General features: G+C 32.4%; 4 protein-coding genes across 8 annotated transcripts; 1 reads left to right on the top strand and 3 right to left on the bottom strand.

The window, feature by feature from the left end:
- Positions 1–53,996: 53,996 nt before the first annotated feature.
- Positions 53,997–104,667, bottom strand: LOC145255743 (tRNA (guanine(37)-N(1))-methyltransferase-like). Its single transcript, XM_080114381.1, has 5 exons — positions 104,262–104,667; positions 84,897–85,281; positions 71,976–72,164; positions 66,692–67,351; positions 53,997–54,115 (listed from the first exon to the last, which is right to left on the bottom strand). Exons 1-5 carry the CDS (start codon positions 104,583–104,585, stop codon positions 54,084–54,086), a joined length of 1,590 nt encoding a protein of 529 aa, XP_079970507.1. The 5' UTR covers positions 104,586–104,667; the 3' UTR covers positions 53,997–54,083.
- A 38,745-nt stretch (positions 104,668–143,412) lies between these two features.
- On the bottom strand, positions 143,413–156,131 carry LOC145255538 (uncharacterized). Its single transcript, XM_080113995.1, has 3 exons — positions 156,053–156,131; positions 153,296–153,462; positions 143,413–144,816 (listed from the first exon to the last, which is right to left on the bottom strand). The coding sequence occupies exons 1-3, from the start codon at positions 156,129–156,131 to the stop codon at positions 144,325–144,327; spliced, it is 738 nt and encodes a 245-aa protein (XP_079970121.1). The 3' UTR covers positions 143,413–144,324.
- Positions 156,132–174,973: 18,842 nt separating this feature from the next.
- On the top strand, positions 174,974–357,689 carry LOC145255744 (breakpoint cluster region protein-like). 5 transcript variants are annotated; one of them, XM_080114383.1, is made up of 27 exons: positions 174,974–174,995; positions 176,475–176,536; positions 186,146–186,212; positions 186,629–186,703; positions 191,772–191,915; positions 196,945–197,133; positions 198,398–198,583; positions 201,121–201,228; positions 212,550–212,580; positions 213,240–213,292; positions 217,652–217,756; positions 220,507–220,643; positions 226,952–227,013; positions 232,582–232,688; positions 239,551–239,601; positions 241,916–242,051; positions 254,060–254,118; positions 266,938–266,968; positions 318,141–318,215; positions 320,241–320,446; positions 328,348–328,413; positions 330,281–330,423; positions 346,986–347,047; positions 349,621–349,698; positions 350,226–350,360; positions 354,598–354,703; positions 356,488–357,689. In XM_080114383.1, the coding sequence occupies exons 4-27, from the start codon at positions 186,701–186,703 to the stop codon at positions 356,678–356,680; spliced, it is 2,466 nt and encodes an 821-aa protein (XP_079970509.1). In that variant the 5' UTR covers positions 174,974–174,995; positions 176,475–176,536; positions 186,146–186,212; positions 186,629–186,700; the 3' UTR covers positions 356,681–357,689. The 5 variants fall into 5 exon arrangements, with proteins under 5 accessions (XP_079970509.1, XP_079970511.1, XP_079970512.1 ...); XM_080114382.1 differs by lacking the exon at positions 174,974–174,995 and adding an exon at positions 175,017–175,131; XM_080114385.1 differs by lacking the exon at positions 186,629–186,703 and having other exon boundaries at positions 174,977–174,995.
- A 14,459-nt stretch (positions 357,690–372,148) lies between these two features.
- On the bottom strand, positions 372,149–486,155 carry LOC145255745 (uncharacterized). The gene is made up of 3 exons (XM_080114387.1): positions 485,726–486,155; positions 373,793–373,939; positions 372,149–372,759 (listed from the first exon to the last, which is right to left on the bottom strand). Exons 1-3 carry the CDS (start codon positions 485,934–485,936, stop codon positions 372,608–372,610), a joined length of 510 nt encoding a protein of 169 aa, XP_079970513.1. The 5' UTR covers positions 485,937–486,155; the 3' UTR covers positions 372,149–372,607.
- Positions 486,156–514,758: the final 28,603 nt, after the last annotated feature.

Below are 514,758 nucleotides of genomic sequence, written 5' to 3' on the forward strand. Positions count from 1 at the left end.
TCCGACCAAGTGCAGAGCAGATATTACACTTTGATCCAAACTCAACACTGAAAAATCTTCTTGAAATATACGTAAGTATATTCCTATTTAATTGTTCCTCTAGGAAGAGAAAGTTAAATACAATGTCGGTTTTTAATGTGGAAAAAATTCAGCTTCCCAAAAAAGGACATTCTAGATTGTGACAAAAATTTAATTTACCTTAGTCTACAAGGATTTCTTCTTCGTTTACCGAGGACATAAACGGCGAATTGCAATATCAGAACAGATACTACACTTTGCCCTTACTCAAAAGCCTAAGAATTATTTTTTAATATTTTAATATACGTGCACACGTCTACTCGTGTAATATTAATTTGCGCTGGCATCACGCGTGTGTTTGTGTGTCTGTGTGTATGTCGGTGCATGTGTATATGTTTGTGTGTGTACGTGTGCGTGTGTGTTAAAGGAAAGAATGAAAGTAAATCCTTCTAGTGTGCACCACCACTCCACCCCGTCCCCTCCCAGACCCAGATGTGCGTAAGAGCGTGAGGAAACGGATGTGGTAGATTAGCACCGACAATGTTTTTTTTTTTATACTTTCTGTCATCATAATTCGGTAAACCGAATACACTAAAGGCAATCAAGAATGAAGATCACACTGGTTCAGCAATATGTACAAAATGTTTGCTGAAAAGGTTGCATGGGAGCTTGTCAATAAACGTGGATTCATCCTGCTCCCGCCAAAATGCCATTTTCTATCCTGTACAATTTATTAGCAATTCTCTATGTCCGGACATTGCTATTCTCACCAAGTTCAGCCATCGCAGCGCCGGGGGATTCATTACATTCTAATTTCAATTCATAATAACGAATAGCAATATTTTTGATGGTGAATAAAGGGGGGGGGGGCAGATTATTTAGTATTTAATAATTCTTCTTCTTTGTTCATTGCTACGACGAGTCTTTAATAAATGATTTTTGTTTCCACTTGGAATGATCACAGGCTTGGTTCGAGTGAATGTTGATTTTACGAATATCATTATGAAGAGTGTCTCGCGGCGACTTCAAATTTAAACGTATTGACACTCAGCACATTTTCAAAAAATCTGAACCCCATTCTCTCATCTTGCTCTCGATAGGAGCGATGTCGTGGGGTCTTCGGATTTCGTCACTAAATTTAGGCTTCAATAAATATATACGACATAAATACTTACCTGGTACAACTTGAGTGGGTTAGGGTTCATACCAGTCAACGATGCATCTTCGACAATCATTTGAACTGAAGCATGGTTCTGTTCAAGCCTAGGGGTCTACTTTCCAAGGTTTTACTTTCTCTCGAAGAAAATGTTAGTTTACTGCTAATCGCCTGAGGCGTTGCTAGCGGTAGATGTCAATGGGACGGCTCAGACATTTTTGGTGTTTAAGCTCCTTACAGAGGAGGTAAATAAAATATGTGGCATAATCATGTTGCCACATAGCTTCTCATTAGACCACCGACGTTAAGTTACCTTGAGTTTGGCCAATATAAGATGGGTGACAATTTGGGATTGCCAGGCGCTGTTTGTGATAGGACAGCGAAACTTTTCTGACAAAAATGCAGCCCTAAAAATGTCCTTAGAGAGTATTTCAATAAAACGTATTTATCTTCACATGTATTGGCAAAAGGAAACAACCGCCCGAACTGGAAGTTTTTATCAATTATGTGGCGAAGCTCTCAATCGTTTTTTGTGTGATTTTAAACATTAACCCTTGCACAACAATTCATTGCTGTTCCTTTATAAACAGGGTTTGGCACTTGGAAAAGAATATCTTCGGCGACCATTGGTTATAATGCTTATTTCGTTTATACAATATCGTCTACGCCTTATCTTGCCTTAATAGTTCCAAACAGGCTTCGAAAACTTAGTAGGCGATGCCCTTTTATCTTCCTTGCAACCTCTTTCCCACATAAGAGACGTTGCGAGCCTATCTCTGTTCTATCGTTATTTTCATGGCAAGTGCTCGTTTGAGCTCCAATCTGTGGTTCTCCCTTGCCAAACTTTCACAAAACACACTCGACTAGCTACAACCACTGTTACAATTTTCCTCACTCTCTAACTGTGCCTAAATCTAAACACAGATTCCATGGACAAAGCTTCTTTCCTAGAATTGCCTGCATGTGGAACACTATTCAATTGGCTTGCTACTCGGTCGATTACAATATGGTAGCCTTGGGTCCAATGTAAACAAATTTTTGTTGAGCCTTCCTCTTAAATTATCCCCAATCTACCCAATCTACACCATTAATGCTTATTAAACTACCACCTTACATTGATTGACTCACTTTTGTTCACTTTAGAACAAGAGTCGGTTTACCAATAATATTTTAATCATTCTTCAGAATGCTTTATCATATTACCAAACACTTCAGATCTTCTTCAAAATAGCGTCAGACTAATACTTCGGCTCATTGTAAGTAACTTTTGCTTAAACATTTACGTTACTAGTTTCTATTGTTATAATTGCGACTTTTGATACCAGTTGTTTGTTGTAAACTTCCAGCGCCAATTGTTATATTTGGTGTTATAAGGTACTATATCTCAATACCTGGTAACGACCGTCACAATAACAAAATTAGCATATAGTAGCAAGAAAGATATTAAATTGAACATTTATTGAAGAACGCAATGGATGAAATATCTTCTTGTTGATAAGAAGTTTTTGAGAAGAAGAAAAAACAAAGTCATAGTCACTAATGTTAGAGTGAAATTAATTAGAATTGTCTTTTGTTGATAAGAAGTTTCCAAGAAGAAGAAATGCAAAGTCTTGTCATTAAGATGTTTTGTTGCCAACGTTGAGCGAGCGGCTTTGGAGAAAGAAAAAGTGAAGGCTGCTGTTGTTGCTAGGAAAGAGAGTGTAATCCGTGATACCAACTGCCGTTGACAGCTGTTCATACAAATCTTTATATAGTGCGCGCGGACGTAGTTGAGAGCAGGACTTTATGCTGCGATCAGAGGAAACATTTTGTTGTCGTTGTGTTGCAATGTCACGATTTTCCTTATTGTGAGGGAATGTTCGTTTCCTGGAGACTGCGTTTGTTTGTTTCCATTTAAACATGGCTGTGAATGAAATTTAGATTAAGTTTGTCACTTGTAATCCTTTTATAGAAATTTTATCACATGTTTCTGTATCTCATCTCTCGAATTTTTTCTGGCCTTTCTCCTAGTGTAGCTATTTTCTTGGGAAATGTGCTTTGCCCAATAATTCTTTGCTATATTGAACTGTGTATCATAGTGGAAGGATTGGTTCGAAAAGCATACTTTCTGACAATGCGTCGTTAGAAGTCGATTGAATATCGTAGCTAAGCACAGGTCGGTGCAATTGTCACATACGTATCGACGTTGTCATAGAAATGGCTGCTTCTCGTGTGTTGGTGTCTTCGCTTCAGCTGATGCGATGTTTTTTTTTAATTTTTTTTTTTTACAGAAAGCAATGACAGACATTGTAGTTTTCCCGTGAAACAAACTAATTTTTAGTAAACTTGCACGCATCTTCCCCGACAACTATATACTCACGTAAACGTTATCTAATTGTCTATTCCATAGATTTTTGTTCCAAAATACTTTGTTTAATAGAAAACACATTTCACACGTTTCCTCGGTAATTGAACGATAAATCCTTCTATACTGCTGTAATACATTTACTACAAGACAGACAAAAACAAATATTTTTTTCTGTAAAGTGTCGGCAAGACGAGGTATATTTGAAAGCACACTCGTTGCCGTGAATGTCTTGTTTAAGTAGCCCGCTCTCGCCTTTCATGCAAGCGGGTGAGTTTACTTCTATGGGGGTGTGACGCCAAGACCACTCCAGTCTTGTAACTCGGCATCTTGGGTTCGATTTCACCTCTACACGCTCTCCTCCTTCCAGGGCCACAAGATACTCGCGCTGTGGTCCAATGTTCTGAGGCTCTGGAGTAGTCGTGCGACGTGCCCCATGTCTGTGGAGATAGGTTCCTGGGTGGCCGCATCACCCATCTGCGACGACGCACCGGTTGGTCTTCCTCAACCTCCATCAATCCAGGGGATGCTGTGTCATCCACCTTTATCTGTTCTGGCAGAGTGTCGAATGTTTCGGGTTCGTGTTGATCTGTTGGGGGGGCATTGTCCCAGTATTTCTGGCCCTGTTAGGTTGTGTATGGTATCCAACATTCATGGTGACTCCTCGGGTATCGAGTCACAAGGGGTATCTACCACGGGGTTTATTTTTCGGGGGAATCTGCGATTGCGACGGGTTACCCGGTTACTCCAATCAATGCGTACATTATACTGCCGGTTACCCTGTGTTTCCACCACCCTTACCGTCTTTGCCCATCAGCGCGGGTGTGGACCAACTTGGTTTTGAACCTGCACTGTTTCCCCGATTTTCAGTTCCTGAAGTGGGTGACATTTTAGATTGTATTCCCCTTCATTCCGTAAGTGCTTTCTTGCCATCGCTGTTTCCCTCTAACGACTGATTTCTCTCCAGCGTTTATGGATTCGATATCGGTCCTGGAGCACTGGGAGATGGTCCTTTATCACGCGACCGTAGAGCATCATCGCTGGAGACATATGTATATCTTGTACCGGGGTGTTGCGATGAGTCAGTAGGGACCTAGCTGCCTGGTCATGGCATAGGCGACGCCAACTGTCCATGCTATCAATAAGGATCCTTTTAGCCATTTTAACGGACAGTTCTGCTCTCCCGTTGCTTTGAGAGTAATATGCCGATGATGTTCGTTTCCTTATGCCCAAATTATCTAGGAACCGGTTATATTCACTGTAATCAAACGGTGGTCCACTATCGGTCAACAGTTCCTCCGGGACGCCGTACGTGCATAACCAGCTTCGTAGGGTGTCACATGTGGCCTTAGCATTCCCGGACGACATCCGAGTGACTTCTACCCATCCGGTGTATCTATCCGCATATACTAGGTAGTTCTTCCCTAGTAAATCGAAAAAGCCCGTCACCGTCTTCTGAAATGGGAACTCGGGGTTCGAGGGCGGCATTAGGGGGTTTCTAGGTTATGACGGAGCCATTACGTTGCATACTTTGCACTGGGCCCGGGTCTGACGAATGCTCCCGTCCAGTCCTATCCAAAACAGCCGTTGTCTGGCGTTTGCCAACATTCAGTTGACACCCTGATGCACTGAATGGAGCGATTCCAGTACTTCCACACGTAGTTTTCTGGGTATGAGGATTTTATTTTCCATTATCGTCACCACTTCCAAGCAATATAAATCCCTTTTCATATGCCAAAACCGGCGAATTGTCTCCAGCAGTTCGTGCCGAGATTTAGGGAAACCATTTTGTATTAATTCGGCGAGGGTACGACATTCCTCGTAAGTAGTAGCTGCTGCCACAATCCTGTCCCATGTTATTGCCCTTAATTTGGGGTCCTGTTCATAGGTGGAGTTAAATGACGCTCTTATGGCACTATCCATGGTTTGTGCGATGTCCTTTTCGTTTACTTACTTTCGTTTGGCGCCCTTTTCAAGCAGAACAGCTTCGTTTCAGTTTTACAGTATTGAACGGTGTAGTATTGCGCCGTCGGATTCAGGGTTGTACTATTGTAATGTAAAGAACACGCAGATAGGGTTGTAATCAGCCGAATTCCTTCTAGTACACTGACAAAAAAGCTCAAACAGATATATAAATAAAAATAAAAAGGTTATGTAAATGTTTTTAAAAGACACGTAATCACGTGAGCATGATTTTTCCTTCTTTTGACACGATAAACAAGTAACGTCCTTATATTTTTATTATTTATCTATTTATCTATTTTCGAAAGAGTGCCACGTGCAAGTAGAGAAGGAAAAAACAGAGTTATGCGAAATTTGTGTCGAGAATTGTCTAAAGTTCCGACTTTTTGGGGGGCTTTCACTTTAATAAGAACGTGAATTTATTAGGTGAATTTATTCGACACAATATGATTCACCTAAAAAAATAAATAAAAGCTAACGTGAATTAAGATTAAAGTTAAGGTGTTATTGTGGACCATCACCCCTTTTAAAAAAACTTGTTAAACTTTGTGACATATTTACATTCTATGGAGATCAGGCGCGAACGAACACCCAATAATTTTATTATACCATATTTTTTCAAACTGAAACATAATTATCAAAGTATACTTAGGCAAATAGATATGAAAAGTCTTTGTTAAAGTTTTTGCCATATTTCCATGGAGTACAGGCGCGAACGCAGACCCCACAATTTGATTATACCATCCCTATTTAAGTTGAAACATACTTATCAAAGTATTCTTATGTACATTTATATCAAAAACCCTTGTAAACGTTTTTTTTTTTTTTTCATTTTTTTTTCCATACTTTGTGGGCCAGGCGCGAACGCAGATCCCACAATTTTTATGAACCACCGTTCTGCCAGATCAAACATACCATTCCAGATCCTCGATACATCTCCTATAATTATATGTAATCAGTTTTTTAAAATAGTCAACCATATAGGAGCATATTCGTGACCAGATACACACACACACACACACACGTTCAGCTTTATATTATAGATATATATTTCTGTAGAAATACATTTTCTTATTATATATCAATCCTTATATAAGAAGCTCAATATAATTACAGAACAATATAGAGAATAAATGACAAAAAGTTATGAATTTTAGAATATAACTTTTTGTCATTTATTCTTTCTCTCTCTCTCTCTCTTTATATATATATATATATATATATATATATATATATATATATATATATATATATATTATTATTATTATTATTATTACGTCGTTCTTGTTATGAAATTTTAATTTAGACATGTGCGAAATAATGGATACGAAACTAAAACATTTTACAGAAAACATACAAAAGAACAGTGGATTAATGCGCACCCACTTTCTCTTAGCAGTAAGTTAACAAGTGAATAGTTTCACAATTTGGGATTAGGAAAATTACGGTAGTAACTTTTTTGTTTTATTGCTGAATAAAACAAAAACGTCACCACTGCAAGATTTTTTCTGTTAATTTGTTTATTTGTTTGTTTTTTGTTTTGTTTTTTTGTCTGAGATTTTTTTTTTCTTTTTTGAAATGATAGAATCTACTTCTTCAACATTTACGCCTTTCTATATTTTCTCGTGGGGGAATCGTTGAATGCGTTTTTAAGCACTATTGTATTCTCACGCAATGCTAGGTTTTCCTTTTCTAATTTTGAACATTTTACGTTTCAGTTCATTATTTACTTTTATTTATATTTACTACTTATTCTCTCCTCTTAATTTAAAATCTGATATTTACTTATTTAAAAACATTACATCACGATTTCATATCTTTTAAGATTGATAGAGGAATATTATTGATCTATTTGCGTTGCAGCGACATTTTCATGCCTTAGGAAAATAAACGTTATTCGACTCAGTTTTAATATAATTATAGATTTGCACCATGATTATAGGGAATTAGAAGGATATCCGTCCCAGGGCGGGTAAACTTAATTTTTCGAATAGAACAATTTAGCGCCACTTCATCCCCTATTACGAAGATTAAATCCCATATATAATGATATCTTATGCCTAAAATTTTTATTTCAATTTTTATCAAAATCCATTACAAGGTTCGGTTCTAGAAAATATGTGAACTTTAAATTGAAGAAACCTTGCTTCATTGGCATCTCATAACTATAGATCGAATTCAATACAAATCTGAGAAATTTGAATTTGCAAAGATATTGTGCCCCATAATATGCTTCTTAAAACCCCTTTGAAATACTCAGAAATAATAGAAATTTGGAGTATATTTATTAATTGATGCCTAATATCTATTTTTAAAATTTCACAAAAAATGATTTCTAGTCCTTGTTTACCTCTTTAAAAGTAAATTAAACTATATAGAGCCCACATTGCGATCCCTTACGACTAGCATTAGCATCTATGTTCCAAAATTCATTTTTAAATGAACAGATCATTATGAACTTCGGAACACAGAGCACACAGTGAATTTATTCTAACCCTCAACAAAATACTCATGAACGGCAACACTTTCGCCATGGGAAGATATTTCACTGATCTTAAACAGAACTGAGACGTTTAGGAGTGTATCCTCTGGATATAAACATCTAAACATATACATGTACCTAATTTCATATAAATTTGAAAAAAAAAATGTGCTTTTCTAGCGGCATATTTTGTGAGTATATGTGTCGGAGAAACGTGCATTATACTACTTTCCCAAAACCTGGGATAATGTTCTCATGACAACAGAACAGATACTACACTAACCACTTAGAAGGATGATGTAATCCCTGGGAGGGTGGTATAATAAAAAACGAACATATAATGTACCCCCCGAAGGTGGAGTTAATGCCTGGAAGAGAGGGTTCATGTCAACATAACGGACACTGCATTAGAATGTTTCTTATTCTTTAGATGAGGATTGATATGTTTTATTTGGATTGTTCGGACTACTCTTCTCATCTTTGTTATTATTCTCACAACTTTTCGCTAGATATTACCTCCGACCTTCTTCATGTGTATCTTTCTTAGCAATGGGTCTTATTGGTGAAAGGTGGAAACAACGATTTTTCAACAAACCATAGTCGTTAGAATTCAACATGTGTGATGCGTTTATGAAATGGAAAAAGCATCGAGTTGTTTTCATTTTTGTATTAATTCGGGTTCATTTGATAAAATCATTCTGATTATTTGAGATGAGGATTGATAACATGTATTATTTGGATTTTTCGGACTACTGCTCTCACCTTGGAGGTTAAATGCAAATGATACATGCACTATACTAATCCTCTCGAATTATGAATTGAAACTAATCTTAGATAGTAAACTAAATTAAAAGATGATAATAGTAAAGTTTCAACTTCATACAGACTGCTACAAAATCGTCATTAGTAATAGTTGGAAATGCGTATAATATATGATGCAATGAAAAATATAAACATGATTTAAGTTGGCTAAAGAATAGCGAAGAAAAATTATTTGTTCGTTGAACTAAATTGTATCATGGCGTCTCCCGCTGTGCGACGCTGGCCCAGTGTTTGCGCAGGCGCAGTGTGGCTGACAGTGATGCACCAAACACATTTATAATCTGTCTCTTCCTGTTGACATTTACTTGTTTTCATGCCAATTTGAAAAGGTTTCCCATCTCAATTTTATGCTTTTTAAAATCATTTCATTCTCACAGCTTGTTTATAATGTCGCTTGAACCAAAAGTGATCCAACACTCTTCAACTAATCATCCAACAAAATAAACAATCACATATTTTCGGGAACTTATTTTGAAGAGAAATGATCAAACAAAAGAAATAATATGAGATTTTATATTTTAAAGAACAAACGGTCATATTTAATTTTTATATGGAAGATGCTCGATTGGTTCTTCCTTGGAAGGCATTCGCAGCAGATAATCATCTCTTTGCCACAATGGAAAAAGAAATCTAGTGTCTGGCGAAATTTCTATGAAAAGAGTTTGATTCCAATGAACTCTAACAAATACTTGTCATAAACTGCCATCATATGCAATCAAATTGCATTTATTCTATTAATTTTTTCGTTCTCTCATAATATTCTTCATCATTTAACCGACAATCCATCTCATTAATTCTTATGCTCGAGTGGCTTGTGCCCTTGATAAGTGATGACTCGTTAGTAAAAGTAATGTGCTATCTGTGTTAAAGCTAGTCACTTTATTTCGTCGATTAAATGCTTATAGACGGACAAAACAAGTAGAAAAACGTATTGTTTCTTTAAATAAACACATATCGAAGAAATTGGATGAAATAAAAAGTGGATTTTGGCCGACGTGATGAACCAGAACGAGTGGTGCAAATAGTCTTGATTTACATTTAGGCTCCTTTTTCTTTCAATATTGTTATGAGGAAGAACAAGTATAAGCTGCACTCACACGTATTAACCATATATCTTCGGCGCGCTTTTTAGCCATGATAGACAGACTCATTAAAAGTCAACAAGCGACGTTTTAGCACTTGAAAAGCTAAGATAATTGAACGATAGAGGAAATGGTGTTGTTCAAGAAAAGTCCATTGCGCGATTACGGTCCACAGACAGAAGTGTTTACCGTGAATACAGTGTTGAGGTGATAAACATCTAATGGCAGATACGATGTTGTCGAAAAAGTTAATACGAAAAAGACGTTATGTAGCAAACACGTTATGAGATTTAATACGGCGTCATCGGAGAAAAGCATACCAGAAAACAAAATTCCAATGATGGGCATAGTTCCATAAATAGAGACCGTATTTTCTTCCTTTTTTCTATTTGTTGTTGTTCTATTTTTTATTATTGTTCTTTCATTGTCGAAAAGTGCTGACATATTTAATAATAACAAAACTTTACTTGCAAACAAAAAGATCAAATGCCTACTAAAAGATGAAGAGGAATTTAAAATATATAAATTTGATTTTCTGCTATTAGTAAAGGCCTTTGTCACTAGATCTATAGAATAATACGCTAAGGGGTTTCGTGTTTGTATGTACGTTATCACATTTCACACACAATTTTAAAAAATCAGATTGGTGATTATTCTAGTGTTATTACAGTAAACAATGTAGACTTCACACATGTTAAAATGAATTGTTCCAAAATCAAATCATGTTCTGGCGTCGATTAAAACAGTAGAATTTTAAATGAATACATTTCAAAAAGTGATATTCGATTTGAAGACTATTCAATTGACAATTTTTTGTTACATTTTTAGGGTTTGTAGATAGAGACTATTTATTTATTTATTCATTTATTTAAGAATTGAGTTGCTACAGTTTAAAATAAATAAATAAAAAAGTAAAGGCGTTAAGATATTATTTATATAAAATTAGTTAGCTGATAATAACAACAATCATCTTTTTCTTAATAGAATTGACACTGACATTATTTCAAAAGAAATATTATTATTAAAGGTAAATTATACAAATTGATGTCAAAAGCACCATGGAATTTCTATGAATTTCTATGTGACCGCATTAGCTATGAATTTCAATGTGACCGCATTAGTTGTGAATTTCTATGTGACAGCATTAGCTATGAATTTCTATGTGATCACATTAGTTATGAATTTCTATGTGACTACATTAGCTATGAATTTCTATGTGACCGTATTTGCTATGAATTTCTATGTGACCGCATTAGCTGTGAATTTCTATGAAGCCCAAATCAACAGGACACGAGTTCGAGCATTGCGTTGGACATGCTTAATTTTTTACGAAGTCCTCAATAATAAAATACTCACTAATTGTAATCTAATTTCAAAAATCAATGAATAACTAGTAGCCATAAATATTGACATCTTCTTCCTCTGACAGGGGTGGGGAGCAACCCTATTGAAATTGTTTAATCACTCGATAACCAATCAAATCATACGACGTAGTAATTTCTACTGGACCATTTTTAGGATTCTATCCGGAGTCCTTTAGTTGTCCCCAGAGCAAACAAAGAGTTTCCAGACAGCTATGAAAAGATGTGCACTTCTCTCTCTCTCTCTCTCTCTCTCTCTCTCTCTCTCTCTCTCTCTCTCTCTCTCTCTCTCTCTCTCTCTCGCCATCTGTCAATTAAACACTCCGAAAACAACTATCGCCACAGGAAGATATATAGTTTCAAAAAGAAAAAAAAGAACTATCAGTAACTAGCATATATAAACCTTTTTTAATTCCTTTCAATTGCGGAACAAATATGGCCATATAGATTTAACTGTGTATGCAATATAAACTCAATTTACTTATATAAATTGTTTTTCTATAGCAAACTCTTTGTTTTTTTTTGGGGGGGGGGGTTCATACGAATTATTATACGAGGACATTTGTAATTTGCACAAATATCTGCTTCTATAAAGAAGATCTCTTAAAATATACAACAACGTAGCGATTGATTGTTCTATGAGAATTTATTATTAGCTGAACAAGTCTTCCATGTTTTTTTTTGTTTTTTTTTTTGTTTATGTCTATCAATATATTTCCCTTGCCATCCTTATTCTGTGTTGATTTAATACATTTCTAATATTTCGTAATGTCACTGCTAGCATTTAGAGAAAAAGTTAATTTCTGATTTTTGTCGTTTTATATAGCAGAAACTTAATAAAAGGTATAAACACATGGCCAGTCTCATTAGTAAGATCCTTTGGACTATCTATAGGTTGGACCAAAGAATAATGCCTATGCACAATGCACTACAACCAAGGAATGGTGCTAACCGATTCTATGGGAAGGTGGGGGGGGAAGAGGCTGATTTGAATAGAAGATTGTGTAAATGACACGAAAAAAGAATGTTTAAAAAATGCAAAACACTAAAAGAATAAATACTGCAGCAAGAGACATTGAAAAAACGAACAAGGGAGAAAAGAAGAGGCAAGGGACAAGAAGAGCAAAGAAAAATGGGAAAAGAAACAGCTACACAGACAATTCATAGGGATGACAAAAGATGAGACTAACGAAAACACTTGGACATGGCTACGAAAACAAAACCTGCACAGAGAAACTGAATCCTTAATAACAGACAAGACAACGCAATTAGAACCAACCACATCAAAGCAATGATCAACAAGAGATAAGAAAACTGTAAATGTAGACTTTGTAGACAAAGAGATGAAACAATAAACCACGTGATAATAGAATTCAGCAAACTAGACCAAAAAAGAGTATAAAAATACACACGATCAAGTGGGAAAGGCAATACACTGGGAATTATGTAGATAACTGCACCTTGAACACCCAGACAGACTTACATTAATTGTTTGGATTTTTACATATAAAGTATAAAAATCGAAAAGAAAAATTTATGTATAATTAAAGAGAAGCTCTCTGTTTTTTAACAATGTTTGCTTAAATGAAAAATACTGCCTAAATATGCACAGTGTGTGTGTGTGTGTGTGTGTGTGTGTGCGTGTGTGTGTGTGTGTGTGTGTGTGTGTGTGTGTGTGTGTGTGTGTGTGTGTGTGTGTGTGTGTAATTCATTCAGTTATATAGTATCTGTTATGAGATAAGCCAAAAATGTTCAGCGGAGAAAGAGAGCGAAAAGCGAATCCCTGCTGGAAGGAAATGGCAGATTAAGTAGCCGGTTGTCGTCGTCGTCATCGTCGAACGAGCCCAGCAGCGGATTCAATCGGGACGTGTTGACATTTGTAACAATGGCGCCCAACAAGGAAAGATCCGTTAATTACGATCGCAGCCTCATGGTTAGAGCCGGAAACGTAGAAGCGAGGGTGACGCAGGAGCCGAGTATGATCAGTCTGGCTAAATGTACGACCTGGCCACATTGCCATGTCCGGCCTTAATCGGGCCGAGGAAAGGTCAGCTGAATCGGGTTTCACAGACTAACAAAAGGTACTCATGTTTAGTAGAACGTTCGGCAGACTCAATGATCGGCACAACAAACGTTTGGGGGAATTTAAGTGTTCGGCTTGTCTGAAATTGCTTATAAATTAGCAAAAGACAATTTCTGCCCGTCTAATTTGGTTTTATTTCAAGACGATGAATCATCTTTCCTTCTTTCTTCGGATGTGTGAACGATCATGAAGTAATGACCTCCTTCCATTGAGAGACTCCTATGAAATCTTCCGTTTGTATAAAATTACCAGATTTGGAAGAAGACCAATGAAATCAACAGAAAAAACAAATGCTAAGATTGAGCAAATTTTATTCTTGAACACGGCACATGTTCATAGTACTTATCGCCCATTCATTATGTAAACGTTGTAAATAAATTTTTAATAACAGATTAAATTTGTGTTTTTAATTTCAAACGATCCACTAATCTATAAAATTATGTTAATCGTGTTTTAAAGTTGATCCTATATTGCATTTAAGCCGAAAAATCAAATCTGTATTCTAACAAGCGAATTTTAATTTTATTATTACTATACTATATTTATTCGCAACAGATTAACGTAATTTGCTACAATTTATTTATTTTAATACTTAATCCGGTTCGGCAATCCGGTAATGGGGGAACTTTTTGTTTTTATTGTTTGTGTTTGTTATTTGCTTTAATTTTCTATGGGAGGTTTACTAAAAATTAAGTCTTCTCGTTTTCTCTTTATAAACAAAAGCAAGTTTTAATTTGGGTTTTTTTTTGTTTTTGTTTTTTGTTGTTGTTTTTTGTTTTGTTTTTGTTTTTTTGCTTTTTTACTCTTTCTTCCTTATTTTTAAATCGAAAGCTTGTTCAATGTTCGCTTAAATATTGGTCTACATTGATCTGTAGCGCAACAGATAAAACGCTAAGTTAATCAGTTCTAAGCGACAATCTTCTAGAGGTTGAAGGTTCAATTCTCAGTATTGGCGATACTAAAATATAATTAAGGATTATTTAAAAACTTCTAATCAGTTGTGGGTGACGAAACGAGAATAATCTACATTTATGGATTAAATTAGGGGTTCATTTCGAAGTTCCATAAACATTGTTCTAATAACAGCCAATATTAGAACAGTAGTCCGAATGATGTAAAAATACATAAGTCAACATAAATAAGGCATTATTATAAAACAGATTGGAGCATAATAGATCTCGGGCAACGTCGAGTCGTTACAGCTAGTAACTTATGAATAAATAAAATTTTATGTTCGAAAATCGATGCGACATTTAGCCATAGCATATGTTAATCAACAGTTCAAGTTCACCTTCTAATTAAAAAATCTTTTAGACGTCAAAAATGTCCGTTGTAAATTAATTGTGTTACTATTATTTCTGAATTTATTCAGTCAAACATAAAAAGAATCGACTTTACTCATTTTAAAATGAATCGTTTCTTCATTGAATTCTATCGTTCTATCAAATAAAACGAATATAATTTTAAAATGCTTAAAAAATGGCATTCGTCTTGTAGATCTGAAAAATATTTTGTTAATTATTTTGCAGTTAAAAACATACAGTATTTGTTTAAAAGGTATTAAATGGTCATTTTAAATAAAGAAACGAAAATACAAATTCCTTATATTCATTCTAAAGAATATTTAGCTAAAAATTATTTTTTTACGGGAGAGGAAAGAGAAATTTTTTTAGCAGTATTGTTCTTGACAGACATTATATATTTAATATATATATATATATATATATATATATATATATATATATATATATATATATATATATATATATATATATATTAGTATTAACAAAAAATATATGCAGATTGCTATGGAGATCATCGTGTTCATCGTGGATTTTTTTAGTTATGAATTGTGTCGAAATCGTATTCTATTGTTCTGTCGTTAAAACAGTACAATTTTAAATAAACACACGTCAAAACGTAACATTCGTTTTATTTTAAACATATTTAGCTGAAAATGGAAATTATTTTTGTTATGAGAGAAGAAAAAGTCATTTTTCTGTTTGGCATTTTTTATTTCAAAACGAATTAACAAAAAAAAATACAGATTGATAGAGAAAACGCCGTAAAATTTCCACAGGTTTCCGTTACTATGTATGTGTGTGATATAGTTTTTAGAATTTTATCGAATAAATCTTCATTGCTATATGTGAAAAAAAATTGTTCCAAATTTTAAAACTATATTAAACTACGTATATTCATAAATGCGAAATCTTCTAAAGATATATAGAAATTCATGTGCAAGCAAATGAACTCTATAATTTTCAAATCAAAATTTCACTAAAGTTAACGGAAATATCGCATCCTTAAAACTCGCTTTACAGATTAATTTGACATCGAATTGTATAAGAAAATTAAACTTTGTACATTAATAAGTATAATCGTCTTGGAAAATAAATGAATTAATTATAGTCGAGGGCAATCCGAAGGTTCCTTTTCTTTAGCTTCTGCACCGAGATGTCGGGGTAACGCCACTCCTTTCTTTGGGTTGCTCCACTTATCTTTAATTTGAGGTTCAGCTTGATTGAACACGACCTTCCGCCCATTAATCAACACTAATTATTGTGAGAAATTATCGAAAAGAACGATTAAATGTAAAAAATATATTATTAGCCAACTAGTTTATGCCGTTATATAAAGAAAAGCTGTGCCCGTAAAACCGCGATCGCGTTGTAAATGGCCCTTACACTAAAGTCAGGTAACCTGATGATGTCACGGAATAAAGCCCGAAGAAAGGACAGGGAGTCATTCCGTTGTATGGAATTACAAAGAGTAATGCAAAAAATCGTCCAATTTCCTTAAACCTATTTCCTAAAATAAGGAAATATTTTTTATTTGAACACGTGCAATTAAAAGAGATAATTTATTGCCCGGGAACAGTAAAGTAATAGATATTTATATGTTTAAACGTTTATTTATTATTAAAATTTGATATTTAAGAAAGTTAAAACGATATGTGCTTTTATGTTGAAAATATATTTATTTAACTTTAAAGATAAATAAATGCTTATTTAGTTTTCAAATAAAGTTTTCAATGGATTTTTGTGGTAAATTATTATTTTTCTTTTAACTATATTAATTTTTTACGCTTCGGCGTAATATGTTTTGCTTGATGTGAACAAAAGTAAAAAAACACTTCAAAACAAAATGTTTCTAATGCGTGCCTGGTGTATCAAAGAACAATTTGATCTGTTTATTTTTAATGTATGTTTATTAACAACCAATTGATTTTCCATACAAACCGTATAAGTTATTTCATTATCATGGATTTTTTTTTGTTTAGTGAAACAAATAAAAACATATTTCGTGGACAAAAGTATGTGTAAATGAAATTTATGCCGGAAAAATAAAGTAGCCAGCTTTATAAACAAATAGGTGTGAGCTATAATTTGTTTTTAATGAACTCAAGTTCATAAGGAGAGCGATTATGTTTTTCAACAGTTTTCACTTCATAATTTCACGTGTACAATGTTAATTGTTATGACTTGTTTTTATTATTTCGGTACTTATTAAGAGAATGTACCGTGCTGAAATAATAAGGATGTTATTTAGAAACATATTCTTAACATGGGGAGGAAAGGATGTTTTGTAACTATTCTGTACTTTCACCTAACAATTTAATAAAAAAAATAATAATTCCGTAAGACTTGAATTTAACTTCAAAATACAATTTAAAGCATAGCTCTGTACGATCTCTGGATAAACACCATTATTTCTTTTTAAAAAAACATGGTTTTAGTAAATAAAATGTTTAGTAGCAAAATAATTTTCGTGACTGAAATAGGAATTTCAGTTATTTATTTGGTGTAAATAACTTTTATTGAAAAGAAAACGGAGCTTATATCTCGGTTCTTCCATTTTGCTTGAAATCTCATTTCATTTTTTTTAATCCCCTCCTGTATTTAATAGATATAACTGCTCAATATTCTAGAACTTTCCAGTAATGTACACTTATCGCAAGTGTTTCATTCCATGGAAGAAATAACAGTTAGCCTGGCGAATTCTTTTAGCAAAAAAAACAAATGTTTATGTAGCTCACTTGTTATAAGTATATATATTTTTTTTTTTTTTTTTTTTTTACACAGTGATCACCACTTATCAAGGCCCGGAAGCCACTCAGGGATAAGGGTTATTGCAAGTACATCACGTTAGTGAGGAGATTTTATAAAGTGTTTAATTAGGGGGGCGGTTCATTAGGAATTTGTTAACATTAGACTTGAAGACATCCAAGTTGTAGTCCGGAGGGAAGCAGGCAGACGGAACAGAGTTCCACAGGCGTGCAGTTCTAAGAAAGAAGCTTTGCTCATGAAATCCGCGTTTTGATTTAGGCACAGATATAGAGTGGGGGAAATTTTTCACAGTGGATTCAGCTAGACGGGTGATTTTCGTGAAAGTTTGGCGAGGGGGGACCAGGGATTGGAGTTCAGACGAGCACCTGCCATGAAAATAACGATAAAACAAGGATAGGCTCGCAACGTCTCTTCTGTGGGAGAGGGGTTGCAGGGTAGAGAAAAGGGCATCCCCCACTAAACCACGAAGTCTATTTTGTACTCTGTCAAGGCATGATAGGCTGTTTTTGGCAGCTCCTGCCCAGATATGGCAACAGTATTCCATCCTTGGCCGTACTTGGCTTTTATATAGATAGAGAATTGCATCAGTAGTGAGATATCTTCTGGAGCGGTAGAAGGATCCCACCATCTTTCCAGCGACCTTGGCAACAGACTTGATGTACGTGTTCCATTTCAGATCAGGAGTAAAGGTCAAACCCAGAAGCTTGTCAAAACACGGGGCCTCACCCAGACGAGAGCCATCCATCACAATTGATGCCAGCTGGGGATCAGAGCGTTGATGATGTAAGGATAGGAGTTTGGTTTTAGATGCATTAAAGGTAACTAGCCACATCTTCCCCCACTGAACCACGCGCTCGAGATCAGAGGAGAGAGAATCCGAGAGAACTTCGTCATTTACAGCCTTTGATGTGTTGCCGTAGATGGTCGTGTCATCAGCATAGATGTCAACGAATGATTTAAGTATGTGTTTAGGGAGGTCATTGATGTAGATCAGGAAGAGAGTTGGGCCGAGGATTGACCCCTGAGGGACTCCAGCATTTATATTGCAGGCCTCCGATTTTTGTCCATCTACCACTACTCTTATGAGCCTATCGGAGAGAAATGATTTAATGATTGAGAAAACATTTCCAGTTATACCGTAGCTGGAAATCTTGTGAAGTAGATCCTTATGCCATACTTTGTCAAAGGCCTTTGATATGTCAAGAGCAATTGCCCTAGAAAGGAAGCCTTTGTCAAGAGATTCACTAATCCTGTGGGATATAACCGTCAGCACATCTGCAGTAGATCTTGCAGAGCGGAAACCATATTGTGTGTCACTAAGACTAACACTATTACATATATACACAAAAATGCCTATATATTTATAGAATATTATGGTTTATTCTTAACATGAAAATGATATTTTTATGTGTAAAAATTATCCATTTTGTTAGTAAAAAGCGTAAACATAAACTATTAGTTGCTTTTAACAAAATAAGCATGTGTTTAAAATGGAGGGAATAATTGCAAAAAATATTTTTCTTATATTTATGACACTAATTCATAAAATGCGAGAAAACATTAGAAAGACAACGATATATGTAATAATGTTAGTAGTAGCTAAAACATCTATAAAAATTTATCAGTCTGACTGTTTGATAAATATTACTTGCTAGGACTTCAGACATGAGGTCAATTTTCAGTGCAAGGACCTGCATCTATATTTAGGCCGGTCGCGCATTTCAAGGCGCTTATGAAATGCAACATAAAATGTTGGTGTGATCTCTTGACTCTGCAAATATCAGCTGTACCGAAAAAAGCTTAAGCTTATAATTAAAAAAGTTGTAAATTTCGATGAATGTTAATATACGCTGAATGATGGCTTATAGGCGCCCATAAAAGATACACCAATGGTTGTCCAAAATAGTACTATATAGAAATCGATACATTCAATGCTCCAACTAGATTCCACTCATATGAACAAATAATTCATTATGCCAATAAATCTTATTTGGATTGCCACCTGAATATTCTAAATCATTAAGAACTGATTGAAGTCACCGGCAAATCAATGCATGGAGCTAAAATCAACATGTTTTTGTTTTGTTTTTATTTTTTTCTTATTTACTTGCATCAGATCGATTTTTCATGTGGGAAAAATCGAGTTCTGAATAGGAAACAAAACGCTTGTACAGAGTGACCCAGTTAAAAGTAGCTCAGAAAAAATGTAGTAGAGAGGGGAGTATTCTTTCATTGTTTAAATTACCTGTAGCATATTGTAAATTACCTGTAGCATATTGTAAATTACCTGTAGCATATTGTAAATTACCTGTAATGTTATAAAAGATGCTGGAAGTGTTCCCGTTGGGATCTATGCATTTCTGGGCACGTTTATCAACGTTCGTAGATACTGCCTGTAATTCTTCTCCTGATAGTGTTAGTAATATTCTCCTTTAGTTGGACTAGATTGTGAGGATTATTTGCATAAACTTTATGTTTTAAAGTCCCCGAAAGATAAAATCAAATGATGACAAGTCCGGAAAACGTGGTGGCCACAACCCTTTGCTTATTGTTCTCTCTTTCGTAAACATGTCATGAACTCGTGTCAGTGATCTATAAGACGTGTGGCATGTTGCGCGATCTTGTTGGAAAAAGAATTGCATTTTGTCTTGTGGTGTCAGTTGGTTATAAGAGAAAGATTGGAGTGATCGGGCTACTTTTAATTAGGCCGCTTAATCTGAAAAAAAAATGATGAGAGAAAGACTATATAGATCGGGTAATTTTTAAGTGGACCACCCTGTATAATATCATAGGCACTCTATCAGGAATAAAAGAACCTACTACTACAGCAAATTGAGACAGATTACCTAGAATTTTTCGGGGTGTTTGTCTGTGTGTGTGTGTGTGTGTGTGTGTGTGTGTGTGTGTGTGTGTGTGTGTGTGTGTGTGTGTGTGTAAATCGATTTTCATAAATCTTTTCCTTACTGGCTTGCACAATATGACATCATTGCAAGGTTTTCATTCATTATCCTATGTAACTTGGTTTCTTTTTTCTTTTACAAATTCAACATTTTACGAACATAAGATTTATTTCTCTGGCTATTTTAGATAAGGACTGATAATTCGTATATTTGGGTTATTTGGACTACTGTTCTCATCTTGAATGTTATTTTCATAACGTTTCTATTTTGGTAAAATTCAGATGTAAATTACATTCTTCTGTCGTTTGAAGGTTCAATATTGAGAGCGGGCAACATGCAAAATTGCAAATTACTTATGACTTCTACTTATGACTTATTACTTATGACTTCTACTCAATCATGGCTGATGGAACGAGAACGTACTATTCTAATTTAAATGAAATGTTCCGTTCAAAATTCCGTGCAAATTCCCGAGTTCGAAAGATTCCCAAGTTCGATAAGACATATCTGAAGGCTGAGGTTGCATCGACCGAAACGTGAAAATAACATTCAAGAGAGAACCGTAGTCTAAATAATTCAAATTTATTGGCATTATGAATTATTGGGTCATATGAGAATTTATTAGGAGCATTGAATATGTCAATTTCTTTGTAGAAGCATTTTAGAAAACTGTTGGTGTATCTTTGATTGTTACCTATAAGCTACCTTTCCTTCGAAATAAACATGTTTAATAATAAAATTAAGCTTTTTTGAGAGAGCTGAGATTCGCAGAGCCTGAAGATGACACCAATCGTTTATATTGCATTTCATAAACGCCTTGAAATGCGTGGCTAGCTTTCACAGAGTGGGCGAGTCCATATTTGCATAGATACTAGAGTCCTCCGGGGTTATAGTGATATGTTATCTAGCTAATATTTCAAAACGATAGGCGACTGCAATCATTCTAATTAATCTCACACAAATTGGGACGCCATAACGAAACTTAATAATAGCAACTATTGCGATCCCGTAAAGGCTCAGAAGAAAAACGCATATACGTCAGTTTGACTGCCACGAGTGCAAGACTCGAGTATAACCCATGCGCTACGTCAAGAGACAATATTGTTCCGGTCTTTATAATCAGTGGAAAAATTCATTATTATTCGTAGCGTGGACAGACGACAATAGCAACACACAACATAACTCCTCTATCATGTTGTTAACGTCGAAAACGTTGATGACACATACTTTCAATCATTGTCAAACTTTCTGCCAATAAGTGCTCTTCTGAGCCTATTGAAGTCACAAATTTCTATAATGCTGCATTAAACGCGGCCGTTTAATATGCGATTTTTTTTTGTGGTTTTTCTGTATGTAATGAAGTTTTTAGAATATGCCTTCGCTTGTTTGTGCAGGTTTATAATGCAACCCTTAATATTTTTTTTTAATGGTTAGTTATCTCAATCTTGGGGGTATCAGCATAAGATTTGTTCTTCTTTGGCGAGGAATCCTTCACAAATCGAATAACCATGTTTATAGGATGACCTAACGTTCTACAATGTCATGGGAAAATGTGAAATTAGAACATTTTTTCTTCGTCGTTAAATTAAGTTTACACACTTCTTTTCGCTTGCTTCATCAATCTACATCGCAGTATTTATCCGATACTATCATAAGTCATACTTTACAGCAAACAAAAATAATAAAAGAAATCATGTTTAAGATGAAAGAATTCCTAATTTCTTAGACATTTTTGGTGAGTTTTGTGCAAGATGAGGTATTTTTATGGGAGAATGAAGGTTTTACTGCCTGCAATTATAGGAAACATTTCCAATCACCGATTGTCATGGTGGTAGCAGCCTATCTGAAATGTTCATTATCCATAGAGGAAAAATGCCGGCCATTTTGAGTATATTTTATATTGAATCTATATGTCCACACATTCGCGTACAAACAGCAAGAGCGTATCAAAATGTATCTTTATCACCTTATATAAACGGCCATCTTTGTTTATACACAATTGATGGCGTTTGTATAGACTGTCTCATTCGGATATGATTGTGTTTGCAAGACGAACTGTTGATACGTACGACCATGTGATAACAAGTTTGTTGAATGCGAATAATCGTCTTCTTTTGTGAATGATTTATGGAGGAGCCAGATATTAGAGCTCAGTCGAACACCATGAAAATAATGAAAGGATAATGAAAGACTTCTGCGAGAAATGGGATGTAAGGAAGAGAAGAGATCATCTCCACTAGATTTCGAAGTTGATTCAGTACTTTGCTAAGGCTTGAAAGAATCTTTCGAGTAACCGCTCTACATATATGGTAACAATATTTCATATCAGGACATATTTAACTCTTCTACATGACGATGATTGTGTTTTCTACGGTTTATTCAACATTATCAATTTTGTAATCTAATAATTTTGTATCAATTTCTTTTCTGTTTTCTGCCCCCGTTTTGAGTCACCATATTGAGTACCTGCCAGTCTATCGAACTGTATAAAACATGTCTGCCTATTTGAGTTATGCGAGATCACGCAGTTCAGTCCTGGCAATGAATGCCGTTTTAGAGGAAGAAATAATTATTATTATACAACGATATTCTTTCTTGCCTTCGGGAAAAAATTGCTTCTTTATGCATAATAATTGTCGGATTTTAATGATTTTACTTTTTTGCGTGCAGATTCAGCTTGAATCGTTCAAATGAAGTTAATAAAGACAAAAAAAACTCCATTAAAAAACCACATCAATTTTAAAATTTTAACATAATTCAATTTATTTTGTCCCATTCAAAAACAATATGGCGCATGAAATTAATGTTTGAATTTAATGACACCAAATACAGAAATAATCCTCCATCTTTTGTTTTCTCATTTCATAAATTGCACGAAAATTGTCTCATTAAAGCTTGAGACAAGAAATTGATACTTCCGGTGAAAGTTGATATTTCTAAATACAATATAAAAATTAAACCAAGTTTCTACAAAGGCACGTTCCATTTTATAATATTTAAGGTTAAAACAAATTCGAGTTTTAAAATATTCACACATCTTGTTTAAATAAATTCATAAGACCGACTTTCATTCCAGATCAAAAATGGAAATGTGACAGTTGCATGATTGGGACCTATTTTATTTTGTGTTTATTCGTAATCTCTTGCGTAGTGATTAGGTTGTGATTCAGTTGGCTAAAACATATCTGTAAAAATTCGCGTAAAAATACATTGGGCAATTCACACACTTCTGCGTGCGCTCAGCTTTCCTAATTTCCGCCTAGACTGAGTTTGACACTAAATATAAAAACAGTCCCTGAACAGCCGCTTAAGAAACTGGACGCTAAAATCGTCTTCTTGTGTCTTGCCGTGAAGCGACGGTACTAGATAGAACTGAATTCAATTATATTTCTATAGTTTAAGCCTGTCTGTTGAACAAAGCATATTTCTTGTGTTTCTGTGTCAACGAAACAGGGAAATAAAATCGAAAATAGAGATTTTAGTGTTTTTATATGGAATTCTAGTGATCCTATTTTCTTCGTTTCAGGCTAGCAAAGTCAGATAAATATAGACGTGACCGCCTCTACAAAATGGCTATTTCAAGTCTCCGGCCTTTTAGCAATCTAGTGTTCTCTACAGCTCAGAGAAGAGATGTTACCGGTCTTTCTCTACTCATGAAAGGTGCTCAACTGAGCCCCAATCTCTGGTTTCCCACTGTAAGATATTTACACCAAGAACTCGTCTTCTACCATAACTGTAAAGAATTTTACTTTCGTTGGTTGTTTTCGTAACATCAAACGAAATTTTCATGAACAGATCTGTTTTTCCAAAAATTTCCCATCTATGGAACACATTAACAAGTCTTCAAAAACAATATCAATAAATATTGTTATAAACTTTCCTCATAAGTAAAGGTTTCCTTTCTATTCGTCATTTTCAATCCTCCGATAAAATTCTTCATCATTCAACCGACAATCCATCCATCTCTTTAACCCACATTTCTGTGTACCTTAATGTCTTCATGTGTGATGATTCATTAGTAAAAAGAAAACGCACATTTAAGAAGATTATCGTTATTTATTTTAAGTTAAAAATTCAATATAAACTCTCTAAATTAGAAATTACAACAACTTATTATTCGACAAGAAATACAAAAATATTAACATTTTCCTTATTCCATGGAGTTTCAAAGAATGGGTCTTATCCTCAGAGGAAATCAATTACCTAATTGATATTTATTTTTTTTGTTTTGTTTTTCTTTTTATTCAATTTTCACCCCAAACAAGGCACAGTGCAACTTTGAAGTAGGGGGTTACTATCGGGACATAAGTTTCAGGGACATTATGAAGGGAGATGAACAGCAAGATGCCTGTTCTCATTGCACTTGAACTTCTGCATGTCAGTGCAGCTGGGAAAACACAATCCCGGAAGGAAGTTCCAAAGTCTAGCAATCTGGGGAAGAAACTATTGGAGTAGAATGCTTTCTTACACCTAGGCATCTCTACTGTGTAAGAGTGTGATTTAGCTGCTTGTCGGGTTTGTCGGAAGTATTTACGTCGAAGGAGGGTACAAGTGTTTGTAATTCGTTATAACATTCACCATTAAAATACTTGTAAAACAGGCAGAGGGATGCAATATTTCGTCTATGAGACAGAGGCTGAAGCTTAGATGACAGTTCAGGACCTACCAGGTTGGCGACTCTCTTTTGAATCTTATCCTGCAAGTTATAAATTTTGCTGGTTATCAAATTGAAAACTATATATTATGCAAGAAGTCATATTTGCATGAAAGTTGCTGATAATGCAAAAATGTATGAGCTAAAAAGATATTTCAAATGAAGTCCAGATTCGATGAAGAAAACTAGAAAAGTGTGGTACAATCCAAGGAAAATGCAGATTGGTCAGATGTAAAGAGGCTTATGAAATAATGCAGTAAATATAGTGATGATTCAAGTTGTTTGGTGGTAAATGTGACTAAATTCCAAAAGTGAGTACAGCATCCTAAAAATGTGGTAGAAAATTTTTCTACTAAGAAAAGGAGATGTTATTTGGGCACTTGATGAAGAAGCTCGTGTGCTTTCAAAACGAAAGTAAAATAAAATGAAAAATGCTAAAGTGACAAAAAGAAAATAATGTCTTAAAGATATGCCATACGTTTTATTTGTTGCTAAGTCAACGTGATATGTAATTGAAATAGGAAAAAGTGAAGGAGAAAAAAACTTGATTGTCTAGAGTGATCGATAAAATACGTGGGCGGAAATGGATTATGCTCCATATGTCGTAAAGATTCAATTGTTCGTAAAGTCATTCCTTATATCAATGCTCTATCTCAAGTATTGAGCTTTTTCATCTGGTTAGGATTGTCATATTAATATTAATACTTGGTTTAAGTTTCCTATTCATTTTGTAAACTTGAAAAATGTTTGAAATAATATATATATATATATATATATATATATATATATATATATATATATATATATATATATATATATATATATATATAAACCGCGGATTAAGGATTTTCAATTTTATTTGTGTTTCCTTTCAGAATCATAAATATGTTTTAACCGTTGCTAAAGTCTTTCGCAACATATATTCACTGAGGGTAAATCCAAAGGTTTATTTACCAAGGGTACAATACGAGAGTCTGTCTCGCTCGGAGTCTCCCGAACTCTCTAATCCCGAAGGAGTATATCTACAATGCCTATCTTATTGTCCAGGGGGGATGCTAGATCATTCCAGTATAACACCTTCCCCCAAGCTAAATTCTTCCCTAGAATTTGGTTTTCCCATTTAGTTCTTTTTTAGCTTGAACCAAAGCGTTCAACTTTTCCTTTTTCTTTCACTTCTCCTTACAGTTTGCATTTGTGAATTCTTCGATTTTGGAGTGTGACTAGTTTTTGTAGTTGCTGATACTTTTCTTGGTATTTCCTTGTTGTTTGGAGGTTCAATTTGAAAAGTGTCGTACATCACTTCTATTTGTAGCTCTCGGTTTTCGGCCGTTTCCATGTATCTTGGTCTCAGTTGGTTTATATGTCTTTTATGGGAAAATGTGCGTCCTTTTATGATATAGACCACTCTCCCGATTCTTTTTTAGACTATTCCATCTTCACAAAAACTCTTTCCTGCCAATAAGGTTTAAAGAAAACTTTATCACCGTCCTTATACGTCCTATACTTTGCATTATCTTTAATAATGTTTTTCTCTTTTTTTTCTTGGAATTAATTGGTCGAACACAGAACGTACTTTTCTGGCAAACATTATTTAAGCTGGTGATAAATTTGCATTAGTATTCTAGTTTGGCGTTATCCTATAAATTGTTAGGATTTTTTTAATACTCTTTTCTTCTGTGTCGATGGTATTATTCTTTTTCAATGTTCTTTTGGGGGTATCGACAAACCTTTCTGCTTGCCCGTTAGACGAGGTTTATGAGTTTGTATTGTGATATGTCCCATGGCCAGTGAATCACAGTAGTCCTTAAATTTTTGTCCTGTGAACATGGTAACATTGTCATTAATAATTGCTTTTGGTACTCCAAATCAACCAAATACCTCGTCTAACGCCTTTATAATGTTTGCAGCTGGGATGTTTGTATTTATAAATTTCCGGCCATTTTGAAAAACTATCCACGATTACCAGGTAATAATATCCTTTCAGTGGTTCTGCATAATCTATATGAATGCGTGTCCAGGGTACATCTGTTTTCGGCCAAGGTTGCGTCCTTATGAGGGAAGCTTTTGCTGCTAGTTGGCAACCTTTGCATAATTTTACCATTTTTCTATGTCCCAGTCCATTTAAGGCCAGTATGTATATCCTCTCATTCGAGCTTTCATTCTGAAGATTCCAGGATGACCCATATGAAATTCTTTCAGAATTTTCATTTGTAACACTTGCGGCATTACCATTATATCTGCATACATTAGAGTTTCGTCACATATCGAACACGGAAACATTTTTTATCCTTTTTTCTTCTTTTTGTTTTGCCACAGTTTCTTTTTTTATCTTGTTAATGTATTCATCCATTTTCGCTGTTTTTTATTTCTTCGAGTGGTACAGGTGGTTCTCTAACAATATTTATTAGTATGTCTGTTAGTTCATTTCCTTCTTTTAGTGCTGCTCTAACCGTTTCTTCGAGCAATTCCGTTTTACTTAGAAACAATCTGGACAAACCTATTTGGGTTAGGTCTTCTACCTTTCCGATCAATTATTTATCATAAATATTCAATTTTGTTTATACCAAATCACATTTTTCGAGAGCCACTTTGAATCCGTAATTTGCTAGTCTCTCAAATACCTGACGACTGTGGATTTTATCTTCTTTAACGTAATTGCTTCTTATTAGAATGTCGTCTAAGTAAACCATTGCAAAATCTAGGCCTGCTAACATGCTATCCATAATTTATTGGAATAAATTTGAGGCTACTTTCAAGCCAAAAGCCAACCGTTTTAGGGCAAATAATCTTTTATGGGTATTTACCGTCAGGTATTTTTAACAATCTTCTTGGATTTTGACCCGCAAATATGCCTCTGATATATCAACTTTTGGGAAAAGTTTCCCCCATTTAACTTAGAAAAAATTTGCTCGAGTGTAGGGAGTGGACAGTTATGATCATTTAAGCTCATTTAAGCCATCGTTTAGTCTGGTTGAAAAATCTGCATATGCCCTGATCTCTTTATTTTTATTTTTTGCTGTGGGTGATGCCCACTCAGCGTAGTCCACTTTTTCAATTACTCCATTTTCTTCGAGTCTCTTTAGTTCTTCATCTATTTTTTTCCAGTGAAGAGAATGGAACCTTCCTTTTAGGTTAGAACACCGGTTTAGCATTGTCCTTCAGTTCAAATTTCGCTTCAACCTCAGTGCAACAACCCAGTCCCTCAGAAAATACATTTTAAAATTCTTTTTTAAATCCTTAATACATTTTTCTGGCAGTTTGGGATTTTCTATCCCTGCCACACTTACTTTTCTACAAAACAAGTTTATGGGTTTCTCCAATAAATTGAATAGTATCATCAAATCAATACTAAATAAATTAGAATTTTTTCCTGGTATGATATAAATTTTGGTCTTTACTGTATTTTCATTTGATGTCACATTTGTATAAAATTCACCTCTGGCAATTTTTTTCGTATTTTGTAACTTTGGATATCCAATTTTCTTCCAAAGTTACTTCATCGATTAGGGATATATTACTCCCAGTATCCAGAAGGCAGTTTACTTTCCATCCATTAATTTTGACATGAATATAGTTGGGCAGTACGCTCTCCCGCAATGTAGTCATAGACGATGAAATCAACACCAGACTCACTAAAGCAAGCGCTGCCTTTGGCAGACTCCATAAAAATGTATGGGGCAAGCATCACCTCCATGACAAAGATCAAAGTCTATAAAGCTGTCATACTCACCATCTTACTCTATGGATATGAGTCGTGAACTGTCTACCAACAGCACGCTAGAAAATTAAATCACTTCCACACCACCAGACTGAGGAAACTGCTTGACATAGGCTGGCAGGAATGGATATCAGACACAGAAGTCCTCACTTGTCCTGGACTCCCAAGCATCCCTACTATCCTGGTGAAGGTTCAGCTTCGCTGGGCTGGTCATATAACCTGCATGCTAGACTACAGACTACCCAAGAAGCTTCTGTTTGCTGAACTCCAGCATGGCAAGCGCTCCCATGGCGGCCAGAGAAAACGATTTAAAGACACTTTGAAGACATCACTGAAGGCGTTCAACGTTGATCCGTCATCATGGGAGCAGACAGCTTTAGATAGAGCCAAATGGCGGGCACACTACACGTGAAAGTGCTTGCAAATATGAAAGTTACCGAATGGTTGCTACAAGAGGCGCAGAAAGGACAGGAAAGACAATGCTTTGAAGCACTTGCCATCTGCTATGATTCCCTGTTTCCACTGCAATAGAACTTTTCCAGCAAAGATTGGGCTTATTAGCCATATACGTACTCACCGACGATGACCCCCACCCTACCCTACAAGATGGTCCTCGTCGTTTCGACAAATGAACACGCACTTTGGCAATATTTTTTCTTCAATACTTGTATTGTCCTGTTTTAAATTCAACAGCTTTTGACACTCCTCCGTAACTTTTGGTAAAGTTATCTCGGTGTCTAGATTCATGATTGATAATATCCTTGAATGAATCTTTAGCGGCTGTTTTTGCTTTCTTTCTTTAATAATGGAATGAACTAGTGTTACATGAAAGGGCTGTCCCTTCTCATGTAAGTAAGAAGATACTAGATAAGTGAAAATGATATAAGTATAAAGTTAGAATCGAACCCTGTAGGCAAGTGTTCAAGATAATAATGGGAAATGGAATGTTAGAAATTAATTCTATTAGAAATAGTTAAATATTGTTTATCTCGGAAAAAGAGTCGATTGTCTATTCTTTTTCAAATCTGAATATTAAATATGTCAGTTAAAAGAATGCACAATGCAAATTAAAAATATTGTTTAAAAATAGGTTTGAATTAAAATTGAGGATTATTTTGTTTGCCAAAAGTGTGTTTGGACAAACAGATGTAAAGCCACGTGAAAATTAGTCACGTTTGAAAATAACACTTCTGACGTCATAAATAAAAGAGAATTCTCAATATAGGAAGGGTTCGAAGTTAGAAGTCCGTTGAAGTCAAGAGTTGATGAGAGAGAGAGAGTCAGTTGGAGAGGAGAGTCCCTTAGAGGCGCAGGGAGAAGATTAGACCATGTAGATCCAAGCTTGAATTCCTAGCGTCACCGATCGGCCGGTTGAAGAATAAAGAAACCATGTTTGTAAGTGTTTGTCTCGTGTCGTCATTCTTTACAACAGAAAAGGTAAATGTGTTTATCATTATCTTGTAACGAACTCTTATATAACTCCATCACAGTAATGTGTCCCATCCACTGTGTTAAGTATTAATATGAAACCTCCAAGAATTGTCACAGTCGTCGTCGTGATATATATATATATATATATATATATATATATATATATATATATATGTCTTCTCTCCCTCATCATCACTATCGTTATGTCTGTATTATGATGACTCCTCCCACCCTACCCTACAGGATGATCAGATGTTATATGATGTAGACGTTATATATGTCCCCAATATGAGCCTCCTGCTACACAACATATATTGCGATTTGGTGCTCGTTACCAGGGCACCCTACAAGAGTGCGAAAAAAATCGAACTTGGATAATATCACGGAACACAAGTAAGGGTTCTTTGAAAAGAAAAAAAAACAAACACAACGTGAAGAAAAAAAACTACTAGACGAAATGCACACATAAACACAATAATCAAGAAAAAAAAGAGAAGAAAAGGAAAATGTATTTAAAAAAAAAGAGACGATATGCCGCAAAGAAAAAAACAGCAATAATAGAATAAATAAAACAAAAAGCACACACACGAATATCTATTTAGAGAAGTATGAAAAAATGCTAGACGATTAATCGTACACATACACAAAATGAAGAAAAGAAAATAAAGCATACACTCTCACACGTGTTCAATATCATACGCATTGTCAACAAACCATAAACAAGATTATTACCAACTTCTTAATTGACTAAATAAAAAAATTAAATAAAAGACCTACTTAGGTAAATAAACAGAAATAAGGGACAAAAAGAGAGAAACAGAATTAACGGGCGATGTCGTAAGCGAAATATTATCAGCCCTACCACAGCAAAGAGCCTCACTTTTGTTAACTTTCCCTATATAACCCAGACGATATGGCATGCGGGCGACATTTCCGCTATTATTTCTGAATGTGTCGATGACAAAAAGTTGCTATGGTAACCAACAGCTAATCAGAAGAAACCGTTACAAACGTTCCTTACTGGGGACTTTTGAACACCACTTTTGGTTTAATGAACGAAAATTGAAAAGTTTTATTTCAAAATATAGCTGAGAAACTGACCAATGTACTGTAAAAGTTGTTTGAAAATTGGTGGCAAAATGAAGCTTTAAAGCAGTTCTAAATGAGTCAAACTAACACTTAACCATATAATTCAATGTTTGAGTGATATATATGTATATTAAATGAAAGGTGAGGAATAAAAGTTATATATAAAACAAAATATGTGGAGAATCAAATCTTGGTACGATCCTCGTAAATCTTTTTTACTATTATCGACATATATACTACCTTTCTAATTTACCTTTATATATTGTACCTACTTTTAATTATTTTTTACCATTTTATCCTATTCCTTCATACTCATTGCATATTTAAGTGTTATTAAGCCAGTTTTCTATATTTGCATTTTGAATAATTCTGGCCCTTCTCTTCTGATGAAAAGTATTTACCTTCAAAATGCCATGGTCTAAATAGATTTTTTTCTTAATTTTCCCCTTTATTTTCCTTATTGTTCTGATGATATATAACTCTTATTCCTCATCTTTACTTTAATATATTTATTTGCTCCTCTTAATAGTGTTGAGATTTTCTTATCTTGATAAGTTCGACTTTGTTAAATATTTACTCTTTGATAACATAATTATATATATATATATATATATATATATATATATATATATATATACTAGCATGGACACCCAGCGTTGCCCGGGTGGACATGAAATTCGATTTTGACAGAGCTGCTATACTGAGGATATGGAGCAACCCACAGAAAACAACAGAAGAAGTAGGTGACAACCTGGACACTCCCCCAAATGTACAAATCTGATACCCTGCTACCAACTAAAAAATATTTAGCCGACATGGCTCCCTTCAGTGAAGTAAAGTGTATTCGCTCTGACAATGGTACGAAATTCACTAATAAAGACTTTGAACTTTTACTAATTAACCATCGTATCAAGCATGAAAAATCGATCCCTAAATCGCCACACTAAAACGGGAGTGCGGAAAGAGCATGGCGAACACTTTTTGAAATGGCGAGATGTCTACTCATTCAATCAAAACTCCCCAAAAACCGCTGGATATACGCACTTATGGCGGCTGCCTATATACGCAACAGGTGCTTTAACAAAACACTATGTAAAACCCCGTATGAAGCTTTCTATGGTAGAAAACCAAATTTAAGCAGAATGCATGTATTTGGTTCAACTTGCTCCGCATATATAGATAAAAGGAGTAAATTAAATATTAAAACCGATAGAGGTATATTTCTTGGGTACTATAAAAACAGTCCAACCAATTTAGTATCTTTCCAAAGAAAAAGAAAATAAAAAGAATCCGATGTATAAAATTCACAGACACATTTAATTTTAAAGACGAACCTCCATCATATGAAGAGATGAAATTATATTTCCTCAAATTATTAAAACAAATGAAGACAATGAAGATGACGGAGAAAAGAATATCCATCATGATGATCATGATGATCATGATGATCATGATGATGTTAAAGTCGATACCCCAAAAGAAGTAGAAGGCGGCCCGACATTTTTGTGGTCGACAATATGAAAGATTATCAAATCGACTATTGATATTCCATAGATAATACGCCAAAAAGCTTTAACAAAGCAATTAATTCAGAATATTGTGATCAATGGAAATTAGCAATGAAAAACGAAATCGATGCTTTGACAGAAAATAATACCTATTCGACAGTACCTCTCCCAAAAGATAAACATGTCATTTCTACAAGATTGGTCTTTACAAAAAGACTACAGCATCAGGCGTTGAACAAAGCTAGAATTGTTACTAAAGGATACTCTCAGATTTACGGTATAGAATATTTTTTCTACATTTTCGCCTACCACAAACCTAACAAGAATCAGAATTTTATTGCAAATCGTATCGCAGTATGACCTAAACATCCATCAAATGGACGTAAAAAATGCTTATTTGAATGCCCCAATAGACTGTGAAATTTATATTACACCTCCAAAGGGATTTATAATGAAAAATAAAAATAGCGTGTGGCGACAAATCCTTGTACGGTCTAAAGCAGAGTGCTCAGTGTTGCAATACAGTATTTCATGATTATATGATTAAACAACAATTTAAACAAGGCCCAGCAGATCCCTGTTTATATACCCAACACAAAGACAATAAATTACTGATTTTGGTTTTATGGATCGATGATATTTTAATCATATCAAATTGTGACATAATGTTGACCGATGCTAAGAAGAAATTAAGTAAAAGATTTAAAATGACCGATCTTGGCAAAATATCATGGTTTGGGGGGTAGAATTTACTCATAAGAAAGCACTTATTACAATTAATCAATCGAGATACATTGACAAAATACTATTAAAATTTGGAATGGGAGAGTGCAAGAAGCGCTCTACACCGGTCGAAAATGATAGTAATAAAAATATACACACAGAATCTGAAATAATAGATGATAAATTATACCGAGAAATAGAAAGTCTTATCAATTTAATGGCTGAGATGAGACCCGATATATGCTATACCATAAGAAAACTATCACAAAAATTATCAAGACCGACAATGAAGGATTTAAACAGAGCTAAACAAGTCCTTCGTTATTTAAAAGGAACTAAGGAAAAGAATTTAGTATTTAGAAAATCAAAAAATCCCCTAAAATTAAAAGGATTTTCAGATTCAGATTGGGGAAACGACAAAGATCGAAAAAGTATATTTGAATATTGTTTCATGGAAATCTAAAAAGCTACAGATTGTATCTCTCTCTCTCTCTCTCTCTCTCTCTCTCTCTCTCTCTCTCTCTCTCTCTCTCTCTCTCTCTCTCTCTCTCTACGTGTGCAGCAGAATTTATTGCGCTCACACACGACCCAGAAAGTACTCCTTTAAAAATATTCTAAAGACTATTTTAGAACCAGAATTAACTAAAAGCCCCGTAGTAATTAATGGTGATAATCAAGCCAGTATAGTCTTAGCACAGAACACAATAATCCACCAAAGTTCTAAGCACATAGATATAAAATACCATTTCATAAAAAACGGAATCCATTATTTTGAATTACATGTCATCAGAGCAAAATATTGCTGATGTGTTCACGAAACCCGCAACAAGAATAAAGTTAAAGAGTTTTACCTCAAAACTTGTTGGGGGATTTGACTTTGAATAACTTTTCACGGGCCTGTATGTATATAAATTTCTATATATTGAAAAATGTCCTGGCAAGACATTAAACTGCATCCATTTTGTTTGTATTAAAACTTTAACCTACTAACGCGTAACTAATACTTTTACTGAAATAAAAAATAAAAAAAAAATAAGTCACTTTTTTAACAGTTTCTTTGTAAATTTTCTTTTTGACAAATGCTTTTTGCATCACTTTTTTGAAAAAAAATTTTTTAACAAATAATTTTTAAATCACTGTTTTTTAAAACGTTTTCTTTGTAAATTTTCTTTTTGACAAATGCTTTTTGCATCACTTTTTTGAAAAAAAAAATTTTTAACAAATAATTTTTAAATCACTGTTTTTGGAAAACGTTTTCTTTGTAAATTTTCTTTTTGACTAATACTTTTTGCATGCTTATTTTAAGGCGCGCATAAATTACAATTGACTTTTACTTTTACGCACATTTTCTTTCTTATTTATAAAAAATTTCCTATGTTTTTGCATTGTTTTAATGAACAAAAAACTGTTTTAAACGGGTACATATTACATATATGTTTATTTATATGTATATTTATTTGTATGTATATTGTATATTTATTTGTATGTATATATGTATGCGTTTTTGAACGAGACTGCATAACACGGATTCCAAAGTTCGATAAAATGCACCTAAGAAAATCGGAATTTAAATCGGCCAAAACGTTGTGAAAATAACATTCAAAATGAGAAATTCAATTGTTATATTGTACCTTAATCTTCGAAATCTAATCGAGCGTATGTTTTTAAAGTTGCATGCGAACATGATGCTATAACAATAATACAGATATGCCAGTAAGAAAGTTTTTTTTTACACAGTGATCACCACTTATCAAGGCCCGGAAGCCACTCAGGGATAAGGGTTATTGCAAGTGCATTACGATACAGATACGCCAGTAAGAAAGTTGAATAAAAGATATTTTCATGGTTACTTCCCTTGTACTGTTAGCCAAAATCAGTCGTAGAACTATTACCTATTTTGCCACTTAAACCCCTGGCCTCATGTAAAACATTGGGCTAAAACAACCAAATGACATCGCTTCATGACAAACAATGCTTTATTTTTTTTTAATTCGGTACCATTTAAACCCCTACAAGTACGTATTTCAAGAGACAAAGAAAAATTAGCCTCAAAAGGTGATTTTTTTTCACCCCTAAAACATCCTGGGACTCAAGCCCCAGAATTTTCCCACTGTCAAATATTACGTTTCTAGATATATATCTATGTAGTCTTGTTTTTATGTAATTTTTAGCAAAATCTAATAGTCAGAAAAGATTCTATGTCTCCGAAAGTGCTTTTTTGGGCCATTTTGATCCCTTTTGGCCACCTGGGGACGCAACCAGAATGTTCACAGGGTAAAATATTACGTTTCCAGATGTATATCCATGTGATCTTGCTTTTGGGTAATTTTAAGCAAAATCGAATAATCAGAAAAAAGATTCTACGTCCCGAAAGGTGCTATTTTTTGCCATTTTGTACTCCTTTTGACTCCCTGAGAACGCAACCAGAACTTTTATTAAAAATATCCGAGAATGTTACGTTTCCTCCCTTGGGTAGTTGTAACTTAATGCAAAATTTCAGAAAAATTTAATGAGTAGTTATTGAGAATTTGTGGAACAAATGGACGAACGGTCGAGGGTGAATTCTAAGGTCCAAAACCGACTAAGTCGTTGGACCAATGATTAAAACACTAAGAAAGATATATAGTTGCATCAAATATACGACCTTTATTATATAATTAAAACACTAAATTAGAATAGCACTAATAAATGTGTGTAAGAGCACTGACTAAAAGTGATGTTTTAAATATATAATTCAAATATAAGATTAGAAAAAAATTAATAAAGCTGTGTCTATGTTGAAGAAATATTTTTTTAATGGAATATAAGCAACGCGATGACACAAACAACGTTGCCTCTAATAAGAAAGTTGAATGGAAGATTTGCAAGTTTTCATTCGCGAAGTGATTAGTAAGTGATTCGGTAAAATACACTTGCGTATTTTTATTCGATTGTGATACGTTGTGCGATAAAAACACGCTTCGCATGCCTGGGTATTCCCGCCTGTTCACCGCAAAATATAAAATATTTCTTTTAGAATATCAATGGGACAAGATGTTATATCTTTCTCTGCGACTCTAACAAACGCTTTGCTAAATGAGACGAAACTAATAGACTAATTTCCATTTCTGTGGTGCATACGTGTCTGTCGATGTTAGCTGCTAAGGGATCAAAATTTTTCAAACCTTAGAATTTGACAGGTGTAAGTTTATTGAATGTGTTACTTCTACACATGCGCTAATATACATTTATACCTTTAACAACGCTATTTTTTAGTTTGTTTTTTAGTGTATGGACTTAGCTGAGATGGTAATGAATAATGATGGAGAGCTACATGATTTTTGTTTCGATTCTAGCTAATGACACCCAAGTCATATTTTTTAAACTTTTGAAATCACTGCTATACAATACAGGTACAATATAATAATCAATAGAGAATTGGCTCTATAATAATGAATACAAAATATGCATAAAATATCATATTTAAGCATATTTTAAAACCAGGCAACGCTAGGTAGCCTGCTAGTGGATAAATATAATCACAAAATAGGAATCAACCTGACTAAACGTCCCTTATTTAAGCAGATTACATTATGAAATATCCCTCTCATTTCTTGGCTGGAAATGGCTTTCTTCCTGTATTATATAAAGTTACGTAATATATATTTGTATATGCAAGATTTACTCATAAACAATTAATCGATAATTATGAATGATGAAACACAGCTGCTATGCATAACGGTCTAACTGTGGACTATATTTAGTTTTACTTATATGCAAGAAGGAGGTTGAAGCACTTCATGAAAATTTAGATAGCTCCAATTTTTGTGAAATCTTAACAATGATATCAATGAATAAATATTCCCCAAATTTCAGTTGGGGGCTATTTTAAAAGGTTTTAGAGGGGATAATATGAGCATCATCTCTCATTTGAAAGTTCAACTATTTCAGATTTGCATTAAATTTACTACTTTATTAGATATAAACTAAGCAAGATTCTCTGAATTTCATTTTCTTCTTAAGATCCCTTAGATATAAGCTTTAAATTTTAGACGTTTTCTAGAATCAAGAAAATGAACTGAATTTAATCAAAATTAGAGTAAGGATTCTAGACGTAAAGCTTAGGCGCATTATATCTTGATTTTAATCTTTGTAAGGAGACAGAAAACGCAGTGTAAAACTGTTCTGTTCGAAGAATTGATGTTACCCTTCCTGGGACGGGTTTTCATCTAGTTTCTCTATATAATATCCATGTGTATGTAATCACCTGATTAGATAAACCTATCAACTATCTTCTACTTGCAGATGGTGCCAGCTGGCCTTGAAGTCAAGACCTGCCTATCAAACCAAATAATACCAGCAACATAGTCTAAGTGAATATGCAACGAACTGCAATGGGTTCTATCTTGGATTGTTATTTAAAAAATCGGACGTAAATGTTTTTGTTTTATTTTGTTTCATTTTTTTTTTTTTTTAATTATGAACTTTAATAATCACCATGAAAATCTTTTTAATTATGAACTTTAATAATCACCATGAAATTTTTTTTAAATTATGAACTTTAATAATCACCATGAAAAATATGAATAAAATGAAGGATGTTTTTCCAATATGTGGATCTACCGAATGGTTTCTAATAACGATCAACCGAATTGGTTACATTCCAATATGTGATCTACCTATTAACACTCTAAGGAAAACTCTTTTAAAACTTAAAATAAATATTTCTGAATTTTAATGGAATTTAAATCTATATATATAAGAGCGAAAATGTGTGTATGCATGTATGTATGTATGCTTGTATGTTTGTAAGTGTGTTTGTGTGAACTCTAAAAACTTTCGACAGACACGACGAAAATTCACAAACTCGGTATCATATTGAAGCCCCATCCTTCGCACGAAAAATATCGAAAAATTGGCTAAAAACGTTCATTTTTTTCACCCCGAAATCGACAATTTTCGACAGGTGGGGGTGTCAACAAAAACGGTCCTCTGTTGACGACGACCGGTTCTACGCATGCGTCAGATGACGTCATGACCTGATTTACTTTAAATAGTTGAAAAAATGAACAAATTTCATTTTCATGTTTCGCGTTAGCTCAGTTGGTTAGCGGGTTGGTTCGTTATCTAAATGTTTTGGGTTCGAATCGTAGTGTGAGATGTCTTTCTTTTTTCTTTTTCGATTTTTTAAATTTACATATTGAACCAGTGTTATTTAAGCCATTTTTCACGTAACGTTCGTTTTTCTGTTTTTTTTTTTTTACTTCGCTTATCCATCCCCGACCACACACCCAAAAACACCCGGATACCCACCGATTTTTTAAATTTTAATATCGAAACAGACTTATTTAAGCTATTTCTTTTTTGTTTTTTCGATTTTTACATTTAACATTGTTCGTTTGCCTTAAGTTAGTTTTTTTGTGGGTTTTTTTCGATGTTTTGATTACCCCCCCCCCCCGCGCTTAAGTTTTAACGTTGTTTTCTTTTTTTACTTCGCTTATAACAAACAAACCTGGTCATTGACCTCATTTGCTGAATAGCTATTGCTTTACGACTTCCGTGCGTGCACCTGTCAATTTGGTTCTTACTTAAATAAATTCAAACATCTTTCAGTAACTCATTCTGGCTGGCCGATTTTATTTTCCAACTTCGCCTCAGGATTTCGGGTTCGATCCTAACAACTCCCCCCCCCCGGTTTCTTTTTCATTTAACAGAACACACACCTACAAACACCCGGGTAACGCCGGGTACCCCCACTAGTTATATATATAAGCGAGTTTTTCAAAAAATTTTCCGATTATATTAGCGGGTTTAACGGATAGCAGCAAAACAAAAACAAAAAGTAATATAGTCTTATGGAAAATGACGTAGGGGTGTTCTACATTACATCCCAAGCAACCGCGGATTTTCCTGCTAGTCTATATATATATATATATATAGAATGCTGTATTAATCTAATATATAAACAGCTATATCTCTGTCTGTCTGTCTGTCTGTCTGTCTGTCTGTCTGTCTCATTTTAAAACTCTATCTCCTCCGAAACTAAAAGTCACAGAGCAGCGCTAGGGGCCTCAAATGATTGGATTTTTAGGGACCATTCTTTCATGAGATTTTAACAGGTTAAAATTGATTTCAAGGGGTCAAAATTAAAAATAAAATCGTTAAACATTTTGTACATTCATCTTAGTTTATTTTTAATTTTTAATTGGTTTATATGCGTGTCACGTTAGTACAGTGGTAACGTCACTAGCTTTGAATGCTAGAGTTTTGCTTTCGGTTTCGATTCTAGCTGATGATACCTAAATAATTTTCTTTTTTACTTTTAAAATCACGACACTATAATAATATCTACGATATCTGGACAAATTAAAATATCAAATTTAAACGTATTTTACGCCCGTGCGAAGCCGCTTCCCCCCCCCCCTCCCCGCTAGTAGTAAATATGTGAAAGACAATAGAAGTGGTCTCATATCTCTAAGTCCACCTGCAAGGGGTCTATGATGGCAGAAACCCTTTATAACTTCAAATATTTCTTATTTTAATTTCAATTTAAACTATGTCTACAAATTTTGGGGGTAAGATTATTTCTCAAATCTCTATGTACATCACTTAAGAATTTTGATAACATTTACATCATATATATATATATATATATATATATATATATATAAATATATAAAAATTTATATATATAAATATATATATATATATATATAAATTTGTATATATAAATATATATATATAAATATATATATATATATATAAATATATAAATATATATATATATATAAATATATGAATATATATAAAAATATATATATATAAATATATAAAAATTTATATATATAAATATATATATATATATAAATATATATAAATAAATATATATATATATAAATATATAAAAATTTATATATATAAATATATATATAAATATATATATAAATAAATATATATATAAATAAATATATATATGTACATATACATACATATATATATATATATATATATATATATATATATATATATATATATATATATATATATAAGAGCAAATAGTTTATAAAACATGTTAAAAAAAACACCTTGAAAAAGAGTTAAAAACATATTTAATCTGAAAAGGAAACACTTAATAAGTGGATATTGAATTTCCATTTGCACAAGTAAAATCCAAAAATCCCGTAATTGGAAGAAGATGGTCCATAATAATCCAAAGGCAGAAATCCATGGAAAAATTCATAAAAATGTGTACAAGGAAAAAAGGAAAAATTCCAATAATATTAATAAAAGAAAAATAAGATATGCTTTTCATTCTACTGCCGAGATATAAATAAACAAATTATATTATTTATTATATAAATAAATCAATTAACTTTCTTGAAATTATATACTTTGATTTTACCGTCACTGGATTATTTATCTTCCACCAGACTATCCATTCATATGTAATCACCTTTTTCTTCACCATATTCCCTCTGCTTCACTTTTTTTGCTTTCAAGTAAGATCTTTGACTTACTTGTTGTTTCATCAAATACTTTAGCATGCAAAATCCGATCTTGCATTTTGCTAATTCCTACCCTCTGATGAGAAGGAAAGTATTTCTTCAAAACTCCGGTGATTAAGGACTATCCACTTATCTAGTGTTTCCTTTTCAGATTAAATATGTTTTTTACTCATTTCAAAGTGTTTTTAACATGTTTTATTAACTGTTTGCTCGTGTTATAAGCTCTATCTCCTATTTGGTTTTATCGAGCTTTTACATCTGGCTGAGATAATTTTATAAATATTAATTCTGTAATATACTTTAATTTTACCATCTTGGATCATTTTGGTAAATTTAATCGTAATTTTATATATATATATATATATATATATTATATATATATATATATATATATATATATATATATATATATATATATATATATATATATCAGACTAATTCAGAGAGTATTCCAAAATCTCAGTTTCTTCATACTAAATTAGGAGGCGAAACTGGAGCACAGATCTTAATATGGTATTATTTATTATGAACATAGAAAAAAAGATGTGGTAGTGTTCCTCCTTCAATTTCGAGCAACGTCGTGGCTTCTTGTTAGAGTGAGTAGGTTGGCTAATAGTAATTTACTTATCCATGTGTAGCTCAAATAAATCCTTTATTCTCTAAAACTTGTTTGTCATTAATGTAAAAAGATAGACTGTTTTTTACATATTAAGACCACTCGAGGATAAGGGATAATGTATGTATTGTAGTCATTGGACGTTTATGTAATAATCGTTTGTAGAATAATTATTTACAAGGACGGCTGACTTGTTTACGTTGGACTTGAAGATAATGATATTGTAGTCAGCTGGAAACCAGACCAGTGGAACGGAGTGCCACAAGCTGGCAGTTCTAGGGAAGAAACTTTGTTTCATGGAATCTATGTTTAGATTTCGTCAACGATAGAGAATGGTTGAATTTATGGATAGTGATTTTGGCTAGACGAGTGTTTTTTGTGAAGGATTGACGAGGGGGGACCATTGATTGGAGCTCAGTTGAACACTTGCCATGAAAATAGAGATAGAACAGGGATAGGCTAGCATTGTCTCTTCTGTAGGAAAGAGGCTGCAGAGAAGAGAAAAGGGCATCGCCTACTAGGTTACAAAGTCTGTTCTGAACTCTCTTGAGGCAGGATAGTTTGCTTTAAGCAGCTCCTGCCCAGATGTGGCAACAGTACTCCATCCTAGGACGTACTTGGCTCTTAGAGAATTGTTTCAGCAGTTAGATATCTACTGGAGTGGTAGAATGACCCAACCAGTTTTCCAGCGATTTTGGCAACAGATTTGATGTATATGCTCTATTTCAGAAGTGAAGGTTAGACCAAGAAGTTTATCTAAACAGGGAGCGTCCTCAAGGTGAGAGCCGTTCATTTCAATAGAGGCCAGTTCAATCATTATATTAACTCCTCTAACCAGTAAATAGTTGTGAGAGATATGCATAATAAGAAAGCCTTGATTTGAGGAGAAAACAACAAACGAAGAGACATATGTATTACAATTTGTGATTGTAAATTCGTTACATGTTTAAAGAATCAAATGATTATACAAAATTTATAAAAATAACCTTGATTGAACACGGCAGCATTCATCAGTAGATGGCAAATTTACCAACCAAGCAAGGGATTAGATCAAATAAGTTTTTATGCTTAACAATACGAAGTGTAATGAATCAATAAGATGTCTTGCAAAACAACAATGTCTTATTTGAATCCTATTTTAGCTATATTTGGATTTTAAGTTTCGTATGACAGTCACATATTTATTTCTTTATTTCTTGGAAATAAATGCCACCTTAATATTTTGTTGCAGACACTAGTTTGTTTTTCCTTCCTTGCCATTGCTTTTTATGTCTGTCTCCTTTCTTAGCTGTAAGACCGATCTGCCAGCATCGGCCCCTGCAAAAAGTTCATTTTTGTAAGACATTCACAATAAGAACTCATAATGCTACCACAGCATAAAAAGCCGTTCCATTTTTCCCTTCATGTGTCTAGCATCGAAGGAAATTTCAATAGATGCAGATTCTTTGTAAGCATTTCTTATGACACACATTACTGCATGACTGCTTCCTGGTTAATTACAATTGGTTCTTCTTCAAATTTAATGTCAACAAATTCTTATCATAAATCACACCAAAAGTAATCAAACACGGTTCATGCCATTGATCAATGTTACAACTCCCATAGTGCTCCTCATATTTCAGCTGATAATCATTCTGCCTTATTTACCTTTATCATCGAGTGGCTCTTGGCCTTGATAAGTGATGACCCATTAGTAAAACAAAAATAGTATTTAGTAGATATTTGTTGAAAATCATTTATTGTAAAAATGATTATTTGATAATAAATGGTAAAACAGACTGTAAGTGTGTTTTAACTTATTTATGTTGAAACAATAGTTAACTCCCGATTAGCATTAGCGACAGTAATTTTTTCTGAAAGCACAACGTTCAAATACCTTGGATTGACATTCTCAAGCAACATGAGAAATAAGTACATAGAAGATGTGGCCAAATTTGCTGCAAAAAAGTAAGATTCTCTCTACTGGGCTAAAAAAAATTTCTTACGTCTGCTAGTAGTCTATATATCAGTATAAAGCAATTATTTGCTTGTGTGCCACACTTGGGTCAGTGCACCAATTACTAGCCTCTCCTTCTTTGACTGGGTACAAAATAATTTCTAACTTAATAGGCCCCACACCATCTGCCAAACTCTAGCCCCTGTCACATCACAGCAAAGTTGCATGCCTGCGCCTGTTTTAGAAGTACTTTCACAGAATCATCTTTGCTAAACTCAATACACTTGTAACTCATCTACCTGATGTAGCTACTTATGACCACTTGAGTAGCAGCAAAACCCCACCCTTTCACTATAGAGGTCTCTCGATATTGGAAAATTGTCTAATCTGATGTTTGCCTTTGGAATTGCTTCCCTGTTTCCTTTTTTTTTTTTTCATGAATATATAAACCTGTAGAAATTTAAATGTTGATTCTGAATTTTTTAGATGAGGATTGGTTATTCGTATTATTTGGATTCATCGGACTACTGTTCTCATCTTGATTGTGATTTTCTCAACGTTTCGGTCGATGTAACCTCCGACCTTCTTCAGGTGTATCTTGTCGAACTCGGGAATATTTCTGTCCAACTCGGGAATTTGGACGGAATTTCGAGATGGGCAAAATCTGGATCAAACACAAAAGGATACCACTCAGAAACTCACCACAGTTTGTATACCATATATGAAGGGCTTGTCTGAAAAACTTCAATGAATATGTAATCCATATGACATAAGGACAGTATTCAGGAGTGATTCAACTCTTCGGAAACAGCTTGTGAGAGTCAAGCTCCCTACAGAAAAAATCATGACTAAGAACTGTGTATATGAAATCCCATGTAAATGTGGAAAACTATACAGAGGTGAAATGTGTCTTCCGTTGAAAATACGGTTAGAAGAACATTGAAAAGCCGTAGTACATAGAAAGACTGAAAAGTCAAGTATAGCTGATCATATCTGGAAGGAAAAGAGAAACCATCTACCATTATGGGACGAAGTAAAAATTATAGACAGAGAAGAACGGTGGAGAGTAAGACGACTGAAAGAAGCAGCACATATGCGGGGGAATAACCAGCTACTAAGTAGACCTAGTATAAAATTTAATACGACATAGGAGCCAGCAATTATGAACAATAGATAATATATACAAGTAATAAGTAAAAAACAATAATATATAGAGAGAGATACGTTAATACATAGTAATAATAAGTAATAAATAGTGATATTTACAACCAGAAATTAAAATAGGTTTAAGGCTCCTAAAGTTCATACTAGAATTGTTCGCAAGGACCCATGGCGCAGTGGTTAGAGTACTTGAAAAAATCAATTGTGAGTGATATTCTCCTGAAGGTTGAATTACTTAGGATCTATATCCAGTCATGGTCAATGGAACAAGAGCACACTACCCTCGTGAAGTAAATAAAGGGTTCCGCTCGAAATTCCATCCAAATTCCTGAGTTCGACAGAAACATTCTCGAATTCAGTGGTTACATCTAACGAAACGTTGTGAAAATGACACTCAAGATGAGAACAGTAGTCCGATGAATCCAAATAATATGAAATGTAAATGTAATGTGAACAAACAATTTGCTGCTTATCTCCTCACAAAAGCTGTTTATTATGTTTATGTTTATTATGCTATGATATTAGCATGGGGATCAAATAAACGTTTCTGTTTGAAATTGCATGCAGATTTGCGATTTAAATAGAAAGATTCCTGGGTTTGGCAAGATAAACCTAAAGAAGATCGGAGGTTACATCGACTGAAACGTTGTGCAAATAACACTCAAGATGAGAACAGCTGTCCAAAGAATCTAAATAATACGGATTACTAAAAGTTATAAAACTAACCCACATTAGGTTGAATAAAAAAGTGTTAAAATTAACAACTTTGAAAACAAAAGATGTGAAAAGAAATATATTTTCACAGCTATTCAAGAAATGAGGCAAGCTAATTAATCTTAATTGAAAATTGTTTTCCTTGAAAGAGAAAAATAATCATTTTTTCTTTTCGTTTTCTTCCTTCTCGTCTTCCATGTGGCAGATCTGTTTATGTAGTGAAATAATATTGCCTACATCACTAGACTGTTTAGAACAGCTGCGAAGAAAAAAAGAAATCGGAAAAAGAAGCTGAAGAGAAGATTCAAAGGAATGCGTGTCTATTTTGGGTGCATCAGTCGACGTTGTTTATTATTATACGAAACGGCTGATTAACTTATTCTCGGTGAAAGACTTCCAAAATCATCACGGCTGTTTGTAAATCTTTATGAAAGTCAGTAAAAACATCTTTTTCACTGTCTTTGCCGTAAGAATTGGATAAAAAACTTCCTTTTTTCTTTCTTTCTTGCTTTCACAAACAGCTGCCCAAAAACTAGACACTCTCTAGTTATTGCGACGTGGGGGGGGGGTAGAAAATAGAAAAGATTTGCACTGAAAATTAAAACATCCTTTATTCGTTGAGTTAAAACATTTCAAACATTCAAACAATGCATAGCAGACAAAATCATCAGATATTTTGTTTGTTTGTATTATTTTATTCATACGAAACAAGGCAAATTGCAATTGAAGGATAAGGAGCTATCATAATAGGGACCAGATTTATAGGGGAGCATCCTAAGTAGTGAGTTGGGCAGAAAAATGTGGGGAAACAGGAAGCAGGGATGTAATTCCAAAGGTCAGCGGTCCAAGGAAAGGAGCTATTAAAGTAGATAGTTTTTTTTATTATCTAGAGATCTCTACAGTGAAGAGACAGAATGTTTGCTTTTGGTCGGGTGGGTTGGAAGTATTTTGGTTGATAGGGTACACATACAATATATATATTGGAGCACAGTTTGTGGAAGGACTTGTAAGGGATGCAACACTGTGGTGATGTGATAGGGACTGGAGCATGGCAGACAGTACAGAACTTATTATGTTAGAAATTCTTTGTCCAAGAGGAAGAGATTAGGTTGGTGCACCAGCTCAAATGTGGCAACAATACTTTATGCGGATGGTGGTTGTATAGAGATATACACTTTTTATATATAGGTACAGATGTTCGAAAAACAGGCAAAAAGAGATTTGGGAAATTCTTAGCGATATTCTTTTGTGGACACTAAAACAGGGATGCCATCTTTGAGAAGACAGTAAACAACATGTCAAGTAACTCACTGGTCCGTTGTGAGTTAATGTTGATTTAGAAATACCTCCCCAACGCCATTAATGTAGAGAATGCTTGGTGCCAGTTCTAGGCTTATATAACCAACAGGATATCTAATGAAACATTCTTATGTTCCAGATATATCCATATTTTTTCAATTTGGCAGTTGAAATCAATAACTAAAATATGATGACGTTGTAAATGTTTATATCAACGATTTAACATGCATCAAATTGAACTCTGACGTCAACTTTAAAATTTAAATTTAATAACACTTTTAAACACTCAATATCGTCATTAATGCAAAGGACTTTGGTACAGATATGGACAACTCCTTCAAATCAACACATCACCGTAGCAAGATGGTAAACAAAAATGAGTCTTTTCTATAGAGATCCTTCCTAAGCTCAACAGTAGACGCTTTTCATCATATAAACATCATTCTATTCCAACCAATTCATGAGTATGCCGTCCAAGTAATCCCTTTCTTCAAAAATATATGTTGGCAATCAAGATGGTGACGAGATTTTCCATGCTTACCTACAAAGAATGGCTTCAAAGACTAAATCTGTGCTCACTTGAATAATAAGGATGTGAGCGGATCAGCTCGATTCTGGCATAAAGCATCATCAACAGGAATGTATTTCTATCTTTAGAGGAATTTTTGTGGTCTTCGTGGTTGTCACTTTTGTCTCAATAGAATAAAAGCAGCATTCTCTGTCTATATTTCTGCTTCCTGGAACAGCCTGCGAAAGGAGGTCATGATGATACCATATTCAGGTTAAAAGTCGCCTCAGATAAATATTCACATATTTTTTTTTATCTTTTTACCTGGCTTGTTACTCTTTGCTTCTTTTTGCCAATAAAATCGAAAATGTTGAATTATGTATTTATTAAGTAAATATTTTTATTAGAAAAAGGTACATTACTTTTTTAATATATAATCTGTTTCAAATATTTCGGTAAAATGAAATGCAATGTATGACATAGCATTAATTATAAACTTTTTTATGATCGAGATTCTTTCAAACTGTTTGTATTTCGGTCAGATTCAGAGGAAGTTAGATGAGAGCTCACAAAGTCACTGGTATATACTCTCACTCATATATTCGACACTATTACTACTCCCCTCCCAAAATCCAACTATCCATAACTATAATAGGAAGGATGACAACATAGTTAAAGCTACCCAGCTAACAAGACTCTGGTAAAAATTCATGAAGAGTCAGCATCGGGATCTGTCATCCTCTTGTCGGCATGTGGTAAGCAAAGACACGTTGGACACAGAATCACAAATCAATGAAATGAAATTGATAACGGTGCTTCTATGACATTCTTTTGTACGTTCTGGGATAAACCTTCTATACAACTGACGAGCTTTACCAGGGCTTTATGGAAAAAATTATCTTTACTTGACCTTTGACAACTAAATATTTTCGTTTACTAGCCTATTAGAAAAGTTCCTAGACAAATCTATGTGATTTTTGGAATATGACATTTTCATTCTGTGACTAGTACGTGCATCATAAAGATTTTCCTGTATTTTTTTTATTTAATGTAATTCTAAATATGCACTGAATTGAGACTTGAAGGTATAAATATTTGCACTTTTTCTTTGTTTTTTTAAATAATCATTGTTAAAAAAAAGAGCCTATTGTTTATAGCTTTTATAGCTTAAATAATTTGATGTTGCTGGTTTTATTTTTAAAAAATAAATAAAATAAAGGTTGAAAAGACATTATTCGCTCAATAAAGAGCTTTGAAAGATTGCCGGTGAAAAAAACACAATCACCAAAAGATAAGCGTTTTATTTCTAGTCACCACTTGGAAAACTCATTTGCAAATGCGACTGTTTCAATCGAAATGAAAAGCCCTACTTACTCCTCTCAGTGTTGGTAGCAAACACTTCCAATCCTGTCACCAACGAAGAGGACTTCATGCAGACCAGACAATCCTGAGGCACGATTTTTGTGAGGACCATATAAAAGTCCAACTTGCTCAACAACAACAAAAAAAATTAATATGACCACTTTTGGTTAAAATAAAAATTAAATATCTGTTCTAATACTACATTTCATTTTTTCTATCCTCGGTCAGACAGAAGCAATTTGTATTTTTTTTTTTTTTACTTTTCTTTGAGGGAGTTGAATTTTGTATACGTTAAAAACTCTACACTTTTGAAGAGGCAAGTAAATAGCGTCTGCCACTTGGAACTATGTCCCTACCTGGCATTTGCTGTACTATGTCTTCATCTGGGCAGCGCCGAGTAAGGAAAGCTAGTTTATGTAAATAAAAATAATTCACTTCAGTTCAAAAATGTTTCATTGACGTCAGTTTCCTAAATTCCATGATTGTACTTTCTCAAGTGCAAAAAAAAGAAAATAAGATAGATAGATAGATAGATAAACAGAGAGAGAGAGAGAAGGAGAAAGAGAGGGGATGGAAAAAATGGAGAGAAGAAAGGGGAAACCGCTTTAAAAGTTCAAGAAAAATTATTGGAATGGAAAGAAAAATCTTAAAAAAGTTAACGAAAGAAAAGTGAAAAGTGTTGAATCGTTCATTTTGTTGTCTTCTTTTTTTCCTCCTCGTCATCTTGTGGAATAAACAAAAGTTCCAGGCGGAAGTTTTGTTTATGTTTGCCAAGGATAAACACAATTTCACATCTCCTTTTAATTTTTCTTTTCTTTCTTTTCCTTGTCATCCAAATGTGAATATCCGTGTGTCAAGCAGCATCTGATGTTGCATGCGTACTGCCACTGATGAAAGCCAGAGTTTGAAACGAAAGTCGACATATTTACACCAGCGTAAATCACTTTCAGTACAATAGCAAAAGAATCCGCACACAAACGCGAGTGAATCTTTGCTTATATCAATTACATCTACAAGATTGGTAAACTCTGCTCATCTCATGGCATTGGTTATCAAATTATTTTCGTGGTCAGAATCCACACATTTGGAAAAGTTTAAAAAAAAGAAAACAGACAAAGCTTGGGTTTGCTTGTTGTAATGTTGCTGAGAGAAGATCTTATTTTTACATACAAGAAGTTGAAACAGATTTCATATTAAAAAAAAAAATGTGAATAAACTGAGTGTGATCAAATATGGACGACGCATTTGTAGGAACTTTTATCAAAATGACATTCAAGAAACCATTGGGAGAAAAAGAGAGAAAAATAAGGAATATTTTAACAAGAATTCGAAAATCACGCTTCAATTTTAACTGGCTGCACCGATCCGGTGTAGTCTGGGAGTCTTTTTATATTTACTTTTGTTTTTCGTTTTTCTCACTAAATTTAACTAAATTATTATTTTTAAAATTAAATTTTTGAAAGCTAAATTTAATTACTGCTTAGTCATTAAATTAATTCAGCAAAATTATTATAAACTATAACTAATTTTGTTACAGCAATATTGTTTTAATCTTTATTTATAAAATTACTATTTATAAAATGATAAAAAAATGTGCTCTTCACCAATGTTCACACCAGCTGTTTAGCTAGATATATTACTAAATGTACTCATATAAAATCCTAGAATTACACCAGTAACTTAATTTTTCATATATAAATTATTATTATGTCTGATGATCAAAATAAAAATGTTACCGATCATTTACTTTTATTATAGAGTGGAGAGTTTCTTTTTACCTAAACTCATGTCAGGTGGCAAAGTAAGTCTTAAAATGGTTATGTTCAAAGATTAGAAAAGGCACGTTTTACTCACTAACACATTTGTCTTTATTTATGGTGCAAGTCTGGTGTTTCTAATGCAGTTGCTAATGATGTCAAAATAATTTCTCTCAGAAATAACTTTGAAGATCTCCATGGATACCTCCATCAAGTTGGGAAATGATCAAACTAATGACATTTACTATTAAATTTCAACAAATTTCAGTCGGTTTCTTACTCAACACTCTTGGAACCTGTCCAATTGATTGTGTTGGATTCCTCCTTTACTTTCATTTTGCAATGCATCCAGGTGACAAATAAGGGCTGCAGTGAGTTTTTTCTTATCTACTGCGTCTATGTCATCATAACAACCAACATCTTTCTATTGCTATATGTATCCCTGGTGCGACCTATTTTGTAATATTGTTTCAAGCTTCATCCCATTATTTCGTTTGGGATATTAAGCACCTGGAGTAGATTCACAGACTTTCTATACAGATGATCCATGAACTCTACGCAAACGCCTATGAACAACAATTGGTAGCCCTCAACCTGTACTTGTATTTGCATGAAACCTCCTTTAAAATCATGTGCAGCAATTACAATGTAGCTAGTGACCTCTTCTTCACACCAGCTGCACAGAGAAGGTTTCATGAAAATTCAGAGAAGTTGTATCCGAGACGATTTCAGTATTTATTGAATAAATAATTTTATTTTTTTAAAAATACATTATTTCAAAATAATTTGTGATGCTGACTTTTAAAAGTTTCTTTGAAATAATGATCAAGATTCTCCCAATAGTTTCTATTTCAGTCAGATTAGAAGTTGGAGAACACAGATTAAATTTGGACACTATATAGAAGTGTGTGTGCAGATCATATCATCATTTGATGATATGGTCACCTTGAAAGAATGGATGAGGGTTCTTGTCTTAGTAGATGTAGAACAGTTGAATAACTAGGATCAGTTGGAAGGGGATGACCAAGAAAAACATGGAAGGAAGTAATAAGATTAGACTAGATAGAAAGAGTGATAAATAATGGCCAAAGTTTGAAAGGACATTTCTAGAAGCTTTCCAACACATGTAAGCATGTAAAATGGTCGTTAAACCAAATTGGATGATGATGGCAGATGCTACATTTAAAATAAGATGCATCCATTTGATCAATGCACCAAATAATGAGAATTAAATTAAAGCATTAAAAAATTGAACAAATATTTTTTGTTTGCCTCAATTTCATAACAAAATATCTTTAGTCAGTGTCTTTCAATATACAGTTTACAGGGGAATATTTTAAATTACACCAGCCAAGGGAGATAAAATTTCAGCAAATCATTTCTTAAAAAAAAAACAAAGCATTTATAATCTGGAGATATAGTTTAATGTAAAGGCATCTGACTACAGATTGAATGATCCTAGTGTCCCTCACTATTTTATTTTTTTCCTTATTACTGAGTTCAATTTACGATAAAAGAGGTGCTATTTAAAATAGCTGCAAATTATTTCTTCATTTGCATATTTTAAAACTAAACACTAATCAGAAGTGACTTTTCCAGGGCATTCATTGTCAAGCCCAAATATCAGCTGATGTGATATTCAAAACAAACACAGATGGAATTTGATGAGCGGCATTATCATTTTTTTTTTTTTTTTTTGCAAATTAGTCCACTGGGCAAATGATTCTTCATAATATATAATAATCAATAGAGAACTGATTTTATAATAAAACATGTGCAATCTGAATAAATTAAAATATCATGTTTAAGCATATTGTACAATCGAACAATGCCGGGCTGTCAGCTAGAATATATATATAAAGTACACATTGGTCTTTTTATTATAGAGTGGAGGACTGAATATAAATAGCTGCCAAAATGAATTCTTCATGAATTTTAAAATCAATTTAAATGATTTTCTATTTAAATGCTTCCAAATTTCAAAGAATCACTAAGTGATTTGTTTTTTGTCAATAGACAAAATATTAAAATGGCTGACTTGTTTGCGAAAAAACAAAATGTAATGTATGACATAGCATTAATTATAAACTTAACTTCTAATGGACATTTTTATTTAATAATCTAATGTGGAAATTTCCGTTTTCAACCTCTAATCTATGAGGTTGAGAAGAAAGTTCTTGCAAAATTTTTCATTTTCAAATGATTTATTTTCAAATACATTTTTGTTATAATGGCTTTCCTTCATATATCATTTTAAAGAGCGTTTTTCGCTCTATCTAATCGTTTGAATTACAATCGTTTTAAAATAATTATGTCTTCTTTTCAAAAAGTTGAATACAAGATGGGAAAAACGTAAATTTGCATAATTTTCTCATTTCAATTCAAGCTAGGCCAAAAAGCTGCTAAAACAGCTTGCGATATCAACAAAGCGTTTGGTCCAGGAACCACTACTGAATGTACAGCACAATGGTGGTTTAAGAAATTTTGTGGTGATGACTAGAGTCTTGAAGATGATGAGCGTAGTCGTCGGCCATCAGATGTTGACAACAATCAAGAGCCATACCCAAAACAAATCCACGCACAACTGTTCAAGAATGTGCTTCTGAATTAGACATAATATGTACGATTTCCAACGGCTTAAGAAAGATTGGAAAGACAAAATATGTGGGTGCCTCACAAGTTGAACGACAGCAAAAAGACATGTCGTTATGAAGTGTCAATTTCCCTTCTTTATAACAAATGGTGATGCTCAGCTCAGAAGTCAGATGCCGGCGAAGCTCCATAGCACTTTCTGAAGCTAGAGTTGCACCAAAAGAAAATCATGCTGACTGTTTATTGGTCTACAACCAGTCTCATCCATTAGTTTTTTGAATGCAATTATGGCGATGAAAAACTGTCAACAAGTCAACAAATAGATGGAATGCATCAGAAACTTTGACAACATCCAGAATTAGTAAACAGAAAAGGCCCAATTCTCGTCCATGACAATGCCTAAATGCACATTACAAAACCGACCCTGCAGAAGTTTAACGAATTGAGCTATGAAACTGGCTCATCCGCTATACTCGCCAGACCTCTCACCTACCGACTAGTACTTTTTTAAGCATTTCAACAACTTTCTGCATGAGAAATGCTTCAAAAACCTAAGTGATATCAAAATGTCTTCAGCAGTTTTATTGCCACCATAGCGCAAGATTTTTACATAACTGATATAAATACATTTGCTTTGCATTAGAAAATATTTGTTGATTCTGATGGTTCTTATTTCAATCAATAAATTTTTGTTGATCCGAGATATGTTCATCTGAATTTAAAACTTAAAATCCGCAAGAACTTTGTCATTCTGATAAGTACATTTTAACATTTTATTTTTCTTTGAATTCATAGGATTTTCTTCTTTACATACGATGGTTAGATTTTTTTTTCATTATTTATCATTTTATGAGAGGTTTTGTTTTGTAGTCATTAATTTTCACAACATTTTTTTGTCAGCAATAATCTTAAATGTTAATATTTTTTTCAGCAATTCTAAATGGAACTGATTTTCTTTTAAACATGCTCATCCAATGTCAATAAATATTTTTTATAAATTATTCTAAGTAATCAGTTTTGTTCATTCCATTCATCATTTTCAATTCCCTCAATATTTTTCAACATTCAACTTAACAATTCATCCATCTTATCTTCATGTGGTATTTGGCCCTGACTAATAAAAATTAAAAATAAATAAATACATAAAACAAACACAAAAAGTGGGCTTCATTTTTTTCTTTATTGTTTATGTCATTGTTTTTTATCAAAAAGATTTTTGTTGAAAAAAATCCTAGAAATGTCTGCTTTTCATTAAAGTTCTTCAATTCGTCTTCGTTTTGCTTCTGAAAAAAAATATAAAAAACAGAAAAGAAAATATACTTTTACAGAATTATTATATTCATGAAATTCAAATCAAAATATATTGCAATATGAATCGTTTAATGTTTTTAAATCACTAAGAGATTTCGTACAGAATTGCAATGAAACTTCATTTTTACTATGAAGAGTTCCACTATTATTTACAGTTTTCTATGAACTATTATCATCAATCACCATATTTGGTTTAACGTTCATTTTATGTGTTGGCATGTGTTACACGACTTGACTTCAAAAGTAATCAGGTCTTTATTTTTCAAGTGCATCCTTTTAACTTCCTCCCATGTTTCGTGAACTGACTCTGCTATCTCAACTGTTCTACATCTACTAACTCAAGCACTCTCATTCATTCTTTCAACATGGCCACACCATCAAAGTCTCCTATTCTGCAAACACAATCTTTCTTTGTTGTCACCAGATCTAAGCTGATCTTTAATACTAACATTACACATCCATCATATCATTCCCACATCATTTCTCTCCATGCAACTCATGTCCTCAACCCTCACTGGCCATGTTTTACTGACATATATCATCATATTGCATATACAAGTCTGATAGACTCTTTCCTTGATTGACAGTGTAAATTCTCTACTGGTTAATAATAGCAAACGTTGCATTAATTCTTAACTCTGGTCCCCAAACAAGCAATTTCTCAATCCTGTATTCACTAATGTAATTAAAATACTGGATGACCTTAATAGCCTTGCTATCCAGATCCAGCTGTCCTCCAAGGTGGCTATTTCATACCAAAATCGGACATGCTGGTGTTCTCTGTATGTGTGAAGTATGATCCTGTGCTGTTCTAGGAGCCCCCCCCCCCCCAACACACAGGTTTTACCTTCTTGCCCTTTGATAAGAGGTTAGTTTATTGGTAATCGCCCAAGGAATGACTAGGCATTTTTTGGTCAGCGAGAGTGTTCTTCCTCTAGGCTGTTTGCTTTTCAAATTCCACTTTCATGGCCTTGTGTTTAATCTCCCTACCACGGAACAAAAATAAATAAAATCCAAATATACTTTCTCCACATCTGGGTTCTCATCCATCTCCATTGTCTTACACTTCTTGCACACAAATTGGTTACCATTTCTCAACTTACCAATAATTCTAGTGCACTTGCTCTGTCTAGAATATTAAGCACTTTTGGAATATAATACTGTATTATTTTATTATTTCTAGGCAACATCAAGTTTCTTGTCTAGAATACAACACTTTAACAAAAGACATTGAAGATCAACACAGTGTTCAAATACACTTGCTCTATATTAGCTATTGGGCACTTTTGGATTAAAATACATATTATGATTTTTATTTCTCCCAGGCAACACCAAGGTTTTTGTTTAGTATACAATCCTATAATAAAACACATTGAAGATGTTGATCCTGGGCAACACACTATTCAAACGCACCTACTCTATTTAGGGTTTTAAGTATTACTTTCATTGCTTCTGTACAATGCCTAGTTTTTTGTTTATTTATGTCTCTCGCCTCACACTAATCTAAAGAGAAATGATGTTGATGAGACTAATAGTTTAAAGCTGATGTTATTTAACGTTTCTCAAATTCTGTTTGTAATTGCACAATTATGAATGAAGGAAAAATATATAAAAATGTCATTGAAATTGATGAGTCATTCTGAGAAAAAACTCGCCAATTGTTTTCAAATTACTACATAACAGTAAAAAATCGTTACAAATATCGACTAATTCTATTCCATTTTACTCTTTAAAAACTGAATATTTAAAAAAAAAAATGGGCTAATTTTTTACAAGATAATACCATAAAAAACTATATTATGTTTCTGGTTGTGTCTTGTGTAGTTTTTAATACGTTTTACTGAAAGTACATACATACCGATAGGCAGGCAACTCTCATTTACATAATAAATGAACGTTTATGCAATCATATTGATCAAAAAGTAAGCTTTCTTATGAAACTTTGTATTTTCACCTTCCCCCTCCCAATCCATTAGTTATTTTTTAATCAATGTTTCCAATATAAAATTCGCATTAATATTAAGTTGATTGATAAGGTTAGAACAACCTGACAGATAAGCAGATTCTTAATTTTACTTTTTATAGATTGATTGCAACTAAATTTGAATCAACCTAATTTAAATGGACAGATTTTGTTTTTCTCTTCTAGATAAAAAAAATTGAGGAAGCAGACATGGTTTTATTAAAAGGGGAATACAAGGCAGTACTAATCAACAAAGAAAATAGGGCAAAAAAAAGCAAAAGCTACATTAAGATGCAATGTAATAAGACTACTAGAAAAAGTAATAACCAAACAATACTATGACAAAAAGTAATAACCAAACAATACTGTGACAAAATGTAATAACCAAACGATACTGTGACAAAAAGTAATAACCAAATAATACTGTGACAAAAAGTCATAACCTAACAATACTATGACAAAAAGTAATAACCAAACAATACTGCGACAAAAAGTAATAACCAAACAATACTGTGACAAAAAGTAATAACCAAACGATACTGTGACAAAAAGTAATAACCAAACAATACTGCGACAAAAAGTAATAACCAAACAATACTGTGATAAAAAGTAATAACCAAACAATACTGTGACAAAAAGTAATAACCAAACAATACTGCGACAAAAAGTAATAACCAAACAATACTGTGACAAAAAGTAATAACCAAGCAATACTGTGACAAAAAGCTATACCCAAACAATACTGTGACAAAAAGTAATAACCAAACAATACTGTGACAAAAAGTAATAACCAAGCAATACTGTGACAAAAAGTAATAACCAAGCAATACTGTGACAAAAAGTAATAACCAAGCAATACTGTGACAAAAAGTAATAAGCAAACAATACTGTGACAAAAAGTAATAAGCAAACAATACTGTGACAAAAAGTAATAAGCAAACAATACTGTGACAAAAAGTAATAACCAAACAATACTGTGACAAAAATAACCAAGCAATACTGTGACAAAAAGTAATAACCAAGCAATACTGTGACAAAAAGTAATAACCAAACAATACTGTGACAAAAAGTAATAACCAAGCAATACTGTGACAAAAAGAAATAACGAAACAATACTGTGACAAAAAGTAATAACCAAGCAATACTGTGACAAAAAGTAATAACAAAGCGATACTCTGACAAAAAGTAATAACCAAGCGATACTCTGACAAAAAGTAATAACCAAGCGATACTCTGACAAAAAGTAATAACCAAACAATACTGTGACAAAAAGTAATAACCAAGCAGTACTGTGACAAAAAGTAATAACCAAACGATACTGTGACAAAAAATAACAAAACAATACTTTGATAAAAAGTAATAACCCAGCAATACTATGTGGAAAAGTAATAACCAAGCAATACTGTGACAAAAAGAAATAACGAAACAATACTGTGACAAAAAGTAATAACCAAACAATACTGTGACAAAAAGTAATAACCAAACAATACTGTGACAAAAAGTAATAACCAAGCAATACTGTGACAAAAAGTAATAACCAAGCAATACTGTGACAAAAAGTAATAACCAAGCGATACTCTGACAAAAAGTAATAACCAAGCGATACTCTGACAAAAAGTAATAACCAAACAATACTGTGACAAAAAGTAATAACCAAGCGATACTCTGACAAAAAGTAATAACCAAGCGATACTCTGACAAAAAGTAATAACCAAGCGATACTCTGACAAAAAGTAATAACCAAGCGATACTCTGACAAAAAGTAATAACCAAGCGATACTCTGACAAAAAGTAATAACCAAGCGATACTGTGACAAAAAGTAATAACCAAACAATACTGTGACAAAAAGTAATAACCAAGCAATACTGTGACAAAAAGTAATAACCAAACAATACTGTGACAAAAAGTAATAACCAAGCGATACTGTGACAAAAAGTAATAACCAAGCGACACTGTGACAAATAGTAATAACCAAGCAATACTGTGACAAAAAGTAATAACCAAGCAATACTGTGACAAAAATTAATAACCAAACAATACTTTGACAAAAAGTAATAACCAAGCAATACTGTGACAAAAAGAAATAACAAAACAATACTGTGACAAAAAGTAATAACCACGCAATACTGTGAAAAAAGTAATAACCAAGCGATACTCTGACAAAAAGTAATAACCAAGCGATACTCTGACAAAAAGTAATAACCAAACAATACTGTGTTACAAAAAGTAATAACCAAGCAGTACTGTGACAAAAAGTAATAACCAAGTGATACTGTGAGAAAAAATAACAAAACAATACTTTGACAAAAAGTAATAACCCAGCAATACTATGTGGAAAAGTAATAACCAAGCAATAATACAAGAAAAACAAATAACCAAGCAATACTGTGACAAAAATAACCAAACAATACTGTGATAAAAAGTAATAACCAAGTAATTTTGCAACAAAAATAAATAACCAAGCAATACTGTGACAAAAAGTAATAACCAAGCAATACTGTGACAAAAAGCTGTTAACAGATTAGTAATGCAATTTGTGGAAATTTCATATTTTATGACGCAAACAATTGTTTTTAAGTTTAATGTTGATTTATTGAAATGTAAATTCACTTTTGTACACAAGGGATTTTATTTTTTTATACCTAAAGGTTTAATTGATTCATTTTATATGTTGGCATATCGGATCTTTTAAGGATCCATGGTACAATGGATAAAAATATGTAAGTGGAATTTTGCTAAAGAGCTGAGTACTCACATCCTGAATGTACATAACTTTATACAAATAGATGCTACTTAAAAGCAAAATGACACAGAAAAGAGAATGTTTTATAAAGGACTCCATCAAATTATTTATGAAAAAAAATAATTGTAGATCTGCTTAGGACAAAACAAAAAGAATGAACACTTTACATAAAACAATGTGTCATTGCCATTATTTTTTCTTTTCACAATGAAAAATGTTAAATGAAAACCATTTGACAACATCCGTAATTACAAGCAATTGTGCCGAATGTAATCGACACAGCTGTAGGATCAAAACGTGTGTTTATCAACATAGCAAAGACATTTTCTGCAAGGGTTAATTGCTCTAATAAGCACATGAGAATGTATTACAAATAATAAAATAACAAAAAGACTAGCATAAAAACAAAAGATGAAAATAATTGTTAATAGAGAATTAATAAATTCAAATTCATGTAAATCAATTCATCATCATCATCATCCTATGTAGTTTAATGTTTTACGCGCTGACTTTTAGAAATGAACTTCCAAACTAACCTTGGCAAAGTTTTTATCGCCCTTTCTCTCAAATATATCCTTATTACTTCCTCTGCCAACTAACCTTGCTTTGTTACCCATTCTGTATCTACATACAGAAGCACTCTTCTCCATTCTTTCAAAGCAACAAAATCTTTTGTTTGGCACACATTTCCCTACACCATCTAAATTTAATCTTCCACTGAAGTCACCAGATCTGAGTGTGACTTTAAAACTAACACATTTATCATATCATTTTTACATCATTTCCCTCCATGCAACACATATCCTCAATTCTCAGTGGACAGGTTTCATTTCCATACATCATCACACACATACCTGATACTCGTCCTTTGGTTGACAACAGTAATGCTCTGCTGGTTAGTAATGGTAGAACTCTTCCTGAACTTGTTCTATCGAATGCTAAGTTTTGCAATTATGTTAACACCAGCTCCTTCTTGTGCTTCAATATCACCAAAGTAACAACACTTTTGAACAATTTCAATAGCCTAGTCATCCATATACTTTCTCCACGTTTGAGTTCTTAGTCATCTTCATTGTTTTACATTAATCTAACAAAATCTAAAAGTCACTGTACACTGTGCATGGATTAGACTTGATTTCTTAAGCTACACACATATGTGCAGCTGGTGACAGCATGCATAGTTTCTCTATTGCACATTCCCTTTTACAAAACACGACTTTCCCGATCAGATCGTGAAGATCAGCAAACCACAATACTTTACGTAGTCTTCAAATAAATTTTACACTATTACTGAATTTTGCATAATCAGATCTTTCTTAGCTAAAAGAAAGATCCAGGTGGTCCTAAATAGCTAGACATATAAGAAACATCACATTAATGCAGGTGTTTCCCAGAGGTTGATCCTTGGATCTTTATGATGTCTAATTTTCATAAACGATTTCTCTGATGCAATTGCATCTGAGATGGGTATATTTGCTGACAACATCATGCTTAATTTTCCACATGAGAGTAAATAGAACGCATAAATAAAAAAGCAATGGCTGAATCCTTAGAAAATGATTTTCAATCTGTAGTGGAATTAGGCCAAATATGATACGACCAAGGCAACAAAAACAACAAAAATTTGATACAATCAAGACAAACCTCCTTTCCTACAATTATATGAAACCTTATTAAATTAAAACATTAACCAGCAATTACCATGGCTGATAGCAGCTTTCCTGAAAGTCCAACATTCAAACTCAGATAACATGAAATAGAATTAATACATAGAAGATATTCTCGATTAGAAAACTCCTCATATCTGTGAGTATCCCATATCTCTACAAAGCCACTATTTACCCATGCATGTCATATAGTTGCTACATCTGGGTTGATGTTCAAACCACTGCTCTTGTACAGGGTCCAAAATAAGATCTCTAACCTAATAGGTCCCACACTGTCTACCAAGCTCGAGCTCCTGGCCCATCACCACAGTTGTATCCCTGTGCTTGTTTTACAAGTACTTTAATGAAATGTGCCTCTTGGTATTATGCATATACACACTTGGCAGTCAAACTGATGGGCGACCATTCTCTTTATTTGTTATATTAGGTTGGTGCAAAAATAATGTTTTTTGACTTGAAGTTGAACGTCAAAAACGACATTATTTTTGCACCAACCTAATAATTGTTTTTCTTCTGAGTTATGTTTTTTTTCCATACCCTTACTGGTCCACTATAATCACCAAGCAGCAAAATCCCACCTCTTCACTATAGAGGTCTTCAGATGCCAGAAGACTTCTTCTCTAATAGTTTTTTTTTTTTTCAGAAACCACTTTCCTTTGGAATTCCATCCCTGCTCCTTGTTTCATTAACTTTACCAACATGTAAAAATTTCAATAGCATATTGCTGCACATCTCGACACTCAGGATTCCCCTATAAATCTGGCCCCTAATTTATAGTAATCCTTTACGTTTCAATTGCAGTGTGTTTTGTTTGGGTTGAATTGAAGATAACGTTCATACAACCAGTATGTTTATAACATCAAACACCTAGTCAGCACCAAATTAATTTCTTTAATTTCAATGGATTTATAGCCTTAGTCTGCCTGCTGCTATATTAGATGTTAGTAAAAGTCATTTTGTCTTAACTGTATCAAACTGATAAATCTTGACTTCAACATTGGCTTGGTACAGTGTTCATACTGGGCAGGTTGAGCTAGTTTCTTCCTTTAAGGAGAAAGTTTCTAGGGAATATCAAATTCACAAGCAGCCCCCAATCACATATATATCCCTGTCAATGTTAATTTTTGTAATTTTGGAAGGGAGAGTTTTTTACAGTTTTTTCCCATATACAGCACTTGGTATTCCAAAATCGTTACCCACCCCCCAATTCTGACCTGGCTCAAAGTTGTTTTACTTCGTTTGATCTAACAAAATCCAGTATGGCAAGATGATTATGCCCCATCATATCATATTTTTGGCCTCATCATCATTTTAACTTTGAAACCTATCACAACTTCTTTTTATAAATATTTTGCATTTTTAGTTATTTTAATGACTAACTCATCTCAACTGTTATATTTACAATGTTTCGAGTGTAACCTCAAACTTTATTCAGGTGCAGCTTTTAGCTGAACTGCACAGAATTTCGAACTCTTTATTCGGGTGTTGATTCTATTGAGAGGGTAAAAATGTAAAGCAATGAAAACAATCTACACCTTGTGGACTAAATAAAGAGTTAAGTTAAATAATGTGTAGAGGTTCACGAATCTGACTAGAAAATTCCCCAGTTTGAAAAGATGCATCTGAAAAAGCTTGTACGTTATAAAATGCAAATATAACAAAGATATAAAATATAACAACCAATAACTGTTTGAAGAAGTCAAATAATTTACAAAAATAAAAGTAATAATAATAATAATAATAATAATAATAATAATAATAATAATAATAATAGCTACTGACTCTAGACAAGAGGCATAATTGAATCAACTCATACTCCACAATACTGGCAGAAGAAGAGGCTTCCAATTTAGTGATTTCACCAGAACGCAAGATTTTTACGTTATTGGCATAAAATTTGTTTTGTGTTGGCAAATATTTGTTAATTCTGATGGTGCTTATTTTGATCAATAAATTTTTGTTTGATCTAAGATATGTTCATCTGAATTTAAGTTAAAAATTGCAAGAACTTTCTTAACCTGATATGAAGGTATACAACCATTGAATGAGATCTGATACCATAATGTAATAAAGAGTTTAAATTTCACAAACATTTAACTACACGAAAAAGCACCTGAAGATTACAATAAACAATAACCAAGATAAGGACATCTGAAACATGATGTAAATGGTGAGTGTTAAGAAGTCAAGAATAGATCATGAAGGTAACATTCTCGGAAATAAGCATGGTGTTTGGGAGAATAGAATGTGATAGAACTTAGGTGGAAGTGATGTCAAACATGATTGGATGAGTGATGGTTGCAATCGAGACAGTCTCGATGTAAACTTGGAAGAAACAAGACACGTTTTTAGATGATCTGATGAAGTATTACAATGTTACATAGTAGTAGTAGTAGTAGTAGTAGTAGTAGTAGAAGAAGTTATGCAAACCACGTGATTTCTGAGCTGGTTCCTCTTCTTTATCCTTAGTGAAACTTGAACAAGGGAAGACATGGAATAAGTACCTTGGAAGTTGAGAGACCCAAGGGGGACACTTTTCAATCCACACCAGTTGACTGTTAACGCATAGTAATGTGCTGCCATCAATGGACTTATCAATCGACAATATGATCATCTTCACGTCTAATGTAAACAAATTCTTGATGAGCGTTCCCCTTAAGTAATCCAATTTACCAAATTTCCACTACTAACGATTACTACGATATTGTTCCATTGACTACTGTACCCTTATTAACCTTATCTTCGAATGGACTCTAGGCCTTGATGAGTGGTGACTCCTTTGTAAAAAAAAAAAAAAAAAAAAAAAAATGTCGCTATTCCGAATTTGTAGCAGTGGGATGTCATCAATGGGCTTCTTTTTTTTTTACCAAAGCGATTATTAACAATGTTTTTTTACCAAAACTGTCATAAGCAATGTTTTTTTTGTTTTTTTTAGTTTAAACTATTTCAGACTGATATAAATTATTGCACAGTAATTTAGAAACCATTCTTTACATGGGGAGGGTGTTTTGTAACTAGCAATTTAATAAATAAAAATATCGTAAAAATTGAATTGAACTTGCAAATACTATGAAAAAATAATGCAGTAACATATCAATGATTGTCATTTTTGAATTATTTAATCAAGTAAAAATTTCATGCAAAGGTCTACGTGAATCTTCAAATTTGTTAGAATAACTTTTTAAATTTAGTAATCAAGAAATGGAAGTTTTATTTGATTAAATAATTTTAAATAAGAAAATGAAATTTTGTTTAAATTTAATTATTTTTACTGTGCAATAATTTATATCAGTTTGAAATAGGTTAACTTAAAAAACAAACCATTATTAATGACCATTTTAGTACCAAAAATGTCCATTGATGGCGGCCCACTACTATGAATTCAGAATAAGGGCATGTGAGCAAGAAAAACAATAGAAACAGGGATACAAAAAGTACATGAGAACCAAGAAAAAATAAAAACGCACTCTACATAAAAAATAAATATTTAATGTTTTTCTTAAAAATGAAATTGAATAATCATAGAGAATGAACTCATTTTAAAACAAGAGATTACTCGATAGACACTATCTTTGCGTTTGTATATTGAGAAGTTTTGTTAAAAACAAGAAAAGACCCTCCTTCTACCCTGAAAAAAAAAAATGCACCTTACAAAAAAAAAAAAATATATATCCCCCCACCACTTTTCTTTAAACCATTCCTTATTATTTAAAATCAGCAAATAAAACAAACAACTGAGGTTGTGTATGTTTGTTTATAAATGACAAATAAATATGTTAGCAGTCAACCGGTATTGATTGAAATGTGCCCCGTTTGAGTCTCTCAGCTACCAGGGTCCTTATTCCATACTTTGTCCTGAAAATTTAATTTAAATTGAATCCAAAAATTACCTTGGATTTATTTTATTTTATGTGGATTTTTTTTTTTTTTGCAATCAAAAAATTAAATTTATCTACTATTTAGTAATTAATGATATAGATATATAATTTTCAACAAAAATATTTTTTAAAACTGCAACAAAATATATATAACAAAATAAATCCAAAGTAATTTTTAGATTCAATTTAAATTAAATTTTTATATTTTATTTTCTAACGACTATAAAGGTGCACTTCAAAAATTGATAATTTCAAATTAAAACTTGTATCTTGATTTTTAAAGTTTATAAAAAAACATTTTGTTTAACTATTTTCATGCCTTGTAAGAAATGCTTTTCTAACTTGTATCTCATTATTATATTTTACTTAATTTGTAATTTAAATTAAAAAAATGAATCTGCTTTTGCATGCCTGTAGCAAGTTGAAAATATTTTTTGTTTCAATATTCTACTCGAGTGAAAAAGTAAAGATTTTTGTAATAAAAATTCAAGAAAAAGTAAGGAGGTGATGAAATTAGGATGTAAAAAAAATGATATCCTAAAAGTTATGATAAAATAAAACCAGTATTCTGTTTATTGTTTATTTATGAAAAAATATTTTATCCGTGATTTAAAAATGTTCTGTTTTTTGTTTATTTGTGAAAAAGTTTTGTTTTTAAAATAAAAGAAATCATTTTTATTTCAAACTCTTAACTTATTTATTTGTTTACCTGTGAAAACGTTCTGCTTACATTCAGTGTGATAGCAGTGTCACTTACTTTATTCCCTTTCGCTTGACATAGGGTTAGAGAGTAATTATACAACTAAACGACAATCCTGTCCATCTATCTGTCTCTATCTATCTCTATCTGTTTATTTATCTATCTCTCTGCCTGTATTTGTGTGTGTTTTATTCCTGAGTTATGTTCGGGCCTTCGAAATAACAGTCTCTTTCTCACTCTCTCTGTGGATGTGTGTGCATGTGTTTAACTTAGTCTGCTGGTGTGCTCAAGAAGGGAAAAAAGCAATTGGTCTGTTTCACTTTGAAAGGATTGCAGGGTGAGTAGTGTGCGGACATTTTTTGTAAAAGTATAGTGTGTTCGTTTATTTACGAGTAGTTGTTATCCAAAATAAGTGATTTGTTCACTCCCAGCCAATGAGATTTACCAGGTGTCTGTATGGGAGAAATTATTATTTTTCTAACAGGTAAAGGAAAGGTAATGGTATATGTATGAGTTCCTCAGGCAGTTACGAAAGCAGACTGGGTGGTATAGTGTGAATAATATTTCCCGGTGTGGAGTGGGGTCGGTGGGAGGACTTTTTTAGTAGAGAGGAAAATACAAACTACTTCCTCTGAAGGTCTTGACGATAGTGTTGATGGCACTCCTAGGATGGATTATAGAATTTTATTATAACAAATAAATATGTATGAAACAGCATTCTACAGTTATCAATTGTGCTATGGGTCCATATGGACAATGTAAGAATAAAGTTTAGAAATCTTAAACCTATAAATTATATAAAATTTTGACATGCAGTCTTAATACTTATCATATTATATATATATATATATATATATATATATATATATATATATATAAAGTAAGTAAAAATGTTGCATATTAGAATTTACAACATTTATTATTTAAAATATGGGATGCAGATTAAAAGACTTTCTTATTCCATGAAGTTTCAAAGAATGGCACTTATCCTTAGAGGAAAATAGTTAGCAAGATATCATATATATAAACTAGCTATAATTTTTCTGGTTAGCACATAGTTTGAAAACTTTAGAGTATGGGAGATATAATATTAAAAGTAATATAGAACAATATAGATTTAAAAGATTATTCAACTTGGAGTCCACATATGAAGATGAAAAATAGAACTGTAACAAATCCAAAAGGATGGAATTTGAATGATAAGCATAGAATGTCCGATGGTGTTATCTGCAAATGCAACTGAAATAATGTCCAATTTGTAAATTTGTAAAATCCAAATCATACAGATCTATAATTATTGCATGAAGGTTTAAAGATATTAGAATGAGGCACTATATGTATAGGTGATACTAAGAATATAATTAAGAATTATTCAAGATTTCTACCCGATCATGCTAACAAAATGCTTACAAGTTACCTCCATCAATATTTTTGTATAGAATTCTGTACAAATTCCAGAATTCAATAAGATTAGAAGTTACATTGGTCAAAATGTTGTGAGAACATACAAGTTAAAAAGTGGTTCGTAAAATCCAAATTATACAAAATAACTAAATTTGTTAAAGAAAAAACTATCCTCAAATAATTATTTCTTACCTGTACCCAAACTCTGTGGAGTATTTGCTGTGGAACTTGCTGTCACTTGTTTCTCACACATTACAGACACTGGCATCAAAAATTCAACACAGTACATGTCTTTATTGGGAGCTACATTGCGCACAAAACGTATTTCAAAGTCTTTCAAATCATCCGTATCTTGCTGAAGTATCCGTAATACATTTCCTTTAATATCAACGTCAGGATTGTCTCCCTTGTAAAAACAATAACAATAAATGTGCAGAAGATGAGATTCATCCAATTTTGCAAGTATGTCTGTCATATTATCGAATAACAATACGAATGAATCCAGAAATTCGACTGCCAAAGCTGGCAAATTCATAATAATATGGAATTTAAAATCTGTTTGTCCGTTTCCATTTGTCTCTAACAATTCCTGCCACTGAGTTGAAAGTAATGGCTTCAGCTTTGAATGGATAAATTCCCGTCCATCCAAATTAAATGTTTCAAAATGACTCGTCACTTTGTTAAGTTTTTGGTTATGCACGAGCCATTTGAAAGAATGTGGGTTTAAATCGTTAGCAAAAACGTGACAGCCTTTCTTTGCTGCAGGGATTGCAAATGGTCCAACGCCAGCAAAAACATCAAATACAAAATCGCCATTGCTCAGTTTGTTAATTAGTCTTGCATGTTCGCTACCTGAAAGAATTCAGAAAAGAAAAATCAATCAAAATTGAATGAATGCAAAATAAAAAAATTATTAAATTTGCAAGTTGGTGTTTTTCTCAAAAAGATGACATAATTGTAAACAAAACAAATCAATTAAGCCAAATTCAAACAATTTAAAGCTAACAAATAAATATATTCATTAACTTTATAATAAACTAGAATATCCGTACTAGGACATATAAAATTAATTCCTTCAACAAAACAGTTTTACATCATTTTACATTCCCTTGTGAAGATTAAAATCAATATGTAATGATTCTAAAATTCTTATTCCAATTTTAATCAAAATCTAATACATGATTTGGACTCTAGAAATGACTAAAATTTAGTTTAAAGAGGTCTTCAGAATACTTCAGGATTTGCTAAGAATTTTAACGCCATAAATGACTTTCTATCCAACAGTTTAAATATTTCCAAACCCCTTTCATATTTCGAAGAGTCACAAAGTAATTCATTTTTTTTTTCAACTATTAAAATAGCTGACTTGTTTACAAGGAAACTGAAATGCATCCTGGTGGATTTAATTTTCTAATTATTTTTTAAATTTCCCTTTATTTTTCACTATTGCATTTTTGATTTCAATACTGATTTAATAGTAAATAAAAATGTAATGAATTAATATCAAATTGATGTTAATAAGAGAAATATATGCGTGCATGTACACACAAGTGACACAATTTTATTGATATACAAATTAAATCCTAATTGTTCCAAAATAAGAAAAAAGATAATAATTAATTTATCATTAGTTTTTTTTTTTAATTTTGTTTACAAGACATATTGCCACTGAAACATAAGGGGCTACCATGATAGGGATCAGATTTATAGAGAGCAACTTAATTGCAGAGTTGGACAGAAAGATATTTGTTTAAATTTCTGCATCTTGGTATGGTCAGAGGAGCAGGGAGGAAATCTCAAAAGCAAATGGTTTCAGTAAAGAAATAGAAAATTTTCCGACATCAAGGTACTTCAACAGTAAAGGGGGAGAATTATTCTACGAGTCAAGTGAGTTGGAAGAGAGGTACTTTTGTTGAGAGGGAGAAGAAGTACAAGTGCAATAAATTTACTGAGCACATTCCATAGAAGCACTTATAAAACAAGCATAGAAATGCAACACTGCAGTGATGTGACAGGTGCTAATGCTTAGCAGACAATGCAAGATCTGTTAAGTGAGAAACTCTTTTTTGTGCATTCTTCAAATGAAAGACTAGGGTTACTGCATCAGCTCAAATGTGGCAACAATTCTCCATGCACGGGCGAATGATGGCTTTCTAGAGATACTGGCAAGCGTGAGAAGTCATCGATTTTATATATATATATATATATATATATATATATATATATATAAACATTAAACAAAATTATGAAACTATATCAATTATAGGAACAAGAATTAGAAATCAGCTGCTCCCTTGGCCTTTTGGCTAGAATCCACATGCACTTCTGATACTACACTTGATTCTTTTTTCTGTTTTGGTTATTAAAGGAGACATCTTTCTAGACAGAAACTATCTTAATTTTTCTCTGAATTCAGAACGCTCCTTTTAGAGGAGCTGGATTTTCCACACATTAAAATCCGACCTTGTGTCTAACTGCCCTCGTGGGGAGGCAAGTAAATAGGTACGAGTAAGTAAGCTTAAATCGATACTGAACAGCTTTGACAACAGGAGGGTGCTTTGTCCATAACGCAATTAGCACAAACTTATAAGTGATATCAGATAGCAGCCGAGACTGCTTTATGGTTTTAGTTATGCATTCAATCTCTCATCAGAATCATACTAGTAAATCGAGACATTTAAAAGTTCGTTCGTTCTATTTTTACTTCATTTTTGGCGTTCGGATTAATTCATTCAAAACAACGTTTTTACAATTTACGGAAAAATAAAGACAGATACATTATCAAATAATATGAATGCATTTGAGAACATATCTGACGTTTTACCTCGGCTCCATAATAAAAACGCTTATTGTTTGCAGCATCGTTATTTGCAGTGAAAGACAACTGTGTTTATGTATTTTATTCAAAACCTTCATGAAACTACGCTGTTTTGATTGCAGTTTTATTTGAGGCGATCAAGAGTCAAGGGAAATAACTCTAAAATATTATTCCGACAATTGCCTCCCCTGATCTGAAACTTAAAGAAAAAAGATGTATGCAAGTACGCGATAAGATTTCAGAAATTATATATCTCCTTACATACCCGGATTCACTGTAGACCGAAATCGATTATATCAAAAAATTAATTTTATGTTCATATGCTAAGCGTCAACTGAAACAAAAGTTGTCGGAGAGGAAATTTTTATTACTTTTAAAAGTAACTATTTTTTTAATTTGTCAGTTTAAAATTGAGTTGATTTTTAATTTCTTTATTTTTACAACTTTGCTTAGAAGAATGGAGACAAAGGTATAAATAGCAATTGATAAAGAAAGAGAAATAAATGGCTAATAAAAAATTGAAAGAAGTATAAAAAGAAAGAGGCAGATATAAACAGTAATAATTTTTAAAACATGCCCTAAATGATTGCATATTAAATCAACCCATCAAATGATTTATCTCTTACAATTTATAACTCTCTCAATGTAAAGCCCTGCTATTATTCTCTGCATTATCCATTACTCTCACTTTTGTCTCTCTCTCTCTCTCTCTCTCTCTCTCTCTCTCTCTCTCTCTCTCTCGCTCTCTCTCTCGCTCGCTCTCTCTCTCTCTCTTGCTCTTTATGAACAATTAAAGTTAATAAAGAAAGACAAAATTTAAAACATTTCAACATTCCATTATAAACAAAAGAAAATATCGCCATAAGTAGTAATGCCATTTAAATGGTATTTGGAGAAAAGAGAGAGAATATAGAATATTTATCTATGAAATGTTTAATAAAAGAAACTCTTTTCCCTTTCAAATAGTTCGAATGCCACATAAAAATGGAACCTACCTTATATATATGTTTTACAGGTGTATTATGTTCAAGTTTTTAAGAATAGCTTGCATTATTTTAAAATTGATACATTTTATACTTGTCTTATTAATAAGAATGATAAAACAAGTTAATGATAAAATATTTACATAGTTAAATAAAGCATTTACCTGGTATCCTGATTCTTTTAAGTTACATCAAATTATTCTAAGTAGATTAATGGAGAAAATCTAGAACTACATTAGTACCATTATCTACATAATACATATGGGATAAATATATAAAAGGGATAAAAAAACAACTTGCATATATATATATATATATATATATATATATATATATATATATATATATATATATATATATATATATATATATATAATAAACTTATAACAGATATAAAGATATAAGTAAATAATAATGTCAATATACATAGAAAATATTAACAACCAAAAAAGTGGGTGATAAGTAGTAAAATTGATTCATTTGAACTCTATAAAATGCAGCAGTTTTCAAGGACAGATGACACAGGTAAGGAAAACATTTTTTAATAACATGAATAAATTATTCGGGAACAAGAGTCTAGATCCAATATCCAGAACGTTTTTGTTGTTCTTTTTTAAGGGAGGTAGTGTTTGATCAACACTGCTGGAAGTCATGATTTAATATGCTGTTCCGTTTTTAAATCCAAATAAACAACTGCTGATCCCGAAAATAATATTAGGACGAGTTAGAAGTACTGTGGATTCTTTAAAACAAATTAATACAGTAAGATTAATTGACTAACTAGAAAAATAAGTATTAAAATGAAGTACTAAAATTTGTTTTATATAGTTTTAAAGGTGAAAAACTTTAAAGACTATATATATATATATATATATATATATATATATATATATATATATATATATATAAAAGAAAGTGATAATAACAGTTGCATAGTTTACAAGTTTAATAAATTCAAAGAGTATTGCAAAGAAAAGCTTATAAAAATATCCCTTAAACCATGGCTTTTCAGAAGGAATAATTTTATTTAACATTCATTTACATCACTATTTTGACAAATTGAAAAAGATTGTTAATCGTTTATAAAATCGAAAATATTAAGAAGCACATGCGGGAAGGACAATTAATCAGAAATTGAAATCAGAAAAATTTTTACCTACTTTCCCAATGCCAATAAACGATTTTTTTTCTAACTTAATTGTCCATTGCTGGAACTAATGATAAAATAAAGATTTATTGGTTCTAAACTACTAATCAAACTATCTTCTATAAAACTAATCTATAGATAACCCCACATTTTCACAACTGTATATTTTATGCCTGTGAAAATAGATGCACATATTATTTAAGGTTTAACCGAAATCCATTTTTTTTTAAATAACAGCAACTCTATAGCTAAATATTTAGATATTACTGGGCAACCCAACATTTCACATTTTTCACAAATAACGTTATGAAACGAGACTTTAAAACTGACATAAAAAAATGAAAAAATTGGTCAAAACATAAGATAAAATTCATATTTCAAATTTGCTTATAAAAATGAGAACGGAAAATCTTTAACCTAGTTTGCATTCATTGGTCATGTTATCAGTTTTATTGCCATTTTAGTAAAACGGAAAAAACTAAAAAAAAAAAAAAAACTAAAAAAAAAAAAAAAAAACATGTCACTTACTCAGACGAGAATTCCAATATACTTTATCAAAATCAAACTGATAAGTACATTTGTTCTCACGAACAGTTGCAAAGAAATCTTTTTCACCGGCCAACAACTCCATTTCAAAATTTCGGAATGTATTATCAATAACATTTGTTTTGTTGACAACAGTTTTCAATGTAGAAATTTTGTCCAAAAGTACTTCACCTGCAATTTAAACAAAAAACACATCAGCCCAAACGTTTCTTAAAAAGAGAAATGGATCTAATATTGAATTTAAGCATTAAGCATGAATTGCTGAATGTACATTTTAATCAAAACTAAATTTGTGTCTTACTTGGCATTTTTTAAATATATTTTTACTAATTGTTGGATAATGTACAGGAGGGTGTGTAAGTTCTTTACAGCCAACCATGTAAGGAGAAGATGACATCATGAGCTATTTATGAGAATTTATAATTCAATTTCATGAAATTCTATTTTTTTTTAATTGGAAGATGTGAATCTCTACTGAGTTTGCTTAGAGTTAGAAAATCTACTGAAAAGGTTATTTTTAATTATATAAACAATATCAATCTTTTGAAAAAGATTTTAATAATTGAACAGTAATTCTGCTAATTTATAATTTACTAATATTTTCTCTTTCCAGTCAAACCATAACGAAGGGAGGTCATTTTGTTCAAATGTTGAAAAATTACCTCCCTTGCATTATAGTTTAAAGGGAGATAATTATTCGATTTAAATTATAAATAATAGTAAACAATATTTCTGACGACCTAGAAACAGTGGTTAAAATGATACGAATATAACAGTCGTTTTGGTGGTTATTGTAAGACAACAGAACTAAAAAGCGGTAAATATATATATATAACAAATAAATATTACTAAAGGCAAGATAAGTTATGCTATGCTTCTACCTATCTGGATCATTTTTTTTTTTAACTTATTTTAATGCGTTTGAAACAAGTAATGAAGAGTCTTGTGTTAAAACAAGAAAAAAAAATGGTTGACATGAGATTTGGAGAATCTCAATAATGACTCAAAAATGGAAAATTGAACAAAATATTCATAGAACCCACCCGACCATTATGTTTAATTTTCGATTTTCATGGCCGTTTCATGTGAGCGGGTTTTATTTATTTATCTATTTATTTTTACATAAGACTCAGTAATTACTTGTGTTTCAAAGTAAATAAACGCTTCAAAATAAGTTAAAGCGCCAAAAACTTTATCCAGGTCGGTAGTAACGTAACTTATCTTGCCTTTGGTAACAATTATTTGTTTATATATATATATATATATATATATATATATATATATATATATATATATATATATATATATATATATATATAAGTAAATTCTTGGTACAGCAAAATGGAAGGAGAAATTTCAGAGGAAACATAATTTAATTCAAATACCAAAAAAACAAAAAAAACGGGCAGGTGAAATTATTAAAATTTCCTTAAGGCCTTATCGTCTGACCCTCTAAGAGGAAACGTCAGAATGATAAATTAAAACTAAGAAACGAATGAGGAAAGAAGGGAATTTGGTTTCAGTTGGAAGACCAGTGAGAAAAAAAAAAAAAAAAATCTCACTGTTCAGGTGGTTTTAAATCAATAAATATCTCCAACTGATGTTTCCAACTGAAACCAAATTCCCTTCTTTCCTCATTCGTTTCTTAGTTTTAATTTATCATTCTGACGTTTCCTCTTAGAGTGTCAGACGATAAGGCCTTAAGGAAATTTTAATAATTTCACCTGCCCGTTTTTTTGTTTTTTTGGTATTTGAATTAAATTATGTTTCCTCTGAAATATATATATATATATATATATATATATATATATATATATATATATATTTATATATACATACACACACACACATATATACACACACATATATATATACGCACACACATATATACACACACATATATATATACACACATACATACATACATACATATATACACACACACATACATATACACACACACATACATATACACACATACATACACATATATACACACACACATACATACACACACATACATATACACACACACATATTTACTATTTCTTCGTTTTCTTGTCTATACTGCAAAATGCTCCAATCATTATCAATAAATACTTCTAAAAGAAGTTCAAAACGTTTTCGATCATGGTTCATGTAACAAAAAGTCCACTTTAACAAAACAAAAAAAAAGAAGTTTTTTAGAAACAACAGATGCTGACTGAAAAAAAAAATGGCATTCCAGTCTTTTTATAAATATAAGATCTTGTGAACTAATGTGCGACCACACATGTAAAATAAACATATGCAAACAAGTGAGCACTGACCTTCACAGAAAGTATTAAATGACGGGAAAGAAAGCATATTACAACAGTTCAACATCTCTGAGAATATAAACAGTATTTGGAGTTCAAAATTGGTCATTATTTTACACAAAAATTACTTTAACTCACAAGCTAAGTTAGAAAAAAAAAATCAGTAATTTCTTTACTGATTCATTATTTCATGAATAACTTGGTATTCTTACATAAAATTGTACGTTCTAGCTGAGAATTTTGTACTAAATTTGTATCTATATGCTGCAAATCAATCGGTAATGAGGAAAGATACAAATATTTTAATAAGAAAAACGAGTTTATCACGGTATTATGCACAATTTCCATTTAAATACACATAACATTAAGTTAAAATTCATCCAATTTACAAATAAATTACAAATTTCACTTTATATTTTATATATCTAAAATTTTTCATACAAGAGTGCATAAAACACACATCTGATCTGTACTCTTGTAAGGCTGCGAAACATACAACATGATCTTGGCTGCAGCACATTGGATGGAGAAAATTGCTAGTCTCACTCTACCAGCCTTTTGAGAAAGTGTGTTGCACAACATCTCAACTGGTATAGCAACGTTGCCCACCAGCAATCATCGAAAACACTGCAACAAAGTTTATCCCAGATTGACATGTAGTAGGCTGCTTAAAATGTAAAGGGGGTCAGTTGATGATGACCAGATGGCAGGCAGCACTAGCAAAATATTAATGGGCAGAGAAAGTTGGAAGTCATTAAAAATATAAGGCAAAAAACTTTCCATAAAAGTCCGCAAAATTTTTATGATATGGAATTTTCTATGATTTTGTTTTTCATTCCAGGAACAAAAACAATTTTCAGAATTAATTCTTTACATCTTGCATAGCATCTCAACCTGGTCAAAAAATATATCCCGTTTCTCCATAATATTAACATGAAATGCACTATACAAGATGGAGTAGATATGACTTCTACAATACCAGGAAGTCACGAATTTCGTATGCTCCAACTATATGGTGACATGTTGATAGTGCTTGGCAATTCCTTATCACTTTTCTAAGTAATGCATTATGTTCCAGCTGTTGACTCACATCTTTTCGGCTTCACACATTTTTGTCACTTGTCTTCCATTTTGCTTTTCGACTATTTCTTATAAGGTAGACTTCACTTCTCAGCGCAGTATCAGTGTAAAGTTTGGTCTGTCCTGAATCAGAGGAGGAAAAGTCCTTCTCAATTGAGATCAATTTTTATTTTTGTTCCATCCAGAGTGCTTTCTTTTTGGGGAGCTAAATATCCTCAACATCAAAAAATGACCTTTTGTCAAACTTTAATTCTTTTCTTTCTATGAACGGTTTTTGACAGTTTTTTCCTAATTATTTTTTTCTTTTGTTTCTTTCATAAATTTGACCAATATTGGATCCTTAGGAGCAAAGTACAGTATCTGTTCTGAGAGCTACTACATTTCTTCATTTTTGTTCTCAGTCAGTAAACTTCTAGACTGAGGCAATTTTTATTTTTGTCTCAATCCAGCAAGCTAGATTTTTTCACATATCAAATCGATCCTGTATTTAACTGCTCACGTGGGGAGGCAAATAAATAAGGACACACCATGTAACCATTTTACTGTGCTGTGACTATCATTTCTGTCTTTCACAATCAGTGAATCTTTCTTAGGTCATTTGATGTGAAAACTGATCAAAATTTATATTTTTCTTACCAATGAGTCATTACTCATCATAACTAAAAGTCGTTCGATGATAAGAGTCAATGAGATGAACAGATTGTCAGTTGAATGAAGAAGAAGAATATGGTAGTATGGAAAATGATGAATGAAAAGAATAAAATTTGATTACTTATGAGGACGGTTAATGATAAATATTTGTTGATGTTGGATTTGAAGATGACCATGTTGTAGTCTGCAGTGTTTCAGACAAGAAGCCCTTGGAAAGAAACTTTGTTCATAGAAATTCTTCCTGATGCTAGTCACATGGAGGAAGAAAGTTTTTTCATCGTGGGAGGAAAACATGTTCTTAGTGTAAATATCTTAGAAACCAGAGATTTGAACTGAATGAAACATTTTTCATGGAAATAATGATACACTAGCAAAAGCTATAAGGAAATGGCTGTAAAGATCATCCCCAAAAAGATTTCAAAGTCAATTTTGTACTCTGTTAAGGAAGGAAAAAGTGATTCAAGAGGCACCTCCCCAGATGTGGCAGCAAAAGTACTTTATCTACAAATGTATCGGATTACTCTTACAAAGGTAAAGAATTGTATCAGGAGTCAGGTACTTTCTGAAGCTAAAAATAATTTCACTATGTTTTTTTTTTTAAATCTTAGTCACCTCAAACAAGGTATATTATCGCTTGGGTGTAATGGGCAAGTATTTGGGACTATGTCTACATGTAAGGAATTGAAAAGAGAGATGTCTGTTCATATTACATTTAAATTTTAACATGTTAGGCAGGAAACAGGGAGGGAATTCCAAAGACTGGCAGGTCAAGAAATTCTTAAAGCAGTAGGCTTTCCGGCATCTATGGACCTCTACAATGAAGGGGTGGGATTTTGCTGCTTGTCGGGTTAGGTGGGGGTATTTATGTATTAACGTTTTATTCAAAACTAAGATAAGCAGCATGATATTCAGTTTAACATCCATTTTACATGCTGACATCTACTGGACAGATGTAAGAAATGGATTTCCAAATTAACCTATCTCTGCTAGATTTTGATTTACTTTTATTTTCTCAAATTCATCTTCATCACTTCCTGCATATATACGTTGACCTTCATCTCCCAACTGTTACGTCAACTGTTCTATATCTACTTATCCGATCAATCTCATCCATTCTTTTAATGTGACCATACCAACAAAGTCTCCTATTCTTTACATATTTTCTTATATTGTCCAACTTTTATCTTACTCTTAAGTCATCAGATCTAAATGTGCCTGTAACACTTACACTACTAATCAAACACATCACAAATGATGATTATAAGCAAACATCAGTAAACCTAGATACATTTGAATTAATGACAACACTTATTTTATTCAAAATAATATATTGCTACATACTTCAATTCTAGCAACATCTATTAAATGACTATATACTTTGTTAGTCCCGTCGATGATTTGTTATGCTAACAGCCAAAAAGTAAATAAATCATCAAATAAATAAAAGTTTTTTATTCAGTTTTCAATTTATAAAAGCTCAAATCTGTTGTTTCAAAAAATGCCTTGTCAATGTACGTGTAAATTATATCGTCATTTTATAACAAGTGTCTCTATTTTTGTTTGTACAAAAGATAAGTTAGCAAATCATTAAAAAAAATTTTTATTTCAAATTTTTTGCATCATTTTTTTCAATCCAATACAGAGTTCGATATGCAAATATATATATTTGCATGTACATGATTCACTCCTAAAATAATTAACCGATCATTATGAATTTTGGAACACAACTACTAGGGTTAATGGGGTGGTAATGTAGACTATATTTAGATTAATTTAGTCTTATGCAAACGAAGCAAAGAGGAATTGTAAGAGCTTTGGAAATATTCAGATACTTCAATATTTTGTTAAATTTCAACAATATCAATTAATAAGTTTCTTTGAATACTTTAAAGGGCTTTTAAGGCGCATAATATGGTACAACCTTCCATTTGAAATTTCAAATATTGAAACTGATCTATAGTCAATCGAAACAAATTAAGCAAAAGTTCCCTGAATTTCAATTTCTTCTTAAGACATCTTTTTGATTTTGATTCTAGAAATATCTAGAATTTTCTAGATATTTCTAGAATCAAAATCGCGTAATGGATTTTAATTAAGATTAAAATAAGGATTTTAGATATAAGGTTCAGTATTATATTTTCATAAGAGGACAGAAAAGTGATGCAAAACTGTTGCGTTTGAGGAATTAATATTACCCATCCTAGGACGGTTTACTTTCTAGTTAAATGTTTAAAATGTCAAAGTTATTATTCAACAAAAGTTTTTTCTGATGGAAAAGTGCATCACAGACCAACAAATTTGAATTCCTTTCATTTCGATTGCATTAAAATGATTCAATAATAAAAAAGAACGTCTGTTTGCGTGTCTGTCCATTTATAGAAAGACAAGCTAGAAAGTGTATCTAAAACACAATAGTCTGTACACATGTAGAATTTCCCTAGGAACCCCTATTTTTTCAATAGAAGTACTCCTAAGATTCCTTTTTAAAGGGAAGTACACCCCTTTTTCATCATTTTGCAAATAAAATAATATATTTATGAGTGTTATTTTAAAAGATGACTTAAGAAAAGTTTTACTCTGAAATATAATGCCAATTATGTGATTTTGATTATGTCCTTCAAATTTTTTTATGAAAATTAATATTTTTTTCTTTAAATATAAGCAAATCATTGTGAAGAATTTTAGTGTATTTAGTATATAAGGTCTCCCTGTCTTTCTCTCTTATACATACATATAAAATATAATTACATTTTAAAAACAATATATATGCTGCTCCCCATTTGGGGCTACCAAATTGGTTAAGGGGAAAATTATTCCCAACTCACATTTAGGTAAAAATGCACTTTCGTATAAATAATTGAACTCATTCAAAATGTATCGCTAAAACAAAAACAAATAAAAAACACACACACACACACATATATATATATATATATATATATATATATATATATATATATATATATATATATATATATATATATATATATATAAAATTTTAGTCATTCAATAAATTTAAAAATTTATGACCTGAAATGGTTAAATTTCAAATCAAAAGATTTTTATTATTCTATGTAAGACAAAGAATACATTTGAAATATTCTAACTCCTTATCCTATAGGATTTCGATGTCTACCATCTCTTCAGAGGAGAAAATATTAGCAAATAATTATAATGGTTTACACCTTATTTGCTAAAGCCAGTGAGACATGGAAAATCACAATTAAAAATTTTTTAAGTATTTAAATATCATAGAGTAAGGGAAGTTAATGAAAAGGATATAAAAATTCACATCCAAATTGCATGGTAAAATCCGAAGTGAATGTCTTTGATAACAGTGAGGTAAAGTGATCCAATCTGTATTTTGAGTAATCCACATCACAAGGTCTAAAGTAGGCATTTTTCTGGAGAAATTTTCTTTGTTTATATAATGAGTGCAGTAAAAAAAATTTTATATAGGTCCAGTAGATTTTTTCGTCTGCTATTTTTGTAAACTCCACTGCTGATGTTGTTGAGCGCCGGGAAAAATGTACACAAAAACAGAAACATGAAACATCCTCCGATGTGCAAGACAATTCCTCGTTTAACTGTGAATTTAAGTTTTTTTGTACTTAGAATATTACTGCCAATAATATTTTGTAAGATTTATAATCACAGGTTTTCATACCAGTTGATTGTTAGATAATTTTATTCTGAAGTATATATATATATATATATATATATATCGTCGGCCAATTTCTTGTATCCGAGAATTTCAGTTTCTTAGACCAATCTGAGCATAGAATTTGCATGGGCAGAGAACGCAAGCAATGATTGGCAGGGGGCGTTGTTGTTCAGCACGATTTTTTCCTGCCTGCCTCTTGATCTCCACCAGTCTTCTTCTTTCTGCCTCGTATCCTTTGGTACCATGTATGATGGATTGGCGCCACAGGCACCGATCCTGAGATGTTGTTTCCCAGATGTGAAGATCAAATCCGGTGTTTTTTAGGATGGATTTGAGTTAGTCCTTATATCGCAATAGAGGGTGGCCGATAGGTCTTTTCCTGTAGGTAGCTCCGAGTACAGGGTTTGTTGAGGGAGTCTGTTTTCATCCATTCTGAGGATGCCCCAACCAACGGAGTCTGTGCCTCATGGTGGTGGCCTCAATACTGCAGCTGTTTGCTCTTTCAAGAACGCTTGTGTTGGGTACATAGTCATACGATTTGATGTTCAGTATAGCTCGAAATTTTTGTTGGTGGAATTTTTCGAGTTTACTGAGATCACTTTGGTATATGGTCCAGGTCTCACACCCATACAGAAGCATAGATATAACAATTGCGTGGTATACCATGAGTTTAGTTTTTATTGAAAGATGTTTATTATTGAAGACGCGTTTCGTCAGTTTATGGAAAGCTCCATAGGCGAGGCCAATTCGGCTTTCTATTTCATTCTCATTTGAGCACTTTTCTGATATTATGCGACTATATATATATATATATATATATATATATATATATATATATATATATATATATATAGAGAGAGAGAGAGAGAGAGAGAGAGAAAGGAGAAAGAATACAATTTTTTTATTTGAATAGTTTCATCAGCACTGGGATTAGACATCAAATAGAAACGATCTTTAGGAACAAAGTGTAATATCTGTTCTGATAAAAAAAAAGTAATTTAAAAAGAAAAGTATTGAAAGAAACCCCCAAACTACTGACCATGATGGAGGGGAAACTAAAAAAACTTGCTGCTATGATTTCAAATGATCTGAAATAACAGCAAGGGGAAACTTGATTCCAAATATTTCTCATATTGTTATACCTCCCCTCTTTTGGAAAAAGAGTATGATTATGAATATCTCCAGTATCAAATAATCCTCATACACTGTGAAATTTACTTTATGTATTAAAACCAAATATCAGATATTTTGTAATTCATATGCAAAACTATGAAAAATAAATGACTATGATTGAAATATTGGTAAAGGTGCTTTAAAATTACTACTATGAATGGTTTTCAAAAGTACTGAAAACAAAAATAATGTTTAAAATTCCAGGAAATGAGTAGTTTCCAAGATATAAAGAAATTATAGTTTTAAAAAAGTGGGGGATCACTTTTCTATATTAATTTAACGAAAAGTGAACACCAACTGTATAGCCACCTTTTATTTGGGGGGGGGGCATCTGTTATTTTTTTTTTAGGGGTGGTGTTTATTTGGTAATTGTATCCTGGTAGACCGACACAAAACCTGCCTTAAAAACTTGTTTTCTATAGGTTTTTCGGGTGTGCCAAAAACGAATATCACATTTAAATTTTCTGCAAATAAGTATTTTTCCGGGTATTAAGCAATGTAATTCTTTATGTTATAAGTGGTGGCCATTGTTGTACATGCAAGCCTGCACATATTTTTACTTGTTGCTTGTTTTTGTTTTACAGCATACAAACTTTTTTAGGTTATTTAATGCCAAATCCAGTCATTTCGGAAAAAGGTTTTCTGCTTCAAATCCTTTATTCAAGGTGTTTGGTTTGACTGTTTTATAGAAGAAAATTGTTTTTGTTTTTGACTTTGCAGAACATGGAGTTTTGCAAAGGGAAAGGACAAAAAACAATAACATTAATGTTTGATGCATTTTTGGTCAGGAAGCCAGTAGCACCAGATTCTCTAACAGGTATTATACGACTCCGAGCCAAAGTGGATCTGGGAACAACTGTAAGAGGCAATTTCTTATCCGCCACAACTCCCAAATGGAGCCTCACCACAAGATGTGTTTTTAAGATTATACCCAGGACTTGAAATATTGGATGTATGATAGGCACCTGTAAGAAGAAGCCCAGCAAGACTGCTAAGATGCTACAGTGTCTCTTCCTAACTTTCATCTGAGGCAACAACATGCTTATTATGATGTCATCTTCACGTCATCGTGTGTATTTCTTGTTTCAATATAATGTACAGATTAGTATCGAGTTTTACTTTTACATTTGCATACTTATTTTATTATTCTGTGTTATTTGTAATTTATATATTTTTTCTTTTTATTTAGAAATCAGTGCTTATCAGGGGCCGGAGGTCACTCCAGTATAAGAGTTAATATGTTATATAAGTATAAGAGTTAATATGTTATATAAGTATAAGAGTTAATATGTTATATAAGTATAAGAGTTAATATGTTAGGTAATTAGTGAAGCACCATGATCAGTAATGGTGGAACTTTGGTAAAGCTTAATATTTAAGAGGGCAGCTCAATAAGAACTTATTTAGATTAGACTTGAAAACGACCATGTTATAGTAAGCTGGGAAGCATCCTCACAATATTGTGTCCCAGACACAGACAGTACAAGGAAATAAACTCTGCTCATGGAATTTTCATTTAGTTTTAGGCACAGATAGAGAGTGAGGTAAATTCTTGACAGTTGTTGTAACCAGACGAGTATTTGTTACAAATTTTACAGGGGAGAAGATCATAAATTGAAGCTCAGTCAAGCATTTACTATAGAAGTAATGATAGAGCAGAGATAGGCTCGCAATGTCTCTTCTGTAAGAAAAAGCAAGTAAAAAGGTACTTGTCTACTGAATTTCAAAGATGATTTTTTGCCCTGCCAAAGCAAAAAAGAGTACTCTTAATAGCAATACACATGGACTATAAAACGCTTTGGATAATTACAGATTTAATGCTGGTTCTGCTAAAATCGTCATATTTTAAAAACCAAAGTACAAATACAACTGTTTTGTTTGAAAATGAATATACTTTCAAATGAATTAATAAATAATAATGTACATTATATATTTTAAGAGTTTTAAACAAATAAAGTGATAAAAATGTGAACATCATAAAACAGTGTTTTTGACAAGATTTTCTAAAGACATCCCTGATTTGTAAATGCTTGTACCGCATTTTTATTAAGAATTTTGTCATGAAATTTAGAAACTAACAAGAAGATATGTTACTTTTAATTGTTTGGGTTTGTCCAAAAGACTTTTGACCACTCGTTCTTTTGTTGCGTTAAAAAAGACTTCAACATAACAAATATTGAAATTTTTTTTTAATTTTCTTCGGACACCCACTGTCAAGTAAATCAATTTTTTTACTGTTTTTATCCATTAAAAGTATAATTGTATGTTATTTTCTCTTGTGGTGGCTAGCAATTTAAATTGATGAAAAAAATCGTTTCTGTTTGAGCGGAAGATTGTCTTGTAGTATTACTAGTAGCAACAACAGCGATAGCACTGATGTAAACAACAAACTTTTTTTGTTGTGGATTTTTATTCCAAAACCAATATTTTTTTAATTGAAAATATGAACATAAAAAATGTTCTTACATGTTTAGTTAGAACTATTTTGTTATCAGAATATAATTAGTTTAATTAGAGCAATTCGGTTATCAGAATATTAAAGCAATCCCAACCAGTTCGTATTATATTTCAAGTCCATAGAAACTGAACTCACACAAAGTTCCTTTTATATAATATATATATATATATATATATATATATATATATATATATATTGAGAGAGAGAGAGAGAGAGAGAGAGAGAGAGAAACTAAGAAATCAACTGTTAAACTGACAACACTAATGCAGTTGCATGCCGACATTTTTGTTTGCCTTTTAATATCTTGTAATTTTAAGTTTGTTTTTTCACCCAATTTAGAGTTTTATAACCTAGACTGACATTAAAACATAATCAAAATTACACAAATTTGGCACAAATTATGTTAAAATATTTCAGAGATGTTTTAACGAAACTTTACTTTTCCTTTTCTTTTCTATTATTTTTCTTTTTGAATAATCCCTGAAGACTTTCAACTTTTCCTGGTTGTGTTCTGTTTGTTTAACAAGTCTATTTTTCAAAATTATTGTTAAAAATTGGCCAATTTATTTTTTCAAAACAACGTCATCATATCTAATTTAATGTCTGTTTTATATGTTGGACATGTATAAAATTGAGTTTGGAAAACGTCTGCATTTTCTTTTCAACTGTTCGAAACAAAAATAATTCAATAAACAAAAATATAGAAAGATCGTTTTATTTCCTTTCTAATCTTATAATATTTTTAGGATTGCACAAAAATAAAGGATAAATTGCAAATTGAAAGGATTAAGGTATGAATTCATCAATGCTGCACTATTGTGACTAAAAAAAAAATTTTTTTAAAGGAAATTTTAAAATGACAAGAAATCAATTTTCTATTCATATCAGTTAAGTTTCATTAGCAACTCAACAACAGCTAAGCTTAGATTATATTAATCGAAAACAAGCATTTTAGAAGCTTAACAAATTTCAGCAATGGTTGTATTTACATTTTATTTAAATGGTTAATCATTACAATCATTACATTTAGTTTAATATCTATTTTAAATGTTGGCATGTGTTGGATGGCTTTTAGAAATCAACTTCTAAAAAAAATCTATCTCTAGCCAGGTCTTTATTTATCCCTCTTTCTCTTGAAAAGAAATCATCCTTATCATAAATCGTTGTACATCTGCAAACCAAAGCACTCTTATCCATTCTTTCCATGACAACAGAATATTCTTATCATTGTTTTGACTCCGACACAGTCAATCAACCGAGAACCACATAAACATATAAGATATCAATGGATACACACTCGAGAGTCAAAACAATGAAAAGAAAATGCTGTTGTCCTAGCCCTAGTGATGATCCTTACAAAATATTCTGTTCTACACACATTTTCTTCCTGATAGTAATGAAAGCATTAATATGATAAGATCTTTGCTGAAAACAAGATTGCTGCTTTTTGCATCAGTAATTGTATTGTATATGGTTTACTAGGAACAAATAAATTTGTGAAAAAAAATTCTAAACAAAAGTGAATAGAAAATCGATGATGGTTTGAAATTAACCAATTAAGAAAGGTTAAGAAAGCATACCTATGAGATATTTGTAATCCATCACATCTTCTCGGAGATTCAAATGAGCAATATGACCTGTCTGAGTGAAGCCGGAAACACTGTCAAACTCACCCGGAATAACAGCTCGTAAAATCTCGGATGCATTCCAGTTGTCATAGCTGAGTTCAATGTCTGTCCAAATTAGAGCGGATGGCAGCTTAATTCCCAATTTCTCAAACAATTGGCATTCTCTCTCATTAAAGCTGTCAGCATCTGTGTATTTGTCAGGTTTTAATAAAAACAACCGAAATTCATCCTTGTCTCGATCATCATCAGAAAGTTCAGCAATTGGTCGAATTTTAGCGAATTTACACAATGATTTCTTCATGAGTTTATTTAATGTGGAAACTTGCTGGACTGGCACCTGAAAGGTACAAAGATTTTTTTTTTTTTTAATTTGAGATTTATGAAATAAATATATAAAGAAAAAAGTGAAAAGTATTTTTTTTTAAGAATGACTTAACATGAAACGCACATTGTAAAAATATTAAAATCTATTATTTTTCCTTAAGGTATTTCTTATGTTTTTAATCACACAAAATATATGCTAAAATATTCCTCAGTTTATGGATTGAGTTATGTTTGAAAAACTTACATTTTAATTGTTCCAATTAACCACAATTTGCAATAAACAAATCTCTATTATATTATGTTCATCCTCTTTCATTATATGTTGCTTGACCATCATGCCGTTAATTTACGTTGCTCTCACTTCCATCATTTTCTGTTTATTAAGAATCAAATGCAATGAATAAAAGAAAGAATAAAAAGATTTGCATAGTCACAAGAAAATATCAATACAAGTAGTACCACTATTTAACTCACAGCTGTAGAATAAACAGAGATATAGCAAGCAGAAAGAGATCACATTTTTGAATTTTAGAGATGAGGATTGGTTATTTGTATTCTTCGGACTACTGTTCTCATCTTGGGTGTCATTTTTACAGCATTTCCCTAAAGTACTAAGTAGACCTAGTATAGAATTTAACGCAATATGAGAACCAATTATTATAAATAATAGATAATATTTACAGTAATAAGTAAATGATAACAATAATACATATATGTATGTGTGTGTGTTTATTTTTTAAAGTTCAATTCAATTTTTGAAAACACGTTCTTTTATTTTTTCATAAGAGTATATGTTACAGATCTATTTTGTTAGCAATTTTCAACAAGCAGTAAAAATATATTATCACTGTATTTTTTTATGTAGCAAACTTTTCACACAATTCTATGGAAAAAAAAACATTCAAACACAATCTTTACATGACAGTCAAAATCAAAACCTCTGATGTCAAGGGTGTATTCTAGGCACCGCCAAAAATGGCCGCAAAATCAAGTTGTTGTTGTTTTTTAAAACGAAATTACATTTATTAAAATCCATTATTTCTGAGTAACTTTTTTTTTCCAGAAAGATAAAACCCTGAATTTTATCATATAGAAAACAGAATAATGTCAAACTTTTTCTACTATTTTTAATTAAATTTTAAATGTTAAATTTTCCCAAAAAGTTAACAATTGACATTTTTTGTCTTGCACAAAAAACGTACATAAATATTTAAAAAAAAAGGTTTTTGAAATAATTAATTTATTTATTTATTGTCAAACTAAGATTTAGGATGATTTTCTAAGAGAATATGCAAAAATATTATAATATAAGTACCTGGATTTCAAATAATTCCACTTATTCATATATGTAACCAGTTATTTCGCGTCAATCTAGAGTCTAGATCGACACTGTTTACGTTTGCGTTTGATAAGAAACAAACTATGGAAGACCAAACAGGCCAAAAAAACTTATTTTTCAGTGACGAAAATTTCAATGTATTATTAAGCTGAGGCTGGCCAGTACCAGATGGGTGACCATTTGTATGAGTTTGCTTTTTAATGTGTATGTGTGTGGGGCCAGGCTCCCCAAAATGGGGGGGGGGGGTAATTTAAAGCAGAATAAAAAAAAAAATTATTTCAGTCCGTTTGGTCCACCGTAGTCGAAAGGCGGCAAACGTTTTCAAACGGGATAAAAAAAATGATGCTATTTTTAACACAAAGGGCACAATATTTATCAAATTTTTTTTTTTTTGGTATCGATCCTTCAAAGCATGCCTTATTTAATAATGGTCATGCATTATTCGGCTCGCTAAAAAAAAATTGTTAATTTATTTATCAAAGATTTTAAAATGGCTTTTTTCGTATAAATATTAAAAAAAAATTTTTTTTGTTTTGCTTAACTTAACTTAATTATTTTACTTAACATATTCACCAAATTTCACACTTCAAAACTCAAAAGCGGGATAATTAAACACAATCGAAGTTCTGATATTCAGACGTCAAAATAAGGTATGCAAACAATTTTTTTTTTTTTTTTTAATCTTTCAGATGATTATTTTAAGCATATTTGTTCCCACTTCAAAACAAGGGGGGGTTTTGTAAGCAAAAAAAAATATATATATATAAATATCGTTTATGAAAAATAAGTACACCGTTATAAAGTTCATTCTTCTCTTAATAATCGCTGAAAATTTCGTATTGATCGGATAATTACTTGATTTTTGGTAGATTTTTAAAAAGACGGTCCGTCAAAAAGTACTGACCTGCCCCCCCAGTTTTGGCGGTGCCTAGTGTATTCCCATTGTTGTTTAGGTCTCCGTCTTTTTATTTATTTATCCCCTTCAGCAATACTTTCGTATTTATAATTATTCCTCTTATTCATTTTATTTAATATAATTTACCTTAAATTTATTTTCTCCATTTCTTAATTATTATCTATTTTCAATTTAAATTGTTTTGCTTTTTTAAACTACAATATCATTAATTATAACTCGTTGAATCTCTACGGTTCCAGATGAGCATTGTCTGAAGATAGCAGTTTCAATCCTACCCAAAGCCGGCCAGATGCTTACTTGGCCAAAAACGTGGTGATACGACAACAACTACGGATGGCAGTGATTGCTGAGAATGCAGTTGGGAGATTCAAAGTTCCTATCCGTTGCGGTTACCACCTGATGAAGGCCAGAGGAATAGTTGGCCGAAACGTCGTGAAAATAAATTAATAAAAACAAATGATTCATTTTGATGCCATAAAATTAAAACAACAAATTTTGATTGTTTTTTTTTAGATTTTGATAATTAACAGTTCATCTGCAAATTACAATATCTCAAACTGTTGTTATTTAGAGCCGGAAAAAATATATCGGCAAACAAATAGTTTTATAACTATAATCGACTAGTCAGCATTTATTTTATACTAGCAGGGAGACCCGAGGGTGCCCAGGATTGAATGATCATCAATGAATGTTTCACATTCCTATATTTTTTATTGTCATTGAAATTGGTGAAATCAACCATTTTTCAATCAAATCAATTGATTACCTGCTCTGATTGGGGCCTCATCACGGTGCACCGGGAGGAAGCTTCAAATGCCTCCCCTCAGTGACTTAGTCCATAATACATTGTAGTCTACATTGCACTGTAGAGAATCTACTATTCATTTCATAAAATTATTTTTTATATATAACTAGCTTGGGTGCCCGGCGTTGCCCAGGTGTTTGGAGGTGTGTGTTAAGCAAAAAAAGTCAAGTATCATGGTGCAATTGTGCTCTAAACAGAAACATTCATTTTGAATGCGCCTCTGTAAATTTTATATGCCTGGCCTTACTGTTTGTGCAGTGATGATGGCTTGAATTTAAATTCAAAAATTAAAGTCAAGTATCATCATGGTTTAATTGTGCTTTAAACAGAAACATTTATTTTGAACACAACCCTCTCATGTCAAAAAACCTACTGTTGATTTTAAATGTTGAGCCTTTCAGCTTGTGTGGTAAAAATAAAAGTTTAAATGCGCTTGTGATGTTAACTTTGGTCAAAATCGTCTATTCCTTCTTTCATTGGATTATTTCAATTATCAATATGTATCAAACACATTCCGATACAAAACTTATTTAAGAACACTGCCAAGTGCATAAAGTACCTTCGTGTGTGAAATTTCATAAAAATCGGCACAACTATTTTTGAGTCTGTAGGGAACAAACTCACACACAAAGTTTCTTTATAAAATAGTAGAGATATAGATTGAGATTATATATTTAGTAAAAAAAGGATGCCATCAAAAAATTAACTTTTTGTTTTGTAGGTTATTATTCATCCTTTATGACATCATCCATTTCTTTGCAGATAATAAAAAAAATCCATTCTTCCTCTTTCTATCTCTCCACCTCTATTTTGAGAAAATAAAATAGCAAAAATATCTTATGGCTAAAAATGATTCAATGGTTCTAAAATCGTCATAGTTTAATTTGCTTACTTTATGTTATTGCAACTATTTTGGTGTTATTTAATGCAAAAACAAAATTTAGTCATCATTAAATTCACTTTAAAATACATTTTGTATGCTGACAGGTGTTGCACGGCTTTTAGAAAATGATTTACAAACTATCCTATATATAAAGATCTATTTATCACTTTTTTCTCTCAAGTTCATCATTATCATTCACTCTCATGTTTTCCTTGGCCTTCCTCTACAACAGCATCTATTAACCCAACAACTCTCCTCCATTCCACCAATGTCTCTTGTTTTTGCACACATCTCCTTATACTTTCCAGATTTGTCAAATCTAAGTCTGTTTTTAAAACTCACATTACGCATCCATCATATCATTCTTATATCATTCTCTCCATGCAATGCATGTCTTCAACTCTTCACTGGCCAGGTTTCACTTCCATACATCATCACACTGTGTACACATGTCTGATAGACTGTTCACTTGGTTGACAGTGGTAATGCTCTGCTGATTGCTAATGTCACAAGTTCCCTAAACTTACCCCATCCACTTCTAAACTCTTCTAATCACACTAACATCTGTTCCATGTTGTGCTCCAATGCAATCACCAATACGAAAAAAAAACTCATTTTTTTTTTGCATCTGCTTTCGTTTAATTGTCCGTAGTAACAAAATGTAATTATAAGAAACTTATATTAATTATTGATAATAAAACTGATGAAAATGCAGTATTTAAAAATAATTACTTCATTCTGTATATATTTGAATGGGTGTTAACTATTTATACATACATCCATGTCAATATGAATCACTTATAAATGTAAACAGCACATCATTAAGTAACTTTATTATTGCTATATGTTGTCATAACAATCGACATTGATAAAAACCGCAAATGATTCAAAAAATTTGTGTAGAAGCAGGAGTGGTAAAATAAAAGCCAATTCTAATTGTCATTTCATGAGGAAAATAATGGAGAGAAAAAACATGACAGGAAAATATCTATAAACAATTTAAGGTTTGACTGTTATTAGTCAACAACATAAAAAAAATATGTATTTCTTGGCTATTATTATTAATAGGCTTGTGTATATCATCACCATCGTGGTTGCTCCTTGGCACAGTGGGAAAATGATAACAAGTGGGATATTAAAAAAATGAAAGTCTTATTTTCTTTCCCGTTGCTAAGAGGCAAGGGAAGTGCTGTCATTCTATAAACATGAGATTGCCAAGAATTCATGGTCGACTTTTATGCACCCATGCACCAAATCAAATGATTTATGTAGAGTGGCATTATAAAATCTTACCTAGAAAAAGTGTGTGTGTGTGTGTGTGTGTGTGTGTGTGTGTGTGTGTGTGTGTGTGTGTGTGTGTGTGTGTGTGTGTGTGTGTGTGTGTGTGTGTGTGTGTGTGTGTGTGTGTGTGTGTGTGTGTGTGTGTGTGTGTGTGTGTGTGTGTGTGTGTGTGTGTGTGTGTGTGTGTGTGTGTGTGTGTGTGTGTGTGTGTGTGTGTGTGTGTGTGTGTGTGTGTGTGTGTGTGTGTGTGTGTGTGTGTGTGTGTGTGTGTGTGTGTGTGTGTGTGTGTGTGTGTGTGTGTGTGTGTGTGTGTGTGTGTGTGTGTGTGTGTGTGTGTGTGTGTGTGTGTGTGTGTGTGTGTGTGTGTGTTTTAGTTAGTTATTTGCTGGCTACCAAAAAAATGTAATTCAGAATAAGCCAAATTTATTAACCAGAGATATGGTATTATTAGGTTTTCTTTCTGAATGAAGATTGCAAGTAACTCTGGACGGTGTCTCTTCATTCTCTTTAATGTCGATGTTCTACAGCTTTGTCAGAAAAATCACTCATTGAATGAGGACTGAATGACAAAATAGGAGAAGCGAGAGTTACTGGAGCTGCCGATAACACATCCACTGTATTATCTACTCTCTCTATATCAATTATCTTCCAGAGAATATTATTCACAAAATTAATATCTATGCTGATACTACCTCTCTATTCTGGTGTTGTTTTTCACCCAGCTAACCTTGGATCAGTTAAAATATGCAGCTAATCTAAAAGTTGACTTGGGTTCAGTATGGATTGGGGTTAGAAATGGCTTGTTTGGTTTAATCTTGTTAAGACTGTTATATTAAGAATAAGCGTATGGTGGCAAGAAGGAACCAGACAAACAATATGTATTTAAATTTTAAATGATTGATTTCTCAATCGTTTATTTATAAAATTAAACTTAATGAGAAAGAAAAATAAACAAAGTGTTCAAAGTTTGTAAGGATGTGAGAATGTGCAGGAAAGAAGAGTTTCATGGTAAGGTTAATGTTTGTGCTTCTTAGGAGAGAAAAGTCGCTAATATGAAATTGTGATGAAATAAGAAGTGAAAATGTTAGTTCTTGCTGTTGGTGTTTCCACGCGGAGAAATTGATGGATGATGTGCGTGAAAGTGGGTTTAACGTCGGGTGGAGGGGAATCCGACGGAGCCGATGATTATCCTATGCTGTAGATCTGCTGTGACTCTGGGCGACTAACTTTTTTCGCGACGGCTACTGTTTTTATAGTGGTGTTGCGGACATAGTTGAAGACAAAGGGCAAATTGATAATTAGCTTATATTTTGCTATTTTAATTGTGTTTGTTTATTGTGTCTTAATGCGATGTAGGGAATCGTCTGTTTGGTGTATGTATGCATGTGTTATATTGATTTAAAGCTGAAAAAATTGTGAATGTAACCTAGTTGGTGTTGAATTGTTGCAATGTTTTGTGTAATATTTATTTGCATTAATATGCTGTCTCAGTTGCGTTTGCTGCGATGCTTGTGTTTTAATTTTGGTGTTCTCTTTTGTTGTGCAGCCTTATCTGGCGGTTTTCTTGGTTGAAGTGATGTGTGAGCTATTCTATTGATGTGTGTATGTGAGAGAATGGGCTTTGAAATTGTTGTGTGTATTTACTGAGTTCATTTGTATTGCATCGACGAACGGATTTTGAATATTGAGGGATATGCGAATATAACAAGACTAATCACGTGTCTTTCAATCGTAGGTGTGTCACTTTTCTACCTGACATTTTCATGGATGGCTCTGCTCTCGATGAGAAATCCACTCTAAAACTTCTTGGTTTTTCTTTCATATTAAATCTTTTTTGTAGTTCATATCTAATTAAATCCATTGCTCTTCCTGCGTCTCATAAAATCAGTTTTCTCTATTGCTTTAAACACTTTCTCACACCTCAAGCTATTCTTTATCTCTACAAATCTACGATCAGACCATAGCAAAGTACTGTTATCACGCTTCGGCTGATGAATCTGTTCTATTTGAGGGGCCTTAATAAGATGCTGAAATGTATCTACAATTTGATTATCAACTCCTCGTATTTCCTCCTATAACACACAACATGCTAGGTAACATACAAATATCTGTGCGTGAGGTCGCCAAGCTAATCAAGAACCTTGATTCCAGTAAAGCAAGTGGTCCTGACGCTATTCCAATTATAGTGTTAAAAAAGCTACAACCAGAACTTGCCCCCATACTTACCAAACTGTTTAAGTGTTGCCTTAAGGAGAAGTGCTTCCCAACACCCTGGAAAACCTCATCAGTATACCCTGTATTTAGGAATTCAGGTGATAAGTCATCTCCCTCTCAATACAGACCAATAAGTCTCCTGTGTGTCATGAGTAAGTTGCTGGAATCCATATTAAATAGAGAAGTAGTCAACCATCTCAGCAGAAATAACCTTCTTAGTGACATACAATATGGTTTCCGTTCTGCTAGATCTACAACAGACGTGCTAATGGTTATATCTCATAGGATTAGCGAATCTCTCAACAAAGGCTTAATTTCTAGGGCAATTGCTCTTGACATATCAAAGGTCTTCGATAAGGTATGGTATAAAGGCCTACTTCACAAGATTTCCAGCTACGGTATAACTGGAAATGTTTTCTCAATCATTAAATCATTTCTCTCTGATAGGCTCATAAGAGTACTGGTTGATGGGCAGAAATCAGAGGCCCACAATATTAATGCTGGAGTCCCTCAGGAGTCCATCCTGGGCCCAACTCTCTTCTTGATCTACATCAATGATCTCCCAAAACACATACTAAAATCATTCGTTGACATCTATGCTGATGACACGACTATCTATGGCAACACATCAAAGGCCGTAAATGGCAATGTTCTCTCTGATTCTCTCTCCTCAGATCTTGAGCACATGGTACAGTGGGGGAAGCGGTGGCTGGTTACCTTTAAGGTATCTAGGATCAAGCTCCTATCATTACATCATAAACGCTCTGATCCTCATCTGGCACCGATTGAAATGAATGGCTCTTGTCTAGGGGAGGCCCCATGTATTGATAAGCTTCTGGGTTTGACCTTTACTCCTGATCTGAAATGGAACACATACATCAAGTCTGTGGCCAAGGTTGCTGGGAAAATGGTGGGATCCTTCTACCGCTCCAGAAGATATCTCACTAATGATGCGATTCTCTATCTATATAAAAGCCAAATACACCCAAGGATGGAATACTGCTGCCACATTTGGGCAGGAGCTGCTAAAAACAGCCTATCCTGGCTTGACAGAGTACAAAATAGACTTTGTGGCTTAGTGGGGGATGCCCTTTTCTCTTCCCTGCAACCTCTCTCCCACAGAAGAGACGTTGCGAGCCTGTCTCTGTTTTATCGTTATTTCCATGGCAAGTGCTCGTCTGAGCTCCATTCTCCCACCCGACTAGCTGAAACCACTGTCAATAATTTTCCCCACTCTTTATCCGTGTCTAAATCAAAACGTAGATTCCATGAACAAAGCTTCTTTCTTAGAACTGTACATCTGTGGAACTCTCTGCCGCTTGCCTGTTTCCCTCCCGACTTCAACTTGGATGTCTTCAAGTCCAACGTAAACAAATTCCTGATGAATCGCCCCCTTAAGTAATGACACTTTATCAAATCTCCAATACTAGCTATTATTATGATACTATCCCATTGATTACTGTACACACAATAACCCTTATCCCCGAGTGGCTTCTGGGCCTTGATAAGTGGTGACCTCCATGTAAAAAAAAAAGAAAAGCCACATCGTTTCTTCCTCTCTGCCACATCTCTCTCACAGACGTAATGTTGCTAGTCTCAGTCTTTTAAATACTATTATGACATGTTCTTCAGAATTCTGTTATGTATTCCCTACTTCCTTTGTTCCAGCTCATTTGACTCATTGGTCTAATGGTCTATCAATTTGCTGTTTTCATACATTATTGTAATACAGTTTGCTATTCCAATAGCTTCTTTCTAAGAACTGCAAGCTTGTACCACTCTTTCTGCTGACTGTTTTCATCCTACCGAAAACATTAGTATTTCGAGTTTAACAGGAATCTTCTGTCTTTTGATAATCATCTTTTGTTTTTGCTAGCTCAAGTGGCTTTATGCTTTGTTTGAAACAATTTCCATAAAAAGTAGAACTCAAAAAATGTTTATTTTTCTAGGTATCACAAGCCCAGCATTGTTTAGAGCATAAATATAAGTAAACTAGCAGGACCCGTTAACTGGCATTGCCCAGTGGAAGCATGCCCTTCTCCCTCGTTAAAAGTTTAAGTACGGCTGTTGATGGTATTGCCCAAGCCCCAACCTCATGTTAAGAACTGCTTTTGGAATAGACACTCCCAACATTCTCATAGTAAGAATGGCTTTCGGAATGGACACCCCCAACCTACCCCTGTTAAAACGGTTTTCGGAATAGACACTCCATTTTGTTTGTCAAAATATCTGCCCCAAATTTAATCTTGATAATTATTGTCATGATCCCCACGGGCAAATATTATGAACCAACTTGAATTTTTGTGTGTGCAGTGTCGGTCGTAAAAAATGTAAATGTTGGGTACTCATGTATTTTTTGTTACCGTGCTGAAATAATGTTATTATTTTGAAAGCCATTCTGAACACGTTAGGAGGATATTTTGTAAGTAATATGTGCTTCCACCTTACAATTTAATAATCACATGATTACATGTTCAATAATAACGTTATTAAATTTTACTTGTATAAAGTTTGTGAAGCATCATTTAGAATATAGACAAATTGTTTATGTCAAAATGTAGAAAAAAACTTATGTTTACATCAAGCGGATATCCATGTTTACCTTTAAGATCCCCTTTTAGTTATAGGGTGTGCATTGACCCAGAAAAAAAAAACAGTAAAAGAATAAAGAAACAAAAGAAAATTAAACCCAACAGTATTTTATACAAGAAACAGTAATAAAAAAGCTTATATTGTTATTTTTGAAAAACTACCTATTTGCGTACAATGATAATGTGGTATTTTTTATTTAAACGCAAATAGGTCACAAATAACGTAGATAAATGATAATGTTTTATTTTATTTGGAAAACTACTTATTTGCGGACAATTTTTATGCGATCTTCTGTTTCAAAATGCAAGTAGGTCACTAATAACGTAGGTAAATGATATTTTCTATAAAATAATTTTGTGCTTAAAACGCAAATACATCCCAAATATCGTAGGTAAACCAAAATTTTTTTTTTTTTTTTTTAATAATTTCGCCACTGTAATTTTTATAAAATGTTTGTTTAAAACAGTAATTTCACAACTGTATTTTCTATAAAATAATTTTGTGCTTATGCACGTAGATTACCCCCCCCCCCCGGTCATTTCTGTAAAAAATAGTCATAAGAATAATAACAATTCTCAAAAACAATTATATTGATTTATTGAAAAACTACTTATTTGTGGACTATTGCAATGCGATATTTATTGTAAGCATGCTATTTCCCCTTTAAAATTATAAGAAGTTTGCTGTATAAGATTTATAATAATGGTGTATAAGATTAAAAATAAAAAATATAAAGAAACTTCTGTCCGTATTGTTTTGAAGTAAAGGAAAGGTCTATGCATATTGTTTAAAAGCAACAAAAATGTTCTGTCTAAAATAAATAAGAAGTGTGTATTCCCCCCCCCCAAAAAAAAAAATGCTTTTCTTTCTCTCTATCTCTCTCTCTCTATGTAGGTATCAGTCTATCTGCCTCTCAGCCTGCCTCCCTATAAGTCTATCTTGCGCTGTCTCTGTATGCTCATGTGTCCGTGTGTATGTGTTTAGCGGACTAAGAGATAGCAACCAATGAGAAGTGATGGAAATGTGTAAGGGAGAAATTATTATTTTGTGTAAGGGAAATGTAAAGTTAATAATCCAGTTAAGAAGGGTGACTGGAGGACATGGTAAAAATGTGTATATATTTTCCGGGTGTAGACTGGTGGCAGGAAGAGTATTGTAAAAAGAAAGGGAAAAATAAGAACAACTTCCTCTGTAGATAATGGCAATCATCACGATGTCTCTCCTAGGATGCAATATAGGGTTTTAATATAACAAAGAAATGTCTATGATGGCGGTCAAAAGTTAGATAAGATAGCTAATAATAGTTTAGACATAATAAATTTGTATGCGGCATCTGTTCTTGCAAACCTACGGTAATTTGGTCCAGAGGGGAAAATCTGTACCTCTTTTATTATATATATGGATATAGCAAAACTTTTATTATATATATGGATATAGCAAAACTCCCTAAAATTTTAACTTCCATTTATTTTTTTTTTATTTTGGTAGAATTTTGATTTTCTCTTTATAAATGTGAAATTCTTTTGTGACTTTGTTTTTCTAGACTACTTCAGGTTATGTTACTACTTTTGGTATTGAGTGATTTCATTTTTTATCTGAAAAAATTTTGTTGTTCTTTTCAAATTTTGTGTGTGCGATATTGTACTTCTCTATGCATATAAAAGCCATGTTTTTTAAGAAAAAGGAGCATTGATCAATATGGTATGTTTTATATCTTATTTTAATGTTGTCTTTCAAATTAAAAATCCAAGTTAAAAACTATGAAGTACTGAAATGTTCAATACTTCTGAATGAAATACTAAAGAAATTTGATTTTTAAAAATCTCAAAAATTACACTTTCTGTAGAGAAATTTCCCATTTTTAATAATGTGTTTGTATATTGTTACATTAATGAATCAAGATGCCCAAAAATTAAAGGTGAATTCACCGTCGTATTTGAGATTTACAACACGGCAAACAAAACACCAAAAACTGAACAATAAACACGAGTCGTGTACACCTAAGCAACACGGTCAATCATCAACAACAGTTGTTTCTTATTTTTTTAAGTTGAATAATATTTTTATACAAATAATCACTTATCAAAACTAAAAAACACTCAAGGATAAAGGTTAATAAGATTATTATAGTTGAATGATGAAGAAAATTATGAGAGGATTGAAAATAGTGAATGGAATGAATAAAATATTGTTAGTTATGAAGACAATTTATGGCAAATATTGGTGCTAGTGCAGAGAGTGATCCGCGCTATTTTTTAAATTGTATTTCCAAGTTTAATTAAAGTTTTTTTTTATTCAATTGTAAGGTTGAAGTATAGAATAGGTACAAAACACCCTCCCCTCCCCATGTTAAGAATGGCTTTTTAAATAATAACGTTATTATTTACGTCCGGATCACTCTCTGTACTAGTACCCAAATATTTTATGCTATTGGATTGAAAATTACCACATTGTAGGCAGCACGGAAGCAGTTCTCTGGATGAGAAGTTTTAAGAAAAAAGTGTGGTTCATGGAAGTTTTACTTGGAAAAAGAGAAAATACGTTCTTTACAACTGTGGTAAAAGTTCTTGCTGTGAATGTCTTACAAGGAAAAACAATAGATTGAAACTCATTTTCCATGGAAATAATGATATGATAGAGAAAGATTAGCAACATCTTTTTGTGAGAAAGAGGATTTATGGAAGGGAAGAGATCATTCACCACTTCATCATGAACATACACAGCAAAGCATATACAAACAAGTTAATAATTTGCAACAGAATACAAGGTGGAACGATAAATTTGTCGCCGCCCCCCCCCCCAAAAAAAACAACACTACAGCTTTATTTTAAAACTTTTATTGGAAAAATTGATTTAGGTAACTTGATTATGTAGTAGAAGTGACATTTATTCTGGCAAATTACATATTTATTATTATAAAGCCAATTCTCTAGATTATTATATTGTACCTAATATATAGTAGTGATATTAATAGTAAAATAAATATGACTTGGGTGCCATCAGCCAGAATCGAAACTGAAGCATACAACTCTCCAGTCGCATTCCTTTGCCTCCAAGCTACATGCATATGTATATAAAATGTTAAAAAATAATGTTGTTTAATTTGTGCATGTAAACATGTTAACTAATCCTGTGAAGGTCAACTATTTTGTTTTCAATTTTGACCCATTAGCAACAATTTTTGCCAGCTAAAAAACAAAGCGAAAGTTTGCTACAGGTCCAAATATCTTATATATCAAATTTCAACTCTGTAGACCAAATATTCAGAAATGAGTTTGGTAGAGACTTTTCGCACACACACCAACAAGATCATTTTTCTATATAAACTAGCAGGCCGCTCAGCATTGCCTGGTCATTAAATATGTTTAAATATGATATTTTGATTTATGCAGATTTCGTATTTATTATATTGGACCTAATATATTGTAATGATTTAAAAAGCTTTTAAAAAAAAAATTACTTGTGCACCATCACTGAGAATCCAAACCAAAACGTTTAGCTTACGATTTACTTTTTCCTTTGATGTTAATACCTGAGCTATAATGGCATGTTTGTAGCAAGGCTAAAAATTAAAACATTATTCAATAGCTATTATATTATGCATACATATTCGTAATGCCGCCGTTCAATCTTCACCTGGCAAATTCTATTTCTTTAATTTTCACACTTTTGCACCTATTTTCCCCGGCTAAAACCCAAATATAAAGTTTCACATGGGTTCAAATACCCTATATATTAAGTTTCATATCTGTAGACCAAAAACTGACAGAGGAGTTTGGTAGGCAAATTTTTTTAGCAAATATATATACACATACATAAATATATATATAGAAAGAGGTTTGTGTTTATTATAATCTTTTTACACAAATATTACATATGAATATAATTACATGCAATAGTTAACTAAAGATGATCATCCCATAAGAAAGTCGAAAAAACTAATAAGGAATTAATTAAAATGTTTAAAAGAATATGCAAATTAGCTAGATCTTTTGCAGATGAATGCAATTCCATGACCCGTATATAAAAAAGTTCTATTTTCTTTTCAAATAAATAAAAAAGGGATTTTAATATGAATATCAATATACGAAAAAAAAAAAATTATAGGAGTATTTATTTATATATATATATATAAATATATATATATATATATATATATATATATATACATGGAGAAAGAGGTAAATAGATAAATAGAAAAATATTTCCATGTGCTGGAACTTAAATTCTATACAATTATGCAGAATGTAGAAACTATGCATAAATAGAATTCAGCATAATAAAATGAAACAAAGCATCTAATAAGAAACCATAAAAAATGAGTAATTAATTAATGCAAAGGAATATGCAATTTAGTTAACTTTTATGCAGTCAGTCACATATCCATAATTGTGTATACCAAAAACTTTGTTATAATGATTTTTAAATACAAAAGGCAGAATTTGAATATGAATGCCAGAGCAAGTTCAACATCCATGCGAGGAAGGCTTGGGACTGCCTGATTGGAGGTGTCATCGAGACACTGAAAGGCTAGCTTTCCTGAGTCAAACCTTGACAGAAGAGTCTGTGTGGAACCCTTCGATTGATGGTGCCTTTCCCGACCTCATCCTCGACCACACAGTTGAGACTCGTTGTAGGCTGTGGGATGACATGCAGTTCATTAGAGAGTGTGGAGCCACGCTTAGGAAGCTCCCAAAAATCCAGCAACCTTTCACAGCTTTCGAGAAAGTATAGGGAATTAGTGAGGAGAGCCGTCGATGACCCACTCATTAAGCGTTTGGAGTTATTGAAGGAGGAGATCTGCTCCTGGTGGAGTTAGGTGTCAGGTTTGAGTTTTTTTCCTTGACCTGGCGATTGGCCCAAAATGCATTACCCCTCAACGCCGTACATCACAGTGGCAGACTAGTGGAGTCATCTGCGTGTCTCCGTTGCAGGATCTCAGCAGAGGAAACGTCAGAACACATGTTGTTCGAATGCAGTGAACTCCAGCGGTACTGGGGGTATTTCAACAAGGTGATGGCTTGTATCGATCTCAAGTATCCTATGTCATTCAGAGTGCCGAGCCGCAGTGGGACAGGGAGAGATGAATGGTGTTTCTCACAATCCTAGCCATAGCAAGAATTGTGGTGTGAACATCACGACTGAATGAGAAACGTGGGGTGGAATCTTTTGCTGATTAGGATCTGATCATGTTATTCAAGCAACAACTGAAGGTTAACATCAAATATGATAGGAAAAGATTACATGTGATAGAAGATAGATCAAAATAGCGAGCGTGTGCGCACAAAGAGGTGCCAAGTTGGAGTATGTGTTCTCTGCCTGAGTATGACGTGCATGGTTTCAGGTGCTGTCGGATCCCAGACTCCTTGCTCTTTGCCTAGTTTATAGTTGATAGTCATTGTTTAGTGATACCATCACTGGTCGTTGAGCTTGTATTACGACTGACTCTCCATAAAGTCAGTTGTTTTCACAGCAAATCTTTCAATTCAGCTTGGCTAGGGATTTTTATCCTGGGCTCCCAAAATCAACAGAGATTAGACCATTCCTGTAATGATCCAGTCCCTGTTGATTTTGCAGTGGGAGTTTAGTTCTGTGCAGTTCTAGAAGGTCCACCCTCCCAAGCCTTACCTTCTCTCTTTGAGAAAGGGTTTATTGCTAATTGCCTAAGGCGCCCTTATTGGGGAATGCCAACAGGGCTGTCAGGCACGTTTTGCAGATCAGAGTACCCCTCCTTGGGGGTGCTGACTTCTGAATCGGATGTCACAATTCTTGCAGTGAAAGAGAACTAAACGATTCAGCTCAGGAGTTAGCATTTTCATCCTGTCATCAAGTCAGCGTTCCCAGTCGCCATGGGGACCAGGGACAGCAGAATGTGATACACACTCCAGTTCTGCTGCCTGCTTCACAGCCTGCTACTCCAGTTCCTAAACCTGCCTCAACTTTGACTCACTTTCAGTAATTCCAGGCCACTACTGCAGCAATTGGCGCTTCCAGCAACTCCAGCTCACTCCTGCAGCTTCTAGTGACTCCAGTCACCAGTTGGCAGTGCCCACTGATGTCCAGTTACCCGTACCAATGCCCACTGACGTCCAGTTACCTGTACCAATGCTCACTGATGTCCTTCTATTAATTCCAGTGTCCACTGATGTCTAACTACCTGTTCCAGTGCTCTGACATTTGACCCTGTTTATAAAACTCAGATCAACCTGAAGCACATCATCTACTTCAGGGATGCAATAATTTCAACATCGTTCTCACTCTGATTCTGATATCCATTGCCATACATTTTACCTTTTCCTTGGTAAACAATAAAACACAATATTCTATCGTCTGTAACCAAACATCTGCATTTGTCATTCTTCTTTACTATTGTCGTCACTTTCTTTGCCTTGTACGGTCGATTGGTATATTCACACCCTTTCGACCCTCTGCAGCAACATTAAACCCAGGTAGCAAGAACCCCATACCAAAAAAAAAAAAAAAAAGAACGTGGATCCAGCTAAGATTTAACAAAAAGGTCATTTCTTGGATAAAATGAAGTTCCCTCTGTCTTAAATATAACATTTTTTAAGAAAATTGTGGCGGTGAACCTATTTGGTTATCACACACACGTACAAATATGGCCGCCAGTGAATTACAGTGCATAATACAGGTCTTTATATCTCGAAAACTACTTGTCTCTGCAAAATTTAAATGAGATTTTCTTATTCAGCATAGTCAAAAACTTGAAGAAGTCGTCATTTTTTAAAAAATTGTGGAGGTGGATCTAATGTAAAAAAAAATATCGTTAAGTCTGGTGTAGTAGTCATAGAGAACTATTTTCTCTGGTGAATTAATGCCTCCCTCTGAGTTCTCCGACCACAGGCTGACCACTTAGCTAACAGGGCGCATTGATTCATCTACTCCCTAAAACTATTAAGAGAGCGCTAGCCAGTCAGTTCGGACCGCCAGCCTAGCAACATCTATCCTCTTTCGTCTCCTGTCCACCGGACATCTCACTATAGCATTGACGGTCTCGATTTGAGACAACTGCTATCCAGCCGGGGACAACACGGTACTGATTGATCGACGACGACCTTAAAAGAACTTTCTTTTACTTCTTCCCTTTTAGCAGCCTGACCTGCCAGTACTGCTCCAAATAAAATACTCTTCATTGTTATTGTTTGAAAAGGAAGTTTGTGTTCCTTTTGTGAGGAAGGTAAAACATACCCTCTCCTCCTAAACTGTTATCGTCGATAAGAAAATGTGAAAAGAATTAATTGTACGGCAGGGGGGGGGGGCAATTCGTTCAGGTTCGAGGGTTTGGTTTGGTTGTTTTCGTTTTACGGCATATCAACCCTTTTCGGGTTATTTAATGCCGAATCCAAAGATTTTGAAGAAAATTTTTTTTAATAGAATTTGTTGTTTTCATGTCGGTTTCTATTCAACCCATAGTTGGGACCCTAACAGGTACTACCACTCCGGGTCAAAGTGTACCTGGGAGCAATGGTAATTAAAGGGTGGCTCCACACTCCCCAAAGCCCACAAGCTGGGGCCTCACCACACCACTGGATATAGTTTAAGGTCATATCCAGGACCCCCATTGAGGGACTTTTACCCTCTGCAGGGGGGGGGCAGTCGGCGTATTCTAATGCCCCACCGACAGGGCCAGGTCCGAGGGAGAAAACGCGTTCAGGTCTAGCAGTATCAGAATTTTTGTAGGAATTTTTGACACCCCTAACACGAAACTGCGAATACAATATAAAAATCTCGTAATTTCTCTGTTAAAAGTGGGTTATTTATTTTCTTTATGGATTATACTTCCAAAATAAACTATTACAGTTGTTTTAAAAGTAATAAAAATATTTTTATTTTTTTTTTAAAACAGTAATGAATTTTCCGAACTCAATATTTTTCAATTTTTAAACTCAATATTTTTAAATTTTTAAATTTTAAAAATCTATCAAAATTTTTCTATTGATTCTATTTTTACGATATTTTCAGGGTCAATGTGAAATTTTATGTTCTTTCCAATAAACCGAATATAATATTTTAGACAAACGTTTTTTTTAAATTCACGCCCCCCCATTTTCACGCCCCCCCATTTTCACGCCCCCCCCCATTTTGAAATGTCTATTAAAAAGTAAATAATTAATTTATGTTTAATAGGTTTATATATCACAAATTGAAGAGAAAAGGTCAATAAATAATATATTCAAATTTAAAAAAAAAAAAAAAAATCAGTTTTTTAGAAATTTACCTGTAAAGTCCGAAGTTTAAAACCTTATTTTATAAGAACACATTTTTTCTTTTTGTCTTTTTTTTTTTTTTTTTAATGAAACCTTGGTCCTTGCTCCTTTAATTGAAAAAAAAATTAGGGCTTGAATTACATTTTTCGAGGAGTTATAAGCTTAGAAAGATAGGGGGTCGAATAATTTACGCCTCTCATTTTGAAATGTCTATTAAAAAGTAAATAATTAATTTATGTTTAATAGGTTTATATATCACAAATTGAAGAGAAAAGGTCAATAAATAATATATTCAAATTTAAAACAAAAAAAAAAATCAGTTTTTTAGAAATTTACCTGTAAAGTCCGAAGTTTAAAACCTTTTAAAAAAAAAAAAAACACATTGTTTTGTTTTGTTTTTTTTTTTAAATAAAACCTTGGTCCTTACTCCTTTAATTGAAAAAAAAATTAGGGCTTGAATTACATTTTTCGAGGAGTTATAAGCTTGGAAAGATGGGGTGGAATTATTCACTATTTTCACGAAATTTCTGACACTGCTAGTTCAGGTCCGCCTAACGATTATTTTAAATTATTATTTAAATGACAGATTCGCTTTGAACGATTTAAAATGTGTAAGAAAAAAAACTGTTTGGAGACGGAAGTAGTAGTAGTAATAATAATAATAATAATAATAATAATAAATAAATCGACGTAGAATACCGTTTTTTAAGTGAAATAAAAATGTTTTATGCTTACCTTTATTGCTGGTATTTTGACGACCTGTTTGAAAGCCCCCCTCTCTAATTTTTTCATTCCACGAACTGATTTCGGTGGGTTAAAAAACGTGTTCGCAATGTTTTCATTCATGTTTAAACTTAAATATTTTGATATTGAAGGCTGTAATAGACGAAGTAATCGTATAAATTTATACTTCTTAAAAAATGAATTAAAATCAAAACTTGTTCGATTGGGACTGATAATCGAATTTAGTTTATAAACACTGAATTTTGTTTGTGAAGGAACAAGCCGGGGTGTGGAATAAACACGACGCAACAAATATTGCCATGTGCGAGCAGCCATAACCGGTGTATTGTTAAAATGTATTCCTACTTTAAATTATGACCACCGGTGTAATATTGTACATAGGATTGAAAACTCATCATTTATTTTATTTTATTTACTTCTGTAGGAGGTGACGGTGCTAGTGAAGAGAGCGATCATCCGCGCTATTTTTTAAATCGTATTTCCAAGTTTAATTAAAGTTTTATTATATTTTTTTTATTATTCAATTGTAAGGTTGAAGTATAGAATAGGTACAAAACACCCTCCCCTCCCCATGTTAAGAATGGCTTTTTAAATAATAACGTTATTATTTACGTCCGTCACTGTCTGCACTAGTATCGGTGAGACACAACATTATTTGAAGTCTGAAAAGCTAGAGCGCCAGAGGAAATGCACTCTGATCTCCAATAAATACATGAGAAATCTCGTCGGCATTCACCAGTAGGGGCGCTTCAAACGATTACAACTAAATACTTCACGGAGAAGGCAAAACCTGGGAGGGTGGATATTCGAAGACTGGACAGAATAATACCTCAGCCCGAGAGAAACGAGCTCACTGTCGAACTGAAAGGATTCTTCTTTATTTATTTATTTTTTTTTTTTTTACGAGTGAATGGATCGAATAATACCTTTTTAAAGGAATACTCGTTTCTTCGCTGTGATAATAAATCAATAATAATCGAACTGAGTTACAATTTCGATTGTCAACGTAATAACCGAAAATGGATAGGAGACATTAAAAAATATATAAAATTGAATGTTATTGTTTTGCAAACGCCAATAATCATAAACTATTAGTAGCTTTGTTGGGTTTGAAAACAATCAAATAGTTTAAAGTTTGTTTTTGTTTTGTTTTTGATTTGTTTATTTCTGCGCGACTGTCGGCCCCTAGCAAGGTGACCTCATAAAATGCCTCTCCTCGATTGGAATGGGGAGATAACTCATACATTTTTAGCAGTGTTGCCAACTGAGATTTTCAAACCCCGCTAGATTCGGAACATAAAATCTCCAGAAAATCGCTAGATTTTTTACTTTTCGTAACCGAGATTTTGAAAACCCGCTAGATTAACAAAAAAAAAATCTCCAAAAAAAGAAACATTAGATTTTAACTTTGTACCTTAATATATAAATTTAGTCGTTATGCAGAGTACGGAGCGTGCTTTTTTAGACATGAATTTCAAGTTAAATTCAATTTTTACGGTATCTTTTGTTTATTAAATTGTTAGGTAAAAGTTCAGAATAGTTAACAAAAAAAGCCCATCCTCCCACGTTAAGAATAGGTTTCTAAATAATAAATAATAACGTTATTATTTCAGTGCAATCAGTATTCTGCATAAGTACCATACATTTTTTTGTTTTTTTCATAGGCATCACCATTTATCAAGGTCCAGGGGCCACTCGAGGATAAGGATTAAAGAGTGTACAGTAGTCAATTGGACAATATAGCAATTGCCAGTAATGGAAATTCAGTAAATTTGTTAACTGAAGGTGAACGGCTTATCAAGAACTTGTTTACATTGGACTTGAAGACAACCATATTGTAGTCAGCTGGAAAGCAGGAAAACAGAAGACAGTTTCACAGGCGTGCAGTTTATTTTATTTTATTTATTTATTTTATTTATTTATTTTTTTTAAACCAAACAAATCTAACCCTCTTTTTTTTCGTTTGTGCTCATATCATTCTATGTAATTTTATCTTATTTCTCACACATCTTGGCCATTCTTGATTCACTTATTTTAAAACAATTTCCTGACAAATTTTTCTTTTTTACCATGTCACATCGACGTAGTAATGGGGAGGGGGGATCCCTATTTAGCTTATTTAGATGACAGAAGAACTTTATTAAGTACAATACTTAATATTAACAGCCATGGTAAGGTGCAAAAAAAAAAAAAAACGCCGCCCAATTTAACTTTCACTATTCGTAACCTAAATATGCAGTATCTTAGCTGTGATACTAGGGCTATTCTTCCTGAGTGGATGCTATGCTCTGTGCGTGACCTTAATGTCTGCCTATAAATACAAAATACGAATTTCCGATCCGCCATGAACTAGTTCTTGTAACTGGAACAAACACCTAACTGTAGCTACGAAATCTCAGTATAAATTTTACCTCTAAGACGATTATCTCTGTCTAACCTGCATGCGCAAAAAAAAAAAAAAGAAAAAAAAAAAATCTTACCTGCCACTCTAAATCCTAATGTAGATCTGTTTCTTGTAAATTAATAACCCCTGTCCCTTGAAGGTTAACAATCTGCTCCTTCCCACCAAACCGCCACTTAACTCCTACATTTCACACCGTTTTGTACTGGAATCTTTAACTTCCAGCCCCTAACCCTCACATGCTAACTGCTTAGTCATCACTAAACATCTATACAATTCTACCCTTTAGACATGCGTTGGAGTTCATTCCTATTCCAGTTGGTATTTAACAGCCAAAGTATGTACTCGGAAGCAAAGTACACCGCACTGCATTATACAACTATGTCTCCTCTTAGATAGCTTTGCAACACTAATACAAAACTGAACCAATGCTCCTTGCTATGCTAAATGTCCATAACTCTTACTTGAAAGCTGAAAACATCTTCTCTCAATAATAGAAACTCACTTTGTACCTTCAACTTTATTCGCACCTACTAAAACCAGCCCATATATCTATTTACCAAATTACACATGACTCAAAACTTACTGTTTTATCCGTACTATATTGCACTCGCATCTCATGCCCTGGTGTCATCTAAAATATAGTTTGGGCACAACTCGTAGTTCAATTCTTAACATCTACTCACACTTTAATGTTATACTAGACCCAAGCTAACATGAATAAAAAAAAAATAATAATAATAATAAAAAATATATATATATAAAAGAGAAAGCCTCAAACCACATTATCTCCTCCTAACAAGCCTCCTTACAATCATAGTTGCTTACACTGCATGAGCTCTACTCAACCCCTTTATCCAGTAACAATGAAATGACAATGTCCCTAATTCACTTTGAGGAGTGTAACTATTTAGCAGATATATAACCTCTACAAACTAATCCAATAACATTAACTAACCACACGGGTTCGCAGAAATACCTGGATTAGAACCCAGGCGCGGAGTAAACCCTCTCAGTGGTGACGGACCCAGTAGATCTTTCCAGATCATCCATCTAGGAGAAGGAAAACTCTGAAACTAAACCAAAGAGGAGGTAGGCCTCTTCAGTCTTGGATGACAACCTTCCTAGAGCTAGTGACTCAAACAAATTACCGGTTTGCAAACCTAAATTGCTTAAGGAGTAGATAGGTCCTGCCTATCGCCCGGCTCCCATACACCTTCTTTGCCTATTAGTCAGGCGCAGAGATACTATCACAGTGATTCGACAGAAACACCCATTGGTAGATCTTGTTTCTTGTCTAGGGCAATGAACGCCGTTTCCCCACTCCCGACACACCCCACCCCTAAAGCTGGGCACTTGAGAATGCTTGAGTACCATATATGCCTGAGCAATTAGATTGGGTTGACCTTCCTCTGATGGGTTGAGGGTACCGGATTGACAGTTACTGGCTGCTGTTTCCGACTGGTAGTACAGGAGCCCTAACTCTTTGGTAGCGCTTAGAGCGGCTGCTCCATCAACAGTTGTATAATATCGGGATGTTTGCAGTGCCATGGCGTGCATGGAAAGGGACCCTGCACTCATCCCCGGTGGGCTTTCCTGAGGCCACAGTCCTAGTTGATGGAGGGTCAGCTGATGGTCTACTTGTGATGCATGTGTGATATTCTGCATAACCTCCTGTTCAGCTTCCCCTAACCTAACTGAAACTCGTTAAAAAATATGATGACAGTACAATCTAAAAATAAGCTTAAACCAGGCTTAGGGTCAAACAAATCCAACTTGCCTCCTCCCTTGAGGCTTGCATTCACAAATATCCGTGGGCTTAGAACAAATTTAGCTGATGTTGAAGCATTTCTCCTAACAAATACCCCGGATATCTTAGCACTAAGTGAGACTAACCTACACTCCTCCATCCCCTCTAACTACTTTAACATGCCTGGATATCTCCCACTCTGCCGTAAGGACTCTGACAGACATATGCACGGACTTGGAGTTTACATTCGTAATACCCTTCCCTTGACTAGAGAAACAAACCTAGAAACGGATGATCAAGCCTTTATGTGCTTTAGACTAATCATGCAACACAACATTAGCTACTTTTACTTTCTCTACCGCTCTCCCTCGACCCAAGACTGCACCATAATAAACAAAGTATCTGACAGCATAGACACAGCACTCTCCTTCGACACTAGCGCCCAAGTACATGTATTTCGTGACTTTAATGTCCATCACAAAAACTGGCTTGAATTCTCTATTTACACAGATGTAGCAAGCAGCGCAACTCATAGCTTCTCTGTATCTCATTCCCTATCGCAAATTGTTACTTTTCCAACCCGTTTCCCTGATCAGGAAGAACAACACGCATCACTATTAGATCTGTTTTTGACCACAGTTCCTGATAGTTGTGTAACGAAAGCCGACAGCCCACTTGGGAACGCTGATCATGTGGTGATAATGGTTGAAATCGCCCTAAACTCTAGACCCAAAACTGAAGAGCCAGTGCTCAAAACAACGAGATATTATAAAAAGGCTGACTGGGAAACCATCAGAGATCTTATCAGAGACGCCCCATGGGGAAATATTTTTTCTCTTCCTGCTGAACAGTGTGCAACCGAGACCACTAAATGGTTCAAAACTGCAATCGAAGCGCATGTTCCCATGCGGAAATTCTATAGCAAGCCCCACTCTCCCCAATGGTTTACTTCGACTTGCGCAACTGCCATTGCTCAAAGGCAGCATGCATTCCGCAGGTTTAACCGACATAAGTCCAGTTCAAACAGACAGAAGTACATAGAAGCTAGAAGTAACGTTAAGAAAGAAATAGCGACAGCTAAGAGGGAATTTACGGAAACCACTAAAAAACGCATCAAAGCACAAAAACTAGGAACTCGTGACTTCTGGAAAATCTACAACAGTGTAGTAAATAATGGGCAATCAACAATTCCCCCACTAACCAACAATCACGAGGTTCTTTGCTCAGCAACCGAGAAGGCTAACATGCTTGCCAGTCGGTTTGCCTCAAACTCCACACTGGACCCTCTAAACCACCCCCTACCTCAATTTCCTATGCGGACAGACGCCACGCTAGACGATCTGATAATCACCCCTGCTCAGGTGCATGCTATCATAAAAAACCTTGACACTTCAAAAGCATGTGGACCCGACCTCATCCCAACTGTGCTATTAAAAAAGTGCTCAGCCGAAGTAGCTCCAGTTCTCTCCAAACTCTACAACAAATGCCTTAATGAATCTTGCTTTCCGGGCTGTTGGAAAACTGCTTCTGTGGTACCAGTATTCAAGAATTCTGGCGAAAGAACTGACCCATTAAATTATCGCCCTATTAGCCTCCTCCCACTTTTTGCCAAAATATTTGAGACCTTAATTAACCATGCTCTAGTCCAGCACCTTACAGATGCTAAACTTCTGACCGACCAACAATATGGATTTAGACTAGCCCGTTCCACGGCAGATATCCTCACTGTAATCTCTGAACGCATATACCATTCACTGGACAAAGCGGGAGAGGGCAGAGCGGTAGCTCTAGATATATCTAAGGCTTTTGACAGGGTATGGCATGAGGGTCTCCTCAGGAAGATTAGATCATACGGTATCACTGGTAGAATACTTAACATAATTAAATCCTTCTTAGATAAGAGAAAAATCCAGGTTGTCCTCGACGGTTGTACATCTAAACAATATGATATAAATGTGGGAGTGCCCCAGGGATCTATCCTTGGACCTCTGCTGTTCCTGATATTCATAAATGACCTCCCCGACAAAATTGCCTCTGAGATGGGTATATATGCTGATGACACCACACTCTATAGCAGGCACGACAGGAAAACAAATGAACATATATCTAAAGTAATGGCAGAAACACTAGAGGATGACCTCCAATCAGTAGTGGAATGGGGACAAAAATGGATGGTCACGTTCAATGCCGCCAAGACAAAACTGGTTTCATTCAATAAGAAACCTTCTCTACCACCTATAGTAATGGCCAACGACTCTTTATCTGAGAGTACGTCTCTCAAGCTCCTTGGCCTAACATTCACAGGAAACATGAGTTGGAACAATTACATCGAGGGCATTGCCAGGGCCGCTGTGAGGAAGGTGGGCTCTCTCTACCGTGCTAGAAAACTCCTAACACCCGAAAGTATCCTGTACCTCTATAAGGCCACTATTCGCCCATGTATGGAGTATTGCTGTCATATTTGGGCTGGTGCATCGGCTACTATTCTCTCGCTCCTTGACAGGGTTCAAAAGAGAGTCGCAAATCTGATAGGCCCTAAACTGGCATCTAAGCTTCAGCCTCTGTCCCATCGTCGAAATGTTGCATCCCTCTGCTTGTTCTACAAGTATTATAATGGTGAATGCTCTGATGAACTGCAAGCACTTGTGCCCCCACGACGTGAACACCCTCGACAGACCCAACAAGCTGCAAAATCCTACCCCCACACTGTAGAGATCCCTAGATGTAAAAGATCTTTCTACTCCAGTAGTTTCTTCCCCAGAACTGCTAGACTTTGGAATTCCATTCCAGGTCACTGCTTCCCCAACTGTACTGACATGCATAAGTTCAAGTGCAACGTGAACCAACATCTCGCTGCCCTAATCCCTACATAGTACCCCAGTAGATGTTTCCCCTGATAGTAGCCCCCTACACCAAAGTGGCAATGTGCCTTGTTTGGGGTGAAAATATAATAAAAAAAATAAAAAAAAAGTTCTAAGAAAGAAGATTTGTTCATGGAATCTACGTTTAGGTTTAGACACAGATAAAGAGTGGGGGGAATTATTGATAGTGTTTTCAGGCAGACAAGTGTTTCTTTTAAAAGTTTGACGAGGGGGGGGACCATAGATTGAAGTTCAGTCGAGCACTTGCCATGAAAATAACAATAAAGCAAAGACAAACTTGCTAAATCTCTTCTGTGAGAAAGAGGTTGCAAGGAAGAAAAAAGGACATCCCTTATGAGGCTACAAAGTCTATTTTGAACTCTGTCAAGGCAGGATAAGTCCTTTCTAGCAGCTCCTGCCCAGATGTGGCAACAGTACTCCATCCTTGGGCGAAGTTGGCTCTTATATAGATAGAGAATTGCATCAGCAGTGAGATATCTACTGGATCGATAGAAGGATCCCACCATTTTTCCAGCGATCTTGGCAACAGATTTGATGTACATATTCCATTTCAGATCAGGAGTAAAGGTCAAGCCCAGAAGCTTGTCAAAATATGAGGCCTCCCCAAGACGAGACCCATTCATTTCAACTGATGCCAGATGGGGATCAGAGCTTTGATGATGTAAAGATAGAAGCTTGGTTTTAGACGCATTAAAAGTAACCAACCACTCCTTTCCCCATTGTACCATGTGCTCAAAATCAGAGGAGAGAGAATCGGAGAGAACTTGGTCGTTTACTGTCTTAGATGTGCTACCATAAATTGTAGTGTCATCAGCATAAATGTCTACAAATGATGTAAGGATGTGATTTGGAAGATCATTAATGTAAATCAGGAAGAGAGTTGGGCCCAGGATGGAACCCTGAGGGACTCCAGCATTAATACTATGAGCTTCTGATTTTTGCCCATCAACTACTACTCTTATGAACCTATCAGAGAGAAATGATTTGATAATGCAGAAGACATTTCTAGCTATACCATAGCTGGAGATCTTGTGAAATAAACCTTTATGCCATACCCTATCAAAGGTTTTTGATATATCAGGAGCAATTTCCCTAGAAAGGTTGCCTCCGTCGAGAGATTTGCTAATCCTATGAGATATAACTGTAAGCACATCTGCTGTAGATCAAGCAGAACGGAAACTATATTATGTGTCACTAAGAAGGTTATTTTTGCTGAGATGGTTGATTACTTCTCTATTTAACACAGATTCCAGCAACTTACTCATGATGCACAGGAGACTTATTAGCCTGTACTGAGAGGGGGATGAGCGATCACCTGAATTCTTAAATACAGGGCAAACTGATGAGATTTCCAGGGTGATGTGAAGCCATTCTCCTTAAGGCAACGTTTAAAAAGTTTTGTATGTATGGATGCTAGTTCTGGTTGAAGTTTTTTGAGTACTATAATTGGAATACCGTCAGGGCCGGCTGCTTTACTGGAATCAAGGTTTTTGATTAGCTTGGCAACATCATATACTGATATTTTTATATCACATAGCGTGTTTTCTGATACAGGAGGAAATATTGGGGTTGGCAGCCATTGTCGCAAAGGGTAGAATTAGCTGCAAAGTTCTTGGCAAAAAGTTGGCTTTGTATGATGCTGACGAGATTACTTCAGGTCCATTGATGATAGTTGGGATAGAGCACACGTTTCTGTTCAGGATTCTGTTTGCTATTTGCCAAAACTAGTGGGAACCAAGCCACTGCTCAGCTACTTTGGACTTGACGGACTGAACTCTTTGCGTACTTTATTACTTTTTTTACAATGGTTGCTGGCAGTTCTGAAAGCGGCTTTAGTCTCAGTACATCTATTACGTTTGGAACAATGGAAAAAGTGATTTCTGTGCGCAATGGCAGCAGCACATTCTGGAGAGAAACATGGCTGGCTGTTAGGTTTTTACTGGAACTTTTTCGAGGGTATGAAACGGTCAATACCTACAATTAACCATTCTATCAGGATTGATACTATAGAGGACACATCCTTTTTAAACATAGAACACAGAGGTAGATCTGATATAAATGTACGGAAGCTATCCCAGTCTGGCATAGAGTATCGATATACGATGGAAAGGTACGTCTGAAGACTTTCTACATTTCATTTTTATTTTAATTGATACAACACAGTGGTCGGAAGATCCAAGTGGAGACAGAACGGAAACTCCCTAACACGCACACACACACACACACACTCAATAAATTATAAGTTTCAAATTATATTCCTTGTTGAATAATAAATTGTAAATTCTAATTTACAGAGTTTAGATAAAAAAAAATTCAATTTCTTAATTAGCTCCCAAAATGATTGTCAGATTTTATCGATGACTTTTTTTCGCAGCAGTAATAGGATAAAATATTAATTATGGAAATATCTGCAGATATGAATTTGTCTGTTTTATTTATCATTTTGCCAATATTAATGTGTCTGACTTTTGCAAATAAATATTACTTTTTCACAAATATTAATGTGTTGCTATTTGGTTAGTGGGGGGTTTTGCTTGTGTAAGAAACAAATTATGAAATCACAATTTTTATAAACAATTAAATTACAAATTTAAGATCATAATATCACCGAAGAAATTGTCGCAAAATACAATTCAAATAAATATTTGAATAATAAAAATGACCACAAAAAATCAACGAATAAAACTCAAAAATACATTTTAAGTAAAAACATTATTACCTAATTACATGTTATGTCGAAATTAGTAAAAATTCTAAAAATGACAAAAAAAAAGAAAAAAAATGCTTAAAAAAAAAAAAGAAAAAAAAAATGACAAAAAAAAATGACAAAAAAAAAAAAAAAAAGCTTAAAAAGAAGATCTAAAAGTTTTAGACCTTCTATTTGAGCATTTTTTTTACTAAAACAAACAAACAAACAAACATTCAGTTTTATGTTTCTTTTATTGCAGTCAATACTGCAATAAAAGAAACATAAAACTGCATTTTTCGACAGATTTTTTTTCTTGTAATTGCAATGTTCTACTCGATTATTTTTCAGACTTGTTGAATTTATTTTTATTAATTTCGACAATGGTGATCTTTTTACTTAAAATGCATTTTTGTATCCAATTATAATGCACAAGGATCACATCCACAAACCCCCAGAAAACAAATTAAAATTTGAAAAATAAACAGTTTTAAGAAATTGCAAAAATCAGACAACAAAATAATAAGTCGATTAATTCGCTGTATCATGACTGAAAAAAGAGACAAAAATAGTTGGTAATATTGGTCAGTAAACCATTTCAACATACCTACCCTTAATTAATGTTATTTAAATTATTTGTCACATTATTTATATTAAAGAATTCAAATGTTAAAAAACAATGTAATCCATGAACGATTTATTTTAATCATTTGTTTTCTTTTTTTTCCAAATGATTAGCACAAGTTACAGTATTAATAAATTACTTTTTTACCATTAAAATTTAAGATATTCTGATAAGTTGTCAGAATGATTTTCAGTTTCAACAGGACTAAAACTTGTCCATATAGGTAGAAGAGTAACTTATCTTGCCTTTGATAACATTTATTTGTTATGTTTGTTTTTAACAACTTTTATGAATCTATGTGTATAGTAAAACAAACCTAATTTAACTTTTAAAATCCTATTAAAAAAAATAATTGTGCTAAAAATAAAGAATAAAAAATGCTAGTTAAAAAATAATATAAGCCTGAATTAATCTATCTTGGCAATAAAAAATGAAACAAACAGGGCCACAAGACCGCAAAGTTAGGGATCCTATTTCCAGATTTTTATCATTGACTCTTCCAGTTTAATTTGTATGTTCTCCTATTGGTACGTCCTGAACCCTTATCTATTTTTAAGTGTTCACTTCACACCTACTTTGCAAAATTTACAGTTGAATATTAAAACACTGAACTTTTTTTTTAGACTTGTTTTGACCTGGGCGCTGTTAGCTGTGTATATCTTACTAATTAATGTGTGCGTTTTTTTTTCTTTTGTTTTTTTTTTTTTTTCGATTTCAATTTCTTCAAAACGAAATCTCTAGATTTTAGAGGAAAAAACCGCTAGCCGCTAGATCCAAAATTTACCCGCTAGATTTCAAACGAACTCTCCAGATCTAGCGGGAAACCCGCTAAATTGGCAACCCTGATTTTTAGTACTTATTTAGAATTACACATTATTGAAATACTAGCGGTGGTACCCGGCGTTGCCCGAGTGTTTGTTTCCGGGACGGGGGGGAGTTTTAAAAAATGTTATGGTAGGTAAGTAGGAAGGATCAAACCCGGAGTCATGAGTAAAAGTAGGAAAATAAAGTGTGAAAAAAAAACAACAAAAAAAAAACATCTGCAACGTTAACAGTTCGGCCACCAAGAAAAGTCCATTCCAGTTGTTTAGGAAAAAAAACAAAAAAAAAACGACTACGGTAGGTCGGCGCGAACGTGAAAATATAATGTAAATTGGCCAGCACGCTAACCACTATGCCACAGAGCACTGCAGCTTAGTTTAGTGATTTTAAATAACTTCACATGAAAGAACTATGAAGCCAAACCGGTGTTCTCTTCTCAACTGTTCCTTGTGAACGATCCCCAAACGGTGTTAAGTGGTGGCAGGGGGAGGAGGAATTTATTAGAGAGAAAATATTTTACCACTTCCATTGATCTTAACCGATTTTGGCCGTGACTTCTCAGCAGAAAAAGTATAGAAATCTAAGATTATCGAGGAATTTGAGAAATAATAAGCCTATAACACACCTCAGATATTGTTCTGCCGTTTGTGCATATTATATTTGCATGAAATATCTTGATTTTTAATCCTATAAAGGTCAAAATCCGACGGGAAAAAATGAGTTCATTTTATTTATATAGAGAAGAAGAGAAGATAGATAGAAGAAGATAGAAGAAGAATAGAAGATAGAAGATAGAATAGAAGAAGAAGAATAGAAGAAGATAGAAGATAGAATAGAAGAAGAGAGAATAGAGAAGAAGAGAAGAAGAAGAAGAAGAAGAAGAAGAAGAAGAGAAGAAGAAGAGAAGATATATATATATATATATATATGTATATATATATATATATATATATATATATAAACTACTTCATTTACTCACATAAATTTATATACGAAAGTATAGATTTATGCGTAAACTTTAAGTATTTACTTCAAAAGTGCTCAATACGTAGGTAGAGCTAGTTAGTAATTTATAAAATATATATGGCGATTAAGCTACAGTGTAGCTTAATCGCCATATATATATATATATATATATATATATATATATATATATTATTGAAATATATATATATATATTATTGAAATATATATATATATATTATTGAAATATATATATATATATATATATATATATTATTGAAATATATATATATATTATTGAAATATATATATATATATATATATATTATTGAAATATATATATATATATATTATTGAAATATATATATATATATATTATTGAAATATATATATATATATATATATTATTGAAATATATATATATATATATATTATTGAAATATATATATATTATTGAAATATATATATATATTATTGATATATATATATATTATTGAAATATATATATATATGTATATATATATATTATTGAAATATATATATATATATATTATTGAAATATATATATATATATATTATTGAAATATATATATATATATATTATTGAAATATATATATATATTATTGAAATATATATATATATATTATTGAAATATATATATATATATATATATATTATTGAAATATATATATATATATATTATTGAAATATATATATATATATTATTGAAATATATATATATATTATTGAAATATATATATATATATATATATATATATATATATATATATATATATATATAAAAGTCTTTATGATGTATGTACTCATCCACTAGGGCTTCGACAACAGCATATTCCTTTGATTGTCTGGACTCTCGATTATATATCAGTTAATATTTTATATGTTTTTTATATAGAGTGGTGTGATTCCCGGTTGCGGTTGATTTACTGAGTCTAACTGTGACTAAAAACTGAAGTAATAATTTGAAATGATTGTTCAAGTTTAATTACTTCAAATAGCCAAAATAAAATAAATTTTTAATTTTAGTTTTTGGTAGAACTTCTTTTTATTCATTTATTTATTTATTTTTATTGTTTTGCTTTGTTTAGTATTAACATTGTAAAATATTGTTCTGCTATGTGGTAGGTTAGGTGTGTCAGAAATTTCGTGAAAAATAGTGAATAATTCCATCCCATCTTTCCAAGCTTATAACTCCTCGAAAAATGTAATTCAAGCCCTAATATTTTTTCAATTAAAGGAGAAAGGACCAAGGTTTTATTAAAAAAAAAACACGTTTTTTTTTTAAAAAAAGGGTTTAAACTTCGGACCTTACATGTAAATTTCTAAACAACACTACTTTTTTTTGTTTTAAATTTGAATATATTATTTATTAACCTTTTCTCTTCAATTTGTGATATATAAGACTTTGGTGAGTAAATTAATTATTTTTTTTTTATTAGACACTTGAAAATGGGGGCGTGAATTAAAAAAAACGTTTGTCTAAAATATTATATTCGGTTTATTGGAAAGAGCATAAAATTTCACATTGACCCTGAAAATATCGTAAAAATTGAATCAATAGTAAAATTTTGATAGATTTTTAAAGTTTAAAAATTAAAAAATATTGAGTTTGTAAAATTCATTACTGTTTTTTAAAAAATATAAAAAATATTTCTATTACTTTTAAAACAACTTTAATAGTTTATTTTGGAAGTATAATCCATAAAGAAAATAAACAACCCACTTTTAAAAGAGAAATTACGAGTTTTTTATATTTTATTTGCAGTTTCGTGTTAGGGATGTCAAAAATTCCTACAAAAATTCTGATCAGAATTTTTGTAGAAATTTTTGACACCCCTAACACGAAACTGCATGGCTTTGTTCCTTAGTAAGAGGAAACTTGGTAGTTTTGGTTTGAGGGTGTAATTTCTCAGAGAAGTTGGACATCCACTTTGAATAGTGAGAAAACATTCCCATAGCTCGACGAAGAGAAGGAAGGTCTTGAGGACAGGCAAGTCCATCAATCGTTTGAGCCTGTCAGAGTCTGGTTTTACTGAACCTTTGCTTATAGTGTACCCAAGCAAGTCTACAGAAGCAAGAGAGTAGTGACACTTGCTTTCGTTCAGTGTTAGTTCATACTTTGCTACTGCCTTCATAAAAATTTTAAATTAGTATCATGCTCAGCCTGATTTTCTCCACAAAATGTAACATTGTCGAGGTAGGCGAAGATTCCTCGGAGGTTCTCTCATTTGATGATGTCATTGATTACTCTAAATGGAATCTGACGAAACTGGTAGAGGGACCCAGAAGCTTCAAAGGCTGTGTATTTTCGTTCTTCTGGTTTGATGGGAACTTGATGATAAGCACTGGTTAAATCAAGAGTGCTAAACAATTGGTAAGTGTCAATCTCATTTCCTCCATTTGAAAAAGAGGATAAGCATCTAGAAGAGTGAAACGATTTATCATTTGATAATAATCCACAACAAATCTCTTCTTGTGATTCTGAGACATCACAAAGTTCTGAGCTCACCACGGGGATTGAGACGGCTCTATAGTTCCTTCCTTAAGCATACAAGTTATTTCTGAGTTAATAAAGTCAGCATCAAGTAGGGTATGTCTCCAAGATTTAACTGCTATTGGGCGATAGTATGCGGTTAGGTTTGTAAAGAGGGGGGAGTAATGGACATTTTTAATGTTAGTGAGTGGGGAGAGGGGTCCTCCGAAAAGTATTTCTATGGACGAATGTCGGTTTAGAAATTTATGGCCGAGAATAATATCACTGCATAGGTCTGCCATGATCGACAGCTTGATGTTATTGTACTCCCATCCATTCAGACTGAGAGACAACACAATATCCAAGAGTAGTGGACGTATAAGAACGGCTGGCCATTAAAATTCTCCCAGAACTTGGCGAGACTGCTAACCTGAGCTTCTTAACTTTATCAAGGTGGATGAAATTATCAGAGCTCCTGGTATTGACGAATATCCTCATAGGTTCACCTCTGATTTTTCCCCATAAGGACGAACGAGATAAACTTTTCGAAAATTTTAAAAAAGGAACCGATGAAGCAAGAAGAGACTCACCGTAATTCATAGAAGCTGCTGTTGGAGATCTGTAGACACGTGTGAAATGCTCCTTCTTCTTGCAGTTTTTACATATTGAGTTTCTGGCGGGGCACCTTGCCTGGTCATGTCTTGGTTTCCACAGAAGAAGCATTTCTGTCCCGGGAGTGCCACTGCAGTGAGTTGCTCCTTGTATCCAGACTGGTCGTTCTCTTCCTCTTTAGTTTTAGCTGCGGATATAGACAAATTAAGGAGTCCGACTGAGCGTATGTTGATAATTGTTTTGGGGCAGACTCCAACGTGAGAGCTTGGTCATATGCAGTGTGTAGGTCACGTCTCTTGTTTTCGAGAAGTCTCTGTCTGATGTGGGATGATGAAATTCCGTTTATGAATGTATCTCTGATATACTCGTCCCTTGCTTGTATAGCCGTCACAGCCTGGATATCACAGTCCTTGGTGAGTTCTTTCGAGGACTGTAGATATTGGTCTACGCTTTCGTTTGTTTGTTGGCAACGAGTAGCCCATAAATGCCGGCAGAAGATGCTGTTTGTAGGTTGAACAAAAACCTCCTCGAGTGCGTTTATGGCTGTCTGATAGTCGTTAATATCAGAAATTTGTTTAAATATTGCCGGTGACACCAGGCTATTTAACAAGTTTAGTTTTAACTCATCTGTTACGAACCGCTAACTGCTCCAAGGAATATAGTGAATGACTGCTTCCAGTGTCTCCACATGTCACCAGCGTCCATTTTTGTAGGATCCAAATCCAGCTGTTCAGGTTTTAAGTATTTTTCAATTATTTAAGTTTTAAGTGTTCTCAGTAAAATAAATTGTAATGAAAATGTTCGAGACTGAGGGGGCTTTATAGAAGCTTTATTTTACTGAGAACAAAGCAGGGAACAAGTCGCTGCGAATCTGCAGTTTATTTAAAAGAAAGAAGAAAAAGGAAAGGAAACTCAATGGAAGTTACTCACTTCCAGAACGTACAAACGGAACTTAAAGAGTTATTTTTTCTTTCAGCACAGCTTTGTTTTTGGTTTTGTTTTGTTTTTGTTTTTCAGTTCGCCCCAAATAAGAAAAAATGCCACTGAGGGGTCACAGGCTACTGGAAACTGGGGCCATGTTGTTCACATTTAAATTTCTACATTTTGGTATAGTCAAAGGATCAGTGCAATATGTTCGTTGGAGACACTCTCTTGAAGTACTTGTAAAACAAGCATAGCAATGTAACATTGCAGCTGTAGTGTTGCTCCTGGCTACATGTAGAGTGTTTTGTTGAAGTCTTTGGAAAATGCCAAGAACAGCATTAACAATGAATAAATATGTAGTTGAATTGTCGAATGAAAAGATGAATAAAAACATGAATGGGTCACCAGTTAGCAAGTGTTAACTCAACAGCAGGATTTTGTGAATGAGATGAGAAAACATAAGTTAACGAACAAAATATACTTATATATTAAGAATTTTATAGAAATGTAAAATATACTTTGAAATATCAAATTTTGTTGAGAAGTTTTTACTGTTCATGACAAAGTTTGTATAATTTTATTAATTGGAATGTTTATTGAGATGAGTATTATTTATTAATTTATTTATTGCGGAGTTTTATCCGCATCTTTTTAGTTGTTTCACTACATTTCGGCCAACTATTGCTCTGGCCTTCTTCAGATGGTAACCGCGACGAGATAGGAACTTCGAATTTCCTAACTGCATTCTCAGTAATTACTGGTGAGATGAAAAACAGCTATGGAAGACAGTAATTGCTGAGAATGCAGTTAGAGGATTCGGTGTTCCTATCCCATTGTGGTTACCACCTGATGAAGGCCAGAAGAATAGTTGGCCGAAACGTCGTGAAACAACAACTAAAAAGATGCGGATAAGAGTGTGCAATAAATAAATGAATAAATAATACTCATCTCAATAATGAATTCCAATTAAATGATAAATATATACCATTTGGTATGGACACGACAATGGAAGATCAGATAATAAATATACGTGGATTTATAAAATCTAACTTTGAGCACCCTTCAGGGCCCGTGGCATAGTGGATAGAGACGTTGAATCTCTACAGTTACAGATGAACATTGTCTGAAGATAGCAGTTCCAATCCTACCCAAATCCGGCCAGAGGCTTACTTGGCCAAAACCATGGTGAGACGAAAAACAACTATAGAAGGCAGAAATTGCTGAGAATGCAGTTAGGAGATTCAGAGTTTCTATATGGTTACCACGTAATAAAGGCCAGAGGAATAGTTGGTTGAAATGTCATTAAACAACAACTAAAAAGATGAGGATAATAGTCCACAATAAATAAATAAATGAATGACAAAGCTTGTTTCAAAATTCTGTGTGTGTGTGTGTGTGTGTGTGTGTGTGTGTGTGTTAGAGAGTTTACTTTTTTGGTGACATGTATTCACGAGAATGCAGTTAGGAGACTCAGAGTTTCTATCCCATCGTGGTTACCACGTAATGAAGGCCAGAGGAATAGTTGGTTGAAATGTGTTAGAGAGTTTACCTTTTTGATGACATGTATTCATGAGAGATCGAGCATCAGGTACTTCAGCATCCCTCATTCCAATCTTCTGGGATAGGTGTTTGGGAAGTTCTTCCTGGATACTACAACGCCTGTCTCGACTCTCCAAATGCCTATTCCAGAAAACTGAAATAAGGGATGCTGAAATACCTTTAAGCCTGATACTTGATCTCCAGTAAACATATGAGAAAATCAAAATTTAATAACAAAGCATTTTATACAAGTAAAAGAATATAAAAGTTAGTTTTCGGTAATAATTTTTTATGTTTGGCAGCATGACATTGTGTATGTGTGTATTACCTTTGTTCTTGTATTGTGTATATATGTGCGTGAGTGATGAAGCTGGCATGTGGGTCACTAGGTCTTTTTGCCTTGCCATCTTGGCCAAAGCGAGGTTGGAGTGTTGAGTAGACCTTCGGGTTCCCTTTTGTTTGTTTGGCCAGCTGGTAAAGTCTTAATCTCTTGGCTATTTGTCTCCTCGTTTTAAGGAGCTTTCGACTTTGCACTAGCTGATTACTTTCTGTGTAGAGAAAATTGTAGTACGCATGATTAGCACGGATGTTATTCACTTAAAAAAAGAAATGATTAGCACGGGTGTTATTCACTTAAAAAAGAAATGATTAACACGGATGTTATTCACTTAAAAAAGAAATGATTAGCACGGATGTTATTCACTTAAAAAAGAAATGATTAGCACGGATATTATTCACTTAAAAAAGAAATGATTAGCACGGATGTTATTTACTTAAAAAAGAAATGATTAGCACGGATATTATTCACTTAAAAAAGAAATGATTAGCACGGATATTATTCACTTAAAAAAGAAATGATTAGCACAGATGTTATTCACTTAAAAAAAGAAATGATTAGCGCGGATGTTATTCACTTAAAAATGAAATGATTAGCACGGATGTTATTCACTTAAAAAAGAAATAATTAGCACGGATGTCATTTACTTTAAAAAGAAATGATTAGCACGGATGTTATTCACTTAAAAAAAGAAATGATTAGCACGGGTGTTATTAACTTAAAAAAAGAAATGATTCGCACGGATATTATTCACTTAAAAAAGAAATTATTAGCACGGATATTATTCACTTAAAAAAGAAATGATTAGCACGGATGTTATTCACTTAAAAAAAGAAATGATTATCACGGAGGTTATTCACTTAAAAAAGAAATGATTAGCACGGAGGTTATTCACTTAAAAATATAATTAGCACGGATATTATTCACTTAAAAAAGAAATGATAAACACGGATATTATTCACTTAAAAAAGAAATGATTAGCACGGATATTATTCACTTAAAAAAGAAATGATTAACACGGATGTTATTCACTTAAAAAAGAAATGATTAGCACGGATGTTATTCACTTAAAAAAGAAATGATTAGCACGGATATTATTCACTTAAAAAAGAAATGATTAACACGGATGTTATTCACTTAAAAAAAAAATGATTAGCACGGATGTTATTCACTTAAAAAAGAAATGATTAGCACGGATGTTATTCACTTAACAAAGAAATAATTAGCACGGATGTCATTTACTTTAAAAAGAAATGATTAGCACGGATGTTATTCACTTAAAAAAAGAAATGATTAGCACGGGTGTTATTAACTTAAAAAAAGAAATGATTCGCACGGATATTATTCACTTAAAAAAGAAATTATTAGCACGGATATTATTCACTTAAAAAAGAAATGATTAGCACGGATGTTATTCACTTAAAAAAGAAATGATTATCACGGTGGTTATTCACTTAAAAAAGAAATGATTAGCACGGATGTTATTCACTTAAAAAAGAAATGATTAACACGGATGTTATTCACTTAAAAAAGAAATGATTAGCACGGATGTTATTCACTTAAAAAAGAAATGATTAGCACGGATATTATTCACTTAAAAAAGAAATGATTAGCACGGATATTATTCACTTAAAAAAGAAATGATTAGCACGGATATTATTCACTTAAAAAAGAAATGATTAACGCGGATGTTATTCACTTAAAAAAGAAATGATTAGCACGGATGTTATTCACTTAAAAAAGAAAGTATTAACACGGATGTTATTCACTTAAAAAAGAAATGATTAGCACGGATGTTATTCACTTAAAAAAGAAATGATTAGCGCGGATATTATTCACTTAAACAAGAAATGATTAGCACGGGTGTTAGTCACTTAAAAAAGAAATGATTAGCACAGATGTTATTCACTTAAAAAAGAAATTATTAGCACAGATGTTATTCACTTAAAAAGAAATGATTAGCACGGATATTATTCACTTAAAAAAGAAATGATTAGCACAGATGTTATTCACTTAAAAATGAAATGATTAGCACGGATGTTATTCACTTAAAAAAGCGATTATTAACACGGATATTATTCACTTAAAAAGAAATGATTAGCACGGATATTATTCATTTAAAAAAGAAATGATTAGCACGGATGTTATTCACTTAAAAAAGAAACGATTAGCGCGGATATTATTCACTTAAAAAAGAAATGATTAGCACGGATATTATTCACTTAAAAATGAAATGATTAGCACGGATGTTATTCATTTAAAAAAGAAATGATTAGCACGGATGTTATTCACTTAACAAAGAAATAATTAGCACGGATGTCATTTACTTTAAAAAGAAATGATTAGCACGGATGTTATTCACTTAAAAAAAGAAATGATTAGCACGGGTGTTATTAACTTAAAAAAAGAAATGATTCGCACGGATATTATTCACTTAAAAAAGAAATTATTAGCACGGATATTATTCACTTAAAAAAGAAATGATTAGCACGGATGTTATTCACTTAAAAAAAAAGAAATGATTATCACGGAGGTTATTCACTTAAAAAAGAAATGATTAGCACGGATGTTATTCACTTAAAAAAGAAATGATTAACACGGATGTTATTCACTTAAAAAAGAAATGATTAGCACGGATGTTATTCACTTAAAAATTAAATCATTAGCACGGATGTTATTCACTTAAAAAAAGAAATGATTAGCACGGATGTTATTCACTTAAAAAAGAAACGATTAGCGCGGATATTATTCACTTAAAAAAGAAATGATTAGCACGGATATTATTCACTTAAAAATGAAATGATTAGCACGGATGTTATTCACTTAAAAAAGAAATGATTAGCACGGATATTATTCACTTAAAAAAGAAATGATTAGCACGGATGTTATTCACTAAAAAAAAATGATTAGCACGGATGTTATTCACTTAAAAAAGAAATGATTAGCACGGATGTTATTCACTTAACAAAGAAATGATTAGCACGGATGTCATTTACTTTAAAAAGAAATTATTAGCACGGATGTTATTCACTTAAAAAAAGAAATGATTAGCACGGGTGTTATTAACTTAAAAAAAGAAATGATTCGCACGGATATTATTCACTTAAAAACGAAATTATTAGCACGGATATTATTCACTTAAAAAAGAAATGATTAGCACGGATGTTATTCACTTAAAAAAGAAATGATTATCACGGAGGTTATTCACTTAAAAAAGAAATGATTAGCACGGATGTTATTCACTTAAAAAAGAAATGATTAACACGGATGTTATTCACTTAAAAAAGAAATGATTAGCACGGATGTTATTCACTTAAAAAAGAAATGATTAGCACGGATATTATTCACTTAAAAAAGAAATGATTAGCACGGATATTATTCACTTAAAAAAGAAATGATTAACACGGATATTATTCACTTAAAAAAGAAATGATTAGCACGGATATTATTCACTTAAAAAAGAAATGATTAACGCGGATGTTATTCACTTAAAAAAGAAATGATTAGCACGGATGTTATTCACTTAAAAAAGAAAGTATTAACACGGATGTTATTCACTTAAAAAAGAAATGATTAGCACGGATGTTATTCACTTAAAAAAGAAATGATTAGCGCAGATATTATTCACTTAAAAAAGAAATGATTAGCACGGGTGTTATTCACTTAAAAAAGAAATTATTAGCACAGATGTTATTCACTTAAAAAAGAAATTATTAGCACAGATGTTATTCACTTAAAAAAGAAATGATTAGCACGGATATTATTCACTTAAAAAAAGAAATGATTAGCACAGATGTTATTCACTTAAAAATGAAATGATTAGCACGGATGTTATTCACTTAAAAAAGAGATGATTAACACGGATATTATTCACTTAAAAAGAAATGATTAGCACGGATATTATTCATTTAAAAAAGAAATGATTAGCACGGATGTTATTCACTTAAAAATTAAATCATTAGCACGGATGTTATTCACTTAAAAAAAGAAATGATTAGCACGGATGTTATTCACTTAAAAAAGAAACGATTAGCGCGGATATTATTCACTTAAAAAAGAAATGATTAGCACGGATATTATTCACTTAAAAATGAAATGATTAGCACGGATGTTATTCACTTAAAAAAGAAATGATTAGCACGGATGTTATTCACTTAAAAATGAAATGATTAGCACGGATGTTATTCACTTAAAAATGAAATGATTAGCGCGGATATTATTCACTTAAAAATGAAATGATTAGCGCGGATATTATTCACTTAAAAAGAAATGATTAGCACGGATGTTATTCACTTAAAAATGAAATGATTAGCACGGATGTTATTCACTTAAAAAAAGAAATTATTAGCGCGGATGTTATTCACTTAAAAAAGAAATGATTAGCACGGATGTGATTCACTTAAAAAAGAAATGATTAGCACGGATGTTGTCCCTTAAAAAAAGAAATGATTAGCGCGGATGTTATTCACTTTAAAAAAAATGTTTAGCACGATTCACAGCTATCTCAGCCTTTTATTACCTTTTGGCGATTGAGGGAAACATTCTTGATGTCCGGTGTATTACAGAATTTAGTGGTGCTGCGACTGATATGCCCGTTGTTGAATGAATCGAAAATTTGGAAGTTGTGTGTGAGCTTTGCACTATAAGGGGTGTTGGGTGCGTCCTGCCATTGAGATTGCGAGGTGGAGCTCTGGCCATATACAGGCAACTTGGTACAGAGCAGAAACCAGATGCAGAACAGGCCAAGTAGGCCCTTATAACCGCATATGCTGCCAATGCATTTAATGCAGATAACCAGTTTGTCACTTGACAACTTCGCCCTAATGAGACGGTGGACAAGTTTTTTGCTGCAACACCTAGCCTGGTTGTTTGGGTGACTGTTGCCCAAATGTCGATTAACGTGCGCATTCGTTTCTGGCCTAACACAACATGTCAGACATATATTACGTGCTTCATCCAGGATGGAAACGATGAGTGCAGAACAGTTGTTGACCCAAATGAGAGCTGTCATGACTGACAACGAGGGCCCTGAAGAATTGGCTGCTGTTACCTTCGCCAGATAAACACCTTCAGAATCAACACGAATACGATTCAAATTGGATTTTGGAGAAATGGTGGCATCAAGTTTTGGAGAACAGTAAAGTACAATTCAAGTCGGATATTTTTTTTTTTTTTTTTGAAAAAGTCATCGCTTTTAAAAGAAAATAAAATGCGATTCAGTCGACTTGTATGTAAAAATTCGTTATTTTTAAATGAAGACTTTAAAATGAAATTCGATTGCATTTGCTGAATAAAAAAGTTGTTGCTTTTTAACGGAGAATTTGATTCGGTTGGATTTTCCAGAAAAAAAAAAGTCGCCTTTGAATGAAGAAATTAAAATGGGTTTTCTAGAAAAAGTCGTCACATTTAAATGAAGAATTTAAAATGCGATTTGGTTGGGGGGTTTTTTTCTGAAAAAGTCCTCACTTTTAAATGAAGAACTGGAAATGCGATTCGGTTGTATTATATATAAAAAAAAAGAGTTGTCACTTTTAAGTGAGTTCTAACTGTGTTTAACCGTGTAGCATGGGCTAGCTGTATCTGGCCATGTAACCCCACTTCTGCTAAGGAGTACCCAACAAAGACATATACTATATCCCTGCCCTGTTTGTGATCATGAGATCAGGGAGTGGGGTAGGAAAACTTGCAATGTGCATGATTAGCACGGGTGTTATTCGCTTAAGAAAAGAAAGAGAAAAAGTCTTAAACTTGAAACCTGACCGACACAAGACAAAAACGTGTCATGCAAATTGAGATGCAGTCGAGTTCGACAATATAAAACGTCAGCATTTCTTGAGTTGGCGACGATTCTTTTTTGTCGGCTTAACGTTGGTACGGTGTACTTTGCAATCTGGTGTTCATTGAAGAAAGCTTGTTTACGATAATGTCGAAAAGGGAACAGGACAGATTTTTGTTATGTGCACTTTGACGCAGTGAACTTTACGATCTGAAAATCATTCTTCTTTTTCTTTAACTCCAAGGAAAGATTGAAATTGGTTGAAAATACTTTGTTTTAACAGCTTTATGTTAAAATTTGTCAGTTTTAAGACGTGAGGAGGAATGTGAAAAGAGTGTAAGCAAATAAGGCCATTTGCATTTCGAAATTTGTAGGAATCACTTTGCTATGTCCACTTTCCCACACAACAATACAGTTTGGTTGACTGTATGGCAACTATTAGATGAGAGGTTCGTTTTGGAACTTATCTAAGGGAGAAAAGCTAGTAATTAGTCCACAAGTCCATATGTGACAACAGTACTCCATGCATGAGCAAATGGTGGATTTGTAGAGAGTTTGTGAAAGTTTTTTATCATGTGGATGTTACATGCCCATTTTTTTCTTTTTTTTTTTTTTTACAAGGAAAGCACCACTTATCAAGTCCCAGAGGCCACTTTGGGATAAGGGTTATTGCGTGTACAGTAATCAAGGGGATAATACCGTAATAATCGCTAGTAATGGAGATCTGATAAAGCGTCTTACTTAAGGGGGCGATTAAACAGGAACTTGTTTATGTTGGATTTGAAGACATCCAAGTTGTAGTCAGGTGGGAAACAGGCAAATGGAAGAGAGTTCCATAGGCGCGCACTTCTAAGAAAGAAGCTTTGTTCATGGAATCTACGGTTTGATTTAGGCACAGATAAAGAGTGGTGAAAAGTGGGGACCAGAGATTGAAGCTCAGACGAGCACTTCCCATGGAAATAACGATAAAACAACGACAGGCTCGCAACGTCTCTTCTGTGGAAGTCTATTTTGTAATCTGTCAAGGCAGGATAGGCTGTTTTTAGCAGCTCCTGCCCAGATATGGCAGCAGTACTCCATCTTTGGACGTACTTGGCTTTTATATAGATAGAGAATTACATTAGCAGTATGATATCTTCTGGAGCGGTAGAAGAATCCCACCATTTCTCCAGCGACCTTGGCAACAGATTTGATGTATGTGTTCCATTTCAGATCAGGAGTAAAGGTCAATCCTAGAAGCTTGTCAAAATATTGAGTCTTCCCAAGAATACTCTGGGCTTCTGATTTCTGGCCATCAACCACTACTCTTATGAGCCTATAAGAGAGAAATGATTTAATAATTAAGAAAACATTTCCAGTTATACCGTAGCTGGAAATCTTGTGAAGTAGGCCTTTATGCCATACCTTATCGAAGGCCTTTGATATGTCAAGAGCAATTGCCCTAGAAAGGAAGCCTTTGTTGAGAGATTCACTAATCCTATGAGCATTAGCATATCTGCTGTAGATCTGGTAGAACGGAAAACATATTGTATGCCATTAAGAAGGTTATTTCTGCTGAGGTGGTTGACTACTTCTTTATTTAATATGGATTCCAGCAACTTACTCATGACACACAGGAGACTTATTAGTCTGTACTGAGAAGGAGATGACCTGTCACCTGAATTCTTAAATACAGGGCCTACTGATGAGGTTTTCCAGGGTGTTGGGAAGCAATTAACCTTAAGACAACACTTAAACAGTTTTGTAAGTATGGGGGCAAGTTCTGGTTGAAGCTTTTTCAACACTATAATTGGAATGTCGTCAGGGCCAGTTGCTTTACTGAAATCAAGTTTCTTGATTAGCTTGGTGACATCACACACAGATATTTGTGTTGCATAGCATGTTGTCTGTTATAGGAGGAAATATAGGGAGTTGATGGCCTTGGTCGCATAGAATTAGCTGTAAAGTTCTTGGCAAATAGTTTGGCTTTGTCTGATGCTGACGAGATGACCTCTGGTCCATTGATGATGGTTGGGATAGAACACACGCTTCTGTCCAGGATCCTGTTTGCTATTTGCCAAAACTGGTGGGAACCAAGCTGCTGATCAGCTACTTTGGATTTAACGGACTGAGTATATAGCTCTCTTTCATTTTTATTACTCTTTTACAGTAGTTGCTGGCAGTCTTGAAAGCAGCTTTAGTTTCAGTACATCTATTACGTTGGTAGCTATGGAAAAAGTGATTTCTGTGCACCATGGCAGCAGCACATTCTGGGGAGAACCAAGGCTGGCTGTTAGGCTTTTGTTGGAATTTTTTGGATGGTATGAATCGGTCTATACCTACAATTAACCATTCGGTCAGGTCTGATACTATAGAGGACACACCCTTTTTAAACATGGAATGCAGAGGTAGATCAGATATAAATATACGGAAGTTATCTCAGTTACCCATAGAGTATCGATATACTGTATGGTGGAGAGGTACGTCTGAAGACTTGTTGCATTTCATTTTTATCTTAACTGATACAACCGAGTGGTCGGAAGATCCCAGAGGAGATAGAACCGAACATGAACATAGCTTAGGGAAGTTGTGAGAAAAGGTCTAGGAGGCTTGCATACTGACTGGTAGTATTGGGCACATGGGTGGGTCTATGAAGGATTGTGATAGTTCCATGTATGTTGCCTGTGGAAGAAAAACAAAGGAGAGAATATTAGATGCTGCGTATGCATTTTTATATAATACATAAGATTTCAGCAGTAAATATCCTCCTTTGGGTGGTTGAAAGAAATTGCTTATTAGAGATTTTGTTCAATCAAGAGTCAGTAGATAAAATCAACATTTGCCGACACTGCTGATCCTAACAGAACGAAATTATTTGATTTATTAGATAGTGTTTGGTTTATTATTTAAATTTCTCATGAATTAATATCTAGTTGTAAGAATAAATTTTGAACAAATCTCCATATTCTTTTGTATTATTCAGATTATTTATCTCAATTATGATGTTATTCTTATTTCAGCCTATCTTACCTCCGACCTTCTTCGTTAATCTAGGGAATCTTTTGAGTTTGCAAGATACACCTGCAAAAGTTGAAGCTTACATCAGGTAACATTATGAGAATAACACCAAAAATGAGAACATTAGTCTGAATAATGTAAATAATACAAATTACCAATCGTCATCTCAAAGATTCCCAAACTCCCTATTACTTTGTTATTAGCAACACTTGCTCTAGTGGGAAATTTGTACAAACCACCTTGCAAGCCAATTATTTGGTACTTTTTATCGTAGAGAAGAATCTTTTGTAAATAAGAATGATTTTAAACAATTGGAGATATTTATATAAATTAGTTCATAGAGTAAATGTGGTATTGCGGTGGTTGCTTAAATGAAGGTGATGGGCAAATGGTGGAAAAAATGAAAGGATCAATGCTTGGACAAATGGGTCAAAATATATCTAGTTTGGAGCAGAATAGACAGAGAATGGCCACCAACCACCCATATTTCTCACACTATTAAGAGCTTTATGTCTGATTTTAAAAAAAGTTTGTTTTGTTTTTGATTTTTGTAAATGAATAATTCAAAGTGTAGTATCTGTTCCTTCTTTGGGTATTCATAACAGCCAAGGTTCGTCTCAGAATTATCCTGTCAAGTCAGGAGCTGCATAATGTAGTACCAAACTCTTCTTGACAGAATAGGGTAAGTTTCAGCTCATTCCTAGGTGTACCCTTCCAGGAATTACCTTCTCCCTGGGAAAAGGAGAGGTGTAATTGCCGATCAGTTCAGGCATCTCTCTTGAGAAATGTTGACAGATTTGTTCTCAGCTATTCCAACAGGGTAGCTGGTTTTATCCACATTAAATGGCCTTGTGCCACTTCTTCCTTAAGTGTTAAAGGTCATAAAAACCACCTCACAGGCCTTTGGGACTGAAAATTTTGCTTTCAGACTAAGAACACACACATATATTCTGTTCAGTCTCAGAATGCCATCTTCCAAGACATTACCTCTTTCTTTGGGAAGGAATACGGGCAGGCTATTTTTTATAAACAGCCAAAGTGTTCCCTCAGGAAAACTGGATTACTTATGCTAAAGAGCCAAACTCATATCACATCCTGTCTTTTGTAGGCAGAATGGAAAATTGCTTGAAACTTTATTGTCAAATAAAAATGTAGTATAGGTTCCTGTCTATGTTCCTTGCTCTGAGGAACTCCATTAATCACTCTTCAGGTATGGGCTTGTATTTGATGCTCTACCTTGTGAATAAATAACTGCCTGGATTTATTTTTTCATTTAACAACAGTAGTCATAATTTGAACAAATTTCATTGGCTCACATGTCTGCCTCTTGATTAGCATTGATTAATCGGGTCATCAATTTGATTAGTTAATTCTTCTGATATTCTGGTTAGTTTTTGCAGACTAGCATCTCTTCTCCTGCTAATACCCTGGCATTTACATCATCCAGCTTTTCATTAGCGCTTACGGTTCTACCAAGGTTCTTTGAATGTCAACAACCACTGCTTGTACAACTCTCAAATCGATCAACCCAAACACCAGCAGCTGTTATTTGCCCTTCGCTCTCGGCTAATTCTGAATGCTATAACTGATATCCATCTTTCTTGACAAGTCAATCGCGATTTATCTGTTCTTTCCAGGGTAAATTGTCATTTTTGACAACTTAACTTCAAGGACAAACCCTCTCATTTTTAGAACAATTCCTCTTTCAACCTGCAAAGCAACCTTAATGGAGAGTCTACACTCGACCAGCATCATTGGAAAAATAATCAGATCTGCCAATCTGTTCTCCAACCTCAGTATAACACGTACATGAATATGGGAGAAGCAATCTGACCAGACACTCACGTCAACGCTCTTGTGATGCTGGTAACTGAATCTCATAATTTTTACTTTCTGGCGAAATGAAATTATTTTTATATACAACTTTATCTCTTGTGTTTGTCATCTTTCTTTGTCAGCTGTTGTATTGTTTTGTTTGTTTTTTAATCTAAGAATTTGTAAAACATGTATTTGTCGCACAATTGTGATCTATTTTCTTTTGTGCATTCACGGCGTGATTAGGGCATAATTTGGTAAGAACACGCTGACATGTTCTCACTCACATCGTGATATATTGGGCGATAAAAATATTCTTCATATAGTCCGCTATTTACATTTGTCCTTTTACACAAAAATTTGGTGATCTCTTCTCTAGCAAGATAGATACAAACACAGTGACCATACGTTAAAATAGCAATGTCTAACAAGCTTCACCATCATCCTCATCATCATCATCATGCATTCTTGTGAAACAAGATAAGTAGACAGAGACACTACAGATATATTTAATATTTTATGGTGTTTGTAATCAAACATGAATCTATATTTCCTTTCTCTCTCTCTCTCTCTCTCTCTCTCTCTCTCTCTCTCTCTCTCTCTCTCTCTGTATTAAAATAATAACAGAGAAATAGAAAGAAAAAGATGAAAGAAAAAAGAATTTATGCAAGAATTTATGCATCAAATGACACTTAACTTTCTTGCATTATTTTCAGAATGTTCTTATGGAATATTTCTTAAATAAAAAAATATATCTTTCTGCACCCCCTCCCCAGTTACTAATTTTGTCCCCAGTGACACAAAATGAAAAAATACTACAGTGATATTTTTTGTAGCGAAATCTGCCTTAAGTGATACTTAAGAATATATATGATTTGTGAGTATATCCTATTTCATGATAGTTTCTGAATTTTAGACAAACAGAAATGGACAGGCACATACAGAAAACTGCCCTCAAACTAATAAAGTTCAGTAAATTTGATCTTGAAACTAGGAAAACTGTTGAACACGTGACATTTTGTTTAACTTTGTCTCTATGGATCTATGGAGATGCAATTAGTGACACATAAAGGTCTGGTGATGTCAGAAGCCAACTTGTTGATCATATGCCTGAAATACTCAAGTATAAGTCCTAGTACTGAGAAATATTATGAGAAAGTGATATACTGTGAATATGATTAGATGATCCCCCACTCACAATTTAGATGATCGGAACCATCACCTCATAACAACACATTTTGAAAAGCAATCATTTGGCTACTGACCAGTGGCATGTAAAGGCCTGGTCATGCACTGGATGGCCGAGGTCAACTCTTTTATGTATGCTCCAAAAACTCAAATATAAGTCCTAGTTCTGAAAAATATTATGAAAATGGGAGAAACAAGTTTGAATATGATTGGATCATCATCTAATTTGGATGCTAGGACCTTCTCCTTTGCATGCCTCAGGATGCGAGTACATCAGAGCATGTTTATCACTTTTTTTAATATTTAGGTATTTAACTAAGCTACTCTACCTGGTCTTGCCCTCAAAAACATTCACTGCAAAAACTCATCTAGCTACGACCACAGCAAAGAATTTTCTATTGCTCTCTCTTTACCAAAAACCTAACAAAACTCCATGAACCAGGTTTTTTCCTATAATATTCCACCTGTGGAGCAAGATACCTCGAGCCTGCTTCCCAACCAATTAGAATATAAACGTCTTCAAATCTAATGTGAACAAATACTTGTTTATCCTCTTGGATAATCAATTCCTCTTAAGTAATCTTTTGTCAATCGACCCATCGTTTCTAGTTCTGTTGTGAAAGCGATTATTCTTTAACTGATATCCCTTTAATCCTTAACCTCGATTGCCTTCCCCCCCCCCAGGCTTAGGTAAGTGTTGACTCGCTAGAAATAACTGTAATTCATAGAAAGCGATGTGTTTTCTTTTTTTTTTCTTTTGTTTCATGTGTTACAATTTGTCATTGTATATCTCATGACTATTGTAGGTGACATGTTTTAGCAAAAACTTTACATCAAAAAATTTCAAATATTCCTCGTAGTCAGAGAATAATCTGATTTAAATGAGATTTTCATACTCATTGGACTTTTATTAGTATAAACCCCTGAGAAAATATTTTTAGAGTGAATTGCACTGCCTTTTTACTTTTACTTGGCAAGTACATGATAATATTTATTTAACCGATGTTTTTACTGGAGGGTTTTGTTTTTTATTATTTTAGAATGCATATAATTACGTTTCTAGCAAAAATAAATGGAAAAATAAAATATATGGCTGGAACTAAACCAAGATGGAAAACCCAATGTTGTTCAGGATTAAATAAGGTTCATTATTATGTACTTTATCACGATGCTCATATTTCTTGTTTCGTTTGGTTAATGCACCCCTCCTTTTCTTGTTTTGCCCTCCTAGTAGTAAAAAGTTGAAATTTTGGAAAACTCTCTGGATTAGCATCATATAAATATGGTTTAAATTTAGCGTCTTATACATATGGTTTAAATGTAAATTTTCTAACCTTTCTTTCTGTAGAGGATACACAAACATCACATGCACAAACAAACACAGAGAGACTGTATATATATATATATATACATTTCAGTTGACCTCCTTTTTTGCCCTATATTTTTCGCGCCTTTTAACTTCATCTTGTCTGGGTCATTTTGACATTTGCTTTTCTATTTTATATTTAATTCTATCACCATTTAATCTTTTTTTCTCTCTCTTCTTTTTCATTGATTTTTCTTAATTACACTTTGTCTCGACAGCCGTGTTAAACGCATATCTTATTTTTCTTTTATTAACATTATTGGAATTTTTCCCCTTTTCCTTGTACATATTTGTGAATTATTCCACGGATTGTGAATTATTCCACGGATTTTGGCCTTTTGGATTATTTTGGACCACGCGATTTCCTTGGATTTTACTTGTGCGAATGGAATTTTAATTAACTTTCTTGGATTTACATTTTTGGAGTTTATCGTCATTGGATACTTTACCTTTCACCAAACTATCTATTCACGTGAAATCACCTTTTTCTTCACCATATTCACTCTGCTTCACTTTTTGTTATTGTTAAGTTTGCAGGTTGAAACAAGTAACGTAGAAAACAATACAAATGACGACTCAACAAACAAAGGTAGATCAAATAAGAAGTGTATTAGGAAAAGGTCTATTTACAGGATATTTACATAATGGTGTCAAATAAGAGAGTCTTTGTTGGAGAAACATATCTGCTCTCGGCGGCCTTCGGTGGTTTCTGGTGAACACACACTCAGACTAACTGAGTCTTCCTATTTATGTGTAATATTATCCACATATGCAAATGAATGTGTGCCACCACAAAACCCTCCTTCCAAGATTTGAAGTCGCACAGATTTCAATATCTCTTTCTCTTGGGATTTAACATTAATGGTTCATTAACTTTCTTTTTCTACCTGATCTTCGGGGTTCAGGTGTATATTGAGGCGGTTCCAAATTAAAGGATTCGTATATGATGTCCATGGTTTCCTCCTCTTCGACTGCTGTTGTATAATCACCATCTTGAATGTGGCGTTTTTTTATTTGGTTCAGGTGCCTTTTGTGTATATTTTGTGGACCTTTAATCATGTATGTACAATCACCAATGCGTTTATCCACTACTCCACATTCCCAGTAAGAAGTGTTATTCCTGTAGCACTTGAAATATACTCGATCTCCCGAGTTATATTTCTTTCTTATCATGTGTGTAGTGTTTCGGACAATTGCCTGTCTTGGCAATAGTTTATCAAACGCTGATTTCACATTCTTTTTCTTTACATATACGATGGGGGCTGCCCAGTCGCTATGTTCTATTTTTGATAGTATTCCTGTCTGTTCCAATCTGTCTAATTCTTTATTAATCTTTTCCAACCCAGCGAACGGAATGTTTCGCTTTTTTCTAAAAAATTGGGCTGGTGTTTTCTTTAAGTTCAAACGAGGCCTTAAATTTATTGCAACGACCTAATTTAGTCATAAATACATCAGGGAATAATTTTTTTAAGTCCTCTTTTATATTTTCTGTTGTTGGAGTAGTACATTCTATTTTTTTACAGAATGTATTAATTGGCTTATCCCAGAGTCCAAATTTCTCAATTAAATCTATTCCAAACAGATTTTCGCTATTTTTCAATACGAACATTTTTAATTTCTTCGTAATCCCTTTCAATTTTATCGAAAGGATAACTTCTCCTTCAAATTTTATCTCACCACCAGTTACCGTCCGAGCTGATTTACTTGTTTTCATCATGGTTGGTTTACCCAACTTTTTCCATGTATTCAAGTTTATTATAGAAATATCGGATCCTGAATCCAGTTGTAATTTTATTGGTGTTTTAAATATTTCCGCTTTTATGTATTTTCGCCGAATTTTGTCTAATCTTTCATTTGATTTTGTTTGCTGTACTCTCTTTCTGGTGAAATCTTTATATCTGCAACAATCGCTTTTGTGTCCGACTTTCTTGCAAATGTAGCATTTTTTCTTCGTATAAGGGCAATCCGATTCCCAATGTCTTTCTGCGCATCTCTTACAGTTATATCTAGGAAGAGACTTGTTATATTCTTTACTATAATTATAATTATTATATTTGGAATATCTCGTTCCGTTTTGACTGCTTTTATTTGCATAGTTCTTGGTTGGTGTGTATGGTTTTTTAACCTTTCTTACATATGCCACTCCGAATTCTTCTATCTGTTTTTAATCCTTTTTTAGTGTAATGGCCCTTTCACAATCCTCTGCTAATTTCTGAAGTGTTAAATCTTGCTCAGATTCCAGCTTAGACAACACTCGTCTGCGTATTTCTGCATTTTGGTTTGTCTCTTTTTTTTCCGACTAGTATTTTAGTAAATAAAATACTATTAATCGAGGTTACTTTTTTTTTAACCTGAATGTAGTTTTTGTTCTTGGAATTTGGGAAACAACCGTTTCTTTCTTTTAGTGTTGTACTTCGCGAGGAAAATATTTTACAGTTTTCCAATGTTTGCTGAATTATTCATTTTTTCCGCTTGAGTCGAACTTCTCTTTAGCGTAAAATCCGTTTTTACGACTATTTCGTTCGTCAAAACTTGTATTCCTTAGAAAGGTCAACCGTTGCGTTGAACTTTTTTTTTTTAGTGAGTTCTTTCCATTTCTTCGTCAAACTGTTATATTTGACGTTTATCCTCGTCGTCACCGTTAAGTTTGCAGGGTGAAACAAGTAACGTAGAAAGCAATACAAATGACGACTCAACAAACAAAGGTAGATCAAATAAGAAGTGTATTAGGAAAAGGTATATTTACAGGATATTTACATAATGGTGTCAAATAAGAGAGTCTTTGCTGGAGAAACATATCTGCTCTCGGCGGCCTTCGGTGGCTTCTGGTGAACACACACTCAGACTAACTTAGTCTTCCTATTTATGTGTAATTACTATCCACATATGCAAATGAATGTGTGCCACCACAGCAGTTATCAAGTAAGATCTTTGACTTATTTGCAGTTTCATCAAATACTTTTGTATGCAAAATCCGATCCCACATTTTGCTAATTACTACCCTCTGATGAGAAGGAAAGTTTTTCTTCGAAACTCTGCGGATTAAGTTTTTCCTTTTCAGATTAAATATGTTTTAACTCTTTTTCAAAGTGTTTTTAACATGTTTTATTAACTATTTGCTCTTATATATATATATATATATATATATATATATATATATATATATATATATATATATAATTAAATACAATTAACATTTTGATATTAACAGTTGCATAATCTCTATCTATTTAAACTTAGGTATGAGCATCTCTACTTATGTATAAAAGGCACTTTATCTGTGTGTGTATATCTGCTCTGAAACAGTTGGGCTGATTTTTTTTATTTTATACAATTATACTTTATGTGTACTTCGATCGGTTTAGAATGTGCTTATGTGTACTTAGATCGGTTTAGAGTGTGTTTTGTATTGGAATATTTCTGATAAGTAAAATTGATAATCGAGAAATTATGATTCAAGAAAAATCAGTCCGATTTTAACTAAAGTTAACACCCTTATACAGTCTAATATCACAAATGCATTTGCGAAGTTTTATCACCTCACAAGAAGAAGGACCTGGCGTATAAAATCAACAGTTAATTCTTTGATAAGACGGGGACATATTAAAATGTTTCTGCTTAGAACACAATTGAACTATGATACTTGTCTTTTGAATTTTAAACTTAAGCCATTATCTAAAAATAATTTTATAAAATCAACAGTAGGTTCTCTACAGTGCAATGTAGACTACAATGTATTGTGGACTAAGTCACTGTTGGGAAGCATGTGAAGCTTTCTCCTAGTGCACCGTGATTGGTAGACAATCAATCAATTTGATTGAAAAATGGGCAATTTCGATGATATCTCTATAACAATAACAATATTGGAAGTATGTCACATTCAGTGATCCTCATTCAATTCCGGGTAACGTCGGGTCTCCTTCCTAGCATGTTTATATATTTGTATGCACAGGATTCAAGTAATTATAGTTGAAATGAAAGAATAATACAAATTGTATTTCATTTTTTCCTCAGCTAATGAACGATGAATGAAATTTACACGTCAAACCAGATCAATGAAGTGAAGTGCCTGGAAAAAATACTAGACAAAGCCATTGTCATTAGTAAAGCTGAACTCTTAAACGTATCAAGAGGCAGAAGAATGCGCATTGCATGAATTACTGACAAGAATCAATGATGAAACTAAGAAATGGTCTGCATGATGGTCAGAAGGATTTACAATACCACTGAAAGCAATCAATTTAATATATAATTTTGTTTCATTGATCTATTATGAAGTTAATTTAAATTATGTACGTTCAAACTTTATATAAGAAATAAACATAAATAAGTCTTATAAACAATATAAGAATTGTTTATAGTCTGAGGACTGCCTTTTTAAACTTCTAAAAATGTGAACACAAAGGCAATGACTCAGGACAAAAAGCAATTTTTTGAGAATTTGTTAAATTTATGCTTTCATTTGTAAAATTAAATCACTTAAAACAAATGTTCAAAATTCCAAGTTTTCCAAATTTTTTAAATTTTAAGGTGTAAAATTTTCCTAGGATTCTATATTGTAACACATCTTTCGCAATGACTTGAATGAAGAGATAACATCATAGTTAAGAGTAATTTCTGAAACAAATAATCCGGAGTCGTGATTTGTTCATTTGAATATGCTTCACTGTTTGACTTCAAAGCAGAATATCATCCAAGTATGCAACTATATAATAAAGCCTTGCCATCAGGGCATTCATAAAAAATGCCAAAAGCACTCACCCTAGGCAGGTCGAACCAGTTTCTTTCAAAAGAGGAAGTATCGTGGGAATATTAAATTCACAAGTGGTTCCCTGTCGCATATATATATATATATATATATATCACTCAGAGAAGATGATGATGTAAGGTTTTAGTAGTTCTCGTAGGGGAGGATTAGAATTTTACATACAGCGGATGGTATTCTCAAATGATCAACCATCTAATACTTACCAGGGTCAAGGTTGCTTAACTTTTACGATCTAATGAGAACTGGTATGTTAGCATGTTTACGCTGCACATTCATAAAAATAGCTTATTAAAACAAAATGAACTTATGTGTCTTGTAAATAGTAAAGAAATTTTTACTCTTTTCCCCATTTTTACTTGTATGATATTCATTCCATTTAATTTTGCAAAAAAATTATCCTTGTGACCTTTTAGTGCATCATTTAATCCTGTTGAAAAGTTTTCATATAACTGTAATTTTCCATAACAGTTTTAGAATTACAATGACTCCTAGATTTTTTTTATTCTGTTCAGTTTTTTGTGTATTGTCTCAATGGCAGTCATGGAAGCAGGCCACTCACCTATAGAATCGCAATTAATATTCATATTTTTTCTACAATCCAACTATAGTTGGTACAAATAATCTTCAGTTTATGTCAGAGTTGTTCACCAAGTCTCAGTCATAAATGTCCAATAGTCTTTTTTTATCACTACTCAATTATATACTCCAAATGGTCACCTCTGCATTGCAAGCACAACTGAATACATAAGGCAAAATTGTCTATAATTTTGACATACTCCTTTCTTGGAATTATCCTAATTTTGGCTGTGATTAACCTCCTTCAGTTCAGGAATAATCTGAGAATTGTTTTGATAGGCATTATCTTTAAGATAACCCACAAATAAAAATCTGTGGGTAGGTTTAAGGTCTAATAATTGTGAAACCCATTTAGGATCAAACAATCTACTGATAAAGATAATCATCAAAATATCTCTGTATTTTTGCAACATGTAATCCGTATAACATCAAAGTATTATTTATTATTATTATTTAACTCTCCAAACATATATATCTTCTGAATCAAACCTATTGTAGAAAAAGTTATGTCCAATAACTGTGTGAATGCCATTCCAAGTAAAAAAAATTATACAAAGGTGAGAAATGGTGCTTACTAAAAATAAAGATAAAAGAACACCAGAAAGCCATAGAAGATGGAGATATTAAAACGTCATGCACGGATGATGATATATGGAAAGAAAAAGGAAACCACCCACTCTTGTAGAACGAAGTAAAAATTATAGACAGAGAAGCATGGTGGCGGATAATGAAGATGTCGCGGTAATCTCTCCAAAGTTCAATCTTAAATTTCCTAGATTGTTATATAACAATCAAAACTCTTGAAGAATATTTCTAAAGATCCGCAATAAGATTAACAAATAAAATTTTGCGACATGCGTTCTGATCCTTTGCATTTTATATTACTTCTAAGTTATCTTAGGCTTACTTAGACTTACATTTAGGAACTCTTGTGTCCTGTGAGGCAGCCAAAGTTTTCAATCCACAGTCTTCCTCCAGCGTCTTCTTCTTCCAATCTAATCTCTCTCGATTGTCTGTTTCAGTTAATTTTTGGTCTTTTACCATCAGGATCCGTTGTTACCATATATTTGTTTTAATTTATTAGATAATAAATCATAATTTGCAATCTGAAAACCAAGATGGCGTCACATCTCTTTGTGAATAATAAGACCATTTTTGTGTTAATGAATTAATATTTTATTTGTTTAATCAATAGTTGATTACTAAATATTTTGTAGAAGAGCCCCATCCCTCAGATGCCCCAGACACAAAACAGACAAAATGCAGGTAGTAGTAAAAAAGGCTTTATTACTTACTTCATAGGATAGAATCCATTCATGTCATTGAATATTTGCATAAAAAGATCGCTTCCCTTGTATATCTGTCTCTGCATAAACGCACACAGATAGTTGTACACTATTCAACGACGCATTCCACAGTAGTGTTCATTCTGTATTTTATACAGTTTAAACTAAACCCTAACACTAACATTAACTTGATGTACCTATTTACTATGTCTCCCCACGGGACAGAGTTAGACACCAGTACGTCTAAATAAAATTTACAAAATTAGGTCAATGGCGTACATGCACACTGTGCCTGACCGGCCAGACTATTTTTAGGCAAAACTCATTTTTCCATTAGTGAAAAGATCTTCTACAAATGCAATTTGCAAATGTTGTCTTTTGTGAGCATTTTTCAATTGTGTTCACTTTTTTGTTCTTAAATTCTAAAATCTGTAGCAGGTAAGAAATTGATATGCGAGATGAACAAGCATGTTAGGAAAGTCACTAACTTGCATAAGCCAATCCCTTTTCTTTCTTTGTTCATTCGTTTTACTCTTTCCTCTTCTTTCTTTTTCACTTTTTTCTTTCTTCTGGAAGGCGAAGTCACTAAAGTCATTTGCTCTAACCGCAGTGGCCATTGGATTTTGATGTAAATGTGCGAACTCAACATTTTTCAACCAGTAAAAATGATTCCTAATTCCAGATAGATTAACAAATAAAATTTTGCGACATGTGTTAAAGTAACAAACTTTATAAAAAACAGTGACATGGTAAACGAAATTTGAGTTCTTCTTGCCGGCACTAACAGCGAGCCACGACTCTTAATACCAACAATCGCCAAGAAATAGAAATTCTTTTTAACATGACTGCTTTTTCTCCAATAACAACTTAACCATCAAGAAGGTAAACTTGCACACAAGCACACTCTCTCCCACAATGGAACTTTTAAACGTGCATCCTAATGCTTGTATTCTGTTCTTATTTAATAACTTGAAACTTTCTTCAACAAACATAATATGTTTTACATCTCTATAAAAGTGTTGATAAATGAATATTTTGTTCTTTTATTCGTGTTTTTCTCTTTCATTCATAAAACTCTGTTATTAAATTTAGAAGGTGACCCATCAAGTTTTTATCCATCTTTTTCATTTGATAACTTAGTTACATTTATATTGTTTACATGGTTCTTGGCAATCCTCAAAGGCACTTCCATCAAACAAAATGCATTATTTGAAGCGAGAAGCTATGCTGCAAACTCCTAACAATTTGTTTAATACAATTTTTCCAGTCTCACCTTTTATAAATAATAAGTTTTATTGAAATTCCAAGTGATACAATAATCAGGCAAAGAAAAATGAAAATATATGTTTTATTGACGCCAAAATATTGCATAAATTGCTTGTAAACTTCGAAATTCCAAATCAAAGATATTCCGTTAAGCATGCAATAAACTAATTTCAATATAACTATCCGTCATTTATTGATTGCTTCATAGGATTTTGAAAATAAATTGTTTCAAACAGAATAGCCTTATTAATTTTTAAATTTACAGATGTGCCTTTTTGAAACTTATTAAACTGCGGATAATATGACGTCACGGACACGTTACCAACTTCTCATAAGTAGGATAAATTCAGGGTGTAAATAAGAGTGTCCCAAGACGATACTTTATGAAATTTAGATCAGTTCGTACATGAAATGAAATATAATTGGGCAATTAAATCAGTTGGGTAAAATAATGATGTAATAAAAAAGAAAATTGTTTATGTTTTGGAATTTTTTAGATGAGGATTGATAACTTGAATAATTTGAATTGTTTAAACTGCTGTTTTATCTTGGTTATTATTTTCCAACATCAAAGAACACAATCCGAAAATTCCTCATAGTCTGTTTACGATATATAAAAGACTTGTCTGATAAAAATTCAGAGGATATGTAAGGGTATTATTCAGAAGCGACTCAATTCTCCAAAAACATCTTGTACGAGTCGTACTACAGGAAACATCACTCCCAAGAACTGTGGGCATGTCATTCTATGTGAAAAAACATAAAACGGTGCGAAACATCTCCAACTAAAAGTAAGGCTAGAAAAACATTAGAAAGTTGTAAGATGTGAAGATATTGAAACGTTATGTATTGCTAACCACACATGGAAGGAAAAGGGAAGCCATCTTCTTTTGTGGGATGAAGTTAGAATTATAGCCATAGAAGACTTTGGGGGTTTATGAAAATTACATGGAAATCTCCTCAAAGTTTAATTGTGATACTTAGATGAAATTTAAAATGTATTCCATTTCTGAATTTGTATCACTGCCAAAATTGTTTGAAAATATTTCTAAGGGTCCACGATAGAGATCGCTCCGTAGATTAAATGCGACTGTTGGTGTAATTCGATTAGGAGGAGATTTTATGTCGAATGCACTATAATATATAGAATGATTTTTCGAAATTGGTTTTGCCTTTTCTGATTTCAACGTTGGACTGTTGGCGAAAGTTTTCGGGTTTAATTCACAAGAATCTTCCAGTGGTTTCTCTAGAGAATCATTTTTTCGTTTAAACTTTTTCTTTTTCTCTTTATTTTTTGTGAAATACTTAAGTTCTTGTATGATGCTGACTAATATTACAGATGGGATTAAAGGAGATAATGTTGTGGAAAAAGTAGACAGGGCAGCATCTCCTGGATGTTGGTCGACTCTTTTGTCATCATTTGCTCTTTCTTTTATAATCACTTCTTTTCTTCGACGATTTTGAAACCAGACCTGCGAATAAAACAGTAAATAATTATTCAGTGACACCAAAATATTTTTCATATTCACTTTTTTTAAAAAATTACTTTAGTCACGTTTACACTTTTAAACTACTGTAGCAAAATAATAATAAAAATATATAATTAGATGTACCTACCTGGTGTTACCCGGGATGCAGTGAAGTCATTTTGATTTTGATTTTAATTTGTTTGTACATACAGAAAAAGAAATGGAATTTTAATTGTAAGGTAAATAAGTCTACCATATTCTTCAATTTAATAATTAGTTATCTCCCTTACTAATTTTCATTTTTAATTGATTAATGAAAAATGTTCCACATTACCAGTCATTAGAGTCCTGGAAACACGTATGTCTTTCTTATTGTATTAAGACTTTAATGTACTTTTTCTTTCTACTAATATGCATCGTTTTTCGTTGTATATAAAATATTAAGTACCATCTTAGATTTTTCATATAACTCATTAACATAAAACTATTTATGTAAGAATAAATGCATCTTCTCGTTTCCTCTTTGTTTCGCCCCTCGTGTATCTTACGATACTGCAACACACAAAATGTGTTCAAAAAAGAGCTATTCGAAAATGTGGTCGCTAAAACATAAAAGATAGAGTATTAGCTTCACAAGGTTAGAAATAAACAAATTTGATATAGATTAATAAGACTTTTACTTCTATTAAATGCACCACGAGTTTATCAACGAAAATGTTATCAACAAAGTAGTTTTTTTGTTTAAAAACAAAGGAAGTTATTTTTAAGTAGGAGTAAAATAATAACATTTTTCCATAAGGAGCCTGTATGAAACGTTAATGTTTTATTTATTTTTTGTGAATGGAACTGAGTTTATTTTACTTTTTTGTTAATCATTAAATTTCAATCTTTACTTCATTAATTGTTAGTTTCATCCAACGTTTCTGAGATTGGTGAATGTTAATGAATTTCATCGAACGATCTACATAATACGAATCATCTATTTTTTATATTTATTTTTACATTTATCTTATATATTTTTTATTTATTTATTATGTATATAATTTTATATCTTATATACATTTTTTATTGATTATATATATATACACATATATATATATATATATTTATATATATATATATATACGTAATTTTATTTATCATATATATATTTTCACACTTATAAGTAAAAGACGTTGCGATATTGTAGAAATAAATTTACAATATTTTATTAAAAACAAGGAATGCGATATAAATGTGATAAAAAATACCTTATTCCATGGAGTTTTATGACTCTGTTCCTCAGAGGAAAAAACGTTAGCAAAAGGAATATATATATAAACATCTATTTTTGCGGGCTAACACAATTTTTGAAAACGGTAGAGAAAAAAGTTTTTGGAAGAAAATAAAAGTTTACAGAAAAATGAAAAAGAATACTCAGCAATATCCAACAATTTTGGTTGCAGATATCCCGTGAGATTCAAAGGTTTTTATTGGGCATAGCGATTGGTAAATCCAAGAAGTGTTCATTAAAGTACTCTAAGATATATTAAATTATATCTATTTTTACAATTATCTTAAACTAATCCTAACCTATGCATAAATTAAGTTTTACTTTACAAAATCGGATTAGTAAAATCAATATTTTGTAGAAACATAGAAACTTGATTCCATTTGTAGATAGAATTCGTTATGCTATGATTACGTCACAGCTATACATTTCTGGATACGTATTCCTAAGAAACATTATAAAAATATATTCAATTGTTTGTCATAATTTCTACAAATATCATTTTGTCTTCTTTTGTGAAATTGATGCTAAGTAAATAGAAAATAGAAAACTGTTTGAAAACTGTAAATAAAATATAAAAGTGTTTGTAAATTATAAATAAAATATAAAAGTGTGTGTAAATTATAAATAAAATATAAAATTGTTTGTAAAATGTAAATAAAATATGAAATTGTTTTTCAAATGTAAACAAATATAAGAAATGGTTTATAAAATGTAAATGAAATATAAAATTGTTTTTAAAATGTAAATAAAATATAAAATTGTTTGTGAAATATAAATAAAATATAAAATTGTTTGTAAAATGTTTAAAAATATGAAATTGTTTTTAAAATGTAAAAAATAGGGAATTTTTAAAAAATGTAAATAAAATATAAAATTGTTTGTAAAATGTAAATAAAATTTAAAATTGTTTGTAAAATGTAAAAAGAATATGAAATTGTTTGTACAATGAAAATAAAATATAAAATTGCTTATAAAATGTAAATGAAATATAAAATTGTTTGTACAATGTAAATAAAATATGAAATTGTTTGTAAAATTTAAATCAAATATTAAATTGTTAGAAAAATGTAAATAAAATACAAATTTGTTTGTAAAATGTAAATAAATCCTATTATTAATGCTGTTCTTAACATAGATAGGTATGTGGTGTCGATTCCGACTGCCGTTCTTTCCATGAAGAGGTTGTTGCTTGGACTACAACAGCAACACCAACAATACATTAAATTTTTACGTGTAGGGGGATGCTAAAAGCGAGCAATGCCGGTTAACGGGTCCAGCAAGTAAAAAATGAAATTGTTTGTTATTTGTAAATAAAATATGAAATTCTTTATAAAATGTAAGTAAAATATAAAATTGTTTGTAAAACGTAAATAAAATATAAAACTGTTTGTAAATTGTTAATAAAATATTACATTGTTGTAAAATATAAATAAAATGTATAATTATTTAAATAATGTAAATAAAATATAAGACTGTTAGTAAAATATAAATAAAATATAAAATTGTTTGTAACATGTTAAAAAATATGAAACTGTTTGTTAAATGTAAATAAAATATAAAACTGTTTATAAAATGTAAGTAAAATATAAAATTGATTATAAAACGTAAATAAAATATAAAATTGTTTGTAAAACGTAAATAAAACATAAAATTGTTTGTAAAACGTAAATAAAACATAAAATTGTTTGTAAAGCGTAAATAAAATATAAAATTGTTTTTAAAACGTAAATAAAATATAAAATTGTTTTTAAAACGTAAGTAAAATATAAAATTGTGTGTAAAACGTAAATAAAATATACAATTGTTTGTAAAACGTAAATATATAAAATATTGTTTGTAAAACGTAAATAAAATATAAAATTGTTTGTAAAACGTAAGTAAAATATAAAATTGTTTGTAAAATGTAAATAAAATATGAAATTGTTTGTAAAACGTAAATAAAATATAAAATTGTTTGTAAAACGTAAATAAAATTAAAAACTGTCTGTAAAATATAAATAAAATGTATAATTATTAAAAATTGTTTGTAAAATATAAATAAATTGTGAAATTGTTTTTAAAATGTAAAAAATATAGGAAATTGTTTTTAAAATGTAAATAAAATATACAATTGTTTGTAAAATATAAATAAAATATGAAATTGTTAGTAAAATGTAAATAAACATAAAATTGTCAGAAAAATGTAAATAAAATTAAAAACTGTTTGTAAAATATAAATAAAATATGAAATGGTTAGTAAAATATAAATAAAATATAAAATTGTTAGTAAAATATACATAAAATATAAAATTGTTTGTAAAATATGAATAAGATATAAAATCGTTTGTAAAATATAAATAAAGTGTGAAATTGTTTTTAAAATGTAAAAAATATAAGAAATTGTTTGTAAAATGATAAATAAAATATAAAATTGTTTGTAAAATGTAAATAAAATATGAAATTGTTTGTAAAACGTAAATAAAATATGAAATTGTTTGTAAAACGTAAATAAAATTAAAAACTGTCAGTAAAATATAAATAAAATGTATAATTATTTGTAAAAATGTGAATAAAATATAAAGCTGTTTGTAAAATATAAATTAAGTATGAAATTGTTTTTAAAATGTACGAAATATAGGAAATAGTTTCTAAAATGTAAATAAAATATGAAATTGTTTGTAAAATGTAAATAAAATATGTACTTTTTGCAAAATGTAAATAAAGTATTAAATTGTTTGCAAAATAAAAATAAACATGAAATTGTTTTAAAAATATAAATAAAATATGAAATTGTTTGTAAAATGTAAATAAAATAAAAAACTGTTTGTAAAATATAAATAAAATATGAAATTGTTTGTAAAATACAAATAAAATATAAAATTGTTAGTAAAATATGAATAAGATATAAAATCGTTTGTAAAATGTAAATTAAATATAAAAACTGTTTGTAAAATGTAAGTAAGATATAAAATTGTTTGTAAAACGTAAATAAAATATAAAATTGTTTGGAAAATGTAAGTAAACTATCAAATTATTTGTAAAATGTAAATAAAATATGAAATTTTTGCAAAATGTAAATAAACTATGAAATTGTTTGCAAAATGAAAATAAAATATGACATTGTTTTTAAAATATAAATGAAATTGTTTGTAAAATATAAATAAAATGTATAATTATTTGAAAAATGTAAATAAAATATAAAACTGTTTGTAAAATATGAATAAAGTATGAAATTGTTTTTAAAATGTAAAAAATATAGGAAATTGTTTGTAAAATGTAAATAAAATATAAAATTATTTGTAACATGTAAATAAAATAAAAACTGTTTGAAAAATATAAATAAAATACGAAATTGTTAGTAAAATGTAAATAAAATACAAAATTGTTAGTAAAATGTAAATAAAATTAAAAACTGTCTGTAAAATATGAAGAAAATATGAAATTGTTAGTAAAATATAAATAAAATATAAAATTGTTTGTAAAATATTAATAAAATATGAAATTGTTTATAAAATATAAATAAAATATGAAATTGTTTTTAAAATGTAAAAAATATAGGAAATTGTTTGTAAAATGTAAATAAAATATAAAATTATTTGTAAAATGTAAATAAAATATGAAAACTGTTTGTAAAATGTAAATAAAATATGAAATTGTTTGTAAAATATAAATAAAATATGAAATTGTTAGTAAAATGTAAATAAAATATAAAATTGTTTGTAAAATATAAATAACATATAAAACTGTTTGTAAAATATAAATAAAATATAAAATTGTTTGTAAAATATAAATAAAATATGAAATTGTTAGTAAAATGTAAATAAAATATGAAATTGTTAGTAAAATGTAAATAAAATATGAAATTGTTTGTAAAATATAAATAAAATATAAAATTGTTTGTAAAATATAAATAAAATATAAAACTGTTTGTAAAATATGAATAAATTATGAAATTGTTTTTAAAATGTAAAAAATATAGGAAATTGTTTGTAAAATTTAAATAAAATATGAAATTGTTTGTAAAATGTAAATAAAATATACAATTGTTTGTAAAATATAAATAAAATATGAAATTGTTAGTAAAATTTAAATAAAAATAAAATTGTCAGTAAAATGTAAATAAAATTAAAAACTGTTTGTAAAATATAAATGAAATATAAAATTGTTAGTAAAATATAAATAAAATATAAAATTGTTAGTAAAATATAAATAAAATATAAATTTGTTTGTAAAATATGAATAAGATATAAAATCGTTTGTAAATTATAAATAAACCATGAAATTGTTTTTAAAAAGTAAGAAATATAGGAAATTGTTTGTAAAATGTAAATAAAATATACAATTGTTTGTAAAATGTAAATAAAATATGAAAACTGTTTGTAAAATATAAATAAAATATGAAACTGTTAGTAAAATGTAAATAAAATGTAAAATTACTTGTAAAGTGTAAATGACATATACAATTGTTTGTAAAATATAAATAAAATATGAAATTGTTAGTAAAATGTAAATAAAATATGAAATTGTTTGGAAAATATAAATAAAATATAAAATTGTTTGTAAAATATAAATAAAATATAAAATTGTTAGTAAAATATAAATAAAATATAAAACTGTTTGTAATATGTAAATAAAATATAAAACTGCTTGTGAAATATAAATAAAATATAAAATTGATGGTAAAACGTAAATATAATATAAAATTGTTTGTAAAATGTAAGTAAACTATAAAATTGTTTGTAAAATGTAAATAAAATATAAAACTGTTTGTAAAATGTAAGTAACATATAAAACCGTTTGCAAAATATGTATAAATTATGAAATTGTTTTTAAAATGTAAAAAATATAGGAAATTGTTTGTAAAATATAAATAAAATATGAAATTGTTTGTAAAATGTAAATAAAATAAAAACTGTTTGTAAAATATAAATAAAGTATGAAATTGTTTGTAAAATGTAAATAAAATATAAAATTGTCAGTAAAATGTAAATAATATAAAAAACTGTTTGTAAAATATAAATAAAATATTAAATTGTTAGTAAAATATAAATAAAATATAAAATTGTTTGTAAAATATAAATAAAATATGAAATTGTTTGTAAAATAGTAATAAGATATAAAATCGTTTGTAAAATATAAATAAAGTATGAAATTGTTTTTAAATCGTAAAAAATATACGAAATTGTTTGTAAAATATAAATAGAATATAAAATTGTTTGTAAAATATAAATAAAATATGAAATTGTTTGCAAAATGTAAATAAAATAAAAAAAACTGTTTTTAACATATAAATAAAATATGAAATTGTTAGTAAAATGTAAATAAAATATAAAATTGTTAGTAAAATATAAATAAAATATAAAATTTTTTGTAATATGTAAATAAAATATAAAACTGTTTGTAAAATATAAGTAAAATATAAAATTGTTTTGTAAAACGTAAATAAAATATAAAATTGTTTGTAAAATGTAAATAAAATATGAAATTTTTGCTAAATGTAAATAAAGTATGAAATTTTCTGTAAAATGAAAATAAAATATGACATTGTTTTTAAGATATAAATAAAATATGAAATTGTTTGTAAAATGTAAATAAATATAAAATTATTAGTAAAATATAAATAAAATATAAAATTGTTAGTAAAATATAAATAAAATATAAAATTGTTTTTAAAATGTAAAAAAATATGAAATTGTTTTTACATGTAAATAAAATATATAATTGTTTATAAAATGTAAATAAATATGAAATTGCTTATGAAATTTAAATAAAATAGAAAATTGTTTGTACAATGTAAATAAATATGAAATTGTTTGTAAAATGTAAATAAAATATAAAATTATTTGTAAAATGTAAATAAAATACAAAATTGTTTGTAAAATGTAAATAAAATATGAAATTGTTTGTAAAATATAAATAAAATACAAAATTGTTTGTAAAATTTAAATAAATTCTATTACGAAAGCCGTTCTTAATATAGATAGGTTGGGGGTGTCGATTCTGATTGCCGTTCTTACCATGAGAAGGTTGGTGGTTTGACTACATAAACAATACCAACCATAAATTATTTTTTTACATGTAGGGGGATGCTATCACCGAGCAATGGTAACGGGTCTTGCTAGTAAAATATGAAATTGTTTGTTAATTGTAAATAAAATATGAAATTCTTTATAAAATGTAAATAAAATATAAAACTGTTTGTAAATTGTAAATAAAATATAAAAATTTTTGTAAAATGTAAATAAAGTATAAAATTGTTTGTAAAATATGAATAAAATATAAAACTGTTTGTAAAATATAATTAAAATATAATTTTTTTTGTAAAATGTAAATAAAAAATAAAATTGTTTGTAAAATGTAAATAAAATATAAAACTGTTTATAAAATGTAAATGAAATTTTTTTGTAAAATGTTTTAATTCTCTTCTAACGGATTGAGGACATGTGTATGGCGGCTGTATGCAAATGCCGAGCAGTGTGGAAAGTTACATCATGTCGAAGAAGAAAAGAAAAAGCTATAGAAACAAAACGTTCTGTGCAGACCGAGTATCACGTTCTAGAGGGCCATAATCATGTTATAGACACGTGGGTCACGTCACAGCTATAACAAGAAGTTGCACGTGGTCAGAGAATGAGCAATAAAGATCGTTTCTTAAAACCTGTATTCCTAGTATTTGTCTCCTTTGCGATGGAGTGTACAACGTGTTGGGTCTCTCAAATGTCAGTTTTGTTAACTGAAATTAAACCACATCATCGCCTGCTATGGTCATATCTACCCTGATGACCTCATGACAATGACGGGCTATGGCACTTGCAAACACCTCTGCCCCTGGCAGATGGGTGATTATCACATATTTCACAATAACCCCTAATGCAACAATGGCAATATGCTCGTGTTTGCATAAATGAATAATAGTAAAAAAAAAAGTTTTTTAAGAATATTATCGAATATGTAATTATAATGAAGTGATTGTAAAACAGGTTTAGAAGAATTAAGAATAAAGTCACCCTTTTTAAATAAACTCAGTTTTAATTTAAAGATAATCTTCGATCTAGTCTTCTTTTTCTAAGTGCATATGATAATTTGTATAATTTACAAAGAATTAAATATATATATATAATATAATAATATATATATATATATATATATATATATATATATATATATATATATATATATATATATATATATATATATATATATATATAAGTGGTTGCAATAAAACATTACCTTAACTTGTTCCCGTGAAATGCCAATTCTTTTCGCTATCATTTCTTTCTGTTGACTGTTCGGGTAGCGAATGTGATGGAAAATTCCGTTAAGCAAATCCAGTTGATATCGTGTGTAAGTAAGCCGTTCCCGCGTTGGTAGACGAAATGAACATGGCTCCTCGTTTCCTGTTCAAGAACAAACAAAATGTTCAATGATAAAAGGATAGAACAATTATTTTCTCCTTACCTATAAAGTTTAGTCAGATTTTTAAATTTAGATCCAAATAGCATCACATCTCACACTTCGGTTTTTGATTTTAATTATTTTTCTTTTATTTTATTTTTTTCTTTCAGTATATTTTTTTTTTTTTACAATATTCAACTACGGTTTCAGTTTGTTTGAAATAAAAAAAAATTATGAATATCTTACAAGAGCGAAAATGTTGAATAATTAATCAAATGCTGTAAACGAGAAAATCTGTGCAGCTTAAAATGTGAATTATCTCCCTTAAATTATCTAATTTTTTCATGAGCATTTTTCCATCCGTTATTATATATCATCTTTAATTTCAAAATACGCATTCTATGAAACACTAATTTGGAACGACTAGTTGGCAATGCTTATTCGCTTATAATACTTATAATGCAGTTGATTTTATTTGAATCGGGTGCATGTTACTCCACCTTTCTTCTCTGTCCCATGTTTCTAAACATTGGTAGAAGGAACCTTCTGATATTACCGTCACTACAGCCTCTTGATGGCACTCATGCCTTCAAAATGGGTCCCTTTAATAACCCTCTTTATTTTGGGGGAAAACTAGTTTTATAAAGCAAGATAAGTTGAATAATTGGGTTGTTTTAGTATGGCGATATTTGTCGCGGTGAAGGAAGAGAGGTGCAAACAAAAGCATATAAAAATGCAATAGTCACACAACGATATGATTACAGTAATTTTTCCCCAAGATATTACATTAGATGATAACGGAATCTATTAAATCAGACATGTCAATTCATACGATATTGCTGAACGAATGCTTAATATTATCAGATTCTTATCATAAAAAAAATGAGGTTGTCCTCAATGACCGTACATTTAAGCAACATGACGTTAATGTGGATGCGACTCAGAAGGCGATCTTTTGACTTTTATTATTCCCAATTTTCATAAACGGTCTCACTGATGAAATTCTATCCTAACGACACTATGTTCTATTCTCAACATGTCGGCAAAACGAACACGCACATATCTAAGGCAATGGCTGAGCCCATAGAAAATGGCCTCCAGTCTGTAATGAAATGGGGACATAAATGGATAGTAACAGTTAATGCTACTAAAATAAAGCTCCTTTCCTTGAACTATTATAAGAATTTTTTTAACCATCGATTGCCATAGCTAATAGCACCTTACTTGAGAATTCATCACGACAACTTTTCAGGCTAACATCCACAGCTAACATGAATTGGAGAAAAGACAATGCCAGTCTTCTCACACCTGCCAATGTCCTATATCTTTACAAAGTTGACATTGAATTTAAAATCGTACTGATGCAATCTTATGGTAATTTGTTTCACACTCTGTTCATGGAAATTTTGTTTTATGCCAGCGAGGAAAGTTCCTTGTACCTGTGGTAAGAGGATGGGTTATTATTGTGAAGGTTTCACAGTGAGGAACCAGGGATTGAAGCACACTTTTCTAGAATATAGAAAGTCTAACAGAGTTTCTTCTGTGTAGAAAACAAAAGATATAATCTTTTAAAGTTTGGAGAGTCATGATAGTAAAAATGAAGCAACCAGTTTGATTTATTATTGATTAAGTATTGCAACACCTCCATCAAAAATTGATGAAAAAATATGCTTTGTAAGTATTTGCAGTAACATTCGCATGAAATAACATCCCAAACGGTGAAGTTAAAAGAAAAGGGAAAAAGCGTCTCAAACAGGAAAGTTTTAGAACAAAGGCAAAGGCGTATTAATATCAATATTATTAGCACAAACACTGCAAATAAAATTGTTTTTCATAATTTTTGACAAGGTATACCCTTGTATAATATATTCCGTATATATATTTGCAGTGCTCAATACGTGAGTAGTATTCCGTAGAGCCATTAGTTACTTGATTTCCTCTGGGAATGAAACAACAGTTTCTGTGTAGCGTATTTGCCATATATATATATATATATATATATATATATATATATATATGTGTGTGTGTGTGTGTGTGTGTGTGTGTGTGTGTGTGTGTGTGTGTGTGTGAAAAGAATTAGAATTTTTTTCCTGATCATTGGGAAGGCAGGAGCGGCCTTACAGTAAAACAATGATAGCAGACTTTAAACATCAAAGGCGTTTGTAAATGATAACAAAAGAAGATATAAAATGGCAAAAACATACAAACAAGTATAAAAAGCAGGAAGGAAAGTAAAAGTAAAGAAACGTTTCATAGAAATAGAGTGAAGGCGGTGGCTTTGTCTGACTTGCTATTTGCGTTCTCTTCTTTGCTTATTCGTTGGGCAGTTTTGTATTTGTTAACATTTGTGTGACGAGAAATATACTACTAGTTACTATTTATCAGAGTAAAGAATTTAAAAATTGGTGACACGTGCTTACTTCTTTCTGCTTACTTCTTTCTGCTTACTTCGTAGCAAATAGAAATTAATTTTGGAGTTGAATTTAAATGCTAAAAGCCAAAGTCAAGTATTACTGTTTGTTTGTGCTCCTACACAAAAATTATTTTCTCGCAGACATTATATCAAAAAGAAGCAAAGGCTAACATACGTACCTGATCGTGCAGAAGCCGATTTATTAAAACTGGACAATTTCCAATTGTCCAGTTCATTCAAATCATTTTTTGAAGTCATCATGAATAATTGAAGTGATTGTTTCTCTTTCGTAGGGTTCCGATATTCGTTCTTATTTATCAAAGATTTTCTAAAGAGTTGGTCAGTAGATCATCTTTTTTTAATTCTATCAGAGGTGAATGTGTAGATGTCCGGTTGCTTGACTGCTCAGTCCATCGCAGCTCTTTTAACTGGCCAGAAAAAGCCTACGATTTGTTAATGGGATGTTGATTTTTATAATCTCATCCAGCATCAATATACAGTGGACACAATATGTTCCCGGCGCCCCCATCTCGAGCTAAGAATTAAATAAAAACAAAGTTAAAGTGTATTGACTCTACTTGAATTTAGATAATGGGTCATCGTCAAGGGCACGAAGAAAGCAGACAGAACGGCACCGTGTCCATTTCGGCTTAATTTTATTTTTATTTTATCTTTATTTTAATGGTTGTAGTTCTAGTTGAAAGATGCTGTCAATCACATTAGCTGATTACAAAAAATCTTAATACACAGAGTACTGTTTTGGGAAGATGGTCTTTTCACATTAAAACTTATCTTCTGTCTAAGTTTGCCCTCTACAAATAGAGACTGACAGTTTTTGCTTTGTTTTATAGATACTTTGTGTTTTTCGTATTTTTATTTTATTTTACTAACAAGGAATATATTTTTCCGGCCTAAATTTTTGTTAATTACTGATAAATAAGCAGATATTAATATAAAAATAGAAAATATCATAAATCATTTTAAATAATAATAGAAATAAAAAAAATATCATAAATCATTTTAAATAATAATAGAAATAAAAAAATATCATAAATCATTTTAAATAATAATAGAAATAAAAAAAATATCATAAATCATTTTAAATAATAATAGAAATATATATATATATATATATATATATATATATATATATATATATATATATATATATATATATATATCATAAATAATTTTAAAGCTAAATTCGGGGCGACAAGATTTTTTTTTTTTTTTTTTGTTCAACAAATAAAAACAATATATATTTAATATATTCCATCTTCGGTGAATTATAGACATTTTTTTCATTTTTACTCAGTATCGAGTTTTAGCAACGAATGCTGATAATACATACACTATGACATTCCTAATACCTGGCGTCACCAGATTACCTTGCAATTAGGCGCCGCCATTGTCTTATTTCGCTTCGTTACTTTGGAAACGTTAATTCAAACCACCGAATATGGTCAACCAAATTAATACTTTTCGTTTAACGTTTAGGTGGGCGTGGGTGGAAACTCGCGCCAACACACGGCTCGAGAAAAATAAATCACTTGTAGAGCGGCAGTGAAGATCAAAAGAAGTCCCCTCGTGTAAGCGTTGCCAAGGGTAAAAAAAGTGAAAATGAATCTCGTTGAAACGCGTAATGTCTTACGGACAGGAGAAGGCAGATGCAAGTAACGCAAAAAAAAGAGCATTTTGAAATGAATCAACTGTGTAGATAAGAATTTTATGAATACTTGAATTTTCCTACTTCCGAACTGGATGGCACAAGTCCTTAAGTTTGGAGTTGCTAACTCACGGAAGTAACGGAAAGAAATGGAAAGATTTTTTATTTCGAAAGGAAATAAAATTATGAACTTGGTAAAGTTCGAATTGGAAGTACACATCTCTCCACGAAGGCACCCTGCAACAAGAGATCATCGTATTTTTACCAGTCGTGGATTTTACTTAATTTCTGCAAGCCGTGGACTCAACTAAACTAAGTAACAAAACCTAGAGAGGAGGAGATTCATTATTGTGATGAAGGAGGCAGATTGCGTGTAAGGGAGATATACAAGAGTTCGTTTATAGATGAATATATAAACACATTTATCTTTTCGGTTATAAAGACGACACGAGACAATACAGTTACAAAATTATAGATGATTTCTTTATTCTTCAACTGGCCGATTGGTGATGTCAGGAATTCAAACCTTTTCCACTAAATGCTCTACTCTTCTCCCTTCGCCTCTAAGGGGATCCCACTCCCCAACTGACTCTATCACCGAGTGTGATCTGCTCCGATTATCTGATCCTCATCTACTGACTGCCTGCCTAACTTCGAACTCTCGATTCCTATAGAGAAAGTTCCTTTGTTTATGACGTCAGAAGTGTGGTTCCAAACGTGACTATTTCACGTGGATTTACATATGTCCGTCCAAATTATAAAGAAACAAACACAGATGTATTTATTTATTTATCAGAAGAATATTTGTTTACTAGCAGTTCATCTCGGCTTTGCTCGGACCCTATGCACTGTTCATAACTTGCCCTACGTGTAAATATACTTTATGTAAGATTTCAAATGTTCAGACCAACATTTGTCTGAGTAATTTTGTGAGACCGCAGAGGTCATTTTTTTTAAACTTTGACCCCAATTTTAACCCCTTAACATTTAATATTTTGGTCTCAAATCAAAATAAAAAAAATTACCCATGTCCAAGTTATCTACATCTAAAATTTCAAATCTTTAGACTACAAAATTGGCGAAGGAATTTGGTAGAATCTACACAGGTCAGCTCTTTCAACTTTGACCTTTTGACAGCCAAATTTTCACCCCAAAACTGATTAAAATGCTTGTCGCATATCTAAATACTCGTTATATATAAATTTCAAATGTTTAAACACAACATTGGCTGAGTAGTTTGCTAAACACCGCAAAGCTCAAATCTTTTGAACTTTGACCTCTTGGCAGCTCAAATTTTCGACCCAAAACGATTAACAAGCTTGCTCAATCTCTAAATACCCTTTATATAAAATTTAAAATGTTTAGATTAGAAATTTGCTAAGTAATTTGGTAGAGACAGCAGAGGTCAAATTGTTTTTAACTTTGACCACAATTTTGACCCTTTAACATTTATTGTTTTGGACTCAAATCAAATTAAAAAGTTTGAGCCATGTCCAAGTAACCTACATTTAAAGTTTCAAGTGTTTAGACCCAAAATTGGCGGAGGAGTTTGGTAGAGTTTTCAAAGATTAAATCGTTGAACTTTGGCCTCTTGACAGCCAAATTTCTGACCGAAAATCGATTAAAAGATTTTTCCAAATCTCAGTACCCCTTATGTCAAATCTTGTATCTCTAGACCGAAAATTGACAGAGTTATTTGGTACCGAAATGTATACGGACAAACAGACACTTTCACTTTTATAGATATACTAGCAGTTCCGCCCGGCTTTGCTCGGGCCTTATGTACTGTTCATAAGGTTATGTGCATATGTATATATTAAAAGTGTGAATATGTAAAGTAATGCTTTTTGTATAATAGTATTCCCTTAGATAGATTGGATGCAATATATAGTAATGATTTAAAAAGTATTTAAAAAAAGAGACTAATGCGCCATCACCGAGAATCGAAACCAAAACGTTCAGCTCACAATTTATTTTGCCTCTGCCGTCAATGACTGGGCTATGAAAACATGTTTACTACAAGGATAAAAATCAAAACATGAACCAATGGCTACTAAGTTATGCATTCGTAATGCCAGCGTTCGATCTTCATCTGTCAAATTTCATTTTTTTTAATTTTCACACTTTTGCACAGATTTTTCCGAGCTAAAACCCAAATATAAAGTTTTGCATATGAAGTTTCATGTCTGTAGACCAAAAACTCTAGGAGGAGTTTGGTAGGAAAAAATTTGTTAAACAAAAATATACGTATACATAAATATATATGGAAACAATTTTGTGTTTACTATAAACTTTTTACGCAAATATTATGCAAGTATAAATCATGTAGAATATCTGCATGAATATAATTACACGTAATAGTTAACTAAAGATGATCATCCCATTAGAAAACCGAAAAAACTAAATAGGGAATTAATTAAAATAAATGTTTAAAAGAATATGCAAATTAGCTAGATCTTTTGCTAGTGAATGCAATTCCACAACCCATATATAAGAAAATTGTATTTTCTTTTTAAATAAATAGAAAAGAGAGTTTTTAATATGAATATCAATACACACGAAAAAAAAACGAATTTATAGGAGTATAGATATAGATAGATAGAAGACTAATTCTATAATTTATTTATGCTTTTCATTTGACTAGAATTTTTATGTGGTCAGAAAAAGTGCAACTTACGTTGCCTTCTTGTATATCCCCGCCCCACGACTATCATCCCTTCATAGATTAGTGAAGGGGTTAACTGATAAGGAAGAAAAGGGAAAGACGCAACGGAGAAAAGAAGAAAAGAAAAACAAAGAACGAAGGGAAAAATAAAGAATGAAAATGGGAAACTAAAAATAATTTATTGGTGGTGATTCTAAGGCATGTCTTTCTTCTTCCTACCCCATTCTCGTCCACTCCCCCACCCTCGCTCTCATTTCCCATCATAGCTTTTTTGCTTATTTACTAGGCGAAGCTTTGAAAGTTGTATGGCAATAATAACAATAATAAAATCTTAAAATATATATAATTAATTTATCTCTATGCTTAGATATAATCTATCTACTCTAATTGTGATAATGATAATTAAAAATAGAATGTAAAGGGGAATAAATAGGTTGGTGACTGCGACGCACAATTTATCTTATCTTTCTTTTAATAATAATACTGAGGAAGCTATAGTTTTAAAAAGGGCCCTACCCCTCCAAAAGAAAATAAATTTTAATAGTTTTTAAAATATAAATTAGGGAGACGGAGAGCTTTGTAAAAACTATTTCTCGCTCAAAAACAAAACAACAAACAACAGCGCCAAAAAAAATGAAATTAAAAAGTTAATTCGATAAAATTGATAAATAAATTTCTTTACCTTTATTGATTACTTTTTTCTTAATAATTTGAAGCAAAAATAAACTAAAAACGACTATGCGAAAGATTTCCAACACACATCCTCTCTTTCGCCCCCAAATATTTCACGTTTTATTCACAGTTAATTACAATTTTTATATGTCTAGTGTTTAGGCATTACATTTTCTAGTACTTCTGCAGTATGCGGACAGCAGCCATTTTCTTATTTATAACGGTATTTTTTGGGGTATTAAAAAAATAATTTAAAAAACAGTGGGAGAGTTCAATCCTTCTTTGGAATGTTCCGGTAGTTTCAATTTTTAATTTTTTTTTTTTTGTAATTCGATTTTTTTTTTTTTTTTTTTTTTTGTATACCAAATGCACAAACTCATAGTAAAAAACAAAACAAAAAAAAAAACTCCCGTTATTCAAGAATCGTTTTAGGTACTTCTGCAGTATACGAAGGGCGGCCATTTTTTTTATTTTTATTTTATTTTTATTTTTTATTTATTTTTTTTTTTTTTGTGCGTTTCACTAAACTGTCGCCAAGTGGCGCTTCTCTGTCAAAGAACAATTAAAAATGTTTCGGAAAGAAAAAAATCAAAATGTTGCTTTGATTCGAAAAATGTTTCATTTAATTTATTTATTTGTTCGAAAAAAAATTACTTTATTAAAATCCAATGTTGCTTTCATTACAAAATTGTTTTACTAAAATTATATTTTCTTACGCAAACTTTGAGATAAATGTTTTTACAATTGTATATTGATACATTTTTATACAATAAATCTTTTGGTTTTCAAATATATTTTTGTTCTGAAAAAAGATCTTGTTTGTTACTTATTTGCCGTGTTATTTGACCAAGAAGAAATTGGAGTTATCTCCCTCTAACAATGACTACCGTCAGCATACCGCAAAAGTGCCTCTTTTTAATTTCATTTTTTTTTTTGTTTTGTTCATTGTTTTGTTTTTTGAGGGCGATATAGTTTTTAAAAAACTCTCCCCCTCGTTTAAAGATATTTAAAACTATTAAAATGTAAAATGCAAAACCGGGCGGAACTGCTAGTATATCTATAAAAGTGAACGTCTCTGTCTGTCTGCCTGTTTGTTTGTCTGTCTGTGTACATTTTCCTTCGCAATAACTCTGTCAAGTTTTAGTCTACTCGAACTCGAAATTTGATATACAGGGTACTTAGATTTGAGAAAATCTATGTGATTGGTTTTCGGCCAGAAATTTGGCTGTTAAGGGGTCAAAGTTCAACGATTTGACCTTTGAGAACTCTACCAAATTCCTCCGACAATTTGGGGACTAAACACTTGAACGTTTAGATATAGGTTCTGTGTACATGCATCTAACTTAATAACTGCATTTGATCCCAAAACAATAAATGTTAAGGGGTCATAATAGGGGCCAAAGTTTTAAAAAATTGATCTTTTTTTTTTCTCAGCATACACCTCCAAACATCCATGCTATTATATTTATAAAAGTGAAAGTGCCTGTCTGTCTGTCTGTCTGTCTGTCTGTGTGCCTCTGTGTATATTTTCCTATGCAATAACTCTGTCAATTTTCAGTTTACAGACTCGAAATTTGATATACAGGGTACTGAGATTTGGGAAAATCTTTGTAATCAGTTTTCGGCCAGAAATTTGGCTGTTAAGAGAACTTGAGAACTCTGTTAAGAGAAATTTGAGAACTCTACCAAACTTCTCCGCCAATTTTAGGTATAAACAATTCAAATTTTAGATATAGGTTCCTTTGACATGCATCTAACTTAATAACTTGATTTGAGCTCAAAACAGTAAATGTTAAGGGGGTCATAATAGGGGTCAAATAAAAAAAAATTGACTTCTGCGGTCTCTACCAAATTACTCGCACAATTTCTGGTCTAAACATTTGAAATTTTACATAAAGGGTATTCAGAAATAGGGTAAGCTATTTGAACTACTAATATATAAATGTATGCATGTATGTCTGTATGTATTATGTATGCTTGCATGTCTGCCTAAAACTTTCGACAGAGGCGACGGATTTTTAGAAGATCAGTATCGTTTTGAAGCTCGACCCTTCAGACGACAAATATCGAAAAATTGGCTAAAAATATTAAATACTTCGCCCTCAACTGGACACTTTTCTTAAGGGAGGGGTCGCTTTTTTCGCCGATATTTTCGAAAGTTATCCTCTCTTTTCGATTCTCTAGTCTTAATTTAAATCTACGTCACCTCCGGTTTGACGGTGGTCGTAACAGCAAAGACGTCACACTGTTTCCCGTTCTTTTTCTCCTTCACGGTACGGGTTCGAGCCTGCCTTCCTACTACCACTTTTTTTTTCTCAACGCACATCTCCAAACACCACTAGGAATTCTAGAAATAAGCAAGCTAGTACACCACTAAGGGGGTTACCCATAGGGTGTCCAAATTTTTGTCTGTAGTAGGAATTATTAAACTGGAAAAAGGTTCTATCGGTGATAAGTGTTATTATTTGTATTAATGTATCCGAGGAAAAAGGTAGATCGGCTTTAATTTTGTTTAGGTGCTTGTGGAGTAGATTAAGGCATTTTTTGATAGGAATATTGGTGTATAGGGAAATTATGTCTAAACTATGCATGGTTTTATTTTGTATGTCCATATTTTTTTTTTTTATTTAGAAGGTCGCCAGAGTTTTAATATGCGAAGTGCTGATAGTGCCCATTAATGGAGTTAAAATCTGGGTAATAGCTCGTGCTAATTTATGGGTGACGCTTCCGATGTTAGATACTATGGGTCGCATAGGGATGTTTTCTTTATGTGTTTTGGGGAGGCCGTATAATAAATAAAGTTTTTTTAATAGATTTATTGAAGATTTCGACATCTTTTTGTATAGATTTTAAGTCTATCGAAGTATATGTATCTCCGTCTGCTGATAGTGTGTGCATTTTTTTAGATATGTATCTTTATCTATGATTACTATTCCACCTCCTTTATCGGCTTATGAAATGATAATGTCTTTATTTTTTGTTAAAAGTTTTAAGGCATCAATGTATCTCTTTGGTAATGCTAATTCTTGAGGTTGCGTAGTTGTTAAAGATAATATCCCTTGTATGAAGCTCTTTGTGAAATCCGGATCATCTTGTCTATAATTTTTTAGGGTTGTGTTAGTGGTGATGTTCGAATGTTTGCTGGTAGCGAATTTAAGACCGAAGCTGAGAGCTTCAGTTTCAATGTCCGAGAGTGGTTTTGAAGTAAGGTTTAGAATAAGGTCTGGACGTCCTAAAGTTTTCCATTTGCTGTTTTTTATCAATTGAGCAAGTTTGTTTTCCAATTTAAAAGTATGGCGCGTATTAAATTTTTTGACAGATCTGTTGATGTTCTTAATTGATCTGGGTGTCTTCTTGTAATTTTGTTGATATTCAGTAATTAATGTCCTGGCTTTTCGAAAAAGATGCGAGCTTTGGTGCTTTAGATATACTACAGATGACAAAAGGTATTTTTCAATGTACTCCGGGAAAATATGGTCTGATGTTTTAAAAAATCTAGGTATGCATGCGGGTATGACTTTTTCTTCATTACATTTTTCCAGAAAACTTCTCCTGTTGTTGTGAGAATTTGCTGCGATTAAGATGCTTTGTTATGTTTGCAGAAAAGATCGGTTTTCCATTTCGACAGAATAAAAATAAAATAAAAATACCAGCGATGGTTGACGTTATGTTGTTTTGAAAAAAGAAAAACCGAATGAATTTATGAAATAATCAACGTTTCGTCCTTATTGCAGAGGACATCTTCAGGATATTAAAAGGAAAAATGCAGAAGACATAGTTTCCTTCCCGATATGGATAGGATTCTAACACTGTTTCCTTTTCATTTACGTATGGTCTGATCGTTTTCTTCTTCTGCATTTTTTCTTTTAATATCCTGAAGATGTCCCCTACAATAAGGGATGAAACGTTGATCACCATTTTATAAATGCATTCGGTTTTTCTTTTTTTCAAAACTACATAACATCAACCATCGCTGGTATTTTTATTTTATTTTATTTTTATTTTATATATATATATATATATATATATATATATATATATGTGTGTGTGTGTGTGTGTGTGTGTGTGTGTGTGTGTGTGTGTGTGTGTGTGTGTGTGTGTGTGTGTGTGTGTGTGTGTTTTACAATTTCAGGTAAGTAACATTACGGTCGTTTTCTGTTGTTATTTTTTTCTCATTTTAAATAATGTATGATTGTTTGATATTTGAAAATAATTTGAAAATATTTAAAATGTCGAACAGAAAGTCATTTCAGCTAACTTTAAAATTTTTAGCAAATTCTAATGGATAATAGTTTGAAGGATTCCAGAGTTCGACAAGATACACCTGAAGAAGGTCGGAAGTTACATAGGCCGAAACGTTGTGAAAAAACACTCAAGTACAGTAGTCCGACGAATCCAATTAATATAAGTTAAAGTAGTGTTGTGTAAGCGTGATTATTATTACGAAGGTGGCGTCGCACACATTTCTAAGGAAACTGAAACAGGCGGAATGGGTGGAAATTTCACCTTCCAAACAAACACAGACATGTGGTGACTTTCACTTCTGTGTAAAACAGATGATTCACATTTAAGATTCTATTTTCAACTTGCATCTAAATGAATGGGAGTAGATACAGTTGAGGTATGTCACACACTTCTAATCATATGTTATGAAAAGAAAAGCTTATAAACACAACCTAGAAAGGCAGAAGCAACATTATGCAAAACAAAGGAGACTGAAAATGGCAGAGTAGATAAGAAAGTGACATAATCTGACAATCATTAGACCTCGCCCTCGAAAAAAAAATACACTCATACACACACAAAAACGCACACATACGTTGTGACACAGAATCTCTTAATGCCATAAAATATTCGTAGAAGGTCAAAGAGGATGCAAAACTGAGAAGAGAGAGCACTAGTCAGACTTCTACCAAAAAGGCGCAGAGGTTACTGTATTTCGAAACAGCAAATAAGTTTAGACATGGAGTTTACCAACAGCAATATTTTATATACACATTTAAACGTTGTGAGGAAATGGCTCTAAAGAAAAGTCGGTCCTTTTTCAATATATGCTATTATTTTATTGAACTATCGCATGAAATCGGACAGATTTTTCCGCCCAATTAGTAAAGTTTCTATTTCTTCAATCCTGATAAATAAGAACCATCCAGCTTTTTTGCCTCCCACAAAGGAACGTTCTAGATCTATAAAGTACGTACGCTTTAGGGGAAGGGGGTTAGAATTTATGGAATTACCACTTCAGCTCCCATGATGTGTCGCAGTCTTTTTACATGGGTTATGTTAGCCTTCTTTGAAGAGGCCTTTTAGCTCTGTGAAAAATAGCCAAGAATAAAACTATTAGCATTTCCTGGTAAGAGCGCCTCAGGTGACTGGCAATTAACCAACGCCATTTCCACCTCTCGATAAAAAGAATAATGTCTGAGAAGGTGAACTTCGAGCCAAACCACACCTCATTCTGACAAGAAAGGTGTCTGGAACCATACCGCCAACGCTCAAGTGCCAGAATCTTTAAAGCTAATCTTTATAGATATGAACGCTCAGATGGGCACGGATATTACACTACGATCACTACGACTTGTGAGGCGCCATATACGAGGTGCATTCAATAAGTTTTCAAAATTGATTCATATGGGCACTTTTATTAATGGTATACATATGAAACTCTAGTCTCTTTCGAAGTAATTTTCCCTGGCTGCAATGCACTTGTTGCACCGTTCCGACAACTTCTGAAAGGCCGCATGGAAGTCCTCTTGTTTGAGCATGTCAATGATCCACAGCTTTTACCTCCTCAATTATCTCATAACGACAGCCTCTAAGGTTTTCCTTGAGCGTAGGGAATAATCAAAAGTCACACGGAGCAAGGTCTGGACTGGTCAAATAGTCTGATCTTTCTTTTTGATTCCTTCTGAGCACTCTTGTGACAAACTTTGTGCATATCTACCGCATCTTCAGTTCCTTATTGTCTCTATACACAACGGTCCTTATCCATGCGATTCTTTATTTGGCCAATCAATTCTAGTGTTCTGGCTTCCTTACTCCTCCCACTCCACAAATCATCCCTTACAGACTCCCTGCTTTCCTTAAATCTTTTATACCACTCAAAATCTGATGCTCGATTAATGCTAGGTGGTCCAAAAGCAGACTGAAGCATTCCATACGTTTCTGTGGCATTTTTCCAAGTTTAAAAGATAATTTTATTGTATAGCCTTCTTCTAAAGTGTCCTCACGTCCAGATTGCATTTTTGAAATACACCAGTTGTGACAATCAGGCAATTGCTGCTGTAGCTGTTCATTTGAATCTTAAATCATAAAAATTAGTCGGTCATCTCAAAACATGTATAGCAATAACATACTGAATTTTCAAGGGCCTACGACAATTTTAAATGCCTGTACAAAAAAAGCCTGGAAACTTATTTAAAGCACCTCGTATATGTATGTATGTATGTATGTATGTATGTATGTATGTATGTATGTATGTATGTAGGTATGTGTGTGTGTGTGCGCGCATGCGTGTATGTGTGTGTGTGTGAACGTGTATGCATATATAAAGATAGACGCAAACAAATACTTCAGACATTTATTGATAACATCCCAACAAAACTCTGATACTTTAATTTTTATCCATGATATCTAAATTAGGATATCAAGTGTTTTTCTTTATTTTCACCGAGGTTGAAAATAAACTAAGAAAGAAGACAAATATAAAGTTAACCAGAAAGACAAATACAAAGGAGGGAACATCATTTATTCTCAGCATATAAAACTTGAACACGGTTTCCGGTTTATAATCTCTACTCTTTTCACTGAGAGTCGCTTTATCTTGGAAGAGAACTTTTCAAGTAGAGGCAATTTACTTACTTCATTCGTCATTTTGGTTGAAAGTTTTCTTATCATTTAACAAATTTGTTTGTTTTTGTGTTTGAGTTGAGCTTATTTACATAGTTTTCCCAGCTTTCTCTTCAGGGAATCCATTTTCCCCGTCCTGGTAAGAATATTCTTTTGGTATATATATTGGTGTTCAGACGGTTAATCGGAATCGAGAATCGGAAAAATCGTAAGTTTTGAGAAAATCTTTTATATAATTTCCGATTCCAAAAAGATTCTTTCAATTTTGTTCTTGGCAATAAAAAAATGAAAGAAACACAAGTTTATTTATTTATTTATTTGAAGTTGTTCGTTTGCAACATAAGAGTAAGGCTAGCAGTATAAGAATTTTGGGGGAATTTTCAGCCGAGTCGCCATTTTGAATAGACACCTATATTTCTATCAGATTTTAATAATATGAAAACGTAATTTAAACCCGTAAATTTTATTTCAATAAAACGAGCAAAGACCAAATTTTAATATCATAAAAGCTTTAATAGAGAAATAAACAATTTTATTTATTTTTCCTTCGATTTCTTCACTTAACATTACACGGATTGTCGATTAACATATTACTTGAATCTGACGATAATTATTTTAACGGCAAAATAAAGAACTTACCTGGTTAATGAGTAAGATATGCTTTCTTTTAATCTTCCTGTATGAGAATTTATTCATATTTATGTATTATAATCCATGTATTTTTTAAATGGAAGGATTTTTCCAACACACATCGCGACAACGCGTGTCTTTCAAGAAAGTTGTAAAGACACCGGAAGTGAAAATTATAACTTACTTATGCACGGAAGCCTATAAGTGTAAAAAAAACACTAATTCAGAAACTTTAATAATCTCGATATTGGATTATATTCCTTCAAATTTTCCACTTTTAAAGGTTTTCGGAGGCGCTGAAAACGGAAATAACCATTTATATATACGGCAAACGAAACTAGTAGTTTCCAAGATAAAAATTTTTACAAATGGCCACAAAGTGGGGGGTCACTTTTCTATAATGATGTGACGTCAAATGGGCACCCACTTTATGGCCACATTGCAATGAACAGATTTGGCCGTAATTTTAAAGGAATTTTCGAGGGTGGCTTCATATTGACCCTATATGAATAAAGGGAGATGTTTGTCCTTTTTATTTGCGTCTTTACGCTATCGTACATGAAAACTGGGATTTTTCATTTTTGCATTTACACGGATTACGAAATGACGAAGATATGCAATGTTTTTTTTTTTTTTTAATATCTTAAAGAAATACCTGAATTTTTTATTTATTATACTATAAATCTGCATTATCGGGTTTCGTCTTTTTTTTTATATCGAAAAAAAGGAAACCAGGAATTAAATATAAAAATATACACTGACCGACCATTAATGACTGGAAAATTCTAAACAAAAATTAAGCTTCCACGAAAAAAAAAAAAAAAAAAAAAAAAAACACGTGGTTATCGAAAAAAGAAGGATTTACATTTTGGACTTTACCGGTAAATTTACAGATAAGTGATATTTTTTTGTTGTTTTAAATTTGAGAATTTTATTTATTCATGTTTTATCTTCAATTTGTGATATATAAAACGTGCCAACCAAAATTAATTATTAAAATTCTCATAGACATTCCAAAATGGGGGGGGGGTGAATTTATAAAACAACGTTTGTCTAAAATATTATATTTAGTTTATCGGAAAGAGCATAAAATTTTACATTTACCCTGAAAAAAACGTAACAATTGAACGAATAGGAAAATTTTGATAGATTTTTAAAGTTTAAAAATTGAAAAATATTCATCTCAGAAAAATCAATTGATTTAATTACGTAACAAAATGGCTCCCAGAGCGCACGCACGCACTTTGTAAACACTGTTTTTTAAACAATGAAAAATAATATTTCTATTATTTTTTAAACAACTTAAATAGTTTATTTTGGAAGCATATTCTATAAAGAAAATAAATAACCCACTTTAGAAAGAGAAATTACGAGTTTTCTATATTTTATTCGCAGTTTTCTGTTAGGGGTGTCAAAAATTCCCCCAAAATTCTGATACTGCTAGAGTAAGGCCACGACCGAAAAATGCCGGGCATCGCCCCCACCCCGCAAGTAAAGAAATAAATATATATATTTTTTATATAAAATGATGCACTATATTTCAGTTACTAACAGCATTGGTGAATGCCCAACCTCACACACTGACCTTTAATTTCAACGCCTTCAGATCGGATAGATACTTTCACTCAAGAAGAAAATGAATATTTCAAAATTATGAATGAAATATACCTTTATTTTAATCTTAATCGTTTCTTTGTGTTTTCAATGTGTCTTGTGTTAAAGCGTATGCAGCATAAAAGTTTTCTTCATCATACATGGCAACGCCAAATGAATAAGGAATAGTGTTAGTTAAAATGCCTTTGTCAAAATAACGTCTTATCCAACTTCCGTTCTTGTTCATCTTTGAGACTTAAATTATATTTTTGGTGCTTTCTTTGAATCTATAAATTATTTATTTTACGTCATATTATTTCTGAAAAGATATTTTAAATTATGATTGAACAATATTTTACAATTGTAAATTAAATTGTAAATTTGACGGATGGACAAAAATGGAAGTAACATTTTTTACTACCTTTTTTTTTTTTTTTGATAGATTTTGATATCTACACAAATATTATATTTATTACAAATACAAATTTAGGAATTAGCAAAATGCGGGATCGGATTTTGCATGCATTTTGCTTATTCCTACCCTCTGATGAGAAGGAGAGTATTTCTTCGAAACTCCGCGGATTAAGGACTATCCATTTATCTAGTGTTTCCTTTTCAGATTAAATATGTTTTTAACTCATTTCAAAGTGTTATTTAACTGTTTGCTCATATATATATATATATATATATATATATATATATATATATTCTTGGAAGTTTTTAACCTTTAAAACTATATTTAAAAAAAACTTCTTTAATTAACAGTGTGCAATGAATATATTGAATATATTTCGCCCAACATTAGGCCTTGTTTGCAAATGATAATAAAATTTTGCCCCAGATTAGGGCATTAATGCGTCTCAATGAGGCAAAGTGAGTGAGTTTTCGTACGTCCATTCACCCTGTTGTCTATGTGAAAACTGGCGGGCTGAAAAGATAAATTTAGCGCCAAGAATACCTTTTGTAGTTAGTAAGAACAATCAATCTGATAGGTTCAAACAAAATCGTGGGCGGTCAAACCGAGCAATGAGGAGCCTGCTTTTTTTCTGCAGAATTTCTTACATTGTCTTTGCGACGAAGCCTACAACGTATTTGATTCCTACATATGTCTACGTATGTAACGTTACACGTACTCCCACCTCTAAGTGTTTCATGGAGACAGGATTACTTTCATCATCCTATATTAATGAAATTTAAACCATATATAAGAAATTAACCCAGGGTGTTTCCAACACTTTAGTTTCTTCCGACTACATTAAGGGGCAAAATGGGACACATGTGGTTAGTACGAGAGGCGTGCAATAAGTAATGCCCCTGACCCACTTTTAGTTGTCTGATCTAGCTGAAATTTTGCATGTGCAATGATTTATATTTCAGTGGGTTATGTGGAAAATTACAGCTCTGAACTAATTGTGGTTTCTGTTTTACAGGTGTGTGAACTGAGTCAGGTGTGAAATAGAGCCTGGTGAATGTCGAGCAGTGATCCGGTTTTTGTATTTGAAAGGGCGCACGCCACAGGAAACTTTTGATGAAATGAAAGAAACTTATGGTGATAATGCCCCATCATATGACCTTGTAAAACGCTGGCATCGTGAATTCAAATATGGCCGGAAGTCTGTGGAAACAGCTCCCAGACCTGGTGGCCGTCCTTCTGCCATTGATGAGGCATCTGTCCGTCAAGTTGAGGCTGCCATTTTGGAAGATCGGCGCATTACTATTCGCCAAATAGTCCAAGATGTCAAGATTAGTACAGGGTATGTGGAAACTATCATTCATGATCATTTGCATATGCATAAGGTGTCTGCAAGATGGATTCACAGGTTGATCACACCATTCCAGAAGCGAAAACACGTCGAGTGCTCGAGGATGAATTTGGAGATGTGCCAAGAAGATGAGTCAAAGTTTTTCAAAAGACAGATTACACAGGATGAAACCTGGGTCCGTCACTATGATCCAGAGACCAAAGCCCAGTCAATGCAGTGGAAGCATTTGGATTCACCACTTCCAAAGAAGGCAAAGGTGCAGCCCTCCGCTGGTAAGGTCATGCTCACAGTCTTCTGGGACCAGGACGGAGTAGTGATGTCAGATTTCCTGGCAAAGGGCACCACAATTCCAGGAGCCTATTATACTTCACTTTTGAGGAAATTACGGTAAGCTATCAAAATCAAGAGGCGGGGCAAGATCAGCAAATGTACCCTCCTCCTGCAGGACAACGCTCCGGTCCACAACTCGCATGTCGCCAGAGTGTGGTTATGAAATCCTGCCCCATCCTCTCTACTCTCCTGACCTTGCACCCTCTGACTTTCACCTCTTCCCAGCCATGAAGTTGTTTTTGAAAGGAAAGCGTTTCCCAGATGATGCAGCCTTGATTTCTGAAGTCACGTCATGGTTGGAGGACCAACCTGTGGTGCTCTACAAAAACGGTCACCAGAGCTGCATCAAACGATGGGAGAAATGCATAACTCTGGGTGGTTCCTATATAGAGAAAGACTAATAACTGTGCCAAGTTTCATTGCTCTACTTCTATGGGAAGTGGGCCAGGGGCACCCCCTCGTATAAACAAATAAGCTGGTATATCCGAAGCTATACTATACTACTAAAACATTATTGATGGGTTTTTTTTGGGGGGGAGTGTCATCTTGTGTTTCCCGTGCACAAATAATGATGTCATTGTTAGAGGATGTAACTAAAGGATGATGAAAAAGAACTGAAATCTTGATCTTTCATGACTTTATGGCCGGGCTACATCGGGCATCTCTGCTAGCTTAGATAAATATTTTTGCAGTTTTAACAAAAGAGCTACAATAATAGCAGAGCGTTTCCATGCCAACATCAATATATTACATATGAATGAGTCTCCTGTGGAATTTCCATAGGTACCGTTAATTATTATTATTATTATTATATTATTATTATTATTATTATTATTATTATTATTATTATTATTGTTGTTGTTGTTGTTGTTGTTGTTGTTGTTGATGGTGGTGGTGGTTCTGCTGCTGCTGCTGCTGCTGCTGTTGCTGCTGTGTTAATCACTCCTTCTAAGGCGCAGGCAAAATAAATGCATATAAAAAAGTATACAACCTGACTTTAGTTTTGTTTCAACCATATCCTGTTGTTGAACTTCAAAATATCGCCAAGTTAAAACTGTTCTTTGGCATTTAACACTGAAAACGTTTAACCGTTAGTGAATATCGTGGAAATCGGTTTGCATGTTTTGGCATTCATTTGAATGTCAGTATTTAAAAGGAAAATCACAATTTGTATGGAAGATGCGACTGAAAAATAATTGAATTGCGTGTTCTGTGAGATTGTGTTATCATCTAACATATCTTGGGTGTATGTTATTGTAATTTTAAATTTCTGCAGTTATTGCTTTTTTTTTTTTTTCAGATACTTTTGTTTCCACACCGACGACGAACTTGTTCAAAGCGCCCTGATCACCTAGCCGTTCTTGACTAAAGAGGGAGGTACTTTCGAGATTGAAAATTTATTCTTTACACATAATTTTCATGAACTTTTGTAGAAGAGCCAAAGTACTCCCGCTATCTCAAAGGTCTTGCATGTGCTCTCACAAAATTACTTCACTTGTATCCGTTCAACGTGAAGAATCCCAGCAAACCTAGCGAGCAGCAAAATACCACCTTTTATTATAGAGATATCTGGATGCTAGAAAACTTTCTTCTCTAATAGATTCTTTCTTGTGCCTCTCGTATTTAGAATTCCTCCCTGTTCCTTGTTTCCACGATTGCACTACTATGTAGAAATGTAAATGTATTGTGAGCAAGTATCATGTTGATTAAATCCTCACAGGATTACCCTATAAAAATCAGCACCCCTATCTCCCTTTAAATTACTTGATGTCATTTTCAGACAGCCTTTCGACTGTCTGAAATTTTGAGTTTCCGTATAATCCATTAGACGAGGACTTTGTTTTGTTTTGTTTTTTTTTTCTGTTGAGCGAAGCGAGAATCTTTCGCTTTTGAGAGCTAATTAAGTTTTTTTTTGGACAAACAAGGTGTTCTTTTTAATTCCATATCTGTACTAATTATCTTTGAAATAGATCCAGGAAACTGATATTTATCTTTCAATGGATTTTTACAATGAATTTAATTAACTTCAAAATTTAGCTGAATTAGTTAGCTCGCCGTGAAAATATTTTTTATAACTTTTTTTTTTTTTTCACGTGTACAAATATTTTTTTTTTTCCTTTTGGAAATTAACTTTAGTCTTTAATCTTTCAAATACCATAAAAATGTATTCGGAGAATTACAAAAAAAATATGATAAACCGACTTTCAAAACTACGTCATCCTATCATTTTTTTTTCAGCCATTTTTGCCCGTACCTAATATATTTCTTATGAAATGCATCTTTAAAATTTCAGTACTTATGTATACAATTTAATGTAAAGCGTTGGGGAGCTACTCTCTCGTTTATCAGTTTCTATTTCATTGGGAATACTTTCGGGGTAGGGGTGGGGATGCTTGAACGGGGGTGGGAGGATGCATGACCAGAGCGAAAACATATATATTAAATAATAACACAATCTATTGTCGCACATAACTCACACAGACACACGTCTGTACGGACCACAAACAGGTATGTAAATTAGATGGCAAGATGATAATCTCTATATTATTCATGCATATAATATAGAAGTAGAGAGAGTTATTTTTAGTTATGCAAAAAGAATGTCTTTGCAGGTGTAACAGTTTGTGAATTTTCGAATGAAATCAAAGTTGAATTATTAGTCGTTGTGACTCAACCGGTAACGTGTACGTTCAGTTAACTATAAAAATTGCAAGATCAAACCCGTCGGTATTCCGTGATGGAAAAATCTAAGACGACAGGTGATAACCCCACCCGCCTCATTTGTAGGAAGTAATTATTGCGTGAAAATTCCCTACTGGGGCTTAACAGAACTTTGATCCTAGTCTGAAATCATAATCATCAAAATGTGATTGCAAGAAACAAAAATTACAAAACCTTTATGACGTCATCCATTCAAGACGTAACTCTTCATTATTGTTGCAGCAAACGCTCTGGTGAGTCTTCTTTTATGAATCTGTTAAATGTTTTCATTTTTAAAGATTTTATTTTATGCCTTTTATTCTGGTTTTAAAAGAAAGATAGAAATAGACAATGATCAAATACTTTTCGACAGTTTTGTTCACGTTTTCGGTGAATATTTTTTCTCTCTCTACCTGATCACCAACTAAAGTTAAAACTAGTTAATTCCAGTTGTGAGGAAACGTGATATTTCCGGATCAGATAATTTGTTCAATATGGCCTGGTTGTTCCAGTGAAGACTTACCTGCAAAGGGTTTTTATTCCGAAAGTCGTTGTTAATATGAGGAGGTTGGTGGTGTTTATTCCGAAAGCGGTTCTTAACATGGAGAAATTAGGATTAATACCCCTAAAAAGCAATTCTTTGCAGGTGAGTTTTTAGTGGGACAACCAGGCCACATTGACCGATAATTTTATCAGAAAAACATATGCAGTAGCTCAAAATTGTATATATTGTGTAAGATTATGACATGGTGAATGTATTGGAGATAAAATCAATTTAGTGTAACGCGTGAAATTAAAAGAAAACACCTTTTAAATGAGTAAATATGCTAATATTTCCAATATGTTTACCTGGACGGCAGTTGATATAAAAAGGGTGAATTGAAAATGGATCCCATGAAAAGAAATAAAGTCTTTTAGTGAATTGTATAAAAATAATTTCTTTTTAAAAATCACTCTAGGACAATCAGGATACTCGCAAAAACCATTCTAAATATGTCTCTACTTTCGAAAACTTTGGAGATCCCTAATCAATGCCAATAAAACATGCCACCATGTTGGAAATAAGCCGGTATTCTAGAATATTTACTAATTTGAAAAGTGTTGTGTATTCCTGTTTCATACTAAATTCTAAATTGATTTTTAACCAATACGTTTAGCATGTCATGATCTTAAAAAAAAATTAAGCTATTGCATGTCGCCATTCCGATAAAGTTTTCATGTAGGGAAACTTCATGTTCACCACATGTGTGTTATGATGCGTTATTGTTAGAGATTGTCATGAAAATATTTATATGCAAATAGGTAAAATCCGTGAAATTAATTTTTAAGGGTTCTTACAAAAGTTAAACGGCTCTTACAAAATGGCCGAAGTGGAACACGGTAGAGCATAAATCAAACAGCGAATGAAATAAGAAATGGTATGTGTTTGGAATCTTGAGCAATCAGAACATTTGAAGGTAAAGACGCAATAATCTGACGAAAATTTGATTTTTAAATCGATTTTAACAAGAATTTAATTTTAATTTAATTTTAACTTGAAAATCATAAGATAACACTTAACTCAAAAACAAACCCTACGTCCGAGTGGCAATACGAAAAGTAAATTATTATAATCTACGGAACCCTAAAAGCTTAATTTGCTCGGTAAAATCTATATAAAGATGGTGCCTCTGCCTTTCTTTCTGTTTTTCTTATTCATCTGTTTCTCTGTCCGGGAATACAATTGAAAACAGAAGCCCTTTACTAAGATCCAGCACAAACTTTTCTCGAGTAAAATTGTATACGGAGTCCAATGGTGAGTTTACTTTTTTTATTGTTATTGTTTGTTTATTTGTTTGTTTATACTGTAATAACGTGACGTCTTCGTTGGTGCTGAGCAATCCACGATGTTTTACTTTATTTTAGAAATTAGAAGAAATAGAAACAGTAATATGGTGTCCAGAGTTGGATGCTTTTGCACCTTGCGTACCGGATTCCGTACATGTCCCCTCGGCTTCGACTGAAAGCTAATGTACACCTTCGGAATATGCTGAGCGCCGATAGGGACATCCAACCGATTGTGAAGAACGGAACTCAAAATCCCGTGACGTCAGACTTGCGTTAGCTATACGAAGTATGGAACAGTAGAAATGACCTAATGATTTTTTTTAACCTTTGTTTATTTTCTTCAAACAGCAATTTTGTTATAATTCTGTTAGGTTTTCAGATTTACACAGTTTAATGATTACAGTATATTATAATATTATAATATTTAATTATTACAGTATATTATAACATTATAATATTGTATAAACATAATATATATAATATTATATCATAATATATATAATATTATATCATAATATATATAATAATATAATAGTATAATATTATAATATTATATAAACATCTGTACATTAAATATGAAATACGGTTTTACAAAATATGCACGACTGTTCATTTGGTTAATTACCGGTTTCCATACTTTATTTGGTAAAAAGAGACAAACGAGAGGATCGTAATGATCTACAAAAAGTTTATTTTTGGCGCAATAATATTTTTCAATCGTGTCTAATCTGGCGATAAAATGGACGGCAAAGTAATTTTTATATTACAACTTAATATTTAAAAAAAAAAATTAAACACCATTGATTAAAAATATATATTGTAACGGAACATTTTGAAATAATGGAATTTTAAAAATTAATTAATTGAAAAAATTAATTATTAAGAAGTTTTTTTTCTTGGCAATTCAACTGATTTTAGTATATATTAATTAGAAAAACAGTATTAAAAAACAAACAGCATAATAATATTAAATTTTTTGGTACTCTTGCATAATTTGACCCGGATTTTCGAGAATTTCCGTCAAGCATGGATCGGGCGAGACCGGCAATCATCGGTGTCATCTGGTTATTTAAATATTGAAACGCTAACTCGACTTTTCATTTATTTATTTAATTTTTTTTTCTGTTATGTTTTTAGTAATTTTAAGATGATATTAAGAGTGTGGGGGTGACTTTATTTTCTGATTAGTTACTTATTTATTATTATTTTTTTAATTGAATTTTTGGGAGTTTTATTAGCCAGAAACGCTATCTAAATGGAAGCAGACGACATTCGAGTTGGAAGAAAGCGACTAAACCAACAAAAAAAAAAGAAAAGCTGACGAATATTTTTAAACTCGCCAAACAGAAAAATGACAGGCAAGAAATAAATCTGTACAGAAAAAGAAATGAAAACTTCGATGCAGACAATTTCATATTGTCAGGAGAAGAAATAACTGTCCCCAAAAAATGAGGTGCAACATTCAACAATTGTAAACACAAATGTTTACTTAAAAAAGATCGTGTGTAAAAGATGGTTTCTAATGGAGATGTACAAATGGACAGTGCCACCAAAAGAACTTGACTGAACAACAAGTCTTGAAAATAAAAAAAACAAGAAAAAAGAAAAACAAAACAAGAAAAAAAAACAAAACAAACCAAAACAAAACGTGTACTTACACCTAACAAATATACGGTTAAAAATATTTTCTTGGAGAAAAAAGCAAACAAACTTTCTGTTGATAAATATTTTGAAAAAAAAAATTAAATACTCAAATGAAATAAATATATTTTCATTTTTCAAGGTAGGTTTTTTTTTGTTATTTTTGCTTATTTGCATTTGTATTTTTTCCGGGTTTTTTTTTTTCATTTTTTTTTCATTAGTCTGCGTCTGTTATAACACTCGGGTGACATCGATAATTACCGGTCTCGCCCGATCCATACTTGACGGGAATTCACGAGAATTCGGGTCAAATTATGCAAGAGTGCCAATTTTTTTAATTGGAACTTCAATTTTGTTTGTTCAATACGTGGATTTAAACTTTCAAAAAATAAATATTTTTTTACCTATTTGAACTCTTATGTTTCATAATAAATAGAAATTTTGATTAATTTAAATATATTTTGCTCAAATTTAGAAAAAATAAATATGGGGGGGGACACGCACTAAAAAATATTTCCCTCATATATTTTACGGAAACTGCATTTTATATGTAATTTCATTCTAAAATGGATGTGTATCGAAAATTTCATGAAAATCTGATTATTAGTTGATTTTTGCTGTTTTCACGTTCGGAATGCTTACTACATGGGAACGTTATTTTAAAGCGTCAATTATGTAAACACGATTTTCGTCTCGCATTTTCATTATTTTCGTACGCTGAATTTTTTTTTTTTTTTTTGTAATTATTACTAGTTTATTTTGCCCTTCTTCTTTTAAATAGTACAAAAGTTATATCGATAATATTAACTTATAATAAAGTCACATAGTGTTACATATAGGGGGGGTAATTTGTGGTGAACTTTGGCAGTGCTTACCGATCAAATTAACAAAAAACGCTAGAAAAATAACATTTATCGGATGCTAATTACAATTTCTAAAAAAAATTGAAATAAAATAAAATGTAACAATAACCTACCGTATTTTTTCATGTATAAATATTTTATTTATCTGTAAATAAACTTTTTTTTCGCGTAAAAACTACCTTTTAGGGTCTAAGGTAAGGGTTTGGTGTTTAGCACAAAATAATATCCATCGGCTACTAATTACAATAAAAGAAACAAAATGGAAAAATTGTAAATACAGGGTGGCCGAAAAGTCCCAGGACACTGAAGCCCCGACTTGACCACTCCAGACAACTCATTATGGAGTTTAATTAAAGGTCAAGTTTCTGGTATTAGATACGAAACCATTGATCAGCTAAAGCATGCGATTATTGCAGCTTTTGCTAGCGTATCAAGGAATTCTCTAAAAAAGAAAATGGCACAAAGAACCTGGAGGCGAATGGAATTGTGCAAGAACAACAAGGGCCAACATACTGATCCCCTAGACCACTAAATTACTCTAGTTGTTTTCTGCTTTGTTTCTAATAAAGTTCTCTTTTTTTGTTGAATATATATTTTTTTTCTGTGTGTTTCATTAAAAAATACTGTGTTTTATTAAAAATACATATATAGTGTTCTGGGACTTTTCGGCCACCCTGTAGAATATACAGTAAGTTTTATTAATTATTTTTAAAAATATTGTAAATAAATCGAAGCATATTTTTTTTTTTTTAGAAATTTTTTATCTGCGCTCATTGTCGTGTGTGCCATTCTTATGTCTGATTAAAATCAAAAATTAAATTTTTGTTCTTCCAATTTATTTCAAGTCGTCTGCTTGACTTTTTTATTAGGTAATCGTGTTTTTTATCGCTCTTTAATTGGCTGACCAACTTAATTAGCGCTCGGAATATTTCGGCGGTTTGCGTCAGCTTCAAGTCGAGTTAAAGCGGATATTTACGGAAATATGGTGTGTAAGGTGCAAAAGTACACAGGATTGGAAGTAGGAATGCACAGTAGCTACGAAATTATTCAATGTCAATGGTGCATGTTAGTGTATTATAAAAGAAAGACTAAAATATAGAATCTATCGTTTATAAATGTTCTGGTATCTGTGCCGAATAGACAACGAAGAACTTAACAGAGATTTGTAAATGTTGACGTTTGACGACAAATTCCAGACTTGGTCGAGATGTGCAGACAATAAATTCGTCGATACGAATGAAGGTCAATTCTTCACAAATATTTTTAAGTGATGAAATGAACATTCCCTTTCTTATACCTACTCCGACCCTACTCCCATCCTCCTCCTTCTTTCATAAACATATGCTGACCTTTTTATTTCCTTTACATAAAACCTCAAAATAAAAAAACAAAGGTTTGTTCTGTTCACCGAATGTTCAGATAGCTAGTATGTCAAGACTCGGGGGATCTTCGTAAGTTCTGAAATTCTTTAGATGGCTATTATGAACAATCACCGACCGATAATGTATTTTAAAACTCGATTCGTAAATGTGAACAAATCGATTTAGTCTGATAAAAAATTAATTTAGAAAAATTTACGTCTGAATAAATTAATATCCATAATTTATATAATATTTTGCTTGTTCTTTTCTTAGTCTATACGTTACACTTTGAAAAAGGCCAAATATAAGTTTTTGAGGTCAAACCACTTTAAAAAAAAAGAGAGTAAATTCGCGAAATTTGGCTTTAAAAAGACCAACCCTTGACAAGAATATGAAATGGAGCTTTCTTTGATATAGTCTTGTTTTAGAAGATCATAATATATAATTATTGCCGTAATGGTGTGTACTTGTAGTAATTACTTGTAGTAATTTCGACGTGCAGCGATTTTTCACCGACAAAAAAGTCAGCGAAACCTTACGTAAAACGGGACCATTCCAAAGAAACAGGGTAAAAAAGAATGTTGTCTGCCAAGAGGTGCTGGAGCTGGACTGAAGAAGTAAATTAAAGATTGTGCCTTACAGTGTGATTTTATTATTTGTATTGAACTATGTAGCAATATATTGTGTATATTTTTCTCGGGCCAGTTTTATGTTTAAAATACAATGGACACTATTTCCATAGAAATGTTAATAAACTCATATTTGCATGTTATTGTTTTTCTGTTAAAAAAAAAACTAATTTTTTATGTTATTGTTTTTTCGGTTAAAAAAAACTAATTTTTTGCATTATCCAAAAAATATCAGCTTTATCAAAACATATTTGTTGATTAAAATATATTTTTCATTTGTGGAATTTCCATGGATCCTGCAAGTCAATAAAATAATAAAACAATTTCACCCATGTTTATGTTTTTCTCTCGCGACACCGTAAGATACACATTGAATGTTTTCATTATTTACTATTAATCGAATATTAGTACTTATATAGAATTTGAACCAAATATATAGAATTTGAACCAAATAAAACCTAATTTTGTTGAAGCAGATTTAGACTTGTTAGTTAGCTGGAAACCACCGAAGCATTTATCCAATGGGAAACCGAAAAAAAATCATGGCAGACGATAAAGAAAGACAAAAAGTGTAAATTAATTAACTAGGAAATTAATTATATTAGCAAGAACATTTCTGGACATTGGACAACTGGTTGACTGTTACTTATTTTACCTTAACCTTGACACAACTCTAAGCTAACCTTAAACTTAATCCTAAATTGTGTTCTATTTGACTGTTTGTGATTTATTAAATAAGTAAAAAATACTCAGACAAAATTTTTAAATGTTTCACTGTTTATTTTCGTCTGCATTAAATCTTTCATATAAAAAAATACAATGAATGTCATTTTTGTTTTAACTGTTTGTCGATGGTTCGGTTTTATTCGGCTTCTTCCGACTGTTTACGTAAATTTATTCTACAAAAGTCGATTTTGCTTGATTCTGTAGAAGTACCGAAAAGTTAAACTTTGTTTATTGTAGAATTTCGAAGTGAGAATTTTAGATTGATCTGTTTTGAGAAATGTGTATATGCTTGTTTTACTGTCAGTGTTACTGTGTATGTATGTAAGTGTTACTGTGTACGTAAATTCCGAAGGCATTGTAGAGAATGTAAGAGGATGCTTGAGCAACTTCAGTCCTCATTGTGTATCCTTACTGCTCTTTAGTTAATTTTCAGTTAGCTGTCTTATTATCGTGTGTGTGTGTGTGTGTGTGTGTGTGTGTGTGTGTGTGTGTGTGTTTGCTAATTTGCTATTTGGTTGCGAACAATGATTTTGTGAGCGGACGTAATAGATAGCATTTCGCCTGGTCATTATTTTCGTTTTCATTTTTTCTTTTAACAAATTCCCTGTTTAGCGCATTTCTTATAAAATACTAGACAGGTTTTAATTAATTCTCCGGCGGAAAAAAAAAGTTTTCCACTACATTTATGTTTCTGTATAAAGATTAAGGTCGAGATATCATAATACTTTATCTCTATAACCCTTGTTCGTATTTTTATCAAAAGCCGTTAAATGATTCTGATTCTAGAAAATGTTTTAAATTTAAAATTTAAACTTAAGAAGAAATTTAAATTCAGGGAATTTTGTTTCATTCATTTCTAATGCCGATGGATAAAAATTAATCTAAAATATTTAAAGTTTTATATAGGAGATTATATTATGCGCCTAAATTCCTTTAAAATACTCCAAAGAAACTGAAATTTGGGGAATATTTAATAATTTTTTTAAAATACAAATTTCACAAAAGACACGGGAAATTTTACATTAAAAAGGGATAATAAATTCCCAACAAATAAATTTCTTTACTTTCCTGATCCATGGGGATATGATCAGCATGTTTTTTTTTTTTTTTTTTTTTTTTTCCTTAGCAGATAAAATCATTTCAATGGGTACGATGTTTTCATTTTCTTTCTTTGAAGATTGTAATGCTGGGTATGGGGAAGCCAAACCAGCTGCCAACATTCTCCTAATTTTTATTAAAACCAACCGAGAGCTTTTTCTGATATCCTCGCTGTTCCCTTAGGTGCAATTGTCTGGATTTCTCTTGCATTTGGTTCACCAGGAATATTAGTTAGGTAGGACTTCAGGTTCTTCTTCAAGTTGGCATCAACAGATGATGTGGCAAATGGGTCGCTATCCTGACGGTGTTTCCATTTGACAACGGCATGTCGATTCTATGAGATGCAACTTGTGCCGATACTTTGGCTCTCTCGTCAACGACAGAATTGGCAACAAACCCTGGACATGGATCAGCGGCAGCATAGAACCGCATTCAAAATATGAGATCTTCTCGACATATTTCTATTCAAACCAATCGCCATGGAGACGAGTGGGGTGATAGGTGCCGTCATGCGCAACTTCTCAAACAGCCTCCTCATTTTTCTTTTCAATTTTTTTCCAATTTATCATTATTTTTCCAAGACTCTGATTGGCTGATTGTCCCGTGGGGAGTCATAGTAAATAGGTACAAACATTTTTAGCGGTTATTATTTATTATTCCTGTATGTTTTTGTTTCACAAAATGTTCATTTGTTAATTTTTGTTGAAGGAAAATTCTACAAGAGAATGGCTATAATACCCATTGACCTTGTAGTGACGTTTCTAACTACATGTAGTGTATTTTAGTGATAGAGTACTCAAAACAGTGCTAGTAATTAATAAATATGTAGAGAATGAAAAGATTTATAAAAACATGAATGGATCACCAGTTAGCAAGTGTTCATTCGACAAGAAGATTTTGTGAATGAGATGAGAAAACATGAATTAACAAAATATATTTATTTCAACAATTTTACAGAAATATAAAATATACTGTGAAAAATCAAAGTTTTTTTTTAGAAGTTTTTAAATTCTTGAATAAGAAGTAGAAAAAGGTTTGTTTCAAAATTCCGATGTGTGTGTGCGCGTGCGTGTGTTCATGCTTGTTTTTTCAGCTGAGTAAAATATTTGGTTGAGTTGAAATCGATATAATTATGAAACGTGTCAGAATATACGTGAACGATAAAGATATGTATATATATATATATATATATATATATATATATATATATATATATATATATATATTATTCCTTAATTGGAATTCATTTTTGCAATGAGCATTATATATTAATTTATTTTTATTTCGGACTATTATTCTCATCTTTATTAGTTGCTGTTTTTGATCTTTTATTGGTTTTGTTTATTCACAAAGTTTCGGCCAACTATTCCTCTGGCCTTCGTCAGGTGGTAACCGCGACGGATAGGAACTTCGAATCTCCTAACTGCATTCTCAGCCATCACTGCCATCCGTAGTTGTTGTCGTCTCACCACATTTTGGCCAATTAACCTCTGGCACGCTTTGGGTGGGATTGAAACCGCTATCTTCAGACAATGCTCATCTGGAACTGTAGAGATTCAACGTCTCTATCAACTGCGCCCCGAAGGGCGAAACGTTGTGAATAAACAAAACCAATAAAAGATCAAAAACAACAACTAATAAAGATGAGAATAATAGTCCGAAGTGAAGATAAATTAATATCGAAATATCTTAGGATTTTTTTCTCTTTGTCTTTGCACTGATTTCTTCTTCATTGTTGTTTTTGTTTTTTTCTATTTTTCTTTGCCTCGTTTCGAAAGGCTTTAATTTACATTTTGTTGCTATCTTTTGTTTCATGAACGTTTCCCTTTTTATGTATCCAATGCTTGTTTTTTGTTTGTGATTTACAATTATGTTTTATGTCTGATTGGACATTTTTGTTGTTTGTTTAGTATCTTTGTTGTTTCCACAAGCCTTGATATTTGTGTTTTTGCACACACGCTTCAATAGATATATATAAAAGTGTTTTTTTATTTTGTTTGTTTTAGGCTCTTTCGCTAAATTATGTATTTACTTATTTGTTGGTTTTCGTTGTTAGTTTTTGTGCGTGACTTCGTTTTCAGAAGCTTGGGTTTGCATTTTCAAACATCGTGTTCGCCACTGGTGTATTTACGAGCGTCGAGGTTACCAATAATGTGTTGCAGTTCCTGAAATGAAACAGTTTAAGTAATTCGATGCTTTTTAGCATTCGTTGCTTCACGATTTAGTCGTCACAAACACAAGTGAAACAGTCTCTGAAATATTCGATGTTTATTTAGTCGGAATATTTAATTATGATTGGTCAATTATATAAAAATACTCAATCGATTGGTTGCCTGTATTATACTTTAATCAATCGGAAAGAGTCGTCCTGGGGCCCGGGTACGTGTTTACCAAAAAGATGCAGTGACCCTTTTAAGACGCAACATTACTATAAAAACTTATTGTGGGCAAATAAACCCTGGTTGTAGTTCCCTTCGCTACTGACATCTCGGCAAATAACACATGTCATAGTCATGGGTTACAAAATATGATGACAGCCTATAAACAGTTTCACGAATAGTAAGTCCACATACAGACAAAAATAACACTTTCTTCGTTTTTAGACCCTTTGAGGATTTTTTAAACTCTTTTTTTTTGTAACTTTTTTATTCTTTGGTTGCTGTTTCAAGTTATAAATAAAGCTTACATATTTATGCATGGATAGATTTGCATTTTGATAAAATTGTCTTTCATTGGTTTCAAAAGTCCTGTTTTTTTGTTTTTTTTTGTTTTTTTGTTTTTTTTTGTTTTTTTGTTTTTTTTTTTGTTTTTTTGTTTTTTTTGTTTTTTTGTTGTTCTCATTTGTACCTGTATCGTCCCAGTTTTCTTTCTTTTGCTGCTATCGTTTTAGCTCTTCTTATTTCTTATTGTGCCTTCCCTTTTGTGCCCGATTCCTAATCTTCCAGAAATGTCTGTTCTCTTTCATTCTATTTATGGTTTCAGCTTCTTTTCTAAGTTTGATGTTCTCGGTTTCCAGTCTTATTTCCCGTCCAGTTTTTCTAGATCCTTTGTTTTAATGGGTTTTTGTTTGTTTTTAGTTTCACTCTTCCCGATTTTGCTCCTGCAAATATTAAAATGTTTAGATCTATGACAGTATCTGTTGAGACATATGGGAGTTGTTGTTGTTGTTGTTGTTATTATTATTATTATTATTATTATTATTATTATTATTATTATTATTACGCCCTCAAATAGTTTATTTTGTTGTTTTTATTTGCAGACAAATAACAATAACTAACCACGCTTTTCATCCTGCATACAAAAGACTGCCAATTTACTTACCAAACGTAAGTAAACAAAAATATACACTTTTAATTTTTTGTTGCAGCTTTTGTTGTTGCTGTTGTTGTACTTGTTGTGGATGTCAATAAATTTATTTATGGTGGGACTAGTTTCTGGTGCGAATATAACTCATACACGCTTGATACTGTGTTCCACGTGTCGTCTCGTTGAAACACGGAGGACTCTTTTTGATGGAAGATTTATTCACAATCAAGAAGCATTAATAAAACATTTCCAGAAAGAGTAAATATATAAGAAAAAAAAAAGTATTTACTTGATATATACCACGCGCGCGCGAAGATATTTCTGGCACAGTCAAAGTATTTTCTGGAATGAATTAAATTCAAATTAAATTTGTTTTTCTTTAAGTGTTCCAACGATCCACAAATCAGAATAAAATATTTATTTGTATTTTTTGTAGGAAGAAAGCTGTCGATGATAAAATAAAGAGAGAGACAGTAGCGGTGCTTTATGAATAAGAAAGAATTTTAATATGGTAGTTATAAACTATCCTTGGCAGATTGGTATTTTAGCTATTATGCATATTTTTAATTTGACCTTTCAGAGACGAAATAATGTTACGATTATCGAAAAATGGATTTGAAAAACTTTTAATCTACATAACAATTTCAAAGGAAACTTTCTTTTTATTTGTTTTTATTTTTTAAAATATTTAATTGTTTATTTCTTTTAACATTTTATTAAAATGTCTATTTCTTTTAACATTTTATATAATTGTCTATTTCTTTTAACATTTTATATAATTGTCTATTTCTTTAAACATTTTAATTGTCTATTTCTTTTAACATTTTATTTAATTGTTTATTTCTTTTTACATTTTATTTAATTGTTTATTTCTTTTTACATTTTATTTAATTGTCTATTTCTTTAAACATTTTATTTAATTGTCTATTTCTTTTAACAATTTATTTAATTGTCTATTTCTTTTAGCATTTTATTTAATTGTCTATTTCTTTTAACATTTTATTTAATTGTCTATTTCTTTTAACATTTTATTTAATTGTCTATTTCTTTTAACATTTTATTTAATTGTTTATTTCTTTTAACATTTTATTTAATTGTCTATTTCTTTTAACATTTTATATAATTGTCTATTTCTTTTAACATTTTATTTAATTGTCTATTTCTTTTAACATTTTATATAATTGTCTATTTCTTTTAACATTTTATATAATTGTCTATTTCTTTTAACATTTTATATAATTGTCTATTTCTTTTAACATTTTATTTAATTGTTTATTTCTTTTAACATTTTATTTAATTGTCTATTTCTTTTAACATTTTATTTAATTGTCTATTTCTTTTAACATTTTATTTAATTGTCTATTTCTTTTAACATTTTATTTAATTGTTTATTTCTTTTAACATTTTATTTAATTGTCTATTTCTTTTAACATTTTATATAATTGTCTATTTCTTTTTACATTTTATTTAATTGTCTATTTCTTTTAACATTTTATATAATTGTCTATTTCTTTAAACATTTTATTTAATTGTCTATTTCTTTTAACATTTTATTTAATTGTCTATTTCTTTAAACATTTTATTTAATTGTTTATTTCTTTTAACATTTTATTTAATTGTTTATTTCTTTTAACATTTTATATAATTGTCTATTTCTTTTAACATTTTATTTAATTGTCTATTTCTTTTAACATTTTATATAATTGTCTATTCTTTTTACATTTTATTTAATTGTCTATTTCTTTTAACATTTTATATAATTGTCTATTTCTTTAAACATTTTATTTAATTGTCTATTTCTTTTAACATTTTATTTAATTGTCTATTTCTTTAAACATTTTATTTAATTGTTTATTTCTTTTAACATTTTATTTAATTGTCTATTTCTTTTAACATTTTATATAATTGTCTATTTCTTTTAACATTTTATTTAATTGTCTATTTCTTTTAACATTTTATTTAATTGTCTATTTCTTTTAACATTTTATTTAATTGTCTATTTCTTTTAACATTTTATTTAATTGTCTATTTCTTTAAACATTTTATTTAATTGTTTATTTCTTTTAACATTTTATTTAATTGTCTATTTCTTTTAACATTTTATATAATTGTCTATTTCTTTTAACATTTTATTTAATTGTCTATTTCTTTTAACATTTTATATAATTGTCTATTTCTTTAAACATTTTATTTAATTGTCTATTTCTTTTAACATTTTATTTAATTGTCTATTTCTTTAAACATTTTATTTAATTGTTTATTTCTTTTAACATTTTATTTAATTGTCTATTTCTTTTAACATTTTATATAATTGTCTATTTCTTTTTACATTTTATTTAATTGTCTATTTCTTTTAACATTTTATATAATTGTCTATTTCTTTAAACATTTTATTTAATTGTCTATTTCTTTTAACATTTTATTTAATTGTCTATTTCTTTTAACATTTTATATAATTGTCTATTTCTTTAAACATTTTATTTAATTGTCTATTTCTTTTAACATTTTATTTAATAGTCTATTTCTTTTAACATTTTATTTAATTGTCTATTTCTTTTAACATTTTATTTAATTGTCTATTTCTTTAAACATTTTATTTAATTGTTTATTTCTTTAAACATTTTATTTAATTGTTTATTTCTTTTAACATTTTATATAATTGTCTATTTCTTTAAACATTTTATTTAATTGTCTATTTCTTTTAACATTTTATATAATTGTCTATTTCTTTAAACATTTTATTTAATTGTCTATTTCTTTAAACATTTTATTTAATTGTTTATTTCTTTTTACATTTTATTTAATTGTCTATTTCTTTTAACATTTTATTTAATTGTCTATTTCTTTTAACATTTTATTTAATTGTCTATTTCTTTTAACATTTTATTTAATTGTCTATTTCTTTTAACATTTTATATAATTGTCTATTTCTTTAAACATTTTATTTAATTGTTTATTTCTTTTAACATTTTATTTAATTGTCTATTTCTTTTAACATTTTATTTAATTGTCTATTTCTTTTAACATTTTATTTAATTGTCTATTTCTTTTAACATTTTATTTAATTGTCTATTTCTTTTAACATTTTATTTAATTGTCTATTTCTTTTAACATTTTATATAATTGTCTATTTCTTTAAACATTTTATTTAATTGTCTATTTCTTTTAACATTTTATTTAATTGTCTATTTCTTTTAACATTTTATTTAATTGTCTATTTCTTTAAACATTTTATTTAATTGTCTATTTCTTTAAACATTTTATTTAATTGTCTATTTCTTTTAACATTTTATTTAATTGTCTATTTCTTTTAACATTTTATTTAATTGTCTATTTCTTTAAACATTTTATTTAATGGTCTATTTCTTTTAACATTTTATTTAATTGTCTATTTCTTTTAACATTTTATTTAATGGTCTATTTCTTTAAACATTTTATTTAATTGTCTATTTCTTTTAACATTTTATTTAATTGTCTATTTCTTTAAACATTTTATTTAATTGTCTATTTCTTTTAACATTTTATTTAATTGTCTATTTCTTTAAACATTTTATATAATTGTCTATTTCTTTAAACATTTTATTTAATTGTCTATTTCTTTTAACATTTTATTTAATTGTCTATTTCTTTAAACATTTTATTTAATTGTCTATTTCTTTAAACATTTTATTTAATTGTCTATTTCTTTAAACATTTTATTTAATTGTCTATTTCTTTAAACATTTTATTTAATTGTCTATTTCTTTAAACATTTTATTTAATTGTCTATTTCTTTAAACATTTTATTTAATTGTCTATTTCTTTAAACATTTTATTTACTTGTCTATTTCTTTAAACATTTTATTTACTTGTCTATTTCTTTTAACATTTTATTTAATTGTCTATTTCTTTAAACATTTTATATAATTGTCTATTTCTTTTAACATTTTATTTAATTGTCTATTTCTTTAAACATTTTATTTAATTGTCTATTTCTTTTAACATTTTATTTAATTGTCTATTTCTTTTAACATTTTATATAATTGTCTATTTCTTTAAACATTTTATTTAATTGTCTATTTCTTTTAACATTTTATTTAATTGTCTATTTCTTTTAACATTTTATTTAATTGTCTATTTCTTTTAACATTTTATTTAATTGTCTATTTCTTTAAACATTTTATTTAATTGTTTATTTCTTTAAACATTTTATTTAATTGTTTATTTCTTTTAACATTTTATATAATTGTCTATTTCTTTAAACATTTTATTTAATTGTCTATTTCTTTTAACATTTTATATAATTGTCTATTTCTTTAAACATTTTATTTAATTGTCTATTTCTTTAAACATTTTATTTAATTGTTTATTTCTTTTTACATTTTATTTAATTGTCTATTTCTTTTAACATTTTATTTAATTGTCTATTTCTTTTAACATTTTATTTAATTGTCTATTTCTTTTAACATTTTATATAATTGTCTATTTCTTTAAACATTTTATTTAATTGTCTATTTCTTTTAACATTTTATTTAATTGTCTATTTCTTTTAACATTTTATTTAATTGTCTATTTCTTTAAACATTTTATTTAATTGTCTATTTCTTTAAACATTTTATTTAATTGTCTATTTCTTTTAACATTTTATTTAATTGTCTATTTCTTTTAACATTTTATTTAATTGTCTATTTCTTTAAACATTTTATTTAATGGTCTATTTCTTTTAACATTTTATTTAATTGTCTATTTCTTTTAACATTTTATTTAATGGTCTATTTCTTTAAACATTTTATTTAATTGTCTATTTCTTTTAACATTTTATTTAATTGTCTATTTCTTTAAACATTTTATTTAATTGTCTATTTCTTTTAACATTTTATTTAATTGTCTATTTCTTTAAACATTTTATATAATTGTCTATTTCTTTAAACATTTTATTTAATTGTCTATTTCTTTTAACATTTTATTTAATTGTCTATTTCTTTAAACATTTTATTTAATTGTCTATTTCTTTAAACATTTTATTTAATTGTCTATTTCTTTAAACATTTTATTTAATTGTCTATTTCTTTAAACATTTTATTTAATTGTCTATTTCTTTAAACATTTTATTTAATTGTCTATTTCTTTAAACATTTTATTTAATTGTCTATTTCTTTAAACATTTTATTTACTTGTCTATTTCTTTAAACATTTTATTTACTTGTCTATTTCTTTTAACATTTTATTTAATTGTCTATTTCTTTAAACATTTTATATAATTGTCTATTTCTTTTAACATTTTATTTAATTGTCTATTTCTTTAAACATTTTATTTAATTGTCTATTTCTTTTAACATTTTATTTAATTGTCTAATTCTTTAAACATTTTATTTAATTGTTTATTTCTTTTTACATTTTATTTAATTGTCTATTTCCTTTAACATTTTATTTAATTGTTTATTTCTTTTAACATTTTATTTAATTGTTTATTTCTTTTTACATTTTATTTAATTGTCTATTTCTTTTAACATTTTATTTAATTGTTTATTTCTTTTTACATTTTATTTAATTGTCTATTTCTTTTAACATTTTATTTAATTGTCTATTTCTTTTAACAGACGAAACCGGAAGAACTGAAGATGCCAAAGCAAAAAGTTGAGAAAAAAACGCCCGACGCCCTTGATGACGTGAACGTTGATAAAGAGACGTTGGAGTTTTTAATGGAAAATGTTGACGACTCTGCAAGTGGCAGTTCGTCCGATGTATGTATCAGATTCTTATTGACAATTCTTTTCAGAATTATCTACTCTATTCTGATTCCAAAATCACGTCGGGGTCACCACTGTGGAGGATAGCACATTATCAAATAAAGAAATGATGCACTCTATTTAAAGTAATTAATTTTATTCGACAACTTGTTCAGACAATACAAATAAAAGGTTATTAAAAATTACGAATTCAAACAATCCAAAGAATGTTCTAAGAGAATGAGTTATTTATACTGTAAAACAACAATTTATAGTGTAAGAAAACAATTAATGTAAGAAAGCATGTTTATTTCAGCTATCGCCCTGAGCGTTTACAAGTGTGAATGGACGGGTATGTAGGTATGAGTCTGTATTAGTGTGTGTGTTAGTTAGAGAGTGTGTGCGTCTATGAACTTGTGTACAGGTGTTCATTGAGTGGGTGTGGGCTTCGCTAGGCGTTACATTTAGAAGTCCATGAAATTCTCTCTTATCTGTTGTTGTTTCAAAAACAACACAAGTGTTTATATCATGATTCAGCCTGACTCACATAACGGACGTACATGTTTACAAGTTCGATCACTAACAAAACAGACACGTTAATGCGCGCGCACACACACACACACACACACACAAATCTTCATGCCTATTCATTTGCACACACGTAAACGCACAGCCAAAACAAACACTCAATTTCTTCTTTCACGTTAAACGACTCTTACTCAAGTAACGTTCTTTAAACTCTTTATATTTTCAACCAACACTATATTTTAATTGTCTTAACAAGTTGTATAATAAAATTAATTTTTTATGGATAAATTGTATCATTTTTTTCATTTGATAATGTCCTAGCCTCAACAATATAATGCCAAATCGCATTTTTTTTTATTTTAGTTCAGTTCGTTTTTTAAATCAAGCCACACACAGTTCATTCTTTTAGTAAAATTTATCACGGTTTATTTGTAGGTATCATGTTCGCCTTGTGTCCTTATCTCTCCTTGGTTGGGTAGATCCATATATTCTTTCGTCTCCAGCTTTCCTTCTCCCTAGTAAATTCCATTTGGATGTTCTGATTGAAGATTCTGATTGTGTTTGTCCATATACATGAGGTTGTTTATTCCTTCTATATTAGTAAATGTGTGCCCGGTTTGATAGCGGTAGCTCTAGATATATCTAAGGCTTTTGACAGGGTATGGCATGAGGGTCTTCTCAAGAAAATCAGATCATACGGTATCACTAGAAGAATGCATAACATAATTAAATCCTTCTTAGATAAGAGAAAAATCCAGGTTACCCTTGACGGTCGTACATCTAAACAATATGATATAAATCCGGGAGTGCCTCAGGGGTCTATCCTTGGACCTCTGTTATTCCTAATATTCATAAATGACCTCCCTGACAAAATTGTCTGTGAGATGGGTATATATGCTGACGACACCACGCTCTATAACAGACATGGCAGGAAAACAGATGAACACATATCTAAAGAAATGGCAGAAACACTAGAGGATGATCGATCCGTAGTGGAATGGGGACAAAAATTGATACTCATATTCAATGCTGCCAAGACTAAACTTGTTTCCCTCAGTAATTACAAGAAACCTTCCCTACCACCAATAGCAATGGCCAATGACTCTTTATCTGAAAGTACATCTTTTAAACTCTTCGGCTTAACGTTCACAGGAAACATGAGTTAGAACAATTACATTGAGAACATTGCAGGACCGCTGCGAAGAAGGTAGGTTCTCTCTACCATGCTAGAAAGCTACTAACGCCCCAAAGTATCCTATACCTCTATAAGGTCACCATTCGCCCATGTATGGAGTATTGTTGTCATATTTGGGCTGGTGCATCTGCCACTAGTCTTTCACTCCTAGACAAGGTTCAAAAGAGAGTCGCCAATCTGATAGGACCTGAACTGTTATCTAAACTTCAGCCTCTGTCCCATCGACGAAATGTTGCATCCCCCTGCCTGTTCTACAAGTACTTTAACTTTACGTGAATGCTCTGACGAACTACAAGCACTTGTGCCCCCTCGGCGTAAATACCCTCGACAAACCCGACAAACGGCAAAATCCCACCCCTTCACGGTAGAGATCCCTAGATGTAAGAGTGCCTTTTACTCCAGTAGTTTCTTCCCCAGAACGGCTAGACTTTGGAACTCCCTTCCGGGTCCCTGCTTCCCCAATTGTACTGACATGCAGAAGTTCAAGTGTAACGTGAACCGACATCTTGCTGCCCAACTCCTTATACAGTACCCCTGATGCTTATGTACCTGATAGCAGCCCCCTACAACAAAGTGGCAATGTGCCTTGTTTGGGGTGAAAATGCAATTAAAAAAAAATTCCTTTGTATTTACGCTTTAATGCTGGCTGGTTGATTCAACTCTAAATAAAATCTTAAGAAGTTTCAGATCATGTGATCGTGACAACTTATTTGTTGAGTGTTAGTCACGTGAGCATGCATATAAAAGACCTGACTCAGAATTTCATTTACTTTTAATTTCATTTTAATCACTGAAGTGACAATATCATTCGTTCACTGCATTTATTTCAAGACCAGTTCTAAACATACCAATTATGTTGCGGTGCTTCTACAGTCCTTTTTTCATTGCATCCACGTCTTAGGAATCTTTTAGATTTTTATGGGGGGGGGGCGTTTCTCGGTCATAAAAAATTGTGATAACGGAGTTGGGGGAGACGAAAAAAAGTGTGACAGTTTAGGAAGGGGCAAACTAATGTGACAACAGAGGTGTTTCCCCGGTCGTAAAAACAAAAGGTGACAGCGGGGGTGGAGAGCGTTGTTGCTCGGTCGTAAAATCCGCTGAAATATGATAAATTGTGACGAGGGGGTGGGGCGTTGTCCGCTTGTAAAATACGCTTAAATATGATATTTTAATTTACCCCCCCCCAAAAAAAAAGCAATTGCGACAGCAGGGGGAGGCAATCGTAAAATCTGCTGGTATGATATTTTAATGTATAAAAAAAATTGACAGAAACCGAAAGCAAAATTTGTAAAAAAAAAAAAAAAAAAAAAAAAAAAAAAACAAGAAGAAATAAATAAAATAAAAACAGATAAATTAAAATGTTTGCGTGGGAAAAGATTCTAAATGTAACTAAATGAAAAAAGGTTATAAACTGTTAAAAAATGTTATAAATTGTAAACTAAATAAAAACTACTTAAATGTGGGATTCGTTCAAAACAAACCCGAATACCTAACAGGCAAGTATTTACTTGATCCGCTTAAATTTAGTTTCATTAGAAAGTCGTCAAAACATTTTACTCTGCAATTCGTCAGCTTCTTTTTTATTATTAATATTTTGGCGTTGGTTTTAGCGTCCCAAATTGTCGTATGCAATTATGAATTAAAGAAGCTTTAAATTGTTAAAAAAAAAATGATAATGAAAGAAAGTCCTTTGTTTGTTTTAATTAAAGAATCATAATTGGATTGGAATTTTTGTTTCTTTATTTTTTTTTTAAAATAACTCTCAGTTGATTTAAACTGCTGATAAAAAATCGAAATAAGGAAATTGTTTTTTTGTTGTTTGTTTGTTTTAATATAAAATTTTAAAAAATCCCAGTAAATAGTACACATTACAAAACAACTCTGTTTAAATGCAAAAGAAAATTCCCACCGGGAGGAATGCGCGAACCTCAAAACTAATAGTTATAAAACCTTCTAATTCATTTGGCCACCGTGCTGATTATGAAACCACGTCGAAAATTCTTGTATTTAAACTAATTCAGAGAACAGTGGTTGATGCATGTGCAGATGTTAAAATCGTCTAGAAAGAGATGCTTTTAGGTGATCTTCCCTTGAAATAAAACGCAATTTCTACACGAAATAATTAACTATTTTTTCTAAATTTTTGATATTATTTGTCTGAGAGATCGCTTTTTCTAACAATGCCGAGTTGGTGCGTGTACGATGCGTATGCGAAAAGGTTTAGCTGGCATACAAACACCAACACACACACACACACACTCACACAAAGGCACAAACATCTCTCCTCTATATAAAGAATTGTGAGTTGTTTCTTGTTTGTGTCTTTATTATTCTTTGTTTGTTAGTTCGTTTTTGCGTATCTCTTTTGTGTATTAGAACAATTAAAAAACTGATTTTTCGAAAAAGAGAAATCCCGATTTTTATCTTGGGAATATGTTATGCTGAAGGTGTTTGCGAGTTGAGTTCCGCCATTAGAGTAAGATAAGCATGGCGTCAGTTCCACAAACTGTTGCTAATCCTTACATTGTGAGTTATCTCTTTCACTCTTAGAGGAATGGTATATAACAATTATGTTAGATGTGTGATCTTGTATGGAGATGCGTGCTGGGCCCACTCAGCATAATAAACAAAGCCATGATCAAATGGCTATGTAATGTCGGGTCAGATCAAACTCAGTATATCAGCTCTAATATCCTATTGGTAAGATTGAATATACTAAAGTTTGATGAACTCCTGGCAATTAGTTGGTTTGGTTAAGAGGAGTGACTTTTGGATAAGAAAATACAAAAAAAAACTTGATGTGGAGGACGGAAAAAAAGTTTGACGATCAAAGAAAACTTGGATACAAACTATCAACAAATATTTTATTAGTATTTGAATGGAATCAATCCTCAATACCGCTAAGCTTGGAAACCAAAAGAAATAAAGCGAAAAAAAATGATGATAATGACGATCAACGAGATCAATCCTTAAGACTGCCAAGTTTAGAAATCAAGGGAAATAAAATGATGAAATAGATCATGATGATGATGATGATCATCATCATCATCATCATCATCATCATCAAAACTGCCGACCTTGGAGACTGAAATTTCAGAAAACGTAAAACACCTGATAAAAGAAAATAAGATGATAAAACCAAAAAAATTAATGGATGATGATGATGATGATGATGATGATGATGATGATGATGATGATGATGATGATGATGATGATGATGATGATGATGATGATGATGATGATTTTGTATTTCTATTTCAAATTCATTTTCATAATTATTTGTATTTTTTTTTTTGTTGTTTTTTTTGTTTTTTTTTTCAGAAGAGACTTCATGGTTTATCATCTGATGGGATAGAAGGTCGTGATATGATCGTAGAACATTCAGACGTCAACATAGCTGTAACTACTCACTGTGAATCGGAACGTCTTCTAAAACTTCGGAAATTTCTTCACCGGCAATCTTTATTGAGTGAGCGCGCAGGTGTAGTAAATATGAAACAACTTCTTATGGTAAGATGGGTATTTAAATCCAAATCTAATATTTTTATTTATTAAAACTATCTTCTACATTTGGTATTGGTTTTCAATTTTCTTTGTTTTCTAATATCTGTGAATTAGATTTAATATTTTTATTTCCCTGAGACGTCCAAATTTCTGGTGATTGTCTTTACATGAAAAACAAAATTTGTAGTAGTTGGCTGATAGTCTTCTTGTGCTGCATCATGAAGATTATGCACATCCACTTTGTCTAGCACCTCTCACCTTAAACTGAAACTATAAAATGAAATGACAGCTTGTACCCTTCTCTCACTGCACCGTCCCCCCCCACCTGAACCCGCTGGACTACTTCATTTAGTCATATGACTACAATATCACCAACATAATCTTCCACAACAGCAAAGCCAGTCTGATCGCCATCATCTGCCATGTATTCATAGAGCTCCCACTGACACATGTGGAAAAGACATGGTTTCATCCAGAACGACCCATATCAAGGCGATGATTGAGGCTGAGGTAATTACATGGAATAGATGTCAGCTCTACTACATGATCAAGTTACCTCAATTGATTTTTTTTCAATAAAAGTTTTAAAATAAAGCTGTAGTTGTAGTTAAAATAAGTGCAAAAACAGTATTTTGTTAGTAATATTTCGATTATTCAAACTACTGTTCTCATCTGAAATATTATTCTTACAACGTTTTGGCCGATGTAATTTCCGATCTTTTCAGGTGTGCCTTGTCGAATTCGAGAATTTGTATGGAATTTTGAATTAAACTCTTTATTTGATCCATATGGACCTGTGGCTAAAGGGCAAAGTAATAATTACTTCTGAGTGACAATCCCCCAGAGATTTATGGTTCAATTCTCAACACAATTGATACTAAGAATATTATTAAGAATTTATAATGACTCCTTCCCGGTTATGGATGAGGGAACGAGAATAATCTTGCAGTATATATAAAATAAAGTTTTCGATTCGAAATCCTGAGCAGATTCCCTGAGTTCAACATAAAAATTTCCAAGTTCGACAAGCTGCAGTTCAATAGGTCGGAAGTTACATAAGCTGAAACAATGTGAGAATAGCATCCAAGATGAAAACAATAGTCCAAATAATGGAAATTATCAATCCTCATCTCAAAAATTCAGAAACATTATTTACTTTTTGAATAAACTCTTGAACACAAAACAGTATTTGTTAGGCCAAAAATTGTTAAAAGACCAAAAGTGTAGTTGTATTTGGCACTAACTGTAATGCTATTTATTTGTTTTGAAGTGCAAGAATCTCTTTGAACGTGACTTAAGTTCTAATGATCCCTTGCTGACACAGGCGGAAATAAATATTTTGTTTTATAAAGTGGATGAGATCAAGGCCGTTATCGAAGAATTGTGTAACCGATTAGAGGAAATATTCGGTAACTGGTCGATTAATATTCGAATGCTTCCGGCCTATCAATATGCAGTAAGTATCGACAATCTTTCTTTTTACATTTATATTTAATGTTATTTGAACAGCATGATAAGCAAAAATGGGGAAGTTTCAATTTGACATTCATTGTAATTTTAAATGCGCTCGCTCTAACTTTGAATATTTAACAAATTGAAAACAGTAAATTTACACTAATCCTATTATCTATATAGAATCTATACTAATATAGATTTGGTATCTGTCTGAAGTCAAGTTATTTTTAAGTCATTTTTTTATAATGTACTATTGTTCTATCTTTTAATGCTGAATTCTGTTTATCATACTATTTCAGACTAAAGTATTATCTGTCAATGATCAATTCAGGATGGGTAGTATCTGTTCTATTGTCATGATTTCATAATCCAAGGTGTTACCTTCTTCTTTTTGTGAGGTATTAGTGTAGTATCTGTTTCGTTGTTATGGAACCATTATCCCAGGCATTACCATGTTCTGAGTGTGGGTTAGTATTTCGTTGTGTTCTCATTAGATTATCTTCTCAGGCATTACCTCCTACTTTGGTAGAGTAGTGAAGTTCGTTTGTCCTGATACTATCCTCCCAGGCATTACTTTATTTTGTTGTTGAAGACGAGATAATGTAGTATCTGTTCTGTTCCAGCGATTATTTGCTCCTCTTTTTTGGGGGAAGGGAGGAAGTATATTTACGAGCAAAAAAAAAAATACTTTTGCTTTTTTGTTGATTATGCTATAGACAACTTCCATCTTCAAAAAATTAAAAAATGCTATCAGAAATGTGGTCCCATTTTTGCAATAAAACGTTAAAAATAGTCATCATCGAAATTTTCTGCCTTTTTAACTCTTTTTAACGAAAAATAAATTATTATTTTTAAAATAAATAATTTTTTATGCACAAATAAAATATAACAGAATATTATGAAATGGATGGAATATATTTTTATAAAACGTTTTTCAAAAGTTTTATAAAAATATATAAAGAAAAATATATATAAAAAATGTTTATAAAATTTTTGAAAAAGATAAATTTCTGTAACTAAATAAAATAAGTATTAAGAATTGTAACAGTTTTAGAATGTTTAAAAAACATTAACGTTTTATTGTCTTCCCTTATCGCTAGTATCAATCTTCTGAAAATGGAAACAAAAAAATTTCTGGTGAGTTACAGTGCACTTGTGCCATAATTTGAATGCTTGTTAGATACTGTCCTTAAGGGTTTAAGGTCTCCCTGTACAGGAAAGTCCACTTATATACTAGGTTTTTACAACATTATTATTTAACCAAAAATAGATATAAAGTATCTTTTGCAGAAGAGACCCGCCAAAAGTTAACCCCCACCATCCCAATAATCAGATGAAATGGCGGTTGTAATAAAAAAAAAATGTATTGCTTATTTAAGATGATGTTATTGAGTATTTGCATAAAGCGACTGTTTCCTTTATATTTCTACATTGAATAAACTCACACACATAACTGTCCACCATTCTGCGGTGCGTTCCACAGTGGCATTTATTCTGCATTTTGCACATCCTAACCTTAACATTAATCCTAGCACTAATCTTAATCTTACACATGTTTAGATAAGATTCATAAAAGTATGTCAAAGGCATGTGTGCGCACTGCCCATGATTGATAGGGCTATTCTATATTTTTTTCAAAACTACTGTTCTCATCTTAAGTGTTAATTTCACACCCTTTTGATCGATGTAACCACCGACCTTCTTCATTGTCAAACTCGAGAAACTTTATCCATTATGCCATAGGTCTTTGCAAATCCATGGTGTAACCGTACAGTATATACTAGTAAAGTACTAGGTAAAACGGATGCATGGCGTAACAGATAAAGTACGAGGTAAATTCGGTTCTATGTGATACTCTTCTGGAAGCTGAAGGCTTAATCCTCAGCATGAAGATACTTAGAATACAATTGCAAATTGTTTAAGACTTCTACCCGGTCATGACTGACGGAATGAGAACATGCCACTCCTGTAGATTAAATAAAGGATTCCATTCGAAATATTGTGAAAATAACTATCAAAGAATCCAGATAATATAAATCTCAATAATTCAGAAAAAGTAAATCTTCTAATATATAAAGTAAAATCAGTCTCTTTATTGTTTCACTGTCATCAAAATTTTTCTTCCTGCAAAATCAATATCTTATCCTGGTTCATCAGTTTCTGTTGTGGTGATCATTTTAACGTTGGCATTATTAACAATGAAGAAGAAGAAAATTTAATTCAACTTAATTACTTCTTTAAAAAAATATTTTATTCAGGTTGGAATTATGCCATCTTAAAAAAGGGGCATAACTCTGTATACGACTATACAGAATTACTCTATACTTTGTGTAACAAAATAATATTTTAGAAAAATTTGCATAGTAAATACACTATTGCTGAGTAAGTACAGTTAGTGAGCAATACATTTGAAGCCGGTCTGAGGGTAAAGCAACCAAAACATAAAAATACACAAACCAACCTAACAATAACTTTTGTAGTAAATGATGAATTTCGAGTTTTTAATTTTTCTCCTAATGCTTTTTCTTCTTTTTTCAGATAGATCAAATACCACTCTTGACCGATTATGAAGAGAATCTACCAGAAGCCCTGAGAATAGTTGACAGCAATGGTGGGACTGAAGTATTCGATGAAATCATCTCAGGTGTATGTGATCATATACTTTTTAAAAATCTTTTACTATATCAAGGAAAGTCGTTTCTTTTGTCTGTGTTTGTATGGCTAAAAGTTAAAAACCACCCAGGATAAACTTAAAACCTTGCATCAAATTCTATGTGAACCCAACCTGATTATGATAAAAAAAATGCTGTAATATTTGTTCCCTTGCCGTCACAAAAATAGTGCATAGAGAAGGAAGGGGGTAAACTATTTTTCTTATCATTATTATTGTAACTAGGTCAAACAGTCTGTCAGTTTTTCTTTCTTTCATTTTCGTTTGTTTCCTTTTCTCTTTCTTTCTATTATATTTGACCAGTTGTGAGATAGATAGAAGGAGAGGGGATAAATGTTTACTTTAACTATTTTTTAATGTAATTTTTATTATCTATATCCCTAGCAACGCTGAGTAAATCGGCTAATTTTGATATGGCATGTCCTTAAAATGAACTATTTTTCTCTTCATTTTTTGTTCTGCTGTTTTAGGTGTCTCGTTGAATCTTTATTTAGGTCACTAACTTGCAGTGTGAGTTGTGACACAAACGAGATAGACAATAGCTAGTTCTCTAGTGTACTATTATGCCGGCTGACGAGTATAAGAAAATAAATGAGATTTGATGAAAATAACAAGCTATACAATGAAGATAAAAGTATTTTATTTCACTAGAAACAAAATATCTCTCTAGAAATGAGTATTGAGGTAGATGATGATAATATTGCTTTGAGTCAGGATAGGAAGCTGCTGCTAGTCATAAAGAGCAGGGTTGTTTGCAGCTAATTGTAGTTGGTAGATGATGATGCTAAGTGTGGAATGCAAATGTGTCTACATAGTCTGAAGTTGATGAGTCCTTTCATCAAAGAAGATAAATATTTTGTCGAGATCCGTGATGCAAGGATCTCTGTACTCTTCGAAGTTAATGAATCCTTTTGTTTCGGAATGGAATTAATCAATGAATGTTTGGTTGTAGAAATTAGTGGTGCACATAATCTACATGACTGTTGGAATATGATACTTCAAGCATGTCTGAAAATTCAGTGAACTGAATACAAATGGATTTGCAATTATCAAAGTGCCTCTTACAAATGAGTTAATTAATGAAGGTCTAATCACTAATTTATGTTTATACATCTGCACTTGTAAATTGGAAGGCCTTCTTCCATGGTTGTTGTTGGTGATGAATTCATTGGTTGGTGTTGTTAATCTATTTGTCTGATGCGGGTTTTAACAGACTACTTTTTATCCATTGATATTAAGTTGATAACTCGGTACTAATGCCACTAGTTCTAGCTGGGTTATCATTCAAAATTATGCTGGGTTATGTCTTATCTGATCGATTTTCCTGTGGTGTTGTACAAAGATATATTTATCCTATTGTTATTTTAAATCATGCCAGGGTCACCAATTTGTAGTGAGAGCAGCAGGATATATAGAATAAACAATAGCCAGTTTTCTAGTGTAATTTGATGCCTGCTAACAAGTAAAAGAGGTTATAATAAGTGACATGTGATGAAAGTGATAGAAATGAGATCGAATCACATAATGCACAATGAAGATAAAAGTGTTTCGTTTCATTAGAAATAAAATAAGTCTCTAACTATTGAGATAGATTCTGATACTCATGTTACTGTGGGTAGAATTGGGAAGTGCTGCATATCATAGAGAGCAGGATACTGTTGTTAGTTCTAATGTTATTATAGCAGATGTCAATGGTGGTGGTGGTGATGGCAGACAGAGAGGATTGGTAACTGGTATTAGTAGTCAGCATTTTGCTGTCCCAGACTCTCTTTGCCAAGCAAGCTATGGTTGCTGCCACCTTTCTGACACGGTTATAGAGTTCTGTATACAGGGAGAGGCTACTGGAGATGGTGGACATGAGATATATGAAGTCCTTGACGATCACAAGTGTAGTCGCCAATGATGATGTTTGAGATAGTGTTTACATCTTTGCTCTTTAGATAGACAATCATGCCAAATTCTTTGCATGCATGTGCAAAGCAGCGTATGAGTTGCTGCAACTATTCTTCAGAGTAGTGTGCCATCAGTTCTGCATCATCAGCAAAGAGCATTTCACTTATGAGGACTTTCTGCACTTTGGTCATACCTCAAAGCCACAACCAATATAATAAAGAAATGCACTATATGACAGGCGATAAACTATTTAAAAAAGAAAAGAAAAAAAGCTAGAAAAACTGGAATCGTTAATCAGAATATGAAAATGGAATTTGGAATGAGAAAATATACAGGGTGGCATGATAAAATTGGCACCCTAAAGAAAACAGCACCACAGCTTTATTTTAAAACTTTTATTGAAAAAATCAATTTAGGTAACTTGTATATGTTGTAGAGCTCACATCTATTCAATGTAGCTGCTTTCAGCCTCAATTACTACCTCGATACGAGTCTGGAACTGGAAGCATGAGTCTTTGCCACATGTGCCAGCGGGAACTTGTTGAATACTCGGCAAATGGCAGTGATCAGGCTGGTTTTTGTGTTGTGGAAGGTCATATTGGTGATGTTCTCGACGAATGACCAAACGAAGTAGTCCAGCTGGTTCAGGTCGGGGGAGGCGGGGGCCAGTGAGAGAAGGATACGCAGTTATAGCACTCTTTCTGAAGCCAATCCTGGGTTTTTTTGGGGAGGGGGATTTGTAGGCCAGCTCCGAGCCTGCTGTCACACCCAGGGTCTGCCAGCGACCACCTGATTGCACCAGGGAATCACCACACTCTTCAGCACATCCAGTTACAGTTTGGTGGTGAGTTTCAAGCCGACTTCGAAGATGTGATGTGGCTTGATGTTGCCCTCAGTTGAAACTACACCAAAGACTATAACTGTGGCCGGAAACTTTGTTTCATCATTCTAGGCATGTCTTTGTTATTTGTGACTATCCAGCAATGCATTTTGAGAGTGCTGGCAATGGTCCTCCTGTCATAACTTGGATCGGTAGAGAACATGAATTGTACAGCAGCACATCTCTGATCTCGCCTATTGAATATTGTGTCACTTTCAGACATGATAGAAGGCTCCTATCACTTTTGAGATTTGAACATAACTGGTCAACTATTAGATGGTCTGCAACAAAAAAAGGAAACCAGTTTTCATCAAACGGAAACAGAATCATGTCATCTTTTCTAGGGCGACAATTTTACCGTTTCCTCTGTGCATTATTAAGTGTATACTATTGAGATAAAAATAGAGAAACTTAAAACAAGAAACGAGGGTAAGTCTTTTATATAGGCTTATGACCAGGAAGCTTCTTTTCCTCAGTGGTAATATAGGTCCCTCTTGTCATTTTTTTCAAAATAGAATCGTTGTCTCATCACAATTAAATGTTGAAGTATGTAGGGTTCCTGAAGAACAATGGAATTAAAGCATTGAATAAATTCTTCTGCACTTGCTGCTTTGCCATGGCTAATGACTGAGAGGATACCAGTTCACTTTTTCAAAATTTCAAACCAGCCGTGACTGACATCTCCTCCCTCCTCAGCTGCATCCTGTTTAAAATCATTTTTCACTCAAAAAGATCGAAAATGTTCTGTCTGTCTTTTGGTGTCCATTCCTCTTTGCTTGTCTCTGTATGACTGGTAACAGTATCTGTGTCAGCATCTGAAGAGGAAGCAACAATCTCAGATATTGGATCTGTTGCTGGAGAACTGGGAGCTAGCACTATTTGAACCCCCAAAGGACTTGGGGATGGAGACTTACTGTCACTGGGGGCATCTCTGCTATTCTTTGGTGGTTGCTGCATGTATTGTTGAAATTCTTCGGAGCAATTTCCGTTTTTTTCGCTTGGCGTTGGTTGTTCCAAATTTTTCTCAACTCTTTTGAGCTCCAAAATAAAGACCTTACTGATTGACCCCAATGGAACATATGGAATTTGTGGAATGCATTTCAGAACTTGACTCTCATCAAGAGAAATATTCCACATTTCTTGAAGCCTGCCACAAGATCTTTTTGGTTTGTTAGTTCTTCTTCCATGAGGTTTTTCAAAGTTTTGGGAACAAGTTTTTTGAGATAGCGCTTTGAGATTTTTAACTACATTCTTGATCTCAGAGAGAAGCCGTCTCAACGCCACCTTCATTGGAGCAAAGAAAGCAACATCCAGTGGCTGACACAGGTGTTGCATTTGGTGGAAGGCAAATGGATAGAACGTCATTCTTTTTACATTGCCTTAGAATGTCTTCACTGAAGTGTGATGACAAGTTGTTACCAATGAGGACTTTTTTCATTGTAGCTTTATACAGTATGTAAATGCCACAGAGTCCAACCAATCTTTGAAAGTGATGTGGTCGAACCATTCAGATTTGGAACGATTATAGCGAACCTTCTCTGGCCTACCTTCAGTCCATGTTGACCAGAGATGTTTTGCTTTGTACACAACGTACAATGGCAGTGTTTGTTCTGTTGCTGTTCTTGTTAGCATAAGCCTTGTAGAAATTTTGTACTGTTCACAATTATTTCTGGATACTGAACATCCCTCTTGAGTTGTAGCATATCCCTCCTTGTACTGGTCGATAGGATCTTGGCATTTTGCTGACTGAAACTCAGAAATGATTATTGCCATTTTTAACAGGCAAATAAAACTTAAAAGATGAAATATCTTGTGAAAATTATTCAATTTTAAATTTTATGCAGAACTATGGTGGCCCAAATCACCCCACATATGTTTGTACACTGTGAGGTGACTTTTGCCAGTTGTTCAATCTCACTATTAGTGTGCTTTATCATATTAATTAACTTATTTTCATAGTGTTTATCCTTTTTACTGCTTAATATAACCAAATCTTAAAACAATGAAAAATATTCTTTGTACTCAAAGAAGTTTGAAGATACAAATTCCAGCAGAGAAAATCATACAGTAAATTGGCTATTTGAAATTGAAGATTTCTCAGCAGTAAATATTTGCTGCTGAACAACAATGTGTCTATAAAATTATGAATTCGTATACGACCTAGAAATTATGTTTAAAAATGCAGAGATCATATATTATTTACGCATTATTATCTTTATTTATTTTTTTATTTTTTTCTTAATGGCTCAGAGTCAGTCTGGGTGGCCAGATTCACCCCAGCTTACGGTATCCATATCAAAAGTAGGTGTTTGATCTTATTATTCAAATAAGAATGCAATTTTGATATAATTGTTACACCTTTAGAAAGCTGCACCTTCTTTATTGCGTTCTTTTGTCAGAGAAGCATGCATATGGCAGACACATTGCGACAATATTCAGCAGCCAAATCACAGATTCTCACACCTTGTACATGCTTTCAATTATCTCATGCTTTATTTCTTTGGAGATCATTTTTTGGTTTTATCCTTAGACTTAGAACCCATGTTTCACACAATAAATGTTGTTAAATGCTAATAAAATAAACGATAACATACACAACACCACGTTTTCTATATGACAACAATGAACACACTGGAAGAGAGAAGTTCGGGTAACCTCGGGTGCCATGTAAGCGTTCGCATTGACTCAAGTTGCCAAACAAAGACTCCGCCACCTACTTTAAGAGTAAATCATAATTTTTCAGGAGTAAATTCCTATTTCAGTCACGTAAATTCTTTCAATCTTATATTACCTAATAACAAACAATTTTCTTTATATCACACAAGATAAAAATGTTTTTATACTTTTTTATCTTGTGTGATATAAATAAAAAATTTTTAAATGCTAAGCCATTTAAAAACCTGTAATTGTAAAAAATGAATATTAAAACTAATTTAATATATAAAAGGCACTGTCCTTAATTTTTTTATGGACCGCCCTTTTATGGTTAAAATAGTTTTTAAGAGGTCAAAAAGGGGTCGAAATTGAAAAAAAATCGTTATACATTTTGTACATTTATCTTTGTTTATTTTTAATCAGCTTGTATGCGAGTCATGTTGGTACAGCGGTAACATCACCAGCTTTGAAAAAAACAAAGACAGGCTCGCAACATCTCTTCTGTGGGAGAGAGGTTGCAGGGAAGAGAAAAGGGCATCCCCCACTAAGCCACGAAGTCTATTTTGTACTTTGTCAAGGCAGGATAGGCTATTTTTAGCAGCTCCTGCCCAGATATGGCAGCAGTATTCCATCCTTGGACGTACTTGGCTTTTATATAGATAGAGAATTGCATCAGTAGTGAGATATCTTCTGGAGCGGTAGAAGGAACCCACCATCTTTCCAGCGACCCTGGCAACAGACTTGATGTACGTGTTCCATTTCATATCAGGAGTAAAGTTCAAGCCCAGAAGCTTGTCAAAACATTGAGCTTCTCCTAGGTGAGAGCCATCCATCACAATTGATGCTAGATGGGGATCAGAGCGTTGATGGTGTAAAGATAGGAGTTTGGTTTTAGATGCATTAAAGGTAACCAGCCACGTCTTCCCCCACTGAACTACACGCTTGAGATCAGAGGAGAGAGAATCAGAGAGAACTTTGTCATTTACAGGCTTTGATGTGTTGCTGTAGATGGTCGTGTCATCAGCATAGATGTCAACGAATGATTTAAGTATGTGTTTAGGGAGATCATTGATGTAGATCAGGAAGAGAGTTGGGTCCAGGATGGACCCCTGAGGGACTCCAGCATTAATACTGCAGGCCTCTGATTTTTGTCCATCGACCACTACTCTTATGAGCCTATTAGAGAGATATGATTTAATGATTGAGAAAACATTTCCAGTTATACCGTAGCTGGAAATCTTGTGAAGTAGGCCTTTATCCCTTACCTTGTTGAAGGTCTTTGATATGTCAAGTGCAATTGCCCTAGAAAGGTAGCCTTTGTCGAGAAATTCGCTAATCCTGTGAGATATAACTGTTAGCACATCTGCGGTAGATCTTGCAGAATGGAAACCATATTGCGTGTCACTAAGGAGGTTATTTCTGCTGAGGTAGTTGACTATTTCTCTATTTAGTATGGATTCCAGCAACTTACTCATGACACACAGGAGACTTATAGGTCTGTACTGAGAGGGAGAGAACTTATCACATGAATTCTTAAATACAGGGCATACTGATGAGGTTTTCCAGGGTGTTGGAAAGAACTTCTCCTTAAGGCAACGCTTAAACAGTTTTGTAAGTATAGGAGCAAGTATGGGAGCATGTTCAGGTTGAAGTCGTGTGTCTCTACCGGACCTAGCTGTTCAAATTTAGAGGTGTCATTGAGAATTGTCATCATTTTATTGATATAATCCTGGTGGTCAAGTATAACAACACCAGAGCCTTTGTCCGGTTTAGTGATAGTAAGAGATTTATTCTGGCGTAGTGTTTTAATAACACGGAAATGTTCATTATGCCATTTGGATTCACTAAACGAGGTACACCAGTCTCGTTTAGTGAATCCAAATGGCGTAATGAACATTTCCATGTTATTAAAATACTATGCCAGAATAAATACTCGTGTTGTTTTTACTTGTAAACCCATTTTGTCTTCAATTTGTAAAGACGTTCTCCCCCCCCCCACCATAACAATTCTATTATTTATTTATTTAAATGTAGCTGCGGTGTGCGCTACATCGGGCGAACGTCTCAAAGATTAGATAATAGGGTAAAACAACATGTTCCATCCAAAATTCGAAATGGAAACTACCTACCTTCGGACGTTTTGAACAATACCCATGGCTTATCTATAGGAGAGCACCTTATAAATAATCGTATTTGCACTTTGAATTTTAGTGCAGACTTTTTTTCCATCCTTAGCAAGTCGCACTCTCTTTATCATCTCAAAATTCTAGAAACTATATATATTAAGACTCTAAGACCTTCTCTTTGCAAACAAAAAGAGAATCTCTTAGGGCTTAATCTAGTTTCTATTTAATAATTAATCCACCCCCCCTTTTATATATATATATATATATATATATATATATATATATATATACATTCACAATCTAAAATAATATTTTCGAACAATTTTAAATTTAGTCTTTACATAACTATGATAAAATTTTGTACCCCGCAAAAAGTATTTAAATATATATATATATATATATATATATATATATATATATATACTAGCAGAAGTACCCGTCGTTGACTGGGTTAAAAAACAGCCTATAGAAAATAGACTGTGATTGATGAAAGTATGATACGTTATGAAAAGGAGGGAGTTGTAAAGAGATAGGTTTTGATACTCAAAAATTTTACCCCAAGCAAAATATGATGAAAGTAAAGATAATTTTCGCGAAAATATATTTTTTTATATCAACTTTGTTTCCATTCGTAGCCAAGAGTGACCAACAAAATGATGTTTCCTTACAAAGAGAAAATGTTATATATATAATAATATAAATATACAAGAAATAAATGTTACCATAGTCAATAAAAGTTACTTTTATGGTAGAAAAGTTCATTGGTTTGTATTTTTAAGTAGTTTGTAAAAAAAAAAATTTTATTTTTAATTCACGAACCGGATAAAAAAAATTAAAATGGCAGCGACTTTGAAATAGAGAGCCCTGTTTTCAATTTGAAGGAAGAGCACCTAAGCATTCTATGTTAACAATTTAAGAGTTCCGTCAAGGTAAGGAATATTTATAAACATATTTTAATGTTTTCCGTTATTTTGTGCTTGAGGAATATTCGATTATGGCATGTGTAGTTTATATAAAAATTCATTTAAGTAGTTATCGCCTCAAATTTCGTTTTAATTTCGGTTCGCTGAAATTTTTTCAAGCAAAGAGCATTAAAAACTATTTCAAAACAAAAAAAAACATGAACTGAACTTTTATTGACTATGGTAACATTTATTTCTTGTATATTTATTTTTTCGGGTAGTCGTTTGTTGACTTTTCTGCTCTTACTAAATAATATCGACGAAATATTGAAAAACAAAGAAACAAAAACAGTTTTACTTTACTTTACTTTAGTAAAATAATCCGAAACAGCAAAATGGGATATTAAAAAAGTAAACACGTAATTACTTTAGTTTTTGAAAGCAAAGAATCGATATAAATATGAATAAGACGAAAATGGCGCCCTTTTCAAGCAGAACAGCTTCGTTTCAGTTTTACAGTATTAAACGGTGTAGTATTGCGCTGTCGGATTCGGGGTTGTACTATTGTAATGAAAAGAACACGCAGAAAGAGCTGTAATCAACTGAATTCCTTCTAGTACACTTACAAAAAAAAGCTTAAACAGATATATAAATAAAAATAAAAAGGTTATGTAAATGTTTTTAAAAAGACACGTAATCACCTGAGCAAGACTTTTTTTCCTTCTTTTGACACGATAACAAGTAAAGTTCTTATTTTTTATTATTTATCTATTTTCGAAAGAGAGCCACGTGCAAGTGGAGAAGGAAAAAAACAGTTATGCAAAATTTGTGTCGAGAATTGTCTAAAGTTCCGACTTTTTTTTGGCTTTCACTTTAATAAGAACGTGAATTTATGAGGTGAATTTATTCGATACAATATAATTTAACTCAAAAAAATAAATAAAAACTAAGGTAAATTAAGATTAAAGTTAAGGTGTTATTGTGGACTCTCACCCCTTTAAAAAAACCTTGTTAAACTTTGTGATATATTTACATTCTATGGAGGTCAGGTGCGAACGAACACCCAATAATTTTATTATACCATATTTCTTCAAACTGAAACATAATTATCAAAGTATACTTACGCAAATAGATATGAAAAGTCTTTGTTAAAGTTTGTGCCATATTTCCATGGAGTACAGGTGCGAACACAGACCTCACAATTTTATTATACCATCCCTATTTAAGTTGAAACATACTTATCAAAGTATTCTTATGTACATCTATATCAAAAATCCTTGTAAACGTTTTTTATTTTCATTTTTTATTTCCATACTTTGGGGGCCAGGCGCAAACGCAGACCCCACAATTTCTATGAACCACCATTGTGCCAGATCAAACATACCCATTCCTGATTCTCGATACATCTTCTATCATTATATGTAATCAGTTTTTTAAAATAGTCTACCATATAGGAGCCTATTTGTGACCACACACAACACACACACACACACACACACACACACACACACACACACACACACAGACGTTCAGCTTTATATATATATATATATATATATATATATATATATATATATATATATATATATATATAATGTTTTCTTTGACTAAATATTCTATTTACTTTTTTAGTCTTAGATAAACATCCAGATAGAAAAAACACCCAGACAAACGCTCTTCATATTTAGCTGAGATTAGATTGTTTGAATCAGGAAAAATTTAGTCTGCAAATCAAAAAAAATAAAAATAAATAAAAAATATGAAAAATATATTATTTTTGCTTGCTATTTCTTTCCCCCTTTTTTCTTATTCAGATATAGCTTAACAATATTATTGCTCGTTGTGATATTTTGTTGTTGTTGTTGTTGTTGTTGTTGTTGTAACTAATAAACTATTCCTTTCTTTAATGCTATAGTTAGAGTGTCAGAAGCAAGAGTGGTAGACAGTATAAAACAAAAGAGGAGGCTAAACTACATATAGTGAAATAGATAGTAACTAAGTCATTAGATCAATTAATTGTAAATCATAACTAATTTGAAAAGATGAAATGGAACTTTTTATAACATAACTCAATCCCAGAACTAAATAATATATTATAGTCTGTATTTTGAGTTATTAAAGTATATTTAAAAAAAAAAAGCTTCAGGAAACAAACGTTTATTCATACAATTTTAGTATAATAATATAGATAGTCATCAACAGACAGCCCTTTTTTAACTGTATCACAGTTCTTCAGTGTGGCTAGATGTGGTTAGTGTTTTAATCTGAGAAGTCAAAGTTCGACTCTTTGATCGGGCTACTTACCATTATGCTATTACGCTTATACGAAGATCATAAGAAAATGGTATTTCGACCACATTAAATATAATATTTCCAATTTATTGCCATAAATATATTCCATACATTACCACCTAGTTCTATTTACATATTCAGCACTACTGAAGATCTATGCATATCATAATATCTTGTATACTCAATATTATAAGTGTATACATAAAATAATAAACATAGTCCATAATAAACAAAAGAAAATATCACCAGGTTTTGTAATATAACCCGTAACTTGAGAAAGAGAAAGCAAAAATAGACAACTTTTATTGTTGTATAATTAACTGACTTTGCAAACTCACTTTTTGCTGATTCAAACACTTTACCCTGAATTTAATGGATGACCCAGTGGGTCACATCTTGGTTTCCTAGTATTTCCATAAACTCCCCATGGCAATTCATTGATGGTAACTAACTGTAGTAAGTGCAGCTATTCTTGGTAATAAATAAATTTATTAATGTTTTCTGAAAATCTTTCAAACATCTCTCCACGTTTTATCTTTCTCTTGCAGGAACTTCCTCTTATCGAAAAGAATTTTGACGGTGAGATATTTAATCGTATTACTTTTTGAAAATGTGAAATGATTTTAATTAATAAGATTTGTTTTTGTTATTTTCTAAGATGACACAATAAATATTAAATGATAATTTTCAGACGTAGTCTCTACCTTTATAAAGTTAGGTATGTTTATATGTTTATATAAATTTCAATCACTTGACATACCGGTTCCCGCTGGATCACCGAAGTTAACTAACGTTGAACCTGGTCAGTACTAAATGGCCGACCATTTGGGCCTTCCAGGTGCTGTATCTGCTCTCCGCTTATATCGCCAATGTTTCCAGTTGTCCTGGACTTCTCCTTGCCACTGAACTCAAACAGTGTCAATTCAGGAGAGGTGTGGTTGGTGATTGTGCAACCCTTGCCTCACAATTACATGCGCAGCTGCCCCTATAGGGTGTATCGTCTTTCGAGACTGAACAGAGGCATCAAATAATTGTACGGAAAATTCAGATAACATTGATGCACGCAATAACCTTTATTCCTGAGTGGCCTCCAGGCCTTGATAAGCGGTGACCTCCATGTAAAAAAAACACTTTGAAAAACACACAAATCTGGTTGAAAACATTTAACAACCATTTTCAATATACACACGTTTTATTTATATTTTTTAGCATTTATTTTCTTATCTGTCCATTGCCAGATTTAATAACTGAACCTGTGAAAATGCAAAAGCGAGTGGCGTGCTGCATCAGGGTAAGAATAAAACGTTCAGTTAACAATCCCCCCTCCGTTTCCTCCAATATATTTTATTAAGAACAAGCTATACTGTTACCATGTTGCCCGAGAGTTTTTTGGATTTTTTTTTTGTTTTCATTTTTGTTCCGCTTTTTATTAACTTTATTGAACCAAATTATAAATAATTTTGTTTGTTTAATTAAATTATTTTTTTAATCAAACTATAAATAATTTTGTTTGTTTGTTTGTTTGTTTGTTTGTTTGTTTGTTGTTGTTGTTGTTGTTGTTGTTGTTGTTGTTTATCATTTTTTTTTTTTTTTTTTTTTTACTCGCAAGGAGTAGTCACACAGGCCATCATCAAATATTTCTCCTTAAGAACAACCTGTGGTGTTCTCTGGAGTGAGTGAAAAGTCTCCCCAGATTTCCAGTACACTCTATCTTTATCGATAACATTTGCGTTATTGCAACAGCCGTTTACCATTGATTTCTCATTGGTGGCAACTATTGGTTTTCACTGGAATTTGGCTGGCAATAAGCTTCCCCAAGGTTCCAGTCCTCTTTACACTCATCCAGCAGAGGTTTGGCTAGTGCTTTCTCTCCTCGATCTTTCCATCCTCCACGACTCGCTTCACCTCTTTCGTATGGTGCCTGTTAGTTTTTTTGTTTTGATGTGGGCAGGTGGCGGGTTAACTTACAATTATAGTTTTAGATTTCTTGCTTCCGTGTGGTGTTTCTTTGTGTTTTACATCTGTAGCAGTTTCTATATGTCCAGCTTGCGCCTGTGGCTCATGTGTATTAGTCTCTACATTCAAGGATGTTCCTTAATATTTCAGCCGTTTTCATTATTATTATCTGTTGTATTATCTCAGTCATCAACCTGATTCCAATTTCAAGTACTCCTATCGGTTTGTGCTTGTACCATTTGTCTGAGTGTTCAAGATATAGTTGTTTGCATAATTCTCAGTGTACTACCTTCCTTACTTGACCGTGTCTATTTTTATATTCTTTTTGAGCTAGTTTGCTGCATTTGCTTATTATGTGGCCTATTATTTCATCTCTCTCTCTCTCTCTCCACAGAGTCTGCATTTACTGTTTTCTTGTGTCTTGTCTATCTTTGCTTTGATGTGGTTGGTTCTAATCGTATTATCTTATCCAGCTGTTATTTGGGATTCAGTATTTCTGTTTCGGTTTGCTTTTTGTAGCCATGTCTAGGTATTTTTGTTAGTCTCATCTTTTGTCATCCTTATGTTTACTTTGCCTCATTTTTTTCTGTATTGTTCGTTTTTTCAGTGTCGCTTGCTGCAGTAATTATTCTTTTGCTGTTCTGCATTATGTAATTTTCTAATCATTTTTTGTGTCACTTACACAGTTTTCTATACAAACCAGTCCTTCTCCTCTATCTTTCCTTTTCACATAGACTCGGTCAGTATCATCCTTTGAGTGTAGTGCATTGTGCATAGTCATCAATTTCTTGACCTTCTGATCGAGATGCTTCAGTTCTTCTTTGGTTCAACCTATAAACGGTCCAGAGTACTTTACTAGTGACGTTACCCATGTGTTTATACCTTTTATTAGGTTTATACTATATAGTTTAGTTTCGAGTTTTCTTCTTCTTCTTCTTTCCAAATTTCTTTTTTATTTCTGTTGCTTTGATTGTGCCTGCTTCTAGAGCTCCCAAATATTTGTAGCTATCATATTCACCTAGTGCCCTCATCTCCGTTTGGTTGGAAAGTTCTATGCCTTCCATTGTTTCCAGTTTTCCCTTCTCATGATCAGCAGTGTACACTTTTCCATACCAAATTTCATTCAAAAAGCCTGCCTAAAGATTCTGGTTGGATTTATAAGCGTTTCTAGTCCTTTTTTGGTCCTCACAAACAGCTTCAGCTCATCCATTACATTAGGTGGTTCATTCTTTCATCTGTATTAGTAAACTTGTATCCGGCTTGGCATTTTCTTAGTATATTGTTGTCTATGCCTATGATGAACAGTAGTGGTGAAAGGGAATCATCTTGGAAGATATCTCTTTGTATTCTAATCTCTGTTATGTATTAGCCATCAGCTGTCAGTTCAAGTCTCCATGTTCTTATAGCATTTTCTATCAAATTGATAATCTTGCCTGGTATTTTTTACATTCTTAAGCATTCTATTACCCATGCTTGTGAGATCCTGTCATGCGCTTTCTTTCAGTTGATCCATGCCATGGCTAGGTTCTTTTTTCTACTTTTTACCGTTTTCAGGATGCTTTGATCAATGTATAATATGTCATGTGTTCCTCTTTTTCATTTTTTGCATCTTTTCTGTTCCTTAAGGAGTAGTCCACGGTTATGAAGGTAATGATAAATTTCTTCCCTCAGTTGTGCTGTATTTTTGACATTGTAGGTAAACAGGTTATAGGTCTGTACTTGCTAGAGATGGTTCTTTTTCTGCATCTTTTTGCACCAGGGTGGTTCTACCTTTGACCATCCATTTTGACACGTCCGTTTTATGAATACATCTTTTCAGATTCTGAATGAGCCTTTCATGTAGTGTTGTGAATTTTTTAAACCAGTATGCTTGTATTCCACTGTGACCTGGTGCTCTCCAGTTTTCCAGTTTTCCTATAGTTGTCTTAGGGTTTCCTTACTGATTCCATTCTCTTTCCTTTCTTCAAGTTGCTGTAACTCTTCTTTCATGTCTTTCAGTCATTCAGCATTTTTATTATGGTCTTGTCGTTCGTCCCATATCTGGCTCCATTAGCATTTTTTCTGTAGGGTCCGGTTTTTCTGTTCGTGTTTTTCCCCCCGTTCACATTCTGATATATTTGACTTTCATCATTATTATTATTATTATTATTATTATTATTATTATTATTATTATTATTATTATTATTATTATTATTATTATTATTATTATTATTATGTGTTAGTATTATTAGTCAATATAAAATAGATGTAAAAAAACTGCCAATATTTTAATGCACAAAGATTTGCTAAGAATGTTAAATAACTTTCTATTCAACAACTTAAATGCTTTCAAATTCTTTTCAAAATTTGAAGGGTCACAAAGTCATTCTTTTCGTTTCACACCGATTAAGAAAACTTAGAATGGTTCACTTGTTTACGAATAGACTAAAATGGGGATTAAATTTCATTCTTACATTATTTTTAATAACGATGCTTTTAAATTTCATTTTATACTATTGTATTATTGCTTTCAATTCGATTAATAAATAAAAAATAATTCATTGTATAAGTTTGAAAACGGAAAGTTAAGACCACGGAAATAGCGGTCTCACTTAAAAATGATTAAAAGCGATGTTCAAGTGTTCTATTTGCAGCTTTAATATGACATTGTGGTGTGTATGCTCTCAGCAGATCGCCATTTTGCTGTTGCATACTCAACCTTGTGTCATATACAAAGCGTAACAAAAGAGTCGCCTTTGTTTTTCTCGGTCAAGAAGTACCGTATACACCGGGCGTTATCAGCAGGTGCATTAGTGTAATGAAAATGAGATGTAAACAATCAGTCAGGTTAAGAATTCTTCTCAGAACCGTCATTTCACTTTTTCGATTTTTTGAAGCATTTTTTCTCTTATGCATGTTTCGTTGAACAGCCGGGACATGTCTGGATGGATCACAAGAAAAACAAACAAGAATTGCCTCGGCTATTCAATGAAACGTGTGCTACTAATATAGATATACTATTCTTATCATGTAGGATAGTCTTCCCCGATTCATGTAGAATGATCTCTGGTTCATGTGGGATGGTCTTTTCTGGTTCATGTGGGATGGTCTTCTCTGGTTCATGTGGGATGGTCTTTCCTGATGTTGCCACATTCCCTTTGTCGAAACATCTATTTGTCAATGTTTGTTACTACAATTACCCATAAAGATTAGATAGATTTGTTTATCGAGACTCACTAACATACAATGTGTTTTAACTACGTGTGCACATTAACAGGTTTTCTTGCATACATAGATGGTCATTCAGTGATTAATTACAGGCTTTAGCTGCAAAAATGTGATTTGAGTAATGGGTACAAGGGAACCTGTGAACGACACCAGTAAATACTATCTAAGAACGATATGATTGTTAAGGGTTTCATGCAGTGGGTTAATACCTCTCTAAGATGTGTAAACAAAAGTATGTAAATAATTGAAGGAAGAACGTTCAATGGTGATAGAACCTGTTACTCCCTCTTTGGCTCATAGTCCACACAGTACATCCAGTCCCTTAATTTTTCAGACAGGCCTCATAATTGTTTACTTTAAATGAAATTTCAAAAGCAAGAAACTGAATGGTATGCACGCACGAAATTGTATAAATTCATTATTTTTCCATTGGATTTTTGTTTTTTTTTATTTTCAGTACAAGTCATCCTATTTTTTTCTTTTTTAGGAAATCTTGAAATACACACCTACAGATCATTCAGATTACGATGAGATGAAAACTGCTTTAAATAATATGGCATTTTTATTAGATAATTTCTGGTTCACACCACAGGTAAGCAAATAAAATTCAGTTTAAATTTTTTTTTAAATTAACATAGGGTGACTACCCCAAAATGCCACCCATAGATTAATTAATAAAATTCCCAATCGTTTCTGCAATTCAACCATATTATGGTACAAATAAATTTCAGCCATTGTGTGACTTGTCACCCAAGTTTTAGACATGAATGTTGAATTTGTTTTGCTGCCATTCACTAATTAATATGCACATCTGGATATGATATGCCCGGATTTAGGTATTGATGGCCCTCTTCAAGTTTCTAGTTTTGGGATTGTTTTTAGAGATATTAGCTTTATGATGCACTAACCACTAGTCTCTCCCTTTTAGGTAGGGTTCAAAAGTGAGATTATAATCTAATAGGTCCCACACTGTCCACCAAGCTCCAACTCTGTCTCATCACCACAATGGAATATGCTCCAATGAACTTGCTGCTATAGTGCCTCCAACCAACTTGATAATCAACTAAATTTCATCCTTTCATTGCTGAAAATCTCGGATGCCGAAAGCTTCTTTCTTCAAAATGCTAACCATTGGAATTTTCTTCTGGTTTCCCTGAATGTACCAACATGCAGAAATTTAAATGTAATGTGAACAAAAGTTTCGCTTCACAACTATTTACTTAGGGTGCCCCTAGAAGTCTGGCCCTAGATTTACAGTCACCCCTGAGATCTCAGTGGCAATGTGCCTTGTTTGGGATGATTAAAACTAATCGCCCAGATAAAAATCTAAAGAAATTAAGGTTCGATGAAGGTGAGTGCGAAGATTATTAAAGATCACGTTTGCATGGAACGTTGAGAAGTGGAAGAAAGTGCTGTTTTCTGATGAGAAAAAATTCACTCTAGATGGTCCTGATGGCTTTCAACAATATTGGCATAACAAAAATATGCCTCCTGAAATTTTCTCCACACATCATAATGGTGTGGGGTGCCTTTTTTTACAGAGGGACGATGGAGCTCCAGGTGGTGCAGGGTCGTCAGATAGCGGTTAATTATGTTATTAGCATGCTACAAAAAGCATCGTTGATGATGGAGGGCTATCGTTTGTGTGGGGATGGATGGTTATTCCAGCAGGATAATGCTGCAATTCTTGCTGCATGACGGACCTTGACCTTTCTGCAGGAAAATGGGGTCCATTTCTTGAGACATTCTGCATGTTCACTGAACTTGAACCCAATTGAAAATGTTTGGGCATAAATGACAAGAGATGTTTATCGAAATGGCAAACAATATTCAACAAAAAATGAACTTTGTGGAGCCATCTTCAGAAGCTGAAGCAACATCGCCGCACATCCTAATGGAAACGCTTATTTCTAGCATGTCCCAAAGAATTTTTGAAGTCATTAAAACCAGTAGAGGTAGAACTTATTAAATTTGGTTGTTGAATGTTTTCATACACTTTTCATACAATTTCGTAGAATTTATACCCCCTGGTCTGGGTTTTACTAAAAATGTATGTCCAAAATTACGCCTGATCAATGTACGACTAACTCCTCCTACTGTTTGCCATATAGAAACAACGAGTAAATTTGCTTAGAACAGTAGGAGTCGAATCGGACATTAAGTTGTGCCGGATTTTGCTCGGACATAAGGGGGTTTACTAAAATTGTACAACTAAATAATGTACGATTATTTGCTCTTGCTGCTGTTTTGCTATTAAAGCAATTTCAATGCGAACGAACTACAGAGTTTATCAGTGCAAAATATTGTACAAATCTGTTGTGGTATTTTTAAAATAAACAATAAAATGAGTTTACTCACAAGTTTCAGTCGAGAGGTTATTGTTTTGGCAAAAATATTTTTAGTTTCATATAAAAAGTATTTACGAAAAGCAAATTATTTTTGAAAAAAATTTCTCTCTTAAGGCAAATAATAAATAGATTATTTACATAATTAACTCCTTAAAAACTGAAACAATTATTTTTATCCAATTCTATGTGCCACTTTTTCGGGGTTTTTTTTCATTAAAAATCTTTGTAAAAAATTAAACAAGTTTACTTTTAGATTAATCTTGCCTTGATTTTACTAATTATGCACAATTAAAAATTAAAAACGATTTTATGTATGTCAAATACAACTCTAAAAGACTGAAACAATGTTTGGCACATCGTATTGGAAAAAGTAATTCTCAGTCGTTCAGAGTTTAATTAGTGAAAACAACTTCGACAGTTTCAAGTTTAATTTAAAAAATAAAACAAACAAAAAACAAGTAATAGACGATAATAATGATCCTTTTTACAAAGCTTTTCTAATGTTCCATTGTAATTGTGTTACAAAATTCAAATTTTAAAGAAAAAGGTCACTTGTAAAATTTAATTTTCCAAAAAAAACTCTCGACTGAAAGTTGTGACTGTGACTAAATTTGTTTTTTTTTATTACTATTTCAATAATAAAGAAATAAACTTTTTTTTTGTTTGTTTTTTTTCACAAAGATTAAAAGATAAAAAGTGGCTTTTAAGTTGTAATATTGGTAACCTTAAGTGAGAGGCGTTTAAAATCTGTTCTTAAAAAAAGGTTTCTTTTTAAAGATTTTCAAGTGGTCTTAAATTTTTGATCAGGAGAATATATATATATATATATATATATATATATATATATATATATATATATATATATATATATATATATATATATATATATATATATATATATATATATATATATATATATATGGGATGTTTTATGGGATGAAGATAATGCTTAAAGAACTTAACAGTTTATATTTGATTTTCATTTGTATTTGAGGAACCTGGAGAAAACTTCGCCTTCTATATTTTGAAATCTGGTTACATGGTTCAGATGATCAAGAATGTTCGCAAATTGCGTTATCTCTTCCTATTCCCATCTTGCTTAATTATCACAAAATTAAAAATGCCATACGGGTAAGTGTCTTGTAAGATATAATAACGTGAAAAAAAGATTTGGTACGTATGCAGAATACTAACCATGCTGAAATAATAACATTATTATTTAGAAATCAATTCTACACATGAGGAGAATGGGGGACTTTTTTTTTTTAACTATTCTATACTTTCAACTTAGATACCACAAAGATTGAATTTAACTTGAAAATCCGGTCTAAAAAATAGCATGGTTTGTATTCTGCATAAGTATCAAAGATTTCTTTATGTTTTTTTTAATCGATTGTCAAAATTGATTCTCAGTTCAAGTAAATCAAATGCACACACTCAAATGTGCTTTATAAAAGCCATTATGATATCTCATGAATAATTGATATCAAATGAAAAAAATTACGATATTATTTTTATATCATATTTTAATACCTTGGGAAAAAATTATCAGCCCTAAGTAGAAATAGAATTAATAAAAACATTTTCAGTGTTTTTAAATGTACAATATACGTATTTAAGCGTATATTATTATGAACTCAGTTTTAAAAAGTCATATTGTTATCTAGTTGGGATCAAAACAAATATCACATCAAATGATCTTTTTCTACTTCTCTATCCTAATGAGATTCAGCAAACTCTTCTTATCTCCCACTTCGTCTAAGTCCTATCTCTCACCATCTCCTGCTGCTACCCTACATGCATTGAGGGGTAGGAGTATGATACTTTCTCCAAGAAAAAGAATATTAAATTTTCATACTCTATTTCTCCCACGGTGGTTTGTTTAATTTTTCTTATCAACCAGAATTGAACATCCAAGCCATTCAATATGAAGCCTTTCTCTTTCAATTTTTTCCTCTCGTTAGCTGATCCAGGTTATATTGTTCCATTTTTTCTATCTTTAATGCTGAAATATATTAATTTTCATCTTAGTCTTATAAATATATGTATCTTGTTTATATATGGCCTAATCACGTTGACACACTGGTTCTCATTAGGTCACCAAAGTCAAGAAATGTTGACCTTGATCAGTACCAGATGGGTGACTATTTTGGAATATCAGCTGTTGCATGTAGGTGGACGTTAAAACTTCTCTGCGAGAACTGAAAAAAAATTAGCATCGTCATCTCCTCTGACCGAGATGCACATGTGATTGGAGACCGCTTGTAAATTTAATATTCCCATGAAACTTCCTCCTTCGAGGGAACCGGTTTAACCTTACTACCGTGTATTCCATTTTGTTTCGTTATATATCTTATCCTGATGAGCTATCTTTCCTCTACTCCTCTTCGTGTAGAGTCTGACCAGTGACCTTGTCTAAATGTCACATACACCATTTCGTGTTTTTAATTTTAGTTGACTAAATTTTTCTTGTTCTATCCTAGCTTTCTACAACATTTATTATTTCGTTTCTACTTCTTTTTTAAAACTATTTTCACTAAAACTTTTAGCATTTTGTGCTGAGGCCAATAAAGATCGGTTCCAACACAAAACACTATATTACAAAATATATCAGTTTCTACTCATATAAAACCAGCCCATATATCTATTTACCAAATTACACATGACTCAAAACATACTGTTTTTACCCGTACTATATTTGCACTCGCATCTCATGCCCTGCTATCATCTAAAATATAGCTTGGGCACAACTCGTAGTTCAATTCTTAACACCTACTCACACTCTAATATTATACTAGACCCAAGCTCACATGAATAAAAAAAATAAATAAATAAATAAAAATAAAAGGAAAAAATAAAAAAATATATATATACAAAAGAGAAAGCCTCAACCCCCATTATCTCCTCCTAACAAGCCTCCTTACAATCATAGTTGCTTACACTGCATGAGCTCTACTCAACCCCTTTATCCAGTAACAATGAAATAACAATATCCCTAATCCACTTTGAGGAGTGTAACTATTTTAGCAGATATAACCTCTACAAACTAACCCAATAACATTAACTAACCACGCGGGGTCGCAGAAATACCTGGATTAGAATCCAGGCGTGGAGCAAACCCTCTCAGTGGTGACGGACCCAGTAGATCTTTTCAGATCATCCGTCTAGAAGGAAAACTCTGAAACCAAACCAAAGAGGAGGGAGGCCTCTTCAGTCTTGGATGACAACCTTCCTAGAGCTGGTGACTCAATCAAATTACCGGTTTGCAAACCTAAAATGCTTAAGGAGTAGATAGGTCCTGCCTATCGCCCGGCTTCCATACTCCTTCTTTGCCTATTAGTCAGGCGCAGAGATACTATCACAGTGATTCGACAGAAACACCCAGTGGTAGATCTTGTTTCTTATCTAGGGCAATGAACGCCGTTTCCCCACTCCCGACACACCCCACCCCTAAAGCTAGGCACTTGAGAATGCTTGAGTACCACATATGCCTGAGCAATTAGATTGGGTTGACCTCCCTCCGATGGGTTGAGGGTACCGGATTGACAGTTACTGGCTGCTGTTTCCGACTGGTAGTACAGGAGCCCTAACTCTTTGGTAGCGCTTAGAGCGGCTGCTCCATCAACAGTTGAATAATATCGGGATGTTTGCAGTGCCATGGCGCGCATGGAAAGGGACCCTGCACTCATCCCCGGTGGGCTTTCCTGAGGCCACAGTCCTAGTTGATGGAGGGTCAGCTGATGGTCTACTTGTGATGCATGTGTGATATTCTGCATAACCTTCTGTTCGGCTTCCCCTAACCCAACTGAAACTCGTTAAAAAAAACATGATGACAGTACAATCTAAAAATAAGCTTAAACCAGGCTTAGGGTCAAACAAATCCAACTTGCCTCCTCCCTTGAGGCTTGCATTCACAAATATCCGTGGGCTTAGAACTAATTTAGCTGATGTTGAAGCATTTCGCCTAACAAATACCCCGGATATCTTAGCACTAAGTGAGACTAACCTACACTCCTCCATCCCCTCTAACTACTTTAACATGCCTGGATATCTCCCACTCTGCCGTAAGGACTCTGACAGACATATGCACGGACTTGGAGTTTACATTCGTAATACCCTTCCCTTGACTAGAGAAACAAACCTAGAAACGGATGATCAAGCCTTTATGTGCTTTAGACTAATCATGCAACACAACATTAGCTACTTTTACTTTCTCTACCGCTCTCCCTCGACCCAAGACTGCACCATAATAAACAAAGTATCTGACAGCATAGACACAGCACTCTCCTTCGACACTAGCGCCCAAGTACATGTATTTGGCAACTTTAATGTCCATCACAAAAACTGGCTTGGATTCTCTACTTACACAGATGCAGCAGGCAGCGCAACTCATAGCTTCTCTGTATCTCACTCCCTAGTGCAAATTGTTACTTTTCCAACCCGCTTCCCTGATCAGGAAGAACAACACGCATCACTATTAGATCTGTTTTTGACCACAGTTCCTGATGATTGTGTAACGAAAGCCGTCAGCCCACTTGGGAACGCTGATCATGCGGTGATAATGGTTGAAATCGCCCTAAACTCTAGACCCAAAACTGAAGAGCCAGTGCTCAAAACAACGAGATATTATAAAAAGGCTGACTGGGAAGCTATCAGAGATCTTATCAGAGACGCCCCATGGGGAAATATTTTTTCTCTTCCTGCTGAACAGTGTGCAACCGAGACCACTGAATGGTTCAAAACTGCAATCGAAGCGCATGTTCCCATGCGGAAATTCTATAGCAAGCCCCACTCTCCCTAATGGTTTACTTCGACTTGCGCAACTGCCATTGCTCAAAGGCATTCCGCAGGTTTAATCGACATAAGTCCAGTTCAAACAGACAGAAGTACATAGAAGCTAGAAGTAACGTTAAGAAAGAAATAGCGACAGCTAAGAGGGAATTTACGGAAACCACGAAAAAACGCATCGAAGCACAAAAACTAGGAACTCGTGACTTCTGGAAAATCTACAACAGTGTAGTAAATAATGGGCAATCAACAATTCCCCCACTAACTAACAATCACGAGGTTCTTTGCTCAGCAACCGAGAAGGCTAACATGCTTGCTAGTTGGTTTGCCTCAAACTCCACACTGGACCCTCTAAACCACCCCCTACCTCAATTTCCTATGCGGACAGACGCCACGCTAGACGACCTGAAAATCACCCCTGCTCAGGTGTATGCTATCATAAAAAACCTTGACACTTCCAAAGCATGTGGACCCGACCTCATCCCAGCTGTGCTATTAAAAAAGTGCTCAGCCGAAGTAGCTCCAGTTCTCTCCAAACTCTACAACAAATGCCTTAATGAATCTTGCTTTCCGAGCTGTTGGAAAACTGCTTCTGTAGTACCAGTATTCAAGAATTCTGGCGAAAGAACTGACCCATTAAATTATCGCCCTATTAGCCTCCTCCCACTTTTTGCCAAAATATTTGAGACCTTAATTAACCATGCTCTAGTCCAGCACCTTACAGATGCTAAACTTCTGACCGACCGTCAATATGGATTTAGGCAAGCCCGTTCCACGGCAGATATCCTCACTGTAATCTCTGAACGCATATACCATTCACTGGACAAAGCGGGAGAGGGAAGAGCGGTAGCTCTAGATATATCTAAGGCTTTTGACAGGGTATGGCATGAGGGTCTCCTCAGGAAGATTAGATCTTACGGTATCACTGGTAGAATACTTAATGTAATTAAATCCTTCTTAGATAAGAGAAAAATCCAGGTTGTCCTCGACGGTCGTACATTTAAACAATATGATATAAATGCGGGAGTGCCCCAAGGATCTATCCTGGGACCTCTGCTGTTCCTGATATTCATAAATGACCTCCCCGACAAGATTGCCTCTGAGATGGGGATATATGCTGATGACACCACACTCTATAGCAGGCACGACAGGAAAACAAACGAACATATATCTAAAGTAATGGCAGAAACACTAGAGGATGACCTCCAATCAGTAGTGGAATGGGGACAAAAATGGATGGTAACGTTCAATGCCACCAAGACAAAACTGGTTTCATTCAATAATTACAAGAAACCTTCTCTACCACCTATAGCAATGGCCAATGACTCTTTATCTGAGAGTACGTCTCTCAAGCTCCTTGGCCTAACGTTCACTGGAAACATGAGTTGGAACAGTTACATCGAGGGCATTGCCAGGGCCGCTGCAAGGAAGGTGGGCTCTCTCTACTGTACTAGAAAACTTTTAACACCCGAAAGTATCCTGTACCTCTATAAGGCCACTATTCGCCCATGTATGGAGTATTGCTGTCATATTTGGGCCGGTGCATCGGCTACTAGTCTCTCGCTCCTTGACAGGGTTCAAAAGAGAGTCGCAAATCTGATAGGCCCTAAACTGGCATCAAAACTTCAGCCTCTGTCCCATCGTCGAAACGTTGCATCCCTCTGCCTGTTCTACAAGTATTATAATGGTGAATGCTCTGAAGAACTGCAAGCACTTGTGCCCCCACGACGTGAACACCCTCGACAGACCCGACAAGCTGCAAAATCCCACCCCCACACTGTAGAGATCCCTAGATGTAAAAGATCCTTCTACTCCAGTAGTTTCTTCCCCAGAACTGCTAGACTTTGGAATTCCATTCCGGGTCACTGCTTCCCCAACTGTACTGACATGCATAAGTTCAAGTGCAACGTGAACCAACATCTCGCTGCCCTAATCCCTACATAGTACCCCAGTAGATGTTTCCCCTGATAGTAGCCCCCTACACCAAAGTGGCAATGTGCCTTGTTTGGGGTGAAAATGTAATAAAAAAAAAAATTTTAAAAAGTAGACCTAAAAGAACAAAGAAATTACTGATAAAATATCACAAGATTGATTTATATTTAGCAGTAATGCACCAAATATGCACACGTGCCAATACTTCCTATATGTGGATATGATGAAAGACAGGCTTATTTGTTCTGGTGGGAAAATATGTTGCAAACGTCTAATTTCAAAAGTGTGTCAACAGAGCTGACTATGGCGTTATATCTTGTCAAGAAAGTGAACTTCAGTACCATGAGTTTTATATGGGTGACTAAGTGGATAGATCAACCAAGTTGCGTACTGCCACTATTCCAAGTACTAATTTTCGTTGTGTTTGCTGATTATAACATAATATAATCTTTGATTGTTTGTTGGCTGTCAATTAACGATTTCTGCTGGATGATAATCATAGCTAAAATATCAAAATAATAATATTTAAGGTTAATTTAAAAAGTATTCAAATACGTAATTCTTTTCACATGATTTAACAACTTAAAATAATTCATTTATTATTTTAATTTTATTTATTTTCTATGATTATTTTGTGTCGGGTTTTAAACGAAATTCAAAGTTGATAAAGACATTGATTAAGAAAACCCTTGCTGAAAAACTTATTTTCATATTTACAGATTTCTTAAATATACCATCAAAGACATAATTCTTTTCGAATCACTGACTTGGCAAGTATCAGGTAAGAAGTTGCACTGTCTTTCTTAGGAGAGGGATATCATGTCTGGCTAGCATTCGCTAAAAGGATAATAAATATTATCGGGCGTCTCTTTCTCTCTCCCATTCTAAGACGTACACCTGACGTTTTTTTAATTTTTCTATGCTATAAAGTACAGAAAGACGAGCGACATCTCTTCCAGGAGAATCCAATATACAGTAAAATACAATAAAAGCCAAGTATGTCCAAGGATGGAATACTGCTGCCATAGTACAAAATAGACTTCGTGGCTTAGTGGGGGATGCCCTTTTCTCTTCCCTGCAACCTCTTTCCCACAGAAGAGACATTGCGAGCCTATCTTTGTTTTATCGTTATTTCCATGGCGGGTGCTCATCTGGACTCCGATCTCTGGTCCCTCCTTGCCAATCTTTCATGGCAAACACCCATCTAGCTGAATCCACTGTCAAAAATTTTCCCCACTCTTTATCTGTGCTTAAATCAAAACGTAGATTCCATGAACAAAGCTTCTTTCTTAGAACTGTGGAACTCTGTTCCATCTGCCTGCTTCCCACCTGACTACAACCTGGATGTTTTCAAGTCCAACATAAACAAATTCCTGATGAACCGCCCCCTTAAGTGAACACTTCATTAAATCTCCACACTAACGTACTGTACTTGCAATAACCCTTATCCCTGAGTGGCTTCCGGGCCTTGATAAGTGGTGACCACCGTGTAAAAAAAACAAAAAAAAAACAAAAAAAAACAGTATAATCACGTTGACACACCGGTTCTTGTCAGATCACCGAAGTTAAGCGACGTTGAGCCTGGTTAGTACCAGATGGGTTATCATTTGGGAATTTTCGGTGCTCTATACGCTTTCCACGTATCTCGGCATTGTTTCCAGTCATCCTGAACCTCCACTTGCGACTGGTATTTAACAACGCTGACTCAGGAGAGGTGTGGTTGGAAATTGCAGAACTCTTGCCACAAAAATTCCACATGCAAGCACCTTTGCAGAGGGTATTCACAGTCTGTCAAGACTGAAGGAAGATACCAATCTTTCCATGGTTATTCATACAATGCACATGAATATCTGAATAACGAAAAATATTGTGAGAGGATTCAAAATGGATGCAATTCACATAAATATTTATGTCATTTTTATTAGTAACGAGTCACCACACAAGACTAAAAACAACTCAAGAATAATGGTTAATGAGATGAATAGATTGTCAGTTGAAACATGAGAGGGTTGAAAATGAATTTTGGAATAAACAAAGTTTGATTACTTATGAGAACGTTTTTGACAAGTATTTGGTGACATTGAATTTGAAGATGGCCATATTGTCGTCTGTCTAATAGCAAACCTGGTATGTGCTCCATGGATGGGAGGTTCCAGGAAAGGAATTCTGTTCATGGAAATTCCGTTTGGTGTTAGGCACATGAATGAAGAAATGAAAGTTTTTTGCAGTTATGGTAATAAGACGAGTTCTTGTTGTGAATGTCTTATAAGGATGGATCTAGAATGAAACTTAGTCGAGCATTTTCCATGGAAATAAAGATAAAGTACAGAAAGACTAGCAACATTCTTCTGTGAGAAAGGTGTTGTAGAAGACAGAAAATATCACACACACACACACACACACACACACACACACACACACACACACACACATCAGTTTATGAAGTTGTGTTTGTATTCTGTTAAGACAAGTACGTACTTTGGAAAGATCCTCATAAGATGTTGCAGCAGTATTTTAGGAGTATCATACATTTATTTGAGCAAAAATGTTTGATAATAATTGAAAGAAATTAAAGAAATATATTATCCTAATTATGAAAGTGTGTTTGAAATTTCTCCCTCATAAAAAAAAAAAACCCTTAATGCTTATTTTTTATTCCGCCAAACTTTTAAAAAAAAATTCACCCCAAACAAGGATTGTCGCTTGGAACTTAAGAAGTTACTATTTTGGATTGTGTCTAACAAGGGACTGTGCATAGTTGAGCAGCGAAATGCCTGTTTATATTACATTTAAACTTCTGCAGGTTAGTACAGTCAGGAAAGCAGCAAACAAGGAAGGAACTCCAAAGTCTAGCAGTTTGAGAGAAGAAACTATTACAGTGATGGGACAGAGGTTGGAGCTTGGCTTATCGTGTAGGGCCTATTAGATTTGAGAGTTTTTTGGAAACTTATCTAAGAGTGAGAGACTAGTGATAGATGCACCAGTCCAGATGTGGCAGCAGTACTCGATGCATGGGCAAATTGTGGCTTCATAAAGATACAGGATACTCTCAGATGTGAGTCATTTTCTAGAAAATTATGAATGATGTCTGTAAATCAAAATTGCCTTAAAATGTATTTGAAATGCCACCAGTTTACCTGATTCTACTCGACATTTGTCATATCTCAATGATAAAGTGACATTTATGAACGCTTGTTAAATGTTAGGGACCCTATGCCAATAGCGATTAAGTCAGCTATTATAAAGTACATGTCATAATGACCTAAATCTACAAAACAGAACCATTCCCAGGATTGAATCAAGAATAGATAATATGTGCGGTTAATCAGAGAGATCAGATCAGTTAGACAAAACAAAGCTATGATTTTAGATGACGAATGACGTAACCCTTTTGTGCTGAAAGAAAACAAAGGTTTTAAATCAGTTGTCTATAAAAGTTTGTACGAGACATATAACCGATAATGCTGTGAAAAGATAATTTTGAATATCGCCAAGAGTTCATATGTCATCATTTTCATTTCAGTTAAGAAGTTAACTAAATAATTAACTAAGTGAACCTTAGTCTTTCTCTTCAGTGTGAGTCAATTCTCTTCAAAATAAAACCTTTAAGAAACTCTCAAATAATATCTCCTCATGTTCTTCCTGCATGAAAAGAGGTTTTATTCCTCCAGTTAAATTGACAAGACGATCGATGGCCAATCATAGAATGCAGCTACTACAATAAGAAGAATCATACACCAGCGAAAAATTAACAAAGAATCTCAGCAACAAGGACTGGCAATAAAAGACTCACATATATATATATATATATATATATATATATATATATATATATATATATATATATATATATATATATATATATATATATATATATATATAAATCTTTTCCTGATCTACATTAATGATCTTCCAAATCACATCCTTACATCATTTGTAGACATTTATGCTGACGACACTACCATTTATGGTAGCACATCTAAGACAGTAAACGACCAAGTTCTCTCCAATTCTCTCTCCTCTGATCTTGAGCACGTAGTACAATGGGGAAAGGAGTGGCTGGTTACTTTTAATGCATCTAAAACCAAGCTTCTCTCCTTACATCATCAACATTCTAATCCACATTTGGCATCAATTGAAATGAATGGCTCTCGTCTTCTGGAGGCCTCAAGTTTTGACAAGCTTCTGGGCTTGACCATTACTCCTGATCTTAAATGGAACACGTACATCAAATCTGTTGCCAAGGCCACTGGGAAAATGGTGGGATCTTTCTATCGATCCGGTAAATATCTCACTGCTGATGCTATTCTCTATCTATATAAGAGCCAGGTACGTCCAAGGATGGAATACTGTTGCCACATCTGGGCAGGAGCTGCTAGAAAGGACTTGTCCTGCCTTGATAGAGTTCAAAATAGACTTCGTAGCCTCGTAGGAGATGTCCTTTTCTCCTCCTTGCAACCTCTATCTCACAGAAGAGATGTTGCGAGTTTGTCTCTGATGTATCGTTATTTTCATGGAAAGTGTTCGACTGAGCTTCAATCTATGGCCCCCCCCTCGTCAAACTTTCACAAAAAACACTCGTCTAGCTGTAAACACTATCAATAATTTCCCCCACTCTTTATCTGTGCCTAAACCTAAACGTAGATTCCATGAACAAAGCTTCTTTCTTAGAACTGCACGCCTGTGGAATTGTCTTCCGTTTTCCTGCTTTCCGGCTGACTACAATATGGTTGTGTTCAAGTCTAAAATAAATAAGTTCTTGATGAGCCGTTCCATATAAGTTATCAAATTTACCAAATTTTCATTACTAATGATTACTATATTGTCCAATTTCTACTGTACACTCTTTAACCCTTATCCTTGAGTGTCCTCTGGGCCTTGATAATGTGGTGATGCCTATGTAAAAAAAAAAAAAAAAAAATTGAATAAACTATTGTATATATTTATATATATATATATATAAAATAGTTTTTTTTTTATTTATTTTTTATTAAAACATTGCACACACACTCAAATTTCCAATCTGTAGCATCTCCTTTTAAGATATTCACAGCAAAAACTCGTTTTCCTATCACAATAGAAAAATCTGCCTTTTCTTTCTTTGTGTGCCTATTATCAGGCAGAATTTCAATGAAAAAAACCTGTTTTCATGAACTTCCATCTATGGGATACATTACCATGGAACTGCTTCCCTGCAGATTATAGCATGGTCATCTTTTAATCTAATGTCAACAAATAAATCAGTTTCATCCTATTAATTATGTTCAATAATATCATAATATTAATTGTCTTTCAATTGAGAACTCTTATCCTTGAGTGGTTCTTGACCTCTATAAATGGTGACTTTAATATGTTGTAAAGTAACAAAATCATATCATAAGTATACTTTATGACATGATTTCAGAATTGGAATTAATCGGTAAATTTAAAAAAATAGATGCATTGATCAGAGTCAGGGGGAACCCAAAGGCTCCCTTTCCATTGGCTACTATGCCAACAAAGGCTCTCTTTCCATTGGCGACACTCTTTTCCTTAAATTGCTCCAGTTACCCTTGATTCTCACTTTATATTACTTTTAACAAGAAGGTATCAAGTACATTCGTTTTTAATCTTTGGTATGACTCAACCAAAGATTGAACCTGATCCATTAATAGCCACCATTATGCTAAAAGTTTCCATATGAAATTGGAAATCGAAACCCTTTTAGGAGCTCCAAATCTCTTTCTCTAAATACCATTGTGTTGGTTTATCTTCTGGTCCAATAACCTCAAACGTTTGTTTTTTTGGGGGGAGGGGGCGTATATTTTCTAGTTTTGTGTTTGTTTTAGAAAGAAAACAGGCACCTAGAAAATTGCCAAGAATAAACATATTGACTCTGTTGGTATGTTGTAATTTTGTATTACAACTTTATTACCAGTGGAATATATACGTCGAAAGGTGATCAACAGTTCATATCAGTCAACGATACGTCTTCGACAATCAGTCCAACAGTGTCCTTGCTTCTGTCATGCTGAAGTATGATTCTGTTCAATTCTAGGAGGTCTATACTTAGAGGCTTTACCTTCTCTTTTCCAGAAGGACTGAATTTATTGTTAATATTGACAGTACTGCTGAAGCATGCTTTGTCGGCCAGAATGCACTTCACCTAGTGTGCTGGCTTTTCAAAACCACATTTGACCTTGTGCCTAATTTCCTAAAGAAGAGGTAAAATGATAATAGAAATATTATTGCATAACTGTTTTTAATTTTACATACAAAAACGCTAATTATCAAATGCAAAATTATTATTTGAATGAATTCATAAAAGAAATATTGTAACAATAATTGCAATAATATTCTTTGATTCCAGAAAGTACTGAAAGTCAACTTACTGAAGCCAGCAATGCTGCCAAAAAGAATCTGACTGATGCAAAAAATGATTTAGAAAAACTTCTTGGAATCTCTGATTCCAATCAGGTAAGATGGTAAAATTCTTTAATAAATCTACAACGTCCGAAACAATACTTTCTTATTAACAATAAGAAACTATACATGTCTTCATGTTTTATGGTTGTATGTAAAAATTGAATTCCATTGTAAAATGTTATTATTTCTCAAATAATAAAAAAAATATAAATTAGCCATGCAAGTAGATTACTCAGTCGGTCACAAGCTCTATCGTCCATTATATTATAATAATAATAAGTCTGATTTCGTTTATCAACGTCTCTCTGGAAAGGGATGGGATTAATTTCCAGAGGATTTCCCTCAATCCCGGCTTCAAACCAGGAGCTTCAAAGATCGAGGGTTTTCCTAATGATGTTGGTGGTACCTACAATAGCAGAGGTCTGATGGCCACATAAAACATTGCGGATTTGTAGTTTTTTCAGTTGTCCTTCCAGATGACTTCATACTACTCCTAGCGGAATTATTTGTGTTTTAACCCCATGTATACGCCTTATCTCCAAGGCCAATGGAGCATAATTGCTCCATTTCTCATTCTCCTTCTCTCACATTCCTGTCCCAGGGTACTGAAAAGTCTACAATCTGCCAGTTTTTTTAGACTTTATCAATGACAGCCAAATCCAGATGATTATGTTCCAATTGCTTGGTCGTTATGACACTTTTGTCCCACCATACCTCTACCTTGCCATCCTCACTTGTTCTCACTTCATCAGGCACCTCCTCAAACCATTTTCCAGCACACTTCACCCAAACCCTCTTACACACCTCCCAATATATCCGGAGTTCCATGCGATCGTGTCTTTTGCGGTACTCTCTCTGGGCCAGTCCACTACACCCTGCTGCAAAGTGCGCAATTGACTCTGAGGTCTTACCACAAATCCGGCATTCTGCAGCAATTTCCTCTCCTAGAACTACTTTTGCAGTATTCACTCTGGGCCAGTCCACTACACCCTGCTGCAACTTCCTCTCATAGAATCACTTTTTTGAACAATCGTGTTCCTAATGTCTGCTCTTGTGCTGCACAAACAAAAACTTCAATACTCTTATCAAGATACCCAGCTCTAAGCTATTACCATGATCTTTCATCAGCCACTTCTGCTATATCCTGGAAGAACCTTCCATGCATTTTCTTCCTAGCCAGTTCCTCTGCCCTTTCTCTACCCATACGTTTCACACAATCAGCCTTGGTCTCACATACCCCCACTTCAATGGCCACAACCTTAAGAACCCACTCCTCACTTCTAACTACATGCTCCTTTAACGACATCTCCTCGGTTCTAACAGAATCTTTTACACTTTTCAATCCTCTCCCACCGTCTTTCCTCTTTTGATACAACCTTGCTACGCTATGATTGTGAAATATACCAAACATTGCTAAAACTTCTTTTGTTTTGATATCCATCGCATGCAAATCCTTGTTAGACCATTCTAAAATTCCCACACTGTATCTCAAAACACTGACTGTCCATGCATTCACTGCTTTCATTAGGTTTCCTCCATAAAGTTTTGACTTTGCAATTAGTTTCACTCTTCTAAGATACTCCTTCCTGACTTTCTCCTTCATTTCTCTGTTCATGATGCCTACACCCTCCAACACTCCCAAATACTTATACCCTGTATCTTCTATTTCTTTCATGATTTCTCCATTTGTAAGCACTATTCCATTCGAATGAACCTTTACTCCTCTTTTCATCACCAGCACCACGCATTTACTAATCCCAAACTCCATCCTAATGTCTTCTGAGTATGTCCCCAAAAGTTCTACTAGCCTCGCCATTTCCTTTTCATTTCTACCAAATATTTTCAAACTATCCATAAACAGTCGATAATTGAAGCGTCTGTCACCGGATCCAAAGTTATACCCCAGTTTCTCTCTCTGCAAGAGGATGCTCAGTGGCATCATTATCATTACAAAAAGAAGTGGCGATAACGAATCTCCTTGGAATATTCCACATTTAATGCCAACCTGACCCATCACCTCTCTGTTTGCTGGCAGCACCGTTTTCCATTGAGCCATACTTGTTCTCCAAAAGTCCTACCACATTCTCAGCAACCTTCATCATCAATAGTGTTTCATGTATAATAATAATAATAATAATAATAATAATAATAATAATAATAATAATAATAATAATAATAAACAGTTAGGAATTAATATGGATTAGTAACCATAATATTACATTTACTCTAGAAGTTTTCAGAACCTACTGGTCCGACTAAAATTTCGTATGGGCCTTTGCTATTATAAGGTGTAGCGAAGTAAATATGATATCTGGTTGATGTACAGTTACGAATTAATAGGGATTATTATTTAATGCAAGAATGAACACAAATTTAACTATAATCAATCATCATTTTCGCATAAATCATTAATTATAAGTCAATGAGCTTTAACTTTTTAACAGTTAAGTTACATAGAATATTCCAAGTTTCATCCTCGTAATGGTTTGTTTGGCTAATGCAACAAACTGATGTCATAGGGTGTTTTATATATATATATATATATATATATATATATATATATATATATATATATATATATAACTACTTAATTTACTCACATAAAATTAATATACGAAAGTATAGATTTATGCGTCAATTTTAAGTATTTACTTCAAAAGTGCTCAATACGTAGGTAGAGCTAGTTAGTAAGTTATAAAATGTATATGGCGATTAAGCTACACTGAATATTCCGCGTTTCATCCACTCTAGGATTCTTCAGGCTTATGCGCGAATTCTGTGGTTGTTTGTCGTTTTTATATGCGCATCTTCTATTGAGATTTTAATTAGCCAATCAGCTTTCTAGTATCCACCGCTTCCTTCCTATCAGCCAATGAGCATGCATTTATCGGACAAAGGCCTATTTAACCTCTGGTTTACCTGTTCCTTTGTGTGTGTTCTATTTAGCCTTTGTCCGATAAATGCATGCTCATTGGATGATAGGAAGGGAGCGGTGGATACTAAAATCTCCATAGAAGATGCGCATATAAAAACGACAAACAACCACAAAATTCGCGCATAAGCCTAAAGAGTCCTAGAGTGGATGAAACGCGAAATATTCAGTGTAGCTTAATCCCCATATACATTTTATAACTTACTATATATATATATATATATATATATATATATATATATATATATATATATATATATATATACATACATATATATATATATATATATATATATATATATATATAGTGTTAAGTTTGCTAACCAATCAATCTTTTTGTTATTTTCGCTCATGTTTTCACTAGCCAATGTCCGTGCTTTTATCAAACAAAAATTCAGCTGACTTTTACCTTTCTTTGACCAGTTCTTTTTTGTGTAATAAAAACTGATTTGACCTGGGGCATTTAAATAAATTTTCTTGTTTTTTGTTTAGATTTTGGGTGTTATATTAGTGGTTTTATTTATTATTATAATTATTATTATTATTATTAGTAGTAGTAGTAGTAGTAGTAGTAGTAGTATATACACAATGATTTCAAAACTACTAGAGCCCATGCTGTTTCAGAAGCTCAAGTGCCTGTCACATCGCTGCAGTGTTGTTTCTTTTTGCTTGTTTTGTTTGGGTTTTTTTTTCAAACACTACCATGGAATCTGCTTTAATGAAGTTACTACACTTGTATCCCTTCAACAAAAATACCCTCGACCCAACCGACTAGCAGCAAAATCCCACCCTTTTACTGTAGAGGTCCCTAGATATCAGAAGATTTTCTAGTCTTAAGCGCCTTACCTTGAACTGTGTGTTTTTAGAATTCCCTTCTTGTTCAGTTTCCTCAACCTTACTAACATGCAGAAATTTAAATGCGATATGAGCAAACATCTTACTACCAATTCATCATTCAGGTGACCTATAAATCTGGTCTCTATCACAGAACCCATTACAGATCAATGACAATTGTTTGAAATTAATATAATTAATGAAAACAAAGAAGTTTATCAAGAATTCAATAGTGATATTATAAGTATGTCTTGGAGAGGGGAGGACAATAATATAATGGTATGTATTTCGTCCATAAACAGCGGCAAAAAAAACATTTATAGAAATGTTAAAAAACATAAAAATAGTACTATTGGTTATACGCTGGGATCAGGAATATACAGTGGTTCTCTTTCATTCCTGCACAATGTTGGTGATGTCTACCAATCTATAATAGAGTTTGTATTATTTGGATTATTATACGGGCTACCATTTTCATTTCAGTTATTTTAACAACGTTTTGGTGCCAATATAATTCTCAACCTTCTTCAGGCGCAGATGTTCGGACTTGGGAATATTTATGTCCAATTTTGAAACCTATACAGAATTTTAAACCATAAAAACCAAGCGATGTATTAAAAATTATTTATATCAAAAAATTACTTCAACCCAATAATTCGAGTAATGGTCAGAGAACTAACGGGAAGATATATCCTTCGACTATATATCATAGAATGCTCCGATTAAAAATAAAAAGTAAAAATTTGATTGTAAATAAAAATATACTTTGAATAGACGAAGAAACAACATGTGCATTACATTAAGCTTTATGCAGCTTCTGTTTCTGAAACTATACCGGTCAATCAAATAGAGGAAATTTTTACATTATTTTATAATGTAATTATTTCATGTATCCACATAAAAAAATTTTAACTTCATAAAATATTTTATGTATCGATTGTCAGTATTAACTTCAGCAGTGCTCAATACGTGAGTAGAGTTAAAGAATGACATATTTTCTTAACTTTATATATATATATATATATATATATATATATATATATATATATATATATATTACCAGCCAAATCTGAGACAAGCCAAGTGAAAGAAACTGATTTAGTAACCAATAACCCAAGCATGAAGCATGTAGTATTGGATTACATTCACTAAACATCACATATAACATATAACATCTATATATATAAAAGCGAAAATGTATGTATGTATGTGTGTATGTTTGTGTGTCTGCTAAAAACTTTCGACAGACTGCACCAAAATTGACAAACTTGGTCTCATATGAAAGCCCCATTCTTCGCCCGACAAATATCGAAAAATTTGGCCAAAAACGTTAATTTTTTCACCCTGAAATCAACACCTTTCTACGTGGGGGGTCAGCAAAAACCGTCCTCTCATGACGAGATCGATTCTACGCATGCATCAAACGACGTCATAACCTGATTTAGTTTAAATATTTGAAGAACTGACACAATTTCATATACATCGTCTTAACTCAGTTGGTTAGAGGGTTCGAATCGTGGTATGAGATGGCTTTCTTTTTTTTTCGATTTTTTAAATTTTAATATTGAAGCAGGGTTATTTAAGCCATTTTTCACGTAACGTTCGTTTTTCTGTTTTTTTTTTTTTTTACTTCGCTTATTCTTAGGTTTTCATTAACATCCCCCACCCCGACCGACCACACACACCCAAAAACACCCGGGTACCCACCGATTTTTTAAATTTTAATATTGAAACAGGCTTACTTAAGCCATTTTTCACGTGTTTTTTATTTTTGGTTTTTATTTTTCAGAAGTTTTAACGTTCGTTTTTCTGTTTTCTTTTTTGTTTTTGTTTTTCAGATTTTTACATTTAACATCGTTCGTTTGCCTTACGTTAGGTTTTTTTGTGTGTTTTTTTTTACTTCGCTTATTCTTAAGTTTTGAATACCCCCCCCCCACCATTATTTTTCAGATAAGTTTTAACGTTCGTTTTTCTGTTTTCTTTTTTTACTTCGCTTATTCTTAGGTTTTCATTAACAACCCCCACCACGCCCGACCACACACACCTCCAAACACGCGGGCAACGCCGGGTAACCCCCCCCCCCTAGTTATATATAAAAGGAACTGTGTGTGTGTGTGCGCGCGCGCACGTGCGTGCGTCTGTATGTGTGAGTTTGTTCTCTATGGATTCCAAAACGACTGGGTCGACTTTTCTTTATTTCACACATATGTACTGCATGTGTATAGGAGTGTTTTTAGAGTATTGGAATGCGTTCGAGAAGTATCCAAAATCAATTATTGAAAAAATCCTATCAAAGAAAGAACAGTCCGATTTTAACGAAAATTAACATCCTAACATCCCAAGTGCATTTTAGAAGTTTTATACCAAGACAATCAGAAGGAGCCGGCGTATAAAACCACCAGGTTCTTTGATAAAAGCAAAGGCGGATTTGAAATGAATGTTTCTGTTTAGAGCACAATTGAACTATGATACTTTACTTTTATATTTTAAACTTTATTTCAAACCATTATATATAAAAATAATTTTATAAAATCAGCAGTAGGTTCTCTACAGTACAATGTAGACAATAATGTATTGCGGACTGTCACTACGACGAGACATGTGCAGCTTTCTCCCGGTGCACTACAGCAGACAATCAAGCGATTTGATTTTTTTTTTTTAATGATAAATTTCACCAATTTTGATGACAAAAGTATTGGAAATGTGGGACATTCGTTGACCCTCATTCAGTCCCTGACAACGTCGGGTCTCCCTACTAGTATAGTATACAACAGTATCTTATACATATGTCGTTTATGTGAATAGTTCAAATAATATAATTTGCGTTTTACAAAGGCATTTGTGTTGCTAAAACAGGTGTTTAAATTTGTTTTGTTTTTGTTCAAAAGTGATTGCACGTTTCCATATTGTGTGCATTCACATCACAGTTAAATGAAAGGTGGCTATTTTAATATCATCTTAATCATCTTAATGACGTACAACAACAGCAGACGACATCTTATTTGATTTTCATCACAAAATGTTACAAAATAACTTAAATGTGTTTTCATAATTCTTATTAAGAAAATATTTTGTTTCTGAAAATTTCCCAGTAAATTTTCATCGTTTTAAAATTCAATAATCTTTTATAATAATCTTAAATTTCAGACATTGAATAAGTGGAGAATTAATCGTTTGAAAAAGCGGATTTACCAAAATGTAAGTGATTCAGAATGGTACAAAAAATTGTACAATTTTGCATGACGATAACTGTAATTTATTTATTTAAATTTTCAAAAACGACAATTTATAATTAAATTAGGAAAAAATCTTTATTACAAAATAAAATTAAGAAAACAAGAACAAATTCTTTATTGGTTAAGTAAAAATGTTCGAGCTTTTTCATTATTTATTTAAATTAGGTATACGTTTTTCATTGTTTATTGGAATTAAAAATACAGTCTATTCATTAATCACTTATGCATCTTAAACCTAAACGATATGCCAAATTTAGGACGTCTTCGAATCACTAAGGAACACATAGTGGAACATATATTCACTACTATTGAAATTAAAGATTTCGACTAGACTTTTACTTCAATAAGAAGCGCCGGTGGAGTAGACTGACAGGGCAGAGTTGAGTGCAGAACTGACAAAGTAATACAGAAGATTTTAACTAATGTAGAAAAAGAGGACGCTGTTACTAGAGCGTGGCACAGATGCTGTTACTAAATTTTGCCACAAAGCTGAAAATTGAATGGTGAAGTGACATCATAAGATAGTGAAAGTAATAACTGAGAGAGGAAGGAAAAGAGACCACATTCTGGTACTAAGATCGAACAGTGCCGCACAGATCGATTTTTTAATTATGAATGGAAGCACCCCAGAAATCGATGAAAAAAAGCCAGCGAGAATCCAACAGAAGAGTTTTTAATGAAGCCACCAAATGCATCATGTCTAACAAATGAGAAAGAGGAATAATTACTGGATTGCAATCCTCTGCCAATTTGAACATCGATGGGATGCTGCAGTATATTTTAGATTTAAGGTGTTGTGATCCATGCAAACAGTGGAGATGTAAACAGCGAACATTAGGGCAATGAAGGTGCATCGGTAGCAATGCAAAGACTGTAGGAGGAACGCAATGTTGAAACATCTGGGCATGAGACTGTGATGTGAAATAATCTTTGATCATGGGGTCAATAGTATAAAATATAAAGGAGGATAAAATGTTATCTACTGTACAATGGATAATGAAAATAAAGGATTACAAGCTTTGAAAAGGATGACTTGAGGAAAGACGGTTGAAGTTTTGTCTGTGTTTATTGCGGTGTTGGTGAAAAGGAGTATCGTAAATTCCATAAGGGATTATGGAATTGTAGTTAAAAAAAACTATGATTCGAGAAAAGGCTATATTTTCCAATAATGTTTTTATATATGTTACTTTAGTTTTCTTCATTATGTATGCATGTTTTGTATGTTAGCAAGTGTTTAACGACTTTTTAACCATTTCATCTCAGGTCAAACACTTTTCTTTTGTGCCATTTTTTTTTTCCTAATTAGAAATTTTTTATAAAGTTTATTTTGTGAAAGTGTTTTGAGGGTGTGAGATTTGAAAATTCAGAAAGTGTGAGTGCTCTTATGTAATTTTAAATTTCAGAATGATTTTTAAAATTTCGTATGATTTCGGTGTGATTTTTTAATTTCGGTATGATTTTTAGATTTCGGTATGATTTTAAAATTTTGGTATTATTTTTAAATTTCGATATGATTTTTAGATTTCGGTATAATTTTTAGATTTCAGAATGATTTTAAAATTTTGGTATTATTTTTAAATTTCAGTATGATTTTTAAATTTCGGTATGATTTTTAAATTTTGGCATTATTTTTAAATTTCAGTATGATTTTTAAATTTAAGCATGATTTTTAAATTTCGATATGTTTTTTAGATTTCGGTATAATTTTTAAATTTCGGTATGATTTTTAAATTACATTATGATTTTAAAATTTCGGTATGATTTTCATATTTAAGTATAATTTTTAAATTTCAGTATGATTTTGAAATTTCAGTATGATTTTGAAATTTCAGTATGATTTTGAAATTTCGGTATGATTTTGAAATTTTGCTATGATTTTTAAATTTTGCTATGATTTTGATTTGATGTTAGTTTGAAATTTCGGTATAATTAATTATTTTGGAAAGAACTATATTCTCCAATAAATTTTATGTTTGTTACTTTGCAATACTTGCTGCCGCGAATATCTGCATAATTTTTGTATTTTATTAGTTAACGTTTTATTGTTAGCCCTTGATTATAATGGTTACACCGAGTTTGCAAACAGATGTACGCGAGTCAGTCGAGTGTGACTGATACGAATACGTGTCAATATGTGTCTTGACTGTGTTTATAGTTCCGACTATGGACTAATGTAGATATATACAGCGTGTTCCATGTTGCTTATCATTAATTCTTTAATTTTCATGGTCGGATAAAAAATTATGGCTATTTTTTTTTTTTTTTTTTATTCACAGGAGAAGAGCGAAATGCTGTTTACAGCCAACATAAAACTGACACTTGATGACTCCGACAAGAGCTACACTTTCTTCTCTCTGTCACGTGCGAATGTTGATGACTGGATCGAAATGATAGAGTTCATGAAACGTGACGGTAAGATTTTTAAAAATAATTACTTTAACTGATTAATTCGTGACTTCCTTAATGAAAATCTCGAATCTAATTATCTGCATTAATAAAAACACTTATTGACACAATTTTAATTATTTCAATTATTAAGATTGCTATCTTAATCTTGGTTTTTGAATTCTCAATGTTTCGGCCGATATAACCTCCAACTTTTTTCTGGTACATCTTTTTTTAACTTGAGAATCTTTGTGTTGAATTCAAGAACCTATTCAGAATTTCGAACCGAACTTTATTTAATTCGGGAAGGTAAATTGTTCTTATTCTATCAGCCATGATCGGGTAGAAGTGTTAAGTAATTTTTATATTATTCGTAGTTATTATCGCTTGTAGTGTGAATTGAACCTTCGACTTCCAAAATACTGTCACTTCAAACTGATTGTATGCAACGCCTTTATCCGTTGAATTACATGTTCATGTAGAAAATTCTAGTATAGATTTGGGGAGCTTTAAACCTAATTCTGTTTTAGTCTGTAGTATAACTGTTACGAAGTTATTGAAACATATGCAAATAACCAAGCCGTGGCCGTCACAGAAATAAGTACATACATAGACATCAGGATCGGAGGAAGAAAAGACAAAAAAGACAACAAAGAGAGAAAAAAAAGCATGTGTCGCCGCAAATGGAACTCTTAACAAGATGCAGAACTTGTAAATCCTCTGAACCTTTGCAAGATTTTTGGACAACCGTGAACCGTCGAATGAATTACGCACATAACAGCTGGTTATAACTGATGTCTAAAAAACTGTTAATTGACCTAGAGAGAGAAAAGCAGGAATGCGCCAATAGTCTTTAAACAGAAAAAATAGTCTTTCAACAGAAAAAAAAACTTGTGTCGAATTTCTTTTTTTCTTTGTTTCTTTGTGAGACTTCTGTAGACAACGTCGGGTCCGAGTTAAAATGTAACCACCTCGTTATATAAGTGTTTATTACTAATGTATGTATATATATATATATATATATATATATATATATATATATATATATATATATATATATATATATATATATATATATATATAAATGTAAATTTGGTTCGTTCCAAACGAATAAAACCATATTTCTACGTTACCAATTTATTTGAAATTTTCAGACAACCCATCTTTAGAGTCGAGGCATGTTTTTATGTTATTAAAATAAATTTACCTCGCGAAATATTAAATAAAATAAATATATTTTTTAACCGTGGTGCGAATCTGTTCTGTTGATAAAACTGAACTTCCGGTTCGATACATTTCACAGCCACGAATTGACGAAAGATTTCATTTTCTGTTTAGTAAGTAAAAAAAAAACAAAAAAAACATAATTCATTTGTTTATCTTCCAAATTTTTTAATTTACACATTTTTTCTTTATTATATAAGGCCAAAAAAAAAGTTTGTCGCTTGCATTTTGAGTTTTTTTTTTTTTTTGTTTTTCGGTTGGAATAAAAAAAAAACACGATTTAAAAAATAGCGCGGATCACTCTCTGCATTAGCACTGAAAAATGTTACTAAACATTTATTAATAATTTCTCACTTTTACAAACATTTGATTTTAAATTTCTTTTTAAATGACGACTTTTATCGACTTTTTTTTTAAATATCCCCCAATGGTGTTTATTACCCGCCCCCTCCAAAAGTGATGTTTATTCCGGAAGCTATTCTTAACATTTGGAGGTTGGGGGGGGGGTGATTCCAAGGTGGACCTAATCTAAAAAAAAAAAAAAGTTTTTTATGCGCACATAAGCAACTATTTTTATTAACTTTTTTTTTTACTTTTTTATTTAAAAATTAGTAAATTTCAATGAATAGAATAATAAATCATTTATCATTAATATGTGTTTTTGGTTTTGTGTTGAATGAAACTTTTTTTTTTCATTACAACAATAATGAACCAATTTAAATCTTCCGGCATGCTTTAAGGGTTACGAAATTATCAATAAATCGTTTAGTTACTAAGCCAACGTCAGTAAATAAAAAAATGCTACGTGCGCATGCATTAGCCTTGACTGGGGGGGGGGCTAAGGGAGCGACCATTCAATAATTATGCTGGTCGCTATGGAACTCAACGCCCAAGGTGTACCTACAGTGGCACTTATGCACTTATATTATCGTGCTATTTTTTAAAATAGTATTTTCATGTTAAATTCAAATTTTACAATATGTTTTTCTTTTATTAATTTGTTAAGTGAAACTACAGATAGCCCGGTCGGTTTCTAATGTGAGGAAAATCTATCCCCCCCCCAAAAAAAGGGGTACTCTGGATAATAAAAAAACATTAAAATTGCCTCAGTCTCGAAAGATTTCTTCTCTACTGAACCAGGAAACAAACGGTGAAGTGTAGTTCACCTTCTGTTTCTCTCCCACTCTCTCTCTTCCTCACTTAATATCTCTCTCTATCCATCTCTCCCTTTCCCTCTCTCAATCTATCTTTCTCTCTATATCACCCTCTCCATCTCTCTTTGAGCCCCTTTCTCTCTCTAACTCCCTCTATCTCTCTCCTTTCCTCTGTCTCATCCCTCTCTGTTTCTAACTCTCCCCCTCTCTCTGCTTATCTATCAATCCCTTTATCTCTCTATCTTCTTCTCTTTCTCTATTTTCCTCTCACTTTCTCTTTCCTATCTATATATCTTCCTCTCTATCTGTCCATCTCTAATCCCTCATCCTGTTTTAGTCTCCTAAATTAATTACAGTGAATAAGGCATTGTCAAAACATGGATAAATCCTATTTTAGTCACCTAATTTACTGACTGTGAGAATAGAAGTTATTTGGAAATTACTGCTACCTTGAACAGCACCAGAAGTAACTGGTAAAACCTTTCTAATTAAATTGATTTTGGCAGCCATTTGGTAACAAAATGACATAGCCTTAGCCCTTGCTGCATGAGGAATATCTGCGACCTTGCTGCGAAGTAGAAGAATTATTTATTCTACTTTAAAACATTCAATTTTTCAAAAATCTCATGTTCGACATCTTCAAAACATCCAATATGGGGAAAAATATTGCAGAAATGCAAACTTATTGTTTAGGATGAATGTACAATGGTACGCACGAAATCACTTGAGGCTCTTGGTCGATCCTTGCAAAATTTGCGTGGCAATGTCAGACCATTTGGGAATGCAGTAATATTGCTTGCAGGAGATTTCAGACAAATGTTACCTGTTATTCTTCAATCAACACCAGCAGATGAAATAAATGCTTGCCTCAAATACTCTACTTTTTTGTTCCATGTGAAGACATTAAACTTAACTCAAAATATGCATGTCCAGTTGCCGACTGTTCAATCCGCACAAAAACTTTTGCATCACTTGTGGGAAATTGGGTACGAAAAAGTTCCGGCTGATCAGAGTTAAGGGTAAAATTCTTTGACTTTTAACTTCTGTAATTTCTGTAATTTTATTTCATCAAAAGAATAGTTAGTTTAAAAGGTTTTTGCAGATATTCAAATTATAAGAATTCCATTTGACTGAGTGAATGAGCTATTCTTGCAGGTCAATACAAAGATGCCCATGAACTTAACGCTATTATTCAATGTAAAATTCCAAGTGAGGTAGTCAAATACAAATCCATCGACACTGTTGTGAAAGCAGATAAAGTGGTTAATTATCCAACAGCTATATTTGCCAGGGATGCCACCGCAACTGAAATTTGGTGTACTAATTATCATGTTATGAAATATAAACTAATCCAAGCTTTGCAATGGCACATAGCTTGCAGTAAAAAAAAAATTAACAAACAATATCATAGAAACAACAATCTTAACAGGACCTTTCACAGATGAATATATCTTCATTCCATGCATTCCTATGATTCCACCGGATACATCATTACACTTTAGGAAATTGAAATTTCCAATTTTATTGTCATTTGCAATAACCATCAACAAAGCACAGGGAACAATCTTTACAATTGTGGGCCTTACAGTTACACACTGACTGTTTTTTCACATGGACAATTTATATTACGTATTCAAGAGTCACCAAACCGGAAAATCTCTAAATCAGCTAAGAAAATGGAACAACAAAAACTGTGTACCCATGCAAAATGGAAAATTAAACCTATAAGAAACATGCTTTTTCTCATTTTGGAACTTTTTCCATTGCGCCAATTTGAGCCACAGCAACGCGTGGCAGGGTACAGCTAGTATATATATATATATATATATATATATATATATATATATATATATATATATATATATTAGTAATAAACACTTATATAACGAGGTGGTATATATATATATATATTAGTAATAAACACTTATATAACGAGGTGGTATATATATATATATATATAAGACCAAGTAGTCAATAAAAACATGTTAAAAACACTTTGAAAAAGAGTTAAAAAACATATTTAATTTGAAAAGGAAACACTAAGTAAGTGGATAGTCCTTAATCCACGGGGTTTCGAAGAAATACTTTTCTTCTCATCAGAGGGTAGGATTTAGCAAAATGCGGGATCGGATTTTGCTTGCAAAAGTATTTGATGAAACTATAAGTAATTCATAGATCTTACTTGATAACAAAAAGTGAAGCAGAGGGAATAGGGTGAAGAAAAAAGTGATTTCACGTGAATGGATAATCAGGCGAAGGGTAAAGTATCCCATGGTGGATTAAAATCCAAAAATGCAGAATCCAAGAAAATTAGTTAAATTTCCATTCGCACAAGTAAAATCCAAGGGAATCGCGCAATTGGAAGATGGTCCTAAATAATCCAAAAGGCAGAAATCCGTGGAATAATTCACAAATGGGTACAAGGGAAAGGAATGAATTCCAATAATATTATTAAAAGAAAGATAAGATGTCCGTCAAAAAAATGGAAGAAATTTAAAACTCAACTGCCGATATATATATATATATATATATATATATATATATATATGTGTGTGTGTGTGTGTGTGTGTGTGTGTGTGTGTGTGTGTGTGTGTGTGTATTAATGAGACTGAGGGTAAGAAAGAGATTTACTGGACAAAAAAGCACGTTTCTATAAATATGCTAAAATCTATTCTGCTAATTATTCTTGAAAATAAATCTGGACGGATCTGAAAATATTCGCATCAAATGTAACTATGGCAGTTACGTCAGTCAGTTCTTGTTAGAAGAAGAAAAAAACTAATATTATAAAATTAAAAAGATCAATATCGGAAGAAAATTATGTAAAGAGTGTATATTTCTGGTTGCAGAATGATCCAAACATTTTTGTCCAACAACCTTAGCAACAACATGGATTTCGGTCTTCTAACTTGGACATACGCAATCTCAATGTAGGACAGATTTGGTTGAAGAACCCTGGCTTCACTATAGACAGAGAATCTCCATTTTCTCAAGACTCAAAGTAGGACTAGGATCAAGTTAAAAAAGAAACACTTTACTTAATGATGGTTTGGAAATCGGAAAGCGAGAACAACAACATATCAAAAAAAACAGTCTCTCATCCTTTTTGACTGTTTAGATTTTGGCAGATGTTTTATTATAAACGATTAAAAAGGTACTTAAAAAAAGAATTCTAAGTACAAAAATAGCAAATAAAGTATTTTAAAAATATTTGCAAAAGAAACTATATAAGAATATATTCGACTCCTCCCTCCATAAAAAAACAATATAAGAACAAATTTATTTGATTATTAGTAATAAAAAAGATATTCCAATTCAAATAAGCTTCATTTATAATTTTTTAAAAAAACGACATAAAATATAACGGGTAACAGATTTTTATAAACACTGCTTATTTCCGATTTTAAACTGGAAGTCTTCATCAAGTAGACTATTACTCTGTTTCACTTTTATCCGTTGCACCACAAGTCCATATATTTTAGTATCATCCTTACTGAGGATTGATCTTACAACTTCCAAATCACTGTCACTTAGAATTGATTATCACTGAACACTTTAATCCCGTCCACCATATATACATGTGTCCGCAACAAATAAAAACAGTAAATAATAATCAGTTCTAAGTGATAGTATTCCAGAGTTTGAATTCTTAGTCCAGACGACACTAAGGATACAATTGCGAATTACTTACGAATTCTCTCCCGTCATGGTTGATAGAAGAAGAAGAAGAAGAAGAAGAAGAAGAAGAAGAAGAAGAAAAAGAAGAAGAAGAAAGCGCCCCTGTGGATTAAATAAAAGGTTTTGTTCGAAATTGATTACAAATGACCAAGTTTAATATAAAGATTCTCGAGTTCAACAAGATAGTCGGAAGTTGTGAGAATAACACTTAAGATGAGAGCAATAGTTTGAATAATTCAAATAATACAAATCATAAAAGTTCTAATTCTTCAAGATTCGTGTTCGTGCATGACCTGATGAGGTATAAAAATTAAAAAAAACTCACTAACTAGAAATTGAAAGTGAGTGCTTTAGCATTTCATATACAGGAAAATCGTATTTCCGTTTTGAGTGTGTCCACCCAATGTTACGTTGTTTGTATGAATATATTCTACAATGATGAACATGTTGAAAAGTGGGGTTCATCTTTTTCTGTATATTCATGTAAGTGTAAATGTGAGTATGTATATACGTCGTATCAGTTAGTTGATCATCTAGTGTGTATATTTTAACATTTATGCAACAGTTCTAACAGGAACCGAGTGACGTGGACGTATCGAAACAGTTGTAGACAAACAGTTCTTTTTAACAGATGTAAATACCACAACACATACCTGAATTATTTACGAACATTTATTTTCATGATCCGGTCGACATCTTCAGAGATTACACGTTTTTACATCTTGGCTGCCTGAGATGACGCTGCTCCCCGTGTCATGGAGAGACTAACTTCTGTTTTTGAGTCGTCCGTTCTCTCTAATGTCCAGCTAACGACTGACTAGAATCTCCACAAATCTACCTCTCATCACGTGTCTCATTACGTGTCTCAGACCAACAGCTGATGTAACCCCAATCTAGTTATTTGTTTATGCAAACCAAAAATCATATTGACATCTAGTTTCTATTTTCACATTCCTTTTGCGGTATTATTATATATGTAAATCATTTTTTCCCAATTTAATTGTTTATTTTTCTAATCATAATAATTAATTCAGCGACCCGCCCTGCTCGAATCAATTAATAATAATAATAATAATAATAATAATAATAATAATAATAATAATGCTACAGAAGGACATGGAGAAAGGAACCGTCCCCAGCAATTATAGGCCAATCACGTGCCTACCCACCATGTGGAAGATACTCACAGCACAACTGAGGGAACAAATCTACCATTCACTGAATAACCGTGGACTCAACCCCGAGCAACAGAAAGGATGCCAAAAAGGGAAAAGAGGAACACATGATCTGCTATATGTTGATCAAAAGATCCTAAAGGAGGTAAAAAGGAAGAGGAAAAATTTAGCCATGGCATGGATCGACTACAAAAAGGCGTACGACAGGATCACCCAAGCATGGATAATAGAATAGAATGCTTAAAAATGTATAAAATACCAAGCGGGGGTCACCAATGTAATAGAAAATGCAATGAAAACATGGAGACTGGAACTGACAGCAAATGGACAACACATAACAGAAATTAACATACAAAGAGGCATCTTCCAAGGAGACTCATTATCACCATTACTGTTCATCATAGCCATGATGCCCTTGAATAGTATTCTGAGAAAGTGCCAAGCCAGATACAAGTTCCCCAATACAGAGGAAAAAATAAACCACCTGATGTACATGGACGATCTGAAACTTTTTGCAAGGACCGAAAAGGAGCTAGAGACACTAATTAACACTACCAGGATCTTCAGCCAAGATATCCAAATGGAATTTGGAATGGAAAAATGCGCACTACTAGTTATAAAAAAGGGAAAACTGGAAACGACAGAAGGCATGGAACTACCCAACCAAACAGAAATGAGGGCACTAGGGGAACAAGACGACTATAAATACTTGGGAATTCTGGAAGCGGAAACCATCAGAACAACAGAAATGAAAGAGAAAATTGGAAAGGAATACCTTAGGAGAACAAGAAAACTCATGGAAACTAAATTATATAGCAGAAACCTAATAAAAGGGCAGTGTCACTAGTGAGATACTCTGGACCGTTTATAGGATGGACAAAAGAAGAACTGCGACAGCTCAACCAGAAAACTCATGACCATGCATAATGCACTACACTCAAAGGATGATATTGACAGACTCTACGTGAAAAGGAAAGACGGTGGGAGAGGACTGATCTGTATAGAAGACTGTGTGAAGGACACAAAAAAAGAACTAGAAAAATACATAATGCAAAACACTGAAAGGATAATTATGGCAGCGAGAAATACGGAGAAAACCAACAAAACAGAAAACAGAGAGACAAATGACAAAACGAGAAAAGAGAAATGGGAAGAGAAACAAATCCACAGAAGATTCATAAGAATGACAAAAGATGAGAATAACGAAAACACCTGGACATGGATGCAAAAAGGACATATAAACCGAGAAACTGAATCCCTAATAACCGCAGCACAAGATAACTTGATAAGAACCAACCATATCAAAGCAAGGATCGATAAAACACAAGAAAACAGCAAATGCAGACTGTGGACAAAGAGACGGAACGATAAACCATAGAGTAAGTGAATGCAGCAAACTGGCCCAAAAGGAATACAAAAACAGGCATGACCAAGTGGGGAGGGCGGTGCACTGGTAATTGTGCAAACGATTGCATTTTGAGCATACAGATAAATGGTACAAGCATAAACCCCCAACAGCACTTGAAAACGAGAACCACAAAATCCTATGGGACATGGACATACAGACGGACAAACCCATCCAAGCAAGAAAACCAGATATCGTAATAATTAACAAGAAAGAGAAATCCTGTCAAATCGTAAACCTTGCTGTCCCAGCTGATCACAGGGTGAGTATGAAAGAAAAAGAGAAACGAAGCAAATACACAGAACTAGCCAGAGAGTTCAAAGGGATTTGAATGATGAAGAAAACCAAAATAGTACCGATAATAGTAGGAGCACTAGGAACAATCCCGAAAAATCTGGAAAAAAGAATGGCAGAAATTGAAATCAGAGGAATAGCTGCAAAAATACAACGCCTAACGATAAGGAAAACCGCTGAAATATTAAGGAAAACCCTTGAATGCGGAGAATAACACAAGACAATATAACAAAGAAGCGTTACAGGGAATGAAGAACACTGAAGCTGCAGATCTACATGTTCTACACCTCCCATGCATCTCTCCATTTTTTCACCACCGTTTCTCCCAAAACAAAGTGATACCAAAGAGCCGAGAAGAGTCAAGGAGGATGAAAAGACCGAGGAGGGAGCACTGGCCGGACCTCTGCTGGACAAGTGCGAAGAGAACTGGGATCTTGGGGAGGCTTAGTGCCACTCAAATTCCAGTATAAACCAATGGTCACTACCAGCGAGAAATCAATGGTAAGAGGCTGTTGCGATGATGCAAATTTATTTGCAAATGCTATCGAAGGAGGAGAAGAGAGATGGACGTCTGGGGAGACTTGTTGTCACTCAGCTTCCAGAGAACACCACAGGTCTCCAATCAGATCGTTTGCTGACTTGTGTGAAAGATCCAGGTGAGCCAATAATAATGTTTTGGCCCCTGGCCCTGCTTGCCACAGTTAACACAGATGCTACGCTATGATCACAGCCCAAAGGAGCACAACATTACATGGCACCAAAAAGGGGTATGTTATATTCTCGTGTACCAAAAAGGCACCAAAACACTATATGTTGTATAATCGTTTAAATGTTGATATGCGTACTTGAAACGAAGGGTTCGTCCTGATGTGTATACGTGTCACTAAATGTCTATTGTTGGTGATTCTTCACTATTTGAACCCTAGCTTATGTTGTTGCTGTCTATTTATGGTATATTCATATCTAATTGTTCATATACGTGTGTGTGTGTGTGTGTGTGTGTGTGTGTGTGTGTGTGTGTGTGTGTGTGTGTGTGTGTGTGAGATACATCATTTTGAACATACCCTAACTTCATACGTCATTGATCTTGTCCACCTGGAATTCATCTTGTTCTTGGAGGAGAGACTAAAAACCTGTTTGGAAGAATATTCAATCACTTCCAAGAGCGCTGGTTGTTTTTTATAGTTTTATTCTCTTTTCTATGTCGATCGCAGAAGAATGGAAAGTGAATATCTTTTCTTGCGTGGTTCTGCTCAACGTCCAAATTCCAACTTTCAATCTCCAGCTAACCTGATCACATGACTCACACGCAGATCCGATCAGCTGACCAGCGCTTCCGGTAAATGTGTCTATGATGTGATTTACCATATTTTGACAGAGTTTATAAATATTCTTCATATTCATCTCCTGTTTATCTCTCCAGTTAGATAGATAGATAGATAGATAAACCGAGATGGATAGATACAGAAATAGATAACTAAATAGATAGATCGACACTTTCTTGTGTTCGACCTATTGCATAACCCCAAAACTCACTAGATTCTGGAAAAATCCTGATTTGATTATGGTATAAAAAAAAAAAAACAATTGCTATAATATTGTCACCAGGGACAAATTTGTTGAAAGGAGGGGTACTTCCATTCTTATTGGTAATTGTTTCACAAACAACACAGAAACTAGATCATTGTCGGTCAGTAGCTGAATAAGGGATCATTTTACAATGAATTATAAAATCATAAAAATACTAATTCTTAAAGATCCATGTATTTGTCTGACCTGGAAAAAATCTTTGGGAAAATACTGTAATATTGTTATCAGGAATCAAATTAATTTACGATACTAAGAATACAATCACGGATTACTTAAAACTTCTGCTCGATCATAGTTGAGTGAATGATAGCAACCTACCTCCCTATGTTAAATAAAGTGTGTACAAATCCCTGAGTTTGAGAAGACATCCCTATAAAAGGTCGGTTACATTACAAGACACCCCCCCTATAAAAGTAGGTTACGTTACGGTGTGAGAATAACATTCAAAATGAGAACAGTTGTCCGAGTAATCCAAATAAAACTTATCTAATGCATTCGTATTTTGAAAATGTGTTCTAATGTGTGTGGCATAAAGCACACATAGTCTGAAGTTGGTTGATTTTTTTTAATCTGTAAATGGCATTACATGGATGATGAAGAGATGACTTTTACAATATGTGAGCTACCAAAGTTTTCTAATCTACCAAAGTTTTCTAATCTACCAATGTTTTCTAACCCTAACCCTGAATAACTAACCATAACCCTGACTGAATAACCCTGTAGAGAAATTTGTAGTGAGTGCAAAAATCAAACGCACAAAGAACAGTTATATTTACAATTCTTTCTAATATTTAAAAAGTTATTTTCATTTTTCTCTATTTATTTTTATTTCAATAACTATTCAAATACTATTACTACTACTACTACTAATAAAGACATTCGCATAAACACATGATTTTGTCTGAAAATATTTATAATACAGAAATGGTGGATCGTTTCGTGGAAGGATCGTTCAAAAAATACAGTCAAAACGACTAAGACATGGGCGTTCGATTTTACGTGAGAAGAAGTTAGTCACGTTTACAATTTTTTTAATAGAATTTAAAAAAGATTCAGGGTTTTTTTTTTATTATTTTGTTTTCGATTTAAATAAATATTCGGCAAAATAAAAAATAATAATTCGATGTGTGTCATAGGTGAGAAATGTAAAGACACGCAATATCTTCACTGGTAGTTTATAAAATTGGGGAGAAAATGATTTTTGCGCATAATATTGAGTCGACTCGGATGCTCGTTTGTCATTACAGACGCTATTTAGGCGTTAACGACGGCAAAAAATATTCTGAAAAACTGCAATTTGAAATATTTTAAAGCGATATTTTGGTTTGAAAAAAATAAAATTTACATTTGAAAATTGCAAAACTATAACATAAATATAATAGACTGATTAAGTAAATGATTCAGCGCATAAAACTCTTATTTGAAAAGAAACATGAGTTTCATATTTGACTTCTCAAACATAAAACATTTTCACGCTGTAAATGCTTTATATTTTGTCTCTTTCTGCCCTTTCAGAACATCCCAAAGTTCATGCAGAATATAAATACCGAGAGTGCATTAAGAATTTTCAATTGGTAAGTTTTTCTTTCATAAACAATATTGACATGCCAGATTATTTTTAAGGTAGATTATTTTTAAGGTGGATTATTTTTAAGGTAGATTATATTGTTAGGTAAATTATATCCCAAAGAAAATTATTTTTAAGACAGTATGTGTCAAAGCATGTTTTGGAGGGGGGCAGATTATATTTTAGGCAACTTATTTTTTAATGTATATTTTTGAAGGCAGATTAATTTGAAGAAAATTATATTTTTACTCACTTATGTATAACGTTCTAGTTACGGGTAAAATAAAATAAAATTAAGCTGATCTGGTGTATCACACATAATTCTTAAATGTAATTTTAATTGATTATACCATCTTTTTGAAAACTGACACTTCATAATTCAGTATTGAGATAATAATATAATCATTGTGTACAATGATTATATTACAATGTAATTACAGTGACACAGTGCACAGATGTACAAAAGTGCATGCGTAGTGCATAGGATGATATACAAGTGTAAGGAAAATCAACAGTTATGAGTTATGATATACATGTGTGCATGTGTGGGACAGCAGACATAGTTTGGGCGAATTACGAGAAGCATTAGAGGTTTAAAGGATGCAAAACTGTTTTCTGACTTATAAACATGTTCATGAGTAAAAATTTTCTAACTTATAGGTATGTTCACGAGTAAAACTTTTCGGACTTATAAACATGTTCATGAGTAAAAATTTTCTAACTTATAGGCATGTTCACGAGTAAAAATTTACTGACTTATAGGCATGTTCACGAGTAAAGATTTTCTGACTTATAGGCATGTTCACGAGTAAAGATTTTCTGACTTATAGGCATGTTTACGAGTAAAAATTTTCTGACTTATAGGCATGTTCACGAGTAAAAATTTTCTGATTATAGGCATGTTTACGAGTAAAAATGTTCTGACTTATATAGGCATGTTCACGAGTAAAAATTTTCTGACTCATAGGCATGTTCACGAGTAAAAATTTTCTGACTTATAGGCATGTTTACGAGTAAAAATGTTCTGACTTATATAGGCATGTTCACGAGTAAAAATTTTCAGACTTATAGGCATGTTCAGGAGTAAAAATGTTCTAACTTATAGGCATGTTCGCGAGTAAAAATTTTCTGACCTTTAGGCATGTTAACGAGTAAAAATTTTCGGACTTATAGGAATGTTCACGAGTAAAAATGTTCTGACTCATAGGCATGTTCACGAGTAAAAATTTTCTGACTCATAGGCATGTTCACGAGTAAACATTTTCTAACTCATAGGCATGTTCACGAGTAAAAATTTTCTGACTAATAGGCATGTTCACGAGTAAAGATTTTCGGACTTATAGGCATGTTCACGAGTAAAGACTTTCTGACTCATAGGCATGTTCACGAGTAAAAATTTTCTGACTTATAGGCATGTTCACGAGTAAAAATTTTCTGACTTATAAGCGTGTTCACGAGTAAAAAAGTTCTAACTTATAGGCATGTTCACGAGTAAAATTTTCTGACTCATAGGCATGTTCACGAGTAAAAATTTTCTGACTTATAGGCATGTTCACGAGTAAAAAAGTTCTAACTTATAGGCATGTTCACGAGTAAAAATTTTCTGACTCATAGGCATGTTCACGAGTAAAGATTTTCTGACTCATAGGCATGTTCACGAGTAAAAATTTTCTAACTTATAGGCATGTTCACGAGTAAAAATTTGCTGGCTTATAGGCATGTTCACGAGTAAAAATTTTCTAACTTATAGGCATGTTTACGAGTAAAAATGTTCTAACTCATAGGCATGTTTACGAGTAAAAATTTTCTGACTCATAGGCATGTTCACGAGTAAAAATTTTTTGACCTTTAGGCATGTTCACGAGTAAAGATTTTCGGACTTATAGGCATGTTCACGAGTAAAAGTTTTCTGACTCATAGGCATGTTCACGAGTAAAGATTTTCGGACTTATAGGCATGTTCACGAGTAAAAGTTTTCTGACTCATAGGCATGTTCACGAGTAAAAATTTTCTGACTTATAGGCATGTTCACGAGTAAAAATTTTCTGACTCATAGGCATGTTCACGAGTAAAAATTTTCTGACTCATAGGCATGTTCACGAGTAAAAATTATCTGACTTATAGGCATGTTCACGAGTAAAAATTTTCTGACTCATAGGCATGTTCACGAATAAAAATTTACTGTCTCATAGGCATGTTCACAAGTAAAAATTTTCTGACTCATAGGCATGTTCACGAGTAAAAATTTACTGACTTATAGGCATGTTCACGAGTAAAAATTTTCTGACTTATAGGCATGTTCACGAGTAAAAATTTACTGACTTATAGGCATGTTCACGAGTAAAAATTTTCAGACTTATAGGCATGTTCACGAGTAAAAGCTTTCTGACTTATAGGCATGTTCACGAGTAAAAATTTTCTGACTTATAGGCATGTTCACGAGTAAAAATTTTATGACTTATAGGCATGTTCACGAGTAAAAATTTTCTGACTTATAGGCATGTTCACGAGTAAAAATTTTCTGACTTATAGGCATGTTCACGAGTAAAAATTTTCTGACTCATAGGCATGTTCACGAGTAAAAATTTACTGACTTATAGGCATGTTCACGAGTAAAAATTTTCTGACTCATAGGCATGTTCACGAGTAAAAATTATCTGACTTATAGGCATGTTCACGAGTAAAAATTTTCTGACTCATAGGCATGTTCACGAATAAAAATTTACTGTCTCATAGGCATGTTCACGAGTAAAAATTTTCTGACTCATAGGCATGTTCACGAGTAAAAATTTACTGACTTATAGGCATGTTCACGAGTAAAAATTTTCTGACTTATAGGCATGTTCACGAGTAAAAATTTACTGACTTATAGGCATGTTCACGAGTAAAAATTTTCAGACTTATAGGCATGTTCACGAGTAAAAGCTTTCTGACTTATAGGCATGTTCACGAGTAAAAATTTTCTGACTTATAGGCATGTTCACGAGTAAAAATTTTATGACTTATAGGCATGTTCACGAGTAAAAATTTTCTGACTTATAGGCATGTTCACGAGTAAAAATTTTCTGACTTATAGGCATGTTCACGAGTAAAAATTTACTGACTTATAGGCATGTTCACGAGTAAAAATTTTCTGACTTATAGGCATGTTCACGAGTAAAAATTTTCTGACTTATAGGCATGTTCACGAGTAAAAATTTTCTGACTTATAGGCATGTTCACGAGTAAAAATTTACTGACTTATAGGCATGTTCACGAGTAAAAATTTTCTGACTTATAGGCATGTTCACGAGTAAAAATTTTCTGACTTATAGGCATGTTCACGAGTAAAAATTTTATGACTTATAGGCATGTTCACGAGTAAAAATCTTATGACTTATAGGCATGTTCACGAGTAAAAATTTTCTGACTTATAGGCATGTTCACGAGTAAAAATTTACTGACTTATAGGCATGTTCACGAGTAAAAATTTTATGACTTATAGGCATGTTCACGAGTAAAAATTTTCTGACTTATAGGCATGTTCACGAGTAAAAATTTACTGACTTATAGGCATGTTCACGAGTAAAAATTTTCTGACTCATAGGCATGTTCACGAGTAAAAATTTACTGACTTATAGGCATGTTCACGAGTAAAAATGTTCTGACTCATAGGCATGTTCACGAGTAAAAATTATCTGACTTATAGGCATGTTCACGAGTAAAAATTTTCTGACTCATAGGCATGTTCACGAATAAAAATTTACTGTCTCATAGGCATGTTCACGAGTAAAAATTTTCTGACTCATAGGCATGTTCACGAGTAAAAATTTACTGACTTATAGGCATGTTCACGAGTAAAAATTTTCTGACTTATAGTCATGTTCACGAGTAAAAATTTACTGACTTATAGGCATGTTCATGAGTAAAAATTTTCAGACTTATAGGCATGTTCACGAGTAAAAGCTTTCTGACTTATAGGCATGTTCACGAGTAAAAATTTTCTGACTTATAGGCATGTTCACGAGTAAAAATTTTATGACTTATAGGCATGTTCACGAGTAAAAATTTTCTGACTTATAGGCATGTTCACAAGTAAAAATTATCTGACTTATAGGCATGTTCACGAGTAAAAATTTTCTGACTCATAGGCATGTTCACGAGTAAAAATTTACTGACTTATAGGCATGTTCACGAGTAAAAATTTTCTGACTCATAGGCATGTTCACGAGTAAAAATTATCTGACTTATAGGCATGTTCACGAGTAAAAATTTACTGACTCATAGGCATGTTCACGAATAAAAATTTACTGTCTCATAGGCATGTTCACGAGTAAAAATTTTCTGACTCATAGGCATGTTCACGAGTAAAAATTTACTGACTTATAGGCATGTTCACGAGTAAAAATTTTCTGACTTATAGGCATGTTCACGAGTAAAAATTTACTGACTTATAGGCATGTTCACGAGTAAAAATTTTCAGACTTATAGGCATGTTCACGAGTAAAAGCTTTCTGACTTATAGGCATGTTCACGAGTAAAAATTTTCTGACTTATAGGCATGTTCACGAGTAAACATTTTATGACTTATAGGCATGTTCACGAGTAAAAATTTTCTGACTTATAGGCATGTTCACGAGTAAAAATTTTCTGACTTATAGGCATGTTCACGAGTAAAAATTTACTGACTTATAGGCATGTTCACGAGTAAAAATTTTCTGACTTATAGGCATGTTCACGAGTAAAAATTTTCTGACTTATAGGCATGTTCACGAGTAAAAATTTTCTGACTCATAGGCATGTTCACGAGTAAAAATTTTCTGACTCATAGGCATGTTCACGAGTAAAAATTTTCTGACTTATAGGTATGTTCACGAGTAAAAATGTTCTGACTCATAGGCATGTTCACGAGTAAAAATTTTATGACTTATAGGCATGTTCACGAGTAAATATTTTCTGACTCATAGGCATGTTCACGAGTAAAAATTTACTGACTAATAGGCATGTTCACGAGTAAAAATTTCTGACTCATAGGCATGTTCACGAGTAAAAATTTTCTGACTTATAGGCATGTTCACGAGTAAAAATTTTCTGACTCATAGGCATGTTACGAGTAAACATTTCTGACTCATAGGCATGTCACGAGTAAAAATTTCTGACTCATAGGCATGTTCACGAGTAAACATTTCTGACTCATAGGCATGTTCACGAGTAAAAATTTCTGACTCATAGGCATGTTCACGAGTAAAAAGCTGTAAATGATAGTTGTTGACGATATGGGTAATAATTTTGTGGGTGTTTACCAAGTCAGTTGCTAAATGTTAAATATTCAATAAAATCATTCTCAAAGAAACATGGCAGGTCTCGTCATTTATTTACCTCCACACTAAGTTTAAGTTAGACACAAAGTCGATTTTTAAAAGCGTCAATTTGGATTGGAACAAAAATTAAAATGGCTTGCGTTTAGAATAATTTCTCCACTGATGGACAGCAAAAAATATCAAACACTACACTTTCATAGAGGGTTTTCGATTTTCTGTAAAAGTTCTTGCATCGTTGTAAGTCGATGCTCCCGGGACAAAAAGGCTTGTGAATAATATTGAGTCCCTATTTACTTGCCTCCCCAAAAGGGCAGAGTTAGACATAACGTCGGTTTCTTATGTAGGAAATTTTGGTTCCTCTAAAAAGGGGCCTTCTGTATTGGGATGAAAATAAGAATTCCTTCAGTTTAAAAGAATTTTTCCTTCACTGACTGAAGATCGAACAGATAAAATGTAGTATCAAAACAAATACTACACTTTGCTCCTAATCAAGAATGAGTCCATTCTGATGCTTGTTAGTCAGTGTAGGCGCTACTTTCTAGAGTTACTCGTCCCCCAATTCATATTAAATCAACCATAGACTTCTATTCTTGAAAATTGCTGACTTCATTCTGGCGGATTCCTTATTCCCATAGTAAGGCATATACACTTGCTGATGTTAAATAAAATAGCCTTGGTGGTGGTGGGCGTGATGGTGGGCGTAGTGATGGGTGTGGTGATATGTGTCATCTTGATCATGTTGGCGGGAGGCGTGGTCATTTAGTGTTTACTGTTATATCTTGTTTTAAAATATAGTTATCCTCAGACTATTTTGGAATAGGAATGGTCCTTTTTTATTTTGAATCAAATTCACTGTTTAATTTAGTTCACAATCCACGCACACACACACACACACACATACATATATATACACACACACACACACACACATATATATATATATATATATATATACATACATATATATAGGAGCAAACAGTTAATAAAACATGTTAAAAAACACCTTGAAAAAGAGTTAAAAACATATTTGAAAAGGAAACACTTGATAAGTAAGTATATATCTCTTCTCTTCTCTTTCTTCTTCTATCTTCTATCTATCTTCTTCTATCTTCTATCTTCTTCTTCTATATAAATAAAATGAACTCATTTTTTCCCGTCTGATTTTGACCTTAATAGGATTAAAAATCAAGATATTTCATGCAAATATAATATGCACAAACGGCAGAACAATATCTGAGGTGTGTTATAGGCTTATTATTTCTCAAATTCCTCGATAATCTTAGATTTCTATACTTTTTCTGCTGAGAAGTCACGGCCAAAATCGGTTAAGATCAATGGAAGTGGTAAAATATTTTCTCTCTAATAAATTCCTCCTCCCCCTGCCACCACTTAACACCGTTTGGGGATCGTTCACAAAGAACAGTTGAGAAGAGAACACCGGTTTGGCTTCATAGTTCTTTCATGTGAAGTTATTTAAAATCACTAAACTAAGCTGCAGTGCTCTGTGGCGTAGTGGTTAGCGTGCTGGACAATTCACATTATATTTTCACGTTCGCGCCGACCTACCGTAGTCGTTTTTTTTTTTTTTTTTTTTTTTTTTCCTAAACAACTGGAATGGACTTTTCTTGGTGGCCGAACTGTTAACGTTGCAGATGTTTTTTTTTTGTTGTTGTTTTTTCACACTTTATTTTCCTACTTTTACTCATGACTCCGGGTTTGATCCTTCCTACTTACCTACCATAACATTTTTTAAAACTCCCCCCCCCCCGTCCCGGAAACAAACACTCGGGCAACGCCGGGTACCCCCGCTAGTATATATATATATATATATATATATATATATATATATATATATATATATATATATATATATGTATGTATATATGTATATATATATATATATATATATATAATATTAAGGTTAACGTCTCACTCGTAGAGATCCGGTGTTTTTGTTTTTTTAGAAAGTTGCCCATTTTTTATTTGGACGTATTATTTATTTACTTACTATTTTTAAAAACAGTAATCTACGTACACGCGTGTTTCGGTGCCCTATCCCTCTTCAGCTTAGCTTGACTGTTGTTATGAATCGAATCCCGGACTTATGTATTTCAGTCCAGCATCTTAATCCATTACGCTATGATACCCTATGGTATTTACTGTTTAATTTTTATCGTTTAGTTTTTATCGTTTATCTATTTACGTAGTTCTTGTTGTTGATTTTTAAACGATATTAAGGTTAACGTCTGCACCTTGGAAATCCATTTTTTTTTTTTTTTTTTTTTTAGAAAGTCGCCCATTTTTTATTCGGGCGTATTTTTTTTTATTTATTTAGTTATTATTTAAAAAAAAAAAAAAAAAACAGTAATCTACGTACACGCGTGTTCCGGAGCACTACCTCTCTTCAGCGTAGCTTAACTGTTGTTAGGATTCAAATCCCGGACTTTATGTATTTCAGTCCTGCGTCTTAATCCATCATGCTAGGATGCCATAGACAATTTACTGTTTAGTTTTTATCGTTTATGTATTTACGTAGTTTTTGTTGTTGATTTTTTAAACGATATTTAGGTTAACGTCTCCAACTTGGAGATCCGGTGGGTGACTTTATAAAAAAAAAAATTTTTTTAACGGATCTTCAATGTATATATTGTTTCAATCATAGCTATAAAAAGCCATACATCTGCAAGCCAGTGTCATTTTCTTTATACATTTGGTTTTCATTTGGTAAAAAAAGGAAAAGCTATTGTTTATAGAATAAAACTTACTGCTACTTTTTGTTTCTTTTAAAACATTTAAATGTCCATCTGAAACGAGTTCAAATCAAGGCTAGAAAAAATATCATCTGTGTTAGAGTTAAAATGTGCTAATCTTCTACGAACAGAACGAAACGTTACTGAGCTGACAGGCTAATCAAGGTGTAAGGATGCAAACATATTACTGTGTAGTGTAGGGGCTGGTAGGAAAGTTTTATGTGTACTGTGTGATGTGTGTCTATTTTATGCATGTATATTATTGACACTTATGCCCTTCCAATGTGTAAGACTTGCAGGGGGTGGGGTTGAATTCTGCGTTTAGAAGAGTCTTACCCCACCCACCTCGATAGCTACGACCTCGTAAAAAGTTAATTTGTACTGGCCACTTTTATTCTATCTCATTTCATTTGGGAAAAATTAATATTTAGTTGATTTTGCAGCCCTGTTGAGATGTATTAACATCGAAACGTTGGTTATCTCACGTAAACTGTTATAATCTATATATATATATATATATATATATATATATATATATATATATATATATATATATATATATATATACATATATATATATATATATATATATATATATATATATATATATATATATATATATAATTTAACTCTTGGTTCGTTCGTAATTAATAGCCTTAATTACTAAATAAATTATTGCTTCGACATTTTGGTATAATATGTTTACTGTAACCATGCGTGTTTTTATATATCTCTTTTTAATTATAACATTATACTTAATTTTTCTATAATAAATAGGTGGTTTTCTTTGTACCGACAGGCCGTTTTTTTTTATTATTTATGGACAGTTATTTATCACCGCTTGCCATCACGTGACCAGTGTTTCTAATTTAGCAGTTTTCCCGCTAGATCTGGAGATTTCGTTTGCAATCTAGCGGGAATTCTAGAAAATCTGGAGATATTTCGCACCCACACACCCGCAATTTTAGATTAAAAATAAAGAAAAGCTCTTGAAAATACTTTAAAACATAGAATAAACTCATTCATGTAAGTAAAAAAAAGTAGCATTTATTGCCTTTGGTAACAATTATTTATTGATTATTTGTTTTGTTTTTCACCTTTTTTTTCGGCTAACCATTCTTAAATCTCGCTATAAAATCGATTTTTCCAAGTACATTTTAGGGGGGGGGATTCCAACCTCCGTAGTTTAGTTTAAAATACGATCTAAGCAACCACCCTTAGTCAAAAATTCTAAAAAGCAAGAAACAACAGCAAAAAAAACTTATACCAAACACAGTAAAATTTAATTATCTACCAACCTAAATACTTTTAACATGCTAAAACAAAGTTTTTTTTTTGTTTTTTTTTTTCTAATTTCCAGATATGTTGTTCAAAGTGGATTTTACACAATGAATGGAAAAATAAATAATAATGAACAAATGTCCGCTTATCGCTTAAGGAGTAATTTCTCAAAAGTTGTAAACAAATGACTAGGTGTATCAGAATTTTTGTATGAACTTTTGACACCCCTAACACGAAACTGCGAATAAAATATAAAAACTCGTAATTTCTCTTTTAAAAGTGGGTTGTTTATTTTCTTTATGGATTATACTTCCAAAATAAACTATTAAAGTTGTATAAAAAGTAATAGAAATATTATTTTTTTTATTTTTTAAAAAACAGTAATGAAATTAATTGAATTTTACGAGCTCAGTATTTTCGATTTTTAAACTTTAAAAATCTATCAAAATTTTTCTATTGATTCAATTTTTACGATATTTTCAGGGTCAATGTGAAATTTTATGCTCTTTCCAATAACTGAATATAATGTTTTAGACAAACGTTTTTTTTTTAATTCAATCCCCCCCCCCATTTTCAAATGTCTATTAAAAAGCAAATAATTAATTTACTCACCAAAGTGTTATATATCACAAATTGAAGATAAAAGATCAATAAATAATATATTCAAATTTAAAACAAAAAAAGTAGTGTTTTTTTAGAAATTTACCTGTAAAGTCCGAAGTTTAAAACCTTTTTTTTTTTAAACACGTTGTTTTTTATGTTTGTTTGTGTTTTTTTTCTTTTAATGAAACCTTGGTTCTTGCTTCTTTAATTGAAAAAAAAATAGAGTTTGAATTACATTTTTCGAGGAGTTATAAGCTTGGAAAACGGGGTGGAATTATTCAATATTTTTCACGAAATTTCTGATACACCTAACAAATGACTTATCTACCACTAACCCTAAGTTCGAGTTGCGCTCACAAATTTAGAGTTAGTGATAGTCGTAGATTTTTTTTACAATTTTCCAAGAGTGAAGTCCCCAATGGTTAAACGACATGCAACCAGTTAATTGTTGGAAAGACAATTTTTAATAAAAGAAATGAAATAAGAAATAACTTAAACACAGTTTCAGCACGTATAAAAAATACTTGAATTTTACTGCATTTGGTATCAGGTATTTTTGTTATTGTTTACAATTTCTCGAATATTAATTATTTTACACAAATGATTGTGTTGTTCCTACTTACTTTCCCCCCAAGAGCCGTCATTCATGATTTTACTTATTTTTACTAATTTTTAGACGTTTCTTTTATTTAATTGTCAGCATGAACGAACTTTTTAAGATGCAGCATATGCTAACACTTCAGCGAAGTTTACTGTATTTATTTTTAGCAAACATTAATAACAGAAAGTTTTCCACTTTATTTATTTTTTTGCATAATTAATGATGGAAGCATGTTTTGTTTTTCTTAACATCTGTTGAAAAAAATAATTTGTACAGTCTCTTGAATAAAAATCAAACTTTTCTCTACTTTTATTTAACTATTTACAATGTTCAGATAAAGCATTCATCTGTTCTTTTATGATAAAAATTCCGTTTTCAAAAAGAAACGTTTACTGCCAAATTTCTTTTTTAAAAAAGTGCAAGTTTTCCTGAAAAAAAAACAAAAAAACTTTCACCTGATTTATGGTAAAAAATTAATTTTGGGGGGGGAAAAACAACTTTTATTGATACAAAAAAATTGAAAAAAATAATAAAAGTAAATAAACGAACAAAAAGCAATTTTTCTAGAGGAATGTGTTCCATTTTAACAAACTAAGCCACAGCAACGCGTGGCCGGGTACAGCTAGTGTTTATATAAATTTGTGTATTAGTGTCAGAATAATTCATCGGAATCGAGAATCGGAGAATCAAAACATGTTAGGGTATCGAAATCAATATTGGAATTGAACATTTTTCAGCTTTATTGTCGATTCCCAAAACGATTCTTTTGATTTTTTTAAACTGAATTTTCAACTACTGATAAAATGATGCTTTTTAAACTACGAGCAAAACTAAAATCTATATATTGTAATTAAAATAAGATGTAAACTGGAAGAAATAGCACGTTAAAAATGGCACAAGTAAAATGGCACAAGGGGAATATAAAAATATTGATTAAAATTTTACAATGACTTGAAAAAATATATTCATAATATGATGTTCAAAGGGTTAAAAGAACTATTTTGAACCTACATTTATGAATGCTTTAACAATGTGTGTGTGTGTGTGTGTGTGTGTGTGTGTGTGTGTGTGTGTGTGTGTGTGTGTGTGTGTGTGTGTGTGTGTGTGTGTGTTTATGAGAACAATTTTTAAAAACTTTTAAGAAAGTTCACACTTAGGAAAATCCAGGATTTTTAATTTTACATTATGGTTGTTGATGCATCGATGAAACACTCCATAAAGTATTTGGATTTTTGAAAGATTAATAAAACCATGGTTCATGGAATCTAACTTTCCATTGTTTAATTATTCAAATTATTTGTCTCGTGAAAATGTAGATGTCTCCATTTATTGTGAAATTTTAATAATAGATATTAGAAAGCAATAAGTTTCTTTGGGGTATTTTAGGGGATTTTTAGGAGCCATAATATAAACAGAAAGTCACATTTAAAACTTCAAATATTTCAGATTTGATTAAAGTAAATTAGATCTATGGTTACTTGACACAAATTAAGCAAAATTCTCTGAATTTCAATTTTTTCCTTAAGACTCCTTAAGCTAAAATCTTAAATTTTAGACATTTTTAAATCAAAACCATGTAGTGGATTTCGATCCAAATTAAAATAAGAATTATAGACATAAGATTTACTAGCATCTTTGGGTCTTGGTTTTAATCTTTGTAATAGAACACAAAATATTGCAAAATTATTATGTTTGAGGAATTCATGTAATCCGTACTCTAGTGAAGTTATAAAATTGAAGTAAGAAGATTATTTTTTACAAGGAAATCACCAGTCGAAGATAAGGATTAATGAATGGCAGTGTAGTAATCAGTAATGGTGTGGATTTGGTAGGATTTGATTATTTAAAGGGATGGCTCAACAAGAACTTGTTCACATTGGACTTTATTATAGTCGGACGGGAAGCAGGCCAATGGAACAGTGTGCAAAGGTGAGCAATCCTGGAAAAGAGCTTTGTTCATGGAAGCTGCATTTAGATTTAGGCACAGCAGGGGAAATTGTCGATGGTTGTAGCTAGTCAACTGTTTTTTGTTTTGTTTTTTTGTTTTTGTTTTTGTGAAAGTTTGGCAAGGAGTGACCATAGATTGAAGCTCAAACGAGCACTAATATATTTTCTTTCGATCAGGGCATATTATATCACAACTATATGACACTTATTTTCACAATTATCGGTTTTCAAAAGTAATAAACACACACACACACACATAAGTTGCTGTACTGAAATCCATTGAAGTACATTTTTGTGAATTATTTTTAACAATTCTTCTAAATTAATTTAAATGTTATTTGCAGGTGCCGCGTTTAACTGTTTTCAGACCTGAAGGTAAGCTTTCATATAATTTTTACAATCAATAAATAGAACAGCAATGCGATCATATTAATAAAACCAAATGAAATCAGTCTTGTTCAAAGTAGCAGCAGCAATGGATGTTATGTTTTTAGATATCTACTCTCGATTGGACAAAAGCTCACATCAGGCGTTTCTTTCAACAGATCACAGTGCAAGAAGTATTCAGTCCAAAATTTTCCCGTGTAGTATAAAAACCCAAAAACACACCTGTCGTTCTCTTTGACCAATTGGAAATTACTACAAGAGACTTGCCTGCAGTCCTTCGCAGAAGGGAAATTTACTCATGATTTCCTTTATTTATAATAAATTGTTGTTGTATAGCGGCTACTCTCATTGGTTGAATGAGTACACATAAGGTGTCACCTTAAAAAGGGCAGCTGTTTTTTGGGGGGCGGGGGGCCAATTTTCTTCTGTTGTGGTTGCTTTGGATTGTTGGATTTCTTCCCTCTGTTGTTGTTTTGGATTGTTGGATTTCTTCCCTCGGTGAAACCGATCGCTACACTTCTGATATAATTACGAGACCATTGGAGGTAATCTATTTCCTGAAGCAAAAGGTCGCAACATAAGCATTGTTGCAACGTTCTTGGCTGTAAGAGGAATCTTTTTTTTTTTCACGGGCCTTTTCTTACACAGACAACACATGTATGATACAATCCTACCTGAGCCTATTTTTAGCAAAATTCCTCGACAGACGCAATGAGAAACACACATGAACTTCTTTATGCTAAGAAAAACACAAATATGTCACTCACTAAACATATATACATAGACTGTGTACACTCTCTCATTAACAAAACAGGCACGCTAGTATATATATTCACGCCTATCTTATTTACACACACATAAACACAAATGGTGTCAGCCTAACTGAATATGTACACTCAGTTTTCCCCACAGAAAAACACCTTCTTTTACTTTTTGCGCTCTCAACATTATTGTTACAAAAGGTGTCTATAATAAATTAATATATTTTGGTCGGTAAATTTATAGATTAATATCCTCAGCTAAATCTGCCTCTGCTAAAATGATGAAATAAACATAAGATTCTATTTTTAGGCAATTACATGTGAGCACCTTGAAAAACTTGATGGAAAGAAGGAAAAAAAAGTTATTTTAGAAATCAATTTCTTATACAAATTTATGATAATCGCTATCTCAATGCTTGTCTACAGTTAGGCCTATAAAAAAATTTTTTCAAGAAAATTCTCATAAATTTTTTATGATGCACTAGCAGTATCAGAAATTTCGTGAAAATAGTGAATAATTCCACCCCATCTTTCCAAGCTTATAACTCCTCGAAAAATGTAATTCAAGCCCTAATTTTTTTTTTCAATTAAAGGAGTAAGGACCAAGGTTTTATTTAAAAAAAAAAACAAAACAAAACAATGTGTTTTTTTTTTTTAAAAAAGGTTTTAAACTTCGGACTTTACAGGTAAATTTCTAAAAAACTGATTTTTTTTTTTTTGTTTTAAATTTGAATATATTATTTATTGACCTTTTCTCTTCAATTTGTGATATATAAACCTATTAAACATAAATTAATTATTTACTTTTTAATAGACATTTCAAAATGAGAGGCGTAAATTATTCGACCCCCTATCTTTCTAAGCTTATAACTCCTCGAAAAATGTAATTCAAGCCCTAATTTTTTTTTCAATTAAAGGAGCAAGGACCAAGGTTTCATTAAAAAAAAAAAAAAAAGACAAAAAGAAAAAATGTGTTCTTATAAAATAAGGTTTTAAACTTCGGACTTTACAGGTAAATTTCTAAAAAACTGATTTTTTTTTTGTTTTAAATTTGAATATATTATTTATTGACCTTTTCTCTTCAATTTGTGATATATAAACCTATTAAACATAAATTAATTATTTACTTTTTAATAGACATTTCAAAATGGGGGGGGCGTGAAAATGGGGGGGCGTGAAAATGGGGGGGCGTGAATTTAAAAAAAACGTTTGTCTAAAATATTATATTCGGTTTATTGGAAAGAACATAAAATTTCACATTGACCCTGAAAATATCGTAAAAATAGAATCAATAGAAAAATTTTGATAGATTTTTAAAATTAAAAAATTTAAAAATATTGAGTTTAAAAATTGAAAAATATTGAGTTCGGAAAATTCATTACTGTTTTAAAAAAAAAATAAAAATATTTTTATTACTTTTAAAACAACTGTAATAGTTTATTTTGGAAGTATAATCCATAAAGAAAATAAATAACCCACTTTTAACAGAGAAATTACGAGATTTTTATATTGTATTCGCAGTTTCGTGTTAGGGGTGTCAAAAATTCCTACAAAAATTCTGATACTGCTAATGATGCACATACCTGTCACCGCACGAAGATATCATATTCCAAATATCACGTAAATCAATCAAGTTGTTGTTGTTGTTGTTGTTTTTTTTTTTTTTTTTTTTTTTTTTTTAAGAAAATCAATTATTATGACATATTTTATCGAAGAATTTCTGAACCCCATCTTAATTTCGAATAATACGCTACTAGCAACACTTGTCGGGAATGTAGGATGAACAAGGGTAGACAATCGAATTTTAACACTCTAGAAAAAATCCTTTAAAATTAACACTTTTAAAGTTTGGTTTCGAAAGAAAAAAAATAAAACAGTGTTTTCGATATTCCATTTATTTCAGAAAAAAAAGGCTTTTACCATTTTTTATTTCAAAGACGATTGCCTTGGCCGTCCCCCGAAATGTAAACAGAATTTTTGGTGGGGGGGGGGGTCAATGAGGGTGCTCATTCTACGTAAAATTGTGTTCATTGTACGTTGACCCCATCCCACCACCAAAACAGATGGCCATAAACCGGGTACTCATTATACATTAAATTATTATAGAAAAGTGATCCCCCACATTTTTAAACCAACATTTCTTCATATCTTGGAAACTACTCGTTTGCCGGAATTGTAAACATTGTTTTCATTTTCAGCGTCCCCGAAAACAGACTTTAAAAGTGTTCATTTTAAAGGATTTTTTCTAGAGGGTGGAAAGTCGATTGTCTGCCCTTGTCATCCTACATTTCCGATATTCCTGACAGGTGTCGCTAACAGCGTATCATTCGAAATTAAGATGGCGCCCAGAAATTCTTTGATAAAATGTGTCATAATATATGATTTTCTTAAATAAAAATTACTTGATCAATTTGCGTGATTTTTGGAATATGCGATGCCAAATACGTACATCATAAAGATTTTTTAAGATTTTTCTAGAAAAATAATTTTTTAACGCCCAACTGTAGACAATCACCCAATGCAATTCTTACTTTTTAGTTAACTAATTATTTAACTAACAATATCATAAAACCACACATAATTACCTAAAAAAAAGACCCCTTCCTCAAAAAAAACGCACAAAATTTATACTACAAACAAATTGAGGTTAACTGCTCTAAAACGCTAGAATAACTCAAAATTAGTGACTCATTTTACATTAAATTTAGGTGTAAAACTGATCTCCCACTTTGAATTAATTGGGGGGGGGAACTTTTCAAGGTGTTCTCGTGTAATTACCTAAAAAAGTAGGATCTTATTTTGATTTGTTTTTCTAGGCGGTAATTAAGGGTGTTAATCTACCATATGCCATGTTCGTCTATTTCAAGTTTAATACACAACACAGCGGATAGATCATTTAAGATGTAAATGTATCTTACTATAACCAATGAAGCTCCTCTTCTACATTGGTGTCCATAAATGGAGTCCTTCAACGGTCCCGTTTCCATAAGATCATCTGTACGAATACAGCTTCTGAAACCGACTTTTACCGATGTCGAAATACATAAACAACCGAAGAAAACCGAATCAAATCGAACCGGCATCAAAATCAAAACGAGGCTGATTTTCAACATGAAAACGTAATGAAAGCAAAGCACTCAACTGTTTTATTATGATTTTTTTTTTTTTTTTTTTTTGATAAAGAAAATCAAGACTTTTTTCTATACTTTACATGAAAGTAATTTTAATTATTCAAGGTTTTGTTGATAAATTGTGTGTGCATATTTTTAACATAATCAATGCAACCATCATTTTTACAAGTTTGTTTTTATTATTTAATCTTTTGAAACGAACAAGAATCGACTAGAGTTAGACTAGAGTTATATTAAGGGTTAGTTTAGAGTTAGCGTTAAAAAAATACAGTTAGCTTTTTGTCCGGTTCATTAAGCAGATTTCCATCTACCAGTTACTCAATTTTCGGATTGTCGTCTGCTTCTCGAGCATTCTGATTGGCAAAGTGCTTACATAAGATGTTGAATAAAAAGTCGATTTTTTCTGGTTCAAAATCTGTACCGATATCAGATCACCAAACAAATTTGGATCGATAAAGTCATATACATGAAATCATCAGTTGACAAATTTGCGACACTGATTATTTTTATAAATAGTCTTATTATATTGACTACTTTCCTCTTACCAATTTAATTAACTTAATGGTTATAAATCGTTTTAGATAGCAAATATGAGAAAAGATGTCTCAATAACTCAATTATTTTATTTTAAATGAAGATTTAGACATTTAAATGACATAAAAAAAACTAACACGAAAGGTTAATTCAACAAAATTATTTTTTAAAAATCATCATCATCATCATCATCATCATCATCATCATCGGTTTAACGTTTGTTTTACATGCTGGCATGTATTGGATGGCTTTTAGAAATTGACTTCCAAACTAACCTCTTTATTTGGAATTCATTTCCTTTACTGATGCATTTTTTTCATAGGTCGAGTGGCCTTCTTTACGCTAGGTCATTATTTATTCCTCTTTCTCTTAAATTCATTCTCATCTCTTCCTCAATGTTTTCCTTGAATTTTACCTGTGACCGGACCATGCTACTTCAACAACCAACGAAGTTTCCTTTTTTTTTTATTACATTTTCACCCCAAACAAGGCACATTGCCACTGTAGTGTAGGGGGCTACTATCAGGGGCAGCAGCTACTGGGGCACTATGTTGGGATTTGGGCAGCAAGATGTCGGTTCACGTTACATTTGAACTTCTGCATGTCAGTACAGTTGGGGAAGCAGGGACCTAGAATGGAATTCCAGAGTCTAGCGGTTCTGGGGAAGAAACTACTGGAGTAGAAAGATCTTCTACATCTAGGGATCTCTACTGTGTGGGGTGGGATTTAGCTGACTGTCGGGTTTGTCGAGGGTGTCTACGTCGTGGGGGTACAAGTGTCTGCAGTTCGTCAGAGCATTCACCATTAAAATACTTGTAGAACAAGCAGAGGGATGCAACGTTTCGTCGATGGGACAGAGGCTGGAGCTTAGATGCCAGTTCAGGGCCTATCAGATTGGCGACTCTCTTTTGAACCTTGTCTAGGGGCGAGAGACTAGCAGCAGATGCACCAGCCCAAATGTGACAGTTCTGCACACGTTTCCCTGTACTGTTCAGATTTAATTTTCCTCTCATCTAATCCTGTATTTAAGATTCACATTACATATGATTTCTCTCTGTGCCACATATATTCGCACATTGGCTATCCTGTATATCTGGACGGATTCAGAAAATAGATGGCACTTAAGACGTTATTCAACACTTTAAAGACATATCTGCGTTCATGGGAAAAATTTATTCAGACCTGCATATCCTCCACCTATTGTAATTGTTCACATGAATTTAAAAGGGTGAACCTTTCCCCCTCTTTTCTTGAAATAAAAGTGGAAAAACATTGGAAAACAGTAATTTGTAAGAAAATAAAAAAGCAGAGCATGTTTTTTTTTCCAAGAACCGCAAACTTGTGGAACTCTCTTCCTGCTGATTGTTTTCCTCCTAATCTTGGTCTTTTTAAGATGAAGGTCAATAGGAATTTCCTGTCTTTTCAATAATCATCTTTTGTTCTTGCTAGCTCATTACATCAAGAAGCGTCACGTCTTATCTAGAACAATTTCCATTAACAAAAAAAAATGACAATTGCTAACTGTAGTATGAAGAGAAGATAGTTAACATCATTGAAAAGTGAGGAAGTGGAAAGAAATAGCTCATATGATAAGACATGCTAATCAGCTCAGCAGGTCAAATATGGAGATGTACAAATATGGAAGGAGAAACAAATAAGTTTATAAGTCTCAAAAGGTGAAAACGCTGTTATTAAAACTTAAATTCTTTTCTAAAGTTTGCATTTTGGAGACGGAAGTGTTTTTTCGAGATAAGTGATTATTATATTAATCGTACTTTTTATTTTTAGATTCAAATATTAATAACAACATTTTATTTCAGTATTTAATTTATGTATTTCTGTTTTATTAAATGCTAGCTTTTTTTCTCGTCCATAAATGTTTATTTATCTACCAAGTTTATTGCAAAAATAGATTAGGTAATTGTATTCATTTTTAGTTCGTGAGAGGGGAATCTATCACCATACTTCCCCTTAAACACGTCCGTTGGACTTTTATTAAGTATAATACTTAATAGTATTTTTTATTTTTTATTATTATTTTTTTAATGGAGAGTAGAAAACGCATTGTGGATGCGTTATCGGCAGCTCCCGTTACTCTCGCTTCTCCTTATTTGTCCTTCAGTCCTCATTTTTTAATGAGTGATTTTTCTGACAAACGGAGAAGAAAAAGCTGTTTTCTAGGTTGGCAGTATTTTGCACGAACAGTTGGCAGAGATGGCGGAAATTTTCTGTTTCTATGTCTATCCTTGTAGCCATGTCACTAGTAAGGGTGCTGGAGGTAAACGTTTTATCTGGGCTGACTTTATCCGCCAGGGACCCGAACCTTGGATTAACCACTAAAGAGGCTGTCCTATCAGCAGGTGCAAAGTACTGGGGCTGCTGTATTGCCATTTGGTGAATGGATTCTGGACCATGTAGTAGCTTCTAGTGGGGCCTCTCGATGCAATATTAGTGTGTAATTGTTACGGCTTTACTTTATCATGTTCTACAAAAAAAAATCTTTCGTTTGTTTTCTATCTTAGTTTCCCCTCTCTGTCCTGCTCTAAGTAAATCTGACGACCTAGTCCACAAATTCCAAAATTTCATCATAAGTTTCAAGAAAAAATACACGATTAAACCCGGTTCTCCAACTTCCAACGTAGACCCCTACTACCATGTCTCCTTCTCCAACATCAGGGGTCTATGTTCTAACCTTCCAGAGGTTGAAACCCAATTACAGGAGACTAAACCAGACCTTTTATTTTTAAGCGAAACTGGCATTGGACAGGCTATTTCCCTAGAAGAGTTCGCAATTAAAAGTTATTCTAACTTAACTTCTAAATCTGACCCCCAAGATCACCATGGGCATGGAATATGTGCCCATATTAAAGATGGCTTTCCATGTGGTAGGTACATCTCCAGAGAAGATCCTAACTTATCCTATATCTGGTTCCAGGTTGCATTAGCTCACACTACTGCATTTATATTTACTCTCTATCGCCCCCACAGCAGCAGAGTTACTATCTTTAAAAGCATATCTGAGAAAATTGACCAAGTCCTATCTGCTTATCCTTCAGCTAACATTCACATATGTGAAGACTTCAATGTTCACAACGTCGAATGGTTGACCAACTCAAACAAGACCGATGATGAGGGGAGGTTCTGTCATGATTTCTCCATTGCTTATGACCTCACTCAGATTGTTCACGAACCCACCCGTGTGCCCGACAATGACGGCCAGTATGCGAGTCTACTAGACCTTTTTCTCACAACTTGCTCTGAACTATGTTCAGTTTCTGTTCTGTCTCCTCTTGAATCTTCCGACCACTCTGTTGTATCAATTCAGATAAAAATGAAATTTTTTTTTTTTTTTTTTTTTTTTTTATTACATTTTCACCCCAAACAAGGCAAATTGCCACTTTGGTGTAGGGGGCTACTATCAGGGGCAACAACTACTGGGGTACTATGTAGGGATTTGGGCAGCAAGGTGTCGGTTCACGTTACACTTGAACTTCTGCACGTCAGTACTGTTGGGGAAGCAGGGACCTGGAATGGAATTCCAGAGTCTTGCGGTTTTGGGGAAGAAACTATTGGAGTAAAAAGATCTTTTACATCTAGGGACCTCTACAGTGTGGGGGTGGGATCTAGTAGCCTGTCGGGTTTGTCGAGGGTGCTCGCGTCGTGGGGGCACAAGTGATTGCAGTTCATCAGAGCATTCACCACTAAAATACTTGTAGAACAGGCAGAGGGATGCAACATTTCGTCGATGGGACAGAGGCTGAAGCTTAGATGCCAGTTCAGGGCCTATCAGATTTGCGACTCTCTTTTGAACCTTGTCAAGGAGCGAGAGACTAGTAGCAGATGCACCAGCCCAGATGTGGCAGCAATACTCCATACATGGGCGAATGGTGGCCTTATAGAGGTACAGGATACTTTCGGGTGTTAGTAGTTTTCTAGCAATAAGTCCTCAGACGTACCTCTCCATCGTACAGTATATCGATACACTAAGGCTGACTGGGATAGCTTCCGTATAGTTATATCGGATCTACCTTTGCATTCCATGTTTAAAAAGGATGTGTCCTCTATAGTATCAGACCTGACGGAATGGTTAATTGTAGGTATAGACCGTTTCATACCCTCGAAACTGTTCCAGTAAAAACCTAGCAGTCAGCCATGGTTCTCTCCAGAATGTGCTGCTACCATTGCGCACAGAAATCACTTTTTCCACTGCTTCCAACATAATAGATATATGGAAACTAAAGCCGCTTTCAGGACTGCCAGCAACCATTGTAAGAAAGTAATAAAGAATGCAAGAGAGCTATATGCTCAATCCGTCAAGTCCAAAGTAGCTGAGCAGCAGCTTGGTTCCCACCAGTTTTGGCAAATAGCAAACAGAATCCTGAACAGAAGCGTGTGCTCTATCCCAACTATCATCAATGGACTTAAGGTAATCTCGTCAGCATCAGACAAAGCCAAACTCTTTGCCAAGAACTTTGCAGCTAATTCTACCCTTTGCGACCAAGGCCACCAACCCCCAATATTTCCTCCTGTATCAGAAAACACACTATGTGATATACATATATCTGTACGTGATGTTGCCAAGCTAATCAAAAACCTTGATTCCGGTAAAGCAACTGGCCCTGAGGGTATTCCAATTATAGTACTCAAAAAACTTCAACCAGAACTAGCGCCCATACTTACAAAACTGTTTAAACGTTGTCTTAAGGAGAATAGCTTCCCATCACCCTGGAAAATCTTATCCGTATGCCCGGTATTTAAGAATGCAGGTGATCGCTCATCCCCCTCTCAGTACAGGCTAATAAGTCTCCTGTGCATCATGAGTAAGTTGCTGGAATCTGTGTTAAAGACAGAAGTAATCAACCATCCCAACAAAAATAACATTCTTATGGACACTCAATATAGTTTCTGTTCTGCTAGATCTACAGCAGATGTGCTTACAGTTATATGTCATAGGATTAGCAAATCTCTCGACAGAGGCAACCTTTCTAGGGCAATTGCTCTTGACATATCTAAAGCCTTTGATAGGGTATGGCATAAAGGTTTACTTCACAAGATCTCTAGCTATGGTATAGCTGGAAATGTCTTCTCAATTATTAAATCATTTCTTTCTGATAGGTTCATAAGAGTAGTAGTTGAGGGGCAAAAATCAGAAGTTTACAGTATTAATGCTGGTGTCCCTCAGGGGTCCATCCTGGGCCCAACTCTTTTCCTGATCTACATTAATGATCTTCCAAATCACATCCTTACATCATTTGTAGACATTTATGCTGATGACACTACCATTTATGGTAGCACATCTAAGACAGTTCTCTTTGATTCTCTCTCCTCTGATCTTGAACACGTGGTACAATGGGGAAAGGAGTGGCTGGTTACTTTTAATGCATCTAAAACCAAGCTTCTCTCCTTACATCATCAGCATTCTGATCACCATCTGGCATCAATTGAAATGAATGGCTCTCGTCTTCAGGAGGCCTCAAGTTTTGACAAGCTTCTGGGCTTGACAATTACTCCTGATCTTAAATGGAACACGTACATAAAATCTGTTGCCAGGGCCGCTGGAAAAATGGTGGGATCTTTCTATCGATCCAGTAGATATCTCACTGCTGATGCAATTCTCTATCTATATAAGAGCCAGGTACATCCAAGGATGGAATACTGTTGCCACATCTGGGCAGGAGCAGCTAGAAAGAACTTGTCCTGCCTTGATAGAGTTCAAAATAGACTTCGTAGCCTCGTAGGAGATGTCCTTTTCTCTTCCCTGCAACCTCTATCTCACAGAAGAGATGTTGCGAGTTTGTCTCTGATGTATCTTTATTTTTATGGAAAGTGTTCGACTGAGCTTCAGTCTATGGTCCCCCCTCGCAAAACTTTCACAAGAAATACCCGTCTAGCTGAAAACACTATCAATAATTTCCCCCACTCTTTATCTGTGCCTAAACCTAAACGTAGATTCCATGAACAAAGCTTCTTTCTTAGAACTGCATGCCTGTAGAATTGTCTACCGTTTTCCTGCTTTCCCGTTGACTACAATATGGTTGTCATCAGTTCTTGATGAGCCGTTCCATATAAGTTAACAAATTTACCGAATTTTCATTACTAATAATTACTATATTTTCCAATTTCTACTGTACACTCTTTAACCCTTATCCTTGAGTGGCCTCTTGGCCTTGATAATGTGGTGATTCCTGTGTAAAAAAAAAAGTTTGTCATTCTAACTTATTCTAGAGACACATGGCCAAGACGAATAAGATATTGATAAAAGCGTGCAGCTTATTTTGAGGCTCAATCCTGAACAAATCGACTTAACAAATTAACTAAAGGTAAAGTTGTAAAGTTATCTTAGTGTTCAGAGTTCAATGCTAAGTTATCTGCAAGAATTTCTAGAAAATGGAAAAATGGAATGCGAATTGTTTAAGAACAAGTCTCTTACAAATGATCAGGTTCAAAATTTTATAATGCTTCCCAAGTTTGACACAAACCATCTAAAGGTCGGAAGTTAAAACGACCAAACCGTTATGATAATGACAATCAAAATAAGAAGAAAAATTTCTGGAAATGTAAAGATTAATGCAAATTTCTCATCCGAAAATTATAGACCAAATGCAATGAACCTCGGTTTTCGTACATAATTCCTTCTGAAAAGTCGTTCAAAAACCGAATAATATTTTCTCATTTAAAAATTGAAAATGCTCAAAATTTGTTCATTCTTATTTATAGCCTATTTTTTTTTTATTTAAGAGGCTAATATAGAATTTTTTATACATCAGTTATATTATTGTTTTTAATACTCACTATAATGTCAAATATAAAACACTTTCATAAAGAGTTAATATATTTTCTGTACATTTTGTATGAATTAAAAATATTTTAGTGCCCATTAATCCATTTAATTATCCATTTTTTAAGTTTTAACTTTTTATTTTAGAAGATATCTAAAAATGTAATCCCTAAGAAAAAACTGGATTTAAAAAATTACAATCAAAATTGATTTTTTTAAAACACAGATCTGGATAAAAAAAACAAAAAAACAAAAGTAACAACTCTGCTCAGAACTGTAAACTTTTCATCGGACGATATGCTTTGGTTACTGTAAACTTTTCAACAGACGATATGCTTTGGTTACTGTAAACCTTTCATCGGACGATATACATTGGTTACTGTAAACCTTTCATCAAAAGATATGCTGTGGTTACTGTAAACTTTTCATCGGACGATATGCTTTGGTTACTGTAAACTTCTCATCAAACGATATGCTTTGGTTACTGTAAACTTTTCATCGGACGATATACATTGGTTACTGTAAACCTTTCATCAAACGATATGCTTTGGTTACTATGAACTTTTCATCAGAAGATATGCTTTAGTTACTGTAAACTTTTCATCAAACGTTATGCTTTCATTACTGTAAACTTTTCATCGGAAGATATGCTTTATTTACTGTAAACTTTTCATCAAATGATATACTTTGGTTACTGTAAACTTTTCATCAGACGATAAGCTTTGGTTACTGTAAACTTTTCATCAAACGATATGCTTTGGGTACTGTAAACTTTTCATCAAACGTTATGCTTTAGTTACTGTAAACTTTTCATCAGACGATAAGCTTTGGTTACTGTAAACTTTTCATCAAACGATATGCTTTAGTTACTGTAAACTTTTCATCAAACGTTATGCTTTCATTACTGTAAACTTTTCATCGGAAGATATGCTTTATTTACTGTAAACTTTTCATCAAATGATATTCTTTGGTTACTGTAAACTTTTCATCGGACGATATGCTTTGGTTACTGTAAACTTTGCATCAAACGATATGCTTTGGTTACTGTCAACTTTTCATCAAACGATATGCTTTAGTTACTGTAAACTTTTCATCAAACTATATGCTTTAGTTACTGTAAACTTTGCATCAGATGATATGCTTTGGTTACTGTAAACTTTTCATCGAACGATATGCTTGGTTACTGTAAACTTTTCATCAAACGATATGCTTTTGTTACTGTAAACTTTTCATCGGAAGATATGCTTTTGTTACTGTAAACTTTTCATCAGAAGATATGCTTTGGTTACTATAAACTTTTTATCAGAAGATATGCTTTGGTTACTGTAAACTTTTAATCAGACGATATGCTTTTGTTACTGTAAACTTTTCATCAGACGATATGCTTTGGTTACTTTAAACTTTTTATCAGAAGATATGCTTTGGTTACTATAAACTTTTTATCAGACGATATGCTTTGGTTACTGTAAACTTTTCATCAGACGATATGCTTTGGTTGCTCTAAACTTTTTATCAGACGATATGCTTTTGTTACTGTAAACTTTTCATCAGACGATATGCTTTGGTTACTGTAAACTTTTCATCAGACGATATGATTTGGTTACTCTAAAAATTTTATCAGAAGATATGCTTTTGTTACTGTAAACTTTTGATCAGACGAGATGCTTTGGTTACTGTAAACTTTTCATCAGACGATATGCTTTTGTTACTGTAAACTTTTCATCAGACGATATGCTTTGGTTACTGTAAACTTTTCATCGGACGATATGCCTTGGTTACTCTAAACTTTTTTTCAGAAGATATTCTTTGGTTCCTGTAAACTTTCCATCCGACGATATGCTTTGGCTACTCTAAACTTTTTATCAGAAGATATGCTTTGGTTACTGTAAACTTTTCATCAGACGATATTCTTTGGTTACTGTAAACTTTTCATCAGACGATATACATTGGTTACTGTAAACCTTTCATCAAAAGATATGCTGTGGTTACTGTAAACTTTTCATTGGACGATATGCTTTGGTTACTATAAACTTTTCATCAAACGATATGCTTTTGTTACTGTAAACTTTTCATCGGACGATATACATTGGTTACTGTAAACCTTTCATCAAACGATATGCTTTGGTTACTATGAACTTTTCATCAGAAAATATGCTTTAGTTACTGTAAACTTTTCATCAAACGATATGCTTTCATTACTGTAAACTTTTCATCGGAAGATATGCTTTATTTACTGTAAACTTTTCATCAAATGATATACTTTGGTTACTGTAAACTTTTCATCAAACGATATGCTTTGGGTACTGTAAACTTTTCATCAAATGATATGCTTTGGTTACTGTAAACTTTTCATCAAACGATATGCTTTGGTTACTGTAAACTTTTCATCGGACGATATGCTTTGGTTACTGTAAACTTTGCATCAAACGATATGCTTTGGTTACTGTCAACGTTTCATCAAACGATATGCTTTAGTTACTGTAAACTTTTCATCAAACTATATGCTTTGGTTACTGTAAACTTTTCATCAGATGATATGCTTTGGTTACTGTAAACTTTTCATCGAACGATATGCTTGGTTACTGTACACTGTTCATCAAACGATATGCTTTTGTTACTGTAAACCTTTCATCGGAAGATATGCTTTTGTTACTGTAAACTTTTCATCAGAAGATATGCTTTGGTTACTATAAACTTTTTATCAGAAGATATGCTTTGGTTGCTGTAAACTTTTTATTAGAAGATATGCTTTTGTTACTGTAAACTTTTAATCAGACGATATGCTTTTGTTACTGTAAACTTTTCATCAGACGATATGCTTTGGTTACTATAAACTTTTAATCAGACGATATGCTTTGGTTACTGTAAACTTTTCATCAGACGATATGCTTTGGTTGCTCTAAACTTTTTATCAGAAGATATGCTTTTGTTACTGTAAACTTTTCATCAGACGATATGCTTTGGTTACTGTAAACTTTTCATCAGACGATATGCTTTGGTTACTCTAAACATTTTATCAGAAGATATGCTTTGGTTACTGTAAACTTTTTATCAGACGAGATGCTTTTGTTACTCTAAACTTTTTATCAGACGATATGCTTTTGTTACTGTAAACTTTTCATCAGACGATATGCTTTGGTTACTGTAAACTTTTCATCGGACGATATGCCTTGGTTACTCTAAACTTTTTATCAGAAGATATTCTTTGGTTCCTGTAAACTTTTAATCAGACGATATGCTTTTGTTACTGTAAACTTTTCATCAGACGATATGCTTTGGTTACTTTAAACTTTTTATCAGAAGATATGCTTTGGTTACTATAAACTTTTTATCAGACGATATGCTTTGGTTACTGTAAACTTTTCATCAGACGATATGCTTTGGTTGCTCTAAACTTTTTATCAGAAGATATGCTTTTGTTACTGTAAACTTTTCATCAGACGATATGCTTTGGTTACTGTAAACTTTTCATCAGACGATATGCTTTGGTTACTCTAAAAATTTTATCAGAAGATATGCTTTGGTTACTGTAAACTTTTGATCAGACGAGATGCTTTGGTTACTCTAAACTTTTTATCAGACGATATGCTTTTGTTACTGTAAACTTTTCATCAGACGATATGCTTTGGTTACTGTAAACTTTTCATCGGACGATATGCCTTGGTTACTCTAAACTTTTTATCAGAAGATATTCTTTGGTTCCTGTAAACTTTCCATCCGACGATATGCTTTGGCTACTCTAAACTTTTTATCAGAAGATATGCTTTGGTTACTGTAAACTTTTCATCAGACGATATTCTTTGGTTACTGTAAACTTTTCATCAGACGATATACATTGGTTACTGTAAACCTTTCATCAAAAGATATGCTGTGGTTACTGTAAACTTTTCATTGGACGATATGCTTTGGTTACTGTAAACTTTTCATCAAACGATATGCTTTGGTTACTGTAAACTTTTCATCGGACGATATACATTGGTTACTGTAAACCTTTCATCAAACGATATGCTTTGGTTACTATGAACTTTTCATCAGAAAATATGCTTTAGTTACTGTAAACTTTTCATCAAACGATATGCTTTCATTACTGTAAACTTTTCATCGGAAGATATGCTTTATTTACTGTAAACTTTTCATCAAATGATATACTTTGGTTACTGTAAACTTTTCATCAAATGATATGCTTTGGGTACTGTAAACTTTTCATCAAATGATATGCTTTGGTTACTGTAAGCTTTTCATCAAACGATATGCTTTGGTTACTGTAAACTTTTCATCAAACGATATGCTTTGGTTACTGTAAACTTTTCATCGGACGATATGCTTTGGTTACTGTAAACTTTGCATCAAACGATATGCTTTGGTTACTGTCAACGTTTCATCAAACGATATGCTTTAGTTACCGTAAACTTTTCATCAAACTATATGCTTTGGTTACTGTAAACTTTTCATCAGATGATATGCTTTGGTTACTGTAAACTTTTCATCGAACGATATTCTTGGTTACTGTACACTGTTCATCAAACGATATGCTTTTGTTACTGTAAACCTTTCATCGGAAGATATGCTTTTGTTACTGTAAACTTTTTATCAGAAGATATGCTTTGGTTACTATAAACTTTTTATCAGAAGATATGCTTTGGTTGCTGTAAACTTTTTATTAGAAGATATGCTTTGGTTACTGTAAACTTTTCATCAGACGATATGCTTTTGTTACTGTAAACTTTTCATCAGACGATATGCTTTGGTTACTCTAAACTTTTTATCAGAAGATATGCTTTGGTTACTATAAACTTTTAATCAGACGATATGCTTTGGTTACTGTAAACTTTTCATCAGACGATATGCTTTGGTTGCTCTAAACTTTTTATCAGAAGATATGCTTTTGTTACTGTAAACTTTTCATCAGACGATATGCTTTGGTTACTGTAAACTTTTCATCAGACGATATGCTTTGGTTACTCTAAACATTTTATCAGAAGATATGCTTTGGTTACTGTAAACTTTTTATCAGACGAGATGCTTTTGTTACTCTAAACTTTTTATCAGACGATATGCTTTTGTTACTGTAAACTTTTCATCAGACGATATGCTTTGTTTACTGTAAAATTTTCATCGGACGATATGCCTTGGTTACTCTAAACTTTTTATCAGAAGATATTCTTTGGTTCCTGTAAACTTTCCATCCGACGATATGCTTTGGCTACTCTAAACTTTTTATCAGAAGATATGCTTTGGTTACTGTAAACTTTTCATCAGACGATATGCTTTGGTTACTGTAAACTTGTCATCGGACGATATGCTTTGGTTACTTAAAACTTTTTATCAGAAGATATGCTTTGGTTACTATAAACTTTTCATCAGACGATATACTTTGGTTACTCTAAACTTTTTATCAGAAGATATGCTTTGGTTACTGTAAACTTTTCATCAGACGATATGCTTTGGTTACTGTAAACTCTTTATCAGAAGATATGCTATGGTTTCTATAAACTTTTCATCAGACGATATTCTTTGGTTACTCTATCAGACGCTATGCTTTGGTTACTCTAAACTTTTTATCAGAAGATATTCTTTGGTTACTGTAAACTTTTCATCAGACGATATGCTTTAGTTACTCTAAACTTTTTATCAGACGATATGCTTTTGTTACTGTAAACTTTTCATCAGACGATATGCTTTGGTTACTGTAAACTTTTCATCGGACGATATGCTTTGGTTACTTTAAACCTTTTATGAGAAGATATGCTTTTGTTACTATAAACTTTTCATCAGACGATATGCTTTGGTTACTCTTAATTTTATCAGAAGATATGCTTTGATTACTGTAAACTTTTCATCGGACGATATGCTTTGATTACTGTAAACTTTTCATCGGACGATATGCTTTGGTTACTATAAACTTTTCATAAGACGATATGCTTTGGTTACTCTAAACTTTTTATCGGACGATATGCTTTGGTTACTGTAAACTTTTCATCAGAAGATATGCTAGGTTACTGTAAACTTTTCATCAGAAGATATGCTATGGTTACTATAAACCTTTTATCAGAAGATATGCTTTGGTTACTGTAAACTTTTCATCAGACGATATGCTTTGGTTACTTTAAACTTTTCATCAGACGATATGCTTTGGTTACTCTAAACTTTTCATCAGACGATATGCTTTGGTTACACTAAACATTTTATCAGAAGATATGCTTTGGTTACTCTATACATTTTATCAGAAGATATGCTTTGGTTACTCTAAACTTTTTATCAGAAGATATGCTTTGGTTACTATAAACTTTTTATCAGACGATATGCTTTGGTTACTATAAACTTTTTATCAGACGATATGTTTTGGTTACTATAAACTTTTCATCAGACGATATGCTTTGGTTACTCTAAACTTTTTATCAGAAGATATGCTTTGGTTACAATAAACTTTTGATCAGACGATATGCTTTGGTTACTCTAAACTTTTTATCAGACGATATGCTTTTGTTACTTTAAACTTTTCATCAGACGATATGCTTTGGTTACTGTAAACTTTTCATCGGAGGATATGCCTTAGTTACTCTAAACATTTTATCAGAAGATATTCTTTGGTTCCTGTAAACTTTTCATCAGACGATATGCTTTGGTTACTCTAAACTTTTTATCAGACGATATGCTTTTGTTACTGTAAACTTTTCATCAGACGACATGCTTTGGTTACTGTAAACTTTTCATCGGACGATATGCTTTGGTTACTCTAAACTTTTTATGAGAAGATATGCTTTGGTTACTATAAACTTATCATCAGACGATATGCTTTGGTTACTCTAAACTTTTTATCAAAAGATATGCTTTGGTTACTATAAACTTTTCATCAGACGATATGCTTTGGTTACTGTAAACTTTTTATCAGAAGATATGCTATGGTTACTATAAACTTTTCATCAGACGATATTCTTTGGTTACTTTATCAGACGCTATGTTTTGGTTACTCTAAACTTTTTATCAGAAGATATGCTTTGGTTACTGTAAACTTTTACTCAGACGATATGCTTTGCTTACTCTAAACCTTTTATCAGAAGATATGCTTTTGTTACTGTAAACTTTTCATCAGACGATATGCTTTGGTTACTGTAAACTTTTCATTAGACGATATGCTTCGGTTACTCTAAACTTTTTATCAGAAGATATGCTTTTGTTACTGTAAACTTTTCATCGGACGATATGCTTTGCTTACTCTAAACATTTTATCAGAAGATATGTTTTGGTTACTGTAAACTTTTCATCAGACGATATGCTTTGGTTACTCTAAACTTTTTATCAGAAGATATGCTTTTGTTACTGTAAACTTTTCAGCGGACGATATGCTTTGGTTACTGTAAACTTTTCATCAGACGATATGCTTTGGTTACTGTAAACTTTTCATCGGACGATATGCTTTGGTTACTCTAAACTTTTTATCAGAATATATGCTTTGGTTACTGTAAACTTTTCATCGGACGATATGCTTTGGTTACTGTAAACTTTTCATCAGACGATATGCATTGGTTACTGTAAACTTTTCATCAGACGATATGCTTTTGTTACTCTAAACATTTTATCATAAGATATGCTTTTGTTACTGTAAACTTTTCATCGGACGATATGCTTTGGTTACTGTAAACTTTTCATCAGACGATATGCTTTGGTTACTGTACACTTTTCATCGGACGATATGCTTTGGTTACTGTAAACTTTTCATCGGACGATATGCTTTGGTTACTGTAAACTTTTCATCGGACGATATGCTTTGGTTACTGTAAACTTTTCATCAGAAGATATGCTTTTGTTACTGTAAACTTTCTATCAGAACATATGCTTTGGTTACTATAAAGTTTTCATCAGATGATATGTTTTTGTTACTGTAAACTTTTCATCAGACGAAATGCTTTGGTTACTGTAAACTTTTCATCAGATGATATGCTTTGGTTACTGTAAACTTTTCATCAGAAGATATGCTTTGGTTACTGTAAACTTTTTCCAGACGATATGCTTTTGTTACTGTAAACTTTTCATCAGAAGATATGCTTTTGTTACTGTAAACTTTTCATCAGATGATATGCTTTGGTTACTGTAAACTTTTTATCAGACGATATGCTTTGGTTACTGTAAACTTTTCATCAGACGATATGCTTTGGTTACTGTAAACTTTTGATCAGACGATATGCTTCTGTTACTCTAAACTTTTTATCAGAAGATATGCTTTTGTTACTGTAAACTTTTCATCAGACGATATGCTTTGGTTGCTGTAAACTTTTCATCAGACGATATGCTTTGGTTACTGTAAACTTTTTATCGGACGATATTCTTTGGTTACTGTAAACTTTTCATCAGACGATATGCTTTGGTTACTGTAAACTTTTCATCGGACGATATGCTTTGGTTACTGTAAACTTTTCATCAGAAGACATGCTTTTGTTACTGTAAGCTTTTTATCAGAACATATGCTTTGGTTACTATAAACTTTTCATCAGATTATATGTTTTTGTTACTGTAAACCTTTCATCAGATGATATGCTTTGTTTACTGTAAACTTTTCATCAGATGATATGCTTTGGTTACTGTAAACTTTTCATCAGAAGATATGCTTTGGTTACTGTAAACTTTTCATCAGAAGATATTCTTTTGTTACTGTAAACTTCTCATCAGATTATATGCTTTGGTTCTGGTAAACTTTTCATCAGATGATATGCTTTGGTTACTGTAAACTTTTCATCAGACCATATGCTTTGGTTACTGTAAACTTTTCATCAGAAGATATGCTTTTGTTGCTGTAAACTTTTCATCAGAAGATATGCTTTGGTTACTGTAAACTTTTCATCAGAAGATATGCTAGTGTTACTGTAAACTTTTCATCAGATGATATGCTTCGGTTACTGTAAACTTTTCATCGGACGATATGCTTTGGTTACTGTAAACTTTTCATCAGAAGATATGCTTTTGTTACTCTAAACTTTTTATCAGACGATATGCTTTGGTTACTCTAAACTTTTCATCAGACGATATGCTTTGGTTACTGTAAACTTTGCATCAGAAGATATGCTTTTGTTACTGTAAACTTTTCATCAGATGATATGCTTTGGTTACTGTAAACTTTTCATCAGAAGATATGCTTTGGTTACTGTAAACTTTTCATCAGACGATATGCTTTTGTTACTGTAAACTTTTTATCAGAAGATATGCTTTTGTTACTGTAAACTTTTCATCAGATTATATGCTTTGGTTCCGGTAAACTTTTCATCAGATGATATGCTTTGGTTACTGTAAACTTTTCATCAGACCATATGCTTTGGTTACTGTGAACTTTTCATCAGAAGATATGCTTTTGTTGCTGTAAACTTTTCATCAGAAGATATGCTTTGGTTACTGTAAACTGTTTATCAGATGATATGCTTTGGTTACTGTAAAATTTTCATCAGAAGATATACTTCGGTTACTGTAAACTTTTCATCAGAAGATATGCTTTGGTTACTGTAAACTTTTCATCAGAAGATATGCTTTGGTTACTGTAAACTTTTCATCAGAAGATATGCTTTTGTTGCTGTAAACTTTTTATCAGATGATATGCTTTGGTTACTGTAAACTTTTCATCAGACGATATGCTTTGGTTACTGTAAACTTTTCATCAGAAGATATGCTTTGTTTACTGTAAACTTTTCATCAGAAGATATGCTTTGGTTACTGTAAACTTTTCATCAGAAGATATGCTTTTGTTACTCTAAACTTTTTATCAGATGATATGCTTTTGTTACTGTAAACTTTTCATCCGACGATATGCTTTGGTTACTGTAAACTTTTTATCAGAAGATATGCTTTGGTTACTGTAAACTTTTCATCAGAAGATATGCTTTGGTTACTGTAAACTTTTTATCAGATGATATGCTTCCGTTACTGTAAACTTTTCATCGGACGATATGCTTTGGTTACTGTAAACTTTTCATCAGAAGATATGCATTTGTTACTGTAAACTTGTCGTCAGATTATATGCTTTGGTTCCGGTAAACTTTTCATCAGATGATATGCTTTGGTTACTGTAAACTTTTCATCAGACCATATGCTTTGGTTACTGTAAACTTTTCATCAGAAGATATGCTTTTGTTGCTGTACACTTTTCATCAGAAGATATGCTTTGGTTACTGTAAACTGTTTATCAGATGATATGCTTTGGTTACTGTAAACTTTTTATTAGAAGATATGCTTTTGTTACTGTAAACTTTTCATCAGACGATATGCTTCGGTTACTGTAAACTTTTTATCAGATGATATGCTTTTATTACTGTAAACTTTGCATCAGAATATATGCTTTGGTTACTGTAAACTTTTCATCAGAAGATATGCTTTTGTTACTTTAAACTTTTTATCAGATGATATGCTTTGATTACTGTAAACTTTTTATTAGAAGATATGCTTTGGGTACTGTAAACTTGTCATCAGATGATATGCTTCGGTTACTGTAAACTTTTTATCAGATGATATGCTTTTATTACTGTAAACTTTGCATCAAAATATATGCTTTGGTTACTGTAAACTTTTCATCAGAAGATATGCTTTTGTTACTTTAAACTTTTTATCAGATGATATGCTTTGATTACTGTAAACTTTTCATCAGACGATATGCTTGGGTTACTGTAAACTTTTCATCAGAAGATATGCTTTCGTTACTGTAAACTTTTCATCAGACGATATGCTTTGGTTACTGTAAACTTTTCATCAGAAGATATGCTTTGGTTACTGTAAACTTTTCATCAGAAGATATGCTTTTGTTACTCTAAACTTTTTATCAGATGATATGCTTTGGTTACTGTAAACTTTTTATCAGACGATATGCTTTGGTTACTGTAAACTTTTCATCAGAAGATATGCTTTGGTTACTGTAAACTTTTCATCAGATGATATGCTTCGGTTACTGTGAACTTTTCATCGGACGATATGCTTTGGTTACTGTAAACATTTCATCAGAAGATATGCTTTTGTTACTCTAAACTTGTCGTCAGATTATATGCTTTGGTTCCGGTAAACTTTTCATCAGAAGATATGCTTTTGTTGCTGTAAACTTTTCATCAGAAGATATGCTTTGGTTACTGTAAACTGTTTATCAGATGATATGCTTTGGTTACTGTAAACTTTTAATTAGAAGATATGCTTTTGTTACTGTAAACTTTTTATCAGACGATATGCTTTGGTTACTGTAAACTTTTCATCAGAAGATATGCTTTGGTTACTGTAAACTTTTCATCTGATGATATGCTTCGGTTACTGTAAACTTTTTATCAGATTATATGCTTTTATTACAGTAAACTTTGCATCAGAAGATATGCTTTGGTTACTGTAAACTTTTCATCAGAAGATATGCTTTTGTTACTTTAAACTTTTTATATTATGATATGCTTTGATTACTGTACGCTTTTCATCAGACGATATGCTTTGGTTACTGTAAACTTTTCATCAGAAGATATGCTTTGGTTACTGTAAACTTTTCATCAGAAGATATGCTTTGGTTACTGTAAACTTTCATCAGAAGATATGCTTTGGTTACTGTAAACTTTTCATCAGAAGATATTCTTTTGTTACTCTAAACTTTTTATCAGATGATATGCTTTGGTTACTGTAAACTTTTCCTCAGACGATATGCTTTGGTTACTGTAAACTGTTCATCAGAAGATATGCTTTGGTTACTGTAAACTTTTCATCAGATGATATGCTTAGGTTACTGTAAACTTTTCATCAGACGATATGCTTTCGTTAGTGTAAACTTTTCATCAGAAGATATGCTTTTGTTACTGTAAACTTTTTATCAGACGATATGCTTTGGTTACTGTAAACATTTCATCAGACGATATGCTTTGGTTACTGTAAACTTTTCATGAGAAGATATGCTTTTGTTACTCTAAACTTTTTATCAGATGATATGCTTTGGTTACTGTAAACTTTTCATCAGACGATATGCTTTGGTTACTGTAAACTTTTCATCAGAAGATATGCTTTGGTTACTGTAAACTTTTCATCAGATGATATGCTTCGGTTACTGTAAACTTTTCATCGGACGATATGCTTTGGTTACTGTAAACTTTTCATAAGAAGATATGCTTTGGTTACTGTAAACTTTTCATCAGATGATATGCTTTTGTTACTGTAAACTTTTCATCAGACGATATGCTTTGGTTACTGTAAACCTTTCATCAGAGGATATGCTTTTGTTACTCTAAACTTTTTATCAGACGATATGCTTTGGTTACTGTAAACTTTTCATCAGAAGATATGCTTTGGTCACTGCAAACTTTTCATCAGACGATATGCTTCGGTTACTGTAAACCTTTCATCAGATGATATGCTTTGGTTACTGTAAACTTTTCATCAGACGATATGCTTTGGTTACTGTCAACTTTTCATCAGAAGATATGCTTTTGTTACTGTAAACTTTTCATCAGACGATATGCTTTGGTTACTGTAAACTTTTCATCAGAAGATATGCTTTGGTTACTCTAAACTTTTCATCAGAAGATATGCTTTGGTTACTGTAAACTTTTCATCAGAAGATATGCTTTGGTTACTGTAAACTTTTCATCAGGCGATATGCTTTGCTTACTGTAAACTTTTCATCAGAAGATATGCTTTGGTTACTGTAAACTTTTCATCAGATGATATGCTTTGGTTACTGTAAACTTTTCATCGGACGATATGCTTTGCTTACTGTAACCTTTTCATCAGAAGATATGCTTTTGTTACTGTAAACTTTTCATCAGATGATCTGCTTTGGTTACTGTAAACTTTTCATCAAACGATATGCTTTGGTTACTGTAAACTTTTCATAAGAAGATATGCTTTTGTTACTGTAAACTTTATTTCAGAACATATGCTTTTGTTACTATAAACTTTTCATCAGATGATATGTTTTTGTTACTCTAACCTTTTCATCAGATGATATGCTTTGGTTACTGTAAACTTTTCATCAGATGATATGCATTGGTTACTGTAAACTTTTCATCAGAAGATATGCTTTGGTTACTGTAAACTTTTTATCACAAGATATCCTTTTGTTACTGTAAACTTTTAATCAGAAGATATGCTTTTGTTACTGTAAACTTTTCATCAGACGATATGCTTTGGTTACTGTAAACTGTTCATCAGACGATATGCTTTGGTTACTCTAAACATTTTATCAGAAGATATGCTTTGGTTACTGTAAACTTTTGATCAGACGAGATGCTTTGGTTACTCTAAACATTTTATCAGACGATATGCTTTTGTTACTGTAAACTTTATATCAGACGATATGCTTTGGTTACTGTAAACTTTTCATCGGACGATATGCCTTGGTTACTCTAAACTTTTTATCAGAAGATATTCTTTGGTTCCTGTAAACTTTCCATCAGACGATATGCTTTGGCTACTCTAAACTTTTTATCAGAAGATATGCTTTGGTTACTGTAAACTTTTCATCAGAGGATATGCTTTGGTTACTGTAAACTTGTCATCGGACGATATGCTTTGGTTACTTTAAATTTTTATCAGAAGATATGCTTTGGTTACTATAAACTTTTCATCAGACGATATGCTTTGGTTACTCTAAACTTTTTATCAGAAGATATGCTTTGGTTACTATAAACTTTTCATCAGACGATATGCTTTGGTTACTGTAAACTCTTTCTCAGAAGATATGCTATGGTTACTATAAACTTTTCATCAGACGATATTCTTTGGTTACTCTATCAGACGCTATGCTTTGGTTACTCTAAACTTTTTATCAGAAGATATGCTTTTGTTACTGTAAACTTTTCATCAGACGATATGCTTTGGTTACTGTAAACTTTTCATCGGACGATATGCTTTTGTTACTCTAAACTTTTTATCAGAGGATATGCTTTTGTTACTGTAAACTTTTCATCAGACGATATGCTTTGGTTACTCTAAACTTTTTATCAGAAGATATGCTTTTGTTACTGTAAACTTTTCATCGGACGATATGCTTTGCTTAATCTAAACTTTTTATCAGAAGATATGTTTTGGTTACTGTAAACTTTTCATCAGACGATATGCTTTGGTTACTGTAAACTTTTCATCAGATGATATGCTTCGGTTACTGTGAACTTTTCATCGGACGATATGCTTTGGTTACTGTAAACATTTCATCAGAAGATATGCTTTTGTTACTCTAAACTTGTCGTCAGATTATATGCTTTGGTTCCGGTAAACTTTTCATCAGAAGATATGCTTTTGTTGCTGTAAACTTTTCATCAGAAGATATGCTTTGGTTACTGTAAACTGTTTATCAGATGATATGCTTTGGTTACTGTAAACTTTTAATTAGAAGATATGCTTTTGTTACTGTAAACTTTTTATCAGACGATATGCTTTGGTTACTGTAAACTTTTCATCAGAAGATATGCTTTGGTTACTGTAAACTTTTCATCTGATGATATGCTTCGGTTACTGTAAACTTTTTATCAGATTATATGCTTTTATTACAGTAAACTTTGCATCAGAAGATATGCTTTGGTTACTGTAAACTTTTCATCAGAAGATATGCTTTTGTTACTTTAAACTTTTTATATTATGATATGCTTTGATTACTGTACGCTTTTCATCAGACGATATGCTTTGGTTACTGTAAACTTTTCATCAGAAGATATGCTTTGGTTACTGTAGACTTTTCATCAGAAGATATGCTTTGGTTACTGTAAACTTTCATCAGAAGATATGCTTTGGTTACTGTAAACTTTTCATCAGAAGATATTCTTTTGTTACTCTAAACTTTTTATCAGATGATATGCTTTGGTTACTGTAAACTTTTCCTCAGACGATATGCTTTGGTTACTGTAAACTGTTCATCAGAAGATATGCTTTGGTTACTGTAAACTTTTCATCAGATGATATGCTTCGGTTACTGTAAACTTTTCATCAGACGATATGCTTTCGTTAGTGTAAACTTTTCATCAGAAGATATGCTTTTGTTACTGTAAACTTTTTATCAGACGATATGCTTTGGTTACTGTAAACATTTCATCAGACGATATGCTTTGGTTACTGTAAACTTTTCATGAGAAGATATGCTTTTGTTACTCTAAACTTTTTATCAGATGATATGCTTTGGTTACTGTAAACTTTTCATCAGACGATATGCTTTGGTTACTGTAAACTTTTCATCAGAAGATATGCTTTGGTTACTGTAAACTTTTCATCAGATGATATGCTTCGGTTACTGTAAACTTTTCATCGGACGATATGCTTTGGTTACTGTAAACTTTTCATAAGAAGATATGCTTTGGTTACTGTAAACTTTTCATCAGATGATATGCTTTTGTTACTGTAAACTTTTCATCAGACGATATGCTTTGGTTACTGTAAACCTTTCATCAGAGGATATGCTTTTGTTACTCTAAACTTTTTATCAGACGATATGCTTTGGTTACTGTAAACTTTTCATCAGAAGATATGCTTTGGTTACTGCAAACTTTTCATCAGACGATATGCTTCGGTTACTGTAAACCTTTCATCAGATGATATGCTTTGGTTACTGTAAACTTTTCATCAGACGATATGCTTTGGTTACTGTCAACTTTTCATCAGAAGATATGCTTTTGTTACTGTAAACTTTTCATCAGACGATATGCTTTGGTTACTGTAAACTTTTCATCAGAAGATATGCTTTGGTTACTCTAAACTTTTCATCAGAAGATATGCTTTGGTTACTGTAAACTTTTCATCAGAAGATATGCTTTGGTTACTGTAAACTTTTCATCAGGCGATATGCTTTGCTTACTGTAAACTTTTCATCAGAAGATATGCTTTGGTTACTGTAAACTTTTCATCAGATGATATGCTTTGGTTACTGTAAACTTTTCATCGGACGATATGCTTTGCTTACTGTAACCTTTTCATCAGAAGATATGCTTTTGTTACTGTAAACTTTTCATCAGATGATCTGCTTTGGTTACTGTAAACTTTTCATCAAACGATATGCTTTGGTTACTGTAAACTTTTCATAAGAAGATATGCTTTTGTTACTGTAAACTTTATTTCAGAACATATGCTTTTGTTACTATAAACTTTTCATCAGATGATATGTTTTTGTTACTCTAACCTTTTCATCAGATGATATGCTTTGGTTACTGTAAACTTTTCATCAGATGATATGCATTGGTTACTGTAAACTTTTCATCAGAAGATATGCTTTGGTTACTGTAAACTTTTTATCACAAGATATCCTTTTGTTACTGTAAACTTTTAATCAGAAGATATGCTTTTGTTACTGTAAACTTTTCATCAGACGATATGCTTTGGTTACTGTAAACTGTTCATCAGACGATATGCTTTGGTTACTCTAAACATTTTATCAGAAGATATGCTTTGGTTACTGTAAACTTTTGATCAGACGAGATGCTTTGGTTACTCTAAACATTTTATCAGACGATATGCTTTTGTTACTGTAAACTTTATATCAGACGATATGCTTTGGTTACTGTAAACTTTTCATCGGACGATATGCCTTGGTTACTCTAAACTTTTTATCAGAAGATATTCTTTGGTTCCTGTAAACTTTCCATCAGACGATATGCTTTGGCTACTCTAAACTTTTTATCAGAAGATATGCTTTGGTTACTGTAAACTTTTCATCAGAGGATATGCTTTGGTTACTGTAAACTTGTCATCGGACGATATGCTTTGGTTACTTTAAATTTTTATCAGAAGATATGCTTTGGTTACTATAAACTTTTCATCAGACGATATGCTTTGGTTACTCTAAACTTTTTATCAGAAGATATGCTTTGGTTACTATAAACTTTTCATCAGACGATATGCTTTGGTTACTGTAAACTCTTTCTCAGAAGATATGCTATGGTTACTATAAACTTTTCATCAGACGATATTCTTTGGTTACTCTATCAGACGCTATGCTTTGGTTACTCTAAACTTTTTATCAGAAGATATGCTTTTGTTACTGTAAACTTTTCATCAGACGATATGCTTTGGTTACTGTAAACTTTTCATCAGACGATATGCTTTGGTTACTCTAAACTTTTTATCAGAAGATATGCTTTGGTTACTGTAAACTTTTCATCGGACGATATGCCGTGGTTACTCTAAACTTTTTATCAGAAGATATTCTTTGGTAACTGTAAACTTTTCATCAGACGATATGCTTTGGTTACTCTAAACTTTTTATCAGAAGATATGCTTTTGTTACTGTAAACTTTTCATCGGACGATATGCTTTGGTTACTGTAAACTTTTCATCGGACGATATGCTTTGGTTACTTTAAACTTTTTATGAGAAGATATGCTTTTGTTACTGTAAACTTTTCATCAGACGATATGCTTTTGTTACTCTAAATTTTATCAGAAGATATGCTTTGATTATTGTAAACTTTTCATGGGACGATATGCTTTGATTACTGTAAACTTTTAATGTGACGATATGCTTTGGTTACTATAAACTTTTCATCAGACGATATGCTTTGGTTACTCTAAACTGTTTATCGGACGATATGCTTTGGTTACTGTAAACTTTTCATCGGAAGATATGCTTTTGTTACTGTAAACTTTTCATCAGAAGATATGTTATGGTTACTATAATCTTTTTATCAGAAGATATGCTTTGGTTACTGTAAACTTTTCATCAGACGATATGCTTTTGTTACTGTAAACTTTTAATCAGACGATATGCTTTGGTTACTCTAAACTTTTTATCAGACGATATGCTTTGGTTACTCTACACTTTTCATCAGAAGATATGCTTTGGTTACTCTAAACATTTTATCAGAAGATATGCTTTGGTTACTGTAAACTTCATCAGACGATATGCTTTGGTTACTCTAAACTTTTTATCAGAAGATATCCTTTGGTTACTATAAACTTTTTATCAGACGATATGCTTTGGTTACTATAAACTTTGCATCAGACGATATGCTTTGGTTACTCTAAACTTTTTATCAGAAGATATGCTTTGGTTACTATAAACGTTTGATCAGACGATATGCTTTGGTTACTCAAAACTTTGTATCAGACGATATGCTTTTGTTACTTTAAACTTTTCATCAGACGATATGCTTTGGTTACTGTAAACTTTTCATCGGAGGATATGCCTTGGTTACTCTAAACTTTTTATCAGAAGATATTCTTTGGTTACTGTAAACTTTTCATCAGACCATATGCTTTGGTTACTCTAAACTTTTTATCAGAAGATATGCTTTTGTTACTGTAAACTTTTCATGAGACGATATGCTTTGGTTACTGTAAACTTTTCATCGGACGATATGCTTTTGTTACTTTAAACTTTTTATCAGAAGATATGCTTTGGTTACTTTAAACTTTTTATGCGAAGATATGCTTTGGTTACTCTAAACTTTTCATCAGAAGATATGCTTTGGTTACTCTAAACTTTTTATCAGAAGATATGCTTTGGTTACTATAAACTTTTCATCAGACGATATGCTTTGGTTACTGTAAACTCTTTATCAGAAGATATGCTATGGTTACTATAAACTTTTCATTAGACGATATTCTTTGGTTACTCTATCAGATGCTATGCTTTGGTAACTCTAAACTTTTTATCAGAAGATATGCTTTGGTTACTGTAAACTTTTCATCAGACGATATGCTTTGGTTACTGTAAACTTTTCATCGGACGATATGCTTTTGTTACTTTAAACTTTTTATCAGACGATATGCTTTATTTACTATAAACTGTTTATCAGAAGATATGCTTTGGTTACTGTAAACTTTTTATCAGAAGATATGCTATGGTTACTATAAACTTTTCATCAGATGATATGCTTTGGTTACTGTAAACTTTTCATCAGATGATATGCTTTGGTTACTGTACACTTTTCATCAGATGATATGCTTTGGTTACTGTAAACTTTTCATCGGACGATATGCTTTGGTTACTCTAAACTTTTTATTAGAAGATATGCTTTTGTTACTGTAAACTTTTCATCGGACGATATGCTTCGGTTACTCTTAACTTTTCATCAGAAGATATGCTTTGGTTACTGTAAACTTTTCATCGGACGATATGCTTCGGTTACTCTAAACTTTTTATCAGAAGATATGCTTTGGTTACTGTAAACTTTTCATCAGACGATATGCTTTGGTTACTGTAAACTTTTCATCAGAAGATATGCTTTGGTTACTGTAAACTTTTCATCAGAAGATATGCTTTTGTTACTGTAAACTTTTCATCAGAAGATATGCTTTTGGTACTGTAAACTTTTTATCAGACGATATGCTTTGGTTACTGTAAACTTTTCATCAGACGATATACTTTGGTTACTGTAAACTTTTCATGACAAGATATGCTTTTGTTACTCTAAACTTTTTATCAGATGATATGCTTTGGTTACTGTAAACTTTTAATCAGACGATATGCTTTGGTTACTGTAAACTTTTCATTAGAAGATATGCTTTGGTTACTGTAAAATTTTCATCAGATGATATGCTTCGGTTACTGTAAACTTTTGATCGGACGATATGCTTTTGTTACTGTAAACTTTTCATGAGAAGATATGCTTTGGTTACTGTAAACTTTTCATCAGATGATATGCTTTTGTTACTGTAAACTTTTCATCAGACGATATGCTTTGGTTACTGTACACTTTTCATCAGAGGATATGCTTTTGTTACTCTAAACTTTTTATCAGACGATATGCTTTGGTTACTGTAAACTTTTCATCAGAAGATATGCTTTGGTTACTGTAAACTTCGCATCGGACGATATGCTTCGGTTACTGTAAACTTTTCATCGTCATATATGCTTTGGTTACTGTAAACTTTTAATCAGACGATACGCTTTGGTTACTGTAAACTTTTCATCAGATGATATGCTTTGGTTACTGTAAACTTTTCATCAGACGATATGCTTTGGTTACTGTAAACTTTTCATCAGAAGATATGCTTTTGTTACTGTAAACTTTTCATCGGACGATATGCTTCGGTTACTCTTAACTTTTTATCAGAAGATATCCTTTTGTTACTGTAAACTTTTCATCGGACGATATGCTTTGGTTACTCTAAACTTTTTATCAGAAGATATGCTTTTGTTACTGTAAACTTTTCATCAGACGATATGCTTTGATTACTCTAAACATTTTATCAGAAGATATGCTTTTGTTACTGTAAACTTTTCATCAGACGATATGCTTTGGTTACTGTAAACTTTTCATCGGACGATATGCTTTGGTTACTATAAACTTTTTATCAGAAGATATGTTTTGTTACTGTAAACTTTTCATCGGACGATATGCTTCGGTTACTCTTAACTTTTTATCAGAAGATATCCTTTTGTTACTGTAAACTTTTCATCGGACGATATGCTTTAGTTACTCTAAACTTTTTATCAGAAGATATGCTTTTGTTACTGTAAACTTTTCATCGGACGATATGCTTTGCTTGCTCTAAACTTTTCATCAGAAGATATGCTTTGGTTACTGTAAACTTTTCATCAGACGATATGCTTCTGTTACTCTAAACTTTTTATCAGAAGATATGCTTTTGTTACTGTACACTTTTCATCGGACGATATGCTTTGGTTACTGTAAACTATTAATCAGACGATATGCTTTGGTTACTGTAAACTTTTCATCGGACGATATGCTTTGGTTACTGTAAACCTTTCATCGGACGATATGCTTTGGTTACTCTAAACTTTTCATCGGACGATAGACTTTGGTTACTGTAAACTTTTCATCGAAGACATGCTTTTGTTACTGTAAGCTTTTTATCAGAACATATGCTTTGGTTACTATAAACTTTTCATCAGATTATATGTTTTTGTTACTGTAAACTTTTTATCAGATGATATGCTTTGGTTACTGTAAACTTTTCATCAGATGATATGCTTTGGTTACTGTAAACTTTTCATCAGATTATATGTTTTTGTTACTGTAAACTTTTTATCAGACTATATGCTTTGGTTACTGTAAACTTTTCATCAGAAGATATGCTTTTGTTACTGTAAACTTTTTATTAGAAGATATGCTTTGGTTACTCTAAACTTTTCATCAGACCATATGCTTTGGTTACTCTAAACTTTTTATCAGAAGATATGCTTTTGTTACTGTAAACTTTTCATCAGATTATATGCTTTTGTTACTGTAAACTTTTCATCAGACGATATGCTTTGGTTACTGTAAACTTTTCATCAGATGATATGCTTCGGTTACTGTGAACTTTTCATCGGACGATATGCTTTTGTTACTGTAAACTTTTCATCAGAAGATATGCTTTTGTTACTGTAAACTTGTCGTCAGATTATATGCTTTGGTTCCGGTAACCTTTTCATCAGAAGATATGCTTTTGTTCTGTAAACTTTTCATAAGAAGATATGCTTTGGTTACTGTAAACTGTTTATCAGATGATATGCTTTGGTTACTGTAAACTTTTTATTAGAAGATATGCTTTTGTTACTGTAAACTTTTTATCAGACGATATGCTTTGGTTACTGTAAACTTTTCATCAGAAGATATGCTTTGGTCACTGTAAACTTTTCATCTGATGATATGCTTCGGTTACTGTAAACTTTTTATCAGATGATATGCTTTTATTACTGTAAACTTTGCATCAGAAGATATGCTTTGTTTACTGTAAACTTTTCATCGGAGGATATGCCTTGGTTACTCTAAACTTTTTATCAGAAGATATTCTTTGGTTACTGTAAACTTTTCATCAGACCATATGCTTTGGTAACTCTAAACTTTTTATCAGAAGATATGCTTTTGTTACTGTAAACATTACATCAGACGATATGCTTTGGTTACTGTAAACTTTTAATCGGACGATATGCTTTTGTTACTTTAAACTTTTTATCAGAAGATATGCTTTGGTTACTTTAAACTTTTTATGAGAAGATATGCTTTGGTTACTATAAACTTTTCATCAGACGATATGCTTTGGTTACTCTAAACTTTTTATCAGAAGATATGCTTTGGTTACTATAAACTTTTCATCAGACGATATGCTTTGGTTACTGTAAACTCTTCATCAGAAGATATGCTATGGTTACTATAAACTTTTCATCAGACGATATTCTTTGGTTACTCTATCAGATGCTATGCTTTGGTAACTCTAAACTTTTTATCAGAAGATATGCTTTGGTTACTGTAAACTTTTCATCAGACGATATGCTTTGGTTACTGTAAACTTTTCATTGGACGATATGCTTTTGTTACTTTAAACTTTTTATCAGACGATATGCTTTGGTTACTATAAACTGTTTATCAGAAGATATGCTTTGGTTACTGTAAACTTTTTATCAGAAGATATGCTATGGTTACTATAAACTTTTCATCAGATGATATGCTTTGGTTACTGTAAACTTTTCATCAGATGATATGCTTTGGTTACTGTACACTTTTCATCAGATGATATGCTTTGGTTACTGTAAACTTTTCATCGGACGATATGCTTTGGTTACTCTAAACTTTTTATGAGAAGATATGCTTTTGTTACTGTAAACTTTTCATCGGACGATATGCTTCGGTTACTCTTAACTTTTCATCAGAAGATATTCTTTGGTTACTGTAAACTTTTCATCGGACGATATGCTTCGGTTACTCTAAACTTTTCATCGGACGATATGCTTTTGTTACTGTAAACTTTTCATCGGACGATATGCTTTGCTTACTCTAAACTTTTTATCAGAAGATATGCTTTTGTTACTGTTAACTTTTCAGCGGACGATATGCTTTGGTTACTGTAAACTTTTTATCAGACGATATGCTTTGGTTACTGTAAACTTTTCATCGGAAGATATGCTTTGGTTACTCTAAACTTTTTATCAGAATATATGCTTTGGTTACTGTAAACTTTTCATCAGACGATATGCTTGGGTTACTGTAAACTTTTCATCAGACGATATGCTTCGGTTACTGTAAACTTTTAATCAGATGATATGCTTGTGTTACTCTAAACATTTTATCATAAGATATGCTTTGGTTACTGTAAACTTTTCATCGGACGCTATGCTTTGGTTACTGCAAACATTTCATCAGACGATATGCTTTGGTTACTGTACACTTTTCATCGGACGATATGCTTTGGTTACTGTAAACTTTTCATCGGACGATATGCTTTGGTTACTGTAAACCTTTGATCGGACGATATGCTTTGGTTACTGTAAACTTTTCATCAGAAGATATGCTTTTGTTACTGTAAACTTTTTATCAGAACATATGCTTTGGTTACTATAAACTTTTCATCAGATGATATGTTTTCTTACTGTAAACTTTTTATCAGATGATATGCTTTGGTTACTGTCTACTTTTCATCAGATGATATGCTTTGGTTACTGTAAACTTTTCATCAGAAGATATGCTTTGGTTACTGTAAACTTTTTCCAGACGATATGCTTTTGTTACTGTACACTTTTCATCAGAAGATATGCTTTTGTTACTGTAAACTTTTCATCAGATGATATGCTTTGGTTACTGTAAACTTTTCATCAGACGATATGCTTTGGTAACGGTAAACTTTTCATCAGACGATATGCTTTGGTTACTGTAAACTTTTCATCAGACGATATGCTTCTGTTACTCTAAACTTTTTATCAGAAGATACGCTTTTGTTACTGTAAACTTTTCATCAGACGATATGCTTTGGTTACTGTAAACTTTTTATCAGACGATATGCTTTGGTTACTGTAAACTTTCCATCGGACGATATTCTTTGGTTACTGTAAACTTTTCATCAAACGATATGCTTTGGTTACTGTAAACTTTTCATCAGACGATATGCTTTGGTTACTGTAAACTTTTCATCAGAAGACATGCTTTTGTTACTGTAAGCTTTTTATCAGAACATATGCTTTGGTTACTATAAACTTTTCATCAGATTATATGTTTTTGTTACTGTAAACTTTTCATCAGATGATATGCTTTGGTTACTGTAAACTTTTCATCAGATGATATGCTTTGGTTACTGTAAACTTTTCATCAGATGATATGCTTTAGTTACTGTTTACTTTTCATCAGAAGATATGCTTTGGTTACTGTAAACTTTTCATCAGAAGATATGCTTTTGTTACTGTAAACTTTTTATCAGAAGATATGCTTTTGCTACTGTAAACTTTTCATCAGATTATATGCTTTGGTTCCGGTAAACTTTCATCAGATGATATGCTTTGGTTACTGTAAACTTTTCATCAGACCATATGCGTTCGTTACTGTAAACTTTTCATCAGAAGATATGCTTTTGTTGCTGTAAACTGTTTATCAGATTATATGCTTTAGTTACTGTAAACTTTTTATTAGAAGATATGCTTTTGTTACTGTCAACTTTTCATCAGACTATATGCTTTGGTTACTGTAAACTTTTCATCAGAAGATATGCTTTGGTTACTTTAAACTTTTCATCAGAAGATATGCTTCGGTTACTGTAAACCTTTTATCAGATGATATGCTTTTATTACTGTTAACTTTGCATCAGAAGATATGCTTTGGTTACTGTAAACTTTTCATCAGAAGATATGCTTTTGTTACTTTAAACTTTTTAGCAGATGATATGCTTTGATTACTGTAAACTTTTCATCAGACGATATGCTTTGGTTACTGTAAACTTTTCATCAGAAGATATGCTTTGGTTACTGTAAACTTTTCATCAGACGATATGCTTTGGTTACTGTAAACTTTTCATCAGAAGATATGCTTTGGTTACTGTAAACTTTTCATCAGAAGATATGCTTTTGTTACTGTAAACTTTTCATCAGAAGATATGCTTTTGGTACTGTAAACTTTTTATCAGACGATATGCTTTGGTTACTGTAAACTTTTCATCAGACGATATGCTTTGGTTACTGTAAACTTTTCATGACAAGATATGCTTTTGTTACTCTAAACTTTTTATCAGATGATATGCTTTGGTTACTGTAAACTTTTAATCAGACGATATGCTTTGGTTACTGTAAACTTTTCATCAGAAGATATGCTTTGGTTACTGTAAAATTTTCATCAGATTATATGCTTCGGTTACTGTAAACTTTTGATCGGACGATATGCTTTTGTTACTGTAAACTTTTCATAAGAAGATATGCCTTGGTTACTGTAAACTTTTCATCAGATGATATGCTTTTGTTACTGTAAACTTTTCATCAGACGATATGCTTTGGTTACTGTACACTTTTCATCAGAGGATATGCTTTGGTTACTGTAAACTTTTTATCAGACGATATGCTTTGGTTTCTGTAAACTTTTCATCAGAAGATATGCTTTGGTTACTGTAAACTTCGCATCGGACGATATTCTTCGGTTACTGTAAACTTTTCATCGTCATATATGCTTTGGTTACTGTAAACTTTTAATCAGACGATACGCTTTGTTTACTGTAAACTTTTCATCAGATGATATGCTTTGGTTACTGTAAACTTTTCATCAGACGATATGCTTTGGTTACTGTAAACTTTTCATCAGAAGATATGCTTTTGTTACTGTAAACTTTTCATCGGACGATATGCTTCGGTTACTCTTAACTTTTTATCAGAAGATATCCTTTTGTTACTGTAAACTTTTCATCGGACGATATGCTTTGGTTACTCTAAACTCTTTATCAGAAGATATGCTTTTGTTACTGTAAACTTTTCATCAGACGATATGCTTTGATTACTCTAAACATTTTATCAGAAGATATGCTTTTGTTACTGTAAACTTTTCATCAGACGATATGCTTTGGTTACTGTAAACTTTTCATCGGACGATATGCTTTGGTTACTATAAACTTTTTATCAGAAGATATGCTTTTGTTACTGTAAACTTTTCATCGGACGATATGCTTCGGTTACTCTTAACTTTTTATCAGAAGATATCCTTTTGTTACTGTAAACTTTTCATCGGACGATATGCTTTGGTTACTCTAAACTTTTTATCAGAAGATATGCTTTTGTTACTGTAAACTTTTCATCGGACGATATGCTTTGCTTGCTCTAAACTTTTCATCAGAAGATATGCTTTGGTTACTGTAAACTTTTCATCAGACCATATGCTTCTGTTACTCTAAACTTTTTATCAGAAGATATGCTTTTGTTACTGTACACTTTTCATCGGACGATATGCTTTGGTTACTGTAAACTATTCATCAGACGATTTGCTTTGGTTACTGTAAACTTTTCATCGGACGATATGCTTTGGTTACTGTAAACTTTTCATCGGACGATATGCTTTGGTTACTCTAAACTTTTCATCGGACGATATGCTTTGGTTACTGTAAACTTTTCATCGAAGACATGCTTTTGTTACTGTAAGCTTTTTATCAGAACATATGCTTTGGTTACTATAAACTTTTCATCAGATTATATGTGTTTGTTACTGTAAACTTTTTATCAGATGATATGCTTTGGTTACTGTAAACTTTTCATCAGATGATATGCTTTGGTTACTGTAAACTTTTCATCAGATTATATGTTTTTGTTACTGTAAACTTTTTATCAGACTATATGCTTTGGTTACTGTAAACTTTTCATCAGAAGATATGCTTTTGTTACTGTAAACTTTTTATTAGAAGATATGCTTTGGTTACTCTAAACTTTTCATCAGACCATATGCTTTGGTTACTCTAAACTTTTTATCAGAAGATATGCTTATGTTACTGTAAACTTGTCATCAGATTATATGCTTTGGTTGCTGTAAACTTTTCATCAAACCATATGCTTTGGTTACTGTAAACTTTTCATCGGACGATATACTTTGGTTACTGTAAACTTTTCATTAAACGATATGCTTTGGTTACTGTAAATTTTTCATCAGAAGATATGCTTTTGTTACTGTCAACTTTTCATCAGACAATATGCTTTGGTTACTGTAAACTTTTCATCAGAAGATATGCTTTGGTTACTGTAAACTTTTCATCAGACGATATGCTTTGGTTACTGTAAACTTTTCATCGGACGATATACTTTGGTTACTGTAAACTTTTTATCGGACGATATGCTTTGGTTACTGTAAACTTTTCATCAAACGATATGCTTTGGTTACTGTAAACTTTTCATCAGCAGATATGCTGTGGTTACTGTACACTTTTTATCAGAACATATGCTTTGGTTACTATAAACTTTTTATCAGATGATATGTTTTTGTTACTGTAAACTTTTCATCAGATGATATGCTTTGGTTACTGTAAACTTTTCATCAGAAGATATGCTTTGGTTACTCTAAACTTTTTATCAGACGATATGCTTTTGTTACTGTAAACTTTTCTTCAGAAGATATGCTTTTGTTACTGTAAACTTTTCATCAGATGATATGCTTTGGTTACTGTAAACTTTTCATCAGACGATATGATTCTGTTACTCTAAACGTTTTATCAGAAGATATGCTTTTGTTGCTGTAAACTTTTCATCGGACGATATGCTTTGGTTACTGTAAACTTTTCATAAGACGATATGCTTTGGTAACTCTAAACTTTTTATCAGAAGATATGCTTTGGTTACTATAAACTTTTCATCAGACGATATGCTTTGGTTACTCTAAACTTTTTATCAAAAGATATGGTTTGGTCAATATAAACTTTTCATCAGACGATATTCTTTGGTTACTCTATCAAACGCTATGCTTTGGTTACTCTTAACTTTTTATCAGTAGATATGCTTTGGTTACTGTAAACTTTTTATCAGAAGATATGCTTTGATTTCTGTAAACTTTTCATCAGAAGATATGCTTTGATTACTGTAAACTTTTCATCGGAAGATATGCTTTGGTTACTATAAACATTTCATTAGACGATATGCTTTGGTTACTCTAAACATTTACTCAGAAGATATGCTTCGGTTACTATAGACTTTTCATCAGAGAATAGGTTTTGGTAACTCTAAACTTTTTATCAGACGATATGCTTTCGTTACTTTAAACTTTTCATCAGACGATATGCTTTTGTTACTGTAAACTTTTCATCGGAGGATATGCCTTGGTTACTCTAAACTTTTTATCAGAAGATATTCTTTTGTTACTGTAAACTTTATATCAGACGATATGCTTTGGTTACTCTAAACTTTTAATCAGAAGATATGCTTTTGTTACTGTAAACTTTTCATCAGAAGATATGCTTTGGTTACTGTAAACTTTTCATCGGACGATATGCTTTGGTTACTCTAAACTTTTTATCAGAAGATATGCTATGGTCACTATAAACTTTTCATCAGACGATATTCTTTGGTTACTCTATCAAACGCTATGCTTTGGTTACTCTTAACTTTTTATCAGTAGATATGCTTTGGTTACTGTAAACTTTTTATCAGAAGATATGCTTTGATTACTGTAAACTTTTCATCAGAAGATATGCTTTGATTTCTGTAAACTTTTCATCGGACGATATGCTTTTGTTACTATAAACTTTTCATCAGACGATATGCTTTGGTTACTCTAAACTTTTTATCGGACGATATGCTTTGTTTACTGTAAACTTTTCATCGGAAGATATGCTTTTGTTACTGTAAACTTTTCATCAGAAGATATGCTATGGTTACTATAAATTTTTTATCAGAAGATATGCTTTGGTTACTGTAAACTTTTCATCAGACGATATGCTTTGGTTACTGTAAACTTTTCATCAGACGATATGCTTGGTTACTCTAAACTTTTTATCAGAAGATATGCTTTGGTTACTATAAACTTTTTATCAGACGATATGCTTTGGTTACTCTAAATTTTTTATCACACGATATGCTTTGGTTACTCTAAACTTTTTATCAGAAGATATGCTTTGGTTACTGTAAACTTCATCAGACGATATGCTTTGGTTACTCTATCAGACGCTATGCTTTGGTTACTCTAAACATTTTATCAGAAGATATGCTTTGGTTACTGTAAACTTTTCATCAGACGATATGCTTTGATTACTCTAAACATTTTATCAGAAGATATGCTTTTGTTACTGTAAACTTTTCATCAGACGATATGCTTTAGTTACTGTAAACTTTTCATCGGACGATATGCTTTTGTTACTATAAACTTTTCATCAGACGATATGCTTTGGTTACTCTAAACTTTTTATCGGACGATATGCTTTGTTTACTGTAAACTTTTCATCGGAAGATATGCTTTTGTTACCGTAAACTTTTCATCAGAAGATATGCTATGGTTACTATAAATTTTTTTATCAGAAGATATGCTTTGGTTACTGTAAACTTTTCATCAGACGATATGCTTTGGTTACTGTAAACTTTTCATCAGACGATATGCTTGGTTACTCTAAACTTTTTATCAGAAGATATGCTTTGGTTACTATAAACTTTTTATCAGACGATATGCTTAGGTTACTCTAAATTTTTCATCACACGATATGCTTTGGTTACTCTAAACTTTTTATCAGAAGATATGCTTTGGTTACTGTAAACTTCATCAGACGATATGCTTTGGTTACTCTAAACTTTTTATCAGAAGATATCCTTTGGTTACTATAAACTTTTTATCAGACGAAATGCTTTGGTTACTGTAAACTTTTAATCTGACGATATGCTTTGGTTACTCTAAACTTTTCATCGGACGATATGCTTTGGTTACTGTAAACTGTTCATAAGAAGACATGCTTTTGTTACTGTAAACCTTTTATCAGATTATATGTTTTTGTTACTGTAAACTTTTTATCAGATGATATGTTTTTGTTACTGTAAACTTTTCATCAGATTATATGTTTTTGTTACTGTAAACTTTTTATCAGAACATATGCTTTGGTTACTGTAAACTTTTCATCAGAAGATATGCTTTTGTTACTGTAAACTTTTTATTAGAAGATATGCTTTGGTTACTGTAAACTTTTCATCAGACCATATGCTTTGGTTACTCTAAACTTTTTATCAGAAGATATGCTTTTGTTACTGTAAACTTTTCATCAGATTATATGCTTTTGTTACTGTAAACTTTTTATCAGATGATATGCTTTGGTTACTGTAAACTTTTCATCAGACCATATGCTTTGGTTACTGTAAACTTTTCATCGGACGATATACTTTGGTTACTGTAAACTTTTCATCGGACGATATGCTTTGGTTACTGTAAACTTTTCATTAAACGATATGCTTTGGTTACTGTAAACCTTTCATCAGAAGATATGCTTTTGTTACTGTAAACTTTTCATCGGACGATATACTTTGGTTACTGTAAACTTGTTATCAGAACATATGCTTTGGTTACTATAAACTTTTTATCAGATGATATGTTTTTGTTACTGTAAACTTTTCATCAGATGATATGCTTTGGTTACTGTAAACTTTTCATCAGAAGATATGCTTTGGTTACTCTAAACTTTTTATCAGACGATATGCTTTTGTTACTGTAAACTTTTCTTCAGAAGATATGCTTTTGTTACTGTAAACTTTTCATCAGATGATATGCTTTGGTTACTGTAAACTTTTCATCAGACGATATGATTCTGTTACTCTAAACTTTTTATCAGAAGATATGCTTTTGTTGCTGTAAACTTTTCATCGGACGATATGCTTTGGTTACTGTAAACTTTTCATCAGAAGATATGCTATGGTTACTATAAACTTTTTATCAGAAGATATGCTTTGGTTACTGTAAACTTTTCATCAGACGATATGCTTTGGTTACTCTAAACTTTTCATCAGATGATCTGCTTTGGTTACTCTAAACTTTTTATCAGAAGATATGCTTTGGTTACTATAAACTTTTTATCAGACGATATGCTTTGGTTACTCTAAACTTTTCATCAGACGATATGCTTTTGTTACTGTAAACTTTTTATCAGAAGATATGCTTTGGTTACTGTAAACTTCATCAGACGATATGCTTTGATTACTCTAAACTTTTTATCAGAAGATATCCTTTGGTTACTATAAACTTTTTATCAGACGAAATGCTTTCGTTACTCTAAACTTTTTATCAGAATATATGCTTTGGTTACTATAGACTTTTGATCAGACGATATGCTTTGGTTACTATAAACTTTTCATCAGATGATATCTTTTTGTTACTGTAAACTTTTCATCAGATTATATGCTTTGGTTACTGTAAACTTTTCATCAGACTATATGCTTTTGTTACTCTAAACTTTTCATCAGAAGATATGCTTTGGTTACTCTAAACTTTTTCCAGACGATATGCTTTTGTTACTGTAAACTTTTCATCGGACGATATGCTTTTGTTACTTTAAACTTTTTATCAGAAGATATGCTTTGGTTACTATAAACTTTTCATCAGACGATATGCTTTGGTTACTCTAAACTTTTTATCAAACGATATGCTTTGGTTACTGTAAACTTTTCATCAGACGATATGCTTTGGTTACTGTAAACTTTTTATCAGAAGATATGCTATGGTTACTATAAACTTTTCATCAGACGATATTCTTTGGTTACTCTATCAGACGCTATGCTTTGGTTACTCTAAACATTTTATCAGAAGATATGCTTTGGTTACTGTAAACTTTTCATCAGACGATATGCTTTGATTACTCTAAACATTTTATCAGAAGATATGCTTTTGTTACTGTAAACTTTTCATCAGACGATATGCTTTGGTTACTGTAAACTTTTCATCGGACGATATGCTTTGGTTACTCTAAACTTTTTATCAGAAGATATGCTTTTGTTACTGTAAACTTTTCATCGGACGATATGCTTTGCTTGCTCTAAACTTTTCATCAGAAGATATGTTTTGGTTACTGTAAACTTTTCATCAGACGATATGCTTTGGTTACTCTAAACTTTTTATCAGAAGATATGCTTTTGTTACTTTGTTTTCAGCGGACGATATGCTGTGGTTACTGTAAACTTTTCATCAGACGATATGCTTTGGTTACTGTAAACTTTTCAGCTGACGATATGCTTTGGTTACTCTAAACTTTTTATCAGAATATATGCTTTGGTTCTGTAAACTTTTCATCGGATGATATGCTTTGGTTACTGGAAACTTTTCATCAGACGATATGCTTCGGTTACTGTAAACTTTTCATCAGACGATATGCTTTTGTTACTGTAAACTTTTTATCATAAGATATGCTTTTGTTACTGTAAAATTTCATCGGACGATATGCTTTGGTTACTGTAAACTTTTCATCAGACGATATGCTTTGGTTACTATAAACTGGTCATCAGATGATATGCTTTTGTTACTGTAAACTTTTCATCAGATGATATGCTTTGGTTACTGTAAACATTTCATCAGATGATATGCTTTGGTTACTGTAAACTTTTCATCAGAAGATATGCTTTGGTTACTGTAAACTTTTTATCAGACGATATGCTTTTGTTACTGTAAACTTTTCATCAGACGATATGCTTTTGTTACTGTAAACTTTTCATCAGATGATATGCTTTTGTTACTGTAAACTTTTCATCAGACGATATGCTTTGATTACTGTTAAGTTTTCATCAGAAGATATGCTTTGGTTACTGTAAACTTTTTATCAGACGATATGCTTTTGTTACTGTAAACTTTTCATCAGAAGATATGCTTTTGTTACTGTAAACTTTTCATCAGATGATATGCTTTTGTTACTGTAAACTTTTCATCAGATGATATGCTTTGGTTACTGTTAACTTTTCATCAGACGATATGCTTCTGTTACTCTAAACTTTTTATCAGAAGATATGCTTTTGTTACTGTAAACTTTTCATCGGACGATATGCTTTGCTTACTGTAAACTATTCATCAGACGATATGCTTTGGTTACTGTAAACTTTTCATCGGACGATATGCTTTGGTTACTGTAAACTGTTCATCGGACGATATGCTTCGGTTACTCTTAACTTTTCATCGGACGATATGCTTTGGTTACTGTAAACTGTTCATCGGAAGACATGCTTTTGTTACTGTAAGCTTTTTATCAGAACATATGCTTTGGTTACTATAAACTTTTCATCAGATTATATGTTTTTGTTACTGTAAACTTTTTATCAGATGATATGCTTTGGTTACTGTAAACTTTTCATCAGATGATATGCTTTGGTTACTGTAAACTTTTCATCAGATTATATGTTTTTGTTACTGTAAACTTGTTATCAGACTATATGCTTTGGTTACTGTAAACTTTTCATCAGACGATATGCTTTTGTTACGGTAAACTTTTTATTAGAAGATATGCTTTGGTTTCTGTAAACTTTTCATCAGATGATATGCTTTGGTGACTCTAAACTTTTTATAAGAAGATATGCTTTTGTTACTGTAAACTTTTCTTCAGAAGATATGCTTTTGTTACTGTAAACTTTTCATCAGATGATATGCTTTGGTTACTGTAAACTTTTCATCAGACGATATGATTCTGTTACTCTAAACTTTTTATCAGAAGATATGCTTTTGTTGCTGTAAACTTTTCATCGGACGATATGCTTTGGTTACTGTAAACTTTTCATCAGACGATATGCTTGGGTAACTCTAAACATTTTATCAGAAGATATGCTTTGGTTACTATAAACTTTTCATCAGACGATATTCTTTGGTTACTCTAAACATTTTATCAGAAGATATGCTATGGTCACTATAAACTTTTCATCAGACGATATTCTTTGGTTACTCTATCAAACGCTATGCTTTGGTTACTCTTAACTTGTTATCAGTAGATATGCTTTGGTTACTGTAAACTTTTTATCAGAAGATATGCTTTGATTACTGTAAACTTTTCATCAGAAGATATGCTTTGATTACTGTAAACTTTTCATCGGACGATATGCTTTGGTTACTATAAACTTTTCATTAGACGATATGCTTTGGTTACTCTAAACTTTGTATCGGACGATATGCTTTGGTTACTCTAAACTTTTCATCGGAAGATATGCTTTTGTTACTGTAAACTTTTCATCAGAAGATATGCTATGGTTACTATAAATTTTTTATCATAAGATATGCTTTGGTTACTGTAAACTTTTCATCAGACGATATGCTTTTGTTACTGTAAACTTTTCATCAGACGATATGCTTGGTTACTCTAAACTTTTTATCAGAAGATATGCTTTGGTTACTATAAACTTTTTATCAGACGATATGCTTTGGTTACTCTAAACTTTTCATCAGACGATATGCTTTGGTTACTCAAAACTTTTTATCAGAAGATATGCTTTGGTTACTGTAAACTTCATCAGACGATATGCTTTGGTTACTCTAAACTTTTTATCAGAAGATATCCTTTGGTTACTATAAACTTTTTATCAGACGAAATGCTTTGGTTACTCTAAACTTTTTATCAGAAGATATGCTTCGGTTACTATAGACTTTTCATCAGACGATAGGTTTTGGTAACTCTAAACTTTTTATCAGACGATATGCTTTCGTTACTTTAAACTTTTCATCAGACGATATGCTTTTGTTACTGTAAACTTTTCATCGGAGGATATGCCTTGGTTACTCTAAACTTTTTATCAGAAGATATTCTTTGGTTACTGTAAACTTTATATCAGACGATATGCTTTGGTTACTGTAAACTTTTAATCAGAAGATAATGCTTTTGTTACTGTAAACTTTTCATCAGAAGATATGCTTTGGTTACTGTAAACTTTTCATCGGACGATATGCTTTGGTTACTTTAAACTTTTTATCAGAAGATATGCTTTGGTTACTATAAACTTTTCATCAGACGATATGCTTTGGTTAGTCTAAACTTTTTATCAGAAGATATGCTATGGTCACTATAAACTTTTCATAAGACGATATTCTTTGGTTACTCTATCAAACGCTATGCTTTGGTTACTCTTAACTTTTTATCAGTAGATATGCTTTGGTTACTGTAAACTTTTTATCAGAAGATATGCTTTGATTACTGTAAACTTTTCATCAGAAGATATGCTTTGATTACTGTAAACTTTTCATCGGACGATATGCTTTGGTTACTATAAACTTTTCCTCAGACGATATGCTTTGGTTACTCTAAACTTTTTATCGGACGGTATGCTTTGGTTACTGTAAACTTTTCATCGGAAGATATGCTTTTGTTACTGTAAACTTTTCATCAGAAGATATGCTATGGTTACTATAAATTTTTTATCAGAAGATATGCTTTGGTTACTGTAAACTTTTCATCAGACGATATGCTTTGGTTACTGTAAACTTTTCATCAGACGATATGCTTGGTTACTCTAAACTTTTTATCAGAAGATATGCTTTGGTTACTATAAACTTTTTATCAGACGATATGCTTTGGTTACTCTAAATTTTTCATCAGACGATATGCTTTGGTTACTCTAAACTTTTTATCAGAAGATATGCTTTGGTTACTGTAAACTTCATCAGACGATATGCTTTGGTTACTCTAAACTTTTTATCAGAAGATATCCTTTGGTTACTATAAACTTTTTATCAGACGAAATGCTTTGGTTACTCTAAACTTTTTATCAGAAGATATGCTTTGGTTACTATAGACTTTTGATCAGACGATATGCTTTGGTTACTCTAAACTTTTTATCAGACGATATGCTTTCGTTACTGTAAACTTTTCATCGGACGATATGCTTTGGTTACTGTAAACTTTTCATCGGAGGATATGCCTTGGTTACTCTAAACTTTTTATCAGAAGATATTCTTTGGTTACTGTAAACTTTTCATCAGACGATATGCTTTGGTTACTCTAAACTTTAAATCAGAAGATATGCTTTTGTTACTGTAAACTTTTCATCAGACGATATGCTTTGGTTACTGTAAACTTTTCATCGGACGATATGCTTTGGTTACTTTAAACTTTTTATCAGACGATATGCTTTGGTTACTATAAACTTTTCATCAGACGATATGCTTTGGTTACTCTAAACTTTTTATCAAAAGATATGCTTTGGTTACTATAAACTTTTCATCAGACGATATGCTTTGGTTACTGTAAACTTTTTATCAGAAGATATGCTATGGTTACTATAAACTTTTCATCAGACGATATTCTTTGGTTACTCTATCAGACGATATGCTTTGGTTACTCTAAACTTTTTATCAGAAGATATGCTTTGGTTACTGTAAACTTTTCATCAGACGATATGCTTTGATTACTCTGAACATTTTATCAGAAGATATGCTTTTGTTACTGTAAACTTTTCATCAGACGATATGCTTTGGTTACTGTAAACTTTTCATCAGAAGGTAGGCTTTGGTTACTGTAAACTTTTCATCAGATGATATGCTTTGGTTACTGTAAACTTTTCATCGGACGATATTCTTTGGTTACTCTAAACTTTTTATCAGAAGATATGCTTTTGTTACTGTAAACTTTTCATCGGACGATATGCTTCGGTTACTCTTAACTTTTTATCAGAAGATATCCTTTTGTTACTGTAAACTTTTCATCGGACGATATTCTTTGGTTACTCTAAACTTTTTATCAGAAGATATGCTTTTGTTACTGTAAACTTTTCATCGGACGATATGCTTTGCTTACTCTAAACTTTTCATCAGAAGATATGTTTTGGTTACTGTTAACTTTTCATCAGACGATATGCTTTGGTTACTCTAAACTTTTTATCAGAATATATGCTTTTGTTACTGTAAACTTTTCAGCGGACAATATGCTTTGGTTACTGTAAACTTTTCATCAGACGATATGCTTTGGTTACTCTAAACTTTTCATCGGACGATATGCTTTGGTTACTCTAAACTTTTTATCATAAGATATGCTTTTGTTACTGTAAACTTTTCATCAGATGATATGCTTTGGTTACTGTAAACTTTTCATCGGACGATATGCTTTGGTTACTGTAAACTTTTCATCAGAAGATATGCTTTTGTTACTCTAAACTTTTTATCATAAGATATGCTTTTGTTACTGTAAACTTTTCATCGGACGATATGCTTTGGTTACTGTAAACTTTTTATCAGACGATATGCTTTGGTTACTGTACACTTTTTATCGGACGATATGCTTTGGTTACTGTAAACTTTTCATCGGACGATACGCTTTGGTTACTGTAAACTTTTCATCAAACGATATGCTGTGGTTACTGTAAACTTTTCATCGGACGATATGCTTTGGTTACTGTAAACTTTGCATCAGATGATATGCTTTTGTTACTGTAAACTTTTCATCAGATGATATGCTTTGGTTACTGTACACTTTTCATCAGATGATATGCTTTTGTTACTGTAAACTTTTCATCAGATGATATGCTTTGGTTACTGTAAACTTTTCATCAGACGATATGCTTTGGTTACTGTAAACTTTTCATCAGAAGGTGTGCTTTGGTTACTGTAAACTTTTCATCAGATGATATGCTTTGGTTACTGTAAACTTTTCATCAGACGATATGCTTTTGTTCCTGTAAACTTTTCATCAGATGATATGCTTTGGTTACTGTAAACTTTTCATCAAAGAATATGCTTTGGTTACTGTAAACTTTTCATCAGATGATATGCTTTGGTTACTGTAAACTTTTCATCAGATGATATGCTTTTTTTACTGTAAACTTTTCATCAGATGATATGCTTTGATTACTGTAAACTTTGCATCAGACGATATGCTTTTGCTACTGTAAACTTTTCATCAGAAGATATGCTTTTGTTACTATAAACTTTTTATCAGAAGGTATGCTTTGGTTACTGTAAACTTTATCATCAGACGATATGCTTTGGTCACTGTAAACTTTTCATAGGAATATATGCTTTGGTTACTGTAAACTTTTCATCAGATGATATGCTTTGGTTACTGTAAACTTTTCATCAGAGGATATGCTTTTGTTACTGTAAACTTTTCATCAGATGATATGCTTTGGTTACTGTAAACTTTTCATCAGATGATATGCTTTGGTTACTGTAAACTTTTCATCAGATGATATGCTTTGGTTACTCTAAACCTTTCATCAGATGATATGCTTTTGTTACTGTAAACTTTTCATCAGATGATATGCTTTGGTTACTGTAAACTTTTCATCAGACGATATGCTTTGGTTACTGTAAACTTTTTATCAGAATATATGCTTTGGTTACTGTAAACTTTATCATCAGACGATATGCTTTGGTCACTGTAAACTTTTCATAGGAATATATGCTTTGGTTACTGTAAACTTTTCATCAGATGATATGCTTTGGTTACTGTAAACTTTTCATCAGAAGATATGCTTTTGTTACTGTAAACTTTTCATCAGATGATATGCTTTGGTTACTGTAAACTTTTCATCAGATGATATGCTTTGGTTATTGTAAACTTTTCATCAGATGATATGCTTTGGTTACTGTAAACTTTTCATCAGATGATATGCTTTTGTTACTGTAAACTTTTCATCAGATGATATGCTTTGGTTACTGTAAACTTTTCATCAGACGATATGCTTTGGTTACTCTAAACTTTTTATCAGAAGATATGCTTTTGTTACTGTAAACTTTTTATCAGAAGATATGCTTTTGCTACTGTAAACTTTTCATCAGATTATATGCTTTGGTTACTGTAAACTTTTCATCAGACGATATGCTGTTGTTACTGTAAACTTTTCATCAGACGATATGCTTTGCTTACTCTAAACTTTTCATTAGACGATATGCTTTGGTTACTTTAATCAGGCGATATGCTTTGGTTACTGTAAACTTTTCATCAGACGATATGCTTTGGTTACTCTAAACCTTGTATACGAAGATACGCTTTGGTTACTCTAAACTTTTTATCAGACGATATGCTTTGGTTACTCTAAACTTTTTATCAGACGATATTCTTTGGTTACTCTAAACTTTTTATCAGACGATATGCTTTTGTTACTGTAAACTTTTCATCAGAAGATATGCTTTGTTTACTCTAAACTGGTCATCAGACGATATTCTTTGGTTACTCTAAACTTTTTATCAGACGATATGCTTTGGTTACTCTAAACTTTTCATCAGAAGATATGCTTTGTTTACTCTAAACTTTTTATCAGAAGATATGCTTTGTTTACTCTAAACTTTTCATCAGACGATATTCTTTGGTTACTCTAAACTTTTTATCAGACGATATGCTTTGGTTACTCTAAGCTTTTTATCAGACGATATGCTTTGGTTACTCTAAACTTTTTATCAGACGATATACTTTGGTTACTGTAAACTTTTCATCAGACGATATGCTTTTGTTACTGTAAACTTTTCATCAGATGATATGCTTTGGTTACTGTAAACTTTTCATCAGATGATATGCTTTTGTTACTGTAAACTTTTCATCAGATGATATGCTTTGGTTACTGTAAACTTTTCATCAGACGATATGCTTTGGTTAGTGTAAACTTTTCATCAGAAGATATGCTTTTGTTACTGTAAACTTTTTATCAGAAGATATGCTTTTGTTACTGTAAACTTTTCATCAGATGATATGCTTTGGTTACTGTAAACTTTTCATCAGACGATATGCTTTTGTTACTGTAAACTTTCATCAGAAGATATGCTTTGGTTACTGTAAACTTTTTATGCTTTGGTTACTGTAAACTTTTCATCAGACGATATGCTTTGGTTACTCTAAACCTTTCATCAGACGATATGCTTTGGTTACTCTAAACTTTTTATCAGGCGATATGCTTTGGTTACTGTAACCTTTTTATCAGAAGATATGCTTTGGTTACTGTAAACTTTTCATCAGAAGATATGCTTTGTTTACTCTAAACTTCTCATCAGACGATATTCTTTGGTTACTCTAAACTTTTTATCAGACGATATGCTTTGGTTACTGTAAACTTTTTATCAGACGATATGCTTTGGTTACTCTAAACTTTTTATCAGACGATATTATTTGGTTACTCTAAACTTTTTATCAGACGATATGCTTTGGTTACTGTAAACTTTCCATCAGACGATATGCTTTGGTTACTGTAAACTTTTCATCTGAAGATATGCTTTGGTTACTGTAAACTTTCCATCGGACGATATGCTTTGGTTACTGTAAACTTTTCATCGGACGATATGCTTGTTACTGTCGCTTTGATTTAGGAAGCGAAACCTAAAAAAAAATCTGATATATTTCTGACTTTAACTTCTTTGCTTTAAATCTGAATTATTCCAGTGCTCAGATGCCCATTAACCAAGATTTTACATTATTTATATGGATTTATTTCAGAAGTATCTTATTGTATTTCCACAGCTACTGTCAATCGATATTTGAATGGAACACTTGATGTATATCTTCATCAGTTGAAACGGTTTGAAACAGAACGCAGTGAGTAAACAATTAATATTGCAAATCTGTTTCAACGTCTTTAATATGTATTTTTTAATGTGATGAATTAAATAAATTCTTCTGCGACGATTATTTATTTAAACCTAACCGGTGTTGATCGGGAGTTTTTGCTTATTTTTATTTATTTTTCTTTCGCTGTTCTGGCAGTGCATAAGACTATTCTTGGAGTCACTTCCCAAGATAGACTAGGAAATCCAGATATCAAAAAGAGGCTTAAAAATTAATAGATCTGCCAACGACGTTATTTTAAAAAAAAAAAAAAATGATGATTCCCGGCTACTAGACTCCAGCGATTAAAAAAAAAATATCAAGAGGTTGACCACCAATGAGATCAGGGTTGAGACTAGCATGTCGCCCTTGATAGCTGAAAGACTAACCCAAGACCGTGATAAGGGGTAAAACTTTGTTTTCAAGCATTTGGCGAAGCTCTCTGAAGTATGGAAATGAGTCAAGTTTTGTTTCCGTTTTCTTTTAGTAATACCGTTTGGCTGTTTTCTGTTGCCAATTTATTTTTTATAAAACCAATGTTAAACGTCAAATCTTATTATTACGACATCGTTTATCCAATTATTAATTCAACAATTTGTTACAAAACATCGTTTATCCAATTATTAATTGAACAATTTGTTACAAAACATCGTTTATCCAATTATTAATTCAACAATTTGTTACAAAACATCGTTTATCCAATTATTAATTGAACAATTTGTTACAAAATATCGTTTATCCAATTATTAATTGAACAATTTGTTACAAAACATCGTTTATCCAATTATTAATTGAACAATTTGTTACAAAACAATTACTGATTATTTACACTAGCGTTGTTTTTATCTCTGTTTAAAAATTATTCGATGCGAATAGAAAACATGTAAATGCTTCCAAAAAATTCAATCTTTTAATTTATTTGCTAAGGATTTTAAATGTCTTTTTATTCGAGAGTTTAATGAAATTTTGAATTTTTCAGATGAAATGTGAATGTTTGTATTGTTTTGGTTACTCGAACAATCATTCTCATCTTGAATGTTATTGGCACAACGTTTCGGTCGTTGTAACCTACGACCTTCCTCATGTGTTAAATTCATGTTTCCTTTTCTCTACTAGGGAAAAGAGGGGTAAGCTCTGCATTGCAAGAATTCGGACCATGGGTTTGAGGATGTGTCCGTAAATCATAAAAAAAGTTCAATCTTCAGAGGGTCACTAAATATTTTTTAAGGCTTTTCTATGACTCGATTTCACGGAATATCAATGCTAATTGTCAATATTATTGAAAAAAATTTAATTCCTTTCAAATTTTTAAAGATCACAAAGTAATTGATTGTTTTTACTATTAACAAAGAAATTTTAATCGCTGATTGTTTTTTACAAACATGCATTCTGATAGATTGAATTTCATAATTAAATTCCTGTTTAATAGAATTTTTAGAATTTAGTTTTATGTTGTGATATTGCATTTTTGATTTCCAATATTCAATTAATTATGAATTAAAAAAAACTTATCATTCAGTGTGCAATAATCAAATTTAAATTGAAATGAGGAATACATATGTAGGGAATCGATTCTGGTGAGCTGCTAATTGTTTCCCCTTGATTTTGCCTGAAAGGAGCCAGATAGTTTTAAAAACACCAATATGAATTAAATAAAAATGCATATAATAAATTTTTGCAAGAAAACACCAGTTTAATGGGTGCTGCTTTGCGCACAATATAAGAAAATGACACTTCTAAACAGCAAAATTAGAAAGAATTCTAACCTTAATTCTCACATACATTTGGGACTAGCTTTTTCACCAAGCGATTTTAGACCCACAAGGAATAATTTTTTTCTGGAAAATAATTTCTCACAAAGGAAGATAACTCTGGTCTTTACAACATCAAGACTTGAATTTTCTATTTAATTTGTGAGAATATGATGTAATATTTTAGAAACAGATGTCAAATCTTCATTCTAATGATTGCATTGTTTTCGACTCATTTACTTGTGCTTTCTTTTCTGTGTTTTAGATTGTTACTTGACAATTCAGGTTGATTGTTTTGGCGGATTTTTTATGAAGGTTTACACATCGAAAGTCATTTTGAATAAGAAAGAGCCGGTATTCAACCAACAGTTCCACGTCCTTTTGGACAGTTCGCATCTGTTGAAAATCTCTTTATATGCACATTCAGAATCCAGCAACAAATATCACCTACAAGGAAGTGCAATTTTTGATGTAAGGATACATTATTTTGTTCTCATTTGCCAAAATTATAAAATAAAATAAAAAAACAGAAATTGGAATGAATTAGCATTGTACTTAATTTCTTCATGCATCAATATATATATATATATATATATATATATATATATATATATATCAAAGAGTTAATTTTTAACATACAAAACTTATCAAGATAAGAAAAACTCAACTCTATTAAAAAGAGCAAATAGTAATATTAAATTAAAGATGAAGAATAAAAGTTATATATAACTTTATTATACATAAATTATATCATCAGAACAATAAGGAAAAGTTTAGGTGAAAGTTAAGAAAAACTCTAAACTTCGAAGCTAAATTTCTGGATCTATTTCTGACAGCAGTTCCTGAGGATTGTGTAACAAATGCCTATTGCCTACTCGGGAATGCTGATCATGCTGTGATAATGATAGACATCACTCTAAACTCTCGACCCCAAGTTGAAAAGAAATTGCTCAAAAGGATAAGGTACTACAATAAAGCTGACTGGGATGCCATTAGAGATCACATCAGAGATGCTCATTGGGGAAATATCTTTGCTCTTCCTGTGGAACAGTGCACAAATGAGGCCACTGAATGGTTCAAAGCAACAATTGAAGTACATGTTCTCACACGGAAGTTCTATAGCAAATCCCACTCTCCCCAAGGGTTTACTTCTACTTGCATAGCTGCCATTGCTCAGAGGCAACATGCATAGCACAGATTTATTCGGCATAAGTCCAGTACAAACAAAAAAAAGTTTATACAAGTAATTGTAAGAAAGAAAAAGCGACAGCTAGGAGAGAATATAACGAAACTACCAGAAAACGCATTGAAGTGCAGAAATTAGGAACTCGTTATTTCTGGAAAATCTACAACAGTGTAGTAAATAATGGCAATCAATAATTCCCCCACTATCCAACAATCATGAAGTTGTTTGCACAGCAACTGAAAAAGCTAAAATATCGTTTATTTGCCTCAGTCTCTTATTTGAACCCAGCAAATTACTCCCTCCCTAATTTTCCTTTTGCAGACAGAAACCACACTAGATGATCTGAAAATCACCTTTTCTCAAGTACATAATATCATTAAAAAAAAATAGACACCTCCAAAGCATGTTGACCTGATCTCATCCCGGCTATACTATTAAAATAATTCTGTGCTGAGATTGCTCTAATTCTCTCTAAACTCTTCAAGAAATGCCTTAACAAATCGTGCTTTCCTGACTGCTGGAAAACTGCTTCTGTAGTACTAGTTTACAAGAATTCTGGCAAAAGAACTAGCCCATTAAATTGTCGCCCCATTAGCCTCCTCCCTCTTTCCACCTAAATAATTGAGGCCATAATTAATCAAACTCTAGTCCACCACCTTACAGTTGCTAAACTTCCGTTCGAATATCAATATGGATTTAGGCAAGCCCGTTCTACTACAGATATTCTAACTGTAATCTCTGAACGTATATACCATGCACTGCATAAGGCAGGGGAGGGAAGGACAGTAGCCCTAGATAAATCTAAGGCTTTTGACAGGGTATGGCACGATGGTCTTCTCATGAAAATCTGATCCTATGGTATTACTGGACGAATACTCAACATAATTAAATCTTTCTTAAATAAGAGAAGAATCCAGGTTGTCCTCGATGGTCGTACATCTAAACAATATGATATAAATGTGGGTGCACCTCAGAGGTCGATCCTTGGACCTTCATTATTCCTGATATTCATAAATGACCTCCCTGATAAAATAGGCTCTGAGATGGGTATATTTGCTGATGACATCACGCCCTATAACAAGCATGAGGGGAAAACAAATGAACATATATCCAAAGCAATGGTGGAAACCCTAGAGGAAGACCTCCAGTCTGAAGTGGAATGGGGACAAAAATGGATGGTGACATTTAATGCTGCTAAGATTAAGCTCGTTTCCTTTAATAAATACAAGAAACCTTCTCAACCACTTATAGCTATGGCTAAAGTACCTGAAAGTATTTTGTTCAATCTCATCGGCTTAACATTCACAGGGAATATGAGTTGGAACAGGTACATCCAGAGCATTGCCAAAGCTGCTGCAAAGAAGGTGGACTCTCTCTACTGTGCTAGAAAGTTACTTACACCTGAAAATATTCTGTATCTCTACAAGGCCACTATTCGCCTATGTATGGAGTATTTTTTTTACATTTGCTGATCATCTCTCATTCCTGGACAGGATTTAAAAAAGAGTCGCCAACCTGATAGGTTCTGAACTGTCATCTAAGCTTCAGCCTCTGTTCCATCGACGAAATGTTACATCTCCCTGCCTTTTTACAAGTATTTCAATTGTAGATGCTCTGACGAACTACAAGCCCTCATACCCCCTTGACGTAATTTCCCCCAACAAACCCAACAAGCAGCAAAGTCCTACCCCTCCACAGTAGATGTAAGAAAGCCTTCTACTTTAATAGTTTTTTCCCAGAACTGCTAGTCTTTGGAATTTCCTTGCGGGTTTCTGCTTTTCCAACTGTACTGACATGCAGAAGTTCAAGTGTAATGTGAACAGATACCTTGCTGCTCAACTCCCTACATAGTATCCCTGCAATTTATATCCCTGATAGTAGCCCCCCCCTCTACATCAATGTGGCACTGTGCCTTGTTTGGGGTAAAAATGGAATAATTTTTTTTTTAAATGCTTCGCATAAAAAAAGAAGGGTCAGAATTATACAAAATGCAAATATAGAAAAACTGGCTTAATGACATTTAGATATGAAATGTCGTATAAATAATATAATTCCAGATTATTCGAATATAATTCCAGATATTCGAAGATAAAACACAATGAACTTAACAAGGTTAATATAATAGCACTTAATGCTCAAATGGTCTTAACAATGACAAGTGCAAGTTTTAGGGATGACTGCTATACAATGCGACATGATGACGTATGTAAATATCTCAAATGTAGCAGCAAATCCTGGGAACATGTTTACCAGAAAGAATAGTTGGGAATAAGTTATACACCATCAACTATGATTATGTAATTCCTACATCTACGTACCTAGAAAACAAAGCTATTAAAGCTTACATGGTGAAATGGTGCAAGGAGAAAGAAGCAGTTAGTGTCCCCAATAATGCTTGGTTAAATAGAACTGAGACAGAAAAGATAATGAAATATCAAGGTCTTATGTATGATATGAAAAGAAGTTGGAATCTATCATTCCGGTAATTATTTGAGCAACTAAACTGATGGAAAAAAATTTCAAAACTACTTGGCAAATATACTTGGTGAACCAAGTGCAAGAGAGATTCAAACTATTGCACCTAAATGACGGTTCGAATCTTAAAATAATCTTCCGGTTGGAATATGAGATAGTGGGTAAATGTCTGGCGTCCTATACAATGTCCCATCTCTAGCTTGAACCAATTGATAAGAAAATTGAAAAAAGAAGCAGCATACCTTAACGCACAGCTCTAATAATACTTGAGCAATGACAGCTTAGATTTGTTCCTTAAATTCAATGATGCTCTAAAAATATAGATATCGCAACAATACTCATGCATGGTCGAAGGATGGTTTTGTAGAATTACGGGATATTCTCAGGTGGGAGTAATCTTCTAGCACGATAGAGGGAACCCATTTTCTTTGCAGCAGCCTTTGCAATGTCCTCAATGTATTTGTTCTAGTTCATATTGCCTGTGAATGTTAAGCCAGAAAGTTTGAAGGAAGAACTCAGGTAGGGTGCTATTTGTCATGGTTGTTGCTGGTTGGGAAGGCAACTTGCCATTATTAAAAGAGAACAGCTTAGTCATAATAGCATTAAATGTTACAATCCGTTCCACTAGTCTGGAGGCCGTTTTCTAAGGATTCTACTATTGACAGATTTGTAGACATTCGTTTTTCCTTTGTGCTTGTTATAGAGCGTTGTATCATTGACAAATATACCCATCTCAGACACAATATTATTAAAGAGGTCGTTAATGAATATCAAGAATAATAGTGGTCCAAGGATCGACCCTGAGACACTCCCAGAGTAATGTTATGCTATTTGGATGTACGTCCATCAAGAATAACCTGGGTGATTTTCTTATCTAAGGAGGATCTAATTATTCGTCTAGTTATATCATATGATCTAATTTTCATTATGAGCTCTTCATGCCAGACTTTGTCAAAGACTTTGGGATATATTAAGGGCTACAGTCCTAGCTTTGCTACCCTTATCCAGTGCATGGTATATGAATTCAAACCGTTAAAATATCTGCAATAGAACGAGATTATCTAAATCCATACTATTGGTCAATGAGAAAATTAGCTTTTTGTGAGGTGGTGGACAAGTGCAAAGACTTTAGCGAAGAGGGAGAGAAGATTTATAGGGCAATAATTGAGTGGGTTAATACTTTCACCAGAATTTTTGTACACTAGTACCACAAAGGCCATCTTTCAGCTAATTAAGAAGCAAGATTTGTGGTAGAATTTTGAAAGTATTTGTTGTAGAATTTGGAAAATACAGGGGCTAGCTCATCAGAGCATTTCTTAATTAGTATAGCAGGGATAAGATCAGGCCCACTCACCTTGGTGGTGTCTAAGTTTTTTGATGATATTGAAGACATGAGAAGGGGTGATGTTCAGACCATCAAGCGTGACTTCGGTCTACAAAGGGAAATTTGAGAGGCAGTTGTTTGTTGGCTCTAAAGAGGAGTTGGAGCAAAATCGCCAGACAAAAAGTTCTGCCTTCTCACATGCATACAACCTCCTGGTTGTTGAATAGTGGACGAAGTACTGATTTTCCTTTATTCACTACATTATTACGAATTTTGGGGAAATAATCAGTTCCTATCTTCTGCGATTCTATGCATTTCCTGGTTATTTCTATATGCCTTCTTTTGGATGTGGCTCTTACAATGATTTCTAACATCTATAAAATTTTGCCTATTTGTATGTGACTTATGGCGTAATACATGCTGTCTTTATGCAATGGCATTTGCACAGTCTGTAGTGAACCATTGGGGAGAGTGGGGTTTGCTATAAAACTTCTGTGTGGGGAGATGTGTTTCAATGCCCATTCTGCACCATTCGGTTGTCTCATTGGCACACTGTTCAGCAGAAAGAGAAAAGATATTGGTTCAATGTGTTCTTTGATGGCTTACCAGTCAACGTTTTTGTAGTACTTTGACGTTTTGAACAATGGTTCCTCACCTTTGAGTTGGGATTTAAATGTGATGTCTACTGATACTCTGAGCATTAGTCACACAATCCTTGAGTACTGTGGTAAAGAATAAGTTTAGAAGTGAAGCGTGCTAGTGTTCATGATTTGAGAGGCACAACTGTATATGTAAGGGAATGGGTTATAGAGAAGCTATAAGTACAGTGTCCATTGCATCTGTGGAATTGAGAAACCAACATAATTTTTATGGTGGGCATTAAAGTCACAAAACACATGTACTTGGGCGTTACTATCTAAGGTGAATGTTGCATTTATAATATTAAATACATATTTGATTAGGATACAGTCCTGACTTGAGAACGGTAGAGAAAATATAAGTACTTAATGCAGTGTTTAAAAGCTAGTTGAAATGTCATGAAGACCTGATCATCCGATTCAAGAGGTTGTTATCTGCTACAAATATAAAATCCAAGTCTGTGCATATATTTATCTGAGTCCTTATGGCAAAGAAGGAGGTATCCTGTCATGTTAAAGTAGTTTAAGCGGATTGAGGAGTGTAGGCTAATTTCACTTAATGCTAAGATATTCGAAGAGTTTACTCACAGGTAAGAGTCTACATCATCTCGGTTACTCCTAATTCCATGAATATTTGGGAATGCGAGCCTCAAGGGAGGAGAAATGCTATATATATATAAATATATATATATATATATATATATATATATATATATATATATATATATATATACGGCATAATCGTGTTGACACACTGGGGCTCATCAGATCACCAAAGCTAAGCAACGTTGAGCCTGGTTAGTACCAGATGGGTGACCATTTGGGAATTCTAGGGGTACTTGTGCATTTAACGAACCAGACGTAACTCAGCATTTGCTCGACTTTGTCCGGCGCATGACGTCAAAAGCCGGATATAACCGAGCGTTGGCGACAAAATAAAAACAATGCTACAAAATAACTCTACAATGAAATTGTAAAATGCAGAAACATAAAAAAATTAAATAAGTAAAAAGCAAAAACCTACCGTTCATTTATGTTTTTATTACTATTATTGTTTGAAATTGTTTTCTGTTTTCAATCCTTCACGACTGAGACAATTTTTATTTTTGTACCTTTTCTCCACGTTAAAAAACGACCCTGGTGTCTAACTCTGTCCCGTGGGGAGGCATAGTAAATAGGTACATATAAAGCTTGTTTTTTTTGTTGTTAAATAATAGGAAACTTTTTTTTTGTTGTTAAATAATAGGAAACTTTTTTTTTGTTGTTAAATAATAGGAAACTTTTTTTTTGTCCGAACTGTTTTTTTAGTTTTTTTTTTTTTCAATTTTTAACATAAAAAAAAAACATTGACTATGTCTTAAACACGTAAAAGTTAATATAAATATATATATATATATATTTTTTTTGCAACTCTTTATGTCAAATAAATGGAAAAGCCTAAAAAAGGGCAATAAAAAGCGTTGGGGGGGGGCAGGAACAAGGATTATTTGTACATTTTTTTCGCCAGAAACAAGGACTTTTTTTTATTCATTAGTGGAAGGAAGGTTTCGGCGTTCCTATTTGGTACATTGACCAAGAAACCCTCCTTTTCGGCGGGGTCGTATCCAGACCGGTGTCAGAAGTCTGCCGACGTTGTGTTTTCTGCGGTTAAAAACGGACTCGTCGATTTCTACCGTATGGCCTGGGCCTCCAATCTGCCGGGGATTCCTAAGAAAATAGTCCCTGCATATATCACGGAGGAAAATTTTCCAATCCACAATTGTGTGGCGAGAACGTAACCCACATTCGCGATGGAGATTTTTTGTAGATGCCATCTCGAACGCCCATAAGTATATTATTTTTATTATACATGCGATGGTTAGTCGGGATTTTGAGAAGAAGGTCCCAATCCTAATGGAGGTCCATCGACGACATGTTACACTTCTACACCTCCAACCGTAACCGTCTTTGCAAGTACACAATCCTGGCCAAAATGTAAACACCTTTTCTCTTCTGCCAACAATTTCCGTTGCTGGCAAAAGTTTAGTGCAGCCTCTGGGGTCTGGAGATGGTCCGCAAGGTTTGTAATATTCATTATTATTTCGTCAGTTATCTTTTAAAACATTTTTTTTTTTAACTCTCTTCAAATAAGCGTTTCTTGAGTTGTGACACTCTTCCAATTGATAGCGAAATTCTCGTCTGCTTAATCGGCAACGCTCGGTTATATCCGGCTGTTGACATCATGCGCCGGACAAAGCCGAGCAAATGCTGAGTTACGTCTGGTTCGTTAAATGCACAAGTACCATTCTACCCACTGCATGTTCTATCCGTTTATCTCAGCATTTGTTTCCAGTCGTCCTGTACTTCACTTGCCACTGGTATTTAACAATGTCGTCTCAGGAGAGGTGTGGTTGGAGATTGCGCACCTCCTGCCACAAAAATTTAATGTGTAAGCAACCCTTTGTGGGTATCCATAGTCTGTCCAAGACTGAAGGAGCTTGCTTTATATATATATATATATATATATATATATATATATATATATATATATATATATATATATATATATATATATATATGCAACTAAAGAAATTATGTAAAAATAAATGAGATGGAATTAAAAAGTAAAATGTAAAAATAATATACAGTCAATTAAACTAAAGATATCAACATTTTTATTTTCATAATATAATGTTAAAATAGTTGAATTATATTAAAAATAGTTAACTTAAGATTTGACGTGAAATACATTTGTATGAAATCCTTTCAGATGCAATCAGCAAGTCTTCATTCTGGTTACCGCCTGGTCACTTTACAATTGTACCCTGTCCAATCAGTAAGTTATTTATATATTACAGTTTTTATTTGATTTGGATAAAGATGTTTCACTTTGTTTACAAACTGGGTTTACGAGCGTTTGGTGTATACATCTTCCACAGCAATGAGGAGAGGCTTTCTTCAAAAACTTGTAAAATATATTTGTTTTCTGTTGTTTATGACAACAATCTGATTTGGGGCGGAGATATCCACTTTTCACAAGGAAAAGTTTTAACATACTTCGATAATGTTCCAAAACTCTTCACTTCAAGTAAATACATAGGACCACCTCTTGAAGAGCTGTATTTTCCCCCACATTAAAAACAGACCTTGTGTCTAACTCTGTCCTCGTGAGGAGGCAAGTAAGTAGGTACACATACTTACTCAAAGCAAAAACTGCACCTTGATGCACATTATGCAATTAATTACTCGCAATCAACTAATTAACTGTAAAATCTATAGGAATGCATGCAAGAAATTATATACTATACCTCACCATGCTGTTTAAAAATGTGTCTACCTCTCAAAAAACTACCTGAAAAAATAAATCACTTCCAACTTCTATAGGAATAACACCAAAAATATAAGACGGCAACTGGTGTTTTCCGACAGCTGACAGTTGAATTTTGTTTGGAATACCTGAAGACGTCAGTGAATGGATGTGGGGAAGTCACACTTGAATCTACAGGGACGAGTTATCAAATCAGAGCTCATGTTGAACGATCGTTTTTAATATGTAAATTTTGAAAGGTTAAACGTGAATCAACCCTGCATTTCCACAGTTTGTTAAAGTGGGCATGTGACGTGGGTACAAAAGCCTAATTTTATAACTTAGGGAATGGACCCAAAGTGTTAGTTAAGTTATATTAAAGTATTTTTTTAAGATAAAAATGTCTTTATCATTCTTTTATGCAAATATTTGTTCCAGCCTTCTTACTGCCTGTTGGACACAGCAGAAAAGAAAGATTGTAACAATGCTTTTTTGCAATAAACATGAGGAAATGTATAAAAACTCTGCACTCATGGAGACACAAGTAAATAGGAATAGTGGCCTCTCTCTCTCTCTCTCTCTCTCTCTCTCTCTCTCTCTATCTCTCTCTCTCTCTCTCTCTCTCTCTCTCTCTCTCTCTTTCCTGACCATCTTATCTTTAATCTAAATCTTACTTTTGTTTGAGGACCTTTGCGTAAAGCAATATCTTTCTATTTTTAACTTTGATATATGTATATATATATATATATATATATATATATATTGTATTTTATTGTATTGTATTGTATGTTGCAGGATAACCCTTCAAAAATGCCACCATGAAATCATTAACAAAATTCATAATCCTTTCGAGAATTACGCCATATTTGGTACAAATAAACTTCATTTTATGCATGACTTGTTTTATTCATCGTTCAATGATGAGCACACTTGGATACCACATGGAAAATTGTCAATAACCCTGACACACTCCTCTTTTAGCATTGTCCGTATTCGTGCTGTAATGGTCATCTTCAGTTCAGGAATAGTCTGGAAATTGTATCTTACGGATCACCTCACAGATAAAAATCTGCCAGATTATGATCTGGTGAGTACGAAGCCTATTAACGATCACACGTCCAATTGATAAGACAATCATCTAAGTGATCCCATATATCATTGAACGGCAATGAAACAAAGACTCTTGGACATTCATGACTGGATGGAGCAAGTTATGCATAGGCTTAATGTCATTTGTACCAAATATAGTTGGACTGCAAAAAAGGATTGTGTCATTTTATTAACGAATCCATTGGTGGCATTTTGGGAGGTGAGATCACCTTGTAATTGAGAAAGTCTTAATTTTATTCTTAATTTTTGTCTTTCATATATATATATATTTTTTTTTTGCTTATAGTTTGTTGTTGCCATGTCTTTGAGATATGCTCAGCATGAAGTTGGTTATAGACGAAAATATAGTGTGATTCCTTCAAATTCCCTAGAAAAAGTGAAGAACATGAGAGGAAAAGTGTTTGAAGAGAATATAAACGTTGTGGTAAAGTAAGTATTGCTCGATTGATTTATTGTATAACAGAAATGACGAAATCAATATGTTGAGATATAAACGATATCCATGCTTAAGCGTATTTAATGTGCATGATTATATAGTTTACAAAAAATTAGGTGTGACTTAATTTGTAGCTTCTGTCTAGTAAGATCAACAGTGTCTTCATAACATGTAACATAGAGTATAAGATGCTGAGTAAACGAGTCCTACAGCATATTAATTAATTAATGTACATTTGTTGAAAATAATTCCATAGGGTATCTAAAAATGTACTCAGACTTTGTTATCAGAGTTGTCTGAACAATAATCATGATCAATTTGAATATTTGCCATGATCAGCTGTTACTGCTTCTTTGTTTACAATCAGAACGAAGTAAACGCAAACCACTGGCAACCGAAACCAGACACTTTCAGAAATATGCTACGACTATGTGTGCTAAAAATAGCAACGACCGTTTTTAAACAACAAACAGAAAACACAAAAACTTAATCTTTCCCAAATTAAACAAAAACAAAGACTAGTATTTCGAACCTAAATTCAAATAAATACAGTTAATAAACACCAAAGGCACTTTTAACTATAAGTAATATGATGAGAAATTAATTATAATCATTCATTGTTTAGTGACACCATAACTGATCGTAGAGTCTATATCACAAATGGTTCTCCATAAAGTTAGCTGTTTTCGCAGCATATTTCCAACTCAGCTCCAGAACTAGGGGCCTCCTAAATCCTCACTTGACTCACGTCAAGCCGGCAGACCCAGTCACCATAATGACCAGGGGCAGCAGCAGTACTCAAACAGCCCTTTTCAGGGCTACTCAACAAACTAATTATGCGACTCACAAACTACCTACGTGTAATAAACATTCTATTCTCTACTGCTGCTTGCTTCGTGGACCCCACTTACATTCTGCCACACCAATTTCTGCAGCTGTCAGTGACTCCTGCCTACTACTGCCTCCAGATCACTCCTGCAGCTTTCATCAACTCTGGTTTACTCCTGCGGCTATCAGCGAATTTAACACACATCTGCTCCAGTGCCTGCTGATGTCTGACTACCTGCTGCAGTGCCCACTGACGTCTGGCTAACTACTCCAATACCCACTGACATCCAGTTATTCGTTTCAGTGGCCATTGACGTCCGGCTACCAGCTCCAGCACTCACTTTGCTATTACCATTATCTTTTTGCCTTGCGTCTATTTTATTACTTGTACGATCGATTGGCATCTTCACACCACATCTCAACCCACTACAACACATTTGCGAACATGATTTTTCTGTATTCAAAGCTATCCTATTTCACTCTATGTTTATAAATAAAGGTTTAGCCTCACTCGAAGTGTAAGTACATTAACTTTTACATTTTTGGAGACACAGTAATATATCTAAATATATATATATATATATATATATATATATATATATATATATATATATATATATATATATATATATATATATTTAAATAAGGGAGTAGTCACCAACAATGTGTATTTTTTAACATTATTTTATTATTCCGTGTCTTGGTTTTTCATTGAGAATTATGTTTGGGTCATTGTAATAATGTTTTTAAGTCATTGAAATCGTTTTTACGCGCGTTTCAGACGTTCTGTGAAGCGTCCTCGTCAGAAATTATTTTCAAATGTGTTGGAGATGTAAAAATGGCAATTTTCGTAGTTAATTTGAAGTTTTTCCAAGGGGTGGAGGCTTGTAAGTGTTTATTATTCATTGGCATGCTCAATTTTTATTACTCTTTTATTGGGCTAGTCGAGGGAGGCCGCTGACCTGGTTGTAGTCGCTCTCTCTCTTTCTACTAATGTTTTTTTTCTTTTCCTTTAGGGTGGGGTAGAGTGTGTGTGTGTGTGTGTGTGTGTGTGTGTGTGTGTGTGTGTGTGTGTGTGTGTGTGTGTGTGTGTGTGTGTGTGTGTGTGTGTGTTTGCTTTTATTGGTTTGGGAATGTGTATACTGTTTTATAGTATTATGAGGTTATTTGCTTCCTTATGAAGGCGACTGTGATCCGAGGTCGTTACTAATGTGTATGTGTGAGGAGGGGGGCAGCTCTTCTGAAATAAGGGTAGGGGTGCTTTCATTTTATTTTCATATTTATTTTTTGGATTCTTGGATTTTAGTATTGTGATTTTTCGTTTTAGTCTTTTCGGGTATTCCTTATATTATGTTTGTTTAGAAAGAGGGGTGTATTTAAAATATGTATAGGGGATTTTTTAATGTTTCTATTTATTTGTCTCCCCATGTGGGTATGGCCAGACCCAGGATCGGTTCCTAGTGTGGGGAAGATTTTGTTCCCCAGAGGGGGGGGCATTTGAGGGGGTATAGGTATGGGAGGGGGATGATAGAAGGGATGATAGTTGTTTCAGTCATGAGGGGGTTCTCCTCTACTGACTGAGGAGGGAGCGAGGTGTTGGAACAGATATTATACTATGGTTCTAGGTGTTTCCTAGTGTTGTTGGTTTTGAGGTTAAGTAGGGTTGGTATTGTTCAGTGTCTTGTATTAGAGATAGAGGTGTTGGTGTGTATATGTGTATGTGTATGGATGTGCATGTGAGTGTACCTTGCATTTCATGTTTTTGTGTGATGATATTAGGCTCTGTTCAGTTCAGGAGTGAATCTGGTGATGAAGTTTTTTTCCTGTGTAAGTAAATAAAAATAATTGTCTGTTTGAAAGATTGGCATTATTTTGAAGCTGTTTCCACTGCATGTGTGTACGTGTTTTGAAACATAAAGGTGTCTGTTATCTGCAATTTTGATGTTGCTCTTATGTAAGGCCACTCTATTGCTGAAATTTTTGGTGGCGCCTATATAGGATTTGTTGCATATTGTGCATCTTAGTGCATATACTACATTTCTGGAGGTGCAATTTAGATCCTTTTTTATTTTGAATGTTTGTGCTGGGTTTTTGAATGTGTATGTGTTACCTTCTATTATTATGTCACATACTCCACATGGCGGTTTGTTGCATTTTGTAACCCCTTTTGTAGTATGTGGGACGAGTTTTGAGGAAGTTAGGGTGTGTTTTAAGTTTTTGGGTTGGCGTTTGCTTTTTATTATTTTTGTTGTTTTAAGTATGTTGTTTAGTTTGTCGTTCTGATTGAGGAGGATAAGGTTTTTTGTTATCTGTGTGAATAGTTCTGGGTTGTTTGCGTTGTGTGTAGAGACGTATGCTAAAATTTCTTCTTTGTTGTGTTCTTTTGGAGTTCTTAGTTGGTCTATTGGAATTTTTTCAGCCAGTTCAATACATTTCTGTATTAGTGGTAGTGGATATCCTCTTTTCCACAGTGTTATTTGTAGTTCATTCAGTCTAGTTGAACGGAGGTGTCTGTCTGTTACTATGGTGCAGACTCTACGTGCTAGGGAGTAGGGTATTGATTTTAGACAGTTTTTAGGATGGTGGCTTTTGAAGTGGAGGTATATATATATATATATATATATATATAAAGTGTAGTTTCACAGTTTTATCCAATTGTGTTTTAGTAGAAAACAAGATAAGACTATCAAAAACATGTTACTACATCTCTGACGAACAGATAAAACGGCAGTAAAGCGTTAAAGCTAAGTGCATTTTATTACTCATTATTTATATAGCTGTATGCAGCTGAATATTTTGTTTGTGTAGGATCTGCCAATATTAAGAAATCAATCTGTCTTTTTCATTAGATCACACTGATACAAGTAAAAAAAGAATATAATGAAATGTGATAAAAGTGCATTTATATATATATATATATATATATATATATATATATATATATATATATATATATATATATATATGGCTCATTACATGTCAATTTATTGGGGGGGGGGCAAAAACCATGTCCGACATGGATTTTTTTAAAATTTGCTACACTTATAGATCTCCATGAAAGGAATTGAATGGCACTTGTTAAACATCACAAGGTCAAGGGGTTCCTGAGATATGACCTTGACCTTTTACAAAAATGTGAATTTTTATGAAGAAGTGACCAACTTCAAAAGATAATATTTCTGTTGTTTATTGGCCTACAAAGTTCATTCATATATCATTTTAAAGTACTTGGATAGATCTATCATTTTATATAGGAATATTTTTTTTCAAGGTCAAATTAAAAAGTTGACCTTGACCTTAACTTTTAACCTGAATTATCTAAAAAACCGTTCTTTTAAATTTTGACAGAAGATGTGGCTATCTTATGACAGTATATATTCCAAATTTCGTGATGGGTTTTTCACTAGAACTATCGTTACAAGCGTTTTAAAGAAGTGGGCAAATTTAAAATGGTAGAACGTAGTACCTGCGACTTCATATAAAACATTTTTGTATTTCCCAATATGGTCAAGTTTGATATCTTTGTAAAGCTATTTTGATGCTGATTAATATTTACATAAAGACCATGGTCAAAAAGTAAAAAAAAAATTCTGTTGATGAAACTGACTTTTCTTCATTCATAAATTTTCGTCTCACATTTTTATTAATTTCGTACGCTGAAAAATACAAATAGTATGAGTTCCGGCACCACTTGCTAGCACGCATTCTTCTGGCCAAAGTTCGGCGAATTTAGAGAAGCCTATTTTCTCTTGGTGCTTTGATCTTTTTTTTTATTAAATTCTTAGGTGGAAGCACAGAATAGTTACAAAACATTAGGCACCTCCAAAGTTCGCCACAGAATTAACCCCCTATAAGTAACACGATGTAACTTTATTATAAGTTAATATTATAAATATAACTTTTGTACCATTTAAAAAAAAGGGCATAATAAACAAGTAATAATTTTTCCATTTTTTTTTTTTTTTTCAGCGTACGAAATTAATAAAAATGTGAGACGAAAATTTATGTTTACATAAATAACGCCATGTAGTAAGCATTCCGAACGTGAAACATATTCGTGTTTAATAAATCTAGCAAAAATCAACTAATGGTCAGATTTTCCTGAAGTTTTCGACACTTATTCATTTTAGAATGAAATTTTATATACAATGAAATTTTCTGTAAAATATGTGAGGAGAAATATTTTTTGGTGCGTGTCCCCCACCTTTATATTTTTTTTTTTTTTTTTCGAAATTTTAACGACATATATTTAAATCGATCGAAATTACTATTTATTATGAAAGATTAGAGTTCCAATAAATTCAAAATATTTATTTTTTTACATTTTAAATGCATAAATTTGACAAAAACTTACTTTGAATTTGGAATTAAAAAATTAATATAAATTTAATATTATTATATCCTTTTTTAAAATAACGTTTTTTTTCTCCCGTTGAATTGCAAAGAAAAAAAAACTTCGTAAAAGTTAATTAATTTTTAAAAGATTAAAACTCCATTATTTCAAAATGTTTCGTTACAACATAGATTAAAAAAACTGTGTTTAAATTTTATTTTAACTTTAAGTTTATAAACGCCACTCTTGCCATCTATTTCATCGCCAGATTAAAGACGATTGAAAAATGTAATTGTGCGAAAAATAAACTATTTCAAAGATCACTACGGTTTCTAGTGTGTCCCTTTTTACCAAATAAAGTATGGAAACCCATAATTAACCAAAGGAACAGTCGTAAATATTTGGTAAAACCGTATTTTATAGTTAATATATAAATGTTTATATTACTAATCATTAAACTGTGTAAAGCTTAAAACCTAACAAAATTATAACAAAGATCATTTATCAGTTGCCGTTTGAAGAAGATAAACAAAGGTTTTTAAAAAAGCATTAATTCGCTTCTGCCGTTCCATATTTCGTAAAGTAAACACAAGTCTGACGTCACGGGATTATGTACAAAATTCTTCACAAACGTTTTGAAATCCCTACAAAACACCCTCCCCTCTCCATGTTAAGAATTGTTTTCGAAATAATAAGGACATTTCAGCACAGTACCTAAAATACATAAGTACAAAAAATAGGCAAAAGAAACAAATTCATTTCCGTGTTTATAAAATAGGGTATCGATTTACTTTAACGTCGTAACTAAAAAGTGAGCACCCCTTACAAATGTCGAAATATTAACTTTTAATTTTTTTTTCTTTAATAATCGTGCATATAAATGTCCATTCAGTAATAATCCACTGAAAAATAGCAAGAAACCGAACAGAAATATATTTTTAGTAAGCTCCTACAGGTTCACCGTTTTAATAAAAATATCTACTAAATTCTACATAAAATTAATGAAAATAGAACTTACATTTTTATGGTGACTGGTAAAATGTCAATCTTGTAGCATGAATTTTCGTATCTTATCTATTCCAAGTCAAACTCAACTGGCAAAACGATTTCAATAATATTATTTTTTTTTATAATTTTTTATTGCTTTTTATCTTCACCAATTCCTTTACTACATATATAGAGAACTTATTTTTATAACAGGCAGTTGTCTCAAGTAAAGGGAAGGTGACTTCAAAACATTTTTTTGAATCGTTTTGTCACATAAGTTTGAAATACTACTTTTCATTGGTTTGTCCATATAAGTTTTCTGATTCCGAGACCTAAAAAAGTTCTAGATGTTATAGATTCTGATTAACTGCCTCAACACTAATTATATCACTATTCTCCATAACAAAATTCGTGTTGCATTAAAAAAACAAAAACAAAAAATAAAACAAATGAAGAAAATTCAGTTTCATCAACAGAATTTTTTTTTTTTGTTTTTACTTTTTGAACATGGTCTTTATGTAAATATAAATCAGCATCAAAATAGCTTTGCACAGAGATCAAACTTGACCATATTGGGAAATATCAAAATGTTTTATATGAAGTTGCAGGTACTTCGTTCCGCCATTTTGAATTTGCCCACTTCTTTAAAACGCTTGTAACGATAGTTCTACTGAAAGGCCCACTACGAAATGTGGAATATATACTGTCATAAGATAGACAAATATTCTGCCAAAATTTAAAAGAAATTGAAAGAACGGTTTTTGAGATAATTCAGGTTAAAAGTTAAGGTCAAGGTCAACTTTTTAATTTGACCTTGAAAAAAAATATTCCCATATAAAATTACAGAGCTATCCAAGTACTTTAAAATGATATATGAATTAATTTTGTAGGCCAATAAACAACAGAAATATTATCATACTGTCTTTTAAAGTTGGTCACTTCTTCATAAAAATTCACATTTTTGTAAAAGGTCAAGGTCATATATATATATATATATATATATATATATATATATATATATATATATATAGAGAGAGAGAGAGAGAGAGAGAGAGAGAGATCACTATGACGGGATGTTTATATACATACATAGGTTATTAAGTTTGCTAGCTAATCAGTCAGATTCTTTCTAATTCCTTCTCCTGTTTTCATTAGCCAATAGCCAGGTTCTTATCAGACAAACATAAGTTTTTTTTTTGTTTTTTTTTTGTTTTTTTACACAGTGATCACCACTTATCAAGGCCCGGAAGCCACTCAGGGATAAGGGTTATTGCAAGTACATTATGTTAGTGTGGAGATTTGATGAAGTGTTTACTTAAGGGGGCGGTTCATTAGGAATTTGTTAACATTGGACTTGAAGACATCCAAGTTGTAGTCCGGTGGGAAGCAGGCAGACGGAACAGAGTTCCACAGGCGTGCAGTTCTAAGAAAGTTGGCTTCTATTGCACTTTCCCTTTGTTCTTTTGTTCATTAATTCCATGTTTTAGCGTGGCGAATCCTTACGAGGATACATAAAATTCTGTGTAGCTTAATTGCCATATATATTTTCATAACATATATCAGCTATTTAATGTGACTAGACAAGTAAGCAATACAACAATTAGCGCTTTTAACCTTTAGGCTATTGGTGCAGTGCAAAGTCGCTGGTCTGAAGGCGACTTTTTATTTCTTCATTGTTGAATGTCTGTTTAACAAGGTTGGCTTAATTCGGTAGTCTCAACCAGAAATTAAAGGTGAAAGTTACTCCAATTAAAAAGCATCCGGTTGCTATACAGGAAGTGATGATTATAAACAGCTGAGCACATCCTTCCTTATATGTGCCGTATATAAGCGCTTTTGCAGTAAAGTATTGACGCCCATGTCAAGTTGATTTTTATGAATGTCGAAATTATTATTATTTACTCAATAGGAGTAGTCAGCCAGCATCAAAGATTGCTATTTGAGAACAACTTGTGGTGTTCTCTGGAGTCTGAGTGACAACAAGTCTTCCAAAATTTCCAGTACTCTCCACCTCTTTCGATAACCTTTGCAAAAGAATTTGCGTTATCGCAACAACCACTTACCATTGATTTCTTCTTGGCAGCAACCATCGGTCTTCACTGGAATTTGGGTGCCAATAAGCCTCCCCAAAGCCCCAATCCTCTTTGCACTCAACCAGCGGAGGTATGGTTAGTGCTTTCTCTCCTTGGTCTTTCTATCCTCCTTGACTCTCCTCATTTATTGTGTGTGGTGCCAGTTTATGGTGACACACACACAAAAAGGGGGGGTTGTATCTTATAATTTTACCGTTGATTCCATGTGATGTTCCTTTGCCTTTTACATCTGCAGTCGTTTCTGTATTTACAATTTGTGTCTGTAGTTCATGTATGTTAGTATCCATATTCAAGGGTTTCCCTTAATATTTCAGTAGTTTTCATTATTGTTATACATTGTATCTTCTCAGCCGTTCCTCTGATTCCAATCTCTCCCATTCTTTTTTCAAAGTTTTTCAGTATTGTTCCTAGTGTTCCTACTATTAGTAGTGTTATCTTGACTTTTTTCCAGATCCCTTTCAGCTCTCTGGCTAGTTTCATGAATTTGCTCCACTTCATCTCCTTGATCTTCACTCTGTGGCTGCTGGAACGGCAAAATCTATGATCTGGCAGGACATTTCCTTCTTGTTACCTCTTATGATATCCTCTGGTCTTCTTGCTTTTTATTTTCTTGGTTTATCCATTTGTATATCCATGTCCCATAGAATCTTGTGGTTTTCATTTTCCTGTACTGCTGCCGGTTTGTGCTTGTACCGTTTGTCTGGGTATCAAAATGCGATTGTTTGCATAATTGCCAGTGTACTGACTTCCCCACTTGGTCGTGTCTATTTGTATATTCTTTTTGGGCTAGTTTACTGCATTCACTTATTATGTGGTTTATTGTTTCATCTCTTTGTCCGCAGAGTCTGTGTTTGCTGTTTTCTTGTTCTTGTCGATCCTTGCTTTGATGTGGTTGGTTCTAATCACATTATCTTGTGTGGCTGTTATTAGGGATTCAGTTTCCCTGTTTGTTTCCTTTTTGTAGCCATTTCCAAGTGGTTTCGTTATTCCCATCCCTTGTAATCCTTATGAATCTTGTTATATACTTGTTTCTCTTCCCATTTTTTCTTGCCTTATTCCTCGTCTCTTTTTCTATTTTGTTTGTTTCTTCCGTGTTTCTTGCTACAGTAATTATTCTTTAGTGTTTTGCATTTTGTATTTTTCTTATCCTTTTTTTGTGTGTGTGTTATTTACACAGTTTTTTATACAAACCAGCCCTCTTCCTCCGTTTTCCCTTTTCACATAGAGTCGGTCAATATCATCATTCATCATTATCATTATCATTAGTAGTAGTAGTAGTAGTAGTAGTAGTATGATAGATGTGTTTAAGCATCATTAAAAGAGATTCTGTCCGTCTGTCCGTCTGTCATGTTTATGTTTGAAAAAGCCTTTTCATTGCAAAACAGAAACCTGATAATTCCAATAATTATAGGAGCAACTGGACTCATGAAAAAGAATTTTTAAAAACTGTGTGGCAAATATACCTGGTGAACCAAGTGTAAGAAATACAAACAATTGCACTTAAAGGAACGGTTGGATATCTCAGTTGGAATATATGTGATAATGGGTGAATGTTTGACATTCAATACGATGCCCTACATTCAGTTAAAACAAAATGTTAAAAAAATCTTTAAACAGCTTCTGTACATTCATATCTGATCTACCGCTGCATTCCATGTTTAAAAAGGATGTGTCCTCTATAGTATCAGACCTGACCGAATGGTTAATTGTAGGCATAGACCGATTCATACCATCCAAAAAATTCCAACAAAAGCCTAACAGCCAGCCTTGGTTCTCCCCAGAATATGCTGCTGCCATTGCATACAGAAATCACTTTTTCCATAGCTACCAATGTAATAGATGTACTGAGACTAAAGCTGCTTTCAGGACTGCCATCAACCACTGTAAAAGAGTAATAAAAAATGCAAGAGAGCTATATGCTCAGTCCGTTAAATCCAAAGTAGCTGAGCAGCAGCTTGGTTCCCACCAGTTTTAGCAAATAGCAAACAAGATCGCGTGTGTTCTATCCCTACCATCATCAATGGTCTCTTATCAGCAACAGACAAGACCAAACTATTTGCCAAGAACTTTGCAGCTAATTCTACCCTATGCGGCGAAGGCCATCAACTCCCCATATTTCCTCCTATAACAGACAACACGCTTTGCAACAAACAAATATCTGTGCGTGAGGTCGCCAAGCTAATCAAGAACCTTGATTCCAGTAAAGCAACTGGCCCTGATGACATTCCAATTATAGTGTTGAAAAAGCTTCAACCAGAACTTACCCCCATACTTACCAAACTGTTTAAGCGTTGCCTTAAGGAGAAGTGCTTCTCAACACCCTGGAAAACCTCATCAGTATGCCCTGTATTTAAGAATTCAGGTGATAAGTCATCCCCCTCTCAATACAGACCAATAAGTCTCTTGTGTGTCATGAGTCTGGAATCCATATTAAATAAAAAAGTAGTCAACCACCTCAGCAGAAATAACCTTCTTAGTAACATGCAATATGGTTTCCGTTCTGCCAGATCTACAGCAGATGTGCTAACGGTTATATCACATAGGATTAGTGAATCTCTCAACAAAGGCTTGCTTTCTAGGGCAATTGCTCTTGACATATCAAAGGCCTTCGATAAAGTATGGCATAAAGGCCTACTTCAGAAGATTTTCAGCTACAGTATAACTGGAAATGCTTTCTCTCTGATAGGCTTATAAGTGGTTGATGAGCAGAAATCAGAGGCCAACAGTATTAATGTTGGAGTCCCTCAGGGGTCCATCCTGGGGCCAACTCTCTTCTTGATCTACATCAATGATCTCCCAAAACACATACTTAAATCATTCATTGACATCCATGCTGATGACACGACCATCTATGGCAACACATCAAAGGCCGTAAATGACAAAGTTCTCTCTGATTCTCTCTCCTCTGATCTTGAGCGTGTGGTACAGTGGAGGAAGAGGTGGCTGATTACTTTTAATGTATCTAAAACCAAGCTCCTATCTTTACATCATCAATGCTCTGATCTCCATCTGGCATCAATTGAAATGGATGGCTCTTGTCTAGGGGAGGCTCCATGTTTTGACAAGCTTCTGGGATTGACCTTTACTCCTGACCTGAAATGGAACACGTACATCATCTGTTGCCAAGTTCACTGGAAAAATGGTAGGATCCTTCTACCGCTCCAGACGATATCTCACTGCTGATGCAATTCTCTATCTGTATAAAAGGATGGAGTACTACTGCCACATCTAGGCAACAGCTGCTAAAAACAGCCTATCCTGGCTTGACAGAGTGCAAGATTTTGTGGCTTAGTGGGAGATGCACTTTTCTCTTTCCCTGCGACTTCTCTCCCACAGAAGAGATGTTGCGAGCCTGCCTTTGTTTTATCGTTATGTCCTTGCCAAGTGTTCGTCTGAGCTCCAATCTCTGGTCCCCCCTCGCCAATCTTTCACGAAAAACACTCGTCTAGCTGAAACCAGTGTCAATAATTTTCCCCATTCTTTATCTGTGCCTAAATCAAAACGTAGATTCCATGAATAAAGCTTCTTTCTTAGAAGTGCACGCCTGTGGAACTCTCTTCCGTTTGCCTGTTTCCCACCTGACTACAACTTGAATGTCTTCAAGTCCAACATAAACAAATTCCTAATAAATCGCCCCTTTAAGTAAGACATTTTATCAAATCTCCATTACTAATAATTACTACGATATTATCCCATTGATTACTGTACACGCAATAACCCTTATCCCCGAGTGGCTTCCGGGCCCTGATAAGTGGTGACTACCATGTAAAAAAAATTTTTTTTTAATCAGAAAACCTGGCATAAGACAAGAAGGAGGAATAATCAACTTTTAATAGACGTTAAATATCTCCATTGGATCATAAGAAAAAGTTGAATATTGAATGCAGCAGCAAGTCCTGGCAACAAATACTAGAAAGAACAGTTGGAAATAAGTCATACACGATCAACTGTTACTATGCAATTTTAACAGCTATGTACCTTGAAAACGGAGCTGTTAAACCTGACATAGTGATTACAGGATAAGAAGGAGAAATAAGTAATCTTAGTAGAAGTCAGTGTCCCCAATAATGCCATGTTCAACCGGGCCAAGACAAGAAGATAAGAAAATACCAAGGTTTTCTGTACGACATGTAAAGTATTTGGAAAATAAATCAATTAAACAAATAAAGTGGGGGAAGAAAAACAATTATTAAAAAAGCATACAAAAGATTAAATTAAAATTAAATTAGGTAATTGGTTTAAATCTCATTTAAAAAGTAGAAATACGAAAATAGAGGCCATTATTAAATTTGAAGGCTATCGAAAAAAATAAAAATAAAAAGTAGATATAAGAGTGGTAAATCCAATTGCTTAATCTTTTAAAATAGAAATTATGAGTGTATTCACATATGTATAACAGGCGTATTTTGCCACCTGAAGGTGAGCTATTTTGGAATATTTTTTAATTACATAATATTTGAAATTGTCCAAATGGATATGAAACAATTGTAATGCATAAAGAAATACACCATATGATGTTCTCATTTTATATCTTGTTGTCTTGATTTTTACGAAAATGTGATATGCATGCTCGATTAAGAAAACTGATAATCATGAAGCTTAAATAATTGTGTCAATTAATTTTGACTTTGATTTTATTGGTATATAAACATTACCGGAATTTTAATATATTAAATTTTGGTTGAAAAATATGAATGTGGTACAACTGTTCCTTATAGTGAGCTGAAATATATGCTAATGAACACAAAATGTTCTCAAAGGAGGAAATCACATTTTCACCAAAGAATATAGTAATACCAAGACATAAGGTATGATGAATATGATCCAAGCAGTGAACGAATTCATTGAAAGAATCAGATGGAGGGGTTTACCACTACAATACTAAAAATGAAGACGACAAGAACAGTGTCACCACGCAGGATAAAAATACAGATGAAAATTTTACAGAAGAAAACAAGAAAATAAATTACTGCAAGATGTACAAACTTAAGATAGAAACTACACAATATGATGTTCTCATTTTATATTTTGTTTTGCTGATTTTTGTAAAAATATTATATATATATATATATATATATATATCGCTCTTTATTATAGAGTAGAGGATTTTAAGTAAACATTTATTAAAATTGGTAAAACCTGAGTCCCGCCGTTACCTGGGAAAATGGAGAAACCAAAATTCGTAGTCCTTATAAGTAAATTGACTGGAAACCACGGGAAAGACATTTTTCGACTAAAATGCAGAGCATTTATCAACGATATAGAAAATGTCCGTAAACGAAACGATATGAAAATGAAAAAAAAATACCATTGAATAAGAAAACAATAAAAACCAGTTGTTAATAAATAAAACATCTTTTCGAAAACTAATATACAAATTAGTTAACCTTCTAACAATAATCTATGCACATAATTAATATATTGTATTTTGAAATTGGAGATAGCATTTTAATCTTACTGTCAATGCAACAAACTTTATCAATATATATATATATATATATATATATATATATATATATATATATATATATATATATATATATATATATAAAATAAAATAAAAATATAAAAAATTAAGAAAGTTATGAATTTTTTTAACCATCAGCTTCTTTTGGGACACTCTGTATGTATATATATATATATATATATATATATATATATATATATATATATATATATATATATATATCTTACTTCACAAGATCTCCAGCTACGATATAGCTGGAAATGTCTTCTCACTTATTAAATCATTTCTCTATGATAGGTTCATAAGAGTAGTGGTTGATGGGCAGAAATCAGAAGTTCTCAGTATTAATGTTGAAGTCCCTCAGGGGTCCATCTTGGGCCCAACTCTCTTCCTGATCTACATTAATGATCTTCCAAATAACATCCTTACATCATTCGTAGACATTTATGCTGATGAAACTACTACCTATGGTAGCACATCTAAGACCGTAAACGACCAAGTTCTCTCTGATTCTCTCCTCTGAATTTGAGCAAGTGGTACAATAGGGAAAGAGGTGGCTTGTTACTTTTAATGCATCTAAAACCAATCTTTTATCTTTACATCATCAACGCTCTGATCCCCATCTGGCATACATTGAAATGAATGGCTCTCGTCATGTTTTGATAAGCTTCTGATCTTAAATGGAATATGTACATCAAATCTGTTGCCAAGGCCACTGGAAAAATGGTGGGATTCTTCTATCGATCCAGTATATATCTCACTGCTGATGCAATTCTCTATCTATATAACAGCCAGGTACGTCCTAGGATTGAGTACTGTTGCCCATCTGGGCAGGAGCAGGAGCTGCTAGAAAGGACTTATCCTGCCTTGATGGAGTTCAAAATAGACTTTGTAGCTTCGTAGGGGATGTCCTTTTCTCTCTCCTGCAACCTCTTTTCACAGAAGAGATGTTGCGAGTTTGTCTCTGCTTTATCGTTATTTTTATGGCAAGTGCTCGGCTGAGCTCCATCTATGGTCCCCTCTTGCTAAACTTTCACAAGAAACAACCGTCTAGCAGAAAACACTATCACTAATTTCCCTTTATCTATACTCTAAACCTTCATCTATACCTAAACCTAAACGTAGATTCCATGAGCAAAGCTTCTTTCTTAGAACTGCACCCCTATGGAATTGTCTTCTGTTTTCCTGCTTTCCAGCTGACTATAATATGGTTGTCTTCAAATTTAACGTAAACAAGTTTTTGATGAGCCGTTCCATATAAGTAAACAAATTTACCGAATTTCTATTAACGATTACTATATTGTCCAATTTCTACTGTACACTCTTTAACTCTTTCCTCAAGTGGCCTCTTGGCCTTGATAAGTGGTGATGCCTCTCTCTCTCTCTCTCTCTCTATTTATTTATGTGTGTGTATGTATATATATATATATATATATATATATATATATATATATATATATATATATATATATACTGGGCGTCCCAAAAGAAGCTGATAGTTAAAAAAAATTCATAACTTTCTTAATTTTTTTATATTCTCATTTTATTTTTTCAGATCATCTAGAGTAACCCTTCCAAGGTCATCATGAGTCGTTACACTGCCAAGGAGCGGATATTTATTGTAGAGTCGTATTTTCGATTGAATGAGTCAATATCAGAAACTCAAAGAGAATTTCGACGAAACTTCAAAACTAGAAATTCCCCTACTCCCAATGCAATAAAAGTTATAGTGGCTCAATTTTATGAGCAAGGGTCTGTATATGACCTCCCTACATCTGGTAGACCTCGTACGGCAAGAAGTGATAAGAATCGTCAGAGATTAGCAGAGAGTGTGGCCGAGGATCCATCCAAATCAGTAAGAAGGAGATCAAGTCAAATTGGGGTCTCTCGATCATCTCTTCTCAGAATGCTTCATAAAGAGGGCAAATTTCCATATAAAATTCAATTGGTGCAAGATCTTCAGCCAAACGATCTGGAAAAAAGGCTGGAACACGCCATGCAATTCCAAGATTTGTCCAATGGGGATCCAAACTTTCTCAAAAAGCCTATTTTCATCTGAATGGGTTCATAAATAAGCAAATGCCTTTAAAAACAATATAGAGGAGGAAATTAGGTCCAAAGCCCTGAAACATTAAGTGATGTGCTGGACAATGCCCTGCAGAGAGCACAAGAGTGTGAAAATGAAAACGGTGGACATTTGAGTAACATCATTTTTCATAACTAAAATTAGACCTTGTGAAAAACATACCCTAGGTTAAGTTGTGTAAATAAAATTAGAATAAGTAGACTATGATATCTTACTAAATCTATAAAAAAATTACGGAGAGGCTCATTTACCTACATATGAAAATTGGTAAGCATAACTTAAATATTCAGGAAGTTAATCAAATTTAAAATCCATCAGCTTCTTTTGGGACACCCTATATATATATATATATATATATATATATATATATATATATATATATATGTGTGTGTGTGTGTGTGTGTGTGTGTGTGTGTGTGTGTGTGTGTGTGTGTGTGTGTGCATATATATATGTGTTTGTGTGTGTGTGCGTTTTATACTAAAATGAAAAAAATCACCGAAGAGGAACACAATAAAAACAAATAGTTAATTAATGAGATATCCTGTTACAAAGCAATAAGCAAATTAAATAATTTCTCAACATTGATCGCAATCAGTATATTAGAAAGCTGTTATTTTATTGTGGATATGGTATTAGCGTTTTAATCTTACTATCAGTGCAATAATGGCACAACTTTATGAATATACGAATACGGACACGCCATTTTCTGTTGAATAATATCGATTTAAAAAAATGAAAAACTATTTCTTCTTTTCTACAGACGAGAATGTCGAAAAATACCTATAATTGTGACAAGTTGTGTGGAAGAAATTGAATTGAGAGGTAAGAAATGTTGGTACTTTTTTACATTGAGATACATGCAAACTATACTATAACAATTCAAAATAAGATAACGGGAACACTTATGGGTATATTTATCAATTGAAAATATTAGTGCACACTAAAAATTGCGGAAAATTTTCGAGTAGAATTTTAATAATAAATGAAATCATTTCTTTCTTATATTTTACTAATACGTTGAACGAACACTATATATTACACGGCACAATTGCAGCACATCACCCTCCTTCACGATTCAAACAAAAGAGAAAGATCTAATCAGCTTATCTCTTGCATGTTATGAGGGACCTCTCGTTTGTGTCATAATATCTTGCACATGTAGTTCCTTTTACAATGCCTCCCCACAGGACAGAGTTAGACGCCAGGGGCGTTTTTTAACGTGGAGGAAAAGAAACAAAAATTAAAATTTTCTCAATCACGAAGGATTTCTCCTCCGCTGACAGAGAACAAGAAATTAAATTGCAGTATCTAAAGAACAGATACTACACCTTGATCTCGGCCCGGAGGCCAAGAACATCTGCTCTTATGAGATTATGTACATATAATTATGCACTCTAAATTGTCTTCTAATTGAATTTTCAACTATTTTGGTCTTATGTGTAAAAATAGCGTTTTTAATATTATTTTTACGGCATTTAAAAATTGTTGCAACACACCGGCATTTAAAAATTGTTGCAACACACCGGCATTTAAAAATTGTTGCAACACACCGGCATTTAAAAATTGTTGCAACACACCGGCATTTAAAAATTGTTGCAACACACCGGCATTTAAAAATTGTTGCAACACACCGGCATTTAAAAATTGTTGCAACACACCGGCATTTAAAAATTGTTGCAACACACCGGCATTTAAAAATTGTTGCAACACACCGGCATTTAAAAATTGTTGCAACACACCGGCATTTAAAAATTGTTGCAACACACCGGCATTTAAAAATTGTTGCAACACACCGGCATTTAAAAATTGGTGCAACACACCGGCATTTAAAAATTGTTGCAACACACCGGCATTTAAAAATTGGTGCAACACACCGGCATTTAAAAATTGTTGCAACACTATAAAATTCAAAGATAAAACGGTATTATGTAATCGAGGAGCCGAAAATCTTCATCCTCGTTATAAAAGTGTTGGTTTTAGCTGACATATAGTTTGAAAATTAAATACATGCCTACAAATTCATGTTGACAAAGCGTTATGACTTTTATAAACAAGAATCATTAAAGGCAAGGATTTTTGCCTTACGTGATTGGGGTTCGGCTTAATTGCGACGTCATTTTATGAAATTTGTTATTGGCACGATACTGCGCCAAGATAAAAAAAAAAATAAAGAGGTCCATCTCAATCGATGACAACGACAACACTTTTTAGACTATGGATTAGTCTGTAAAGACCAAAAACAACTGAGAGACAGGAGATAAGAAGAAGAGAGAAAACTTAGGAAAAATGTCCAGTGATTTATGGGTCACATTATTATTTTCGACTAAGGAAACAGCGCTATTATTATGTTTACTTTAATCCAATGGAATTGAATCCCATTAAAGTCAAGGTGTAAGCGGTTCTGTGATCGAGTTTCCAACATTTTCAAACTATTTCAGAAATATATATATATATATATATATATATATATATATATATATATATATATATATACTTCAAATTACGTGCCAAGCAAAGGCGGACCTTTTCATGATGTGGATGGGGCAAGTCGGACTCAGTTTCACTGCTCAATTGGAGTTCAAGATCATGATTTCTGCTACAGTTACATAGACGAAATGTAGATTTGAGATGAAGAGTATAAAAAGCAAAAGTGTCGCAAAACAGAACACTAATAAGAAACTAATAAAAGAAATCATTTTATATATCTGTTACTAAATACTTGATGTCTGTCTGAAGCAGAAACTATACTATTACTTTCTATTATTTTTATTAAATTATACTAGTATACTATCTCTTAATGCTCAATTCAAGATGTAATAGAGCATGGATTCTCAAATGCAAATGTATGGGAAATAATGTCACCGATAAAGAAAAGTATAAAAAAAAGATAGGAAGAGCCCGTTAGAGACGACGATCACGTTAGAGACGTGGATGACGTTCAAGATCACGTTAGAGGCATGGGTGACGCCACAGCCGTAACGAGAAGTCACGCGTGACAGACAAATGATAAAATAAATGTTGTTAGTACGGGAAAAAATGAGCTGAAGTTCTTTTTTATTCTTTGTCTACTTTGCGACTGAGGCTACAACGTGTTGGTTCCCGAACAACTTTACAAAGTGTGCAGTATCTGTTCAGGTTTCATGAGACTATTCTTCCCAGATATTATATTTTTTTTTTTTGTTCTTTTTAGGGGGTAGCATACATCAACAAGAAATTGTCACAATGGACTATTCATTAGCAAATTCACGAACTGACATATATATATATATATATATATATATATATATATATATATATATATATATATCGTAGCAAAACATGTGAGAGGATGAAGCATATCATTGCTAGTCGTTATAATTATATAAGATACACGTGTGTGTTCTTTCAAATTGTAGGTCTTAATGAAATAAATCTCTACAGCAGTGAAGGCAATTCTCAGCAAGTGAAAGACTTGATGGCTTCTTTTGATTTATGTAAGTTTTTCATTTTTAACATATCTTTTACGTCTTTCTAGCTTCTTTATTCTTTGACAGATTTTGTAAATGTTTAAAATTCGATGTTTCTAGTGGTTACATAATTGTAATTGATATACTATTAAAAAACTATATTATGTTAAGGTAATCGATATACTACCTGTATTAAAAAGGCATAAGTTTGTTCGTATGTAAATAGAAACATATGATTAGTCGGTAAAAAAGGAATAGGGAGAGTACACATTACTAAAATAGTAGATTTTACCCTGTTAATATCCGAGTTCGAATCTCAGGCAAGTCTGACGGATTATTGGTACTTTTACAATACAGTATAGTTAACAATAAAATTGAAAATCAAAAATAAACAAAATATACCACGAATAACTTTTACCAAGTGTATTCAAATTTTGTTTTCTACAAATTGTGAATCACTAATTTAAATGATAAGTGCACATTCTAAAAATTTTCTGGAATTTTTTATCCTCCTTTTTCAGATCTTATGACAGCAATTTGTAATTATTTTTTAGGTAGCTTGACAGGAAGACGCTATCTGAAAGATAAAAAATATAGCGCTATCACAATTGGACGCCTGCTCAAGAAGTATTTGGAAACTTTACCAGCCCATCTGGTGACTAATCCAAGCAGCTTTCTTGCGGCTTATGGTAAATATCAATGTATACTTGTTATACAATGGTGGTCGTAAGTAATTATTAGGGCTGTGACAACAGAATATTCTTTTCATTCTTCGACTTAAACACACTTAATCAACCGAGAACCATATTCATCTATATAAAAACATATAAGATATTAAGGGATAAATACTCAAGAGTCAAAACAATGAAAAGAATATGCTGTTGTCACAGCCCTAGTAATTACCTATTTTCTTTTGACTGTAACATCGTTAATACTTCAGTATTTCTTTTGTTCCATGTATCATTCGAAAGCAGAAATAATATATTTTCATAGCATCATTGAACTTAAAGAACAAATATGAGCTACCATTGCTCAAGTGATGTTGGAGCTGTGGACCAAAGTCTGTCGCTCAGTGCATGAAACATTAGCAAAGTGAATTGTAATCCATGGAGAACACACAAAGCTTTAATAAATATTTTTATGAACATCTTTTACGTAGGAAAAAAACTTAAGTGTATCATGTGCTAGTTTCTATATTGTAGTTATATATTTCTTATTATATTATTATATAGTTACTTATGGCAGCAGACCCAATATATATATATATATATATATATATATATATATATATATATATATATATATATATATATATATATATATATATATATATATATATATATGTATATAAGAAAATTTACCAGACCTGTTTAATGTAAAGACTCGATGAATGTGAACAATGGAGCATATATAAAAAAAACAATGGCATTTTAAATTCCAAGGATCAAGTCTTTATTCATATTTTTACTTACCAAATTTCCAAAGATTAAATGTAAAAAATAGTCTGTTGTCTATGAATGGGTCTTTTGGTTACTTTGGGGAACTGTTTTCTATGGGAAATGCATAAATAAGTTTGTTTGTTTTTTGTTTTGTTTTATTTTTTGTTTGTTTTGTTTTTGTTTTTGTTTTTTTGTTAAGAGTTACATTGAATTCATGGGAGAGTATTTGGTAAGTAAAAATATGGATAAAGACTTGATCATTGGGATTTAAAATACCATTGTTAAAAAAATCGAGATAGGCAATAAAACAAAAATTGTATGCAGATTCATGAGAATTCATTTTGCAAATCTTAGAGTTACATTCTACATTGTTTTCTGGTACTTTTGCATTTTGCGCACCTGATTTCCGTGATGTTGGCTCAGGTTCGACTGGCAACTCATGTAAACTGCCGGAATATGTCGCACGCTTATCAAATGTAAAAACGCTAGCAAACAAAAATAATATTTATTGGATACTAATTACAATGGAAAACAAAACCAAAAGGTAGCAAAACAATCAACAGTCAACCCCTCCTGTAAATTTCATGAATGAATATTTTAAATTTTTGTTTTAAATAAGTAGAAATATATTGGTTTATTTTTGTTTTGTTTTTCTTTTCAATAAATTTTTTTAAGGAAAAATGAGATTTTTTTGTTTACATTTTTTTCTTTTTTTTTTTTTCAAGAAAAGAACATTTTTAGGAAGACATGTTTTAGGGTAAGGGTTGGACTGATTAAATTTGTGTGTGATTAAAAAATTAATTATTAAAAGTTTATCTGCTTTGATTTTTATTGGCTAAGCATGTTTGTTATTGTTTTTAATTGGCTGAACAACTTGATCGGTGCTCGGTATACTTTGGCCGTTTATGTCAGCTTCCGGTCAAACCCGAGCCATCATTTACAGAAATTCAGTGCACAAAGTGTAAAAGTGCTTATTTTTCAATGTAATCGTGGTCGGCAGAGACGACCATTTCAAGGCAAGCGTTAAATATGTCACGTGCTTTGGCGACCATGATTGTGTCTATAGCAGTGAACGCCTGTTTCGGAGAATCGAATGTGTTGTGGGTGTGATTGTTGTTCTTTGAATCGATTGTGTGCCAGACAAAATAGTCAAGGGGATTGTAGTAAGATGCTAAGGAACATTGTTGAGCAGCCATGGCTAGCTCATGTTTACTTTGTGTACAGGAGCAAAGTCCTACTGAAAGAATTAGGGCCGTTTTGTTCATCCCAGCACACTCGTCAGCATCACCAATCTCCACGGCACTTTTTGGTATTTCATTTACTTTTACCCATGTATCGGATTTTGCTGCAACATAAACTGATCCGATATTTCACAATGAACTAAAACTCTTGATCTTGTTTGTTATTTTGATGCTATCTTGTATGTTTGTCTCCGTACACACTAGATGACGTCGCAAATGGATGACGTAATCCACTAAAACAGGTTGAAGACATCGGTAAGATCTTCTATGACTTCATAAATAAATTTAATCACTTTGTGGTCTATTCTGTCTAAGAGTCGATGAAAGACATCGAAAAAAGATCTTTTATGGCGTCATAATTTATGAAGTAACGAAAGGATAACGGTTTCTATTAAAACAGTAATCCATGTGGACAGCAACTGTACATGTTTACTAGACGGAGAGATAGGGTGACGAAATGATAAAAATGCACACACACAGATATATATATATATATATATATATATATATATATATATATATATATATATATATATATATATATAAACACATATACTAATATTTTCATGCATATTAATGTTTACATACATAACGCACACGGCGCCAGCTGAAACAAACATGGGTACTTGATTCCTTCTTATAAATACTTTCTTTTCTCTAAAACGTTCTCGGACTCTTTGAACTCTCGAACTTTTTTACAAACATTTATTTTACATTATTTTAACCCATTAGTGTCCATATGTTTCTTGAACTTATTACTAAAAATATTTTGTAAATTTAATATTGAATTGAGAATGTACAGAGTTTGTTTGTGTTTTTTGAGAGTGTTCAATTAGCGAAATAAGAGGCCAACATATTTATTGAAATGGATACGTACAAAAACTTTAGAAACAAACTCGAGTATCATATAGCTGTAAGGTTCCCAACAATCAGAGCAGATATGGATAGCTAATCTTCAGCGTTACACACTGACAATTGGAAGATTATAAACCAGCCTGTAACGGTAAAGATTAGATGTCTATATATTTTCCAATTTCTGTTATTCTGGCAGCAGTATCACTATGAAACCTCGGGTCTAGTCTGTTAAGCAAACCTCTTTGTTTGTAAATAAACAAACAAATCGAGCACTGTAAAAATAGCGGTCAAAATGTTTATATAAATTTGATGAGACCGTTTTCAGGCGCCGATTCCATGGGACAGTGGCTATCAACTAGATGGTTGTAGGCTCAATTCCTGACTCGGGATGGGTGCTAATCTAGCCGCACTGAAGAGCAATGATGCAAAGAAACAGTCTGTCTGTGGATTATTGTAATATGGTCTAGGTGCCTTCTATAATATAAATCCCACCTGTCTGTTTAAATGTATGTATGTATGTATGTATGTATGCTTAAAAGTTTCAAATGAGATGACGGATTTTCACGAGATCGGTATCATTTTGAAGCTCGACACTTTGGACAATAAATATCGAAAAACTGACCAACAACATTAATTCCTTCACCCTAAACTTGGTACTTTTCTAACAGGAGGATCGCTTTTTTCGGCGATATTTTCGAAAGTCATCCCCTTTTTTCGATTGTCCAGCCTTAATTTGAACTTACGTCACTTCAGGTTTGGCGATAGGCGCAACAGCAAAGACGCCACTCCCCCCTCCATTCTTTACTTCCTTCGCGGTACGGGTTCGAGCCTGCCTGCCTACTACCACTTTTTTTCTTTTTTTTTTTTTTTTTTGCTCAACACACATCTCCAAGCACCCAGGCAGAAATGATGAGTCATCTGTACTTCGATGACCAGTCACGGAGAGCAACCGCACTGAACACTATGCAGGTTCCATCCAAACAAAAAGAGGAAGAAGAATAACCGAAAAAAACTATTCTATAGGGATAGTTTGCACGACATGATGAGGAAATTGCAGCGAATCTCGCTGGTCATAACAACAACAGAGGAAACAAAAAGAGACCACATGTGCAAATATTGGAAGGCGTCGAAATCGTTGAATATCAACGAACACCAATATCAAGAGAGTGAATATAACTTGTCGAATGCAAAAGACACCTTGGAAGATAAGCGACCCTTCCACTCCTGATTAAAAATCTATACCAACTCTAGACAGAAAAAAATCGCGGCAGACTCATACGTGTGTTCATAAATTCTTTTCTTTCTTTTTTTTCTTTTGTTGTATAATTATTCATTGTCTTGCTAAACGGGGTGCCAGAACCGATAAAATAAATGAATCTTTTTTTCTTCAGATTGTCCTGACAAGCAAATAAAACGCAACAAAATATTGAGCCTGGTTCGTCGCTTACCCGATACAGAGAATTCAGTGCTTTGTTATTTGATTGATCACATGATTAAGTAAGTTTAATATTTTTATCTTTCTTTAATAAGCTGTGAAGTAATTCCTAGAATCAACATTAGTCAACAAAATCAACATTAGTCAACGTAAGCCAATAAGTAAGTCTTTTTTTACTACAGCAAATAGTTATCTGTAAGATTACATGATAAACAATGTCTATAAATTGCTATTTGTGAACATAATTACATTTTTTTTCTGAAAGAAAAAATTAAACATGGCCGCCACTTTATTATCTTCGAATCTTTTATAGGAGAGATTGTTGCAAAGCTTAACTTTTTACATCTCGTATGAAGTCAAGAGCTCGGTGTTGGTTTTGTGCTGAGTCAGTTGAACTGTTTGACCGTGGTTGGTTGGTCGTCTGGGTGAAATGTCTTCTTCGAACAGCTGCGACCTGCGTCCAAGGATGATGTGGGCTTTATAGTCATCTTCCTCGCCTACTGTTCCTTTCTGCGTGTGCCTTAGGAATCACATCAGGGTCACCACTTGTTGCAGAGGGTTTAACAACCAGTTACAAAAACCAGTTGACCGTACAACTAAAATATTAAGGTACAGAGGCAAAAAGAAAAGGACAGCAAAGCAAAAGGAAGAATAACCAAAAAGGCTGGAGTCAGTTCAAAGACGACGGATTACCTTTTATTTATTTTCTTTACAAAAAGGAAATAAGTAAGAATAGTAACCTGCCGAGGACTGCAAGTGGTGCTGGAAGGCTGTAGGAAGGTGTGGCAGGTGCTGGAAGGCTGCAGGAGGATGCGACAGGCGCTGGAAGAGTGCATGATGATGCGGCAGGTGCTAGAAGGGTGTAGATGCAGCAGGAGTTGGAAGGCTGTGGGATGGAGCTGGAAACACAAAGAGCTGGAAGACTGCAGAAAGCACCAAGGGTCGCTGGAAGGAGCTGGACTGAGCTGAAGGTCGCTGGTTGGATCTCAGGAAGCAGACAGGCATTAGTAGTCTGACAAGGGCTGTTTGAACTACTGCTACTGCTGGTGCTGGAAAGCTTTGACTGGCCGCGTCAAAGTGTCGACTCTTACGCTCCCCCCCCATCGCTCCCGAATGGCAGTAGACATGCTGTATTTATGAAAAGGCATCGTTACAACACGCGTTTTCCCTTAAACAAATCCAAACAAAACTCTTTCATGGCAAATACTACTTCAGAAGGTGGTACACACCAGGGAAGGAGCTGAGTTTATCTGACCAGAATGAATGTTATAACATCTACAATTACACTCGTTATTTCCTATAGTGGTTTTAATAACACTTTCTATCCTGAGGTACATATTAAACTTCCCATAATTATAATACGCACTCACACACTCCTACTCCTAAAAATTACACCCATAAAATCGTTAATAAAATTCACAATCCAACTATATTTGATACAAATAAAATTCAGTCTATGCCTGACTTGTCCACCAAGTTTCATTCATGAATGTTTACCAGTCTTTGTTTTATTGTCACTGAATACAATATGTAAAATTGTCAATAATTTTGACAATTTTACTTCACTTTTGGGACTGCACTTATTTTGCCATAGATGACTGTGATGGATGTGTAAGTCAGCATTATTGATAGTTTTGCATTTTGTATCCAAGTATGTTTAAGATTGAATGACATCGGTAGACGTCAGATAGACTGAAATTTATGCCAAATATGGTTGGATTGAAGAATGGATTCTATGGGTGGTTTTATTTTTTTTCTGGGTTAGCCGCTATAAAACATATTCTAAAGTCTTTATTTTCTACCGAGTATACAATGTGTTTCATTTTTTTTCTTATTTTCTTTATAGTGTTAGCAAGAATCAATCGAAAAACCAAATGAGCATCGAAGCATTGGCAAAAGCTTTTGGTCCGTGTTTACATCTGAAAGAAAAAGCGACTGCAGCTGCAGAGCATGAAAATGAGATTGACAAATTCTCCTTGGTCATTGAATACATAATCAACATGAAAATGAATGGGTTGGATTTAAGTAAACAGGAATAGATGATTGATGAAGATGCATAATAATAATGAAACATATTCCTGTTCAAAATGTGGATTATATTCATAAATACAGGATGAGCTCCCCTTCAATTTTTTTCATTACAGATGATGCCACCCATGTAATCATTTATAGAAATCACATTCTTTTCTGCAATCCAACCATATTTAATTCAAACAAACTCCAATCTTCATTTGTCTACCAAGTTTCAGCCATGAATGTGCAATAGTTTCACAAACATTTATTAAAAAATGAGTCTCAATGTGTGCCAAGGATCATCTATAGCTAAACATGTACCTCTGGACTGTCAGGCTTTTCAACAATGTGAAAGAAAATACTATAATTCAAATGATCCATAGAACCTAGTTGAAAATACTAATCCAAGTAATATCTTAACATTCATTAAACAAATTCGATTCATTCAAACCAAAACAAAAAATCCCACCTATATGAATCTATTGTACAACTTGTGTTGACCTTAAATGGCCAATTGAGGTTGATATGCCGTAAACCAAACTAAACCAATAAGTTTTTTTTTTTTTTCAATGTTGACATTTTTTATCACTGCATTCTTATCAGTTCATTAGAACTGTGATGACCATCATCGTTTAAGAAATAGTTTAAGGTTGCTTTGATAGATATTATGTTTGAGATAACACTGCAAAAAATCTGGCGGAGGGGTTAAGCTTCTGTGAGTTTGAAGTCGATTCAGAATCATAATTGCTACTGATGAAACGATCGCCAAAGTGTCCACATATCTCTTAAACGTCAATAATAAACTGTTGGAACTAAAACAAACCTAAATTTGGTTGCCAAGACAGTAATAAAATGAAGTTTATTTGTATCAAATATGGTTCAATTGCAGAAATAATTGTGCATTTTATTAATGATTCGCATTTGGAGGGAAGAGATAACCTTGTCCTCTGTATATTTGTTATTTCTGTTGTATTTTGAAGATGTTAAAATGTATAGCATTCCTTTTTAATAAATGAAATAAAACTTCATTTTGAATATCCGCTTCCAATGTGTATACAAAAAATTAAAAATCGTTGGGAGTTAGAAGATGAGCATTTTGCATTATTCAAATGGACATATGGCCTAATATTTACAAGCGTTAGTTAACAATCAGTTCTAATTGACAATCTTTTGAAGGTTCAATCCTTACTACAAGCAATAATAAGGTAAATTAACACTGTTACTCGGTCATGACTGATGGAATGAGAACAATCTATCCTTATGAAGTAAATAAATTGTTCGGTTCAAAATTTAAGTTCCCAACTTTAACATGGAGATCCTCAAGAAAGCCGATGTTTAGGTTTTAAGAGGGTTTCTTAATCAGAAATGAACAGCATCACAGAAAACTAGAGAGAGGAGACGTGTTTTGAAAGTGCCGAATTATTTTTGTGTGTACGTGTGTGACAGAGAAAAGTAGATAGATAGTCCTTTAGGCATCCTCTTTGTTTGAAGTATTGTAAGAAATAAACACAATTATCTCTGTCAGGGAATTACGTGATTAGGTCAACTTTCGTTTCTAGGGTCATCTTTGACCTGTAGATGTCACACAAAGTTTTCCATTCGAATCATTCCTTTCATTATATTATAAACGTTTGCAAAAATATTCGTACAATATTACAAAACTTTCGTACGATAGTGCAAAATTGTTCGGCTGAAAAAACGAAGATATTGTTCTGTGAATATAAATAATTATTTTAATTTTATTTTAAAAAAATGATGTTTTAGAGTTAGTTCATCGAAATACAGACCAAACTTTCAAAAGTATTTAAACGTGTAATATTATAGTGGTAGTAGGAAGGCAGGCTCGAACCCGTACTGTGAAGGACGAAAGGAACGGGGGAAAAAACCTAACGTCTTTGCTATTACGACCACCGCCAAATCGAAAATGACTTATGTTTAAATTAAGGTTAAACAATCGAAAGGAGAGGATGACTTTCAAAAATATCGGCGAATAAAGCGCCCCCTGTAGAAAAGTGCCCAGTTGAAGGTGAAGATATTAATGTTTTTAGCCAATTTTTCGACATTTGTTGTGTGAAAGGTCGAACTTCAAAACGATAAGTTTTAGGCAGACATGCAAACAGACATACCTACATACATTTATATATTGGTAACTAAAAATTTTCGACCCTAACCGATTAAAAATCTTGCCCTATCTCTGAATAGTCTTTATGTCAAATTTCAAATGTTTAAACCAGAAATTGTCTGAGTAATTTGGTAGAGACTGCAGAGGGCAATTTTTTTAACTTTTACCCCTATTATGACCCCTGAATATTTATTGTTTTGGGTTCAAATCAAGTTATTAAGTTAGATCCATGTCTAAAGAACCTATATCTAAAATTTCAAGTGTTTAAACCCAAAATTGTCGGAGGAGTTTGGTAGAGTTCTCAAAGGTCAAATTGTCGAACTTTGACCCCTTAACAGCCAAATTTCTGGCCGAAAACCGATTACACAGATTTTCCCAAATCTTAGTACCCTGTATATCAAATTTCGAGTCTGTGGACTTAAAATTTGCAGAGTTATTGCGTAGGGAAATGTACACAGACACACACACAGACACACACACAGACACGTTCACTTTTATAGATATATAGATTTGTTTATTAAATTGTTAGGTAAAAGTACAGAATAGTTAACAAAGACCACCTTAAGAATGGGCTTCTAAATATTAACGCTATTATTTCATCGCGGTACAATAAGTGCATAAGTACCTAATGAAAATCTCACTAATAAAAAATGAAAATTATATAATACTAGCAGGCCGCCCGGCATTGCCCGGTCGTAAAATACGCTGAAATATGATGTTTATATTAATGCAGATTTCGTATTTATTATTATATTATATTATATTATATTGGATCCAATATATAGTAATGATTTTTAAAAATTTTTTAAAAGTGACTCCGGTGCGACTACCGAAACCAAAACGTTTAGCTTATGATTTATTTTTCCTCTGCCGTTAATCACTGGACTATGAAGATTTGTTGCAAGGCTGAAATTAAAATATGAACCAATAGCTACTACGTTATGCATGTATATCCGTAATGGTGGCGTTTGACTTTAACTTGACAAATTACATTTTGTCTTTATTTTCACACTTTTGTACAGATTTTGGCCAAAACCAAAATATAAAGTTTCACATGTGTTCAAATACCTTATTTATGAATTTTCATTCTGTAGATCAAAAACTGACAGAGGAATTTGGTTAAACAAAAATATATACGCATACATAAATATATATGGAAAGAGTTTTGTGCTTACTATAACCTTTTTACACAAATATTATGCAGAACATCTGTATTAATATAATTACACAAAGAGTTTTGTGCTTACTATAACCTTTTTACACAAATATTATGTAGAACATCTGTATTAATATAATTACACATAATAATTAACTAAAGATGATCATCCCATAAGAAAACCGAAAAAACTAAGAGGGAATTAATTAAAATGAATGTTTAAAAGAATATGAAAATTAGCTAGATCTTTTGCTAGTGAATGCAATTCCATGACCAATATATAAAAAATGCTGTATTTTCTTTTTAAATTAATAGAAAAAAGAGTTCTTGACCTTGTTGATCTAATAGCTAGATGTAACCTGGTCGACAGGTTCTGCTTCTTAGCACCTGGGGAGGGAGATGTGGGCGTGGACCAATAGCGTAGACTCCTACCCAAACACCTATCTGGATAGGATGTTAATTAAAAGAGGCGATATAGAACTCTTACATTGTCCCACGTTCCACTGTCTAGGACAGTTGGATCATAAACTAGTTATGGCCCATCTAATTCTGGGAAATAGGCCCAAACTAGGAGGGTACTAACTAAGATTAGGAACTTCTCCGTTACATACTCTCAACATCTCGCAGCAGATAAGGCCAGAACAAAGAAGCAGTTAAAGGAAAAATTAGCTAGTGCCACTGGTTTGAGGGATACTGTAGGTAAGGAATTAGCTAGGCAGGACCTTTGGCAGGAGGCTAGCAACTTTATGAGGGCCAAGTAGTTAGGGTTAGGCTTAGAAAAGTAGGCAAAGAAGCCATGCACTCTGATACAGGGACACACGTGGGGAGGTCTCCATGCGCGACTCAGACAAGTATATAGCTAGCATTATGCACCCGAACAGATGCACACTGAGACTTTGGAGATCTGCGAGCGATTTCGAGAGCATTTCGAAGAGCATTTCATGCAACAGCCCAATCTCCCTGTTCATGAATTTGGCGACTATCTGGCCGACTTCCCCACTAGAGAAGCTAGTTGTGAGGGCAGGGTAACTGAGTGGGAGGTCCTGAGTGTGCTGAAGAAGGTCGGCTGCAATGGACCGCCGGGACTTGATAGTCTGCTTTACAAATTGTATTGAGGCTGTCACCCATGTTACCAATTCTGACGGATGTGGTCAACCACTGGTTTGATGAGTGTTCCATCCCAGTTCAAGGAAGTGATCCCATTGCTGAGGAAAACGGATAGGCATGGTAGGAAAGAAGTAGACGATTACAGGCTCATAACTCTGCTAAACACAGAGCTAAAGATTTTGGCCAAGGTCCTATTGAATTGGCTACAGGTCGTTATCAGTAAATTGATCAAACCAGAGCAGAACTAGGCCATAAAGGAGAGATCGATTCAAAACAACTTGCATCTGATCCATACGATCTTAGAGAGAGACATAGAAGGTGACATGGAAGCCACACTGATCAATTTGGATCAGTCCAAAGCTTTCGAGTGTCAACCATCACTTTTTGGCATCTGTTTTGAAGGGTGCCGGATTCCAACCAGGCATCCACAAATGGATATCTATACTGTACCGCACACTGATGGCAGTGGCAAAGGTAAACAGAAAGCATTCAAAGTCCTTCGCTATCTCCTGGTCCATGTGTCAGGGCTGTCTGCTATCTCTCCTGCTTTATATCCTTGCATTGGAGCCACTATTTTGCAAGCTGAGGTGGGAGGAGGCAAGTCATCCTGCATGGGATGGTGGATCAAAAAGCAGAGTTTTAACATTCGCCAATGATATCACCGTCTTTGTGTTGAGCTTCCGAGACATTGAGGTGGTGACAGAGACGCTCACACAATACGAAAAGACTATGGGGGCCAAAATCAACTGCAGCAAGTAGACCAGTCTGCACTTGGGAGCCTGGAGGGGCACCAACTCCTTTCCCGCTCCCTTCAGCTGGACCTGGTTCAGATCCTCGACGTGTGGTTTGGACCAGACCTCTAACTGGAAAAGAATTGGTCAGAGGTAAAGTCCAAGCCGTGATCGACTCGTGGGTTTAAAGGAAACTATCCTTGAAGGGCAGGGTGGAGGTGCACCACCTATATCTCCGCTCAACCTTTACTGACTGGTTGTACTTCCTCTGCCTGAGAACTATCTAAAATCCCTACAGAGCAAGTTGTCCTCATTTCTTTGGGACAAAGGGAAACATTGGGTTCACAAATGTGTCTGTGTTCAACATCCATGTGAGGGAGATTTGGGAATGCCCATCTTGAGGTGTCATCGAGATACCGAGAGGCTGGCTTTCCTGAGCTGAACCTTTACAGAAGAGTCTGCATGGAACCTCATAGTCGAGGCCACTTTTACCGGCCTTATACTTGACCAAAAGGTCGAGGCATGTCGAAAACCATGAAGCAACATGCAGTTCTTGAGAGAGTGTAGGTCCAGCGATCTTTCACTGCTGACTAGAAAGGAACTATATAAGGAACTAGTGAGGGGGCGCTACCACCGACCCACTCATTAAACGTCTGAGTTTGCCAAAGGAAAAGATCTGCTCCCAGTGGAGCTGGGCACCAGGCTCGAGTCATCTCAACAACTCTGAATTTTCCTTGACCTTGCGATTGGCCCAAAACGCATTGCTATACTGAAAAGTGCCAGACTAGTGAGGTTGTCAGGGTGTCCCTGTTTCAGGACCCCAGCCAAGAAAATGCAGGAACACACATTCTTCGATTGCAGTGGACTCAGACTGTACTGGGAGTATGTCAATGAGGTGATGGCTCGCATTGATCCCGAGCAGCCTTGCCCGCTGGATGTGCTCTACGTCATCCACAGTTCAGAGCCACCATGGGACAGAGAGAGATGAATTGTGTTTCTTGTGATCCTAGCCATGGCCAGAATGGTGATATGGAGTTTGAGAGTGCAAGAAAAGTGTGGGGTTGAATCTTTTGCTGATCAGGATCTGGTCCCCTTCTTTAAGCATTAGCTGAAGGTAAAGATCAGATGTGATAGAAAAGGATTACAATCCAAAGCCTTTGACCGAAGATGGATAAATATAGTGAGTCTGTGCGTGCGAAGAGGTGCTAAGTTGGAGTTCGTGTTCCCCACGTAAGCATGGTGTACACGGTTTCAGATCCTGCCGGGCTCCAGACCCTCAAAACAAGTGTTTAGACTAGGTTCTTAGCTAGCCAAGTGAATAGCCCCTTCCTTCTCCAATAGAAAACCGCCAAGATGGCCACATTCTTTCTTTCTCGTCCCCGGGTACACCCCCCCCCAGTTTCTTTGATCCTGCCTAGAATTTCAGCCTCATATGTTTTCGGTCCACACCAAGCCGGTAAACAGTGGGCGTTCTACCACCCAGACGGGGTTGGGAGGATGGGAGGATCTTACTAACATTTGGATTTTATTTTTTGGACATTTTTCCCCCCTCCCCAAATCAATGAAATACAACAAAACGACTTTTTTTTATATATAGTTCTATGTTTACAAATTTATTTCACTGTCTGTAACATATTTATATATATATTAAAAAATAAATAAATAAATAAAAATAAAAAACACACACGCACACACACACACACACACACACACACACATACGCACACACACACACGATATGATTTGGCAATCTTAAGTAAGACGACTCTCGGTGTATTTGAGGTATTGTGGTGAATCAGAACTTTAGCTAGGATCAGGCATAGTCTAGCAAAGGTAGAGTGAGGAGGATGACCATACACCCCTCACCACAATTTTTGAGTGACCTTGAGTCTAATTTCTTTTTAAAACACTGTTTTCTTGTCAGCTATTCAGAGTAAATAAAAAATATATAACTCAAAGTGTAGTATCTGTTCTGATGTTGCTCTTCAATTTTCTCACTTCACATTTTTGATATCAGTTAGTGGAAGAGAGATCCTTATTGACTGATACATTTTTTTATTTTTGTTACTAAACAGAGTGCTCTTTTTGGCGAGGTAGTTCTCCCCCTCCACACATTAAAAACCGACCTTGTGTCTAACTCTGTCCTCGTGGGGAGGCAAGTAAACAAAATAAATAAATAGAAAAAAGCTTGCCCTTTTTTTCTTGGCCTTTGGGCCAACATCAAAATGTAGTATCTGTTCTGATGCAACACTTAATCTGTCCTTGGTCAATGGAGGGGAAACCCTCTATACTGATACAATTATTATTTTTGATCCCTATCAGAGTGCCCTTCGTTTGGGGAGCTGGTTTTCTGCCACATTAAAAACAACTTTGTGTCACATTTTGTTTTCGTGGGAAAGAAAAAAAATTCCAATAGTAAAAAAGGTTTTAATATGAATATACCCAAATTTACAGGAGTATCGATTACATGCTTAAATACTTTGGAAAGTTTGGTCCGTATTTCAATGGGCAAATTCTAAAACATCATATGCAAATACTTTTTTTAATAAAATTAAAATAATTATTTATATTCACAGAAGAGTATCTTCATTTTTATGTATGAACAATTTTGCAATATTGTACGAAGTTTTGCAATATCATACAAACAATTTCGGAATATCATACAAAGTTTTTCAATATCGTACAAACAATTTGGCAATATCATACAAAGTTTTGCAATAGCGTACGAATATTTTTGCAAACGTCTATACATCAACTCCTCATTTTTAAGACTACATCTTTCTAACGACTTGTGGGAAATATGGCTCAGCAGGATAAGCAATTTGCAATAGAGATCTGCCGATATTAGAGATCATAGTTGCAGGTGCAGGGACATTTTTAAGTCGGAAGTGGCAGAGTATTAGTGGGACCATTAAAGATAAATTTAACGAGATCTCAGACTTACAGAAGAGTCCTATTGAGTCACATCCACATCCATATAAATTTGAAAGACGTTGATAACTTCGGAAAAATAACGCCATTCGACAAAAGACTCGATATCGCTGTACTGGGATAAAATAACACCATTTATTACCACGTTTAAGAAAAAGTAATTCGAATCATTTTAATGTTAAGGTTTTTGCAACAAATGTTCATTAGTCTTTGCGCATGCGTGTAAGTTCATGATTATGAATTTTCATGGCGAAAGGGTATACATGGGGTTATTTACAATGCACAATAAAAAGATTGGCAATAGTGAAAAAGAAAAGAAGATGAATTATTGCTTTCACATCTGGAGAAGTGGCACTCTGATCACTCTTTCTTGTCTTGACAAAGTACAAAATCAACTTCACAATCTAGTGGTGGATCTTTTTCTCTTTTATGTTGTAATTCTTTCTCTTTTCTTTCTGTATTTCCATGGAAGTGCTCACGTGTGTTCCAGTTTTTAGTGCAAAATTGTGATACATTTACGGCAAGAACTTTTCCTTTTTTATCACAACTGAAAAAAATTTTCCTATCCTTCTTCTGTGTGTCTAGCATTAGACAGAATTTCCATGACCAGAATTTCTTTCTGAGGAATTCCCCTCTGTAGAACACATTATCATGGAACTGCGTTCCTGCAGACTGCAACATGGTTGATTTCAAATCTAATGTCAACAAATACGCCCTCATTGTTCGTTTCATTTTTCAATTCTTTCATAACATTTTTCATCATTCAACCGTCCATATCATTAACCCTTATCCTCCATTGACTTTTTGCTTTGATAAATGTTTATTCACTACTAAAGCAGAACCATATACAAAATATAACTTGCAGTTTTGTACAACTTCTTTTGTCTAACACCACGAAATAGAATGAAAGTCCACAGTAAATATAAATGTCTCTGAAGTCGGTAGTTGTTTCATTATCAGACATTCTTTCAGTTTTTGAATTATTAATTGGATCTTGTGCCTTCAAGAAACTTCAGTTGCATACTTGAAGGCAAACTGATTACTCTGGCCTCTCCTATTTCAAAAGCTTTTCATTATATTCCCCTTTGTCATATGCAGCCGCCCTTGATTTTGATCTTCCAGACTTTCAAACTTCTTGATTTAGCAACTCTTTTCCCCGGGAGAAGAATATATAACCGTATTTATTTTGGTACGTTTTGTTAACATACCAAATGCACCGTGGCATTCATTTTCATTGCTGTTATCTAATCCAGCCGTCGAACCATAAAGTAACCTGGGATTTTCTTTTTGCACTAAGTAGACAAGCAGGTTCTCTTATTGGCTCTGCATCAAACTTCTTGGTACCAACTTCTGAAAAAAACATTTTTTAGAAATATAATTATTTTAGAGTAACTGAGATGCAGTTATGTTAGGAGGCAGGGCTTGGGTACCCATGAACTCACAATTTTATTTTTTAGTTAATTCAGTTTTAGAGCATTCTTTTGCTGAAAATAATGTCGTCCTCTACTAGTATAACAGTCAGTGACGTCATATAATGAAGTAATGTTGCTACATCTGGGATGATGTTTCTCAATAACATCTTTCTTGCTTTTATAGTGCAAAATCGACTTTGCAACCCAGTGAGGGATGTTCTCGTCTCCTCCATGCACCCCCCCTCTCTCACAGAAGAGACATTGCTTGTATTTCTTTATAATATCGTTATTTTCATGGTAGGTGCTCTACTGAGCAACAATCTATTGTTTCCCCTGTAAAACCTTTACATAAAGTACCCGTCTATCTAATCTATCTAGTACAAACATCTTTCCTTTTTTCCTCTGTGTAACTAGAACCAAATGGAACTTCCATAAACGGAACTTCTTACCAATAACTTTCTATTTGTGAAACACATTACATTAGTGCTTCCCTGCCAACTGCAAATTAGTCATCTTCAGGTCCAATTCAAACAAATACTTGTTGAATGGTCCTCTTAAGTAATCAAATCCTTCCCTTTTCATCCATTGTTTCCAATCCATTCATTATATTGTTCTGCATCTTAATGACAATAACCCATATCCTCGAGTTGCATTTGGGCCTTGATAAGTGGTGACTCATTAGTGTATGAAAAATGTAGATATAAATATTCAACTTTTTAACTGATCTCTTTTGGACTCTTTATTGGTTCATATAGGCACTCTTGAATTGAGATGATCACTGGATAACATGTTTTTGACTCATTTTCAACACTATTTTAAAGCAATATCACAAGAAAAATGCAACAATGTTCCGTACAAGTCATGGTGCCCCACTTTCCTATCGCAGAACCAGGGTCAAATAGTTCATTCAGATTCAGCAAATCTAAAAGTAGTAGCATAATCTCAAATAAATCTCTTTCAAGAAAAGCTCAAGGTTATGTCATGAATAATATAAAAATAAACATTTCTATTGAGAGAATGAAGCAAGACGGCAAATATATTGAATCTGGTGGATTAACCGAGGTATCGACATATATTCTTTTTCCTTTACATCAGATGTTAGCAACTAGTCTTTCTTTATAATTTATTCTTCTGAAAAAAAAAACTGCTGAAATATACAAAAGTCTCGCTGTCATTACACATTTACATTTGAATTTCTTAAATAATAAAAAAAAACTAGTATTTTCCATAAATATCTTATAATCACAAGTAAGTATTTTTCTAAAGTTTTCTATTATTTTATTTTGGATATCTTTCTGGACTAGTACACCTTCTTTACCTGACACTGAAAGCAATGTAAACCTGAGGTATTCCAAGGTGAATTATGTCTACAATTATAAATGTACACGAGAATTCTTTTTCTTTTCAAAACCACCGAGAATTTTGGTTTATGCACGTAACTGATTTGATTACTTAGATTGGTTTGGGCAAAAGTTTTATCACATTTGACACGCTTTTATTTGCATTTGGTTTTTACAATGGTCAATTTTAATTTTTCATGTTTCCTATTTGGACTTTTTCTTCATAATACTTTCATTAAAAATATTTTTGATCTCTTAGATTCGGTGATATAAAAGTTCTTCCCGTTTTTTTTTTTAATTTCCTTAGTATCTATCATTAGAATTAGTGCATTTTGAGTATTTGTGCATTGAAATAAATCCCAGATAAATTAAATTCAAAGTACTTTTTTTGTTTTGTTAATTCTTGAATTTTAAGCTTCCAACGTTACCATTATTCTTGTTTGAACAATGATGACTCTTATTCGTTAATACCGCACACAGTGTGATCTTTATTTTTATAGATTTTTATATATCTTTTTTTTTTTTTTTTGAAGAGTAACAAAAAAAACTTTGACAACTCGTATATTTCACCTTACTTTCTTTCACTTTGTGTAACTTTATCACCTCTGACTTATGCGTAGTGTTTGATTTAATCAAGGGCTGGTTTGTTTGTTTGTTTGTTTGTTTGTTTGTTTGTTTGTTTGTTTTTTGCAGTTGAAAAGAAAACGTTTTTCTGGAAAAGTGGGCCCTTTGTTAACTCTATGTATGGCATAGTAATAAAGCCTGGGTTGACAACATAAGAAAAGGATATATAAAATATATATAAAAATGAAGGTAATATAGCAGATAGTGTTATCAAATCAAGTTATTTGTCTATGCCATTTCAAAGTCTGTCTTAAGAGAAGCATAATGAAGCACAGAAAGACACCTGAAGTAAATATACTAGCTAAACATGAAATAGTAGGCAAACTTGTTGGAATACTAACCCAACCCTAACATTTTGGTTTCATCTTCATCTACCCAAAAGTCTCTAATAATTTTTCCGCTTGTAAGGAGTCACTCAATCGGTCTACATCTCTCGTTAAAGAAACACAATTTCTTTAAATTTAATTCATTAACATCAATTTTTTGAGCAACAGGAGTAGCCATTTTCGAAAAAGTATTTCTCAACGATGATTACTTCTCCTGAAAACTCCATTAAAATAGACAAAAAGTGCTGTTTTTACTGAACGTACGCTTGAAATTTAAATTTCTTAGATAATTAAAAAAAAGTATTGTATTATTTTCCGTAAATATTTTATAATCACAAGTATTTCCTGAAGTTTCCTGTTATTTTTAAGTAATATATTTAGTTTGGGTGTCTTTCTGTACTCTTTATTATCTTTCACTTTGCGAGATGTGGGCTGGTCCATCCACCACTAGTCTCTTCTTCTTAGACAGGGACCAAAAAAGGGTCTTTAATCTAATAGGTTCCGCCCTATCAATCAACTCCTGTCCCATCACTGTAATGTTACATCCTTGTCCTTGCTTTACAAGTACTTTAATCGAATGCATTCCAATAAACTCATTGCACTTGTACTCCTTGATGTAAATATATCTGACTAGTCTACCTAGCAATAAAATCCCAATCCTTTAATTTAGAGTCTTCTACATTAATACTTTCTTGCCTCACACTGCTAGACTTTGGAATTCCGTCCCTGTTTCCTGCTTCCATGATTGTATTCACATGCAGAAGTTTAAATGTAATGTGAACAGACATCTCACTCATCTTCTTACATAGTTCCTTATATACATATAGATACATATATACATGGTCCCTTACGTCCAACTGGCAATATGCCTTGTTTGGACTGAACGAAAGTAAAAGAAAAAAAAGATGAATTCTGTTTTCAATTCGTTTTCTTTTCCAACCAACCAGAACTCTGTTTTATTTTTGACTTTGATTAGTTTATACAGATAAGGAACCAATATTGATTCTGGACGAGACAACAAAGTTCGCGATGATATGACGGTGTTGTACTTGATTCTTGCTTTATTCAGGTGGAAAACAAAGTCTCAAGTGATGAATATGTATTTTTGAGATGAGGATTGATAATTATTTTTTTGTATTATTTGGACTATGATTCTCATCTTGGTTGTTTTTGTTTTTTTTTTGTTTTGTTTTTTTTCATCATATCAAAAAACCGGAATGGACCCGGAGTTATTAATATAAAACAAAAAAAAAAAGACTTGGCGCTATTTGCATTTTAAATTTCTAACGGCTGTGTTCGTTGGAAAAGCAAATAAACCAAACATTTTTTCACTATTCACCAATAACATCCAGCACCTGAAGATAGCCGGAAGTAACATCTGCCGAAACGTTGTAAAAACAAAACAAAACAAAAAACAAGATGAGAATCATAGTCCAAATAATACAAAAAATAAAGTCTCAAGTGTGCTGTTTCTCATCTACCATTCCTTTACCGCGGTGACAGCATCTTCCTCCCACTGTACGTGTATCTGATGGCATTCAAGCTTAGTCCCTTTATTTTACTAGGAATATCCAAACAACTGGGTGCAAGATCAGAGACTTGCCAAGACTCCATCCACAACATTCTTTGAAATAAAATTGGAAGTTTTTAATCTGTATTCGCTGAAGTGTAGGCGACCTCATCTTCACCTTTAACAGCATTAGTTATGACAACTATAATGTCCCTTGTGACTTCTTCATATCAGCTCCACAGAGACGGCTATGTGGAAACTGCAAGAAGCTGTATCTGAGACTATTGTGGCTGAATTGTCATAACGCTTCTTTTTTAATTCAGATCGCTACATTATGAAACAAATACATCTTGAGATGATTACCGCTCATTTGAGCAGCAAAGGGATATGAGGGATACAAAGTCATCAGTAGGAATTTAAATCTACCTCTCGAGGAGTTTTTCACCCAAATGACAAATTGTACTTTCAGCAAAATATGTATTATAGGCACTTTTATTTTAATAAAAAAATGGTATGCTTTATTTCTGTAAAATATTTGGTTAGTAGAGTCACTAGTATATTATTTCATCAGTTGAAAATAACAGGAAATGAGGATTCAGTTGGAGTCATCTTAGTAAACCCAAAGGTTAGTTTTACTCGGTTGTGAAAATTGATAGAAACAGATGTAACGTCATATGACTTCATGAGAGAGAGAGAGAGAGAGAGAGAGAGAGAGAGAGAGAGAGAGAGAGAGAGAGTGAGAAATTTTCAGTTTTGATTGGCAAACCTAGAAGTGTGAACATCTTATTTTAAAACGTCCTGATTGAACAGAAATTACCGCCTTCTCTCTGTAAACTGGTCAGTGATTTGCAACAAACGCACCAGCAGAATAAATTTCTTCTATCTTCAACATTTTTTTTTTCCTTGCCCTTTTTGTTCGAGTGATAAAAGAATTCAATTGCAGATGGTTTTTCCTCAGTCTGGCAAGATCACTACCAGAGGAGATAACTACTTAGCTATTTTTTTTCTAATACATTTGATTTGATATAAACTGCGATGGATTTTTATGAGATATCTATATTTGTATACTTCCTTCCCGCTCTTGTAGACCCTAGTTATTAAACATGCTGAAGAGGTTATCATGTAGAAATTAACAAATCGGTCTTTGCCAGAGAGTACTAAGAAACCAGAGAGATAATTTTAAAATTATAGTTTCAATATGATTGTTTTTTGCAGATATGTTTAAATATTTCTTAAGTGGATTTTACTGGAAAATTGTCACTTTTTATAAATGTGTTTTCATTTCATTTTAGTTGATTACATGAAGCACATAACCGGCATCATGATTGTCAAGTATCATTGCATTTTGTTCCTTGCATATTGCATGATCATGAAAAACTTTATGTAATATTGAAATAGAACAAACTTTGTTCTTACAAATGATAAATATAATTTGTAATTTCATCAATATGTATACAAAGACATGAAAAATGTAAATTGCAACCCGCAGAAATAATTCATATATAGTTGTTCCTGCTTCCTCCATCAATAGCCAGCAGTTGAAGCCGTATATCATAGGCTCCTCTATGCATAATGTCTAGAAGAGTCCATATAGTTAGGAAATAGAGTAGATCACTATCACACAATGACAATCGGTTAAGCTGAGAAACGTTGAGATTCCACTGTTAAGTAAGTGATGTGGAGAAATGATAGAGATATGATTCAGCGGATTTGGGGTATGTTCTGACTTTGTGGGCTTGTTCTGACTCACTACTACTGAGACTGAAGGAGCTTAGACTGGAGTCTGGTTGGATAAAGAGACGTACACATGTATCAATTAAGAGCAAGCACGAAAAGGCAGACAAAGGAAGATCTGGAATAATTCAAAGATGGTCTCAAGCAATTGTAACGTAAATGATAGAACAGTAGATATTTCAACATTGAAATTAAATATAAGAACCAAATTACCTCAAATAATAAAAAATTAAAGGATAAATACATTTTGGTTCACTCCATCATATAATCATATGCTGAAGACCAAACTACATATGACATTTATTGATAAACCTCCTTCCCTCAAGAAGAAGAAGAAGAAGAAGAAGAAGAAGAAGAAGAAGAAGAAGAAGAAGAAGATGTTTGTATATACACATTTATATTTATATTTGTCAGAGTGTGCGAAGCACATCTAAGAGTATTTTTGCATCTGACTTATAACCATCCATGCATAGGTGCAGAATAAAAACAGAACACTAGAAATAGTTTGGGCGAACAGTTGTGGAGGTCGCTGCAAATTTATTTAGAATAAAACATCCGTAAAAGATAAAGAAAAATTATGAGAAGAAATTAAAAAAAAAGGACATCAAAGAAATAAACTATTGCTTTTTAATACAAGCATGTTATTTCTTATCTTTGAATTGTTAAAACTTTTATCCACACAGAAAAAAAAGTAATGCATATATAAATATATATATATATATAAATATATATATGTTATGATATATATTATATATATATATATTATATTATATATATATTATATATATATGAGAAATTAGACCAAAATATTTGGAGAAAATAGACCGCTTTCCAGAGCTGGAACTTCTTCTTTACAGCCGTTGCTGTGGTGTTCCTCCGTCAACATCGGGTCGAGCAAAGACATCCTGCTGTTTGAGCGGTGAGCAACAAATCCTCCTGCGACAAGATAGAGGCTGATATTTACTTGCCAAGATATCCCATTACAACCATGATACCCGCAATGAATGAGAAAATGGCACCAGCTATGGCTAGTCCCATTGACCATCCGATATTGTACATTTGGTAGCCTTTCTTCGTGTTAAATATGATTATACCGATGATGACGAAGGCAACTGCAGATTAAGAAATAAAAAAGAAAATGCAATTAAATTCCAAGAAAGATGTACATTCCTATTCAAATATAGAAAATATTAAATCTGTGTAATCCTGCTTAAGAATTTCCGTTTTAAATTTTGTAATTAATGCTGTCGAGTTTTTGCTTATTTTAATCCATAAAATTAAAATCATGTTTATTTTCCTATAAATACAACAATTATTATAAAGGTATTTAATAAGGCTTTATACAATTCAGAAAAAACGGAACGGCGAAACAGATAAACAAAGGCAAACACATAAGGATGCGATGTTTCTTTTCAAAAACTTATCTATTTATTTTTTCATTAAATATTTCACTTAGGGCTAATAAAATCTAGGATAGTGGGAAATATCTTAATATTTCGGAATAAACTCGTTTTTTCCTATTTACAATATGGCGGTCATATGCTGGGTTTGCATAAAATTGATGATATATTTATGTAATCCTGTTTTACACTTGGGTACTTCAGAAATTGTAAGAGGGTTTAATCAAAATCTTGTTTAATTCATGTCTAATAACTATTGATCAAATTTCATGCAAATCTGAAATATTTGAATTTTCGAACCAAATGTCGTGTCCAAAACATGACTTATGATAACCATTTAAAATATACAAAATAAACTGATTTGTGCAGAATATTTATTAGCTGATGTTTAGACATGTTTAAATATGGTTAAAATTTTATCAAAATGTGAATTTTACTGAAAGCTTTTTTAAATTAAACTAAATATATTCCACATTACCTACCATTAAGCCTATCAGCTATATTTCAAAAATCATAATGATTGTTTACTTAGTTTATAATTTTTTATGTTTAATTACTTTATAAGTTAACCCCAAACAAGCTTATATATATATATATATATATATATATATATATATATATATATATATATATATATATATATATATATATATATATGCTTGTGTGGGGCTAACTCATAAATTAATTAAGCAATTATTATGAATATATATTTCATATACCTAGACATACGATCATGTTTACTTACCTCCAGCAAATGTACACATCATTATTGCCATCAGTGCATTTCGACCCCGGCATGATTCGACAAACATATACAAGAATAAAATGATGAATGCCAAAAGTAGAGCAATTAGACCGAGAGTCTCGAGGGCTTGGCAAGCCTTGAACCAATCTGAAAGAAAAAAGAAGACATTTTTATAGATTAATTCAATGAAATTAATAAATTAATTTTCAAGAGTTTATTTCAAACTAATATTTTTAAACTTCTTGTTGGGATTACATTTTTTCTAAAGCATTGACAATATGGCGGCTAACCATCGACTAATTTAATCCCGTGGTCACCGATATGAAAGTCATAATTCAGAGTTGAAGTTCCTCTTTTTCTCTTTTTTTGGCCTGACTGTGGATGGGCAAAATGTTGGCTGAATCTGTGCTTATTTCCTCCTTTTCAGCTTAATCCTAAAAGTAACAGCATCGCTTTTTTTTTCCAAAAAATATAGTCAGTCTCCTCAATCCAAAAAAAAAATCCGTTCTGTAAAATATAGTCAGTCTTCTCAATCCAAAAAACAAATCAGTCCTGTAAAATATAGTCAGTCTCCTCAATCCAAAAAACAAATCCGTTCTGTAAAATATAGTCAGTCTTCTCAATCCAAAAAACAAATCAGTCCTGTAAAATATAGTCAGTCTTCTCAATCCAAAAAACAAATCCGTTCTGTAAAATATAGTCAGTCTTCTCAATCCAAAACAAACCAGTTCTGTAAAATATAGTCAGTCTCCTCAATCCAAAAAACAAATCCGTTCTGTAAAATATAGTCAGTCTTCTCAATCCAAAACAAACCAGTTCTGTAAAATATAGTCAGTCTTCTCAATCCAAAAAACAAATCCGTTCTGTAAAATATAGTCAGTCTTCTTAATCCAAAACAAACCAGTTCTGTAAAATATAGTCAGTCTTCTCAATCCAAACAACAAATCAGTCCTGTAAAATATAGTCAGTCTCCTCAATCCAAAAAACAAATACGTTCTGTAAAATATAGTCAGTCTTCTCAATCCAAAACAAACCAGTTCTGTAAAATATAGTCAGTCTTCTCAATCCAAAAAACAAATCAGTCCTGTAAAATATAGTCAGTCTCCTCAATCCAAAAAACAAATCAGTTCTGTAAAATATAGTCAGTCTCCTCAATCCAAAAAACAAATCAGTCCTGTAAAATATAGTCAGTCTCCTCGATCCAAAAAACAAATCAGTTCCGTAAAATATAGTCAGTCTCCTCAATCCAAAAAACAAATCAGTTCTGTAAAATATAGTCAGTCTCCTCAATCCAAAACAAACCAGTTCTGTAAAATATAGTCAGTCTTCTCAATCCAAAAAACAAATCAGTTCTGTAAAATATAGTCAGTCTTCTCAATCCAAAACAAACCAGTTCTGTAAAATATAGTCAGTCTTCTAAATCCAAAACAAACCAGTTTCTGTAAAATATAGTCAGTCTTCTCAATCCAAAAAACAAATCAGTTCTGTAAAATATAGTCAGTCTTCTCAATCCAAAAAACAAATCAGTTCTGTAAAATATAGTCAGTCTTCTCAATCCAAGACAAACCAGTTCTGTAAAATATAGTCAGTCTTCTCAATCCAAAAAACAAATCAGTCCTGTAAAATATAGTCAGTCTTCTCAATCCAAAAAACAAATCAGTTCTGTAAAATATAGTCAGTCTTCTCAATCCAAAAAACAAATCAGTTCTGTAAAATATAGTCAGTCTTCTCAATCCAAAACAAACCAGTTCTGTAAAATATAGTCAGTCTCCTCAATCCAAAACAAACCAGTTCTGTAAAATATAGTCAGTCTCCTCAATCCAAAACAAACCAGTTCTGTAAAATATAGTCAGTCTTCTCAATCCAAAACAAACCAGTTCTGTAAAATATAGTCAGTCTCCTCAATCCAAAACAAACCAGTTCTGTAAAATATAGTGAGTCTCCTCAATCCAAAACAAACCAGTTCTGTAAAATATAGTCAGTCTTCTCAATCCAAAAAACAAATCCGTTCTGTAAAATATAGTCAGTCTTCTCAATCCAAAAAACAAATCCGTTCTGTAAAATATAGTCAGTCTTCTCAATCGAAAACAAACCAGTTCTGTAAAATATAGTCAGTCTCCTCAATCCAAAACAAACCAGTTCTGTAAAATATAGTCAGTCTTCTCAATCTAAAAAACAAATCCGTTCTGTAAAATATAGTCAGTCTTCTCAATCTAAAAAACAAACCAGTTCTGTAAAATATAGTCAGTCTTCTCAATCCAAAAAACAAATCAGTTCTGTAAAATATAGTCAGTCTTCTCAATCCAAAAAACAAATCAGTTCTGTAAAATATAGTCAGTCTTCTCAATCCAAAAAACAAATCCGTTCTGTAAAATATAGTCAGTCTTCTCAATCCAAAAAACAAATCCGTTCTGTAAAATATAGTCAGTCTTCTCAATCTAAAAAACAAATCCGTTCTGTAAAATATAGTCAGTCTTCTCAATCTAAAAAACAAATCCGTTCTGTAAAATATAGTCAGTTTTCTCAATCTAAAAAACAAATCCGTTCTGTAAAATATAGTCAGTCTTCTCAATCCAAAAAACAAACCAGTTCTGTAAAATATAGTCAGTCTTCTCAATCTAAAAAACAAATCCGTTCTGTAAAATATAGTCAGTCTTCTCAATCTAAAAAACAAATCCGTTCTGTAAAATATAATCAGTCTTCTCAATCTAAAAAACAAACCAATTCTGTAAAATATAGTCAGTCTTCTCAATCCAAAATACAAATCAGTTCTGTAAAATATAGTCAGTCTTCTCAATCCTAAACAAACCAGTTCTGTAAAATATAGTCAGTCTCCTCAATCCAAAACAAACCAGTTCTGTAAAATATAGTCAGTCTTCTCAATCTAAAAAACAAATTCGTTCTGTAAAATATAGTCAGTCTTCTCAATCTAAAAAACAAACCAGTTCTGTAAAATATAGTCAGTCTTCTCAATCCAAAAAACAAATCAGTTCTGTAAAATATAGCCAGTCTTCTCAATCCAAAAAACAAACCAGTTCTGTAAAATATAGTCAGTCTTCTCAATCCAAAAAACAAATCCGTTCTGTAAAATATAGTCAGTCTTCTCAATCTAAAAAACAAATCCGTTCTGTAAAATATAGTCAGTCTTCTCAATCTAAAAAACAAATCCGTTCTGTAAAATATAGTCAGTCTCCTCAATCCAAAAAACAAATCAGTTCTGTAAAATATAGTCAGTCTTCTCAATCCAAAAAACAAATCAGTTCTGTAAAATATAGTCAGTCTTCTCAATCCAAAAAACAAATCAGTTCTGTAAAATATAGTCAGTCTTCTCAATCCAAAAAACAAATCAGTCCTGTAAAATATAGTCAGTCTCCTCAATCCAAAAAACAAATCAGTTCTGTAAAATATAGTCAGTCTTCTCAATCCAAAACAAACCAGTTCTGTAAAATATAGTCAGTCTTCTCAATCCAAAAAACAAATCAGTCCTGTAAAATATAGTCAGTCTCTTTAATCCAAAAAACAAATCAGTTCTGTAAAATATAGTCAGTCTCCTCAATCCAAAAAACAAATCAGTTCTGTAAAATATAGTCAGTCTCCTCAATCCAAAACAAATCAGTTCTGTAAAATATAGTCAGTCTTCTCAATCCAAAAAACAAATCAGTTCTGTAAAATATAGTCAGTCTTCTCAATCCAAAACAAACCAGTTCTGTAAAATATAGTCAGTCTTCTAAATCCAAAACAAACCAGTTTCTTTAAAATATAGTCAGTCTTCTCAATCCAAAAAACAAATCAGTTCTCTAAAATATAGTCAGTCTTCTCAATCCAAAAAACAAATCAGTTCTGTAAAATATAGTCAGTCTTCTCAATCCAAGACAAACCAGTTCTGTAAAATATAGTCAGTCTTCTCAATCCAAAAAACAAATCAGTCCTGTAAAATATAGTCAGTCTCCTCAATCCAAAACAAACCTGTTCTGTAAAATATAGTCAGTCTTCTCAATCCAAAACAAACCAGTTCTGTAAAATATAGTCAGTCTCCTCAATCCAAAACAAACCAGTTCTGTAAAATATAGTGAGTCTCCTCAATCCAAAACAAACCAGTTCTGTAAAATATAGTCAGTCTTCTCAATCCAAAAAACAAATCCGTTCTGTAAAATATAGTCAGTCTTCTCAATCCAAAAAACAAATCCGTTCTGTAAAATATAGTCAGTCTTCTCAATCGAAAACAAACCAGTTCTGTAAAATATAGTCAGTCTCCTCAATCCAAAACAAACCAGTTCTGTAAAATATAGTCAGTCTTCTCAATCTAAAAAACAAATCCGTTCTGTAAAATATAGTCAGTCTTCTCAATCTAAAAAACAAACCAGTTCTGTAAAATATAGTCAGTCTTCTCAATCCAAAAAACAAATCAGTTCTGTAAAATATAGTCAGTCTTCTCAATCCAAAAAACAAACCAGTTCTGTAAAATATAGTCAGTCTTCTCAATCCAAAAAACAAATCCGTTCTGTAAAATATAGTCAGTCTTCTCAATCTAAAAAACAAATCCGTTCTGTAAAATATAGTCAGTCTTCTCAATCTAAAAAACAAATCCGTTCTGTAAAATATTGTCAGTCTTCTCAATCTAAAAAACAAATCCGTTCTGTAAAATATAGTCAGTTTTCTCAATCTAAAAAACAAATCCGTTCTGTAAAATATAGTCAGTCTTCTCAATCCAAAAAACAAACCAGTTCTGTAAAATATAGTCAGTCTTCTCAATCTAAAAAACAAATCCGTTCTGTAAAATATAGTCAGTCTTCTCAATCTAAAAAACAAATCCGTTCTGTTAAATATAGTCAGTCTTCTCAATCCAAAAAACAAATCAGTCCTGTAAAATATAGTCAGTCTTCTCAATCCTAAACAAACCAGTTCTGTAAAATATAGTCAGTCTTCTCAATCCAAAACAAACCAGTTCTGTAAAATATAGTCAGTCTCCTCAATCCAAAAAACAAATCAGTTCTGTAAAATATAGTCAGTCTTCTCAATCCAAAAAACAAATCAGTCCTGTAAAATATAGTCAGTCTCCTCAATCCAAAAAACAAATCAGTTCTGTAAAATATAGTCAGTCTCCTCAATCCAAAAAACAAATCCGTTCTGTAAAATATAGTCAGTCTTCTCAATCCAAAAAACAAATCAGTACTGTAACATATAGTCAGTCTTCTCAATCCAAAAAACAAATCAGTTCTGTAAAATATAGTCAGTCTTCTCAATCCAAAAAACAAATCAGTTCTGTAAAATATAGTCAGTCTCCTCAATCCAAAAAACAAATCCGTTCTGTAAAATATAGTCAGTCTTCTCAATCCAAAAAACAAATCAGTACTGTAACATATAGTCAGTCTTCTCAATCCAAAAAACAAATCAGTTCTGTAAAATATAGTCAGTCTTCTCAATCCAAAAAACAAATCAGTTCTGTAAAGTATAGTCAGTCTCCTCAATCCAAAAAACAAATCAGTTCTGTAAAATATAGTCAGTCTCCTCAATCCAAAAAACAAATCAGTTCTGTAAAATATAGTCAGTCTTCTCAATCCAAAAAAAAAAATCAGTTCTGTAAAATATAGTCAGTCTTCTCAATCCAAAAAACAAATCAGTTCTGTAAAATATAGTCAGTCTTCTCAATCCAAAACAAATCAGTTCTGTAAAATATAGTCAGTCTCCTCAATCCAAAAAACAAATCAGTTCTGTAAAATATAGTCAGTCTCCTCAATCCAAAAAACAAATCAGTTCTGTAAAATATAGTCAGTCTCCTCAATCCAAAAAACAAATCAGTTCTGTAAAATATAGTCAGTCTCCTCAATCCAAAAAACAAATCCGTTCTGTAAAATATAGTCAGTCTTCTCAATCCAAAAAACAAATCAGTACTGTAACATATAGTCAGTCTTCTCAATCCAAAAAACAAATCAGTTCTGTAAAATATAGTCAGTCTCCTCAATCCAAAACAAATCAGTTCTGTAAAATATAGTCAGTCTCCTCAATCCAAAAAACAAATCAGTCCTGTAAAATATAGTCAGTCTTCTCAATCCAAAAAACAAATCAGTACTGTAACATATAGTCAGTCTTCTCAATCCAAAAAACAAATCAGTTCTGTAAAATATAGTCAGTCTCCTCAATCCAAAACAAATCAGTTCTGTAAAATATAGTCAGTCTCCTCAATCCAAAAAACAAATCAGTTCTGTAAAATATAGTCAGTCTCCTCAATCCAAAAAACAAATCAGTTCTGTAAAATATAGTCAGTCTTCTCAATCCAAAAAACAAATCAGTTCTGTAAAATATAGTCAGTCTTCTCAATCCAAAAAACAAATCAGTTCTGTAAAATATAGTCAGTCTTCTCAATCCAAAAAACAAATCAGTTCTGTAAAATATAGTCAGTCTCCTCGATCCAAAAAACAAATCAGTTCCGTAAAATATAGTCAGTCTCCTCAATCCAAAAAACAAATCAGTTCTGTAAAATATAGTCAGTCTCCTCAATCCAAAAAACAAATCAGTTCTGTAAAATATAGTCAGTCTCCTCAATCCAAAAAACAAATCTGTCCTGTAAAATATAGTCAGTCTTCTCAATCCAAAAAACAAATCCGTTCTGTAAAATATAGTCAGTCTTCTCAATCCAAAAAACAAATCAGTTCTGTAAAATATAGTCAGTCTCCTCAATCCAAAAAACAAATCAGTTCTGTAAAATATAGTCAGTCTTCTCAATCCAAAAAACAAATCAGTTCTGTAAAATATAGTCAGTCTTCTCAATCCAAAAAACAAATCAGTTCTGTAAAATATAGTCAGTCTCCTCAATCCAAAAAACAAATCAGTTCTGTAAAATATAGTCAGTCTTCTCAATCCAAAAAACAAATCAGTTCTGTAAAATATAGTCAGTCTTCTCAATCCAAAAAACAAATCAGTTCTGTAAAATATAGTCAGTCTCCTCAATCCAAAAAACAAATCAGTTCTGTAAAATATAGTCAGTCTCCTCAATCCAAAAAACAAATCAGTTCTGTAAAATATAGTCAGTCTTCTCAATCCAAAAAACAAATCAGTTCTGTAAAATATAGTCAGTCTCCTCAATCCAAAACAAATCAGTTCTGTAAAATATAGTCAGTCTCCTCAATCCAAAAAACAAATCAGTTCTGTAAAATATAGTCAGTCTCCTCAATCCAAAAAACAAATCAGTTCTGTAAAATATAGTCAGTCTCCTCAATCCAAAAAACAAATCAGTTCTGTAAAATATAGTCAGTCTCCTCAATCCAAAAAACAAATCAGTTCTGTAAAATATAGTCAGTCTTCTCAATCCAAAAAACAAATCAGTTCTGTAAAATATAGTCAGTCTCCTCAATCCAAAACAAATCAGTTCTGTAAAATATAGTCAGTCTCCTCAATCCAAAAAACAAATCAGTTCTGTAAAATATAGTCAGTCTCCTCAATCCAAAAAACAAATCAGTTCTGTAAAATATAGTCAGTCTCCTCAATCCAAAAAACAAATCAGTTCTGTAAAATATAGTCAGTCTTCTCAATCCAAAAAACAAATCAGTTCTGTAAAATATAGTCAGTCTCCTCAATCCAAAAAACAAATAAGTTCTGTAAAATATAGTCAGTCTCCTCAATCCAAAAAACAAATCAGTTCTGTAAAATATAGTCAGTCTCCTCAATCCAAAAAACAAATCCGTTCTGTAAAATATAGTCAGTCTTCTCAATCCAAAAAACAAATCAGTACTGTAACATATAGTCAGTCTTCTCAATCCAAAAAACAAATCAGTTCTGTAAAATATAGTCAGTCTCCTCAATCCAAAACAAATCAGTTCTGTAAAATATAGTCAGTCTCCTCAATCCAAAAAACAAATAAGTCCTGTAAAATATAGTCAGTCTTCTCAATCCAAAAAACAAATCAGTACTGTAACATATAGTCAGTCTTCTCAATCCAAAAAACAAATCAGTTCTGTAAAATATAGTCAGTCTCCTCAATCCAAAACAAATCAGTTCTGTAAAATATAGTCAGTCTTCTCAATCCAAAAAACAAATCAGTTCTGTAAAATATAGTCAGTCTCCTCAATCCAAAAAACAAATCAGTTCTGTAAAATATAGTCAGTCTCCTCAATCCAAAAAACAAATCAGTTCTGTAAAATATAGTCAGTCTCCTCAATCCAAAAAACAAATCAGTTCTGTAAAATATAGTCAGTCTCCTCAATCCAAAAAACAAATCAGTTCTGTAAAATATAGTCAGTCTCCTCAATCCAAAAAACAAATCCGTTCTGTAAAATATAGTCAGTCTTCTCAATCCAAAAAACAAATCCGTTCTGTAAAATATAGTCAGTCTTCTCAATCCAAAAAACAAATCAGTACTGTAACATATAGTCAGTCTTCTCAATCCAAAAAACAAATCAGTTCTTTAAAATATAGTCAGTCTCCTCAATCCAAAACAAATCAGTTCTGTAAAATATAGTCAGTCTTCTCAATCCAAAAAACAAATCAGTTCTGTAAAATATAGTGAGTCTCCTCAATCCAAAAAACAAATCAGTCCTGTAAAATATAGTCAGTCTCCTCAATCCAAAAAACAAATCAGTTCTGTAAAATAAAGTCAGTCTTCTCAATCCAAAAAACAAATCAGTACTGTAACATATAGTCAGTCTCCTCAATCCAAAAAACAAATCAGTTCTGTAAAATATAGTCAGTCTCCTCAATCCAAAACAAATCAGTTCTGTAAAATATAGTCAGTCTCCTCAATCCAAAAAACAAATCAGTTCTGTAAAATATAGTCAGTCTCCTCAATCCAAAAAACAAATCCGTTCTGTAAAATATAGTCAGTCTCCTCAATCCAAAACAAATCAGTTCTGTAAAATATAGTCAGTCTCCTCAATCCAAAAAACAAATCCGTTCTGTAAAATATAGTCAGTCTCCTCAATCCAAAAAACAAATCCGTTCTGTAAAATATAGTCAGTCTCCTCAATCCAAAACAAATCAGTTCTGTAAAATATAGTCAGTCTCCTCAATCCAAAACAAATCAGTTCTGTAAAATATAGTCAGTCTTCTCAATCCAAAAAACAAATCCGTTCTGTAAAATATAGTCAGTCTTCTCAATCCAAAACAAATCAGTTCTGTAAAATATAGTCAGTCTCCTCAATCCAAAAAACAAATCAGTACTGTAACATATAGTCAGTCTCCTCAATCCAAAAAACAAATCCGTTCTGTAAAATATAGTCAGTCTCCTCAATCCAAAACAAATCAGTTCTGTAAAATATAGTAAGTCTCCTCAATCCAAAAAACAAATCAGTTCTGTAAAATATAGTCAGTCTCCTCAATCCAAAAAACAAATCCGTTCTGTAAAATATAGTCAGTCTCCTCAATCCAAAACAAATCAGTTCTGTAAAATATAGTCAGTCTCCTCAATCCAAAACAAATCAGTTCTGTAAAATATAGTCAGTCTTCTCAATCCAAAAAACAAATCCGTTCTGTAAAATATAGTCAGTCTTCTGAATCCAAAAAACAAATCAGTACTGTAACATATAGTCAGTCTCCTCAATCCAAAAAACAAATCAGTTCTGTAAAATATAGTCAGTCTCCTCAATCCAAAAAACAAATCAGTTCTGTAAAATATAGTCAGTCTCCTCAATCCAAAAAACAAATCAGTTCTGTAAAATATAGTCAGTCTCCTCAATCCAAAAAACAAATCAGTTCTGTAAAATATAGTCAGTCTCCTCAATCCAAAAAACAAATCCGTTCTGTAAAATATAGTCAGTCTTCTCAATCCAAAAAACAAATCAGTACTGTAACATATAGTCAGTCTTCTCAATCCAAAAAACAAATCAGTTCTGTAAAATATAGTCAGTCTCCTCAATCCAAAACAAATCAGTTCTGTAAAATATAGTAAGTCTCCTCAATCCAAAAAACAAATCAGTCCTGTAAAATATAGTCAGTCTCCTCAATCCAAAAAACAAATCAGTTCTGTAAAATATAGTCAGTCTTCTCAATCCAAAAAAAAAATCAGTTCTGTAAAATATAGTCAGTCTTCTCAATCCAAAAAACAAATCAGTTCTGTAAAATATAGTCAGTCTTCTCAATCCAAAACAAATCAGTTCTGTAAAATATAGTCAGTCTCCTCAATCCAAAAAACAAATCAGTCCTGTAAAATATAGTCAGTCTCCGCAATCCAAAAAACAAATCAGTCCTGTAAAATATAGTCAGTCTCCTCAATCCAAAAAACAAATCAGTTCTGTAAAATATAGTCAGTCTCCTCAATCCAAAAAACAAATATCTCCTGTAAAATATAGTCAGTCTTCTCAATCCAAAGAACAAATCAGTTCTGTAAAATATAGTCAGTCTCCTCAATCCAAAACAAATCAGTTCTGTAAAATATAGTCAGTCTCCTCAATCCAAAAAACAAATCAGTCCTGTAAAATATAGTCAGTCTTCTCAATCCAAAAAACAAATCAGTTCTGTAAAATATAGTCAGTCTTCTCAATCCAAAACAAACCAGTTCTGTAAAATATAGTCAGTCTTCTCAATCCTAAACAAATCAGTTCTGTAAAATATAGTCAGTCTTCTCAATCCAAAACAAACCAGTTCTGTAAAATATAGTCAGTCTCCTCAATCCAAAAAACAAATCCGTTCTGTAAAATATAGTCAGTCTTCTCAATCCAAAAAAAAAATCAGTTCTGTAAAATATAGTCAGTCTCCTCAATTCAAAACAAACCAGTTCTGTAAAATATAGTCAGTCTCCTCAATCCAAAACAAACCAGTTCTGTAAAATATAGTCAGTCTTTTCAATCCTAAACAAACCAGTTCTGTAAAATATAGTCAGTCTCCTCAATCCAAAACAAACCAGTTCTGTAAAATATAGTCAGTCTCCTCAATCCAAAACAAATCAGTTCTGTAAAATATAGTCAGTCTCCTCAATCCAAAACAAACCAGTTCTGTAAAATATAGTGAGTCTCCTCAATCCAAAACAAACCAGTTCTGTAAAATATAGTCAGTCTTCTCAATCCAAAACAAACCAGTTCTGTAAAATATAGTCAGTCTTCTCAATCCAAAAAACAAATCAGTTCTGTAAAATATAGTCAGTCTCCTCAATCCAAAAAACAAATCAGTTCTGTAAAATATAGTCTGTCTCCTCAATCCAAAACAAATCAGTTCTGTAAAATATAGTCAGTCTCCTCAATCCAAAAAGCAAACCAGTTCTGTAAAATATAGTCAGTCTTCTTAATCCAAAACAAACCAGTTCTGTAAAATATAGTCAGTCTTCTCAATCCAAAACAAATCAGTTCTGTAAAATATAGTCAGTCTCCTCAATCCAAAAAGCAAACCAGTTCTGTAAAATATAGTCAGTCTTCTTAATCCAAAACAAACCAGTTCTGTAAAATATAGTCAGTCTTCTCAATCCAAAAAACAAATCAGTTCTGTAAAATATAGTCAGTCTCCTCGATCCAAAAAACAAATCAGTTCCGTAAAATATAGTCAGTCTCCTCAATCCAAAAAACAAATCAGTTCTGTAAAATATAGTCAGTCTCCTCAATCCAAAAAACAAATCAGTTCTGTAAAATATAGTCAGTCTCCTCAATCCAAAAAACAAATCAGTTCTGTAAAATATAGTCAGTCTTCTCAATCCAAAAAACAAATCAGTTCTGTAAAATATAGTCAGTCTCCTCAATCCAAAACAAATCAGTTCTGTAAAATATAGTCAGTCTCCTCAATCCAAAAAACAAATCAGTTCTGTAAAATATAGTCAGTCTCCTCAATCCAAAAAACAAATCAGTTCTGTAAAATATAGTCAGTCTCCTCAATCCAAAAAACAAATCAGTTCTGTAAAATATAGTCAGTCTTCTCAATCCAAAAAACAAATCAGTTCTGTAAAATATAGTCAGTCTCCTCAATCCAAAAAACAAATAAGTTCTGTAAAATATAGTCAGTCTCCTCAATCCAAAAAACAAATCAGTTCTGTAAAATATAGTCAGTCTCCTCAATCCAAAAAACAAATCCGTTCTGTAAAATATAGTCAGTCTTCTCAATCCAAAAAACAAATCAGTACTGTAACATATAGTCAGTCTTCTCAATCCAAAAAACAAATCAGTTCTGTAAAATATAGTCAGTCTCCTCAATCCAAAACAAATCAGTTCTGTAAAATATAGTCAGTCTCCTCAATCCAAAAAACAAATAAGTCCTGTAAAATATAGTCAGTCTTCTCAATCCAAAAAACAAATCAGTACTGTAACATATAGTCAGTCTTCTCAATCCAAAAAACAAATCAGTTCTGTAAAATATAGTCAGTCTCCTCAATCCAAAACAAATCAGTTCTGTAAAATATAGTCAGTCTTCTCAATCCAAAAAACAAATCAGTTCTGTAAAATATAGTCAGTCTCCTCAATCCAAAAAACAAATCAGTTCTGTAAAATATAGTCAGTCTCCTCAATCCAAAAAACAAATCAGTTCTGTAAAATATAGTCAGTCTCCTCAATCCAAAAAACAAATCAGTTCTGTAAAATATAGTCAGTCTCCTCAATCCAAAAAACAAATCAGTTCTGTAAAATATAGTCAGTCTCCTCAATCCAAAAAACAAATCCGTTCTGTAAAATATAGTCAGTCTTCTCAATCCAAAAAACAAATCCGTTCTGTAAAATATAGTCAGTCTTCTCAATCCAAAAAACAAATCAGTACTGTAACATATAGTCAGTCTTCTCAATCCAAAAAACAAATCAGTTCTTTAAAATATAGTCAGTCTCCTCAATCCAAAACAAATCAGTTCTGTAAAATATAGTCAGTCTTCTCAATCCAAAAAACAAATCAGTTCTGTAAAATATAGTGAGTCTCCTCAATCCAAAAAACAAATCAGTCCTGTAAAATATAGTCAGTCTCCTCAATCCAAAAAACAAATCAGTTCTGTAAAATAAAGTCAGTCTTCTCAATCCAAAAAACAAATCAGTACTGTAACATATAGTCAGTCTCCTCAATCCAAAAAACAAATCAGTTCTGTAAAATATAGTCAGTCTCCTCAATCCAAAACAAATCAGTTCTGTAAAATATAGTCAGTCTCCTCAATCCAAAAAACAAATCAGTTCTGTAAAATATAGTCAGTCTCCTCAATCCAAAAAACAAATCCGTTCTGTAAAATATAGTCAGTCTCCTCAATCCAAAACAAATCAGTTCTGTAAAATATAGTCAGTCTCCTCAATCCAAAAAACAAATCCGTTCTGTAAAATATAGTCAGTCTCCTCAATCCAAAAAACAAATCCGTTCTGTAAAATATAGTCAGTCTCCTCAATCCAAAACAAATCAGTTCTGTAAAATATAGTCAGTCTCCTCAATCCAAAACAAATCAGTTCTGTAAAATATAGTCAGTCTTCTCAATCCAAAAAACAAATCCGTTCTGTAAAATATAGTCAGTCTTCTCAATCCAAAACAAATCAGTTCTGTAAAATATAGTCAGTCTCCTCAATCCAAAAAACAAATCAGTACTGTAACATATAGTCAGTCTCCTCAATCCAAAAAACAAATCCGTTCTGTAAAATATAGTCAGTCTCCTCAATCCAAAACAAATCAGTTCTGTAAAATATAGTAAGTCTCCTCAATCCAAAAAACAAATCAGTTCTGTAAAATATAGTCAGTCTCCTCAATCCAAAAAACAAATCCGTTCTGTAAAATATAGTCAGTCTCCTCAATCCAAAACAAATCAGTTCTGTAAAATATAGTCAGTCTCCTCAATCCAAAAAACAAATAAGTCCTGTAAAATATAGTCAGTCTTCTCAATCCAAAAAACAAATCAGTACTGTAACATATAGTCAGTCTTCTCAATCCAAAAAACAAATCAGTTCTGTAAAATATAGTCAGTCTCCTCAATCCAAAACAAATCAGTTCTGTAAAATATAGTCAGTCTTCTCAATCCAAAAAACAAATCAGTTCTGTAAAATATAGTCAGTCTCCTCAATCCCAAAAACAAATCAGTTCTGTAAAATATAGTCAGTCTCCTCAATCCAAAAAACAAATCAGTTCTGTAAAATATAGTCAGTCTCCTCAATCCAAAAAACAAATCAGTTCTGTAAAATATAGTCAGTCTCCTCAATCCAAAAAAAAATCAGTTCTGTAAAATATAGTCAGTCTCCTCAATCCAAAAAACAAATCCGTTCTGTAAAATATAGTCAGTCTTCTCAATCCAAAAAACAAATCCGTTCTGTAAAATATAGTCAGTCTTCTCAATCCAAAAAACAAATCAGTACTGTAACATATAGTCAGTCTTCTCAATCCAAAAAACAAATCAGTTCTTTAAAATATAGTCAGTCTCCTCAATCCAAAACAAATCAGTTCTGTAAAATATAGTCAGTCTTCTCAATCCAAAAAACAAATCAGTTCTGTAAAATATAGTGAGTCTCCTCAATCCAAAAAACAAATCAGTCCTGTAAAATATAGTCAGTCTCCTCAATCCAAAAAACAAATCAGTTCTGTAAAATAAAGTCAGTCTTCTCAATCCAAAAAACAAATCAGTACTGTAACATATAGTCAGTCTCCTCAATCCAAAAAACAAATCAGTTCTGTAAAATATAGTCAGTCTCCTCAATCCAAAACAAATCAGTTCTGTAAAATATAGTCAGTCTCCTCAATCCAAAAAACAAATCAGTTCTGTAAAATATAGTCAGTCTCCTCAATCCAAAAAACAAATCCGTTCTGTAAAATATAGTCAGTCTCCTCAATCCAAAACAAATCAGTTCTGTAAAATATAGTCAGTCTCCTCAATCCAAAAAACAAATCCGTTCTGTAAAATATAGTCAGTCTCCTCAATCCAAAAAACAAATCCGTTCTGTAAAATATAGTCAGTCTCCTCAATCCAAAACAAATCAGTTCTGTAAAATATAGTCAGTCTCCTCAATCCAAAACAAATCAGTTCTGTAAAATATAGTCAGTCTTCTCAATCCAAAAAACAAATCCGTTCTGTAAAATATAGTCAGTCTTCTCAATCCAAAACAAATCAGTTCTGTAAAATATAGTCAGTCTCCTCAATCCAAAAAACAAATCAGTACTGTAACATATAGTCAGTCTCCTCAATCCAAAAAACAAATCCGTTCTGTAAAATACAGTCAGTCTCCTCAATCCAAAACAAATCAGTTCTGTAAAATATAGTAAGTCTCCTCAATCCAAAAAACAAATCAGTTCTGTAAAATATAGTCAGTCTCCTCAATCCAAAAAACAAATCCGTTCTGTAAAATATAGTCAGTCTCCTCAATCCAAAACAAATCAGTTCTGTAAAATATAGTCAGTCTCCTCAATCCAAAACAAATCAGTTCTGTAAAATATAGTCAGTCTTCTCAATCCAAAAAACAAATCCGTTCTGTAAAATATAGTCAGTCTTCTGAATCCAAAAAACAAATCAGTACTGTAACATATAGTCAGTCTCCTCAATCCAAAAAACAAATCAGTTCTGTAAAATATAGTCAGTCTCCTCAATCCAAAAAACAAATCAGTTCTGTAAAATATAGTCAGTCTCCTCAATCCAAAAAACAAATCAGTTCTGTAAAATATAGTCAGTCTCCTCAATCCAAAAAACAAATCAGTTCTGTAAAATATAGTCAGTCTCCTCAATCCAAAAAACAAATCCGTTCTGTAAAATATAGTCAGTCTTCTCAATCCAAAAAACAAATCAGTACTGTAACATATAGTCAGTCTTCTCAATCCAAAAAACAAATCAGTTCTGTAAAATATAGTCAGTCTCCTCAATCCAAAACAAATCAGTTCTGTAAAATATAGTAAGTCTCCTCAATCCAAAAAACAAATCAGTCCTGTAAAATATAGTCAGTCTCCTCAATCCAAAAAACAAATCAGTTCTGTAAAATATAGTCAGTCTTCTCAATCCAAAAAAAAAATCAGTTCTGTAAAATATAGTCAGTCTTCTCAATCCAAAAAACAAATCAGTTCTGTAAAATATAGTCAGTCTTCTCAATCCAAAACAAATCAGTTCTGTAAAATATAGTCAGTCTCCTCAATCCAAAAAACAAATCAGTCCTGTAAAATATAGTCAGTCTCCGCAATCCAAAAAACAAATCAGTCCTGTAAAATATAGTCAGTCTCCTCAATCCAAAAAACAAATCAGTTCTGTAAAATATAGTCAGTCTCCTCAATCCAAAAAACAAATATCTCCTGTAAAATATAGTCAGTCTTCTCAATCCAAAGAACAAATCAGTTCTGTAAAATATAGTCAGTCTCCTCAATCCAAAACAAATCAGTTCTGTAAAATATAGTCAGTCTCCTCAATCCAAAAAACAAATCAGTCCTGTAAAATATAGTCAGTCTTCTCAATCCAAAAAACAAATCAGTTCTGTAAAATATAGTCAGTCTTCTCAATCCAAAACAAACCAGTTCTGTAAAATATAGTCAGTCTTCTCAATCCTAAACAAATCAGTTCTGTAAAATATAGTCAGTCTTCTCAATCCAAAACAAACCAGTTCTGTAAAATATAGTCAGTCTCCTCAATCCAAAAAACAAATCCGTTCTGTAAAATATAGTCAGTCTTCTCAATCCAAAAAAAAAATCAGTTCTGTAAAATATAGTCAGTCTCCTCAATTCAAAACAAACCAGTTCTGTAAAATATAGTCAGTCTCCTCAATCCAAAACAAACCAGTTCTGTAAAATATAGTCAGTCTTTTCAATCCTAAACAAACCAGTTCTGTAAAATATAGTCAGTCTCCTCAATCCAAAACAAACCAGTTCTGTAAAATATAGTCAGTCTCCTCAATCCAAAACAAATCAGTTCTGTAAAATATAGTCAGTCTCCTCAATCCAAAACAAACCAGTTCTGTAAAATATAGTGAGTCTCCTCAATCCAAAACAAACCAGTTCTGTAAAATATAGTCAGTCTTCTCAATCCAAAACAAACCAGTTCTGTAAAATATAGTCAGTCTTCTCAATCCAAAAAACAAATCAGTTCTGTAAAATATAGTCAGTCTCCTCAATCCAAAAAACAAATCAGTTCTGTAAAATATAGTCTGTCTCCTCAATCCAAAACAAATCAGTTCTGTAAAATATAGTCAGTCTCCTCAATCCAAAAAGCAAACCAGTTCTGTAAAATATAGTCAGTCTTCTTAATCCAAAACAAACCAGTTCTGTAAAATATAGTCAGTCTTCTCAATCCAAAACAAATCAGTTCTGTAAAATATAGTCAGTCTCCTCAATCCAAAAAGCAAACCAGTTCTGTAAAATATAGTCAGTCTTCTTAATCCAAAACAAACCAGTTCTGTAAAATATAGTCAGTCTTCTCAATCCAAAAAACAAATCAGTTCTGTAAAATATAGTCAGTCTCCTCGATCCAAAAAACAAATCAGTTCCGTAAAATATAGTCAGTCTCCTCAATCCAAAAAACAAATCAGTTCTGTAAAATATAGTCAGTCTCCTCAATCCAAAAAACAAATCAGTTCTGTAAAATATAGTCAGTCTCCTCAATCCAAAAAACAAATCTGTCCTGTAAAATATAGTCAGTCTTCTCAATCCAAAAAACAAATCCGTTCTGTAAAATATAGTCAGTCTTCTCAATCCAAAAAACAAATCAGTTCTGTAAAATATAGTCAGTCTCCTCAATCCAAAAAACAAATCAGTTCTGTAAAATATAGTCAGTCTTCTCAATCCAAAAAACAAATCAGTTCTGTAAAATATAGTCAGTCTTCTCAATCCAAAAAACAAATCAGTTCTGTAAAATATAGTCAGTCTCCTCAATCCAAAAAACAAATCAGTTCTGTAAAATATAGTCAGTCTTCTCAATCCAAAAAACAAATCAGTTCTGTAAAATATAGTCAGTCTTCTCAATCCAAAAAACAAATCAGTTCTGTAAAATATAGTCAGTCTCCTCAATCAAAAAAACAAATCAGTTCTGTAAAATATAGTCAGTCTCCTCAATCCAAAAAACAAATCAGTTCTGTAAAATATAGTCAGTCTTCTCAATCCAAAAAACAAATCAGTTCTGTAAAATATAGTCAGTCTCCTCAATCCAAAACAAATCAGTTCTGTAAAATATAGTCAGTCTCCTCAATCCAAAAAACAAATCAGTTCTGTAAAATATAGTCAGTCTCCTCAATCCAAAAAACAAATCAGTTCTGTAAAATATAGTCAGTCTCCTCAATCCAAAAAACAAATCAGTTCTGTAAAATATAGTCAGTCTCCTCAATCCAAAAAACAAATCAGTTCTGTAAAATATAGTCAGTCTTCTCAATCCAAAAAACAAATCAGTTCTGTAAAATATAGTCAGTCTCCTCAATCCAAAACAAATCAGTTCTGTAAAATATAGTCAGTCTCCTCAATCCAAAAAACAAATCAGTTCTGTAAAATATAGTCAGTCTCCTCAATCCAAAAAACAAATCAGTTCTGTAAAATATAGTCAGTCTTCTCAATCCAAAAAACAAATCAGTTCTGTAAAATATAGTCAGTCTCCTCAATCCAAAAAACAAATAAGTTCTGTAAAATATAGTCAGTCTCCTCAATCCAAAAAACAAATCAGTTCTGTAAAATATAGTCAGTCTCCTCAATCCAAAAAACAAATCCGTTCTGTAAAAAATAGTCAGTCTTCTCAATCCAAAAAACAAATCAGTACTGTAACATATAGTCAGTCTTCTCAATCCAAAAAACAAATCAGTTCTGTAAAATATAGTCAGTCTCCTCAATCCAAAACAAATCAGTTCTGTAAAATATAGTCAGTCTCCTCAATCCAAAAAACAAATCAGTCCTGTAAAATATAGTCAGTCTTCTCAATCCAAAAAACAAATCAGTACTGTAACATATAGTCAGTCTTCTCAATCCAAAAAACAAATCAGTTCTGTAAAATATAGTCAGTCTCCTCAATCCAAAACAAATCAGTTCTGTAAAATATAGTCAGTCTTCTCAATCCAAAAAACAAATCAGTTCTGTAAAATATAGTCAGTCTCCTCAATCCAAAAAACAAATCAGTTCTGTAAAATATAGTCAGTCTCCTCAATCCAAAAAACAAATCAGTTTTGTAAAATATAGTCAGTCTCCTCAATCCAAAAAACAAATCAGTTCTGTAAAATATAGTCAGTCTCCTCAATCCAAAAAACAAATCAGTTCTGTAAAATATAGTCAGTCTCCTCAATCCAAAAAACAAATCCGTTCTGTAAAATATAGTCAGTCTTCTCAATCCAAAAAACAAATCCGTTCTGTAAAATATAGTCAGTCTTCTCAATCCAAAAAACAAATCAGTACTGTAACATATAGTCAGTCTTCTCAATCCAAAAAACAAATCAGTTCTTTAAAATATAGTCAGTCTCCTCAATCCAAAACAAATCAGTTCTGTAAAATATAGTCAGTCTTCTCAATCCAAAAAACAAATCAGTTCTGTAAAATATAGTGAGTCTCCTCAATCCAAAAAATAAATCAGTCCTGTAAAATATAGTCAGTCTCCTCAATCCAAAAAACAAATCAGTTCTGTAAAATAAAGTCAGTCTTCTCAATCCAAAAAACAAATCCGTTCTGTAAAATATAGTCAGTCTTCTCAATCCAAAACAAATCAGTTCTGTAAAATATAGTCAGTCTCCTCAATCCAAAAAACAAATCAGTACTGTAACATATAGTCAGTCTCCTCAATCCAAAAAACAAATCCGTTCTGTAAAATATAGTCAGTCTCCTCAATCCAAAACAAATCAGTTCTGTAAAATATAGTCAGTCTCCTCAATCCAAAAAACAAATCAGTTCTGTAAAATATAGTCAGTCTCCTCAATCCAAAAAACAAATCCGTTCTGTAAAATATAGTCAGTCTCCTCAATCCAAAACAAATCAGTTCTGTAAAATATAGTCAGTCTCCTCAATCCAAAACAAATCAGTTCTGTAAAATATAGTCAGTCTTCTCAATCCAAAAAACAAATCCGTTCTGTAAAATATAGTCAGTCTTCTGAATCCAAAAAACAAATCAGTACTGTAACATATAGTCAGTCTCCTCAATCCAAAAAACAAATCAGTTCTGTAAAATATAGTCAGTCTCCTCAATCCAAAAAACAAATCAGTTCTGTAAAATATAGTCAGTCTCCTCAATCCAAAAAACAAATCAGTTCTGTAAAATATAGTCAGTCTCCTCAATCCAAAAAACAAATCAGTTCTGTAAAATATAGTCAGTCTCCTCAATCCAAAAAACAAATCCGTTCTGTAAAATATAGTCAGTCTTCTCAATCCAAAAAACAAATCAGTACTGTAACATATAGTCAGTCTTCTCAATCCAAAAAACAAATCAGTTCTGTAAAATATAGTCAGTCTCCTCAATCCAAAACAAATCAGTTCTGTAAAATATAGTCAGTCTCCTCAATCCAAAAAACAAATCAGTCCTGTAAAATATAGTCAGTCTCCTCAATCCAAAAAACAAATCAGTTCTGTAAAATATAGTCAGTCTTCTCAATCCAAAAAAAAAATCAGTTCTGTAAAATATAGTCAGTCTTCTCAATCCAAAAAACAAATCAGTTCTGTAAAATATAGTCAGTCTTCTCAATCCAAAACAAATCAGTTCTGTAAAATATAGTCAGTCTCCTCAATCCAAAAAACAAATCAGTCCTGTAAAATATAGTCAGTCTCCGCAATCCAAAAAACAAATCAGTCCTGTAAAATATAGTCAGTCTCCTCAATCCAAAAAACAAATCAGTTCTGTAAAATATAGTCAGTCTCCTCAATCCAAAAAACAAATATCTCCTGTAAAATATAGTCAGTCTTCTCAATCCAAAGAACAAATCAGTTCTGTAAAATATAGTCAGTCTCCTCAATCCAAAACAAATCAGTTCTGTAAAATATAGTCAGTCTCCTCAATCCAAAAAACAAATCAGTCCTGTAAAATATAGTCAGTCTTCTCAATCCAAAAAACAAATCAGTTCTGTAAAATATAGTCAGTCTTCTCAATCCAAAACAAACCAGTTCTGTAAAATATAGTCAGTCTTCTCAATCCTAAACAAATCAGTTCTGTAAAATATAGTCAGTCTTCTCAATCCAAAACAAACCAGTTCTGTAAAATATAGTCAGTCTCCTCAATCCAAAAAACAAATCCGTTCTGTAAAATATAGTCAGTCTTCTCAATCCAAAAAAAAAATCAGTTCTGTAAAATATAGTCAGTCTCCTCAATTCAAAATAAACCAGTTCTGTAAAATATAGTCAGTCTCCTCAATCCAAAACAAACCAGTTCTGTAAAATATAGTCAGTCTTTTCAATCCTAAACAAACCAGTTCTGTAAAATATAGTCAGTCTCCTCAATCCAAAACAAACCAGTTCTGTAAAATATAGTCAGTCTCCTCAATCCAAAACAAATCAGTTCTGTAAAATATAGTCAGTCTCCTCAATCCAAAACAAACCAGTTCTGTAAAATATAGTGAGTCTCCTCAATCCAAAACAAACCAGTTCTGTAAAATATAGTCAGTCTTCTCAATCCAAAACAAACCAGTTCTGTAAAATATAGTCAGTCTTCTCAATCCAAAAAACAAATCAGTCCTGTAAAATATAGTCAGTCTCCTCAATCCAAAACAAACCAGTTCTGTAAAATATAGTGAGTCTCCTCAATCCAAAACAAACCAGTTCTGTAAAATATAGTCAGTCTTCTCAATCCAAAACAAACCAGTTCTGTAAAATATAGTCAGTCTTCTCAATCCAAAAAACAAATCAGTTCTGTAAAATATAGTCAGTCTCCTCAATCCAAAAAACAAATCAGTTCTGTAAAATATAGTCTGTCTCCTCAATCCAAAACAAATCAGTTCTGTAAAATATAGTCAGTCTCCTCAATCCAAAAAGCAAACCAGTTCTGTAAAATATAGTCAGTCTTCTTAATCCAAAACAAACCAGTTCTGTAAAATATAGTCAGTCTTCTCAATCCAAAACAAACCAGTTCTGTAAAATATAGTCAGTCTCCTCAATCCAAAAAACAAATCAGTTCTGTAAAATATAGTCAGTCTCCTCAATCCAAAAAACAAATCAGTTCTGTAAAATATAGTCAGTCTCCTTAATCCAAAAAACAAATCAGTTCTGTAAAATATAGTCAGTCTCCTCAATCCAAAAAACAAACCAGTTCTGTAAAATATAGTCAGTCTTCTCAATCCAAAACAAACCAGTTATGTAAAATATAGTCAGTCTTCTCAATCCAAAAAACAAATCAGTCCTGTAAAATATAGTCAGTCTCCTCAATCCAAAACAAACCAGTTCTGTAAAATATAGTCAGTCTTCTCAATCCAAAACAAACCAGTTCTGTAAAATATAGTCAGTCTTCTCAATCCAAAAAACAAATCAGTTCTGTAAAATATAGTCAGTCTCCTCAATCCAAAAAACAAATCAGTTCTGTAAAATATAGTCTGTCTCCTCAATCCAAAACAAATCAGTTCTGTAAAATATAGTCAGTCTCCTCAATCCAAAAAGCAAACCAGTTCTGTAAAATATAGTCAGTCTTCTTAATCCAAAACAAACCAGTTCTGTAAAATATAGTCAGTCTTCTCAATCCAAAACAAACCAGTTCTGTAAAATATAGTCAGTCTCCTCAATCCAAAAAACAAATCAGTTCTGTAAAATATAGTCAGTCTCCTCAATCCAAAAAACAAATCAGTTCTGTAAAATATAGTCAGTCTCCTCAATCCAAAAAACAAACCAGTTCTGTAAAATATAGTCAGTCTCCTCAATCCAAAAAACAAATCAGTTCTGTAAAATATAGTCAGTCTCCTCAATCCAAAAAACAAATCAGTTCTGTAAAATATAGTCAGTCTTCTCAATCCAAAACAAACCAGTTCTGTAAAATATAGTCAGTCTCCTCAATCCAAAAAACAAATCAGTTCTGTAAAATATAGTCAGTCTCCTCAATCCAAAAAACAAACCAGTTCTGTAAAATATAGTCAGTCTCCTCAATCCAAAACAAACCAGTTCTGTAAAATATAGTCAGTCTCCTCAATCCAAAACAAATCAGTTCTGTAAAATATAGTCAGTCTCCTCAATCCAAAACAAACCAGTTCTGTAAAATATAGTGAGTCTCCTCAATCCAAAACAAACCAGTTCTGTAAAATATAGTCAGTCTTCTCAATCCAAAACAAACCAGTTATGTAAAATATAGTCAGTCTTCTCAATCCAAAAAACAAATCAGTCCTGTAAAATATAGTCAGTCTCCTCAATCCAAAACAAACCAGTTCTGTAAAATAGAGTGAGTCTCCTCAATCCAAAACAAACCAGTTCTGTAAAATATAGTCAGTCTTCTCAATCCAAAACAAACCAGTTCTGTAAAATATAGTCAGTCTTCTCAATCCAAAAAACAAATCAGTTCTGTAAAATATAGTCAGTCTCCTCAATCCAAAAAACAAATCAGTTCTGTAAAATATAGTCTGTCTCCTCAATCCAAAACAAATCAGTTCTGTAAAATATAGTCAGTCTCCTCAATCCAAAAAGCAAACCAGTTCTGTAAAATATAGTCAGTCTTCTTAATCCAAAACAAACCAGTTCTGTAAAATATAGTCAGTCTTCTCAATCCAAAACAAACCAGTTCTGTAAAATATAGTCTGTCTCCTCAATCCAAAACAAATCAGTTCTGTAAAATATAGTCTGTCTCCTCAATCCAAAAAACAAATCAGTTCTGTAAAATATAGTCAGTCTTCTCAATCCAAAACAAACCAGTTCTGTAAAATATAGTCAGTCTTCTTAATCCAAAACAAACCAGTTCTGTAAAATATAGTCAGTCTTCTCAATCCAAAACAAACCAGTTCTGTAAAATATAGTCAGTCTCCTCAATCCAAAACAAACCAGTTCTGTAAAATATAGTCAGTCTTCTCAATCCAAAACAAATCAGTTCTGTAAAATATAGTCAGTCTTCTCAATCCAAAACAAACCAGTTCTGTAAAATATAGTCAGTCTTCTCAATCCAAAACAAATCAGTTCTGTAAAATATAGTCAGTCTCCTCAATCCAAAACAAACCAGTTCTGTAAAATATAGTCAGTCTCCTCAATGCAAAACAAACCAGTTCTGTAAAATATAGTCAGTCTTCTCAATCCAAAACAAACCAGTTCTGTAAAATATAGTCAGTCTCCTCAATCCAAAACAAATCAGTTCTGTAAAATATAGTCAGTCTCCTCAATCCAAAAAACAAATCAGTTCTGTAAAATATAGTCAGTCTTCTCAATCCAAAACAAACCAGTTCTGTAAAATATAGTCAGTCTTCTCAATCCAAAACAAATCAGTTCTGTAAAATATAGTCAGTCTCCTCAATCCAAAACAAACCAGTTCTGTAAAATATAGTCAATCTCCTCAATCCAAAACAAACCAGTTCTGTAAAATATAGTCAGTCTCCTCAATCCTAAACAAATCAGTTCTGTAAAATATAGTCAGTCTTCTCAATCCAAAACAAACCAGTTCTGTAAAATATAGTCAGTCTCCTCAATCCAAAAAACAAATCCGTTCTGTAAAATATAGTCAGTCTTCTCAATCCAAAACAAAAATCAGTTCTGTAAAATATAGTCAGTCTCCTCAATCCAAAACAAACCAGTTCTGTAAAATATAGTCAGTCTCCTCAATCCAAAACAAACCAGTTCTGTAAAATATAGTCAGTCTCCTCAATCCAAAACAAACCAGTTCTGTAAAATATAGTGAGTCTCCTCAATCCAAAACAAAGCAGTTCTGTAAAATATAGTCAGTATTCTCAATCCAAAACAAACCAGTTCTGTAAAATATAGTCAGTCTTCTCAATCCAAAAAACAAACCAGTTCTGTAAAATATAGTCAGTCTCCTCAATCCAAAAAACAAACCAGTTCTGTAAAATATAGTCAGTCTCCTCAATCCAAAACAAACCAGTTCTGTAAAATATAGTCAGTCTTCTCAATCCTAAACAAATCAGTTCTGTAAAATATAGTCAGTCTTCTCAATCCAAAAAGCAAACCAGTTCTGTAAAATATAGTCAGTCTCCTCAATCCAAAAAACAAATCCGTTCTGTAGAATATAGTCAGTCTCCTCAATCCAAAAAAAAAATCAGTTCTGTAAAATATAGTCAGTCTCCTCAATTCAAAACAAACCAGTTCTGTAAAATATAGTCAGTCTCCTCAATCCAAAACAAACCAGTTCTGTAAAATATAGTCAGTCTCCTCAATCCAAAACAAACCAGTTCTGTAAAATATAGTCAGTCTCCTCAATCCAAAACAAACCAGTTCTGTAAAATATAGTCAGTCTTCTCAATCCAAAACAAACCAGTTCTGTAAAATATAGTCAGTCTTCTCAATCCAAAACAAACCAGTTCTGTAAAATATAGTCAGTCTTCTCAATCCAAAAAACAAATCAGTTCCGTAAAATATAGTCAGTCTCCTCAATCCAAAACAAACCAGTTCTGTAAAATATAGTGAGTCTCCTCAATCCAAAACAAACCAGTTCTGTAAAATATAGTCAGTCTTCTCAATCTAAAACAAACCAGTTCTGTAAAATATAGTCAGTCTTCTCAATCCAAAAAACAAATCAGTTCTGTAAAATATAGTCAGTCTCCTCAATCCAAAAAACAAATCAGTTCTGTAAAATATAGTCTGTCTCCTCAATCCAAAACAAATCAGTTCTGTAAAATATAGTCAGTCTCCTCAATCCAAAAAACAAATCTGTTCTGTAAAATATAGTCAGTCTTCTCAATCCAAAACAAATCAGTTCTGTAAAATATAGTCAGTCTTCTCAATCCAAAAAACAAATCAGTTCTGTAAAATATAGTCAGTCTTCTCAATCCAAAAAACAAATCAGTTCTGTAAAATATAGTGAGTCTCCTCAATCCAAAACAAACCAGGTCTGTAAAATATAGTCAGTCTCCTCAATCCAAAACAAACCAGTTCTGTAAAATATAGTCAGTCTTCTCAATCCAAAACAAACCAGTTATGTAAAATATAGTCAGTCTTCTCGATCCAAAAAACAAATCAGTTCTGTAAAATATAGTCAGTCTCCTCAATCCAAAACAAACCAGTTCTGTAAAATATAGTCAGTCTCCTCAATCCAAAAAACAAATCAGTTCTGTAAAATATAGTCAGTCTCCTCAATCCAAAACAAATCAGTTCTGTAAAATATAGTCAGTCTTCTCAATCCAAAACAAACCAGTTCTGTAAAATATAGTCAGTCTTCTCAATCCAAAACAAACCAGTTCTGTAAAATATAGTCAGTCTTCTCAATCCAAAAAACAAACCAGTTCTGTAAAATATAGTCAGTCTCCTCAATCCAAAAAACAAACCAGTTCTGTAAAATATAGTCAGTCTTCTCAATCCAAAACAAACCAGTTCTGTAAAATATAGTCAGTCTTCTCAATCCAAAACAAACCAGTTCTGTAAAATATAGTCAGTCTTCTCAATCCAAAACAAACCAGTTCTGTAAAATATAGTCAGTCTTCTCAATCCAAAACAAATCAGTTCTGTCGATATGCGCCTACACATTTTGGAAAGTCCATCTTTTCATTATATTCACATATTAGGACAGTTAATAGGTGCACGTGTGTCGGTGTATTAGCTGTAATTAAATAAATCCACTCATCTAATATTATATAAAAGGAACCTTGTGTGTGTGTGTGTGTTTACAAAGAAGTCACCACTTATCAAAGCCCGGAGGCCATTCCAGGATAAGGGTTAATGAGTGCACTGTAGTCAATGGGAAAATGTCGTAGTAATCGTTAGTAGGGAAAATTTGGTAAATGGGATTACTTAAGAGGATGAATTGAAGATGACCATGTTGTAGTCAGGTGGAAAACAGGAAAATGGAACAGAGTTCCATTGGCGTGCAATTCTAAGAGAGAAGCTTTGTTCATGGAATCTATGTTTGAGTTCAGGCACGAATAAAGAGTAGGGGAAATTATTGATAGTGTTTTCAGCTAGATAAGTGTTTCTTGTGAAAGTTTAGCGAGGGGGGACCATAGATTGGAGCTCAGACGAGCACTTGCCATGAAAATAAAGAGAAAGGTTTGCAATGTCTCTTCTATGGGAAAGAGGTTGCAGAGAAGAGAAAAGGGTATCCCCCACTAAGCTACGAAGTCTATTTTGAACTCTATCAACGCAGGATGATCTGCTCCTAGCAGCTCAGCCCAGATGTAGCAATAGTACTCTATACTTGTACGTACTTGGCTCTTATACAGGTAGAGAATTGCATCAACAGTGAGATATCTACTGGAGTGGTAGAACAATCCCACCATTGTTCCAGCAGTCTTGGCAATGGATTTGATGTACATGTTCCATCTCAGATCAGGAGGAAAGGTTTGACCCAGAAGCTTGTCAAAACATGGACCCTCCCCAAGACGAGAGCCATTAATTTCAATTGATGCCAGACAGGGATCAGAGCGCTGATGATGAAAAAATAGAAGATTGGTTTAAGATGCATTAAAGAGTAACCAGCCACCTCTTTCCCCATTGCACCACATGATCAAGATCATAGGAGAGAGTATCAGAGAGAACTTTGTCGTTTACGACCTTTGAAGTATTGTCATAGATGGTAGTGTCGTCAGCATAAATGTCTATGAATGATCTTAGGATGTGATTTGAGAGATCATTAATGTAGATCAGGAAGAGAGTTGGGTCCAGAATGGACCCTTGAGAGACTTCAACATTAATACTGTGAGCTTCTGATTTCTGCCCATCAACCACTACTCTGATGAACCTATCAGAGAGAAATGGTTTAATAACTGAAAAGACTTTTCCAGCTATACTGTAGCTGGAGATTTTGTGGAGTAGACCTTTATGTCATACTCTATCAAAAGCCTTTGATATGTCAAGAGCAATTGCCCTAGAAAGGATTTCCTAATCCTATAACTGTTAGCAAATCTGCTGTAGATCTAGCAGAATAGAAACCGTACTGCATGTCACTATGGAGGTTATTATACTCATGACGCCCAGTAGACTGATTAGTCTGTGTTGAGAAGGAGATGACCAATTAATTTTAAATACTGATAAGATTTTCCAAGGTGTTGGGAAGCAATTCTCTTTAAGACAACACTTAAACAGCTTTATAAGTATGGGAGCTAGTTCTAGTTGAAGATTTTTTAGCACTATAATAGGAATGCCGTCAGCACCAGTTGCTTTACTGAAATCAAGGTTTTTGGTTAACTTGGCAACATCACGCACAGATATTTGTATGCCGCAAAGTGTGTTTTCTGATACAGGAGGAAATACAGGAGGTTGACGGCCTTGGTCGCAAAGGGTAGAATTAACTACAAAGTTCTTGGCAAAGGGTTTAGCTTTGTGTGATACTGACGAGATTACCTCATTGATGACGGTTGGGGTAGAGCACACACTTCTATTTAGAACTCTATTTGTTGTTTGCTAAAACTGGTGGGAACCAAGCTGCTGCTCAACTACTTTGGACTTAAAAAACTGAGCTCTCTCGTGTTCTTTATCACTCTTTTACAGTAGTTGCTGGCAGTCCTGAAAGTGGCTTTAGTCTAATTACATCTATTACGTTGAAAGCAATGGAAAAAGTGATTTCTGTGTGCAATGGCAGCAGCACATTCTGGAGAGAGCTAGAGCTGGCTGTTAAGTTTTTGCTGGAATGTTTTGGAGGGTATAAAGCGGTCTATACTTACAATTAACCATTCCGTCAAGTCTGATACTATAGAGGACATTTTTTTTTTAAACATGGAAGACAGAGGTAGATCTGATATAAATGTACCAAAGTTATCCCAGTTAGCCATAGAGTATCGATATACTGTACGATGACGTGGTATGTCGGGGGACTTATTACATTTTGTTTTTATTTTTACTGAGACAACCAAGTGGTCGAAAGATCCCAGTGGGGACAAAACGGAAGATGAATATAGCTCAGGGCAAGTTGTGAGTAAAAGGTCTAGGTGACTTACATACATCAGTATTGGGCACACGGGTTGGTTCATGAACAATCTGAGTTAGTTCATAAGCAATGGAGAAATCGTGACAGAACATCCCCTCATAATCTGTCTTGTTTGAGTGGGCTAACCATTCCACATTGTGAATATTGAAGTCTCAACAGACGTGAGTCTTAGCCAAAGGATGAGCAGACAAGATGAGGTAAATTTTCTCAGATATGCTCTTAAACATAGTAACTCCGCTGTTATGGGGGCAATAGAGGGCAAATATAAACACATTGGTGTGAGCAAGTGCAATCTGGAAGCATATGTAGGGCAATTTAGAGTCTTCTCTGAAGATGTCCTTACCACATGAAAAGTCATCTCTAATGTAGGCACATATTCCATGCCCATGACGATTTTGGGGGTCTGATTTGGATGTTAAATTAGAATACCCTTTAATTACGAAATCATCTAGGGAAATAGCCGGTTCAATGTCAGTTTAGCTTAGGAAGAATAGGTCTGGTTTGGTCTACTGTAATTGGATTTCAACCTCTGGAAAATTGGAATGTAGACCCCTGATGTTGGAGAAGGGGGCATGGTAGTGGGAGTCTACGTTGGAAGTTGTTTTGATAAGGTAAAGTTGTAACAATTACCCACTAATATGGCATCGAGAAGCCCCACCAGAAGCTACTGCATGATCCAGAATCAATTCAACAACTGCCAGTACAGCAGCCCCAGTACTTTGCACCTGCTGATAGGACAGTCTCCTTAGTAGTTAGTCCAAGTTCTGGGTCCCTGACTATCAGGCGGATAATGCCAGCCCAGTAAAACTTTTACCTACAGCACTCTTATTAGTGACATGCTTACAAGGATTGACATAGAAACAGAAAATTTCCAACATTTCAGGTGACTGCTCACACAAAAATACTGCCAATCTAGAATACAGCTTTTACTTCTCCCTTTGTCAAAAAAATCATCCGTTCTAAACGAGGACTGAAAGACAAATTAGGAGAAGTGAGAGTTAAGAGAGTTGCCGACAACGCATCCACAATGTCTATTCTCCATTTAAAAAATATGATAATATTAAGTATTCTAAGTTCCTTCTATATTAATGTAACATAAAAACAACGAATATTTATATCGAATAAGTAAATAGTATTACAAATATAAACAAATACAACATCAATCCTGACAGATATAGAATTTAGATATTAAGTATCACACTTCAAGTTTTGCTTGATTCTAAATTTTTAAAAAACTATGTATGCGTGTGTGTGAGAGAGAGAGAGAGAGAGAGAGAGGAATAGAGAGAGAGTGAGATTTCCTATGAACTCGGAAACGGCTGGGTCGATTTGTTTTTAATTTTGCACCGAGGTACTTTATGTATCTTGGAGTGTTCTTACATAGGTTTTGTATTGGAATGCCTCCGATAAATATCAGTAATAATTGAAACTATCCGATTAAAGAAGGAAGTCCAGTTTTGATCAAAGTTAGCACTTTTATACAGCTTAACATCACAAGTGCATTTGAGAAGTTTTATCACTGCACAAGCAGAAGGGTCCGACCTATAAAATCAACTGAATTCTATTATATGAGAGGGGCACGTTCGAAATGAATATTTTTTAGAGCACACTTGAACCATGATAGTTGACTTTTGTATGTTTAACTTTAATTCAAGTCATTATGTGAAAGAATTTCATAAAATGAACAGTTGGTTCTTTTATAAAACAGGGGCGCGTTTGAAATGAATGTTTCTGTTTAGAGCACAATTGAACTATGATACTTGACTTTTACATTTTAAACTTTTAGTGAAGCCATTATTTACAGATAATTTTATAAAATCAACAGTAAATTATTTACAGTGCAATGTCGACTACAATGTATTGTGAACTAAGTCACTGTGGGGAGGCATGTGAAGCTTTCTCCCGGTACATTCGTTGGGGGGGGGGGTCCTTAACAAGAGCAGACAATCAATCGATTTGATTAAGAAATGAGCGATTTCGCCGATTGCAATGACAATATAAATATTGAAGGGTGAAAAATGTGTTGATCCTCATTCAATCCCGGACAACGTCGGTCTCCCTATTAGTATTTTTATGAGTAAGGCTTCATTATATTTATTTATTTATTTTTGTCATCTATTTTGTTTATGTATGAGAAAACAATAAATCTTATACACTTATGGATGAAGTCAGCAGCATCGTTAACAAGTATTTCATTAATGATGCTTTTTATTTAACATTGGACTATTTCCATATTAATGATTAAAAATGCAACCACTTCTTGTCTGCATGTGTCTATACATGTTTCCCTCCTATACGTGACTCACACATTTTTATTTACTATTAATTGTTTTTTTTTTTTTTTGTTTTTTGTTTTTTTAATGATTATTCTAACTCATGAGTACTGAAAAGAACTTTGGAAAAAATCATATTAAAAATTAATAATTACGAAATCAAATCTACCAGAATACTTTTTTCGGTTTCTTCATAAAAAAATCAGCATTTTTAATATTTTGTTAATAGTTTTTAAAAAAATGAACGAATTACTTTATATGGCTTTTCGGGATTTGAACGAAATTTGAATATTTTTTAAATTGTCAAATAGAAAATCATTTTTTAATTAAAAATTCTCAGCAGATAATCATATACTAAAAAAGTGTAAAGTTTTAGAAATTATTTACCCTGCAATTTTATGAACAGAGATTAAAATAATATAATTGCAATAAAAATATTTTTTTGCTTTATAACAAGTTTATTTAACTAATGATAGAATGACCAAACGATAATATAATCAATTTAACTTTAAAAATACACTTTAAAAGAAACAGCATAATTAAAAATGAAGCAAAAATGAAGGTAAAAAGACTCCTGGACAACGCCGGATAGCTACAACTGGTTTCATATAGAGTTGTCAACAATACCATCCAAAAGAATATTATATGTTTACCTGTTAATCTTATGCAGAATATAGAATGTCATCTTATTGTAATAGACAATCCAAACTTTAAATATAAAAAATTCTAGAACTGCATATAAAATAAACAATTATCTAACTAATAAGAGATGTAGTTTGCTTGAAGCATTGTTTAGTTTGTATATAAAGATAATCTATGAAAGACAATGCAAACGTGTACTGGATGGAAACAAAATGAAACAAATCACATCATTCAACGGTGGAATGAGTTATGCAGATTCACCTTTTTATTCTGGCGGGAAAGTCGGCCTATGTAAACGCTAAGTTTGCGATATATTCAATTTAGTTTGCTTTTCCAGGAATTTAAACTGTAAATTTAAATTTTTTTAAAGTATTTTATTTTAATATCTTTTGTAAAATACTCATGGCTTCTTTTAGATTGATTCTCTCTCTCTCCCTCTCTCTCTCTCTCTCTCTCTCTCTCTCTCTCTAATATATATATATATATATATATATATATATATATATATATATATATATATATATAACTACAATTTATGACTACAATAAAATGCGATTTCACTTAATGCCATAACTAGCAAATTCTAGTATTCCTACAAATATAATTTGCTGATTTCTTTATATCCTCTGATGAGAAGAATAACAAGAATAACATTCCTTGAAACTCCGCGGAATAAGGACTTTGTAAATTGTTTTTTGGAGCATTCAGTCGAACAAATAATTACTTACAGTTTTAACTTTCTTTCTCTTATATATTTATATATATATATATAATATATATATATATATATAATATAAAGCTGAACGTGTGTGTGTGTGTGTGTGTGTGTGTGTGTGTGTGTGTGTGTGTGTGTAGTCACAAATAGGCTCCTATATGATTGATTATTTTAAAAAACTGATTACATAGAATGATAGAAGATGTATCGAGGATCAGGAATGGATTTGTTTGATCTGGCAGAACGGTGGTTCATAAAAATTGTGGGGTCTGCGTTCGCGCCTGGCCCCCAAAGTATGGAAATAAAAAATGAAAAAAAACGTTTACAAGGGTTTTTGATATAGACGTACATAAGAATACCTTGATAAGTATGTTTCAACTTAAATAGGGATGGTATGATCAAATTGTGGGGTCTGCGTTCGCGCCTGTACTCCATGGATATATGGCACAAACTTTAACAAAGACTTTTCATATCTATTTGCGTAAGTATACTTTGATAATTATGTTTCAGTTTGAAGAAATATGGTATCATAAAATTAGTGGGTGTTCGTTAGCGCCTGACCTCCATAGAATGTAAATATGTCACAAAGTTTAACAAGGTTTTTTAAAAGGGGTGAGAGTCCACAATAACACCTTAACTTTAATCTTAATTCACGTTAGCTTTTATTTAGTTTTTTCTTTTAGTTGAATCATATTGTGCTGAATAAATTCACCTCATAAATTCACGTTCTTATTAAAGTGAAAGTAAAAAAAAAAAGTCGGAACTTTAGACAATTCTCAACACAAATTTTGCATAACTTTGTTTTTTTTTCCTTCTCCACTTGCACGTGGCATTCTTTAGAAAATAGATAAATAGATAAATAATAAAAAATAAGAACGTTACTTGTTATCGTGTCAAAAGAAGGAAAAAATCCTGCTCACGTGATTACGTGTCTTTTTAAAAACATTTACATAACCTTTTTATTTGTATTTATATATCTGTTTAAGCCTTTTTTGTCAGTGTACTAGAAGGAATTCAGTTGATTACAACCCTTCCTGTGTGTTCTTTACATTACAATAGTACAACCCTGAATCCGACGGCGTAATACTACACCGTTCAATACTGTAAAACTGAAACGAAGCTGTTCTGCTTGAAAAGGGCGCCATTTTCGTCTTATTCATATTTATATCGATTCTTTGCTTTAAAAAACTAAAGTAATTACGTGTTTACTTTTTTAATATTCCATTTTGCTGTTTCCGATTATTTTACTAAAGTAAGTAAAGCTTCATTATTTTTCTAAACTGTTTTTGTTTCTTTGTTTTTCGATATTTCGTCGATATTATTTAGTAAGAGTGTTTAGCAGAAAAGCCAACAAACGACTACCCGAAAAAAATAAATATACAAAAATAAATGTTACCATAATCAATAAAAGTTCAGTTCATGTTTTTTTTGTTTTGAAATAGTTTTTAATGCTCTTTACTTGAAATAATTTCAGCGAACCGAAATTAAAACGAAATTTGAGGTGATAACTACTTAAATGAATTTTTATATAAACTACACATGCCATAATCGAATATTCCTCAAGCACAAAATAACAGAAAACATTAAAATATGTTTATAAATATTCCTTACGTTGACGGAACTCTCTTAAATTGTTAACACAGAATGCTTAGGTACCCCTCCTTCAAATTGAAAACGGGGCTCTCACTTTCAAAGTCGCTGCCATTTTGATTTTTTTTAACCCGGTTCCTGAATTAAAAAAATTTTTTTACAAACTACTTAAAAATACAAACCAATGAACTTTTCTACTATAAAAGTAACTTTTATTGAATATGGTAACATTTATTTCTTGTATATTTATATTATTATATATGTAACATTTTCTCTTTGTAAGGAAACATCATTTTGTTGGTCACTCTTGGCTACGAATGGAAACAAAGTTGATATAAAAATATATTTTTGCGAAAATTATCTTTACTTTCATCATATTTTGCTTAAGGTTAAATTTTTGAGTATCAAAACCTATCTCTTTACAACCCCCTCCTTTTCATAACCTATCATACTTTCATCAATCACAGTCCACTTTCTGTAGGCCGTTTTTGAACCCAGTCAACGGCGGGTACTTCTGCTAGTATATATATATATATATATATATATATAAATGCACTTTTATCACATTTCATTATATTCTTTTTTTACTTGTATCAGTGTGATCTAATGGAAGTTTCGTATGATATGATAGTTCGCAAACATTTCTCTTCTTCAAATATTTGTTCAACTTTGGTTTAAAAAATTGTATAACTATTTTTAAAGTATTCAAATTTCATTAATACTACATGTAATAGATGTTATCGGTTCATGAGACTTTCTTCAGACTCTTAGCCTTATCTCTGGTGCCGCATTTATCCTGAACAAGTTGAGCAGACTTCCTATGAAGGAGAAAGTTTTTATAGAATATTTAATTCATAAGCGGTACATCCCGGTCAGACCGTTTTGTTATCTTCAACATTAAAGTTAAAAGTTAACCTGTTTTTTTAAGAACAAAACAAGACGTAAGAAAAGATAATTTTAAAAAGCAAGTATAAAACGATAACTCATACTAAAAGAATAGGAGCTTTCCCTTTTACTTGATTTTCCTTTGAAGGTGATTTTATGAACTTCTATATATTATAAAATTGCTGGATCAGATTAAGTATTTTTAAAAATACATTATAATGAAGTACGTAAGTCTATAACAATAAGAATAATGACTGAAAATTGTTGAGTATGAATGAAATTTTTGATTTGTCAGCTTAAATGCTATTTTAGGTTCAAGTTTTAACATTCGAAAACATAATTTTATAGAGTAGCTTAGATGTTTTTCCGGCAAGAATCTATTAAAAGAATATTTATTCAACAACACATATAATTTTAAAAAGCCTGACATTCAAACTGTTGCAGACTCTTATAAAACAATTATGAGTATATTTTTGATTAACAAAAAAAAAACAGATGTTTGTACAATATTTTGGAATAACTATAAAAACAGTGTGTATAGGCGAAACATTGTGTTAAACATATTTATGAATCTAAAATAGATTTCAAATTGGACTTAATATATCATATTGCATTTAAACATAATTTAGGTACTAAAAATATTAATTTTAATAATTTTAAAATGTTGATTAAAATAACATTTCAAAACTTTTTAGATGAGGATTGATATTTTGTATTATTTGTATTTTTCGGACTACTATTTTTATTTTGGATGTTATTCTTACAATTTTTTCTGTTGATGAAACCCCCAACCTTTTACAGGTACGTCTTTTCAAACTCAGGAGTTTTTATGTTGAACTCGGGAATTTATACAGAATTTTAAAGTGAATTTTTGTTTAATCACTTAAAACTAGTTGTTATTAAACGCCTTTATCCATTACACGAATAATGCAATCTACCTCAGTAGTTAAGTTCGATCCCTGAATTGAACATGACTTTTGAGTTCGAAAGATAGTCAGAGGTTACATTGGCCAAAACGATGTGGGAATAGCATCTAAAATGGGAATAGTAGTCTGAATAATCAAAATCATACAAAATATACAACAACAATAATAATAATAATAATAATAATAATAATAAAAATAATAATGATGATAATAATAATAATAATAATAATAATAATAATAATAATAATAATAATAATGATAATAATGATAATAATGATAATAATAATAATGAACGGAGAAAAATAATATTTGGGAGAAAAATAAACCTTATTTAAATTAAGAAGTAAATTTAAGGACAGAATTGAGCAAACATCTAATGACATCAAGTGACACCGAAAGCAAATAATAATAATAATAATAATAATAATAATAATAATAATAATAATAATAATAATAACGACAACAACAACAATAATTTTATTATTATTATTATTATTATTATTATTATTATTATTATTATTATTATTATTTTCACCTTTGCATTCACCTTGTTTTCAGTTCTGCTTTAACTCAATACATCTCCAAATTGTAATCGTCTTCTATGAATCATACAAGCAAATTGCATCAATTTTTTATTTAAAATAATAGCAAATGAAATATATAAAATCTGCATTTTATGATTTAATATCATTTCTATTCAATCTAAGGAAGAATTATCTATTGACATAAGTAAAATTTTAATGCATCAAAGCAAAATAGAATGAAAGAAAAATACCTTGAAATGTTTTATAATTATTCAAATGAGCAAAAGTACTTTTAAATGTTTTTATTCATTCTAATCAGTGTTCTGTTCAAACAAAAAAAAGTAAGCACATGTAAAAGGAGTTGTTCATTGGTAATATTTTACAGAAAGCTGCCATAGTGACAAGCTCCAATCGTCTATTATATCTGCTTTCTGGCAATTAAGTTCAGCTCCTAACCTGCTACTATTAATAGGGGAAAGGATGAAGGTTGGTTGCACAATTCCTGAAAACCAGCACTTTGGATATAGGGCCTAATCAATCTGAACAACTCATCTAAGAGAAGGAAAACTGCTTTACGACAATTCATAACAAAAAGGCTTCAGGAGTCAAGGCTTAATATAGATAAGAAGAACTAAGGTCCCCAATTCAGTCTGAGTTTATATGCACACAGAAACGAAAGAAGTAAATAGACGCTGTTATTATCATTAATTATGAAGATTGCAGTAAAAAATCTTGATTGACCTAGGCGAGATGAATTGGGCAATTACTCGGTTAACAGTGAAAAACAGAATTGGGGAATTTGCAAAGATTTGAAGCTGATTAAGTCCACCTTCATATTAACCTATAATATGACTCTTCCAAAACGCTGAATATCTTAATGTGTCATTGTTAAATCGTCATATATGATATATATATATTGATATTTGAAACAAAAAAAATGTCAGTTAATGCAATTTATCAATGTTTCAAACGTTTATTGCTGCTTTGTATGGATTTAAGTGCTGCAAAGGCAGTAAAAAATTTAAACATGCATGAAATGTGTTTTGACATGTCAATTTACTGCTTTCATATCTTTTTATATATGCAGCAAAGTTCTGAAGACTCTTGTGACAGTGCTTGCCCTCCAAATGGATGAATCCAACGATGTGGCTAACAGCTTCATATTTTCCCTGTGCTAGAAGGCGACTGAACGACACCAATTTATATTGTCAATATAGCAAAAGAAATGTATTAATCTAGTTTAATTAAAATTTTGTATCTGTGTACAAATGTTACACAACCAAGAGGAAACAATTTCCCTTTTTTTTGCACCTGAATATTTAATTAAAAGTAAAAATGTGGATGTATACGGGCGTGGATGCGATAGAAATCTAGGTTATCTCTCAATGGGATACTTTGCACGAATATCAAACTGCTTTTCTCAGTGTATATAACAGATGGGAAAGATGTAGAAATTAGGTTAGATAAACTAAGTCAAAATGGAATTGTAAGAGTCATACTGCAGTAATATGAGAAAGGAGGAACAGAGAAGGCGGAAAGATGAAGATGCTGCGAGAGACAGAGAGGAGAGGTAGGGAGAGGGGGAATGAGCTTAGAATGCTGTGAATGCTTTAAGCACAAGACAAAATATGGATAGCAGGAAAGTGAATGCTGTGGGTGGATGTGTGATCATCTTCATGCAGTTCCTTTCATGGGCATCGTCTGGAACCCACTTAACTTTAGAAGCACATTTAACTCGGGTTTGTTATGAAAGGGTGGCAAACTCTGAGACACCCAGTACATCAACGAAAAATAGAAAGATAAATGCTACCGTTTCATAAGGAAATCATTTTCACAAATTTTCGGAGGCACTTTATACGAAAATGAAATTGTAAATCTATTAGAAAAATACTCGTCACAGTATGAGTAAAAGTAAGAATAATTCCACGAACAGAACAGTTTTACACCAGTTTTATGCCCCCCCCCCTGTACGAAAATTAAAATAGAATGCTACTAAACCTTATGTTTAGAATTTTTATTTCAATTTTGATCAACATTTGATTTTGAATGTAAAAAAATGTTAAAAATTTAAGCAGTCTTAAGAAGAAATTGACATTAATGGAATGCTGCTTAATTAAATCTGATGGCTCAAATTTAATGTAACTCTTAAATATTTGAATTTTCAAATAGAACATTTTGCCCATGTTATACACCCTAAAAACCCTTTAAAATGTTCCAAATATACTGAAATTTGGGTAATATTTACTACTCGGTCCAATACCTATTATAAAACAAAATTGGAAATATCTGAGTGCTTCCACATCCTCTTTGTGTAAAACTAAATTAAAGCCCACATTACCCACATATATGCTTAGAAATCGTATTCCAAAACTTATAATTATCGTTTTTTTTTTTAGTTTAGAAGTGAATCCTGTAAATAAAATATATAAATATATACACATGCCTAATATTATGTAGACATCGATAAAGACCTGTTTTTAGTCCCAAAACATAGTGGATGCCTCTTGCATGATGATTGCATAGGGAGTCTATTCTGTAGCAAGGATTGTATAATTCCTAACCAAAGGTCTCTTGAACCACTTTGCATAAGTACAGTAGCAAGGAAAAATTCAGAACAACTGTAAACAATGCCAGGATAAACAAAGAAAGACTGTGAGAAAAAATTCAGGCATTTTCCTTCTCCAAAACTAGTTGCATAATCAAATCCATTGATTTCTCGCTAGCAACAAATGTTGGTCTTTTCTAGAATTTGAGCCGCAATTAGTCTCCCCAAGATTCCAGTAATCTCCACAACCTTCCGGTAGAGGTCTAAGTGGTACGTTTCTTTCTCAATCTTTCAATCCTCCTCGAGTCTTCATGTCTTTTTGTGTGGTCTCAGTATCTCCAGGTGTGTGTGTGTGTGTGTGTGTGTGTGTGTGTGTGTGTGTGTGTGTGTGTGTGTGTGTGTGTGTGTGTGTGTGTGTGAGGGCATATTATGGGATTTCTGGCAGTTTCAATCCTCTTGGATTCTTGTGGTGTTCTTTCTATATATTTTGTGACAATAAGCTTCCTCAAGATTCCAGCACACTGTGCCTTTCCAGTCAAAGTTGCAGTTAAAAATCTAAATAATTATTACGCTATTATTGGGTGGTCATTAAATTACGGTAATGTTTCATCTCGATTTATAAAATGATTACATGAAAATAACTTCGGACACTATCATTCTTTTAATTAAATGAAGATTTGCTAAGAGTTTCTATTTGACTAGCAGCATACTGCTAAACGATAAATGAGGAGAAACAAAGTACTTTATTCTTTTTTTGCCAACTATTAACAAAATATTACAATGACTGACTTGTTTACGGAGGTACTGAAATGCACTTTAATTTTGTAATTAAAAAATTTTAAATAAGATTTTTTGAAAGTTTGTTTTTATATTTTGTTTTTTACATTATTGAAATTTTTAGTTCAAAAATAATCGATTACTACTAAATAAAAAATAATAATGTGCAAGCAAGAAACTCATATACACAAACACATGAGAAGTAGTCACTATATTTGATTAATATAGAAATAATAATGATCAGAAATTGCATTTTGTAAATATTTGATTTCTAACCTTCTACAAATTAGTTGCAGTCTAATTCAGTGCCAGTTGTATTTGATTTTTCAAAAACCCAAATACAAACTGAACTCCTGTATCTCTACAAGACCATGGTTCGCCCATGCATGGAACATTGTTGCCACATTGACAAACACAACAAGCAGCAAAATCCCACCACTTCACTGTAGAGATCCTTAGATGCCATAAAACTTTCTACTCGAATAGCTTTTTCCCTCGGATTGGTGCACTTTGGAATTCCATCCCGGACCCCTGCTTTCCTGATTGTACTCAGGAAGTCAAGTGTAATGTGAACAGACAGCTCGCTGCCCAACTCCCTAAATAGTATCCCTGCAAATCTGGTCCAAAATAGTAGCCCCTCACGATTAAGTGATCCTGTGCCTTGTTTGGAGTGAAATGACAATAAAAAATTGATTGGTTGACAAAAAAGAGAATAGGCACATATTACCAGCTTTGCAAAGATGGCTTCATCGAAACCCAGAGGATATGTACCTGAAACGGTTTGGGCTTACACAGCATAAAGTTTCTTTTTTTCTGTTCGGACTTCTGTTTCATGAAACTGCCAGAAGTCATGATCAGTCTGCAGACGGCCAAACCGTTCGAGACAGTACTGGATACACTATGGCCGCTGATCGTTGGATGATTACCCATCATTTAAGCAGTGATGGAGGATGCACAGGGATGCCATTCTGGTGTACAACTGGTTACAATATATAACATAGTTACAATATATAACATAATTACAATATATTACATAGTTACAATATATAACATAGTTGCAATATATACCATAGTACAATATATAACATAGTACAATATATAACATAGTTACAATATGTAACATAGTTACACTATATACCATAGTTACAATATATACCATAGTTACACTATATTACATAGTTACAATATATAACAGTTAAAATATATACCATAGTTACAATATATACCATAGTTGTTTTCGCCACATTAGAATAAATTGGCTGCATTCTCTGTTCGTGTTTCTACTTTGTAGAACAGCCGATCAGAGATAGTGGTCATGTCCATCATGTCCAAGCTTAAAGTTATCTATATACCATTACGATGTTATATAGATATACGTACCTTCTAACTGTCCATTTACATGGCTTGTTGCACTTTGTGTGCTTTTTTGTTTATTTGTTTGTTTTTTGTTTTTATGGCCAATAAATGTGATTTGATACACTAAAGTAGTTTCTATGGTAAATGACTACATTTGAATCTGACATAAGTCTAAAAAAAACTTTTTTTTAACTGGATACGTGTTTTATAAATTTAAAGAAATTAACATAACATAAAAATATGAAAATAAAAACATTTTAAAAAATATTGGTTTTTAAACTAAGTGACCATTTTTTTTTTTTTGATAATTCACAAAAAATGTAGTTACAAAATTTCACTAATATTTTTTTCGTATTATTTATAAAGCAGTAGAAGCTAGGTAAAGATGGAAATTGGCATACCTAGATGCTGTACTAGCATCGCTGAAGGGGCGGCTATAAGGTAGTGTTTAGTGAAAAGTCAGGAGAATGAACCATGGCGAAACGGAAAATGTTACCTGGCCGTTGTCTTTTATCGAACATGCATTGTGCAGCCGGTGGTGGTCGGTTGCATTTCACCTCTAGGGAAGTAAGGAAGTAAAGAGTAAATGACGAAAAATCAAACCATTTGAACTCGTTTACGAAAGGATGAGTACATTTGAACATCTTGAAAACCAAAAGAGCAAAGGAAAATAAATACAAAAATATCCGAATTTTTGTAACATTTGAAACAATTGATGTTTCATATTTATTTTTTTAAGCTTTTAAATTGATAATATAAGATAGTATCTATTTTGTCTCAGAATGCCATCTTCCCAAGCATTATCACCTGCTTTCATTTCTTTCTTTAGGAGGAGGGGTTATTATCTGCCGGTTGAAGTAACCTTATTCGTGAGGAAATGCGGATAAGACAAAGTGTAATATCTGGTCTTTTCATATTTTTAGGCCTCGCTCAGTGAATGAGAAATTCATCTAGACTGAGCAAGTTTTTATTTTTATCCCAATCCAGAGTGTTCCTTTTGAGGGAATTGAATTTTCTCCACATTAAAAATTGGCCTTGTGTCTAATTCTGCCCTTGTGGAGAGAAATACTAAGGTGGTACCTGTTCTCTGTCAGGATGCCACTCCTTTAGACAATCTTCTGTTTCAGAGGCAGATGTAGAGATTACATCATTCGTCTCTTCCTTTATGAGGAGTGGTTTATTGCCTGTTGCTTGAGGTAACATCATTGTGATTAAGCTTGGTACTTTTTTCATATTACGAATGTCCATTTTGGGGAAGAAGGATATTCTCCACATTATAAAACTAACTTTATGCCTAACTTTTCCCTCGTGAGTGGAACAATCGATGATAGACGCATTAAAATATATACACACTTTTATAATGCAATATCTGGCATAATTAGAAAAGATATTCATTGCAATAAAATTATTTTAAGTGACCTTTTTTCTATACTAATAGTTGAAAAAGTCTTTAGAAGCTAGAGACAACACCCTATTCGCTCAAAAGTTCCATTGTTCTCACCATAGTAGTATCAGATCTGCCCTGTTAACATCAGAATCCGTCATCTTCTGGTCATTTCTGCCTCTGCATATGGCAAGCAAAGACGTATCAGACACGGAACTGTAAATCTATCCAGTGGGGATAACAACGTTGCTTCTGTGCATGTGCATTACCATTTCTTTGTGTGTTCTGGACCAAACCTTTCATGACTTTGTATGTAACTTCTGGTCCGTGTTGATCCAAGTGACTAGGATAAAACTTGCAATTCTGCAGGTATAATGAATCACTACAACCAACAAAGAATACCATGTAAAGCGGATAATGCTTGGGTACGATTTTCGTTAGCTGTGTGCACAAATATGATATACTTAATAATTTTGAAGAAGATAATAATTTTGAAGAAGATAATAATTTTGAAGTCGACAAAAAACATATACGAAGCGATGTTAAAATATGGCATTAACTTTGCACTCGCTATTAAAAAACAAAATTATGAAATATATTTTTTTAATATCATCATATTATTTTATTGTTTTTTACATAATCAACACTTATTTGTGCCACATTCATCAACTCATCAGACTTTACTCTCCAATCTGTGATCAGTTTAATAAAATTCCGAAATTTCGAAACGTGATCTGCTAACATTTCCAGGCCGCCATTGTAGCGATTAGTATGTTCTAATAGGGCGTTTTACATTGGTGTAACTAACCTCATAAATTAATGACATCATACGATTGTAGAAAATCCGACGCAGGGAAAAAATAAGTATGTGATGAAAGGCGAAGATTCTTTTTTTCTGATTAGGTTTTTATAATCAGTTTTATAAGACAGCTTTATAAATCCAGTTTTAATAATCAGTTTTATAAGACAGCTTTATAAATCAGGTTTTTATAAATCAGTTTTATAAGACAGGTTTATAGATCAAGTTTTAATAATCAGTTTTATAATACAGCTTTAAATCAGGTTTTTTATAAATCAGTTTTATAAGACAGTTTTATAAATCAGGTTTTTATAAATTAGTTTTATAAGACAGTTTTATAAATCAGGTTTTTATAAATCAGTTTTATAAGACAGGTTTATAAATCAAGTTTTAATAATCAGTTTTATAATACAGCTTTAAATCAGGTTTTTTATAAATCAGTTTTATAAGACAGTTTTATAAATCAGGTTTTTATAAATTAGTTTTATAAGACAGCTTTATAAATCCGGTTTTTATAAATTAGTTTTATAAGATAGGTTTGTAAATGAGGTTTATATAAAACATTTTTTCTAATGAGTTTTTTTTCTAAATATGTGGTAGGAGACAATTTTTTTTTTTGCTTGATGCCAGTGAGAATGCAAATTGTATCAGTTACATGATTTAGATCCATTTTGTTTTGTAGGTACATGTCACTTGCGTAGTGATTTGTATGTGATTTGGTAAGCTAACACAGACATACCACGATTCACGTAGAAATACATTGGGCTATTAGCACATTGCACCTGCGCACTTTTATACCAAATTTTGCCTAAGTTTATATATATATAATATATATAATAAAACGGCAAATATTCAAAGTAACATAGTATTCAAAGCTCTAATAAAATACTCTCAAAACTGCTATACACTGGCTCATACGAGCAATGGCGCACCTTTTCCTAGCAATGCTATCTCAAGTAACATCACTGGATACTCCACCAGACTAGATGAATTTTTGTCCTGGAATTGGAAGAGACAAGAAGAAAGATATACAATGACTGAGCGATTGGGTAGAAGAAGATTTATGTTTTTCAATTCTTTATACACTCAACACTTAAAAAATAAAGGAGATCCCTAATAGAAAAAAACTCGAATGTAGTTCATATAGAAATCAAGTGTTAGCTTTATGCTGAAGTAAAATTTAAAAAAAGAACGCATTATTTCTTTCACCATGTCATTCACTTCACTGCAATACCGCATTTACTTAAGATATCCTTAATGATTTTAATTGAATTTATGAATTGAAAATATCTCTAATGGTTTTAATTAAATTTAATTTACAATACACACACACACACACACACACACACACACACACACATATGTATATATATATATATATATATATATATATATATATATATATATATATATATATATATATATATATATGCATGTATGTACATATACAATTTCTAAGAAACATAATGAAGAATGGGATAATAAAAAATACCCAACAGAAAAAAGAAAAAATCAAATAAAAATAGTTTAGTAACATCCTCCCAACCCGTTAAAAAAATGAAGCCGCCTACTGTTTCCCCGGTTTGTTTAGAACTGAAAACAAGTAGGTCACTATCTAAGTTGAAGGGGGACTTAAGTGGGAGGAAATTAAATAGGGGTGGAGTTTCGAAATGGATGGTGTCCTTCCAATATAAGTGTAAATGTAGAAGTCCAAGGTTACAATAAAAATATGTGTGGGTGAAATGTCTATTATGAAAAAATAAGATGAGGGTAGGACTCACTCCATCAGTTAGGAGGCTACCTAACAAGGTTGGGTTTCAAAAGGACTCAGAATGATATGCCCAGTCAGGGAACACTTACACATACACCACTCACTAAAAATACTGCACCCCAAATTATTTATTTGCAGAAAATATTCTTAAAAATGACATTTAAAATAAATAATTTGTCTATAGTGATAAAAGTGTCTATCCTACTCTTAACTAGAATCATTTCAGTCACCACAGTACCACATTTACATTAGGAGTCGTTAGAAGTTAATCTTTTTGTACCTTCTATCTCTAACATAGAATCAACATAGATTTCAAAAGATCCACAGATGCTTTAAAGGAACACCGGAACGAAAGTTTCGTTTTTGTTTATTTATTTATTTGTTTTGTTTTACTAGATGTACGTGTGTTTATTGAAATTTTCACTATTTTGTTTAGAATTTATTTTTATGAATAAAACGAAATGTATTCATCATAAAAACATAGAAATAAATATTTGATTTAAAATATATATAAGCATATATGGGGTCCACGGACTATAAAATGACTCTGAAAGAGGTTTGCAAACAAAATAAGGTCGGGCGACCCTAAATCCAGAATAATCTTCCACTTTCTATGTCGAGTTTTTGCTGGCCCACATCAGTGACATCATTCTAAAGTGGAGTTATTTGACGTGCCTTATAAATGCACCACGTAAACATCGCTGTTTATGAATTTTCGGTGTGAATAAAAACTCATCCCTGAATACAAAATGAGCATAATAATTAAATTGTTATAAAATTTTACTTTGGAAAAGTTATGTTTAATTTTGGTATAATGTTTTGTTTTCAATTCTAGGTCAAGAGACAACGTTCATATGTATCCCTCTTATGTGACACAGGTGTACAGCGAGCGACAAGCATTCTGACTGGGTACAAAAATAGCCGAGAACGAACCCTGCATTTTCCAGTAGAGGCGCCTAAGGCGACTGACAATAGACCAACTCCAATCCCATCGAAGTGGTAGTAATCCCTGGAATGATACATATCTTAGAATCATGCGGAATCATACTTCATCCTGACAAGAAAGGAGGTGGAGCCACGCCGACTAGACTCCTAGATTTCAGGGTGATGCCAGGGCAAATCCCTGCTAGTATGAGCATCGACCGAAGCAACAGGTACCACACTATGGTCCTAAGAGACAAAGACACCGCAAATGTAACATAGACTGTTAGAACATGTGGCTAAAAAGTAGGATTTGGCGCGAAATAGTTCTTAATTTGACATCGAACAATAAAAGAAATGATAGATTTGAAATTGATTTACAGCGCCAACGAGAGTGTTTTACGATTTTTGACGAAAACTTACATCAAGTTTGTTGCTCCAATCGCTAGAAAAAAAAAATGGATCATTCTAACGCTCCAGAACGAACGTGGCTTCTGTTTTTATTTGAATTATTCATGTTTATTTTTGGTTCCCCCGACAAAAGGAGGGTGGACCTATAAATTCACCTTTGTCCGTTCGTCCGTTCGTCTGTCCGCATTTTTCTCAATAACTACGTCTTGGAATTGTTGGAAATTTTGCACAAACATTAAACATGATATGACTAAAAAAAAAAAGTAACAGAACGGATTTTCTGGGAAAATTTCAGTTGCCCCCCCCCCCGCCCAAGGGAGCCTTTCAAGTTAAAATGGCTAAAATTGACACTTTTGTACTTCTTAAAAAAAATTGATGCCTTGGATTTTTATAAAACTTTCTGAAAAGTTGTAACTAAATGATTTCTATATAATTTTGTTTGTCTATACTTTGCGATAGCCCTTGGGTGTGCCCCAGGGGCTCTTTGAGGGCTAATAAAAACACTCCATTTTTGGGATTATTTTACCATATTTGTCCGAAATTTTCTGTGTATGTCTATTTAGCAGTTTTGCATGGTGTTGAACTCAAATTTAGATATGTTAAAGGATTGAGGACTTTGGAGCTAAATGGGGGAGGGGGCAATGATGGACTTAGCCATTTCTTTTTTTGCATGGTGCAGAACCCAAATTTACATATGTTAAGGCCTAAAACTGCACCGTTTGTTCATTTGCACCGGGATTTGATGTCCCCTGGGGGCTTTTGGGGCTAAATAGGGAGGGGGCTGAACTTAGTCATTTTTTGTGCCTCATTCACTGTGCATTCACGGAGGACCATGTATGCTTCACTTGTTTTAAATGTATTAGATACAAATCCTTCACTCTATAATAAAAACCAATTTACACACATGCACATATATATACACATATGTATACATACATATATATGCATATATATGTGCATACATATGCATATATACACACACATATATATATACATATACATACATATACGTATATGTCTACATACATACGTATATGTATTTGTGTGTGTGTGTGTGCTAGCAGGGAGACGCGATGTTGTCCGGGATTGAATGATGATCAATGAATATTGTCATTGTAATCAATGGAACCGACCATTTTTCAATCAAATCGATTGTTTATTCTAGTGTGGGACCCATCGTAGATCGCTGGAAGGAAACTCCACAATGTAGAAGGCAAGTATCATGTTTCAATCTTGCTCAAAACAGAAACATACATTTTGAACGCGTCTCTTTCATATCAAAGAACTTACTGTTGATATTTTATGCTTATCCTTACTGCTTGTGTGGTAATAAAACTTCTTAAATGGACTTGTAATGTTAGGCTGTGTAAGGTATAAACTCTGGTCAAAATCGCCTGTTCTTTCTTTCATTGGATTATTTCGATTATCGAACACTGCCAGGCACATAAATGACCTTCCTGTGAAACTTCATAAAAATCGGCCCAGCCGTTTTCGAAACCGTAGGGAACAAACTCACAGACACACAGACACATCGACAAAGTTCCTCATATATATATATTAAATATAATTATCCTCATATACATACATATATATATATATATATATATATATATATATATATATATATATGTGTGTGTGTGTGTATATATATATATATATATATATATATATATATATATATATATATATATACAGCCTATCCTGCCTTGACAGAGTACAAAATAGACTTCGTGGCTTAGTGGGGGATGCCCTTTTCTCTACTCTGCAACCTCTCTCCCACAGAAGAGACGTTGCGAGCCTGTCCTTGTTTTATCGTTATTTCCATGGCAGATGCTCGTCTGAACTCCAATCTCTGGTCCCCCCCCTCGCCAATCTTTCACGAAAAACACCCGTCTAGCTGAATCCACTGTGAAAAATTTCCCCCACTCTTTATCTGTGCCTAAATCAAAACGCGGATTCCATGAACAAAGCTTCTTTCCTAGAACTGCACGTCTGTGGAACTCTGTTCCGTCTGCCTGCTTCCCTCCGGACTACAACTTGGATGTCTTCAAGTCCAATGTTAACAAATTCCTAATGAACCGCCCCCTTAAGTAAACACTTCAGCAAATCTCCTCACTAAATTAATGTACTTGCAATAACCCTTATCCCTGAGTGGCTTCCGGGCCTTGATAAGTGGTGATCACTGTGTAAAAAAAAAAAAAATATATATATATATATATATATATATATATATATATATATCTTTGTAAGATTAATGGAAGGGAACCCCAACAAAGTGCTCGATTATTAAGAAAAATCGGAGCTAAGAGCGTAATATTTATTTATATATGTATTACAAAATTTAAGAACAGCATTGGTACCATCGGTTTCAAATCCAACAAGAGGGAGATGGTGCGTGTTCGCCCTCTATTGTTAAAGAACCAAAACAATTACTATATTCCCTGAAGATTACATAATATAAAATTTAATTAGATATTTATTATCAAATCAGATCTTTGGAATCGTCAGGATAAATTAGATACTGCAGATAAAGATTAGCTCAATGATTAACAAGTCATGTCAAGCAGAGCTTTCATGTTATAAATTTAATATCATTTGATTTCCATAATAAGACGTTTTTCTTTATTTACTTTTCTTTCTTCTTCCTATAACGAGTTATACTTATTTTTCTTTCTATTTTTCTCATCCTTAAACTTTTAATTTGTCACATTTTCCTTTTTTCTTCTTTACTTTCACCGATTGAGGTATTATTTTATCAATATTAGTGCGAACACTAGCGAAACATATTTTGTTTTCCTTTCCTTTTTTTGACGGAGGGTGCAGACTTGTTAGTTTCACTTGCACGAACATAGCATGAAATAACTAATTGTAAAATAATAATTTTTTCTTTTAAATCATTAATTGTTTTATGCGTTTTACCTTTCTTTTAGTGAACTTTATTTTGTTAATAAAATTACAGAATCATGTAATGCTATGTGTTTAGCTTACGTCATGATCACCAATCTATAGCAGCTTATATTCGCATGAACTGTTAGACAATCTTTTATGATATTTTGTAAAAACCATTCTCTAAACACGTATTTATTGAAACCATTCTCTAAACACGTATTTATTGAAACCATTCTCTGAACACCGTTATGCGTAGGTTGCCGAATGTTAAAACAATGTTACCTTATTATAAGTTGTACCTTTCTGGCTTTGATCGAAAGCCTTTTTACCCTCAATTTTGTTTAGCCCTTTTCTAGTATGCTTTTTGTTGTTGTTTGATTTTTAGCAAATTTTTAAATAAGATTTTAAAGTAAACTGAGAATCTATTCATCTTATCAACCTTTATCCTTGAATAAATTTAGGCCTCGATAAGTGGCAACTCATTAGTAAAAAAAAGCAACATAAAACAATCCATCTCTCAAAGAAGAGAGTGTTGTTAATCCTTCTATTATAACAATATTGTTATTTTCATGTTCTACTGAGCTACAATCTATGAAGCGCAACCGTAAAACTTTATAGCAAGGATAAACCTATCACCACTGCAAACAACTTTCCTTTCTTACTTTGTGTGTCTAGAAACAAGTGGAGCATTTATGAACGGGCCTTCTTTCTAAGAACTTCCCATCTATGGAATACAATGCCAAGGGAGTGCTTCCCTGCCAACTACAGTATTCAAAAAGACTGCATGTTGGTATAGCTGGAAAAAACATGGAGTATGGAGATTATTCCAAGTGCGAGCTCTTTACTGAAAGAAACTTTTAGAGTAGACAATTTTCTGATATCTAAAGACCTCTATGGTGAAGGGGAGGGATTTTGCTACTAATCGGCTGGGTCGGGGGTATTTACTTTATGGAGGGGGGTACAAGTTTATATCGTCATATTATAACAATTTGGTTCGATAATAATTTAACAACCGAACGATGCTTTAACAATATAACTTTCAAGCGTATATTTAAAAACAATAATGTGCTAAAATATACAAAAGACAGAGTTTTGTTTGTTTTTTTTATAGCAAAAGAAAGTGAAATAGAAATGAAAGTCAAGAGACTTTCGGGAGACACCGGATCGGAGCAGTTAGTTTATAATAAATAAATAATATAATAAATAACTATAGTTAACTTTTGAATGCATCATAGTATCATAGCTTGCAAGGTTTCCGATTAATAAACTTATTATAATTTTGAATTATTTGAGAAAATTTAATGCATTATTTTAATGGCAGATACTTGATTGACTGTAAAACATTAAAAAAAACTCGTCTACCTACCACTATTGACAGTGGTCAAGAGTTTTAATTCTCTCTCTCTCTCTCTCTCTCTCTCTCTCTATATATATATATATATATATATATATATATATATATATATATAACTACCTATATACACATACATATATGTAGCATAAGCCTCAAGGAATGAAAATCTTAATGTTTCTCGTTTCATTAGGAAGAGCTTTTGCATTATCACTCTCTTCCACTTCTCTCTCTTGTCTCTTCCGCTTCTCTCTCTCTCTCTCTCTCTCTCTATCTCCTCTCTCTCTCTCTCTCTCTCTTTCTCTGTTTATATATATATATATATATATATATATATATATATATATATATATATATATATATATAAACTAGCAATAGGTGCCCGGCGTTGCCCGGGTGTTTTGAGGTGTATGCTGAGCAAAACAAAAAAAACGGTCAATTTTTTTAACTTTGACCCCTATTATGACCTTTAAAATTTATTGTTTAGGGCTCAAATAAAGTTATTAAGTTAGATCCATATCCAAGGAATTTATATCTAAAATTTCACGTGTTTAGACCCAAAATTGTAGGAGGGGTTTGGTAGAGTTCTCAAAGGTCAAATCGTTGAACTTTGACCCCTTAATCGCCAAATTTCTGTCCGAAAACCAATCACATCGATTTTCCCAAATCTCAATACTCTGTATATCAAATTTCGAATCTGTAGGCTTAAAATTGACAGAGTTATTGCGCAGGGAAATGTATACAGACACACAGACACTTTCACTTGTTTATCAATGTTTGCTAAAATGGAAGAATACTGTCTAAATACACACTATATATATATATATATATATATATATATATATATATAGGGTGTGTAGACATGGGTCTAACAGCGCATGGTGATTAACAATTTCTCGCCACGTTTTTCTCAGATCATATCTGAAGAACGCAATACAAAGCATTTTTAGTCACGATGCGCTAATATTAACCCGATGTTTTCACTCTTCGACGTACATAAGCACTAAGAAAGTGAAGTTTACTTTGTAAATGTAGCAATTCGTATAATTATACACACACAAAACATTACCAGTCTTTTATTTTATGCTAGGATTATTCACCCGGGACTGTCCGGGAATGTATTGCTAGTTTGAAATGTTTCTTAGGAAAATAATTTCAATTATCGTCACGTTTATAAATTTTGTCTTGGGAAAAAAGTTAAAAATAGCATTTCCTATATGATATCAAGTAATACAACAAATTTTCAATGCGATGGTGTTCTTGATAAACTACTTGTTGACGTCGACGTTGACCATGGACAAATGGCTTTAATAAATCGAAAGGAATTTCTTTCTTTTTTTTTCAATTATTATTAATATTAAAATTACCAATAAAATTAATTAGTTAAATTTTTAAACCTTTTTTAAATACATTCTTCATTGTGACATTTTTTTTGTTTAATTTTTTTTTATGAAACGAATAAGATTTATTTTTTTAATCAATTTTGTTTCTTTACGTTTTAATATATTTTAATACATTTTAATACATTTTAATACATTTTAATATATTTTAATACATTTTAATATATTGCAGTTATTTTATCGACCTAATTACTCTCACTGACTCCAGATGGAATCGACGGAAAATTTCATTAGTGTTTTTAGATTCTGTGAAAAATTAAATAATTAAACGTATTTGAATGTTCTAGCTATTAACATATTGTTATATTTTAATGTTCTTTAGCATATTGTTTACTATTCGCATATTAACTATAACACACGCGACAAACAAATACTGATGTTTTATACATAGAAGATATATTTTCAATCGAATAAAAAGATTTGATCTAACATTCAGAACATGAAACAAACTTCATCTTTGCTTTCTTTGCTTTCTATCCGATCAACGAAATGTGGAATGGAATTGACTCTTACCTTGATCGTGGTTATTCACCGAGTCAAAAGTTGTGCAACCGCCATTTCTATCACAGACTCTGGTTCTCCAGAGACCGACATTGACAGATGTTCCTTTCTGCTGCTCTTGGAACCAAGCATAGGTTGAGAAACCAACCAGAAACATCAAAGTTCCAAAGAACTGTGCTGCAAGAGCAATCTTCATCCATTTGGATGCGGTACTAGCAAAGTTCATAGGCATGTTTGGTTGTTGATGTTTCAGCGATCTGAACTGTTCTGCGGAGCTGAGAGAATGAGACCAAACACTGATCGAGGGTCAAACCATCACGTGGTCAAGTAGCGGCTCACCTATAATTACGTGATATTCATTCATACCCCGTAATTTCTCCCCCTCTCTCGCTCTTATCTTCATCTCTCTCTTCTTCTCCTCCTCCCCTTCAATCTCTCTTCTCCTCAACTTTCTCTCTGCTTCTCCTCCTCCTTCTCCTTCTCCTTTTCCCCACTCTCTCTCTTCTTCTCAACCTTGTATCTCTCTCAATCTTCTTTTTTTTTTTTTATTCTCCTCCCACTTTCTCTCGTTGCTTTTCACCCCCACCTTTTTTCACTGTCTCCCTTTTTCCTATCTCTTTATACTCTAAACAAGAAACCCTATTAATTCACAGGTGGTTTTAAGTAGAGGGAGGGAAGAAGAGAGAGAAAGAGGAGGAGGAGGAGGAGGAGGAGGAGGAGGAGAGAGGGTGAGAGATCAAATTGACTCATCCAAAAAAATTTTCTTTCGTTTTCTTTCTTCATAGTGTCTTTCTTTCTTCAAGACAAAATCAGTAGCAAGCACACATAAAAAGAGCAAATGTCAATTAGTATTCAAATCATCTTACAATGACCGGGTGACGTGTGCCTGGGGAATGACGATCTGTTAGCTAATTTGTTCGCCACGAATCATCCACACTTTACGTCCAACCAAAGTCTCTCCGCCTCTCTCTTTTTACTAGATCTTTCTATTTACCCGATTATCTCGTACTTAGTCTATTTCACAATTCAAATCTACTTTATTCTCCGACCTTCACCTTTTTACCTGTACAATCCTTTCACTCTGTTTAATACTGAAAGTAATACCTTCCCAGAACAGATAAAATAAATTCTCCAAATAGAACAGTTTGGCTCCACTTTTATTAAGATATAATGCCACTAAAACTTATGTCTAGAATCCTTATTACAATTTTGATAAAATTCATTACATAATTATGGTGAAAGAAAATACCTAAAAATTCCAGGCTTAAGCTTAAGGGATATAAATAAGGGAATACTGCTTAATTAATATTTAATGAATACAGACAAAATTTAATGCAAATTTAATATATTTAAATTTTCACATGGGATGTGGTGCCCTTAGTATGCCCTCTAATATCATCTAAAACCTCTTAAAGAAACTAACTTTTGTAAAATATATGTATTAATGGATGCTTAATACTAAAATTACACAAAAGTCAGAGATAGTTGTATTTTAACTTAAGTCCTGTCCCTTTTACTTCCTTTGCATAAACTAAATTAAACTAAATGTAGCCTACGTTTAGAGCATTTACACCTAGCAGCTGTGTTTTGAAAATTCATAATGATCAGTTATTCAGTTTAGTATAAACATACCTAATCTTATAAAGATAGGCATTTTCTAAATAATACTAGAGTCGTTCAAAAAGCTTTTTCTACACGAATAGATCAGAGGGGACTATAAATTGCATTGTTATAATGACTGAATTTGACTTGTCTATTGCAGATACTGACAGTGTGATGTCTGTCAGAAGCACCATTGAATTCCTGGCAAAAGTGCATTAAGAATGATGGTGACTATGTAGAAAAAATAAATACTGGAGCACAAAAGGTCTATCGTTTTAATGGTATCACTCTCGTCTTTGTAGCGCTTCAACTTTTTAGTTAAAAATAGGGAGCGTTACTTTTGGAACCACTCTTGTAGAATTTCTTTGATTCTGCTATTATCATCCGATGTTTCTATATTACTTTCTCGGTTTTTCATTTTTCTTTGTTTTCTTTCTATCAATTAAACTTTCATTTTGATTTGTCTTATATTTTCATGAGTTCTATCGAATTTCAGATCGAATTTCTATATATTTTTATCATGAGTACTTTACAATTTCATTCATATTCGCGCAATTATTCATGTAGATTCTCTTGAGTTTTGTTTCAATGAACAGAATTTTTTGTTTTCTTACAATCTTGATATTTCACTCAACTCTTCCTTCCTATTCTTTTTCTCCTCCCCCTTCATGTTCTTTGTCCACAAACGATTTCATTGAAAACATTATGAGCTGCATATTATATTGGCCCTTTATTATACTGATATATATGTATATTCTTATGTCTTACCCCTTATCTCTTTCTCACATATACAGGGGACACAAAAAAAAACGGCCCCAACTCTAATTAGGCCCCGTTTTTTAGTGTTTTGTTCGAATGAAATGACACTTTGGTCATAACTAGTTTATTACATTCCAAACATCACATCAAAACACTAAGGTTTTTGGCCTTTTTTTCTCCGTTCTACAGCATATGTTCTAGATGGCATTCATTTAACTTTTGTTTTTTGGGGTCACCCTATATATATATATATATATATATATATATATATATATATATATATATATATATGTGTGTGTGTGTGTGTGTGTGTGTGTGTGTGTGTGTGTGTGTGTGTGTGTGTGTGTGTGTTAGAAAATATATAAATAAGAGACAAACAGTAAATATTATTACAAAAAGTAATCTGTTTATTTTTTCGTGAATGTTCATCTATGAGTTAGTTAACGATAAAATCCGGACTTTTAAGACAATATTTTTCTCGTCAGAAAGAAAGCATTTTGTATATAAGATGCTTCAAATACTATTCGGAATTTTTTAAAAGGTTGAAAAAGATGTGTGTGTTTTTTTTTAAATTTTATACAACAAAATGTTTTCGAAATGATTATTAAATAATTGAATTTCATCATTTAAATCTTCCTTTAAAGGTATTCCAAATGGTAAACAAGGTAGACTTCTTTCGGTAGGTCTACCATGGCATTCCCAACTTTATTAATGCTCTATTTATAATATTTACGAATTTTTATATTACCATTGGATACCATTCTTTGGGATATCATTAAAACATGATTATAAATTTTATAAGTTTTTAATAATAATAATAATAATAATAATGCAACTGAAAACAGCTGAAATATTAAGGAAAACTCTTGAATGTGGAGACTAACACGCATGAACTACAAGCGTAGACCAAACAAACCGCTACAGAGATAAAACATGAAGCGCTCCATGAAACAAAGAACATTGAAGCTGCATACCTATAAGTTCTCTAACCCTCCCCATCCCTCATTACCACAACACTGCCCCCCCAAAAAAAAGGAGTGAGACCAAATAGTCAAGTAGTCAAGGAGGAAGGAAAGACCGAGGAGTGAGCACTGACCAGACCGCCAATGTATAAGTGCGAAGAGAACTGGACCTTGGGGAGACTTATTGCCACTCAAATTCCAGTAAAGACCAATTACAAATGTTATCGAAAGAGGTGGAGAGTACTGGAAAATCTGGGGAGACTTGTTGTCACTCAGCTTCCATGGAACACCACAGACTGTATCCAGTGAGATCGTTGATGACCTGTGTGAAAGCTCCTTGTAGGCCAATAATAATAATAATAATAATAATAATAATAATAATAATAATAATAATATGCAATAATAATATGCAGTAATATTTTGATTAGTTATTAATACCTGTAGTTTTAGGAAGTGTTGGGAATCTTGTTCCTTGAGTTAAAGAATTGGACTTGAATTAGATTGTTTGACCAATTTGCAAAAACAATTAAGTATAAATAAGTAATAAAAACAAATTCTAGCGCTTGCAGAGTGCTAGCAATATTATTATATAATTGCATATATATATATATATATATATGCAATAATATGATAATTATGCTAGCACTCTGTAAGCGCTAGAATTTGAGTTGTAGGGTTAATTAGTTCCAGTAAAATAAAATAAAAAAGTATCATTACAAATGTTAACGGTTTAAAGTAAAACAAGTGCAGAATTTCTTTCAGTAAACCAATATTTCCTTATGAAGATTCCGTTATGATTCGAAATATCGATTTTAATTACAAGAAATAAATACGCTTATTTATTGAAAGAAATCCTACTGTGTTTGGCTTTAAACCGTTAACTTTTTAATTTTGCATTCCATATCAACAGTGTTTATTATAAACAGTAGACTTTCTATTAAAAAAAAGTATATATATATATATATATATATATATATATATATATATATATATATATATATATATATATATATATTGTAAACACGCACGCAGACAAGGTGTCATTAAATCTGGTGGAATGTGAAGATCTGCTTGTCTTTTCTTTGGTTATTTCTTACCTTAACACGTAACAAACGTGGACAATCAATTTACTAAAATTTCTCGCGCCATGGAACTGTGCCAAGGCCTACTTTCCACCTGACTACAACATGGTCGTTGTCAAATTTAATGTGAACAAGTTCATGTTGAGAAGTCAATTTAAATAATCAAATTTAATGTGAACAAGTTCATGTTGAGCAGTCAACTTAAATAATCAAATTTAATGTGAACAAGTTCATGTTGAGCAGTCAATTTAAATAATCAAATTTAATGTGAACAAGTTCATGTTGAGCAGTCAATTTAAATAATCAAATTTAATGTGAACAAGTTCATGTTGAGCAGTCAATTTAAATAATCAAATTTAATATGAACAAGTTCATGTTGAGCAGTCAACTTAAATAATCAAATTTAATGTGAACAAGTTCATGTTGAGCAGTCAACTTAAATAATCAAATTTAATGTGAACAAGTTCATGTTGAGCAGTCAATTTAAATAATCAAATTTAATATGAACAAGTTCATGTTGAGCAGTCAACTTTAAATAATCAAATTTAATGTGAACAAGTTCATGTTGAGCAGTCAACTTAAATAATCAAATTTAATGTGAACAAGTTCATGTTGAGCAGTCAACTTTAAATAATCAAATTTAATGTGAACAAGTTCATGTTGAGCAGTCAACTTAAATAATCAAATTTAATGTGAACAAGTTCATGTTGAGCAGTCAACTTAAATAATCAAATTTAATGTGAACAAGTTCATGTTGAGCAGTCAACTTAAATAATCAAATTTAATGTGAACAAGTTCATGTTGAGCAGTCAACTTAAATAATCAAATTTAATGTGAACAAGTTCATGTTGAGAAGTCAATTTAAATAATCAAATTTAATGTGAACAAGTTCATGTTGAGCAGTCAACTTAAATAATCAAATTTAATATGAACAAGTTCATGTTGAGCAGTCAACTTTAAATAATCAAATTTAATGTGAACAAGTTCATGTTGAGCAGTCAACTTAAATAATCAAATTTAATGTGAAAAAGTTCATGTTGAGCAGTCAATTTAAATAATAAAATTTAATATGAACAAGTTCATGTTGAGCAGTCAACTTAAATAATCAAATTTAATGTGAACAAGTTCATGTTGAGCAGTCAACTTAAATAATCAAATTTAATGTGAACAAGTTCATGTTGAGCAGTCAACTTTAAATAATCAAATTTAATGTGAACAAGTTCATGTTGAGCAGTCAACTTAAATAATCAAATTTAATGTGAACAAGTTCATGTTGAGCAGTCAACTTAAATAATCAAATTTAATGTGAACAAGTTCATGTTGAGAAGTCAATTTAAATAATCAAATTTAATGTGAACAAGTTCATGTTGAGCAGTCAACTTAAATAATCAAATTTAATGTGAACAAGTTCATGTTGAGCAGTCAACTTAAATAATCAAATTTAATGTGAACAAGTTCATGTTGAGAAGTCAATTTAAATAATCAAATTTAATGTGAACAAGTTCATGTTGAGCAGTCAACTTAAATAATCAAATTTAATGTGAACAAGTTCATGTTGAGCAGTCAACTTTAAATAATCAAATTTAATGTGAACAAGTTCATGTTGAGCAGTCAACTTAAATAATCAAATTTAATGTGAACAAGTTCATGTTGAGCAGTCAACTTTAAATAATCAAATTTAATGTGAACAAGTTCATGTTGAGAAGTCAATATAAATAATCAAATTTAATGTGAACAAGTTCATGTTGAGCAGTCAACTTAAATAATCAAATTTAATGTGAACAAGTTCATGTTGAGCAGTCAACTTAAATAATCAAATTTAATGTGAACAAGTTCATGTTGAGCAGTCAATTTAAATAATCAAATTTAATGTGAACAAGTTCATGTTGAGCAGTCAATTTAAATAATCAAATTTAATGTGAACAAGTTCATGTTGAGCAGTCAATTTAAATAATCAAATTTAATATGAACAAGTTCATGTTGAGCAGTCAACTTAAATAATCAAATTTAATGTGAACAAGTTCATGTTGAGCAGTCAACTTAAATAATCAAATTTAATGTGAACAAGTTCATGTTGAGCAGTCAACTTTAAATAATCAAATTTAATGTGAACAAGTTCATGTTGAGCAGTCAACTTAAATAATCAAATTTAATATGAACAAGTTCATGTTGAGCAGTCAACTTAAATAATCAAATTTAATGTGAACAAGTTCATGTTGAGCAGTCAACTTAAATAATCAAATTTAATGTGAACAAGTTCATGTTGAGAAGTCAATTTAAATAATCAAATTTAATGTGAACAAGTTCATGTTGAGCAGTCAACTTAAATAATCAAATTTAATGTGAACAAGTTCATGTTGAGCAGTCAACTTTAAATAATCAAATTTAATGTGAACAAGTTCATGTTGAGAAGTCAATTTAAATAATCAAATTTAATGTGAACAAGTTCATGTTGAGCAGTCAACTAAAATAATCAAATTTAATGTGAACAAGTTCATGTTGAGCAGTCAACTTAAATAATCAAATTTAATGTGAACAAGTTCATGTTGAGCAGTCAATTTAAATAATCAAATTTAATGTGAACAAGTTCATGTTGAGCAGTCAATTTAAATAATCAAATTTAATGTGAACAAGTTCATGTTGAGCAGTCAACTTTAAATAATCAAATTTAATGTGAACAAGTTCATGTTGAGCAGTCAATTTAAATAATCAAATTTAATGTGAACAAGTTCATGTTGAGAAGTCAATTTAAATAATCAAATTTAATGTGAACAAGTTCATGTTGAGCAGTCAATTTAAATAATCAAATTAAATGTGAACAAGTTCATGTTGAGCAGTCAACTTAAATAATCAAATTTAATGTGAACAAGTTCATGTTGAGCAGTCAACTTAAATAATCAAATTTAATGTGAACAAGTTCATGTTGAGCAGTCAATTTAAATAATCAAATTTAATGTGAACAAGTTCATGTTGAGAAGTCAATTTAAATAATCAAATTTAATGTGAACAAGTTCATGTTGAGCAGTCAACTTTAAATAATCAAATTTAATGTGAACAAGTTCATGTTGAGCAGTCAACTTTAAATAATCAAATTTAATGTGAACAAGTTCATGTTGAGCAGTCAACTTAAATAATCAAATTTAATGTGAACAAGTTCATGTTGAGCAGTCAACTTTAAATAATCAAATTTAATGTGAACAAGTTCATGTTGAGAAGTCAATTTAAATAATCAAATTTAATGTGAACAAGTTCATGTTGAGCAGTCAACTTAAATAATCAAATTTAATATGAACAAGTTCATGTTGAGCAGTCAACTTTAAATAATCAAATTTAATGTGAACAAGTTCATGTTGAGCAGTCAACTTTAATAATCAAATTTAATGTGAAAAAGTTCATGTTGAGCAGTCAATTTAAATAATCAAATTTAATATGAACAAGTTCATGTTGAGCAGTCAACTTAAATAATCAAATTTAATGTGAACAAGTTCATGTTGAGCAGTCAACTTAAATAATCAAATTTAATGTGAACAAGTTCATGTTGAGCAGTCAACTTTAAATAATCAAATTTAATGTGAACAAGTTCATGTTGAGCAGTCAACTTAAATAATCAAATTTAATGTGAACAAGTTCATGTTGAGCAGTCAACTTAAATAATCAAATTTAATGTGAACAAGTTCATGTTGAGAAGTCAATTTAAATAATCAAATTTAATGTGAACAAGTTCATGTTGAGCAGTCAACTTAAATAATCAAATTAAATGTGAACAAGTTCATGTTGAGCAGTCAACTTAAATAATCAAATTTAATGTGAACAAGTTCATGTTGAGAAGTCAATTTAAATAATCAAATTTAATGTGAACAAGTTCATGTTGAGCAGTCAACTTAAATAATCAAATTTAATGTGAACAAGTTCATGTTGAGCAGTCAACTTTAAATAATCAAATTTAATGTGAACAAGTTCATGTTGAGCAGTCAACTTAAATAATCAAATTTAATGTGAACAAGTTCATGTTGAGCAGTCAACTTTAAATAATCAAATTTAATGTGAACAAGTTCATGTTGAGAAGTCAATATAAATAATCAAATTTAATGTGAACAAGTTCATGTTGAGCAGTCAACTTAAATAATCAAATTTAATGTGAACAAGTTCATGTTGAGCAGTCAACTTAAATAATCAAATTTAATGTGAACAAGTTCATGTTGAGCAGTCAATTTAAATAATCAAATTTAATGTGAACAAGTTCATGTTGAGCAGTCAATTTAAATAATCAAATTTAATGTGAACAAGTTCATGTTGAGCAGTCAATTTAAATAATCAAATTTAATATGAACAAGTTCATGTTGAGCAGTCAACTTAAATAATCAAATTTAATGTGAACAAGTTCATGTTGAGCAGTCAACTTAAATAATCAAATTTAATGTGAACAAGTTCATGTTGAGCAGTCAACTTTAAATAATCAAATTTAATGTGAACAAGTTCATGTTGTGCAGTCAACTTAAATAATCAAATTTAATATGAACAAGTTCATGTTGAGCAGTCAACTTAAATAATCAAATTTAATGTGAACAAGTTCATGTTGAGCAGTCAACTTAAATAATCAAATTTAATGTGAACAAGTTCATGTTGAGAAGTCAATTTAAATAATCAAATTTAATGTGAACAAGTTCATGTTGAGCAGTCAACTTAAATAATCAAATTTAATGTGAACAAGTTCATGTTGAGCAGTCAACTTTAAATAATCAAATTTAATGTGAACAAGTTCATGTTGAGAAGTCAATTTAAATAATCAAATTTAATGTGAACAAGTTCATGTTGAGCAGTCAACTAAAATAATCAAATTTAATGTGAACAAGTTCATGTTGAGCAGTCAACTTAAATAATCAAATTTAATGTGAACAAGTTCATGTTGAGCAGTCAATTTAAATAATCAAATTTAATGTGAACAAGTTCATGTTGAGCAGTCAATTTAAATAATCAAATTTAATGTGAACAAGTTCATGTTGAGCAGTCAACTTTAAATAATCAAATTTAATGTGAACAAGTTCATGTTGAGCAGTCAATTTAAATAATCAAATTTAATGTGAACAAGTTCATGTTGAGAAGTCAATTTAAATAATCAAATTTAATGTGAACAAGTTCATGTTGAGCAGTCAATTTAAATAATCAAATTAAATGTGAACAAGTTCATGTTGAGCAGTCAACTTAAATAATCAAATTTAATGTGAACAAGTTCATGTTGAGCAGTCAACTTAAATAATCAAATTTAATGTGAACAAGTTCATGTTGAGCAGTCAATTTAAATAATCAAATTTAATGTGAACAAGTTCATGTTGAGAAGTCAATTTAAATAATCAAATTTAATGTGAAGAAGTTCATGTTGAGCAGTCAACTTTAAATAATCAAATTTAATGTGAACAAGTTCATGTTGAGCAGTCAACTTTAAATAATCAAATTTAATGTGAACAAGTTCATGTTGAGCAGTCAACTTAAATAATCAAATTTAATGTGAACAAGTTCATGTTGAGCAGTCAATTTAAATAATCAAATTTAATATGAACAAGTTCATGTTGAGCAGTCAACTTAAATAATCAAATTTAATGTGAACAAGTTAATGTTGAGAAGTCAATTTAAATAATCAAATTTAATATGAACAAGTTCATGTTGAGCAGTCAACTTAAATAATCAAATTTAATGTGAACAAGTTCATGTTGAGCAGTCAATTTAAATAATCAAATTTAATGTGAACAAGTTCATGTTGAGCAGTCAACTTTAAATAATCAAATTTAATATGAACAAGTTCATGTTGAGCAGTCAACTTAAATAATCAAATTTAATGTGAACAAGTTCATGTTGAGCAGTCAATTTAAATAATCAAATTTAATGTGAACAAGTTCATGTTGAGCAGTCAACTTTAAATAATCAAATTGAATATGAACAAGTTCATGTTGAGCAGTAAACTTAAATAATCAAATTTAATGTGAACAAGTTCATGTTGAGCAGTCAATTTAAATAATCAAATTTAATGTGAACAAGTTCATGTTGAGCAGTCAACTTAAATAATCAAATTTAATATGAACAAGTTCATGTTGAGCAGCCAACTTAAATAATCAAATTTAATATGAAAAAGTTCATGTTGAGCAGTCAATTTAAATAATCAAATTTAATGTGAACAAGTTCATGTTGAGAAGTCAATTTAAATAATCAAATTTAATATGAACAAGTTCATGTTGAGCAGTCAACTTAAATAATCAAATTTAATATGAACAAGTTCATGTTGAGCAGTCAACTTAAATAATCAAATTTAATATGAACAAGTTCATGTTGAGCAGTCAACTTAAATAATCAAATTTAATATGAACAAGTTCATGTTGAGCAGTCAACTTAAATAATCAAATTTAATATGAACAAGTTCATGTTGAGCAGTCAACTTAAATAATCAAATTTAATATGAACAAGTTCATGTTGAGCAGTCAACTTAAATAATCAAATTTAATATGAACAAGTTCATGTTGAGCAGTCAATTTAAATAATCAAATTTAATGTGAACAAGTTCATGTTGAGCAGTCAATTTAAATAATCAAATTTAATGTGAACAAGTTCATGTTGAGCAGTCAACTTTAAATAATCAAATTAAATATGAACAAGTTCATGTTGAGCAGTAAACTTAAATAATCAAATTTAATGTGAACAAGTTCATGTTGAGCAGTCAATTTAAATAATCAAATTTAATGTGAACAAGTTCATGTTGAGCAGTCAACTTAAATAATCAAATTTAATATGAACAAGTTCATGTTGAGCAGCCAACTTAAATAATCAAATTTAATATGAAAAAGTTCATGTTGAGCAGTCAATTTAAATAATCAAATTTAATGTGAACAAGTTCATGTTGAGCAGTCAACTTTAAATAATCAAATTTAATGTGAACAAGTTCATGTTGAGCAGTCAATTTAAATAATCAAATTTAATGTGAACAAGTTCATGTTGAGAAGTCAATTTAAATAATCAAATTTAATGTGAACAAGTTCATGTTGAGCAGTCAATTTAAATAATCAAATTAAATGTGAACAAACTCATGTTGAGCAGTCAACTTAAATAATCAAATTTAATGTGAACAAGTTCATGTTGAGCAGTCAACTTAAATAATCAAATTTAATGTGAACAAGTTCATGTTGAGCAGTCAATTTAAATAATCAAATTTAATGTGAACAAGTTCATGTTGAGAAGTCAATTTAAATAATCAAATTTAATGTGAAGAAGTTCATGTTGAGCAGTCAACTTTAAATAATCAAATTTAATGTGAACAAGTTCATGTTGAGCAGTCAACTTTAAATAATCAAATTTAATGTGAACAAGTTCATGTTGAGCAGTCAACTTAAATAATCAAATTTAATGTGAACAAGTTCATGTTGAGCAGTCAATTTAAATAATCAAATTTAATATGAACAAGTTCATGTTGAGCAGTCAACTTAAATAATCAAATTTAATGTGAACAAGTTAATGTTGAGAAGTCAATTTAAATAATCAAATTTAATATGAACAAGTTCATGTTGAGCAGTCAACTTAAATAATCAAATTTAATGTGAACAAGTTCATGTTGAGCAGTCAATTTAAATAATCAAATTTAATGTGAACAAGTTCATGTTGAGCAGTCAACTTTAAATAATCAAATTTAATATGAACAAGTTCATGTTGAGCAGTCAACTTAAATAATCAAATTTAATGTGAACAAGTTCATGTTGACCAGTCAATTTAAATAATCAAATTTAATGTGAACAAGTTCATGTTGAGCAGTCAACTTTAAATAATCAAATTAAATATGAACAAGTTCATGTTGAGCAGTAAACTTAAATAATCAAATTTAATGTGAACAAGTTCATGTTGAGCAGTCAATTTAAATAATCAAATTTAATGTGAACAAGTTCATGTTGAGCAGTCAACTTAAATAATCAAATTTAATATGAACAAGTTCATGTTGAGCAGCCAACTTAAATAATCAAATTTAATATGAAAAAGTTCATGTTGAGCAGTCAATTTAAATAATCAAATTTAATGTGAACAAGTTCATGTTGAGAAGTCAATTTAAATAATCAAATTTAATATGAACAAGTTCATGTTGAGCAGTCAACTTAAATAATCAAATTTAATATGAACAAGTTCATGTTGAGCAGTCAACTTAAATAATCAAATTTAATATGAACAAGTTCATGTTGAGCAGTCAACTTAAATAATCAAATTTAATATGAACAAGTTCATGTTGAGCAGTCAACTTAAATAATCAAATTTAATATGAACAAGTTCATGTTGAGCAGTCAACTTAAATAATCAAATTTAATATGAACAAGTTCATGTTGAGCAGTCAACTTAAATAATCAAATTTAATATGAACAAGTTCATGTTGAGCAGTCAATTTAAATAATCAAATTTAATGTGAACATGTTCATGTTGAGAAGTCAATTTAAATAATCAAATTTAATATGAACAAGTTCATGTTGAGCAGTCAACTTAAATAATCAAATTTAATATGAACAAGTTCATGTTGAGCAGTCAATTTAAATATTCAAATTTAATGTGAACAAGTTCATGTTGAGCAGTCAACTTTAAATAATCAAATTTAATATGAACAAGTTCATGTTGAGCAGTCATTTTAAATAATCAAATTTAATGTGAACAAGTTCATGTTGAGAAGTCAATTTAAATAATCAAATTTAATGTGAATAAGTTCATGTTGAGCAGTCAACTTTAATAATCAAATTTAATGTGAACAAGTTCATGTTGAGCAGTCAATTTAAATAATCAAATTTAATGTGAACAAGTTCATGTTGAGCAGTCAATTTAAATAATCAAATTTAATATGACCAAGTTCATGTTGAGCAGTCAACTTAAATAATCAAATTTAATGTGAACAAGTTCATGTTGAGCAGTCAACTTTAAATAATCAAATTTAATGTGAACAAGTTCATGTTGAGCAGTCAACTTAAATAATCAAATTTAATGTGAACAAGTTCATGTTGAGCAGTCAACTTAAATAATCAAATTTAATGTGAACAAGTTCATGTTGAGCAGTCAACTTAAATAATCAAATTTAATGTGAACAAGTTAATGTTGAGAAGTCAATTTAAATAACCAAATTTAATATGAACAAGTTCATGTTGAGCAGTCAACTTAAATAATCAAATTTAATGTGAACAAGTTCATGTTGAGCAGTCAACTTAAATAATCAAATTTAATGTGAACAAGTTCATGTTGAGCAGTCAACTTAAATAATCAAATTTAATGTGAACAAGTTAATGTTGAGAAGTCAATTTAAATAATAAAATTTAATGTGAACAAGTTCATGTTGAGCAGTCAATTTAAATAATCAAATTTAATGTGAACAAGTTCATGTTGAGCAGTCAACTTTAAATAATCAAATTTAATGTGAACAAGTTAATGTTGAGAAGTCAATTTAAATAACCAAATTTAATATGAACAAGTTCATGTTGAGCAGTCAACTTAAATAATCAAATTTGATGTGAACAAGTTCATGTTGAGCAGTCAATTTAAATAATCAAATTTAATGTGAACAAGTTCATGTTGAGCAGTCAACTTTAAATAATCAAATTTAATATGAACAAGTTCATGTTGAGCAGTCAACTTAAATAATAAAATTTAATGTGAACAAGTTCATGTTGAGCAGTCAATTTAAATAATCAAATTTAATGTGAACAAGTTCATGTTTAGCAGTCAACTTTAAATAATCAAATTTAATATGAACAAGTTCATGTTGAGCAGTCAACTTAAATAATCAAATTTAATGTGAACAAGTTCTTGTTGAGCAGTCAATTTAAATAATCAAATTTAATGTGAACAAGTTCATGTTGAGCAGTCAACTTAAATAATCAAATTTAATATGAACAAGTTCATGTTGAGCAGCCAACTTAAATAATCAAATTTAATATGAAAAAGTTCATGTTGAGCAGTCAATTTAAATAATCAAATTTAATGTGAACAAGTTCATGTTGAGAAGTCAATTTAAATAATCAAATTTAATATGAACAAGTTCATGTTGAGCAGTCAACTTAAATAATCAAATTTAATATGAACAAGTTCATGTTGAGCAGTCAACTTAAATAATCAAATTTAATATGAACAAGTTCATGTTGAGCAGTCAACTTAAATAATCAAATTTAATATGAACAAGTTCATGTTGAGCAGTCAACTTAAATAATCAAATTTAATATGAACAAGTTCATGTTGAGCAGTCAACTTAAATAATCAAATTTAATGTGAACAAGTTCATGTTGAGCAGTCAACTTAAATAATCAAATTTAATATGAACAAGTTCATGTTGAGCAGTCAATTTAAATAATCAAATTTAATGTGAACAAGTTCATGTTGAGAAGTCAATTTAAATAATCAAATTTAATGTGAACAAGTTCATGTTGAGCAGTCAACTTAAATAATAAATTTAATATGAACAAGTTCATGTTGAGCAGTCAATTTAAATATTCAAATTTAATGTGAACAAGTTCATGTTGAGCAGTCAACTTTAAATAATCAAATTTAATATGAACAAGTTCATGTTGAGCAGTCAATTTAAATAATCAAATTTAATGTGAACAAGTTCATGTTGAGAAGTCAATTTAAATAATCAAATTTAATGTGAATAAGTTCATGTTGAGCAGTAAACTTTAATAATCAAATTTAATGTGAACAAGTTCATGTTGAGCAGTCAATTTAAATAATCAAATTTAATGTGAACAAGTTCATGTTGAGCAGTCAATTTAAATAATCAAATTTAATATGACCAAGTTCATGTTGAGCAGTCAACTTAAATAATCAAATTTAATGTGAACAAGTTCATGTTGAGCAGTCAATTTAAATAATCAAATTTAATGGTAACAAGTTCATGTTGAGCAGTCAATTTAAATAATCAAATTTAATATGAACAAGTTCATGTTGAGCAGTCAACTTAAATAATCAAATTTAATATGAACAAGTTCATGTTGAGCAGTCAATTTAAATAATCAAATTTAATGTGAACAAGTTCATGTTGAGAAGTCAATTTAAATAATCAAATTTAATATGAACAAGTTCATGTTGAGCAGTCAACTTTAATAATCAAATTTAATGTGAACAAGTTCATGTTGAGAAGTCAATTTAAATAATCAAATTTAATATGAACAAGTTCATGTTGAGCAGTCAACTTAAATAATCAAATTTAATGTGAACAAGTTCATGTTGAGAAGTCAATTTAAATAATAAAATTTAATATGAACAAGTTCATGTTGAGCAGTCAACTTTAATAATCAAATTTAATGTGAACAAGTTCATGTTGAGAAGTCAATTAAAATAATAAAATTTAATATGAACAAGTTCATGTTGAGCAGTCAACTTAAATAATCAAATTTAATGTGAACAAGTTCATGTTGAGCAGTCAATTTAAATAATCAAATTTAATGTGAACAAGTTCATGTTGAGCAGTCAACTTAAATAATCAAATTTAATATGAAAAAGTTCATGTTGAGCAGTCAATTTAAATAATCAAATTTAATGTGAACAAGTTCATGTTGAGCAGTCAATTTAAATAATCAAATTTTATATGAACAAGTTCATGTTGAGCAGTCAACTTAAATAATAAAATTTAATGTGAACAAGTTCATGTTGAGCAGTCAACTTAAACAATCAAATTGAATGTGAACAAGTTCATGTTGAGCAGTCAATTTAAATAATCAAATTTAATATGAACAAGTTCATGTTGAGCAGTCAACTTAAATAATCAAATTTAATGTGAACAAGTTCATGTTGAGCAGTCAACTTAAATAATCAAATTTAATGTGAACAAGTTCATGTTGAGCAGTCAATTTAAATAATCAAATTTAATGTGAAGAAGTTCATGTTGAGCAGTCAACTTAAATAATCAAATTTAATGTGAACAAGTTCATGTTGAGCAGTCAACTTAAATAATCAAATTTAATGTGAACAAGTTCATGTTGAGCAGTCAACTAAAATAATCAAATTTAATGTGAACAAGGTCATGTTGAGCAGTCAACTTAAATAATCAAATTTAATGTGAACAAGTTCATGTTGAGCAGTCAATTTAAATAATCAAATTTAATGTGAACAAGTTCATGTTGAGCAGTCAACTTAAATAATCAAATTTAATGTGAACAAGTTCATGTTGAGCAGTCAACTTAAATAATCAAATTTAATGTGAACAAGTTCATGTTGAGCAGTCAACTTAAATAATCAAATTTAATATGAACAAGTTCATGTTGAGCAGTCAACTTAAATAATCAAATTTAATATGAACAAGTTCATGTTGAGCAGTCAATTTAAATAATCAAATTTAATGTGAACAAGTTCATGTTGAGCAGTCAACTTAAATAATCAAATTTAATGTGAACAAGTTCATGTTGAGCAGTCAACTTAAATAATCAAATTTAATATGAACAAGTTCATGTTGAGCAGTCAACTTAAATAATCAAATTTAATATGAACAAGTTCATGTTGAGCAGTCAACTTAAATAATCAAATTTAATATGAACAAGTTCATGTTGAGCAGTCAATTTAAATAATCAAATTTAATGTGAACAAGTTCATGTTGAGAAGTCAATTTAAATAATCAAATTTAATATGAACAAGTTCATGTTGAGCAGTCAACTTAAATAATCAAATTTAATATGAACAAGTTCATGTTGAGCAGTCAATTTAAATATTCAAATTTAATGTGAACAAGTTCATGTTGAGCAGTCAATTTAAATAATCAAATTTAATATGAACAAGTTCATGTTGAGCAGTCAACTTTAAATAATCAAATTTAATATGAACAAGTTCATGTTGAGCAGTCAACTTTAATAATCAAATTTAATGTGAACAAGTTCATGTTGAGCAGTCAATTTAAATAATCAAATTTAATGTGAACAAGTTCATGTTGAGCAGTCAATTTAAATAATCAAATTTAATATGACCAAGTTCATGTTGAGCAGTTAACTTAAATAATCAAATTTGATGTGAACAAGTTCATGTTGAGCAGTCAATTTAAATAATCAAATTTAATGGTAACAAGTTCATGTTGAGCAGTCAATTTAAATAATCAAATTTAATATGAACAAGTTCATGTTGAGCAGTCAACTTAAATAATCAAATTTAATATGAACAAGTTCATGTTGAGCAGTCAATTTAAATAATCAAATTTAATGTGAACAAGTTCATGTTGAGAAGTCAATTTAAATAATCAAATTTAATATGAACAAGTTCATGTTGAGCAGTCAACTTTAATAATCAAATTTAATGTGAACAAGTTCATGTTGAGAAGTCAATTTAAATAATCAAATTTAATATGAACAAGTTCATGTTGAGCAGTCAACTTAAATAATCAAATTTAATGTGAACAAGTTCATGTTGAGAAGTCAATTTAAATAATAAAATTTAATATGAACAAGTTCATGTTGAGCAGTCAACTTTAATAATCAAATTTAATGTGAACAAGTTCATGTTGAGAAGTCAATTAAAATAATAAAATTTAATATGAACAAGTTCATGTTGAGCAGTCAACTTAAATAATCAAATTTAATGTGAACAAGTTCATGTTGAGCAGTCAATTTAAATAATCAAATTTAATGTGAACAAGTTCATGTTGAGCAGTCAACTTAAATAATCAAATTTAATATGAAAAAGTTCATGTTGAGCAGTCAATTTAAATAATCAAATTTAATGTGAACAAGTTCATGTTGAGCAGTCAATTTAAATAATCAAATTTTATATGAACAAGTTCATGTTGAGCAGTCAACTTAAATAATAAAATTTAATGTGAACAAGTTCATGTTGAGCAGTCAACTTAAACAATCAAATTGAATGTGAACAAGTTCATGTTGAGCAGTCAATTTAAATAATCAAATTTAATATGAACAAGTTCATGTTGAGCAGTTAACTTAAATAATCAAATTTAATGTGAACAAGTTCATGTTGAGCAGTCAACTTAAATAATCAAATTTAATGTGAACAAGTTCATGTTGAGCAGTCAATTTAAATAATCAAATTTAATGTGAACAAGTTCATGTTGAGCAGTCAACTTAAATAATCAAATTTAATGTGAACAAGTTCATGTTGAGCAGTCAACTTAAATAATCAAATTTAATGTGAACAAGTTCATGTTGAGCAGTCAACTAAAATAATCAAATTTAATGTGAACAAGGTCATGTTGAGCAGTCAACTTAAATAATCAAATTTAATGTGAACAAGTTCATGTTGAGCAGTCAATTTAAATAATCAAATTTAATGTGAACAAGTTCATGTTGAGCAGTCAACTTAAATAATCAAATTTAATGTGAACAAGTTCATGTTGAGCAGTCAACTTAAATAATCAAATTTAATTTGAACAAGTTCATGTTGAGCAGTCAACTTAAATAATCAAATTTAATATGAACAAGTTCATGTTGAGCAGTCAACTTAAATAATCAAATTTAATATGAACAAGTTCATGTTGAGCAGTCAATTTAAATAATCAAATTTAATGTGAACAAGTTCATGTTGAGCAGTCAACTTAAATAATCAAATTTAATGTGAACAAGTTCATGTTGAGCAGTCAACTTAAATAATCAAATTTAATATGAACAAGTTCATGTTGAGCAGTCAACTTAAATAATCAAATTTAATATGAACAAGTTCATGTTGAGCAGTCAACTTAAATAATCAAATTTAATATGAACAAGTTCATGTTGAGCAGTCAATTTAAATAATCAAATTTAATGTGAACAAGTTCATGTTGAGAAGTCAATTTAAATAATCAAATTTAATATGAACAAGTTCATGTTGAGCAGTCAACTTAAATAATCAAATTTAATATGAACAAGTTCATGTTGAGCAGTCAATTTAAATATTCAAATTTAATGTGAACAAGTTCATGTTGAGCAGTCAATTTAAATAATCAAATTTAATATGAACAAGTTCATGTTGAGCAGTCAACTTTAAATAATCAAATTTAATATGAACAAGTTCATGTTGAGCAGTCAACTTTAATAATCAAATTTAATGTGAACAAGTTCATGTTGAGCAGTCAATTTAAATAATCAAATTTAATGTGAACAAGTTCATGTTGAGCAGTCAATTTAAATAATCAAATTTAATATGACCAAGTTCATGTTGAGCAGTTAACTTAAATAATCAAATTTGATGTGAACAAGTTCATGTTGAGCAGTCAATTTAAATAATCAAATTTAATGGTAACAAGTTCATGTTGAGCAGTCAATTTAAATAATCAAATTTAATATGAACAAGTTCATGTTGAGCAGTCAACTTAAATAATCAAATTTAATATGAACAAGTTCATGTTGAGCAGTCAATTTAAATAATAAAATTTAATGTGAACAAGTTCATGTTGAGAAGTCAATTTAAATAATCAAATTTAATATGAACAAGTTCATGTTGAGCAGTCAACTTAAATAATCAAATTTAATATGAACAAGTTCATGTTGAGCAGTCAACTTAAATAATCAAATTTAATGTGAACAAGTTCATGTTGAGAAGTCAATTTAAATAATCAAATTTTATATGAACAAGTTCATGTTGAGCAATCAACTTTAATAATCAAATTTAATGTGAACAAGTTCATGTTGAGAAGTCAATTTAAATAATCAAATTTAATGTGAACAAGTTCATGTTGAGCAGTCAACTTAAATAATCAAATTTAATGTGAACAAGTTCATGTTGAGCAGTCAATTTAAATAATAAAATTTAATGTGAACAAGTTCATGTTGAGCAGTCAACTTAAATAATCAAATTTAATATGAAAAAGTTCATGTTGAGCAGTCAATTTAAATAATCAAATTTAATGTGAACAAGTTAATGTTGAGCAGTCAATTTAAATAATCAAATTTAATATGAACAAGTTCATGTTGAGCAGTCAACTTAAATAATCAAATTTAATGTGAACAAGTTCATGTTGAGCAGTCAACTTAAACAATCAAATTTAATGTGAACAAGTTCATGTTGAGCAGTCAATTTAAATAATCAAATTTAATGTGAACAAGTTCATGTTGAGCAGTCAATTTAAATAATCAAATTTAATGTGAACAAGTTCATGTTGAGCAGTCAACTTTAAATAATAAAATTTAATGTGAACAAGTTCATGTTGAGCAGTCAATTTAAATAATCAAATTTAATGTGAACAAGTTCATGTTGAGAAGTCAATTTAAATAATCAAATTTAATGTGAACAAGTTCATGTTGAGCAGTCAATTTAAATAATCAAATTAAATGTGAACAAGTTCATGTTGAGCAGTCAACTTAAATAATCAAATTTAATGTGAACAAGTTCATGTTGAGCAGTCAACTTAAATAATCAAATTTAATGTGAACAAGTTCATGTTGAGCAGTCAATTTAAATAATCAAATTTAATGTGAACAAGTTCATGTTGAGAAGTCAATTTAAATAATCAAATTTAATGTGAACAAGTTCATGTTGAGCAGTCAACTTAAATAATCAAATTTAATGTGAACAAGTTCATGTTGAGCAGTCAACTTAAATAATCAAATTTAATGTGAACAAGTTAATGTTGAGCAGTCAACTTAAATAATCAAATTTAATGTGAACAAGTTCATGTTGAGCAGTCAATTTAAATAATCAAATTTAATGTGAACAAGTTCATGTTGAGCAGTCAATTTAAATAATCAAATTTAATGTGAACAAGTTCATGTTGAGCAGTCAATTTAAATAATCAAATTTAATGTGAATAAGTTCATGTTGAGCAGTCAATTTAAATAATCAAATGTAATATGAACAAGTTCATGTTGAGCAGTCAACTTAAATAATCAAATTTAATGTGAACAAGTTCATGTTGAGCAGTCAACTTAAATAATCAAATTTAATGTGAACAAGATTATGTTGAGCAGTCAATTTAAATAATCAAATTTAATGTGAACAAGTTCATGTTGAGCAGTCAATTTAAATAATCAAATTTAATATGAACAAGTTCATGTTGAGCAGTCAACTTAAATAATCAAATTTAATGTCAACAAGTTCATGTTGAGCAGTCAATTTAAATAATCAAATTTAATGTGAACAAGTTCATGTTGAGCAGTCAACTTTAAATAATAAAATTTAATATGAACAAGTTCATGTTGAGCAGTCAACTTAAATAATCAAATTTAATGTGAACAAGTTCATGTTGAGCAGTCAACTTAAATAATCAAATTTAATGTGAACAAGTTCATGTTGAGCAGTCAACTTTAAATAATCAAATTTAATATGAACAAGTTCATGTTGAGCAGTCAACTTAAATAATCAAATTTAATGTGAACATGTTCATGTTGAGCAGTCAATTTAAATAATCAAATTTAATATGAACAAGTTCATGTTGAGCAGTCAACTTAAATAATCAAATTTAATGTGAACAAGTTCATGTTGACCAGTCAACTTAAATAATCAAATTTAATGTGAACAAATTCATGTTGAGCAGTCAACTTTAAATAATCAAATTTAATGTGAACAAGTTAATGTTGAGCAGTCAACTTAAATAATAAAATTTAATGTGAACAAGTTCATGTTGAGCAGTCAACTTTAAATAATCAAATTTAATGTGAACAAGTTCATGTTGAGCAGTCAACTTTAAATAATCAAATTTAATGTGAACAAGTTCATGTTGAGCAGTCAACTTAAATAATCAAATTTAATGTGAACAAGTTCATGTTGAGCAGTCAACTTAAATAATCAAATTTAATATGAATAAGTTCATGTTGAGCAGTCAACTTTAAATAATCAAATTTAATATGAACAAGTTCATGTTGAGCAGTCAATTTAAATAATCAATTTTAATGTGAACAAGTTCATGTTGAGAAGTCAATTTAAATAATCAAATTTAATATGAACAAGTTCATGTTGAGCAGTCAACTTAAATAATCAAATTTAATATGAACAAGTTCATGTTGAGCAGTCAATTTAAATATTCAAATTTAATGTGAACAAGTTCATGTCGAGCAGTCAACTTTAAATAATCAAATTTAATATGAACAAGTTCATGTTGAGCAGTCAACTTAAATAATCAAATTTAATGTGAACAAGTTCATGTTGAGCAGTCAATTTAAATAATCAAATTTAATGTGAACAAGTTCATGTTGAGAAGTCAATTTAAATAATCAAATTTAATGTGAATAAGTTCATGTTGAGCAGTCAACTTAAATAATCAAATTTAATGTGAACAAGTTCATGTTGAGCAGTCAATTTAAATAATCAAATTTAATGTGAACAAGTTCATGTTGAGAAGTCAATTTAAATAATCAAATTTAATGTTAATAAGTTCATGTTGAGCAGTCAACTTTAATAATCAAATTTAATGTGAACAAGTTCATGTTGAGCAGTCAACTTAAATAATCAAATTTAATGTGAACAAGTTCATGTTGAGAAGTCAATTTAAATAATCAAATTTAATATGAATACGTTCATGTTGAGCAGTCAACTTTATTAATCAAATTTAATGTGAACAAGTTCATGTTGAGAAGTCAATTTAAATAATCAAATTTAATATGAACAAGTTCATGTTGAGCAGTCAACTTAAATAATCAAATTTAATGTGAACAAGTTCATGTTGAGCAGTCAATTTAAATAATCAAATTTAATGTGAACAAGTTCATGTTGAGCAGTCAACTTAAATAATCAAATTTAATATGAAAAAGTTCATGTTGAGCAGTCAATTTAAATAATCAAATTTAATGTGAACAAGTTCATGTTGAGCAGTCAATTTAAATAATCAAATTTAATATGAACTAGTTCATGTGGAGCAGTCAACTTAAATAATAAAATTTAATGTGAACAAGTTTATGTTGAGCAGTCAACTTAAACAATCAAATTTAATGTGAACAAGTTCATGTTGAGCAGTCAATTTAAATAATCAAATTTAATATGAACAAGTTCATGTTGAGCAGTCAACTTAAATAATCAAATTTAATGTGAACAAGTTCATGTTGAGCAGTCAATTTAAATAATCAAATTTAATGTGAACAAGTTCATGTTGAGCAGTCAACGTAAATCATCAAATTTAATGTGAACAAGTTCATGTTGAGCAGTCAACTTAAATAATCAAATTTAATGTGAACAAGTTCATGTTGAGCAGTCAACTTAAATAATCAAATTTAATATGAACAAGTTCATGTTGAGCAGTCAACTTAAATAATCAAATTTGATATGAACAAGTTCATGTTGAGCAGTCAATTTAAATAATCAAATTTAATGTGAACAAGATTATGTTGAGCAGTCAACTTAAATAATCAAATTTAATGTGAACAAGTTCATGTTGAGCAGTCAACTTAAATAATCAAATTTAATATGAACAAGTTCATGTTGAGCAGTCAACTTAAATAATCAAATTTAATATGAACAAGTTCATGTTGAGCAGTCAACTTAAATAATCAAATTTAATATGAACAAGTTTATGTTGAGCAGTCAATTTAAATAATCAAATTTAATGTGAACAAGTTCATGTTGAGAAGTCAATTTAAATAATCAAATTTAATATGAACAAGTTCATGTTGAGCAGTCAACTTAAATAATCAAATTTAATATGAACAAGTTCATGTTGAGCAGTCAATTTAAATATTCAAATTTAATGTGAACAAGTTCATGTTGAGCAGTCAACTTTAAATAATCAAATTTAATATGAACAAGTTCATGTTGAGCAGTCAATTTAAATAATCAAATTTAATGTGAACAAGTTCATGTTGAGAAGTCAATTTAAATAATCAAATTTAATGTGAATAAGTTCATGTTGAGCAGTCAACTTTAATAATCAAATTTAATGTCAACAAGTTCATGTTGAGCAGTCAATTTAAATAATCAAATTTAATGTGAACAAGTTCATGTTGAGCAGTCAATTTAAATAATCAAATTTAATATGACCAAGTTCATGTTGAGCAGTCAACTTAAATAATCAAATTTAATGTGAACAAGTTCATGTTGAGCAGTCAATTTAAATAATCAAATTTAATGGTAACAAGTTCATGTTGAGCAGTCAATTTAAATAATCAAATTTAATATGAACAAGTTCATGTTGAGCAGTCAACTTAAATAATCAAATTTAATATGAACAAGTTCATGTTGAGCAGTCAATTTAAATAATCAAATTTAATGTGAACAAGTTCATGTTGAGAAGTCAATTTAAATAATCAAATTTAATATGAACAAGTTCATGTTGAGCAGTCAACTTAAATAATCAAATTTAATATGAACAAGTTCATGTTGAGCAGTCAACTTAAATAATCAAATTTAATGTGAACAAGTTCATGTTGAGAAGTCAATTTAAATAATCAAATTTAATGTGAACAATTTCATGTTGAGCAGTCAACTTTAATAATCAAATTTAATGTGAACAAGTTCATGTTGAGAAGTCAATTTAAATAATCAAATTTAATGTGAACAAGTTCATGTTGAGCAGTTAACTTAAATAATCAAATTTAATGTGAACAAGTTCATGTTGAGCAGTCAATTTAAATAATCAAATTTAATGTGAACAAGTTCATGTTGAGCAGTCAACTTAAATAATCAAATTTAATATGAAAAAGTTCATGTTGAGCAGTCAATTTAAATAATCAAATTTAATATGAACAAGTTCATGTTGAGCAGTCAACTTAAATAATCAAATTTAATGTGAACAAGTTCATGTTGAGCAGTCAACTTTAAATAATCAAATTTAATATGAACAAGTTCATGTTGAGCAGTCAATTTAAATAATCAAATTTAATGTGAACAAGTTCATGTTGAGAAGTCAATTTAAATAATCAAATTTAATATGAACAAGTTCATGTTGAGCAGTCAACTTAAATAATCAAATTTAATATGAACAAGTTCATGTTGAGCAGTCAATTTAAATATTCAAATTTAATGTGAACAAGTTCATGTCGAGCAGTCAACTTTAAATAATCAAATTTAATATGAACAAGTTCATGTTGAGCAGTCAACTTAAATAATCAAATTTAATGTGAACAAGTTCATGTTGAGCAGTCAATTTAAATAATCAAATTTAATGTGAACAAGTTCATGTTGAGAAGTCAATTTAAATAATCAAATTTTATGTGAATAAGTTCATGTTGAGCAGTCAACTTTAATAATCAAATTTAATGTGAACAAGTTCATGTTGAGCAGTCAACTTAAATAATCAAATTTAATGTGAACAAGTTCATGTTGAGAAGTCAATTTAAATAATCAAATTTAATATGAATAAGTTCATGTTGAGCAGTCAACTTTAATAATCAAATTTAATGTGAACAAGTTCATGTTGAGAAGTCAATTTAAATAATCAAATTTAATATGAACAAGTTCATGTTGAGCAGTCAACTTAAATAATCAAATTTAATGTGAACAAGTTCATGTTGAGCAGTCAATTTAAATAATCAAATTTAATGTGAACAAGTTCATGTTGAGCAGTCAACTTAAATAATCAAATTTAATATGAAAAAGTTCATGTTGAGCAGTCAATTTAAATAATCAAATTTAATGTGAACAAGTTCATGTTGAGCAGTCAATTTAAATAATCAAATTTAATGTGAACTAGTTCATGTTGAGCAGTCAACTTAAATAATAAAATTTAATGTGAACAAGTTCATGTTGAGCAGTCAACTTAAACAATCAAATTTAATGTGAACAAGTTCATGTTGAGCAGTCAATTTAAATAATCAAATTTAATATGAACAAGTTCATGTTGAGCAGTCAACTTAAATAATCAAATTTAATGTGAACAAGTTCATGTTGAGCAGTCAATTTAAATAATCAAATTTAATGTGAACAAGTTCATGTTGAGCAGTCAACGTAAATCATCAAATTTAATGTGAACAAGTTCATGTTGAGCAGTCAACTTAAATAATCAAATTTAATGTGAACAAGTTCATGTTGAGCAGTCAACTTAAATAATCAAATTTAATATGAACAAGTTCATGTTGAGCAGTCAACTTAAATAATCAAATTTGATATGAACAAGTTCATGTTGAGCAGTCAATTTAAATAATCAAATTTAATGTGAACAAGTTCATGTTGAGCAGTCAACTTAAATAATCAAATTTAATGTGAACAAGTTCATGTTGAGCAGTCAACTTAAATAATCAAATTTAATATGAACAAGTTCATGTTGAGTAGTCAACTTAAATAATCAAATTTAATATGAACAAGTTCATGTTGAGCAGTCAACTTAAATAATCAAATTTAATATGAACAAGTTCATGTTGAGCAGTCAATTTAAATAATCAAATTTAATGTGAACAAGTTCATGTTGAGAAGTCAATTTAAATAATCAAATTTAATATGAACAAGTTCATGTTGAGCAGTCAACTTAAATAATCAAATTTAATATGAACAAGTTCATGTTGAGCAGTCAATTTAAATATTCAAATTTAATGTGAACAAGTTCATGTTGAGCAGTCAACTTTAAATAATCAAATTTAATATGAACAAGTTCATGTTGAGCAGTCAATTTAAATAATCAAATTTAATGTGAACAAGTTCATGTTGAGAAGTCAATTTAAATAATCAAATTTAATGTGAACAAGTTCATGTTGAGCAGTCAATTTAAATAATCAAATTTAATATGACCAAGTTCATGTTGAGCAGTCAACTTAAATAATCAAATTTAATGTGAACAAGTTCATGTTGAGCAGTCAATTTAAATAATCAAATTTAATGGTAACAAGTTCATGTTGAGCAGTCAATTTAAATAATCAAATTTAATATGAACAAGTTCATGTTGAGCAGTCAACTTAAATAATCAAATTTAATATGAACAAGTTCATGTTGAGCAGTCAATTTAAATAATCAAATTTAATGTGAACAAGTTCATGTTGAGAAGTCAATTTAAATAATCAAATTTAATATGAACAAGTTCATGTTGAGCAGTCAACTTAAATAATCAAATTTAATATGAACAAGTTCATGTTGAGCAGTCAACTTAAATAATCAAATTTAATGTGAACAAGTTCATGTTGAGAAGTCAATTTAAATAATCAAATTTAATATGAACAATTTCATGTTGAGCAGTCAACTTTAATAATCAAGTTTAATGTGAACAAGTTCATGTTGAGAACTCAATTTAAATAATCAAATTTAATGTGAACAAGTTCATGTTGAGCAGTCAACTTAAATAATCAAATTTAATGTGAACAAGTTCATGTTGAGCAGTCAATTTAAATAATCAAATTTAATGTGAACAAGTTCATGTTGAGCAGTCAACTTAAATAATCAAATTTAATATGAACAAGTTCATGTTGAGCAGTCAATTTAAATAATCAAATTTAATATGAACAAGTTCATGTTAAGCAGTCAACTTAAATAATCAAATTTAATGTGAACAAGTTCATGTTGAGCAGTCAATTTAAATAATCAAATTTAATGTGAACAAGTTCATGTTGAGCAGTCAACTTAAACAATCAAATTTAATGTGAACAAGTTCATGTTGAGCAGTCAACTTAAATAATAAAATTTAATGTGAACAAGTTCATGTTGAGCAGTCAATTTAAATAATCAAATTTAATGTGAACAAGTTCATGTTGAGCAGTCAATTTAAATAATCAAATTTAATGTGAACAAGTTCATGTTGAGCAGTCAACTTAAATAATCAAATTTAATGTGAACAAGTTCATGTTGAGCAGTCAATTTAAATAATCAAATTTAATGTGAACAAGTTCATGTTGAGCAGTCAACTTAAACAATCAAATTTAATGTGAACAAGTTCATGTTGAGCAGTCAACTTAAATAATAAAATTTAATGTGAACAAGTTCATGTTGAGCAGTCAACTTAAATAATCAAATTTAATGTGAACAAGTTCATGTTGAGCAGTCAATTTAAATAATCAAATTTAATGTGAACAAGTTCATGTTGAGCAGTCAACTTAAATAATCAAATTTAATATGAAAAAGTTCATGTTGAGCAGTCAATTTAAATAATCAAATTTAATGTGAACAAGTTCATGTTGAGCAGTCAATTTAAATAATCAAATTTAATGTGAACAAGTTCATGTTGAGCAGTCAACTTAAATAATAAAATTTAATGTGAACAAGTTCATGTTGAGCAGTCAACTTAAACAATCAAATTTAATGTGAACAAGTTCATGTTGAGCAGTCTATTTAAATAATCAAATTTAATGTGAACAAGTTCATGTTGAGCAGTCAACTTAAATAATCAAATTTAATGTGAACAAGTTCATGTTGAGCAGTCAATTTAAATAATCAAATTTAATGTGAACAAGTTCATGTTGAGCAGTCAACTTAAATAATCAAATTTAATGTGAACAAGTTCATGTTGAGCAGTCAATTTAAATAATCAAATTTAATGTGAACAAGTTCATGTTGAGCAGTCAACTTAAATAATCAAATTTAATATGAACAAGTTCATGTTGAGCAGTCAACTTAAATAATCAAATTTAATATGAACAAGTTAATGTTGAGCAGTCAATTTAAATAATCAAATTTAATGTGAACAAGTTCATGTTGAGCAGTCAACTTAAATAATCAAATTTAATGTGAACAAGTTCATGTTGAGCAGTCAACTTAAATAATCAAATTTAATATGAACAAGTTCATGTTGAGCAGTCAACTTAAATAATCAAATTTAATATGAACAAGTTCATGTTGAGCAGTCAACTTAAATAATCAAATTTAATGTGAACAAGTTCATGTTGAGCAGTCAACTTAAATAATCAAATTTAATATGAACAAGTTCATGTTGAGAAGTCAACTTAAATAATCAAATTTAATGTGAACAAGTTCATGTTGAGCAGTCAACTTTAAATAATCAAATTTAATGTGAACAAGTTCATGTTGAGCAGTCAAATTAAATAATCAAATTTAATGTGAACAAGTTCATGTTGAGCAGTCAATTTAAATAATCAAATTTAATGTGAACAAGTTCATGTTGAGCAGTCAACTTTAATAATCAAATTTAATGTGAACAAGTTCATGTTGAGCAGTCAACTTAAATAATCAAATTTAATGTGAACAAGTTCATGTTGAGCAGTCTATTTAAATAATCAAATTTAATGTGAACAAGTTCATGTTGAGCAGTCAACTTAAATAATCAAATTTAATGTGAACAAGTTCATGTTGAGCAGTCAATTTAAATAATCAAATTTAATGTGAACAAGTGTTCATGTTGAGCAGTCAATTTAAATAATCAAATTTAATGTGAACAAGTTCATGTTGAGAAGTCAACTTAAATAATCAAATTTAATGTGAACAAGTTCATGTTGAGCAGTCAACTTTAATAATCAAATTTAATGTGAACAAGTTCATGTTGAGCAGTCAACTTAAATAATCAAATTTAATATGAACAAGTTCATGTTGAGCAGTCACTTTAAATAATCAAATTTAATGTGAACAAGTTCATGTTGAGCAGTCAACTTTAAATAATCAAATTTAATGTGAACAAGTTCATGTTGAGCAGTCAATTTAAATAATCAAATTTAATGTGAACAAGTTCATGTTGAGCAGTCAATTTAAATAATCAAATTTAATGTGAACAATTTCATGTTGAGCAGTCAACTTAAATAATCAAATTTAATGTGAACAAGTTCATGTTGAGCAGTCAACTTAAATAATCAAATTTAATGTGAACAAGTTCATGTTGAGCAGTCAACTTAAATAATCAAATTTAATGTGAACAAGTTCATGTTGAGAAGTCAATTTAAATAATCAAATTTAATATGAACAAGTTCATGTTGAGCAGTCAACTTTAATAATCAAATTTAATGTGAACAAGTTCATGTTGAGAAGTCAATTTAAATAATCAAATTTAATGTGAACAAGTTCATGTTGAGCAGTCAACTTAAATAATCAAATTTAATGTGAACAAGTTCATGTTGAGCAGTCAACTTAAATAATCAAATTTAATGTGAACAAGTTCATGTTGAGCAGTCAACTTTAAATAATCAAATTTAATGTGAACAAGTTCATGTTGAGCAGTCAATTTAAATAATCAAATTTAATGTGAACAAGTTCATGTTGAGCAGTCAATTTAAATAATCAAATTTAATGTGAACAAGTTCATGTTGAGCAGTCAACTTAAATAATCAAATTTAATGTGAACAAGTTCATGTTGAGCAGTCAACTTTAAATAATCAAATTTAATGTGAACAAGTTCATGTTGAGCAGTCAACTTAAATAATCAAATTCTACCCAATTTCCACCAGTACCCATCATTACAGTGTTGTCTCACTGATCATCTTACACTAATTAATCCTTATCCTCAAGTGGCCTACAGGCCTTGATAAGTAGTGACTCTCTTGTAAAAAAAAAATCCCTAAGGAAGAACAGACTCAGTCATTTGTTGTATCCCCTGCTTTCCATAATACATCTAAGTCTGTATTCTGTGGCCATGAATAGCTTTAAATGAATCTCTCTCTCTCTCTCTCTCTCTCTCTCTCTCTCTCTCTCTCTCTCTTTCTCTCTTTCTTTCTCTCTGAGGAAATCGAGTTAGTAATTTGTTTTATCCCTTTCCTTTGACAATACATCATGGTCTGTAAACTTCAAACTGTTTCGTCTGACGAGAACAAAGTTAGTGATTTTTGGTATTCTTTTCCTTTTCAAATATGACATGGTCTGTATCTGTGCTCGCGATAAGATGCAAACGTTTCTCTTTATTTTTTTCTATTCAAAATGCGTTAAAGTTTGTATCCCATGATCGTGATTAGTTTGAAAAACTGTTTCCCTGTTAGTTGAATAGAGTAATCTGTTTTGAACACTTTCTTTCCTAATGCGCTCAGTTTTGTATCCAATATTGCTTGTTTGTCCCTATCCAACAACCTTTCCGTAAGGATCAGACGTGAAACGAAATTTAGTCTCAATTGAGGTCAAGCGATGATGAGCACAAAAATAAACAAGTACTTATTTAATATAGACAAACATTTATGTTACAAAGCTGTTTTAAGTTATTATTAGGGCTGTGGCAAGAGAATATTCTTTTCATTATTTTGACTCTCGAGTATATATCAGTTAATATCTTATGTTTTTAGATAGAGTGATGTGGTTCTCGATTTATTAAGTGTGTCTAACTATGTAGGATATATACTCGAGAGTCAAAACAATGATAAGAATATTCTTTTGTCATAGTCCTAGTTATTATCAGTGGTTTTAGGCGAACATTGTATGTGTGTGTGTGTGTGTGTGCGTGCGCGCGCGAGAGAGAGAGAGAGAGAGAAAGAGAGAAGTGGATTTTTTTAGAAATTTATAAAGAGGAAAGCGAATGCGGGTCAGCAGTTAATGAATGGTGTGGAGGTCATGTATTACATACTCCTTTCACACATTCATACAATTCACATAACAATACACTCTTATCACTACATAATGACATAACAAACATAACAATACACTCTTATCACTACATAATGACATAACAAACATAACAATACACTCTTATCACGACATAATGACATAATAAACATAACAATACACGCTTATCACTACATAATGACATAACAAACATAACAATACACTCTTATCACTACATAATGACATAACAAACATAACAATACACGCTTATCACTACATAATGACATAACAAACATAACAATACACTCTTATCACTACATAATGACATAACAAACATAACAATACACTCTTATCACTACATAATGACATAACAAACATAACAATACACTCTTATCACTACATAATGACATAACAAACATAACAATACACTCTTATGACGACATAATGACATAATAAACATAACAACACACGCTTATCACTACATAATGACATAACAAACATAACAATACACTCTTATCACTACATAATGACATAACAAACATAACAATACACTCTTATCACTACATAATGACATAACAAACATAACAATACACTCTTATCACTACATAATGACATAACAAACATAACAATACACTCTTATCACTACATAATGACATAATAAACATAACAATACACTCTTATTACTACATAATGACATAAAAAACATAACAATACACTCTTATCACTACATAATGACATAACAAACATAACAATACACTCTTATCACTACATAATGACATAACAAACATAACAATACACTCTTATCACTACATAATGACATAACAAACATAACAATACACTCTTATCACTACATAATGACATAACAAACATAACAATACACTCTTATCACTACATAATGACATAATAAACATAACAATACACTCTTATCACTACATAATGACATAACAAACATAACAATACACGCTTATCAATCCCCAGAGTTCATAAAAAAAAGTTAATAGGGCCATCCATGATGTCACAATCAAACATTTAACCTGAATTTCGTCTTCTAAAACAAAATAATCATAAAACAAAACATTACAGTAGATCAATTAATTCTATAAATACAATGACGTTTATTATCAACCCTCTGTATTACTATACCTATAATATTTAATTTATACCGTCATTCAAAAATTAGCAAGTTAAGCACGTACCCTTTTCTAGCACTGGGGCAACGAAACAATCTTTTGTGAGGAAAACGAAACGGCATCCGAAAACTCAAGATACTATGTATGCAACGTATACTAGTGCATCTTTTATAATGACAGAAAATGTTTCACCTGTCTGCGCATGTGGGAGAATATTCATATAAAATAATAGAATTACATCAGAAATTTACTTTTTCATTCATATTCATATATAAGTAATTATTATCATTTCTGATGACCTAAAGAAAAAAAATACCAACTGTTCATTTTTGTATTATATTGTATTATATTATTATATCTTTTATATAGAAGGGGGTGTCTTTCTTAATTCATTCCACATGACGAGGAAATCTGGTGAGGTTGTCATTTTCTATTTGCTTTTTTCGCTATCCCTCACCACTTGAAACCTGCGTTGTGTGTGTGCGTGTGTGTGTATGTGTGTGTATGTGTGTGTGTCTTTTGATTAGAGAATTACATGTTTATAAATTTATTTTAAGAGTTAAATGTGATATGTAAATATTTTTTGATTGATTAAAAGTTTTGTCTTCGTGAAAAATTTTGAAACCACGTACTATTTTTGAAAAACCACGTACTAAAAAAAACGAACAACTGTTTTGATTTTGGTTTATGTTTTTTCTTTCTTCATCAAAATGTAGACGTTATGCGATGACGTCATCTATTACTAATGAAGATTTGCTATTTGTCTGTCTGAAGCCGAAGGTATACTATTACTTTTATGAATGTACTATTGTACTATCTTTTAATGCTCATTTCAGAGAGTAGTGTAATATCTGTGTTGCTGTCATGAGACCGCCCTCCCATGTATTACCTATTCTTCTTTGGGAGGGAATAGTGTAGTATATGTTCACTCATCACGATATCATCATCTCATATATTACTTGGACAGTAGCATATGTTCATTCGTCATGATACCATCCTCCCAGACATTACCTCCTTGTTTGTTCTTTTTCGGTTACGAGTTTATCTTTACTGGTAATGCTTTTGTTTCTATTGTAGAGCATTTACAAAGTTTTACAAAATCTTTAATTTCATCATCCGTACCAGACCAATAAAAAGAACTTCTAAAAGCCTTCAATCTAGTGATTTCCGTGTGACTCATATGAAAAACTTTCATCGTTTTTCTTTAATGGAGATGGTATCACCACACTTTCTGCTTATAACAAAGTATCACCACACTTTCTGCTTATAACAAAGTATCACCACACTTTCTGCTTATAACAAAGTATCACCACACTTTCTGCTTATAACAAAGTATCACCACACTTTCTGCTTATAACAAAGTATCACCACACTTTCTGCTTATAACAAAGTATCACCACACTTTCTGCTTATAACAAAGTATCACCACACTTTCTGCTTATAACAAAGTATCACCACACTTTCTGCTTATAACAAAGTATCACCACACTTTCTGCTTATAACAAAGTATCACCACACTTTCTGCTTATAACAAAGTATCACCACAAGAAGAAAGTGATTTGAATTTTTATTTGACCAACTCATGGTTTCTTTCTTTTTTTAACTTGGTGAATTTTCCTTTTATCTTCTTCGTAATTTTGCTAATAACACATAGACCAATATAACATTCCTTACTCGTCGACAATCAGTTTTATTGCACACCAACCGCTAATACAATTTATACACTCAAACTCTTGAGTTAGGAAGTAAACGATATATATTTTATTCCCACTTTCACATAACACAAGAGATGTAATGCATACTGTTATAGTAACGGTCTTTTGGGATTCAGTTCATTATTGTTGTGGGGTGTGTTATCACCACACTTCAACTAGTTTCCAGGAGAGATGCAGAAACAGTGCAGCCTCTTTCGTAAAAAGTCTGATTTTGTAACAAAATAAACAAAAACGAAATTTACCAGTTTCAAAGCGGATTAGATGTTTTGCGTATCGGACGACTGCTTTCCAGAGAAATAAAAGAACGTGTGTTCATAATTGCAGATTTTCATAGTTGGAACTAATTTGTACGTGAGACCAACTTACTTTTTGAAAAGATGGATTAAAAGCAAGGCGGTAGTCGAATTTTAGACAGAACGCAGTGGTGCTGTAACTCTGTCGCTGTTTATTACTATTTGAACAGAGATTCTTCTGATAGCTGAGTCATTGTTGTAATCTAAAGATGGTTACAGAGGATTTACATTAGACGATTCCAATATTTTTCCGACTCTGATACAATTACTGATTTTGTTCTTATTTTCCGATTCTGATTCTTTTACAATCTTTAAATATGTAGGTATATAGTGTTGTCTTTTCTTTCTTTTTAATTTTGTTTATTTATTTTGAATTATCGAAAAAACAAAACATATAATATATGCATATATTTTCGCAAACGTAACAAATACATTTGTGGGAGGTGGAGTGATCTATAGATTTTAGTTTTTCTTGTAGATTTAAATCAAAAAAAAATATTATCGGTACTAGAAATGATAAATTAAGTTTTAAAAATAATTAAAGAATCATTTTAGCATCGAAAAATAGCCATAAATTTTCCGATTCTGATACCTCAAAAAGTTTCGATGTTTCCGAATATCGATTAATCGTCTAATCATTCATGTACATGCTTTTTTATATAAATATATTTGTAGCGTTATTTTGTCCAATATAAAAAGACAGACAAGAAACTATTATGCTTTGAATTTTTGCAATATTTCCTTATTATAAAAGCTTTTTTTATTATTAATGTTTCGATTTCTTTTAAATCCTTTTCACAGTTGTAGTTATTTCTTATTTGTGACTAGCAGACCGACCGGCATTGCTCGGTCGTAAAATACGCTTAAATATGATATTTTGATTAATGCAGATTTCGTATTTATTATTATATTATATTGGGTCCAATATATAGTAATGATTTTAAAAGTTAAAAAAAAATGACTCGGGCGCCATCACCGCGAATCGAAACCAAAACATTAGCTCACAATTTACGTTTTCCTTTGACATTAATGTCTGACCTATGAAGATATGTTGCTACAAGGCTAAAAAGTAAAAGATAAACCAATAGCTATTACGTTACGCATGCATATTCGTAATGCCATCGTTCGACCTTCACTTGGAAAATTCCATTTTTTAATTTTCACACTTTTGCACCGATTTTCCCCGGCTAAAACCCATATATAAAGGTTCGAATACCGTATATATGTCTGTAAACAAAAATCCAACAGAGGAGTTTGGTAGACAATTTTTTTAAACGAATCTATATATGCATGTATAAATATATACATAGAAAGAGGTTTGTGTTTACTATACGCTTTTTATGTAAATATTACGCAAGTATAAATCATGTAGAATATCTGCATTAATATAATTGCACGTAATAGTTAACTAAAGATGATCATCCCATGAGAAATCCGAAAAAAACTAATAGGAACTTATTAAAATGAATGTTTAAAAGAATAAACAAATTAGCTAGATCTTTTGCAGATGAATGCAATTCACCTTTTGCAGATGAATGCAATTCCACGGCCCATGTATAACAAAGTTTTATTTTCTTTTTAAATAAATAGAAAAAGGGGTTTTAATATGAATGGCACAAAAAAAATATAGAAATATAGATTTTAGTCTACTTTCTCATCCCGACTTTTTTTTTATCCAATCGTATTGACGAGAAGTTCTATATTTCGTCTTGTAATTACAAATTGTGTTTCCACATAAATTTAGTTGTTCAGATCTCTAATGTTGTACGTTGGGGCAAATGGATAGATGATATTAACCTTCTTCGTTGCTATCTTAACATTCAACCAATCTCCGTTCTTTAAGGATGATCATTTCATTTTCAGCAGCATCCTTAAATTGCTGCCGTTTCTTCTTATGGGAGTTCTATCGTTTCCTGTGTCGTGGATTCTACCGTTTCAATATCCATATCCTGCCTCGCGTATTTACGCTTGGGCATATTTCCTGGTGTTCTGTTACTTAACTTACCCGCTTATACCGATTGGCTTTCAATCTGAGAACCATAATCTGACTTGATCTACAATCCTCTATTTCATTGCGTGGGATTCAGAAAATATGTTACACAGGTATATGATGCGATTCAGGTAACACTGATGCGTAGGGTTTGTAATAGTATCTAATTGCTAATTAGTTTTCTTTTGCGGTCTATTTTATATTTCTTCCACTGTGTTGAGCATTTATACGTCTGTGTATTCAGCTGTGTGTAGCAGTCGAGCGATGTTCTGCTAATGGTCAGCGTAAATTCCTTGATTGTGTGGCCGAAATACACAAATCCTAGATATGTGTGACTGTGAGGGTAGATATGTAAGATTAATCACATAATCTGATGCCCCTTCTGCTGTCCCACAAAAAGGGGATGTGGACTTAGTATTAGTTGTGAAGAGTCTAGAAGAATGGAAAGATAGAAGACTCAGAATTCCATTAGTACGGCATTAGAGATTCTGGAATTTTGAGGAAGTTTTTTGCCATTTAAATACCGAAAAAAATAACAGTTATTGAATTATGAATTCATGTTCAGAATCATTCATCAACCCACCTTGAACTAATTTATCTTAACATTCACAAGCAACATAAATTGGAACAAATACATTATAGACACTGTCAAGGTTGCTTCAAAGAAGGTGGGGTCCCTCTACCATGCTAGAAAATTACTCGCACCCTTATATATTTACAAAACCACAATTAGCCATGCATGGAGTATTGTTGCCATATCCGAGCTAGTGTATCTACTACAAGTCTCTCACTCTTAACGTCCAAAAAGTCTTTTATCTAATAGGCCCCGCACTATCGGTCAACTTCAACCCCTGTCCCATCACCGCAATCTTGCATACATGTGCCTGTTTTACATGTACTTTAATGGAATGCGCTCTTATGAATTCTAAGCACTCGTTCCACTCAGCGTACATACTCGCGACTAACCCGACAAACAGTAGAATCCCACTCCTTTCACTGTTGAGGTATTTAGATGCCAGAAACCATTTTGCTCTAACAACTTCTTCGTTAGGACTGCTAGACTTTGGAATTCCTCCCGGTTTCCTGCTTCTTTGACTGTATTAACTCGTAGAAGTTTAAATGTAATGTGAACAGACATCTTGCTGCTGAACACCACGCAGTACTCTGTTAAACAAGATCCCAAATAGTAGCCCTTTAAGTTACAAGTGGTAATATGCCAAGTTTGGCGCACAAAAGAGTTTTTTTTTAATGACTAATAAAATACTATGCACCTTTCATGTCTCTAAATTACCAGGGATTGCTATGAATTTAAATAGAATTTCAATTTTTTCATTGATAGAAAAAAAAAAGACCGGTGTTTACGTTTAACACTCCAGCCGTCACTTGAACTTGTTTGCGAAAACATAACTCGGATTAAATAAAGCAAGATATGATGTAATCTCAAATTTGAAAGAGACTACCGTCATCTGGTGCAGTGTAAACAAATCAATAGTGCGTTACAGACAGAACTATCTGTTGGTCGCCTCGTAAACTTATTTGGCGGCAGCGAATGTATTAAGATCTCATGATTTTGTCGGGATGAAATTTCAAGACGCTTAAAAAGAAAAAGAATAACAGTGAAAAAAAAATAACACTTAGAAAGCCCTCAGAATGGTACTAAAAGCACTAAGAAAAGTAAGAAGGCCTTCAGAGCACTAATAAAACAAGTTTCTAACATCCCTTATCTCTTTTATTAGATATTAAGATATGTTCTTAAATAACGCGACAAAAAAGAACATCGCGACACGCAGACACAGAGTCTTAGTATAATATAGATTTTTCACTCTCTATTAGTATATATGTATCTCTTATTCTCTCTCACTCTCTCTCTCTCTCTCTCTCTCTTTCTATAATATAGATTTTTCACTCTCTATTAGTATATATGTATCTCTTATTCTCTCTCTCACTCTCTCTCTCTTTCTTTCTCTCTCTTCATATGTATTTCTCCTGGTGCCACTAAGTAACCCTCTCATTCTATTTAATGTCTTAAAGATAAAAAAAAAATCTGAAAATTTCAAAACAAAAACTTTTAAATAACTTTTCTCAAATGCAAAATTTTCACATTCCCTAAAAAAGAAAAATGTTTAGAATGGAATAAGAAACAGATTTTATATAGGTTTCATTAAGCAATATTCATTACATAACACGAAAATTCGCGATAAAATTAAAAACCTTCAAAAACAAGAGAAATTTAAGTAATGGCTAATAATTTCCTCGCAAAGTGAAAACGCCTATTAGATTAGAAAGACAGAAGTAATAGAAACATTTTGTGTTCTGACACTTTCGCGCGAGGACAAGTTTGCCATCCTACTAATTCATAGAATGAAGATCAAGGAGGCAGAAAACCCAAACAAATAGACTAAGCTTGCCAGAGAGATGAACAAAATATAAAACACGAAAGAAAACTACTGCAATAGCAATAATTATGGAAGGAGTTAAGAATAATTCTGGTAAAAAGACGATGAGAAATTTGGATTACGGCATGGATAAAAACAGCTGAAATATTAAAAAAGAAAAAAAAAAGAAAAAAAACAATCCGCAAGTGCAGAAACCAGCCCACATAAGCAGCTGACACTGATTAATCGCGAGTCAATTTAAATAGGATAAAGCTGCGAAAACACAAGAAATGTGAAGAGCGCATTACACGATTCCTTGGGACGTGTAAATGTTAGGGCACATATTCAAGAAATCTCCCATAATGTGGTGCGCTTTTCGCTGCCTCATGAAAAAAGAGCTGTGGTACCAGCATCGGTTGGGAAAGGTCTGGTAGAATAGAAATACCGAAAAGGAAAACACTCTCTAGACCTCCATTCGTAGAGCATGAATGGTACTGAAATCCTGGTGAGATTTATTGTCAGTCAAATACAAAAAAAAAAAACGATTGTTGTTAGCAAACACTCAATGTTAAACGGCTGTTTCGATAGTGCAAAGTGATTTGCAATAGTGATAAAAAATCAAAAAGTACTTGAAATATTAGGAGACTTGTTGTCACTCAGACTCCAGAGAACATCATCTGCTTTTGCCAGAGAGCGATTATTGGTAACGACATATGTGAGAAGTCTAAGTGAATAAGTAATAATATTGCATCATTCAGCATGCCGCTAGTATTATGATTTACTTTTGAGAAAGTCATTTCATAATAATGCTACAATCAATTTAAAATTATATTTTCCATTGCTAGTGCTGGTGTCATACTTGCGGTTTTGACTGCTATCTTCCGTGGACAAGGTGTGTCGTTAGCTGAAACAAAAACTGCGCCATACTTCTGACATCTCATATATAATAAAGTAAAGTCGATTTTTCTCATTTCGGATATAATAGCTTAATATTCAAAACCTTCATATGCTGTTCCGTCATCCAATTAACATCAGCTCTCATGCGTGTTTCCAAAAATTATGCTTTAATTTTGTTTCTTTCCAAAATTCTTGCAGTTCATCTGGATTACCCGTTTTTATCAAATAACTCCAAAAAGAAGATGGCTGATATTTTTGCTTGCTACTAATTTAACTACTATCCGTTACCGGTACCTAATTTTTCACGAAATAATAATTACATGAACATTTCGTTTTTCATTATTCTGTTATCCTCTGTACATTTTCGATTGAAATAATGACTCCTCTGTTCATAAGAATATTAATTTCCTAATCTATTATATTATAAAACTAAAATTGTCTTGCTTGAGCGTTGAAACAGTGTATCCGGTCTACAGATTCCGGTTTGAAAAATTCTGCGCATGCGTAATTAAATACAAACAAAGATATTAAAGTTTTTTAATCGATATTTTTTTCGTGCTTAAAATATGCAAATAAAAACAAAATTAAATCCTTTCTTTTTTTTTCATCGGCATTTTACGAATTTTATTTGTATTTCTCATCGCAAGTTGGAATCGTTTTCAAACAATTTATTTTTATTTAAAAGAAAACAATAATTCGAATTCAATCCGAGATTCTTCAGGAAATGTTACAAAAGTTTTTAGTCGTTTCTTTACAAAAAAAAAAACTTTCCTTCATTTTCATTTTTTTAAACTTATAAACTTCTTTAATTCATTTTTCATACAACAATTTGAGACTCTTAAAACAACGCAAAACATTTAACATTACAAAAACATTAATAATAAAAAAAAGCTGATATTTGTTGGAATCGTTTTCAAACAACAACAAAAGAACATGTTTTCTAATGTGAAAAAAAAATCTCTTTAATCAATTTACATATTTTTTTTTAATATTTAGTATTTTTACGACCTAACCCAATGTAGTTTACCTCCACAAAAGAAATTAAAATCTTTTTCTTTTGACTTTTAAAGCTAATATAAAAGAAGGAATTTAAAAAATAAATAAAATAAAAATTTAACATTTTAGAGTGCGGGATCACTTTCCTAAATAAATCTACCGTAAAATGAGCACCCACTTCTTGGACATGTAGCGGTAAACGAGATATGTAATCGTTAGCATTTTTCAAGTTTGGTGGCGGGTAGGGGAGGGGCAAAAAGAGGAAACGGGGTGGAGGTCATAAGTTCCAAACATTTTTAAAATGCGTAGAAACACTTTAAAACGGGAAAGGATTTAAAAAAAAAGATTTGCTTTGAAAATGTCTTATTGTTAAATATCACTTAATTAATTATTATTTCCCGATATTTTTAGGCTGTCAAGCCAGAAAAAAAAACTAGGGTGGCCATGAATGCACACTCCATCCTTGTATTTTTTCTTTTCGTCTTTTTCCATTTTTTAACCGATTGCCCCCTCTTACATAAATGATTTTTCATTTAATATAAAGGCAATGATCTTAATAACTTTATTATCCAATATATTCCGTATTGTTTTCACTTGTCGCCATGTTTGTTTTCACGCACGCGTACATTCAATTTTTTTGCGCGTTTATACATTAATTCTGTATAGTCGCTTGCACTTTTATACATTAATTTTGTATACTCACTATTTCATAGCTAAGTTACTCATATACTGACCCAACGGGTCACGAGTAGTTTAGTATTTATTATCGTTTAACATTCGCGGGTATATAAAACAAAGGAAATGCCCATGTACTGTTTTCTTCATCTTTGTTTACCTAACTTACTTATTGTAAGATAGTTTTTTTTTCTGGTTATTTAATTATATTTCATTAAATCTAATCTATATTCGCCCAAACAGCCGATACACAAGTCCAGACATTAATTATAATTTTTTAATGAATTCAAACAACGCAATCTCTTATAAGGTGTATTATTTATTCAGATTGGTCACATATAACACGAAAGACAACACCGCAACAAAAGACACTGTAAAAATGTATAAGACAGAAAACAGAAAATCAAGAAAATTGTTTCTTATTGTTTCGAGAAAAGAAAAATTCGAAGAGAAGCTGCTACACATGACAATTCATAAGGATGACAAAAGATGAAACTTAGGAAAACACGTAAACATGGTTGCGAAAAGTACATCTAAACAGAGAAACTGAATCAATAGTAGCCGCGCAAGATAACACGATTAGATCAAATCAACGAATGATGAGACAAAAACAATCAGCAAATGCTGACTCTGCAGACAAAGAGACTGTAACGTTCCTGCCCTGGGCGTCATAAAATGACCCGATGATCACCATGTCTAGACATGCAGGACGAGGGCCGTGGGTCTAAGGTATTTTTAGAATTTCAGCATGACAACGAAACATCGTCTAATCAAATTAACTCTTTCGTATTAGATGCGTGGGCGTACACGTGAAGGCGGATGCCACGTGCGAAAGATTGAAAAAATTAAAAATCAGATCAGCTTCGACTGGAAAGGATTGCGTCAGCCTTCAGTCGACCGCCGAAACAAGGGCGAATCGAAATAAAACTGGGGGTTTTATTTTCTATAAAAGCACTTTTGAAAGAGTAGAGAAAGAAAACTAACCGCCTTTTCATATTATCTCAGTGAGATATGAAACGAATCATTTCGTCATAAGAGATTAAAACGTCGACTCGAAATCGGAAATTGTCATATCTTTGAAGGATATGAGTGGGACATATGTGCATCTTTGTCGCAGTGTGCGTGTCTCTCAAAGAGGGCAGAATTTAACATAAGATTGTCCATTGAGAACAGTGGTTTCGACTTATTGTTCGAACATCGTGAATCCAACATATCCAAGAAAGGCATAAGGTCATATTATTTGAGTGCCGTGATTTTGATTTACTCAAGAAAGACACAAGGCCATTTTGTTCTAGAGTCATGAATTTGATATATTTAAGGAAGACTCAAGGCCATATTATTCGAGCACCGTGCATTTAACATATCCAAAGAAAGCAACATGCTGTTATGAATTTCAGAATCGAATATCGTAATATATAGCCAGGGAAAAGGTTGGTGAAAGAATTATCTTTTTCTAGGATATTTTTATCGGTTGTTTAGCGAACATCTTGGATTGTCCTTTTTTTTCTTTTTTAAATTGTAATTTGAACTTTGAATGACTTTAAAAACGGCGTGAATCAGCCCACGTTGTGGCTCGTATTTCTTTTTGCAGCCACGAGAACTTTGCGTCTCGCCATTTAGTCCCATAATCTAGAATTTTGAGTCTCTCTTGTTTCTCCTCATCGTTATTGTGATTTCTACTATTTATTTATTTCTCTCGTCTCCGTTACTTGGTTGATTTTATGAGAAGATAAAAATAAAAACGACAAAAGAAAGAATATATATACGAAATATATTTTTGGTCATCGAATCGGTGTTCTCTTTTTTCATTTATCTCCGCCGTTGATATTAATCTGCCATTAAAACGTCCAGTCACTAAACAGTCACTAAACGTGGAGACTTTCTTCTATAGGTTTTCATTTGATGGAACAGAGCTGGGTGGCGTATTTTCACTGGCGGACTCTTCTACCCACGGCTGAGCAGATTTCTCAGTGATAATGTAATAGAGACGAAACGATAAATTACATAATTGAATGCAGCAAACTAGCCTAAAAACGAATGTAAGAATAGACACGATCAAGTGCTGAAGACAGATTACTGGGAACAATGCAAACAGCTGCATCTTGAACACTCAGACAAATGGGACAAGCACAAATAATGCTTGAAAACGGAAATCACAACATCCTACGTGACATGGATGTAAAAACAGACAAACCCATTCAAGCAATAAGATTGGATGTCGTAATAGTTAACAAGAAAGAAATGTCTTGCTAGATCGTAGGTTTCTCCGTTCCAGCACATCACGGGGTGAATACTAAGGAGACTGAGAAGTTAAACAAATACACGGAACTGGTAAGCTGAAAAACATATGGAACATGAAGAACGTCATGATAACACCAATAATAGTAAGAATACTAGGAACAATCCCGAAAAACTTCGAAAAAATAATTGGAATTAAGGAGTGGCTGAGAAGATATGACGGATAACAATAATAAAAACGGTTGAAATATTAAGGAAAGCTCTTGAATGTAGAGGTATGAGCTACAAACGCTAATCAGACATATAGAAACTGCAAGAAGTAAAAGGAAAAGATAAAGGAACACCAAGAAAACTGAAACCGTATAATTGTAAGTTAACTCCTCCTCACACAAAAAGGCAGTGTCTGCATCAACTGGCACCATACAACACAAAATAGTCGTCAAGAGTTAAGGAGGATGGAAAGATCGATGAGAGAAAGCACTAACCAGACGTTCATTTGATGAGTATGAAGCGGACTTGAGGAGGCTTATTGCCACTAAAGTTGCTATGAAAGCCAATGGTCGTTGTTTGCGAAAAATACTTTTTGCGACAATTTTGCAAATTTCGAAAGAAATGAAGAGAACTGGAAAATCTGGGAAGCCTTGTTGTCACCTAGACTTCAGGGAACACCACAATTTGTTGGCAGAAATCTTTTAAGATCGCCTGTACCAAAACCCCTAATGAATAATAATAATAATAATAATAATAATAATAATAATAATAATAATAATAATAATCCCCGTTCCATCAGACCATAAAGTGAATATCAAAGAGACAGGAAAACGAAACAAATAAGCGGAACTTTCCAGAGAATTGAACGTGAAAAAAGTCAATATAATATCAATAATTGTATGAGTATTAGGAACAGTCTTGAAAAAATTGGAAAAAAAAAGACTTGGAAAGATTTAGGAAGACTCAGACTATGCAACGGACTGTAATACTGAAAACAACTGAATTCTTGAGGAAAACCCTCGGGTGCAGAAACTAATCTACATGAATGACAAACGCAAACCGGTCATATAGAAAATGCACCAGAAGTAAAACAAAAAGATACAACCAAAAGAATTGAAATTACAAAATTGTAAAATTATAAATTGACTACTCCTACACCAAATAGTCCTAATGGGTCAAGGAGGATGGATATATCGAGGAGAAAAGCACTAGCCAGACCTCCACTGAATTAGTGCCAAGAAGACTGGCACCTTCGGAAACTTATTGTCATCCAAATTCAAGTGAATGCTACTGGTCACGAGAAGCCAATGGCAAACGATTGTTATAATGACGCAAATTCATTTGCAAAGTTTTCCAAAAGAGATAGAGAATACCGGAAATCTGGGGATTTGTCACCCAGACTCCAGGGAACAATACCGGTTGTTGTCAGTGAGCAATCTCTGATGATAACCTGTGTAAGAACTTCTTATTATTATTATTATTATTATTATTATTATGATGATGATGATGATGATGATGATGATGATGATGATGATGCAAAACTGCGGTAACAAATTTATCATTCCTTTCATAATTGCGGACTACTTCCCGAGGAACAGAAAGGATGCCAAAAAAGAAAAAGAGGAACACATAACCTATTATACATAGACCAAAGATCCTAAAGGAATTAAAAAGTAGGGAAAAGTACTTTGCCATTGTACGAATCGACTACAAGAAAGCGTATGACAGAATCTCGCAAGCATGGATAATAGAATGCCGGGGAATGTACAAAATATCAAGCAAGATGATCAACTTAATAGAAAATGCAATGAAAGATGAAGATTTGAATTGCCAGCTGATTGGCAATGCATAACTGAGATTAAAATACAAAAACGTGTCTTCCAAGGTGATTGCCTATCATCATTACTGTTCATCATAGCCATGATGTCCCTTAACAATGTACTAGAAAATGTCCATCCGAATATAAGTTCACTAATACAGATGAAAGAATGAATCATCTAATGTACATGGATGACTTGAAGCTGTTTGTAAAAACCAAGAAGGAATTAGAAATGCTAATAAACACAACCAGATTTTTCAGTCAGGATATTCGAATGAAATTCGGCATGGAAAAGTGCACACTGCTGATTATGAACAGAAGATATGATACTACTTAACTATCAAAACAACAGAAATGAAAGAGAAAATTGGAAAGAAATACCTCAGAAGAACAAGAAAGCTCATAAAAACTAAACAATTTGGTAGCAACCTAATTAATGGGCAGTGTCACTAGTAAGATAATCTGGACACTTTATAGTTTGAACTAAAGAAGAACTGAAGCATCTCGATCAGAAAACTAGGAAACTCATGACTATGCACAATGCACTACAGCGAAAGAATAATACTGACCGACTGTGTGAAAAGGAAAGACGGAGAAAGAGGGCTGGTTTGTATAGAAATAAGACTGTGTAGATGACACAAGAAAAGAATTAAATAAATGAATAATGCAGAACACTAAAAGAATAATTACTGCAGGAAAAGACACTGGAAAAAAAAAAGACAAAAACAGAAGAAACAAGGGATAAGACGAGAAAATAAAAATGGGAAAAGAAACAATTACACGGACGATTCATGAGGATAACAAAAGATGAGACTAACGAAAACACTTGGGCATGACTACAAAAACGAAACTTAAACGGAGAAACTGAATCCCTAATAACAGCCGCATAAGATAACGCGATTAGAACAACTTACATCGAAGCAAGAATCGACAAGATGCAAGAAAACAATGCGAGCTTTGTAAACAAAGAGACGAAACGAAAAAATACAACATAAGCGAATGCAGTAAACTCGGCCAAAAAGAATACAAAAAGAATACAAAAAGAATACAAAAAGAATAAAAAAGAATACAAAAAAGAATAAAAAAGAATACAAAAAAGAATAAAAAAGAATACAAAAAAGAATACAAAAAGAAAAGTCCTGCTAGTTTGTAGACTTTGCCGTTCCTGCAGACCACAGAGTGAAGAGCAAGGAGACGGAGAAACAAGACAAATACACGGAACAAGCCAAAAAGCTCAAAGGGATATGGAAAATGAAGAAAGTCAAGATAACACTACTAATATTAGGAGCACTAGGAACAATACTGAAAAACTTTGAAAAAAATGGAAAAGATTGGAATCAGAGGGATGGCTGAAAAGATACAATGTATAACAATAATGAAAACGGCTGAAATATTAAGGAACACCCTTGAATGCAGAGACTAACAGACATGAGCTACAGGCACAAGCCGGACATATAGAAACTTCTACAGATATAAAACACAATGGAACATCACATTAAAACTAAAACTGTATAATTGTAAGTTAATCCCCTGTACCTTTGACTTTACCTTTTTTCTTTTATGTGTGTGTGTGTGTGTGTGTGTGTGTGTGTGTGTGTGTGTGTGTGTGTGTGTGTGTGTGTGTGTGTGTGTGTGTGTGTGTGACCATAAACTGACGCTACACCAAAATAATCGAGGAGGGTCAAGGAGGATAGGAAAGGCCGAAGAGAGAAAGCACTAGCCAGATCTCCGTTGGATGAGTGCAGAGGACAGAGACCTTGGGTAGGCTTATTGCCACCCAAATTCCAGAGAAGATCAATGATCACCGCCAACGAGAAATCAATGGATAACGCAAATCCATCTGCAAAGGTTATTGCAAGAGGTGGAGAATACTGGAAATTTGGGGAGATTTGTTGTCATTCAGACTCCAGAAAACACCACAAATTGTTATCAAAGAGACATCTTTGATGATAGCCCGTATGACTACTCCTAGTGAATAAATAATAATAATTAGCTACATGAGAAAGGCAAGCCAGTCTATTTTGAACATGCAGATAGACCGAACGAAATAATAGTCAACAAGAATAAGTAATAAAACTACCAAACTGTAGCTTTCGTCATCTTAGTAGATCCCCCGGATTAAAATCAAGGATACAGAAAAAAGAAACAAATACATAGAATCTGCCAGAGAACTGAAAGACATATGAACCCTGAAGAAAATCACTTTAATATCAACTTGTGTACGCACTAGGAACAGTCACAAAAAAACTAGGAGCAAAACAGGCGAAATTACAACCAAAAGGAAATTTGAGACTTTATAAGACACTGTTATATAGACGTGTGTTCATATTGTGGAGAGACGGGGAAATGTAATACAGCGAGAGGGAGAAGAGAGAGGTGGACATTTATACATTTTTCAAGTGTTCCTTCTTATATATAGACGAGGAAGGATATCAGTTCTTACGACACAGGAGGGGACAGTCATTACTTAGATGGAGAGGGGGGCACATTACTTAGATGAGTTATACACAATGTTCATTAATAACGATGAGGGAGACAAAGTTCATTAAGATGAGAGGACACAAAGTTCATATTAACGATTATTTCACATTACCTGCAATTTGGTGGAATCGACGACACGAAGACACACTTACAAAATATGATGTGTTCTTTTATTTACATTCGACTGATCATAATAATGACATCCAGGAATTCAAAGTCGACTACATGATTAAAACTTTCTAACCTTTCGCTTCCAAAGGATGAGGGAGGGGATCTTTTGACTAATGTCAGCTGTCTCCCGTCTCTCTCCCGTCTGTCTAATTTCCTAAAACTAGCAAACTATATTGAGAATTCATTTTCTGCTATGACATCATGTATGGCTTCAAACACGTACCACACACACGTGGGAAACTCATGTGGGTTAAACATGAATGGTTCGCACATGTCCAAACCATTTCTGCAGACAAAGAATTCTTCTAACCTATTTTTCGACCTAACTTATTTTTCAACATATTTAAATTTGCTATTGTTCGTTCTTCTAACTGACCTTATTTTAATTCAGTTTTCATAACAAAGAATTGAACAATCAAAATTCTTTTTACTCAAGCATCTACTATTTTATATTAAATTGAACAATGCGAAATTCTACACTTCATTTCTGACCCTATTTGTTAACCTATTTCTGAACCTTGCTTACAAGGTTTGAATCTCGGTCTATCTAATCTCATTTTTACTTATTTAATGTTTTTCTTACTTATAAGAAAAGGGGACCTTTATTGTAACACACACGACAATTATGAAAATAGCTGAAATATTTAGAGCATCGAACGAATACAAAAACCAACGTACATAACCATCAAACGGTTAGCAGATGGATTGAAATAAAACTAGAACAAAAATATAGAAAGCACATTATGCGAAACCAAGATAACTGAGACTACCAGAAACCACACAATGGGATAAAACGACAGAAGAAGAAATGCAGTAGACATCTACTAGAAAGGTACGAAAAGTATTGTCCCCTTCAGGAGGCTTATTGCTACTTAAACTCGGGAGCAGACCAACGGTCGTTGCAAGTGAGAAATCAATTAGAAACAACTGTTGCGATAACACACAATAATTTGCAATGGTGATTTAAAAAGGCAGAGATTGCTGGAAATCTGAAGAGACATGTTGTCGCTCAGATTATAGATAACACAGCTTGTTATTAGTAGTGAGCAATCATTGATAATAACGCGTGTAAAACAAATTAACCAGGAAATAATAATTCCACATCTTTGTTAACCGCTGACTACCCCTGACGCACAGAAAAAATCCTGGCAACCGATAAGATAAAAAGAGTTGTTACAACCTCCTTTAATCTTCAACCGAGATTCGAACAGCATTTTATATATTATACAGAAAGGAACCGTCATAGGGAACATCAGAGAGAGAGAGAGAGAGAGGGGAGAGAGAGAAGAGAGGGCGAGAGGAGAGAGAGAGATTAACACTTTAGAGTGACAGATTACTTGGTAACTTGAGTCAAAACATACGAAAAGGATTCAAACCAAAAAAAATAGGCATTACATGAGATGAAAAAGTAAAATCCTAATCATTATGGAACACAGAATTACTCAATTGGGATATTATCGGGAATTATTATTTTAGTGAATAGGACCTATAAATAACTAGACATTCTTGTGGCGAAGACCATCAAGTCAACAGAAACGAAAAAGATATTTTTAAAAGGAATACCCAGGAAGTAAAAAAAATGCTTATTGAAAGTAAATTATATAATAAAAATCTAATTAAAAAAATAAATTATTGAGCGATATATCTAGCAAGATACTCTTGTTCCCTCTTAAACTGGACAAAAGAAGAATTCAAGAACCTAGATCGAAGAACCAGGAAATAATGGCGATGTATAACGTACTACACCTCACTCGATGTAAAACAAAAATAACAAAGAAGAGGACTGAGAAGTGGAAAATGCGATAAAAGGACTAGAAAATAATTAATAAAAAATAAGAAAGACTGATTTTAGCGAACAATAGAGAAAGCAGTGAAACGAAAACAGAAAAATTAAATGGGAAGAAAATCATCCGCATGGACGATTTATAAGACGAATCATAAAAAGGCGCACGAAAGTACAGTTGCATGGATATTTGAAGAGAAGCAAAATCGCTATTGACAACTGCACAAAACAATGCCTTAAAACAAACTACATAAAAGTTAAAATAGACAAGACACGGAAAAAATAAATGCAAATTCTATGGACAAAGAGGTGAAACGGTAAACCACATAAATGAATAAAAACAAGCTATGAAAATGAATATAAAAGCAATTATTGCTTGGTTGGGAAGGTTGTCCACTGACCGTACTGGAAAATAGAAGGCAGAATATATTCTGGAAGGTAATAATGTAAATGGCCAGAAGGCCGGACGTGATAATACATAAATCATAAGGTAAAGCCGAGGAGGCTGAAATCGAGGTAAATTCATGGAACTTGCCAAAGGAATTGTGAAAAAGTGAAGAAAATTACAATAACACCAGTAATTGTGGGTGGGAAAACTGAGCAATAAAAACCTATAAAAAAGACTAGGAGATATTTGAATTAAAGGGGTATTGGCACCATACAAAACACGACATTGATGAAAACAACTAAAATATTAGGAAAAATACCCGAGTGCGGAAGCCAACATAATATGATCAGATGGTACTAATCAACCACAGATAAATTTGAATAAAATAATGCTGCGTGACTACAGGTAAAAATATAGAAATAACATTACTGGAATCCAAGGGAACTAAAATTGACAAGGAAGATATATACGAACAATCGTATAACAGACAATCCCTTACAGCCATCCCTCCAAAATAGCACCACATGGAATGAATAGACAACACCTGGATTCTCAAAATTATCAATCAAATTTCAGAGAAACCAATGGCCGTTAATAGCGAGAAATCAATGGTAAACGACTGTTCAAAAGTTATCAAAAGAAGCAGGAAGCACTGGAAATCTGGGAAGGCTTGTTAAATGTCCACCATGATGGCGGCTTAAATAGAGTTGAAGAGAAGAAGAAGAGAACTAAATACCAGTCTTATGTACAACATGAAAAGAAACTGGAACTTTTAGAAAGATTTCGATCATTCCAATGACCAACGAGCACATTAGAAGAAACTGGAGAACATACTCGGTGTACATGGAATAGCTTCAGTTGGTGCTCGTTATCAGTCGAGGATACGTCCCTGACAATCAGTCCAAGAGTGTATTGTTGCAATCGAGCTAAGGAATGGTTCTGCTCAGTTCTAGGAGATCCACCTTCCCAGGCTTTATCTTCTATTTTAGAATCGATTAATTTAGTGCTAATCGACTGAAGAGCTCCTACAGGGAAATGCCGATGGGGGTGCTCAGGCATTTTTAAGCCAAAGTGTGCAAATCTTAGTACGCTGGCTTTTCAAAAACTACACTTTACGTTGTGTCTAACCTCCTGAAGAGAAAGTAAATAAAATAGTCGGTGAATCAAGTGAAAGAGAGATACAAACAATCGCACTTAACGGGTTCATTAAAATCTTAAATCATTTCAGCTGGAGGTCTGAAATAGCGGGTGACTGTCTGGCATTTGATAGGATGCCTCATCCCAAACAAAAATAAAGAAAACTATATATGTACTTGTGTATGTGTTTGTGTTACAGAAGATCAGGAAAATATCGGTACCGTCAGTTTCAAATCCAAAACAAAGGAGGCCACTATCTGGTTGCCTACGCCGGACTCTCTTCATCCGCTGTTTATATCTTTTAGAGGCCGAAGAGAGTTCGACAAAGGGAACCAGATATAAGTCTCCTTTGGTTGGATTTGAAACTGGCGGTGTCGATGTCTTTCTGATCTTCTGTAACATAAATATAAATAAATATTACTCTCTTATTTTTAAAATGTTCATAGTAATCGAGAGCACTCTGCTGGCGTTCTCTCCCATTAACCTCACGCACACACACACACATTCACACAAACAAACACACGCATATATATATATATATATATATATATATATATATATATATATATATATATATATATATATATATAAGGAACAACACTTGTTTTTACCAGTGGCAATTCGATTGAAAAAACACTTGCAACAATAGATTTTTTTTTCAAATTTTTCAGATGAGAATTGATAGTTTGGATTTTTTTTTTTTTTTTTTTGTCATTATTATAGCGATATCAGTTTTCGCAATCAACGAAACTATTGTATAAATGCAAATTATATCTATATAATAGAATATTAATTTATTAGAAACTGTTTAAAAATAAATCTAGAAAATTAGGAATATCTAAAGTTGTGTATGTGTGTTTGCAGATTACTATATCTACGGTATTTCAAAATTTTATGTTGCATCACAAAATTAAACACATCTGTTTTGATGCTAATATAGTTAAGTGAAAAGCTTTCGCGTTTATTCATTGAGATTGCATTTTAATTACGCAGTTTTATTCCACAGTTTATTTTTTATTTATATAATTTAAATAAAACCAGTGAAAGGACGCCAGAATATAGGTAGTACTTGGATGTGTTATCCAGCATGAGTGAGTGATCAGTTTAATCAATCAATCAATCAATCAATCAGTCAATCTCTCTCTCTCTCTCTTTCTCTCTCTATCTATCTATCTATCTATCTATCTATAATAATTGCATAATAATAACTTGTTAGCATAATTTTCCATGAAAAATAAACTGCTCACCTGATTAAAACAGTTATCTACATAGTGATCGTAAAGAAATGTCGTTCATGAAATCGCTAATGAAATTCTCAATCCTTTTTGCAATGAAACCATATTTTGTATAAATAAGCTTCAGTCTATGCCTGGTTAGTTCACTAAGCCTTTGATTAATCACAACATGCTTTGGTGATCGGTAGGATGTGTGATTCTGGTTTGGCATAACACTTATTGGGTCTTAACACCACTCCTATTCGTGAAGTTATCACAAAGACAATATCTATGAAAACAATCCTTAGATTATTCATAAGTCGTAGAGGAGTATCAAAGGCAAAATTGTGGCAGTACCAAAACAGGAGTGTGTCACGATGATTGGAAATTCTACACGCCCTGTCCAGATGTGTTCATCACTGAACGGTAATAAAACAACGAGTGTTTGATTTTCATGACTTCTAAGTCTTTGTTTACTTGCTTCAGGGCAAAGTTAGAAGGTTGATTTTTAATATGAAGAAAATTCAGCTCCTCAAAAAGGGCACTCTTGATTGGGAGGAAAAAAAGATTTTGTAATCGTGACGTAAGCAGATCTAACTACGACTTTTACCGAAATATGCCAATATAAAAGATAGCTATTACTTGTCAGATTACTAAAAAGATCAATTTCCGAGTTAAACGTTAAAGTTATTTTTTGCAATTTTACATTTGTTTCTTTAATGATACTTTTTCAATTACAAAGGTAAGGTTAGGGTTAAGTTATGGTTAGTTTAGGATTAGGATAGAATTATTTGGGAGTTAGGATTAGGATAGAAAAAAACGAGCCACATTGTGCATAAGCACCGAAATAACATTGCAGAATTACACTACAAGATGGAATCAATAGTTTCTTTTACTAAATAATTTCTTTGCAAAAATAGGAAGAAAAGCTCATAATACATTCATTTGTACGGTGAAGTTCGTTAACATTCGCCAATCTCGGAACTCTTCGGTGATATTCGCGATTGATGACATAAGTACTAAAGTTTTCTTGTGTGTCACATGAATAAAACGACTTAAGGGAGGAGTTCGTGAGCGTCGAACGTTCTTTGAATTTTTCGAAACAATGATTCTGATGTCAAAAAATATTAGATGGATTCAACATCAATTGACAATTAGAAAGGTTCTTTTAAAAGTTTAGTGAGATTTCCAAATACGCAGTTATCGATTTTAGTTAGTTGGTGTGTTTGATTCATCAACGGCGTTATTCGAAAAGAAAATGATTAGCGTGGTTTTAACATGTTTTCCTACGCCCCGGCTCCAGTTATATTAAGAAATCATATCAAGATTTCCCTCAAGAAAGATTAAGAGGACAACCACCAACGAGATAGGTCAACCGGATAAAATTTGAGATTGTCATACCGCTCCTAACAACTGAAAAATTAGCCCAAAACCGTACCAAGTAGCGGAATTTTGTTTTTAAACATGTGGTGAAGCTCTCTGGGAGTATATAAATAAGTCAAGTATTTAATACAAAATGATGGATTAACTTGAACCTCAAGAGCAAAAATAAAATGAATCGAAGATATTAAGGTGTTTCGAGAAGGTTTGATACGATTACGCACGTTTATTATTATTATTATTATTATCATTATTATTATTATTATTATTATTATTAAGGAGCTGCCACTTATAAAGGTCTAAAACCACTCGAGGTTAATAAATCACTCGAGGCTAACAAATTGAATTGCCCATTTACTGAACGAAGGAATTGAAAATGACGAATGGGACGAACAACTGAGACGAACTATTTATGAAGACAGCATATGACAAGAGTTTCTTTTTTGATATTCAAATATGAGCATATTGCAATGAAACAGTTCTATGATAATGTATTCCATAGATAGAAATTTCTTGCTCATGGAAATTCTGTTTGCTACTAAACACACGGAAGAAGAAAGCAAAGTTCCTATCAGAAACCGCATTCTTGCGATGAACATCTTTTAGTAGGGATCTATGCATTGAATCTCAGTCGAGCACAAATGCATGACAATAACGATAGAGTGGAGAAAGGCTAGCAACATCTCATCTATGAGAAAGGTGATATGAATGAGAGAAGAGATTATTTCTCACTAGATTACGAAGTCGATTGATCAACGCAATAGAGGCTGTTCTGTGTGACACCTCTTAAAATGTGGCAGTAGGAATCCATCTTTGAATTATATTCAATCAAATTTAGTTGCAAAACAATGAAAACTTTTCACAATTTCACTGGAGAAAAATCAAACCGAAATTTACAAATAGAGTTTTAAGTTTGCTTAATATAATTTGTACTCACTAAGAGTTCTCTCACAGGTCACCAATGACAAGAAACAGTGGTGTTCCCTGGGTCTAGGTGACAACCAATGTCCTCAGATTTCCAGTACTCTCCACCGCTTTTGATAACCTCTGCAAATGTACTTGCGTTATCGCAACAGCCGTTTGTCATTGATTCTCATTGTCAACGCCTATTAATCTGCACTGGAGTTTGGGTGACGACAAGTCACTCCAATATCCCATTCCTCTTCACATTCATCCGATGGAGGTCTGGTTAGTGCTTTGTTTCTCGATCTTCCCATCCTTTTTGACTCTACGGGACTATTTAGCGTGGCGCCAGTCGATGATGACAATAATTTCTTTTTCTTTTCTTGCAGGGGGGGTGTAGTTAATTATTATTATTATTATTATTATTATTATTATTATTATTATTATTACAAGGAATTTTCAGGAAGTATACATAATTAAAAATCAAATTTAATTATAGTAGAGTAATTTGGTTTTCGATTTTCGAATAATTCGAGTTTCGGTTTTCGAACATTTCCGTTTTCGAACAATCATGTTTTCGAACAGTTTCGTTTCCGAACATAATTCAGTCCGAAAAGTTGTTCGAAAACCAAATTGTTCAAAAAACGAATAATATTTTCATATTCAACTTAATTTAAAAAATATTAATACGTTAATCCTTATATAGAGATTATTTTTAAGTATATTTTGACTATTTTACGCCACATTCAATCATTTTTAACAGGTATTTAAAATGTTGTTCCTAAGGAAAAAAATAGATTTCAAACTAAAAAAAACACATTGATTAAAAAGAAAGAAAAAGAAACAAAAACAGATCCATATTTTGAAACAGGAATGGCAGCCCTGCATAGAAATGTTGACGTTTTCTAGTCAGTATACTTCGGTTGCTGTCGGCGTAATTCAAGAATCAAAATTTTGTGAAGAAACAGACATTTCGGGTTTGAAGTTTCTTTTTGCGAAATCTGAACTGTTTCAGTTCCAAGACGTTCATAATCTGAAGTTTGACTACATTTAAAAAGCTATCAATTTAAAAGTAAACACGAAATGATGTTAAATAATAAGTTTTTATCTACTTTAAATAACAATATATATAACAAAATATATAACAAAATATATAACAAAAACAACTAAACTTCTTAGGCTTCGAAATTAGATGAGGATTAATAATTTGGATTATTCGGACTACTATTCTCATCTAACATATTATTCTCACAACGTTTTAGCCGATGTGACCTTCTTTGGTTGCATCTTGTCAAACATTGAATCATCGCGCAATGTTCAATCACAATCAGTTATAAGCCAAAGTCTTCTGGATGTTTCTGGGTTTAATCTTCGCTACCGGTTGTACGAACTCTGAATAAAATAAACGAACTACTTACTTAAGACTTCTACCCGGTCATGGTTGACGAAATGCGAATTATCTACCCTGTAGATTTGTAGCTGGTTCCTGGCCTTGGTATGGCCATTTTAGTTGATGATAGCGTCTTTGGATGTTGCCAAGGACGCCGCCGACAGTGAATATAAATTGTTGATAAAATTTAAGTTGTGGTGAAGGAAAAAATGAAACATTAAATGAACAGAAATAAATGTTTTAAGGAATGGGTCACCAGCTCGCAAGTACTAACAGCTCATGAACATTATGTTCATTTGTGATAGTTTATACAACTTGGGTTTTTGGTATAAAAATGTTCCGCGAATAACAGAGACGATGGCTAAGGATGTGTATATATTTGTTAGTGTGAATATGCGTGTGGGAGTATCAGGCAGCATGTCTCCGCATGTGTGTTTGCGTTGGTTTACCTTGTTTTACTTAGTGCATATATAGATGTGCGCGAGATGAAGAAAGCTTTACGCGAGTTTTTGACATGTTAGTTTTACCTCTACTGTCCAAATGCAAAGGAGTACCATGCGTTCTTGGATCCTTTAGGTGCGCCGGTTAGAGAAATCTGATTATTTCCTCATTTTTAGGAGTTTCTAAGCTCGTATCGGCTTGTTAGATTTTGGGTTTAAAAATATTTTCATTGGTTAAAAATATTGAATTAACATCTTTCTGTGAAAACTTTAATTTGATTTTGAAAGTGAAAAGAAGAGCTTATACCAACGAAATGGAGAAAGAAAAGGGCTGGCTATTCGAACCAATCGTTTTGTTTTGGGTGTTCGTTCGAATCTCATCTCGATTTCCCTACAGAATTATGAAAGGGGTCAGTTCGAAATTCTGTATAGTTCTCGGCATAAAGATCCTCGAGTTCGACAAAATGCTCTTGAAATGCCAAAATGTTGCAAGAATAAAATCAAAGATGGAAGTAGTGATGCGAATACTATAAATGATACGCTTGATATATTCAATAAAGATTATGCATTTTCGAATTAGTAAATTTCTCGGTAATTTGGAATCGAAGCAATTTCGTTTATTTGGGGTCTTATGTAGTCTATTACTATGGTGTAACCTTATTTTAAAAAAAAATATAACCAAAATCTTTTTTGTTTGTTTGTTTTGTTTGTTTTGTTGTGTTTTGTTGTTGTTGTGTTGTTGTTTTTTTGTTTTTTTGTTTTGTATTGTTTTGTTTGTAAATTAACACCCTTCACTAGATCTCTCAATCAATAAAAATCACATTCTAGAATTTTGACGATTATTTTTTCTTATTGTTTTAGAATTTAGTGTGGGGTTTGATTTTCGTAACATAATTTAAGGTAAAATGATCTTCCATTTCTGGGTCATTCAAGCGTTTTATGACAGTTTACTACTAAGGCTAAGTACGAGTGGCTGCTAGTGAATGTTAGATTAGTTATGTTTAGAATGAGTTACAAGATAATTCGAGAATGTTTTGAAAAATAATATGTCAACATCACGAAATCGAACGTTATTAAAAATACTAATTTCTTACGGCAATTTAATAATCCTTGTTTGTCTTTCACGCGGTCATTCAATGCGAATTACATGCAATATTAAATAGTAATAAAAACAATAAATGTTGACCATGAAAGAATCTACAATACGTTATACAACTGTGTGCTCTGAGCGAGTTAATACTCGATACAGAATTGACTGATCATCGAAAAAAAGTGGACAATACAAAGCGGAAAATAACCGAAATGAATGTTCAATATCACAACAACAAAATAATTATATAAATTAATATAAAAATCATAATTATATAAATTAATATAAAAATCATAATTATATAAATTAATATAAAAATCATAATTATATAAATTAATATAAAATCATAATTATATAAATTAATATAAAATCATAATTATATAAATTAATATAAAAATCATAATTATATAAATTAATATAAAATCATAATTATGTAAATTAATATAAAATCATAATTATATAAATTAATATAAAAATCATAATTATATAAATTAATATAAAAATCATAATTATATAAATTAATATAAAATCATAATTATATAAATTAATATAAAAATCATAATTATATAAATTAATATAAAAATCAACCATTGTTTACGTGTCAATGAATTGTCAGAATATATATTTTTTTAAAAAAAACATAGATTTTGTCCATTTATACGTTAAATTTTTAACATTTATAAATAATACATTGCAAAAACGTTTTAAACGTTAATAAATAAATACATTGCGGAATTTGTTTCATTCCAAAATATCAAAGATCTTTACTTCTTTCAGAAATGGAGAACGTTGGATCTTTAGTTCAACAAATAGAACAAATGTCATGACTAGGGCTATGACAACAGAATATTCTTTTCATTATTTTAACTCTCGGGTGTATATCAGTTAATATCTTATATGTTTTTAGATAGGGTGATGTGGTTCTCGATTGATTAACTGTGTCTAACTATGTTGGATATATACTCGAGAGTCAAAACAATGGTATTCTATTGTAACAGCTCTAGTCATGATTGGAAATCGAAACCGAAACCTTGAGATCGCCAATATGAAATTCTACCAACTGACCTATTTGGAATATCTTATAAATAGAGCTTAAAACATTACCTTAAAAAAATAATTATAGCTTTGGCGTGACGTCATAGATTTATGATCTATGTCATGTTTTGAAACATGAATTTAAGCAAAATCGATAATAAACATTATGAATAGCTTTCGAAATTATTTTAATATTTCAAAAGCATTTATATTATTGTGTATTGTATATAGTATTTTTCATAATTATATAATCCTCCTAGTTTAGCAAAAATAAACGTATAGTTACTATTGTTTGTTTTTTTTTGTTGTTGTTTTTTTTTGGGGGAGGTAATATATGCAAAAGATGTATCGCTTACCTGCGTTATTAGATGACACGTTACTGAAGTCTCGGCAACCATAACGATAACACATATGGCTTTGCCAGAGGCCCAAATGGTTTGGATTTCGGACTGCCCAGTAGTTTGTCGAGAAACCGATGACAAACAATAACAAACCCAGCGTCAACGCGCCAAAAGCAATGTTGATCCATTTTGAACTGGACGGCTGAATCACAATTGTGGTCGGCATATTTCCTGAATATTTGCTAGACTTTCGTACCGACAACTTCTGCTTCTGCTTCTAGTCTGGATATAAAGTCGTTCCTCAAAAGAAGTGTAGGCGCGATTTTTGGTTGAAAGAAAGACTAGAAATGAAGTGAGATCTTGGTGGAATCGAGAAAACGTGGAGGCGGGAAAATATGCCGCGTTTTTCTTTGTGTGTGTGTGTGTGTGTGTGTGTGTGTGTGTGTGTGTGTGTGTGTGTGTGTGTGTGTGTGTGTGTGTGTTGTTTGTTTATGTTTTGTGGTGGGGGGGGTCACATAGATTTAACTCTACACCGAATATAAAGGGGCGGGGTGTAAATATGAAGGGAAGAACCAAAACGTTACCTACATCTGTGAAAGTGATTAAATCTAACCACACCCATAAAATACAGCCCTATCACGTGGTTAACTAGCAACACATGAAATATTAATTTTGCCATCCAGGTTCTAGTCAAAAGAATTAGAACATATCTTAAAGAATTATCTTCTTTTCATCATCGCAAATGCTAACCGTTTAATCAAAATAGACTTTATTTATTTCAGGCAGTATATATATATATATATATATATATATATATATATATATATATATATATATATATATATATATATTAATAGACTTTATTTTCCAATAATCAGAAAATTTACTTTTTTGCGAATGTTATTTTTATTCAGAAAAAGATGGAGTCCGTAAATATCAGAGAACTCTTCCCGCTGTTTGTCTGTAAACGCCAATCGTTTTTGTTTTGACAAGCAATTTTTATTCATTTTTGCTTTTTTATATTTATTTTCATCTACTTCTTTTTATATGGCTCAACATAAATGTCATGAAAATATAATTGCTGTTGGCGTAACTAGATCCAAACAGTGGGTAATGCGTCACCAGCAAAACTTATGCAGAACTTCATGGGTGTGTCTGCTTGCAGAGACACACGTATAAATAATTGTCTGAGCTTTATTTTATTTACCGCTCTCTACCGCCCTTAGATTTTCTCTCTCTCTCTCTCTCTCTCTCTCTCTCTCTCTCTCTCTCTCTCTATCTATCTATCTATCTATATATATCTCTTTCTCTCTCCCACTCTCTCGCACACTCTTATATATATATATATATATATATATATATATATATATATATAGAGAGAGAGAGAGAGAGAGAGAGAGAGAGAGAGAGAGAGATAGTACTTTAAAATTATACATTTTTTATATGCCATAATCACATTTTGTTTTGTTTTTTGTTTTTTGTTTTTACTCAATAAAAAGATTTAGATGTAAATTCCTGTTTTCCCCCTATTCATCAACTTCTGAATATCCAATAGTTCATTTTTCAGAAGAAAATGCCGAATTTCAGCAAGTAGAGTGTGGAACGATAAAGTTGTCGCCCTAATGGAAAGAACACTACAACTTTATTTATAAACTTTTATTGAAAGAAATCAATTAAGGTAAGTTGATTACATAGTAGAGCTGACATCTATTCAATGTAGTTCAATCACCGCCTCGATACGGGTTCGGAATTGAGAGCATGCCTTTCCACAAGCGCATGCAGGAGCTCGGCGAATACTCAGCGGATGGCGACGATCAGACTAGCTTTGGTGTTGTGGGAGGGCATGTTATGACCAAACAGGTGTTCAGGTCAGGGAAGGAGGGAGTCAGTGAGAGAAGGGTACAAAGTCGTAGCACTCCTTCTGAAGCAAAGCCTGGCTTTCTTTGGATTTGTGAGCCGGCGCCCGAATTATGTCGTCATTTCTAGGACAACAATTTTATCGTTCCATCCTGTCCTGTGTTTCTTTCAAATGTGAAATACAAATCCATGAATGTGCAATGCAACTTAAAACTTTAAGAGATTCGAGCATCTTATCTTGAGTGTAAATTTCACAACGTTTCAGTCAATGTAAACTCCGACCTTCTTTATGTGTACCTTGTGAAAGCCACATTCAAGATGAGAGCAGTAGTCCGATTAATCCAAATAATACGAATAACCAATCCTCAAGTAAAAAATTCAGAAATGTCATACTTTTATCATTATGCAAATAACCCTGGTACTAATTGACGTAAGTTGCTTATAAGATCGAATACGTGTTTCGCCGAACCACAGCGCATCGATGTAGCTAACTGTACTAGGGCCCGAACGTGGTACGGCGAAACACGTGTCCTTAGATAACTGTTTTATAAGTAAAATAAATAAGTAAGACGTTTATTTGTTTACACTCAAAAGAAAATGAGCGGTCGTTCGGATCCAATGGAAGACTACTACTTCGATCTACTATACTGAAATTAATTGCCGTTAAAAACTCAAAAAAGAAATCAACATAACTTAAAAGTGGTAAAAGAATGGCTAATTTCAACTGCGGCGTTCTGGCGTAACAGTATCTGCGCGCAATCATAGTTTGTATGGTTGCTGGTTTAAGCCCTAGCAAAGTCAGCTACTAAGCTCAAATGAGTAGTAGTACGGCGAAACACGTGTCCGTAGATAACTATTATATAATATATCTATCTATATATCTATAAAAGTGAAAATGTCTGTTTCTGTCTGTCTGTCTGTCTGTCTGTCTGTCTGTCTGTGTACATTTCCCTACGCAATAACTCTATAAATTTTTAGTCTACAGTCTCGAAATTTGATATACATGGTACTGCGATTTGGGAAAATCTATGTGATCCCTTTTCGGTCAGAAATTTGTCTGTTAAGGGGTCAAAGTTCAACGATTTGACCTTTGAAAACTCTACCAAACTCCTCCGATAATTTTGGGTCTAAACACTTGAAATTTTAGATATAGGTTCCTTGGACATGGATCCAACTAAATAACTTGATTTGAGCGCAAAACAATAAATGTTAAGATGTCTTTTAACTTTTTCTTTTAACTTTGACCCCTATTAAGGGGTCAAAGTTAAAAGAAAATTGACCTCTGTGGTCTCTACCAAATTACTCAGACAATTTCTGGTCTAAACATTTGAAATTTGACATAAAGGGTATTCAGAAATAGGGCAAGCTTTTTAATCGGTTTGGGTCGAAAATTTTTAGTTACCAATATATAAATGTATGTATGTATGTATGTATGTTTTCATATCTGCCCAACACTTTCGACAGAGGCGACGGATTTTCTCAAGATCAGTATCGCTTTGAAGTTCAATCTTTCAGAAGACAAATATCGAAAAATTGGCTAAAAACATTAATATCTTCACCTTAAACTAGCACTTTTCTACAGTGGGGGTCGCTTTTTTCGCCGATATTTTTTAAAGTAATCCTCTCTTTTGGATTGTATAGCTTTAATTTAAACATAAGTCACTTCAGGTTCGGCGGTGGTCGTAAAAGTAAAGACGTCACATTTCTTCCCCGTTCTTTTCCTCCTTCGCGGTACGGGTTCGAGCCTGCCTTCCTGCTACCACTTTCTTTTTTTGTTTGTTTGTTTTTTTTTTTGTTTTTTGTTTTTTACTGAGCACATACCTCCAAATACCCGGGCAACGCCGGGCATCCATGTTAGTATTATATATATATATATATATATATATATATATATATATATATATATATATACAGAGATTATATATATATATACAGAGATTATATATATATATATATTATAACTCCTATAATTTGAACATCTGCTTCGTTCAAATTAGAAGATGGTGTTCAAGTTTCGTGATAAAACAATGTGCCATAGTTAACTTCAATTTTCTAAGAATTAAGAAATAGTAAATGAAATTCATTGCTATATGATGCTTCAAGTATATATTAAGTTGAGTTTACGATACATTGCAAGTAAGAATTGTTAAATATTATTACCAGGAACAAAAACATTGAAAATAAATTTAATCTACTTTTACTTGTTAGGTATTCATTACCTACGTTATCATTTATATATATCATACATTTTTGTAAAATGCAGTTTGTTTTAGTTATTCATTGACTGAGTCTCATTGCAGTTTCTATTTTCATCGATTGAGCTCTCGGGCGCTGCCATTGTATTCCGTAAGCGATCACGAAAGTCTACATTTCTTGGTTCTATAGCTTCTTTATGATTATATCTCTTCGGAGTGACATTCCTTGCAAAACATAGTTGTCACTAAAGTAAGGACTTTTTTCTAGAAATTTTATAATTGTCTCCATAGGTTTTTCGGCATCATCCCATGATATTGCTTCATCAGAGTGTTCTTGATTATTTACATTAGGATCAAACTCCTTTCAATGCTCAGGGACACTTTGATTTGCCGATGACAAGAAGCTTAAGTTTATAAGTTTCAGAAGCATAAGCGCATACTATCACTGTTAGTCTTTCTTTATTTAATTTGAATACTTTTATTTTCTGCTCCTTGGATCCGGCTAATGTTTTTGTAAGTAATCCCTTCCAATTTACGCCACTTTCATCAGCGTTGTAAACATCCTCTGGTGTTAAACCATAATCTGCAATTATCGTCTTGAATTTGTCACAATAATTTGATGCTGCGAGTGTATCTGCAGACCGTTGTTCGCCTGACATTGTTAATTGTCTTATAACATTTTAAAGCTCCTAAGCCAGCCTTCACTGAATTTCATATCTTCTGCGATATTCAACTCTTCCTTAAGAGATTTTGCTTTAGCAATTAACATGGGCCTAGACATTGTTATACCTTCATTCCGTTTTGCTACAAACCACTCATGCAATATTCGATCGAATTCAACTTGCTTTGGTCTGCGAAGAGTCCTTCTTTTTACATGTCTTTTATTTGGAGAGAAAGGATCAGCCTTCAATATTTCCTCCTTTTTCTTTTTGATGTAAAACAGTGTACTTCTTCCAATCTTATAATCTCTCAATATAACGCTATTTTCAACTCCAGCATCTAATTTTTCTATAATTTGACGTTTTTCGAGTAAAATCAGTGCCACTTGTTTTCTTTTAGAGTTGCAAGCCATTGTGATGGATTGTTTTACACTATTTTAAATATAGATATCTGAAAAATAAAATTACAGTTAGTGTAAATTAATTATCAATAGTTAATCTACATTAATTACATAGTACCAATATTAACATTTCTGCGCAATATCTGACTAAACCATGTAAACAGTTTTACTGCAACTCCGCATCAAATATACTAATACAATTTCAATGAGGAAACAGTTCAAATTTAGAGAAAGTCCAGGTTTAGAAGAAATCCAAATGAGATGAAGTCCAAATGAGAGGAAGTCTAACTTTAGAGGAAGTTCAAATTAAAGGAGTTTTACTGTATGTAATGTATATATATATATATATATATATATATATATATATATATATATGTATATACAACGATATAATTACAGAATATAGCACCCGCGAACGAGCAATAAAAAAAGCGGTCATTTTTTTCAAATTTAACCCCTATTATGACCCCTTAACATTTAATGTTTTGGGCTCAAATCAAGTTATTAAGTTAGATCCATGTCCAAAGAACCTATATCTAAAATTTAAGTATTTAGGCCCAAAATTGTCAGAGGAGTTTGGTAGAGTTCTCAAAGGTCAAATCATTGAACTTTGACCAAATTTCTGGCCGAAAACGGATCACATAGATTTTCCCAAATCTCAGTACCCTGTATATCAAATTTCGAGTCTGTAGACTGAAAATTGACAGAGTTATTGCGTAGGGAAATGTACACATACACACACACGTTTTATATGGGAAATCTTTGTGATCAGTTTTCGGCCAAAAATTTCGCTGTTAAGGGGTCAAAGTTCACTTTTATTGATATATAGATAGATGGATAGATTAAACAAAAATATATACGTATACATAAATATATATGGAAACAATTTTGTGTTTACTGTAAACTTTTTACGCAAATATTATGCAAGAATAAATCATGTAGAATATCTGCATGAAAATAATTACACGTAATAGTTAACTAAAGATGACCTCCCATAAGAAAACCGAAAAAAACTAATAGGGAATTAATTAAAATGAATGTTTAAAAAAATTAGCTAGATCTTTTGCTAGTGAATGCAATTCCAGAACCCATATATGAGAAAATTGTATTTTCTTTTTAAATAAATAGAAAAGAGGGGTTTTAATATGTATTAAGACAAACGAATTTATAGGAGTATATATATATATATATATATATATATATATATATATATATATATATATATATATACACACACACGGACAGTGTTAAATATTTCTACCATTGACGAGATAATATTAAAAACAAAATTCAGCAGAGTTTTTCAAGCACGCTTTGGTTTAATGATGCCAACATATTGCCTTTAATAGCGTGTTTCGACGTAGCCCACATACTGTTCCTATATACTTTAGAAATATCTAGGGATGGTATTGAAGCAATTAGGGCATGACAATTGGGTCATAACAGAAGTTAAGTTTGTCATTGATTTGAAAAACGTTCTAAGTAATTTTAGAATGAATTATTAGTAACTTAGAATTTGGAAAGAAATATATGCGTTATTTTTAAAATATGACTCTGTTTTGATTATTTTTTCGAACGAAATTTCCGCTACATATATATATGTATATATATATATATATATATATATATATATATATATATATATATATATATATATATATATATACTAGCTGTACCCTGCCACGCGTTACAGTGGCTTAATTTGGTGTAATGGAAAAATCTAATAAAAAGAGAAAATGCATGTTTCTTATATTCTTAGTACAGCAATCCACTCCAAAAAGTGAAAAAGAAGGCGAAAATGAAAAAAAAATAGTACTCTTGCAGAATTTGATCTGGATCCTCGGGAGTTTGCGTCAATCATGGTTTGGGCTCGACCAACAATCAGTGGATGAAGCCGAACGTAGTAAAAATGTTGAAACGTTAAATGCTTTTTTTTGTTGTTGTTTTGTTTTCTGTATACAAAAATGTGAGTTAGTAATTAATATTTTGGTGATGGGAGGGGGGTGTTACTATACACAGATTCGAAAAAGTTGTCCAAAAACAAATAAATGAAAGCAAAGGTAAGGTAAATTACGTTTCTACCTTTACCTTACTGGATAATCGTTTAGTGTTTTTATGTAATGTAAAATGTTTAATCGGCTCGAAAAACAGAAATGGTCGCGGACTCTGTTGAATACGTTAAGTTTGGAAAAGTAAGTTGAAAACTAAAAACTATACAAAACAGTCTCAGAAACCCACCGAATATATGTTATCATGATATAGGCTGACATAATCGGTGGGTTTCTGACAGTATTTTGTATAGTTTTTAAGTTTTAACTCACTTTCTCAAACTTAACGCAATCAACGTGTCCGCCACTTAACGTAATCAACAGTGTCCGCCACCATTTGTATCTTTCAAATACACCGATGAACACAATTTTTCGAGCCGACTAAACGTTACGTGAAAAGGGTATGTATTACTAAACAAAGATACAAGGAAGTTGTCAAAAAATAAATATATAACAAATAAATGTTATCAAAGGCAAGAAAAGTAAATGTTCTACCTAACTGGATAATATTTTAGTGTTTTTATGTAATGTATAATGTTTAATCGGTTCAAAAACATGCAGTGTTTATCGGTGTATTTGAAAAATACAAATGCCGGTAGACTGTATCAAACACGTTAAGTTTGGGGAAATTTTGGGAAAATGAGTTTAAACTAAAAAACTATACAAAATACTGTTAGGAACGCACTCAATATATGTTACTGTGACGTAGGCTGACATATAATCGGTGGTTTTAATATTTTGCTCGATACAGGTGACGACTTTTAAGAGTCCCTTTTAGTGAATACCTGGTTTGAGGATATTTGTACAACTAAACGGTAAATCTGCCCCCAAAAATCCGGTATTATTTTACTTTAAGGCCCGTCTCATGTTCGTATATAACGAAATATGTTATTGTAGATCTCGATGTGCTAAAAACGAACCTGCAAACCGTCTACGTCGCAAAAAGAAAGTTTTCATGATATGAAGAAATTACTTTTTCGAAAAGTGGGTGATCACTTTTCAATGTAAATTTAACTTAGAATGAGCACCCACTTCCAAGGTGTTGGCTGGGTCAGACAAAAGTTGCAGGATAGAGGTACAAGATTTCTCTACACACTTTGATGGTGAAAAATGGACAGTTAAGTGGCCATGGAAGGGAGAACCTCCCATACTGAACAACAGTGGAATGCTACGAGCATACGTTGCGAGGAGGCACAAGAGTTGAATTTGAGAAGGAGGTGGACCGATGGATCTCAGAGAGGATTTTAAGACCATGGACGGAGAAGGTGGAAGGTGTGCTGCCGTTAATGGCGGTTGTTCAGCCCACAAAACAAAAAGTTCGGCCAGTACTGGACTTCAGGGAGCTGAACGTACACGTTGCGTGTCACACGGGAGGCGATTTGATGGACGTGTGCGGAGAGACCATGCGAGAGTGGAGGCAGATTCAGAAGGCTGCGACGATTGTGGATTTAAAATCTGCATACCTACAGATCCACATTTCACAGGAATTCTGGAAATACCAGCTGGTCAAATACAAGGGCCGAACGTACTGCCTGGCTAGGCTGGGTTTTGGCCTGAATTCTGCACCAAAAATCATGGCAGCGATCCTCAAAACGGTGCTAAGCAAGGAGGACACAGTCAGAAGAGTTCCTACATTGATGATATTTTGGTGGATGAGACGGTAACAACTGCGGAGGACGTGGTAAAACACCTCAACAGCTTTGGGCTAATTGCAAAACGCCCGGAATCGTTGGAGGGAGGAGCTGTGTTAGGGCTCCAACTAAGAAAGGACCAGATAGGACGGTTAGTGTTCCGGAGGGGAAATGAGATCCCGGAGGTGTCGGAAAAATTGAGCAGGCGAGAACTCTTCTCAATATGCGGAAGACTGGTGGGCCATTACCTATTGGAGGATGGCTACGGACCGCATGTAGTTATATCAAAAGGCGAGCTAGTGGAGCGAAGTTGGAGGATGGAGTTTGATAAAGAGACTGTGGACATTATGAGAGAGATTATTGAAGAGGGAGGATCCAGTGAGAGGTGTTTGGCATGTACCCAACAGTGCAGAAGGTGTTGTGTGGTGTGATGCAAGCTGTATAGCAGTGGGGGTCACCTTGGAGATAGGTGGTGTTACTGCAGAAGATGCTGCTTGGTTGCGGAAGAAGGACGACGTGGCCCACATAAATGTGGCGGAACTGGATGCGATTATGAAGGGCATCAACTTAGCCTTGAAATGGGGGCTACAGAATGTTGAGGTGAGGACCGACTCAGCCACTGTGTTCTCTTGGATCCAGTCCGAAGCTACAGGAGAAAGGAGGGTGAAGACGAAAGGCGCTGCCGAGATGCTAGTAAAGCGTCGATTGATGATGTTAAGGGAGCTGATTAGGGAATTTGATCTTCAACTTAGGGTCACTATCGTTCCTTCAGCACAGAACAGAGCAGATGTGATGACGAGGGTGCGGAAGACCTGGCTAAAGGCGCCGAATGAGGCGGCTGTTGCAATATGTTGTTTGAATGAAGACACTCTGAAGGATTTGCATGACATGCACCATTTTGGAGTGGATAGAACCTTGTTCTTGGCCAGGAAGGTGGACCCCAGAATCACAAAGGAAGCCGTTAGGACAGTGGTTGAGAGATGCAGCCGGTGTCAATCAATCGACCCTGCGCCGAGTAGACACGAAGCTGGTGAGGTTCAGGTGGCAGAGAACTGGAGCAGGTTGGCGATAGACGTAACGCACTATCGACAGAGGCCGTATCTGTCAATGGTCAACTGTGGACCAGGAAGAGTAGCCATTTGGAGGGAAATCAAGGCGGAAAATGCAGGTGAAATTGCAAAGGTCTTGGAAGAGGTGTTTTTGGAGAGGGGTCCAGTGACGGAAGTGCTAATGGACAATGGAACTGCCTTTCGCTCAGCTGCCATGGAGAATGTGTTGGATAAGTGGGGAGTGCGGCGCTATTTCAGGGCTGCATATAGACCAGGCGGAAACAGAATTGTGGAGCGACATCACAGGACCATTAAGGCTATAGCTGAAAGAGGCCAGATTTCGCCGCCAGAAGCTGTCTTCTGGTATAATATGGCTCCAAAGTCAGGGCAAAAAGTGGAGTCAGTGCCGCAGAGGGCAGTCTTCAAGTACGAGTGGAGGTACCCGCGGAGGAAGGCGAGAAGCGAGCGACTGTGCAAGTGGGAGAGGAAGTGTGGATCAAACCGCCTGATGCTCGCTGTACCACACGCTGGGGGAGGGACATTGTGACAAGTGTCCAGTCCCCGAACAATGTATCTATCGACGGCATCCCTCGACACATCCTTGATGTGCGGCCGGTAGTGGTGTCATCAGAGGAAGACAGCGTCGTCGAGCCAAGAGGCTCCTCGGAGATCGCAGCGAGAGAAACGGCCGCCATGTTGGTCGAGCAACTACGTGATGGGTTGACATGTGATGATCGTGTAGATCAAGGGGGCGTGTGGTTTGAGTTGTCCCCCTTTGCAAATTGGCTGTTTGGAGAAATGGAAAACTAGATGGCTCTGTGTGGTTTGAGTTGTCCCCCTTTGCAAATTGGCTGTTTGGAGAAATGGAAAACTAGATGGCTCTGGGTGATAGTCAATTTGCATAAGTGGAGAAACGGTATTTTTTTTAAGCAGGGCGAAGAGCGCAGAGAGTGAAACGGCGGTTGGAAGAAGTGACGACGAATTCTTTTTGTGACGGTGAATTATTTTTGGACGTTGAAGAGCTTGACCTTTTGGAAGGAACAGCTGTGTCTTATACATATGTATTTTTTTTTTTTTTTTAATTTCTGTTTTTTTTTCTCTACTTCACTACACGTTTATTGATAATTTCTCACTTACAAACATTTTTAATTTACATGAGTGATAAGTCTGCTGGTCGCCATGGAACTCAACGGCCACCCAAAAAAATTATTTTGTTATATACGAACGTGAGACGAGCCTTAATGAAAAATTTTATCAAAATTCCGGGATGCTATTTTTTTTTTTTTTTGTAAATATGAAGAATTACTCCACCCTCGAAAATTCCTTTAAGATTATCACTCAGAGAGGTTTTCGAGGTCGCTGAAAACAAAAATAATGTTTAAAATTACGGCAAACGAATAGTTTCCAACATATGAAGAAATGTTAGTTCTAAAAAAGTGGGGGATCACTTTTCTATCATAATTTAATATATATATGGCCACGATATGGGGGGGGGGACTTTCTTTCCACCCTCAGAAAATCCTTTAAAATTCCAGTAAACACGTAGTTTCAAAAATATGAAGACATGCACTCACTGGTCATGTTTGTTTTTGTTTGTTTTTTTTTAGGGGGGAGTTGCTGATTTGTTTTTCGTTCTTTTTGTGGATGAGGGATATTCAATTATAGACTTTGTTTTTTAACAGGTGCTTATGCAGTTTAACTGTTTTAACATAAGTAACGTGCCGACATTAACCGACCAGAAGAACTGTTTAATATTTTTCAAAAATTTTGTATACATTTGGTGGGAAAACACCACCCGCCCCTCCATCGCCTCCAACCTCCAACCAAATGTAAACAGGTAATTTTAAAGGATTTTCCAATGGTAGAAAGAACGTCCCTCCCCAAAAAAATCGTGGCCAAAAAGTGGGTGATCATTTTACGTTAAATTATTATAGAAAAGTGATCCCCTACTTTTTTAAACTTGCATTTCTTCATATCTTGGAAACTACTCGTTTGCCGTAATTGTAAACGTTATTTTCGTTTTCAGCGACCCCGACAACCTCTTAGAGTGGTAATTTTAAAGGAATTTTCGAGTGTGGAGTAATTCTTCATAGTTATTTTTTTTTTTTTTTTTTTTTTTTTTTCAATATTAAGAATTAAACAAATTTATTTTAGGTAGGCCTAGCGAAGAAAGCTTTAAGCCAAAAAATGGATTGTCGGAAATCGAGATGTGGTTAGATGCCGCGTACCAAACTGCCTTGTCAAAAAAAACTTTTAGCCAATAAACACGAAAATAAATGCTCTCTCTCTCAGGTGGCCAGAGAGTGGGTGCTCATTTTAAGCTAAATTTACATGGAAAAGTGATCACCCACTTTTCGAAAAAGAAATTTCTTCATATCATGGAAACTGTTTTTGGTACTCCTTTAGCGTTGAGTTCCATGGCGACCCGCAGAATTATTTAATAGTCGTTCCCTTAGTCCCCCCTTAGTCAAGGCTAACGCATGCGCATGTAACATTTTTTATTTATTTACTTACGTTGCTTTTCGCACTTTTACAAACCTTATTTACGTTGGCTTAACTCTGTTCATAAATAATAAAAAAAAGTAACTAAACCATTTATTGATAATTTGTCACGTGTACAAACATTTATTTATTTACGTTGGCTTAACTCTTTTCATGAATAAAAAAAGTTTTACTCTTTAAGAATAATCAAAGGAAAAATTTACTAAACATTTAATAATTTCTCACGTACTTAAGTTGGCTTAACTCTTTTCATGAATTATAAAAAAAAAAGTTACTAAACCGTTTATTGATAATTTCTCACTTTCAAACATTATTAATTTATCAAAATTCCGGGATGCTATTTTTTTTTTTTTTTTTTTTTGTAAATATGAAGAATTACTCCACCTTAGAAAATTCGTTTAAAATTACCACTCGTACAGGTTTTCCGGGTCGCTGAAAACGAAAATAACATTTAAAATTACGGCAAACGAGTAGTTTCCAAGATATGAAGAAATGTTAGTTCTAAAACAAATAGGGCATCACTTTTCTATCATAATTTAACGTAAAATGATCACCCACTTTTTGGCCACGATTTTTTTTTTTTTCAATAACATAAGAAATTAAGAATGAGACAAATTTATTTTAGGTAGGCTTCGCCAGAAAAGCTTTTAAAAATAAAAAATTAAGATAAACAAATGGCGCTAATGCTCTTACCGATCCGCGCTATTTCTTAAATCGTATTTCCAAGTTTAATTTAAGTTTTATGTTTTTTTTATTCAATTGTAAGGTTAAAGTACAAATATATATATAATATATATATATATATATATATATATATATATATATATATATATATATATATATATATATATATATATATATATAATTTGAAAAATAGGGAATGTCTTTCTTTTTACTTACCTATTAAGTAGATAGTTAAATGTTGTAATTCGAAAGTCGTCAACGTGTGGTGCACGTGAAAGGCTCATTTCTACCGGAAATGAAATGGCGGACGGTCTTGCAGTTACGAAAAATAATTTTTATTTAATATTTTTATAATTCGCAATGTTAAATTATTTTAATAACATGAAAACATTCCTTGACTTTACAGATAGATTTTCTGAAAATTTCAATTAAATTGGTAATGTAGAAATACGGTTTTATCGATTTTTGAACGAACCAAGAATTACATTTTTATATATATGTGTGTGTGTGTGTGTGTGTGTGTGTGTGTGTGTGTGTGACAAAAATCTACATTCCAAACTTCAATCTTTGAATTCAAAGATGGCATAATTAAAACAAACACAATTGCAACTACTCTTCCGATTTTTCGGATTTTATAATCGTGTCCATATTCTTTTTACTTTCTTTTAAAGTTGATGAGTTACTATTTTCTGATGAGTAAGGACAGAATAATATAAAGTTGACGTAATAATTATATGAATGATTCTGCGATGTCAAGATGCTGTAAAGAATCAGAAGACAGGTACCGAAAAATTGGCTAAAAAGATTAATGTTTTCACCCTCAACTAGGCACTTTTCTACAGGGAGGGGTCGCTTTTCTCACTGATATTTTCGAAAGCCATCCCCTCTTTTCGATTTCTAGCCTTAATTTAAACTTACGTCACTTCCGGTTTGGCGGTGGTCATAACAGCAAAGACGTCACGTTTTCCCCCCGTTCTTTTCCTCCTTCGCTGTACGGGTTCTAGCTTGCACCCATGCTAGTGTGTATATATATATATATATATAATATATATATATATATATATATATATAAGTAGTAAAAGGAGAAAAGAGAGGAAACAGCAAAAGACAGGAATGACCATGGTCTGACCCCAATAAGAAGGGTAGGGGTGGAACACACCCGTGAAGACATTTAGAATTATTTACAGACATTTCATCCGCTCGGGAAACGTGTAACCAAAATGGACTGCGAAAATGCTTTTATACATTCTGAACACATTTTAAATATTTTACACTTTGAATAATTTCTGAAGAGGATGCTACACAGAACGTCTGAAACGCGTAAAAAGCTATTTCAATGATTTAAAAACATTATTACAATGATCTAAATAGGATACCGTTTTATATGAAAAATCAAAACACGGAATAATAAAATAATGTTAAAAATAAATAGCAATTGTTGGTGACCTTTCTTATTTAAATATACATTTTTCTCTCTTTGGAATCTCTCAACCAATTCTTTCGCTCTCTCTCTCTCTCTCTCTCTCTCTCTCTCTCTCTCTCTCTCTCTTATTTATATATATATATATATATATATATATATATATATATATATGTGGAAGTTTCTATAACATAGCGCCATTAATAAGTAAACTTTTATTAAAAGAACATTATTTAACTGTAGACACAGGTTAACTTTCTCACACCATTCAAACACCCCCTGTAATAATTAACACATAATCTCAATCAATAAATTTCATAAAAAAACACTCATTTCATTTCTGTTACAAACTTATATTTGAATTTCAACAGATATATCTTTTCCCCAATAAGAATATAAACTTGCGTTCATAGTTTTAAAATTACATTAACGACTATATGACATCACTAAAATTTCCTTCTCTTTAACAGTGCCAGCCCTCCCCCTCCTTTTTGAATTTCCAACGTCTTTTTTCCGTTTCTCTGAAATAGAACTGCGTCACACTGTGCACGTGAAACATTTTCAAATATTTTGTACTGGTATTTTTTGTTTCTTAATCTCATTCATCCAGAGGAAGTCTCGAAATAAAGACGAAACGTTGATGAACACATAATACGGTTTGTTCCTTTTTATTTTCTCTATTTTGTCGGAATACTATTTCCATCATTTTTATCATATATATATATATTTAAAGGGGGTTGGAACAGTAGTCTCTGGAGCAGAGTGTATTTTAATGTGATAGTAAAATTACTAATTACTAATTTAATTGAACTACAAGAACAGAACAGTGCCCGTTGTAATTCAGCTCGATAGGCAAATATCCTAGAGCTACTTTAATATTTAGTAATGTGATTGATAATTTAAAATTCAAATTAGAATTAAAAATTAAAAATCTGTTTCATAAGAAGGAACAATAACAAAGTCAATAATTTGTACGATCGTTTCGGAAACAATGTTTTTATTGTGATAAACATTAAGCCACGGACAATAATTTTGACATATAGTTTTTGTAAACAAAGTCTCCTCATCAGCAAAAGTATTGGGTGGGTTTTTTATATGTAAAAGACACCATAAATAAACCTAGCAATTTTTAAGTAAGGCAGATGTATCTGAAAAAAAATAAAAGAAAAAAGAAAATATTTACTTGATAAGAAAAGTAATATGGATTGAGAATAAAAAATAGAATAAATTATAAATTTGAATTTGGTTTAAATATAAGATTATAATAATATGTTTTAATAAATGTTAAGAATTATACACACACACACACACACACACACACATATATATATACACACACACACACACACACATATATATATATATATATATATATAGTAATGTGGTTGATAATTTAAAAATCAAATTATAATTAAATTAAAAATCCGTTTCATAAGAAGGAACAACAACAAAATCAATTATTTGTACGATCATTTTGGAAAACAGTGTTTTTATTGTGGGGTAGATATCAAGTTACGGACAATAATTATTACATATAGTAATTTAACAAACAAGGTTTCCTCATCAGCAAATATTAGGAAGGGTTTTTTTTTAATGTAAAAGACACCATAAAAAAACCTAGCATTAAAGTAAGGGAGATGTATCTGGAAAAATTAAAATAAAGGTATGGATTTAAACTTGATAAGAAAATTAATATGGGTTAGAGATATAAAATAGAGTAAAATTATAAATATAAATTTGGTTTAAGTACAATATTATACATACACATATACACAAATATATACATGCATATGTATGAAAAAGTACACACATATATACATATACATAGATATACATATATATACATAAAAACATACGTACAAATATTTACCTTTTAATTTTTCGCCTTTTGAAATCAGGAACTATGGTTAAAGTACTCATATAGATGCTTGCTATAGCTTTTCAGCTCATGGAATGATAAACTTTCAAAAAGAACGTTTGTGTAATAATTTATTTCCGTTAGCATACTTTTGATTAAAGGACGCCAAGGTTTAGAATTCAAAAGAAATTGGAGGATAATGTTATTTGTATAATTAAATAATGCAAGGGGGATAATTAGTCATATTTCTTTAATTAAAGAATGTAAGGGAGATAATTAGTCTAACTTAATTTATTACAGAATAATAAAAAAAAAATATTGTAATCTATTTTTACTAATAAGTAATTTTTAATGATTTAAGGTGGTTTATATTTATTAAATTTAAACCAACGTTTATGACTGCATGTGAAGATTAGTTCCTCTCTTGAATTTAATAGGGTGGTTGTATTTTTTATATCTTCATATTTCAAAATTTTTAGGGTCTCTTTTATACATAGTGCACAGAATTTATCTCCTGGTTTATATGGTTAGCACGATTCAATTACTTGTCATTTCAACTTGAAAGAAATATTGTTATTCTTGAGTTGCCAAATATAATTGGATAGAGTAGTTTGGTTTGACAGATAGTTATTTTTAAAAGAATATTTGTGCGTTGAAATTCTATGTTTTATTAGGCCAGATGTGGAACCAAAATATATTGCCTCTTGTTTATTGTGATTATTTTCCGTTAGGTCTGGTGCTGGATTATTATATGGTGGGTTGGTTTGTAATTAATCGGTAGATTGGTTAAAGTTGGTGTCATTATTTAATCTGGTGGTTGAGTTATGGCTGTTAATAGATTCATGTAGATTTGGGGGTTTTGATACTGTGCAGCTATAGATTACATTTTTAATTTTACATGAGCCTTGTAGGGGACATTTATTTTTTCTTCTACAGTTACAGTCTGCTATATTTTGTATAGTTGTATTTTGTAGCTTATTAATTTTCTTACTATTAGAACTAATTATTTTTTGATGAAGGTTAGGCATAGTAGAGTAAGAGACTTTGATTGTATTCTTATTGAAAATTTTATTATATCTATGGGGGGCTTTAAAGTTCCTATCTAATATTTTTAAAAATTCTCTGGCTATGTTTGTCTCTAGGTTTTTGGAATATGGAGGGTTGAACCATAGGGTCTACTTATGTCTATTCTTACGTTTAAGGGTTTTGGTTTGTTGCTTATTTGTATAATTATCTAATATTTGTGGTTTGGTTTTATCTTTTTTTGTCTCTTGGTCATTTTTTTTAACTCGTATACGGGAAGACATTGCCATATTATATGTTATTACGCTCTTAATAGGTTTATTTTCAATGCAGTTTATGTATCTATCATTTTTATTTATGAATTTAATTTGCGAATTGTATCCCGAGTTTTTAAGGGCTTCATTGTAATATTTTTCATTTTTGATAAATATGGATTTACTAGAAGACAGTCTAGAAATTCTTAAAGCGATATTGGGAATTATTGATTTTAATATTGTTTTAGGGTGGTTGATTCATTGTGGACATATAGTAGAGATTGGTTAGGTTTATGATAGGGTTCAAAGGTAGAGTTCTCAAGATTTAAGGTTATGCCTAAGAAATTAACAATTGTTTTATTAGGGTCGATTTTTATAGTAAGTCCATAATTTTTAAATAATTTATGTAGAGATTTAATTGCTTTTTCGTAATTATTATTTGTAGAGTTAGTTACGAAAATTGCATCATTTCTGTATAGTTCTCCTTCAAGTTTGAGGAGTATACAATGAATTTCATTTAAAAGGAAAAGGCAAACTAGATCGGTGGCCTGAGCCGAGTCTGTCGAGCCCATTAAAATGTTGAAATGGTTAGGGGCATTTTTCCTGGTCCAATACTTATTATCAAAGGTTATTAAAGACTTTCTAGCTACAAGTATTACTTTAATTTCGTCGTGAGTTATATTAGTTAGTTTTTGTGCCATTAAAGGTAGAATTTTCAAGATTTAAGGTTATGTATAAGAAATTAACATTTTTTTTATTAGGGTCGATTTTTATACTAAGTCCATAATTTTTAAATAATTTATGTAGAGCTTTAATTGCTTTTTCGTAATTATTATTTGTAGAGTTAGTTACGAAAAGTGCATCATCTCTGTATAGTTCTCCTTCAAGTTTGAACTGTTTGTGGAGTATACAATGAATTTCATTTAAAAGGAAAAGGCCAACTAGATCGGTGACCTGAGCCGAATCTGTAGAGCCCATTAAAATGTTGATGGGGTTAGGGATACAATTCGCAAATTCTACCCATCGGCCCATGGGATGAATGCCCGCGAATGACCTCATCAAGTGTTCATTTAAATAGACACACGCCCACTGCTTTTACAGTACTCGAGCTGCTTGTTTATTTACAAGCAAACAAACAGCGAGCCTAGCATTAATGCTAATTAAGCAGCGGATGAGATTATATATATATATATATATATATATATATATATATATATATATATATATATATACAAAAGTACCCGTCGTTGACTGGGTTCAAAAACAGCCAACAAAAAATGGACTCTGATTTATGAAAGTATGATAGGTTATGAAAAGTAAGGGTTGTAAAGAGATAGCTTCGAATTTGGGGATATCAAAACCAGAGCAAAATATGATGAAAGTAAAAATAAAATAGATAAACCCTATAATTTATTATACCATATCTATTCACACTGAAACACTTATCACAATATTCTGTGGATCTATATTAAAAAACCTTGTTAAACTTTCTGACATATTTCCATTCTATGGAGGTCAGGTGCGAACGAACACCCCATAATTTTATCATACCATATTTCTTCAAACAAAAACATAATTATCAAAGTATACTTACACAGATAGATATGAAAAGTCTTTATTAAAGTTTGTGCCTATTTCCATTCTATAGAGGCCAGGCGCGAACGCAGACCCCACAATGTTATTATACCATCTCTATTTAAGTTAAAACATACTTATCAAAGTATTCTTATGTACATCTATATCAAAAACACTTGTAAACGGTTTTTTTTTATTTAATTTTTGGATTTTTTATTTCCATACTTTGTGGACCAGGCGCGAACGCTGACCCTACAATTTTAATGAACCACAGTTCTGCCAGGTCAAACATACCCATTCCTGTGTCTCGATATATCTTCTCTCGTTATAGGTAATCAGTATTTTTAAATAGTCGACCATATAGGAGCCTATTCGTGACCAGACACACACACACACACACAGACATTCAGCTTTATAATATATATATATATATATATATATATATGTTTTATTTTTTTATTGCCGTTTTATCTGTTTGGTTACATATGTTTCAGATGTTGGGCCATGTTTACGATCCAACAGCCTCGTCAGACCTTACACATGTTGTTGTTCTATATATAAACGGAAACTTGAAATACTAGAAGCATTACTAATAAAATCTAAAAAAAAAAAACAACTATAAATAAAATAAACTTTAGCAATAGTAATGACATCCTGACGTGTTTGTAGATTTATTTATTTTAATAGCTTTGCAAACATTTCAGGATGTTATTATTTTAACTAGTGAATAAAAAAGATAAATAAAATAATTAACAAATAAGAAAAACAAAAACGAAAAACTTTATTAATCGTTCAAAACCAGTTACCCTTACGATGAATACTGAAGGATTGAAAAGTACCTGGTAAATATGATAAATATGATGATTACATCAGCCAGTTCCCGCCAGAAATGAAGACTGGTATTCGGAAGTTGAAAAAGATCGAAAATAGAATTAATAGACAAAAAAACTCGATTAGAGAAAAAATGCTGCCGATATATATATATATATATATATATATATATATATATATATATATATATATATATATATATATATATATATCTTTCCTCTGATGAGAAGAAATGCATTTTTCGAAAATCTGCGGAATGAGGTCGTTCTTGTTTTTGTTTTTGTGTTTTTTGTACTCCTTGTCAGATAATTAAAATTTTGTATACCTTCCTTACAGATTTATAATGCCTTTTTTTTGCATTTGAATAATTTTTCAATAAGATATATATATACACACTTGTGCCCGATATTATTCATACCCCTCGGATCTTTGAGATTTCTATAAGATTATTGCTCAAACCAGAAGGTAGACAATATTAAAGGGATTTCAAACAATAAATCAAGCATAAGCATTTAATTTAAACTCAACAAATAAATAAATTATGTAAGTTTGAAACATTATACAAAGAAAAACAATAATGGCACTAGTTCAAAATTATTCATACCTCTCTTACTAATAGTCAATAGCATGCCCTTTATTCTTAATAACTGCCTGTAACCGTTTTGGATATTTATCAACAAGGTTTTTACAAGCATCAACACTGATTTTTGACCATTCTTCAATGCAGTAGTTCTCCAAATCCCTCAAATTTCTAGGTTTCCGCTTTTTAACCTCAGTTTTCAATATGTGCCAGAGGTTTTCGATAGGGTTCAGGTCGGGACTCTGGCTAGGCCATTCCAAAACATTAATTTGATTATCCTCAAACCATTTCTTGACTATTTTGGCAGTATGTTTTGGATCATTATCCTGTTGAAGGACCCAGTTTGGTCCTAAATGGAGCTTCTCCGCATCCTGTCTAATGTTTTTCTGGAGTATCTCCAAATATTGCTCCTTCTTCATGGTTCAATCTATCTTGACCAAACTACCTGGACCACTAGCCGAAAAGGAGCCCCAAAACATTAGGCTACCACCACCATGTTTCACCGTGGGTATGGTGTTCTTTGGGTTGTAAGCTTCTCCTTTCTTCCTCCAAACGTAAGAAGCATCCATATGGCCAAACAATTCAATTTTTGTTTCGTGAGTCCACAAAATACTTGAGAAAACGGACTCTGGAGAATTCACATGGTTCCTAGTAAACTTTAGACGTGCTGCAAGGTGTTTTCCGGTGTGCAATGGAGTCCTTCTTGGTCTTCTTCCTTTCAGACCATTTTCATGCAGAGTCCTTTGCAATGTTTGCCTTGATATTTTTATGCCAGAAGACTCCATATTTTCTAAAATGTCCTTAGTAGTGGTGGTTGGATTTGCATTAACACTTCTTACAATATTCCTGGTGGCTCTAGCAGACAGTTTCCTTTTCCTTCCTCTACCAATCAAGTTGTTTGTTGTGTGGTGGCTCTGGAATTTTTTGATGATGCTCTGTACTGTTGCTGTAGGGACCTCAAATTTCTTGGAAATTGACTTTTAACCTAAACTATCCTTATGTGAATTCGCAATTTTAGCCCTAAGATCATTACTAAGCTCTTTTTTCTTCCCCATTCTAATAATTTTTATTCTTTTGTTGGTTTTCAGTTGATATCATTTTAATTTCTGAAAAATGCAAAAAACGAAATGAAATTAATCAAAGGTTGTATAAAAGCATTCAAAATAAGAATCAAACAGGAAACAAAGTCAGAAACTCGATTAATACTGAAAAAATAAGGGGGTATGATTATTTTTGAACATTGCAGATTTTATAAATAGCTGTATATTTCTTTTATTACAAGTATCCCGAGATTTTAAAATGACGAAAATGATCAGAAGAGGTTTATTAAGAATATGTATCAATATGGACGTAAACAATAAATTCTAACAAAGTTACACCTAATAAAGTCAATTTTCAAGGGGGGGTATGAATAATATCGGGCACAACTGTATATATATATATATATATATATATATATATATATATATATATATATATATATATATATATATATATAAAGCTGAACGTCTGTGTGTGTGTCTGGTCACGAATAGGTTCCTATATGGTTGACTATTATAGAAAACTGATCACATATCATGATAGAAGATTTATTGAGACACAGGAATGTGTATTTTTGATCTGGCATAATGATGATTCATTAAAATTGTGGGATCTGCATACGCGCCTGGTCCACGAAGTATGGAAATAAAAAAAATTTAAATTAAAAAAAACGTTTACAAGTGTTTTTTATATAGATGTATATAATAATACTTTGATAAGTATGTTTTAACTTAAATAGGGATGGTATAATAAAATTGTGGGGGTCAGCGTTCGCGCCTTGCATCTATAGAATGGAAATAGGCACAAACTTTAATAAAGACTTTTCATATCTATCTGCGTAAGTATACTTTGATAATTATATTTCAGTTTGAAGAAATATGGTATAATAAAATTATGGGGTGTTCGTTCGCACCTGACCTCCATAGAATGGAAATATGTCAGAAAGTTTAACAAGGTTTTTTAATATAGATCCACATAATATTGTGATAAGTGTTTCAGTGTGACCAGGTAATGTATAATAAATTATGGGGTTTATCTATTTTATTTTTACTTTCATTATATTTTGCTCTGGTTTTGATATCCCCAAATTCGAAGCTATCTCTTTACAACCCTTACTTTTCATAACCTATCATACTTTCATAAATCAGAGTCCATTTTCTGTAGGCGGTTTGTGACCACAGTCAACGACGGGTACTTATATCTAAATGGAACACATTCCTCATAAAGAATTGCATTCTGTATTGTTTATTTATTTTATTATTTTTGCAATTTTTTTATTAATAAAAGTTGTTTTTTTCCCCCAAGAAAAGGTGAATTTTTTACCATAAATTGTTAGGTGAAAGTTTGTTTGTTTTTCAGGAAAACGTTTTTTTAAAAGAATGTTGGCAGTAAACATTTCTTTTTGAAAACAGAATTTTTATTATAAAAGAAAAGATGAATGTTTTATATGAACACTGTAAATAGTTAAGTGAAAGTAGAGAAAAGTTAGGGTTTTTTTCATGAGAATGTACAATTTTTTTTTGTCAATAGATGTTAAGAAAATAAACGGAAAAATACTCCTAATCATTAATTAATTCCGCAAAATAATAAATAAAATGTTGGTTTAGTGTTTCAACATTTGAACAACGCTCGGTTGGATCCGGTGATTGCCGGTCGAACCCTAAACTAATTGGAATCCGCTGCAGGGAGGGGGGGTACATTCTGCATGAGTACCATTCTTTTAATTTGTCTTTTGTTCAATTATTTGTGTGGGCTTTTAGTGCTAGCAAACTAACAAATTTAACCAAAATGCAAAAAATTCAACAATTAAATAATTTTAATAAGTGCCCAGCTCCTAATACAAATCCTAGTAAATCAATCCCCCTCATTGGAAACACTGAAAGGAAGGACGAAACCAAATTATTGCCAGTATGTTTGGGAGACGTTCTATAGGTGTATAAGAAAGTGGCCATTAACAATGATGATCAGAACCTTAATAGTTCAACTTACTATTTTTTAAGCTTATAACTATTTGTCAATATAATTCAAAACGTAATTTCTTGTCAATTAAAGGAACAAAGACCAAATTTAAAAAAAAAAATGACAGGTTTAATAGCAAATTATGCAATATTTGTTTCTTTGAAGCGGTTTTCTTTAAAAAAAAATATAAAGAAAATCAATATATTTTGACTTGCTTATAAATATACGTATATATATATGCCAAAAAAATCACTTACCTAAAAAAAATATTATTAAATGGGTAGTTCCATTCTTCATTGTTAAGAATTAATCCATATTTATATTTTAAATTCCATGTATTTTTTAAATAAAAGGATTTTTTAAAGCGAGGGTCCGAGAAAATCGCATTTTTGTAACATGTTTTGCGCGAAGATTTAAATAGCTGCCGCTGCTCAAATGAAATTTATGAAGTATGGTTTCGTCCAAGGGCATAAATAATGTCTCTTTTTTATTGCGTGTGTTAACCAAAATTAGTATTTTTCATCCTCCGTAGTTAAAACAGAAACGCACATTCACTTATAAGTTTTTCCCCTAGAACAAAAAATCCGCTTCATCGATTTTTTAAAAATTCTTTTAATGAAATACGCGAGTTTTTGATTGATATATTTTAATACTTCTTCATCAACTAATTTTTTTAATATCTAAAAAATGAAAACATTCAATGAGATAGAAAAATTTGCCGTCAGTGCCTGGTATTTACTTGACGGTGTAAGCATCATATGAGCTTTCATTAAAAAAAAATCAACGTGTTTTCAAAAAAAAAAAAAGGTTTTACACTTTGGACTTTACAGGTAAATTTCCAAAAAACTATTTTTTTTTTTTGTTTTAAATTGGGATATTTTCTTTATTGATCTTTTATCTTCAATTTGTGATATATAAAACTTTGACACATAAATTATTAAAATTTTAATAAACATTTCAAAATGGGGGGGAATTTGAAATAAAAACGTTTGTCTAAAATATTATATTTGGTTTATTGGAAAGAGCATAAAATTTTACATTGACCCTGAAAATATCGTAAAAATTGAACCAATAGAAAAAATTTTATAGATTTTTAAAGTTTAAAAATTAGAAATATTTAACTCGTAAAATTCTATTGATTTTATTACGTAATAAATGTCTGCATGAAGGCACGCCGGCATTTTGTAAACATTTTGTAAACACTGTTTTTTAGGAAAATAAAAAATGATATTTCTATTATTTTTTAAACAACTTTAATAGTTTATTTTAAAAGTATATTCCATATAGAAAATAAACAACTCACTTTAAAAAAAGAAATTACGAGTTTTTTTTATATTTTATTCGCAGTTTTCTGTTAGGGGTGTCAAAAATTCCTCCAAATTTTTGATACATCTAGAGTTTCTATTCTTTTTTTTTTTCTTTCTTTCTTTCTTTCTTTCTTTTTTTCAATATTTTAAGCAGATTTGTCACTCAGCTAGCAGATTTGGTGCTTGTACACTTTATTGCCGAAATTGGAAACGCCATTTTTTCACGCACTTGCTATCCAAATCTAGGGGAGACATCATTATATGGCCGAACGATTGCTTCCGGAAAGGGAAAGAATAAATTTATCAAAATTAACATTTATTACTTCCGGAAACGTTAAATTAAACTAAAATTAACATTCATTACTTCCAGAAACTTGGTAAACCGATATTACTTATTTGTTTATAAAGTGGACTTTTAATTTTGCTTAGTATGAGAAGTTTTCATTGCTATGCTGACTGGATCAACAAGCAATTTTAGCCCGGCATGTGTAAGATGGTGATGCAGTGAATGAATGCACAAGATGCGTGTTTACAATTATTGTTGGCATTCGTTTCCTTGATATCTTGGTTGGAATTCTTTCAACAAATACATTGAGGACTTTTTGGAGAGATCACGTGAAGGTTGCCAGCATCTTTAATTGGAAATGTTTCCATGGAACAAACTCAATTCGAACTTGGCACGCCAAGTTGCCAGTTTACATCGTTGACCATTCTGCCATCATGATCTCCTTGCTATGTTGTTGGTGAGGGTTGTGCTTCTAATAATTTTTCTGAAATCAGTATCAATTGAAGCGGGGGGGGGGAGTCTTTGGAGATTTTGGTGGTGAATGATAAAAAGTGTGTTATTGATTGAGGTGGGGTATAGTATGCTAATGTGAATTACTGTGGTTGTAGATGTGATGCTGGTGTGGGTGTATTGATGCGGTTGTGAATATATCATTGCATTTGTGGATGTATTACTGATGCTTGTGGAGTATTGTTAATATGATGTGCTTTCTCAAAAGTATTACTGTTGCTTATTATCAGAGTTGTGGTTTGTGATCTTAGAGAGTCAAGCTCTGCTGAACTGAAATTTCGTTGTAAACAGTTATACCTTTGTGAGCTCAGTGTTTTTGAATGGAGTTTTCGATTTGCGAGGCGGAAATGGAAGATTATTTTTCTCCATTAGTCGGTAATTTCATTCTTCTTTTCTATATTTTGTTTTGTCGTAGACTACATAAGAGTCGATGTTTTTTCTTTTTAATTCACTGTCTCTCCTGTCTCCATAAAGATCCTTCCTCCTCTGAATTGAGAAGTATTTCCATTCTGCCTCATATTTTGGTAAGATATATTTCATCAGATGTTGTATATTTGCCAATCATCGGATATGATTGAAAGTATCTTTAATTATGTTTCTTGTTTTGGCTATTACATGTGCTGGTAGTTAAGGGTTAAGTTCTTCATCCAGGCTTGGTGACTGTCCATGCTTATTCGGTGACAAAACAGTAGTGACATTGTCTCTTACCAGTATGTAAACGAATTGATCGGCCCCTTTTATCCTATTCAACATTTTGCAAATTTTGATAACACGTGTTTCGCTATAGGTTAAATTTATATCCAAAGGCTCTTTTTAAGGTATATGTTGTCTATTTTAGGGTTATTCTTTGTACTGAGCCTTGTGAATTTTCTTCTTTTTTTTTAGTTGCATATATTATAATCGGTATTTATATTATTATAATAGTATTTTTCAATTTTTAAACTTTAAAAATCTATCAAATTTTTTCCATTGATTCTATTTTTATGATATTTTCAGGGTCAATGTGAAATTTTATGCTTTTTCCAATAAACTGAATATAATATTTTAGACAACCATTTTTTTTAATTCACACCCCCCTATTTTGAAATGTCTATTAAAAAGTAAATAATTAATTTATGTGCCAAAGTTTTATATATCACAAATTGAAGATAAAAGATCAGTAAACTTTTAAAACAAAAAAAGAACAGTTTTTTTTTTAATTTACCTGTAAAGTCCGAAAGAAGTTTAAACCCTTTTTTTATTTAAACCACGTTGTTTGTATTTTTTTTATTTTATTTTTTTATGAAATCTTGGTCCTTGCCCCTTTAATTGAAAAGAATTAGGGCTTGAATTACATGTTTCGAGTAGATATAAGCTTAGAAAGGCAGGGGGTGGAATTATTCAATATTTTTCACGAAGTTTCTGACACACCTACTACTGTACACTCCTTAACCCTTATCCTCAAGTGGCTTTGATAAGTGATGACTCCTATGTAAAAAAATAAATAAATAAACCAACAGGCTGCTCAACCCAACCGACTGATTCCACGCATAGAAGTGAGAACGTCAGGTTTTCACCAATCACATCCATGCATACAGCCACCTGGCGACGCTTTCCCTCCAGCCGACCATGGTCGAGATATGGTGTGTGTGTGTGTGTGTGTGTGTGTGTGTGTGTGTGTGTGTGTGTGTGTGTGTGTGTGTGTGTGTGTGTGTGTGTGTGTGTGTGTGTGTGTGTGTGTATGCGTATTTAAAAATGCTTACGTTTTGCCTTCAAATAATTATCCAATCAAGAAAATTCAACAAAGATGCTGTATACTTACACGCACGAACCATTATATGGGAAGCTATTATCAGCATAATTGCTACGGCTCCCTCAGACCGCACATTAACTTGTGCGGCACTTGACCTTGTCTTTCAGATCATTCCTATTTAATTCACCCGTCGGTGTAATTCCTTTCAAATAAACAGTGTCCTCTCACAGGACATGTATCCTTCGCTCACTTCAACCCATAGCGTTTTCTATCCTAAGTTCGAGACTAACCAAAAACCATGCCTCATTTATCTTTTGTGACGTCATTTTCTCGAAAGATACTTATTTTGTGCAATATAGGCAAGTTTGGAAATGTTCTAATGTAGAGGTTACAAAAATAGTACTTTTAAATATAGATAATTTATAGAAGGCAGTTTACAATGTGGAAATGTATTGATAGAAACGTGACTGAAAGCAAGACGAGACGAAGGTAAAAGTGAAAATAAGTTTATCTATTATTATTATTATTATTATTATTATTATTATTATTATTATTATTATTACTACTACTACTACTACTACTAATACTACTACATGTTACTTGATACTGGAGTCAGATAACATAATATTTCGGGAAATCTCTTCCTCGGAACTCTGATCTGAAAACGACAGCTATCTCTAAGATCAGAGTTCAACAAACATTTGAAAAAGACATTTTTTTCCGAAATATTATGTTATCCGGACTCCACAATCACGTGACACTGAAGTCATGTAAGATTTATAATAAAAGAATTAATTTACAAAATAGATAAACTTATTTTAACTTTTACCTTCGTATCGGCTTGCTTTTAGTCCTGCTTCTATCCGATATATTCTCGGACTGTAATTGTCTTCTATAAGTCATCTCTGCCCCCTCTCTTTCTCTCTCTCTCTCTCTCTCTCTCTCTTTTCTTTCTCCCTATCTATCTATCTATCTATTTGTCTGTCTGTCCCTCACTATTATTATTATTATTATTATTAATAATATTATCATTATTATTATTATTATTAATATTATTATTATTATTATTAATATTATTATTATTTACTCACTAAGAGTAGTCACACAAGCCATCATCAAAGATTTCTCTTTAAGAACAACTTTTTATTATTATTATTATTATTATTATTATTATTATTATTATTATTATTAATAATAATAATAATAATAATAATAATAATAATAATTCATGTATCGACATAAATTTTTATGAAGATATATAATATTTTATGCATCGGTTTTCAGTATTTACTTTAACATGGCGCAATATGTGAGTATTCCATGCCTAACGAGTCCTCATGAGGATGAAATGCGGAAAATACTATATGGCTTAACTAGCGGAGGGGGGACTGGCTTTGCCCTGGCGTAAAATACGCTTAAATAGGATATTTTAATTTGTCCAGATTTCGCATATATTATTATAGAGTTGTGATTGCAAAAATTTTTAACAAGTATTTAGGTGCCATCAGCTAGAATTAAAATCGAAACGGTAGCATTTAATGCCGGTGGTGTTAGCACTGTACCAACGTGACATACATATAAACTGATTAAAAGTTAAAAATTAAGAATAAACTAAGATGAATGTACAAAATGTTTAATGAATTTTT

This window comes from Euprymna scolopes, chromosome 31 (genome assembly GCF_053919585.1).
Source record: "Euprymna scolopes isolate OS-2025 chromosome 31, ASM5391958v1, whole genome shotgun sequence".
Lineage (NCBI taxonomy): Eukaryota > Metazoa > Mollusca > Cephalopoda > Sepiida > Sepiolidae > Euprymna > Euprymna scolopes.

Coding starts and splice junctions, on each gene's coding strand:
- LOC145255743 (XM_080114381.1), bottom strand. CDS start 104,585: ATGGCTGCTCGCACATGGCAATATTTGTTGCGTCGTGTTTATTCCACA. Junction 85,282..104,261: donor TCAAAATACCAGCAATAAAG/GTAAGCATAAAA, acceptor TGTACCTTTCAG/GTGCCAGTCCAGCAAGTTTC. Junction 54,116..66,691: donor TCCACAGAGTTTGGGTACAG/GTAAGAAATAAT, acceptor ATTTTTTTTCAG/AAGCAAAACGAAGACGAATT.
- LOC145255538 (XM_080113995.1), bottom strand. CDS start 156,131: ATGACTTCAAAAAATGATTTGAATGAACTGGACAATTGGAAATTGTCC. Junction 153,463..156,052: donor ATCGGCTTCTGCACGATCAG/GTACGTATGTTA, acceptor GTTCTTGAACAG/GAAACGAGGAGCCATGTTCA. Junction 144,817..153,295: donor TTTCACGGGAACAAGTTAAG/GTAATGTTTTAT, acceptor TTTTATTCGCAG/GTCTGGTTTCAAAATCGTCG.
- LOC145255744 (XM_080114383.1), top strand. Junction 347,048..349,620: donor GGAAGAAATTGAATTGAGAG/GTAAGAAATGTT, acceptor TTCAAATTGTAG/GTCTTAATGAAATAAATCTC. Junction 350,361..354,597: donor CAGCTTTCTTGCGGCTTATG/GTAAATATCAAT, acceptor TTTTTTCTTCAG/ATTGTCCTGACAAGCAAATA.
- LOC145255745 (XM_080114387.1), bottom strand. CDS start 485,936: ATGCCGACCACAATTGTGATTCAGCCGTCCAGTTCAAAATGGATCAAC. Junction 373,940..485,725: donor CGTGTCATCTAATAACGCAG/GTAAGCGATACA, acceptor TTTTTCTTTCAG/ATTGGTTCAAGGCTTGCCAA. Junction 372,760..373,792: donor GATGTGTACATTTGCTGGAG/GTAAGTAAACAT, acceptor CTTAATCTGCAG/TTGCCTTCGTCATCATCGGT.